A 563,554-nucleotide genomic window follows, 5' to 3' on the forward strand; every position below is an offset into this window, starting at 1 on the left:
AATGCATTACCTCTGGTCAGAGGAAACGACTGGTAGAATTCAAAGATCACTTTATTTTAAGCTTAGCCAATATAGAGAAATGCAACATTTCAGTAAAGAAATATTACATTTATACTGCAATTATAAAAAACAAACTAATAAATGTGTTTCTGTTTTTATCAGGGTCTTCCTCTATACAAATTTAAATTTCAAGCATTGAAAGCTTTTTGGGGGTTTTTTTAGCTCTTTTTTTATTGCTTTGGTTGACATTTCTGTGTTTATGATCTGCAGGGCTTCTGCAGCTCCCTTGAGGCTGAACCATTATACTTGTATTGGCTACAAGAAGCTCTAAAACATTATTGAATTTCTTCTTTAAACTCATCGACTTGTTTTATTGTTATTGCAGTGCGAAAAGCATAATTACGGGTTTAAAGGCGCGTTGTTTCCTTTACGCACTTCCTTCCCGAGCATCTGTCTCCCAATCCATCAAATGCCCCCGATGAAGGTTCTTATCAGTCTTTGATTTTAGGTGGTATAAAAGAGCTGACCGACTCTCGGGTCTGCAGCCGAGGCAGCGTCTTTCTTTGGAGTGAACGTCCCATCCCATCCTCACAGGTACTTTTTATTTTTGGTATGCAATATCTCGTGTGCATTTCTAACTGATTTTTTCTCTTTTTTTTTATATCTTCTTGGTGCAGAAATGTCCAGAAAAGTTATTTTGGTCTTTGCGCTGTTGGTGGCGTTGATCGCCTCTGACTCTGCGGCCGCGCCTCAGAGCGCCGCAGCCGGACAGGCGAAGGGGGCGGACGTCCTGCAGCGGCTCCTGGCCAAGAGGGAGAAAGCGAGGGAGGCGTCGGCGCCCCGGGCGGAGAGACGGGCGCACCTGTCTGAAGACGAGCGGGAGATAATGACCAAGCAGGTCATGCAGGCCATCGCAGGTACGCCGGGGCGGCTGAGAATGTTCCCTTCTGATTATCTGATCAGATGGGTGAATGTGCGGAAAGTGATCAGATCTGTGCACTGAGGTGTTGTGTGTGTGTGGTTCAACGTAGGAATGGTTTGTTCACAGAGGTGATGAACTCTGACTGCATGTTGGGCCGCGACTACCAGGGCTGGGTGGACTTCGGACGCAGGGACGCAGCGGAGTGAGGAAGGACAGCGACTCTGTCCTGGTTTTTCTTCACCATGTACAGAAAAGTTGAGGCTTGAAAATGTATAAATAAAGATCTTTGCAGAATGATCTCTGCAGTCCGGACTGATTTCATCTTCACTGAAAGACATTCGAAGCCGAAATGGATGAAAATGTACAGGTTTTTTTTTATTCTCAGGTGGTAAAAGACACACCGACAGAGAGCTGGCAGACTACAGTGGAAAGCAGTGCAGAGAAACAGGAATTTGGCATATTTAGGTCAAAAACTAATTACAATGTTGTGTTCATGATTTCTTCCCTTTTAAAGCCACAGTATCCTATGCCATTTTTTGCTACATTTGATTGCTCTGAATGTTCAAACATTAAAAGATTGAGAAATCACTCTTAATGCCCAGAAAAATGATCCTGATCAGACAGAAATCCCAGCGGTTTAACAGATTCCTGACGGTGTGAAATACAGCAGAATCGACATGATCTGTTTCTTTGTACGCTGGAAGTCCAACCCGTTCGCTCGGGCGTGGCTCAGATCGACACACAAAACAAATCAGAGATGAGAAGATATGTGGGAGGATAAAGGAGGTCATCGCAGCGCTCCTGTATCAGTTTCTCTCAGTGTAGCAGCTCTAAGTTACAGGAAAACCAGTGCTTTGGTGCATCTGAATGTTCTTCAGTGCCACAACGTCAGTTTATACTGCATGTAGTCTTTTTTTTTCCTTAAATAGCAAACAGAATACTACTATTTACACTTTGGAAACTAAAAAAAAAACAAGTGATTACATTATTTAAAACCAGCGATGGAGACAATAGTAAAATGACATTCACCAACACAATATAAAAAGATTCTGTTTGCTGTTCTGTGTGTGTGATGAGAAGCGGTAATCGGCTCCTGACATGAACACTGGCTGAGTTCATCGCTCTACCCGGTTAACGTCTCAAGCGTGGCTCCAACACATTCGATGGCGTTCTGTTTTTCAAGACACGGGGTGCTGTGGTGGGCTGTGAATTGCACGGTGGGGGAATCTCATGGCTTAATGTGAAGTCACGCAGGTGAAGAGGGGGAGTCGGGGTGAGCGTGTCACAGTTTGGTGGGGTGATTGTGTCCGTCGGTCCCACGCCGGCCCATCATTCCCCAGGCCGCCACCCGGTGCAGCCCGAGGCTCTGGAGCTTCTCCACCAGGTTCAGGCTGAAGAGGCTCGACCCGGGGCTTTGGTCCGAGGACGAGCTGCGTCCTCCCGTCTGTGTCACGGCGGAGGTCGGAGGAGGCGGCGGCGGCGCGTAGTGCAGGTTGCTGTAGGGGTCGGTGGAGGCGGAGATGCCGTGTTGCTGCAGCAGCTCCAGCAGTCCCAGGGATGCGGTGGCGCCGGCGGTGGAGGCGAGGCTACTCTGGTGAAAGTGCTGGAGGACGGAGGAAGACGAGGCGCTCACGTCCTCACCGTCCCGATGAGGTGGCAGGCTGAAAGAGCGAAGGCTGCAAACCAAAACATTAAAAAAAGAAAACATGAATGCAACATTAAATGTAAGCTTTATATACGTGCATGTATCCATTCACAAACAGCAGCGTGCAAAAGTTTTATTCATATTCTCAATATCTTACTTCCAAGGAGCCACACCTTTAACATTCTTAAATTTTAATGTACAGCTAACTATAATTTAGCTGTTTATAATCAGAAAATACATTAAAGTAATTACAACCAAATGTGTTTTGTTCATGGTTGCTAGTATTAATGTGCTGAAAGATCAAATTTAAAACTGATTGTCCTACATATTATTACAGCTGGACATATTATTAAATTAAGATAGAAAAAATAGTCATTTCATTTCATACATAAATCTATAGTAAACTTGTAATAAAATAACTAAAAAATATATGAAAAATATAAAATTGAAATAGCCAAAACCAATGATTTATTAAAAATAGAAAATATTTGTATACAAATCCAAAACATTAATAACAAATTATTAAGTAATACTTGTTGATGACGTGTAACAGAAACATTTTTTTATTTTGTTATGTTCTATTTTATATTAGAAAGCATTGCTTTTCTTAAAAACAATGTTAAGATAATAAAAACAAAATAATAAAAACAAATCTTAAAAATATCTGTAAGAATATTGATGTGATTATATCAAAGATATGTTGCATATTATGAAAAATAGCAATATAACAATAACAAACGTATAAATTATTCATAATAATAACAGCATTAAAAAATGCAAACAAAGTCCAGATAAAAAGAAGAAATAAATTTGAGGGCTAAAATCAAAGTCTGGCTCCTTCAAAGGAAAACATGAGTTACAAAACAAACTTTTGCAAAACTGGTGACAAAACAAGTTTTGGTTATTTTGGTGACTCATCTCTAAAAAATGGAGAAGCGTGTTAGTTTGTTAAGAATAATAAGGCAGCATCTGTTTGTTTAATGAAAACTTAAAGAAAGAAAAAGCCGATTAATGCAAAATGACAGCCGAGACTTCAGTCAGCTTAGACGACTTTAACATCAGCAGTAAATAAAAAAACATTAGTACACTGTGTTTAACACAGAGGCAGAGGAAAAATACTGAACTGCAGTTAAAAGTTGTTTTTTTAATGGGTAAAATGTGATCTGTTGTTATTATGTTATTTATTGAAGAGAGAAACCTGAGAACAAGGAGCTCACAAAAAAACGCAGCTTGTGTACATTCGCACAATCAGGCTGAGAAAGTCTCTAGTGGGGGAGTTTTTATATCAAAGACTGATGTATGATTTAACTTGTATAAATTAAACAAGTTTGTCTGATGAAATTTAACAGGAGAAACTGGAGAACAGATGCCAAACATGAGATGAAGCTTCAAGACAGCAAGGAGAATCGATCTGAAGTGGCTCGAAATGAAGAAAAGCGTCTGAACTGCAAATGGGTTCAGATGCTGCTTCAGGAATTACAGAGGACCGATTAATAACTCACTGATTTATCCACTAAATCTGTGCACATTAACTGTAAATACGTAATGAGTAAACATCTGATCGGGGGTTTTAAGCAATTACTTCGAGTTATGGAGTTAGATTTAATCTTCAGTCCTTAACATTATCAAACCTTTCACAATAACACATTTTGCTGAACAATAAATTGTCCCAGAAATTATTTTGATAAGCAATAATATTGTTGTTTTGAGATAATCTTCAGATAATATATTAATAACGGCATAATATGGTAAAAACTCAGCCCTCTCAAACACTCTTAAACTTTAATTGTATAATGAACCCATGGAACTGGAAGATATTTTCCAAAATAAAACACAACAAACAAAAACAATGAATAAAAGGGAAATAAAAACAACACACAACAGAAACTGTGTATAAAATAAATAATGGAGTCTCCCAGCTAAATTTCCCTTCAAAATATATTATTCATTATATCTCCGTCTCATCAGTTTTTCTTTGCATTTGAGACTTGGGTGTCTGTCAAACAAACATATATGAACAATTTATCCTCAAATGCAGTTAACTGTTAGTGTTTCTGCAGCTGTAACTTCACATTAAGCTGTAGTTTAGCCACATAAACATGTGACTCTGCCTCCGTGGTTAATAGTTAGGATGCCAGCAAACATTTAGTATATGAATCAGTTAATATGCAGGCATCAGCTGGGCTCTTACTTTTCCCTGCAGGCTGCTTCTAAAGTTTCAGAATGACCCTCGATAGACGTTTTCTACCAGGGGAGGGGCAAAGAGGACAAAGTCAGGAGGGGGAAAACGGCAGGAAACAAGACAGGAAAATCTGGAAATTTTGATTTGATATAAAGAAAAAAAAAAAGAAACATTTGATCAGCTGGCTTGAAATTGTTCAACTTTATCGAATATGAGAGTGAATTCAGTCAGAGGTGTGAAAATCAACAGACATCAGCAGCGTGACCTGCAGAGCTCTTACCGATTGGAGAAAGAGGGGACGAGAGGGGAGGGTTGGAGGACTTTGCAGGTGGTTTTGGGATGTGTGGGGAAGGTCTGAGGGAGGTTGGGACCCGATGAGGACGCTGACCGGTTAAGGGAGGAGACACAAATATTAAACCTCACATGGAGGAAAACCCACACATCTTTTAGGCTTTTAATAAGCTGAAGAGGATTGAGAAATTGGAAGATATTTTAAATAATCATACGTCTTACCCAAACCATGAGCTGCAGAAAACTGTGAGAGGTCAGGCTCATCCTCCTCCAGGTCGTTCAGGCTGTAGACGTGCTGCACGTCCACCTCCAGCTCCTTGAAGTCCTTGGTCAGGACTCCAGGACGAGGGTGGAGGATGCCCCCCAAGTTTGGTTTAGCCAGCTGCTGCCAGTGGTGCAGAGTCACTGAGCCTGATGGAGAGACAGACAGACAGAGGACTGTCTCCAAACCGTCTTAAACAAAAACACAGATTACTGAGCAGATCCTCGCTTGGCTCAAACATTTTTCTATGGTTTTGTTTTCTGGATTTGTCACTTTCTGGATGGTTTGTAGTAATAAAGCACCACAATAGTACTTTTCCAATTGAAGTTCATGTTGAGAAGCGCAGGCTAGTTGTTGACTTTTTCTGATGACACAAAATATGTAGCGTTTCTTTGATTTTTTCTTTTTTTGGACGACCTTAGGATTAAATCCAAACTTAGTGGAAACTAACAGCCATGTTTGCAACAGTGGCAGGTTTTGGGCAACGTTTCTTTTCAATGACAACACCGTAGCATAGTTTGCATTCTTAGACAAAACTGTCTATAAGTATTTAAAACATGCGGGCGGTGAGCTAATTACACATAAGTCTGCATTCAGTTTGTTTTTTGCTTCCTTTTTTCAGTATACGTTCCTGACTGAGGTAAAGAAGGTAAATGAATAATTTTAAACATCTTTCAGTCCAAATATTTTAAAGGCAGACATCCAAACAGTTTATTTTATTTGTCTAAAGATTAAAATGTTAATTGACTTCCCCTCGCGTTTAAGGTGAACTCTTGTGTGGTTTGAATGCGTATGTGGATGCCAAGCGGATTGAAGACTTCTCTAAAAGTGGGAAGCGAACTACAGCGCGGAGCATTCTGGGTAAATACAGCCTAAACAAACATACGTCTCTAGTGGTAGCAAGAAAAATGGTTTTTGGTCTTAGATCAAAAACAAAAGAGAAATCCTACAAATCCTAAAATCTGATGCCTCTTCACTTTTGTTTGCATTTTGTGAAGAAAGAAATTGAGCTCATGTCTTCATCTGAGATTTTCAAGTCATTTCCTTGAGTAGTTCTTGGTGCAGCGCCACCACAGGCAAGGAGGTACAGCAGGCTTTTCAATAAATTTGGATCTTTTGACAGCACCGAACCGGACCAAATGTTGCAACTTTAGTCGCCAATCAAACTGAGTCTAACAGACTATCAGGTGTGAAAACACCTGTAAACCATGCTTGAAAGTTTAACCTTTTTTACCTTCTAGAGGTTTAACGATCTGCAGGCGGTCTGGCAGGTAGGACCTAGACCCTCCTGAGGAGCCGCAGGAGTGCCGTGAGCTCCCGTTGGAGTAGTTGGTGCCGGTCGATGCAGCTGAGCTGGAGACCAGGCTGTCGTTTGGTGTCAGGAAGCCGCTGGAGCCGTCGCCCTCCTCGCAGTTTGCCGCCAAGGCGCGGAGTTTCCGTTCTCTCTCCACGTCGAAGAAAGGCCGGTCAGAGGCGTGGCTCTGCTGGCGAGCCGACAAGTTGCGCAAAGCGGTTTCCAGGTCCTGACCTCCGGGTGTGCCTGGCTGACCCAGGCGTTTTGGCCCACTAACACTGTGGGGGAGAAAAACAACGATGACTTACATGAAGTAAAACAAAGTGAGTTTCAGCCACTTCCTGCCACTCTGGAAGCTCACTTGCTGTCCTCTCTCTGAGTGGAGCTGGAGCCGGGCTTGTCCTCCAGGATTAAGCTGGCATTGTCGGAACCGTAGAAGCTGGTCCGAGGGGTGCTGGTGCAACTGGACACGGGGCTGGAGCCCGGTAGTCCTGGTGAGTGACACTGGGACCGCATCCTCCCTGCTTTGTTCGCCACCTTCACTGTTTCAAACACGCGATATGGGTGGTTCCTGCCAGGAGAGACCAACAACGTCACGTATAACCTGCAGCCAACTAACACTTATCACTGAACTCTGTAATCCATTTTCTGGAAAATTAGGAGTAAAACTAAATAATACAATCGTTATTACAACACAAAAAAAGATAATTCTCTGGGCTGCCCTTCATCCCACACTTGGAGGCGCTTCTGCTGCTAAATGCAACTTCTTGTGGTTTTCTATCAGAAATTGCCTTTTTCCTCCTCATTCTCTACAATCGTCACTAAGTCACGTCATTTATTTGCAGAACTTTCTTCTTTCAAGGTCAAATGGCAAATCCCTTGCCATTAAAACACACTTAACAAAATAATTAGTGTCATTTTGTGACTTTTGCACTTTTATTTGCCCAACAAAAAGTTGTAAAAAAATGAATCAAAGGAAAATTTTATTACCCAAACGAATCAATCAAAAATAATCAAATTCGGATCTACCATCTTTACCAATATTAACCCCGATCTAATTTTGTACTCTTGGACAATCACAAACGGTGAGAGTGGTTGTTGTTTCTGATGACAGACTCACTTGTACTCTGACGGAGCGGGAGAGTCCAGACCTTTCCGGAAGGTGCCTTCTATCTCTGCAGCCAGAGAGTCCATGGGGAGGACCGAGGCCAGCGCGGTGTACCGCTGCACCGTGCTGTTGGGCAGACTCTTGTTTCGCAGGTTCTTTATGTCCTTCTGTGCCTCGTGCAGCATGTCCTCACACTCAGAGTACTTGTCTTGCAAGTCCTTGAGCTGCAAAATACAAAAATAAAGACACACATTGAATAACTAAGATGAGTTGTTAAGCTGACATCGCAATGACTACAAAACTAGTGAGAAATAAAAAGCTAAAATTTGCATTTTATCTCATTTTAATCCAACTCTGAATGTGATGTTATAGTCCCGAGTTTCCCAAACGTCTCCATGCCATGTCCCCCAAACAGCATTAGCTTCTGGACAGGGACCCCCTTTGCAAAACGACAGACAATGCTACAAAAATGTAAAACATCAACTATTTGAATGTTCTCTCACATTTATTTGCTATTCAATAATTATTACATTCATTTAGCAGGAATTCTGCCTGGTACTTTCTGATTTTATGTGATAAATTTGACTGCATGGCAAATAACATTAAATAATTATTTTAGCCTATATTTTATAATAATGACAGAAAAACAGATTACATTAAAAGTTAGAATTAAAAAATGTATTATCTTCCCTCCAGCTGTCTGAGGTTCCTCTAGCGCCCCCTGGTGGCCAAACACTTTGAAAAAGACTGCTGTGATTAATTACCTCAGACGTAAATTTTGCCTCCTTCTCTCTGGAGGCACTCAGCTGGTGGTTCAGCGCTTCGTTCTCATGGCCAAGCTAAGGAACAGAAGCAGGTTTTAAAAAGTTTACCATCACAGAACAGAAAGTTAATTTACTTCACTTTTTGGAACCAAAATAAGAAAATAAAAGAATAGGAAAGCTTTGGAGCTGCCAGGAAACAATAATTTCACAGAGGTGGACTGTGAGTTTGTGTTTTTGCGCCTCACCCCTTTGCAGCGGGCCTGCAGGTCGACGATCTGAGCGAGCAGTGAGCTGATCTCCTCCTGCTGTCGGACGGTGTCCTCCACTTTTCTGGCCAGCTCTTCTGACAGGTCCACCACCTGTTTATTTGCAGACGCTGAAACACACCAGCTTCATAAATACAACTGGAGAGTGAGAGAATGATTGCTCCATCGTTTACAAGTAAACCAGGGAGAAAAACTTACAGAGCTCCTCCACACACACCATCATCAGCTCCTGCTCCTGCTCCTCATAGTTGGTCGTTTCTGTGGAGAGCTCAGTGGCCTGAGAAAACAACATTCTCATATCAATAAAAACAACACTATGGTCACTATGAAAAATAGAAAACCTATATTTTCCTTTTTTTTATCTTATATTGAGTTGGAATTTCATTGTGCATACCTCTAATCTCAGTTTGCGGTTCTCTTCCTCCAAACCCTTCAGTTTCTGATGCAGAAAGTCATAATGGACAAAGTTGCTGAGAGAACTGCTGGATTCATTTCTTTTAATTCTGCAGAAAACAAAAAGAAAAAATATTTTAACTTTCAAGAACATCACTTTACACCATGGCAAATGAATGTATATATATCAAGCTTGATATATGGAGCAATTCAATTAATTTTAATAAAGCAGGAGGGTTGTGCTAAGTTCTATGTCATGTCTTGTGTGAAACACTCAAGCATAAACCTGCATAAATCTAAACTTGCACTAAACTACAAGTTTAGTAAGAAAAATTATCTCAAAATGTTCTAGAAATGAAATATTAGATGTATGTTTTGTTCTTGTTCTGCAGCTAGGTCTGAGCCAGCTTGAGACTCTTAGAGTATGTTTTTAAAATAAAGATATTAAAATATACGACATCTCCTTATAGTGGCACTACTGACATTTACAATGTCGATTTTAACACAACAAATATTAAAATTAGTTGTATGTATCAAGGGATTTTTGTGCAGAACTTCAAATCTTATTAGTTTACAGCTCTAATCACAACTGTGAGCTAATTAGTCCTGCTGTCTGCACCGGTAGCCAGCCTGGAGCCGACTACTTAACCTACATGTCACTCGTACCTCATTAACTGTAGTTTTTAAACTGTGTCACCTTAATAAGACGGACTGGTGGTACACCTTCAGTTTCCACACTTGACACTCTGTCTTTCTATTTCTTTCCCTATTTCTTTTTCTAAATGAGGGAAAAGTGTAGCAGCCTCCTTTGAGCCAGCTGATGAGCAGCAACAAGTCAGGGAGGGGCGAAGCTTTGCTACTCAATGCTTTAAATAACCAGAGAAAACGCTGGTTACAGCAACACTTTGGCGTCTCATTAAAACTGCAGCAACAACATGACTAAGATGTTGTTGCTGCAAAAGTTGCTGCTTCGAAAGGCAACTTTTTGAAGTCTTTGGCCTGTTTTTGCTTGATTCAAGAATGATGCTAATTTGGCTCACCAACAATGTCACCTTTGCTGCAGGACATACAACCTTTTAATAAAAAGTAAAAAAATGTTGGTATAACACAAAGTTTGTCTTGTATCAGTCATGCTCTTTGGTTACATGGAGCCACAAACTTTCAGCTACAATTACTTCAAAGCACGTCCATTCTTTAAACTTCGCACGTCATGTTTTGCTGTTTTGTTGCTAGATAAAAATATTTCTAAACAAAACATTTTTTTTTTTAGTTTTACATCATATTACATTAGTCTCTCATCCAAAACATACATGGAGAAATCACTTAATCTATTACGTTTCCTTTTATGTTTAAAATTTACAGCACTTCATAACTTAGGTTAACACAGTTACTTGTTTGTGAAATGAAACGACACTATGTGCCTGGAAAATACTTTATTCTCTTAAGTAAAATATTGCATGTTTGGATTATTGCTGATCTGTTCAAATGAAAATCCCAATAAAATTATTTTTGGATTAAAAAAACAAAAGGAAAACATTTTGGCTGCTCATGGGTGCCTTTAATTGACCAGCAGATATTTTAGACTAATCATCAGTGTGTGTGTAGAGCATGAGTGGATGTGTGTGTTCTTGTGTGTTTCTGTACTCACGGTGACAGGCCCTGAGCGTTCTCCATCTCCTCTGTGCTGGCGTAGAACTGCAGCAGGTCGTCTCGCATCGACAGCTCATGGCGAAGTTGAGCGATCTAAAGAAATAAAAAAAGTGTTGTTGATCGCTGAAGCTCAGCAGGATGGGAATTTTTGGTCTACATTTGTGCATGATGAGGCTCACTACCTCTTCCTTTGCGATTTCCAGCTGTTCGTCCAGCGTCTCATTGCGAGATGTTAGCTCTTGGTTCTGCTTCAGGAGAGACTGTCCGATTCGAGCCGCTAACTCCAGATCCCGCTCTTTCTGCACAGGGATTCACAAACACGTATATTTTGAATGAGGTTGATTGGGACATGTGAGCCAAAAATTGTGCAAAACAGAGTCTGGGCAGAGAGGACCATATGTCTAATCCTCTGGTAATCCAGTTCATCTGCTGTGTGTCTCTCTTACCTCCTCCAGCAGGTGGGTCACCGCCTTGATGTCATGATACGTCTTGGTGACCTGGCCCACTCTGTCTGAGCACAGCACTGAGGAATGAAGGAGAGGAGGGGAATTTAATGAATGGTGGTAGAAAATGACGCATTTCTGACTGAGGAAACCGCAGAAACTAAAAAATTAACAGAATGAACATTTTATAGCTAAAGGGTATTTAATATGTCCTGTCCCACTGATGTTTTAGGAGCCATACCAAAACATCTCCATGTGGCCCACCATCGACTGATCCTCTTAGCCTGATCCCTCTGAGCCCAGTTAAGATGCCAGTAAAGACATCGCACCCCTGGACACCAGAATAGCTTCATTCAGCCGACCACAGGGGAAACCTGATGGTGTCCATTTCACCCGGAGACGCAGGGAAAGACGATAACTGGCTACTGACGTGAAAATCTGTTTACATCCTGAACAATGGTTTGTCTTTATTCACTTGAAAGGCATTACAGCGGAACAAGAACAAAAGGATTAATCAATTAGTTGGTAGGGATTTAGCATTGACGTGGACAGGGTTTGGAGTAAAGCCATTCAGGTCCCTATTATTCGTAAGTATTCACAGTTAATTTAAATATTGATTAGATTTTATTGGTGCTGAACGTCCTGCAACCCACTTAATTCCACGAAAGTGTAGCTCATTTTCCAATTAAAAATTTAAGGTATTTCTTCAATATTTCTGGTTATGAAACAAGAAACAATTAAACCCACTGAAAGTTTTTAAAGTCACATCCATTTTTACAAAGAGGGAAATTATCTTACTTTAAAACTGAAGTATTGAGCAAAGGAGTTCATTACAATAATAACTTAATAAACCTTATGAGGCAGAAATATATGTTTTTAAGTAAAGGATCTAGTTATTTTTGATTGAGAAGTGATTTAAATGTACAGTTTGGATGTTTGATTATTGTTCTCCTTTTTGTTTGCTTGATGTTTTTCCTGTCATCTCTACAGAAAATGAGTCTCTTTCCCCTTAAACTTTTCCACTTTTATGCAGCTTGCATGGAAATCAAGCTCAGGTTTGTTTAAATGTTTGCCTTAAACATAAGGTCTGAACATGACATCAAGCTGAACAACATTTGTCAAAAAAACGGGGCAAAAAGCGTCCAAATTTTCATCAATTTAAACGTGAAACTGGACTTTAAGTGAGAGCAGGAAGCTTACTCTCCTCAGGTGCTGTTTTGTTGTTTGCGATAGTTTATGAAGTACTCAAAATATATTTTCCCACTATAATGAGACTGTTGAACCTGAGCATGTAAAAAAAAAGCACATTATTTATTAAAACAACTGGACGTGTGAAACATCTTGCTGTAACTGGTTTGTAAAAAAATAAAAAACACATTGTTGTAAAAAAACAAAGCAAAACCATGAAGTCGCATCAACAACAATCCTCTGAAAGCAGACAGAACTTGAGCAACATTTAAACATCGAGTTTATGACTTTGTGTTTAGTATAGAATAGACCTGAATGTATCCCTGATGGTTCCTTTACTTAAATCAGAAACATTTTCCGTCATTTACGAAGCTCAGATGAACTAACAGGCTTTCTACAAGGTAAAGTGATTAGATTGAGGTTTGATTTGGCCTGGAAACAGTGATTTGATACTGCAGCCATATTCAATCAGCCTAATGGAGAGCGTCCCGGCTACAGCTGCACTAAGTACACCGTCAATGATTAAAATACATCAATAGTCAAGATGATTCAGTGTCAATTTTAGATTATCATTTTCAGTCAGCAACAATAGGGTATGTAGAAAAGAAAATCATTAAAACGTGACCAAAACGTTGTAGGACAGTTGGACAAACAATACTGTAAGCCTTCTTTACACCCTTAAAATTGATCTGCTGATCGGACGAGACTGTTCCCTTTGATGCTGCAGCAAGGAAAAAACGTACAAAGACGATCAATATCCAAAACAATAGATTTAACTGGATTCATCTTTCATTTAAAGTCTGTTTATACTTGCTTTTTGACTTATACACTAAAAACTTAAATATCACAAGAAGAAAACCCCTAAAAATGAAACATTGAGAATTTCATGAAAAATATTCAAAATCCTACTGATTAAAGTATCTCTATTATCCCACTAAAAAGACAGAGGGTAGACATGTTTGTCCTTCTCAGGGGTGCACTAACAAAAACAACTCTAATGTATTATAAAGATAGATCCTAAATTATGCAGGATTAAGATCACACACACAAGTCTTCCTGAGGTCCAAACTCTGAACCGAGACAGAGTCTATAAATTAAGAAAAGCCTAATGAGATAACTGTTCCACTAATCCTATTGTTCTCAAAGTGGATTCCAGCATTTCCTGTGCTAACAAGGCAGCCTGCAGTGGGACACTTGGCTGGCATACACATCTATTCACACACACCCAAAATAAGATCCATTATGTTACAGAAAATCCATTGAAATTATCTTCCAAAGCCACCAAACAAATAAATAAATGTTTATATTCACCACATTTATATTATTACACACTGGGTTGCATTTTTACAAGTAAAATTCAAGAGTACGCATTTGTTTAGTTCGGGATCCCATTAGGTTTGATGCAGACTAAACACCCCTTCAGGTTCCACCAGGTGAAATCCCTGACCTCTGACCTGCTGACCAGGCTGCCACGCAGCAGAGATAAAGCTACAGGTTTTACAGTGTGGGTGAAGCTAAATCCAAGCAGGTGGTTTGAACTGTTACCCTAATACTGTCCCTGCAGATAAACCTCGTTGACTTAGGTGTGCTTATGACGTCTGTTATATTGAGGGGATCAGACAGGCGAGGATGAGCGCCGTTGCAAAAAGAAGAGTATCACTATGGCGAAACTGATCCATTTCTTTAAAAATAAAATGTTAATAATGATTTTTTTTTTAAACTCTCTTATATAAATATGAGCACCAAGACAAATTCTGAAATTATTTGCGCTCCTCTAATCTGGAACAAATTTTCAAAAAACCTCTATATCAGGGCTAAACGCCCATTTGTTTAGAGCTGCCTTTGGTTAGTAGTTAATGGGACATTGATCATGTGTATTTGCTTTATTCTGATGATGGCATTTGACAAAATGTAATGTCTACTGCTTGTTTCATAATCGGTGACTATATGATGTTTTTAAATCACTTTGAGCTGCCTTGTTGCTGAAATGTGCTTTACAAATAAAGACAGAAGGATGTTCATCATGTCTTGGTTTTTGGAGAGCTGCCAGCAGGTTGCAGTATTTTTACCCTCCACATGTCTATTCAGACAAAGGACACCACAGAGAGAAGGACAGAGGAGACTCGGCTGTATTACACCTAAATAATGATGAGAGCCCATTTTAAACCAAAAACATGTGCATTATCTACCTCGGAGAGGCGGTCAACACCAACTATTCAAGATCACAAAAGAAGTTCAATAAATATATATTTAGATATAAAATTTAAATAAAGCAAAGACCTACCCTGGTATTAAAAAGAAAACTATATAAAATAACCTTCGCTCCTCGATTATCAAAACTGTAATTACTGAAGCACAACTATTGAAACACTGAGTAGGTTGTTTTACTTTTTTTTCCATTCTGAACTACGTTGGGATTTTTGAATGAAAGCTGCAGCAATCAAAAGATGATGTGCCAAATTTACAAACAGCATTTGTTGAGAACAGCTTTACAGTAATGATAATAACTGCTGACACACACAGCTTCGGACTTCTCTGTGCAGCAGCAGACTGTACACACACACACACACACACACCCACACGTACTTATCTCAGTGACCTTCATCAGACTACATGGAAGCATTTTAAAGCTGTATTTATTTTCAAAGCTACCAATAAGTTTTAGTGCTCATATATTTAAAGCTACAAAGATCAGCACTACCAGCTTATTTTGAGCTTTATAATCACTATGAATGATGCGCTCTCAATGACGTCTCTGCACGCTGAACTACATGCACTATTAAGCATTAAAGCCCTTAGATAACAGACCTCAAAACTGCAGCTCACTGTGAACCTCAAGGTACATTATTTACCCCAGTGCTGTTTCAATACATTGAACTGCTTTTTATAATCCTGCATGTTCTGAGCCTCCTGTTCTGCAGTGATATGATCTCTGCACATCACTTCTCTGCAAGCCGCTGTCACGTCGCCCACTGCGACAGCTCACCTTGTGTTACCTCCTTGCAAAGGCTCTCGTTGTTGTTATTGTTATTGTTGTTATTGCTATTATTGCTGTTGTGGCTGATTTTATCCTCTTCAAGTATTTCCTCCACACAGCTGGACGTGCTCTTGTCGTCTTCCTCCTCCTCGGATGCCGAGGAGCTCCACACCTCCATGGTGACTGCAGAAAAACTCCCCTCTGTCACTTTGTCCATGAGTTAAATCCTCTGCTTTTCCCGTTTTACTGCACGCTGGCGGTGCTGCGACGCGCTGGCTGTGTCTGCTGCATGATTCTGCTGGGTTCTGTGCGAGGCGTTTTGTGTGTGAGAGAATCTGAGCTGCTGGGAGTTAATATATAATCCCTCAGAGCGTGCGTGCCATCTGTCGTCATGCCTGCCTCCATTCACCTGGCCACGTTGGACTACCGGGTAGGAAAGGAGAGGGAGAAGCTGAGGAGGGAGCGAAGGACCAATCGAGCTCTGGACCTTTAGACACAAAGGAGGATTTTAATCGTTCTGACCTGGAGCAGTCACAGGAAGATGAGGAAGATGCATATGCAGGTGAAGGAATAATTTGGAAGATGGTGCATTTGAAAAAGGATGCTGCACAAATCCTGCTCTACCCCATGATTTGAGGAAGATGGTATGCTCCCAGAATCCCTGCAGCTGCTCTCCTCTCCTTTCATATGTAACAGAGGAGAGGCTCTGCGCAACTCTGCTGCAGACAGAGACACACCCACAGCGTTCTGGTGGAGGCAGCAGTCTGCACAGAAATTTTACTGATATTTACCTACCAATCCCAATTTAACATTTTCTATACAATTTAAGTATCTGATCTGCTGACTTCAATGACCGTTCATGAATAAAGATAAAGCAGCCCAGAAACACCCAATGGAGCAGAGGTATTAGAAATCCTATATGGAAGAAAATAAGAATTTTACTAAGAATATGTCTAAATAAATGTGCCAAGTTATTACTAAAAATGGTTCTTATGTGAGTGAGAGCCTCAAGAGAATGGAGGGTTGTTGTTTTTTATATACATTTGCAGAGATTTTCACATTTTCTGTCCTGAGTTTCTTTTCTTGTCAGGATTTACAAGCATTTTTGGTGAATCTCAGAATTGCTTCCAGCAAACACATTTGCCAGTCTGCCAAAAAAAAAAAGAAGAAAAAAACCTAGACCAGACACAGGAGTGTCTAACGATCAAATATTAACCTCCTCATAAACATTTCAGTGACCATGCAGGGTATCAACCTGCACAGACACCACTTTCACCGTCACTGGTGGGGCGCCGTGCCGCGTCTTTGCCAGAATACGTTTGTTTATTCCAGATTATACGTTCCTGATACCTTGGGGCTGTGAAACTGATTACTAAAGCAAGATAACTGAAGTTCTAGAGAAACAAATGGTTATAAGGAAGTAATGGACTGAGGACTCTGATCTCAATATCAAAACAACAGGAGTCAGATGCTTCATAAAAAACTAAAAACTACAGTTCCTTCCAAAAGTATTCATTCCTCTTAAGCTTTTTCATATTTTTTATGTTACAACCGCAAACTTTAATGTATTTCTTTGGAAAGTTATGAGAGGCCAACACAAACACTTGAGAAAAAGATGAAAAATGACACAATGATATATTTTCATTAAAATGAAAATTGGAAGAATGCATTTGCATTCAGTCTTTGCTCAAATACCCTTAAATAAAAGCCAGTGCAGTAAATTGTCTCTAATAGACACTTAAGAATCCACCTGTGTGTAACTTATTCTCAGTATGAACCCAGCTATGAAGGAACAGTCTTGGGAAGTCAAGACAGGAAGAAACTCTTTTTTATTCTTAAGCTTTTCTGTCATCAATGAAGAAACAATGGCTCTTGTCTGGGCACTTCAACATTTTGCTGTGATGAAGAGTTCGCTGCTCCTCATGTGGCCCATAATCCCACCACTATCTTGAACTCCTTCCATTGTCCAAATCACAGCTTAATGCGACAGATTTTGTTTTTACAGTCTTTTCATTTACATACTTGCCACATAATGACTCTGACAACCATGTGGCGGATGCTTTGCCCCTTGATCTTCGGGTGTGTCATCACATTAAGCCCTTTGATCAAACCTCACCTTCCCTAAATGTTAATCTCTAAGTGATTTCTCTAGGTACTGGGGATTGCCAGCATGTCTGTTTTAAAATGTAACAAGTTTGTAGAGTTAACTGGACTATTAGTGGAACAAATTTCTCTAAGAGGGTGGAGGGTGTTTGTGTAAACCCACCACTAGGGGGTCTCTTTCTTTTTTGCTTTTTAGGGGAACCTTCCATTAGTAGTAAGAGATACTCGTGGACTTGTCCTCCTGCCTACTCTTCAGTGGTGCTCCTCTGCTCAGAGTGGAGTTGTCTCTGGCCACCTCTAATATTTGGTTTTAGTTATTTTTGCATCTCCACACATCCAGGTTTTCAAACATTACTGAAAAGTGACATGTTACTTTTGTACTGCAAAAACAAAATCTCACCAAGTTTTTTGGTTTAGTTTCTAGTGTAAATATCTTAGTACACTTCAAATAAGACAAAATTAACTTGGAACAAGACCTTACAACCTTAAATATGGGAAAAATGTCTTAAATGTTATTTAACTTTTAATTAAGCTCCCATGTCGTGCTGTAAGTCAGTATACTTGAAATAAGATAAAAGATATTTGCCCTACAGACCAAACATAATTGATAAGATTTTGTGTTTTGCAGTTTGGGTTTATATAAGTAAATTATTTCCTTAAAATATTGTCACCTTGTGTTGTCCCCCATCTGTTTGTTGCAGCAATTAAGCCAAACTTTTACAAATCATTTGGCAATTTATCAATAAATTTAATCTGTTTCACTCTTCAAACATCAACACTGATATCAACAAGGTTTCTTTGTAAGAGGGAAAGTAGGAATGTGCTTTACTTCCTTGTTCAAGGCAACCATATACAACCACCGTGAGTGGGTTACGTGCCTTTAATAAACTTAATATATAACCAGTGAAAACCTGTGAGAAGGACTGGAGGACAACAACCCTGAAGTCTGACCAGAGCCACAATAGATCCATTTATACAGAAGTATGACTTGAGTTAGAACGATTCACAAACAAATGCAAAAAGCTTTTAGATATTTATCTACAAAACATTTCGAAACCCATGTGACAGTTTCCTTCTACTTCAGTTGTCTGATACTTTTTATGTTGGTGTATGGTGTAAAAAAAGAAGTGAAATACTTTAACAAGGTTTATTGCTCTGCTTTCTGTTAAACTTTCTTCAGAAATCAAATCATTAAGAAGTGGAGCTATATCCTCATGTTTAATGATGTTACCATTAAACATTCACTCAACACATTCTTACAAATCACTTAGTGATTTATTAATATTTACTTTAATCTGCTTCACTGCTGCAAGTCCAAGCAACAACGCTGAAATCAATAAGATTCCTTGTGAGATGAAAGTCAGGAAGGTGCTTTTATTCACAGCATCCGAATAAAAACACCCTGTACGTGCCTTTAATAAACTTAATACATAACCAGGGATTACGTGGTAAAGATCAGACGCTTCATTTACAGTCAACTCCCAAGTGAACAATCAAAACATTCAGCATGATAAAGACAGAGCTCCTTTTGCTGCACTGCATACTCCCACAATTAAAGAGATAGCTGCTGATTTTATGTCACTGAAAAAAATCTTGTCTAATGCTTTCTTCCTTTACATACAACATATTGTATTCAGATTCACTCAGTGCTCTTGTGTGACAATACAGTAGGTCTTAAATTTCAAAAAATCTAATTAAATTATCTAAAATGTTAAATTTGACCACAAATGACTGGCTTTTGCTCATTTCTCAGTAAGGTTTATAACAAAGTTGTGTTGCTGCAATCAAAAGTTCCAAGTTGTCTACTGCAGGTGTAAAATATGCAGACATTAATTAAATGGCTTTGGATTACAATGGTACACATGATGAACTAAAACAACCTAATTCACCAGCAGAGCTAAGCTCTATCTATAATACTACACTTTAAAAATTTGCAAATTAATTGTGATAGATGCAATTTTACTTTAAACAGTAAAATTATTCCAATTATTCTAGCCCTAAGATGTTGCTGAATTCCAGTTGCCAACTAAATTTGCTCTAACAAAACTAATGCACAAGTTCATTTACTAAAGCTGCTGTAGGTAAAGTATAACATTTTTTTTTTTTTTTTTACATATTTGCTAAATCTGCCATATGTCCTGTCAGCATAATATAAGACAGATAATGTGTGGAAAAACAATCTAGTGCCTCTGTTTCTCCTTGTAGACCTGCTGCCATCTGCAGCAATTCACCGCCCCCAGTCACACACAACCAATCAGAGCCAGGAGGAGGGTCTTAGCGCTGTCAAACAACCTCAAGGAGACACAATAAGAAAAAACACTTAAAGGCCATGTCACTCTAAAAAGGAAATCCACTACCATAAATGGATAACACATTGTCCTCTTGAACAACAAGCTGACTGTCCACTGTTGTGCGACAGCTACTATTATGAAGATAAATCTCAAAAAGGCCTTTTCTAATTTTAATATGCTGAATTTTCTGCATTGAAGAAAGTTTAGAGAGAAAGTGCTTTACTTTAGGTTGTAAAATTTAAGACATGCGCTTTTAGTTTTTACAGAAAACACTTTTTTTAAATAAAAGATGTTAAATTTAGGCATGCATTTCAGAATGCGTTAGTCTCTTCTACTTTTAAAACATTTGTAACATCTTTTCCTGTCAACTTTTTTAAGGACTTACTTACTCTATCGTACTTTTAGTTACTAACCTAGAAGTTTGTTCTCATGTAAAATATAAAAAATTGTGGAAATTTTGTCATACATGAGCCTGATGCCTCAGGTTCTCAGTAAACCATCAGTTACACAAAACAAGTGTGACAAGACTCATTTCAGTGCCTAGTGGTAAAAATATAATGCAAAGCACAAACAACAACAGGGAAACAGGATACCAGAGGATTCAGTCGCACTGACAAACACCACCATATGTCCCTTGGCTAAATAATTCAAACAGAAGCACAGTGTGGCACAATGTGCATCAATCAGATTAGTCTGTCCTGGTTCTGATAGCAACATGTGGTTGGGACAGTCTATTGGGTGTTAAAAGGACATACCCCTACAATCTCACTAAATCCTCACTATAAGCCCATTTCCTTAGTGGACAATTTTCCACAAAAACAAGTGATTCAGGCCTTTAGGAAATCTATTCAGGTTTCCTAAAGGCCTCGATAAAATCTGATTTAACAAACTGTGAAAAGCCCAACAAAGAAGGGTCAGGTCACTGAAAATGGTCTTAAAAGTTATGGATTAACTACAATCTGCAGGTAAAAACAACAAATATGAGTTGCTGTATTTGTACATTTCACTCTGTATAAATCAAGCCCCTTTATTTTAAAGAAAAGAGTCTTTTACTAAAGCATTTTTTACATAATGGACATTGGATTGCTAAAATGTACATAAAGAGCACCTGACCTTTTGCCACACATCCGTTCATCACCCTACAAAGTCTAGACAACCAATGAATCTAAAAATAAACCATCTCAGGGTGGCTGCAGCAGTCGTCATGCCAACCCTGTCATCATGATGTCAGAGCGGCCATCGGGATCCGCAGTCTGCTCGCCTTCAGCATAAACTGCTTAGAGCGGCAAGGAACAGTAGGGTAATTGGCTTGATGGCATTTGACATCAATGACTTCAAAATGAAGCTCTTATCCTGGAGGTGTGAGATCAGAAAAGAGCTCAAAACGAAACATGGGAGTTTGTTTTTTATTTCAAACTAAATCACCTAAGACTTAATTAAGAAATGTGAGGGACGCTTGTTTTAGTAAGCAGTTTTAGAGCAAATCTTTCTAAAAAAAAAAACAACAACAACAACAAAAAAACAATCATTAAATTCTATTTCGTCATGTGAGATGTTCATTCATGTATGTTATTCAATGATGCAACATGATCAATTTAAATTAAATCATTATTTAGTCTGAAGATGCCATCTGAAGATGCCGATCAGATATTTGTGATCTGTGTGTTGATGCCAAGCTTCATCCTGTAGTTAAGCAGTTAATTATTAGTTTCAATTAATTAAGCCACATAGAAGAGTTTTTAAGCAAAAATTGTGTGTTTAATTTCATTAAGTTGGATCTCAGTTTCATTTAAGGTCAGACTTTGGCTAGGTCATTCCAAAATCTTTCACTAATCAGCTCATTGTCCTGCTGCATAAAGCAAGCCAGCTAAAGATTGAACCGGACCTTGTGCAAAAGTTTTTAGTGAATTAAATAGGAGTGATTTACCCAGCTCTGCAGTAAAATGCTTTGAAAGAAAATATGATCTGAAAATAAAAATATCAGAATGTTTGACATTAGATCTTAAAAGGATATTATTTTCTTAATCCCGAGACCTCATCTGCCTCACATCACACAACATGTAGAAAACGAGCAGTACTCACAGAAATATTTGAAGGTCTCTTCGATCTGTTCATAAGTGAGTCCCAGTACGACCACTGGTGGCACCAGAGGGGTGTGCAGCCAGTCGTCACTGTCATATCCGAACACGGTGTCTGCTCTTAGGGTGTACTTGGGCTGACCTTCTGACAGCAGACTCACTATCTCCAGCTCTGGCAGGTTTGAGCAAAGGTCTGAGCGTGCCGAGGGTTTGGGGGATTCATGAATGTGCAGGTTCAGGAATGTGGGAAGAAGAAAAAGAAAGCGACATTAAAATTAACAACAGAGTTGATGTGTCAGCCATGCAGCTGCACTGCCCTCTAGTGGTTAACATATAGATTTATTGCGCTCCATTGTTATTGTTTGTAGAGTCATGGTTTGAGGTTTGGAAGTGAGAAATGATGCAAATGTTGCATCTTTTTGTCCTGGCAGTCCACATGGTTCTTAGCTTTCTGTGCAAAATGCATATTGTTTTGTTTGTCACTTCATTTCAGTATCATCAGCAGACAAGAGTGAAAGATTAGCAATGAATCAGTGTCAACATTAAACATGGCCTTACATGTAAAGCTAAGGTTACCTTACAGGAGAAAACATTTTTAACACATTATTTAAACAGGATTGATGGACTTGAGAAAATTCAGAACATACAACAAGCCCCAGGATCTTCTTTTAAAAGTGTAACCAACCCCAAATCAACTTCTTTTATTGCTGATAAACTATCTAAATAAGTTATTTTGGGCTCGATCTTTATGTTTCTGTATGAATTTTGACATTTTTGTGTAAGTTTGTTTAGTCCCGCATCATTTTGCATAAAAACCAACCTAAAGAGTTCTGGCTTCCAGAGGTTGACCGCTGCCTAAGCAGTTGAATTTTCCTACTAGTTATAAACAGTATGGCTTTTCATCACACAGCCCAACATTCTGGTATAAAATAATCTCACTCTCACTCAGATTATGAGGATGATCATATCCACAAGTTACTTCTCATCAAAGACACTTGACTTACAGTAAAACCAAGAAAACACAACAATGAATGAAGTCAAGAAAGTGTTGATAAACTTCAAGAACTGAGACAAGAATGAATCAATATCAGTGATGTTTTTGTTCATCTCCAGAATGTCAAAGTGAACTGAAGAAGCTATGAAGGATTACACTGTAAATATTGACCTTTGGCATAAATTTGACATATATTCACCAATTGTAGCCTTTAAATGTATTAATTTCTTCTTAGGTATCCCGTAAAGACAAGTACAAAAACCTAAACATACAAATGTTTGGCCATTACTGCCTTTTAAAATAAAACAGTGTACCTGTTATAGTGGACGCATCGTGGTGGGACTGCTGCGCCGAGCCACAGACGTTCCTGGGTGTAGAATGCTGCAGAGGCTGGGGGTCACCATCCAGGGCGACCGGTGCCTCCCTCTGCCCCTCATTGGGGTAGAGGGCTGACTGGGAGTCCAGATGGGCCTGTGGATGCCAGGAGGGAGGAGAAAGACGAGCCAGAGGAGGTGAGGAAGGAGAGGACGCAGGGTGGGACAGCTTGCCTTGGGGTGGAGGGTTCAGGGTGAACAGGAGCTTAAAGCTGGGCGCCCTATTGGTGGCTTAGGGGCCAAACAGAGACATGAAGGTCATTGGACCCTCTGTTAACCTGCAGGTGAAGCCTAAGCAGGAAAGCACAAGAGAAGAAAGAGACCAAACAAAGACGAGTGATTAGAACAATACATGAATGTAGATACTGGACTCTTCTACTTTTGAGAATAACTTTCTAGTTTCAATTTTGCATAACGTCAAACAAAAAGAAGAAAAATAAAAACAAAAAATCAAACACTCGTTAAACATGAAGACCCAAGACCCTGTATTACAGAAAATAGACCACTGGCATAAGTATATATTGTCTTTTATTTGCTTTCAATTTAAACCGTTTAATAAACTCACTAAAGGAGAAAAAGCAAAGTATGATACACGTCTGCAGTCACAACAGTTGAGTTGATAAATTGCTTTTTTCTCCTTTCTTACAGCTCATTCTAACATTTCATATTTAAATAATCAAACAGCATTAACAATGATTATATTAAAAAATATTCTTAGTGACTAAAAGTTGAATTACAGAACAGCGCAGTCTCTGACTCTTCTGGAGAAAAATTACTGTATTTTAGTTGTTATAAAAATACAATTCTGGATAACTGAATATAACTTGTTCTTTATTTCTGTTATTTTTTCTATCATATTTCTCATGAGATATGAACTGTAACCAACTATAACTTATTCGACTTGCACCAGGCATTATAAAACAAGTTCTTGCTGTGATTCTGATCCAAACCACTCCGGATATTTATGGAACTTTTATTAATATGAGGCATCGTTTTAATAATAAAACAAGTGTTTTCACTTTGAGTGAATGCAAAATGTGTGTTTTTACTCCAATGTTTCCTTACAGTTTACTGTTAAAGGTCTACGTTTTTGGGTCACAAAGATAGAGTTACAACAGCTTGGAGCCACAGAGATCAGGTTCTTCAGGAGAACATTTCACCACTATAAACACAATGCAAAGACAGGCGAACAATAATTATACACAAAGCATTTGCTGCCTGGAGCTACAGCCATTGTTACAACAGTGAAGATCTTTCCTCGGGGTCCAAAACTGAAGCTAAAGCCTTTGGAAGCAAGGATTTTAAGATGTTAATTAGATTTTTTAGTTTTTTATGAAGGCTTTGAAAATGTTTTTGCTGTTTTTTTTAAACCGTGGTGTTTTCACTCAAATTTTTTCTCCCACCGGCGCATTAAGAAACCGTGCGCACCTTTCGGACCCCTCTGTTCTCACCCAGTTTAAACAGCTGAGAACTCAGCCGTGTTTTATTATTAAAACGATGCCTCATATTAACCAAAGTTACATAAAGGCTTGAAGCTCTGCCCAGGCCGGTAACAAAAGGACACTTGATAGCTCGACCCAGTTATTGCAGTCAATAAAACATGCTGACCGGAGGGTAAAGGCCTAATTACAGCAGCTGCCGTAAGGCTATCAGGGTACATACAGTACATACACATGCATAGGCACATGACAATTGAAATACAGCTGTCAAGATTCATTTTAACTGTATTTAATTCCCCACTATCTCTACATATCAATATCAGTCATGCAGAGGCTCTTTTTGCTTCGTCACTCCTGGCCTCCGTCTTAAATACTTTCAATCAGCTGAGTGTTCCTGCTTGTGGCCAACACGTCCCCATTAATCCTGTCTCCCCCAAGCGAGGTCGGACAACTGACACCACACAGATTTAGGCTCTTGCATCACTCTGATCTTTCTGTATGGAAGTCTGAAATGACTCTGGGTAAATAACTTCCAAATTCATATCATGCGATTAACCCCAAAAGTGGAAAATGCCTAATCCTTTCAGGTCAGCAGCACAAAGTCAGCTTTGATTTAGTTGTTGGTAACCATTGAGGATGATTCAATAAAAACACAGCCAAATGAGAAGTTAAACTATCAGTCCCTTAAGGGTGAGAAGAAGGGATACGCTACAAAAAACACAAAATCTTACCAAGTATTTTTGGTCTAGTTTCTAGATCAAGTATCTTAATGCACCTGAAGTATGACAAAACTAACAAGTTCAGCATGACATAGGAGCTTGTTTTAGGTCAATAATACCTTAATACTGATTTTTTAAAAGTACTAGACGTAAGTGAAATAGTACCATTTGAATGAATATCATCAATATTAAGCTCATATTTCTTTCTGAAAAGTTACTTGTACGTTAATATGCTTGAAATAAGACAAAACTAAGATATTTATACTAGAAACAAGACAAAAAATACACAAAATTGTATGTGTTTGCAATATATAAATTATTAGACATTTAGCATATCTTTGCAATTCTGTTTTTTTACCCTTCTAGGCAGGACACCAGAAGAAAAAGTCAGTGGAGTAATCATGTAGGACGCAGAAAACAAAAGAGCTCCAGAGAAGATTAGTGCAGCAACCTCAAAATGGGAAGCTTAAAATGCCAACAAGGAAAAAAGCATGTCCCACAACAAGGCTTTAATTTTTTTTACATAATATTAATTAATGCATCAGTTGCAGGATGGAGTGGTTCATGGAGTTGGTCTGAAGTCATATCAGAGCTGAACCTGTGAAAAACAAGCAGCAAAGCCTGCCGCTGACCTTGGAGTGTGAACCGGAGCAGCGGCGCTGTAGAGCTCTGCACTGGTTCTCTGAGCAAACAATGCCCTTCTAGGAGGGTGTGTACGTGAGCCCAGGCACACAGACAGAGACGCAACCATGGGGGGGAGGGAGGCCAGGACGCATGCATTCAAGGACTGTCAGGTGCCATTAAGGACTTTTTAATTCACCGTTCTTACTGGAAATGTACAAAGTCTGCATGCTGAGAAATCAATTTACTTCAACCTCTTAGAGACAGAAAGGTCATCAAACTCTGACAACAACAAAAGGTGATTCATCTTAAAACTAAATCAAAATGATCTTAAGTTTGTGGAAAATTGAGGTGGTTTATGCTAATCTTCAGAGTACTAAAAACTATAAATGCTAATTTTATTACTGTATTTCAACATTTAACTTCATATAAATAAGTAAATTAGCAAACTCATTTATCTCATCTGCCCTGTAGCTGATAACCTTTGAACATGTTCACACTCTCTTGACCTTCCCTTGACTACCGTGGACATGTTACTCCAGTGAGTCAAACCTTACAGGCCAGTGTCCTGGACAAGTCTTCCTTTAAGTTAATGATGAATTTAATTTAATTTTATTTAATTTAATTTAATAAATCTTCCCACTTTTCCAAAAAGACCAAGTAGGTGGAGTGAATGGGAACATGTCCCATCAAAAGATTCTGCCACCTGTGCTTTGTTTGCTGAGGGTCACAAGCCAAAAAGCTTGAGAATCATTGACTTAATGTTTAACAAAGTAACAAGAAACACTTGGCAAAGATGTCACACATTGTAGATTCTCATCTTCCAACCAAGACCAACACTTATCAAACAAGTCCGTTTAGCACATAATTAGCACTGTTACACTTTAATAAGAATGATAAAATCACAATTTAGGACAGATATAGCATCTGATCAACAGATTGAAACTGAACAGCTGCTGCAGTAAGAAAGCTTGAGCTGGTTATAAAGCTGCAGCCCAGTTTCCATCTGAGCAACGAGGTTCTATTGAAAAAGTCACTTTAGGTTGACGTTGTGGGATTTAAACAACTTGTAGTTTCCAAATACATTCACCACTTTACCGCCTCTTCACCTTTTCAAAACATTTTTATGCTGAATAAAACAAAATGTATTTCAGGGACGGATATCCTGAATCCATGCTACCTGAATAATTCGTTAACATTAATTGCAGTCTAAGCAATTTGTCAGAATATGCATATTGCACACAGAGATGTTGAGATATAATATGCAGCTGATGATGGTATATCTCATAGATAGTGTAGTATATTCACATAGAACAGATTTTAAGCTATTTAGGATTTCTAAAACAAACAGGATACTTTTTTCTCCACCAGTGATACTAGATTAACATGCAGAATCTCACTTCACTCTGAGAAAATTGTGATTCTCCATTTAGCAAGATTAAGCCCAAACAAACTTTTAAACAGTGATGCATGCTATACTGACACTAACAATTTGGTCACTTTTTAACATATTCATAACAACCCGACAAGTAAAACTGGCCCGATATAAATAACCGATGTTTATCTCCATCTTATTGTCATCTGTATGTGTTTCGGTAGGAGGTTGGCCATGTGGCGTTTTTTTGGGCATGTGATGCTGATAGTTCAGCAGTGGAGGATTATGGGCCGTTTACCTGAAGCCATAACAGCAAGGTTGATATCTGATCTTGATATCGGCTCTGATATTCATACCAGTGGTTCCCTGCTTTTAAAATATTCAAGAAGTAGCTGTTGGCTTGACTCACTAATAAATTCTCCTTGATTTTTTAAAATTGAAATCTGCAGATCCGTCTCCTGATGGTGAAATACTAATTTCTCCGTGACTTGCAGTCGGGGGGAGGCAGGTGAGACAATGCTTCACCTGTCATCACAAGTAAAATGCTATCAGAAAATTAAAATGCAGTAAAGGCAACAGATGATCTTCCTCCACACATTAAAAAGACTTCAAACCAAACTGAAAAATACAAGAAATTAAGTCAGCAAAGAACTGATATAGATCAACTCTCCTCCTTGGTGAAGAAACCAGATTTTTGTCTAGTCTCTTATTGTTAAATCTTGATCTTGACTTCTGCAGCAGTGGGGCCTGAAGCACCTAAGATGTTCTTGGTTCTTTAGGTTCCTCCTTTACGTTGTAGGGCCATGTTGGTTTTAACCATTGATTATTTGAAAACTGCTTTTTGAGTTTTTCTACTATTAAAATTTGTTTTATGATACAAGTCATCTAATTGATGGTAACGCCTCAAGGCAGCAAATGTTTTTCACTCCACTGTATTCAAAAAACAAAATGGGGAAAAATCCTGAACAGGATTAACAGCAGCAGTTACAGTTTTTCTGCTTTAAATCCTTTGGAATCCAAACAAACTCCAGCATGAGCCGCGGCTGAACCTGTACGCCTTGAAACAACAACAAACATGTTCAGTGCAACTGAGGAGCTTCATTACTTCTGAAGTCTGAAAGGTGAGACAAGAAAATACTCATGAAACAACAAAAAAGAAACTTTTAACCATAGTTAGATTGGAAAATCAGTAATTTGAGTTGGTGAAGTTATTAACAGCAACAGTGCATCTTAGGTAGCCCATTACACCCACCCATTTAAGGGGCAGGTTGGTGTACAATCAACCTTTTTGAGCTTTATAGCATGTTATAATGTTATTCTCTCATCATAATTATACTTCGAGTGTTGCTTTGATTATTTCAAGCATGTTTGAGAACTCCTTTAATCTCCCCTGGGAACCATTCAGGCATGCCTAAACGCTTGCTCCCACAAAACCTCACCTATTTCCACACAGTCTGCTTCACAGAGCACCTTCCTCTACTCAGTCCCTTCAGACTAGCGGCGGCAGCAATTAGCGAATACCTGGTGAAACTGACAGTCTGCTGAGCTTATCATACAAATTACTTCTCAGTCCAACGCTCATAAGATTTATGTTAAAGGCATACTGGAGGAACATTGTTGTGATGACGTGAAGGCAGAGTGATGGAAACAGCAGGAGCTTCTTAAAGACACAGGTTCAATTTCAAGGAGTCAAAGTGAAATTTCTTTTAAGTCGTGTTTGATATATACAGAATTTGTATAATAACTGAAGGTAACACCGTTACTTGAATGTGCCATAAAATGAAATACATAATTCCACAGATAAATAAATACACATATACACACACAATATATATGCTTGTATATATCTATGTTTATTTGATCTTTTAAGCTTAAAGTGTGAAAGACAGACAAAATCTTTAATAAATAATTCTAAACTTTCTGCTGTTTTTTTAATTACCCTTATTTAACCAACCTTTAAAAATCAACCAATATCCTCAAATGATCCTGAAATAAATATTTGTTCCTTATCAGTCAGTAACAATGATCCAACAGTTCGTCTGCAATATGCTTTAGTGACCAGATAAGACGTGCATCAGATCACGACTGCAGTGCACCACAAAAAATCCCCACACGGCAGCCTGATTAGACACAGATCACAAGACGTTTATAGTGCAATTGAAGTGCAGGATATTGTTTGACAAGAGTTGAAGCTGTATCTGTGTTGCCAAGAAACCCGAACGCTTCATTGCTCCGATTATGAAGAACATCTCGGTATTTAACTACATCTCAACCATATAATGAGACACAAATAAAAAATAAAGTTAATAACAGGAATAAGCCAAACTACAAAATTTTAGGCTTCACTTAAATGTTCATTTATGATGTTTTTATCAAAAACATAATAAATAAATAAATAAATAAAAGTATAAGTCAAATGGGTCAAAATGAAACTGGCGTATTCAAGCTGACATCATCATATCTGAGGGACCAATCTCCTCTGTAGCCACCTTTAAATTACAAGAACCGTTTGGTTAATCATTTGTTACCTACGCTTCCTACAAGGTTTCCAGAAGGAAGTCGTTACATTGATATTCCTCCTAACCATACTCCAATGAGAGCAAAGGTCTGGTGGCGTTTTCAAGTTGGCAGGAAGAGGAAATAGAGGCTGAATCATCTCATCACGTGGCCAAAGATCAATGTCAGGCAACATAGGCGAGTTGTAAAATAATATCCACAACAATCTGATGTATTATTAATAATGTATCTGTTTAAAAATGAAACTTGTCAAACAAAAAACATCAATTAAAAAAGAGCCTAAATACAATACAGCAAGGTTTAAGTAATTAAGAAATATTTAAATTCTGTGTATTCTAATGCAATATAGCAATTGTCAATGTTTTATTTAAAATTAACAGAGAGGTTAAACAGGGATAAAACTGAAAAAAGAGCATGGGAAACAACAGAAGAGTTTACTGAGAGCAGGAATGTCACCCTGACAACTGGCAGAGCTAAATCTGGACAGCGACTCCACGTGAAAGGAAAGTGGTCTCAAAAACCTAAATACCAAGATGTTCACCCTTCTAAAGAGAAATACACTCAACCTGCAGGGGGTAAATCCTATTTATAGTTTAAAAAACCCTACAGGTTCACCATGCTGATCCATGAGATCTGGCCAAAGAAAATAAAACTTCTCTTAACCAAGTTACTGACCTTTTAACCACAAAATGAAACTGCCAGCTCAAAAGATGTAACTTAAATAATTAATTTTTATCTTAAGTTGAATTTTCATCTAAGCTGTCCAAAGTCCAAGCTCAAAAGGTAAGCAGGGTTTACAGTTTCAATGTCAATTTGGGCACTTCAATGGTAAAGTACAAAGGTCTCTGAATTGTGACTAAATGACAGTTTACCAAACAATGACTAACATACAGTATATAAATTTAGTATATAACATTTAATCTCTAGAACACAATTTTTACACTGAGAAAGCAAAACAAGACTTCAAAGAAGCCTGCAATAAATTCAACTTAAAACAACTCTTGGGAACAACAGGAAAAATGTGACATTATCGCCTGGTTTTTATATTTTCTCACATGCATTTACACATTTACAGTTATGGACAAACATTTATTCAAAGAACCAATCATACAACTCATGAAGTGCCTTTTAGAATTGTAAATATTGGTTAAAACACAAATGTAATCATTTATTTTTGCATAAATCAAATTACTTTTGAACAACCAGCTGACCTTGAGCAACAATTTAATAGAACTACAACGGTTTCAATAGTTTTATTGTGTCGACAACTGCAAAGAGTGAGAAACCCAGCAAGGAAATGATTTGGAGCTAACTGCAATAAGTACACAAGGATCACAGCAGCAGCAGCACGAGAGAAGAAAAGTGCGAACACTGCACCAGCTTGTGCTGATAATGCAAAAGACAAAAAAATAAAATAAAAAAGACTTACCGTGCTGCCAAAGTAGTTATCTTTGCATTTGTTGTTCTGTGTAGGAGTGGTGCGGCTTCCTTCAGCGTATTCCCATCAAAACAAAAGCTCTCTACAGCTAGTGTTGCTTTACCGGCCGGCTTCTTCCCTGCACCGACTGTGTCCTGCCAGAAAAAGAGGAAGCAACAGTGAGGCAGGGTGGAGGTGGGGCCGGCATGGGAACGAGACAAGAGGAGGAGGAAGGGAGGCTGGGGTGGGAAAAGGCGCGCTGCTTTATGTCGCCGTGGGGCGGAGACACAATGGACAAAGTGAAGCTACTGAAGACCAGAAGAAGCTGGAAGTCTGCAATGGTCAGAAACTGTGATAAAAGTCACAACTTCCGGCTTCCTCGTGTGCACGTTTTATTTGCATCCATCCAAAAGCTGAGCTCTGCTCCCAGCTGTTGTTATTCAAATCATATATTATCCTGTTGTTCAACCTTTATCACTGAGCCAAAGCCCGAGTCCGTTTCCCAGCACTGCTGGTCACTGATTTACAGAGTCCTATCTGTGATTAATTACACACGTCCTATAGCAGACCAATAGTATTCTGCAGATGAATCACTCTGGCAGCTACTGCTGTTGAGAGAGTTTTATTTGCCCAAATATAGTAATAGACTATATTAAAAAGGGGATAGAAATCTACTATTATCATGTTGGACCTTGACGTAACACTCACTAAAAACACATCTTTGAAGGACAAAGTGGGGAATGTATGTCAAATCTAGTTGAATCTAGTTGAATTTTTTTATTTTTTATTTTTAAAGGTTATTCCAGCCTGACTGAAGTTTTAAGTCAGTTGTGAGCAACATAAAAGTACACAGTATTTACTTCCCATTTTTTATTTAGACACTGTCTTGGAAAATTAAACTTTTGCTTATTTACTGGAAAGAATGAACTGATAATGAAGGTTTCTGAGCAACTGTTATACTTGTGGAGCTGATAACAGAGTTTTCAGTAAAGATGTTTTTTCTTCTTTATCCAAGCTGAACTCCTTTCAACCAGGTTTGATTTAGGGACAGAGATTCCAATTAACCAGAGATGAGAGAACCTGAGAGAAATTTGAAAAATTTGAGATTTGACCTTTTGCACGGGAGCTGCAATGGAAATTTCGTTGAATTCTGTTCAATGACAATAAATGCTATCTATCTATCTATCTAAACTCCCTACAGGAGAGAGATGGGTGGAAGGCATCGTGTACGTGACTGATAAGTTATAAAAGGAGAATTGTATGTGTTAAGTTACACTTCTTCTTCGTCCTTCTTCTCTCTTGGTTTTCTTTTCTCAGATGCTGATATTTACTCTGATTTTCTAAATAAAATATTTAAAGACAAATGCGTATTTCTCTGATTGATTCAGTGTATCGCTCTCTCTCAAAACGAAAAAGATTTTTCCTAAACAACACAAAAGAGCATTTGGACTGCCAGTCATGGTGCTGCAGGAGAAAGCTAGGCTGTTCAGTAAACAAACAAATATGCTGTTAAAAAATGAGACACATAAAATACACTTTTACTGATTCAACTGCAGGTGCAGCTCAATAGACTGATCAAAATATGATTTTTTTCACTAATTCCATTCAAACAGTGATTTGTTTCAAGCCTTATTATTGCTTACAGATGTTAAAAACCCAAAATGTAGCAAGTCAGAAATATTGTTAAAAACTATGGGAAACACCTGGTGGATAAGCCAAAAGATGTCTGTGCATTTCACAAAGTACCAAGCATATTCATAGAAAGTTGAGTGGAAAGAAAGGGTTCAGTAGAAAAACAAAAACACATAATCGACAGCGGATCAGGCCTGTCACAATAACTAATTTTGCTGGACAATAAATTGTTCACAGAAGTTATGATGGTAAACGATAATATAGTTTTTTTAGACCATTTTCAAGTTATATACTGTAAAGGCATAATAATAATAATGCAAGAGCACATTCTAAAAGATAAACTTTACATTCTGATTAACTTTTATCACTGGAGATGGAAAAATATCCAAAATAAATAGACAAAAACAAGAAATAAAGCAAATTATGAAGTCTCCATTAACAAAACTGTCCTTCAAAAAAGGGCAAGTTGAGACCAAAACACCAAACTGAAGACTTTTGTCATCCAGTTTTTGGTGGAAAGAGAGAAAAACGATAATAGAATAGAATAGAATAGAAATCATTCTAATGGAAATTATTGGGTTTGTTTAAATTTATCATGCGATTAATTGATTTATTCCTTATTGTGACAGGCCTAGAGGGGATGACTGTAATCTGGAAGAATCACTACAGACAGATGCATGAAGGAGATGAGCTACAAGCACCTGAACCAGAGAAACAGCTGAATGCGACCTTTTCTAGGCTAATATGAAAAAAGACTGGATTCTCATTCATTATACTTCATTTGAAAATCAACAGTGTTTTATCAAGTCCAAAGTCACTGCAACCAGAACAATTTTAGACCACATCATTCTTCCCGCTACAGACAAGCTTTAAGGTGATGCTGATTATATTTTTATCTGGACTTAGCACCCCGCCAACACTGCCAAAGGTATAATTTCTACTCAAATGGCGGTGGTTTCTCCTGATCTGAATCCCACTGAGAAACAATGAAGTATTCTAAAAAGGAAGTCAAGAGACAGTAGAGCCAATGCTGCACAATGAAGGTTGCTATTAAAGCAATCTGGGCTTCCTCAGCAGAGACACATGCTGATTTATTTTGTGCCACGCTGCATCTGTGCAGTAATTCATGCCAAAAGAGCCCAAACTAAGTACTGAGCGCAGCTAGAGTACTGTAAGTGAACTTAAACTTAATTTTCAGCAGGCTGACATTTTTTAATTAAATACAGTTTTATTTGTCTGGTGCAATTTTCAATCTTTTTAAGAACTTGAATTTTGTCTCTATTTGCTGTGAGTCAATCATGAAGATTGACAGAAATAAATGCTTGCATTTCATTACCGTGTTTGGGTTGACTTGTTGGCGACTGATTTCTTGGGATTCAACACTAGATCTTATTTTAATTAGGAAAAGCACAAAGAAAAGAACCAATGCCAATGAAAAATTACTGATAGTCAAGCTTTAAGTTGTTTTGACAGTTTTACCAGTTAACTTCCTACATTGTTTGCAAGCAATCAATAGTAACCAAATACAAGCTCAGCATCAGAGTAGTCTAAAATGAAAGCAGTTTTTTCAAGCTGAGAGTGCAATTAAATGACATCATCATGTAGGAAGTGCCATCAGCCTCCTCTTTGACCTGTTTTTAAAAACGTGATGTGTTTGATTAATCATTAGCTGCACATAATTACTCCAAACTTTCCACAAGGAATATTTTGTCATATTGGGTAAAGTCACTCTATATAAAATTAGCTATGAAGTTACAGTACATGTTTTTCAACTCTGCCACACTTCTTCTTCTGGTCTGTGTTTTTCTAAACTGATAACTATTGACATGAAGAGGTGCTGGAGGATTGTAACAAAACAAAGAACTAAAAGAGACTGAAAGTGAGTAGCTGTTCTTTCTGAACACTGCCCTGCTTAACCTTGAGCGTTACTTCATAAACCACGCCTGGACACGGGTATTTCATTCCATTCTGCCTCTGGATAATACCTCCATTTGACAGCTCATTCAACACTGTTGAATACACAGGGAATTAAAAAGCGGATAACACACAAAGGTGCTATTCATATTCCACCAGGTTGTGTACAGAGAAGCATTTGAAACCCTTCGTGAGTCACAGCGGTTAGACCAGGCAGCAAACCTCGCATGTGTTCACAATGTCTAGTTAAAGTAAAAATGGCTTCTGTAAAGCCCAACTAAATCATTTCTTTAGCACAATCTTGAAGTAGAAAAGAAAACAATTACAAAGTTAACATGAGTATAAATGGAAAAAATAAAGCATCCAAGATCTTTTGCAAACAGAAACATTGTAAGTACCAAATCTAAATGTTTCTGGTTCTCATATGGCACAAACTCTTGTTCTAGAACAGGTTCAGTTCGTGTCCCTACGAATGTTGTTTTGTTTTCCGAACCAAGCAAAGGTGTTGTGAATGCTACACAACACAGAAAAAGAGTGTAGTGGCAAGATGGCGGACATCTGCACGCTTCTGCAGCCCTTGTTCATCACCGTGATTGTTGTTTCCTCGGTCCACAAGGTGACATCACGGTCTGTTCTAAGAACCATGGTATTCCACGGTATTCGACTGGAACCAGATTTAACGTTCGGGAACTTCGTTCTTCAATTGGAAACACACAATACTGGCTCAAAAATCACATTTAGGAACCGAAATGGGCTCCTGACTGAGTTGGTGGAAAAAGCCCTGAGTAAATACGTAAATAAAAATGATGTGGAAAAAAAAAATCATTAATTGTTCCCAAGTCAACTGTCTCATCAGATGCATGCGATCTCTTCATATACCATTTCATTACTGTGAGTTATGAACACTAAAGGCTCAAGTCCAAGATCTTGGGTTAAAGTCCCTGTTGTTTTGCTTGGTTATTCACATTCAAATTTTAATGCAAATGCCATCCAACCTCAGTGTACAACTCTGAACTGACTTACATGTGAAGAATATGATGTATATTTACAGATGGGATGCTACACGTATCAGTGTGTGTCGTGATTTATAAGGTGAGAAATAAAATTCAAAGCAGAGCAAAGAGCACTGGAGAGCAAACAAAGAGTAGAGCGTTAATAGACGCAGGTAAAAAAACAACAACATATTTTTATGTTTATTTTAATGACCAAAGATGACTTGTACTATTTTGTGGATATATTTAACATTTTTTAAAGCCTACAATTTGAATTGTTTATTTCTATGCTTTCCAGTACCTTGCTGAAACTCTGCATATGTACAAAATAGACAAAATGGCATCACACATGGGCTGGAGAAAGGCTTATAAATTGATGAAAGGACAAACTGACCAACAATCAACATATGACATTTAAAAATATATATCTTAGACATGCAAACATTAAATTGCAAATGCAATAAATTGATCGGCCCTGCCAACGCTGCATTGAAATTTGATGTCTGGGTATAATAATAAATGTATTGTTTATGTAAATATTCTCAATATGAGTCCAACCTTTAATGGTTTTAGCAGCTGCCACCGTCTTGCTAAGAAAGCTAATCGATAAAGGTTTAAATAAATTAAAAGATTAGGAAACCAAGAAAAGCTGAGCCTCAAAGGTTGGCAAGCCAGATCATTCCCAGTATACCTAAAACATAAAGTTATTAATTTTGTGTTTAATCTAATATTCAACGACAGAATGACTCAAGTTAAGCCACATTTCTGCACACACGGTTAGAAAGATGTTAGAAAGATGACAGCATCCACTCATCCTCCCACAGAGTAATGTTCTCATCCCACCACCTTCTCCTTCCTGAGGCGCTGTGGACGCTCTCCTCTCGCTAAGTTTGGACGGTTCAACTACAAACAAACCTCAACGCGACAGAACAAAAACCAGAGCGGCCGGTGAGGGCCGAGGTGCGCAAAACAAAAGAGGAAAAACTGCAAACTCACATGTTAACTCGGTTCTCTGCAGTTCAAGGTCGTGTTCTCTGAAGTTTCCACCGTGAACTTGTTGGAGCTCAACTGTCACAAACGGCTGGTCCGCTAGGAAGCGGGGTGTCATGGGTAATGTAGTCCTTTGGCCCCCAAACATCGCAAATTAACGCTACGAGGCTTCGAAGACGGCAAAAGACACACAATGAAAGGTTTTTCTGTTGGTAATTTTTTCTAAAATGTCGAATCTAACACTGTTGTTTTTAAGTTTACAAACAAATCTGTTTGTGGTGGACTTCGGATGAAAATAAAATTTAAAACAATCACCTCAGACTGAATCTCTTCAAATAGCGTTTCCCTGGATGAGCCTTTAAAAGCATCTGGAGTGGATGTTAATTTTAGCTGCCTCTCTGACTTAACCAGCACCAAGCTAATAAGGGTTCCCACGTGAGACTGTAGCAAATGCTGCAAGACTATTTTAACCCATTTGAAAGCCAACACTCAGGATATGAACACAAAACACTGGCTGCAGGATAGCCTCCTCTACTGTAGGCTCTGTCTCCCTCTAGTGGCAAACCATCGACGGAAACAAAATAATGTTTTACAGAAAAAAATAAATTGAGCTGTGATCCTGTTGTATATCATTGAATGCAGTTGGCTGTTTTATTAGTTTCGTATTCACACTAACAAGATTAGAAAATGAATAGTTTCATAGTGAGTAGTAAATAATAAAAAAGCATCAGAAACATCTCTCAGCACAGTTATATTAATCCGCCTGGTAAAAATGGTATAAGTAAAAAAAAGTTAAATTTATAAATTTCAGCACATTTATTCAGAGGTGGAAAAGTACTACATTAATGAATAATTGTTTGGTTTTTTTTTTTACAAAATCACCAATGCCACAAGAAAACATGCCATTCATGTAAGCTAGTTGTATTTTGATCTTAATAAGGTCACAAAGATGAAGGAAATTTGTCTTCAACACCACTCCTTCTGGGCGATAAATAAAAAGTTTAAAGCAGTTCAACTTTGCCTAACAAGGCTGTACAAGAGTCACACACAAAAACAAAAAAATATGTATCGAAAGCTAAAAGCACTGTGGCAATATTTATCATGCAAAATTCAGCAACTCAACATTTTATTTTTCATTTTAAAGCTTTACAAATATCTTTACCAGATGTCTTGAAGAGTTTTGACGAGAGCTTCAGTACATAACAAGCACTCTGAACTCATCCTTAGCTACTTTTCACATTTTGTGCTTAAATATAACTGTTGAGTAACAAAGAAGAGTCTTTGTTACTGTTACTTTGTTACTGTGCTGCACATACAGCTTAACGTTGCTATTCTTGTTTCTTATTCTCAGAGTCCTCCTCTAGTCAAACAGGTGTCTGGCTGCAGCTCTACTGTTCATTGTTCCTTGAAATATTCTAGTGTAGACATCCACCGTCAAGCTGTATGTGTGTGTCTTCTCTTTGTCAGGGATAATTAATAATTTACCGCAGTCTCCCTCCAGTGAGCGACCGGTCTGCTGCAGGCCACTTCCTCTCCCAGGGACAATGGGCCCATTTCCTGTGGGGCACGAAACCAAGTACCAGAGAGACCAGCAGAAACAGACGAGTATTGTAAAGCAAAGGCATCGTATCACCGTATCTAGTTGGAGAGTAAAAAGGCAGACTGAGATTCGTAATCATTTTACCAGGCAGGAATGGAGGCAAGACAAACAGCTAGACAACAGAAGTCACACTCAGCAACATTCATGTGTCTATATATAGCGAGCATTAAGGTGGTTTACAACAGACACACTGATTGTGCCTTGCCAAAATAGCTTTTTCACATTTTTGTCATTTTTGTGTCCCTCCAGCAACCTTTGCCACCCAAAGAGCCGTTTTACCCTCAGTCTCTTTTAAAAATCTAATTTGTCTGTAGCCTACATGACCCTTCAAAAGAATTGACCTTTAAAGATTTGCACAAAAATACATAGAAAGTCTTCCTTAGGTTCTTAAGAGCTTGAAAGAGTCGCATGCGGCTCTAGAGCTGCAAGTAGAAACCTCTATAATGTGAATGCAACAAAACTAAATTTGTGATTGTGAAATGGAAGCAATGATCCTTCCATTAATTGTCCATACCTGCTTATTCCTTATCCAGCTGTCATTGGTTGAGAGACGGGCACAACTTGGACGGGTCATGAGTTCAATGCAGGACAGAGTATCTGACTTTTTTTAAAAGAAAAATCTGAAGCGTAAACAAACTGTCATGAAGTGGTGCGGGTGAGGTGGTGAGGCAGAGGCAGCGGACCCAGGAATGATGAATGTGATGATGAATTTAATTGTAAATAAGTCCAGTAACAAGCAGCAGGCACAAGGAAACACTGACGAAACATAGACGCTAACATTGACGTTGACATAGACGAGGACCCGACGAGGAACAAGGGACACAGGTGGAGTTAAATACACAGGAGGGTAATCACAGAGACGAGACACACCTGGGAACAATCAAGGGGAGGACAGGACAACGAAGAGACTTAAGGACACAAAAAACTCTAAATGAACACAGAAAACACAGATCCTGACAGTACCCCCCCCTCAAGGGCGGCTACCAGACGCCCCCAAAAAAAAAAAAAACACAACAAGGGTGGGCGGAGGGGCGCCGGATGGGGGGCCAGAGTCCAGAAAAAACAAAAACACAACAAGGGCGGGCGGAGGGGCGCCGGACGGGGGGCCAGAGTCCAGAAAAACAAAAAACAACCCACCATCGTGGGCGGAAACACAAGAAGGGCCAAGAGTCCAAAAACAAACAAAAAACTACCCACAGGGTGGGCGGAGGCAAAGGAGGCAGGAACCACGGAGGTGGTCCGGCGGTCGTCCGCGGCGGCGGGAACCACGGAGGCGGTCCGGCGGCCGTCCGCGGCGCTGGAGGCGGGAACCACGGAGGCGGTCCGGCGGCCGACCGCGGCGCTGGAGGCGGGAACCACGGAGGCGGTCCGGCGGCCGACCGCGGCGCTGGAGGCGGGAACCACGGAGGCGGTCCGGCGGCCGACCGCGGCGCTGGAGGCGGGAACCACGGAGGCGGGAACCACGGAGGCGGTCCGGCGGCCGTCCGCGGCGCTGGAGGCGGGAACCACGGAGGCGGTCCGGCGGCCGTCCGCGGCGCTGGAGGCGGGAACCACGGAGGCGGTCCGGCGGCCGTCCACGGCGCTGGAGGCGGCGATGAGTCCCGGGGACCGCCCACAGACGGCGACGACGAGCCCCCCGAGGCAGGGTCTCTGGTGGAGCACAGGGGGTCTCGGTCGGAACGCTGGGGGTCTCGGGTGGAACGCAGGGAGTCTCGGTCTCGGGTGGAACGCTGGGAGTCTCGGTCTCGGGTGGAACGCAGGGAGTCTCGGTCTCGGGTGGAACGCAGGGAGTCTCGGTCTCGGGTGGAACGCAGGGAGTCTCGGTCTCGGGTGGAACGCAGGGAGTCTCGGTCTCGGGTGGAACGCAGGGAGTCTCGGTCTCGGGTGGAACGCAGGGAGTCTCGGTCTCGGGTGGAACGCAGGGAGTCTCGGTCTCGGGTGGAACGCAGGGAGTCTCGGGTGGAACGCTGGAGGTCAGGGTCTCAGGAGGAACGCTGGAGGTCAGGGTCTCAGGAGGAACGCTGGAGGTCAGGGTCTCTGGAGGAACGCTGGAGGTCAGGGTCTCTGGAGGAACGCTGGAGGTCAGGGTCTCTGGAGGAACGCAGGGAGTCAGAGTCGGAACGCAGGGAGTCAGAGTCGGAACGCAGGGAGTCTCGGAAGGAACGCTGGGAGTCTGGGTCTCGGAAGGAACACTGGGAGTCTCGGAAGGAACACTGGGAGTCTCGGAAGGTGCGCCGGCTGGAACGCCGGCTGATTCGGCCTCGGGTGCGCCGGCTGGAACGCCGGCTGATTCGGCCTCGGGTGCGCCGGCTGGAACGCCGGCTGATTCGGCCTCGGGTGCGCCGGCTGGAGGTGAGCCGGAGCGGAGCCTCGGGGCCGGCTGCGGGGGCGAGCCGCAGCGAAGCCTGGGAACCGGCTGCGGGGGCGAGCCGCAGCGAAGCCTGGGAACCGGCTGCGGGGGCGAGCCGCAGCGGAGCCTGGGAACCGGCTGCGGGGGCGAGCCGCAGCGGAGCCTGGGAACCGGCAGCGGAGGTGACAGCTCCGGAAGGCGACGAGGGGCCGGGTCCACCGGCGGCTCACGTCGCTGTCTCCGGGCGGCCTGGGGTGCGCCGGCTGGAACACCGGCTGATTCGGCCTGGGGTGCGCCGGCTGGAACGCCGGCTGATTCGGCCTGCGGTGCGCCGGCTGGAACGCCGGCTGATTCGGCCTGCGGTGCGCCGGCTGGAACGCCGGCTGAGGCCTCGGGTGCGCCGGCTGGAACGCCGGCTGAAACGGCCTCGGGTGCGCCGGCCGCACCGGTTGGGGGTGCTGGTCCCGGAGCTGGAGCTGGATCCGGGCTGGCGGAGAGACTGTGCGGCTTGGGAGGCAGAGGTTCGCCAGCCATGACGGCTAGAGCCGCCATACGCTCCCACTCTGCCTCCCTCTGCAACTCCACCAACCCCGGGTGCGGAAAGCGAGGAACCCAGTAGTCCAACAGGAGCCCCAAGCGGATGGCGAAACCGAGCCGTCGGATGGCAGCGTACGGCTTGGCCATCGCCTCCTTATACTCGCTGATCGTTTCCGTCAGCTCCTTTATATCTTCTGGGTCCATGATGTAAAACTAAAAAATAGCGTGCCTCACCGTTCGTCCTGGTCGGGTCCTTCTGTCATGAAGTGGTGCGGGTGAGGTGGTGAGGCAGAGGCAGCGGACCCAGGAATGATGAATGTGATGATGAATTTAATTGTAAATAAGTCCAGTAACAAGCAGCAGGCACAAGGAAACACTGACGAAACATAGACGCTAACATTGACGTTGACATAGACGAGGACCCGACGAGGAACAAGGGACACAGGTGGAGTTAAATACACAGGAGGGTAATCACAGAGACGAGACACACCTGGGAACAATCAAGGGGAGGACAGGACAACGAAGAGACTTAAGGACACAAAAAACTCTAAATGAACACAGAAAACACAGATCCTGACACAAACTGAAGCTACATAGATTTTTTCTAGTCATACTGACAACTCAAAAAGCTTTATGCCAAATTCCTAGGAAATTTGGAAGTGCCTTGCCGAGAGACACATTAACATGCGACAGGAAGAACCTGGAACTGAACCCACAACTTTCAGACAGTAAGACAACTACACACTGAGCCACAGAGACCCATGCAGGGAATGCCCTCTAAACCTGGACTCTCGGTTTAGGTGGGTGTTCAGATATTTATGGTCTAGCCTTTGTGCAACACTCTCTCCATTTTCTGATGACTGATTGGATTGGACAGCGCTCTGTGAGATGTTCTAAACTTGAGATATTATGTTATAAACTTAGTATCCAAAGCCAAACCTATCTGCTGTATCCCTTTGTTTCTCTTTGAGGCCTTCACACAAAAGCTAGACTAATACTGAGATCACTTTAAACACTTTGGATGTCACTAATTAAGTGGCATCCGAAGTGTTTAAATTAATTAAGTGACATCCGAAGGTGTTGCACTGATTTTTTTTAGACATATCAACTGTACGAGGATAAATACATATCCATGGGTTTTTGAGAATCATGCATAATTTTGTTTCCATTTCAAAATTATGCACTACCGTAAGAAATCGCAATAAACAACATCAAAGTTTGTGACTGTGATGTGGTAAATTGTGGAAAAGTTTGAACGGTGTCAATACTTTTGTAAAGCACTGCATTCACACAGCCTCTTTATTGTCTAGTAAACGTCAAATATATCCAGATGCTTCAGCTGTAAACCCTAAATAGAGTTTATAACAAGAGTAATCATGAGCTACAAGCCCATTCTTTTAATTCCTGGCAGAAAGAAGCAGCTGTGTTCAAACAATGGCTCCATTCAAGCCCGTGCTGACCCTGTGTCCACCACTCAGGGATATCTGATGAAGCAAAAGTCAAAGCCAGCAAATTTTAGATTCAAATGGTCCGCTTTGGCAACATGAAGCCACTGTTCCGTTCAGTGAACAGCCTAATAATCATTGGGCCTCCCCTTCACCCCCTCTGCCCCTCAAAGCATCACGATAAAACCCAAGTGTCAATTAGACCCGGAGCTATTTTTAAAAGTCCACACATTCGCTCTGACAAATATAATGGCCTAAATAACCAGCGGTGACCTGGCCTGGCCCATCCCTGCTCTGCCTCTGTCCCTTTCATTTGGCGAGCCACAGATGATGACTGTCACAATGGCTGCACAGGAGAGAGCCGGGATGATATCGCCCGAGGCGGGACACAGAGAACAGCCTGACCTATCTGCGTCTATCATCCAGCATGAGTGTATCATACAGGCAGTTAGAGAGGCTCCTCTGCACACTGATGCATTTTACCTCCTCGGAGTTCAATATAAATCTCCTCTCTGTGTGATTATTGTTCTTTTTTTTTAAAATATGTATGACGAGAAAGTCTTCATCTGAATAATGCATTTATATGCATGCATTACTGGCCAATAAAAGGCCGCTACTCTGCAAGTCAGTGGGTAATTAGGGCATTAATCTTTTCCTGACCTTTGCTGTTTGATGTCGAGCATACGGACACATGCAACAGAGTGCAAAAACAGCAGGCCCGACTTTTGTTCAAATGCATATGACAGGGTATAACATGGGCTCTTTAACCTTTGCCACAGAGGCTGCTGGAGAGAAATCAGGACTGAAATAAACAGTTCTTCCTCTTTTTCACGCATCACTACACCTTTAGTTATAACGATACAGCTGATCAGCGCACAAAGCCAGTAGAGAAGTGGAAGACACATGAAAAGTCCTCCATGAAAAGTGAAACAGCAAACCTAACAGCAGCTAAATTTAGGGTTTGATCCCACTAATGTGCTTTTACATAATGCATTGCTATATTATTAATGCTGAAGCATCAGAGGGTTGTTACAGTCTGCCGGTGGTGCAGCTGCTGCTTTAATACAGGAACACCACAGAAAAAAAGCAAAGCTCTGATTCATTATTTCACGTTGTCTGTTTTTAAGTTATCTATGACTAAAAGATTTAAACGCTTTAAATTAAAACTGCTAATAAAAGACTCACGTGCAAGACGTAATAACACACAACATTTGAATGAAGTCAAAAAATGAGTCATAAGGGATGGGAAAATACTTATGGAGAAAAACCTCCAAATAAATGAGCAGTTAACCGTAACATGCCATCAGAAATATGTTGCTTTTGGTGCTTGAATTACTTAATATTCTGATCTGGTATTTTAATAATAATAGTAATAATAATGATATTTTTTATTGTCATTATAGAAACCATGCAATAAAAAATTGTCTACATATTTAATTCCAAGTTAAGCACTAATTTTCTCAGTGTGTGTTTTGTTGTTTTTCCTCACTTAAATGTTTCAGATCTTAAAATAATTCTGAATATCAAAATAAATTTGAGAATCATTTACTCACGTTAGCTTAAGTAAACGCAAAGGGTTCTTTCTAATGATGAGATCATTCACTGAAAGAACCAAACTATCCAAGCAACCAGGTCTTACTGTATCTGAAAAAAACTAATTGTCCCCTTAAGCTCATAACTGATTGAGTCACCCTTGGCTCAGTCAGTTGCCATTAAGCTTTTTTGATGACTGGCAATGAGTCTTTTGCAGTGGAGGATTGCTGGTTCTTTCTTCTTCGCATCATTTTCATTATTCGGTCACGTTGGTGGATTTTTGAGAGTGAACCGCCTTGCTTAGGTCATGCAAGGACTCTTTTTATTTGAATTCAAGTCCAGACTTTGATCAGGCCAATCAGAACATTTGTTTCGTTACTTTTGAGCCGTTCAGAGGTGGACTTGCTGTTGCGATTTTAAGCATAACCCAGTTGCACCTCAGCTTAAAGTCACAGACTGGTGGCATTCTCCTTCAGGATTTTTAGCTACAGAGAATAATTTATTTGTCCACGTCCTGGAGCAGCTAATCAGCCCTTGATCCACCATGTTTCACCATAGACATTATGCTGTTCTTTTTCTGAAATGCCATTTTAGCTAAAAAGTTACAAAGAGATCTCTCTTATTAAGATAATTTTTAGTAAACAGAAAATAATTTTTCTTTTTTGTCAGCAGTAGTTTTGGTCTCAAAACTCTTGCATAGATGCATTTTGCAGAGTCTCTTTGTTATTGTTGAATCATGACATTTGACCTTAGCTGAGCCAGGTAAGGCCTGAAGAGCTTTAGATGTCGCTCTGAGTAATTTTGGAAGGTCAGGGACTCCTGGGAAGGCTCACCTCCGTTTCATGTTTTCTTAATCTGTGGTTTGCTTTACTTTTTACAGGAGTCCAGAACTTTGTTTCTAATCTATTCTTGAATTTCTTAAGATCAGGGCATGATGGGTGGCTTTTAAGATCTTTTAGCTTACATCAGACAGCTTCTATTCAAGATCTTGATTCCCCAGGTAATCAGACCTGGGTGCGGCTCTGAATCTGAACTCTGTTCTCCAAACTAAACAAAACGTTAATCACAGTCAATTTCTGCTTTAACTGGGGCAACATTCCCACACTTAACATCCACGTATTCCTGGATAGCAGTTTTCATTGTAAATGACATAATTTATGTATTTATTTTTGCCTTGTCTGGGCATCTTTGCCTGACAATAACATTTGTTTAATGATCTTAAACACATGCTATGCATCTACAGTCAAAACAATAACTGAAAAGGTCAAAACTGTAAAAAAGGCAGCTTTGAAGGCAAAAAAGATTGTACAGGAGGTTATATGTAAATCAATCTTTCTGTGAGATTATGCTAGTGAAATTAAAAAGCGAATTATTTGGAGGTCATTTACTTTTCCTGGCAATGAGTGTACTTACAAAAGCACACATGAGAATATGTAATTATTTACAGTGGGATTTCTAAACTATTTTTCATATTTAGCAAAGAACTAAGTAATTGTTTTATTTAAATTAAAAATAATAATAAAAAAAAAACTCCCCATGTGAAGAGAGACGTGACAAATTTTCTCTGGACGTTTTCGTCTTTTCTTCATAAAAGGGCTAGAACCTTAAATAAGTTAGTAAAAAATACAAATGAGACGCGAACATAATGGAGGGTATGTGTTTGTGAGATTTGGTGCGCTTCACTTCCCGGTGGCAGGAGTGACTCACTCAGCTGTCTGGTTTCGCTGTTATCAAGGTGTGGCCGAGCGTCATGCAGGTGGGAGAAAAATAAACCCAACAGAGGGGCGGGGTACCGTGCAGACGGCCTCTGAACGCAAGAAATAAACCCCTCTGGTACATTTTACTCATGTTGTCGGTAAAGTAACGCTACTTAAACACCTATCAGCCTCTAGTGAACGTAAATTAAAGCCATTTTGTACTTTTGTGGAGGGTTTTGTATGGAAAACAATGCATACGCTAACAGTGAAACAACAAAAAAAGAGACATATCTGCCTGCGACTGAAAATACAAGTTTCTCTTTATCAATAAAACAGCCACGCAGCAACTGGGGTGGTGGGGACATGGAGCAGAGCCCTGCCGGGTGGGGTCGCGCCATGTAGGGGCGGAGCCTGGCCGAGGTGACGCTCCTTTCACTACGTTTTTTTGTTCAGACCGCTGTCGACGAGCGACATTTGCAGGGGGAGAGAAGTCTATAGAAAGACGAACAAGTGTCCCCCAGAATTGACCCCGGCCTGGGATTATCTGAAAATCTATTGTGTGATTTCTAAAGGTAAGATTCAATCACATTCCCATTGGTTTTACTGCTCCCAATGTGTTTTCCCCCCATATCTCCGCCTTTGTTTGTGCGTGGGCTTATTTAAAACAACTTACATTTAGTTTTTCTTTTACGTGTAGAAATGTGTTTGTGTTATTTTAGGGTCGTATTATCACAACTCACTTTCTGTTGGTTACAAATCCATATTGGAGTTCATTTCCGCATACCTTGAACTCCTACGATCTTGTTCTGCCTGCTGCGGCCACAGGTTTAGTGGCGTTTAAAGTTGATTTTACGCAGCAAAATATCAGCTTCTTCTCAAACGCTATGAAATATTTTAATTGTCTACATTTCTATGTCGTTTGGTTTATGCGCTTTTACTGTATGTACCGAAAGTGGCAGGTGAGGTGAGGTTGAATCAGTCCTACCTCTGTCGGGAAATGTAGGGAATATTCAGTCAAGACATCCACAGAGGCTTCAGGGGTGTTTTTGTTTGTTTGTTTTCGATCGTTTATACTTAAATATTATGATAAGTACATGTTACGGAGGATTTTTGACAACCACCTGATCACTATTTTGAAGAAACTTGGAGATATTAGATATAGTGTGTGGAAAAACATAAGTTTAGTTTCCAGTAATTTGCTTTAAAAACTTTTACATGTTAACTTGCCTGTTTTTCCCAGTGCCAAACATAAATAAGTTTAGTTTGGATGTGCAGAGAGATATTGTGTAATGTTGGCTCTCTGGCTGAAAGCTCATTGGATCAGACATTTGAAAGAAGACACCACACTAAAACCCACCCCTTCATTTGCGTTGCAAGCCTTCATTTATCTCTGCTTTTTTTCCTAGAATAATTTTCAATGAATCAGGCATATTATGCTCTTTTAAAATGGCCTTGATCAATATTCTTTTTCATCTTCTCTGAAAGAGTTTTTTCTTTAAATATCACCTCTGTCCTCCACGTTTTTAAAACCTTTTTATTTGTCAAGATAACGTTAAACATTTATGAGAAAATCTGAAAACAAAAAATGTTTTATAGTGTATATCACAATAACATCATCTGCTTTACCAGTGCAGATCAATTTATTTGCCTCTATAGTTTTATTATTTGATCCATTTAGGCTTAAGTTGTAAATGTTCCTGTAAATTTGGGTGAATCCCAGATAACTTTCATGAAGTGTGACATATTATGATTAAATCAAATTAAGTACTAGTGACCTCCTGTTGATAAATAACACTCATAAGTAGACTTTTAGGAAAGTATAGAAAATTTCTCTTAACCAGTAATTGCCAGATTAGCTACCAAACGTCCCCAAACGGGTACAAATTGAAGGTTGGTCAGTAAAATGTCCCCAAGGCTCAAACAGGTCAATATGTGACCACTAAACCATCGCCAGGGCAGGAATGAGTTGATACTTGGTGAGTACCCAGGTTGGTACAGTTCATTGTAAGGTCACCATACAACATCCCCAAGGGATGTTGGGGAATTGACGCTTCACCAGTAAGAAACATTGGCCTCTTTTTGTGCTAAATATAGGTAGGTACTTGATGACCAAAGCTGCAAAATTACCAGCACATTGTAAAATGAAATCAGTGGTAATTTAGCTGATGCTCTCCTGATTTCTGTGGGTTTTCTTCTTTTTTTTTTCTTTTTTTTAAAGACGAGGCATTTTGGCTGTTAGTTGGAGTAACAAACAATTTGGTCTGCATGGTATCAAGAAAATGTAAATTATCATACAATTGCTGGAAATTGCAGTAACGTTATAGATTTCTAAGTCCACATTCCTGGTACTTTTCATATCCACGTCCACCGCCACTATCAAAGTGCTTCAGCATCTAAAGATACACATCCAGTGTCAGCATTAAGAGCCATTAACTTCCTCCCACATGGTCTGAAGCATTACTAGTATTACAGCACGAAGGCCCAGCATTGAGAGTATAATTCAAAATACCACATCCAGACAGGCCTTGGCAATACACACTATCCTGTGATGACTACTGTTTTATGCAACTCTAATGTCCACCCAAGGTGCCCTACACCTTCTGTGACTGTTTAAGAATGGCTTAAACTTGTGCCGGCACATCTTTAATTTGCAACCGTGTTTGCCGCGTTGACATTTGGATCATTAACTGTAATTGTATCATTTATTATTCTTGACTGTGAATCATCGCCAGTCATTACAACGCATCTGGATCAGAGCCAACATGTGTATGATATCCTGCTGGGTTTGAACGAAAGCTTCCTGCTGGAGCCGCTTAGTGTGCCAAGGATCGAACAGGACTTGGTTCTCTTGGTTGATGCCAATCTGGCTCGTAGTTCGGCACCAGACAGGGGCAGGTTTGGAAAGCTGTTCCTGTCTGTCCTCGGGGGGGGGAGGGGGGGGGATGGTGGTTGGATGTCCCCAGGGGGTGACTTACAGTAGATTTCGCTGTTACATCTGTGGATACATAGTGCTAATCCCTGCCCCCTCCATCTAATACCCTGATACTGTCCTACATTAGCGGACATTACACTTTTTAAAGGGGATTAGGGAAAGTCTTGTATCCTGACCTCTTGGTTTATGTTTTTGTCTCTCCTGGATCTGGACCCGCTTCTGTCTGGATCCAGTGATGCCCAACGCTGAACTTTCCACAGGCTCAGTTACAGCTTTTCACCCCACTCATTGTCTTTGAATGCATCGTGTTAAGCATTCTAGCGTTTCCATAGAGAGGGAACAACAAAGGGTTTTCCATTGAGGTTAGTGCGGTAAAAGTCTAATAAAATGTCCATAGATTTGCCTTTCACCAATATTTATTTAGCAATGGAGCTTTCAGTCCAAATATTTAAAACTATTATGGTTTTCTTTGCTGTTCTATATTGCTGAAGCAGGGCCAGCAAGTATTCAAAATGTTCTTTTTATTGCTTTAAAATGACAAAAGAGCAGACTGTAAGCTATCTTAAGCTTCTGTTATCATTATCAATAACCTAATTGTTTTCCATAAAAATATCCCATTCATTGGACAGATTTCTGCTGTTTCTGACACTCATTCTCTTCTTACAGCTGTATATTGTTTACCAAGTACAGTTGGAAATGGCCAACAAGTCATTAAGGCAATTATTTACCATCAGCAGTTAGCTGAATCAAAAGTCACTTGCTCAAATGTCTTAACCAATAACATTATTGTTGTTTTTCCCCTATGCATGGCGGTTTTAAAAACCACACTGAGTACGACCAGGTTCAGGTCATGTCTCTGCAAAGATGCCTGAGTTAACCATGCATGAGTCCCGCAGCTTCCCGACGGTATCGGTTCTGCTTCTGTTCCTCTGAAAACATTACTGCTGATAATTTTTTTCATTGCTGTGGTGAGGAGGGAGGGATCTACATTCCACGTCTGATTGAAGAGAAATTTTTTCACTGTTGGATGATTGTTGGGTTGTGGCTGTTTCTGTACGCCTCCTCCCTGTTACACTTCTATGAGATATTGAGAAGAGTGAGGACGGGTAGGATGTGTGGCTGAAACGGAAAGAAATCAACTGGGAAGCTTTACTTGGTAGATAGGTGCCACAAAAAAAGACTGCGTTGCTTTCAGATTTGTTTTGTCACCTTTTGGGGGAAAAATGTGAAGCATTGGTCTTGTTCTCCTTGTCCATTGCTTTTTAAGTCTCCCAGGAAGTCATGGGTTGTGAAAATTGTGCAACTTGACATTTGTGTAATCCAGAAACTGTGATGAATGTATGACAGAAAATACATGGGAGGTTACGGGGGGCTCTGAGTCAGGGTTTAATTCCTTGAAGTAAATGATGTAATTTTAACATTTGCGTAAGCTTAGTTGTAATGTATGACAACTGTAATTGTTCATCCTCTAGATGGTCTACTACAGATTTATAATAACACAAGAAAAGTAGCGTACAGAGATGGTAAATTACATTGATAGAAAACGACTGTACAGCTCTCTCAAGTGTGTTTAGTTTGCTAATGCTACATTAAATGTTTAAAACTTGGCATTGATTTCAGAGCCACTCCACATGAATTAATGAAATGGTACATTTATAAAAGTAGTACAGAGGTTTTTCATAACCTTGGTCAAAGGATATGTGTGACCTACAGCTAGTTTCCATTAGCTATAGCATGCTAACACTAATGTTTATTAGATGTTTTAAATATAATTTTATGTTCACTTGAGAGTGCACACTAAATTCATCATGTGGTGCATGCTTAAGCAGTACCAGTGTTTTTCACACAGATCCAAATGGACTGTGTGACTTTGTGGCATTAGCTAAGCAAACTAATAACCTTAGCATGCTAGTGCTAGCATCCATAAAATGTTGCTTTGTTTTAACAACTATCATTTTTTCATCATGTGGTTTCTCACATTATCAGTTGGAAAAGGCTGTCATGCCTGAGCTGATTTGGGTTAACATTAACTTTATTAATAATAGTGTACACAGCTTTAAAATTAAAAATAAATATTTAAGACTAACTATTGCTCCTTACTGACCCTAAAGAGGATTTTCATGATTGTTCTTTTTTCCACAGTTGCAGGCAGTAAAGCCATTAAAAACATGCTACAACTCAAACTGTTACTGAATGAGTATTTGTTGGATATTTCTGAATAACATAGGAAGTAATTTCTAAATGTCATAGGAACTGAGGCTCATGATTTGTTTGTGGATTTGTCGATAAAAATGTAATTTCCCTTTGAGATCATTAAAGTACTTTAAGCGGTCGTTGTTACTTGATTACATGTGATTTTATGTTCACTAAAAAGATAATTATTTATTTTGAACACCTTTTTTCAGTCGTTGAACTTGTATTTGACAAACTTTCTGTGTTCTTTCTTATCTCTTCATTCCCTTGCCCTGGTATCCTAAGCAGCACATTCCTCCTACTACCTGAAAAATGTATTATCTTTTGCATTTCCTCAGAGTTCAGGCAGACTCTAACTCATAGCATTGACAGTTCAAAATGAAACTTCCCTCGCAGCCCTTCAGACTGGGCTTTGGCTGCAGATTTGTTCACTAAGCTTGGCTTGTGAACACACAGAGCCATCATGATGTGCTTCAGTCCTCTTTTTGTTCGCACCCAGTGGGGAACTCTTGAGTAGTTTCCTTTTCAATATAGCAGAAGTCAGTGGGACAATGTGGCTACTCTTTTCCTCTCAGTCTCAAACAAAGTAAAACAGGGCACTCTCTGTGTTGTCAGTTCATCCTCTTCCTTCCTAACATCAGCCAAACACCATGGATGGGGGGGATGTCCCTTCTTTTAAATTCAAAAAGGGGCCTGGAAAAACTTGAATCTCCCAGCAACGACTATGTATTCAATATTCAGGCGTTTTCTTTATGTCAGTTCTGATAAAGATTGCGGTCTGTGGACATGCATCTTCTCCTTGTTTTGTGAACTTTATTCCGGTGCAGGCTGTGCAAATGAGCCCTCACTGCGGCTTTTTACTCCTTCCGTCTTGTTATCAGGTCGGTGTAATGTGAATCTGGTCTGCGCTCAGGCACCTCCTCAGAGACTTCTCACATTTCCTTTGATTCACAGTCAGATCCCAGAGGGAGTAAACAGCTACGCTCCAGTTTACAGCCACCGTACTATATCCACTGGCCTAATTTGACTCATTAAAGTAGCGGCAGTGAATCAACTGACAGAACAAGGACTCTCAGCCATTCTGCTGCTGCCCATTTTGTTTCCCGTCAGTGGTCGACAGAGTTGTTTGGCTTATTTCCAGATAAGCAGCTTAGATTAATTCAGTTTAATGTTGCCAAAGGAAATTGCCGTAATATGTTGGCTGTTTTTGAGGATATGAAGGGTTAAACCTGGCACTGCTATGGACTTGGCTTTATCACTCGACATTACGGTCACTTCAAAACACTCTAAAAATGTGCCCTTCAAGCTCGGAGCCTCTTTATCTGTGCTTGTGGCGCTTAGACAAATGTCTCAGCGACTTTGTGCCTGTTTCATAGTAATTAGCAGCTGTTTAACTTCTCTAAACAAACTTCCTCTGTCTGATCACACTAACAGCTTTAGTGAGTCAGATAAGGTTGTCCATCACTTCCTGTCACCCACCACATTAAATCCATTAACTGTTCTCACATTCTCACTTATTGATTCATAGCGAACTGTGCGCCCTGACAGCCTGATCGGTTACTGTTGTCCAAGCAGAAGATGAGAAATTTGTGGCTTGGCATCCAGGTGGACTTAGTACATAATATGTTAGGATTTATTCTGCTGGGATTGACAACTTCAAAATCTGTGGGGAAATGATGAAGAGTTGTGTAAATTACTAAAAATAGCTCTCACTGGATGGATTGGTAACAATACAGCTTTGTGACCTAAGAAAACCAGCTAACTTTTTACTTTTAGCATTCATGTAGGATTTTAATTTGCAGGTATATATATATATTTTCATCCACGGATCACATGATGTACTGAAATACTGCACAGAAGTTGAATGGTTAATCTGAACTATGTTTGTTGACTTTATCAAGCCATATAAGCTAATAAGCTACGAACATTAGCATTCTAACGTTTCAAGTTTCAACTGTATTTTTTTATGATTTGCTACATAGTGCACAAGATTCATGACATGACAGTAAAGTGCAGCTACAAAGTTTGAACATAATATCAAACTATGCAGCTTTGTAGCCTAAGCTGAGACATACTGTATCTAATGCTAGCTTTAGTATTGCAATTCCAGTAAAATCTTAACATTTAATAAGCTATGTAGTGCACAAGAGATTAATTTTGTGGTAAAACTAGCAGTTCAGTGGCTTTACATCAGTAAATCTAACCAAAATGTACTTTCACCAAAACAGACGTTAAAAATGCTTCAGCGAAATGTGAAAATTTCTACTATAAATCCACTTTAAAGTTTATTGAACATGTATCCCAATAATAGGCCTAAGTTAAAGTGTTTTGGTCAAAATGTACATTTTCTACATTGAACAACATGGAGGATAGGACACAGAGTGCCGGACGTTTGTTAAAGTCCTGGGTGTTGTTAAGGAGTTTGGGTTGCCTTTTAAGAGGGGTGTTCATGATGTGGCGGGTGGCCTGTATGTCGCATACTGTAGTTCTCTGATCCAGATGGTGCAAGAAGCTTTACAGATGTGTGCTTCAATAATCTGCTTTATTTGCTTGTCAGCCCAAACATAAAACCAGCAAGTCTGTGAGAAATCAGATTTATACCAGATGGGGTAAAAGACTTTTTTTTCCTGTTTTTTAAACAACAAAGACACAAGATCCTCTTACTTGAATGTGTATTGGATAACAACATGCGCACATTTTTTTTCGTGCAAATATTTTTAGCATTCTGCTGAGTAAAAATGACCTGTTTTTAAGAAGCTTTCACTTTTTTTTTTTTTTCCCCTGACATGCTGATCTCTGGTAGCCTAGTTGGCTGCTGGCCTGTAAGCGAGTCCAAATAGGGATAAGTTTTCTCATGTAGTTGTTGGCAAAAAGACAAATGAGCGTATTTCCTAAAACTTTTTTGCTTTATTAGATTTGTGTGGGCCTAATGCTCTTAAGCAAGTGTATAACCAGAGAGACGAGCAACATCTCAGATGTTTTTCTTACCACCCTGCCTGTCAGAAAGGATTAAACCTAAATAAGAGATCAGCACAAACTCCTTGGAGCTTGTTAGGAATACGACTGGAATATGAGCAGAGTTCATCCCGGGGGCCCTGGAACCTGATTTATTCCTGCTGTGATACGAAGAAGAGCTTAGGACAGCGACGTTTAGATCTGCTGGGATGGTTTTAAGATGCTTGGAAATGTTGATATTCCCTGAAGGTGTATTCACCTTCACCCACGCAATCCTCTGCCACACCCTTATCGGGAACCTGTTGTTGCTCTGGAAACACTCCCTGTTTGACTCGCCTGTGGGACGGGGGCAGGACTGCATGTTCTCACCACTGACAGCAGCCTTACTCATCCCTTTTGTCACAGCAGAGACGTCCTCTTATCTGATCATTTCAGCAGTTTTGACGTGACGGCTGAGTCAGAGGAGTTTAAAATAAAAGTGGTGAAACTGTGAGAGATGTTTCTGGTTTTTGCAGCAGAAGCGTCGCTCTCAGACAGATCGAATATGCAGCGTTAGCGTGGAATGTCACACTAGTGTTTCAGCAGCGAAAGCTGGAAAGTGTCCACGTCTGCTTTGTCTGTCGCAACTTGCTCTCTGGCAGCTTTTCACGGATGCGCATTCCTGGTTTTACTGTGAAGGCAGTTTTTTTTTTTTTTGGAAGAAGCCTCCTGAAGTTATTCTGTTGCCTAACAAGACGGGTGGGAGGTGCTGAGTATGAAATGCGGGTTTCTCCCAAAGCTAGGCCCCTGTGTTACTGTTGTAGTGCTGGTGGTAAAGAAGTGCGAGTGAAAAGAAGGCATCACTTATTAACTAGAAGAGAGCAAAGTCCAGTGTGAAGTTTACAGTCTGACCTAGCATTTAACTATAAACTGGCTGATAAGACTCGAAACTCAGCAGGATGAATAGAAAATAAAATGTAAGCCCAGCTTAACTCTTAGTTTTACTTTTTACTGTAATCTTCCGTTTTAAATCTTTTCATCATAGAAAGATTTTAAGGTTTTCCGTAAGAGTTTAGCAATCTTATCAAAAATAAAACAAAATGTCTGCAGTGTCAGACATGAGTTGGGCCAGGAGATAAAACCTTCAACAAAACAGAGCCGCGTATGTTGCCAAGGCGATCAGCAGGGCGTGTCACTAGACTGCACTAGTTGACTGAACCCGCTGCCTTGCCTAAGAGGAACAAAGCACCACCAAATACTCTCCCTGATTTCCAGAGAATGGCAACATGCTGTGTGAGGGGGAAACAATGTTTAAAACAGCCTTTCAAAACTTTAACAAGAGCTATTCATAGCATCAATCGATTTATTCCCATTAGCGGCTGGTGAATATTGAGGATGTTTTTCAGTAAATTGAAGCTGCGCCTTTTGGAAAGGTGAGCGTGAACGTTGACTGTAAGAGCAGCCGTCAGCGGACACTTGATGAGTCAGTGCATCATGTAGCTGCAAGTACAGACAATCCTCTGGGGCCTGGTCCTGTGGGGATATCATGCCAGAGTCACTGCAGCTGAAACTCTGAGTGGCTGATCTCTGTGGAAGTGAACAGAGATAAAGAAACAAGTTGAAACATTACAAAACGATCACATATTTTCTCTGAAACATGGAGGATGGGGAGGGGAAGGCGAACGGTGCATGTGTTGTAGAAAACACGGAAGCATTTTAGAGGGTAAAAACTACAAAGTTCGGTGGTTTTAAGTTGAATTTTATGTGATTTGACTAACACACACATTTGAAGTAAAAAGAATATAGCACATGGTTCTGTTTTGCAAATAAAAATGATTAGAAACATTTTGTTTTCAGTTCCCTCTCCTCTTCTACTGCCAAAAAAGTCCAGGATGGCCTGTGTTTCAGCATAAACTCTGCAGGTTAGGGAAGATTTTTCATTTTGAGAGAACATTAGTGAATAAACAACATCATAAAGAACAAGGAAGACAGGTCAGGGAGGGAGTTATGGAGAGGTCTAAAGCAGGATTAGGTTTAAAAATATCCCAAATTCTGAACACATCACTGAACAACTTTCAGTACAAAAAAGAACTGAGACTTTGTACAATCTTTGTCTCGGTCCTCTTTAATTCCTGTACTTTGATCACTCTGTCACCCTGACTTTGTTTTTATAGCTCACCCTCTGCCAACGCAGCAGCTAGACATTATGTACATTTGTCAGCTTGTTTTATTGGTTGTAATAATGGAAGATTCTCATAGATTCTTACTGCCGTGCTAAAACCAGATGTCTCGCAACAGCTACAGGGAATGATCCTTTTTTTTTTTTAATTCATTGTCTTGTTATTTGAAATCTTTGTATACCTTGAGTCCATCATGAAACACGCACACAATGTGGCCCGGCAATTTGCCTAACAAAGCCGTCTGTAACAGCCAAACATCTGAAAGCACTTGAAAGCAGCACAGTGTACGCATTGTGCCAGTTAGTTATGTGTCACAGGCAGTGGCAGGCAGCTATTATAAATGCAGATTTTCAAGGGAGTTTCTGTGGTGAATGTCATCTGAGCTGCAGAAATGTGGCGACCGTATCCCGACAGTGGTTGTTTACTCCGGAAAATAAAGACGTTGCACAAAGAATCTCAGTGCACGAAGAGAAAACGCTTACGTTGACTAGGAGACCGTATGCACTGGTCCAGGTCCTACTGCACTGTTTTTTTTTTCTTACAAAGGGGTGGATTGGTTTTATTGCAAAATGCACACAAATTCAACAACTTACTAGAGTGAAGCTGTATCTGGTTTGAGTAACTAATGTAGCACGAAGCATGATTACCTGATGTCAAGGCGTGTAGAATGAGCATGTGCTGGCAAGTAACTGTAAATATGCAACCTAAAGAGAGGTTGGTGGGTAATTACACAACTGTAGCTGTTTGAAACTGTGTTTTGATTACTATATGAACATATCTTACAGAACATAAACGTGAAGTATTTAGTGTTTTCTCATGTTTTGTGGGCGACGAGGTGTCGGCTCACTGTACAAACACACACACACACACACTCAGGCTTACCAGAATCTAAACCTGACAGGCGAGTTTATCATCATACGTCAGCAGGAGGCTGCTTCAAGCTGCTTGGGTGGGGACCAGGGGGTTAAAGGTCGGTGCTGAGAATTTCTGACATGCTGCTGTCTCTCCGCCCACTTCGCCCTCCCTTCTCCTGGAACCACAACGCTGCTGCTGCTGCTGCTGCTGCTGCTGCTGCTGCTTTGTGTTGTCGTTTTCAGGTCAGAGTGCCTGGCTGCAGGGTAGGAGGGTCCGTCTCGGGATCTGTCACGGTGGCAGACGAGAAAGCAAAACGACAGCGCTTGTGCAAGGAGGCAGAGAGCGTGCCAGAATGCTTAGTAATTCATGAAAGGATGGGCGTGTAGTCAGATGTGTCTTGATCATTTGGAGTGAAGGAAATCTGGGGAAATCATTATTTTATTTCTCTGCATATTTCAGGTTGGCTCCGTCGTTGCTCCTTTGATAACGGACAAGGATGGAGATGCACAGTAAGTCGTTCAGCCCCTTTTTTGTGTGTGTGTGTATATAATTTCTCTGCATTTCTTTTCTTCGCTGCCTGTTTTAGTGATGTTGTCGTTTTTATCCACTGCATTCTTTTCACAGTCACGTCATATTGTTGTTATTTGGTTTCCCTCTTTCGTCTGGCTCGTCTAATGCTTTAAGATGGCCTGAATTTTATGTAAAATTTAGTCATTTCTGAAATCATTGTCACCTTTTCTAGCATCATAGAGATCCATCCTGCGGCTCTTGGAGGTCTGTCGCTTAAACCTTCTCAAACTGCAATAAAGGGAAAAGCAAATCTTCTCTTATGTTGGTATCTGACATCTCCAGGTCACAAGTGATTAAATAGAATAAATGCTATAAACCAACACAGAACAAAATCTGTTGTTGAAATAATCAATTAGTAGAATTAAGTTAATTAACTTGCCAGATAACTAGTTGATTATCTACTAAATTATTATACAATATTTTTTTCTGAAACATTAAAAAAATCAAGTTTTCCTCTGAAGGAAGGTTTGCAAAAGCTGAAAAAATGTTTCAGTAAATACAATAAAGTATTTCTTTTAAAACTTGCAGTGCCACACTCAAGTTTTGTTCTTTTGTTTTGTGTGTGTTTATTTGTCAGTATGTTGCTGCTTTTGTGCATTTGCAATTATACCCTAGAATAAAATTTCATTACATTGTATGCTAGCCAGATTGAGCTCTGTATCACAACTGATTGAGATGTTTAAATGCCGTTTTTGATGGAAATCTGCCGTTTATTTCCCAGTTCAAACTTTTTGAGCATTTGTACATTTGACACTCCGCCTCTAAAACTGACAGAATATTATTGCCGTTATTATCTCTAGATTTACATTCCTGAAGAATAAACAAAGTTAAAATCAGACAAAGTAATTCTTTGAGTTTTATCAAAATAATTTTTTTATTTAATATCTTAAAGGTTAGGATCACTTTCATGGCTCTATTTATGAGACAGGCTTTTAATTATAACATGTCCAAAGTTCAGTTATTGTTTTCTTGTATTAGCGTAAGGGTCATCTTTTGGAAACAACTTTGTGTTCAAGAATGGTTGATGACTAACAAATCAAATTTAAGTAAAATATAATTTTTTTCTTTAATCAGAGTAGGCTCTGATAACATGGAGGCTGAAATGTTGTCAATAATCTCTTTGACGATAAGTTTTCTTATCCTGAATAATTTTGTTTTTAGTGTTCTCACTTCAGCTTGGCATCAGAAACAAAGATTTCTGAAATCTAGTAGCTAGATTTCTGTTCAAGTTGGAGCATGCAATTTTTATAAAAATATATTTTTTTACATATTGAAACATTTCATTTATAAAACATAAAACTGTCACCAAGTCATGACAGTATAACGAGTCAGATAATTAGTGAAAAACTGGAGCTCCTCTGCCTCTTCAGTGTGGTCCTACTGCCATCGGCAGAAATAAACCTCTCTCGGTCTGAAACAACCAAGGGATCTGATCTCATGAATTTAAATCTACCTGCACCATTTCTGATCTTCTCTTCCTATTTTTGTGTTTTTCAGTGAGCGAGATGGATAGTGGCATGGTAAAGGTCAAGGAGTGGAATCAGTCATATTACGGTCACGACTCGGGCATCCAGTCTGGAGCCACCACCATCAGAGACGATGACGGCGACTACAAAACCACCACGCGTTATGTCACAACCACCACTGTCACCAAAGAGCAGCCCGGTGAGACAAAGCAATCGTAAAAATGACCAATTTTGTGGAAATTTCTCCTTCGATGTCAGTTTGACCACCGCTTGCTGTATTCCAGACTTGGAGACCCAGTACACACTGAGCAGAGCTCAGCGTGTTCGGGCTGCGATGTTCCCCGAGTCGATGGAAGAAAGCACCACCATCCTGTCGACCCAGACAGACCCGTCCCAGATGACCAACGTCCAGCGGCTGGCCGAGCCCTCCCAGATGCTCAAACAGGCCATCATCCATCTGATCAACTACCAGGACGATGCCGAGCTGGCCACCAGGGCCATCCCGGAGCTCACCAAGCTGCTCAACGATGAAGATCAGGTGATAAACACGGGGACATGCAGCCAGGCTAAATCGCACTGTAATCTGGCTTGTTGGTTCATTTTGTTTATCATCAAAAAATATTAGCTAGCATTGCAACAGTCAAATAAAAACTCTCCCCTCCCTAAATATTTAATCTCCATAAACAGGTGGTGGTCAGCAAGGCGGCACAGATTGTGAACCAGCTCACCCATAAGGAGGCCTCCCGCCGCGCCCTGATGCAGTCCCCTCAGATGGTGGCGGCGGTGGTCCGGGCCTTGCAGAACTCAAACAATATGGAAACCACCAAGGCGGCAGCCAGCATCCTCCACAACTTGTCCCACCAGAGGGAGGGCCTGCTTGCCATCTTCAAGTCAGGAGGCATCCCCGCTCTTGTCCGCATGCTCAGGTACTGCTGGAAAATGGGCTTCACGTCCCGCTCTTTATTCCTCATTTTCTACACACACCTGGTTTGAGTTGCTATAAAGTCCTGACGGCACATCACATAAACTATTCATAGCTACATCATTTGGCTCAGGATATATCCCACTCAGCACTTGAGATTAGATCTACGGCCTGAGCCCGACCCAAAAGTTTGGGCCAAAATTATTTGCTTGATGTACAGCACAAGGAAAACCAAACATGAATGCACCACAAAAAGTTTTACTTATCTACTTATTAGTGTAAATAGAGGAGTAGGTAGTTTAGCTTGTTGAGGAAAGGAAGTGCGTGAGTAGGGTGGAGAAGTTAATCAGGCTGTAACAAACACAGCTCTGTCCTGCTGGAGCAGTTGCAGAGATGTTCTCCTTTCAGTCACACATCCAAGATGATTTTCACTTGACTCACCCTGTGGTTACAACAACCGACAAGATGGAGCTGGAAGACGTTAAATCTAAAAACAGGAGAAGTTGCTCTGCTTTTAAATAAAAAGGAAAGCAGCAAAATCTTTATTAAATTATGTCGGGTTTACTAATTTACTTGGACACAATGCCTATGGGTTCGAACCAGGTCGGGTTGGATTTTTTTTTTTTTGGCCTTATCTAAACTCCGCTCCACACATACAGCTGTAATCTTTAAGAAACCTGCATCTTACTAATGATGGTATGTTTCCACACAGTTTTAATACACATCTTTGAGAATTTGGCTCATAATACAATGCAGAATAAAACATAGAGAAGATATGTCCTGCTCCTTCATAAACGCAGGGCAGTTCTTTGAATGTCATAAAAGGTAATGACTACTGGTTTAACTTCGTTCTTTGTGAGGCTCGATCAGGCTGAGGACATTTGGGAACAATGGGCAGAACCGAGACGCCATCACAGACACAAAACTGATGCAGCCAACGCAGTCTCTCTTTAGCTTAGTGCTATTGTAAGGGCTTACAAACTCATATTGGTGGTGAAAACACAAATTTGTTAATTCTACAAAATGTCTTGCAAGTCTTCCACGCAAAAATCAACTGACTCCATTTATTTGTTTTTTATGCAGTTTTTAAAAAGCTGCTCGCTGGCTGTCGATACAGGTGGAGCTGGCATAAAGTGGCAGATGGCACAGCAACAATATGAGTTGTTGAGTTCATTCAGAGATTAATTTAAAACTTAAATGTTGCACCCATTCTTGAGATGAAATCATGTCAAGACTTCCCAAGAATTTCCCCTGCACAGAAACATTGTTTGTAAAACATTTAGCCACTGCCTCAGTTCCATCGGCAGTAACCAGGACAGGAAACAAAATGCAAAAAATCCAGTTTATTAGATTTAATTGCGGGGTTGGGAGTGCAATGAACTGGTCGCATCCAACTTTCTTCAGCAGAGCGACAGCTTGTTGGCCTGAATGAAAGCTGGAAGTGACTCTCTTAGTGTTGCTGCTTCTGACTCAGCCTACGTCCTCCATCATTTCACAGATATTAAAAGGAATCCACACCCAGTACGTCACTCTTTTTCATCGCCACATTTTTATTTTCTCAGACAGCTTAGGTCTGCTGATTTTATCTGTTTCCTTTAAAATCTCAGAAGTTTCACTGAAACATATTAGAACATAATGTTTCTGGCGCGTTCCAGAGCCTCATGAAATGTTATTTTTGTTGACTGAAACTGAAAACATACAAGTATTGTCAACTACTCTCGTATGTGAAAATTGGATCAAAACTAAACTTCATAAAAAGTCAGCCAGAATGTCAATCATATAGGTGATTATCACTTTTATGCACTAATAAATGTCTGAAGATGAGAACTCAATCAGATATAATTGTAGCCATGTTAAAAAAAAAAAAGGTAGAACTGGCTATTAATCAACTCCATTCTTTGATTAATTTCTTCTTTCTTAAACGGTTTTCCTTTAAGTTGTATGTCAACCTAAAGAGGTTTTTCTCTGATTTCCTTTTTTCATATTAACTTATAGCTACAGGAAACTTAGTTGACTAAAATATGGTAGGATTTTGTAATAATGTGAATTTTCTTGTCTTCAGCTCTCCGCTAGAGTCTGTGCTGTTCTACGCCATCACCACACTTCACAACCTGCTGCTGCACCAGGAGGGAGCCAAGATGGCCGTGCGTCTGGCCGACGGACTGCAAAGGATGGTCCCGCTGCTGAAGAAGACCAACCCTAAGTTCCTGGCCATCACCACAGACTGTCTGCAGCTGCTGTCATATGGCAACCAGGAGAGCAAGGTCTGCTTTTATTACACTTTGTGCTCTTGAAGCTAGGACACATACTTGGAGAGCTGCCAAGATCTGCAGCAGGAAGGTGTTTAGTGTTGGGTGTGGCATGAGAACCAAGCTGTTCAGGTGACAGCATGGGTGCGGTTAAGTTTTTATGATTAAAATAATAAGAAAGGGTTTAAGTGGGGTTAATCTGCCTGGACAAGCTACGGTTTTTCTGATTTGAGATATTTTTTGTTTCCTCATGTAGAGATTAAGATGATTCTGAACTGTGTAGAAGCCGTACTTTAACGCTGCGTCTCTGTGCAACAGCTGATCATTCTCGCCAACGGAGGTCCCGAAGGTCTTGTTCAAATCATGAAGACCTACAACTACGAGAAGTTGCTTTGGACCACGAGCCGCGTCCTCAAAGTCCTCTCTGTGTGCCCCAGCAACAAACCAGCCATTGTTGAGGCTGGTATGTAACGTGTGCAGTATGTGAGAGAAAAAACCTGTGTGTGCAGGGGAGTCTGGCCGCGCTTTTTGGGCAGCACTGATGCCCCTAACACACTGAATCTGCGTTTATGAGATGTCGTTGAGAACTGAGTTTTCCTTCTCCTTCCTCAGGTGGGATGCAGGCTCTTGGTAAACACCTGCAAGGCTCCAGCCAGCGTTTGGTGCAGAACTGCCTGTGGACCCTCAGAAACCTGTCCGATGCTGCAACAAAGCAGGTCCTAATTCACTTCTTAAGCACCTCATTTGCCTAAAGATTCCAACAACATACTTCATCCGAATCTGAACAGTCAACATGCAGTCAAGTGGTTTTGGACTATTAGTTTTTGTACACACCTTTTGTATAACGGCGTAGACCACATGGGGGACACCGCTCCCGCTTCAGTATACGTCACTCCCCTACCCGCCAGTGTTTCCTTCCCCTCCCCCACACTTCCTCTGTTCTGCTTTTAGGAAACGGTCTGAGAGCAACACACTTTCCTGCAGACAGCCTCCTTTGTGATCGACAACGTTCCAATTTCCATCCAGGAAAATTGACCATTTGCCAATCATATGGGAGTTATTTAGTGAAGAATCGAACAAAAGTACAGAATTCCTCCAGGCGTCAGATAAATGTTGGTCAAAAGTGTTCATGTCTCCTGCAGATACAAAACCCAGATAGTTTAAGAGGAATATCAACAGTGCTGTCAGAGCGCATTTCCACATGAAACACCGCAACAAACTTCTAACCAGTCACACAACACTTCGCACAGAGCTCTGTCAAAATACTTCAACCCAGGGCCTCTCTGCAAACAAAATGACACAATATTTATCACACGCCTACGTCAACGACAACCGATTTTGGCGCTTCGGATGGAGTGTGTCGCGGCCTTAATCCAGCACACGACCGATCTGAGCTGCCTTATTCTTCCCATCCAGGAAGGAGTTGAACCCCTGCTGCAGACTCTGGTGGGGCTCCTCAGCGCAGACGACGTCAACATGCTCACCTGCGCCACTGGCATCCTGTCCAACCTCACGTGCAACAACAGCAACAACAAATCTCTGGTCACCCAACACAACGGTGTCGAGTCGCTGATCCACGCCATACTGCGTGCCGGGGAGAAGGAGGATGTGTCTGAGCCGGCGGTTTGCGCCCTGCGACATCTGACTTCACGCCACCAGGACGCCGAGTTGGCGCAGCACGCCGTGAGGAACCACTACGGCATCCCAGCTATCGTCAAGCTGCTCAACATGCCCTACTACTGGCCAGTCATCAAGGTAGACAAATGAATTTAAAGGAGAGAAAAGTGTGCTTCTGCTGAAGTGTTGGTTTAGAAAATTGAGAGGTAGACAATAGGCTGGTGTTTTTTTAAAGTTTGAAATAGATTTTAAAAGAAATCATCATCAAGGAACTCCAAGGTAAATGAAGGGACAGATGGTTAATGACGGTGTCCAAGTGGACAAAGCGTCTCGCAGCTTGAAGGAGCATGTCAGACGGAAATGGTTCAGTTAAAACAAAAGCAAAAGCCCATTTTTTACTCTTAGTTACAAATCAATTATGGACAGTGTGTTAACAGTGTCTTTCTGCCTCTTTCCCCTCTGCAGGCTGCTGTTGGGCTGCTCCGCAACCTGGCCTTGTGCCCAGAAAACCAGGCTCCCCTCAGAGATGCAAACGCCGTCCCCCGTCTGGTCAACCTGCTGCTCAAGGCCCACCAGGACAATCAGAAATCTGGTTCATCCCCTCAGCAGGCTTACCAGGTACCTGACGGATTCTGGTTTGTTTTACTTCGATAGACATAACAAAATAAAAATAAAAATCTTGCTTTTCCAAGGATAACCTCTGATCTTTCAATCTCAGGATGGAGTGAGGATGGAGGAGATTGTGGAGGGTTGCACAGGAGCCTTGCACATCCTGGCAAGAGATCCCATAAATAGAAGTCAAATTGCCAACTTGGACACAATTCCACTCTTTGTCCAGGTAACAAACTCAGAACTAGGCAATAGTGGGTCAGTCATCTTCTCACAGCATTACCTCAAGTCAAAATATCAATTTATCATGGTGCTTTCAAAAGAATCCTATAAGAAATGTAATGTCTTATCCAATTATTTTCATGAAGACAATTTGTTCCACTGTAAAAATAATTATTCATATGTAGGCTTGAAGCCAAAATATGTAAATAAGAAAAAAAGTTTAGTATCCTTCTTTCAGCCAGCTAACTGGCAGTGTGCAGCAAAGCTACAGCATTACTCTTCACCTCTGGCATCTTATTAAGACGACATTTAACCATGTGCAGAAAACATTTTAAAAGCTGGGTAGTAAACCGTGACATTGTAACCAGCCCATGACTATTGTCAACTAATAATAATGTGTAAGGAATTATTTTTCCCCTCTAACATGTATTCTCGTCTCTGCAGCTCCTCTACTCCCCGGTGGAGAACGTGAAGCGTGTGGCGGCAGGCGTTCTGTGTGAGCTGGCCCTGGACAAACAGTGTGCTGAAGCTATTGATGGAGAGGGAGCTTCATCTCCACTGATGGAGCTACTGCACTCTAACAATGAGGGCATTGGTATGCTTCCTAGGCATCACAGCTCAATTAGCTTCTTGTAATGTTGCTATGAGTCACAGGAGGGAAAGACAATCAGTTTCTGGACGAGCTGAACTTGCTGTATGAGAAGTCTCCAGATATTTGGCCTCAACTTATCATTTCTAGTATCACTTCTGCCTAACATTGTGTTGACCAACGCAAACAAAGATTTTAAATATTACCTCATTATTTTAGATACTGACTTTAAATTATTTTCCATAACTGCTTCTGCTTAGTAGCTTCTTAGTTATTAATGAACAATTAAATATATATGCCAAGAAGTGAATCTCCAAGGTATATCCTATTTTTAAGTCATGCCTACATGCCCTACAGTTTGCATGTGAAACCAAAACAATTGGCTTAAAAGTTGGGAGCTGGTGGTTTCTTACTAGCCAACTTCAAAGCTAATTAGCAAAATACCTTTACTCCAGCTAAGCTAGCAAAGCTTTAACTTCTGGTATTACATGTTGGTGCTACCTAACCTCAAAACGTTAGTTAGCAGAGCAGACCTATGGCTTTACACCAGCTAAGATAACATCAGCGTTGCTGACCATAAGCTAACAATTTGTTTTCATAGCTTCCCATATGAACAAACTAAAGTTTGTTTTATTTCTACACTGAAGTCAGATCTTCACAGTTTAAAGTTGGATAAAGTAAAAATGCCTACCAGAACACCTCCAAAAATGACCAGCTTAGATTCAGTATGGCTACAGCCTATATGAAACATGGTGGATAACCTACTTATGTGCACTTCTGAAGGCTCAATAAACCAGGATGGAGAGTGCAACCTCTACTTGGTGTGTATGTAGCTTTTCTGTTTGAATGCATGGAATTGACAGAAATGCTTTTATCCCATCGGCTTTCCGTCTTTCAGCGAAAATTCACTCAAATTCAATGCAGTACAAGTAAGGAAGTTTGTTATTTGAAGTTAACTGAGCTGATTTATCATAGTTGGTGATAACCAACCACCCTAGTTAGGGTATCTTAACACCAGCTAAGCTCCTTAAATCACAATTAAATGATCTGTTTTGAGGCAGACAGTATAACTCGCTACTTATACCGGACAGAAGGTTGTTCTGCCATCTAATATAAGGTTAAATTAAACTTTGTGATGTTCCTCGACAGCCTGTTATATTTACTTCCCCAGCTGCAAGCAAGATATTGGCCCTATTCTAAAGTGAACTAATTTCTCTCATATTACAGTTGGAGTAGAAACTCTAATGACTCATGTCCAAATTATGTCCCCCTGCTGCACCGCAGCGGCTGCTCTAATTACATCCACAACCCTCAAACATTCAGGGCCAACTGGGGTTCTCCCACCCACCCAACGTTAAGTTGATCTGAACTTAATTACTACTGCAAAAAAGTAGCTACCAAAATACGAGTTTTTTAAAATTATTATTATTATTATTCCAGATTGATTTGTGATTTTAGTGTTTTAGTGTAGCAAAAAGCTGACAGAGTTACAGTTTGGTGTCATCTTTCGGTGTGGGAAGTAGAGACGGCCATCAGCTTGAATCAACTTCAAAGATTGTTAATTTGACAAAACCAACACTTCCTTTCCTTACATTTTGAGAGGCAAACTTGTTACCTTTGAATGACTGACAGTCTTTACATGCAGGAACTTATGTTTACTCCTCACTGAGCAAGACTAGAGGCCAATACTGAATCTCTTAACACCCAATAGGTTGTGAAAGCTCCAGGCCAAGCTTCTGCTCAAACCAAACAACATACAGAAATACAATTAGTGCAAAAAAAAAAAATCCTCACAACTTTAATCTTTAGATCCTTATATTTTATATTCAATGCAGTAAATTGATTTAGGATTCCAACATGAATTTACACCTACAACTGCCCTTTACAGACTTGGGTGTACTCCTGAAGTTCGACTTAGGCATTCCTGAAGTCCGTTTCTGTTTCGACATTTATTCTTGTTTATTTGTGGATCACTGATCGTTTTGATTCTTTCTCTCCAGCTACCTACGCTGCTGCTGTTCTCTACCGCATTTCCGAAGATAAGAACGCCGACTACAAGAAGCGTGTCTCCGTGGAGCTCACACACTCTCTGTTCAAGCACGACCCTGCAGCCTGGGAGTCGGTGAGTGTGTGGCGCCCTCTGCTGTCTAAATGCCACATTCTATCTCCAACACATCAGTACTAAAATAGACAGTTATATCTTTTTATGTTAATCTAGTCTTGAACAAGTGAATAAATGTAACTCTGTAGCTTGTATCTGACTGCTGCCTTCTTGTGACAGGCCCACAACACTATCCTGGAAGGAGGCTATCAAGATGGTGAGTAGCTGTGACCCTAAATGCGCAAACGCAGCACATTTTGCAGGACATGGTGCAGCTGCAGCAGGGCACCAACATGTTAACACTCTAACACTGCATCATTTTCTTTTACTACCCTCTAATAACAGCTACAAACTTTGCATCTTCTCTCTTAATCTCTGTCCCTGCTCTCATTTCTCTTTTTCCTTTTTAGGTTTTTTTTTTGTCACTTTTCTCAAAATGTGGAGTGATATCCACGGTTGTTGTACAACCCCTGGCAAAAAGTATGGACTCACCAGTCTTGGATGAGCACTCATTCAGACAGTTCATGCTGTAAAACAAACTCAGATCAAAAACATGATACAATATTAAGGTCGTTCCAAAGTGCAACTTGTTGGCCGTCAGGAACACTCAAAGAAATGAAGAGAAAACATTGTGGAAGTCAGTGAATGATACTTTAATTGACCAAACACAGGGAAATAAATATGGAATCACTCAATTCTGAGGAAAAAAGTGTGGAATCACTCAAATTGGAGGTAGAAAAAAAGGACACACCCAGTCTATTTCCTTTCCCTAAATGGACACCTGCCCCAGATTAGATGTGCCCGTTAGTGTGCAGTTCAAAACACCTGCAGTCATGACACCTTGGAGGGCTGCTGGACGAAGTGGAGTGGTGAGAACCATGGCTCCAACAAGAGAAATGTCCCTTGAAACAAAAGAGAGGATTGTGAAACTTCTTGAGGAAGGTAACCCTTCACGCATGGTTGCTAAAGATGTGGGCTGTTCACAGTCAGCTGTATCCAAGATATGGACCAAATACAAACAGCATGGAATGGTTGTTAAAGCCAAGCGTACTGGTAGACCAAGAAAGACATCACAGCGTCAAGACAAACAACTTAAGGCCATTTGTCTTGAAAACCGAAAACGTACAACTAAACAGATGAAGCATAAATGGGAGGAAGTTGGAGTCAATGTATGTGACCGAACCGTAAGAAATCGCCTAAAGGAGATGGGATTTCAATACAGGAAAGCTAAACGAAAACCAGCATTGACACCTAAACATAAAAGAACGAGACTCCAATGGGCTAAGGAGAGGCAATCATGGACTGTGGATGACTGGATGAAAGTTGTCTTCAGTGATGAGTCAAGAATCTGCATTGGACAAGGTGATGATGCTGGAACTTTTGTTTGGTGCCGTTCCAGTGAGATTTATGAAGAGGCCTGCCTGAAGAAAACAACCAAATTTCCACAGTCCTTGATGATATGGGGCTGCATGTCAGGCAAAGGCACTGGGGAGATGACTGTGGTTAATTCTTCTATCAATGCACAAGTTTACATTGACATTTTGGACAGTTTTCTCATCCCTTCAATTGAACAGATGTTTGGTGATGATGACATAATTTTCCAAGATGACAATGCATCGTGCCATCGGGCAAAAACAGTGAAGGCATTCCTTGAAGAAAGACACATTCAGTCGATGTCATGGCCTGCAAATAGTCCAGATCTCAACCCAATTGAAAACCTGTGGTGGAGATTGAAAAAAATGGTCCACAAGAAGGGTCCAACCAGCAAAGCTGATCTGGCAACTGCTATCAAAGAGAGTTGGCACCAAATTGATGCAGAATACTGTTTGTCACTCATCAAGTCCATGCCTCACAGACTGAAAGCTGTTATAAAAGCCAAAGGTGGTGCAACTAAATACTAGTGATGTATTTTGAATGGTCTTTTGTTTATGCGTTTTTCATGATTCCATACTTTTTTCCTCAGAATTGAGTGATTCCATATTTATTTCCCTGTGTTTGGTCAATTAAAGTATCATTCACTGACTTCCACAATGTTTTCTCTTCATTTCTTTGAGTGTTCCTGAAGGCCAACAAGTTGCACTTTGGAACGACCTTAATATTGTATCATGTTTTTGATCTGAGTTTGTTTTACAGCATGAAATGTCTGAATGAGTGCTCATCCAAGACTGGTGAGTCCATACTTTTTGCCAGGGGTTGTAAATACAGCAGGGAACTAATAAAAACATGTAACTCCTTATAGAACCAGACGGTTACGCACCCTATGCATACCAAGGTGAAATGCCAATGGATGCCTATGACGGACAAATGATGGGGGAAGACTTTCAAGGAATGAACTACAACAGACCCTTTGATTATTAACGGTCAGTATGTGACGCATTTTAACTTCAGTGTATTTTTATTGGGATTCATGATGAACACAAAGTGGACAGAATTGCTAAAATCTGTTAGCTGTGTGTGTCCAAAATCTGGCTCTTATGGAAGAGTGATAATATTGGACGTTGTTGAGAGAAGGGCTGGCATGTGAAGATCATGAAGACAGAAGAAGCTGCTGTGGTCGAATGAAACCAAAATTAAGATTTTTGGCTTAGATACAAATGGCTTTGTGTACTGTGGCACCTAGTGTGGCATTGGCAGCATAATGCTGTGTGGATGCTTTTCTTACTCAGGACAGGGAAGATGGAGCTTCATTTGAGAGCTGCTGAGTTTCTAAAAAGACTTGAAGGTGAAGGTTGACCTTTACTGAACACAGTCTGACTGCACCGTCACAACACAACAATGTTATTTGATTCAGACCATTTTATCGCAGCTCTAAGTCTAGATCTATAATTCAGTTCAAATCAAGAATTGAAAATCGATGCTAATTTGAACCGTTTTGCAAATAAAGACCAAGGAATTATCTCATTTAGTTAATATTTATAATCTTATATCAGATGGTATCTGGAAAACAACTTTAAGATGCCTCGTTCTTTAGACTAATTTAATAGTTTTACTAACAGACAAAAAGAATCGATTCTCAAAAAAAAAAACTAAATATGAAAAATATATGAAATATAAATGTTGATGGCAGTATTGTGTTATTTTTAGCTGCCAGGTTTCTTACACATTTCTCTGCAGCTTCAGTAGGTTTGCTTTGTGTGAGCAGTGAGAATAATTTGGTCTGACTGCTACATTACTGTGGTGTTATAAAGTTGGACATGAACAAAGTATCACTCTGAGCCGAGACTAAACCAAATATTTTCAGATGGGGAAAAGGATAATAGAAACTATTTTAAATGCTCTGTGCTTAGATGGTCCATTTCTTTCCATGTAGATTCCATTGGGGCTTCACAATATTGGTAAAACGTATCATTGTGATCTTGTGAGGGAAAAAATGCAATGCTATTATTTAATATTCCTAGAATTGATTGTCATCTTCCACATACACATTTATTAATCTTCATCTGACTAAAACTGAGATGACGACTGAAATTTGATATATTGTGCAGCAGCTCTAATATTAGTGGGGGAAAATATCAACTCACTGACCACTTTACCAGTTTGCATTCCCAGTTGTATTTCAGTCCACCTTAATTCTTCACAGCATATATGCAACTAAATCTCAGGGATTGGCATCATAGTGTCACAGTTGCTGCAGGTTTATGGCTGTGAAGACCACTGGAGTATGAAGAACTTTTTGTCAAGTAAAAAAAAAACAGTTTCAAATTGATGTGACAGAACATGTCCAAAATTATTCTGATTATGAATTTGCATGAACATATATCAAGGATCACACAAGTGACTGAGCTTAAGTTTGAAGGAACCAACTGCAGATGCTGCAGAAAACCCTTCATCAGATCATTTTCTCATCATCACTATTTCTGCTGACAGGATGTTGGACGGGACGAGAGGCTGAAGACCTGAAGAGGGATTCTGTGGTAGAGAGAAGAGAAAACGTTCACTCCCTCTGCTCTCCACCTGCTGTAAAATATGCAATTATCGTCAAATATGGGACTCATAATCTTAACAGGGCTCAACTTTGTGTTTTTTTTTATAGAAAGAATAATTGATTTTTAATAATGACAGCTTTTAAGTTTTGGTTTAAAAAAAAAAAACTTTTAGAAGTGTGTGCATGCTCGTGTGTGTGAATGTGTTTAGGCTTCTGGGTGGGTGGTCTATGCCAAAGAGATTTTTGTTTTGTGATGATAATCATGTAGCCTACTTTTTATTATTATTTTAACAATCCAGAAATAATATTTGAGAACACTGCCAGAGGTGGCTCAATGTGCACAGTGCACCTATTCGTTTCTCTGTTTTAGGCCTTTTTTTTTTTTTTTAACATCACTGTAGTTTTGACACTTTGTACCGTCGTCGTTCTCCCGCCGCGAGCCAGAAATCGATTCACTAACTTGTTCTTCAGGTGTGATAATTCAACAGAAGGGAACAAAGATGCTTAAAGCGACCTGACCTGACCTGACCTGAGCTGTTGGCTACTCTTATGTAATCAGTTGTTTTACTAAAACTGGAGATGTTTTTCTTTTCTGATTTACTGTTTTTATAAGTTGTTCACTTGGGAGAACTTCAGTGTATATCTTCCATAAATTTAGCAGAGATGTCTTTTTTTTGTTTGTTTGTTTTTGAAGTGAATTTTAAAGAGAAACTGATCTGTAGCTGTGGTTGAAATCACAACGAGGATTGTTGGAGATGAGATGATGGAGTCCGGATGGCCCCGCAGCTGCCAGCGAACTACTGACAGGGAAATCTTGCTTTCTATTTCATAAAGAGTTTTTACTGAGATTTTGTTTAATAAAATAAATGATATATTAAAAATGCATCTCTGTCCATACTTTTTACAGTTTACAAAAGCCCAACATTATGAATATGTCATAATCCATTATTAGCGTAGGTGGTAATGCAAAATCACATTTTTCTTGATACAGTTTAATTCTTTAAAGTGTCAATTTACAACAAATGCAACATGAATACAAGCAATAACAATAAATCCATGATGTAGATTTTTTTCTTACTAAATTATAATATTATAATTTATATTATTATATTGGTGAATTCTATTAAGTTTTAAAAAGAATGAAGTTACTGGATGGCTGGCACACTCACCTTTTGCCTGTACAACAGGTCAACTCTGACTATCCAGGTGTATTATAAGCCTGGTGGGCCACCAGGCTTTACTTGTACCTCCACCAGGCTTAGCATTGTTAATTTATCTTTTTTTTTTTTTATAGCCTTTTTTAAAGACTTTATAGGTAGTGTTTAGGTAGTAATCTTCCCAGCCTTCCAAAAATGCATAACTATCAAGTAATATTTTCAAATTTCCTGTCAACTTTAAAAACCTTATAACTCAAAACCATGGCGGCTGGCTGGAAGGCCTCCCTAAAGCCCAGGGAAAGTTTTCTGTGGGAAACCCTGATATCTGTAGATGAACACGCCTTTGTAAATGGAAAGTCTTTATCATTCTGTAAATATGCAACCTATATGTGCCTAGCAAATGTACAACACAACTCCCTCGTACAGCAAAATAGGCTTCACCACAATTTGATGTCACCCCTCACTCCAAAGGTCTTTCTGGGACTGTCCCTTTAAATCCTCCCTAAAAATCCGTCTGTTCAAACAAGCATTTTGACTGATCATTTTACTCTACATTTTTTTGTACATTTGTTTTCTTTTAATCTTTGTAAGGTGATCTTTATGCCACGAAGGGCGCCTTTTAAATAAAATGTATTAGTAGACTGAGAATGTCTGCTGCCTTAAAAAGATGCCATTTGATGTACTCTGCTTTATTTTACTACAGTATTAAAAAGAAATGTATTTTACACTGAACTGTGACTGCCACTGAATCACTATTGAAATAAATATGGATATACTTAAAATGCGATACAAAACTGACATCTAGAAGCATCTAAGCATCTTCATTGTATTGATTTCAACATAAGACAATAGTTTAATTATGTTACTCAATTAGAAAAGCTCAAGTATATTCAATTGAATTCCCCTTTCTCACCCAAATGAACAAGTCAAGCTTCTATCCACACATTTAATCAAATCAACACAACGTACAGACTTGGTTCATAGACATATCAAAACTAAATGCATCACAATCAAGCTGAACTCAGGATATAACAGTAACTAGAAACGGCTTTCTTATTCAGAAAGCCAAGGTTTGGTGTGGGTTTTAACTAGGCCGTTGCTGTACCTTAATTCCCTTTGGATGATCTTTCGGGATTTCCTGCTGTGTTTGGGATCATCGTCTTGCTGGTGATTCGCTTTAGTTCAGGGGTGCCCAAACTCGGTCCTCGAGGGCCGGCATCCTGCATGTTTTAGTTCTTTCCCTGGTCTAACGCACTTGGATCCAATGGTGGCTCGTTAGAAGGCCTAAGAAGAACACTGATATGCTGAAAAGGTTGTTGGTACCACCAGGAAGAAAACCAAAACATGCAGGATGCCGACCCTCGAGGACCGACTTTAGGCACCACTGCTTTAGTTCAAGGATTAGCAGATAATCTCTTGACTCAAGGTCACATGAACCTTAATGACAGAAAGGTGATCCGATTCTCTTAAACAAAACTATTTACATGCAATGAAAATACACAGCTCAATTTGGACTGTAGATGGAAAAACAGGGAATAGCACAAGCTATTAATTTAATGTTATTTAAATTAACCGCTACAAACATACTGAAACCAAGTGAAGACAGTTGTCTTTAATGACACATATTTCACAGCCAACAGCAGTGGTGCGGTTTTAGTATTCCTAGCTGAACTATTTGCCTTAGGTGTGGATTCTCATGTGTCTCTTTAACTTTCCTTTTTCACTAAACTTCCTACCACATAAATCACAACAGAAAGGTTTCTGTCCTGTATGGATTCTCGTGTGTGCACTTAAATGTGGTTTGTGGGCAAATCCTTTTCCACATATATCACAACAGAAAGGTTTCAGTCCTGTGTGGATTCTCTTGTGCGAGTTTAAATGTGACGTATTGACGAATCTTTGTCCACAAAGATCACAACAGAAGGGTCTCTGTCCAGCGTGAATACTCATGTGTATGCTTAGACTTGATTTATAGCGAAGTCTTTGTCCACAAATATCACAACAGAAAGGTTGCTGTCTTGTGTGGCTTCTCACGTGTGTACTTAAATTTGATTTATGGCGAAAGCTTTGTCCACAAAGATCACAACAGAAGGGTTTGTGTCCTGTGTGGATTCTCATGTGTGTGTTTAAACTTGATTTACGGTTAAATCTTTGTTCACAAAGATCACAACTGAAAGGTTTCTGCTTTGTGTGGATTCTCATGTGTGCATTTAAACTGCGCTTGTGCCTCAATCCTTGTCCACAAAGATCACAACAGAAAGGTTTGTATTCTGTGTGAATTCTCATGTGTAAATTTAAACTTGATTTACGGTTAAATCTTTCTTCACAAAGCTCACAACAGAAAGATTTCTGCTCTGTGTGGATTCGCTTATGTCTGTTAAAATTGTATTTTCTAATAAAGGTTTTACCACAATCTTCACAGCTAAACGTCTCTCCTGCCTGGACTTTCCTTTCTGAGTCCACATTTTTGTTCTCTGTAAAACATTTGTTGTTATCCATAGAGTCTGCAGATCTTATTTCTGAATGTGTCATGTGTTTCTGAATAGAGTGATGGTGAAGAAATTGTTCAGCAAACTCAGAAAAGATGTTTCCATCTGACTCGGTGGCTCTACTCTCCGTCCAGTCATTATCCTCGTCCTTCGTTTTCAGTCCAGAGTCGGGCAAATGATTCAGTTCAGAGACAGGAAATTGTACATCATCGTCCTCTTCATCCTTTACAATGACTTCAATCTTTGAGAAAATGGAACCATCTTTATGATTTTCTATCTTAATGGATTCTCCCTCATCATTCTCTTCTGGAAGATCTCTGTCTTTAATTTTATCTTCATAAAGATTCTGTGAGAGCAGAATGGACTGTATTTCATCCTCACTCTTTATAGGAGTAACATCAATCTCCTCCTTCCCGTTGAGCTGCTCTGCCCCCCGACTGATGCAGACTTCTTCCTCTTCCTCCTTTATCTGCTGCGGCTTTGGGTCATGCAGCTCAGCAACAGATCTGTGGTTTTCAGGAGCTTCTTCTTTAACCATCAGCATCTGCTTAACATCTGCAGCGAACATGGAAACACATTATGCATATTAGAAAGTATTTGGGCTGCAGCCTGGACTGACTCCCAGAATGCACTGCATAACCCATCTTTATTCACAATTCCCAGGAAAGGGGAGTTTCAAAGAGTGACCAAGGACTGAGTTGATGTTTTCTGATTGCTGACATTATTCTTAAAATATCCTCTTAATAGATCATATGTAATATTCTAAGTTAGCATTTTTATTATATGTGATGTGAAAAACCTTAGTGATCCAAATTAGGAACAACAAAGGATTAAAATACTTCTATTGTTTTGATCAAGTGTAACTTTTTTGTCCCAGTCTCTGGATGGAGCCTTGGGTCGGGAGTTGCACCTACAAGACGAGTCAATTCTTCATCACATCGACCAGTCGCAATCACGTGACAAAACCGATTCTTCCAAGCAGATCAAAGATGAGGAACTAGGCGGGTTTGTCACATAGTTTATCCCATTTTCTACAATTTCAATTGTATAAAAATATAGATTATATCTGAAATATGTATTTCATATATAAATTAAATTATGGCTAGTTATAAAGTAAATCTGAGACATCTCGCTTTTTGTTCTGATTAGCTATAGTTCCACTTAAATGCATCTTCACTGACATGTATTTTTAGTTAAGAGACATACAAAATTCGACTAGTACAAATTAAATTGCAGATATCTTGAAAGCAAATGATGTTACACAAAACTCAGTTAGATATATCTAGAACTGCGTTTTTGAATAGTCAAAATTCCTTTTAAGAAGTCTCCAAATGAATTGGAGATATCTTCAACATAGACGACTTTTCTATTTAGGGCATCTACAATTAACATTCTGACTGATATCTTCAATATTCATTCTGTTTTGTCAAAACATCCCAGATTCACACAGCATTTTGAAATTTTAACCAAAACATTCAAAATGAAAAAACAATTTGCAATGCTCTATTTCAGCTTGGGAATGGGTTCAAGTTCGGTTTTAAGTAGATGGTGAGCGAAGAGAATAAATAAGAAATTCTCTGCAGATTTCTTTGAAGATTTTTCAAGTTCACAAAGTTTACAGCTCCGCATATCCCCTACTGCTGAGCTGTTTATACGTAGTGACATTTTATGACAATTTTGTGCAGGACATCAAACGTTCTGCAGCCAACTGTTTGGACAGCTCAGTGGTATCACAGGGGTCGGCCTGTCAGCAATGTTTAAAAGATGTGAAGCATAAAGTGCAAGAGTGCCATAAACATAAAGTGTTTCCCCCTGGCAAGGGTCTAAGAATATTTGACAACCAGTATCACAAGCTTTTTACCTCCTATGAATTTTACTATAATTTTTTTCACAGGACTACGTACAGCTGTTCAAATATCACGCATACTTTAAGATAAATGTTATGAATCTTCTTTTACAGAGGAACACTTTCACAAGAGAGCTTTACATTTTGAAAAGCTGATGAAGACACGTTTAGAAGGTCTGGCACTGACCAAATAATTTCCGTCTTTGACGGTTTTATTAAACAGTCATGGAAAAATTTGACGGCCATTCATCGTTTTGACAGATTACACAACCCTGACTATGCGCAGTTATTTTCAACTTTTCGCACCGAGTGTTTCATGGAGGTAACTGAATCAATTAGACCATCATGTCTGACCTGAACACTAAACTCAATGCATCTCGCTTTCCGAGTTTCCAAACCAAACTTGCTTGTAACATTAAGGTGGATGCAGGCCGCTTTTAAAGAGTAGCAAAACATTTGATGTTTTACATTCATTGGAGGGACAGCCGGCTCCAATGGGGGCAGTATCAGCTGTAGCAGCACTTCAGGTGTCAGCTGTCACACCTACCATTAGCTGCAGGGGCTGCCGGAAACTGCCACAGCTTGGTAGTGGCAGCTTCTGGCTTTTGTGTCAGCTAACACGGCTTCTGTGACAGAATGAAAATTTTTATATGAAAAGGTTTTTTTCAAACAAATCAATTAAAACAATAAATATATATTTTTTAAATACATACATACTGCCGCTACTGATTCAGTGGGGGCTCCGGTGACAGCTGTCATGGACGCTGTGGCATCTGCCACCGTATCCGTGGTCTCTGTAACAGAATCCGTGTCAACTGCTACTACTAAGGTGGTGCAGCTGAGACAAAGGCCGTGGCATCCCAACAGCATAGCCTGTTGTGAATGCTCAGTCTAGTTAGTCTGCCAATGACGGCAGACAAGCAATTGTCCTGTAATATGTTGTTTCTCTGCAATTAGCACATTTCAAAGTGAGTGGATGAGCTTGATTGACAACAATAAGACCATTTTCCTGGTTCTGATTGGTTGTTTTTGATGGGAATTATGCATTACTTTAGACAGCAGAAGCAGCTCAGGGAGGAGATGGAGGAAATTGACCTTTTCACACATTATCTGTCTCATAACAAACTATCACGAAATGGTAATAGCTTTAACAAATATGGAAAAAAAACATATTTTATATTAAAGTTTGAACAAAATGCAACTACACAGCATTTAGTTTTTAAAATAAGTCTGGATTGCTTTAGGCATATTTTGCCCGTTGCCTGTGACTGTTGCTGGTGTGGAGAGACCTTTCAGTAATCTAAAACTAGTAATTAAAAAAAAGCAAACTATTTGCATACAGCATTCAGACTGTTGCATGTAAAATTCACTAGCAGTAAATATTGTGCTAGTATCAGTATTGGACCAAATAAAGCAAGGCAGCCGCAAGCCTTTAAAACAGTGATGCTTTTGATGAGTCAGAAAAACCCAGTAAATTGTAACAGCAGCTGCGCAGGGTGCTTAAAGTGTGCCTTAACTGTAGCTGAAATGAAAACTCACTTAATTCGTCCAGCAGAACCTGGGTGCAGTAACCATCTTCCATGACGTGTCGCAGCTCATTTTCTTTGTCCTCTTTCATCGCGTCCTCAGGAATCTCTCCCTCTGCTGCCCTCTGCTGGTCCATGTCCCTGTTGTTAGCGTCTCTTTAGATTTTCCTCCAACAGCAGCTGAGCTCGGCTTTCATCCAAACTAAAGGAAGCTAAGTTACATTACTTGGCTCTACCGCAGACGAAGATGTATATATTTTTTTTTTTTGCAGGTATTCTTCTTCTTTTCTTGATTAGTGGTTGGCAAACGCATTACTGCCACCAACAGGCCAGAAGTGTGGTTCCCTTCTTTGTCCCATTGTACCTGCGTTTTCCTTTTTTGGTTTCACTACAATTATACTTTTAACCTCATCTTTACTGTACTTCATATTTATATCTACATATACATGTATAATAAATATTCAATAATTCACTAGAATCAGAAGAAAAATCTAACATTTCCCTGTTTGTGCCTTCTATACAATTACTTAAAAGTAACTGTCTAATAGTTTAGATGTATTCTGTATATATCTTGTCATGGTCTGAATATTCTTCCTTTATATGACATATACCTGTTTGTGTTTTTTATTTAGCCATCTGCCTTTTATAACAAATAAGAATCAGGAGTTAATTGATGAAGTAATAGTGGTGGCATAATTAAAAATGGAATAACTGGACCAATCTTTATGGAAATTATCTTTATAACATCATCATTCACTGTTTTTTTGTTTTTTTTTACCAGTTATTTGTTAATTCTTACCTTGTGTGTGAATTGTGAGACAGTTATTTTTTGTTTTTAAGCATATGCACTGACTGATGGCACCTTTTAAATTTTGTTGTCCTTGTGACAATGACAATAAAGATTTATCTTATCTTATCTTATCTTATCTTATCTTATCTTATCTTATCTTATCTTATCTTATCTTATCTTATCTTATCTTATCTTATCTTATCTTATCTTATCTTATCTTATCTTATCTTATCTTATTCAACCATTCCTTGAAACAGCATGCCCATATCTTTGACACTTACAGGCATGCTTAAAAAGGAAGAAAAAGTCAAAAATCATACGTTTCAAGAATGTGACAATAATGTACAGGGAAAGTATTGCAAGCTATGCAGAGCCAGTAAAGAAGGGTGATTGCAAGAAGTGAAGAAAATGTTACAGGACTGACCTTCCGGCAACATGTGATTGATTGCACTGATTAGATTTAACAATAGATGGAGGAAAAAGTAAAAATTTTGAGAGGAATTAGATATTAGGATTAGATATTCTGATAGAAATGCAACAATTATTGTATCAAATTCAAATGATGGGTGTTCTGTTATGTTTTTATGGGTGTACCTATGGGGTCAAAAGGAAATTAAATTGCAGATAAGGTTGCAAGAAATAGCTCCACTGTCATGATGGTTGACTGAGGTCAAAGAGGATTTAAAAATATTCAGAACAGACTGAAGGAATGGTGCAAAAGCAATGGGAAGAAGAGAGGAAAGTTGGAGAAATTACGATTAGCAGAAAGAAATAGGAAAGAGGACATCATTATTTCACTCAGATTTTTACAAAGTGGATCAAATGAAACATTATTCATAATAATAAAACATATTTCAGGGAGATGCAATTGTTGTGGACGAAGAGAATCAGTGGAACGTGATGTGGCGCAAGCAGAAATAACGAAAGTTATTGGTTGAAATTCTTGTAAAAGTGACATTTTATTTAGAAAAACTCGAGGAATGAACGTTATCAGTATTCATTTAAATATCTAACAAAGACGGGTCTAATTAAGAGAATATTAGGGGCTTTTTTTTTTAAAGCAAATTTAATAAAATTGTTACTCGGACACACACTATTCACCAGTTGGTGGCGGCAATGCGCTTTGTTTACCAGCCACCAGTAAAAACCAGAAGAAGAAGAAGAAGAAGGAACAGAGGAGGAAGAAGAAGAACAAGAAGAAAAACACGAATAAGCTGAAAATAGAGGTGTGGAGACAGCAGTTCAGACGGTGACAGGATTTCGGAAACAGATTTTAAAAGCACAACATCATGGAGGCTGGTTTCTACCATAAGGATCTGCTGAACGGATTCGGTTAGTATGTTTTGTTTGTCTGTTGCAGTTGAGAGACATTTTAAGGTGACTAATTGATTACCTTCTTAAAGCTCAAATGTAGCCAATAGACAGTGAATATTAAATACTCCGTTAGATGGTAGAAACGACCTACCATCTCATGTTATTTTAGAAACGAGGGTTCCCGTGTTAAAGACAAGCTAAAGCCTGTTTTCAATTAGACAGGTAGAATAAAGCTTGGTTTATGGTTGATGAACTCTGTGAGGATAATAAACCAACTTACTCCAGCATTTATACTACTGCAACCTTTATTGGGCCAGAGCTCCCTTACTGTCCCCAATCAAATCATTTTATTTTACTGCTGTTATGATTATTGTTGTTTCTGTATTCATAATCAGAAATATTTTATAAGTGAGCACTTAATGACAAATGTATTAGTTTACCAGAGAATAAAATGGCATAAGAATTGAAAATATATATCTGTTTAAATATATATATTTTTATTTTTATTATTGCACTTTTATAAGTCAATCCTGAGGGTACAAAGTGTCAGGTTTTAGTTTTTTTTTCCTCCTGTAAAAATAATTCTGCATAAAAATTAAAGTTATCAATTTTCGATTTGTTCAAAGCTGAGACATACAGATCAAAAATATTCCATTTTGCAGCTAATCTTTGGAAACTTTGCATATCTAGGTGTTTTCTAATTTTATAAATCAAGCGTTTTTGGACAAAACAGGCATAAAATTATGGGAAAACTTTTTTTAAATATGAAAAACTTTATTTCTATGGATAGGTTTGAAGCTGTTGAGAAGATTTATTGCAGTGAAAATGGAAACTTAAACAAAAATGTTTGGCTTCAGATAAATCAACTCAGCCAACACTGCAGTATACTTTCAACATTTTTCTGCAGATGTTAAGCAGATGTTGGTGGTTAAAGAAGAAGCTCCTGAAGACCACACACCTGTTGCTGAGTTGCATGACCCAAAGCCGCAGCAGATAAAGGAGGAAGAAGAGGAAGTCTGCATCATTCTGGGGACAGAGCTGCTCAATGCAAAGGAGGAAACTGATGTTACTCCTATAAAGAGTGAGGATGACAAAGAGTCCATTCTGCTCTCACAACTTTATCAAGACCACATTAAAAAAAGAGAGCTTTCAGAAGAGGTAGAAGATTGCGAAGAGGATTTCATTTCTGTAGTCATTAAGGATGACGAAGAGGACAGTGATGTAAATTACTCAGCCTCTGAGCTTGAACACTCGTCAGACTCTGGACAGAAAACTGAGGATGAGGACAGTGACTGGAAGGAGAGAAGAGCTCTTGAGTCAGACGGAAACATTAACAACCCCTGTAACTCCTCTGAGTTTACTGAAGAATCTGTTCACTGTTGCCCTGTTCAGGGAGACATGACACATTCAGAAATGGGATCTTCAAGCTCGCTGCATAATGAATGTTTTACAGAGAAGAAAAATGTGGACTCAGGAAGGAAAGTCCAGACAGGAATGAAGTTTAGCTGTGAAGACTGTGGTAAAACGCTCAGTGGAAAATACACTTTAAACACACACAAGACAATCCACACAGGACAGAAAGCTTTCTGTTGTGATGTTTGTGGACGAAGATTTGGTGATAAATCAGGTTTAAAAAGACACAAGATAATCCATACAGGAGCTAAACCTTTCTGTTGTGACATTTGTGGACAAAGATTTGGTTATAAATCAAGCATAAACACACACATGATAACCCACACAGGGCAGAAACCTTTCAGTTGTGATATTTGTGGACAGAGATTTAGCCAAAAAGGAAGCTTAAACACACACGTGAGCAGCCACACTGGACAGAAACATTTCTGCTGTGATCTCTGTGGACAAAGATTTAACCGTAAATCAAGTTTAAATACACACATGAGAACCCACACAGGCCAGAAACCATTTTGTTGTGATATTTGTGGACAACGATTTAGCCAAAAATCCACTCTAACTACCCATGCGAGAATCCACACAGGACAGAAACCTTTCTGTTGTGATGTCTGTGGACGAAGATTTGGTGATAAATCAAGTCTAAACAGACACAAGATAATCCACACTGGACAACAACCTTTCTGTTGTGTTATCTGTGGACGGAAATTTGGTAATAAATCAAGTTTAAACAGACACATGAGAATCCACTCTGGAGGGGAAATTATTTAACACTGAATATTTGAACAACACTGCTATGGATGACTGTGAAATAGTTGCACGTTGTTATTAACAACAACAATCTTCACTTTTTTCTCTTGTGGTTATGTTTGCATTTCAACCTTAAAGCCATTTATATAAGTTACTAAGTTGCTTCCTTGTACATTTGATAGTTTGTTTGCCAGGCATGTTTTATTCAAACTATTTTTATCTATTGTTCAGGTTGTGCTCTCACTGCATGTAAATAGGTTTGTTGTTTGAGAACGAGAATCAAAGCACTAAGTTGACCATGAACTCCTCTGTATACCACAGTTTACTTGAGTTAAGATAAAGTCAGCTAATCCTTGGACTAAAGTGAATCATGAGGAAAATGATCCCCAACATAGCAGCATATTTAGATATATCATCCAATTCCTACTTAAAAAGGTAACCGCTTCTAATTATGACTTTTACATCCTCAGCTTGTTTGTGTTACAACTAAGTTTGAGATGATTTTCATGTGTGATTAAGTCTGTATATTTGTTTGTCGTATTGATTTTGATTAAATATTTCTGAGCTGAATCTTGAGTGGCTTAATTTATAAAGTGCATTGAGAACATGAAAAACGTGGCAGAGGTCTTTGGTGTTAGATACAAGTTTTTTGTGTCCTTGCGTCTCTTGTACCTGGAATATATCACCATCAAAGTTCTCTTTAACAACAACTCCCTCGCCACAATGTTTAAATTAGACTGAGCTTTGGCAGCCCTATAAACAATAAGGTAAATCAGCGACAAGCACATAAACAAAATTCATGCTTTTAAATAGTATCTGGGGTTTTTTATTATTCCACAACACACCAGTTTGTAACCATCTCCATTTATAAAACATCTGAACAGTTTAGTGAACATTAGGGATGTACATTATCGATTAATGAATTAATCTAAAGTTGACTGATCTTATCAATCGGCTAACATTTAATTGATAAGCGGCCATTTTCTTAAAAACCTGAGTTTTCTCATATCAAGAGGGCTGAGCATAGCATAGCATAGAGGGCTACATTTTAAAGGGCTAACATTATTTTGTCAGCTGTATTATAAACTGACTGAGTAAACAGAACATTGTGGTTTTCTAAAGTGATCAAACTTAGACATATTTATAAAATATAACACAAGAACCTCTTAGAATCCTGAATAGAAAAATATTAAAATAGTGAAATATGCAAAACACCTTATCCACAATGAACAAATAATTGTGTTATCTGTGAATATCCATAAATATCACTTATACATGATATTTATGTATAAGTAATGTGTGTGGTTGTTCTTGAAGGAAAGCTAAAACTTCGCTCCATGAAGTGCATTAACTCACAACAGCCTTCAGAATCAACCTTGCTTATTGGCACAATGCTTCTTTCCATCATGTTACAATTTTTCATCCCTGTTAACATGACAACTTAAGGAGCTCGACAAGTGCTTATATTTCAGTGTGTTTTGTGTAAAATGTGTTTTGCATCCCACAACAGACTCTGTGTGGACCGTTTCTCTTTCTCGTTCTGGTATGTACCCGCCATCTTTGTTTCTGTAACTCCACTGGATGGCGGCCAAACTACAACACTAGAAAAAGGTCAAAGTGAAGATTACTAATTGATCAACAAATTGTAATCTAATACGCCATTAATCGTAAGTGGATTAATTGTTTGCATCCCCAGTGAACATTTCAATGGCTGGTAAAAAAAAAATACATACATCATGCAGACACAATCAAAAATTGATGTTAATGTGTCAGGTTCTTCTAGGACACAGAGGTTGTTGGAAGATTATGGCTTCATTTCATGCTTTCATCCCATCTCAAGTTCCAGGTTTGGACAGTGATTTCAGAACGTTTGCAAACTTTACATTTTGAGTGCCGCTTCATTGTTTGAGAGTGTTTCTGTACAGTCAGGTTTCGTCTCTAATGTAGATTGATGTGCAAACAGAAAAACGGTCTCATCTTTTCCATGCATTAAAATATAGCAACTATAGCTGCGTCTCGATTATATCTGGGATTTTCTTTATGTTACTTTAGCAGAGGTATTTACAGGTTACACATCATCGTCTTCATACAGCCAAACAAAAATTTTGTTAGCTATTCCTAACTTATCACATTTGAGACATAATATTTGGCTCATTCTGCTCAGTGTCTTCAGGAGGTGGAGTGGATTCCCTCCTCTTATTGTTGCAGGAACAGAAACCTCAGCAGAGCTCCAAACAATGGTAGAGCTTTTCTCATCTTCCATCCATCAGCATTCAGATGACATTGTCAAACAAGTGCATGGAGTGCATGATGTTTTCATCCTGGATTGGAGCAGATAAGAGTCCAAATTAAAATAATTTTATTAGCTGCAAGCGTGTCCAGGAGGGATTAAACTTCCAACCTTTTGGCATGTTTCCAAGAATTCCTCAATGGTGACCACTCCATCTTTATTCTTGTCCATTTTCTGGGAAAACAGGAGACGCAAGTGGTTGAAAGGGGAAATCTTAAGTTCTTTGTTTTACATTTTTGCAGTGTAAGTCTAAAATACGTCCTTCTAGACATGCATTGAGGTGCAAATTTAATCATAAAAAAATAAAAATACCGTAGATCAAATAAATGCATCATCCTCCACTGCACTACTAGTTAACACATACACAGAGACATTGTAATCTTGTGTTAAATGCTAAAAATTGTGTGGGGTAGTTATCATAAGCCAATCAAAATGAATCACCACTGAATGTGGGTTGTCGGTGATTCGACAAGTTTTACGGTTTGAACCTATGAGAACAGCAGCACCTTCACAGTAAATCCAGATAGAAAATATCAACAGCCATTTTGAATCACTTTCTTCTTAATGGCGGAGATGCTGAAGTAAATACCATTCAGGCCAGTTTCAGTGTCTCTTTATTTAACTGTAGGTTTAATCATGTCAACGTTTTACCTGGAAGAACCTGTCAACATGTTCCTTTGGAGCGCTGTCCCTCATGCTGGGGTAAGTATGCTTCCCCATCATGTTGTAGATAGAGTGCATTATGTCTGTCATCTCCTGAGCCAAAAGAAGAGAGGAAGCAATAACAAGAAATGTTGAAGCAGACTAGGACAGCTTACACAAAGAGTGAGCGTACTTCTCTGGTGATGCAGCCATCCTTGTTCAGGTCATACAGATTGAAGGCCCAGTTCAGTTTGTCAGTGATGGATCCTCTTAAAATGATGGACAGACTTACCGCAAAGTCCTAAAGCAGGGGAGCAGGAAAAAAAGAAGAAGCTTGAATCAAATCAGGACAAAATGTTGACAAGCTTTTACATCTTTAGCTTATTTTTAAGGCTGTTATACTAAAACTGCTTCAGAAGTAATGACTTAGTAAATGGTTGAGTACACACGCCTTTTAAAACCTATTGTTATTATTATTCAAGAGTCTGAGGACAGACAAAAGCATGAGAGGGAAGAGAAATATCTCACTTCAAAGCTAACCAGTCCATTGTTGTGGGTGTCAAAGGCTTCAAACAGGAAATGTGCGTACATACTTGAATCTAAGAAAGAAAAAAAAACAACGAATCAACATTTTTTTCACTGTACTAATATGACATTCTAAGCTTTAAGCAAAAGACACTTTTAAATTGAGTTCCTAGTCAAAAGGAAAATGTAAAATTAACAGCAGACATAATCATTTTCTTTGTTTGAGATACATTAATTCTTTTAAATTGTTGTCCCATCAACCTCCTACCACTTCCTGTCGTCTTCTTAGTCTTTTTCACCAGTAGTAACTTCCGATTAACATGACTTGTCTGATGCAAAAGAAAAGTATTTCCATTGCACTTTTGCAAAATACACAAATTTCGATACAGCTGAAAAACCACCTCGTCCCAGCTCATAAAACTATAAAAGAAATGTGACTTGTTTTTTTTGTTTGTTTGTTTTTTTCAAAACTGGCTTGTTTTGATCAAGCTAATGTATTTTTCAGAATTTCAATTTGCAATTTTATAGTCAGTGGAATCATAGTTTATGACGGATGGAAGGTCTTTACTACCTAGTGTGACATCTGAATGTGAAAAAGCAGATTTAAAGTTTCACTTCCCCGACCTACACACAACACATACTGAAGGCAGAGAGTTCACGGCAAAATAAAAACATTGACAAAGGCAAGAGACACTGGCTGACCTCCCTGTGGGAAGAAGTGGGAGTAGATACTTTTAAACGTATCCTCGTTCACAACACCACTGGGGCACTCCTGCAGATACCAGAAAAAAAACACGCCAGCAGGATCTGTCACCAGTCTGCTCACACACACATAAAGAATATAACAGATCCAGATATTCTCAATATTAAAACCTCCTAACTGTCATGAGAACATTGAAACCATTTTCTGACATGTAAGCATTTTGCAGGTGACAGTTAAGGAGTTAATGAATGTAAGAGAGTTGATCATTCCCAGCAGTACTTCAAACTGACATTTTTGAATCCCCGGTAAAGAACCTGCAGCTCCTTTTTGCTGAAATTAGTCTGCTGAACCAGATTGTCAAGTCCCTCAGGTCTGTAACGCACTGTGGACAGCTCCCCCTCTTCAGTTAAACTTCCTGTTTAGAGAAACATAAAAACAGTAACATTTTACCAACAGAGATCCACACTGAAGCATCTAAAGGTCGTGGGGGAAAGATCATTTTATGAAAATTTGTGTGTAATACCACTTGCTTTGAGTAATTGAAGAGCTGGAGCCGGAGTGATAGCAGGGCAGAAGTTTGAGGAAGCGCTGTTTAATTGTCTTTTTGTTGGGTTTGGTAAGAGGGTTACCTGAAAACAGCAAAGCAGAGCACATACAGAAAAAAATAAACCCTGGTGACAGAGCACAATCCATACTTTAGCACAATCCAAACACTCCAAGCAGAACTTATTGAAATTTAAGACAGACTAATGTGTGAACTATTTTCTGTGTAAGGCTGAACCTGAAACTGAGACACACCTGTTCTGCCACTTTCTGAGAAAGAGAAGTACTATCCAATATATCAAACAAAAAGATTTACTGACTTCTGTCTTTGTAGCAATATACGGTTGATAGTCCATGATATCAAATGTAATAAACAGAAAAAAAAAAACTTACATCATTAATCTAATAATACTCTTAGGAAAATACTACATACCTAAATCTAAAGTTAGTCATATTCTCTCTTTTCTGGAGTTTCAGAGAGTTTGAGCAGTAGAAACAGTCTCTAATAACAAGAAAAGAAAAGTAAAATAAAAACAATTTATTTACAACCCCCCTGGCTTCTATTCATTTGCATAAATGTCTACTAACAACTGTCTTCTATTAATATTATTTCAATGACGTTTTGAAAAATAAAGTCAAGGGACACGCCGGCTCACTCTCCAGCACGGTAGATGGCGATAATGCGTCTTTACGTTGGATACAACCTGCAAACAAAATCGAAGAAGAAGAAGAGCGAACGTTTGCAGAGGCAGTTTCTTCCGTTTGAGGCAGAACAAAGTAATGTAACGTAGCTTTCTTTAGTTTGGATCAACGCTGAGCTCCAACTACCCAGAAACTGTCTAAGGAAAATCAGGAAAGAAGCTGAAAGCAGCGACATGGAGACGGAGAGCTTCAGAAAGAGAGACTCCTGAAGCAGCTAAGACGAAAATAAGGTGCGACACATCATGGAGGCTGGTTTCAACCCCACGGTTCTGCTGGACGGGTTAGGTTCGTATGTTTTCGTTTCATCTATAGTTGAGGAACAGGTGACTAATGGATAACTTGCTCAAATGTAGCCAGTAGATGTAAAATATTCTGTTTTATTTTTCCGGTAGAAATATTCCGTGTCCTTCATATTGTTAGTGATCATTCGGGCTTGGAAACCGGTTTAGCTAAGAAACGGGATTATGTGTTAAAGCAGAGACAACAACGACTTTAAGCTAATTAAGATGCATATATACAGCATATATATATATATATATATATATATATATATATATATATATATATATATATATATATATATATATGTTATAAAACGAAGTTATTGCTCGTATGTCACAAGACAGTGATATGACGTCCCATTAGTACCAAAACTATGTCTGTGTGTATGACATCTTTACTAATGCCGCAACAGAAAGAGCAAAGAGTCAGGGAGGAGACATTAGACCAGAGGCCAGAAGCAGATCTTCCCAGGTAAGGAGGGATTATAGCTTGATGAGAAAAAGAGATGGAAACTGATGTTTATATGCAGCAATTTCAACTTTTTTGTAAGGCCATGTTATGGCACAGAATAAAGCTTAAAAATGTACAACTTTTACCGCAACGTTTTGAAAAAGGTGCCACAAAATCTGTAATTTTAGGCTGCAGCAATCACAGAAAAAACATTGCACCATCCTGGAGGGAATGTATTTTTGAGAGCATCCCTTGCAAATACTGCACTCACTTGGATAAATAACCAGTCAAAACCAGCAAAGCAAAAATATTGCATCAAGCTGCAGACACTACTAAGCTAAGAAAACCTAATACAAGAAATACTTAAATTGTGTACCCTAAGAATATTTAGTTGAGCCTAATTGCAGCTGCAATATATTATATAATTTGTCAGCTTTACAGGGTTTCTCCCTGTGTATTATAAGCTTGGTGGACTTATTACCAATTAATAACCTTACAAAACAGATATTTATACCCAAGGCTCAGTGGTTTGTTTACACTCGAGCCATTTAACCTCAGACAGTGCACAAATACTGTCTGAGAAAAAATAGTCTTTTTTCTAAGCTAATTTTCTCTGATCTTACTGGAACAATTTTTAGGAACTGTGAGATTTCCGGTGGTTAGTGAGTTGACGTTCCAATGTACAAATGGGTGTGGCGGCAGCAGTGGCTGGGGAAAGTGAAAAGCTGTTGCAGTGGCCGCTCTCTGTCTAGCAGCAGGAGAAGCGTTCTGTTTGGCTGGGGAGCAGAGGTTCGTCTTCTCTCAGGATAACGGTGGGAAACCTGCTTAGTAGACGTCATCAGAGCTCAGATTGGCCAGGTTCAGGCTTTTTTTTATAGTTACTGGATAAACAAGCAGCAAACTGATAAATTTTGGTTCTAGAGTTCCTTCAAAGGGCATGTCAAAGAGTTTTAACAAGACATGATGTCACTTGATCACTCTGTGAAATTCCTTTTTCCTGGGAATAAAAATGGGTGATGAGCATAATGTGTTTCCATGTTTGCTGCAGATGTTAAGCAGATGCTGATGGTTAAAGAAGAAGCTCCTGAAGACCACCGATCTGTTGCTGAGCTGCATGACCCAAACCCGCACCAGATAAAGGAGGAGCAGGAAGAAGTCTGCATCAGTCTGGGAGGAGAGCAGCTCAACAAGAAGGAGGAGATTGATGTCATCAGGTTTCCAGTCTCTACTACTCCTATAAAGAGTGAGGATGAAGTACAGTCCATTCTGCTCTCACAGAATCTTTATCACGACCAAATTAAAGGCAGAGATCTTCCAGAAGAGAATGATGAAGGTGAATCCATCAAGATTGAAGAAATCGAACCATCTCCACAATCTTCTGAGACTGAAGATTCTGAGAATGACGAAGAGGACGATGATGTAAACCATGTCTCTGAGTTGAAACACTTGTCAGATTCTGGACTGAAAACTAGTGACAAGAGCAATGCCTGGAAGTCAAATGGAGACATTCTTAACAAATCTTTTAGCTCATTTGAGTTTGATGTTCCCAGTTACTCTCTTCAGACTGGTGGAGCACATTCACAAATAGGGTCTTCAAGCTCAGTTGATAATAGTAAATGTTTTACAGAGGAGAAAAACGCAGATTCACAAACTAAAGTACAGACAGAAGGGAAGTTTAGCTGTGAAGACTGTGGAAAAACATTTGCTAGAAAAAATACTTTAAACAGACATAAGAGAACCCACACAGGACAGAAACCTTTCTGTTGTGATGTTTGTGGACAAAGATTTAACCTGAAACAAACTTTAAACATACACATGAGAATCCACACGGGACAGAAACCTTTCTGTTGTGATCTTTGTGGACAAAGTTTTAGCCATAAATCGACTTTAATCAGACACAGGAGAGTCCACACAGGAGAGAAACCTTTCTGTTGTGATTTTTGTGGACAAAGATTTACCGATAAAGGAAGTTTAAACACACACAGGAGAATCCACACAGGACAGAAACCTTACTGTTGTGATCTTTGTGGACAAAGATTTAGACAAAAATTACATGTAAACATACACATGACAGTCCACACAGGACAGAAGCCTTACTGTTGTGATATTTGTGGAAAAAGACTTGGCCATAAAGTAAGTTTAAGCACACACATGAGAATTCACACAGGACAGAAACCTTTCTGTTGTGATATTTGTGGACAAAGATTTAGTCAGAAATCTAACTTAAATACACACATGAGAATTCACATAGCAGAAACCTTTCTGTAGTGATGTCTGCGAACAAAGACTTAGCCATAAATCACTTGTAAACATACACTTTGTGTGTCCACACAGAACAGAAATCTTTCTTTTATGCTTTTTGTGGTCAAAGATTTGGCAAAAAAACAAAGTTTAAACACACATATGAGACTCCACAAAGGATAGAAACCTTTCTGTTGTGGACAAAGATTTAGACAGAAATCACATATAAACACACACACACGAAAACTCGCCCTGGAAGAGAAATACTTGAACTGCATTGTTGCAGTTGGCTGTGAAATATTTCCCTGTCATTAAAGGCAACAGTCTTCACTGGTTAGTTTCAGCAGTTAATTTTCGTATTTCAACCTTAGGGCTGGGCAATATTTCTGAAATATGTATCACAATATAACCATTTCATATCACAACTAGAAAATTTCGGAAGAAATTTAGCCGGGGCCTGCCAAGGCGTGCCCGTCGGTTTGGGCCCGGCGTTGTCACGCTACAAATTAGCATCGATGCTAAAGAACGCTGCAACGTGATCAATAGCATGTGGAGAATCACAAGAACGTTAAGTAAGGTGGACGTGCACCATTCAGTAAGATTTAAAATTTTCTCAAGGCTTTTATTTTGGAAGTTTTGTTAAACTTCATTTGAAAGGGCCAAACTAATCCCATGCGTAATAGTCATTGGGTTAAAATAGTTATATAATGCTCAAAACACAAGTAGTTGATGTACAAATATTAAAGGCTTTTATTTTGAAATGTTTGTTAAGCTTCATTTCAAAGCGCCAAACTAATCCCATGTTTATCAGTGCTTTGGATAAAAAATTCACATAATGCCCAAAAGAGCAAATACCTGATGTAAAATTGTCAAGGCTTTTAATTTGAAATTTTCAGTATGCTTCATTTCAAAGGGCCAAACTAATACCATGTGTAACAGTGCTTTGGATGAAAAAGTCAAATAAAGCCAAAAAGAGCAATTACATGATGTAAAAATATTCAAGGCTTTTATTTTGAAATTTTCATTAAGCTTAATTTTTATTGCCCCAATAAACCCATGTCTAATAGTCATTGGGTAAATCAGTTATATCATGCTCAAAACACAAGTAGTTGATTTAAAAATATTAAAGGCTTTTATTTTGGAATTTTTGTTATATTCAAGGCTTTTATTTTGAAATTATTATTATGCTTAATTTTAAAGTTCCAAACTAATCCCATGTGTAACAGTTACTGAGTTAAATCAGTTATATACAGCCCATAGCAGCAAGTAGTTCTAAAGGCCAGTTCAGTCCTGATCTGTTTCAACTGAGGGTTCCACTATAGATAGAACTACAGCGATGCGTATTTGTAGTCCTAATCAGCAGCCAATAGCCTCTTGAGTTCCGTTGCTATGTTAAATAAGTTTCTCACCAAGGTGTGAACTGTTAGTGACAGAGCCTGAGACAGCCTAGAAAATCCTGTCGCATGACTTTGCTCTGAAGCACCGTGACAGAAAACCGTACGATCTAGATAAATTTCGAAAACATTTTACCGGAGCAGACATGCGTATCAATGTGAGGACCGATTTTGATACCAATCGTGCGATATTTGTGGGCGTGATGGCGATTTCAAAATTATTTTGGGGTGAAAAAGTTCTCTTGATTTCTCACTCTAATCAGTGAGAGACGCACTCTAATTTTAGGAAAAATGAGAAACTTTGGGTCGCTTAGAGACAAATTGTGGACAAACCGTAATTGGTATCGACGAGCCGTCTTCACTTTCGAAGAGATCACAGACGTATCTACAAAATGAAATTTGAATGGCATTTCTACGTGAATTCGTGACGTCACAGAAAATCCTCAAAAATAGGGTATTTCTAGGATTTTTCCCATTGAGTTATAATGGGGTTTTTTTCGTAGTTTTTTGCGAATTATGTCGCCATGTTAACCCCGAATCCCACCAAAAGTAATAGCTCCAATGGCGTGAATTTTCTGCACGTTTTGATACCTCATTTGTAGGTGTGCACGCAGCGGTACGAGCCGCATTAACGGTTACGGATAAAAATAAAGAATTGGGAGAATAGCAATAGGTTCCTGCCATTGCTTTGCATGGCAGGCCCCAATTATTGATTAGTTGTTTGGTTTAAATATTCATAATACTGCCAAACTGGTGACATGACCTTTCCTCTTCATGCTCAATTTCCTCTTGAGCGGTTGTTCTCATTTCCTTTCACTCCAAGTTGTGCTTTTTTATTTTTAAGGATTTATGGGAAACGGTGGCAAAACTTGAAAGTGCTCCCACATACTGAAACATACTGTGCGCATTCTGTGAACTGTCCACGGGCGGCTGAGATTTTATTGCTGAGCGCAGCAATTGCCTATATTTCTTGTGACAATTTAATTCATTTGCAACAACCTGAATGAATAATATCACGTTTAGTAAGCTAGATGACAACTAGAACTTTTTCTACTCCACCAGGGCATCCATCGCACAACTGTCAGTGGGAGTCACGGTGCTGCGACTGGCGTCTACTGGACGTATTTTCTATTGATATTGATCACGTGTCTATCACAAAAGACATTGTTTCATTGCCCAGCCCTATTCAATCTTAAAACATTTTATATAAATCGCTGATTTGCTCAGTTGTGTAACTGGTGGTTTCTTTGGCAGGCATGTTTTATTAATTGTGATTTATCTATTGTTCAGATTGAGTTGTAGTACAGGTGTGTTATCAGTTTATGTAAATAGTTTGGTTGTTTCAGAAAGAGAATTGGAGCACCTCTTGGTAATTGAGTTGACTATGACCTTCTCTGTACTGCAGAGTATTCTTGAATCAAGATAGCCGAAGCTCTTCCCAAAGTAAAACATCAACAGGACAAAGATCCTCATCACAGAGGCAAATCTAAAAAGAATTTGATTTAAAAATGTTGTCCTCTTGGAATTACTAGAATCTCATCAGAGCTGTGCTGAGATGCAGACCTCAACGAAACGAATTGGAGAAAAAAAAAAAGCCCAAGATTTTATTTTTGTGTCTGCATTTAGTCGTCTGAACCCCCAGATTGGAGTTCATGCCAAAACTTCCAGGTTCTCCTAGAAGTTTCCTCCTTTTGAGATAATTTTTCCTTTTCATTGTCACTGTTGAACATCCAGCAATGAGGGCCTGAAACTGACTTACGAATGGTGTAAGGACTATCAATCCCACAATCCACTACATTAACTCACTTTCAGCAGGAAAATTAGTAGTTTCGGGTGCGAAACTCTGGTCATGCTGCATTGCACTTTGTATCTGGGATCTTGCAGCCGGGTTGGACATCAGACCTGAGGTAACAGCGTTCTAGCTCCAACTGTGTTGTCTGTTTCTTTTTTGTTTTGTTTAGTTTTATTTTATAGTCTGAGTCTTTGCTCTTTTTACTGGAACAACCTCATCTTCTGTCAACCACAGCTTCTTCTATCCCTGCTTTGTGAAGTGGTTTTCAGTTGCGTATCTCTGTGGCATGCTGTGAAATGAAACTCCAAGAAAAAATGCAGCAACTTCCTGAAAATTGCTGTTGTGTTTTTAGCTTTTGATCCTGATTGGGACGCAGCTCCTTGTGGAAGACAAAGCAATGTCCAGAAAGTAGTTGGAAAACTGTCACTGGCCGCCTTTAGGCTCTACGTTTGGTGGAGTTTGTTCCCAGCATTTGGTCAGATGTGCGGATTCCTCCTATGAATTTGTTGTACTCCCCCACAGCTGTTGGTTTGGGGACAGACTCCTTCTGATGTTTCCAATCTTCTGCCAGAGGAGCACTGTCTCACCTTTGTACACAGAATGGACATTTGCACAAGTGGAAACCTCTCTTGTATCCATCCATATTGCAAATGGAAGGTCGTGATCCCTTTGAATGGAACCTCTCGGTGACCTTTGATGCAGAGCATTTTCTGTGGTTGTAGGAAAACCAACTCTCCCGAGCCGGAAACTCCCAAAGGCCCGAATCAGAAACTGTTGGAGTCAGTATCAGAGAGCACTTGCTTTTGATTGGTCAGGCAAGTACCAATCACATAAGCACCGGGGGCTGCTGTAATGTATCATGTAAATTTTTTCTATGTATGTGTGCATAGACAAAACAATGTTAACTAGTTTCTCAAATTGGTGACTGTGTGATGTTTTTATAATGTGAAGCACTTTGAACTGCTTTGTTGCTGAAATGTGTGATGCAAATAAACTTGATTCATTAATATATGCCCTCAAAGTGAAATTTCTCAGCATGTTGGCACTTTTTAAAATTGCTGAACAGTTCAGGAATTACAACAATGAGAAGTACACAAGCCAAATGCTTGATGATAATGAGGGTTAAAAAGTCGGAATTTCAACATGGTGACACAAGTAAATCACGGGCGACTGTGGCTCTTTGGTAGAGTAGTCGTCTTGCGATCGCGAAGGTTGTAGGTTCGATTCCAGCTTCCTCCTGCCACATGTCGATGTGCCTCTGGGCAAGGCACTTAACCCCAAATTACCTACCTCTCTGCGTATCGGTGTATAAATGTGTTTGTGAATGTGACTAGTGTAAAGCGCTTTGAGTGGTCAAAATGACTGGATAAGCGCTATGTAAGTTCAGTCCATTTACCATTTAAACATTGCTAGCAATACCTCTTACAAACATTTTAAGCTTTACTTTCCATAAACAAACTTGGAAACGTATTTGCAGGCACTACATGTTTTATTGACTTTCTTGTGTGTCTTGTAACAAATGTGTTTCTACCACATCTTCCCGTTGATGTGAGGAGCGGCTGTATGTGAAGACCGCCTTACAAGTCGTACAGTAACTTAACAGAAACGTATCAGCTTCCAGTTTCCCAGTGGGAAATCTGACTTTGGAGGGCGTTCCGGTAGGTTTTTTTTGTTTTCAAATTACTGAACTCATAACACAAGTTTGTCCCACACCTATTTAAAGTAGAATGTTATTGAAGTTTTTATTCTGCTCTAGAAGCAATGGTCCTCCTTTTCCATGAAAACAACTTTCCATGATATCACTTTGACCTCGGGGTCACTGTGATATGGGGCGAGACGCATACGCATCACTGAAGTAGTTGACAAAGATTCTGAAATCGTGATGGAAACAGCAATAAAAGTGGCTTCTTGGTTATTTTTATATGCTAGTTCAGCTTGTTTCACTATATTTGGGAGCTGTCAGAAGAAGGACAGAGAGACTCAAAGAACAGAGAAATGTGTGTGTGGTCTCCACAGAGGAGGGGAAAAAACACAAAGATAAGAAATACACTGATCTCAGCCTACATAGGCTCCCACTGACAGGTATAACTTTAGCATTTTTTCACCAAAAAAGTATTTTATTTTAATACAGATTCATAAACTACAGTTCACTTTAAGGTACACATTTAAATACTTGTTCCTCAACTTGGTGGCAAATAATAAATATTTGATTTAGCAAAATTAATACCCAGGGGTGTGCCGTGGTGGTGTAGGGGACAGCACTATCCATGCTATCCATGCCTTGAGTCCTCGACGCGGCCGTCGTGGGTTCGGCTCCCGAACTCGACGATATTTGCCGCATGTTATCCCCCCTGTTTTTCCCCCTTTCCTATCAGCCTGCTTTCATATAAGGGACACTAGAGCCCACAAAAGACCCCCTGGAGGGTTAAAAAAAAAAAAAAGAATACCCAGGATGTTCAAAGCAGGCCAAGCTATTCTGAGTGGAAGTTTGATCCGTCTTCATGTTAGAAATAATAAAATTAAGATCTATGATCAGTATTAGTTTACAATTTCGTCAACATGTAACAGACACAAAGAAATACAAGCAAGTTTTCATACGCCATGATTTTTTTTTTTTTTTCATGTCACAACCACAGACTTTAAGGTTAGGGTTATTAGAATCTGTAGAGCGAGTACGTCTTACACACACACTCCACAAATCTGGCCTTTCCTAAGTGCCAAGATGAAGGACATTGTTGACAGAAAGCTGTATTTGTAGTTTATCACGAGAAAACGCAAACATGGAAATTGATGTCCTGGTCAGATGAGACAAATACGGCCCTTATACATGTAAAACATTACGTGTGTGGTTGGAAAAACAACACATCACCCTAAAGGTAAAACAAGGTTGTGGCAGCATCATGCTGAGAGCTCACTTTTCTTGAACATGGTTAGAGATGATATAGTTTTAGCAAAGAAGTAATTTCACAAGTTTTGACTCATTAACGTACACCACAATTTTATGATTTACCATTTTTGTTCTGTTGTGCTTATATCCTACTATATTACATAAAACCCAAATAAAATACTATTAAAGTTTGTGGCAGTGATGAGAAAAAAGAAAAGAAAACGTTCAAAGGATGTGAAAACTTTTGCACTCTTTACTCCAAAGATGTTAAAGGTGAAGAAACCGCATTAAAAAAAATCTCTGAATAATTCAGATCAGAGCAGCTACTATTACTATAAATAGATCATTTCTAAAGAAATCTTTTTATCCATAAAAAGGACTCATACTATTGAACAGCAGCGAGTCTTTTTTTCCCTTCGAACTTCCCATCCTTCATCCCAGTGGCGCAAAAAAGTGGATATGCACTAAATGCGACCCATAGGGGCGCTGCGCTAGAGGGGGCGCCAAAGTGATGGCGGAAAAGTTCATTCTCGTCAGCATTTTCTGGATTTAACAGCTGCCTGTGGGCGTGCAAATAATATAGTCAATACCAGAGGCATGATCCTGATCAGGCGGCACCAATGAGGGGCGCCGGATAGTTGCGCTCCTGCTTACTCCTCTGGTTGCATCGCGATCATTGCTCTATGTTGCTTTCTGGCATGAAACAGCATCAAGATCTAATCCATACAGCCCCCCCACCCCCGTGCGTGATACAGCTCTTTGAAACATGCGCTCATTCAGTAAGAGGATATCAAGATATCAATCAAAAGCTATGAGTGAATCCAGGCCAGCAAACAGCATTAAATAAACAATGCTGCTACTGTCAATGATGATGATGATGTTGAGTAACCTTACCTGTGAGCGGATCGAAGGATCTGTCCAGCTCTCTGGAGTCAGAGAGACTCTGATCCTGACTCCTGGATTTCATCCTTTTCTCTTATTTTTCACCGAACCGCCGCGCTGGCGCTGCAGGGTCCGAGCCGCCGCGCTTCATTCACGTCTTTACTCCCGCTGACATGTCAGTCTGTGCGCGCTGCTCACAAAGAAAAAAATATATATATCAACAAGGGAGGAAAACGGTCCGCGCAAAGCTCTCTGCGGTCCCTTCTTTCCCCAAAACTGGAGCGTGTTTCCTTCCTCCGACTCCCATCCACGGTTCGGATGGATTCTGTGGAGGTTTTAGATTCAAGTGTCACTTTCCTGGTAGTTGGCGCACAAGAACTGGAACCGTGCTGAGTCCGTCCCGCTGGTGCGCCTCACATTTGTTGGGAAAGAGGAAGGGAGGGGGGCGCACAGCGTCACAGGGAAGCGGAGAGATCTCCTCTTCTCTGGGAGACGCTGGAAGGAGAAGGGTACATGTCTTTTTGTTATTAATATTATTATTAACATTAAAAAAAGAAACCGTTAGGTCTTGTTCGGTGTTGTCATTTTTAAACTGCAAGTTGTGATTTCTCCTTTGAGTTTTTTCTGATGATTTTTTTAAAAAATTTCTTTCTATAAATATCCTCAAGCTAACCAGCCTCTGGCTGAGACTCTATAGATAACTTCTAAACTGAATTGTATTGATCTGTATTAAGAGTAATTGGAGGTTAAATACAAGTGCCAACCACACTGTTAAGATTTTTCCTTATAAAAACTGTTGAAAGCCAAGTGCAGTTTTCATTGGATGTTACAATTGCACAAAATCTCAATGGAGTCAATTAGTTTGTCATTTAAATATGATGAACTATGGAAAAAAAAAAAAAGATTTTTGGGGTGTAAATACTTTTTCAATAAATTGCATACTGAGAGTTGTTTGTAAAAAATAAATAAATAATAAGAAGAATGAAAATGTACCCGCTTTTTGTTTAACAGCAGCCCGTCGTTAATCCTCTTATGTGATTAGCCTCTGAACGGCTCTGGTTTATTTATTTACCTGATTATATTTTTGCAATCACCAACATGTTCCTGGTTTCCCTTCCCCCTGCCCCCTAGATCACTACTATTCCAGACAGAAACGTATCAGTCTGCTGCTAAATTCACTGAAAACCTTGAGTGGAAAATCCTCACCGAAGAAAGTTGGATGAATCGGATTCACATCTCTGGGAAAACTCACACAGCGACCGCTTCCTGGTTCCCAGAACCGTCTGATGTGACCCGTTAAATATAAACCTTCATCAGACGAACACTGATTTAAAAAGTGTCAATAATGGCTGCCACCTAAGAGGCGCAGAACAAGTTACAGACATGAACTATTCATCAGCATTTCTGATGTTTTTGTTTTATTTTGTCTCACCAATCCAGTGGGACACGCACTACTTGTGAGCACTGTTTCCTCGGTGTTTGAATCAACACGAAGGAGAGAATCCCATTGAGGTTTTGGACGGGCAGCAGCAGGTAGCGCCGCCATAATTAGCTCCCACTGGTTTCTCTTATAATCATGCTGCGTTCAATTTGTCTCGGAAGTCGGAGCTTGGATGCTGGAACTGGTTGCGTCAAAAACAGGGAAGTTCTGCCAACCGAGGTGACGCTCACAGGTGTTAGCGGAAGAAAGCCAGGGACAGGGAAGCTCAGAAGTATTCATACCCCTGGAAGATATGGGTTCCATTTAGAAATGTTTCAATTTAATCAACATGCTTGTACGGACTGAAGGTGTTACATATTTAGTAACAACTTGAATAGAGAATCTGTAGGCGAAGCTAAAGATTAGGAAGGTCTTCAGATGAACAGTATCACATTAACACATGGTAAAAGCTGGTTAGCAATTATGAGAAGAGTTTGATTTGATTATTTTTCAACATGGAGGGTTTGTTTTTTTTAATAAAATTTATTTTTTTCTCTCTCTTTTACATTGTCTTATCTGTATTTTATCTAAAAAACGACATCCGTCATCATTCTGTCATTTAGCAAATTAAAAATAATCAAGGTTAGTCCTAAGTGAAGCAATAGAGAAAGGCCTCATTTACTGTCAGTGAGATGTCATACAGTGCAAGTAAATATCTGAAGTTGGTTGAAGGTTGTTGTCTTTCTGAACCATGAACAGGGGGTTGAACAGATGAGTTCTGCTGTTTTTGTAGATAATCCTTCCCTGATGTAAGAGTCGGGATGTTAGTTCACGTGTTCGGCGACCAGAGCCAAGCCTCAGCCTGTGTGTTAACTGTGACACCACGTTAACGCTGCTGTGTATTCATGATGTTTCATTGGAGCATATCGGCCTCCTCATCAAACATTCATCTGGGTGGAGATAGCATCCTTTGTCTCCTCCGAACACCCACGTCACTCTTTATTTCAAATAGCTTTTCCTCTCTGGGTTGCAGCCTGGAAACACAAACTTAGCTCCTTTTAAAGACGCTGGTTTATGACGTTTACTACACGACAGCTCAGATGTGGGGTCAATTTGTCTGTCAGAGGATTATTTTTCAGAGTGCATTACAACCCTCTGCATGCATCAATCAGTTTGTTAGTGGTTATCTGTCAGCTCCGCTTTCCTCTGGTGCTGAACTTCTCCGTAAGGAGGAGAAACAAACATCAATACTGCTAGATTTACTAGACCCAAGGCACAGAGTGCATTTAAATACCTCTCTGGAACAGCTTTGCTTCTGCCTCTCCTCTTTTTGATTCTTTATATCTCACTGGGCCTCATTTTTCTGTCTCTTCTTTCTCCATATTTCTCCTTTGTCCCCGGTCTTTCTCCTGCAGCTCGTGGATTATTTCTCTCGGTCTTCCAATAGAGGACGTAATAATCCGTCACTCGCCTGCCTGTCTTTTTAAAAAAAAAAAAAAATTTTAAGCACTCTGTTCATCACCAACAAGGATTAGTTTTTTTTCTTCCTGGAAAAAATATTTCACTTTTTTCTGATGTTTCATAATTTTACTTGAGGGATATTTTCCAAGTACTTCCAGAGAGAAATAGCTACTTTTCCAGGAGTTGGATTTTTGAAAATATAAAATTTCCTTATATTTGTATGGCTTTATTTGAAGAAAAAATGTTTTACATGTGTTTATTTTTTATTAAAACACTTTGTATTTTACCAGTTTTCAGGAGATCTCAACCAAGGTTTTGAGGTTTATTTCTTGCTTTAGTCAAAAATAGATCAGATAATCAGATTAAAAAAAAGAAAAAAAAACATTTTCAGCAGGACTGACTGCTGAAAAAAACCCAAAAACAATGGAAAACTTTTCCACAACGTAATTGACAGAAAAGCTGCTAGCTTGTGCACCCCGCTTTCTAATAGAGCCCTGGGCAAACACCTGTATCACCAGCTGCCACCATTTTTTGACTGTGGCTCCTCAACGGGTAGAGAGAAGTTATCCTGCAACTGGAAATGCAATCGTCACATTTTGAAATTAGTTACGTTCTCATTAACTCGCTCACAAAACTGGCCTTTTCACAGGGATGCATAGTATTGAGATTCACTGCATCTGCTGCAGGTGAGACCATGTTGGTTCACAACTTTTACCAGAAGCCCTTCAAACGCAGTGATAAACCAGCTCTTACGTCCTGCACCAAACACAAAGCCCCTCAGTATTTTCATTTCACCTGAAGGAACAAAGCTCGTTTTCCACAAGGTGGACAGAGAAGCGACTCAACCGAGTGTGCAGCCGAGCCGAATCCGTCTACCTGGAGACAAGCCTCACATTTCACAGCCGCTAAACGGGAAACTCAGGAGCAACAAATGACCCCAGACCAACAAAAAAACGTTTGTTTTCAGTCACTGTATTCATCAAAAGAAAACACATCTTTCACTGCTGAGTGAGGTGACCGAGCGCACATTAGCTGATCTGATGAAAGGCTGCGAAAGAAACTTGATGTGGTGATGTATCCATCATCTGAGAAAAAAAAATTAAGTTGGAAAAGAATCTTTATAAAAAAAAACAAAAAAAAAACATAAATACACCTACAGGATTTAGAGATGACAGACAGGCCATACACTGGATAAAATTACATAATTAACGTCGACTTTAAGCTAAAAATAATCACTTCAGAGAGTTTTATATCAAGGTTGTTTTTCCCGCTATAAACAGTCGTAATTAGTGCCAAAACGCACACAGGTGTGTGTGTGTGAACACCTCAACACTTCCAGGTTAGTTTGTTAAAAAGAAATGACGGTAACAGCAGGGATTTCTCATTAGCTGTCGTCAGTTTTTAATCACTTTGCGGCATCTTCAACTCAATCGCCTTATTGTTCTACGCTTCATCAGAAATAAAAGTAGAAAATACCAGAGGTTTGTTTCTTTTTACATTCACTCCACTCCAGATTTTCAAGAGCAAAAACAAAATAAAAATCAACAAAAGTCACTCGGGTCAAAACGGCTCAGAACCACCGTCACCTCAGCTTCGGAAGATGGAAAGCCTAAAATGTCACGAACTGGGATTATATGAACAGCAGGAGAAATACTTTTTGTTCCCCTGTCAGTAACAGTCCAACTGATTGCATTTCAGATACGTCCAGAACCACAGAAGAAGAGAGCGTGGACAGAGATTGGACTGCTGCGTCCGGGTCAGTCGGCGCGGCGTCCGTCGGTTTTCCACCGCTTGGTACACGGACGAAGGTTGTGGAAATGGAAAGAACCGTTGAGGACTTGTCTGGTCTGTGTGGGATGGCTGCATGTGTGTGTGTGTGTGTGGGTGTGTGTGTACGGGTCCACATGCACATGAAGGTTAACCCAAAGGTTCAGGAGATGGTGGAGAACTCTTTGAGCAGCACGTCCTGACTCAGCGTGTTCAGAGAGACGTTCTTCCTCACGTTCAGACTGATGGAGCGCACCTGCAGACAGAAATGGTTGTCACTGGAGAGAAAACACACTCCCACCAAGCCGAGGACACACACACACAGTCGTGTTTTCATCACTTCACATTGTCTTCCATTAATTTCTACAGCCTAACCATCTGCCTAACCCTTACCTTAACCTTTACCCTAAACCTAACCATCACAGAATTAAACCACTAACCCAGAACCAACAATTTCCCTCATGGGGACCAAGAAAATGTCCCCACAAGGAGCAATGGTCCCCATAACCCCACATTGTAGACAGAAATAGGTTCCCATAAGGATATGAAAACCTGGTACACGCACACACACGGCCTTCTACACTCCAAAAGCTAAATTATTCCAAGAAAAGGCCGTGGCCGGCAACAAGCAGCTTGTTTGTTTCTTGAACGCATGTCCGACTTGATAGTTTGAAAAATATTTGAAATAAAGGGCTGTGCATAAGACCGACATGATATCATAAACATAATGGTCATAAACATGAAGGATTCTTCATGAACTGTTGTCATAAAGTGTCATTTGGTAAATAATGACACTTTTAATGTAACGTTGCACTAAAAGTTGCATTAAAAATGCATTAAAAGTGTAAACTTTGCATTATTTGGTCAATAATGACCCTTTTAATGCAAAGTTCTATTAAAAGTTGCATTAAAAGGGTTATTATTTACCAGATGACGCTTCATGACAACAGTCAAACATTCACGAAGAGTCCTTCATCTTCATAACAGATGTTATATCATGTTTATGACCATTATGTTTATAACAGCATCATGTCAGTCTTATGCACACCCCATTCAAATAAGGTGTTACCAAAAATTCTTACATCTTAAATGTAAATGAAAGTTAATCTGATCTTATTAGTTTAAAAAGTGGTCAAAAAAACTTCCCGGTCGTCACACTGGACATTTGACAAAAAAAAACAACAACAAAAAAAAAAAACAATACGCCTCCCTGGTGTGTTGTTAATCTCTTAAATTAATTGGATGGTCTCAGAGTGACCAAAGTAATTAAATATGATATGTGGGGTTTTAAACCTGCTTAAGTGTGACTGCCTAAAGAAAAAACTACATCGATAGAGGATTTACAAAAATTCAACATAACACTTTCATTAGGGACGCTGTAAAAACAACAGCGGCTGACAGGCTGCGGACGGATAGAGTGATGTATGAAAGGAGAAAGTATGGACAGACGGAACAGCAGACAGACAGGTGGAAGGATTAATAACTGACAGGACGGACGGGAAAAACTGAAGCGCGACGGATAGCGGAGCTGGATGAGGGGAGCGACGAGTCCACGAACGCATCTGGTCTCTCACCAGCTCCTTGAAGAACGCAGCTTCTTTTGGCTGCTCTGAATATCTCTCAAACTGGTCCAGACCGTCCTGCAGCTTCAGGGTCAGAGTGTCGTAATGGGAGCGGACCACCTCCAACACCTAAACAGGTGAAAAACAAACCAATAATGATAAGAACAAGAGAAATACGGGACACGAAAACAAACCGCTACGGTATATGATTAAAATAAATTCCCGTGTCTCGGGGTGACACGGTGGAACAGAGAGAGGAAATGTAAATTATTGATGAGTTTTTAAATACTTTACTGCATTATTTTATTCATGAAGGATCATGTGGAGAGATGCAATGCTTCGTGGTACAGACGCCCCCCCCACCAACCGGGCAACTATAAGTGTCATTAACAGACAGCAATCCTGCCCAGATTAATCACACAATCTCTCTGAACTTCATTTGCATTTCATAGTCTCTATTAATCCTCAATTTTTGACCTAAATTATTTCTTGGTGCTTTTTTTTAAATCACCAAAGATCAACATCAAGATCGGAATCAAAGTGCTTTACACGAGGAAAACATTAGATTGCTGTAGTAAAATAAAACGAATTGATTGGTTAATCCTCAACAAACCAGCAATCCTAATAAATAAGAAGCTGAAAATAATCTGGCTGCTATTGGAGGTCAAAGGGCAGTGCAGCTTTAAATCCATTATTATGCAGATGAAAGTTGTTTTTTTGGTTCTTTGGAATACAATTTCCACTAAATATGCATTTTGTACCTTTTTATTCTACCATGGTATAAATAATGCTTTTTTTTCTTTGTATAAAGGCGACTTGCGTAGATTGTTGAGTTCGTAAAACACTTTGGATCTTGGTAATCCCTCATTTCACTTGCGGGCGTCTGAAGAGGTTTTGATGAGAACAGGTGACTCGACTCTTGAAAAATATCTTTTGTTGATTCGTTTTTTGATGCACTTGCATGAATAATTAATCCAAAGAGACCTCAGACAAATACATACAAGCTGAACGTTCAAAGTCCCTTCTGCTTGTTCCCGTGTTTTGGCCCCAGCGGACTCAGAGCTGCGCAGCTCAAAGCTTTTTTAACGTCGATACAGTCGGATTCAGTGTCATTTTAACAGATGTGAACCTAACAGCGTTAACAAACATGTGTCTATTATTTAAACTTTTTTTTAAATTCACAGCGAGTGCCTAATAGTTCCTGTTCTGCTTGCCGTTTCTCTTTCAGCCTCTCTGGAAGTGCGCCGTTAAAATATTCATGGCCACACGTCTCCTATTCCTTATTCCCCTGTTCTTTTGTCACAGCCCCGCTGCCTCACTGCTACATGTGTGCAAAAATAAATAAATAAAAATAAAAATGTGTACAGCAAAGTTTGACCTCCAACCTCTAATGGGGAAAAACTGAAGAAAGGAAAATGGAAAACTAAGCAAGAAAAAAATATATATAATCGGCAGGTTTTATTTCTGTTTGAATTCATGAATAAATAATAATTAACAGAAAACACAGTGAAGTCGTCTGATCTTGTGTGATATGAAGTCAGTGTTTGTGCGCATTTTAGCGCTCTGTACTTACAGGGATCATCCGTCTTCCACAATTGTAAGGCCATTGTGTCAGAGGCCTGGAAATTCAAAGTTTGCTTCATTTTATTAAAAAACAAAGAAATAAAACAAAAAGGCTTTGAGGGACAGAACACGACAACAGAAAGGCAGAAAAGAAGACGCGTGTTGTTGCCGTCGTCTCTTCAGGTGAACGCCGCCGAGTTTGGACTATTTTGTTCAGCAAATCGTACGACCGGTTAACTCTAGTTTTTCCTTTAGTGTTTTTAATTTCTTTACAAATGCCACATGTTCCAAAGGAGCTGTTCTTCCATCACGTTATTAGCAAAAACCGCGCAGAAGGTCGCCCTACGTTTCATTCTGGGGAAAAATTAAATATCTGAGAAAGCTTTGCGGGTGCTGCAGCTCCTAGCAACAGATGAGAACTGCAAGAGCCAAATCAAGAAAACATCCTCTAAAAATGAAATGATAGGAACTAGAGACGAATAGATAGAAAAGGTTTGGTCGATATCTGACTGCTGCTATCGCAAATAAAGATTTACCAATATGTTGTATATCTCCCTACCGGTTGAACAAAGTGCAAACGGAAAGAGGTCACAAGAAAAGCGTTTAGAAACCTTTATTCATTTCATTGTGTTGCATTTTCTGATTTAATGCTGTATTTCTGGGTTCTTCACAGTCATTCATTATTCATTTATTTACTACTTTCCACATTTTTCACCTTACAGCACTTCCTGAACTAGATATTTTTCCATCTTTTTAACTGACCATCCTTTTATATGTGCAGTCAGGGACATTGTGTGGCTTAAAGGATCAAACTGGGATAAATTTTCCTTCGTGACCCTTTTTAAAATTACGCACCAGTGTTCACCATTGTTCAGTAAAACCTGCGTGCTGACACGAGGGTCAGCATAAAGCAAAAAGCTTAGTCAGGAGGTTTGGACAGGGTTTTAACCTCCTTTGGCCCCTCTTTGAGTTTCTAAATTCATCTACAGTACTGCATGCTGTAACCGGCTGCTAAAAGCGCAGCCAGGGTTTATTTAGGTTGGAGGCTTTCATCAATATTTCATTTGATTTTCCTGATTTTCTTTTGCTTTTATTACAGTAAATATAACATAAAATCCCAAAAGATGTATTACATTTAATGCTACAATGTATTTATTTTTTTTAATATCTTCAGATAAAATCCATTAAATCAAATAGTAAACATATGTTGAATATATTCAGAAAACATATTGCGCTATATTGGACCACTGCAACTGATCATAGAAACAAGAGTCATAGATGTTTAATGTGTTTCTGGTTGGATTCAATGAAAACATGCAGATAGTGAGGAGCGTATACGCATCCAGTGCAGTGAAAAAGTATTTACTCCCCTCACAGATTTCATAAAATGTTCCTGATTAAAATTAGTTTCTGATCAAACTAATTTTAATCGTAGACAAGTTGGAGAAGCTGGCATATCTGGTAATGAATGTTTTCCATCGCTGTGGATTGAAATCTGCTCCACTTTTCTTTAGATAGAGCACCATTTTGATTCAGCAGATTTAAGCCCAGCCTTTGACTAGGCCACTCCAAAAGCTTAACTTTGTTTTGCCATCCAGTGACGCATTTGATCACTGCAAAAAAAAAAAAAAAAAAAAAAATCTCACCATTAAGTACTTTTGATCTAGTATTAATGCAAATGTCTTAGCACACTTGAAATAAGAAAAAAAAAATGCATTACAAGAAAGTTTTCAGCAAGACACAGGAGCTTGTTTTAATTAAATAATTCTTTAAAATTGGTGAAAAAGTCAACAGTTTCACTGACAGATTATTTCACTTGCAACATGGAAAAATGTTATATGTGAAATAATCTGGAAAATATTGATTTTTTAAAACAAAAATCAATATTAAGGAATTATTGACTTAAACATAGCTCTTATATTTTGCTGAAAAGTTACTTGTAAGTTACTTTTATCTTATGTCAAGTGCACTAAGATATTTTCACTAGAAACTAGACCAAAAATACTTGGTAAGATTTAGTGTTCTTGATCTGTCTCTTGGTTATTGTTGAATCATGAACTCTGACCGTAACTGAGACAGGCGGGGCTTTAGAAAAAAAATGCAATACAATTCATAAATTATTTTTGCAACACCTCAAAAATGAACTAATGTAAAAAAAATTAAAAAAAATCAGCCTAAGGTTTGATAAGTTATGTATTAGCGGGGATGAATGTGATGTGGAGAAACAAAACCGCTCAAGCCCAGGACAAGTTCTGCTGTTCTCCCCATTGTTGTGAATAAATCCAGCAGATAAAAGCACAGAGGTAATTAGAGCACAAAATGACCAAATCCATTACTATCCTATCAGGTGGGAATAAAAAGGAAGTCTCCAGGCGGCGCTTTCCATCCTCACAGTTTTCGCATAAATGATAAATGTCTGCAGTCGGGCCCAAATAAAGCGCGCCGCCTTCTTATACTCTTCAAACAGTAATTAAGAAACACATTAGTGGTTAGAAGTTGTCCGGCTGCGTCTTTTTAATTACTTTTTTCTCACTTTTAGTGAATCTCAAAGCCAGAGGGACGATGTGAAATGTAACTATTTACAAGAAGTGTGGGAAGAGATGTTTTAAAAGTATTAAATCTTATTTCCATATTTGCCTTAAAAGCACAGTAGGAAAGGCCCTGTGAAAGATGTCTCATCATCATCATCATCACAAACAGAGTTTGAATTGTGTATTTCTGGCACCCAACTGTTGCTAATACTGGGTCTATACACTTTTTTTTTTTTCAATAAAATGCAGAGAATCTCCATTACATACTATCATCAATGTTTCCTGTGTTTTTAGTTTACTTAATCTCATAGATTGGGGATCACTTGGTCAGATTTCAGACACGTCGAAACCCAAATAATCCAAGGATGTTGCAGAGCAAACTCGTATTCAGAGTAAAAGAATCGAAGCGTTTTTAGTTTACCTGTTCCTCTGACAGCTGGGAGATGTGGTTCACTGCGGCGTACGACTCAATCTTGGGATTAAAATGGTTGACGATGGCACTGAAAGATAAAAAGAACATAAAACAAAATGAGGCTTGCTGAAAAGTTGAAGATAGAATATGTTAAATGTCTCCTTTATGGGAACTCGCTGCCGATTTTGCCAATGTTTTGAGCAGTGGAGAGAAGGTGGGAGACAAACGTTTTATTTGAGGTCTGACTTGCTGATCCCAACTTTCCTTTAAAAACTATACAATACATCTAGAATACTTAAAGTGAAGAATGTAATAATTTGGCATAACATTTCCAAATAAGTTTCAGTTTTCCTTGTGCATGAGGAACATTAACATAGCCAATCACTGATCTGGGCTAATTAATGGAAAATTGTACCAAACTTCAAACAGGAAACCCAGCAGGAACCCCAATAATCTGTTGGCATGGAAACATATTTTAGAGCCAAGTAAATCTGGCTCTAAAATTGGTGGGACAAACGGCAGGTGAAAGAGAAGCATAAAACAGATCTGCTTCAGATTAACGCAAACAGAAATTCGACTGGACTCCATCATACTGGACTACTGAGGGTACGACTTAATCACTTCATCTGAAGAGGATTTCCGTAAGCAACCTCCCAGAGTGTTAACATAAGAGGATAAACTACATTACAAAGAACTCAATTCATCAGACACTAGAGAATCTGCTCTAAACAGCAAATGTGTCCATCAAAGACAAAAGAGGAAATTAAGTAAGGAGGCTAGAGGACTTCTCAAGGTCGAATATACGCACATTAGGAAGTTAGATTGCTTCATAATCACTGACAGCCGTTGTAAAGATGTGTAAAAAGCCTAAAAATAATAGCATTTTCTAGCACAGTAGCATAATTTAACACAAAATATTTTGAAAACAAAACCCGATCTTAATTTGAGAACATTTACAACGTTGTGAGTTTTTGCCCCCTTAAAGATTTCTACTTGTTTTTATTCCTACTGAGCAGATCTACAGTCAGAGTGATGAAACGTCTATAAACAGCGATTTTCCAAACTGACCTTTGAACCTAAAGCTCGCTTATTAAACCAGTTCAGATGCAAACTGAACCAGTCGAGTGGTAAAAACCAGCAGCAGCAGCAGTCAGTCTGGTGACTTCATAACTCACTCCCAGCATTCCTTACTGTCTCTCTGAGCCTGAGCGAGTCAATAGAGAATCACAAATGTAAATTCAGAGACATTGCTCTTCAGCATTAGCTCTCAGTCTGAAGAATAAACTGCTTAGTAGCTCAAATACAAGTTGACTCAATAAGCATAGCTGGGAGATTAAATGGCTTATCCTGTGTTAGTTTGGAGTGCACAATATATCAAATATATTAGTGTGACAGAACTGGAGAGATTTTTCTGTCACTGTAATTCTTCTGTGAGCACAAAGAGACGACAGAGGAGAGAACTAATGGAGGCAAAATTGAATCAGTTCCTTCATTTGAGTTCATTTGGCCGTCTAACTGAACTCTTTATAACCTCCTCCGCTTTCATTCTTTTATTTTGTCAAATAGTCTTTTCAGGTTCTGGGTCGAAGCATTTAAATCAACTCGTCGTTCTCTGAAAAAGCAAAAGTATTCATCCCAATTCAACTTCTTACCATTTTGTCACGACACAAGCACAAATTTACAGGTACTTTATTTAGATCTAAAACAACAAACCCTCTCAAACTAGTGCATTGTTGTAGGAGGAAGGAAAAAGATGCAGATTTAGTCACAGCTGCACTGTTTCAGGGTTTGTCTCTACCTCCTCAGCTCATCTTCACAAATCGGTTCAAGTTGGGTCAACTTGGCTGGAGAGCCTCAGTGAGCTTCTGTTCTCCTGACAGATTATAAATTGGGTTTAGTTCTGGACTATCTAAAAGATGAGATTAAAAAAAATACATTGAAGATGTAGTCCGATCCGAGCCTCAAGTGAACTCGACATGTTATTTTAATTAAGGTTTTACTGTTTTTGTTTTTATACCATTATTTGAATAAGCTATGTAACTTTTTCCATTTTTAGATTTTGTTCGTTTGTTATAGGGTGAGTCAAGTGAAAATCCTTTGGGATGTGTGACTGATAGGTGCGGAGCTGCATGCCTATTTACTGTGCTGTGCACTGCGCTAATGAAGATCTGCAACCTATTTCCTTACGTTCCTTAACGCAGTAAACTATCTACTCCTCTAACAGAAATAGTTTGTTTAGTTTTTCTCCTTTCTGTATGTACTATAGGCTTATTAAATGATCCACAGAAGCCCGAGCCCGTCCCGACCGGTAAGCCAATAATTTTGGCCCGATCCCGTCTGAATTTTGGGTCAGGTTCGGGTCGGCCTTGGATCATAAACCAAAATCTGTTGCAGGTTTGCTTCCAGGGCTGCAAAATACTTAACTTCATTGGTAGTTCTTTCAACTCTAACCAGCTTCCCTTCCCTTCAGCAGGATGCTTTTCTTCCTGCTGAAGAAAAGCATCCTAAAGCTTGACGCTGTCCTGTGGGAGTGTTGTGTTCAGGGTGATCCGCAGTGTTCATTCACCTAAGTGGGCGAGCGTCCTTACCGAATGTTGACGAGGGCGTGCGTGACTTTGCTGGCTGCCTCCTTCCACTGTCCTGTGTTGGTGGATACTCTCAAAACTGGAAGGAAGAGGAGAAAAAACCATGATCCGATAGCTTCCTCCCTTTTCTGTAAATTAACCCATAATTCATGTCCCGCATTTTTAGAAAGAGACACTAAAGCCTGTTTCCAGGGCGAAACTGGTGCTAGGTAGCTAGAGAGGTTCTGTGATTCTGCTCCGCTCCACGGTTTATGAAAAGGTTTTCAAGCGTACCCATACAGTAGAGGTTGTCAAAGACCTGGTGCATTCGGACAATTTCGTAATACAGTTCGTCGTAGCTGTTGGATGTGGGCAGGAATGTGTCTCCGTAGGTTATGAACATGTTGAACAAGTTTACCACCTAGAAAAGGAGACAAGATTCAGGGAAATCACATATGAAGCAAACAAAATTAGGATTTGTAAGAAAAACTAAACTTATGACTGTGTTGGTATAGCATAACTAATGATTATTATCAGCGCTGTGGGGTTAAGGCAACCAACATTTTTAGCTAGCGGTGCCCCACACCTGCAGGTCTACAAACAGCAAACTTTAACATTAACGCAACAAGCACTGGCTGGTCCATAAATCTCCCATCACCACTTTTTGTGTGTGTCCGCATTTCTCACCAGCAAGGCCAGGTGAAAGATGTTGTGTTTGGCCAGTAGTGTTGTTTCATTTGACAGCAGGAACTTCAGCAGGTTGATGAGAGCTGCGTAGAGAGAAAGACATGCTAGCGTTAAAGAAATAATGAGGAGTATTGTCTCCCAGCAGAGGCAGATAGCAGCAGCCTCTCAGTGGGCATCTTCATTAAGGAGGATAATGAAACTCGGGAGGGGGGGGTGAGGAACACCAACACCAAATCAAGGATGTCTGCAAGCTTTTACCGAGGAAAACAAAACCCATCATGGCACCTAAAACGAGCGCCTGCTCAGAACAAACGGCGACGTAAGCTGACACAACAGCACACCGAAGGAAGATAAAAGCATCGGGTGTTTTAATTCGGCTATTTTTCGTCTCCGGGTTTATTTTCTGTTAAGCCGTTATCGCCACCGAGAGGGCTGAGCCTGTGTTACTCGGGGAATTAAGGTGATTATTGGTCTGATTAGAGAAATCTGTATTCCAATGAGACGTGATGAAGCCATTACAAAGCTGAAATGTTACCCTATTGTGTGTTGACCCAGCTAAAAGTAAGGCCTCCAAGATGGATGGATCTCTCTTCAGAGTCATTATCCAACCTCAATGATGCAATACGTCTTCAAAACAACAATCGCATCGAGTTAAGAAGGAAATGGGCTTATTCTGCCAAAACAGAATTACTCGAAGTTCAGAGGAAGCATAATAAATATATCCATGTGGTCCGATCACTAAAGTCTCAATACTGTTATAATATTGTGGTTCAGTACACTGTGTGTGTTTGTGTAATAATCAACTTGAATGAAAAATGACAATGCTTCTTTAAGTCACTTTAAACTAAAAATTGTAGATGTACAATTTCTAATTTTTGCAACACTTGTTTGTAACAATTATTCCGTTCACAAATGCAATATGATATACCGTATTTTCCGGACTATAAGGCGCACCTAAAAACCTTCAATTTTCTCAAAAGCCGACAGTGCGCCATACAATCCGGTGCGCCTTATAATTGGACCAATATTGAGCCACAACAGGTCTCGCAACTACAGTAAGCAGCCGCCGACTTCATTTTCCCCGTAGAAGAAGAAACGGGGAAAAGCAGACGCCGACTTCATTTTCCCCCGTAGAAGAAGAAACGGGTGAAAGCAGACGCCGACTTCATTTTCCCCGTAGAAGAAGAAACGGGGGAAAGCAGCCGCCGATGCAGCCAGCGGTGCACGCTGGGTTTTGTGTAAAGACCCCAAAATGGCTCCTATTAAGAGACACGCTTACGACGCAGAGTTTAAGCTCAAGGCGATCAGTCACGCAGTAGAACACGGGAATAGAGCAGCACCCAGAGAATTTAACATGAACGAATCAATGGTGCGGAAGTGGAGGAAGCAACAGCTGTTCATTTTGGGTATGAACGGAGTTTTCAGAACGCTGGTTTGTAACCTATTAATAAAGTTTGACTGACCTATATGACTATTTTGTTGACATTCCCTTTAGCGCAGTTTAATCTAATGGATGCATAACGTAACCCCAGCCTCTACTGTAGCATCTATTCTATGCGCCTTATAATGCGGTGCGCCTTATATATGAAAAAAGTTTTAAAATAGGCCATTCATTGAAGGTGCGCCTTATAATGTGGTGCGCCTTATAGTGCGGAAAATACGGTAATATGATCAGTCAGTTTAGAGCTTGTTCAGTCTCATTCACCAGCCTGTCAAAATCTCATAAATCTATTTTCTTCTGATCAGTTAATGCACCTCAACACTGTGCTAAGCAATAACCCTGACAACAACACTGTACTAGCAGATGCAGCTTTATTCAACAAAACAAAACACACAAGCACACACAGCTAAAAGTAAAGGGAAGTAACTTTACCTGACCAAAGCTCTCTCCAGGTGTAGTGTAGTCTGATTCTGCATTTCTTCTGGTAACATAGCAGTTTGTGAATGATTTGAACACAGCGCCTTCAAAAGAAAATGATGATTTAAAACTTGTTGTCAAGAAAACATAATAATAGACGAATCACAACAATATCCTTGATTTTGAATGTGTGCTTACAAGTATAGATCCATGGGGAAATCCTTCATCATATGAGTGACGATAAACTCCACCATAAGATCTACATGCAAGAATCCAGAGAGCAAGAAAAGAAATCGAGACTGTTAGAAAGAAATAACTTAGTTTAGCCTCAAAAGCAACAAGTTTGAGTTTAATTTAGTAACGAGAGTAAAATAAAAAATGGTTCTTTTAAAGGAAATTGTAGACCTGTATGAAAAAGGCAGACGGATAACGAGATATAGAGCTAAACCAATTAGCTTGGTTTAGTGTAGTCATTATATTAGAGTGTATAATGATTACACTACACTTTTACTGTGGCGTAAAAGCTAACAAAAGCAAGGCATCAAAAATCATTGAGTTGGGAAAAAATCTATTTTCTTTATTTTCTTGAATCTGTAGTAATACATGTATTACAGCAAGATATATATGTTTTAAATTATTAAAACATTGTTTTCAAATTAGATGGGAGATTACGGTTGAATAATGTTTACCTAGAACAGCACAAACCAGCGGACGTGAAGGGATGTTTTTACCCGGCGCTTTCTTCCGGTGTCTCATCGGCTGAAAAAATAAAAAATAAATAAAGTCACTTTAAATGCTTCATCTTTGCAGATTCACACATTCTAACACAACAGCACTGAAAAGTTGATTTTAAATCTTAACGTTGCATAAAAGCCACTCAAACGAGCAGAAGCGGCGTGAAGCGGTTGCGCACCACAAACTTACCATCCTGTGAAGGCTGACTCTGAAGTTTATGTTGTCGTCATGAAGAAAGGCATCGGCGTACTGGTCCTGTGGTGAAACCAGACAAACACAGAAGCGTTCAGACGTTTGGAGAATACGGACAGATGTAACGCTTACAGCAGAGGGGAAGCTCCCACCTCAGCGATGCACGTGAGGATGATCAGGCACAGTCTGGCGCTGTTGAGTCGATGCTCATCTGTAAATACACAAACGCCCCTTGATGACAAAAATTATTCTGAGACAACTTTGATTCAGACACTGCTGGCATGCCTTAAACCTTTCTGTCTATCATAACCTTAGACTGATCTGTTAGAGCAAATATATAAATATAGCTGTTTTTTTTTGCTTTATTATGACACTGTGTGTTTGAGGATGATTTTGTCTCCAGCACATTCAAAAGGAAGTTAAAGCTGCCTGGTTTGTTCATTTTTGTCCAGATGTTTGTGCTTCTCAGAACAACCTGGTTTGTCTGCTTCATGTCAACTGCTTGCAGACTGATAGATGGGAATTTTATCTCCACTTCATTTTGTGAGGCAGGTACTGCATGCTGCGCCATATTAAGTGATGCAAAAGGAGCCCCAACCCAAGCTTTGACTGAACTGTAATGAAAACATACTTTTCAGCAAGTTTGACATTTCAGTTTAAAATATATATTTTTTCTGATTCTATGTAATATTCTAATATCTTAAAGGCTGAATGTGGGGTTTTCATTATCAGTAAGGCATACTCAGAGTACTACATTTAAAGGGTTGAAATATTTCACTCTATTTGTTATGAATCTATATAGTATATAAGCTTCATCTTTTCAAATAAGTGCCAGAATATATTGAAGTTATTCAGGATGTTCTGATGTACATGTACTACTACTACTGCAATATTATTATGTACATCATTAGTCTAAATATTTCTATTACTACTGCTACTACTGCTAATAATTATAACATTACTTACAGCAGATAAACATAAGGGAGGCGTGAAATGTGACTTTCATCTTGTAATAACACTGTTGCATTTTTGTAAAAAACTGTCAGTAGTAATGACTGATATAAATTTGCATACAATAATTTTTTTTCAAAATACATGACATCTCTGAGCTCAAGTTGAAGTTTCTCCTCCCTCTCTTGCAGGCCAGACTCTGTGCAGGGCTCACTGTGTTTTAAATACGAACACGATTATTGGCTTGTTTAAACTGGCCTGCTCATCCTCAGTAATCGAGCCTTCAACACCTGATGTAAGCCACTCTTGGTTCTCAACCAATCAGATGAGTTAATGCACTGGTTGTCTTTGACAAAAGGGGATTTTAAAAAACTCAATATTAAAAAAAGTAACACTTTTTGATCTTTTGTGTGAACCCACATATCTTGTTCCTGCTGTTACACCTGAATTTCGCCCACTGTGGGACAATAAAGTCTATTTATATTCTATAAAAGGACTGGATCTAAGATGGGTTGCTGTTAGATCCAGGTTGCTCTGAACCAGAGCTGGAAGTAAATCACTCTGAAAGGCTAACTATCTGCCTCTCCTGTCCGCAACAATTAAACACAGTATAACTATTTAAAAGAAAGAGACAGTGTAGATAATCGGACAGGAGAATGAAGAATGACTTGAGGAAAGAAAAAAGAATGACGGCAAGTTCTCTGTTTACCTTTAGTATCCTGCATTACGATAGAGGCATACTTGAGGAAGGTAATGAGAAGGTTGCTGGTCTGCAGGTTGGGATCCAAGGGCAGCTCTGGGTTATTCATCACTGCACAATAAGCAGAAAATTAAACTTCAGTTTAACATAAATATGCGAAAAAGGAAATATGTGCAGCCAGTAGAAAGGAGGTTTTTCTGAGAAAAGAACTAAACTTGTTTATCTAGTTACTGCAGCTTTATTACACCACTGGGTCCAGACAGGGATCAACAGTTCCCAACCAAACACTCGTTCTTAGCCTACTGCAGTCTGAGCTTTTTCAGGACACGTGATTACAAACACGCGTGTGCCTGGCTAAGTCTGGTTTAACTGGAAGCTTCCATGAAATGGCATGAAGATAGTCTGCGTATGGCACGCATATCTGTGTTTGAAAGCTGAACATAAATATTTTATACAGGGAAAAGCAGAAATGGAGGGAGAGCCGGGCAGAGAAAGGAACAGCTTTTAACAGTAAGAGGGCGCATGTGTGTCGGAAATGACCTGCTTTTAAACATGCTAGTGACAAGAAACGGCTTCCACAAAACCTGGAGTGACAGCCGTGTATTATTTTTTGGAAAAAATGAATTATACAATGTAATTATGTGGTTTATACTTCATAATTTTTCTTGCATAATAAACTTCTACCTGTACAATACGTATGCATTTTATTTTGACGGTGTGAAAGGTTTTAGGTACTCATCAATTCTTTAAGATGTAATAAAAATGTTGAATGGAAGTGAACAGACAGGCACTTCTGCACTTAGAAAAAGGTAACTTTATCATCTACACTGATTTCATCACTCCTTTAAAGAAAAAAAACCTTAAAGCTGCAGTAGGTAATATAATTTATTTTTTTACATATTTGTTAACTGTCCCAACAGTATAAAATGAGACAAGTAATCTATTAAAAATATTAGCTCCTCTGTGCCCTCCCTGTGCTCCTACTGCCATCTGCAGAAACACAACACAATGTCAGCAACAACTAATCAGAGCCAGGAGGCTGGTCTTAACGCTGTCAATCACTCTCATGTGCATGTAGCTGCAGTTCTAAGTAAGAAGAAAAACTTTTTAAAATAATTTTGGGGAACATTTTACTATTTTATGCAGGATAAGCACTTTCTAAATGCAAATGGTTCCACCTCTCCAAACAGAAACATTGTCACAGCTCGTGTCGCTCTGTACATAAAAGTGAGTACCTTACCATCTAGGGAGGGTGGTGTCGTGCCGAGTGGTGTTGTTGGTGTTGTTGGAGTGGGAGTGGTGGGTGTGACTGCGATGTCGATCTCAGGATGGCTCTGTTGAGAGACCAGAAACACAAAGATTCCCTAATGTGAAAGGCAGCAACTTTTAAAGCCAGATCAGAAACACTGGAGAAAGAAGAATTGCTGTGATAGATAGGGAGCTCAAAACCTTTCAAATTGTTTACCACTCATGTCCTCCTTCCACTCCCAAAGTAGTAAGAATTAATGCGAAAATGTTATTTTACCTGTGCCAGCACTGTGATGAAGTTTCTGTTCAGGTGGACCGCCTCGTAAAGTGCCAGCAGAATTGCCTCGTTTGTCCTGAAAGTTGGAAAGAGAAATGTTTCAAAATGGACACAATTAATGATTAAATGAAAAAGAGGCTTTTTTTCCCAGATAAATCTGGCTAAAACAGAAGTTAAGACTCCCTGCAGGTTAAATCGATTTTATCAATTAATCATATTTAATTATCTGGATATTTTTTCCCACTAGTAGACTCCATAGTTTAGACCGAACCACCCAAGTACAACCATCTTGTTTGACGAGTGTTTTTTACAGCTTCTATTTATTTTGACTTTGAATTAGGGTTAACTCACAGAAGGAATAAATGAAATAAAAGCCTTTTTTGTAAAAATATTTTCTGTCATTTTTAATTTCTTTAAGGAAAAAATAACACATATCACAATACGATATGTATCACGATATTTGGCAAACGATACAATTCGATATGATTTGACGCACTTTTCCGACTTTCTGAAAGATTTTAGAAGGACAGAGTGATTGTAGTGACATTTTGTGTTCCATAGACTTGGATTTAATTAACTGAAACCTGATCAAAAGCACCAACTAGACAATACCTGACTGATTGGACAGAGTCTAACAGTCTACAGACAAAATGAATCAAAGATGCAGTGAGAAAATTAGTTTCTGTCATTTAATTCATGTGGATTTGACATAAAACTCAAAGTTTCAACAGTGATCCAGGAGCTGAGTGGGGAGATTATCAGCCTCTCTAGACTCTAAATATGCAAATGATTGCACTTACGTTTTTATTTTGGACATACTGTGGCTGTGTTTTGGAGTAAAAAAAAGTCTTTTGGACTATAGGGAAAAGGCTTTTCTACCTTGGCTCCCGGAGTTAGCCGTGGCTGTAAGCTGTTAACTATTAGCTGCTGGGGGAGTGGCTCTGTCGATCACTACGACAAGGAGTCGTAGTGATCCACTCCTTGCAGCTGCACCGCGCCGCCATTCCCCTGCTTGGATCTCCGAGTAGCTGCCTCTCAGACTGCCAGGATCTCATCGTACTCTCAGTCTCTGATACTCTTTGTCAGTTGCTAATAAGAACGATCGGTCAGCCGTCGTCATCATGGCAATCCTCACTGCGCCCAGACTGCGGCTTTCCCCTCTTCGTTTTCCAGCTCAAAACAGAGCGCCACTGTCTGCTGCATTTTCATTCTTTAGGTAATCCTTTATATACAGAATGGAAACCACTAAGCTAAGAACAAATTACGAAGTGGATGCCACCAGTCGCTTCGATATCCAAACTTTGCATTAATTTTGAAATCTCACTGCTTTTGTCGCTGCTCCATTCGCGCCGCTACTTGCTCAACTTTGCTTCGTTTCTTAGCAACAAAAAATACAGCCCATCGTTATTTGTTGTTTATGGAAGATTTGAGATTTCCAAAAACAAAGGAATCTAATGTTGCGTTTCGTTTTTTACGTTTGGAAGCTCATTCCCTTTCACATACTGTAACTGGAAAAGCCGGTTTTTGACATTTCTCTGACATTCGGAAAAATATGGTTTACTTATTTTAGCATAACTCCGGTTTTACTTGGCTTATTAACACAATTAAAAACTGGTGTGTAGTTTATAATGTGCACTTTAAGCACAAATTGAAAGTGAGACTGGGGGAGGTGGAGTGTTGCTGCTACGTCGTCAAAAACCAGACATGTTAAAAAGACGGTATAAGCTTATGAACCTGTATGGTTTAACGTATCGATACTCGCCAATGAAAAATCGATAAATATCGTAGAATCGATATAATTATACAGCCCTATGCCTCATATTAAACATTAAACTTACTGTACAGAGAGTTTCTCATCAACGTCTGCTATAAACATGCTGCCCACCTGTGGAGAAAAAGATAACAGCATAAGCAAACTAGGCATTTAAAAAAAATTGTTTATTTTAAAACCATGAGATAAAAGTGGAACCTACCATACTAGTGAGAGTTGAGAAGAACCCGCCCTGGTTCTCTTCCTCTTTATCTTTGTACTGTCTAATATGTAAAAAAAACAAAAACAACCAATATAAAATGGGAAATTATACATCTATAAACAAAAAGGAGAGAGTCACATAACAGCACAAACAGAGATCAATGTTTACAATCAGACACACATCCACAGAAAATACTCCAACATATTATCAATAGGCTGCACAACAAGCAGCTCCATGAAGCCACCATCCATCACTCTGATGCGTCTGTCTTTGAATGCAGGTGGACCAAACCTTCTTCACAAACAGCATTTTAATTCCCCCTCATCTGGAAAAACATCACAGACCACCAGAGCAAACTGCCAGATATAAATAACTTGTATTGTTTTTGTCCTTTGTCAGAGCAGAAATAGAAACATTGATGACACCAGCAGCCTCATCACACACACACACACACACACACAAAGCTATTACAAACCAGTTTGAGTCATGTGAAGAAACGTAAAGATCTCACCTGTTATATTCTGTCAGAGCTTGATGAAGGACCACGCCCATGCCCTGGGAATAACATACAATGAGTCGTTCAAAGATGATACATTTAACAATCTACCGGATGAAAAGGTTGCCTGCTGCACCAGATCTGCTTCTCACCATCGTTATTTAATGAAGAGACAGCGAGCAACAGCATACTTACATCGAGTGTCGGTTCATCGTCCACAATGGAGAGTTTCACAATGTACGGATTCACAGACTGAAGGAAGAAATGCAATCAGAGAAAAACACAGATATTACACTTAGGCCGATATTACACTTGGAGTATCAAGAACAGCAGACCTGAAGAAATAAGGAATATTTTAAAAAGTCATGTCCTCTATGTGTATCGTATGTTGCTATTTGCATTACCTTTCCATTGGGCAATGTTCGACAGTGTCAAAGTGAGTGTATCTTCATAAATGCAGACAGAACATCTGCATAGTGTGGCATGAGATTATATGTAACAGTGCTACACAGTCACTGCTATATCATTTGTGCAGTGCTTAAATAAATTTAGTGGCATAGGGGTGAAGTTTATAAAGTTCTAACATTATTAACCTAATGGCAATTCCAAACCATGAATGGCTTGAATTGGCTATGAGTCTATTAGAGCCGGCAGCAGGGCGTATACTTGTCCTTTTTTAAATTAAAGAAATTAGATCATGTCAGAGAAAATTTCAATCACAAAACTTTTTTCTGTTTGCATTACAATAACTTTAAACCCCAGGTGTCAAACTCCAGTCCTCAAGGGCCTCTGTCCTGCAGTTTTCAGATGTGCCACAGGTACAAAACACTGGAATGAAATGACTTAATTACCTCCTCCTTCTGTAGATCAGTTCTCCAGAGCCTTAATGACCTAATTATTCTATTCAGGTGGTGCAGCAGAGGCACATCTAAAAGTTGCAGGACAGCTGCCCTTGAGGACTGGAGTTCGACACCCCTCCTTTAAACCATAGAACATGCATGATCTTCTGTGGCTTAGAAATCACTATTTTAAAACCGTGGTATAGCTTAACTAATTCAATTCAAACTCATAAATACTTTTATTTTTCCCAAAGGGAAATTAAATGTCCTAATTCATGTCATCTAATTATCTTGAAAGAGTCTGTGTGAGTAATAATCCTCTGGGCAAAAAAGATTCATACATTTAATGACAAAGAATAATTTGCTTTTAGGATCTTTTGAAACAAAAAGAGTTGGTTACATCTTTTTATTAATTTTAAATAAAAAAGAAACTCTGATGCTCTTATCGCCCATATAATTTTCAATTAAATCTGTACTTATTCTATTTCATTTTTTAGTTGGGCTTTTGTGAGCATTGTGGGCATCAGATATGATTCTTGTTCTGCATATTGTACACTACAGCACACATATGTTATGTTCACCTCATATTTTCTGTAGTTGACCAGAAGCGCCAGAAGAACCACTGCGTCATACCCATGCTGCCCTCTGCTGGATGGATCTGACAAAATCTGAGACGATAAGAAGAAGTTGAAGCATCACTTAACAAAAGGGCACAAACTGTTTTAAAAACAATATATCAAATATCACTATATAAGAAAAACACTTACTTGTAGAATAGCTTCAAAAATACTGTTGATCATCACATATTCCAGAATTGTGTTCTGGCTTATATTATCTGTTACCTGGAAATACAATTTTTCCACATTTATGAGTCATGTTTAAACAACATGAGAAGAAAATATTTAAGCACATTACAGTAAGATTTTTGTTTTTTTACATCCTATCTATTCTTCTCACCGTCACCAAACACAGTAACAATTTTAGGCAAAGGCTCTTGAGGCTCTCTGAGCTGTCTCCACAAAGTAGGCTGTCCAATCTCTCCATCAGGTCCTGAAAGAGACGCAAACTACCTGAATCAACTCAAACATAACAGCTTCAGTCAGGCTGTGCTCTTTTTTTTTATCCCCAGGTACTTTACTTATTGCACAGATGGCTTCTCTTTTAAAAAGGCGATTTATCACACACCTTCATCCTCTGCTCCGCCTTGTCAAAGCCCATGAGCATGTTAATAATGTCGAAGCCGGATGCAGACTTGTTCTTCTGATGAACCCCTCGGAAAAGTGCACAGAGAGTCTGGCAAGATAAGCAGAGATCAAAGATTGCTGCAAGATGTGAAAACTTTCCTGAATATATAAACTGGAAAGGCTACTGTGACTGGATTAAGTTGTTTTATCCATTAAAGCAAAATATTTATAGTACTGGATGTTCTAGAAATAGGTTTCTTTCGTATTTTACACTTTTTATATCTTTTGTTGTATTTACACTTTCTCTTCGCAATCCAAGTGTTCATATATTTAAAAAAATACTTAAAGCAATTAATCTAATGCCTAATCAACATTCGGATTTGAAGATCGCAAGCATCCCTGCATGAGTTCAGGGTACCTGCAGATTTCAGAGAGTCAAATTTAAAATACTTTAAGACCTGCTTAATGCCACCGTGAATGACATTTAAGGCAGGAAAAAAGGCTATAAATAAAGGGAACGATTGGGGGATTCTTCTGTATTACAATCAAGCGCAGCAAAAACAATGACATTTCTGGCTCTTTGTGTTTCTCACACTCTACGGCCCATAGACCAAGATTAAAAGTTTATGACTTTTTTGTACAACATGGGCTCGCCCCCAGATGGGTGGGGAACAGATGTGAGTCAATGATGAAAACAAACATCCTGCAGCCAACTGATGATAAAATTCCACTTATCCATGATAGACACAAAAAAAACCAGATAGCAAGAATGTGTTAGTAGCTGCTTTTGCGTAAGTACAGATGTAATGGAAAAGTCCCACAAGATAGAATAGCAGCCCTTCCGACAATGCCGACAACATTTGTGACCTCTGATTAATACAGCTAAGGCCATTTTTTTAATGAATTCAAGACAGTTTAGGCCTTGATTTTAGATACATGAATTCAAGAAATTTTTAAGGATGCACGGACATCCTGCAGTTACCTGCAGGGCGTTGACTACTTTGATCTGGTGCTCCTCTCCTAGAGCCTGGACGCAGTGGTGAAACAGGGAGTTGATGTTGTCTTGGATACGTTGCACTTCCTCCCCATTTACACTCTCCAATTTGGACTCCAGGTACTCCAAGTTCACCTGAAACCAAAAGATGTAGCAAACTGGGGCAAAAAATAATTTCACAATATCCTTCAAAAAACACAAGTCACTTAATCTGTTTTAAATACAGTAAAACCGAGAATATGGACAAATTATGCAAATGTCGCCACCTGGCATATTGATACAGTCATGCTGCAGTTCAATCTGATTTGAGTGAATTAGCACTTCCTCTTTTAGCTTGAACGCAGGAACAGATTCTTGCAATGTGACAGCAGTTTTCTCTGAAAACTACTATTTTCAGTCCACATCACGCTAACCAGGTCAGATGACAAATTTCCAATCATGTCTGCAGACATTTCCACTGGAGTGCGTTTTCTCTACCTTCATGAGAAACAGCTCGTCCCAGAAGCGAGGGTTATTTTTAGCCGGGTCTTCTTTCTAAATAGGCATAGAAAGGACGCCGTTGTCAGCACTGGAACATTTACTCCTTTCTGAAAACACCCACCACTTCTTACCACCCGCCGTAGCACTCACAGCAAAAATCTCGTCGTACATCAGAACCACCTTCTCTTTCAAAGGTTTTTTAGAGGATGATGTCCTCCTCAGCAGCCCTGCTTTCTTCTCAACTTGAGACATGACTAAGTCTGCAAAGAGAGCGGAAACGGAGTTAGCATGCAAACAGTGTGCAAAATCAGGAGGTATACAAAAACAAGCCGTCATTAACAAATGCTTAAATTGCAATATATATATAATTACAATGTGCTAACAGTAGCTTTTTTTTTTTATAGCAAAAATAGTTCTTCGGGCAGCAGGTAGAGGCTGTAAATTATTTTGGATCTCTGTATCTTCATCAAGTCATTCAGTCTCATAAGCTCTTAATGGTGTACTCTACTTGTTTCTGATTAGTTCTCAATATACACAAATTATTGCAGGAAATGTTTGACATGGGATTTATGTCACTGACTATGCTGCCAAGTGACAAATAGTGGCTGGAAGCAATCGCCATTTACAGTCATTCCACACCCATTTACGCATTGCTTTTACTGGCCTCTCCCACAGATTCAGAAACATGGATGAACCAAAGACATGAAAAAAAGATTTATTTCATAATTCAACACAACAGCATCACAACACAGGAATACCAACACTCTAAAAGTTGCAAAGAATCCCCAAAACAAGTCTCTGCAAATGTGCAATGTCTTATTTTACACCTGACATTAACATCACTGACTGTTTCAATCCCCTTACACGTTTGTCATAATGTCTCTGAGATACGCATAAGTTCAACCACAGCTAGCTAAAAATAATAATAAGACAAATAGATGTAACACATCTGATTCTTTTCTGCATGTTTGTGGTTTCTGGAAAATGTACCTAAAATAATACAGACAGAAATATTTTAGGAGTTGTACTACTACTAATGGAATTAGTCGTTTTAGCAGCCTATTTCCTAAAATAATACAACTCATATGGGCTAGATTAGACAAATGACTGCACAATATGAACAGGAATTAGTGTAATGTAAACAATGCAGCGATTCAGCAACAGGTAAATAACCTGTCACTGGTTACATTTACAAAAATAGTTTCCCATTTGTCTCACTTCACTTATTATGATCATATACTATCATTAAAGACGAATAATTTAAGTCAGGACTGTCGCACAGCACAGCAACGACCTTCTCAGAACTGAATTGCCAAAGTTAATATTTTACTGACTTTTAATCATTTATACCAAGACAAGTGCACTTTCTCAATAGCTATGCTGGCAGAGCACTACTTGACAAAAGTTAGAGACTGCACACTGAAATATTTTCGATCAGTCATCGGCTGAAACTGGCTGCTACTGATGAAGTCAATATTGATCAGTCCTAGTTGGAATCAGCTGCTAGCTACCTTACCTTGCGTTAGCTTCATATGCCAGTTCTACTGAACTTGTCCATCTTCTTAAAACCACAAAAAGCGAAATCATGACCATCAGATACTTTCATCCCGCAGAAAAAACCCCATTAAGCTCCGCTATGCAAGCCCGTTAAATCACCAACTGTAAACTCAACCGGGCCTTTTATATATAGATGCTTCGCAGCTTTGGCTAACGCTAAGCTAGCTGATGCCTCTCGTTATTTATGTTAGCTACCACTGTTTTAACTGCTACGAGCTAAGTGACAAACGCCTGCGTAATTACTGGTTAAATGCCCGTGTGTTATTGTTTATATATGCTGATTTCCACGTACGTACCTCAGTCAAACAGTCAAATGCCAATGGTAATGTAGTTCATGAATTCTTGTGGCAGCAGTTAGCTGTTAGCGCCCTGTTAGCATCCTGCTGCTCTCCAGGGTCTTAACGTCTGACAGGTTTGTTCTTGTATTTCCTCCTAAATTCTCTGAAACATAACATTTTCTTTTAAATAATTAGAAATCCTATTTTTTTTCCCTTGACTCTTTATCACGAACGGGAGACCTTTGAACACTTAAAACAACTGAAGAAGAAAACAAAGCAATCAGACATTACTGTAAGAAAAAAATGTGCACCAAATTAGATTCACAGACGTACACTAAACAAAATGGAAAAGTGCTCACAAAATGAAATGTAATGCAAAATTATCTTTGCTCAGCTCAGAATTTCTTCTTAAATTGTAAAACAGAGAAACATGTCACACATCACATTCCCTCAATATGCACGTATATCATATTTCAAAATTATCATTTGAAAATAACCTTTTGGCAGGTATTCAACATACTTTTCATTAAATCCACATTTCTGTATTAAAACTTTTTTTAAAAATTGATGTAATGTCTAAAATGCTGCGTTTTTATTATCCATTAGCAGACACCTTTCATAATGAATTGAAATATCAGCTTGAAAACAGTCTACATCTGAAGTGAGTTACTTAAATAAAGTTTTCAGTAATATTCTAATTTATTGAATGTGACTGAACTTTACCACACATAGGTTTGTATGTGCCTATGTAGATTACTGTGAATGTTCTTGCGTTTTTGTTGCAAAAGTTGGATTTTAGGCGACAAATTCGGTCAAATCTGTAGTGCTTGACCAAATATAAAAGATATGTACAAAAAAACTTAACCTAAATCAATATATTCTTATGGCAGCATAATTTTATTTAAATCTCAAATCTCAAATTTATGAGAGTTTGGGGCAGTTCCTAATTAAGAATGGAAGACTTTCTGTTTTCGCTGTGTATCAGACATGACATAAAAACTAATTTCTTTAAGCCACACTGGCCAGAAGCCGGATAAAGCCGTGTTAAAGCTCCACTTTAAAGGAACGGCTGATGTGCAGGTTTTTCATCACAGGCTGAAGATGTAATCACCAGGACAAAGCCACTGTGATAATGATTCCCAGAGCCTAAACGTGTTCACTTACTCTTCATCGGCTCAATTAGAGGCGTTTGTCACTCTTTGTTCCAAAATCAATGATCGCCTCCTCGGTTTTATTGACGCTGACCAGCAGTTTATTCTCTGTGCACCACTCTGGCAAGATTGTTGACTTCCTCTCCCCATGAAACCTTATCATTGTTTTGCCGGGTGATCAATAACTGTGGTGTCATCTTTAGAGGACACTAGCGTCCCCTCGGTGTCTGGCTATGGAGTTTTCTGGGAGAAAGGAACTAAACACTTAGATAAAGAAAAACTATTTTGGATATGCTGTAGGTGGCATGTTCAGGTTCTCTAGAGAAGCGAAGCGGAGCTGTTGTTAGGAATGGTTGACATGATGTCCCTTTTTGTGTTTTGTTTATTTTGCCCTTCTGTTTGACTGGTAGTTCTGGTTTTGCCCTTCCTTCTTTGCAGAATGCTCTGAATGATCTTTGTGGTCGGGTTGGTGATGTTTGATCAGCAATTCTAAAGAGTTTCTGCTGTCTTCGTCTCTAGGAGTTAACATCATCCATCCATTGTGTTTTGCTTTTTGAAGATAGAGTTGTGGGGAAAACAGATCCAGGGAGGAAACTTAAGAGATTCTCCCCCTGTTGATTCTCTTCAGCCAGGAATCCAAGGAGGGTTCAAGGGATGTGTAGTCCTTCCAGCCTCTTCTGGGTCTGCCTGAGGGTATTTTTCTAGTGAGACGTACTCTCCAAAAGGGAGGAGAAACAGGGGAGGTAGTAAATGTACGTTTTTCTGCTCCTCCTCCAACCAGTTAAAATGCAGGACTTGATCTGAAATTCTGGAGTGCATAAACTACAATCTCAATATTCTCCGCAGCAAGCAGATGGTGCCGACTCCCCATCGACTGCACAGGCATGAAACTCTTTCAGGTTCTTTTACTTGTTTTATCTGTTGCCCTCTTTCTAATGCCACCCTGGGCAACTGTCCACATGGCCCATACCAAAATTTACCCGTGCCCAGAAGGCATCATGACCAGGAGCCTGAACATCAACTTTAATCTGCTGGTTGTTTTCTCAGTTTACCTTTTATTTGAGGACTGAAGAAGGCGTTGATTGACAGGTGCAGCCAGCAGAGAGCTGAGGGTCTCAGCTGTGCAACTTGAAGCAAGTTTGCTAACCGGATTGACGACGAGTTTTGACAGCTAGCAATGGTACAACATTGTAAAAACAAAAACAAAAAAAGAAGCAGTAGTATGTTGTGTTGTTACTGTATATTAAATAGGGGGTGTGATCCTGCACAGCTACATTATACTTGGAACTGGGTTCAGATTCATTCATGCTTGGAAAAATTCCAAACATTTTCAAAAAATATCCTGAGTGTAGTAAAAAAAAAACAACAAACTTTTCTGTTGCACTTCTATTGTTTTAGAATGTCAGATAAATTGCAACTAAAGACAAAAAAAGTAATTTTATTTATTAATGGAGAAAAATTAACCAAACTGGCCTTTACCTGGTTGTGCTACTCTTGGCAGCAAGAAACAAATTCCTACTTTAACCGTTCACAGAAATAAAACATCCACAGCACTTCACAGTTCCCTCCAATTTTATTGCCACCTTTGCTAAGGAAGTATACCATAGAATAAATCACTGTTAAGTCTTGCTATTTGTTGCAGTTTTCGGACATTTTTTTCTTCCATCATCCATCTCACTTCGTTGTTTTAAAACATCTGTTCATATCACATATGTCAAGTGAGAAACCTTTTAGCTTCTTCCCCCCTTATAAAAATCAACATATCTGCCTAATCTGAGTCATGTTTGCTTCTCTTTCCCATTTTTAAGGGTAGCAATGACAAATGAGCTGCTCTTTTACACCAGTACTTGAGGTAAACAGGAAACATGAATTACTAATCAAAAGTTAACATGACTGATAAATGTAAAACCTCATGAACAAGATGATCCTTATCTTACTATGGGTCCAGCATTCGTATTATTTACAAATATTCCTCATCCACACCAGTTTTAAAGTGAAAATGTATCTTTTTATTGGTACCATACATTAATTATTAAGGGCAGAAACTAAGCAAATCAAAAAAATATATATCAAACAAAGATTTCTCTACAGGGTTTGGAGAAGGTACAAGTCACCATTCAAAGTCAATCATAAATTCAGCTGGAATCAATTCCCCCCCAAAAAAACAAAACATAAATGTACAAACCAATAACAGAGCTGTTCTCTATTGGACTTTACAGACTCAGCACTGTTACCAAAATATGCAGACTGTACTTAATGTTAAAATGGCTAGCGACACTGCTGGTTATAAACAAGACTGTACAAATAAGAGAAATTTAACATAAAACTCATTTAAAAAAAAAAAAAATCAAAAACAAAAGATTGTTTCTTAGCCAGTGATGAAACAGGAAGGTTACAGGGAAACTAAAAGCCATTGAGCACATTCACGTCGACATCAAGATGAGATACAGAAAAATTGTCAGGGATGCTGTGATTAATCAAAATACAAGCGTGAATTTTTTTAAAAATAAATAGAAAAAAAAAACAAAGAAAAATCATCTTTCCATGGCGCCATTGTACCCCCAGGGGTTTGTAATTTAATTTACACAAGTTTTATTTTAAAAAAGAGGAAGGAGGAAAGACAGCAGGGTGGAAGAGGGAACAGGTTCATGAGTGTTTTTTCTCCTTTTTCCTATTTTTGTTTCTTTACATTAGATCGGGATGGCTTTAGGTAAATCTAAGTAAGAATACATTTTATTACAGTCAGACAGAACTTTGCTACTACCTTAAATATACAAGCACAAATACACAAAAAATCCCCCCAAAAACAACAAAAAGACAAAATAAAAACATCCACACTAAATTATTTCTCTTTTATAAACATAAAAGATAAAAAAAAAAAAAAAAACAATATATTTTTGAAGGGGTAGAGGAGGATAAAAGTCCTGCGTTGCTCCTTGGTCTGTAGCTTTTCAGTATTGGTAGAAAATAAAAAAAAGTAATTGAAATGAAGGCGTTTAATACAAATAATAAAAAAAAAAAACATTCTAGGGAAATATATATACTGTATAAAAACTCTTAAAATGTGTAGCTGTGTGTGTGTGTGTGTTGTAAATGCTTTCCATTTGAAAGACTGCAATCACTGTAGTCTAATCAGAGATGGTTGGGGCACTGGGGGCATTCAGAATCCTTCAATCATGATCCTTACTATTAAGTGTGTATGCATGGGTGAGAATATGCATGGGTGAGAATATACATGTGTGTTATTGCCCTAGTGCCTCAAAGTAGCCTTCATACTAGTGTGTTAGTTTTGAAAACCGACGCTCGGTTCTGACCCGTCTGCTTCAGCAAACCCACAGATAAACACTTCAGGTTTTCTCTTCACACACACTTTCGCTCACACACGCAGGGTGGCGTATGCATCGGCAGAGCAGGCCATAATCCGGAGTCGTGTTTAGATGACGGGTAGAGACTCGCCACCGCTGCGGAGCCCCCACAGGCCCCGCCCACCCCTCCGTGCAGGCGTTTGGTCTCTGATAGGTTAGTGTACTTGGTTCTTGTGTGGAATAAATTCCTGCTACTTCTCGGTCGTGTCAACCCCTATCCCCATCCGGAAATGAAAACGAGCAACAGCAGACGGGGGCGTTTTGCGTAAAAAGTTGGAGGAGGGGAGAGAGAGAAAGAGAGAGAGAGAAACAGTGGTGGGACACAGTGCCTAAACATTTCTCTGGCTCAGTCAGAGGACAGACGGAGCTCCTTCAGGCTACCTGCGGTGTGAATCTGAGCGCTACAGCTGTGTTTGGTTTGCAAATCAGACTATGGACCAATTTGGCTGCAGTCATGGCTATAGAGGTAGGGTGGGGGGGCTGACAGAGGGGTCTGTATAGAGGTTATGGGGGGCCCGCCCCGGGGCTCTACTGGGACGCCTGCGAGGTGGGGTTGTCGCTCTTGCTCTCCTGGCTGGAAGGGGCCTTGTTGTTCCAGGGCGAGTTGGAGCCGAGTGCCGGAGAGTTGTTGAAGCTGTCCTCGTCATCGATGCCGTTGGCCGCGTCAAACTGCGTGTTCTCCAGCCTCGTGATCAGACGCTCGTCCTCGTCGCCGAACTCCCCGCCCATCAGGGTGGGCTCTCCCACCACCATCACGTCCTGCGGTCACGGCACAGGGCTTTGTTAGCAGGGAGTTTTGAGTTTTCCTTTGTAGTCTTTAAAATTTTTGCAATTCAAATTGAAACTACAAACCCCCAAAAAATTCAAAGTGGTGTTTGTATTTCTTTTAAGAGCTGATCAAACTGTGATCGTCAGCACAGTATCAATAAGTGCAATATAGCTTATACACACCCTATATACCTCACCGGCCCAAAAAAGCTAGGAACAAAATATCTTAAAAAAACAAAAAAGAATTCTCACCAAGTTTCCTGGCCGTTAGCAGACAGAAATAATTTTGGTAAATCTAAATAAGTTTGGTCTGATTCAACTTCGGACAGAGAGAAAAAATTTAATTATCTAACTATCTGGTTTCAACTATAAATAACGTTTTCCAAATTTAGACCTTAATCAAACTTTAGATTGCACTTTATTCCTAAACTGTGCAGTTTGGATATTAAGTACTTTCTAAACTTTGAGAACACCCAGCTGAGATTCAAACATTTTCAAGGATTTCAAGCACCCTTAATAGCCCTGTCTTAGGCTTTGCGTCCTAATTATACATTTTTAGAGACAAATGGGCTTTCCTGGCTCATAATACAGACGCATATAGATTTTACTGTCTGAGATGCCAGACCTCAGAGAGTGATGAGAACATTGTGATGATGGGGAAAATAACAGGAACAGAGTAGAGGAAATAGGGCTTAAGTGCAAATCAATATCACCATTGCTGTATTCCACAATGATATTGTGCAGGCCCTGTGTGTGTTTTTTCCTCTCTCTAAATGAACATATTTTTTAAAAACCTGTAGTAACCAAGCGCTGACACTAGGTGGCAACAATGTACTGACCGGAACTTGGCTGGACAGAGGGAAGCCGCTACCGGGGCTCTTCTTTTTGTTGTTGTTGTTGTTGTTGGCCCCGCCTCCGCCGCTGATGGTGCTGCCACCTGACATCTTACGCTTCCGCCTCTTGTTGGGGGCCTGTCTCGATGGCTCGGCTGTCGAGTCGGGAGAGAAAGCGACGGTTACGCAAATGTCAGGCTGATTGTACGTTTATGAATCTACACGGTTCGTCCGGTTTACCAGGCGGTGCCACCATCCTCTGCCATTTCTGGAAGAGGCAGGTCTTGAGGCAGTCTCTGGGGCTGAGACTGTATGTCTTGTGTCTGGACATCAGCTCCTGCATGGGCTCCAGAATAACACACAGCTGCAGCAGGGAACAGAACAGAAAGCAACAGGTTGACCAAGGGTGACGCAAAGTTTAATATGAACAGACATGTTTCTTATTGAAACAGAGAGTTTAAGCTACATTATTATTATTGAGCTGCAGAATAAATGAATCAAATCCATATTTTTAAGCAATCCAATTTTTCAATCAGACTCCTGCAATGAAACTGCACCGTACAAAGTGAACCTCTGAAAAAGCTTGAAATATTATTGTCACAAATTATACAAAATCAATTTGTCTGAATAAACAATTTACCTACAAAACAATTGAGTTTGCTTCAGAAACGCACTATTCAGAAAATAGTACATTTAAAATATAAGATTGAACCAGTTAACAGAAGTCATTTCATTCATTAGTAGACATTCAAAATATAAGTTTGATATTTCCATGCCACAAAATATATGATTTGTATTTATTAAGTGTATTGTTTATGATTTTGTTTGATGTATTTATTCTGTATGTTATTCATTAAGATACTGACATGATCTTTACATTTTAATAGGCTTTTTAAAAACATGGAAAGCAGTAGAATTAGTGCATCATTAAATCCAACATGAAGCCGAGATTCTAGTCTAAAGGATTCCTCAAACATTTATCTAAAGAAAAATGTAGCAGGAAGCTTAAGGAACTCATCGTGGCGCTGCTTTAGTTGAAAGGTTCAGAACAAAATAATTTTAAAATCTATGTGTAGACTAAAGATATTGCTACAGCTAAAGTAATCTAACTTATAGACTAGTAGCAGCAGCTTCAATATGTTCAAAAGTTTCTGCCAGGGTACTTTCCTACATCAACGTCAAGCAGCACATCTTATTCAGCTTTGCAGGTCTCTAAAGGCCATTTTCCTCATGAAACACCTCCTGCTACCATGTGTAGCACTTCAACTTTAATACCAAGTCAGAACCGTTTTAGTTTTTTTTAGTTATTTTGACTATTTTGCTCTATATATAGCTTCCCTGGTACACTGCTGCTAATGTTTTCATATACTTATTTATATAAAGCCAACATGCAACTCTGTCATTTAGTTGCATACCGATAAGTCTTTGGTAACAAAATGCAAAAATTACAAGCATAAATAGAAAACGACCTATTTATTTTGAAGGAAGTAATTCCATAATAGCTTTAAGGATTTTTCCATGATCCACAGCTTTATTTAATGCTAGTGAATGCACAGTGGTATTATTTTTTAAAATAGCAGCAAAAGACCAGCTGAATGTCTGTATTTCTGCCGCTGCAGCCTCTGCTCACTGACAGCCGGAGCAGGACTCGCACACAAACGCAGTGACCCGAGTTAAGACACAGACGGAGCTTTCTCAGTTCTTACCAAACAAAAAGCCGCAAGGTAAACGTCAAGACAGCCTCACAAAGAAGCATCCAGCAGGAGTTTGTCAGAACATCGTACAAATTAAGAAAATTACACTTAAAAACTTCCTGCTTCGCTCTGTGTGCTGCGGCTCTCTGAAACTGCTGAAACTTGGAATAACGTGCTGGTGAAGACAAAACTGTTGATCGCAAACCAAAAATAAAAAATAAAGAAACTGAGCTTTGTATTATTACTAAACCAGCAAGTACATCCCAACAGAAACAGGTTTGTTCTAGAAATCTCCTGTCATTTCAAATCGAGAACATAACAAAGATGCTCATTCTGAAGACACAAACAATCAAGTAGGCCTGGAACGATTAATTGCCCTAATGATTATTGAAATAATTGTCAACTAATTTAGTAATTGGTGAATCATTTGAGCATACAGACTCACAAAAGACCACAGGATTTTGCAGCATTAACCTGCTGATATTTTCGTCTATAAAAGTCAGCTTTGTGGTGCGAATCAAACGGAAAACAAAACAAAACAAAAGTGTGCCCTGGCTCCCCTTACCCGGAGGTAGTTGAGGGTGGAGTTTGACAGGCCACATCTTGTTATGTTTTTGGACAGCTGGTCAAGCATCTGTGGGTCTTGGGCCTGAAATGAGATTAAAAAACGATTTTAAACGACGCCCACCTTACGTATCCACGTGTAGCCCAGTCCCTCACTTACGTGCATGGCCAGTATACTGCGGGGGATGAGTTCACGGTGCTGTCTGATGCTGAAGTGCCACGTCTTTATCCGCATCATGTCATCAAACATGAACTCCAGGTACAAGCGGCCCTCTACACACACCTGCAGAGGTTCAGAGGACGGATTCAGCCTGCAAGGCCGCGAAGAAGGAAATCTCTCCTGACAAAACGTTACCGACGTACCTGTGTGAACATGGGCTTTCCATTTTGAGTGACCATAGTGCACTGATCACAGTCAAGGGAAACAAAGTTATTGTGGAAGGATTCCTTGGGATGTTTCAGCACGTAGTAGAGCTCCGTGGCCCCGCCCTCAAATATACTCCGGAAGTACCTTGGAATTAACGTCCGACCAATCGCTGGAGGAAAAAAAAACAGATGTGAAAAACATTCTTGGCTCATCTGTTGACCAGAAAACAGCAAAAGCTAATATATGCAGGTCCAATTTGAGGCACTGGTCTAAATGATGCTGTTATGCAACAGTTTGTTTGACGTTCCAATACAATAAATTGACAAAGAGCAGAAAAGGCTCCTTTGGTGTCTCCCCAAATAAACTGTATTAAACAAACAGAGAAAACATTGTAGATCTTGAAGCGGTGCATTATTTGCCATAGCAACACAAAAAGACGACACTCGCAGACATGCTGGTCAGTAAAACGCTGTAGATAAATCTCTGCTCCAACACAACTGTTTGAAATGCTTGCATCATCTCTTCCGCATGCAGGAGGCCGGCCCACGAGGAGAGGAATTTAACGCCACGCTGTTAAGATCTTCCAAACAACCAGTGGCTGGTTTGGTGTGTTTGGCCTCTAAAGCTGGGCTCACACTGTGTGATTTATGGCCTTTATCCATAAAAAAGTTGTTGTGAAAGAACCAGCAGAAAATATTTGAAATTTGCAACCAGTGACCTCTGGTTAGTCGGTCCAACGGAACTGAAAACAACTGAGCATCTAGATCTATCAAGGTCTTAAAACCACTGAATTGACACTGCTGGTCAGCTGGACAGAAAAAGGCCACTACATTTTTTTCCCCTCACAAGAAAAAGTAATTTGGTTGTCTGAAAAAATATGGAATTAAACACAGAAAGCCACGGTGTGGAAACTAAGTACCACACGCCTCCTATTATAGTATCTATTTTACCAGAAGACAACAAAAATCAAAGAAAAAACATTCAGTTCTGCGTTTTCCCAGCAAATTTCCAGTAAGCTTCATAGCGTAGCTGGCGCATTACATGCGTCACGGCCAAATGCTGGTGATTTGGTCAAATCAAATCCAGTCTTTTAAACTTCAGCAGAGTCCATGCCTCCACGAAGCAATCGTTTCTCAATAGCAAAGAGTCCAGATCTCTTTGTTCTGCGCTTGTTCTGAACAAAGCGCAGAACAAGGGCAGTTTTTTTGTTTTTAATCAGGCTAGTGTTTTCTTAATTTTATAGAGGTGGTTGCTTCTAGATCATGAGAACTAGCTGCCACATTTTTATTCTAACAATTCTTTTGTATACATATACTGGTATCACAATATTCACGTTGTCATATTGCAAGAATCTCCTAGCGGCTCACGCATAATAATAGACAGAGGTCAAATATCGGGGAAAAAAAGTACAAATCTCAAAGAAATGTACATTGTGAATGCTACTGTGACAAACATCTTATTGCTGCCTTTGCTTTGAACATTTCCCTGAACACCTCCCCTTCTAATAAGACGTGTGTCAACAACAGTGGTTGCATTCTCTGCTGAGCCTGTATCTGCTGTTATTAGTAGACTTGCAACTCTGTATTTTACATTCCACATTGTAGCAGAACAGAGGTTAATGCTCTCACACAGTGTGACATGTACCATAATAGTCTATAATTGCATAGATCATCATGAATATATAATTGAATCTGTAGTTATTGTGGATAACTAGAGGTTGTCGCTGAAAATGTTAGGGGTCGAGAATAGGGGCTCATTAGCAGACTAAAACTCAAGCAATGTTTGTTACTTACTGTAACGTTTGGGACCGTCTTCCAGACAGAAAGTAATGGTCAACATGGCATCATCTTCAAAGAATTCTGTAGTAAAAGCATCCCACCACAGGTTGTCACACTCCTAGAGGATAATTTGAAGAAAACGGCACACAAGAATTACCACAACTGTTTTTGTGTGCACTTCCAGGTGTGTGTTTGTGCATCCAGTTGGACACAAACCTCTGTCCAGTTCTGTAGTCGCTTGTTGAGCTCAAATATTCTGTAGTCTGTTTGGTTACCATATGGTGTGTGCCTCCTGAGTTACAGCACAAAAACACATGATGAATAAGGAAGCAGGGATGAAAATAAAGTACTTGTACATTCAAGCGTTCCTCTGACTAAATCTTAATTTAAAGGGGAGGATTTGACAGCTGCTGTAAAACACATTAACACACTACATTAACACAAGCTGAAGGGAACAGGAAACAGTGTTGGCTTACCCTATTCCTGGCTCCATGTATGAGGGCGGATACATCGGAGTAGGACTGGAAAACAAGAAGATTATTTTACTAAACTTTAGCTACATGGTTGTTCATCTTCACTAGAAAATATATGAGCAGAATTCAAAGAAAATATAATGAGCACTCAAATATCTTAACCTGTGTTTTATTAAAAAAAGAAACATGAAGCAGAAAATAGGTTTCTACACAATACATCCACAATATTAACAATTTCAAGAAAAAAAAAAGTTTTCTTCATTCGGCAGAAAAACTGCTTTTACTTCAGGTTCATAATTATTTCATTTTTCATCAAATTGGAAAAAAATGCTGTTTTTTTTATTACTATTTAATTAAATATCTTCTATACTCAGTTGTTGTTATAGATGCCATAAAACTGTAAAAACTGTTATAAAAGTCCCAAACGAATTCAAATTTAGAAGCTTTTTTCTGTCATTACAATGTTGACGTTTTGATGGGTATTTAATCATAAACACAACAAATGGCACAAATACTTTGAAAGCTGCATCTGGATGTTTAAAAGTCTAACCAGGAGTTGGTTTATCTTTTTGAAAAGATAGGCTTCCAAAATTAGCCTTTCACTTCCTTTTTAAATCAAGACAAATAGATATTATGTTCCACAGTCCAATAAATTTAGACTACTTTCTGAACACCAATTAAATTGCAGTCTGACTTAAGTTATTGCTTTGGTGATGAGTGATTACTCCACTAGCTAAATGACTAGAGGTGCACCAAGAAATCAGCTACAGTCCAGAATAAAAACAATTATACACCTGACTCACCTTTCTTTATCATACTATATAAATATTAACACAAACCAGACGTTTACACAAAAACGACAATGATGAGAAAGGTCACAACATCTCTAAACCAGAAACTACAGATTAATGTACATCAGACAAATACGAGTGCTATATGATTAAATCCCTGTTGTACTCTCTTGGTAAATACAATATGGTTCACAAAGTTACAAACACCAGCATTAGATATTTAAAACGCACAAAAGGGCAGGAAACTCACCCCACGTCTCTGTCCAGCATGGTGCCGGGGTGGAAAGGGGGGAAAGTGCTACCGTTGGGGGGCTCCTTGGGGGAGTACAGCTTGAATGACTTGGAGGAACAGCCTGGATGACATGAAGACACACAAGAGAGGAAAAACATAAATATCTGTGACAATAAAAAGGGAAGTAGACAGACTACAGCAGAGAATACGTAGAACAGTAACGCCCAATGCTCGGAGACAAAAGCTAAATTATTCCACAAGTCTTTGGTGCAACAATGTCTTCAGTACAAGTTGATTAACGGCCTCATCTGGTGTAGCAACACATGTGGACGTCAGCCCGACGCAGCAGGAACGTGTCCGTTTTAGTGACACAAAGACGGTGAAGAAGCATCCTCCTCCTCGCACATAAACTAATCCTCCGCCTCGCCACCATCTAATCTCCATGAAAACACCTCTAAATATAAAAATACCAGCAGACCATATGTCCTCGACACGAACACTCATAAAACAGGTTGATGTCTCTCCCAGACACAAACAGTTCCCATCCTTTTTTCTTTTCTTTTTTTACAATAACTGCCCAGCTCTGTCATAAAGACCATCCAGGCATGGCGGCGTAGGTGTCATGACCCCACGGTCACCATGGTGAGGCCCCTCCTCCTTAATGTCCCCCTGTCTTGTTACTATTGAACAGACATGCATCAATCAATTGAAATCCAAAATAGCCAACTTTCCCCTTAATCAGTTCTGATCAGGATTTTTTTTTTTTTTTGATATTCATTAAAACTAAGAACTCAACCAACAGGTGATGCACTTTTTTTTTTTAACCCCTCCATGGGGTATTTTTGTGGGCTCTAGAGTCCCTTTTCATGAAGTAGGCTGACAGGAAAGGGGGAAGGAGAGGGGGAAAGACATGCGGTAAACGTCGCCGGGTCCGGGAATCGAACCCGCAACAGCCGTGTCGAGGACTTGAGGCCGCCAAATGTGGGCCGCGCTAACCCCTACGCCTCCACGGCACGCCCAGGTGATGCACTTTTTAATCTACTGGAACAGCCCAGCCCATGTTTTTTCATCATGTTATAGTGTTGGAAGAAAAATGAAAACCTAAAAAAAAAGAAAAGGATTTTTTAATCACTATATAAACTGCTCTGTACCTTATGGAAATAACCAACTACTGGTAACAACACTCAGTTTAAATGTACATCTAAAATACAAACAATAGAATAAATACCCCTCAAGAAAGGGGCAAAAAAATGGCAGATTTTTCTGGCATCTGATCTGCCAAGCACCAATCACATCTGATTATGGGAAAACTGACCAACCGATTCATTGGTGCATCTGTAGAGTAAGTAATTGTAAAAAATAAGATACTAATGTGAAATTCAAGTACAAACAACAAATTAAAACAAACAAAAAGAACACTTCTTTCCTAGTTTAAGTTAGCAGTAAAACTCTCAAGAGTCAACATTGTTGTTTGAAAGGATGTGTATTAGTTTTCCCTTAAACTATTCATTCAGATTTGTCAATTAAAGATAACAATCCCATGAATGTAAAGCAGGAGTAATGGCAGTCAAGTATGCACACTATGTGTATTGTAGACTCCAGAGAGCATGTGGAGAAAGTTAGGAACCTAAAGGTAAACAAATAGGCCTTTTAAAACAGGTTTCCCCATCTTCAGCTAGGAAGAAAAGCAATAAAACACTCATTCATCTGTAGCTCTGTCTGCTCTTTAAGGAACAACAAGCAGTTTGGATTGCAACACCACGATATAGGCTGGATGCACCGCCAGATAAATAAATAAATAAATAATCAATGGTTATGTGTCCATTAGTTGTTGAAAGCTCCATTAGCTCCTCTCCTCTCCTGTTAGCGGTTAATGACAGTCAGTCACAATCGCATCAGCTGGACTCCACTTCCTCCACTGGGAATCATGCTCCTCTCTCTTTTACAAGCAAACAACACATTACATACGGTTTATATATACATACTATACATGTCCATGTGTTTTGCATAAACTATGTAGTCAAACTTCAACCTAAACCCTACTCCAAAGAGGGGTGGAAGCCTTAAACAGTTCAGATTTAATAGCATTGATCTCCTGTCACCAGAATAACTACCATCACTCCTCACTTTTTATTTTCCTTAGATTGGTTTCGTCACAGGCGGCCACTGTGGTTTCTACTAGCGTTATATAGGAGAAACCAAGCAAACTACCCAAGTCATACACTTTTATATGTCTTCTCATCATTTTTGTTACACTTTATGCGTCTGTAATGCATGTTTCAACCTTACGCTGCCGAAACATTTCACTGTAAAGTTACAAGAATTGGTTACAAAGGCAATTAGAGAGGCAGCCATCGCATAATGTTAGCACTTAGCCGCCAGCTAAGCTACGCTACAAGACGTACATGCGAGAAAACTGGGAATATATGCAAGAAAAGATCAAACCTATATATTTGTACCAAATGTAAGGTTCGTTTAAACACCAAGTTATAGAAGAGAAATAAGCCTGACACCTTCCACAACTACAACACTGCCTTGCAGGCCTTTGACGGGCAGGCTAGTTTAGCCGTTAGCAGATAGCCTTTTGGCTAACGCCTTGACGTTATATTCCTTCTCTACGGCAAATCTCCTATTAAATGGCGATAAATTTCCACCGCGAGTGCTCGTTAACCATATTTAATTGCACTAGGAGTCGCGTTTCACAGTAGGAAAACTGTCTTTCGGCGGAAAAGTGACCTTTTACCTGCGAAGAAGTCCAATCAGAAAATTGATGTTTACAGATCCGTGATGATAGACCGTGTGTACGCTCCGTGCGTAAAAACGGATAGGCCCGCAGGACGCAACGTACCCACACAACAATACGTCCTCTCCCAACAGGATCAATAAAAAATCTCCTCAGACCGAGAGACAACAGCGGAATAAGGCCGAAATTGCGGGAGTCGGTAGTTTTATGTTTTGTCCCGCATGAGGCCTTGTCCGTGGACTGGAGCCTGCTGTGGGTTTACATACGGACCCCGATGAGCCCTTTGTTCACGGGAGGACATGAACAATAGCTGTAGGCCCTCCTCCTTTCCGTCTGCAATGCATTTGCTCCTCTCTTCTCTGCCCAGCACAGTCTGCCACCCTCTCCCCCCGTTTTTTCCTTCCTCTTCTTCTTCTTCTTCTTCTCCTCCTCCTTGTCCACCACCACCCCCTTTAATGCACAACTGCACATAAAGGTTGTCTGGTAAGCATTTTTCCCCTTCCTCCTCCCTGCATCCCATCTCTTCCTCATAACTGACACAGATGAGAATTGGCCTAATGCAGCTGACTGGAAATTTGTGTGGAAACAAAGATCATGTTGACTGCAAAGTGGTTTTCATGTTTGCCTAATTAGTGCACATCAGCTTGCTCCTAACAGCCGAACTGGGACAGCCGGAGAGCCCTGGCCATACACAGTGGGCTCATTCAGTGTGATGCAAGCACTGCTGATGCAGCAACACGATCAGTCTGAAGAAGATTAAGATCTTCTAAACTTTCACAGAAGGTATGAGACCGAAGCGGTTTGAATTAATTGCGTTTTAAAGTTTGTACACTGAACTGTCTCCAAGGTGGACAACCCAGATCCATCAACAGGGTAAAAGCAAGTTTAAAGCAAGTTTCTGCTCAGACTGCAGACACACACATGCATGCACACCCACGTTAATGAGCACACACACGTACAAAGATGCTAAGCCAAAAGGAGAATCCCACAGGCTTCTAAATCGGCTTAAATCGCCTCAATTTATAATCAGATATTCAGATCACAGGCAGCGAGATCCCACCCATATGGCCAAGGTTGAAATATAAAAAGAACAAGTAGAGTCAGACTAAAGCCAACAATTTTCTACATTTTTATGCCTCCTAATCTTTACAGATGCAAAACAGCACAAATGTCTTGGGCCACCTTTCATTTCTGTATCTAACAGGTTTGTAAAGGGAGATGTAGAAGAAAATACACAGCGTATTATAAGACCTTCCGTTTGTTCATCCATTGTTTTCTGCTCACCTAGATCCATTCACAAGAGTGAGGTTCCAGCAGGAAAGCAATGACATCCCTCTCCTCAGCAACACTCTCCAACTCAGTCAGGGTAATCCCTTTGCTTTTCCTGGTATAAAGTCCCTACAGTGAGCTCTGGGTCTGCCCTGGAGTCTGCTTCAAGTTGGTGCACCCAGAAAACTTCCAGGTGGCATCCTGATCAGATGTCTGGACCACCTCTACTGACTTCTTTGGATGCGCAAGAAGAGGTGCACACAGTAACACCGTCAGCCACATATCCCATTTTTGCTACCAGACAGAAAGAGCTTAAGGCTAGACGCTGAAATTGCCTTCATATTTACAGGCATATGCATGGTTGAATTTAAAGACAGAGGGTGTAATAGTTGTGAAATGTTCTGTACACTTTTAAAAAAAAAAAGTAACAGATATGTGACCAACGTATGTATTTAGTATTTTATATAGTAGGAGTACACTCCTGCTGTTGATCCGTCTGCTACCAGTTGTTGAATACAGGGTGATTTGATCTGCAGTGAATGGTATAGAAATGAAAGGTAGATCTCTTAAGGCTGAGCCCTGCCACGCCACAGAGTAAGCTCATCACTGCTGCTTTCGGACTGGTAATTCAACAGCTTTGCCCTTTGCCTTAGCTCTCTCTTCACCGCTACAGAACAGAGCGCTGCAGTGTTACAACAGATGAGGTCCCAGTCCATCTATCCATTCCCTGCTCCATCATATGTCGCTCGTGAACAAATCGGCGAGATACTCGAGGCAGGATGGAGCAGCCAGTAAAGAACCATGGACTCCGATTTAGAGGTACTGACTCTCATCCTAGCCTCTGCTCTGTTAGCTAAGACACCTACATTAAAAACTGAAGGACATGGCCTGAGGAAGCCATTAGAACCAAAACATCTGCAATAAGCAAAGATGAGAAGATGAGAACATGAAGTTTGCATGTCCAGACACTTTCCATGACTACAGTTTCAGATCCTGTCAGTGGATGCTCCAAGCAGGACCAGTGATGAAGGAAAGCCACGTGGAAAACAAGCTCAACTTTGTGCCGGCACAGATCCTGCTTTAGTTACACAGTTAGCAGATAGCCTTCAAAAATTATTTTTCAAAACAGTGGTTTTACCCTTTTTTTCTTTTTTTTTTTACTCATAGCTTTTTTCTGAAGGAGAACGCTGAATAATCTATTTTGTTTTGGGTCTATTTTTCCTGTCGGTGTGATCTACACTAGTCTGGTAAAAACCAGCCCCTTGTTCTACTCTTTACTTCGTTCAGAGGGTCTGGACTCTTGGCTAGTGAGAAATGATTTTTTGCTGGAGGTGTGGAGTCTGTTGAAGTTTTAAATTTGACCCAATTGCTAACATTAGTAAGTGACGCATAAAAAGCATAATGAAATCTGCTATAAAACCTGCGCTGTAAACAACCATCTGCCACTGGGAAGAGAGAAGTGCTGAACCAGACGGCTGTTAAAGTCAATTCAATATTTAGAAACACGGTCTGCATGGCTTTGTTCACTACGTCCTCTGTTGCCATTGCTAAAACTACAGGCAGAGTTCAATTCTAAAGAAAATCAACATCATCGTTCACAACTTCACCTTCTGTTCGCTGATCGGCCCGGTTGAAATTCTACCAGGGAAATCCAAGTCAATGGGAGAAAGTCCAGACAGAGCAGTGAAGGAAGATGGCAATCAAGCGAATTTGCATATAAAGGCAATGGCCAGGTTAGATCCACACTGCTTCAAAAATGTTTAGCTCCAGCTTAAGATATTCAGTTTAATTTACCTTGGAAGTTGGGAGTTAGATGTAGGAATAACACCAACCATGTTCCTGCTGAAAATCTGTAAACAAATGGGGAATTTGCTAATTGTTGCATGAGCCCTTGGCCCCTTCATCTACACGATTATAGGTTGTATAGTTTTAAGACTGACAACGTATTCATGAAAATACAAGCTATTAGTGGTGTAAAGAAACAGCCTTTTAATGCAGCTGTTTGTATGAGATTTTAAAGCTGGAGTTGGTGAGAGACTTCTGGCTTAAGGGAACTTTTCTCTTAGATTCTCTGAACTTTAAAAATAATGTTTGTTTTTGCTATCAATGAATTCTTTGAATACTTTAGAAAATATCTTGAATCACTGCCATAAGATGTTTCAATATGCAGGACAAATAATCAAACATTTCTTTCTGCATTTATTTTCTATTGAAACACGTGTAAGTCGCCCTTACACCACGACACATCTGCCACCATGTTTTACACACTGCTCATTATTTTATACACATTAATAATAATTTGAATCAGACATGCCACACTCGTATTCTTCAGCCCATATTACAGGGTTGCTAAAGGTTTTACATCTAATTGTTGCATAATTAGGTCACCATCCTCCTGAGACTCTTTCTGACGAGGTTCTGACAAATAATTGATGCATCAGTTTCCAGGTCAGATGTCACATTTTTGAAGCAGCTTTTTCCTTTCTGACTTCCATCGACATAGCATAACATAACATAACATACCTATTAGACAGTGATGTAAGGAACTCCGATAGCTTTTCAGTCCTGTCCCCCAGCATTTTGACCTCAACATTTTTCCTTTTCTTAACATAATATAGACTTTAACAGAGCTTTTGGGCAACAGATGCTTGAGAATCATCAAAACTACAATTAATGTCTGTCTGCTTTTTCATCCTTGACAATCTTTGTGAATGCAAACAAAGAACAGATAACTAAACATAGATTTTTGTTAAAATAAAAACATAGAAAGTGCTGAAAAATGATAAAACTGACTCATCAGTTGAGCTTCGGTAATTTTCTTATATAAATTAATAGACGAGAGCCGGGTGGCTTAATAAGGAAAATACTTAGTTTTGGAGACCAGCCTCAAAATAAAACTCAAGCCAAAGAGAACAACTTTAAAAGATTATAAAAACTCTTTGAGAGCCATGGTTTAAAGCAGAAAACTAGACATTTGCAGGAATGATTTTATGCATGCCAAACAAAAATGATTCATTTCACGTTAGAAAAGATCTCATTGCGTTTACCCACCAAATGATTTTCATCTTTTGGCTAAATACTGGAAGAAGCTGCTGGAATCAGAATTTTATTTTAGCCATTTACTAATTCAATTAAATTCAGTTTATTTATAAAGCGACAGTTCACAACACATCACCGCAAGGTCTTTTTGCGGTAATGAAAAAGAAAATTCATCCCAACCTGACATATTCCAAGCCAAGCACATCCTTTCCAAGTGATCCTATCTATCAAACAATGTAGTTCAGCTTATTATTCAAATTGGTTAATTTTTTTTTTCTCTAAGGAAATCCAGTAGACTGCATTGAATCATTGACTTGCAGCTATCACTTCTCGTGGATGAGCTCACACTGGCGACAGTCAATGCAAGCGTTAAATTTGCTGCAATCACTCATACTGAGCATGCAATTAAATCTCTGTGGAGAGCGTCACTGTGTGGTCTGGCTTTTACCACTTGTGTTGTCCAACTGTATAAGCGTGGTTATAAATAATGCTGAACAATCACTTGTTGACGATGACACATTTAGGATGACCACTGCTTTAATTGACTAATGCAGCAATGAGTTACAGTTGCGTAAATCTGTTTCTTAAAAAAAAAAAAAAAATAGTGGTTCAAGAATAAACAAACAAAAATGCATTTGTTCTGCTCACGAATGTTTTTATTGCTACTGGTTTAACTCATCTTTATAATTTTGCTCTCCAGATTTCTTTTTTGTTCTGTTTTAGTTCCATTTATTGTAAGGAGTTGTTAGCAAAGACGCTAACATTACCTATGGATAAATACAAAAATCACACTGAAACCTGTTTTAGAGCATAAAGAGTACATTTTCACTAGTCCAAGAAACAGAAAGCAATTTATCCTCAACATTAGGAGACCAAATGACTTAGTTTTAATAAGGGAATTGTGCCAGACCCTCTTTATTTTGGATCTAGTTGTTCGTCAGATCTATGAGACTTCCTTTCTCTAATATATATACTATATATATATATATATGTATATATATGTATATACAGTACAGACCAAAAGTTTGGACACACCTTTTAATTCAATGAGTTTCCTTTATTTATGACTATTGACATTGTAGATTCACACTGAAGGCATCAAAACTATGAATAACACATGTGGAAATATGCACTAAACAAAAAAGTGTAAAACAACTGAAAATACCCCTTATATTCTAGTTTCTTCAAAGTAGCAACTTTTTGCTGTGATTACTGCTTTGCACACACTCTGCATTTTCTTGATGAGCTTCAAGAGGTAGTCACCTGAAATGGTTTTCACTTCATAGGTGTGCCCTGTCAGGTTAATAAGTGGGATTTATTGCCTTATAAATAGTCATGAAAATAAAGAAAACCCATTGAATTAGAAAGGTGTGTCCAAACAGTTTGGACACAACTGTGTGTCCAAACTTTTGGTCTGTGTTGAGTACAGACCAAAAGTTTGGACACACTTTCTAATTGAATTCAATGAGAAGGTGTGTCCAAACTTTTGGTCTGTACTGTATATATATATCCAACTGAATAAGCATGGTTGTAAATAATAACAAATAATTCCAGAATAGCAGGTGCAAATGAAAAATCAAACCATGTATTAAACATGTAAAAATAACATGTACACATGTGTGTGTGTACATTTAATTTTGTTGCATTAAAATAATTGTTTCTGTTCCAGTAGGGAAAAGCAAATGTTACCTAAACTTAAAAAACAGGTTATATTTGACCTGAGCACAGTATACAATTTTACCTTTGTGTATAAAACAAATATATATATAACAAGTTGCGGTGTTACTCATTTACAGAGGATAATCTGCTCGAAGCCTCGTCTCTCACCCGACCAGCAGCAGCAGAAGCTCAAACTGACTTTATGTTTGTTGCTTCTGACCAAAGTAAGCCTGTTTCATGAGCACTTCACAGCTCACAAGCCTCCTGTCAGTCCTTTGGCAGCATCTTTGTGAGTCTAGCACCAGGGGAGCTGTAGTCAATAGTAGCTCAGAGTGTCTGTTGCGGGTGACTTATGTGGATTTGCCTATCTTACATTCACTGGCCCCTGTCACCATGGAAACTCGAGCAGTCTACACCGACACAACCGGAGAGCGGCTAAGAAACCCATGGAAATGGACACACAAGAGTTAATCCTGTGTGAGTCTGTGTGTGAGTGTGTGTGTCTCCAAAGCTTCCCCATTGAAATGGTACATGATGGGGTTAATCCCCGCTGCGTGTGGATGTGTGTGGATGTGTGTGTGGATGTGTGTGCAGCGGAGTGATGGAGAGGAGGTGGGGGTGGGAGGTGTGCCGGGATAAGGCTTGAAGGGCTTACACACACCGTCTCTTTCGCTCTCAGGCATAGGGTCGGCCTTATCTTCAGTCAGCACCCCAAGCAGCGAGGCACACACACACACACACTGACGCCTAACCTTCATTTCACCAGCTACACTTCCAGCTGCACAGTCACACCTAAAGCCATAAATCCATGTCTGTGAAGTGATTAAAGCTGGCACAAGTTGGTGCTGAATAACCAGGAATAATCAAATAACCGTGCTGGAATGGGCTGAACTTTTTTTTTCTCTACTGCTCTGGTTGATAAGACAAACTAAAGTTAAATACATCTGATGTTTTTCAGGTGTTTTTTGCTTACAAATCAGGAACGAGAAGGACTATGAGAACAAGGAAGGAAAAAAACAAACGAAACCTTACCTCCTTCGGACTCAAGCTGCTCTGACATCGCCATTTTGTCACCTACAAATGCACTTTCACAGCTATACCCAGATCTGACTCAGGCGCTGTGTTTTCATGCCTCTCCCACTCTCTGATATCTCCCATGTCCAGACTGTCAGGCTCAGGGGCACATCAAAGGGGGAGCGGGGGGTGCCTAAAGTGTCCATGTGCGTGTGCCACTGGGTGTTGATGTGCGCGCGCGTGCAGCCACGTGCAAATGTGTGCAGCATGCCACTTCCACTTGCTCGTCAACAGGAAACTGAGCGCCACATGCATCTGCCCAACTTCTGATAACAACCGTCCCCGTCGCCCTCCCCTCAGCTGGGATCCGAGGACAGCCTCGTGTTGGTTCTGTCTGCAGGAGACTGTCCTGATTAATCTGATCCGAGCCGACTTCTGCTAACCGCTGTTTTTTCCGTTTCTTTCGTTCTTTGACCATTACGAGTTGCTAATGGTCAAACAGGACATTTCTTTCCTCAAGTGCGGCGACCCCTTCAAACACGCTCCCAGATTATCCCGCTGCTCCACACGAGAGATATCTTCTCTGGTAATCTTCTTTCGCTGGTTGGCGGGTATCAGAAGTTAAACATTCAGCGACTTAAGTTCTTCACTTTTACTAAATAAGACGAAGAAACAAAATCTCTAATGTGGAATTCATCACTGATGAGTAGAGTAAACACTTTTAGGGTAAAAGCAATCAACCTGTGATCAGACTGTGAAACCTGATACTCACTTTGGGCTTGCAGATTTCTTAATTCATTCATGTATCATTACCGTAATATTAGAAACATTCTATCAAAATTCAAAGTAAATAAAATCGTTGTAGCAAAATCGCGATGAGTTTCATTTCATTATTTTTACTACACGTAGTAAAAAGAATTCTGAATATTTCTGAGATTTATTTATTTTTTACCATTTACCAACGTAAACATGCAATAAAAAATTATTTTGTGAATAATCATACTAAGATCTTTTTCATAATAATTAAATTAAGTAAAGAAACACAAAACAAACAAAACCTGACAGGAGAGGAAGCAGAGGGAATTTTAGATGGCAAAAAATCATCGTCCAAAATAATTAAATGCTTAACTTTTATCCAAGCATTACAGGCTTCAAGTGTTTAAGGAAAGAGATTTCTTGGCTTATAACTCTGAGTTCAGAAACCACTGAGCAGAGGAAACAAAAATTTGTTATTAACAGCCACTTTTTGATCAATGAGTCCAGAATCAGTCTCACAGTGTTTCAGCTCGGCTGATGGTAAAACCTCTTCCAGATTTCCTCTAAAACCAGGTCAGGACTTTGTCTGATTAGAAAGTTCTGTTGCAGAGCAACTTCTACTGATTGAGTCCGGAGACGCAGGGCTTCAACTGGTTTACGGTCTTCCTGCAACCTTTGGAGCGTCAGATGACGGATAAAGACATGTCCAACTATTATCTACCTCTGGAAAGCCACACTGGGCCAATGAGTTCACCAACATCACACCAAAGCACCCGCGGTTCTGGTTCAGTTCGCTGCATGACTTGATGATTTCCTCATTATGAATCAGGAGCAGAGTTGAACATAAAGAAAGAACGCTCTCGAAGAAAATAGAGGAGGAAAATCAAAACTCTGAACTTCACTCAAAAATTAGACGAAAGTAAGAAAGCGTTTGAAGCAAGCAAAAAAAAAAAACAATCTCAAAAGGGCAATTAGACCTCAGCTCACCACGGCACCGTCTGGGGAAGGAGTCGTCATGAGAACTTGATCAACCAATCAGAGAGAAGCCATATTGTGGGTTGTAGGCAATGAGAAAATTAAATGTATTAACATTTCAGTGACATCTTTCAAGCTCGATTCTGAGTCCGTGATGTAATTTTGAAAGTAATAATTCTTTGAAAATGTTGAAAGAAACTTTGAGATGTTTTAGGAATAAGATACTTAAAATTGATGAAAATACTGATATTTCGAAGGCTTTGGATGCCATTGGATGAAACTCTGCTGTGACTAAAACTAAAATTCAACAAGATAATTTTCAAAGGTCATGGTGAGAATAGTTAAAGTCAGCAAAAGGTGAGATCTGGTGTGCTTGAATAAATGGCTGAAATATATTACAGGCCAATGTACAGATATTTTTGCAGTGCTGTTGTTTCTGTGGTTTTGCTCCCGTTAATGTCTGGCTGCTCTGTTCCATTAGCGTTAATGCACTGAACCAATAAGTCGACTCTCTTTACTCCATAATAAGCCTGAGTGAGCTGTGTAATTATATTTATTCAAAAAACCCAAAGGAAAAATGTTTCAAAAAACCAAACACATCACGATGTAAAGAAAGCTGGTAATTTATTCTGGTTGCTAAACTTCAGCAACTTTGAGAACATAGTACATCAAAGCTAAAACTTTACAAACCCTTTAAAATCAAGGATTTATTTTAGTATGAGGTTCAGAATCACTCTATAATTTTTGTTGCTTATTCAAAGATATTTTATGTTAGTCTCATATGTTAAAAATGTTTTTACAAACTTTCAAATTTAAAACCTTTCCCGGCTTAAATTTCTAGACTTTTTGTTATAAATATTCCAATTTATAACAATTTGAATATTTGAGAACAAAACATTCACATAATTCAGTTTTACTGTTTGGATGTTGTTGAAAACAACCGACACAGTGAAGAGGTTGACAGTCATTTGACCAATCTGGTAAAGAACCATTTTACTCAACATTTTGAAATTTTTCAATAAAGAAATTTTAAATTGGATTAAAATATTCTATATTAAACACAAATGCCTTGGAGCACCTTTTCTTTTGATGTTTTTAAAAACATAAAAAGACACTTTGCTGCCAATCTAAATTTTAACAGAGTTAAAGAACCCCAGTTTGCAATTTAAACACTGATCTACGAGAGTTCAGAGGTCAACAAAAGCTGTGAGATGATGTTTTCCCCTTTTTTAAAGAAATAAAACAAAATTCTGTCATCTAATTATGAATCCATATACAAACCCCTTTAATATTCACACTTTTAGTTACTTAAATGAAACCCCCAAATTTTGTTTTTCATGTTCAATTTAGTCTTCAACCAGAAATTAATCCACACTTTTCAAGGCTGTGAAGAACCCTGTGTTGTTATCAAAGTTCAAACATGTGAGTTTAAAGTTCAGAAAAACCTTTTCCATCTAATGTAAACTCTGTGTATGGTTTTAAAATATACCAACGGTTTCAAAACTGCTCCAACAGCATTAGTGGTTAAGTCCCAATAGATGCCAATCAAGTCCTTGAAGAATCCATTTAGATAAACCAATTATCCTTAGATGCATATTTTTTGGACAGTGGAGAAACTTGGGCTAGGCCATTTTCCATCCTGCCCTACCAAGAAGATGTTGGTGCCTTATTTATGCTTCCAGCATGTTTCTGCAGGTATTAGTCACTACTCCCATATGTCTACACTGATTATTGCAAAGATGACAACTTGCCATTTTTGTTACAATATAAGTAAAAAAAAATTTTTTTTTACCCCTCTAGGGGTCTTTTGTGGGCTCTAGTGTCCCTTATATGATAGTGGGCTGACAGGAAACGGGAAAGGAGAGGGGGGAAGACATGCGGCAAATATCGTCGGGTCCGGGAGTCGAACCCACGATGGCAGCGTCGAGGACTCAAGGCCTCCAAATATGGGTCGCGCTAACCCCTACGCCACCACGGCACGCCCAGAGAAGCTTTTTAAATGACCCACCATTTGTGTAATCTCTTGGAAGATTTCCATTTCACTTCCTGTTAGAAACAAACATCTTACTTGAATGAAAATAAATTATAAACATAAATCTGCCAGGGGCGTGAACCACTCCGGGCTTATCTGTAGCAACATTATTGATCAATAAAAAAGTATTTTATTTCTTACAAAGGAAATAAAGATAAAGGGTTGTCTTGAATAACTAGAGCTGTGAAAAAATTATTCATATTTTTTGTCAACTAAAGAAAATGTGTGGAAAAGTGGGATGTGTTTGATAACGTGTATTCAGATGGAAAATGGTGCCTGTTGGGAAAGTGTTCATATTGCATATTTTACTGTTCAGCTCTAACAAACCTGACGGCTATGTTGCATCTGCATTTTTTGCAGTTTGATAACTTTTGTTTTTAAAATGATAAGGGCTGAAATTATTACTCAGATCAATTGTGATGATGAATGTATTATTGACATAATCGTCAACTAATTTCGTAATCCAGTAATCGAGTGTACAGACTCAAAAAATGGTGAGTGGCTGGAAAAAACAACATATTCAGAGTAGTAATTCAGCCAAAACTGCACAAAATATACATAGATTTTGCATTTAGGATGAAAACACCATTGTCTGTAAATATGCTTTACCCAAAACTCATCAAGTGGAATTGCTTTCTCTTCACCTGGTTCAAGCTCACTAAAGAAACACCATGTTTTTGCATTTGAGGCCATGAAATCGTAATTTTCTTATTTAAAAAAAATTATTGAATTATTTGTTTATTAGCATCTTTTAATGTATTTCTAATATTGTATCAACAAAATCTGGAGAATGTGCCAATTGTTTCTCCGATTAATTGTCAGAAAATTTGATAGAATAATCAACTGTTAAAATAATTGTTAGTTGCAGTCACAGAAATTACAAATGCTGAGAGTGTGGATTTGTGCACAGCCTAATAAAGCAACTTAATTTAAAACAGAAATAAAAGAGGCTCAACGTCGCTGACAGCACATCCTCACTAGGAAAAACTCCAGCTGACCTCCAACCTCATGTTGTCCTTTGACAGCAGCGCCCTCTTGTGGCCGCAGAGAGTCGGCGTGTTGTTATTTTCATCCTCTCCCCACAGCATATTATTTCCCCACTCTCACTGGGTGAATTCCCTGTCCAGGGTTTTCTTTGGCAGGCGAACACAGAGGCTCTGCAGCGGGGGAACTTCAACTCCGAGTGCGTCACATGTTACAACAGGCCACACCACCGAGGGGAGGGCGGAGGGGTTAAATTAGAACAAGGGTCAGCTGTGAGGCGGCGTGGCATTAAAGTGTGTTTTTTTATTATCTCTATGCTAATGAATAATAACAATAATAAAACAGAAAAAGTGCTGCAGGAAGCCAGCGATCAGGATTACTCCCCATCATCTCAGCCTCTTTCCTGCGTCGGTGTGCCAGATGTGAGCGTGGCGTCAGCTGACAGCTGTGTGAGTGGAGATGACAGTGCCCTGATGCTGCCTTCTCTGTTCTCTGGGAGCCATTTTGTCTGTCTCTGATCTCAGAGTCAGGTCTGCTCTCTCTCCCCTCCACACATTAGCCTCCCCCACCCCCCTTCAGCCAATCACGTCAGCGCTCAGCCTTGCAGAAAACATAGAAACACAGTCTGATCTCTTCCTCACTCCCTGTCTCACCCACTCCTCCCGCGCTCCTACAGTGCTCATCTCCCACTTGTCTCTTCCGCTCGCTGCCTTTCTCTCCCTCCTCCGTCACCTTTCCTCCCTCCCTTCCCCCCGTCCCTCCCCTCCTCTTCCTCTCTTAATCCACATCTTTTCCTCGGTGTCTGCTCCCTCCTGCTCTCCTCCCCTCTGTCACACCCTCCTCCTCCTCCTCTTCAGGCTCTCTTGTTGTGCAACCCGTTTTTAAACAGCTCAGCCTTTGTGCGTTTTTGTCTGTTGCCATTTCAGCCAGAGCTGCAGTCTTTACTCATTTTCCTCCAATCAGGGACACCATGTGACTCTCTGCATGAGAGGGCACACACAGTCTCTTCCCTCCTCCCCCCATCCAGCCAGCCAGTCAGCCCATCCAGCCAACATACGCTAGCAATCAGGGAAGTCAAAGTAGTAAGAAAGAGGGAGCGAGTGGAAGGAAAGATGGAGGTGGATGCACACTGCAGAGGACAAGGTGGTCCGTGCTGGAAAGGTCCACCTGGGGCGGGGGTGGAGGGAGGAGGGTCCTAGAAGGTCAACCAAGAGTCAGATTGACCCCAGATTGACGAAACATCTGCAACAACGTGGAGTTGACTGTACAATCACACTATTCACTGGAGTTATTCCTATACTCTCGCCTCTGTTTATATCACCCACATGTTGGGGCACATGCTGCGTGTGCATACACACATAGGCACACGCCCACGCCCACCCCCACACACACACACACACGCACACACACACCCACACACACACAAACCCCTCTGAGCCCACACAAGAAGGGGGAGGATCCTTCTGTGTCGAACACCGCTCAGGAATGTAAACAAGAGGAGGAACAAGAGCGACTCAAGATAGGTTTTATCATTTTGTATGCATTGTTCCTTGTCATATTCGTCCCTTCTCCTTTAAAAGCGGTTATGTCTACTAATTTTGTCACATTTTGTCACATTAAGCCACAAACGTCTGTGGATTTTATTGGGATTTTATGGTGTAGACCTACACAACATGGAGTATAATTGTTAGAGATGCATGGTCTGACCCCGTTTTCCAAATAAAGATCTGAAAAGTGGGGTGTACTTTTGTATTTGGTCCACCTTATTCTGACACCACTACATGGATTCCAGTGTAACTGGTACACTGCTCAGTGTCAAACAATCCAGCCCCTTTTAAAAATCGTTCACACCCTCAGCTGTGGTGGCGCTGCACCACGAACTACTGAAACGACATGAAAACCATTTATGCAGAAATACACTGGGACTGAAATTAATATGTTTCACTTCAACTAGTCTGCTTCCAATATCTCCCCTATCTGATTCTGCAGGAGACACAAATAGTTCTTATCCAACGCAATGGGGCATTACGAACATTTGTGCAATTCTTCACAAAATGCCTACAAAGATTGTCAAATACCTAAAACTTCCTTAACGGATATTGCCAAGTAGTGTCTCTGGAAGAGGCTGTTTGCAGGAAGGTATGGCGCTCTCTCATTGACCGTTTCCCTACATGCTTTAGGGGCGCATACTGAAGCAGGAGGGGTGTCACCCAGCTGGAAGGTGTGTAAATACGAACATTGACTGCTTGGCTTTGAATGTGGTTTGGGAGTGCCTTAACACTGCACACACGAAAACATGGTGGTGGCAGCATTGTACTGTGGGGATGCTTTTCTTCAGGTGGAACAGTTGATGAACAGATGGATGAAACTAATTTGAGTGCGATCCAGGAAGAAAACCTAATCAAAGTTTAAACTGATGTTAAAGTTCCACTTCCAGCAGGGAAACGACCCTAAACTTACAGTCAGAGTTGTAATGGGATGGTTTAGACTGAAACATATTTATGCATTGAAATGGCCTACTCAAAGTCAAAGAAAGTCCAAGAAAAATTTACAAAGCAGGTAGAGGCAAACCACAAAACACTTCAAGCTGGAAACTCAACAAGAAGCGGTCCTACAAAGCACTGAATCAAACGCATGGCACTCCTTTCAGAGTTTCTTATTACATGTGCATTTTATTTCCCCTACCAAATTTGAAATGTGTCGTTCTACCACATCAGTCCCTATAAAATACTTTGAAGTTCGTAGTTGTAGAGTGACTGAATGTAGAAGCAGTTCCATAAGTACTTTGATTTCTTTTTGATGTTATAAAGGCAGAGAGGGAGCACTGACGTGGCTGTAAATGTGCAAATTAAAGCAGCGCCTCTGTTGGGTCAAGCCAGGGGTTCATCTGGAGTTGACATGAATGAATGGAGATGATTGTTCCGTATTTGGAGGTCGTGTTTACATTGGTTTTCAGTTACCTCGGTGTGTGTGAGTGAGTGCAGGTGAGGTTTTTATAAATCCAAACACCTTGTTTCCCAGCATGTCACTCCTGAAATGAAAACCCTACTTTTGTCTTCCAAATTAAAGTTCTTACTTGTATTTGTGAAGTAAAAAAAAAAAAAAACTCCTTGTCTTTCTGAAATTGAACCACAAACCTGGTGAAAAAGCAAAAGGAAAGAAGCTGAAGCAACAAAACAAAGGGGGAACACCAAACCGAACAATCGGAGTGCGAGAATTAGTGCAGTCATACGTCTTTTTTGGAAATTTCCATGACCATGTTGATTAAGTATGTAATCCGACCGCAAGATAGCCGAGGAGGCTCGGTTCTAAACAAACGCTCCTGCCTCTGCTGCGCAGGCTCGTTTAACGGCTGAGGTGGCAGCGTTTGCCTTCGTAGCACGGGGCGCTGCACACAGATTGGAAACACACGTCTGCACGAAGGCTGCCGTGTGCATGCAGCTTACACTGATGAAAAGGTATATGTGTCCCCCCACCCTCATGCAGCTGTGTGTGTGTGTGTGTGTGTTTCTCTGAAGAACGCATCCTTGTCTGTTTTGATCGCAGTGTCAACACTTCCCTGCATCGCCCAGCCTTTAACATCAGTCTCCCAGAAGAAGAATCTGGCACTGCTTCTCAGCTTTGCTCCCTCTTAACTTTCCATTTTGAAATAATCCGCCAGCTAAAGAGTTTCCAGAACCTCAAGAACATGGAACCGGTTAGGGTTACGTCTTTTTAAAGTCGGGAAACGTGATCCCAGATGAGCGGTCGGGTAAATTCCCTTGTCCACAAGCCCGGCTGTTTGAGGTTTGACCGCTGCGGCTGCTGTGGTCCTGCATGGAGGGGGAAAAGAGACGAGGCCACCTCCACACAACTTCTATCGTGCTTTACTTTCTCCCCTCCCGCTGCTAAATATTACACCGTACTGCAGAAATGAAGGCACATCTGTCATGATTATGAATAGATTTTCAGCGTCAGGATTATATTTCAACATCCTGCACCTCCTATCAGGGGTACTACATAAATTGCTGTAACACTTAATAATAGACTGCCTCCGGCTCAGCAGCGGTGGGGTTTATTTCTAGACCTCAATTCTTCTTGTTTCTGTTCTCCTCAGACTGATTAAAGTTAATGCAATGAGAAGGATCATCTGTTTGCTGTCACCCAAACACAACTTTTGCTCCTCGGAAGTCATTCTTCTATCAGTTTGGTGAGATGAGATGGATAGGTTCCTCTCGGCTCCCTGTGGCAGCACTGGTTAGACTACGGATTTAACCTCTTGTAATTTGGGAACATAGAACCAACAGAATGGTTCACATGAAGGCAGAGACAAGAGCGATGTGGAGCCCAGGCAGCAAGTAACAATAGGAGTAATTGTAACGTGTGTAATAGTTGGGCTTTATGAAATTTAAAATGGACGGTAAACGGTAGCTGCATTTCCATTACACGTGCACAAAACCTTTTTTTTGATATTCCGCTGACATTGAGAAAACACAATTTTGCAATTGTGGTGTTTCCGTTTAAAAAGAAATGTAATCAAAATCACATGCGAATGAGTTAAAACATTTAAAAACATGCAGCTCCATCATCCTCCTACCACTTCCTGTCGTCTTCTTCGTCTTTTCTGCCAGCAGTAACCTCTCACATGACTCGTGTGAAGTGAAAAAATGTTTCCATTGCAGTTTTGCAAAATACACAAATTTTCATACTCAAAACTATCAAAAAACTTGTTTTTGTTTTCTAAATTGACCCGTCTCCATTAAGAGAATTTATTTTTGTAATTCCAATTTGCGCAATTATAGAAATGCAGCTAGTATTACACTGGATTCATACAAATGTAACTTTTAAACGTGTTTTTATACCACATATATGTGTGCATAGCTGTGAATTTGCTCTGGTTTCCCTAAATAAAATCCAGTATAAACATCAGCCTTTGTAAATCAGGGAGAAAGTTGTGGAGAGGTTTAAAGCAGGGCTAGGGTCTAAAACAATACCCCAAACTTTCAACTTCTCATAGAGCTCAGGGGAAAAACATTACACAACGGCAAATCCACCAAAAAATGGATGCCCACCTAAAGTGACTGGCTGGGCAAGGAGTGAATCAATCAGAGAAGAGAGGCCCACGGCAACTCTGGGGGAGCTGCAAAGAGCCACAGCTCAGGTAGTGAAATCTGATGACAGAGAAACTTTTAGATGCGCATTCCACAAATGTGGACTTTATGGAAAGTGTCAAGAAGAACAGTATAGTAGAAAAAAAACATCCTGTTTAAAGTTTGACACAAGTTCTGGTCAGACAAGACCAAAACTGAACTTCCTGACCCACATGCAAAACTTTATGAATGACAGAAAACTAAAATATTGGTAAAATGTGAAACATGATTGTAGCATAATCATGCATAATCATCATGGGACAGGGAAGATGATTTAATTGGACGAGAAAATGGGCGGAGCTAAAACAATGACAATCAAAGAAAAAAGAAAAAAAAAAAACAGTCTTGAGACTGAGGTGGATGTTCAACTTCCAGCAGGAAGAAGCAGCGCTACAGACACGCAGGGTTTGGATCAGAGTCCAAAATTAAATCCTATTTAATAATCGTGGGACAATTTGAAAATGTATATTCTTTGATGCTCTTCCGATATTGACCAAATATGCACAAATAAATAAAAACTTGCAAATGAAGTTTCATTTACAGTCTGAAACGTCATTTTCAGACTGTAAACGAAGTTAAATGCGGTTCTAAAAATAACTGCCCTCGAGGTTTTTATTGGTAAAACATCATTTTCCTTTCACTTTTCAATTATACTGTACTTTCTGCCGGTCTATCACATGAAGTACCAGTGAAATGCATTGAAGCGTTTGGCTGTTAAAGGACAAAATGTGGGAAACCAAAGTTGTGTCAACACATTTTAAAGTCACAGTAAATCTATCATCGTTGCAGATGCTAAAGCCGTAACGATGATGGATACAAACAAATGCATCAGAGCTTCTCATGTTAGACACTTTCTCTAATCCAATCTGCTTCTCCGACCACTTCCTGCTCATCAGCCTCTTCATGGTTCCTAAATGACAAACTCCCATGTGAGTCGTGAGACATCAAACATTCATTAATAGCTCCCTGGTGGTGGTAGGGGGGGCAGGAAAGGTGCAACAATCAATCATGCACGCCTCTGATCCATGCCACTGAGCTTTGCCCTGCAAATGTCACACTCTGATCCTTCTCCTCTTCCACAAGCCGAAAGAGGAGTGCCAACTTTTTACCTGCAGAAGCAACGCCAACAAGTGGAGAAGTTGCATGTGTGGCTCCATAGCAACAGCCGCAACTTCATGCTCAGATGTGGGCAGGCCAACAAAGATCTCCATCTCCTTTCATTTTCACACTCTGAAACTAGACAACATGTTGCTCCTCCATCTATTCTACTTTTTAAGAGAGGTCAACCTCCCATGAGTCTTTGCAAGCAGGACCTCAGGGGCCCCCGAAGGGGTACCCTTTTTCTCATTTTTCTTTCTTGTTTTTCCCCCAACTGCACTCGCCAACCAAAACCACAACAACAACAACAACCAAGCAGATAAAGTCAGCGGCGGTGTACTCACCGGGACACGCGCAGCCGCCCACGGACATCTTCTCACATGTCTGGTGTGAATCCGATCAGAATGATGGTGGTGGTGGCTTCTGTTATCCCTTTCCTCTCCTTCCCTCTCTCTCGCCAGCCAGCCACTGAGGCTGCTCACATAAGCGTCTGTTATCCCCACGTTTCACACACACAAAACACACGCAGATACACCAACAGGGAGCACAGAGAGAGGAGGGGACGTGGAGAGAGAGAGAGAGAGCGAGCGAAAAGAGGGGGAAAGACGAGGTTAGGAAAGAGCAAACAGACACTCGCACAAAAGGATCAGATTCTCCCACAGTTTGCAGCTGTAAACGGCGCAGCTGCACAGCCGCCTGTCTGTGAGAGTGCGTGTGTGTGTTGGTGTGTCTGGCGAATTTTGCTCCTGCCTCTGCTCTGCCCTCACCCTCATCAGCCCTGCAAATTACAGCTCAGGTGGGAGGAGAGAGAGAGAGAGAGAGAGAGAGAGAGAGAGAGAGAGAGAGAGAGAGAGAGAGAGAGAGAGAGAGAGAGAGAAAGAGAGAGAGTGTCACACAGAGAGAGAGGACTGTCAAAGTGACCCGAAGGCTGATTTCAGAGAACAACCCTTTTTTCTTTTACCTTTAAAATATGTAGAGAATGTTATTCAACACAAATCTGTCTTTTATGTGTGTGTGTGTGTGTGTGTGTGTGTGTGTGTGTGTGTGTGTGAGAGAGAGAGAGAGAGAAATACAGAGAGAGAGAGTGCGTGTGTGTCCTGCAGCCGTCCGAGTGGCTTGTTACCATCCAGCAAAGGTCTGCTACACAGCGGGGGAGGCAGGGGGAGAAAATAGAGAGAGGGAGGGGGTCTGACGTGCCTCCTCTTCCTCACCCCTCCGCTCCTCTCGCTCCGTTAGTCTTCCCGTCTGCAGTGTGTCACAGTGTTGCGCTCTGACTTCACTCATCTCACCGTCTCCTCAGCCATTTATCTCCGCTCCCACCTTCTCCTCCCCCTCTCCCTTCCTATTACTCCGTCTTCCGCTCCACCTTTCCCTCCTACCGTCTCCATCTCCCGTCTAATTTTTCCTCCATCACCGTCTCATTTGTGCCTCCCTGGTTAAATGCTGGAGTTTGTTCATGTGAGAAAGAGAGAGAGAAAGAGAGAGTTGGTGAGATTTAAGGATGTGAGGCCTTTTTATTGTTCAAAATGTATCAAAAATGATTCAACTATCTTTTTGTTTTTTTGACAGAGATGTGCACAGATAGACACTAGGTGGTGCTAGAGCTCCTGCACTTTTTTCCTCTGGTGAAAAAAGGTGCCCTTTTGAATTTTTTTTGCATTGTATTGTGTGTGGCCCAGAGTAGCATTTCTCTGTCTAGAAGCCCTGATGTTTGTAATTTTGCTCGTCATGACAACCGTTTAGCTTAAAGGAGGTTGTAAGTCCATATTTTACCTTTACACGAATCTGTAATAATTGTGCCATTTTATTACTCCCAAGACTTTTATAATAATATGCACCTAAAATGAATCTTTGTTTTGAGTTGATTGTTTTTTTCTTGGTGGTCGTGTCCCTGCACCCCACTGGACATGTTGTTTCATGTGTCCACTAACAGTACATGTCGGTATTTTTGTTTCAAATTCATCAAATTGTTCACGTCTGTTTTATTTGGACTTTTTTTTTTTTTTTTTAAATATAAAATAACTTAAAAGATACAGGCATTTATTTTCTTGTCAAATTGGCAGAGAGATTAAGACAATTGTCCAGAGGGGCATCCAATATCTGATGGCAGCTCCTTTTTGTGCACTTGACCCTTGTCGTTAGTTTTTACTCACCTTAGGAGAGATTTATGCTTGTTTTTTGTGGCGCTATCCTTTTTCTGTAAAATCCAAACTAACGGTGCCCTTGTGGTCCTCATTCCCCTCAAACTGTTTTTGGACTTCCTGTCAACTTACAACAAACTTCAGTGTGTATCTTTGAGATTTCATGCTACTGATGAACACAGATCTGTGCCAGACTTCCTCTTTCTTTTCTTTTTTTGTGAATATGAATTGAACAGATCTCTGTGTGATTTTCCCAGACTGAGATGTTGTTTTATAACTTAACTCTTTAAACTTTGTTTGCTCATTTATGTTCTCTAACAAACCATTGAGGTCTACATAGACCAGCTGCATTCATACTGAGATTAAATCACACACAGGTGGACACTAATGTAATCAGGTGACTTGTGAAGTCAGTTGGGTGCAATGGCTTTTATTTAGTGGTTTCATAGCAAAGGGGTTGGAAATACCAAATGTGCAGTCCAATTTTAATTTGTATAAAGTCCTTAATTTTCACTCAACTTCACAATTACTAGCTACTTTATATTTGTCCTCCACTTAAACTCTTAAAAAATGCATAACATTTTGCGGCTTTGACATAAAAAGCTGTAAAAGAAAGTTACTGTGTTAACATTTATGACTGATTCAGGACCTTTGAATGGCCTGAGCTAAAAACCCTGAGAGTGTTGATGAGTAAATATCTAATATTCTGAAAGACTTTTAGAGGAAGTAAAGAAAAACTTACTTCACTCTTCCCATTCAGATATTCAGAATCAAAAGTCCTGCAATAAGACAGAAAAAGGCTAAATATCAAAATATTCATGTTCTCTTTTTACACCAAACAAGAAATACAAATTTGCATTAATCTCCTCCTCCAGAAATTTTCCCTTCCCTCCTTTTTATGTGAAAAAAGAAAAACACTTGCTCTTTGTCACCCCTCCTTTTCTTCCTCACCCTCTGTCTCATTAAGCACTATCTCATTTTGAGGAGGAGAGTGTTAAGCCAATCACAGAGAGGAAGAAAGAGCCGAGGAAGGAAGGAAGGAGGGAGATGGAAAGACGGTGAGGCTGCAGGAGGAAGAGGGCAAAGGAAGATGGAGAGAGGTGGAAGAAAATGAAGAGAGCGAGAAAAGGAGAGAGAGGGAGAGAGAGAGAGAGGGCCACGGGTGGATGGAAAGAACGATGGAAGGAAAGAGGGAGAAAGAGAGAATAAATAGCTCTGGCGCACTCGTCCCCATTACCCCGGGAGGGCACTGTCACCATGGCAATGTGGCAGAAAAAGGATAGCACAAGCATGATGAGCTTCAACTCACACTCACATTTTTTTTGAATACATGAAAGCTGTGGTTCACACATACATGTGCCTACATTAGCAGTTTCATAGAAACAACTTCATACTTTCAGATTAATGTGTGCACACACTGCAAGCTGTCTAACACCTTACCATAATTATTGATTTACAAGCACACACACATAGACACCCGCCCCCCCCTCACACACACACACACACACATCTGAACAGTCAGTTAGCAGAAAATCAAAGCCTGTAAACTCAGACAAAATGACTGAATCAAAGAGGAAGCTTTCTGTTTACAAGCTAGCCTTAGCTACGTAGCACTACTAGCTGCTACAGAAAGTTTGCAATATATCAATTTTAGACTCACATTAATTATAATCTTTCTGGAAGTCATGGGCACCTTTATGCTTTGCGTATTGATTCTTGCCATGTGGCGACCATTAAGGCAAATAATAAATGACTGTAGTCAGCAGTTTTCTGTCTTAGAGCTGCAGTGGATGTTGCTTTAGTCAATATGAAAAAGATCTTATGTGGTTGTTGATAGGTAGAAAAAACGTGAGCGAGCTAGGGGTATTTTAACATTTTCCTCCCCCATCCCTACTTGTTACCAGTACCTGTCTGATAACTTGAAGCATCTTGAAAAACTCCAACCAAGAGAAATGTACTGTCAGATTGACATCTGTCAGCCTAGAAAGGGTTTGTGACCCCGGCGAACCACACTGAGGTGCATGAACAGAGAAAACATGGAACAGTGTTGAACTTTCCCAGTGGTGACAGGCCTGCCAAAAATTACCTCAACAACTCTTTCAGGAGATCACACGAGAGGAAAAGTAATGGCATCAGTTTGGTCATCTCATCCGTCGCACACTTGGAGAGTCTAGTCTTTTGGTAAAGTATTCGGTGGACTTATGAGATCAAGTGAAAATTTTGTATACATGTTTTTTGTTTGCGGGGCCGTGTAGGAACTAACTGAACATTTTACAAATAGAACTTCACAGTCCAAAATGGTGTGGTGGTTTGTGGCTGCTATGCTTTTTCAAGTACAAGACAACTTGTCATGATCAGAAGAAACATGAACTCCAGTTTCGTCTGGGAAACATGGGTTAAACAGCAGGAAAGTGATCCAGCAAGAATACCTCCGAGTGTTTGTTGTCTGCCAAACACAGCATCTTGTCTGATGGTCAAAAAGACCAAACAAACTTTTCTTCTCTGCTAATGCAGTCTCCCAGACACCCTTTGGCAAACTCTAGTGCAGCATTGATGACAGTGTCTTTCTCATTGCCACTCTCCCATAAAGCGTTGACAGATGAAGAACCTGGGCAGGAGTTGTTGTATACAGTCTCTAAACGGGTGTGAATATTTATACAATTACCTATATTATGTAAATTATTTCTATTTGTCAGGGTTTGTTTTTTTTTTTAAACAGTTTTCAATTTGGCACTAACGTTTTTTGCTGTTTTTCTTTTCCAGCAAGTATTTTTGGTCCAAGTGTTTGGCTAATTAGCTTAAGAAATGCAGCGTGCATCCGGCCTGAGAGGAAGAACCCAGACTGACAGGCTGTTCACGGCCAGTCTGTTAACTCCTGTGTTCAGGCTGAATCTGCATCCTGTTTCTCTCAGCTACATTATTGATGTCGGTTTCTGTTACCATGCTGAGTGGCTGAGTGTGTGCGTGCAGGAGCGTCTACACACCTGTAAGTCACTGCCTCCTACCAATTCATCTCTCGGCTCTGGTATCAACTGATTTTCTCTCTGCTCTGCATCCCCTCACGGCCCCTAACCCCAGAGTTCACAGACAAAAGATGGTGACCAGAGCACAGCACATCTAAACACATGGAGGGTTAATGGTCCTGCACCACCAGCTCCCACTGGAGAGTGGGAATTCTCTGGTTAAAGTAGCTTTTTGTATTTTGCTAAACATTTCTGTTAAGTGAAATATTTTTGACTTGGAAAATAGTGCTTGGAAATAGTTTTTTTCCACGACAGACTTCCTTTGTTAGTTTTTTTGATTATTAACAAACTTAGCGGTACCATTTTGTTTTCCTTTAGTTAGTGATTGTTGCGTTCATTTACTCTGTCAGTTGGTGTGTTAAGTTCATGGCTTGTTGGCGTTCTTTTTTTCTTTTACCAGAGCTAAATTTTGTTTCTTTGACTTCTTTAACTTTTGAGTTTAATATTATCACTACTACTCCTAATAAAAATTTCTTATGATCCATCATATTCATGTGTTAAAATGGCCCAGTCAAAGTACAGATCTACAGACCCCTTCAATAAATTAGAATATTATTGAAAGTTTAATTTATTTGGGTAACACCAAGTGAAACACATTATTTATTAATCATTTCTCTGAATCGTGATGATTTTCTGCTGACAGCTGATGAAAATGTGACATTTAAAATTAGAATATTACAACAGGCCAATTTAAAAAAAACTGAGTAAAGTATGATGAATCAAAACTTATTTATGCTACACTTTTCAGATTTTTGTGCACAAAAATACTTCAAATGTTTAAAAACTATGTATCATTTTCCTTCCACTTGATGTTACACATCAAGTTGATGTATCCCATTAAATCCAGACGATGTTTGTGGTTGTAACGTGACAAAACGTCAGTGTCCTCCTCCTTCTCTTGTATCGCTCTCAGACTGTCACTTCTCGCTAACAGGTGTCCTTTCAGCCTCCTGGGAGGACATTCCCCCTCTTTGCCACGGAAGAAGAAGACAGCCCACTTGAAGTAAAGAAAAATCAAACATCGACAAAGGCAGCTCACTTAGCTGACTTGAAGTAGCATAAGCCCCACGAGTTGTGGGTTTATTTCCCCTGGTGTGGAGTTAAAGATCAGAGTGCTTTTGCTTTTTTTTTTATTAAACACATGGCTCCCACAATATTAGAAAGGTCACATAAGTGCACACACAAAACACTGCATGACTGAGCAGCCAAGACGACTGGAAGGCACGTACAAAAGGAAAAAAAAAAAACCTTCACGAATGCAGCCAAATGTGAGTGAGACTGGGAGATGAAAACATAAACCTCACTCCTCGGAGCTCAAGGGTTCTTAAAAAATTCAGACGTGCCAAAAGAGCGCCGTAGGAGTCTTTCCACGGGTCAAGAGGGAGAAAAAGGGATGAGCCACACAGGAGAGAGGAGAGGAATGATTTAGCTTTGTTTAAAGCTTCCTCCTCCTCCTCCCTTACCACAGACCAAGATGGCACTCTGCTTTCTGGAGCCTAATGGCACTGAGTGGGTGAATTTTTACATTTCCTGTGGAAAAAAAAACTGTGGAAAAATGGGACAGTGACTGCAGAGTCAGTTAAATGCATTTGTGCATGCGGGGGGCCATATACTGACATGGTGGTTGAGTGCTGGATGCTGCAGTAAGGTAACCTACTTACACTGATCTCCCCCTCCCACACACACACACCACCCCCAGGTTTACATACACACTCAGATGCTCACTCCTGAACACACAGCACCTCACCCGCTGGAGGATGTTTTGGCCCTGTTTCAGACAGTAATGTGCGCCAAAAGGCAGGAGGTGGTTTGAGGGATGAAGACTGATGTGGGAAGAAAACTCACACAGACTGACGTATCATAGAGCGGGAATGCTTGAAACACCCCAAAACGCAGCGGCTCAAAATAAAAAGACACGTTTTAACCTTTTAAAATATGAGCCTGTGGCTACATTTCCTTCCCTGCTAGTCTAATGCAGCCATTGACCCCACCATGACTCTTAGCAAAAAGGTCAACTCCTCAGAGTATGCTCACGACAACAGGTTGGACACAATCACAGCTCTCAGCTGGGGGCTGGGCAGGAAAAAAATCACCAGCTGACACAAACGGTGTGAACATGCGTTTGATTTAAAAACTGACCTTCATCAGGTGGAGCTGTGTAACGTCAGCAGGGACGTATCAATCACGGTTCCATGATATTAAGTTATTTACAACTTGTGTGGTCAACGGAAAACATGCGACATTGTATTGCAATGCTGCCATCTAGTGGCCAAAATGAGCAGCAAGAGGTTTCACAAGTTTGGTGCGATTTTCTATTCAATTCACTTCAATTCAATTGAAGCACTATATGCTTAGTTCAATTCAACTAAGCATATATATATATATATATATATAAGCTTTCTATGTCTGCGTGTATACATAGCATTTTTACAAAAGACATGTCCAAATTAGGTTTATAAACATTTTGGATTATCGCAGGTGATTAATCCTTAAAAATAAAGACCTGCCATTTAACCGTGCACACATTGTATGTACATGATAATTAACAGTTGACACATACGGGGTCAGTATCTAAGCTTTCCCTCCAGATAACCTTTGGAACCAAATTATGTTTGGTTTTCATTTACATTTTTCTTGCAAAGATTTTTGTAAGGATTATAACATTTTCTTGTATATGAAGTGTAACTGGTAATGTTCTTTATCTCTTTTTGTGTGAGCTGTATATTTGGCATGTTTCATTGTATTATTCCTTCTTATAATCCATTTATCCATTGAACAGGATGGTGGAGCTCACTGTCTTTTCTCCAAGTGTGTAAACACGTGTACTTGAAATACTTGCACTTTTTTAGACAATAAATAATTAACATTTGAATAAGACTCTGTTTAAACAACAAGAAAAAAAATGCTAAAACAGGGCAAAAACGTAAATAATGCGTCATGTATTAAGATAAAATTAAAATTTAATTATCAAACGTAGTGTTAAAAAAATTGTCATGATGATTTTGACACCAGAGGTCGCAATTTGTATACAATCAAAAAACAGGCAAAATAATACTATCAGGTTTTTCTTATATTTATTTATTTTTTCCCAAAAGAAATCTTAAATACATTCGTCCCTGACTATGGTGAGTTTTGGTTGTTTTTAATGACTTCTTCAATTGTCAGAGTTTCGGTCTTTCGTCTTGGGGGGGGGAAATCTGTTCCAACTTTAGCAGATAAAACCGAAGCAGTGCGGAAGAAGCCGGACGGCTGACCCAGAGTCAGACTCCCGATACGCCGCCTCGCTCTTCACAATGCGCGCGGTGGTTACAACCTGATCTGAGATCAGCTCTGGCTGCTCGCTTCCCGCCAGTGGACCACGTGTCTCTCCGTCCGGCCTGCCAGCGGTCCATGTGGCGGAGCAACATGGCGGCGCGGAAGAGGGGCGAAGAGAGCGATTTAGCTGCCGGCGACAGCGAATTTCCGTCCCGCAACACCCTTAATGAGGTACCTGTTCCACCGCCTAACATAACCCGGCATCAAACTAGTGGTACAAGGGCGTTTTTTGTCGCTGTCGTGAGGCGGTTTCCGCCGGTCCGCGAGGCCACATGCGCGCATAGCGACACGTGGCTGTAGTACTACTGAGGTAGAGCTCAGGAAGAAGGCTAAAGTGGATAAATTAACCTGGCTTTAACACCTAATTAGTAGTTTCTGTAACTCTGCCGACATTTATTTGGCCTCATGACACCTTTGTGTTTTTGACTGAGCGCGTATTAAAAGTGGCAGACACGTTTGGAGGACAGGATGTTCCTGAGGAAAGGCTGAACTCTTCTCTGGAGCAGTCAGTGTCGTTTTAAATGTCTTTCCGGTTGTTAGTCGCACTGATGGTTCACAAACGCCACAAAAAGAATATGCAGGTTTTTTTCTACTAACAAGGGAAATACACTCTAATTATTTTTATTTACAAGTTTAAACAGTTGCCATGAGTTCCCATAATCTTATTGTATTTATGTAATTGCAGTACTACTGAGCTCCTTCATTTACAGCTGACTCCTCCTCCTCCTCCGCTTCATTAGGGGGTCCTCTCTACCAGTATGAATGCATTTATTAGAAAATAGTCTATTGAACAGAAGCCTCCAGTACTTAACTGATTACTGCAACACAAATTTCTGACTACAGGCAACAATTACCCAGAAAATGTAGCCACATCGGGGAGTTTTGTCTTAAAACTTCCTGAGAAGAGGCAGTTTTTACTGTTTGGGGCTTTTCCTCATCACCCGAGGGAAAGGAGTGTGTTGTTTGCTGGCTGTGTAATTGTGGAGCTGTTCTTCCCTTTTGTGTGCCTCCAGCTGGTCCTGAGCAGAAGTCAAGATGTGGACCACTCCATTTTGTCCATCTTTGAAGACTCAACTGTTTCACCAGAGGTCAGAGTTGAAGCTTGTTGATGAAAGCATTTGACCGTCTGCTAATTTTGTGAATTTTCAGATTAAAAAAAAAAAAAAAAAAATCAGTTTTTTGCAGTTTAATTTCTTCTTTTCATCTTTATTTGTTAATTTTGACATGCAGTTTGACATATGGTTCAACAGATACAAATGGTATAAAAATTAATAAGTATCCAAGTCAGTCCAATTCAAGCCATCAATTTGAAACAGCTTGTTTTAAAGCTGTTTCAAACAAATTAAACAAAAAGAAACAACAATATGTATTCTGATTTAATTGTCTTCAAGGAATTAAAGTAGTTCATAAAAAGTTGCCATGTCTGAAGAGATCCATGTCGATAATGTAACCCAGAATGTCTTTTCTTCATAACTTATTTTTATGGATCATTTTAATGATGGACAGCGGGCAATCGGCAAAACAATTAATTTGTAATTATATTATTATAATATTACAATTGGCTCAGATGTTTCTGCCTTTTTTCATGAGGTGAAACTTTACATTGGCATGCAGAGTCTGCACTCACGATCCTCGACATGTATTATCCTACCAAATAGCTCTCCCCATCACACTGACGTGATTAGACGGGTAAGTGAGGATGTTGGGGTTTTTTCTTTCAGAGTCATAACGGTGCAGAGGAAGAAAATGAGAGCCTGCTGTGTGCCCTGACTGAGATGCTGGACCGAGTGGGGCAGGATGACGACGATGACGGGATCTTCTCACCCTTTGACGTCCTGCCAAACACTGAGCTGCTGCACCGAGCAGAGCACACAGACGAGCCACGCCTCCAGGTGGGGAGAAGCTAAATCACAGTGGGAGTAATCATGGGCATCGATGTCGTATTCAGTTTGGGCTTTTAATAACTAATATTAACATTTCTTTATCTGAGGCGAAATATTGACGCAACAAAGGACTTCAATGAATTATTGAAGTGTGTTAAGTAATAAGTTTCCTCTCAAAGTTATTTTTAGCAACCCGTTTAAAGTAATTTATTTCTCTACATAATCGTTCAGAGGCAGCAAAAGAAAACAGTCATTACTGATCCAGATGTTTCACAGACTCTGAAGTGATTATAGTTCAGTTTCACAAGTTTGCGGCTGTGAAATCACACATTTCTTGCTCCAGAGCACAAGATTTCAATCCGGACCGGAGCAGAGTGCAGAGACAAAGTCACTTTAAAGTTTTTACACTCGCATCTTCCCGTGGACTTTGTAGTGACTTTATACAGGTCATAAAGCGTTACCGCTGTAACAGCATGAGGAGCCAGAAGTTTATGCCGAAAATCAGCTGAACAAGACTTAAGTCGACATTCCTGCAGCAGGAGGAAGCAGGTGCTTACTGTCTGTAGACATAACATGCATAAACAGCAATGTTCCACTGTGGAAATTCACTCAGGAGACGGCCGATGTAAAACAGGAAGTTGAGAGGAAAATTTGAAAAACGTAATCCAAACACCCTCTCAGCTGAAAAGCTAAATCTGTGCCTGGAAACCCACCATTTTTAGACAAGCAATTCTGTGTCTAAGGATGTGTTTCATATCTGATTGTCTGGCTGATTCTCTGATTGGGGACCAAAGTTGCAACAATTGTTAAATTTTCAGCTGGTGCGGTTGTCTTTCATACTGCAATGTGTCAAATTATCCAAACTATTTGAAAAACCTGTTCACCCCCCTCGCCTGTGGTGGCGCTGCACTGAGAACCATTGAAGGAAGCGACACTAAAACCTCCGAAGAAGACATTAGATCAACCTCCTTCTTCACAGAATGTAAACAAAAAAGGAGTGCTGTCAGATTTTACCAGTTGTATGATTTCTGTTTTGTCTTTGGTAATCCGTTCCTCTCCCTTGATCTGGACACGCTTGTTTCCTTTCTTTGCTCGTTTAGCACATTTCAGCACCAAGGCAGTTCAAAGTGCTTTACACCATAAAAACGATTTTTTTAAAAATTCATATTTACCCAGAATGCCATGCACTGTAGTCCGCTTCCTGCTTTTGGAGCAGTCTCAGATCAGCTGGGCTTTTAAAATGCACCAGAGTTCACTTCAGCCGAACCAAGACTTGAGTTTTGAGGCGGACTATAGCTCTCTTATTTGGTCTGCATCAGAGTTTGATTGCGCGTTCATACCTCCCCAAACGAACCGGACTTTCTAGGCAAATGGATTAGACTTTGACGAAAGCAGACTAAAAACGCTGGCATAAATGCACATTTCTTTGACATTCTGCCAGGACTTTGTTGATTGCTGTTGATGGTGTGTTGTTCCTCTATAATCTTTTTTTCTTCTTGTCCGAGAAACAATTTTTGAACCTCAACCTCTGTCTTCCTACTCTTCAGGAACCCTCGCCTTCTTTCAGACTTCGACCAAGACCCAAGCCACCAAACGAAACCTCGAGAACCCGTTCAGACGGAGAGCAGAAAGTAGAGAGGAACGGCCGCCCCCAGATGTTAAAGAAACAAAATCAGAAGCTGTTCAGTTCCAAAAACAGGAGGGCGAAGGCGGAAGTGGAGGTTTTCACCTCAACGTCCCTCGTCAGTTTGGTGAAACTCATGCACCCCTATTGCTTGAAGCTGCATGTGGAAAAGGAGGATGATCCGAGGAAAAACAAGTCCCTTTTCTCTCAGGAAGAGGTGTGGCGATACGAACGGCCTTCCGAAGACGGCGACGAAGAGATAAATGTCGTGTCTGAAGATGAGACACCTTCAAAACAGACAGAGGAGGAGGAAGAGGGTGGAAGTAGAGGGGATGGCACACTCCTGAAGAGTGTACTGCTAAATGGAAAGACCTCCAGAGAGAAGAAGAGGGTGAGCTTTGGTCCTGTTCACGTGGCATCGTTTGATGAATCAGAGGAAGAAGAAATTGAGGAGAAAAGCAGGAAAACACTCGAAGAGCCATCAGGTTCAGCGCTTCAACATTCAGCACAGCCCTCAGAAGGAAACAATGGAGAACAAGAGAAGAAGAAAGGCGAGACAAGAACCAAATCACTGAGCCTGCAAGAATACAGGCAGCTCCGGCTGAATAGACGACCCCCGGTGGAGGAACATAGGAACTACACCACCAGGTGGCCCTCTGTGTCTGAGCTGCCCAAAGAGCTGCCCCCCATCTTGCCCTTGCATAAACCAAACACAGCAGCTGAGTTCAGCACTTTTACCCAACATGTTAAGTTAAAGGAGGCTAAACTACACAATCATCTACATCACAGGAGGCTAAAGAGCTCAAAACCTGAACCCAGAACCTCCCCTGCCAGCCCACCGCCTGACCACTCAGCCACACCCAGCAGCAGGAAACCAGACAGCAGAAGTTCAGTGAAGAAGCCAAAGCTCGTCAGTAGCGATCCTCCAAACCCGGTCCTCGTTAGACTGCGCAGCAACAAGTATTCACAACAGATCCAAAATGAATCCCCAGCACTTTATGAGAGATCTTCAGAACCAAAGCTCAGTACCTCCCCTCCCAACGACGACAGTAAAGCTGTGGACACCCCGCTGCTTCAGGAAGTAAACGCCAAGCTGACTGAGATGCCACCACCTGTTTACCCTGAATCTCCTCAGCATCTGAGCCGAGCAGAGCGGCCGTCGAGTCCAGACATTGGGTTTACCGCTATCACACCACGCCTCCATCAGCCTCCCACAGAGGGTCACATGATGTCACAGGAGGAGTTTACAGACTCTACGGAACCAGAACCGCCTCAGAACGACTGCAGAGAGAACAGTGCTGCTGATCAATCAGGTAAAGCCTCTTGAGGACGGGTCACTTCATCTGAGACAGAGAAAAACAAGACTAGGTCGAGTTTCTGGATTGATTTAATTAAAACAAAAGATTTTATTTTATAGTCTTCTCACAAGGGAACAATTTACCTCACTACAGCTTCTCTAAAGCTAATCAAGGCAAATTGCATCTTAAACTAAATGTAATAATGCTTTCAAGAACAGGAAAAAATAAATCATCTCGGTTTGTTGTTCTTTCAGGTATTGAAGCTGCTGACTTGACCAGCCTGCTGGAGCAGTTTGAGGAAACACAAGGTGGGCTGATAACGTAGTTACAGCATTAAAATGTCTTTAATTTATTTACATATGGAAGTTGTCCTCCATCCATCCATTTTCTGTTCACCCTTGTCCCTAATGGGGTCGGGAGGGTTGCTGGTGCCTATCTCCAGCTACGTTCCAGGCGGGAGGCGGGGTTCACCCTGGACAGGTCGCCAGTCTGTCGCAGGGCAACACAAAGACATACAGGACAAACAACCATGCACACACACTCACCCCTAGGGAGAATTTAAAGAGACCAATTAACCTAACAGTCATGTTTTTGGACTGTGGGAGGAAGCCGGAGTACCCGGAGAGAACCCACGCATGCACAGGGAGAACATGCAAACTCCATGCAGAAAGACCCCGGCCGGGAATCGAACCCAGGACCTTCTTGCTGCAAGGCAACAGTGCTACCAACTGCGCCACTGTGCAGCCCAGGAAGTTGTCCTTAAAATCCTTAACATATTTAAGGAAGTTGTCCTTAAATATGTTAATCACGGCTCTTAAATTTGGTTGGGGCAGGATTATTTAATCTTGTACATTGTATGTAGTCTTTTTTTCTTGAGACTTTTCTGTCAGGCAAAAGTTTGAGTAGTGGACAGACTCTTCAGTTGAGGCCACTGCTAACTAGCTGCTAATATATCCTTGCTAGGTAGCTATGGCAACCAGAAATACTTACTGGTTTAAAAGGTAACAAGCTTTTGCTCTTCTTACAGATTTTAACTCGTGTCAAATGTAAACGTGACTTCTTATGGCCTTTTCCTGTAAGGAAGTTTGCCAAGCATTGTCCTGCCAGGAGATTCTTCCACCTGAGCTGTTGATCTCTGTTGCTCCTCCAGAGTTACCATTTGTACTCATGACTGCTTCTCACAGAGCTTCAGACATTGTTTTTATAACTCAACCCTGTGATAAATCCTTACCAGTTAGATGCTGGTAAGGATTTAGATTAATTGTACAGCATTGTAACTCTCTATTTAGTGTTTATAGTGTTTTCCACTAAATGTTGTCTTGCGTTTTATGTTGAAATGCAATAAAAAAAAATACTTTATTTATCCCAAAGGGAAATTAAATGTTGTGATAACTCAAATTGTTCAAGATTCAAGGATTTGGAATTTGAATATTTCTGTTTGCTTACACTAACAAAGCTATTTACTATTTGATAAAAGTAAAAACACTGTGAATAATTATTTTATTCCACAGTGTTAAACCATCTTCTCACTTTCTCGTTTTTCCTTTTTTTTCCTTTCAGCTATAGACAACGGCCTTTGTAATAACGGGCCCCAACCAGTTCCTGCTGCTTCGTCCTCGTCCAGCGAATCGAACTGTCGGGTGGGCCTGGACAGACCTGAGCCTGAAGGACCAGAACTGACCTGTACATCACCACTGAAGCCCACTGTGGGGCCGCTGGAACCACGGAGCCCTGGAGACGCTCTGAAAGACGTCCAATCGTTGGACGTCCCCGAGCCTCTACACACCGAGGTCGTCCTGAGCACCCAGAGGAACCCGCCCACTAGATGCAGAAGTCTGTCTCTGAAGCTCGTTCAGATCATCGAACCGCGGCCGCTTCCGACCAGGAAGGTTCGGATGAGCCAGTCGGAGCCGCCTGCCGCCGCTCACAGTTCGGCTCAGATCTACGCGTATTTGTGCTGCGATCATGATTACTGCGGTTCTGCTGAGCGTTGTCCTCCACAAGCCCAGCAGCTGGCTGAAGCCGCCACAGAACCGGAGCGGACGGCGGATCAGGTTTCAGAGAACCGTCGATCGGATCAAACCAGGACGGGTTCAGAGACAGACACGAGTACAGATGAAGCTCTGCGGTTTTCACCCAGAAAGGCTGCAGACAGGGGCGGCCGAGACGGCAGCAGGGCGGCGCTGTGCGGTCTCCCGACTCCTCCACCCACTCCTCCTGGGAGGGGACGGAGCAGGAGGAGGTACCGGGTAAGGTCCCCTCGCTCGGACTCTGGCTCCAGCTCCTCGTCCTGCTCCTGCTCTCCAAAACGACCCAGGTGCTCCTCGTCTCTCGTCGTCCTCAGGTGTAACCGCCACCTTCTCTGACCTCACGTTGTTGTTCCTCATAGGATCCGGCGCCGGCGCTCAGAGAGCAGCTCCTGCTCGTCTTCCCCTTCCTCCTGCGCTTCGCCTCCTCGGCGTCACCGCGCGGCCCAATCAAGGTCCAGATCCAGGTCCTGGTCCCGGTCCAGATCCCGGTCATCTTCTCCACAAATATACCACAGGCGCTGGAGGGATGTGTCTGCGTGAGTTACTTTTCTTGATGAGTCCTCGTCACACAGTAATGTGTAAAAGTCTTGGGTCGTCGTCAACGCAGGCAGACTTGATGTAAAAAATTCTCTAAGTTTTATTTTGGTGATCTCCAAGGTTACACTCCTATTTTTAAAGGTATCAAGGAAGCATGGCTGCTTTGAAGTGAGGTGTTAAACAGTGTATGGATGAAAACCTTTACACCGTTGTAGCTGTATGTTAAAAACAATCACAATGAGCTTCATGTTTTAAGTTTTGCTGTGTTCTCCTTCGCTGCAGCAGCAGGGAGTCCAGGCGGCGCAGCAGAGAACGGGAGATGAGGATTCAGAAACTCAAAGCCATAGTGGGTACATTTTCTTCCATATCATATTGTTATGTTTTTGTTCAGCGGGCTGAAAGTATGTTAATTTACGTGACCCAGGACGAACGCAGGGTGGTGTACGTCGGCCGGATCCGCAGAACGATGACTCATGACGAGCTGAGGGAACGCTTCTCTCAGTTCGGAGAGGTCGAGTGCGTGTCGCTTCACTTCAGAGACGGCAGGTCAGTACTCAAAGTCACTTGTTTCTTTCACTTGTTGAATCGCATTAACATGAAACCATGGTTGGTCCCCACAGCGACCACTACGGCTTCGTGACTTTCTACAGCACAGAGGATGCGTTCGCAGCCATTGATAACGGCGGGAAGCTGAGACAACCCGATGAGCTGCCCTTTGACCTCTGCTTCGGTGGTCGGAGGCAATTTTGTAATTCTAACTACGCTGATCTGGGTGAGAAGTGTTGCCTTCTGGGAAAAAAACCCTGTGTTCAGTGACATTTCACTGTCATTTCTTTTAGCTTAATTCCCAACATTAGAGATGGGATATGTAACTTTAAAAAAAAAAAAAAGTTTTTAAAATTTTTTGTTAAAATGTTGTGACTGTGTAGTATGAGACAGATAATCTGAAGAAATCGAGCTCCTCCACCTACTATTACCGTCTGAAGAAATGCTTCACTCAAAACCAATCGGAGCAAGGGGGAGGGTCTTAGTGCTGTCGATCAATCTCGTGTACACACTACTCAATGCGTTAATGGAGGAACAACTTAGCATTACATTAAATCTGTTTACCCACCGTTATAAGCGGCTGTAGCGTAGCAGAGAAAATCTGGGATGGGTGAGCAGCACATGCACAAGCATAATTGACATCGCTGAGACCCTCCGCCTGGTTCTGACTGCTTCACAACATGGTGACAGTTTCAACAAATATGTGAAAATATATATATATATCTTTAAGTTGCATACTGCCGCTTAAAAGGCAAAACAAACATCTTTTGTATATTTTGGATCAAATAGTAATTTTAAATGAATTTAACCTAAATTTACCTTCTTGTTCAGACGCTAACAGAGAGGCAGAGCCGCCGCCCCCCAGGAGTAGGTTTGAAGACCTGGACTTTGACTCACTGCTGAAACAGGCCCAGAGAGGAATGAAGAGGTAGCAGAGCCGAGTGCAGCACCAGGATGAAGATCATCCAGAGAGACTTTCTGGAGCCCAGAGCATCAATCTCACAATAATGTAGCAAAGTCTTTTTTGTTTTATTACTTTTGTTTTGGGTGTTTCCAGGTTTGAATGAATAAGCTGAACACGTTTGCATTTATTGATTTGTACATGACAATACAGCACTGATTGTACAGTTTTTCAGGTGGAATGTTGAACAGCATCATTATGTAGCGCTCTGGCACTGAATATGTTTTATTGCATGTTTGTTACATTCCAACACACAAAGTTACATGGATAAAGTTTTCTATATCAAAATAAATATGTTTTATTGTTTCTATTCTGGGTATTTATTTAAAGTTTTTTGATCCATCCTCGTCCTACGGTCTTTATTTTCCCCCATGAAACATCCCTGCTTTACTCCCTTTCATTTACCTCAGAAGTCAGACGTAGGAATATAGATTTTGATTTTATTTTTTTCCTAGGATGGAGACAGAAAACTGAAGATGGGAACGTATTAACCTTTAAAAGTGTAATTATGGTTCCACTATCTAAAAGATGCATAAAAGCTTGACCTTTCCTGAACCATTAAATTGTAGCTCTGACTAGTCTCAACTGAAACTCCTCCCACTCTCGTTTCGTCATCACTAATGGCCGGCTCACCTAACGGCTGACTGTGATGGAACGCACCGCGCACCGGCTGGCAGGAAGGAAGAGCGGAGGAGAGTTTGTCGTTCAGACCGGATGTTTACTAGTGTGAAGTTGCTCAGCAACCGCACAGCTGGGCGAATCAGGTCTGTTTACTCATGCTGCAATAAGACGGTGCCATAAACCAGTGGATGAAAAGCAAAGGTTAGGGAGCAGAGCCATGCCATTTCCGTCTTAAGCTCCATTGAACAAGAGGCGAGAAGGCTGTGTGTTACACCGAGGACATGTCCACACCTGGCAGGGACGAGAGACCCTTCATCAGTGGGGTGGTGGAAGGTGAGATAATTAATCAATCCTGGTACATATTAGACTCCTCTCGTGGATTTATCGGACGAATAAATCAACATAGATTTACCTCCTGGTGCATCTGCTGGTTCTTTATAGTAGGCTGTTATTTATTGTTTGTGGCAATAATGTGAATTAAAGCTTAAATTTGCTGGATGCAGGGTTTTATGGGCGGCCATGGACTATGGAGCAGAGAACAGAGCTCTTTAAAAGGTGAGTGTACCAAAACAAAACTGCTGCTGGGAGTTTTCATACTGAGGAACAGGGCCGCATTTACAAGGTTGTGGGCCCTGGGCTGGAGCTGTTTGGTCCCCGATTCACTAAGGAAAAATTTTTTTTCCAAATTAAATTACAGTACATTAAAAGCTCATACTACAAATAGGCAGATATGAAGTCCAGCCAATAACTTTATGTTGTTTCCAAAGAAATTGACTATACCTTTTATGATTTTCAAATTAAATTAAAAAAAAAACAAAACTAATCTTTCTTGGCTCCTTAAATATTGTGGCCCTGGGCTGCTGCCCCTATAAGTCCTTTTCCAATGTCTGACCCAGCTGAGGGATAATGATGCATTGTTCTATCATATGGTGACATTTAAAACTGCATTTAATGCAAGATATAATGATTTTGTGTCACTGAGGCAGCCATGCATACCTCATCATATCTGCAGAGCAATCTGTAATTTAATCATGTTTGTTTTCCCCAGGGAGCACAAGTGGGGCCTGAACACCTACCTGTACGCTCCCAAGGACGACTACAAACACCGGATGTATTGGAGAGAATTATACTCTCCTGAGGAGGCAGGTCAGTTTCGTGCATTCATCCGATGTCTGTGCCCACTACCATTGAGGTGTGGCGGGGTACGACACAGATACACGCCCTCATAACTAAGGGCAATTTAGAGAAGCTGGTAAAAGTGGGCGAAAACCCCTAAACAAAGCTGTTATTGCAGTAGAATAATTAACAATTCTGAAAAATCCCATCTTGACAATTGTTTTGTTTTTCTATGAACTTTTCAATTCACTCATGCTACACTTGGCATCTTTGTTGCAGGCTTTTATATCAAGAAGCTCTAAATTATAAATCCATATCTTTTTGTTATGAAAGATTCATAATTTCTCTTCAAAATGGGAAACGCAAGACAAGAAAAAAGTTTTAGTGCTTGTCTTTACAAGTAAGGAAAAGTGTACAAGAAAATGGCTTCGTCTGAACTTTTTTTATATTTAAAGTTTTAAATCGTTACACCAAGAGGACAAGATTAAACTTTCTCACAATGAAGACTTCAGGTGGGCTGCTGCCTAAACGCTCAGCTTTGATCTTCGAGAATAAGGTTGTGAAAAACACCTCATTCCCAGTGTAATGTACAACGGAGGATCCGTGATGCTGTGGGCCTGTTTCTCTTGTTCTTGAAAACCTGCTAGCATTTGACAGTTGGCTGTAAATGGAGCACCGACTGCAGGATAGTGTTACTAAATGTATGGCCACATCCACACAGAAATGATTTACCAGACACAGAAATCAGCCATCTTCAAGGGTCAGCTGCAGGCCTAATTCAAAGTCCCACTCTGAGTCCTCTTTATCTCTATGGAGACGGTGTTTAAACGCTAAGCTTTGTGCATCTCTGCTTGTTATCAAGGATGTTTCACCCTAAAGTTTGATGTTTAACCCTCTGAATTTATCGTCTAATCTCAGGATAACCCTTCAGGTTTTACTGCCTCGTTATTCTTACAAAAATGCCTCTTGTGGCCTGACCTCATCTTTGGACATTGTCAGGAAGTGTGTTAAAGTTAATCTGTGTTGGTAACTGTCAAGACAAATCAGGGAACCTGCCTCCATCTTTTCCCTTTCTCCTAGAGCAACTGGTGGCCCTGATTTCAGCAGCCGAAAAGAATCGGGTTGAGTTCATCTACGCGATCTCTCCGGGTCTGGACATCACCTTCTCCAACCCCAGGGAGGTCGCAGCTCTCAAGAGGAAGCTGGATCAGGTAGGACTTTGGCAGCCGAGGCTCAGGGTGGAGCAGGCTAGATGAAACCGCTGACTGTATCTAGCTTTATAGTTCCCGGAGCATTTATTTTACGAGTGGGCATAAAATCTTTAACTTTTATACCTTTTGAGTTACAGTGCCTAAACTGCCTCCCAGCTCAAAGTTTTTCCTCATATTGCATCCACAAACATGGAGGATGGAGCTGAAAACAAGTCAGTCATGGAAGAAAACCAGTTGGAGTTCTTAGCAGGACAACAACCCTAAAGGCAGAGAACTGAGCTAGTTCAGATCGAAGCATATTTGTGTTAGAATGGCCCAGTCAAAGTACAGATCAAATGCTTGAGAATAAAAAAAAACGATGGTTGCAGACAGTCTGCACAACCCAACATATTTGTAATGGAGAAATGAGCAAAGATGTCAGTCTCTAGACGTGTAAAGTTTATAAATCCCGACCTCAAAAAGACTTTCTAACTGGAGCCAAAAGCAGACCTGCAAATTACTGAATTAGACAGTGGAATAGAAAACTAACAATGAAGGGTGTGAATACTTTTAGAAGGCGGTGTTCTTACCCCTTGTACACTCAAATCTCTTCCTGCCCTGATTCAACCAGCAGATTAAAAATATCTTCATGTAACTGTCTGCTTGACGGCAGAAACAAGTTTTTTGTTTTTTTCCCATCAAATTGTAAACAAGTGCAGTCAGTAAATTCACAGTGTGGCAGTTCCTGTTTTTATGATGGCAACAAGCAGCCAAAGTCGTTCGGATTTAGTGAGTTCATCCTGCTGAGCGACCCAGCGTGTTTAAACAGCTGTTGTGTTTCAGGTGAAGGAGTTCGGCTGCAGGTCCTTCTCTTTGCTCTTTGACGACATTGAGACTGAGATGTGTCCAGCGGACAAGCAGGCCTTCAGCTCCTTCGCCCACGCCCAGGTGGCCATCACCAACGAGGTGTACCAGCACTTGAGAGACGCCAAGACCTTCCTCTTCTGCCCAACAAGTCAGGCTCCTCTAAAGCAGCAAATAATGCTAAATTGTGACGTTTTTATCACCTGCTTCTGACTTGTTTTGGGTCTCCAGACTACTGCGCTGCTTTCTGCAACCCCAATGTGCCTCAATCCTCATATCTGCAGACCGTTGGGGAAAAGCTCCTGCCTGGGATTGACATACTGTGGACTGGTGGGGCTATAGTCAGTTTATTTCCACGTGTATTAATCAGAGATCGGGTCCATCTATTCAGTTTTTTTTTGCTGCTTTTTCTCAGGTCCGAAAGTGGTGTCCAACAAAATCTCAGTTGAATCCATAGAGGAGGTGACGGCAGTCCTGAAGAGGGCGCCGGTCATCTGGGACAATATTCATGCCAATGACTATGATCCTCAGCGGCTCTTCCTGGGACCGTATAAGGTATTCATCAGCAGAATCATCTCTGCTGCCTGTATGAGCTCGTTAATGATCGGCTTTACTCCATCTTTGCAAAGGATCGACCCACTGAGCTGATTCCTAAACTGAGAGGCGTGCTCACAAACCCCAACTGTGAGTTTTATCTAAACTTCGTGGCCATCCACACTTTGGCAACATGGTGTAGATCTTCAGCTATTGGAGGAGGAAGTGATGTGGAAATGGGTGAGTTCTGCTTTTTGTCTTGTATTTGGGTGAGATGTAGGGGTACTGGGTTACATCTAAAGGTAAACTGGACACTCCTGGTTTATGACCCTTTCAAAAATCATCAGCGTTTTCTTCATTAAAACCACTAAGGAGTAGTAAAATTATATTGAAAAAAAAAAAAAAAACATTTTATACATTGTAGTGTCCAAATACTAAACCAGAGATGAGTCTTCAGGTATGACTGAACAACCTTTTTTTTTAAGGAAGATCGGAAAATTCAAACATCTTTGAAGCTTTGGACACTAAGGTATTCATAAAATGTGTGTTTTTTTTTAGAGAAGCAAGCCTCGTGCTTTCATTAGATTCTCCTATAGTCCTGTGGGGCTTCTTTACTACATGCAATGTCTGCAGAAGAAGAGGAAGTAGGATAACTGTGCCCATAGTGACACTTTTAAGATTGAGACAATGAGAAGACTGGTTACAAAATCCATAACTTTTTAAGAAAGTTATAAATAGGGAAAAAACACAAAAGTCTGGATTGATCTCTAATCATCATTTGAATGCGGTACATCTATGTGTCAGTTAAATAACAGTGTAGTTTGACCCTGAGAACGACCTTCCCTGTTTCTGCCTCCAGGCTACAGCCCTCAGGGAGCCCTGGCTCTGGCCCTCTCAGACTGGCTGCAGGAGTTCATGAGCGCAGATCAGCCGGGAGGTAGAGTACAGCCAGAGTTTACCTCCATTAACTCAAAATTCAGGAAAACCAACGAGACAGGAATCCAATCGGCTCATGCCTGCAGGTGCTTGTCGGTCGGCTCGCCTCAGAAAAGCGTTGCCGGACGAGGAGCCCATGCAGACGGACGTGGCTGAGAGCCTCTACGTTCCCGGACCAGGAGACAACCCGCTGTACACGGCCGAGCCGCTGACTCTGGACGACCTGGACCTGCTGTCGGACCTCTTCTACCTGCCGTACGAGCACGGGGCCACGGCCAGGAGCATGCTGGAGGAGCTGGACTGGCTCAAAACCCACCGAGAGGCTGCTGCAGCGCAGACAGAGGAGGTAGGGTAGGGTTTTTTTAAACACTTCCTGGAGCATCCCAGTTCTCCTCATGAAATATTTCTTTTTGATTTCAGTGGCGCGGCCGGGCAGGGAAGTTCGACGTCATGTGCGACGCGGTGGTGCAGATGTTCAACCGTCTGTCCAACGCCCCGAACCGCAGCGTTTTGTACGACCTCTACAACTACATCTGCGACATCAAGAGCGGCGTCGGACTGGCTCGAGCCTACGTCAAGACTCTCGGTGGGAAAACGTTTTCTGCTAGAAGGACAATTAGCAGGCAGGATGCATAATGAGAATGATCAAATTTGATAAAAGTTTCACGTCATTAGAAGTTTATTTTATTAATATTTTTTAAAAACCTCACTCGTATGTTTTATATATTTTTTTTATTACATTTCAAGATTTTATTTGTGTTGATTAAAAATAAAAAAATTTGGCTCTCTAAAATGTTTATATTGCTTAAGGCTATTGGGCTGGGCATTTATTGTGACGTTTATCATTTATTGTGATGAATCACGACAAGAATTTAGATTTATCCAATTAAGCTTAGAACCGCCCAAAACTGTCCATATTGTCAGGATTGTTAGCTTTACTGTTTTATCCTCTGTTTGTTCAATAAGAGTATCAATAAATTTTAAAATATGATTAAATGCAGGTACTGGGTGCAATTTAGTGATACAAAACACAAATCTTTGTGACTAGTGTCCCAAAAAGCCTTATTAAAACTGGTAATGTTTTTCAAGAGCAGGATTTGTTTGTTTGTCAACCCATTATTGCTGTGCCAAGTGGTCACAGCCCTGCAGTTCCCTTGACAACAACATACAGATTATCTGTGGGGTTAAAGGTCAGGGAATTTGGAGAGGTACCAAGTGCTGCTGGAAGATGAAATCAGCATCTCCATAAAGCTTGAGCAGAAATGGACTCCATGAAACAAAGTGGACCAACACCAGCTGATGACATGGCAGCTAAAATCATCACCAGCTGTGGAAACGTCACACTGGACTTCAAGTTCTTTCTCTGGAGCTTCAAGTCCAGATAAAATGCTAAATTTTCTTCCATCAAGAAGATTGTTACCAAATGTTTTCCTTTCACTAAACTTTTCATTACTTTGCTTGGATACCAAACTGTGAAATGGCAGCCTGTTTTAGCAATGACTGTTTATGGCTCGCTCTTCAAGTTCAGTGTCTTCCCCATAATAAATGTAGGCTGTAACATAAAACCTGTTTTGAGAAAGCTGCTTTATTTTCATTAACTGTGAGTCACCGTTATCAAAATGAACCAAAATTATAAAAACTGTACATGTTAGCCGGCGAGTTGCTGTTTATTAAAGAGAAGTGTGTTGTTTATATCGTGTGTTTATTTCCACAGGAGGTCAGGATCAACCTTCCGCTCACATACTGACCGACGATCCGGAGCCGTGGGGCTTCAGAGGAGGTCTCTCCGGAGAGTTCCAGGTAACCAAACCAGGGTAGTGACTTCTTCCAAAATAACATTCAGTAATGACTCGATGCCTGCAGGAAATGAAGAAACTGAAGTTGGAGAAAGTCAAAGTTAAAATGTTAGTTTGAATTTGCAGAGGATGCTTCCAGGACATGGCAACAGGGATTTATTTAAACATCCTCCCATGACTGCAGTTTACTGCATACGTCCTTACTGCAGCGACGACAAGGTGAGGTCCATCACCGAGGCACCGTTTGGGTTGTATTTGAAATATGACCTAACATGAAAACTGTTCTGTTAGGCTGAGGTGCAGAAGGTTTTTAAGGAGATGCAGAGAAGAGAGGAACAAAGCCCCAAACTCATCAGTGACCGGTAAGAAGAAGTCCCCAAAAAATATTTGTTTTTGTTTTAGGGGAAACAGGACCAAAAGAGTGGCTACATATTCTCAAACTAGATATAAAATATTGTTCAGTTTAAGATTTGATCATTCCAAAGAACTAGAAAAACAATAGCCAACTCAGATATTTTTTTTTAATTGGAGTATTAGACTTTGTTTTCCTAAATCTGTACTGTGAAAGATGTGAATTTGGGACAGAATAATTTCTCTTCCTTTTTTGAAGAATTGCTCATGTTTGAGAAGATAATGGATGAATTAATAACACTCATTTTCTTTGTACTTCCCTCCGTAAGGAAACTTCCATTCTTCATTTTACCCAGTTTTATTGTTATTTTTTTCTTTTTTAACATTTCATTTCAGGCTAATATCTTGACAGTTATTTATCAGGTCTGAAATTATTAAATATCCACACACAAAAAACCAAGAACAAAGCAGCTAGGAGCTGCCAGTTAGCCATCAGTGATGAGTGTTTGTGCTGTAAATATTTCCTCGTCCTGTGAGCTGTGTCTTAATGTGCTCTGCTGGCCGTCTGCAGCCTGTCCTTGGGGGACGTCGCCCCCTCTCCACAGTGCGCTCTTGTTGTGGAGGATGACATCGGGGTCTGTGGATATGCGCTGGCACTCACCGATGCCAAACAAGCTGCAGGCACAGAGCAGGTGGTCAAAACTTAACATCCCAGTTTTAGTTTCTACAACAGTTGGTGGAAATAAAAAAGTGTGACTTGACCGAATGTGGCGTTGTGGTTCCAGAGGCCAGGAAGTGACGCCTTGTTAAAGGATTACCCCTCCCTGGTTGTGGTCCAAGTGCTGCCTCGGGTCACTGATCCATCCCCGGCCAGGCGTATGGTCACTCAGCTGCTGTCCTCCATCAGGAGCAGCGGTAAGTCGCTCTGTCTCAAAGCTCTGAGTGCTGGTCAGTAAAACTCAAATCTTTTTTGGTCTACAGGTTTATCCCGAGGAAAACCTGCCCAGCTCTGTTGCTGCTGCTTTACTTTACTTTACATGAGTCGTGATCAGAGTTGGGTAGTAAATAGTTGCGTTCTTTCTGGAAAAAATTTACTTGTAGGAGTATTATTACTCTATACTTTTTACTTTTACTTGAGTAATTTTAGTGTGAAGCATTGCTACGCTTGCCCTTCCCATTAGTTAAAACAAGCTAATGGAGAATTAGCTTGTTTTAACTTTAAAAGTCACCAGATATACACCTGCCGTTTTTGTTAAAGTTTTATATTGAGTAAAATCTTTTTGGAAAAATGTTTTTGTTTTTTGTAATTTTTTTCAGATTTTCATTTTAGTCCTTAAAACTAGAATTTCCACATAACATTATATTTTGGTTCATTTTAGGTCATTTTTTGATATTAAATTATTGATGTTTTGATAGTTACTCAGTACTTGAGTAGTCTTTTTACCAAATACTTCTTTACTCTTACTTGGGTAATGTCTTGGATGGCTGCTTTTTACTTTTACTACAGTAAAAGCATGTTGTAATTCTGCTACTGCCTCTGATCCTGATCACCGTCACCTTACCTTTAAAACTAGACCTGCCTGAATGTGTACTCCTGAATTGAAAGTATTTTTTTTAATTTACCCCCCGGTGTATTTGATCAAAGATAGACTCTTATTGACTCTCTGTTTAACCTTCAGGCTCCAGAGGAGTTTTCTGCGAGCTGAGGCAGAGTGACCGGAGGATGCTCGACTTCTACTCTAAACTCGGCTCCTTCAAGCACGTTCCCGTGGACAAGAGTCTGCCTCAGGATGCCGTCGTCATGGCAACAAAGTTCCAGTAACGCGAAGGCATTCAGGATGTCGGTAAATGACGCTCATCAGTTTGAATCAAGTCTTTCGCCTTGTCTTTAACATTTTGTCAACGTCATCTCTGTAAGGATATTTTTTCAATAAACTGGAAACATCCACAGTGAATCGTTGGCGTTCCTGACATTTATCAAAGCGACACATTCTCACACACACACGCACACACACCAAGACAATTAAACAAAGAATGCATTTTATGTCATTTAGACAAGACAATGGGAATATATTAAGAATTAATCTTTGATTAAATAGCTCTTTTTAATTTGTTCTCTCGCTTTAAAAGCATAAAAAAGTTAAACTTTGGACAAGGAAATAAAGATGCACAAAGATCAGCAACAACAAACGTTCTGCCTCATTAAGTAACTGTGCTTCATGGTGCCAAAATGTCTGCTCTACACATGAAGGGATCACTAAACAACATGACAAAGTCCAATGTTTCTCAGCAGTAAAACACAAACAGGACTGGATTTAAGATTAAGGACACTTATTTTTTTTTCTCCATTTGTTGAACCCTGAGAGACGCTGCACAGAGATGTGCTTTTACTGCGTCTGAATATAAAAACCCTGTTTAAAAAAAAAAAAGCTACACTGCTGTAGATATTTTGAGTAAAACAAATGTAATATGCTTATAATGTGTGATTTAAAGGCAAATTAATACACATCAAACACAGAAAATGGAATGTAAAAAATAAAATTCCTGTCTAAAGCTTGTATAGCCATCATAAGTAGGAATGCTGTACCAACAAATTATTTCGTTGAGCTGTTTGTTCAGTGTGGAGTGACTATACTAACATATTTGACATTTAAAAAAAAAAAAAAAAAAGAGTCTGCACGTCTGAAATTACTATGGATTACTTTCAATCCACACAGGATGGTAACTAAACAAACAGGCTCAAACAGGTTCTGGATGAGGCTTTGTGCAAACCAAAGAACACCATAGCAACAGTCAAGTATGGTGGTGGCAGCAGCATGCTGTGTGGCCATGTTGTTGCATTACACACAACAACAGAAGACCACCACCTAATTCTTTATCTTGACCTCAAATCTACAACTAAATGGTTGAAACTTGGACACAGTTGGGCTCCAACAGGAAATGAATCTACGCAAACATCAGAACACGATTTAGAGTGAAAGGAGACGATATCGAGCTTCTGGAATGGTTCTGACCTCGACCCAATCAAGTCTGTAATCTGTGCAAAGAAATCAAACCATTTGAATGAACTAAGGTTCACATCCAGCATTAAATGCCCCAATTTCATGACATTTCTGCCCAAGATAAGTGTATGTCAACTTCTGATAAGAACGACACATGGCCATAAAAAGTAACAAAACGATACATTTGTGAAATGACTGACAATGGAACGATAACACTAAGCCTTACTTTGTGTGGAGAGAGTCATGACTCTGGTAAATATCAAACCTTTCAAAAGAACAAATCTCCACTCATGGGGCTTATTTTTTAAAGTAGTATATTTAAGTTAAGTATTTAGACTTGAAACCCCTTGGTATAAATGCAGTTTGATGATGAAAGCTAAAGCTATAAAACAAGCAAAATGAAGAAACACCGAAAGCCGTCTTTTTAAATGTGAAGCAGAAATACCTGTGGTGATAAATTAGATTTTTTTCTTCAACATTAAATCCTCCACAGTGAAGAGGACTGTTGTGCTTGTCATGATCAGTAATGAAGAATGCCATCATCAGAAAATATTTAGCACCTTATGAAAAGGGAAAAACACATTTTGCCTCACTAGCAAACTATTTCCCATGTTTTAAATACTAGAAAACTGGCCATGTCACCAACTGTTACCTGTTTATATAAATATATATATATACTATGTATATATATATTTCCAAAAAACTATTTTATATTTTTGCTTTAATGTTTGGTGTAAATCCTAATTATGGTTTTAAAAGCACTTTACTTTCTTCCCTTTAATTATAAATTCAACTCCAATCGGGTCTCTTCCCAAAATTAAATAAAAAAAACTAAAACATCTATCAGCACTGAGATGATGCAGGTTTGACTCTAGTGTTTGATGACAGGACACATCAGCAGATTTCCATTTTTCACAGTTGTTCTATTGACCTTTCACCTGTGCTTTCAGAAAACGTTTTACCGTTGTTGTTATCCCGATGCTCTCTAGCGATATGCGATCATGATAATAATAATGCGATATGAAACTTTCACCCTGCCACATTTCAAATGAACTCCAGCCCTTCATACTTCACATCTCCCATCTTGGTCTCGGGCATCAGCAGCCGTCCGTCCAGTGTAAAAGCAATGATGTATGTGGCGATCCTGCCTGCGTCCTCCTCCGACTTCAGAGCCAGGACGACCTGGTCGTCGGTGTCGGGAACGAATTTGAAGGAGGAGAAGCCGTGGGTGGGGTTAAAAGGTCCGACGCGCTGCGTGGTCACATGTCTGAAGTCCGCGGGGCAGGACAGGAGGAGGTTGGTGGCTCGGCGCTCGTCGGCCGCCTCCTCGTACTGCTCGTGGCTGGCACGGCGAGGTAGGAAGAACCACCGCTGGAGGCGCTCGCTCCAAGCTGCCGATTCATGGATGAGGTAACCTGCAAAGAGCAAGGGGATTTCATTTACACTTTACCCCATTGAGGGTGCTGACCGAACTGTCCACGTTATATGGTGAGTGGGACCATCGTTTCCAGTCACAAAACTGAATTAACTTGATTCAGAACCTTAAGACAGCAACCTTTCAGTCATTATGTTGAATACAGCGGGACAAATCCTTATTCTATGAATACATTTTTTTCATTTTGTGTCAGATAAAGTCAATGGAAGCATCCAAAAAAAACAAACTTTATACATTCTGTTTTCTACAATAAACATTTTTAATAAATGTTTAATTTACACAGAAATTGGCTAGTGGTCTAGCAGCTTTGACCCTGGTGACCCCACTGGCCAGCATGCTTCAAATGTTTTCCACCTAAATCCAATGAATGAACCGTTGTTGAGCTTCTACCAAGCTCGACGAGGAGGAACTGACCTCTTTATTTCAACCAGCCCTATTAAAGTAGTAAAACATAAAACACATGACTTCAGGAAAAAACATGAATCCTGACAAGAACTTCTGTTTGTAAATGTAGGTAATGCTTCATCAAAGCGGTATGATTTAAACTGGAGCTCCACAAGGCTCAGGTTTAAGTCCCACACTTTTTAGCCTTTAAGCGCAACCATCGGACGGTATCGACGGCAGACATGCACCTGGTGGTTTGATCCCTGCAGCTCTCCGCAGGGCGGCGTAATACGGCATCCAGTTTTCGTGCTCCACGCCACCTTTATAGTCGATCACTTTCACCCACTCGGGGTTGTTGTTGACGAATTCCCCGGACGTCGTCGTCCACTCTTTCCCCAGACCTCCAACATACAGGTGCTCATCCTTCACTGCCAGCCACTCCGCCTTGAATCCTGCACAGAAAATGAAAACATTAACTATAATCACAAACAATTCCTTGGAAAAGTACTCCTCGCTCTTCAACTTATTGCTTCAAGAACAGACTAGAATATACTGCTTTGGGGCTTTGTGTGACAGACCAACCCAAACTAAAGAACCAAAGTCAAAAGTGAGGAAGACGATTCTCAATTTTTCCAAGTTTTCAATAGACAATAATCTGTGATGTTTTGTGGATTTGCAGTCAGCTTCCTGTACTCTGGTACCTCTAAATAAAACATCCAAATGGCTATAAGTGTACGGAAACTAATACATCACCCTGTGTGGGAGCTTGAAGCTACTGAGGTGGGCAACAGGGGGAGTTGACCCAATGCCACCGTTATGAATGAAAACTTATGAAAGTCCAATAACATCAGCAGTGTTTGTCTTGTAAGCTTAAAAAATTATTCCTTACCACTGACTGCATTCGCTGTTCCACAGGCCGTCTTAATATACAACATTACCAAACCTGAGTCACAACAGCACAGCGATCACAGACAACTCTTTTGACCACCAACATCTGGCTGACCCTAATCAAATGTTCCTACCTTACATTAATCAAATGTTCCTGCCTTACATACAATCATTTACAAACAAAAAAAATAACACATAATAATGTGAGGGTGCTTTTCTTTGACAGGGATCAGGCAGAGCTCAGAGTTAAAGGGAAGAAGGATGAAGCTAAATACATGACAATCCTGGAAAAAAAATCTGTTAGAAGATCTAAAAGACTTGAGAGTAGCTCAGAAGTTTGCCTTAAAACAGGACAACAAACCTAAACAGTGGAACGGTTTAGATTGAGGCATATTCGTGTGTACAATAGTCCATAAAAAGTTCAGGAGGTTTGAATATATTTGGAAGGTACTAAAGTTCTCGACTAAACGTTCAGTTTTTGTTTTTCTTAAAAGGAATTGTCATCAATCTTTGGCGTTCCTCAGCCTTGGCACTGACCTTTAGACACGGAGCCGTCGCCATCAGGAAGTATCACCCAGGGAATGGCTCTGCTCCCCTCAATCCTGTACACCACACCTGTGCGGTCATCCACACTGTAAAGGTGACCGTTGAAGGCCACCAGCTCCGACAGCTCCATACCTGCAGGCACGGCGTTGCACCACATATTGACATGAACATGCACATCCGTATGTAGAAGCAGGATTTTAGCCACATACCTCGTCCTTTCTCAGCCAGACTGCTCTCCAAGGTGACTCTGTCTGCATCCCACTCCACCTCCAGTCTGTCCGCGCTCTCTGAAACGGTCACATAGCCTCTTTTCATGTAGCTAAACCACGTCTGACCCTTGGAGCTTTGGGACGCCGTGTCCAGGTCGGCAATCACTCCTATACGGTAGCGAATGCCGTGCGGTGTCCTCTCTGGTGGACTCAACGGGTATGTGTCATTGTAAGGCTTTTTCCTCTTTAGACACCAAGAGAGTCTTTGTGATCTCACATCCTCCTCTCTGTGAGTTTGAAAACTACCTCTGGTTGGTGTGTTTGTGTTCCCTACGGTCCGGTGCAGGTACAGCATGAGCACTAAGGCCAGCAGGGCGGTCACGATTATTGCTCTCCATCTGGGATGGAAGCGCAGGTCGGAGGCAGTGGCCTGTGTCATGGACGGCAAGGCCAAGGGGAGGCCTCGAACCGCGAAACCGAAGGAGTTCATGGAAGTGTCGGGTTCATCCCTGGAGCCAGCTGTGGGTTGGAGATGAAGACTTCCACCGCCTGGAGAAGAAGAACAAGGAGGAACATCAGCAGGCTTACACAAAATGTAAAAAATAGTTGAAAAGTTTGAGGTTTTTGAAGTACGAGTCTGCTTTCATAGCAGCTGGAGAAGAATAGCCACTGGTAGGAGGGCAAGCTGCTAAAATGGGCTCTTGTTCCTATTGTTCCTTATTCACAACAGGGCTTTGTTGGGCTGAGCAGACCGCATAGCGAACAGGAACAGAGCTCCACGAACGTACCAAACCATCAGGAACAGAACAAGCACACCCTTACCCTGCTGTCTGCCTTAATTTATTAACATGACTGCTGTCAAGATTATACACTTGTCACATGACTTTATCCATTTTATAATTTTTCACACTAATCTGTTGTACAAAATTCTCTCCCCTTGACTCTCTGATTTAACTGTATTGTTTCTCCTGTGAAGTACTTTAAGAGAACTTAAAAAGTTTAGCAGACTTTTATTCTCAACAAACTGTTTCATCGCCGTCAGAAACTTAGATAAATAGGTAAAGAGACGTGGTACCTGCTGAAATAAGAGATCTGTTATTGTTTTGGGCCAAGGTGACCCTTCATGTTACTCCAAACAGCGACAAATAGTAGGGCAAATCTTTGCCCAGCCCATTTTGAATCTTTTAAACAAGATTTGACCATTTAAATATATGCACTCTAAGCAGAATATTAATTCTAAAACAACTTAAAATTGTTAAAATAAGTATACTTATATATATATATATTTACTGACTAAATTCGACAAGATTTTAAAAAAGGGTTCACATGAATATTTCCCAAGAAGTCATCTGGGTGGAACAGATCATCTTACGTCACATAATTCCCCTGGTGCATCCGCTGCTTCTCTCTGAACGTGTTCACGCTTGTCGACTCTTTAAACTGAACACGCAAGGCTTGACAGAACAAAAAAAGAGCTTTTTGTCGCTGCTGAATACATAACCCATATTTTCCACCTCCCTGCACCACAGGCCAAAACTCGACATTGTTGTACAGGGTATAAAGAATTAAACTATTCAGCCTTCCTTCGCCTCCTGTCCCCTGAACAGGCTGCTACCATCACGTCGTTCTGCTCTGCACATCCCTCAGAGAAACTCGCTCGTTCAGCCCTGGTATTCGCATGAATAATTGATTTCAGCAGGTTTCAGCAGGTCTCTTCCTTTGCCCTCTTGTAGACCATCTCAAGTTTCACAGCCAAAACTAACTTGGATTTCTTAGTAATGAATTAAGAACTGTATTTGTATTGTTAATAAGAGAAATCTGCCAAAATAAGAGAAAGTCTACAGCATACAGCTTAAAGACGAATTTGATGCAAAAGTAAAAAAAATTGATGTGAAATTAATTTTCCCCACAAAATGCAGTAAAAGTTGCACTTTAAATCCTCTCAAATGTATTTTTAGGGACATGAAAAATAAAAGTAGACTCTTTCTCAGGAAGTAAATGCAACATGGCGAACCCCAACAACCTTTCCAATATTTCTGTACTATGAACAAAGAAAAAGAATGTATATTTTATTCATTGTTTGGTTTTATCATTGCATTTTGAACGGTAAAAATTCTGTGCTCTATAATAATCAAGATTGAAGATGATACAAATAAAAAAATTGCCTTTTTAAAGAAGAGATAGTCATACGCTTAAATAGTTTTTGAAGTATCTCTTGAATATTTTGTTAACTACTTACATACAGGGGATTTTTAAAAACCTAAATATCGTTCATATTCAAGTGTGGCGCAAGTATAGCGTCAACTGCGGTTTTAACTCCTTTACGTCGGTGGGACGTTACGTTACGTAACGGGGCAGAAAGTGACGTCCTCTAAGCTTTCACAACAGTTAATGTCGCAAATCAGCTGTGCTGCGAACTATGTTAGACTATTTCAACTGTCAATTGGGTTTTTTTTCCTTTTTCGTCATTATTTCCCTTGTTTTGTCGTGTGTAAATGATGAGAGAATTAATTGGAACAATTCCACTTTAAGCCAGAGTCTGAGGTTACAAAAGCCGGTTAAAGGTTCTTAAACTTTGGCAGTACAAAGCTGAATTAGCCGCTTTTAATGAACACAGATAAGCTCCTAAAACCGTAAGCCGAAATGTCCGAACATTGTCCAAGTGTTTCACACGGACGGAAAGTTATGTCACACAGCGGACATCACCTCCAGACGTTTTATTAGCCACACAGCTAACATCAGCTAGCAACAGTAAACGTTGACGTTTCGCCCCGACTCACCAAGGACGCTGCTCGTCAAACTTGCAGAGTTTACCCGACCCACGTCCCCATTTCTGCCCCAGCAGCTCACCTGATGTGGAGGCTTCTCACGACGCCCTGTTGGCCGGTGACAGTCTCCTCCTACACCGGAGGAAATGCTGGGACTCCCTAGAGAAAGGGCACCTCACGGCTCTGTAACGTCATAAACAAAACATGTGTCCACAGGGTTTCCACGCAGCCACATTGATAAATTATACACAAAAACAGCTAACGTACACTTAAAAGTCATTCTTGTCAAAAATATTTAAAAATGTAGTTGTTTATTTTAGTATTTAAAGTACAAATTAAATCAGTAAATTCAGAAAATCTCAATTGAGATCACTCTTTTTTTTATTATTATTAAAGGGACAGACGATTTTTTATCTTCATACAGTAGATTATTGAGGAAAGCATCAACGTTGTTAAAGATGTTTGAAGGTGTGTATTTTTAATAGTGGTTAGCATCTCAACGATTTGCTGCTATGTTTTGTTTGTACTCAAGATAATTATTTATTGTTATATTCCCAGTCAGAAATATAACATATATATATATATATATATATATATATATATATATATATATATATATATATATATATATACAGTACAGACCACAAGTTTGGACACACCTTTTAATTCAATGAGTTTCCTTTATTTATGACTATTGACATTGTAGATTCACACTGAAAGCATCAAAACTATGAATAACACATGTGGAAATATGCACTAAACAAAAAAGTGTAAAACAACTGAAAATACCCCTTATATTCTAGTTTCTTCAAAGTAGCAACCTTTTGCTGTGATTACTGCTTTGCACACACTCTGCATTTTCTTGATGAGCTTCAAGAGGTCGTCACCTGAAATGGTTTTCACTTCATAGGTGTGCCCTGTCAGGTTAATAAGTGGGATTTCTTGCCTTATAAATAGTCATGAAAATAAAGAAAACCCATTGAATTAGAAGGTGTGTCCAAACTTTTGGTCTGTACTGTATATATATATATATATATATATATATATATATATATATATATATATATATAAAGTCCACTGAAGTCGAAATACCAGGTTGGACAGTCAGAGGTCAGAGTAGCCCTGAATTCTATATCAAATGTCTATACAAATAGAAATCAAAGTTATAAACATTGCTGGTATAAAGCATTTATCACATGTGACAGTGGCACATATCATACGATACAATTATAATTTGTGAAGATGTTTTGGTAATGTTTGCATAACTAAAACAGAGAAATGCGTTGTTTTAAATGAATTGTTAGCCTAATTGCCAAGTTTCGATTAAATATGGCTTCCATGCACATAAAACATCTAAAAAGTTGAAGGAATACGGTATTTGTTTTTCTTCTTCTGATGTTTTCCTCTACAATACACAATGCGACTATGTTCCATCCATAGTTAGGTGGACAGTTAGAGAGAATAGGGTTATCAACAGATTGTAAAAGCACAGTAACAAACCTCATTTTGTCTGACATCGTTCCCAGACAAATCAAACACACAGTAATATTTAAAGTAGTTTGGTAAATTACAGTTTCATTAGATTTGTTTTAAGTAGTCTGACATTAACAATTACAAGTAAAAAAAAAAAACTGATGGAATGACCACTGAACTCAAACACTGAAAGTCTCTCGAAAAAAGAACAGACAGCATCCACAATGCAACCAATAACAAACCAACTATTCTCTGGGTCACAGTTCAGCTGGATTAAAAGGTAATGAGCACTCTCAAATTATTATGAAATGATGAGTCATTGAATTGGAAAACCAGAAACAACAGACCACATGTTATCTTAAATATAAATATTTATTGTATTCTACAATAATGATAAGCAGAACATGGTGTGAATATTGTTCAACAATGTGCAACGCTACAATATGCAGTGCAAATCAAAGTGTCACTGTTACAGTTTAAATTTAATCTCAGTTTCAAAACCTCATGTTTGGAAATCAAAATTCTGCAATTATACATCAGGATCAGGAACAGCTATGGACCATCATCATGTGTTGCGTCAGGATTCCCCCGGGTCAGATCTCAGCGTAGAGCTGGAGGTTCGGGGAAAACGCTACCTTCACGTTGAATGATACGCGGTTACTTTTTACTGAAGCTTGTCAAAGAAAAAGAAAAATGAAAACAGCAATAATCAGTCAGACTTGCCCAGACGGAAATAAGTCAAAAGTAAAAGTCCACTCAAAAATATTTAATATTTAATGGTGTCATGCTTCATCACAACAACAACGTTCACAGTAGTCCAGCAACCTGTTTGCAGCTGAGCCTGAGAAGTGAATTCTGCCACGATGCACTGCAGTGAAGCGAAGGTGTTCCAAACATCCAAAGCTTAGTTAGGACGTCTTGACGACGAACATTTGTAAATAATGTAAACTAAACCATCAGAACAACTGATGTCACCTGGATTGATCTCAAAATAACAAAAAAAAAAAAGAACATTTACCACAGTGAAACCCTGAAGAAATGCCTATTTTCTCATTGTCGGTGAACTGGGACTGATCAGAGGTTTGTTGAACTTCAGCTCTTCCCCATCATCTTCAGGAGGAGCTACAGAGAAATGAAAGCATTAAAGTAAAGAGTTACAGCTTTGACGTTACAAGCGAAAGTTACAAGCTATAAAGCCAACATGTTCAGATTTTTCAACAGATTTTTGAACCATAGATGACTAAAGCAGTTTGTCATGAAATATACTTACATTGTGTTACAATATAAAGTACAGTTTAAATGTTTTTTTTAATAATTCCTTAAATGTTTTTTTGCCTTTTTTCTCAACAGAAGAGGGTGAAGAAATAAAAAGGCTACTCATGTTCAGATCCAGCTAAACACCGATGAATCTACCATATTGACAAAATCCAACGTAACAGAAAGTGAGGGGAGCGTGTACCTTGGTCAGGTGATAGTCTCCGTCTACCAGCTGCTCAATGATACTAAAATGGTCTGTGTTCGCCACATCCTCCATGGTCACAGTCAGTCCTGCTGCTTCCAGAGCCTTAAAGACACACAAAAGTAAGAGAAGTTAGTGACAAGAGCAACTATGTCTGGTTTAATTTCAGAATGGCAGCTTGATATTTTAAAAACAGAATGAGGCAGAAATACGTTTATAAATACGATCGTGCATGAAAATCTGAACAACAGAGAAAACGTCCCAATTGACGAGCTGCTCCTGCGCCATTCACAGCAGTATTTGTTCTCGGCTGTGGCCACTAACTTTATAGTATTCCTCTGACTGCTTGCGAAACTCTGGCGAATCGTTCTGGGCGACAGCCACGACGATCTGACAGCCTGACGAGGATCGCTTGAGCTCAGGGACCAGCTGGCTAGGGCTGTTTCTCACCGCCACCTCCCTGCAGACACAAAGGAATGAGGCTCCGACTGGCACCAGCTCGGCACAGTTACAGAGACGCCAACAGTGACATTTACCACCACAGCTTCCCGCACGATGCTCTCCACGACCCAGTCAATACAATTTAAAGGAGAATCGGGACATAAAAATCACAGCAGGAGTTCAAAACGTCTAAAGTCAGATCTGCGTTTTCTTTTTATAAGCCTTAAACTAACCCTTTCAGCATCTACAGTAAAGTCATTGATTAACTGGGATTAACCACTTTTTTTTTTTTGGTTTATTTTCCATTTAATCTCCCTCTGTTGATTCAGAAATGTAGAATCAATGAATCGGTTAAGCAGAACCAGCCAGTCGACTGGAAGATCTCAAAAAGCAACCAATCGTGTCCAGATCTAAGCTTATGATTACTTTTTTTTTATTATCCGAATCAAGCTTGAGTAATTGGAAGGCCTTACACACTTTAATTAGCTAATTCAACAATCTGAAACTCATATCTTATCATTGCTTATCTTTATAAACTCTAAACTCACTCAGAATACATTGACTCAATCCGAAATCCATAGATTAAAACTGTCTGGACTATACAAAGAGGTGAAAGTTATCAATAATTACCTATCTGTTTAAAAGGACCATTGGTTTATGATTCCCCTAGCAGGTAAATTTGCATTTTAAGCTTTTGAAAACCTTCTCTGAATAATAGACAGGCCTGACAAAACAGCACATTTTTGCTAGACGATAAATTGTCCCAGAAATTATTGCGCTAAACTTCAATACTGTTGTTTATAATGCAACATATTAATAAAGGCATAACAACGGAAGTTCGCCCTCTCAAAGACTAACAAACTTTAATTTTGTACAGAACTATCCACTGTGGAACCGGGAGACATTTCAAGTATCCAAAATGAAAAAACAACCCAAAACAAATAAAAACCATATGCAACTGAAACCGTTAGTAAAGTGGATTATAAAGTCGCCATAAATAAAAATTGTCCTTCAAAAAATATTGATCATAACAAAGAAATGATCAAGCTCATTTTAATTAATGGTATAATTAGCTGATCATTGTGACAGGCTTCCCAATAAACAAAAGGCTTTATGAGAAATAAAAAAGTTGATTTTTAGGAATAAATGTTTCCTGGTACCAACAGACCGAAAGCTTTTTCCATAAGATGCATTAGAATATGTTTAAATTATCTGCCTACTTATCTGCAAAAATCAATCCATGTCAGCCGTTTCAAAGTTAACAGTGTGCAACAAGGATTCTGTGTTTGTAGAAAAATGTATTTTTTCCCAATGTGTGATTACTCCAGGAAGTCAGAACAGACCAGCACATGGAACCTACTCCGTCATCTTCAGAGGCTCGTTGACATACGTGGACAGGACGGGCAGCAGGTCGTATATCCCGCTCACAAGGAAAGCACCTTGGAGGAAAATTAGAGCGACAGTGAACAAATAAAATCAACCGGAGATTTCTGAGCCTATCTTTCTGAAGGCACCAGTAAGCCCAGCCTGATCCTCTGCGACTTACCTTTGATGTTTGGTGTGGCGCCGTACTGGGACCAGTCGGTGGAGAGCACCATAGCGGCCAGGTGAGCCCCTGCAGAGTGGCCACACAGGTACAGACCGCTGAATAAGGAACCACAGAGAGCTTATTTAACACACTGGAGTTGATTCTAGTGAAAAGAACGTCCACCATGGTGAACGACCTCCAAACTTTACTATTAATATATCTTTTTTTTACCTGATGTGAGAGTACTGCTGAATGACAGAAACAACGCTCCTGCGAACCTGGGACACCATCAAATCCATGTTACCTTAAAGGGAAGCGCAGCACACAGCTGACATTTCCAGCCCATCTCCTCAGATTATCGTTTCATCTACAGATCAGAAATGACTCTACCTTTGGGGGCAATGTCGTAGCCAACGGCAACCACAACCACGTCCTTATCAACGAGTGGGACAGCCATGAATCCAGACTCCTCTTTGCTGCAAAGACTTTTTTTTTTTAACTTGATGTCTTAAATTACATTGGAAAATAAAGCATTGAGTAAGAAGCGGTACCTGAGAAACTGCCAGTAGCCTCCGTGGATGTAAATAACAAGGTTGACGTCTGAGAGAGAAAACATGCAGCCGGTTATTAGTTATCCGGGAGTCGATTCAGGACATCCGACACATAGCTCCATACCCAAAGAGGCGGTCTTGGGGATGTACACGTCCAGTTTCTCTCCATCTCCCTCTCCGTACGGAACATTGATTAAAGTTTGAGCCAGACTGCGGGCTCGCTCTGTACCTGAGGAGAAAACGTGATTCAAAAATTGAAAAGAAAAAGAAAAGGATGCAAAATCCATCTTGAAATCAAACGTTTCATAATCAACATGGGAAATATGTAGAACATAAATAATTTTAAATGGTTTGTATTTATTACATTTTTAACAAACGACATGATATGACCACATTTGGTGAACATGTTGCTACAGTGTTTGGCTGCACAAGTAACAGAGAAATAGCTTATTATTAGCCTGCACTGCTAACAGTAGTTATCCTGGTCAGTGAACACATTATTCGACATATTCCACCAGGTTTTAAACTTCAGACTGGTTACGGTGGGGACGAGGTCACTCCTTCAGAGGGAACACCATAAATAGCATCATTTTGCTTTCATTTGTCCAGAAAATTTGTCCTGAACACCCCTGAAGGAAACCCAAGCACTATAGCTGCGCACCATGGCACTAAAGAGACAATATATCCATCATGGACTGAGAAGAACATGTAAGAAAACTGGAAAGAGAGAGGTGTGGGTTTTCCTTCAATACCTGTCAACTTGATTTAGGCTTCAAGAAAGCTACCTTGGAGTGTAGCATCTCCTTGTGAATTAATGTACCAATCATTAGAGCTGTGCTCTTCTTACTGTGACAGGTTGGGGGGAAAAAAATCCGTGCAATGAAATTTTACAATTTGGTGGACAAGACTTTTCCTGAGCATCTTACTACGTTAGATGTTCAATAAAAACACATTTTAAATCTCTACAAATAAAACAGAAGATAATATAATGTAGTCATATTTTAATGGTGCGTCTCTTAGTAATATATGAAACAGCATGTATGTAGCATATGTGTGTGGTAAACATTTAAACCCAACTGTGGATATACAATTGCTGTTAATTCCAAACTATGTGATTTATGAACAATAAAAACCTAGACATGTGTAGCTAAACATGCCATGTTTCAGCTAAGCTAGCGTGTTTTAAGCTAACAAAATCACATTCATTGCCTAAAAAACCCCCCCACACACACATAGCTTCAAACTTCCAAACTCATTCATAACTATCCGACGGGGCTTTCAGATTTACGGATACACAACATTGAGCACAACACCGGTGCTCCGAAACGACAGCCCCGTCGGTCTGCCAGATTAAAAACAAAGTTACCGTGTCGCCGGTAAACAAACAAACAAACAAACCTTCCTTCAGAGCCTTGACGTGGGCCTTGATTACGTCGTCTGCCGCCATCCTGTGAGACCACCTGCTGGGTGAGTACTGCTTCTCAAGCTCCTATTGACAGAAAGACACTGTTGTGAGCCGCTCCGCCGCCATGCGACCTGGCACACCGCCAGGCAGGGAGGAATATATACAACAAACAGCGCCTTCTGCTGACGACACGGCCAAACTGCATGTATCAATTTTTATGCGATTGTTGTTGTTGTTGATAATAATAATAATAGTAATAGTAATAATAATAATAATAATAATAATAATAATACTTTTCAAATACAGAGATAAAAATGTTGCCGTATTTGTTTATTCTTTGTTCGTTTTGTTTGCAGAGTGGAATGGGTCTGTATTGTTAAAATACTCAATCTGATAAAGTTTATAAATTAATTTATTAGCAAAGTTAATTAACATTTTCTCTAATGACAGAAACATCATTTGCAGGTTCATTTAGTTCTGCTACTAAGTGAGCTACAATCATTTCTATAATCCTATCATTGAAGAGGCAATAAAGTTGTTTTGTCTATGTCTTACTCACTGAGTTAGATGAGCAGAATGATTGAATCTAAAGGGAGTGGTGCTTGAAGAAAATTCTTTTCTTTGTGATAGCCTCAGAGGAAACTTGCTTTCATCATTTCTTTGCACCAAAAAAGTTTCACAGGAAAGACTTATTGCTGCAACTAAAACTGCACCCAAATCGGCCACTTCTCAAATCATCACAAACTTCAACAGGAAGACCAACAACTGGACTGAGGAGAAGTTATTTTCTTTAATGAAGCCGCCTCTTCACACTGTTTGGGACATTTTGAAAATACGGTTGTCCATAGAAGGAAAAAAGAAAAAAAAAGTCCATCTTCGTGTCCATAGTAAAGCAAGTACTTTGTCTTTTGGCCCTGACTTTTGTTGGAACATGTCAAAATGTTTATTTAAACTTTTACTTTTCCCCCCAAGGGTCCCTGGGAGATTTTGTGTCTGCTTTAGCTGCTTGTCCTTCATTTTCTAGTCATTGAACATTACCTAAGTGCAGGTTATTGAGTTATTTGTTTTGGTAAGCCATTTATCTTCAAGCTATCAGTCACTGTAGCAGAAAAGCTGTTAAACTGAAAGGATGAATTTTGTGTTAACACATGACAGAATAACATAGCAAAACGTAACGTAACAAAACAAAACGGAATACTCAGCAGAGAGACAACTGTAACTCAGGACTTCAGGCATTTTTTCTGTCACATTTTATTAAATTTTTTTCTATTTTATTTAGAAAAAAATGACATCAGTAATACATGGTATGGATCAAATTTTTTGTTTAGCTCCAACAAGGTGATTCTCAACCAACTAAAATAATCCATTGTCATTTATTGAGAAGAATTCAAACGGTCTTAAAAAATTATTTAAAATATTTTATTTATTTTCTCGTAGCGATGTTTTCATTATTTATATTCCTCTTTAAAAAAAAAAAGTTCTTGCTTTTTTGGGATAAAAGTGATTCCATCTGTTTACCGTTTTTTTACTTTACAAAATGTATACTTTGAACTCCACAGAGTCACATGGCTGTGCAATCTGTGTGATCCAATAAAAACACTGAGCAAAGTCATCGGTCTGATCACTGGGAATCTTTGCTCAACGGTCGTCGAAGCTGATAAATTTAAAATAAATATATCACAATCATAAAACTTTCTCTTTGTTTTGTTAGTCAAATGAAAATGAAAACCTTATTTGTTTCTTTAAAAAAAAAAAAACTCTAAACAGTCAAATCACACATAGTGATCTGAACTCCTCCAGCTTCACATTATGTTCTATCTCCTGTCAGCAACCAAAGTGCAAACAGATAAAGTGAAAACTCTTACGTCTTTCTCCATTTCCATCCAGTGCATCGTTTACTTAGACAGAATACCTCGGATTGCTGCGAAGGAATAAATGTGACCACCATTTGCTGAGGATCTGATCTTTAGACTGCAGAGTCTCGCTGTGTAAACACACATTGTTCACGGCTGAATCAGCTGCACAACACCTTTTGCTTAGTGTTTTATCAGGCTGGATTTTGGACATCAGGGGAAGAGAAAACAAAAGAGGAACAGACGATTGTGGCCGTTTCTGTTCTCTTCTCAACTTGCAGCTGCATTTCAGGAACTGAGAATGTAATGTGATCTAATATCCAACAATTTAGAGAGACCAACTAACCTAACAGTATTGTTGCATGAACAGGGAGAACATGCCAAATCCATTCAGGAAGACCCCAGGCTGCGATTTGAACCCATGACCTTCTTGCTACAAGGCATCTGTCCAAACCCTTGTAAATGATATGTTGTTTATATAGATTTTCTACAAAGCCTTAAATTATGAGAACAGATATATCACCCTCTACTGTTGCATTGTTTGTGTCCTATTTTAGCTGCTATGCATTTTTCAGATATTTCTGTTATAGACACTAAGTTTCTCTTTTAAGTGATTTTTCTTTGTAAGGATTACTGGGAGTTGCTGTAAAGGGATTAGATTAACACGCTAAAATCCATTCATCTATCTGAGAATAGCAACGATGATAAGAATTAATTCGAGAGCGGAAAAAATCCGGTTCTTTCGAGTGCCAAGTGAATCGGATCTTGGAAAGGATCTTCAATTCCCACCACAAAAAAAAACAAAAAACGTCATAAGCAGAGGAGGGGGTGAAGACGCTCTGTAATTTGATTGGTCAGGAGTGGCGGGAGCCTGCCCAGCTGCAGCTGACAGCTGAAGCTGATTGGTCCGTAGTGACACGTGACAATAAGGCTATTGGTGGAGATGTCGAATAAATGGCTGACATTAGCGCGCCGCATTCAAAGTTTTTCTGTACATCCTTTGTTAGCAACTACAAGGAGCATAGCATCTTTTTATTTTAACTTATATTTATTGTAATATATTATTAAGTGTGTATTTAAATGAAAATGGACTTCTACGGTTCGCCAGTTTGTCCAATCAGGCTACAAAACTCACCGAGGAAATCCCAAGGACAGATTCAGGTTCGTATCAGCTGGAGAAAACCTAAAATGTATCAAAAATTGAGTAAAATTCAGCTGTAGATGTAAAACGGAATCTAAGCCTCTTCCTCAGTTTAACAGTTACACAAATGTTCTTGTTTTTAGATTATATTTGGGCCGATGTTTTCAGGCAAAAGGTGAGTTATTCTTTTATAACTCTTACCACAAAGTGTGTGATTTTTACATTGCTTTAATCGACGTACTTGTTCAGTTTTGCCCATCCGCAGTGTTCAAAATGAGAATGAAACACGATCTTTGCTTTGATTTCCGCTTAAACATCACCATCCCGCCAATTCTGCTTTGTTTACTCTACTCCCATTCATTCACATCCTTCTTGTGCAAAGCACACAATTGTTATGCTTTTACATTCAAATTGGCAAGTTTTTTAGGACTTAAAAAAAGCTCTATATTTTATATTTTATTTATTTAGATTGCACTACATTACAACAAATGTAATCTCCAGACACTTCAGTCCAAATTCAGTAAATTTTAAACTAGTGCCATCATATAATAATCACGTTCAGATCTTGTTACTCACAGTACAGCTATATTATTATTATTATATAGTTGAATCAAAAATAATTTAATAAATGCTTGTGCTGCATAATTATGTAAATGAATGTCCCAATTCTAATATGTCTTTGTTGACCAGTGTCTTGGTCACAGTATTAATTATTCTGCTTTTAATGAATAATTTTGCAGCACTGAACTGATGAGAAGAGTGCGCCGTTTCCAGGTGGCCCAGTACAAATGTTTGATCATCAAATATGCCAAAGACATCCGGTATTCAGACTCGGGTGTGGCCACACATGACAAGTAAGCTACTGTTTTTATTTCTTACTTTACAAATATTTTTTTATCTATGAGTATAAAACTTGATGCGATGAAGAATATGAGATTTATTCTGTTCACAGCTAAAAGGGGAAAAAACAGGAAAAAAATACACCCAATTATAACGCAGTCGAGATTCAGCGTGTTGGGTTCCTTGTTTGCGTACAACAATGCATGTATTATTATTATTATAAAAAATGATAGCTTTATGCATAAAGCTTAAAGTTCAGAAGTCAGTGGCTGCTGATGAAAATAGTTTGGCAGGAATAACTGAGCCTGAGCTGACCCCTGCTGGTGATATTCTTCAATCACAGCAGCTTTTCCTGTCGTATGTCACTGACCACTAGATTAAAATGAATATGCTTAATAACAAATATTAAATTTGACAGTTATTAATACTCCATTATCACAGAACCGCTTGTCAAATAAAAAGCAGAGAGAAACTGACCCGGCTTTTCCTGGCCGAAGACGATATCTGGTTTTCTTTGAGGTCTGACCTCAACGATCCAGTCGTAACTACAACCACCGTCTCCCCTAAGACGTAGTAGTTTTCCATCAAAACGAAAAAAATGAAAATATTCTAACTATTGTATACAAACATGTATGTTCATGACCTTCAATTGATTTCAATCCCTGGTGCATTTTTAGTAAAAGATGACAGAATAAACTGCATCAAATCATCCTTGTGCGGTATGAACAATGAAGCATTTACAAACAACAGCAACCTTTTGATTAAGATAAAACCACACACACCTTCATATTTTTTCCATATGTACTGTTTGACCACATGTTAATTTTCTTTTGTAAATTTCATTCATTTTAATAAATTGTTTTGTTTTTTGCCACGTCATAGCTGTAGTTACTGAATTCAAAAATTCAGCATTTAAAAATCAACTACTGCTGCTTTGTTTCAGAACGCTAAAGGCAGAAAAATCCTCGAGTTTCCATTTTATAATGAAACATTTTTTTTTGCTGAATCTTGCTGCCGTTTCAGAATCACCATGGAGGCCGTGCCTGCCACCTGCCTAGGAGACGTTCGCTCCGCCGCTCTGAAGGCCTGCGTCATTGGGATTGATGAAGGACAGTTTGTAAGTTTGTTTGCACAGAATCTCCTATAACCTTCAATCACCTTAATAGAAATCAACACCTTTGGGGAAGAAAGACATCTTTGTGTTTTGACAGACGACACAAAAGTGTAACTCTTTTTGGAAAGTAAACTACGTAAAACTGAAATGGCATTTCAGACAAAGAACAGCACGCTGACAGTCAAACACAGTGGTAGTAGTGTGATGATCTGGGGCTCTGTTGCTGCTTCGGGACCTGGGCAGCATTTTTTTTTAAATCTCCATTCATCAGCAACCTTAATCTCCAATGGCACATGGGTAGCAAGTAATTTGTTTCCAATTACTTGGAAACAAAGGGTTAGGACTGGCCTAGTTAAAGTACACCTTCAGATCCAACTGAGATGCCGTGGCATGACTTCAGACGTTTCAAAACCCTCCAATGTTGCTGAAATAAACAAACTGTGCAAACCAGAGCGTGCCAGTTCTCCTGCAGAAAGTTGTGAAATCAACCATCGAGAAGTGAGTTAGTCATCATCTGGTGAATTGTGACATAAAACCACAAGGCGGAGACGAGCAAACGGATGGGAGGAGAACTCGAAGACAAAATGACGGAGAACATGTTTAAAAGTTGAATGTGTTAAAGGTGCTACACTGCAATAGCATTTAAATCATGTTGCGTCAACTTTGTCTTTAGCTGTTTTGAAACTGAAATCAAATTGTAACTTTAATCTACGCTGCCTCTTTCCTGGTTTCGGTCAGATATTTGTAATATAGGTTAGTTCATTTTTATTTATAATGCACCAAGTGAGAGCAAATATAATCTCAAGACAAACAGGTGAAATCCATTCACTGGAATGATCAACCATCTGCCGCTTCATCTTCGTCTAGAAAAGAAAACATGGTGGATTTAGGAAGCACTGATCCTAATGCACTTTCTATGGGCAAACTGGCTTGTTTTGCTGTATTTCTGTGGTAACGGTGATATTTGTCACGCAGTTTAAAAATGTTGAGCTTCATGTGAGTGAGACAAACAACCCGTATCTGATCTGCTGCGTTTCCCTGGATGTAGTTTCCAGACACCGTGGAGTTTTGTGAGGAGATGGCCAATTTAGGGAAGACGGTCATCGTGGCTGCGTTGGATGGGACCTTCCAGAGGAAGGTGGGTGCTGACGCATGCTGGGCAGATGTCACAAAACGTCCCACACAATGAACTCTTTTTCTTTTTTAAGGCAGAATCCAAACAATCGGCTGCAACAGCAGATGAACGAGTGTGCTCATTATTCCACACACAATAGTGCCTTTCTTGTGATTGTAATGCTGTTAAGTCGCCATGCTTTTAGTGCTAGGTAATGTTTCTATGCTGTCTTTTGCGGTTTGTTTCTTCCTGCCTCTCTTTTTTTTCTTATTTGTATTAACAAAATAGCAATTATACATAAAGAAAGATCAGCTATGTTCCCACCTGTTTGGATGTCCAGATGTTTTTGGTTTTGACGACTTTATCAGTCATTTTCTGTTCTTCTAGAGTTGGCATGTTGACCGCATTTTATTTCTTTGAAAATGCTACTAAGATGCCATCGCATTATATCCCAAAAACAGTTAAAACGTTGAATAAATAGTTACAGACATCAGTTTCTCTATCTAAGGCTCAGTCCAGGAAAAGGACACAGTTAAACACAGAATCACTGAGTGACGATGCTTGATACATTAGCGCGGAAGCTAGCTTGTACCGTTTCTTTCTTATATTTAGGATGATGCTACTTATAACCTGTTAGATGTTCTGCGTCTTCCTTTACGATTTTTCTCTCTCAAACTGAACGCTTGTCCTTCCAGCCTTTTGGAAACATCCTGAACCTGGTTCCTCTGGCAGAAAGTGTGGTGAAGCTCCTCGCCGTCTGCATGCAGTGTTACAAAGAAGCCGCCTACACCAAGAGGCTCGGAGCAGAGAAGGAGGTGAGGAGACCAGACAAACGGACCGGATCATTTCAATGAGTTTTGGTCTAGATGGAGCAGATTGTACTACATCTCATTATCAAACCCAACCGGATTCATTCCTCCTCTACAGGTGGAAGTGATCGGCGGTGCTGACAAGTATCAGGCGGTGTGCAGAAAGTGCCACGGCGGTCTGGTGGTGGACAAAGAGAACAGCCCCTCTGTCAGGAATGAAACGCCGCTTCACGTCCCGATGGGAAAACTCGCCGACCCCAACGTTCCCCGGAAACTGTTCTCCCCTCTGCACCTCTGAGCAGGAAACATAAGACTTGATGCAGTCTTATGTTGAATTTGAACAATGAACAATCTGCTGTGTGTGAGAAGTGTGTGTCCAATTTTCTTTGTTTTTCTTCTTTTGAGTGTTTTGATTTTGTGATGAATTAACGTAGCGACTCAATATTCTAACATTTTTTTGTCTGACGTGACATTTTGGATACTTGAAAACATTAGGCACTTGATATCTTTGCATAATTTGTAACAACTTACTGTTTAATAACTTGAGGTAACATCTGTGCCTTTTAGTTTAATATTTTTTACTGTGGTATTTGCCTCGCCGGCTATAAAATCTTAAATTATCTTTAAGGAAAATGCACATTTTGCTCTCAAATCCAGAATACATCTGTTTTATTCTGTGCTTAAAGTCAGAAATTGTATAATAAACTCAGAACTGACACTTTTATTGCTTTGTGTCTAAGTATTTTTGACAGTAGCTGTAGGAACCTCAAACATGTTTTACTTTCATTTGACCTCTTCACCCCGAGATGTGTAATCTAACTCCTCACCGCAGCAGCGTGAGGATAAAAATAAACGGTTTAAATCTTAGCGACCCACCACACTGCAGTGAGCCGCTGGTTTGCAGTGAGCAGGGTCGAAAATGTCATGTCTGTGAAATGGAAACAAATTTTGACTTCCTCATCTAATTACCCTTAAGTTGCTCTCATCCTCCTCTACAGGGTGTGGTTTTCATCGGTTCTGCATTTAAAGTCTGGGTTGTGTAATGTACTGTAGGAGAACATCACACAAAACTGGACGTTTTGAACTTTATCTTAAAAATATAAAATGCAGAATGTTAAATGTGATTTTCAAAATATAATTAGCTGGTACTTGAGGGTTAAATAGCTGGTGTGGCTAGCCTGCAGCTAGCTGAGTGAAATGTGGCTCCACTTCAGTCTCCACAGTTTTAGTTTGAGTTTTTACTCAATTAGACATTATTGAGACAAAGCATAGTGACATTCTTTCAGTCAGCAGTGCTTGGTTTCTCCACACAACTGGAGAAAACTTACTTTCTCTGACATCTCAGGATTCTATGCTGAGTTAGCCTGACCATTGTATACAAAGCATTAACTGGCTATTAATGGCTGTTAATGCCATTAACTGCTATTAACTGGCTGTTAATGCTTTGTAAAACGTAAATGGCAAGTCCACTCATTGATCTAGTGGATTTTACATCATGTGACTGTGCGTGGCAGTGCTTTACATGCGCCACTGTTTTACATTCAGTCAGGAATATCAGTGGTGGGGAAATGACGCAATCAAGCAAAGAATCTGAAAAAGGGACGCAAAGTTTTAATATTAATTATCAAGACTAGAACAGCAAGATGACAAGGTCCAAATGGATCACATCTCACAGGTCAGTAAAAAATGTTTAATTAAAAAATATATATAAAGAAAGTGAGGAGTAGGTTAGCTATGCTAGCTTAACGTTTATCGCCTTAGCATGTGCTATTGCTGCGCAGTTCGGAGTATTTCGGTTCAATCTACACAAAAATAAGGCGACCTACATTTTCTGACAGATAATCAGGAGACTAAGTTAGCTAATCAACCACCGTGAGTGTTCCTTCCTATTGATCGCAAAATGAAAATTCAAAACCATAAATCTGCAACGGACAGAATGTTTTGTTTGGTGTTTTTACTTTTTTGTGTGGGAAATGTTTTTGTGTTTGTTTGTTTGTTTTGATTCCTGATGCACTCGAACGCAATCTTTGCTCTGTGCTTCCGGGACTGTTTATTGGTTGCCCTGGCAACGAGTCACGCACGGTGACCTTAACGTGAATCTCACCGACTGAGAGAGAGAAAAAATAATACAACCAGCCGTTTTTTCGAGAGGGTCTTCGCTGCAGCCTGCGGAAAGGGGCGGTGACGGACCACTGTCAGTCTCATACCTTATATGGAAATTGGACTATTACATTCCGGAAATGAAGGGGGCGCTATTTTCACAGTCACTAGTATAAATACCTTAAAGAAGCGGGGTAAGAAGTTTGAGAGGTTTCACCACTGACATTTGCCACGCGATCCACAATGCAAAAACCAGGAAGTCAGCAAAAGGTACTTTCTACCGTATTAAATCCTTTTTTTACAGAGTAAATCAATACGCTTTTCTAGATTAGTTAGAAAATATAATTGACAGCTGTAAACGAGTGAAATTCGTAGTTCGGGAAGGCTAATTTTAGCATGTAGCATAGCTAATTATTTCGTGCAGGCCACCGTTAGATAAAAATCTAAAAGTAGAAAATGTATAATTGAAAAATGTATTTTATGCTCAAAATTTGTTTTTTTATTTAAATTTCACAGATGCACGTATCAATTTGTAACACTGGGATCGGAGCTAAAATTGTTCCGTACTGCATGAACAACAAGTACTACTGTCCCCTTTGCTCATACAGTGCGGATGAGTCTTACAAGGTTAAGAACCACATTGCAAGAACTGCTGTGGTTCAACATAACGGTATGGAAAAATACACTAATGAATGTTTTTTTTTACACACTTATCAGTTCTCTCGTGTTTTTATTTTATTTTATTTTTTAAGGTTAATATTTTTTAAAATATGTTTTTGTACACCAATGTTCAATTTCTGGAAAGTCTAATATTTTTTATAAACTAACAGCTTTCTTTATAAGCTATCAGCTGCCATCATAGTACCCAGAGATGAGTACATCTCTGGGTATTTTCAATGTATTTCAATGTATTTTTAGTAACTGTGCAGCAAACTACACATTTAAAAGTAACAAAGTATTTTGTGAAATGGCTATTATTAAGTACTGTTTTACTGATTATAACGTGCAATGTAATATTACCCATTTATTTAAGCAGACATTAATAAAAATGAAGTTATGTGCACTGTTAGGTATTTTAAAACCAAAAAGGAAACATTTTAATACAAGACAACAAATTAAGGTTAGAGGAAACCTAACATAAACAACTTTTATCTGTGTATCGTGTTTAAATTTTTTGTGTATTAAAATGTGTTCTTCATTCAGTGAAGTTACTCACATTATGTTGCATGTAAGAGTATAACATTTTGAAAAATGGTCCTAATTATTTATTTTTTTGTCAAAATTACAGAGTAATTGAGTTAATCTGATTAGTTAATCTCTGCCCATGGCTGTTTGAGCAATATCACTTCTAAAATTTAAATTCATTTTTTGCAGAATATATATTTGTTATCTGGAAGCCATTAATTGTTAAATCCTACAAAACAGTAACAATGTTAAGGAATGTACAGTGATTAATTCAAACATGGCTTTTTTTCTACCAATCAATTGTGTATTTAATAGCTACTACTTTTATTGTAGTAGCTATGAGGCTACTAAGAAAAACAGGGATTCATTCTCCCTGTTCTGAGGGATAATGAATCACATCTTGTTTAAACATATCTGCAATGTATATAAATGCTTTTTTAAAATTTTACTCATTTCTTTTTGTTACTGCAGAATTCCATATCTTCAGATGTGGCCTACCATGTAGAGACACCACTCACTTCCATTGTCCTTACTGTTTTTCCACCATTGACAGAAGGGACAGGTTTGTTAATCATTTGGTTAATCACAGAATGACTTTTCACATGGTGTCCAGCTGTGCAGCAGCCCAGCCACCTGTCCACCTACCAGCTACAGACATCCAGGCTACACAGGCGCCTGTCCGTCCAGCAGCTACAGACATCCAGGCTACACAGGCGCCTGTCCGTCCAGCAGCTACAGACATCCAGGCTACACAGGCGCCTGTCCGTCCAGCAGCTACAGACATCCAGGCTACACAGGCGCCTGTCCGCTCAGAAGATATGATTACATGTGAAATGTGCAATCTGCGCCTGAGAAAAAAGAATCTTCGTATTCATTTGAAAAGAAAACACCATGAAAAAGTGGAGCTGATTTCACAAAATCATCATTTAAGGAGTCAGTGTGTGGATGCAAAAAAAGGTGTTTTTGCTGTTCAGAAATCCTTTTGTGGTCCATCAAAACCTATACATGTAATCAAAAACACCTGGTCACAATTTCACAGATCAGAGTGTGAGCTTGACAGGTGTAATGTGAATGCACAATTTGCCAAGCGAAGTGGGATTTTGCCTTTTGAGTGTGAACACATTCAATCATTACGCTTTTGTCCACGCGCCACAGACTCAGAAGGACCTCTGTCTGAAACTACCCTCAACATCCTGGTTGACAACTTATGGTTCAGTGTTAAAAGAAAAGAAGAACTTTTAAAAAATCAGCAAGAGGCGCTATCAAGTAATACGCCGTTTTCAGTTCTTCTTTTTGGCAGTGGGACAGACACAACTTTTCACGTGTCTATCTTTGAACCAAAAATGGCATTTTTCAGCAGACTTGGAAGGGTGATTGTCACTTACGACAAAGGAAAAAATACCTGGCATTGTGCATGTACAGAGGGCAAAAGGTCCTGTACGCACAAGGCTACGGCAAAGTGGCATCTTTTTTGAAAAAATGCCAGACATGTTCAAAGCAGCAGTACATTCAGAGGAGGATGTTATGTGTGGGACAACAGTATCAGAATGTCAGGAGGAAAGTGGTTCCATTACTGATGATGCAGCAGAGAGGATAATCAAGTATTTGATTTACCACAAGAAAATACCTGCTGATCTTCCTGACAGTCTTATCACCAGAAGTAGAGACGCCAAGTCTCTCAATGGGTTCCCCAAACATCTGATCCCATCAGAGACTGAATGCACAGAATGTGGACAGCACGCCAGTCTTGGTGACCCTCAGTTGTTGTCTTCCACTGCTAAAATAGTGACTCTGACAGGAGTAGTTAAAGGTTAGTAATTTAATGTACTCCGCTGTAAGTACAAGTGCACAGATTTATTTTTATTTCCATAAGAATAATATTAATATTTTAATTCTATCATGTCAGCATAAGATCTTAATAGTAACCTTTTTAATATTCTCGTAGGTATATCAACATACAGGAAGACTTGCCCCAACTGTTCGATGGTTTACCGATATCAAGACTGGGAAGATGGTATTCACAACTTCAACGATCACTTGCTGCTGTCCATACATTTTTGTCTGGTACTGAGGAATGCATTGCAGGTTAGTTGCATTTTTTAATTATTTGTGTAGAATGTGGATATTATTTTTAACACAATACAATAAATGGTTAAACATGCATTAATGAGCTTTTCATCTAAAGGCATCACTGTGACTTTGTAAATGTGCCTTACTTATTTCTGTAGACTCACACTGCTGTAAGTCGCATAATCGAAACTATCGAATACACAGAAGGAGAGAACTTTCCTTTCAAGGATCGAATCCTGCAGGCATATCTGTCGTTTGAAGGTCTAAGTGACCATGATTACCAATACTCATGTGATTCATGTGGGTATCATCCTGCAATTGTTGTCATGGATCTACATAAGAAAGGTGTTTTCAGCATGCCAGGTAGGTCTTTATGTTTGAAACCTGCATGGATCAAAATACTGTTATTTGAAATTTTTGACTCATCTGAAATTAACATTAAAAAAATAAAATCCTGTGTTTTTTGTTTTATTTTAATAGTTAGTGAAATACCAAACCCACCTCAGCAATATAATGGCGAAGTTAATGCGCGCTCATTTTGGGAAGCGGTTACTATGGAAGTGATTAGCCGTGGACTTTATCCACGTAAGTCTGGTGTCTACTCAACAGATAAATGGGAAACATTTTGTGTACCAAGTAATTCATGTATTAATGTGACTCAAATGTTTTTCCTTGTCTCCATTGTATTTCTCAGCTGGCTGCAAGAATCCTTTTGTTGTAAAGCCTACTTATCACAACTGGTCCCCCTGGATTGGACCACAGACAAGACGATCTGACATTTTGATCAACACAGAGAGTGAAAAAGTCCACTTGCCTGATTCCGACAGTGATGTAGACCAGTTTCTCACAGAAGAGCGGCTTGCAGATGAGGTTCTCAATCTCAAGGTAGTCTCTTTTTTTTTATTTATTTTCAGAATTTTCCGATTGTGTTTGTCTTTCAGGACAGTTAAATAATATTAAAAATAACTAACTTTTGGTTTTATTTTAAAGCTACCTGAGATCAGGAGACTCTGCAGTCAATGTGGAATTGACAGCAGAGGTTCTAAGATGGATCTTGTGCTCCGTCTGCGGGACAAAATGGCTTCTAGAGCCACATATAACAAGGTTTTTGAGAAAGTGTGGGGTGCCTCTGGTAAGTGTGTGACAACTCCTAACAGAAAATGTGTTAACCCATAAGAAAGTATGACCTTGAGAAAAATAGAAATTACCAAAAAAACATGCCTTGTGTATCTGCTATTTTGAACATATAACACGTTGTCATAGTAATGTCAATGCTATTGTTAAGCTTAATTTAGTACACAACAACAAGGACCTAGATAAGTTGTATGCTGTACTAATAAGAATATGATTTGTTGTTTCAGGTGGATGGGCTGTAATCACTTGTCCCTGTGGCATTATTTATTCTGTAAAGTTTAACCTGAGAGCGGAGAGCCCTAGAGACTTTGCAGACCTTCTTTTATCCTGGAAGTTTTTTTCCAATATTACAGTGTATGACTACCCCAGGGGATTGGTAAGTCATCTAAAGAAGAGGTGTGCTAAGGATACCCCATTTACCATCCACGATGGTAGATTGGTTGAGGCCACCCCTGAAAACATAAGACAAGCTACTGAAAAAAAACTTGCTGTAAACTTACCCTGGTTGAAGCACAGGAAAGAACCAGAAGACAAGGGAGGGCATCCTGTCACTGGCTCATTAGAGCATTATTGTCTGAGTGACGTTTTCCACCAAGGCAATAGTAAGGATGAGAAGGATGTCTTGCGGAAGATTGAGATGGTTCCGGAACTGGCAGGAAGATTAAACAGCCAGTGTGCAGAGCAACTATTTGCAGGCATGAGGAAAAATAACTACTTCCTGAATATGCTCAACCCATCCACGCACATCTTTCTGCAAAGAAACATCCTCCACCATTTCAATCTTAGGAAGAACACAAAAACCAAACAAAACATTCTAAAAGTTGCGGGGCCGCATGCAAATTTGGTCCTAGACAAAAATGGATGCATCATAATGGGTAATGCTCAACTTTTGTGTTATCGTTGTGGTAGTCTCTGAAATTAAAGCACAACACATATATTAATGTAGGACTGTTTCTGTTGATAAAGGCTGTGAGAAAAACCAGCAACATGCTTGCAGTTTGGAAGCCAGCGTTATTCAAACTCACCAATGTTCTCTTGATGACTCTTTGACAAGCTTACAAACAACTGGAGCAAATAAATTCACCTGGACTCAAAAGCCTAATAACACAGAAATTACTTTGGTAAATATTTATATCAATTTTGCTTGGTGTTTGTTTTTTTAATATTTCTTTCTGTGTTTTTTTTTTTTTCAAATAATTTTTAGTACTTATAGTTGTGACATGATCAGGTGTTTGAATTTTAGTTTAAAACAAAAGACACTGCACAACAGTGTTCCCAATATTTTTCTGTTAGAGACATCTGTTATGATGTGAAATTTCTAACAAACAAGCAGTATAAGCACATTGTAAGTTGTGGATATCAGTAAACATACTTGAGGAATGCATGATATTGTGCAAAATTAAGTTAATAAAATGTATTTGTCTTCCATTTTTCTTTCCTAAGCTTGCTCAAGTATTGGACCAAACCAGAGATCCAGCTGAATATGTTGCTTGTGTTGATGGGCAGGTCCTCACCAGAGGAGACATGTTCACTCTTGGTTTATCGCAAGACATGAATGGGCAGGTGAGTTTAAATATTTTTCAAGCCATATCAGTGTTAAAGTTGTTTTTTATGTTGTTAAAATATGACTGCTACAATTCTTCAAAGATTCTGAACTCCTGTCTGAAAGTTGTTGAAAGAATGTGCATCAACAAGGTATGTCAATTTATGTAACCTACATTTGTTTCATGATATTTGAGAGGTTGGAATCGTATAAAAACTAAAAGAGTAAATCTCATAAACGTGGAAATGAAAAACAATGTCAGGCATGGTTTCGGATGTGAATTTAACATAGATGACAAAAAAGTGTCTCTTTACTTTGAACTTCTTGATTGTCCCTTTTTTATTATTATTTCTCTAGGGCATCAAAGTTTTTGCAGGAAACAGTCATGTAGTCCACACCTGGTTTCCACCTCTTTCCCTTGACCCAGCACAACACCTACCAGTACATCCTGTTGATAAATTTATGTTCACCTTTGGAGGTCAGATTCACCACAATATATTAATTATTTGATTTAATTGGAAGCCGCAGGCACAAGATCTGGACTGGGTTCTGATTCCTGTGTGGCATCCTGGACATTGGACACTATGCGTTAGTACAATACTTATTTGATATTCACCTTCATATTTACTGCCTTTCTTGAAAGTAGTCAAATTCATTCATTAATGTGCAGTAGTGTTCACCATCAGTGCGACATATTATTTCAGATTCTGAAGCCTAAACATAGGGAGATTTTCTTCCTTGATTCTATCAATGGCACTGGCTTCACTGATGAAAACCGCATCAGAACATTAAGGTTTTATAGGAATAAGTTTGAGTGTGGCATGTGTTCAATATGTTGTTCCGTTGTTCCACGGAGGCAAAGGTTCAGCATTAATCTTCATTTTTATGTAACAGTAAATATACAAATTGAATTTGTGAATAACATTTTAATGTCTGAAATTTGATAAGACACACATTTTGTAAGCAGTTTCTTGTTTCTTTTTAACAAAGACATGGGTTAAAGCTGGACCATCAAGAGACCGTTCTGTCTCACATCTGTCTTGCATTTTCATACATCTTTATAATTTTTATGTTGTGAAATATACCCTTGCTAATTTTTAACTTCTCTTATGATTTGCATCATCAGAGAAGTCTGTCTTCAGATGTCATCTGGTCCATGGACAGAATTTGTTGGCAACGATGTTGAGGTGAGATGTTATGATGGGACACTTGTGGTTCTTAAGAGCTGCTTATTTCAAACCGTTCCTGCTTTAAATGTTTATAAGCAATACTGTGGGTAAGGCTGTTGTCCTTTACCTCAATTTTATAGTTAAAGTAATGACGCATTACTTTTCTCTACCCTGTTTGAATTTTCTCTTAAACACCACAGGGATTGCCGAAACAAGGACTGTCCAACAACTGTGGAATGTTTGTAGTGATGGTAACATCCGCTTTCACCCACCATATTGTTGTATGGTTTGTGTAGATGTAATAATCAAAATTTTCTCAACAGTATGCACTGTACTTTGTGATGGGAGCATCATTTGATTTCAGCGAGGTAAAGAAAAAGATGAGAGTCTATTATTTCTGTTTGATATTTCATTAAATTTCAACCTGTGATGTACACAGAATGATATGATGACAATACGAAGATGGTGGTCTCTCACTCTCTTGACAAACTTCCCTGTGAAGTAAGAACAATAATGTACCACATCATGTTACAAATATGACAGTTTTTTTAAGAAAACATCCCTTTGTCCTTTTTAAAGGTCCAGAGAAGAACTGCAAAAGGAGAGAAAGCGGAAAAAAGTTGAGGAAAGGGAAAAATGTGAGGTGAGTTGTAGCTAAATTTCATGACTTTGTATTTTCAAATCATGTAATTTCTATTCACAGTACACTTTTGGTGTATGCTTATTTTTTTAAGTCTGAAATAAAATCAGGATAGAACAATTAAAAGGGTTGAATGACTTTTTATGTTATTTGGGCTTGCATTAATCTTCCACTTAAAAAAATCTATATTTTTACAGACTCTGTTTGCTGATGACCACAACTATGCCAAAGCAACCGAGGCACAAATTGAGGTTAGTTTTTAAAAATATGCATAACTAGTAATTTTGATTTGTGTATCTTTATGTGCAAATGAAACTACAACTCTAAATGATTTAGGCAAAAAAAAAAAAGTAAAATGTATTATTTGGACAGCGTTTTTTATACCATTACAGATGGATAGGATAAGGTACTGACAGATACTAAGTCTTAATTATTGTTTCATGCTCGTCACCATTCAGGTACAAAGTATACCGCCAATCTTACAGGTAAGATTCATTCATAATCATGTCATAGCCATTCTTCCAGGATAAGTCTTGCAATGCACCTGTTTTTTTTACTATCATTATTTTCAGATGCCTTTGATTGTCCTGGAAGCTATTCTCCAGGAGGTAATACTGGCACAGGGAGACACAGCTTACCTCACGTTGGCATTGACATGCAAGTCCTTTGAAGCCATTGTGTCTGACCCAGTGTTCAGGAAGAAGACTCACTTTGCTTGGTTGGATGGTAAGGACCTTTCACTTTTTTCACCTAAAACATGTGAAATTAGATTTCCACTACATAAAATAAGTTTTTCATTAACAGGTGAGATCAACTGGGAAAATTTTTCTGAATCATTCAAGGCAGAAAACAGGATTCCTTTTGCGGTTATCCAATGTTCTTCCTGTAACCGGCAGTATAAAGACTCTGTGGGCTTCACCACAGAGTCTGTGGTGAAGTCACCGGGCATGGAAGACGAGGAGAGTTCCCTCGTTACTATTGTGATGGCATACCTGGACACTGCCCTGAATGCCAGTACTAAATGCAAGGAAGATATTAGTTTTTTTTCTTTTTTTTTTATGATGAAGCACATTTGCCTTTTTTCTTGTTCAGTCATTTGTTTTTGAAATATGTTAATAAAATATTATGTACATTTTTGAATGTTACTTTTGTTGTAACTCATTTGATTGAAATTATTTAGTTTTTATAGAAATGGTGTCATTTCCACACAGTTACATTGTGGCTGTATTTTGTTGTAGAGTAGAGCCAATAAAATGGTTGTAAATATATTGTAACAGTGTTGTTTAGTATTTGGATAACCTTGATTTAACAATTTAAAATACATGCTAAGTTCATAATTTTCAATATTTTATATGTGTAAATACAATGTTTCCTATACTTTTTCAACAATGACTGGAATCAATACAAATTTCATTTACAAACCTGACATACGGCACAAACAGAAACACAAATGTTTCTGCTTGTTTTAACAGTCAGAATGAACTGTTTTATAATAAAGCAAGCACATACAGAAACATTGTTTAGTTACAAAGTTATAATCCAAACATAAGATTAAAGGTAAGCTGAGCAAAAGTAGAGATCAGGTGGAAGTGATGGAAGCTCAGGTGAGGAGCAGTTGCACATCAAGCCGGAGTTTCTGAAGGGTGGAGGAGATAAGACCGGCGCCGTGATCAGGTGAGATGAAGACAGTTATAGTTACAATTTACACAGGTTTAATTTATGTATCCAGTGAATTTATTAAAAAAAGGTTTTCATATAGAAAAAAATAACTCCTGAACAGCAGATCATTCTCTCTGGCGGTGACCAGCGCAGCGTCTACGGCCGGGTCCGAAGATTATTTCTTATCAAATAAAATTTCTAAAACCTACTTTCTGTGTGAGTCTTTCCAGGTTGAAGCTGAATTTAAAGTTTTAAATGAATCACTGGGTTCTGCAACAATTGCATATTTAAGGTCTTTGGAGCGCAGTTTATAAATTGATTGCAATTAGAATAGATTTGTAATTTCTAAATGGAATAGTGGGACACCAACCAGTTTACTGGTTAAGACATTATGGTAAACAATAACAGTTGAGCTTGTTAGAAGTTCAAAAGTCATTTAATTTGTTAGTGAATTATATTCAAGATATGAATAATAAGAAAAATATTTGGCAAATAAACAGAATTGTGAATGAACGGACCAGGTTGGCCAAAATTGTTGACCAAACCTCTTTTCCATCTAGTCCTTATGAAATAATGAAAAGGACATTGTATATTAGATTTTAACTTATTTATTTTAAGAATACCATTCACAACATCTAAAACTATTATTTGAATTTCAACACCAGCAAGTATTTGTTTATGGATGGACTGGCGATGTGTCCAGAGTCCATCAGCAGCTCTCACCACCCCGCTATATGTGTATAATAATTAATGGAATGGATAGATGTGTTCTTAATGTAATGTACATTTGTCTCTAAAATATTAATTTAATTTGTTTTATGACTTTTGTTTGGGATAGTTAGGGTGTAAAGATAGATAAATACATCTCCATGATTCCTTCTTTTAGATTGTTTGTTAATATAATTTTAACATCCGAAAAGAAAGATTTAATAAACGTAATATATAACGTATCTCATTTCCTTAACGTTTAATTTGTAATTAATTTTAAATGTTAAAAGTGTTATTGGGTGTTTTGAAAAGTTTTGAAAGTGTAAGTTTTGAAAGGGGTAGTCAAATAAAATGCGTTATTATTATAATTATGAAAACACGGCGCACCCTTCATTTCCTTATTATTGTTTATTGTAGATTGTTTGTTACTAATGTAATTTTAACATCCGAAAAAAAGATTTAATAAAGATAAAAAAGCGGACATACCACGTGACTGACATACCACGTGACTGACATACCACGTCACTAACATAACGTAACACGTGGTATGTCATTTCCTAATTAGCAATTAATTTCAAATGTTAAAAGTGTTTTTGGGTGTTTTGAAAGGCGTTGTGAAATAAAATGCGTTATTATTATTATAATTATTAAAACACGGCTGGTACAGGAAATGGTGTCACTGGCGCCCCCTTCATTTCCGGAATGTAATAGTCCAATTTCCATATAAGGTATGAGACTGACAGTGGTCCGTCACCGCCCCTTTCCGCAGGCTGCAGCGAAGTGTACTTGGTTTTTTCTACATTGTCCCAGAACATCATTGCATCATGTGTTTGTAGAACGTGGCGAGATTCAGAGCAGTCATCAAATAGGATGAAATATTTCATAAAGCATAAAGAGACAAAGTTTGTTAAATTTTAAACCATGGCTCCTAAAGCGACAATTAAATTTAATTATTGGTCAATATAAACGAGAATTCGCTTTTTTTCTCTCTTGTATCTTTACAGAACTGACAGAAACCAAACTATTTATAGATTTATATGCAGAGAGAATATATATTTTACATATCCAAACATCAGCATCTCAGCTTTAAGTCACATTTTATTTTAAGTCACCTGTAATATCGATGGTCACTAACCAACTGCCCCAACCAGACCCAAAACAGGTTTTTGCGTCTTTAATATTTGCTAAAAGCAAATATACTCAGCAAATACAGACTCATTCCATAAATTAGAATATGACTGAAAAGTTTCTTTGTTAGTAATTCCATCACCATCAAGTGAGAGACATTATATAGACTAATTAGATTACGTCCATTTTAACATATTTAGATTTCGTAGTATGTTTAATACTACAAAATCTAGTAGCATTTCTAGTTATTTGTTACTTTTACTCCGACAAGCCTGATCAGGACATATATCCTAATTTATTGAATAAGATTTGTTTGGCATTCACATGTAAATTTTGGCTTTATTCTTAGCACTAAAAAAAGAAAAGGTCTTCCAGAAACCCATCCCCCCCGCCCGCTCCTTCACGTCCCCACCAACTTGCAACACAATATTGGAGGTTAGCAACCTCAACACTGTCCACGTCTCCAGGAAGCAAATGTTTCTCAATATCTGAGATCCCAGATCTTCTGTACGAAGCAAACATTAGGACAGGGAGTTGATTATTACCAGGCTACCATTGAATACACAACCAGAGGAAACTAAAACATGCCACGTCGATGTTTTTTCATTCATTAACCACTTGTTTATTATTTTAAAGCAAGAATCAAACAAGGTGCACATTATTTACACATATTTCAGAGCTCATTTGCTACAGTTATTCAGTAAATCACAAATCCTTGGCCACATCACTTTTACACTTTTAGGCCCACATCATTTACGGCACTTTTGGGAACGAAAACAAAACAAAAACAAGCTGTTTAAAGTGAGAAATTAAAAGAAGCTGCTTTAGATGTCACAGATCCAAGAACTAGATTTTCAGCATTTGACACAGCTGTTACAACTCAAACATATTACCTCAAGATTTAATCACATTTTAAACTCTTCGGTTCCCAAACTAGCTTAGGAGTTGCGATCCTCCTACAACCTACACCCTCAGGACTCCAGAGTATCTTAGCAAGATTTAATGGGATGTATGAATACCTCTGCAGGGCGCAAGCGGTTTTTAAAGCAGAGGAACTCTCCTGGATTTGTTGTCTTTGACCACCAGAATGATGTTGCAAGGCAATTCTCAGTACAAACGAAGTCGTCTCTTCCTTTTTCTCTGAACCAGTTACGCACATTTTGTATGAAAAATGACAGACGTCACTCCACCGTTTTCACAGATGACTCAAGAAACACATAATCTGCTCACGGGTCTAAATTCAGCTCACACAACGAACCAAAACTGGTCTCTGATCTGCACCAGAAAGAACTGGCGAAGCAAATTAACTGCAAGCTCAGAGAGCAGGTTTTGGTGATCTGTAGTTCTACCTTTGAAGCCTGTTAACTAAAGAAACCCCTCACGTCTCAGAAAACTAAAAATGTCAGTATTTAACTTAGGAAGGGTGCTGTTGCTCTGTTTTTGGGCGGTGGAGGAAGAAATGCTGCACAGAGGGAGAGAAGAAGAAAACATTCAGTGGACAGACTCGTTCAATAAGTGCCGCGTTATCTCCAAGCTCCTCCCTCTCCATCAGAAAGTTAGCTGCAAGTTCAAAGGTCAGTTCAGCACTTGTATACCTTTTCAAACCAACACACGTCTGTTACAGTTAGTACAGTCAGTCTGGTGGAAATGCTCAATCATTATGGCTTTAATGAGTTTAAGCAGCAAAGGAAAGGTAAACCTTTTCTGATTATATATCACAGGATTTGTGTTACTTTTACAGAATCCATGATTATAAAATATAACTTAAATTAGGTTGGGGTTTTTTTCTCCACAAACCTTGTAACCCATTTGGTAAATTCTATTACTATAGTTTTTTGAGCAATTTAAAGAAACAGAAAAAAATCCTGAAAATCAAAACAACATGGCATGTGACCGTCCTGTCTTTAGAATAAAGAGAAACACACGTTTGGCCTCCTCCACGCTGATTGTTGCTCCTCTACAGGATTGTTTTCACTGCAACGCCCCTCTCCCCTGCAGGTTCAGCTCGTCTGAGGTAAATGTTGCTTTTGCGCACAGGTGAAAGGTCACATTGCTCAAGCCTCTTTCAGTGTCTTCAGATCTGATCTCAGGCCAGTTGGCGTAAACAGCGTTTGCCCGTCGTCTCCAGCCTGCCGCCGTGAGGCTCACGTCCTCCCGGACACTTTGAACAGTGTGTTGACTTGAATGTAAAACCGCATCGATACGACAGAGCGCTGTCGCTCAGCAGCGCCCCGTCATCCGTGAAGACCCCCTCCCACCCCCCTCCACTGCGTCAGTATTTGGGCGGCAGGTAGCCGGTGTCGCTCTGCGGCGGGAGGTTTGAGGTGAAGGTGGGCTGCTTCTGGGATTCGGGCATGTTGCTGGGGTAGGTGTAGGTGGTGGGGGTGTAGGTGGTGGGAGCATAGGTGGGGGGGTACGGGGTGTGGATTTCCTGGGCTGGATCCGTGTAGGTGGGAATGCTGACGTCGTCCACGCCCCGACGGAAACGGCCCAGGGCGAAGTAGGTCAGGATTCCCTGCAGGAGGAGAGGATGATCAGTAAGTCATATACTTATTTTCCAGCAATAAGTCAAAGACGGTTAATAATGTAACCGTTCAGGGTTTAATGCAGATGAAAGCTTGGAAAGATGCTTTTAAGAGCCGAAAACTTTAGCCCATTGAGCTAAATGTGACTCTACGTGCGCTGGTGTCAGATACCGTGTGATATCTGACACCAACATGTTTCAACTTATCTGTAAAATCCTGTGAAAGCTGATATATTCACAGCTTCCTGTTCATCTGGAGGAAACCAGCAGGTCTCGTTGTCCCAGATATCACACAACTCTGGTGACATCATTCAGTCAGACTCACTCAAATCCCTGAAAATTTCTCCCCGTTGTGCAACACTTTTTTAGACCATGTTGTTCAAAGGAGACATCCATAGAAGTGGAGGTTCTTGAATTACAGTTTGGTGCATGTTTTCATAAATATACATCAATAGCGCCAATTTATTTAATAGAGGCACAGGAAGTAAATACAGAATATGGGTCTCAAACCAGTTTAGGTCAATCCCAATTCACTGCTCACTGGCAGGGCAGCCTGATTCAACTAGCAGGAATATTGTTTGGACACATTTTAAATGATGGGCAATGAGTTAGTAGTAAAATATTTTCTCAGTCAATATTAAGGGGCACCAATAAACGTAGCAGAGTTTGGATCACAGCAGCTAGCCATCAGGGAACATCCAGCTAAGGGTCATGGTTTCTTTTTGATTACACAACTGTACCACAACCAGTATACTTTATTTTGACTGGGTTTGAACCTGTGTTTTCCATTACAACCCATGTTTTTTTCCATTATTAACAATAACGCGACTGTTTTGGCTGCTGCAGATTCTCATCTGATCTGTATTATGTAATAACCTGCTGCCTATTTGCTTTTCCTGCTCATGCTATGCTTTTATAAAGCTTTTATAAAGCATAGCATGATGTTCATAAAGCAGGAGAAAACAACCTTTTCTGTAACCTTACTCTGCACAGAATTAATAAGCCAGGAACGTGTGCCTGACACCAGACACATTTATGGATGTAAATACAGACATAAATGTATGTCTGCATTTACAGATAATTCTGTTTCCCAATTAATAATTAAACTATTAGTAATCACGATACATTTCACTAAAGTAAACAAACACATGAAATCTTACTATTTATAGAGAACTCTGAAAGGGCTGGAAATGAAATCTTGTGTTTTGTGTCTCAGACTCGGCTTTCAGCAGCACGCGGAAGTCAGACAATGTTGACTTTGAACGCGGTTATTACACTAAGGACTTCTTGTTCTTTCAAACCCGTCTGCTTAGCTTTCAGATCTGCTACAGTCTATGAGATATTCTCAAAAAGGACAGAAAGGCCACAGCAGATAAATCATCATTGAATTTAAGACTTTAAATAAGCAACAATTTCACATGCGTTTGTTTTTTACCAACTGGTTTAAAGAGGTTTAAATATTTTGTTTTTCTTTACAAGGCAAGACGTTTTCAAGACCTGAGAAAAGTTGAGCCATTATTGCTCAACAGGTTAGACAAGTAAAAAGGCTTCCAAAAATATCCAGAGGTAGCCTGGATTTCAACATACCTTAGATGTTTTTCTTTTTTCTTTTTTACAAACAGAGGAAGTTCAACACTATTGTTAGCCTCCACAGGAGCGACCAATGAGGTCATAAAGAGGCAACAGCAGAGCAGCTAAACCTCACAACACGACTCGTCTATCAGGAGAGAAGTGAAACAAGGATGTGGGAAAGGAGAGAAAACTGCTAGCTAACACAAATGTTACAGCTAATGTAGGGTTTAATCACACAGAAGAGATTCAGGACCTTTTGTTTGGAAAGAGCTTTAACAGAAATGACCAAAACTTAAGCTTTTTCTGAGTAAAATGGAGCAAGAACCTCTTTCAAATCCAATCATTATTCAGTCAGCGAACACAGCATCCCAAAGGGCTACCAGGTGACCAAACGACAGCAGCTTTCAATAATAATGTGCAGATAGGACTAGTTGTTATAAGTATTAAAATATAGTTGAACTAACCACAACTAACAAGACTTGTAATAAGAAGCCCAAGAATGGTATATTTTCTCTGCGTTATCTCTGAGTTTTCAATCTCTGTTGCAGAAAATGCTGGACTTGGAAATGTTGGCTTTATTTTGGAAACCTTTCTTGATGCTAACCGTGCTAACCACTAATAAAGGTTGTAAGACGTGGTTTAAAATGTCAAATATTTAATCAGTTTGTCAAACTGGTAAGATTAAAATGAATAAAACAGTCATGGCTAGAAATATATTTTAAATTATATTTTATATATTGTTGTGGTCTAGGTCTTTAAGGACAAATTGGCGACACAATTTGGAGTGTTGGGTGCGTCTCTATTCAGAACAAAATGTCTCAGCAGTTACTAAACAATATATAAATATAAATTAATTCACATATAATTACCTGGTCAGAATTTTTCATCAGCTTTCTGACGAGGTTAGTTGGTAGTCATGAATGTAAATGATTCAGAGATGTTTTCTCTGAATCATAAACAACCACCGTCAACTATTCCACTCAGAGTAAGATGTTTTTTAAACAGCACCCTCTCCACCACATAGTGGACAGACAGCGGAGCACCTTCTCACATAGGCTGCTCCAGCTCCGCTGTCGTAGGGACAGATACAGGAAATCCTTCCTGCCACATGCCATCTCACTGTACAATAAAAGCTAAATCATTGTTCTGCACTAATCAGTCCGATTTTGCACAACTGCATTGTGGCACACTTGCTGTACATATATTTACAGATACATATCTGCATTTTTTGAATCCTTGCAAGGACTGCTCTTAAGTTGTTTCTTATATTAACAGCATTTTATATTTTATTTTTATTTTTTATTTTATCTACAACTACTACTCAGTGGTAGTTGTTATTGTGTCTTGTCTCTATGCTGTAACTGCGAAGTAATTTCCCTGCTGGGATGAATAAAGTACTTCTATTCTATTCTATTCTATTTTTGCGGACCAACGTTTTTGCGAACCAAGCCTGAGAATACGTCAAGAAAGCAAACACAGTGGCCTTTGTGCTTACCCATGTGGCAATGGAGAAGAACGAGAAGGCAATGGTGGCGCGCGCAGCGTCCTCGGGGATCGCCCTGACATCATGAGTGCGAGACCACTGACTGGCCAAAAGGCAGAAACACACAAGCCACAGGAAGGTCCACGCGCCTGGAAAACATGGAGAGAGCGTTTCAAAAACAGTCACTTGCTTTTTAAAGTAAAAACTCTGAAATGAAGAGCAAGCAAGCTTGACATTTGCTTGGAAACAACGGCTAAAAGTGTATCCATCTGCTCAGCTGAGCACAAGCTGTTGTTTCTTCCTCCAACTAACACTTCTTTGTTTGCTTGAAGAATGGCCAATTGTGTGTTGTGTGCAGCTGATAAGCGAGCATTTCATCAGAATCTGCCGGGTCATCCTCCTGCCGCTCCACCCTGCTTCTCAGTAAGTACAGAGTTAAGCACAGAAAAACTCGCTATTATATTCAGCAGATGATGATGATGCCAGGAGATTGAGCTTCACAGAAGAGTAACACATTTAGATTAATTAATTATATTAATTATTGACATGGAGGTAAAAGTACAGCTGGCTACTGACTGCCATCCTCCATTATTATTATTATTATTTGTATCCAAGTATATTGAAGTATTTTTGATGAATGAATCAAAGGCAAATAATAATTGAAGAAAAAAAATCTAAAATGTAATTTAACATTCACTTCAAGTTAACTGCATGTGATTTTCTGGAGATTTTAATTTTACACCCTGTTCCAACTGTCTCCGGTTCTGATCCCTGATTAATCCAGTTGACTTTATGGAATATGACAGATTATTATTCCTGGTCAAACCTTGATAACTTTGAGAAATATCCTACTGGAGCAGGTTAATTAATAGAGTCATATATCCACATTTCCTAACAAAAGACTAACGGCAGATAATAAAAGGATACTTAAATCATCTGCTGACAAAGCCAATGCAAAAATATCTCCCAAAGTGGGTAAAACACAAAATATCTATGTGCAGATAGATTTCATTACTAAAAAAGTCGAAAACAAAACACAGCAACAATAAAAAAAACTACAAAGCTGCAAAAAGGCAAAAGTATAATTACGATTTTTTGTGCAATATTGAGTGCGAATGTTCACACATGCTCTCTATATTATACAAGGACTCAGTCTCATCATCTACTTTCAGGAAGGGACAAAAATCCTAATAAAACAAAAATACAAATAAAGTTACAACGATGTAGATTCTCAGAAATCCATGACCTAAAAACTTTGTCTTTTTTTTCTTTTTTGCTTCAATGTGTGATTGCTGTTTTCCTGTTTCTTTCTTGTTTAGCGTTATGTCAAGGACCGTGATTGGTTGACTGACTCATTGATTGACATAGATATCAATGCTGTTGATCTGATCGGTTGCCAAGCAGCAGGTCTGGTCTTTATGTGAGGGTTGACCTGATTAGAGCTGATGACGAGCAGAGAGGGAGGAGTTTTCCTCTTTGAAATAGAGGGCAAAATGTTTACCAACCTCCTCTCATGGCCCACTTTTACATGGTCACTTTATTAGGTACACATCTTCAAACGTGAAGGCGAAATCGGGAGAACGAACTGGCTTTGATTGTGGCGTGGCTCGTGGTGCGAGGCGGCCTGGTGTGAGAATTTAATAACTGAGATTTTGACTGTTTGTTGAGTACAGAGAGAATGGTTTGAAAAGACAAATCACCCAGTCAGCAGTAGCCGTGTTTGCTACATGTGTTGATGTCTGAGCAGTTAAAGAAAATATAAAACTCAACTATAGCTCAAATAGCCATTTGTTGGAGCCAGGGTAAGAAGAATCATCCCGTCTTTCAGCAACTGTTCAGGCTGGGAGAGGTATAACGGTCAGGGGGATCTTATCTTGGGACACTTTAGATCCTCTAATACCAGGTGAGCATCATATAAAACACCACTGCTGACCGGAGTATTGCATCTGATAACCTCTATCCCTGTATGACCACAGCGTACCCCTCTTCTGATGGGACAGCGAGTTCACTGAACTCCAGTTACCTCCTAAGTTACCAGATCTTGATCCAACAGAGCAGCTTCACCAACAAAAGAGGGTCCAACCCCATGATAAGACGGTGTATCTAATAAAGTGACCAGTTAGTTGAAAATCCAACAAGTTCAACAGCAGCTTTCGTTATTTCAAATTCACAGCCGTGGTGCGAATGAATCGAGCATAAGTTTGAGGTCAGGGGATGCGGCTCTCCCCAGACTGCTGGATCTAAAGTATGAACCAACTGCATCGTTTTTATAAAATTTACAAACAGATCCTCTTATACCTACATGTAATCCATATAATGGAGACCAATGGAGACCAATCCAGTTGTTACTGGATTAACAACTGGGCTAAAAACTAGAGAGGATGGGAACAAAATCAACAACAAAAAAACCCACTGATTGATGCAGCTGTTGTACCTAACAAAGTCCACCACTCACCTGAGAATCCAAGGTCCGCCATGACAGCGTACTTCCTGTCCTGGGCGTTGCTCATAAAGGGAACGTAAACATCCAGCATGAGAAAGGCCACGCAGGCCAGGAAGGCGATCACCCCGACTCCCACGGCATACTGACACGTCGAGTCGCTCTGGTTGAAGATGCACTTTGCCTGTGAGCTGCTAGGAGGGTTGACGTACCCCTCCGTGGTGATGCAGGCAAACACCACCAGGGCAAACACCTTCAGAAGAGAGAAGAAAAAAAAGAGGTCGTCGTTATAAAAATACTGTACATATTAAACATAAAATACATTTGTTTTTGAGCTCTGACACTTTAAAGCTGGCCTCTCTCCTGCTCTTTCTGACACTCCACCTTCAGCAAGTCATCACAGCGTTCCTCCATCCTGCTGCTTACAACCATTCTTTAACGTTTGACGGAGATGATGAGCTCAGCCGGCGCACAGTTCCACCAGGTGTGTGCTAATTGCTGCTGCCGCTAGTCTGGAGGAGCTTTGTGGAAATTGTGAAACCAAGCGTTGCTGTACCTCTGAATGGTTGCCATGGGAAATTCAAAGATTTTCTCAAACATGCATGAAAGAATCAAAGCAGCAGCACTCCGTTTATGTTTTCAATAAGGGAATAACATCATAACATGATATAGAGCTAAAATAAAAGGTCAATTTTATTTTAGCCTTCAGGCAGTCATTTGGTTCATTTTATGAAAGCACTAAAGGAAATGTCTAAAAAGAACTGAATTCAATGTATGTAAAAGATTGAATTCAGATTGAATTCATGTAAAAGAATGAGGAATTTGCTTGGCTTTCATATTAGCAACATAATTTGATGTTTTGTTGTTCGACAACGGGAGGCAGGACTATAAAAGCATCTTGTATTTGCTTTCCACAGTCAGGTAAAAGAATAACAAGATTAAACTGCGTCACAAACAGCCCCGTTTCTCACTGCCGACACTTTAAATGCCCCTCCCGTTCCCCTTCTGCCCCGTGGTTGCGGTCGGCCACTATCCGCTCTGATTACTCGCTGCACCATGTGACCTCATTTTGGGTGCAGCTGCTTGCCATGTGATTCCTGAGATGCCACCAGCTCCCTCCACAACGCTCATAATGGGAGCGGAGAGGGGAGGAGAATGCAGCAGGAGCTGGAAAATGGAGGTTCAGGTTGAAGCTTAAGGTACATAACAGGACAGACAGTAAATATATAATTTCCCTTGAAAGGATCATGATTTCCTCTTTAAAAACATGTATGTCTAAAAATCTGAACTCAGATTTATCCCCCGTCTAAAGCAACCTCCAACTGATAAATTATTCAACACTAACTTTTTAAACTGGCTTTACAAAACATTACATTTACCTTTACATGTACAGACCACTAAAACTGCTGAAACTTTTAAATCTTTGCTCAAAACTCATTTTCATTCCCTGCCGTTTGACTCAAAAAGAGTTTGCGATTCTTTCATAGTAACAGTTTGTGTTGTATCTTTGTATTTTGTTTCAACCTTATTTTTTGCTCTCTTGTTCTTATTGTTGTTTAGCGTGTTTCACTTTATTGAATGGTAGCACGTTGGTAAATGTCTGTGTTTTTATGCCCAGAGGGCTTCCTTCAGTGTATTATAAGCCTGGCGGCCCACCAGGCTTTACTTCTGCTCCCACCAGGTTTGGCATTGTTAGTTTATCTTAGTTTTTTTTTTTTTATTACTGCCTTTTTCAAGACTTTATAGTTGGTGTTTAGGCATTAATCTTCCAGTTTTCCAATAATGCATAAATATCAAGTTATATTTTCAAATTTCCTGTCCTGTGATATTTTCAAACTTTAAACATTTTTTAACTCAAAAACATGACGTTCTGCGGGACGACTGCCCTAGTGCCCTGACCACCGGGCTTAGCAAGTTTTCTGGGGGAAACCCAGCACTATCCATCCATCCATCCATCCATCCATTTTCTGTTCACCCTTTGTCCCTAATGGGGTCGGGAGGGTTGCTGGTGCCTATCTCCAGCTACGTTCCAGGCGGGAGGCGGGGTACACCCTGGACAGGTCGCCAGTCTGTCGCAGGGCAACACAAAGACATACAGGACAAACAACCATTCACACACACACACACCCCTAGGGAGAATTTAGATAGACCAATTAACCTAACAGTCATGTTTTTGGACTGTGGGAGGAAGCCGGAGTACCCGGAGAGAACCCACGCATGCACAGGGAGAACATGCAAACTCCATGCAGAAAGACCCCGGCCGGGAATCGAACCCAGGACCTTCTTGCTGCAAGGCAACAGTGCTACCAACTGCGCCACTGTGCAGCACTATATAAATAAATTTATATAGCGCTGACTTTCCTGCTTGTCAGGAAAGTCATTTTTAACTAATGACTTTATCACTGAGCATAATCTCTGTGTTATGTTTTTAACAGAAACATAGTTGGATGAAAACCGCGATCAATATCTAATATCAAACATGCAACACACAATCGAGGACACACGCTGGACTTATCAGTAAGGGAGTTAATATTTAATTGATCTCTGTAATTGATGTCTAATTCACATGGAGAACTACTCTCGTAAGAAGAGAAAGAAGCGATTGTCGAAAGGTTAAACAAAAAAACTCAACTTCGCTGGAAACTCTTGAAAGAAAGGATGAACATATGTCACTTAACCTTGAAGCATGCAAGAGAATCATTCTTCTTTGAAATCATTAATGAACATATTGACCCTGCTTGCGTCTTGTTTGCCATAGTTGAGTGACTAACAAACCCTCCTGTGACTGCAATGAATTCGCTTCTTACAGAGAAAATTCTGAAAATCAGAGGGTTAATCATCATTATCCAACCCATTACTAATGTTATGTTCAATCAATATCAATCTAGAGACCATACTGTTCTACCAACTCAACCCCCCCACACTCCCAAAAACACTAGAAGGAATTATAAATCAACTAAGCTCCTCTTCTTGCTGTCCTGATATCATACCCACAACTTTTCTTAAGAAAGGCCAGCCTATCATAAACTCATCCCTCTCATCAGGTGTTTTAAAACAGCAGTTATCAAGCCTTTGATAAAAAAAAAACAATCAATCTGGACAAATCATCACTGCAGAATTACAGGCCAATCTCCAACCTCCCATTCATCACCAAAATCATTGAAAAAGTTGTTTTAATAGTTAAATAGCTTCCTAACAATGACAAACCGCTTTGACGTCTGAGTCCGGTTTCCGTGGTTACCACAGTACCCGGGCCGCCCTCGTCAAAGTGTTCAATCCACATAAATACAGACTGTGGAAGAACCACAGCACTAGTTCTGTTGGACTTAACGGGAGAGAGTGGTAGGAGTTCGACCTGTAACCCGGTGGGTTGTGGGTTCGAATCCCCACTCCATCTTTCTCAGTCGTCGTGTCCATGGGCGAGGCACTTCGTCGGCCTTCCGAGTCTCTGTTGGCCGATTATTACAGCTAGAAAGTACTGATCAGGCCCCAAAATATGGATGACACATGAAGACAATTACAAAGTCGGTCTTCTATCACCTGAAGAACATTTTCAAGATTAAATGTCTCAGCAAGATCAAGAGAAAGTCCTCCATGTGTTTTCTTCCTCTAGTGCTTTGTTTAGTCACATTGATTACTGCAATAGTGTCGTCACAGGTCTGATTTGAAAGAAAAAAATAAAATAAAAATCAGACAGCTGCAGCTGATCCAGAACACTGCTGTGAATCTTCTTACTAAAACCAAGAAGCTAGAGCAAACCATCCCATTTTTAAAGTCCTTACACTGGCTCCCTGTGGTTCTGAGAAGTAATGATTCTAACTTTTAAACATCTTCAAAAGGTAAACTATGCTTGCATGAACTGTCCACATTAGTAGTTGACTTTTGCAGGTTTTCTTCATTTCAGATCACAATAGTCCTTACAATCCAGTGGCTACGATCCACCGTATGGTGACTTCTCTTAGTCCTAGACTAGCTAAAGCACATCATGGGACCCGGAGGTATGTTTCCAGAAAACGAAACATGATTAAAGTCAGGTTTAAATCACCAGATATAGACTCTGATCTGGTATGAAGGAATTGCAAATGAGTTGTACACAGCCACAGCAAGCATGCACTGCATTTACCCAGGGAGAGCAGTAGCTGACCAGGAGTAACAGGAAAGGGTCAGCAGGTGGGGGGAGGTATCACCTTACCTGCCCGTTCAGAGCCCCTATTTACCACCAACACTCTTCATCTCCCTCACACACACTGTGTTTCACATAAACAACGATGGCAGCCAAGGGCATGTTCTGTTCTCAGCCCTCCTCTGATAGCCTGAATGCAGAACTTTATCTGCATCAAAATACACGTTTTGACTCCTCTGAATCTGGAGGATTTCATTTCTCAGGAGTATCTCAATTAGACAAAGAGAGTTTGGAAGGTTTTATTCCACCAGGGGGATGGAAACCGTCCCACTCAAAGTCTGAGTCAGACCCAAGCAGGCGAAGCCTGGGACGCTGTGGTTTTAGAGGCCTCAAAATTGTGCAAATGATCATTTTAGTAACCGATTAATTTGATTATTTTGACGATTAAACTGATATAAAAACATACATATTCTACATTTTTGTCATTTAACTTCTTAAGCCCTTTATATCCAATATTATAAATACATTAAATAAATGATTCAATTCCTTTTTTAAGTAAGGAAAACATTTTATTGCCTAAAATGCAACAACATAGCATTCTTTTAGTAAACCTGAACCAGGTGAAGATAAACTAGAGCACTTGAGGAGTTTTGGCTTAAATATATTTACAGACAAAGATGTTTTTGTCCTAATTGCAAACGTATATTTTTTTAGTACAGTTCTGGCTTAATTAATGAAGTGAAAATACCCCACACCCCCAGATAACGATGAATCGATGAATCCGTTTCTAAATTTGTTGACGGTTGTTTCAATAATCGATTAATCTAATTAATTGTTTCAGTCATAATCACAACTGCTGGCAACAGTGATGTCACAGTCCCTCCTCTAACCTAACCTTTGACCCCTGGGCACAGACAGAGAGCTTTAACGGCATCCTCCACATCTCCTACTGTGTGTTTGGTCAGTTTCAGTGACTGTGTTACTCCATTTAGGTTAACATAGTTACAGTCGCATTTTCAGCAAAAGAGAAAAGAAAGAAAAAAGAGATCCTAATCCAACAACCCTGAAGATCATGCTACCAAAACTCCTGAATTAGGCCCTGCTCACAGTAAATATTACTGTTTCACGAGACACAATGATACAAATTTATATTTAATAAAATTACCTAGCAACAGGTGATCACACAAGCATATCCCCTCAGCATGAGTTACCATAATTTCTCCTCATAAGCACCTCAACGTATAACTACAGTCGTTTTCTTCCATTGCACAACATGGAAGTAGGACAGAGTTAAGGTCAGAGACTAACAGCAGCGTTCAGACGCTCAGTTCATCCCGGAAGTGAAAATCTACATGACATTTGTCTGCCTTTTGTCTTGAGTGTTGATCTGTCACCGAGCAGGCTGCAAAAAAAAACAAAAAAAAAAACCCCACCACGCCTGCTGGAGACGCACCACGAAGAACCAGTTTTAACTCTCCAGCTCATTTATTTATTTAAAACCAGAGTCCACCTGTTTACACATTAGGTTAAAATCTCCACCGGCTCTGTTTAAGTCTGAGCTCCTCCAGCCTCTCACTCACCCAGCTGAGGACCCGCACGATTGTTTGCGGCTGTCGGACGAACTTGTAGAAGTCAAAGCCTACTCCAGCCAGCGCGACTCCGTATGCACTTGCACCTCCGGTCTCCGCCATGTCCGACCCTGGGAGTGGAGCCGGGTCCCCGGACAAGTGAAGGCAGCCTGTGGGCTTAGAGGAACCAAAGCTCAAAAGCGCTGCCACCTCCTGAGAGCGTTTCCCTGAAGTGACAGCCGCAGCAGGAGGCGGAGAGCGGCGCGGTGAGGGGCGGAGCTGCCGGGGAGCCGTCCGCCTGAAGGACCCGGCAGTCAGTGTTGCTTTTTCACAAATACGTTTCTTTTTTTTTTTTAATCCTTACACCAGAATTACAGTAAACTTTGGCCAGCTTGACTTCCGCCCTCCTATTTCTCCTGCTGCACAGCTCAGCTTTGATAAGTAAAGAAAACTTCTCAGTTTTTCTTCAGGATTTCTTTCAAACAAACTAGTGAGTTGGTTTGAAAAATAGCGAGGAAAAAAGAGCAAAGGATTTAATCTGAAAGAGCAATTAAAAGAAAACATTTAAATGGTACGAAGGACATTACCGTGGATTAAAGCTATTTAAAAACTGAAATTATTGGGTAAGTTTTGCTCCAACATTTACAATAAAACCTGAAAAAAATTCTGATCCAACAATTGGTCTCTGATTGAAGTTTTGTTTTGTAAATGGGATAAATGTCTTAATACAGATTTTATTTAACCCAAAGGTCATGTACATTGCAATATAGTATGATTTTTTTCGCAATTAAAAACAGCAACACAGAATGTCTTCGTTGAAATAAAAGAGCTTCAACTTTTGTGGTAATTATAATTTTTTTTTAAATCTGCTCATTTTTCCTGAAAACAAGAACTAAAAATTATTTTTATTTTTTCAATGTTGCTCACCTGAAAGTTAATGAAACATTATTTTGCTGGACCAAAGCCTTTACACTAATGCCTGGCTTATTGTCTTTTTGTTTATTTAAGGTGATTTTGCCCAGGCGTCATCAAACCGCACTCCTTTATGATTTAAGTTTTTGGATGAATTTTGGCTTCTTAAAGCTGAAGTTGCAACAATTTCCCTCAAAGGAAATTCACAGCAGAGATTCAGAGACCGAATCGTGAGGTTTGTCCTTTCTTAACCTCGACAATATTATGAACTTAAAGCTCTTGTTCTAAGCATCATCTCTGATCGTACCAAATTATTCCCTCGCCAGATTTCGGCTGACACTGCATGCAACCTGCAGCAGGCATGGAATGGTGCATAAGAGGATCTGGTTTTTATCTCAGTTAAACAAAACTAGGTTTTCATTGAGGAACAGCAACGCCGCAGCTGCTTTCAGTCAAACTTTCTGAATTCAATTTCACCTCTTTGATTTCGTGCAATTAATGCAGGAAAACGAGAACAGCTTTGTTATTTCTAGCCAATATGAAATGCAGTTTGTTTGAGCAAAGAGAACAAAAGAGAGCTAAACACAAGTGCATCAATGAAATAAGACCAGATTGCAAATTCTATACTACTCACAGGATAATTGAGATGTTTTATTATTATTTTTAAAAGTGATGAATTAATAAAACGTAGTTTGTGTCGAGTCAAGTTTATTTGTGTAGCATATTTCAACAACAACAGGGCAGTTCAAATACAGTAACCAATTATGAAACCGGTTAACAGTCTTTAGATGATGAACTACATGGATGATTCAGTTTCAACAGATTTAACTTCTTGTTCTTGTTAGTTACACAACACTGGTTGGTGCGCACATTTAGGACGCTCAGAAAATTATGACCAAACCAAGTGCAAACTCAGCAGAAATACAAACTCTTTCGGTTGCCTATAGCAATGGTTGGTCAATGCTTTAGGTACAGTCTAATTCCTGGCCATCCATTGATACGTTTCAGGGAATTTCAACAGCAAAGCACAGTTACAAATGCTAAGTATGGTGATTTTTTTTTTATGTAGAATTGTGTATAATATCCCAATTAAGTAAGTTGATGTTATGTTACAAAATGTAAGAAAGACTTCAAGATATTTGACAAAAAGACACTGCTTATTTTATAAAAACACCTTTAACATCATTTTGCTAAAACTATTACTACAAATATCTACACTAAAATGGCACCAGGGTATACAGTACAGACCAAAAGTTTGGACACCTTCTAATTCAATGGGTTTTCTTTATTTTCATGACTATTTATAAGGCAAGAAATCCCACTTATTAACCTGACAGGGCACACCTATGAAGTGAAAACCATTTCAGGTGACTACCTCTTGAAGCTCATCAAGAAAATGCAGAGTGTGTGCAAAGCAGTAATCACAGCAAAAGGTTGCTACTTTGAAGAAACTAGAATATAAGGGGTATTTTCAGTTGTTTTACACTTTTTTGTTTAGTGCATATTTCCACATGTGTTATTCATAGTTTTGATGCCTTCAGTGTGAATCTACAATGTCAATAGTCATGAAAATAAAGGAAACTCATTGAATTAAAAGGTGTGTCCAAACTTTTGGTCTGTACTGTAGATAATCAACTAAGTTATAGTGTTCAGTTTGAGTCTTCATCAGCTTCATTCTCCAGTGTCCTTCTTTCCTGCTCGATCTGAGGCCATTCGTCCTCAGAGGCCTCAGATTCCTGACCAGGATATGAGAAAAATAGTTTGAATATTTGTTAACAATGGCTGAATATTGAACTGAATGATGCCGTCACCTGATAAAGTTCGTCCTCTCTTGGTGCTTTCGCTACGTCTGGGTCCTCGTTGTACTCTGTCCAGTCCTACAGGAGAAGATTTATATCGGGCGTTTAGGCTGGTGGTGTGATGTAGTGGAAACCTTCAGGTTTTGTAGGAATGCTGACTTACCACCTCGTTCTCAGATACAACAAGTCTTTCGTCCATCGCAAAACTCGATCTAACAGTGAGTTTAAACACAGTTAGCTTGTTAGTCTTTCAGAAACATTTTATGTAAGTTTCAGCTCCTGACAGACCCAATCTGCATGATCGTTTGGGAAAATACAACCAAACAAATTTACAGTGTGATGAAGATTTGCAGGGTATTTATTATCGGCTGGAACTCAGGTGGGAGGTGTGGAATGTGGTAAAATGGTTTTTTTTCCAGAAGAAGCAACAAAGCATACACCACAGCGTTGCTTCGTCTTTGAACGAAAATGCAGCTGAAACCAGATGTTTACATGCACAGTTTTTTTTCCTTTTCTTAAATCTGACATCAAATCACCTCGCTGTTTTAGGTCAGTCAAGATTGCGAATCTACGTCTGTTTGCGAAAATTTTAGATTAGTTTCTATTTCACTAGATCACAAGACATGTTTGCAAAAAGCAAAAGATTTATCCCTGAGTCCTTTTGCAATTGTAACCTTGTTTTTTTTTATTCTGCTTGTGGACTAATAGCATCTTCCTCATTAAATGGCCTTTCAGCCCATGTTAGTACAGGACTTGTTACACTGTGGCTAATAAGTAACAACACTCTTACTAGGTTCAGTCACCTTCTTTTGATTTCATCTTTACGTTCATAACAAAAAATATTCTGGCAATTAGTAATCCTAAATCTCCATCACTTTATTCTCGTACTGAATTATGGTCAAAACTAATGAGGGAAGTTCTGAATGAATTTTGTGGGAGCTGGATTTAACCCACATGAAGACGGCAAGAGATGAATCTACGGTTTATAATATTTTAACAGAACCTCGCTTCACAAACTGCGATCTATTCTTTTAAAAGCAGCTGTGACGTTTATAGAAAACTGGAATAGAGACATTTTAATTTTCACTTTGAGTTTATGATGTCATTCATTATCTTTTCCTCCAAAGAAAGCAAAAAAAAAAAAACCCAAACATTTTGGATTATTTTGTTTTCCAATAAATGAAAAAAAAAAAAAAAAACACTCACTCTGACTTCTGTTGAGACAGTTTCCACCCTGAAAGAAGAACAGACAAATGTTCAGCATCTCCCCTTCACAGCAAAGGAAGGCAAACCAAGATATGAAATCAGGCGAACTTACTGAAGATGACTCCTGACAGACAACAAAACAACACCAGGAAAATCAGGAGCGCGAAACAGCTGAAGACCACAGCCACCACTAAGGTTGGAAGGCGATTCAGCACTAGGTAGAAAAATGGAAATCAGTCAGCGATTTGTCTCCAGGAGACGTTGCTCAAGCAACATTCAGCGCCTACCTTCTTTGTCCACATAAAGCCCTTTGCTGCTTATGACCGTGCTGTTGTCGAAGCTGTTCCACACTTCGCAGTGGTACTTTCCAGAGCTCCGTCTCCCCACGGCCATCAGCAGGACGGACTGTTCTGGCAGATCCACCACATAGAAGAAGCTTCCCTGCTCACGTAGAGGCATTTGGTTGAGGTACCACTGGAAACGTGGGTGAGTTCCCGCTGCCGCCTTGCAGTAGAGCCTGAGGCCAATGACGGCATAGTTATTTCCCATGTCGTATTCAGATTGGACCGTCACTGGGCCAGCGACTGACACTAGACAAAAGAGACACAAAGTCAGAGGGATTGTAAACGTTGACGTATTTTGACCTTGCGCTGCTCTGCCCACTTTTACTGTCTCAGTTCGAGTTAAACTGTAAGTGCAGTTCTGGTTTACTGTTGATCGGCTTAAACCAAACCCCGACCCAGCAGAAATCCTTGTCTTAATAGAGTCGATGCATCGCACTGAGAGCTCATGAACTCTGAACAAAATGTATTTAACATTCCACGTAAAAGTAAATGACAATACGAAGTGCAATAATCTCCTGTACACTCTTCTTCTTTGGCGCCTTTCACCATTTCCAGTATCACATATAAAAAAAAGAAACAAAACAACAACAACCATATATTTTATCAAATCAAACTATGTTTTTTAATCATTTTAATTTTGCATACATTTATTTAAGTTTAAAAACACAAAAACAAAAAAAACCACAAGTTTTTTTTGTTTTGTTTTGAAACAGAAAAACCAAAAGACGAATCTTAACGGATTGGGTTTCTTCCATCTGCAGCACGTAGCTGAATGAAATGCTCCCCAATGAACGTAAACACAATGAAGTAATACCATGAACTCCTAATGTTGATAGCATTTGTACTGCAGCACAGCTAACAGCAGGAAGATAGCAAAGAGTCTGGATTTTTCATGATAAAAGTCTTTTTTGGGGGGAAGAAGGGGTATGAGGCTCTTATTTTGGTAAGTACTTATTGCAGATCTACAGAGTAAGAAATACACAGCAGAGTTTTATGTTAGCCCGATTACCTACCAACTTCAAGAGGCAACCATCGACTGTATTTGGTCTGGTTCCCGTTCCTGGCCTGACACTGCAGCCATCCAGAGTGCTTGTCCAGGACCACTGGAAGACTGAACGTGGCGTGTCTCTCTGAAACGTTCTTCCTGACCATCAGCTCCATGCCCATGTAGAGTGAGAAGCTTATCGGTGGATCGCCTCTCTCAGACTGGCAGGTGATGCTGGCTGAATAGTTGCCATCATCCTCCTTCACCACGGTGAATGAGATGTCAGGGGTCGACACCAGATCTGAGGAAACAGAAACGAGGAGAACGTTTGATCTGCCGGGCTGAAATGCGGCGCCTTACAAGAGTATTAAACTCCTTTAAGCTGTTCCACATTTTGTCACGTTACACATTTTAAATGCATTCGATTGGAATTGTACTCGGCTGCACAGTGGCGCAGTTGGTAGCACTGTTGCCTTGCAGCAAGAAGGTCCTGGGTTCGATTCCTGGCCGGGGTCTTTCTGCATGGAGTTTGCATGTTCTCCCTGTGCATGCGTGGGTTCTCTCCGGGTACTCCGGCTTCCTCCCACAGTCCAAAAACATGACTGTCAGGTCAATTGGTTTCTCTAAATTCTCCCTAGGTGTGAGTGTGTGTGTGTGAATGGTTGTTTGTCCTGTATGTCTCTGTGTTGCCCTGCGACAGACTGGCGACCTGTCCAGGGTGTACCCCGCCTCCCGCCTGGAACGTAGCTGGAGATAGGCACCAGCAACCCTCCCGACCCCATTAGGGACAAGGGTGAACAGAAAATGGATGGGATGGATGGATGGAATTGTACTCGAATCACAAATTTCTTTCACAGAACGGCTGGATTTGAGATTAGATGGCTCACTTTACTAACGACTTCTGAAAGAAACAGGTTGGACTGAACTGATTTTAAAAAAATCTCCCCAATCAAGTACATTAATGTTTGTGGTTGCAACATGACAAAAATCTGAGAAGTTCAAGTGGTTTAGCTACGTTTGCAAGCCACAGTGTAATCAAACACGTTCTGCGGATGACTTCCAACCTTTCACTGCGATAACGAGGTCGGAGCTGTTGGAGGCGAACCATCTCGTTTCGTTGAAGACGTTTTTAGCCTGACACATGTAGGAGCCGCCATCTTTAGAGGACACTCTAGGAGAGACGCAGATCATGTTAACTATAACCAAGCAAACAAAGACTTCTGATACACTTTACCCTTAAAACCGTACTGTGTTTTGGTTTGAATGAGGTAAACGTGTCATGAAACAAAGACTGATGGTTAAAAAAAAAACATCAAGCAGAAGTCTTGAATCATTGCAAGTTTTAAAACCCTTTCTTGTGTTTCAGAAAGGCAGAACTGAAACAGATTATCACCAAAACAGATGACATTGTGCCTTATATTTACACGTCGGCAGTGATGACAGGAAAAGCTACAGCGCTGATTGCGTCCAATTACATCAGCTAAACTTCAGCCTTGTTTCAGCAACAGTGCAGATGTTGACATGTAAGATCTTTAAAGTAAAAATAGGAGGTAATTCACAAAGAACATCAATTTTCTCTGTTTAGTTTGTGCTATTTTTCATCATTCAGTCATAATTTCTTATTTACGGAGCAGATTTCACTAAATAAGTGCAGATGGAAATACACTCATGAAATGCAGCTAATGCAAGCGGTTCACACCTGTTCTCACAACAGGCTGCAGCTGTCCCGTCTTCAGCCACAAACACAGCAGATGGAAAATTAACCAGAAAAACAATGATTTCCTCACAAAGACCCCATGTCATTACTTGACGATTTTCTTCAACAAAACGTAAAAATGACATAAAAACTGTTCTGAATTTTTAAATCAATAAGTAGCATTCAGCACTGCTGTAAATTTCAAAAAACAATTGACATTTGGAGAATTAGATGGAGGCACAAACGTGGGTTTGCCCACATTTAGCAGTCAATTTAAAAAGCTCCAATAGTTTAGCGCTCCAGTCTTAAAGGATTTCTTTTAAGACTCGAGCCATGTTCTTTTAAGCCATGTTTTATGCCATCACAGACCTGGTGATTATTAACCGGTTGTCTCCAATCCAGCGGACAGGAGACGGAGAGACGAGGCGCCCATTGAGAAACCAGTTGTAGGAAACATGATTTCCAGATTTAACTTTGCATTGCAGCTCTATCTTGGTTTCCTCATAGATCTCTGTTGGACCTGTGTAAACAATCGCAGCGTCGACGACTGGCACTGCAAAACAAACGGAAAAACAACAACACATTAACGTCACTACCACCGCTGTCAGAAAAGAGAATATGCAAAGATTTAATCTTTCGAGCTCCTGTATTTGAATTGTTTTTTATTTGTCTTTTCTGTACTCATTTAGCAGATTGTAACCAGATTATTTCAGCGATATTCAACCTGTTCCCCAGGAAACCACACAATATTGTAATTGTTATAGTGCAGCCCTATTTTATAAAACCTAAATAATGTGGACTTCAATAAGTAATCAACAACATGCAAAGATATGATCTTAGTATGGATGTATTTCGTTTACACAACTGTGTATTTTTAATTCATTGAATGCTTGTGTTAAGGTATGATTATGTATTTGTAAGGTATCCTAAAGCACCTTCCTGAAGATAAAAAAAACGTGAATTTCCCCACTGCAAAACAATGAAAGGAAGTTCTATTCTATTCTATGAATTTAACAAAGTGTATATAAATAAGACATTCCTGCCACTGATGGGTGAAATTAACCAGAGTTGAAATGTTGCTGAGTGTAAGATAGTTTTTTGACTTTATATTTTAAGGAGGCAGTTTTTAATGTGTAAAACAATGCATAATTCCTCCTACTCAACAGGACTTACCAATAACCCTTAAGAAGTGTGCTTCGCTGACAGTCTCGTTTATCTCCGTGTTGTTTTGTGCGCTGGCCACACACTCGAAGTAGCCGTCATGCTCAGTTTTGATAACCTGGGGAAAGATTCCCATCTCCTCCCCGGCTGAGAGGGTGTACTCTCCAAACATCTGTTTACGGTCATCCTTCCTGAAGACAGGAATTACAACACGTCTCTTGTTGCTTTATTTCTCCGAATGCATTTAACTCCAGCTGTAACCCGACTCCACTTACCTGTATAACGTCAGAAGAATCGGTTCATTACTTTCTGAACTGGGAATTTCACACACCAAGGGAAGGACATCGTTTACCAAAGCTTGCGAGGGGCCGTGGAGTCGTGGCTGGTCCAGTTGGAACTGATCTGTTGAAACAACAACAACAACAAAAAAGAAATCCCAGAGAGCCATCAGCTTTCATCACCGGACGGCACACAAATGATCATGAAAATGTACTTACTGCTCTCTTTTGTGCAGCAGCACAACCCTGTAGGAATGGAGACGAAATCAGATGAAATGTTAGATTATTTCAAAATCCTTGACACTCGATTGAGTTTCTGCTGGCTTGCTTACCCAGGACGACCAAAAACACAGAAGCAAACATGTTGAAGTCGTTTGTGCAGCAGGAGGCTTTGAATGGTGTAAAATCGGAGGGAATAAGTGGCAGTTGTAACTGGGTGGGTGAAACCGTGCGTCTGATGGCCTTACAGGCAAAGTCAGAGAAACGTGCAGGCGACTGATAGAGCTGCAGGCCAACGCCTCCCGAGCTTCAGCATCACTTCAGCTGGGAGAAATAAAACCGTCCTGCTGCAGTTCACCGAGTCAAACTTAGACTCACAGAGAAGCAAGGAAACATTATTTTCTTTCACTTAATCGATGAAAACACACGTTTACATCTTTAGAATTTATTTGCAAAACGACAAAGTACAGTAGTGGTTCAACACATTTTATCACTCTTTATACAGGAACAGCCCACTCTTAGAACATTTTATAAAACATACCAGATTATTGAAAACAGAAAGTTGTTTACTTCATAAATAAATAATAATTAGCATGAATCAGGAATCTTGGATGTTTTTATACTGTGATTTCAGCGATCTGAAACAGAAACAAAGACAGAATTAGTATGCCTTTTTTTTGTTCATAAGTTATATGTTTTTTATATTGTAAAGTTTGTAGTCTGCATGGGAGCCAAAATAGAGCACATGCTAAAATATCAACAAAAATAAAATAAAAATAGTACAATCACATTAAGTCATGTAAAAATATATATTTTGCACCTACAGTATTTTCTTTTTCTTTTCAGAAAATGAAAGACCTTCAGAAATATATTTGAAAATTGTGTCTATTTGTGTCATTGAAAATTAAAAGTGTACAATTCTAAAAAAAAATCACAGTTTAGAGGTGACAAGTAAAATAAAATCTATACTAAAATTACAACAGATAAACAAATAAATGGGTGACGTGTGACAAAAATCTAATTATTCAGATGGAACAAAACCTTTTTAAGACGTGACAAATAAAAAAACCCCAAAAACTAAAATGTATCAAATTGACAAAAAAAGGCATTCATTGTATTTTTGTTCAGAAAGCAACAAAAATACAAATCATAAAATTACAAAGGAAACATATTGATAACAATATGGGAAAGTTGAAAATATATATAATTAATTATGAATGTGATCTACTTAAACATTTTCAATTGTCAAAGGGAAAAACATTCAAAATGAATGAATTATTCAAAAAATATGAAACTCTGTTATTAGTAGTAGTTATTTTTAGAATCCATTCAAATCTGACTAAACTACTTAAAGAATCTAATTGCAATTTTAAAAAAAAGTAAAGATGAAATGTATGAAAAAAATGAATAAAAAGTTGACTGAATTGTTCTTGCTGCTGTTGTTCCTGCAGCGCCAGTAATAACAACAGGAGACGGATCGCCTCGCTTTGCCTAAACTCCGCCCACATTTTGAGCTCCACTGACGGCTAACAGATAAAACAGGCTTTACTCAGCGAATTCAAAACCACCAAACACTATCACCAGACCTGCATGTAACCCCTGCAGCTGTTGCTCTCAGAGATCACATGTCATCACAAGGCGGCTGACATGCTGTGGTTGTTTTTCTGCTCTAGCAACTGAGCAACATGCATCCACTGATTAAACTGTGAGATATGAAGAAGAACTGATGCAACCGAAAGCTTAAACTTTAGCCAAAATCAAATTTTCTAGGACGTAGGAGCATATTTTAAGCATCTAGGGCTGAAAGACCAAAGACCAGCCTGAATGAAGAAGCTTAAAGTGCTCTTGGCTGATTTAAACTGTGTTCAACCTGCAAGCAAACCTCAAGATGATGAGTGGTTAAAAGCTGAAACAAGCAGGTAACAGATGGCCGACATGTTCACTAACATCTGCTGCAGAGCAAAAATATTTTATGTTATGTATTCACAAATACAACAGCGATAAGAGTGACTTTAATGCGCCCATGCTGTAGCTGTGTAGCTATAACCTACATAACAGGGAAGCATTTTTTCTAGTGCACTAATTTATTTCTAAAAACTTGTATTTATTATTCTTTATTTAACCAGCAGGTTCTTTGTGATTATCATCTGTTTTTTGAGGGAGACCCGGCAGACACGGCACACGGGTCATTGCAAGAAAAAGCACAAATTGAATTAACATTAAAACACACAAAAATAATAATTTTGCTTAATCAACTGTAACAATAAAGGACCTCCACTAATTTTATTGGTAACATTTCTTTCCAGAGAGCAACAACATGGTCCAGCCTGGAAACATTACAATAGACTTAAGTGCACAGAGTAAGTGCACCCTCTATTGATTACTTCTGTATCATTTTATGAAAGTGCTGCAGAGAAAATATAGCTGTTACTACAGCTTTAAATAAAAATAAAAATATGGGGTTTTGAAGTAAAGTATTCTATCAACATGTCAGAAAACTTGATTAACTCTGGTGTATTCTAGGTTTACCTGGTTCCGGACATGACGGGACAAAGTGTCCGTCTGAGACTCCGGCTCAGAGAGATGAAATGGCATTGTGCTGGAATCATAGAAAATATGCATCTCATGCGCATCAAGGAGGCGATTTAAATCAAAGAAACGATTAAATGACTTTAAATTAAGTGGAAAAACTTACTTAGCTGCAGAAACATTGGTAGGAGCTGCAAATAAGACACATGCAGAGAGCAAAACATGAATACCGCATTCCAGTCTGACAGATTGCACGCATGCTTTGCTGCACAGACCTGGGGAGTGGTCAAGCAACTTGAACAGACAGGCGGAGGCCACTGCCAGCATCAGCAGGAAGAAGCAGCAGAACACTAAGGTGATAACTTCAGTAAGAAACTCTGCGGGTCAGAAGATACAAAGCCGTTAATGTAACATATCGTGGCTTTATGGGAGCAGATTACTAGCGCCGTATATTATTTTTTACTTTGTGAAGTTTCACTGCAGAGTGATGCTTGAGCCACCGAGTTGCGGTTTTCCTCTGGTTGATGGGAAAACAAGCAGAATAAAAATTAAAATCGCTCATCGTTACAGCCGCAAAGTTCAGTGTGTTTTATTTAGATTTCATGTGATAGAAAACAACAAAACGATGCATGAATGTGAACTAGAGGGACAAAAAATATGCATGGTTTTTGACTTTGTTTTTGAAGTAAAAATGTGACAACTGTGGTGTGCATTTGTATCCAGCATCCCTGTTTCAAGTCTAAAAAAATTTACATTTTGGTCCATTTCTCTCTTCATAATATCCCAAAGTTAATCAGATTGGATGGAGAAAATCTGTAACAAGTACTGTAAGTAGTACTTATTTTACTTCTGTTTTGAATGCAGAACCAAAGTATATAATATTAATATGGCATAAATCAGAAATGTTACACATCTATTTGTTTCCTTTGGCCTGACTGTTTGTATCCTAGACATCTGGTGACTACGTTACCTAAAACTGTGCAGGCTATGAGGGACAATGATTGGAAACGTAAGAGTGCATCTCCAACTTTTCATTTATGATAAATATTTTTTTTACTCACCGGTGATTCGGACAAGTACAGCGGCGCTTTCGGCCCAGGGCCCAGAGTCCTCGTAGCTGTCTCTGGCCCTGCAGCGGTAAGACCCAGAATCCTCTGCGCTGAGCTGAGTGAGGAAGAGCACTTTCTTTTGGTGGGTCAGGACAGCCTGAGGCTGAATCTCCTCGGGCAGAAGAACGGAGTCGTTGAGGAGCCAGGAGAAGAGTGGGAACGTCCCTCTGCTGATGTGACAGCTCAGCCTGGCAGCGGTCAGCGTGGCCTCAGCGCTGTACAGATAGTCCACTTCCACTCTCACGTCCGCCCCGACCGGGACTGGAGACACAGTTAGAGGACAACAGGAAGGCTATGAGCTCAACAGGAAGGCTCTGAGCTCAATGGGTATGCAGAGTAAAATAATAATAAAAATAAACCGCAATATTTTTGATTTATTTAGCTCGTCATAGAGAAAAAATATGGGTGTTCACTTTTCAAAGTCATATTTTCAACTTGTTACACATTCTTTTATTAATGTATTAATGTCAGAGTTTCAAACTAAACATTCAATTCACAGGTTAAATATTTAGTACACAAACTAAATATTTAGCTTTCAAATTAAATATTCAGTTTAGAAAATATTTAGTTTGAAACTATCTACCAGTTAAATATTTAGCTCAGACTTAAACACTTAGTTGGTAAATTAGTTTAGTTTGCAAAACATTTAACTGCAAAATAAATATTTATTTTGCTAAGTGAATATGTAGATCCAAACTAAATATTTAATTTGCAAATTAAATCTTTAACTTGCAAAATATTTAGTTTGGATCGCTGACATTTATAAATGTGTAAACAACATGGTGAAAATATGACTTTGACAAATTATTACTCACATTTTGTTCTCAAAATATAGCAGCCTGTCGTAGAGAAAGATTGATGATGAGAAATTAAGAAATGGCTCCCCGTCAACGAGGGAACCGGGAGTGTGGATCACAGAATGGCGTTGAACCTGAACACACATCTCACCTACTTCCAGAGCGAGGGCCTCACTCTTCAGGTCCTGCACCTCCGTTCTCCCTCGGCATCGGGCCTCTCCCATGTTCAGCCCGATCACAACAGGAACATCGAACCAGGCGGCGAGGGACTCTGCAGCTGTAGCAGACCTCACCTCCCTGTCGTCCAGCAGCAGAGAAAAGCTCACAGGCGGACTTCCTCTTGAGGACCAGCAGGTTACATTTCCATGGTAACTCTCCCCGTCTTTGAAAACGGAGATGGAAATTTCCGGTTTTGAAATCTTGACTGTGGAAAAGGAGGAGAAAGAAATGTAGAGAGAGACAGAGAGAGAATGTATTTTAGAAGAAACTCAACCAAACCAACAATTTCACACAACAAATCCATCCAACACCCAGGGATGAAGTTAAAATAAAGAGTCCAAACTTGTCAGGTGCTGGGTTGTTTTGGGGTTTGGTTATTTGTTTCTAGTTTTGATTTCTGTTCTTTGTTCACTTTAGTCTCATACTTTCGTTAGATCAGCCTCGTTTCTGTTTCACTTTAGTCCTTCGTAGTGATTTAGTTTAATTCTGTTTATTTATTCCTAGTGTCTATTTTTTTTTTACCAGCTCCCATGTTAGCGCTCTCTCTCTCCCCTCACGCCTGAAACCTGTTTCTAATCAGCCGCTGCTCCTTGTTTTGTAATGAAGCTCCTCAGTATTTTTACAACTCATTCTCAGTCATTCCTTGCTGGTTCCTCCAGTTACTTTCACGTTACACCCTGGCAGCTTTGTGCCTAGTTCCTGTGTTTTTGTTCTGCTTTGGCTCCCTGTGTTGTTTTTTGTAAATTTTTGTTATCAATTTTTATTAAATATGAAACCAGCTCTCCGCCTCGGCCACATCTGCATTTAGGTCCGACGTCACCACCACACGTCACAACAAAACCCTTCATACGAAGACATGCAACATACATGAAATATCGTTTTGTTGGCATTTACCTTTGACTGTCACCTTGACCTCTGTGCTGGTTGAATACCTGCTGATGTCTCGCACCACAGACCAAGCAACGCAGCTATAGCTTCCCTCCTGGTCCACAGTCACCTCCTGCATCACAAGTTTGTTCTCAGCGATAACGAATCCAGCGGTCGATGAGGTCACTTCCTTCCTGTTACGGTGCCAGGTGTACTTAAGGTCGGAACCTCGCTCAGCGTCGCAGCTCATGACAATTCTTGACCCCTCGTAGGCAACCGGCGGAAAGGGCTCAGAGGTCACTCTTGTGTTTGATGGCGGAGCTAGAAATAAATAAGGTGAAGCGCATTAGACTGAGTGTGAAGCTTGGGAACGTTCAGTAGAACCCAGACAAGTCCAAAACTTACTGACTACAGTCAGTTTGATCCTGTTGCTGAGTCCCGTTTTTCTTCCAGCAAACGCCCTGCACTGATATGAGCCGCCTGCAGCTGTGTTGACTTTCAGGGGAAACGCTGTAGGTTGGTCCCCTTTGGGGCTGACTTCTGTGGCGACCAGGACACGACGATCCCTTATCAGCCTGTAGGCGACCCGAGAGGACAAGCCGGGGGCAGAACAGCGGAAGACCACCCTGGTGTTGAGGTAGGCTCTGTCAGGGCCAGACAGCACCGGACGGAGAGAACCTGGCTCACCTGGAGATTCAAGTCAAACTTATCATAAAGAATGGAGCATAGCTAATGTGTATATATATCCTCAAAAATCTTTATGACAAACTAGCGGAAGGGCCAAGTTGAAATTAGCAGACTCACTGCAGTAAAAGAAGGACAATTGTTCTTGAAATCACATGTTCTTGGGTTAGTAATGGTTAAAATATGATATGCTGACAATCTGAGAGAGTTGATTACAGGTGTCATGGCATTATAGACTTAAGTCTTAATGTTTTAGGATTTATCTTGAAATTGTGCATTTGACGTTTGATCTTTCATACGTTTTGATTTTGGTTTCCTATTTTAAAGTCGGTTCTCGTCTCTCTGTGCAGTGATTGTTTTTTTAGTGATGAATGTACAACAATTTCCCTTCTTGTTTTTACTTGATCTCTTTATGGACTTAAGCTCACCTGCCACTTTATTCTATGCTAGTGCTGGATTGGCAACTAAACCTTAATCCTCCATAGCACAGATTAACCATTGAAGCTTCCATTATACCAAATTGTAGCTGCTGAGTTGGTTGGATGTTGTCAATATTTGCTACATACACAATTAAAGGTTCCTACCGGTTACTCGCCCTGTGTTTTCTGTCTAACAGCTATAATGAGATTTTGTTTTTTGTTAATAATCAGCAAGCCAAAGTGAACCCAAGAAGTCAGAAAATCCGTAATCCAAATTTTACATTTTGACTGGATATTTTCTCACAAATCCCTTTAAAATGCCAGTTTGAGCCGTTTTTCCAGTTCACCTTAGACGCATTAAAATGTTGTGTCCTCCTGAAACCTAAAGTTTATAAAGTGCACCGAAGTGTTTGAGGAGTTTTCACTGGTTGAGAGTAAACACTGCTCCATATCTGAACGATCACACTCACCTATCGTGACGGGCAAACTTGCTAGAGCTAAAGGAACAAATAAAAAAAAGCAAATCAACAACATGAGTCAGAAGGAATGTTAGCCCAGTAAATAAACCATTCAGATCTTAAGTCCCAAGTTACTCACCCAGGATTGGCAGTAAATATAAAGTGAGACGGTTCTTCATAACAAGACTATGAATGTGTCTTTGGCATGGTCCTTTCTGCATGTATGTCTCATTGCGTGTGCATGTGTAGGCGTGAGTCAAGGCATGGTGCTAGGACACATATGTTGTGTGAAGATAACGTAACAGAGGGGATGTTTTGCTATGACGTCATACAAAGAGCCTGAAAAACATGCAATTAGTGCAAAAAAAGTTTAATAAGCACACAAATAAAAACATTTACAGCCTCTTGAATAATATTAAGTTAACATTTAGGAATACTACCAAGCTCTATTTTTCATATAAAGACGTTCATGTGCATGTCATTAATGTCAACACTGATAAAAGACCTTCCAGCAGTCTGCACACTGTTATTAGCTTTAACACAGGTGTATAAAATGATTGCGAGGAAGGTTGCAAGAATAATCTGAAAATGTCTTTTTACAGAGTTGGTTTTCAATAGGTCACTCTGCTTCTTTGTGAATAATTCAACATGTGTCTTCTTGTTTTCCATCATTTCCAGAGGAGAATAAACGGGGATCCTCAGGGAGCGCCATGGAGGAGCTTTTTCTGTTCCACAGCAGCAGGACGGGCTCTGCTTGAGTTCTTAGGACCTCTCAGTAAGGTGGCGTGCTGCTTCACCAGGAACCGTTTATCTGAGCTGCACTGTAGGGGAACAACAGCAAGAATCCACACATAGCATTAACACAAACAGGACAGAAGCTCACAAAGCGCAGATAAAAGTTAAAATGACGAGAGCCAAGTTAAACGAATGTTTCTTTCTTTCACAAAAATGAACCGAATGCTCAGTTTTCTTTGCGTCATGCTAATCCTGACATTGAACAGGATTAAAATGAAATGTGAAATGTTACCCACTTTTTATAACTAGGTAAACCCTGTACATTTCATATCGGGATGCTATAAGAATCATACAAATATCAGAGTTAAAAATGATTTGGAAGCTTACCATAATCAGCATGTCTTTAAGCCTTTCGATTGCCTTCTGGTTGGCGCGTCCTCGTGACACATACGATGTCAGGATGATGCTGAGGACACAAAATGTTACATTTTCATTTCACATCATATCTAATCTCCAGTGGATCCAATCAGATTAACGCAGAGTTGATGGACAACAACCACACGACATGGTTGGCAGCTTGAGAAAGTATTCATACCTCTTCCAAATAGACTTCAATGGATTTTATTGGGATTTTACGTGATGTAGCAACACAAAATCAATCATCATACATACAGTAGAAGAAAGGGGAAGCATAGTTTTTGAAATTGTTGTACAAATAAAAATCTGGAAGCTGTTATAGTTATTCAGCCATTTTGAATCACTACTTCTGAAGTCGCTTCCACTGAATTACTTCATGAAGTTTGTAACATGATAAAATATGAAGAGATGTTCAGGATGTTCTGGTGCCACCTGTTGGTAGTAACTTATTCTTCAAACAGGTAAAGCTGCATTCCTCATTGTGCTAAAAGATGGCATCTAATGTAACTTACATCTCAGCTAGCAGGAGAGGCAGGGCAAAGGCTTGTGAGGACAAGTACTTGAGAACGTTCTGGACTGAGTTGGGAAGACTTGTCACACAGGTGTTTGTGACAGTAAGCACAGTTTCATTTTTAAGCGGACCACAGGAGATCCTGAAGCAGGAGACAGAGAGAAAAATCTGTATCAAAAAAAGGTTAATAAAAAAAAAAACACACGCACAATTTGAACAATTTTAGATAGAAAGCTGTTCCTGAAACATATAGTGTCATATTGAAAATACTGAGAGAAAGAGTAATGGAACAATGTGTACTTGTTTGTTCCCTCGACCAGGTGGAAGTCAATTATCGGTGCGGCTGCAGCCATGAGGAGACCCAGCAACAGCATGAAGTGGAATAAAACCGAAGAGCTGGAGGCTCGAAACATCCGCTGCTCCGCCTCACAACACTGCAGAACATCAAACTGAAGAAACACGGAAACACGCAGAGATAGGAGTTTTATTCCCACTTCACCGCCGCCAGTGCTTTAAGGCTGCAGATCAAAAGTTGCAATCAATTACAAAAAGTAAAATTTTTTGATATTTTTTTTAGTGCCAAATGTTTAGGAAAAGGGTCATATTTATCTCCATTATTAGGATAAACATTTTTGTATAATTTTTTAGACATCGTCTAAGAAACAAGAACAGCAGCAGCTGTGAACACAAGGACTCCTGTCTTAGTAGCTCCGAATATCATATTTATAAAACTAAAGAAAGTTTATTTTTACCAGACACACTGTAATTTAAGCCAACATTGCTAAGCTAACTGGTTGCTAGCTTTATAACAAACTGTGGACTTAGGAGGTGGTAAAGGAACTAGAAACATCTTTAATCATATACACTTAAATAAAATATATACATATTACTGCATGAAACCCGTTTGCCTGCCATCCGGTCTCCTGGTTTCATTAGTTAGATTTTTAAACGTTACATAGGAATATTAACAAGACAAGTGGGATGCATTAGTCAGGCATAACATTACGACCACCGGCAGGTGTAGTGAAAAAACTTTTAAGTGATTATCTATTCATGACAGGACCCTTCTAGTGGGTGGGATGTGTTGAGCAGCAACAACGGCTGCGGATTAAAATGATAAAGAGGTTTTTGCTGTTTATGAGGCAGAAAATGCACCTGAGTTTGTTGAATGCAGGGCTGCATAGCCACACACCAATCAGGGTCCCCACCCTGGTCATAATGTTATGCCTGATCAATTTCTTTGATCATGCGAATCTCTTGTTTCGCTCTGCTACCTTTTGGATGTAGAATATCACCAACAGGCTGACTACTCCGATCATAGGCAGCAGGGGGCAGTAGTAGACTCCAACCCACAACACAGTTTGGATGTAGACCAGATCCAGAACTTTGAACGGGATCAGAAACCGCTGCCTCCCGCACAGCCGGACCAGAAAGCAGGTTGGGTGCTTCTCCTGCAAAAGCCTGCCAAACAGCAGGAACACAAGCACATTCGTCAGCGTGGTAAAACAAAACAAAAAAAAAAACATCGAGAATGCGTGGGCTTTCTGTAGAAATCATCACAATGACTATGAAAGAAACCGAGTGATCTCAAGCAAACCCACTTCCTGGGGTAGTTCACCAAAAAAGTGTTGCAGAAAGTGGTGAGGAAGTTGAAGATGCACAGTTTGTACATCTGAATGCCAATCTGGTTTTCCCTGCACAGACGCTGTAAAGAAACACACAAAACAACAAAAAAATTAAGTCAAAAGGAGAATTTTTTCATTTGTTTGTTTGTTTTTTGAAAAAAGTGCCAGTAGTTCAAACAAAGAATTTACTAAGTGCTTGAAACCGAAGTCAAACCGTAGTTCACGCTCATAATCTATGCCAATAAATTCTAAATATTTAAATCATTGCCAAGTTTAGCAGAATAACTCAGATCTGGTTGGTTTTATGAAGGTAAAATATTACCTACTCCTTTCACTTTCACTTACATTTTCGACTGATGTTTTGAAGAGGAAAACTAAGTAGATCCCCAGGGCAGCCAGCTTCAAGAAGATACTCCTGAATAAAAGACACGGTGAACCCTTGTGGCTATGTGTGTGTAACCTTTACAAGGTGTTTGTCTCCTGCTGCCTCTCACCTCACAAGTGTTACATTTACTTGAACGGTTAGAGAGTAGTCCTCGAAAGATGAGATCTTGCGGAATATCTGAGGGAGGACTAGGTCCACAAAGGTGATGGTGATGGGAGAAAGATACTGCAGGATCAGCTTGAGAACCAAAACTTCGTTCGACTATGAAAAACAGACATTAGCCCTTTTTTTTTCCAAACAATATTTATTCATGCATTTGCTGCAGAAATACAAAACTTCGGGCTGAAATCCTTACCTCTTTGAGGGACACGTTTGTGGACAAGTAGATGAGAGTAAAAGCTCCACCAAGCAGAAAGACAACAATCAGGTTTAGGATGAACCTCAGCAGGTAGAGGCGCAGCTTTTGTCCCAGAGTCCTTTGAGCCTTTTTCAAGTTAAACTTCATCTCCTCCAGGAAGAGCTGCAGCATAAATGTCTAGATCAATATTTACTGCAGGTCAACAAGATGCACAAGAGTAACTTCCTTTTATGTGATTTTTACATGGTAACAAAGATCACACCTAAATGTGGCTACATGTCATTTGAATTTGTTTTGGAGATAAGGGGAAGAAATACTTTCCTAGTGAGGCCTGAGGTACAAATTCAGGTGATAAACAAGCAATGTTTGTTTTTTTTGTTGTTGTTTTTTTTAAAAAAGGTATTAAATACTTTAAAGCTGCAGTAAATTTTTAAAAATATGTTTTTTTACATATCATTATTTTACATACACTATGAAACAGATAACCTGAGTCTTCCACCTCCTCCCTGTGCTACCACTGCCATCTCTCTGAAACAACCAGTCAGAACCAGGAGGAGGGTCTTAGAGCTGTCAATCAGACCTGTGTATGCACCACTCACACCCTCTGCCCTTTCTCTCTGCTATGCATTAGGTCCCATCAACAGAGCTTGTTGTGGATGCTCAGACTAGTCAGCGTAGCCACTGATGACGGTGGATAAACAGTTTTTCTGTAACTGTAAGTTGTTTCGCTGCCATTAGCACATTAAGCATAGGATGCACAAGATCCTCCTACTGCTTCTGATTGGTTATTCCTGACAAATGGAAATAGTAGCACTGGGGAAGAGGTGGAGAAACTATTATGTTTCCATAGATTATCTGTCTCTTGTCATGCTGTCAGGACGTATGAAGAAATTATTATTTTTTTTTAAAGTTACGGTACATATTGCAGCTTTAAGTGGTTCAAAGGTCTCCCGAGTGACACATTCGGTCAAATCATATATAAAGCAGACAACAACACAACAGAACAAAAATGTCAATAGAAGAAAGACAAGTCAGAGTTAATTTAACTGAGAATGAAAGAGGGATCTAAGCTTCAAAATAACAGAAAAATAACAAAAATATTCAGACCACACTTATTTGAAATAATCAATGGTCTAAAGTATGTTTGGACAGTTGTATATAGAAGGGTAGAGCTGTACCTTGTTGTTTCTTTTGGCCCATTGACGGGCATTGTTTTGTTTTGGGGGTTTTTAATACTATTAAGCTGTATTACTAACCAGCTTCTGATTTCTTAGTTTTCTATGTATTTTGGATCTGCAAAACATTACACGCCTCTGCAAAAAGATTTCCATCAGGAGTATTGAAATGGTTGCATTCTGGTCAGATGCATCTTAGCTTTCTAACATTCGGTTCACAGAAGAGTTTCAAACCGTTGCTGTGAAGACTATACTGTTTCATACACACTGTGTGTTGCCTCCATTTTGTTTTCTAGCATCAGGTCGGCTGCTGTGAGCAGAACAGGAGGCTGTTATCTGCAGGTGCGTCTCCTCACTCACCTTCAGGTCATTCCTGATGAAGCTCTGCTTGAGCTCTGCAGACTCTGGATGATGGATGCTGTAGTCCCAGCCACAAAAGACCTTAAAGCTCACATTCATGCTGGTTCGCTTCTCGAGCATCCAGGTGTGCTTGTAGCCAACAGTCGTTCTGTAAGAGGAGAAAAAACGTACACAACCAGGATTAAATGTCTGAGAGGTTTATGTGATGTAGAAAAATTTTATTGTTACACGTCATTTTTCCACCTTCTATTTGACATTATCCTGCAGAAATTAACAGTAGCTTGATTTGACAATATTTGTCCACTTTATACAAAGGTTTTCTAAATCTGTGAAACTGAGAGCAAACCTCTGGTTCCCACGTTTTCCATCATATTTACCACTTTCCTCTGGTAAAACACATTTCTGCTGGTTTGGTCGTATGATTGAACTCAGTGTTGTGCAGAAACGTAAAACCTCCCTTCATTTGTAGCGTTTTAGGAACTGAAAGTTTTGAATCAAAACTGCTCACACATTCCCCCACCCGGCCAAAAAAAATGGGCGTTCCATCTGAAGAAAAGAGTAATCCCAAAGCATGATGCTTCCACCACCGTGCTTTACTGCGAGTTCTGTTACAGAAGCGTGTTGCTTTGGTTCTGAGGCCCATCAGACGGGAGCACATTCTGAAATAGGTTTCTGTTTTTCAGAATGTTTTCTTGTTAAGGTCTGAGTGTTTTCTTCGGAAGAAAAGACATCTGTCTTCTGCTCCACTGTTTGGTGCAGAAAAATGGAAAATAGAGGAAATTGATGTCACAAGCAAAACACAACCATCCCTGTATGCTTCTTCTCAGCCTCCTGGGCTAATTTTTCTTTTTTTTATATATTTAATTTTTGGAGAAACTTCAGGGTTTTTTTTGTATCCTATTTTCTGAAGTCATTGTTGACTAGCCTCTCTGTGGAGCGACAGCTACATAATGTAGGTTAAAAAAAATGAGCATCCTTCCCGTGACAGACACCGCTAGACAAAGAGACTGTTTTGATCAAGTCACATAGATTTTATCCTGTCAACATTTGCTTTTCAGCTACATTTTACAGTCTAGCTAAAAGAGGCAAAAGTTTTAAAATGAGTTTTTGGGGTTTCATTTTTAAAGTCTGGCATTTTAACAGGCACATTTCTGAGATCCCATGTAAACGGAAGATGATTGATGTTTCTGCAGCATTGCTGTGGTCTACTAACCTGCGGACCACCATGATGAGACTAAGGAAGATGATGCTGAGGATCCCAGCCAGGTAAAGCAGGGGTGTGTTCAGGCAGTCGAGATTCAGAGAGCCTCTGGTGTAAAAGCCAAAGAAAACAGGCGAACGAGCCAGAAATCCCTGGTTTAAAAGAAGCAGAAGATGTGCTCATGTGTGGCATATAGCAGGTATCTTTTGTTTTAAATTAAAATATGTTTACGTGGCTTTTCTTCATGTCTGTAATTCTGTGCATGAATTAGCATTCATGCTCAGAATAATAACTCCTACCGATCCCAGGAGGAAGTCTAACACAGAGTCGCTTCCGCCAAATCGCAACGATTCTGTGAAATAACCGAGATTTAACTCCACATATGTCTCGACTGCATTTCTGCTTTATACTTTATTACCAGAGGTGGGTTAAATATAACTACCACTGCTGTTTGTGCCATAAAACCCTGTGGGCCCCAGGATGAAGCCCCCGATCAGAGCACAGTGCAGCAGGTTCAAGTAGATCAGATATCTGAGGAACACAAAGTAGGACTTCACTCCAACGCCAAACCTCCCTGAAAATCAACAACAACAACAAAAAAACAGGATCAAAAAGGTGCGAAAAAGAAAAGCAGGTTTTCAAAGTTTCTGTTACCTTGAATTTTGTGGAGTGTCTGTTTCCAAGGCAACAAGCTGGCTCCCGCCTCCCTCATGTGAGCCCAGACCCTCTTCCTGTTGATGCTCTGGCTCCGCCTCCATGACTCCCAGAAACCAATATTGCTGATCTGAATTTTCCTCCTTTCCCTAATTAACAGCAAATGTATATTTTTACATCCTGAACTGTTGCTGTCTGAAATTCCCTCAACAGCAGGAATATGTCCAGAACTACAGCGGCCACTTCAGCTTCTAGATTCTCACTAAAGTTTGTTTAGAAAATGGTTTCTGACAGCACTGAACTAAAAACAGAAGATATATATTTAGCAAAAAACAGTAACTTTGTTCTACTTTGAAGAATGTTTTTTTTTTTAGCACCAACAACTAATAATATTTGAATCAAGTGCAAGTAGTGACCCCTTAAATTTACTTTACATTTACTGCAGAAGTTCTTTTAGAAAACAGGCTTTTACAGTTCTATGGGTTTTTAAGCAAGTTTAGAATAAAAAAATATTTGTTCATAACATTGTCCCACCTTGCGCTCCTCTTCCCCTGCATACAAATGGCCAGGTTCTGCAGTGGCTGCAGAGACAGCTTGTCTCTGGGTCCTCTTGACTGGTTCTCAGTGCTGAAGGCCTCCCCGGGTTGCGGGCCACCCTGGTGGACCTCGCTGGTTTTCAGCGTATCATAGCTGTCCTGCTGGGACCGGACAGCCTGGACACTGGGCAGCAGGTCAAATATCTCTGTCTGGTAGTACTCACATGAGTCTGACGACAAGGTGGACTCGACGCTTTCATCTGTTAGGACAGCAAAAAGTAAATCATTGAATTCATGCAAACCAGAAATCCATTCCTGCAGGATTTAGGGAAATTTATGAAAAATTGGTCACCATATCTCAGGTTTTAACAAATTTCTATCTTAGTTCAGATGGATAATGGCACAAGTCTGGGACAGGATAAAGCAAGTAAACATATATATATATAGAGTCCTGCCAAAGTTTAATTAGTCTTGAACCTTTTGAAAAATCCCAAGCTTTGGTGTAATTTCCTGAGATTATTTCCTTAAGTCTAAGTCTGTCTGTCCAATAATAGCTATATTTTAGCTTTATATTATTGTTCTATTTGTTGTTAAATACAACAATAATCAGAGGCTCAGTAGCAAATCTACATCTGAACAACTAAAAAGAAAGGAGTCGAGTCAAAGTCCAGCACATCTCCATCATCTTCAGCCACATTCTGATTAAAAGGAGAAAAGGTGACTTTAGGTTGTGACTTAAAAGTCTAGTTTTGAAAATAACTAAACACAGACTAACCAGCTCAACTGACAGCCGAGCACATAAACTTTTGTTTCATGAAACAGTGCAAAACACAGGCTTCCTGTGAACTTTATGCCTGTGAGATAATAATTCTGATCATCTTATACACATTTGTAGAAAATATGAGCTCTCTCATCTCACTTTGTCACACACACTGAGTTGAAAAATTTAGATTCTTATTACCTGACAAGAGTCTCATGAAGTTCACCGTTTTCTGGCCCTCCATTTTCACCCCGCACTTCCTCTTTAATTGCAAACTACGCTGTCCGTCTTCATAAGCAACACATACCGTCGACTTCTCTGCTTGAGCTGCAACTCAAAGTTTCAAGAAAGTGAAAAGTCACTTCCGAGTCCTGCATCAAAATACCCCGCTTCACGCCTCGCAGCGGACGCCATGCAGAAGTGCTTCTGAACAGCTGACCGGATCTGTACAGCTGACCGGCTCTGTCTCATGCTACTGGGACTGCTTCCGTTTCTCAAGGTGGAGCAGGTGTAAAATTAGTCCAAACTGAGGCTGAAGTTTGACAGATCGCAGGAAGTCACATGACAGGATGCAGACTGTTGAGTTCACTTGACAAGAAGAAATACACAAAACACACACACACATAATGGGCTGGTAGGAAAAAAGCACAAAGAGGTTTAGGGAAGTAATAAGATGAAGCTTTGATGTATGCAAACATCTTGACTCATTGCTGACTGTGATGCGTTGTTTAAATTCAACAAAACGTTAGTAGTAATTATCTCACACTGAATTTTTTTTAGCATAAGTTGCAGCTCTGTCTTGTCGCAGTGAGTAGTTTCCACTCTGGCTAACTAGAAAAGTAGATCGCAAGCTTTTTAGGCCATAGCTCGACATCACTGCATCCTCTCAGGGAAGCTGTTCGCCGCTTACAGCCAGTGAGTGATGGGGAAAAAGGAGGTGATGAAACACAAAGGCTTTTTACACCCACTCTCAGGAGACCACAAAGACATTTGAGGTTTCCAGTCAATACATTCTTAAATGGGTATCAATGTCATTTCTTAGCTGCTTTTTCCACATGATTGGTTTCCATTCTACTGAAACTGTTAAAGACGCACTCTGCTTGGCCAGAAACAAAGGGATGTTAGAGTTTAGCTTCGAGACAAGGAATGGAAACAGAGAGGGGAGAAGTTGTTGAGCTTTTGTTCAAAGTATACTTGGAGAGGAAGTGGAGAGTTAGCAAAGAAAGTATTTGCATATTTTTACACATGGAAGCAAAATAAAGGACAGGAAACCTCACATTTGTGTGTGGAAAAGATATGCTGGTCAAGTTTGTTTTGCAACTTCTTCTGCAAAAAAACAAAACAAAAATAAATCTATAAATTTGATCCATACTAATTAAAAGTTGTTCAAATGAATCTGCCCATCACCATTAGTAACCCCAATCATTGAGCCAGGTGAGGTACAATGGGAAGTTCTGACTTTGGTGGGCTGATTTCATATTCATCCCATACTTTTCAGGTTCTAATTAAAATAATTAATCAATTTTACTCACATAAGTATGCTCTCCTTTCTGATTTGTTTAAACATTTTTCAAACACAGACACCAGGAACTGATAGATTAGGAGTGTCATGGGTCCTTTTGACCCACATGACACCTGTTTTCATTTTAAAATGATCATTGCCTGGTTTGAAAATATCACAATTAAGGGCTCAACAACATCAATTAGGGTGGTAAAAGTGGGTCACTTCCGCAAAAACACACTATCTGCTGTATAAGCGCAGCAGGTTTGTTGAGCCATCCTTTATGGTCTAATTTGATTTTTAAAAATCTGATTTAAAAGAACTTTTTTTGTAATAATTAGGTTGATGTGGCAGGGTTCAATCTGATGCCAAAAGCACAATCTTTATTTGAGTGTGTCCCCAAAATTAGCGTAGTGAACTTGGCCCCTCTCCAAGATTGTTTACTGGAGCCTGTTCAGGGTGGGGATGTTCATAACAGGAAGAGGGCACAAAATCTAGTTCTGCTCAATGTCCCATACAACTCCGCCCTGAGTCACTTCGTGTTATGTTAAAGACTTATCGTTTGCAGGTCGCTGCTACTTTTCCACGCTTGAAAACCTAAATTCAGCCTCCGTTCTCGTTCGTGTGTAAGTTTACACCGGCTAATCTGAAATGGACCGAACCATCCGCGCCTTCTCTGCGGGGGTCACCTTTACATTAAGTCGATAACCTAACAAAATAAGATATCGACAACAAAAATATCTCGAAACTCCACGAAGTCTACATTGGACATTTAAACAAATACACGTGGTGTTAAACCAGTGTCAAACCTGTATTGGTTTGTTTTAATATTAAAAGGCAATTCGATAATGGTTCCTCCCCGCCGTTGGCACATTACTGCAGTTTTGACTGACGGACGACCCAGTGAGGCGGTTGAACTGGTTGTCAAGTTAGCTGGTGGGTAAGTTAAACCCTGGCTCGGTTTAATTGGCATTTATGTGCTTTATTTGACCGCCTCTTTACTCTTTCGCGTTTTGAAAAGCGATTATTTTTTGTCATTTAAAACCGTGTCAGGTTAGCAAAGAGTCTAAAACTAGTCGTCTCGTCGTCCGCCGCTGCTCGTTAGTTGCAGTTTGGGCGAGTGGACAACTTTTAACAGGCAGGAGTCAGAGGAGAGTCGGTGTTATAAGTGGTGAGGATGAGGGAGACTGTCCTCTGTTGTTGCTTGGAGCTGATTAGGCGGAGGAGGTTTCAGATTCACAATCTTGAATTGGTCGGAGAGTTTCCCTGCTCTGTGATGGCAGGTAGCTTTGTTCTACCCTGGGGTCAGAGTTCTTCTTCTGTCTCTGTTTACAACAACAGGAACTTTTTGTTACATTCAGTTCGGTATCTCTGAAAGACTCAGCAGCAAACCTATAATTTAGAGTCCCCTGCCCTGAGTGAGGGCAATTATAGGTCTGGAACAGAGTTCAGTATTGAAGTTAAGCTGTAACTGGATTCCTGCATTGTTCAAAAGTATTGTTGTTTTTGGTAATTGTCAACAGATGCTTGTTTAGGATGAGCACTGCAACATCAGCGGGCTAGATAGATAACTATTTTATTCATTTATTTTTTAAACTGCCTTTTTATGAGCATCTGATTACACTGTAACAGAATGATAATCCCATTGAGCTGTGTGTACATGACTGTAGACGTTGCAGCATGAAAGTATGTTGAGAAAGAAGATCCTTAAAATACCTTTAATCTGTGTCATATGCATGCTTGTTTGTGTTTTAAATCCTGACGCTCTTGGGTCTCTATGTTGCTCAGTTTTCAATCTGTATTATGCAAAATGTTCTGATCCAACATCTCAAGAAAACTACTAAGTGGCTTTAGATATTGAAGCTTTTAATAAATGGCAGCGATGCTCTGATCAGGTTACTGCTGGTGATGCCGATATCCGTCTCCTCTTCTGTTAAACTGGTTCCAGTGCTAATCTGAAGACATGAGCATAAGCATAGTATCAGCTCACTCTTTCTCATTTTCATGTTATGTTGTGATATTACTTGTCCTGAAGTTTAAGTAGATCACTGCGCTGCGCAGAGAGCTCAGCTCGCAGATATTTGCTGAAATTCACAAACATAATTTCCGACTCAGTTCTTTAGCAGCGTCTGTCTTTTGATGCCGCCAGGGGATTTTGTGCTTTTAACCCCTGTTCTCCAACAGTGCTGCAGATCCTTTGACTGTGATTGTGAAGCATGCAAAAGCACAACTTATTGCTAAAAGTAGCACTAAAGAATAAATCTGGGGATAATAGGGCTTCTGTTTGTGAAGATACTGAGATAAATAATATGTGTTGTGTAATTAAACTGTCTCTTTGCACTGTGATTGTCCACAAAAAGTGAAAAAAAGAGCTCTGGTTAAGCACCAGAACCACTTTGGTAGAAATGCCCCATGATAGGGCTTTGTTTGGCAAAAATAATAGCTAACATTAGGATACAGAAGATGACATTTATCTTCTGTATACAGTCAAAATTACTTCCTCAACCTTTAGGTAATAACTATATAAATATCAGTCTAGAAAAGTTGTGAATTTTTAAATTGAATTCTTGGAGTTTAGAGGCTACACATTAGTCTAAGATAGACCTGTCGTCGTTTTGTCCGCTCTTCCCTCCTTGCCTTCTCCAGAGTTATCTACTTGAGCCCCTTTAAGATCATCCAGTGACCTCTTTGTCATTTTTACACCATGTTATCAGCTGTAATGTCCTGAAGAATGGTGAGCAGATTCAAACCTAAGTGAAGTGAACTGTGTAAGACATTTGCTTGCACAGTTGGATCTGTTAGTAGTTTTTCTAAGAACTGTGGGAACTGATTGACTTTCTAGTTGTCTAAAGCGGTCAGAGTTTACAGGACAGATGACTTCAAACTCCTTCCTTTTCTTTAGCCCCATGCTGCTGACTATATTCCTTTTGGTTTCTCTTCTGGATAATAAACATACTTATGATGCAAGGGATTGATCTTTAGTCAACATTAATTTGTTTTGCAACATCCAAGAGTTTTTTTTTTTTCATCATATTTGTCTGAATCCAGCCTAACCTCTAATCTGTGTTTTGTAGTCAACCACTCCTCTCTTTGTTTCAAGTCTATTTAATTTGGCAGGAGAAGAGCTCAACCTTGACCCGTTCATGCACTGTGGCCCACTCCCACAGTATCCGCCTCTAACTGTAGGGTCTCAAAAGGACTGCTATGTCTTGAGCTGCACAGAAAACGCTCGGAATATGGAAAAAAAAAGTGCAACACGATCCTAGAAAAGTCTGGTAATGGGAAAAGCCTGCTTGTGGGAGAGAGAGTAATAGGGAAAATCTGTTGGCTGTAGCTTGTTGTAACTTTACTTTACACGGAAGAAAAACAAGTTTCAGAAGGACATTTTCAAACTGTTTGGATATATTCCTGGTGGATATTCAGAGCTCCACCAATACTTGTGCTCTGTGTGAGCTTTATTTACTGAGGACTCAACCAGCAATACCTTCACCCTGAGAAAAGGGTCTGGATCTTTGTCTTATCTCACAACATTCATACATAGCGCATTGATGAAGCTGAGCACTGTGTGCATGTTGTTATTATGACAGGGCAAGTTACTTTTTATATATAACAACCTGTGATTGGACACTTTAAAAGGCTGTTTGTGTTAGCTATCTTAGTGTGTAGTAGTGTTGAGTACAATGTACAGGTCACATCTTGACCTGAGTATTGACTCACTCTGCTTTGCAAGGCTTCTCTAAATCTATGAGATTGTGAGGACGTTCGTTTGCACCCTACCCCTCGTTAAGTGACCTCATAAATTGTTTATGAATGTAGTTCTGAGCTTTGACTAGACCGTTACAGGACAGAAATGCTGAAAGTTAAAATATCAGTCCCCCCCCCCCTCTGACTCCCAGATATTTTGACTCCAAACAGAATGGTATGTAGAACAGTTCATATTTTCATCCACGATGACAAAAAGTTTAGATCCTCCAGTAATTATTCTGTTTTTTATTTTTGCTAAAAGCTGTGTACACCTGATACAACCTTTCTGGACGAGATGTTTTTATTTAGAAAATAAATTGTTTGTAAGAGTGTCAGTGAATCTGGAACAGTTGCAAGATGTCCGATGAAAGGTCTTAAATTCATGCGTCTAAAATTAAGACCTTTAAACATCTTAAATTCATTTTAAAAAGTAAGTTGAATGCTTTAAGAGCATATGTCGTATATCTTAAGTTTTGTCTTGACAGTTCTATTTAATCTTGTTCATTCAATGTGTATTTTTTTCTCACAGGACTTTTCTGTCAGGCAAAATAATGAGCTCCACCCAGACGATTGAGGCTACCACTAATTAGCTGCTAATAGTCCTTTGCTAACTAGCCAGCTTCTTTTTTTTTTTTCATCTATTATAGATAAGTGCAAATTTACCACCAGTTTACTGGATGAAGTTTGTACATTTCTGTGGAGATATTGGTCTTAAATTAAAAAGCATGACATGTGAAGTGGTGAAATCTGCTGTGCTCTCTGTTGCTAGTTCATGTAAACAGGAAGTGGATGAGGCATTCATTGCATCAGCATACCAGAGCGTTCTGAAAGGCAGCAGATAGACCGGCTCTTCAAAAGCTCATAAATTTTAAACTTGTATTAGTCAGCTCCATTTTGGATAATACCTGCAACACTAACTAGTCTTAAGTTCTGCAGTTTACACAGATTAAAACTGAATTAGCTTATTATCGTAATTCACCACCTAAGCTAAACTGACACCTCCAACATGAACTCATTCACATTCATTCTCTTCAGATTTAAAAAAAAAAATTAAAATCATGCATTTTCCAGCTTTTTTACATCTGGTTCTCTCTATGTTTTTTTGATCACAACTTGGTATGTTCAGTATTGATGGTTAACGTTCTGTTTTTATTACACTTAAGGCAAGGCGGAGACATAAATGTTTGAGTGGCAATAATGGATTGGAGCATATCTTTAATGCGTAGATAGTGATAATCTAATAATCCCTTTTTTCCTGTTGGATTCAAAACTACTGGCTCAGTCGAGGAACCTGCAGCTCATTTTGTTGTTTCATGATTAATGCTTGTTAATTTTTACTGAAGTCAATTTACCTTGTTTCAGTTCAACATAATTTTACTTCAGTAATCAAAGGAAATAAAGCGCATGCGTTATGTCTGAAGCCGAATAATAAATCTGCATATTTATGGAGGAGATTTATACTCCTCTAATGTGGTTTTCACAAAATGTTTTTGATGTGGGAAAAAATATATAGCAAAATATAAAGCTAAATAAAAGGTCATTTTACATAATACTGCCTCTTTAATAAGACTGTGCACACAGAGAAAGACAAATGAGTTTGCATGAAAAAGTTGTGCCTAGTTCCACCTAATGAAGCCGAATAATAAATCTGCAGATTTATGGAGGCGATTTATTCTCCTCTAATGTGGTTTTCACAAAATAAAGACTTGAGAAATCAAAACTCGCTGTCTTCTTTAGAGGAAAAAGAAAACCTTTGCAAATTCACACGATTATGATGCAAACATTTATAGCTTTTATTTTCCACCAGGGTTAGCTATCACTAATTATTAAATCAAGTGTGAATTGGAGTCAGTGTTGGTATGATGAAGTGGCTTTAGTTTAGCAGAGTCCAACATATTATTTTAATTAAGCTTTTATTTAGTATTAGACAATCATTAAGTAGGGTACATTAATTAGCATAACTCCGTTTTTACCTGGGATGTGTGATTGATAGGAGCGGAGCAGGGTGTAGCTGCACTCACATTTATTTATTCTACACTTGTAACAGCCTAATGAGCATCTGCACCTGACTTTCTTTCCTTCCTCTACAAGCTACTTATTCCTTTTCTTGAAAAAGTGGAACTAGACACAACTTTTTCATGCAAACTCATTTGTCTTTCTCTGTGTGTGCTTCGCAGTCTTTTTAAAGGGGCAGTATTATGTAAAATGACCTTTTATTTAGCTTTACATCACGCTATATATGTTTTCCCCCATCAAAAATATATAGACAACACAGAGTGTTGCCTTAATTCTTTCATGCATGTTTAAGAAATCTTTCAATCTCACACGTCAACCATTCAGCTGTGCAGAACGTGCCTTTGAGACGCAGCTCCTCTTTGGAGCCGGCCTGAATTTCGTTTTGGATTTGGGCTAAATATATAGATCTAAAACCTAGCAAAAAGAGCATCCATTAACGAGTAATGTGATGGTGCATTCGAAGACTAACCAATCTGTATGTCATGTTAAAAAAAGCCATTTCCTCTTAAAAAGAAGGTGTCATCACCAATCTCTCAGGAAGAAATTGCTCATCACAATCTATTAAGAAGGTGTCAACAACAACTCCTTCTGTTTCAGAAGAAAAACTTGTTGATGACATCTTTTTAAAAAAAGAATAGTGACACTATTCCAAATGCAATATATAATTTTTCAAAGGTTATTGTGTGAAGTATAAGTTCCAACTTGTTAACTACTCTGAAACGGAAAGTATCTAAACCGAAATACTCGGTTTGGTAAAAAACTGGTATCAGAACACGCCAACATTAGTTTAAAACAGGAAAGTTACTTCCTCAATTTTTGTCTGAAACATCTTAATATACCAAGTCAGATTAGTAATGTAAATGCTACAGAAGTGTCTGAAATATAGACCTAGATATGAACTCTCTGATCTTCATTTGTTTTCAAACTAAACACCAGACTCACAAAACTCCTTCACATTATGGTACTAACAAACTAGTAAACCTGCTGTAACTGCATTTTACAGCAGGTTATGTCGTAGACTAACACAAAGCATTTAATTGTGAAGTGGGAGGAAAATTGCACGTTGTTTTTATTTGTATTTATTTATTTTAGAAATAAATTTGCACTAGCCCCCTTTACTCCAGTTCCCCAAAATAAAATCCTGTCCAACCTACTAACTGCTATCAACAGTCTTTATAAAGACCAAAAAGTTATTGTAACATTGAGTGTTAGTCCTCAGTTTTTTAGACCTATTGTCTGTACAAACACTTTTTTTCTCCTTCTCGAAAGCACCTTTTGATAATGGTTCTTGTAAGGAGGTTTTATTGATCGTTAATTCACATCTGGCCTCAGTTTTCTTGAATGTTAAATTTCTCACTAATGCTTAAATTCACATCTGCGATGCATTTAAGCAACAGGGCATATTCTCTCTGGATGTTTGATGAAACCTTTAATGGAGCTGTAACACCTAAACAAAGCCAGATTTAAAGCAGAGCGACTTATTCTGTCCAAATGTCCCACAAAAGAAACTCTTTCCAGTTGTTTGTCATCGTTCTCTCATAAATATTCATTTCTGTGGTGGTGACTGCCGTTCTCGGGCACAATAGATCTATTATCGGTCTGGACAAAGTGACGCAGTCCATCACGACAAGACAGAAACGTGAGTCATTATCATCATTCTTATCACAGAGGATTCTGAATATGGGCAGCAGAGACAAAAAAATAAGACATTTACAGCTTTAAACCAATATCTACTTCCTTTAAGTGGCTACACGTTTACTTTTGTTACTTCTGTTCCACAAAGATGTAGAGACACCAAAGGTGGTTGACGTGAAGTCAGTATTTTCTGTTTGTTTTTGTGTTGGCAAAACCAGTTGAGACAAGCTGAGACACGACTGAAGCGCCGGAGTGAAAAGAACACTGTTGGCTTTTTTTTTTTTTTTGCTCTAGCTTAGTTCAAGCACACATCCTCCTGTAACATTTTTCCTCCTTCTACAGGCTAGGAAAAACTGAACGGCATGCTGGGAATGGAGTGCGAGTTCGATCAAGTGAGGGTGTGACCACTCTTGAGATCGAGGGGGTGAGAGAAGAAGAATGGCTCACAATGTTAACTTTGACCTGAGTCACCCCAGAGTGGAAGCTGGACTGGAGTAAGCCTAATCATTGTTCTTTTTATTCATTTTGCCGTTGAGTGTCTCCCCCCGCTCTCCCCCTTCGGTTTCTCAAGTTGGGTCTTGTTCATTCACGCTGTCTGCTGGTGGAGTGTGTCTCAACAAAAACACCTGGGAGAAAGAAAAGACTAAATGTAAAGGAGAGACGTATTGAACTCTCTCCTGGTGATCTGTTGTTAACATCTAGTTCATTGTCCGTTCCTGGAAGAAATGCAGCTTTGACAAAGTCATGCTTGAACGTGTTTCCTCCTTGTGGTCTCTGTATAGAGAAAAAAAAAACAGACTTCAATGGAAATGGACTTCCTGATGGCCCTGTTTACACTACATCAAGAAGGAGGACCACATAAACACTCAACACTGTAATCATTGCATTTTCCACCCAGGGGGCTTCTGATTCGTTGTATTTTATCTGGAGTATTTTTACTTGCTTCTTGTTTTCAAAGGACCCACCAATGTGTACTGAAACATCTATCTAGACTGTGCTTAACTCACTGTATTTTCACTTTTAATCCATGTGTTCCTCTGGTAGAAGCCCAGCAGATGAGGAAGGGGTTCATGATTCATTCAGCCAGCTGATTGCAGAAGAGAGTCAGAAGGAGGGACTGTCTGATGCCATCGAGCTGCAGTATCAGCAGAGGAATCCAGAAGACGAGGACCGAGGTACTCCACTAGAGTTTATTCATGCGAAATGAGAAGGAAATTAAAGGGAATGCAATTAAAGTTGCCACTTTTGCCTTATAGTTGCAGTCCTGCTTGTGAATTGAGAAATATGCAAAAACCTAATCAGAAATGAAGACAAGAGAGCTGAGAAAACAACTGAAGTTGCTTTAGAGTAATGGCATTTTGCTTAGAACACCAAACTTGTGTTTGGTGTTCTAACACAATATATGAATATATAACCTTATATTCAGAGCATAAAACAGAGGCCAACCTAGAGGAATAGTAGAGGAAAATAATTTTCAATCACTTCAAGCTAATGCTACACATGTGATTGATGGGAGGGAAGTAAACAAAGTCGACAGAAGCAGTCAAACGTTCTCTCCTTCATTTGGCCGGTTTACCTCAGACTCAGAAACAATTGAGACCCAGGAGGAACATCTGGTGGATTTGGTGGGATTTGCCCATATAGGTTGAAAATTTGTGCTGACAGTGGAAAAATAATCAATTATTAATTAGTATTTTCTCACTTTATACACTTAATGCTCCCAACAACTGCAGTGGCCCAAGTTCTATCTGTTGACTTCCTGCTCAGTCAGTCTGCTGTAACCTTCAGCTTTATGGTGCGTTCACACCAAATACGAGCGTCAGGCCCATCTGGTCTACATTCAAAGTCAATGTGGAGGTGCGTCGAAGGCCGTCACGGCGCGTTTTGAGCCTCTAGCACGGCGCTATTTGAACCGTTTGGAGCGTTTGAATGCGAACTAGACGCACCTGACGCTCAAAACGCGTTTGTGTGAACGCACCATTAGGTTTTCAGTTCCTTCAAATCTAAGATTCTTATTGTTTCACGGTCTTAAAGCAAAAAAATGTTTCAGCAGAGACTGTATTTGGTGGGTGAGCAGAAATGTGTCGTCTATCACTGAATATCATCCGTGTTTTCTGAACAGATGATGTTTGTTGCAAGAGTCTTAAACCCATCCGCTTTCTGTCACCAAAAAGCCATCCACACATCCTATTCAATATATTTCACAAAAAAAGTTATTTTTGTACACAATGAAAGCAATCTTTCGTGCAATTACCCTGACAGACTTTTTCATTCGGACTTTTTCATATTATTTGATATATTTGCTCTTTTAAAATCAAAAGTCTTCTTTTCTCAGCGTTGCGTAGCAATACGTTCACTGTGTGCATGCGTGTTTCTACTCTGACAGACAATGTGGCGTATTTGTCACCCTCTGAGAATCGGCGATGGAGGATAGGAAGTGATAAAACTGGAGAAGAGGACAAAGGAAGACAAACGGACTCTCTCCTCAAGGATTCCTGGTCTTCAGCCACCCTGAAGATCCTCTCCTCCATGCCGAGCCGCACTATCGGTCAGTACTGGTTAAATAAGTTCGCAACGAGGGAAGTTTTTTAGTTCCTCTGACAAACTGAGAAGAGGCTTTTCTCACATCACTGATTGTAAATAACCTTTCTGAAAATGTGTCTCCTCAGCAGCATTTAAATGTTGCAAGACAAAGTGTTGCAGTGTGCCACCGCCACACCCTGCCACAGTATGGTGAAACCTGATAAAGATGTAATGGCTGTGTGTGTTTTTTTTTTTTTTTTTTATTGTATGTAGCTGTCGTTTGTAAACATACATTATGAAGTGCTTTGTATCGCCCAACCCAGCCAGTGATAAGAGTTTCTTCTCACTTATTTGCTTAATTCACTATAAGCACTCAAGCTGGCAACGCTGGTGCCACAAGATATACATTTAAGAAAAAAATGGGTGTGTTGCAACTGAGCAGAGCGTCATGAGGAAGCGGTTTGCCTTCCTATCAGATGGTGCAGCATGTTTTCAGAGATGATATGTTGGTTTGTGCCTAAAACCAACAAAATGATCTCATTGTGTCACATGTTGCAATTTATCTTGTGATCATTTGGTTTGATTCCTCCGACTTTTTTTTATTTTTATGTGTATTCTACAGCCTCATCTAAGTAATTGATAGTATATTCCAGTTTCAGTAATTCAATTCAAGGAGTTAACCTTATATTATGAAATATAGATTTATTAAACTTATATTTTATTAATTTCTGATCAAATTAATAAAATATAAATCCATATATTTATATTTTATTAAATATAAATATATACAATTCAAAGGCTGCAAAAGGAGCCTCAGACAGCTATTGAGTGTCTATCCTGCACCACAGGAAGACATTTCTGTATCAAAAATATCATTTTATTATGGGCCTGATCAAATATAACTGAGTAAATAGCTGAGAAGTGATTTGCATCTTGATATAAAAATTATAAATTTTACTATCTGGATTGAAAAATAGAAGAAAATAGGAGTTTGACCTGAGATTTGGAGCTCAGTCATCTCAGGACGTTCAAGAACATGTCATTAAAATATTCGAACCGAAAAGACTAATTTGTCAGAATAAAAGCTCTTTTACTTTTTATTAAGCTCAGGTTGCTGTATTATTATTTAGTTTTTTGTTGGTCTGACTTAATATTCTACATGTATCCTAAATGTGTTTTTTTTCATGATCTGCATGCTGAAAATCATCATAAAGGTTTGATAACGTCAGTCTGTGCTGTTCATCTATGAAAAGTTTCACTTATGGACTATAGTTACTAAGATAAATAAATGTTTTAGCAATAATCTAACGTTTTGAGTTGCACCTGTCGATATGTTGTTCCTCCATATCCAAACAACTCGGTTAAGGCGGTTTGAGCTCTGGATGTTTCCCTGGAGACATTTTTTCTGACATGCACCAGTGGGAAATGGACTTTGAATAGCCCCAGAGTTATGGGGGAGATTTCTCTCGGCTGTCATGGAAACGGCTCGCCGTCCCTCTGGAGGAGCAAGACGAGCTTAATTTAACACATGGGAGAAGTCAGACATTCTCGATTGACACTGTTGCTTCCCTTTCTACTTACATAAGCATCCCTAGAAATGTGTGAACCGTATGAAAATTTATCACAGGGTAGACCAGAATAATTTTTTAAAATATTGTTGCAAATGTGAGATGACTTTGGTTGAAACACGATGATGAATTACACCACACGCCGAAGAACCGGATCATTTTCACCCTCCAGGCCGCAGCCGGGGAGCCATCATCTCTCAGTACTACAACAGGACCGCTGAGCTTCGGAGACGCACGCAGAGAAGAGCGTCCATCAAAGACTTCTCTCGCTCCGCCAGACCCAGCATACGAGGCTACGGCGTGGAGGTGGACACTACAGACTCAGCAGGTGCAGAAACGTCTCCGCTGATTAAACCGTTTGCCAGAAATAAAGCATAACCTGTAAAACGGCCCTGCTGGATGTGTTGCAGAGAAGAAGCAGGAGCGATTGATCCAAAACCTGCAGAACTTGTCGGCGGTTGACCGAGTGAGGCTGCTCAAAGAAATGCCTCTGAATTTGTCTGAGAAAAAAGGCCTCAGGTACATTATTATTATTATTATTATTTTTGCTTTTATCGCTCCATTACCTTGCTGATAAATCTGTATAATTTTCACTTCTGTCTCTCATCAGGAGGTTGACTTTGAAAATGACTAAGCAAACACGTTCCAGCAGTAATCTTCGCTGTTGCAGTTATCTGAAATTTCGCATCATTTTAGTAAGTAACCTTATTAAAAATAAAATTGTTATACATACAGTGTTTCTCATCTCACTTGTTAGATATAACCTCAATGTATACATGGTGATATACATACAGCACCTTGCAAATGTATTCATACCAATTTTACTTCACACTTTTTCAATTTACTTTAACAAACTTCACTATATTCCTCTGGATCTTTACTTGGTAGACCAACCGAAAGTAATTCGCACTTCTGAAAAGGAAACAGTCTGAAAAGTTTAGGGTACATTTCCCTCCAATTTATTTGTGTGTGCGTGTGTGTGTGTAACCAGTGAGTGTTTCTGCCATCTTTGTCCTTCTGGACACTAGAATTTTTGCCCGTTCGTCTTTGCAAAATGACTCAAACTCAGAATGGACGGAGCACACACGTGAGCTTCAGCTTTCATCTCTTTCCAAACATTCTCATTCATTCGGATTTAAATCTGGACTTTGACTGGACCGTTTTAACACACGAACATGCATTGAGCTATTGTTTCATCATAGCTCTGACTGTGTTTGGGGTCATTGTACTGTTCCAGTTCTTCCCATTACGCCTGGCTAGTTTCCTGTCCATTCTGAAGAATGATGGGTGTGGAATGGTAATTTTCCATTACGTGTAGTGTTTTGCACGCCAGCCAGAGGCTTGCTTTCAGCAGCAAACTTTCACAGCTCAACCCCTCTATACAAAGATGCTCACATTAGTAATGCACACTATTGATATATCCATAATTTATATCCTATACTGCTTGCTGAACAGTGTGTGCTTTCCGTGGCCTAATAAGAGTGTGTGTGTTTGTGCAAGACGCTGCTGCAGAAACTGTTGTTCACTCCTACAGCCTAAGATTCACTTTGAATATTCAGTGGCGAAAGCACGGCTCTCGCTATCAGGTCATGAAATGAGTTGCTGCGCTCCAGCAACCTCATTTGTTTGTTACGATTGTTTTCAAATAAAAAATTATCTGCATAAAAAGGCGACTCTTTATTGATTCAGTTTTCTTGGCATTTTTATGCATTACTATTAATTCTGCATTTGATAACAATAGCAAAAGGGAAAATCAAGGCGGATATCCAGCACACAGACAACCAACATGCTGAATAATTGTAAATTCCTGCATAATCTGCTATGTATAAAACACTGGACAACTTACTACTCGGGTTTTATCAGTAAACTACATCAGAATAAAAGCACTTATGAGATTTTACTGTGAAATATAAGAGTTGCAGCATAGCATTGTCAATGTTAAGAGGTGAAGGGGAAATAAAGCCCAGGAGGTGAGATGATGGATAATGCATTTTAAAAATGTTCTCCAACCTTTACAAAAAAAATTTACCTTCTACACACAGTGTATAAAGAAATGCTCTGAAACCAGGAAAAAATGTGAATTCTTTCCATCATTTTTAAATTATTTCTCTTGGTTTGCCATCAGATGTCAGCGGGTGTTTCCTGTAGGTGCTGCTGTCAGGCCAACTCAGTTGCTCTGCTGCCCAAGCAGTTGCGAGCTTTGACTCACAAAACCACAAGCACTCTGTCTTAAATCTCAACATTGATTTTAACTTGCCTCTGTTTCTCTGTCTCCTCTCAGGCCTTGAGGCACAGCTGGTACAACTGTTTATCCTTCCTGCACTCCCTGCACCTGTGGCAAATGCCGCTCAAGAGAGTCAGCGGACGCTTCGGCTCCGGGGTCCTCTCCTACTTCCTGTTCCTCAAGACTCTCCTCTTCTTCAACATGTTCCTTTTTCTGGTCTTGGGTTCATTCTTGGTGGTTCCACAGGCAGTGTACCCCCCAGAGCAGCTTGAAAACAGAAAGTCCTTCACTGGACTGGAGCTCCTCACCGGAGGGGTAAGCAGTTCGAAGGAGCATTTGCCAAACCTTTCATTAGTTCGCTAGCTTTAGGTCTTCACTTAGCTTGTATAGACTCACTAAGCTCCACAGACAGCTGCAACTAACAAACTTATTAATAATTTCAACAGCGCAGGCTTCCTTGTTAAGTAAAGTGATTATTTCCCAGAGTTTCCACCCTGACACATAATTGATATCGCAAGATCAGTTGAGGATTGTAGCACTGACGGCTTGTTTAACGTATCTGAAAGGATTCAGCAGGCACCAGCGGGGTGCCGCATTTCTTTAAAACCTAAAATAAGTTGAAAACGTACAACTGGAGCTGGATTTGTAAAATAGTTTGGTACATAAGTGCTGTAAAGTCCTCTGACATTTCCCGTTCAAATCAGTGCATTTTTAGTTTACAACAGCATTGACTCTTGAGCTAATTTAACTCAAATTTTCACTGAGGTCAGCTGATTTTTGTTTCCTTAATGGATTTGAATGTAAGCAGTGCAATATATTGATGCTTAATGTGAGTCACTGGGTTTGAGTGTTTTGCTACCACCAGCCCTGGTTACACTGAAACCACTTTGGTGCAAAACAAGTGAATATCTAAGACACCTTAGGAAAAACTGTGCATTACAGAGAGGAATAATATGTAACTAAAAATAAAGACAGTGTTTTCATTAATGCAGAAGATTGTTGAGTAATCCACAGTGGTGGAGATGTAATATTTTAGCTGCATTTAAGTGACACAATTAGTCCTAATCTAATGTTAACAAGACCGTCTCCCAGTTTTGGTCTTTCCATGACTGCCACAGTTTTTCCTGCTCATTTGTAATTACTCGCACTACTTCTTTAAAACGTTGGACTTTGCTGTCAATCGTCCTTCACTTAAAAGTGTTATCACTATGGAGGATGTGGTACATGAAAAGTTGATAGAGTACCGGTACATTTTTGCATGGTTAACTCATCAAAGTGTAAAATTTCCTGTGTTGATCAGAAATCTCCTATGTGAGCCAGTGGAAACATTTCGAGTTAAATTCATTTATGTTCAGAAGTAAAACCATTTATGTCCTTTTTTTTTAATTTTTGAAATGTGCCAAGCCATGTTTTTGCAGATAGATTTTTCTTTGCAATTTTTTTACTTTTAGTTTAATCACACAGAGCAAAAAAAAAGCTTGAAAGGTTCTGTCTGAATCACATTTGTTCTGCCTTAGGGTTACTTTGCTAACACCCTGCTGTACTACGGATACTACAGTAACCACACACTGCATAGCTGTTCGAAGAATAACATCTCCAGTCCCCCAAAACCGGAGTGTGACTCAAAGTCCCTGTCCTACAACATGCCGCTTGCATATTTCTTCACAATCGGACTGTCCTTCTTCGTTACATGCATCATCCTTGTGTACAGGTGAGGTTTTCTGAATGAAATATTAGTAATTTATCTTTTAAATTAACACAGAGACTTAAATGTTTACATTTTATTTCCTGAAAGTATGTCAAAGTCGTTTGGTCAGAGCTTCAGGATCGATAAGTCTAACGGCATGTTGGCCATGAAGGTCTTCTGCTCGTGGGACTTTAAGGTCATCAAGAGAAGCTCGGTCAGGCTGCTGTCTGAAAACATCCGCACCCAACTCAAGGTACATGCAAACTCGCCGCTTTGTTTGTAAAATCACCACCTTCTCCTTCCTCCCTTCCTACGCTGTCATTTAAAGGGTTGACGGGAGTGTGATGATCTGACACATTCTTCTTCGGCCTCCGTCACCGTTTCCTTTTCTTGCTTTGTTTTGGATGTTAATATTTCACCACTCCCAACTTCACCTCCCTGTAGGAGCTGCTGGGAGAAGCACATCACAGGCACATCAGGAGTACAATCTCAGACAAGTTGGTCAGACTGCTGATGCATGGCCTGGGTTGGATACTCTGCATTGGAGCTACCGCTGGATGCGTGGCTGTGATTTACTACTTCTCAGATTATATGCACAAAGAAGTAAGGTTGAGTGGATTTGCTTTTTTTTTTTTTGTACACGGGATGTTTTTGTTTCACTTCTATTATGTAGGCAAATCAGTCACACAAACCGATGCTTATCATTATTTACTGTTTTATTGATACTGCCCCCAAGTGGTTGCATGAAGGATATATTTAAATATTTTGGCAGTTTAATTAGACTGACAAACAGTAGTTAACTTTCACATTTTGTGTGTTTTATTAAGGTTTTGTATGACAAACACAAAATGGAGCATAATTGTCAAGTTGATAAAGCTTGGTTTTGTAGTTTAATAAAGAGTCTAAATTAATAATTGGTAGAAAATCTTTCACTACAGTTACAATGGGAACTGTTTTGGTGTTTATCTCTGTCACCTTTTTCATCTAGAAGGAAGTTATTCTTCCTTCGAGAATAGCTCAAACTATTAGTTTTTTTTTACAAGCTGGACTTTGATTTAAATCCAGACTTTGCCCAGGACATTATATCACAATCATAGCTTCACATCTTTAGTGACTATTTGTCCATAAAAACCAAAAAGAGACCTTAAGAGTAATCGAATAGTCACTTGATGCATCATAGGTTTGTGGTACAAAAAAAGGTCAAAACATGAAGTTCTGTGGTAGATTTATTCAAAGTTGGCAGGCAAACAAAAAATCTACATATTTCTATGTTATGTTTAGCTCCATCCAACATCCTCTCAACTCTGACCATCTTTCTTGTACCTCGTAGTAACTTTCTCCATCTTATCTGCCTCTCTACAAAAAGCAGCTTAAAAGTTCACAAAATGATTCCGGGGATCCAGAGTTATTAAAAGAAGCCAGCCTGTTGGCTCTGCCTGTCCTGGTCTCCTTCATCAACTTGATGTTACCGATCCTCTTCCAGTTCACAGCCTGGATTGAGAAGTACAATTCTCCATCTCTGCGCACGTTTGTTTCACTCAGTCGGTAAGAGCAGTGGGATTCTTGTCGAATCATATCATAACTGTTTCAGTGCTAAGAGAACATCAGGTATCTTTGGATTTGTCTGTGTTTTATAGAAACTTGATATTAAAGGTGAGCGTGCTCGGAGTCCTCTGCTTCCATTGGTTGAAACGGGTGGCTGGCAGCGCCGATAATAACAAGGTAACTTTATCGGAAAGGGACTGCCTTTTGTTTCTTCTTGCAGAGGAATGCATTGCTTATCCTTCGTGATTTCTGTTACGTAGACATTCAAGTGCTGGGAGAGTTTTGTTGGTCAGGAGCTTTACCGCTTCCTAATCATCGACTTCATCTTCACTCTGCTGGCTACCCTGTTTGGAGAGCTGCTTTGGAGGTGGGTCCATTGTTAACAGCTGAATTTTCTTAATGCTGCTTTTTAAAGCATATCAGATTCCAGCAACCTTTATAATCCAAAAACCTCCTGCTGAATATCTTATTAGAGTTGCAATAAGCACACCTGGAGGGTGGAGGTGTTCTCCTCCTTAGTGCTGGAGCCGGGCTGCAAATCATCCAAAAGGCTGAAGGTCACACGAACAAGTTAATATTTTATTAACACAACCTGCAAGAAGAAACCGTGATTTAAGAAAGTTAATCTATCAATTAGGAGAGCATCACCAGTTTCTAAAATTGTAGAGCGACATGAGCTGGTTAGCGCATGAAGCTGACCAGCATCATGTGGCCAGACATAAAAAATAAAATAAAATAAAGAAAATTAACTAACTGTTGATCACAATATGATTGTACATCGTTGTTCCCAGAATCCTTTGCTACAAATGATCAAGCATGCCTGAAATGAATGGTACATTCTTGCATTATGGGCAATTAATGTTTATTTTCTTCTTTTTTTAAAGGAACTAAATTATTAGTTTATTTCTAATATTGTATAAAAAGGCTTAGCTGCAGAATGTGGCAATTTGTTTATTAGAATAGATGATCGATAACTAAAACAAATAGTTAGCTGAAGCCCTAAATATAATATTGATTATTACAAGCCATAGTAATGTTATCTGTTGCATTTGTTGTTTTAATTAGGACAAACTGAAGCCAAAAATAGAATAAGCAGCTTAACTTAGTGGCAGTTTCCAGCGCTGCGGTGGCACTCGCTAACTTTACATTAGCCACACCTCTCTTTGCTTCTCTGCAGGTCATTCTCTGACAAAGTGCTCAAGCGAAACAGAAGACCGGGGTTTGATATCGCCAAGAATGTCCTGGACCTCATCTATGGACAGACGTTAGCCTGGTACCGACCGTGTTGCTAGCATACATGTATATAAACACACACACAGAGTGCTGTGATGGTGGTGACTGTGGTCCGTTTTCTTCTCTCCAGGTTGGGTCTTCTCTTCGCTCCTCTCCTGCCTGCTGTGCAGATCCTCAAACTGCTGCTGCTCTTCTACATTAAGATGGTATTAAACTCTACTCAATTACAACTTTTTGACCTTTCGCATGTGTTTGGTATGACTTTGGGGTTGAAACAGTTAATCGTGATTAATTGATTATTGAAATAACCATCAACTTAATTTAGTTATGGATTAATCGTCAGAACAGTAGATTTATAGATTACTAACACAATCATTAGTTGCAGCCCTGTATTGCACAACATCCATGCTTCTCACACACTCAGCTCTCAGTTTTTCCAGGTGACCTCTGACCCCTCTGATCATCTGCGTTTGTGTCTTTCCTTCCCACAGAGCAGTGTGATGATGAACTGTCAGGCCCCCAGCAGGGCATACAGAGTCAGCCAGATGACCACCATCTTCATCACCCTCCTGTGCTTCCCCTCCTTCCTCGGTGCCTCCGTGTGCGTCACATACACCATGTGGAGGTACCGTGACACAACTCGAGAGGCAGCCGTCTTTATCGCCGCTGACCGTATTATCTATCAGTGCTCACCAATGAAGCACAGAATAGGGACTAACATTACAGTTCCTACTGATTTTGTTAAAACTTCCAGGTGTGGAAATCATTTAAAAAGCAAGTAGTTGCCACAAACTTCACTGTTTGCTTTAAAATTGCTAAATTTCTTCTTAGATATAGGAGCTGGTGCTAGTAAAATGTTACTGTAATCAGCCATTATTTAAAACCTTAAGGAGAGAGGTCCAGTCGCCTTGAAAAAAGGGTTGTCAAGGAAATCCAGCAAGTCTCACATCTGGGTCCTAAAGAGGATTCCTTAAAAAAAACAAAACAAAAAAAAACCTGCCCCAAATCAAAAATGGAACTAGAGCAACTTTGTCCAACAATTCAGGAGCAATTTGGTGATGGACCATGGATTTCCCATAAAGATGGAGCAGCATGTCACAAGCACAAAAGTGACAGCAAAGAAAAGCTGAGATTGAAGGAAGGATATTTTGGACAATCTGCACAAATGCAAGAAAATAAACAAAAAGAAAACATAAAAATTGTGACAAACTAAACAGCAACGATTACGGTATCTATTCGATCACTTTTAGTCAAATCAATCTTTGTAAAACAACTATCTCAAAAGAGACTGTTTCTGTGGTAACGGTAATACTTGTGTAAATGCAGAAAAATAGAAACATGTAGTCATTACATTTTGCCTTTTTGTTCCGTCTACAGGCTCCCATCCTCAGAGTCATGTGGTCCTTTCCGTGGGAACAAAACCATGATCCAGGCGGGGAAACAAAGGATTGTTGAGCTGGTTAAAGAAAACCCCAACTTGTACTTTCTGGCTGAAGCTCACACCTATTTGGTGGAAAATCCCCTTGTCCTGTTTGTGGGAGCAACCATCTTTCTGTGAGTTCACACCCACACACACACACACACACACTCACACACAGATTTAAGAGCCACACCGTAGCAGGATGATGCAGGCGAACAGGATATTCTGTTTAAACTTACATTTCTAACATGCTGTAATTATGCAGGTTGTCTAATTACACTCTGCACGTTTGGGACTTCCTGTCTTTTTCTTCCCAGGATAGTCATTTACTTCCAGAGTCAGGTGGTGGACGGCCAAAGGAAGATCATCGCTTTACTGCAGGAGCAGATAGAAAACGTAAGCGCTTTGCCTGTTCTCCGTCCAGTTAATTAGAAAGACTCACTCATGCTCCCCGTTTTCTTTCATTACTCTGTTCAGGAGGGAGAAGACAAAAAGTTTCTAATTACCCGGCTTCAGTCCGTCCATGAGCGCAAACGGACCCCAGCGAGAAATCTCACAAGTCAGGTCAGTCTGTGGAACGACAGGCTTGTATGAATCTAAATAATTAATTTGCTGTTGCTGCTGTTAGGCACATTTCGACTATGGATCCCTGAGCATTTAATTTCCTAGAATCGCCCCTAATTAATTAACATGAAGGGAGAAAAATAAAAGCCTACTGAAAATGATCTCAAAGTTTTCCCAGGATAAATGTTGGTTGTTCTTAAAAACATGGGAAGTGTAATAATCTGGGATTATTTGCAAGTCTGATTTGAATCAGCTCTGTTACAGACTTTAGAGAAAGCGTGTTTCTTCATATCGGCCTGTAATTCTGCACATTAATCTGGACAGGCGGATTTAATCTGAGGCCTTTTTGCAAACAGCTCTGATCTGAACTACAGAGTATAGAATGACAATAAAAAAGTTCATTTCAGGTTTGTATCTTACCATGCCATTGGATCTGTGTTGTGATGCTGTCACTTTAAGATCTGAAAGAAATACTTCCTTATTTTTTCGTCACTGTTCGTTCAGCCTTGTTACACACTCAGCTGTGGGTAATAGTAATGCAGCTAGGTTTATCAGCTCCTGACTGCTCATGCGCTGGGATTGACCAGTTTATGCACAGCTACATAAATTACTCTTGTCCTACAATTATCATCGTACCTCCTGCTGAATACAGAAATGAACGTCCTGTTGCTCCCCTGATTTTGCTCGCTTTTCCTGTTTTTCGCCGCCGCAGGACTCTGGATGTTAAAGCCGCTGAGCTTCTGGAAGATGAACTTCCTCAATTGTCTGAGGAATCTTCAGCCACTGGGTTTGTAACTGAGACAAAGACTTAATAAACTTCATGCAGTGGCGGAAGATCAGTTCCGTTTTTTATATGGAGCCAAACTAGCAGTACAAAACCACTGGCAAAAAAAACAAAGAAAACATTTTATAGAAAAAAGCTTGATGCTTTATCTGCACATCGTTACTTCCGTATAAGGTACAGACACGACGGACTTATATGTCAGAGGACTTTTTTGATCTGGATGGACCTGGAGGATCAGGATGTCGCTAGCTGAGCAACATCCTGATCATTTTGTATTTAAAGCAGAAATATTTAGATTTCATCTCCTTTTAAAGAAGCACTTTTTCTACCAACTGTGAACTATTTTCTGTTCATCATACAAATATTTCATTAATGTGTCCTTGGTAAACTTTGGGCTTTTTGGGTGTGTTGGTGTAAATAGTTTTTTGTTGTTTTTTTTTTTCAGTGAAATTTTCACTCTGCTTTTGTAAGTAAATTACATTTTACTACATCGCTGTGTATCTGTATTTATTTTTGCTTAAATAGGTGAGCAGAATACAGTTTATGAAAATACCTTTTTTTTTTAAAAAAACCCAAAACAAACAGTAATTGATCCACAAGCATACAGGTATTTATTACAAACATGCAAATAAAAAGTAGACTTGATATAAAAATTTCCTAGATTTGAGCAATAAAAAAATAAATAGTACAGTGAACTGTAGGCACAAGAACAGAGTTAGATTTTGTTTTTATTACTAAATAATTCCCATTAAATTATTTTTTACATGGAGAAAAAGCAGCATATTTAGTGAGCAGAGGAATCAGTGAAATTTTTCTGGCCCGCCTCGTTCCCCTGACCACAGTATACTGGGAATGTCCACATCAAACTGGGAATGGTTTCCAGTTCGGTGGTTTCCCATTAGAACCCCTCCGGCTGCTGAAGACGGCTGTCGTTGTGTTACCTCTACATGAGGGTATGAAGTTCAGGTTATTGCATATACTGGTGTCTCCCCAATAATTAAGAATATAAATGCTTTTTTTCTTATCAAAAAGTGAAACTCATCTTCTGTGGAGATTTCCCTCAGAGTGATACATTTCAAGCATTCATTTCTGTTAGTTTTCCTGATTGTGGCTCACAGATATGAAAACCCAAGATCAATTTCTCTGAACATTTGAATGAAGCATGAGATCAATAAAAAAAAAAAAATCTTTTCATATGTTATTTTACATATTATTGGAAAGTTTATTGGAAGGAAAAACTGTGGAAGTAAGAAGAGTTCACAAACAACAGAGAGAAGTGCAGCTTGTTAGGATTGTGAAGCAGGGTGTCCGTTCATCCTCAGAATGTATTAAATTCATGTTTCTAAAAATAAGGCCTTAAAATTTTTAAAATTAATTGGTAAAAAAAAAAAGTTGGTCTCAAATACGTTAATCGGAGGTCTTAAAGTTTGTCGTGAAAGGACTATTTGTTCTGTGTAGTTTTCTTTTTTCTCAGGAGTTTACTATTACGCAAAGCTGAATTGCATGCGGACGTGGTCACCGCGTTCTGTGACTCAAGCTGGTTGCAGCTAGCGTTAACTAGCTGCTAAAGCTAGCTAACTTTTTAACGTCCAACATGGCTCAGTGCAAATGTCTCACCAGTTGGCTGGACGAAGTTCATCTTACCCATTGGCTCACTTCTGTTGCAAACACATACAATTTATTTTATTTTCTGTCGTGATGCAGGTCTTAAATTTAAGTCAGAGTGATCTTAAAAAGTCTTAATTTTGATTTGGTGAAACCTGCAGAAACCCCACTGAAGTCAAGAGTCAACGCGGCCTCTGCCAGGAAGTCTTAGGGAATTTCGTGCTTCCTTCTGCTCAATCTTTATGGCGCTGCTGATTTCATTTTCCAGCAGGACTCGGCACCTGTCCAAACTGCATGTGGTACTAAAAGCTGGATCAGTGGCCATGCTGTTCCTGTTCTCAATTGGTCAGCAAACTCCCCTGACCTTTAACCTCATAGAGAATCTATGTAATGTCAAGACGGAGATGAATGGGCTAAAGGCCGTTATCAAAGCTACCTGACCCTCCATTAGAACCTCCTCCATGCTGCGCCGCATTGATGCAGTAATTCATGCAAAAGGAAACGGGAAAGAAGGAAGCACTTGAAATCTATCACTGACTAACGAATGTGTGGAATGAGTTTCATTCTTTGGGTTAAGAAAATAAATTAATTTACATTGAGACGCTCCTGTGTTATACTCGCTGTACCCGCCTCCTCTGAGTTCATCTCTATGCTGATCCCATATGAAGCTTTCCAACAGCTCAAACTTTCTGGTTTGGTTGTACACGACTTGCACGTCTTCAAAAATAAACAAGGCACTTGTGACTGTTCACATTGTTCAGTTTGTCACCAAGACCTCAACGTAAGAAGAGGTTCCTTTTTTCCCCTCTTATTTCATCCATGTGCTTATAAAGACTGGCCTCCAACAGCTGCAACTGCGCTCGTTTAGCTACGACCGAGCAGCTCAGCTTCCGTTACTGAGCATGCCCAGTAGCCTCTTGGCGTCCATTCCCTGCTGCTGGGCCATCTTCTGCACGTCGAAGCCCATGTGCTTCAGGAACTGGACCACGCTCATCTCCTGTCCCGTCAGCTGGTCTCTGATGGTCGGGCAGGACGGGTTGCAGTGCGGCCAGGGGCAGCTGTCCATCAGATGAAGGGGGCATCCCCTGGACGGGGGGGTCCGGTGCTTGTTCAGGCCGTGGCTGCTGTTGAGGTGCAGGGTGCTCTGGAGGCTGCGGTCCCAGCAGTGGAGCGCTCTGGGCAGGGACGTGCCTTTCACCTGAATGTCCATCCAGTACCTGCACGAGACGAAGGAAAAGATTTAAACCAGGGGTTTTCAACGTTTAGGAGAACTAGCCCCCCTTAGAGAGCAAATCAACAATCGCACCCCCTCTGCCAGCCTAGTCAGGTTGAGTCGTAGGTCGTCTGCAGTGGCGAGAAAAATGTTAGGAGGAGCTTTTCATGCCACAGAACACTGACTGTCGAGCATGGTGGTGGCAGCATCATGCTAAAGGCCTGGCTGCTGCCAATCGATTAATCGTGATTAATCGATTGTTGAAATAATCGTAAACTAATTTAGCAATTGATCAATTATCAGGGTATACACTCAAAAAAAATGCCATTTGCTAAAAGGACAACATATTAAAATCTGTAATTTAGGCCAAACTGTATAAAATATCTACACATACTACATTTAAGATAAAAACAACTTTGTAAATATGTTTAACCCTCTAGTGTTACAGTTTTAGCTTCACTCAGTTACTGCATTTTAGGCAATAAAATGTTTATTTTCATATTTATAACATTTTATTATTTACTTGCATCTTTTAATGTATTCCTAATATTGCATAAAATAGGCTTAAGTGATTCAAAGAAAAATCTGTAGCCCAATTTTTTATCCGATTAATCTATTAATTGTCATAATAATTGATTACTAAAATAATAGCTGCATTTCTCAAAAAGGGTGGAATGATGAAAATGATGAAAATGACGACATGACGTTCTTACTTACGTCCTGGTGATGAGTTCGTGAGACAGACAGGCTGGAGCAAACATGGCTCTGCCAATCAGAAACACAGCAGCCTGTTAGAAACCATTTCCGTATTTGTCCAGTTGCTGCCCGTGAGGAGCGTTTGCAGCTCTTACGGTATGTCTCGCAGCGTGCTCCTCAGCTCCTGACCCAGGTTCTGGATGTACCTCCACTGGGCCTCGTGAAGGGGCTGCCCGGTCAGGTGGATGTTATCGACGGTCAGCTGAGCCTCGTCAAACAGCCACTGGATCACGAACACCGGGCCTGCGCGGTACAGACCAGGGGTCAGACTCCCGCTCTGTGTTTTACGGAGAGCCTCGGGCTTTGTGCTGTGACTCACTTTTCAACGTCGGGTAGACTTTATATCCCAAGAAGCAGCTCCACTCCTCCCCTACGTGAGCCTGCCTGCAGCTCTCTGGTACCAGTCCACCCCAGTACCTGCAAAAAACACAAACAAAGTTACCACCTCTTTGAGGCGTCACCATTTCCTCTCTGCTACAACTCCACCGCTGACCTGACGCCTCTCTTTATGGCCTCAGTGGGGGCGCAGCTGACGGTGTCCAGGCAGTCGGTGGTTTTGTACTGTTTGTTGTCCAGGAACCACCCAGAGTCGACCAGCCCCCTGACCTGCACCCCCCTGTGGCCCGCCGCCTGCAGCTGCTCGGCGACGCCGTCCACGTTCAGCAGGACGCCGGTACCGCCCGCACTGGTGACACCCAGAGAGAGCGCTCAGAGGGAGAAACTGCAGCGTGGAGGAAAGATAACAAAACAGGCCTGTGGTGAACTGACCTGCTGCCTGCCAGGAGCAGAACCTTGGCTTTGTCCAGACCTTTAGTCAGCAGCTCCTTCACCACCTCCTTGATAATCAGAGAGCCCATGAAGGCATAATCACCTGAGAACATATGGAAACAACGTGATTATTCATTTACTGACTGTCAGACACAGGCCGGACTAATGTAGGTTTATGTATTTTCCACGGACATTGTATCATTGTATCACTTTATACCACAATCAAGTAAATATGGTACCTTCATATAACAAGCATGTCTTAAAAGAACTTTTAATTTGCAATGTGACACCTTGAAATTGCGCCCCCGTCTCTTTAAGAAGCTCCTCCTCTTTCCGACTCCCCGATTTCATCACATCAGTGCTCCTATATTAAGGCTTTAACAAATGTTTTTAAAAGGCGTTGTACTGAGCTCTAGTTCATATGATGTGCTCAGCAGTTGCACATTTCCACCAGGTGTTTGCTAATTGCTGCTGCCACTAGTCTGGAGGAACTGGATGGGGGAGAGGCGCTCTGTGAGGCTCCAAGGAGGAGTTTTGTGGAAATAGGTGGCGCTTTGAGGGAGCAAGCGTTTATGCACCCTGAATTGTTGTCATGGGAGTTTAAAGGATTCCTCAAACATGCATGGGACACTCCAGGTATGTTTTTGACGAGGGAATAACATTATAATGTGATTTACAACTCAAAATATTTGACATAATCCTGCTCCTTTATAGATGGAAGTCCCTGCTTACTGCACAATGTCCTACATGGATGTATTGCATTCCTGCCATCAATAAACTGCAGAATGTTACACATAAAGTGAATAGAGAAAAAAGCAGAAAGTTTCTTAGTGCTTATTGCTTAGGCTCAAGTTTTCCACAATTCATTTAGTATCAACATGAGCCGCTATTTTACATATACACACCCTCACTAATATTTAGTTACATATCCCTCAGTAAGCTACATAGTAACTACAGCCTTTCCACAGCCATCAACAACAGCTGGATGTTTGTTCTTCTTGGCAGAATTGGTGGAGCTTGTGTTGGTTTTATCCGTGTTCTCATGCTTTAAGGCGTAGTTGTGAAATCTTGGTGGAGGTTGAACAACACACAACTGTGTCCAAGCATAAACCAAATAGCTGTACAAGTATTTGAAAGTAGTTCTCATGATTTCACCCACTTTGCGAAATCCACCAATACCACCGAAGGAGAGACAGAACCTCAGCATGACACCACCACCACCATGCTTCGGCTGAAAGCCTCTCCCAGCTGTACCTTTTATCACTATGGCCAAACAACAGAGTCACTGTCTCACATGTTTATGAAGAATCTTTCAGTAAATAATGTGGGTTCTCCATGAGTTAAGCTGCAACCTTCAGATCAGCTTAAAGATGGCAGCTTCGGCTCAGTTTCCTTCTTCCTGGAAATGCTTAACCTGGTGAAACTGAAAAGTTCAGACAGGTGCTCCAAACTCTGAGTTATGTCAGAAGATTGACGGCTGATGACTTGCCAATGGAGGTGTGTGTGTACATTTTGAGCATGTGTGGAGTGCAGAAAGTCAACAAGTAATTCAAACTAGTTCACCAAGACGTCGTGCATTTGTAAAATAAATCTTTGAAAACTCAAAAATTATGAAATTCATGGCCGACATGAGTTCATGTGAACTTCTGACCTAAACTGGTAATTTAATGCTGATAAAATGCACCTTTGGCATCCCGATTTCTTCACAGAGATTCATCCAGAAAGCTTTGCATGCCTTTCCTGTAAAAGATTTTCCTCCCCCTTGTTCTTTTTAATGATTAAATCAAACCATGTTGGATTGCTAGGATGTAGATCCCTTTTAAATCCTCTACTGGGTCCAGTCCTTCCTGTTTGTTTGTAGACGCTTCTTTGATTTCATTCTGGACTTTCTGCTTCAAGTTGAAATCTTATTAAAACGTTACGACATGACGCCAGTCTTGCTTCCAACGACTCCGAAACAGATTTTTGCCTCGGCTTGTTATTTATCTGCATCCGTCATCGTCTTGACCCTGAAAACAGTTTGTAAGCTCGTGTAAAGTACAAACATCTCCGCTTCACAGCAGCCGGCTGCAGGGATGGATGGCATTAATCAGTGGGTGGTCAGCTTACTTCTCAAAGACTTTCACAGGAGTTGTGCCCAAAAAGTTCAAGCTTCTTTCACTAGATCAGATGATTTTTGTATCTTATGGTCTAAAAGTCACTCTGGTGCCTTTTGGCAGCCTTTTAAAGGACTTTCATATCCCCTTTAATGAGAAAATAGCTCCAATCTGGGCAATAAAGGCCAAAATACTGGAGTGTTCATGTTTCCAATTTCCACAAAGTAACAGAAGTATCCTTTCCCAGATTTGTGCCCCAGCAGAATCCCGTCTCACAGATCTACAAACACCCCGCTCTCTGAAATGGATTTTAAAAAAATCAGATCTATCTTTTTTTATTTGTCTTTCTTGTTGTGGCTTCCAAAGAAACCCACAAGTAGGGGCTGCGGGGGAAAGTACACCTCAAAAAAATTGTGATTGAACTAATTTACTGGGTCTTACTGTGCTCGGTCTTTGGCGTGGCTCCACTCCACACGTCGCTGGAGCAATAAGGAATAAAACTGCAGGAAACGGCAAATAAAACTCTTGTTAGGGCAAAACATCTGGATTTAAAGGCCATCAGTTTGCTGATGCTGACAAATGTTCAGTTATAATGCAATCTGACTGTCGGACAGTGGACTGCAGAATGTGTTTATAAGTGCGACGGATGGGGCAAGTTTTGTTATTAAATGCTGGCGTTGGACAAATTGCTGCAGCTGTTTTCTTTGCTACCTTAACAATCCGCTCTATTAAAGTAAATGCAACATGATCCACTATATTGTTTGCCAAAGCTGTCGGCACTAAACACGTGCAAAAAATAAAATAAAATAAATAAATAAAATATGTTCTTTGGATGAAATAATAATCAGTCTTTTCCTGGACAGTTGCAATTTGGGGTTTTTATTGAGGTCTGATTCCAATTCTGACAACTATTTATTAAGGATTATAGCATATAAAAGATTTATAAAAGATTTTTTTGTTGCATATTCTTGGACTGAAGAAGCAGTTTTACATCCAGAAAGAATTACAAGATTATTCTCTCGCATGAAAGCGTATGTCTTTAAGGTGGATCTGGATTATGTTAAACTCAAACAAGGTGCATTAAAGTACATGAAGGTGGTTGATGTGAAATGTTTAGTGACTGAAATTGGTTTGGGTAAAAAAAAAAAATCTGATTTTTCAGTATTGGAGCTGCTAAACATCTGGTGTTGATCCCTGGCCAGCTGCTTTTATATCTTCAGTAAATTTAACTCCTTAGTAATTAAAGTATAAATAGTTTTTTCTTCATTTTCAAAATGGAAAGAAGGAGGAAACATGAAGACAAGCTCTTACACCATGTTGGCGTTCCACCAGTGAGGGTTTTCCTCTGGATCTGGAGACAGAATTCCTGTTCCTGTGAAGACACAAAACGGATGAATGGGAGGATCACGGTCAGCAAAAGTCTGAATAATTATTTGTGTCTTTGTGGATATAATGAAAATGTTTTGATTGAAGTACGTAAGCCAATAACTTTTCCCCACTTTGGTCATTGAGTACATGCAGGCGTTGAAGATTTTGACAGAATCCCCGGTGAGAATTACGAAGGAATTCAGTGAGAGTTTGGCTTTTAGGGATCAACTCAAACGCAAAGAGGAAACGCAAACACTTCCATGATGAATCCTGACCATTCAGGAGACATTTTTTTTTTCCTTTCCTCTGGTGACGGGAAAAGCTGCGTGAGCGTGTGAAGCACAACGCACGGGGTCATGCACTGATGCAGCGATGGGGCTCGTACCTCTTCTGCTCTGTGGCCACTTGGTGGAGCTCATCAGATTCCTCATGGTCTCATATCTGCTGCTGCAGGTCTGTTTGTTGAAGCAGTACCACCCACCTGCACCAAGCACACACACACACACACACTGAGCTCATCAACAGGCTTCAGAGACCGACATCAGGCTGACTTTCATCCTTCGGCTCATCCTCACCTTCCAGGAAGAGGAGCCACCTCCTGCTGCCTTTGGACTCCTTGATGTAGAACCTGAACAAGAATGTCAGATCAGGTAGGAAGTGATTGTGCACAAAGACGCAGCCACCTGATCCACAACAGGTTCTCTTTAATTACTCTCCTCCACAGTGCATTCAGACAGTGTGTGTCTCCATGAGGAGGACACACTCTGATACTGTGGAGCCATCCACACTCCTTAACCAGGACTGCGGTGTTAAGTATCTTTTTACTTTCAAACAATAATAGTAACATTTGAGAAACCTTTCTGTGATCTCTGGAACTAAAGTTCTATCATCATCAGCACAACATGTACTGTGTTTAAGAGACTCTGTAAGACCACAAATGACTGATCTATGAAAGCAAAAATGATCCACAAAAGTGAGGACATTTTTGTCCTGGTTATTTTTACAGTATGGAATACGTTTGGTCACATATTTATGAGTTATTATTACTGGCAAACCGAGGCATTAATATATACTTTTGGAGGGATTGTTGTGAAACGTCAATGCTGTGTATTTGGGAAATGATTTACAAATAGATTACACTATAAAAGTTTGGTGTGTATTTGTTTTCAGTCTCCTTCATTCTGATCCCCCTACATGAAATCCAATGAGGCCTTTACAAGTCACTTAATTAGCAAATGGAGTCCCTCGGTGTCTGATTTAATCTCGAAGAAGAAGTTACATTGTGCTGGTCCGTCACATAAAATCATTATAAAATACACCGCACTCTGTTGTTGTAGTGTCACAAATTGTATATATATATATATATATATATATATATATATTCTACTTAAATCTAGCCCTGGGTTGGTTGTGGTCCGGGTGAATGAGAAGAATTTAAAACTTGGTCACATGGGGGATAAAGGTCTCTGCGTCGGCAGTCATGGTCTCTTTGCTCCGCGCGCGCGCGCTCTCTGATCTGTTCCTTTGATCCATTTTGGTCACATCCGGAGTGACAGGGGAATGAGGGGTAGCCAGAGGAGCCCAACCGCAGACTGGGCGCTTGGCTCTTAAAACATAAGCTGCAGCAGTGCACTCACCCCGATGATGAACCGTCGTTGCAGGTCACCGACAAATTTCTCAAGAGGTGCAGCTTCATGTCTTGATCCAGCTTTTGCGCAGAGCAGGAGTACAGCGACTGCGCCAGGTTCTTAACCTGCACCATGAAGTTGTCCATGTTGCTCTCCACGGCTGTGAAGTCTAGTGGGAAGCTCTCCGGTCCTTCCACCCGCTGCTGCTCCGGAGTCTGCTGCGGCTGCTGCGGCTGCTGCTGGATCCGCCGGGTCTGAGCGCGGCCGCCGCGCACTCGCCGCGCCTCCACCGGAGCGCTCATGTGGATGAAGAGCAGCAGCAGGCAGGAGCGCACCGCTGACAGTCCGGCCGAGCTTCGAAACCCACCACGGCTCCTCATGTTGTAGCTGTTACTGGGGCGTGTGTGTCAGCCGGGTCCGAATCAAACACAGCATTCTATACGGAGAGAGGCGAAGTCCTGTTAAAGCACACGGAGCCCTCCCGGAGACGATCGCTCGCTCATGGGTGGACTGAATGAGCGCAGATTATGGATCTCCATCGTTTCTTTCAGAGACAGGCGGCTGCTTCCAGATTCGCCCCCAAATTTACGCACAGAACCAGTTCGGATCACTAAATCAATCCATCTCCGCAGTGAAACTTTTAAAGTCTGTTAAGGGCGCAGCGTTATCTCCCTCCGGATCCAAGTCCTCCTGACCTCCAGATGAAGTTGGGTATTTATCTGAGGTTCTTCCCTCCTACCCGTCCCTCCCTCTCTCGGTCTCTCTCCCGCGGGCCAATCGGGCTCTGCTGTGGTTGGCTGAAGCTCCTCACCGGGCGTCGGTCCCCACACCCCGAGCGCAATCTCGCCGCGGCACGCCCACACGCTGGGTTTGAGTCTCGCCCCTCCGTCCCTTTGATGTTGTGTCGTCACATGCTCACGCAGCCTTTGAAGTGCTGATTGAATCCGGTGTGTGAGAGGGGTGCGCAGCGCTGCAGCTATACGTGCACATGTTTTTAGTCTTTTTGTGCGTTGAAAACGGAAACCTCGCTTTTCACGTGGTTTGTTGTGGGGATGATCTCTAGCTGCTGGGAGGCGACGAGGTCACCGGACGCGTTTAAGTCATGTCTGCGGGGGAGTTTGAGACACGTAGATCTCTCGTCAGTCATTCATTCCTGCATGACTGTCTTATCACATAAACTAAAAATAAAATGTTTTGGTTCTTTTCTGGATAGGTGAGCCCAAATCAATGTGTATGCTTTCCTCAATCTGGCGTAGTCCTGATGCCAAAACATATTCTGCATGTCAAGATGTAATAAATCTCAAACTGTTCCATATATCTTTGTTCATGCTAAGTATTTACATTTTGATCTAGAGATTAATAAATGAAGGTCAGGAAAGTCTCGATACTGCCTCTGAAGTGAACCTTTAACTTGAAGCCAGTAATTTATAAAGTTTGCCAGTCTTGACTTGATGCTATTTTTTCTTTCACTGTTTATCCTGTGCCACCGATCCATATGAAATAAATATGTGAAGTGCATGAGAAAAGTCAGTCTGGGCCAACTAAGCAGTACAACAGAAATGCATCCTGAGCCGTACAGGTCATATAAAAATCGGTAATATTTGCAACAGCTACTCCTTGTGCCCTCCTAAAAGGCTCTTAACATCTTTATGGCAAAAAAGCACCAAAAATACAGCTATTAAATTATTGTACATCTTTGTTTTTTCGTGTTTTTTTAAGCAATTAAAATGTAATGTTTTTCGAGATTGAAACCCTTTAAATGCTACTTTTATTCTTTGAAATTTATTTCAAACAAACAAAAAAGGTGATTATTTTTCTGTAGAAAAGGGTTTGGGCTCTGGAGGTGATGAGTCACGGTGGCCTTGAAATGTCAAATTTGCTGCTAATCTCTTAGCTGTTGAAGAATCTAATGATGCCAAATCCGGAACACCTCTGGACAGCTGCAGTTTTGGAAAAGCTGTTTCTAACGCAACAACACCGAGAGGAAAAAAATGTTGTGGAACCTCTGGAGATTATTGGGCAAAGAATGATTCTTCATAAAATGCCAAACAACCCTGAGGATCCTCTTTATGAGACTGTAGCAACAGCTCTTCTCAGAGGCTTTTCCGGAAATGTTGTAACACAGACTGCTACTGGAAATCCATGCAGGTGGATTTCCAGTTAATTTCACTCTGTGGTTAATAAGGTATGTTTGAATTAGAATTTAAATTAAACCTGCCCAGTACATCTCAGCCACTAACGGGAGCAATAATGACGTAGTTGAGATTTACTCTAACAGAGTACTAGACTGAATACTAGCCTGGCTCTGCTTTCCCAGGATTCGAAAAGGAAAAGAACAGTGAAAATCCTAAACTGCTCACACAATTAAAAAGGTGTTTAGCTGAAAGAACGGTGCAGGTCATCATCACCTAAAGAGTTTATCAGAACAAGTATCACATCATGTGTTTTTAACACCCAGACCAGATATGGAGAAATCACAACACACTCTCTCCATCCAGTCAATTTTAAAGCTTCTGTCCTGCTGTGTGAGGAAGAAAGCAAGTTGTTGGTTGTTTACTCAGATGGTGACAGTTTTCTACCAGAGGTCTCTTTCTCTTTCTTCTTCTCTCTCGTTGGCTTTGTGTCTGAATATAGACCGAGTTGTCAGTCAGTCTGTCAATCAGTCAGTCCGTTGTTGGGCCTTCACACCTCTCCATCTGGCCACGCCACGTGTCCCGTTGTCTTTTCTCTCCGACTCCAGCTTTGATCCGGTTTGATCCTCGCTGACAGAAAATAGCCTTGATTCTCTGGTATCAGCCCAGGTCATCTGTCAGACGTCTCCCAGTGCTTACATGAAGTCTTCTGAGAAACATATTTGCTGTGTTGTGGTCGGGCCTCTGACAGGATCAATCTTCTTCTCCTGCAAATAATTTCAAATCTCTTTTTTCATATTCCTTTTAAATGTCCTAAAATAAGAAAAAGAGCTTTACGCTGTCAAAGCTCTTCTGACAGCGCTTTGCCACCAGCAAGATCTAACGCCTTGCTGGTGGATGGGTTTGGGATTTATTAAAACAGTAAGACATACATCAACACCTTCTCATCAGTGGCATGGCTATAGCTGCTGTTGGCATTTTAAAGTGTATTTTGACATTATAAATCTACAAGAGAAGGGTTACAGCTTGCAGAAATAAATTAAACAAACATCTGTTAAATACCCATTTGTCTTGATGTCAATGGGAAATATGTTAGACATCAGTACAGAAGCTCTCATTTGGTTTGGGGGGTTGGCAAATTTCATTGTTTCTTATAAATATGTTTTGTTAAACAACTTTAATGTAGTAAAGAACTGGCTGTCTTGCAAAAGTATACGTCCTTCTTGAAACCTTTCACAGTTTTTCGCTCCATAATCCCAAACTTTAATGTACTTTATTGGATTCTTACGGGGGCTGCACAGTGGTGCAGTTGGTAGCTCTGTTGCCTTACAGCAAGAAGGTCCTGAGTTCGATTCCCGGCCCGGAGTTTGCATGTTCTCCCTGTGCATGCGTGTAAATTGGGCTGCTGTAAATTACTTTTCCTTCAGTAGTACTGTTTGTAATGTTCACCATACTACTGCGTACGATGGGTTCTCTCCGGGTACTCCGGCTTCCTCCCACAGTCCAAAAACATGACTGTCAGGTTAATTGGTCTCTCTAAATTCCAGGGTCCAGGGTGTAACCTGCCTCTCGCCCGAAACGTTAACTGGAGATAGGCACCAGCACCTGGATGGATTCTTATGTAATAGACCAACGCAAGTAGTGAAGTGAAAAGGCAATATTAATGGTTCAAATCAAGAGAGACTTACAAATAAAGCGTGGTGTGCCTTTGTATTCAGCTCTTGTCAGGTAACACATGCAAATTGTATGCAGAGATTGGTAGTAAGAATTGTATTTCTAAATTATGCACAGCTCAACTCCTTTCCTTTAAAGGTGACGTTTAAAGGAAATTTATTGCCTTGGATTTTATTTACCGGTTTCAGAGTAAAGGGTGCTAAATTCAAATGCATGTAAAAATATTCAGGTTTTTGTCAAACAAAATTGAAAACCATGTGTTCTTTTCCTACCACTTTCTTGCCTAACTGTCACCTAAAAATTCACAAGTTAATTGAAGTTTGAGGAGGTAATGCCCCAAAATGTGAAAGGATACATATATGTGTACTTCGGTGTGTATCTTGCAGTCCTCCATTACCGCCTGTCTTCTTCATCATCAAATTAGTACACCAATAAGCAATCTCAATTTCTGCTATTTTCCACAACAATGGAACTATTGAAGCTTTTTATTCTGTCTATGCCAGTGTTTCTCAACCTTTTTTGGGCCAGCGCTCCCTTGTCCATTATCCAGGTCCCTCACCGCACCCATCATAGAAATTGTAGGCTACTTTGCACTGAATATTATTTTACTATTAATATTACTATCACTAGTGTTGATGTTTTGATTTTTATGCTTGTTTCTGTATTTATCATCAAAAATAATTTCCCAGAGAACAAAAAAGCCATGTGAATAAAAACTATTTTTACAAGCGTCTACGAAAAATGCAGTGAATGGACATTCAAGTTAAAATCGGTAAGCCTTTCTGCAGCTAACCATAGCGGAAAAAGAATATTCTTGTTCTGTGCCATTTTCTGATGTTAGTTGCTAAATCTTGAACAAAATGACCAGATAAAAGATGTACAGCAATACCAGTTTAAACTTTGAACTATTGAACTATAAAGACAGAGCCCTGCAACATTAAAACATGGATAGAACTGCAATGATGTCAGTCATAACTCTTCTTCTCTTCAGTGTTTCTGACAGTTTCTGGTGGCGCAGCTTTGTGCTGCCTTCAGGAGAATGGGACATCAGAGTATCATCCATAAAATTTGACCCACATGGAGTTTACTGTGCAAACCAGAGCGTTTGGTGGAAAAACAAAAGTTCAAGATCCTTTTAATGCCACACAAATATGGGACAGAAACATGGATTATATCTTTACATAGAGCGGACTATTGATTTATGGATTAATAGTTTAACTGGACAGAACAAAGCTGGTTCTTAATCAAGTCCTAATGAGTCAGATTGAAAGTGTCATGGAGTCACTGAACAGCCTCGTGACATTAACACTGACATGAAAACTAATATTGAAGAAATAAATATATCAATACTAATTAAAAACATAATTAAGTGCTAAGTTTCTTATTGTTATGGTCTGTAAAACAATTTTCTTCTTAGTACTAATTGTGGTCTCAACAAACCCATGGCACTTCAACAATATTATTTTACCTTTTATGTGGAAAATAGTGTCTGTTTGTTCTCTGTATTAATTATTGCTTGAAAGGTCTTACCATACCAGCTTATTCCTCTGTATTTACTTTAGTTTCTTAGTTTATTCTTGCATTTTGTTCTTCATTCATTTCCATTTAATTTTCTTTGATTAGTATTATCATCTCTTGGTTTAGTGTTATGTCCTCTTTAGTTTCTTTCCTGTTGCTAGATTTATTTGATCGGATCACTTTCAGCACCGATGTTAAATGTATAAAATAAACGCTCTCTATCGTGGAATCTCCCATGGAGGGATTTTATTTTTATTTAAATTGGTAAATTTTTCTGAGGGATACACAGTGAGGGTATCGTGATTTTAGTAATTACAAAAGATCGATACTCTGTTGTCCTTCCATGGAAGCGGGCAGCATCCAGACAGACAATAAAACACGTTTTAATATAAGTTGCTGCTTTGACATGATCACAGCACTGCCAAGACATGTGTACAAAAATCCTCAGTAAAACGAAATATTTGAAAATCAGTCACCAGACAAGTGAATCACAGCAACGTCATCAGCCGGTGTGACGCTGAACTGATGCGGTGAAGCGTTACAGACCGCGGAGCTGCGCCAAGAAGCCAACAGAAACATTGAAGAGAAGAAGAGCTGCCATCGGTACAGTTGTAGCCAAGCATGTTTTAATGTTACACAATACCGTTTTAGCAAGTTGCTCAAAGTCTAAACTGGTATTGTTGTGCATATAAGGTGTAAAGTTTACCTTGGAGCAAACGGCCCCCAAACTAATCCCAGGGCCCCCCTCTTGTAAAAATCTCCGCCAGCGCCCTCTCTGAACGTCCCCGTTGAGAAACGCTGGTCTATGCTCCTGAAGTGCTGTTCTGCTGCCTCTATAAATTTAACGATTTGCAGTATTTCAACATTTGTCGGTTTATTTCATCTTCAGAATAAACTGTGAGCAAGTTCTTGTTGTCTTCCTGTCACGAATCACTCAGGTTAATATTTTTTCCCATATTTATTTTCTCTATCGGAAGCAAAACAAAAAAGAGAAAGAAAAAAAAAATGTTCTGAATACAATGTTTGCCGTGAAGCGAGTTTTTCCCAGCTTGAAATGTGATTTGGTCCTTTCATTTTCTTTTTTTTTTTTTCTTTTTGCGCTGTCTGCAACGAGGACAATAAAGTTGATTCAAACAAACACCGTGACGTCACTGCAAACAATGGCAGCCAGCGGTTCAGCTGTAACGGTCCTGACTCCAAACGGGAGAAGGCAAACAATTAAAGTGGCTCCAAACACACCTTTGTTACAGGTAAGCCCGTGTACAATGAGCGCTCGGTGCTCTCGGTGCTCGCGAAGCTTTTTATTTCTGTTCATGCCTGAAAACAGGAGAGCGAACTGTTCTCCAGCTAGCATGCTAGGCTAACACTTGTTAGCCAGTGACAGATCAGTTTTTAGCCTTCGGGGCGAATTAAGTCAACACAACCCTGTTCATATCTGACTTACTTTGAGCTGTTACCATCCTGCTATGTTTGCCTTTTGCAGGTATTGGAAGATGTTTGCAAAAAACATGGATTTGACCCCAATGATCACGGTTTAAAGTGAGTGTGACAATATATAAATCTTCTTATCTGAATTCAAAGCTGTGAAGGTAGGAGCATTATAAAAATTTGACGAGATAAAGTAATTTCTAAAAAAACAAATAAAGCCCGATTTTTCTTTTTTTTGTCTAAAACAAATCATGATAAATCATTTATAATCTGTGCAAATGTTTTAGGTAGTAGGAGTTTTCCAGAAATGTGCATCTTGATTTGGCCATATCTGTTCATTTTCCTTGCAAATAAATTGCTTTTAGAGTAAGAATTTTACAGTTTAAATCAGGATTTCTTATTTACACTCAAGTGTTGAACCTGTTACCATCTAAACTCTTGCCACATTCTCAAAAAAAAAAAAATTGAAAAATGTGAGCAAGTGCCTTAGTCATTTGCTCCAAATAAGGCACCGATGTCACAGTCACTCCATGTTGTCTTAAAGTTTGGACCTGCTATGAAGCAGTAACAACTTTGATTTGAGAAATCGCAAAGGGAATTTGTGGGCAGAAAAGGACAGACCTGGGTGAGTAGGCTTAATCTGCACAGAGTAGAAGATTGAGTATGAGAAAAAGGATGCAAACAGATGTAGAAAAGACTTGTGGGAGAGCCATCTAGGACAGAAACAGTTGTTAGGAAGAGCAGAGCGTATTGGTTAGTATGCAGGAGGTATATGAATGCGAAAGCAGAGTTTTGAGGGAAAGCGGTACAAAATACTGGAAATAAGCAATCTTGCTCTCTGTAAGCGCTCCAAAATTTTGAATAAATATTTCCAATATACACATGCCTAGTGGAACTGTATCCAAAAAAGTAACCTTGGTATCTTGAGATCGTAACAACTTTCCACCACATGCGAATCTAGACTATAAAAACCCAGCTGTTTAGAGTTTCTTTTGAAACATAATCATAAAACATTAATCAATAATCTGATGTGCAAAGACAGCAAAATGTGATGTTGTTGACTGTTGTCTGTGTTCTGTGACTTTATATTTTTGTGTTTTTATGATGTAAAGAACTTTGAAATGCCTTGTTGCTAAAAGGTGCAATACAAATAAAATTTGATTTCATTTGATGCTTTTAGGAGACTTCTGATGTCTTTTTTGCTAAATGTTGCCAGGCTTGGATGTTTTTCTTTGTGCATAAAAGTAGGTTTTGTGATCCACTGAACCTTTTTGTAATTAGTATATTGTAAGTCATTTTCACAGGTGCCAGCGGTCTTATTTCTGTTGTGAACTTGCTGACAGGTTTCAGAGGACCGTTCTTGACCTGACGCTGCCTTGGAGATTTGCCAACCTTCCCAACAATGCCAAACTGGAAATGGTGACAAGTACAAGGAAACAAAGTGGAGCTGACAGCCAGGTTAGTTAACTTGACTTAAAAAGTGTGTGAAAGAATAGAAAAATGGTGTTGAAATCTGGTCATCACCAGAACCATTAAGACATCGCCAGTGGCAACATTGTAGGTGTCATTTATTGTAAGTTTTCATGTCTGCATTTACCTGTGAGGTTTTAGCTCCACAGGTAATTTGTTTGACAATTTTTTGTACTCTAAAACAATTCAATTCAAATTCAAAAATACTCTATAATCCCAAAGGTATTATAGCGTAATCCCTTTGGGAATGTTGTTGTAACTTATCAATTTAGATTCTTTAAAGAGTTATTGAAGACGGCTGTTGGCAGGAAAGATCTCCTGCAGCGGTCTGTACTACACTGAATCTGAAGAAGCCTCAGAAATTCAGAATTTAATTCAGAAATTCACTGAAATTAATATAACATAAATATTTTAAAATCACTAATCTGTGAATATTTTTTATATTGTTCTAAATCCATGTGTGTGAATGCTCCTTTATTGGGTGTGTTTAGATAACTTCTTTTGAATAAATCAGCAACTCGTCACAATTACAATGTTGTCAAAGTTGGTTCAAAAGCAGTTTGCCGTCCAGAAGGAATTGCAAAGGCAAATGGGCGGAAAAGTTTTTAGGCTCAATTAGATCCTTTAATAAATTTGAAGTATTACGACATTATCCACTACTATTAATAATAGCAAGTACTAGATTATTACCTTTTTCTTCTTCAATAACAGTGGCTTCATTGCATTCAGAGTTATTAACAGATTATGTTTCCAAACTTCAAATACTAATCATATGGCTGGATTTTTTTTTATCAGTGCTCTTCCACATGTTTCAAAATTTGTGGCTGTAAAAAGTCTGTTGGATGAAAAGATTTTAGTTTTAGTAATGTTGGTGTTTATGTTCTATAGTGTATGCAATGAAAGAGCATATTGGAAAATAGTTTTGCATGCAGTCAGTTGTAAGCAGCCCGATGAAGTAAGGGTGCACCTGGATTTAACTAAGCAAACGGGCTGAACTGGAAAGTGACGCTGCATTTAAATATGTTGCAGCTGTTAACTAACGAACTGATGTAGTCAGTGGCTTCCTGTTGTTTAATGAACCATTGCTTGGATTTGAAAGAGTGAGAGAATCCATCTATCCGTCCGTCCATCCCATCCCATCCCGTGTTTGTCCAACTAAAGAAGTCCAGTTTATTTGTATGGCACATTTCAGCAACAAAGCTGGTCAAAGCGCTTTTACATGATAAAAATATAATACAGTAACCAACTATGAAACAAGCAACAAACATTACATTTTGTCAAATGGCATCATCATTGTCCATCATGTGTTGATCTCTCTGTCCGACCATTCATCCATTTCACAATCATAACATCTGTCATCTATTTGTCCACTCATTTATAAAATAATTGTGAAATTCAGTGTTTATACTTCCAAAATATGCATAAAACCCTGGAAATCTGAGTCTGGAAAGTTAAAAGTTTGATTATGAGCATGTAACTAGCAACCCTGTATTATTTGCTGATAAAAACATTTGTACTTTATCTCTTACATTAGTAGCTCACCTTGGTGTGTGAGTCTCATAATCAGTTTTAGGTTTTGGTAAGTTCATATTCTCTGTTCGCTCTCACTTGTCTCCAAAAAAAAAAAAAAAACACACACATTTTGTTGCGGCTGAGCTTTACTTTCCTCTGACATCACAGCTTGATGACCTGATCCATAAACTCATTGCTGCGTTTGATCTGCTACTCTGTTAATCTGACGGATGGTTGATTTGTTGATCCCTCACAGATTTTTATATATGTTCACATGACCACTCACCTCAGGCAGGCTGGCGTGTGTGTATGAGTGTTTGGTGTCGACAGCCAAGTCTCTCTTTTCATCTCTCCCGGTGAGCCGCCGTTTAGCGCTCTCCCTGCTCTGGACAACGGCACCGTTGAGTAAACATAAACAACCCATAGTATGACTCAGAAACTGAGAACATCAGCCTCACACTGTTGCCGGGTGTGTTGCTCATTTTCACGCTGATGTAGGCCCACATGTGCGACCAAAACAAGTTGGATTATCAAAGAGTTTATTCCTCTGAAAAAATGGCTCCAGATCAGAGAGTCAATAACTTTTTCTTAGATTTCATCAATGTGAGATTCTTGAGGTCTAGGAATGTAGAACATTATTTTTAGCTTCTTTAATGCGAAGAAAGACAAAGGAACAAACTTCAAAGTGTTTTATATTGTTGTACCCTGATAGGTAGTGTTCTGGTATTTTATTCGTTTTTTGGTTTTTTTTCATTTTGAAGTTTATTGTGGATGAACTGATGCTGAACATTTATGGGCGCTTGTTACTTCTGCATTATGTTTGTTGTAGTTGGAACGTGTATGCTCTCTGATGCAGCTTGTGTGTTCTTGTGGCTCGCTGCGCATCAGGTGCGGATCGCGCTCCAGATGGAGGACGGCTCTCGGCTCCAGGGTTCCTTCTCCTCCGGACAGAGCCTGTGGGAAGTGATCGCGCATTTTCCTCAGATCAGGTGCGTATTGAACATGCGCACTGACGCAAGGAGATGGGGACGGGACCGAAAAGATTCCCTTCTTCAGTAGCAATTTGTTGACAGATTTAGGGTTATAAGTGCAGATGATGATGAACTTTTAAAATGACAGCAGTTATGCACGAATCAAAGAAAGCTTATATTAACATGTTGTCGATAGAAGTTGTTTTTTTTGTTACAACTGATCAAGCATACGCTGAAGGAATGCTGTTATGACATTTAAGGCAATGAAGTGCTTGTTTTCTTTTCAAAGAAATGAATTGAGTTATTTGTTTATTTGCATTTTAGATTTGCATTAGATTCCTAATATTGTATAAAATAATCTTACCATGAGGTTTCATTGTGAATAAAAAAAATTACAGAATGTGCCAAATTTTTTACCTGGTTACTCAATTAATAGTCAAAAATAATCGATTAATGAAATAATTGTTATTTGCAGCACTAATGCATATTAATCTCATCATGAAGCTGTTAGAGAACTGATGCAACAAAAGGTAGCATTTAGTTCAACGATGAGTGTCGTCTTTTTTCTCTTTATAGGAAGTAGACAGTTTGTCCCAAATGTGCAAAAACATCGTTCATCGACATTACCATAAACACAAAAAACTAAAACACACTGTTTCAATGGTGCCATGATAGAAAAACATTGGAGCAACAGATGAAATTGCAGTAACATGTTATCTAAAAAATATAGATGCTAAGATAAAAACTGAAAAGTTTTGAATAAATAAATGACGAAGAAGAGGTGAAAGGCAATGTTGTTGCACAAAATGAATATACCCGTTATGGGTTCTGCAGATTTCGACTTGCGGTTGCATGAAAGATGAACACGGGCCAAACCAACATCCTCCGTCGAAGCCTTTTTCCCACACATCATCACTCACCTTTCACACACTCATGCAGCTGTTACCCAGTAGTTCCAGCTGTGCGGTGCCAGGTGCTCCTGCAGTCCACCGGCCTTCATCTCGGCTCTATTAAATTACATCACTGCATATCCTGATTCTCTGCCAGCAAAGTTATGCTTCTAAGAAATGGGTATTAGTTCCACTTCGACGGGGGAAACCAAAAATGTGGGGAATGACGAGAGACGGAAGGGTCGGCTTTGATTTTCAGGAATTTAGGGGAACAATAGTAAAATGTTTAGTTGGTTTCTGCACGACATTGTAAGCACATGGTTTACACATGCAGCGTGCCACTACATACCATGAGGTTTTATTGGTGCACCCCTCTTAAAAAGGGGAATAACAATAAAAAGAAATGTGTCTTGTTTTTTATTGTCACAGTTAAAGTAAGCTATTACTATTTATTTACCTTTGGTTTTAATCTCGGTTTTACTTTTACTTCCCTGGATCCTGACAGAGAGTCGGAGCTGACCGAGTCTGGAGCCACTCCTGCATGTGTTTACATGAGAGACGAGGTATGAAGCCTTCCTTTAACTCTCCCTTTCTCAAGAGATGAAAGTGAGCTTTATGGAAACACAGCTGCTTGTCCATGTGTGTGTAGGTGAGTGGGGAGGAAGCGTTAAAGAAAACCACTCTAAAGTCTCTGGGTCTTACAGGTGGAAGCGCCATTGTCAGGTAGGGCGAACACATCAACCCTTATCACGCTGGAATATCAAAACATATTTCTTTGTTCATTGTTTTTATTTTCATTTATTTCCACTCTTTGTCAGAGCAAAAAACAACTAGCTGATCTCTAGCCTGAATCTGAACTAATGTCAAATTTCTCTTAGTTTAAACAACAAACCACAGATTGGGATTGCTGTTCCAGCCTCTGGTGTTTGCAAAATAACTATTTTTTGGCCTTTTACTGTACTTTATTTTCTGTTTGAGTATTGTTAAGGTTTAATGTAAAAAAAAAAAAAAATAACTCCTAGACACACTTGTTGCTGAAATTCATCCCATTTAAACAACAAAGAACATTTTTGTATCAGACATAAAAATAATGACTCGCCAATCAGAACTTAGTGGTTCATTTTTGTCTTTGATAAACGCTTTGACCTTAAGTTTTACTATCCAAGTAGATGAGCACTGAATATATTTTTTTTCTAGCCTTTCTACTGTGTGATCAGTTATTTTTATTAGAAGAAGAGCCAGTATTGTTTAACTTTAAAACAAAGATTTACTATTTTGAAATAAAACAAAATCATTAATGGAGCTCCAATTTTAGCAATTAGCGCATTTAGTATGACAAAAACAACAGTTTCCTGATGTACATATCCTAGACTATCTAAAGCAGGGGTCTCAAACTCCAGGCCTCGAGGGCCGCAGTCCTGCAACTTCTAGATGTGCCTCTGCTGCACCACCTGAACAGAATAATTAGGTCATTAGCAAGACTGGGAGAACTGATCTACACAAGGAGGAGGTAATTAAGCCATTTCATTCCAGAGTTTTGTACCTGTGGCACATCTAAAAACTGCAGGACAGCGGCCCTCGAGGACTGGAGTTTGACACCCCTGATCTAAAGCCTTCACTAAACTTTACCAGAAGATTGTCAGCTTTTGTAACTGAAACATTTAGCAGAAGAGAAAGGTAAAAACTAATAAAATATGGTAAGCACAGCATTGCTGCTTTACAGCTAACCTTCTTATTATCTGCCAAAGTCTTGTTCTCTCTCACTTTTTTGCAACATGAATAAATCACCAGGTTGTCTCAACATAGTGTCAAAAATACAAGTGACCAAATGGAGCTGAAATATGTTAAACAAAAGCTAGTAATTGGAGAATTATTATAACTCAAATTATGGTCTAAAAACAAAAGCTGTAAAATCTTAAATAAAATATTTGTTGGGTTTACTTTGGACTTGGCCTATAAGTGAGGTTCATTAGTCGGATTGGATCAGGGTCAGTCACAGTGTCTGGAATTTTTTAGGCTCCATCTAAACTATTACTGATACTGGACACATGACAGCATCCAAACCGGCATCATCTGGTACTACTCAGTACGTACAAAAAACAAAAACAAACTGGCATTATTGAGTTTCTGACCGGCCGATCAAGGTGGAAAGTGTCTGGATTTGGTCACTGGTGAATTTTTCTGGTGCCTCTCTAGTGATCGTTAGACATTTGTGCTTTATTTACATTTGATGTTATTTTCTCTTTCACTTTAATTAGCAAGAGTGGACAAGTTTAGAGATGTGATTTTAACACTTTTTGTTTTAGGTTTCTACACAAAAAGAGTCAAGCAGCAGGAGAGGAAGATGAACCTTTTGCAAAGCCAAGCACACCCGTTGCAATGGAAGCCACTCCCAGCGAATCGCCTCAGCCCGACCCTGCTCCGTCGATTCCAGAGGCGTCAGCTGAAGTTGTGCCAACCAGTAAACCAAATCCACACGAGCCACTGGAAACCCCAGCTGTGCCAGCTCCAAGCTCCATTACTGAAGACGTTCCTAAACCCCAGGATGTGGTTCGACCCAAAGTCCAGAGAGCAGTCGAGGATGGAGAAGAAGCCGGACCGTCAGGATTGAACTCTCACCCAACCTCCTCTGCTCCAGCAGCTCCTTTCATTCCTTTCTCTGGCGGCGGTCAGCGCCTCGGGGGTCTGGCCGGAGAGATCGGACACTCGCTGTCTTCGTCATCGTCTCTGGCGGCTCTAACCCCGACTGTGCAATCGCCCAAAGCCAAGAAGGCCAAATCAAACCACAGCACTAAAGTGAGCCCCAGCAACACATCACATGCATTTCTTATTTAATTAATACACATCAAAATAGAGGGGAACAGTTTTAAAAGCTGGCTTTCATGGAGCATCAGAAGATGTTGAAAATCTCTTTTGCACAAACGCTTTAGAGCGAGTTTCACCCCCGCCCTGATCGACATTTTGTTTCTGAGGTAGAACGAGGGAACGCCGCTGACGAGCCAGAAACAGAATCAGATTTAACAGTTTAACCATTCATGGTGTGTCGCATTCAGGTGTGACATACAATAAAGGTGAGTATTGTGGGTTTGTAGCGATAACGACATTGATGCTCTGGTTTTGTCGCTTTTAATAAGTACAAGAAGTTGTTGAAATGTGACATTAAAAAAATCTGTTAAGTGGATTTCATTTGTGATTGAATTATATGACAGAATGGAAGCAGATTTTCACAGAACTATGCAAGTTTTCAGTAAAAGCTAAATAATTTATTTCTGTCAAACTGGAAACAGAGTTAATTAAAGATCTCCTAGTGCTTTGTTTGTGATATTTTTGAGGTGTCAGAACTTATAAATAATGTGAAATTAACAAACTGTAGGTGGATTCTTGTATTTGATGTCAGGATGGTTAAATCATCTCAAAATGATTTTCACGAGGCTTCTTGGCTTTACTGACAAGTTTAACTTTTGTCTTGTCAGTGCAAAGCAACTGTCAAATCGGCAGACCGGGATCTGGATAACACAGAAGAGTTTCTAGAGGTAAACATTTAATTTCTCTTTTTGAGTTATATTCTCTTTATTTACATACAGAGTCTTCTCCTGCATCTTCCGATTCATTAAATTTTCAACATAATTTAAATAATTAAACCTCCTTCCCCTGCCTTGTTTTGTGTATACAGTGTGTCTCTGCTCAAACCTTTTCCCATTTTATCATGTTACAGCCACAAACATTAATGCATCTATTGCATTAATGATCACATGATCACAAAGTAGCACATAAATGTGAAATAATAAAAAAAAATAATTGAGTGTCTCTCTCTTTTTTATTTTACAAATAAATACATACAAGGTGTGTAATGCATTTGTAGTTAATACCTTTGAAGAGCAACTTTTTCCTGCAGTTAAAGCATCAACTCTTGAGTTTTCTCTCTACCAGATTTGCCCATTTTTTTCTGTTGAATAGCTCAAGCTCAGTCAGATTGAACGGATAACGTCTGTGAATTTTATTTCTTGTGACAAATTCCCTAATTCATTCAATATCTGAATTTTGACTGAAATAGAGAGCAGAGACAAAGTATAGTCACTGCATGATGTTACCATCGTTTCATTGTGGAAAAGGTTCTCAGTGTGGGCCAAAAGATTCTCTTCTGGCCACATTTCTCAACAGTGCCTTATTTTGCTGCCATTCTTCCATAAAGACCAGATTTGTCGACGGTACGATTCATAGTTTTCCTCTCAATATGTTTTCTCCCACTTGAGCCGTTGGTCGCTGCAGCTCCTCCAGAGTTACCACGGGCCTCCTGGCTGTTTCTCTGACTATTCCTCTCTTTGCCCATCTGTGTCAGTCTAGGTGTCTCAGGATGTTTGCTGACGCTGTTTGTTCACTAATGTCCTCTAGCGAACCTCTGAAGTCTTCACCAAACAGCTGAATTTTTTACTCACAGCAGGCAAATGAGACCCAATTACTCTTTTTTTTTTTTTTTTTTACTTAAGTGCATCCATCTTTTTTACGGGGCAATCTGAACGGCCCATTTCCAATCTTCTCACCCCAAAGAAATCTGTGTCACTTCCATGTGGTACTAAACTCGATGTGTATCTGATTGTTTTCAAAGCGTCTGCAGCTTGTATGAACATGTCACATCAGAGTAAAGTGGGATCAACTCAAATGCCTGCCATACTTTTCTAATTTTTACTTGCTAAAGAAAAATCTGAAAACAACATCTACTTGTCTTCTCCACTGTGCAGTTATGCGCCTCTTTGTGTTGGTTGAAGTTTCTGGCTCTTTGTAGCAAAATGTGGGAAAGTTCAGTGAGTGTGAATACTCCTTCAGGGTCGCTGGTGTTACAGCGTCGTCACACGTTGTCGCTTCTCTCCTTGAGCAGCCAGTGGACAGGGAGCTTCTCATCTACCACATGGACTCTGCGTCCCGTCGGACCGAGGACCACGCCGATCTGCCCGACGAGTTCTTTGAAGTGACCATGGACGACGTCCGTAAGCGCTTCGCCCAGCTGAAGAGCGAGAGGTGAGTGGAAGGAAACAACAAAACCAGAAAATAAATTAAAGGGTTTTTAAAACTGTTTGTTTGCCAGTTTAAAAAAAAAAACAACAAAAAATACGTTGCCACAGAAACCTATCTGAGTCCGACTTCTGGTCCTGCACTCTTTGAAGCAGATAATTAAGTCGGTTTTGCATGTGGTCCTGTGGTGTTTTGTCAATATGTAACTATTAATTGTTGAATACCACAGCAGTGATGCGAGGCCACAGGCAGGAAGAATGCTGGGCATCTCTGCGTGTGTTTAGAAGGTTTTTATTTTTTTTTTCCATCCTGCCTAATATGAGTTTGAAGTTTTTATTTATTTATGAGCACTTCCTCAAAACAGATGGGACTGAGTTTACTCTGCCGTCTCTGGATGCGGCCGCGGCGGGCCGCAGCTGCGCAGACGTTGTGTGTGTTTGCAAACATGGTTCCTTTCATAACACGCCCCACACACACTACAAAGGCCCCGCGAACGCAGTGTACTGGCAGCAATTAGTAGTTCTGTTCTGTGTAGCCCGGCCAGTCAACGGACCAAACACGATCAGGTTGAGACCTCGCCGAGCGCAACCTTTAATCTGCACCAACATGCTGCCTCGCTGCGACGCTGCCACCATGTCAATGACTGCAATTACCGAAGCTGGAGTTAAATCGACCACAGCAATTTGTCTCTGCCTCTGACACGCACAGCACACATACACGGCCACACACGCTCTTCTGTTTCTCCGCAGTTTGCTTCGTATCTGAACCCGTGTGTTTCTCTCTGTTCCCTGTTTTTCTAGGAAGTTGCTAGAGGAGGCTCCGCTCCTCACTAAGGCTTTGAGAGAAGCTCAGATGAAGGAAAAGATGGAACGGTATCCCAAAGTGAGCAACGTTCAAACATTCCTCTGGTCTACATGGCTTTGCAAAAGTATTCATACCCTTGAACTGTGTCTCCTTGCAACAACAAACTGAGATCTATTTTATTTGGATGTTTTGTAACACACCAACATGGAGTAGTGCATAAGTGTGAAGTGAAAGGAAAATGAGAGAATTTTTAGGGGTTTTTTTTACCACTACAAATCTAATAGACTGACAAATTTGTTCATTCCCCTTTATGCTGGGTGTTTTCACACCTGATAGTCCAGTAGACTTGGTTTGATTGGGGACAAAATTGCAAAATTTGTTACATTTTCAGCTGATGGGGTTTGCTTTCACACTGTCAAACAATTCAAACCCTTTGAGCAAGCTGTGGAGGCGCTGCAGCAAGAACTACTGAAGAAAACAGCACGAAAACCTCTGACGAAGACATGTACTTCCTTCTTCACAAAATTCAAACAAAAATAAAATAGGGTCAGATTTTTAGCGGCTGTGGGATTTCTCTTCTGTGTTTCTAAGCCATTTCTTCTGCTAACACTAGACTCTAGCATTGTTTTAATTTGTATTTACCCAGAACGCCCTGCGCTACAGTCAGCTTTCTTCTTTTGGAGTGGTCTCGGTCTGTTTGGCATTCAAAACCTCACCAGAGTTCACTTCAACTGAACCAAGACATGCGCTTTTAGGCGGACCAGAGTTCGCTTTTTTGGTTTGCATCAGAGTTTGATTGTGCATCCACACCTCCTCAAACAAAGTGGACTTTCTAGACAAACGGATTAGAGTTTGGTTAAAGCGGACTAAAAACGGCTGGTGGGCAGTATAAATCCAGCTGCTCTGTGAAGGCCTTAGACGGGGCACAGCACCTTGACGACCAAGATGACAACCAACAGATCAGGGAGAAAGTTGTGGAGAGGTTTAAAGCAGGATTAAATTATAAAATAATATTTGAAGCTGTGCACATCTCACCACAACCCTACCAAGATGTGGGTCTCCGACTAAGCTGGCAGGCTGGTTGAGGAGAGCGTTAATCAGCTGATCAGCCAAGAGGACGATGGTAACTCTGGAGAAACTGCAGAGATGAATAAATGTGGCCGTTATTGAAGAGAGACAAAGCCGTTGTAGAAAGAAAGTTAAATCCTTTGTAAAGTTTGTAGGGAGCACAGCAAACATGTTGAAGAAGGAAGACCAAAACTAAAATTATAAAACATTGTCTGGAGTAAAACTAACACTCCCGGCTCTGCAGATACAACTTTTATTTCAAAGTTCAATCTGTATTAAAACAATCGAATCATGAAGAAATCTTTAGAGACAGTCTCTTTCACAGGACCATATTTGGCTTTTCCCAACATATTTGTCTTCCTTTCATCAATTTCTTCCACATATGTTCTTTGACCATCTCCACATTGTGCTGGAATCCATACCATTTCCTTATATGATCAGTCCCAGTGTAAGACCTCTGCTTAGAAATATTCTCCAACACACCCGAAGGCCTTTGTACGACCTGACACTACACCACCTTTTTAAAGAAAGGGGAAACGACTCATTTTGTAGAGACGCACCCCAAAAAAATTAGCTCCTTTAATTGAAGCGAAAGGTTCCACTAAGTTTTGGCTCATGGATTCAGAATACCGACGTGAACTACACTTTTACTTATAAAAAGTAAAAGTGTAAGAGTAAAAGTAAAAGTTCATTCAACCTCACCATTACGCACTGTCCAGTGTTGGTCAAACGCATAAGATCTCTTCAAAAACACACTAAATTTTGATTGTAACCTGGCAAAATATCAAAAGTTTCAAGTGGCATAAGTACTTCTACAATGTAAATCATGTGTTTTTAAAATTCAGAGTATGTATATCCTGTGCGTCTCCAGGTGGTCCTGAGGATCCAGTTTCCAGACAGACATGTTCTGCAGGGCTTCTTCAGGCCCCTTGAGACAGGTGCGTGCGTCATTTCACCTGACTAGCCACAGGTATGGCTGCAATGTGAAGTTAACTCGTGGCTCTGTAAACACATTCACGACTGCAGCCGCAGCAGAGTGATATAGACGGAAAGAATGAGACAAGTCTGTAATTCCAGGGATTATGAGCAACAGCCATCTGACAGCCAGCATGGGAAAAAAAACAAGTTGAAGGAAAATTCCTTCAAAAACATCAATTATAGTCCATAAACTGAGTGATGGAAGTATAGCTTGTTTTTTTGTTGTTTTTTTCACGTTGCCTTTTGTCCAGTCGGTGCAGTGAGACACTTCTTGAGCAGTCACTTGGAGGATCCTCAGATCAGTTTCTACTTATGTAAGTGGCATTTAATCTCCTTTTAGTTATTCCCACTACTTCCATGTATCCAAACTCACCCTTTAAGACGTTGATCCACCTTTCTGCTGTTGTGTAAACCTTTAAAACCATCTTTGAGTACTAACAGATGACACCCTATTTCTATTCAAGTCGGTTTATTTACGTAAAAATGAACAATAAATGTCATCGGCCAAAATTATTTGCTTGATACTCGGGTCGGGCCAATATAAAGTTTTCTTAATCTGCTTATGATGGTCTACATTAGGGAGTTGGTGCAGCTCTGCTCTCCTCTACTTCTATCAATGACACATCCCCAAATACTTGCACCTGACTCACCCTGCAGTTACAGCAAATAACAAAATGGAGCTTGAAGATGTTAAACAAAAGCTAAAAACAGGAGAAGTTACACTGCTTACTCAAATTCCTGTTAAAAAATAAAAGCAGTAAAATCTTAATTAAAACAATATGTTGGGTTTACTTTGGGCTGGGGCCTATAATTAATGGTAATTAGTCAATTAGGGTTAAATTTTTTAAGCCTGATCTAGACTCTAGTTAGCAGCATGCATACATTCCAAACAATACATAGTTATAATACAATGCAGCTAAAATAAGATTTTTTTTCTGGTACTCGGCTATCTATCTATGGAAACCCAGTAGATTGCATTTAGCTTTACTGCAATCATATCGCCTTAACAAGCCTATTGTGACAGTCCAATAGGTTTAGTCAATGGGAGGGTTAATTGATAATTTATTTATGTATGTAGGTCTCAGAAGTTACCTGAATTTCTGTGAGTTACTAACAGTCTAACAAGCTATTAGCTGGTTTAATATTCAGGTTGTTACTAGGTTAGCTAACCTGTAGTTGGTTGCTTAACGCGACGTGTTGCTGTGGATTCGTGAACCGCCGTATTTTCTGTACGACTGGAGGAAACTTGGTCATTCCAGCAGAATAGTAGAGAAAGTAGCATAGTGAGGAAAAGTGGTAACTACAGATATTGCTCAGAGTAACCTAACCCTCTCTAACCTTTTGAGAGTTAGAGAGGGTTTTTGAAAAAGAAAGCTTTTATCTTAGTGTTAAAATAGACTGGATGTTTGCCTCACTGACAAAAACTGAGTTTGTTTCACAGGAGACCAACCTCTACAGGTGATATAAAAATTAAATGAACTTGTATTTGCAGAGATTCCTTGATTAGCTTGTTGTTAGCTTATTGGTAAGTGATTATTGTGGATGAGCCAGGAGGTTTTACCAGGATGAGTTTTCTCTCCATGTAATTACTTGCACATCTTAATTCAGGACATGATGATTTTATAATTATTATTTGCCAAAATTAGCGTGACATCCACAACTACACAAACATTGAAAGCAGCTGAACACACTCGCACAAAAAAAACCCCTAAATAACAGATGAAATATCTTCTGACTTTTGAAGCAATAGCTTTTCTTTTAAATGCTGCTTTTCTAAATTCCTGCAGCAGTCAGCTGTGCTATAATGCTAGCTTGAACACAAACAAGAACAGCTGTTTATATTCTCCACTATTACTCGCATTAAGCAGCATTGCTTATAATAAAATGTGATGCTTTTATGGTTTAAATATGTTAAGCTGCTACATCTTAACTTCCTATGTCTATTGTTTGTTTCAAATAGTTTTTTTTCTATTGTCTTGTTGTATTTAAAGCAGTTTAGTGATTAAAATTTCATATTCTAAGGTTTGCTTTAAAGCAGAGCAGTGTAGCCCTTGGTAACACCGTGTCTCTCAGGCCAACAGTGGTGATTTCAGGATTCTGATTCTGCTTAAAACCACAAAGAATCTGAGGAAATATGCAAGCTCATTGTTTCAGTTTTCAACCCATAATTTTCACTGGAGTCTAACCTGTTGTCTGCAACACTTTTTAGTACATTCAGTCTTGGCTGCATTCAGAAGCTCTGCATCCAGTGTGTGTCTACATAGCCTTGCCGCGTACCGCCTCTGTGGCTGTTGGAACAAGGGAGAGGAAATTAAAGAAATGCCATTCACAACAAAAGTCCTTCGTCTCTGAATTAAGTCTTTGTGGATGGGACATTTTGATGAAATCTGAGTCTTGATGTATTATACTTAATGCTTTAAATCTTTTGATATATTTGTTATTTTGTTGAAAGCAGTTATTTGTCTTTCTTATGAGTGGTTACAAAAGTGCAGAGTGTCAACAGCTACGTTCGTTTGATGTACAGCATCTTGCAAAAGTATTTATACTCCTTTAGGTTTTCCACATTTTGACACATTACAACCTCATACTTCAGTGTTCGTTATTCAGATCGCATGTGACACAGAAGAAGAAAAATGATTTATGCTTTCCAGGTTTTTACTTTTAGTCAGAATCTGCCAGCCATTCTGTGTTTACAGCCCCACAGAGCCAAAACTTACAAATATTTTTGGGGTAACACTGAATGTTACCAATTCAAATTTGGAAAACCACAAAGATGTTCTCTGTTTACTAACTAGGTGATTTCTGAAGACAACTATCACTTTAGAGGGGGCTGAATAATGAGCAAATATCACATTTCTTCCGTTTTATTTTGTGAAACAATTTAAAACCATTTATCATTTTTCTTTTCACAATTACACACCACTTTGTGTTTGTTACATAAAAATGCATTGAAATTAGTCATTAGAATGTAACAAAGTGTGAATAAGTTTAAGGAGTGAGAACTTGTGCAGGGCACTGTAAGAACGCATGCACCAGGGATTCGTGCTTTATATTTAAAGTTAAATAACTGCTGATTTGATCATGAATTCAATGATCAGTTTGTGATTTTCAGCTCTCTCCTTTTCAGTCATCACCCCTCCAAAAACTATTCTGAAAGACCCTTCAGCTACTCTGGTGGAGGTAAGATCCTTCACCTTCACTCTGACGCTGTTAAAAGGACTGATTTATCTCAAAGTTAAACTCCAACAAAACAACAAATAAAACTTTGTTTTCTCCCCCCTCTCTCTCTTAGCACACACTATAAAATGTTTCGGCTGGCTCTTCAAAGCTCCTCTGCATTCTTGCCCCCTCCATCCCCTTTTTTTCACTTCCACTCATACTTGCCCCCCCACCCTTCTCTCCACTGTCCTTGACCCCAGCTGGGCTTGATTTTTCCCAGACTGGCGCATGGGGTTAATACAGGCCTCGCTTTGATCTTACACACACACACACACACACACCCCCACGCACACACATGCCTACATGGAGCAGTAGGCAGCCAGGATGCTTTGTTGCCTTTGAGTTTAGAGGGAATGGTGTCAGAGTTATAAAGTAGTTACCTCACTTCCCATACCTTTAGGTCCTTCTCTTGATTTTAAATATATTAGTTGGAATTACGTACGTATTTGACACCTGAAAAAGTGGCAAATCAAAGGGGTGGGGGTGTGGGGGTTGTTTGAAGTTTATCTTGTTGTGATGATGATGAAAATTCAGCCCTCAGTGGGGCTGGTACAAATGATAACAATCCTTCAAGAAAAAAACAAAAACCTTAAAAGCCTACTTTGAAAGGTCTTTGTTGAGGCTCTCCCTTGTTAGGATCTGTCTCAGTCAAATCAGATGTTGCGATGTTCGGCAACCGTCTTTGTTCTCCGTCTCCCGAGCCGCTACCCACAACTCATCCCCCTCGACCCCCCGCCCTCCTGCACCCCAACTTCAACGATTTCTTTCCGTTTAGCCTCCAGCACCCAGACGGTCCCTTTCTCTCTCTCTTTTCCTCTCGCTCTCTGGCCTTCACCCACATGTCTCTATCCATTAGGGACTTAAAAGTGTTAAAGTGAGCAAAAACAAAATCTTTAATCTCCGCGCACACTCAGGCACGTACCGTCTGTCTCCATTTCTGAGTCTATACATCAATCTTTGACTCGCAGAAGGAATCTTTAATCTTTCTCTTTCACGCAGACGTCCGTGCACGTCTGTGTGACATGACACAGGCTGTGTGTGTGAGGCACACAGCCTCACACACACACACGCGCAAGCGTGCGCTTTAATCACTTTGTGTCATGTCAGGAAAGGAATGTTTCCCCAACCCAGAGGCCCTTTGATAGCAGGCGTCCCCTCCCTCACCCGTCTGCCCCTCGCTCTTCCATCAGGATCCGTTCCGTCTCCTCCTCTGTCACCCTGTGTTTTTTACTCAATCCCCCCTCTGTCCGTTCCTCTCACCCACCCACAGGTCTCCTCTCGTCGGCCCGTCTCTTCCGGAGCGCGGCTTTGTAGGGAACGGGATCGCAGGAATGCTCGTTGTTCTGCTGTAACACATTGTTTCCTGCTCACAGGGCTCTGATGACAGCAATTAGGCCAGTATGTCCCATTTTAGCAACCAGCCGCACAAAGACAGAGAGAGGACAGTGCATGTGTAAACCCATGTGACCCCGGCAGCCACCTGCCCCGTGTCACTGCAGAGTAGCTCATTTAACTCTTACAGGGCTGAAACTATTAATTGTGATGAACTGATGATTGAAATAATCGTTAACTACTTTAGTAATCGACTAATCGTTAAGTGGAGAGTACATGCTGAAAACAATACTACTCAGGGCAGTAGCTAATCCAAAACTGTACAAAAACCATATACGTTTTTCATTTAAGATTAAAAAAAACAACTTGTCTGTAAGTATGTCCGATCCAGAACTACTCAAGTGGGCAAAAAATAATTTATTAAACACCTTTTGCTGTCCAATTATTAATCTGTTAATCCTAAAAATAATCATCAGATCACTACTACCCTACACTACACTGATGCTAAGACAATCAAAAAGGGCTGATTTCTTTTTCTTCAAATGTTGATGTTAGAAGTATTTTTAGCTGCAGATGATCAAGTGTTCACTAAAGGAATGCTAAGTTATTGAATATTAGGCAATAAAGTGTTTATTTTCTTATTTGAAAAAGAAATTGATATGTTCATCTTGTAATGCATTTCTAATATTGTATACAAAGCTGCTTTAGTTGCTAAATGAAATCTGCAGAACGCGACCATTTTTTATCTGATTCATTGTCAGAATAATTGATCAAATAATTGATTACTAAAATAATAATTATCTGCAGCCCTAAGTTGTATAGTATCTCTGATACTACTGCTGTAAGATAGAGACTTATATACGTCCTCATCGTTGTTGTGATTTGTGATGGCTTCTTGTCATGCGGGTCGTTCTACTATATTTATTTGATGCGGAAGCTCATCAATTCACTGTGATTACCTGCTTGTATAAAGTTGTTTGATCTGGCGAAACGACCGACATGAAATAGGGAAGTAAAAGACATGAAAACCCAACAGGTGGAGCAGTTCCTGCTGTCGGCACCATTTTACAGAGAATATGTCTCCATCAGGACAATCTTTCCACCATCTTTCCTGCGGACACTCTAAGACTTACTAAAGGTGTTTTCACACCTGATGGTCCGATAAACTCGGTTCTGTTGGGGACCAAAATTGCAACATTTCCAGTTTCGCTTTTACACTGCACTGTGTCAAACAGTCCAAACTAATTGAAAAACCTGTTCGCGCCCTCCCTGCACCAAGAATCCATGAAGGAAACGACATGAAAACCTCAGAGGAAGACACTGAACACAACTTCCTCCTTCATGAAATGTAAATCAGAATGGAGTGACATCAGATTTTAGTGGTTGTAGAGTTTCTATATTTCATTGGCAAAACACCACAAAACATTTTCCCCACCAATGTTAGACTATCTTGTCTGTTTTGGTTGTATTTACCCAGAATGCCCTGTGCTACAGTCCACTTCCTGCTTGCGGAGTGGTCTCTGGTCCCCTTGCATCCAGTTTTGTGGTTTTGATGTTTCTGCTTCACTGTGACCTCTAATTAAGACGAAAGATAACCTTTTTGTCCTAATTTTAGCCAGTTTTTTTTATATATATAATTCCAACAAAAACAGCAGTTCTCTCCTCCACAAGAACCATTTTGTGTTTCTCGTGTGAAGAAGACATTTTCTTTTCCTGTTTTTCACTTCTGTCCTATTAGAGTGACAGACGTGCTCCCCGCCTGCCCACCCGTCTGTGTTTTTTACCTCAAAATTACACGGTTGATAATTTATCTCCCAGCCACTGGTCCATTATAACCATTAGGACCATCTATGGTGGAGGAATGTGAAGCTTCAGGGGTGAAAGTGTTTTCGCTAACCATTTGATTGGTGCTCATTTTGTGGTCCGCTTCAAAGAACAGTGGTTGCTGGTTCATATCCCCCCCGAGCCATGAATCATCCCAGGAAACGAGCTTAATTTCTGCCTCTGATTTGCCAGGAACGTTCGGTTTGCTTGTAGCGGGAGGCAGCAGCAGTTCGGTCTGTTTGTAGAAATTGACGAGAATGCCAAACATTTTGAAAGCTTCTGTTTACTCGCTTGCTCTCTGCGTCTGTCTTCAGGCCGACTTGTTTCCTGGTGCTTTGGTGTACTTCGGCTCTGACGTCAAAGCAGGTTTTTTTTTTGCTTGTTTTTTCTTTTACTCACATTTTATACCAGCTTCAAATAAATACTTGTGTTTTTGCAGAGGACTTTAATACAACCCAGTTTTCCTCCACAGAGTTTTACATAAAGAGAGATCTGCTTAAGACGTCTGTTTCAGCCCTGCAAGCCGATGAGTCCATTGCGAGGTATGTGGAATCTCTTTGAGGTTTTGGTTATGTGACAGGTGCCCCCATTTGCCCTCATTTCCTCCACACACACACACACACCAACACGCCAACACACACACCATGCCCCAGTACTTCTAAAGATAGAGCCTTAAAAATGACCCTCAGCTGCTGAGACAAAGTTGGCACTTAACCTCGTCTTATCTGCCCAGCCAGGACAAAGTACATCCTTAATAAGTATGAATTTTCGATACATGAATTAAAGACTTTTAAGGCCTTAAAATGTCTTAGATTCATTTGAAAATATGTTTTAATCACTGGTCTTAAATTTTGTCGTGTTTAAATACTTATATTCTACGTAGGTTATTTTTTTCGTGGGACTTTTCTGTCAGGTAAAAAAAATTTGCACTCAGACATCTTCATTATGTTCTTTGACTTGATACGATTGAGGCTACTGCTAACTAGCTGCTAATAAACCCTTGCTAGCTAGCTAGCTTGTTTTGCATCTTTCATTGATAAGGATGACCTTCATCTTCGCCACTGGCTCACCTCTGTTGCTAATCTACTATGCAGATTCTATGCAAAAAAGCTTCGTACTACTATTATATAAAATATCCAATTTTCTGTCGTGATACAGGTCTTAAATTTCATTAAAAATGGTCTTAAAAAGCAGAAACCCTAAAGGAAAATAATCCAGCTCTGATCAGACACAAACATGCCTCAGTCAGCACTTCCCCTCAGAGGTTTTTTCTCTCTTGTTTTCTTACTGTAGCTGCCTGCTCCGGTCCCCAGAGACTACATCCGGCTCAGAACCTGTCGAGGAGCTTCCGCCGCCCACAGAAGCGATGGACACTGACCCAAAGTCTGCGCAGGAAGAGCCAGAAGCGTCTACACAACCACATGGCGCTAAGCCGGCCAGAGCTGACCCAGGCAAGGTGCCCAAGTGGTTCAAACTTCCAGGTGAGGAGAGGATGGGCAGCCACTGGAGCAAACAGTGGGTATGCACTACATGCAACGCACGTGGGTGCCGTGCTCAAGGGGGCGTCAAAATGGTGCCGCAAAAATTATTTCTAGTTGGCATTTTCTGTATTTAACAACTTTGTGCATGATGTAATCAACAACAGAGGGACTTCAATTATTATTTGTAGACATCCCTCTGCTGCTTCAGTCACCCTCCTCCCCACATGCTGAGTTATTCTCGAGGTTAGCGTTGAGCGTGCAAGTCAATTAGGCGCTGCGGCTTTTATACTTGACACACGGAGGCCAGGTCTTTGATTTTTTTTTTTTTCCGATTTCGGTGTGCGGTTTTTAATTTTTTTGCCCATTTGAATCGCGTTGTCACCTGAGCTAAAGATGGAGAGGCGGGCAAAAAAAGCACTCAGACCGCAAAACATAAAAAAAGTTGAAAGTGATTGAAAGACAGCAGGTCAGTGCATATCGGTGCGTCAAGAGGACGCTTGTAAATGTCCAGCTTAGCTTAACCAGTAAAATGACAGGTTGCTGTTGTCCTGTCAATGTTTGCTGCTTTTATAAACTAATGGATTAGAGCGAGAAAAATGAAGGAACTTGTGGTTATTTTGTTGTGCAGACATTCATCATTTGTTGAGTGAAATAGTAAACCATAAAACCAATAAATTATAGAACTTGGCCGTGATAAACTTGAGTTTAAATATCTTCACTCGGTCTAACATGTGAGCGGCGGTGTGATGTATGTAGTTCTGATCAGAAGCCTCCGTTCATCCAAACGGATATTAGTTAAAATTATGCTTCTTATGTGGTTTGACTGTTGTATTTTAAACCTACTTAACATGAAGTTCATGTCATTCAGCTGAGAGGATGGAGAGAAAGAAGAGAAGAAGAAAGAATCACAGACAGGGGAAGGCAACAGGTTGGTCTGATGTTAGGCAGAAGAGAAGGAACAGCCACTTAGTCTCAAGTGGTTGTAATTTATTTAAAACAAAAGTGTATTAGAAAGAGCTGCAATTTGTTTAAAACTAATAAAGTTTGTTTAACCATATGACTTGTAAAATCTGGTCCAAACTTGATAACGTGCACACGTGCCTGATCTACAAACGACGCGCAAACAAGATTGTGCCGCAAAATGAGGAGAATCGCAGACGCTCTAAATTCAGCTTGTCTGCTTTCATGAATATGCAAAACACAGTGATCAACAGGAAGCGGAGAAATGTGGGAGGAAGATATTCCAATACTTTACTTCCCCCTAATGTGATTTATTAACCTGAACCAGATTCCTAAGTGCTATTTTTGTGTCTATATTAACAAACTTGAAAAGTAAGTGTAAACACTAAGAGATGTCTGAGGTCACTGTGTCGAGCAAGAGGCACAGATACACTGACAGCAGACTTTGCTTGTAAAACATTTAAATATAAAATAAAAATAGGTTAGAAATATATTCGGCAATGATGTTTATGAGTTGGAAATAATGCCAGTCGCTTTCTGCAACACGCTGTTACGTTTTGATGCTCTGCAGGAGCGCGGCTCTAAAGCCCAGAAAAGTTTCTTTACCGACTCGTATGAAGCGTGTTCATGTTATGATAAATTATAAAGGCCTTACCTTTGTTTGCAATGTTTGGGCTAAATAAGCAATATTTATTATTTTCAAATTGTCACATAAAGATCTGAGGTGAGATGAAGGTGAGTGTGGAGTGAGTACAGAGGTTTTGAGCTTTACTTTGAACGTTAAATGTTTTTACTGTTTTACCTCATTAAATGAAATGTATTATAACTTTACATGCAGCATAATCACTTTCTACTTCATTTATCTTTTATGCCCCCTCTGCTCACCGACACTCCATGATGACAAAATCCTCATTTAAATAGGGCCGTCTGCACCGCTGTCGCTCCAGTAATCGATTGCGTTCAACACGGCCTCTTTCTGCTCTTACAGTTTTATTCTTCGCACAATTTGCCGCTCGTTTTGAATCTTTGTAGATCAGGCCTTCAGTGTTTAAAATGTTCCTTATTGCTGCTGAATTGAGCTTGCAAACTTCATTAAAAAGGAGTGAAAACATCATTAGACACTAAACATGGAAATAAAAGCCCACTGAGATCAATTATGTTCTTTTTTCTTGTTGGGAAAGAACTTTTTATCACTGCAGTTTTGCACCATTAAGCTCCTAACAAACTGAGAACAGCGAACCACGTTCAACAAATTGCTGCTTTTCAAGAACAGAACGGCTGGTGATGTTCGGACCAAGCAGTTGGTTCAGAACGGTCGTCCACATCCTGTCCTGAATGCCACCACACACACACGCACACCCGCCCGCACACACACACACACGGAGTGTCCAGCCAGAGAGCCTCTGGTGCAGCCGCTCCTCTGAGGTTGTGTCGTAGGGTTCCTGATGGTCACCATATTGGTGTTTTCCTTCGAGGTATTCGCTCCGTTTGCAGCCCCTCCCCCGTGATGTTTGTGTTTTTGTGAGTTTTATTTCTGGCTGATCTCTGTGTGTGTCCTCTCTGAACCCAGCTGTGGCTGTTTTCTCTTTCATGAAGAAAGTTAAAAGAAAAAGACAGATGGGAGGGCGCTCAATGAGGATTATAGATTCCATGTGTGGACCGGTGCACAGAAACACACTCGCTCTAGCCTCTGCTCGGTGTGTGTGTCGCGCTGTTTGTCCATTTCTGAGGGGCTCAGCAGTGACGCATCAGGATAGCTCCGACGCATCCAGGAGTGACGAAACCTCAACTCGTTTTGTGTTCACACGGTTTTATTCGTGGCTTTTCGCTTGTCCTTCGTCTCCACGACGAGCGTTTTTCCAGTGCGGAGATCCTGCACTTCCCACAAATGTTTGGAAATAAACAGTTTTCCAGCTTTGGATTGCTATCCATCTGTCTAGCCATCCATTTATCAGTTTAGCCTTCATCCTTTCTTTCCTTCTCTCTTGGTTCCTTCCTCCCATTTCTTCACAGTTGGACATTTTTGCGGGGTGCACATTTAACGTCTGGCCACTCTATAAATATCTTCAAATACATTTATAAAATTGGATTAAATAGGACTGAAAACTTTACATTTCAGTCTGGTAATCTGTAGAGTTTAGATATAGAAATGTATGGGAGCCCTGACTATACAATATTTTGTAAGTCGGTCTATTTTCAGAAGCAGTTCATTGGCTTTTCTTACCAATTTATTTAATTCCTAACCAGCTGCTTTTCCATTACAAATGTGTGTCAAACTTTGTTGATATTCCGCTAATGTAAAAAAAAAAACACCACAATTTTGCAATTGAATTATAAAGAAGCTTAATTCATATGCCTGTAAATGAAAGCCTTGAAGAAAACGATACGTAGCTTCCAATATTTTGTACAAACATCCAGACAGGTCTGGAGGTAGTTATGGAGATATTTCCAGGTGGATCGGGTTATAAAATCACATCCCAAGTTTTAAAGATCTCTCAGAGCAATGTTCAATCCACCATCAGACATGAGGAAGTTATGACCTTAAAATCAATCTGAATACAAAAAGGAACACCACAGTTTTCAGATTACTAAAAACAAAAAAAAAAGCATGTATGTCCTTCCTCCCGGCTGCTAAACACTTCTTTGTGTTGCTGTCTCATAAAATCCCCCAGAACCAGAACGAACATTGAACAATGTGAAAAAAGCTCCAGCAGTTTGAAAAGGTTCCAGAGCATTTAAACGCTTATCCTTTCTAAGCTTCCTGTGGCGTATTTAACCGTTTCCTGTTTGTTACCCAGGTAAGAAATGAGGCGTGTGCTGCGCGTTGATGGAGTCGGAGCCACATCCAGACCTCTGCTGTGCTTCCACTGAAGTCCTGATCCACCAGAACCAGAACCTGCTGCCTTTACAGTTGGAGAGGAATAGTTGAACTGATGAATTTGAAGGCGATTGCTGTGTTTCATTCCAGTTTGTTCCTGGGATAGAGAGAGAGACGTGTTGGGAATGGGCAGATGATTGAATAAAGAGTCTTGTGCTAACAGGGTTAGCTCTTGTTTGTCTTTTATTCTCCAGCTCTTTAACTTCACACTGGAAATATTTATGTCTTCTTGTTCCTAGAAGTTTCCAACTTTAAGAAGAAACAATTCTGCTTAGTTTTTGGTAACTAACGTACTTTATCAGGTTAAATAATTAAACATGAACTGACTGAGGCGATGCTCTCTGTGATTTTACCATCGTTAGTTTTTAGGTGACATTAGCAGACTGAACACAAAATAATGACATTTTTAATAGTTCAATAGTTTATTTTGAGTGAATATTTGGTGTTATATTTTAGTACTAAGGGAGCTCCTTGCATGTGGGCATGAGCTGATGGATTAGACTGAGGCTGGCAAGACTGTGCGACACCAGCAGGGGGAGACAAAGACCTAAAAATATAAACAAAAATCTGTTTTTATTCATTCAAATTACATCATCAAACCAAACGGCTTGATTCTAGTTTAAGTAGAGAGTTTGCTTAAAGTGAGGATGGCATGGCATTTGCTGTTTTCTCCGCTTTGAGGTAAAATTTTAAAATCGGATCTCTATCCCGTTTGTTGTGCTTTTTAACTCACAACAGCTGCTAACGATTTACCTTTTGGATCTTAGTTTTTATGCGTGTTTTTTCTCTTACTGTAAACGTATTTACAGTTGTGTAAAGCCTTAGTCTGTGTGTTAAATGAATAAAAACAGATCTATCCAAAACCTTTCAGTTCTAATGAATAAAGATGAACGGATCGGGCTTCCACTGATCGGTTTCTGGTTTTCTTTGAGTTCTGCGCTGCAGGTTCATTTGTAGAGGAAGGACTTTAACATACAACAGAAAATGAAAGTCACAAGATTTTGCATAAAAGCAGAAACCCCCAAAGTACATGAGCCTGAGTCTATGGACACAAAGTCCTCTCACCGATTCTCAGTTGGATTAAGGCCTGGACTTTGACTAGACCATTTTCGCGCTTTAGTATGCAACAACTGTGATGTCAACAGCTTTCTTATTGCCACTCCTCCATTTAAGACACATTTCAGAATTGTAAGACTCAGTGATGTCTTGTGGACGGCTTCTCCCACCTGAGCTTTGGATCTATGCAGCTCCTCCAGACTAACCATGAGCCTCATACCGGTTTTCTTTAATTCCTGGCCTGTTCAGATGGACCTCACGTCTTGGTAGGTATGCGTATGTTTCATACTCTTTCCATTTTGACATGATAGATTGAACAGTGAATTTTCTCTGTCACGTCACAGTTATGCTCTTTGTTTTAGTCTGTAACAGAGAATCTCAATGAAATTTATTGAAATTTGTAGCCTAACAAAAATCTGCAGACTTATTAAGCCGTTGTAAATCATCACATGTCAATCCTGATCTTTGTATTTTAAAGTGACAGTGTTCTCCTTCATGTGGTCAGCTAGAAATCCAGAGGGTCTGCAATGTGTCTGCATTCCTCCGACTCCACACCCAGCCTCGTGGGCCCTGCACCTCTTCACGTGGTGACGGCCCAGCCCCAAATAACTTTCATTCTGCTCCCGCTGACCAGCAGCGACCCCTCCTCGCCACACTGGGAGGAGAAAGTGTGTGAGGCGGAGTGTGTCTCGGGGAAAGTAAGAAGATGAGAGCATGGATTTTGGTCCTGGAAGGTTCAACCGGAGTGGATTGTGGAGTTTTTCTACGCTGAGCGTTGGGTCTGGACCCGGCGCTGATGATGCAGAGCAGTGGAAGTTGTTTTGTTGAAGAACTTTGAGCGTTTTGCCTCATGTGACCGAGGGGGATCGGTCAGCGGAGAGGTGAGTGTCCCACTGCCGGCCCAGACGAAGTCCTGACAGAAGATCTCTGAAATGTGTTTCTCCTTGTGTCTGTCTCGGCTTTCTGCGAGTCATCAACACAAAAATAAATCTCAGCGTGGCTGAAATAGCTGAGACCAGAATGAAGTCGTTCAAAACACTTTGCTCCTCTTATCGTGACACGTACTCCGCCTTTTGTGGCAGGTTTTGATCCGGTCACAGCATTTTGTTTTCATGGGTGAAGCGCTCACGTTTCGATCAGTACCAGTGATTCAGCTGCCCAAGCAGGATTTTCCTAACTTCTTCTGCTTCGCAACCCAGAACAGGAACATTTAGTTTATATAATTCACTCAACCCAGAACAGAAATCAAACCTATAGTTAGAGCTAAAAGATCCAGAGGTTTTCATTCAATCCAGAGCAGGAATAAGAACAAACTTAGAATCCAGAGAAACATTATCAGAACAGGAATCCAGAGAAACTCCTACTAGTTTATAAATCACGGACTACTCATCCTTAAACAAGGGGTTACACTTTTTTCTTTTCTTCTTTTGCCCTTTCCTTTGATTTGTTGTTTTGATGTATTTCCTTTTAATTCACTTAAAGCACTTTGAACTGCTTTACTGCTGAAACTGTGCTACATAAATAAAATGACCTTAACTTAGTTTTTACTAATCCTCTTTAGCTAAAGCTGCAGGATGCAGAGAAATTATAGAGCATCTAAAGTACGCCATTGTACAAATGTCTCAGTCTGGAGGAGGATGCATAAAAATTCCAATCATTACATAGCATGACACGGAGGAAAAAATGGAATCGACAGAAAAGAATCTTCACAATGAATGAAAACAGAAACTAATGCGAAAAGGAGGCTGAGGAGCTGCAGAAGTTTCCAACCAGAACTCATCATGTTCTACATGAGACCACAAGACTCTCACCGAAGTAGACTGAATGCTAAATTTAAATCAGCCTCTTTCAGCAAAGTATTAGTTTAAGGTTGTGCAGATTTATTGAAGCTTTTTCTGTTTCATTCCATCTGTTAACACGTTTTTTTTTTTCAGCTGAATTTTACAGGATTTATGTAAAATTACAAATTCATTTTGAAATGTTTCATCATAATCTACAAATCTGGTGTTTGGTTGACTTTTCTACATTAATTTAGATTTTAGATCCATTGTGTTTTGCTCCCAAGAAGAAAAGTAATTTTTTTTATATATATATATAATTTGTTAAACAATATGACATTTGAATCATTGAAAAATAAAATGGCTCCAAGCTCCAGGGTTGAGTCAAGACAGAAGTTACTTATGATCTATTTTATATTGTATCTTCAGGCAATTTGTTCCCATTTCTTTCATTGGATCAATAGAAAGTACCACAGATACTTGGTATCATAGCATTCGGCTTTGATAATGCGAGAAAGGATGCAGGTTTGAAAAACTGTCTGCAGCAGATGTTCCTGAAAGTCATTCAGAAATGGGAGAGACTCCAGCAAAGACCTGAGATATTCATCATTCTTTGGCCGATCACCGACTGCTTGCCAAGTTTCCTGCTAAAACCTGACTGGGAATCATTTTGTTGAAGCTAAATCGTTATTTTCATATCTGGTTGAGTGTCATGTTTCACTAAAGCAAAGTCACAAAACCTGGCTGTAGATCTAAAAGACTAGACTCAACAGTGGTTCAACTTTTACATCACCTCTTTTAAACTTGCATGACTTCTACATTACTTTTTTTTTTTAAGTCAGCGCTTTATAAAACTAGGAGTCGCACTGGATAGAAAATGAGGGAACATACAACCAGTTAAGATAGAAATGTAAGAAAACCCCTTCAGCTCTTAATATGAGGAAATGTCACCCTGTTTCTTTGCTTCACAGATGTCCTGAAGAAAGAAAATCCTCAACAAACCTGTGTTGAACCTGAAACGTCGAGCTGTTTCATTTTCCTGTCAGCCATGGACTCCCAGGGGAGTCCGTACCTCAATAAGAGGGCTCTCTGCTCCACCCTGGGCAGCGCCAGGATCTGCCAGTTAGCTATGGGCTGTGCTGTGATCGCAATGGTGACCCACAGTGCCGGGTACAGCGGGTCGCAAGGCGTGTTCTGCATGGCGGCCTGGTGCTGCTGCTTCGCCGTGTCGGCGGCCGTCTTCTTCCTGGACGCCACCCGTCTCTACAGCTGCCTCCGGGTGTCCTGGGACAACCTGACGGTCACCTGGGCTGCCTGCGCTACACTCATGTAGGTGACAGAAATCACTGGAGGTCCCCTCACGAAATAATCATTCATCTCCAGATTTTACCCCCAATATTCAACTCAAGTTTATTTCTGTAGCACATTCCAGCAACAAGGCAGTTCAAAGTGCTTTGCATCATAAATATTATTCCATAATACCAATTAGGAAACAATCAGTAAACATTATGTTTTGTCAAATACAATGATTAAAATCAACAAGCAAGTATAGACTGTAGATCCCCTCTGGTTGGTCTCCTCCAGAGCTGGAGAGTGTCCCTGGGGGAAGGGATGTCTGGGTTTCCCTCATGTCCCTTCGGACTGATGGATGTCCAACCGACCGACTGCTCAATTTCTCCAAAGTTATGAGTGTTTGTGATGTTATGCGTCACCCTGTTGAGCTGTGATGACCTTGTGACATTTCCAGGATGTACCACGTCTCCTACCTGCTGGCCACGCTATATAATTGATTTAGAAAATCATCACCATCAATCAATCAGTTTTAAGATCTTGCTCTTGCCTTGACTTGCTGAACCTGAGTGTGCTATGACGTGAAAATCCAGACAGATGAACCCGTCTTCCTGTCTCCTTTCTGCAGGTATGTGACGGCCTCCGTGGTTTACCCGCTGTTCTTCCTCAGGTCCGAGTGCCCGTACGAAGGCTGTGAAGTCCGAGATTTCCGCATCGCCGTCACCGTCTGCTCCATCCTGGGAACTCTGGCCTACGGAGCCGAAGTGGCCCTGTGCCGGGCCAGACCGGGCCAGATCGTGGTGGGCTACATGGCTACCGTCCCCGGCCTTCTGAAAGTGGTGCAGGCCTTCGTCGCCTGCATCATCTTTGGCGCTCTGGCCAACGGGAGCCAGTTCTCGCGTTACGCCGCCACAATCTACTGTGTGGTCGTCTACGCTTCCTGCTTTGCTCTCACCGCCCTGGTGGTCATGATGACCGTCTGTAAACGCACCAAAACGGTGAGGTGCATGCCCTTTGATCGCTTCGTAGTGGTGTGCACCTTCCTGGAGGTTTTGCTCTACCTGAGCGCCTCGGTGGTGTGGCCAGTTTTCTGCTTTGACTCAAAATATGGGTCTCCATGGAGACCCTCGTCGTGTCCGCAAGGGAAGTGTCCTTGGGACAGCAAAGTGGTGGTGGCCGTGTTCTCCTGTGTGAATTTTGGGCTTTATCTGACAGACCTGCTGTACTCACAGAGGATCCGGTTTGTTTCATCACGCGTTCCCACCAACTCGCGGGTGTAGAACCACTCAGAACCCTAAAAACTTTCAACCCACCTAGAAATAATGACACTTTGACAGACATGAATCCAGTTTCACATGAACATTTCAGAAAGCTAGGATACTTTTTGTATGTGGTGCCAGTAGCTGCAGAGCAGGATCACCTATAAAACCTGGGCCAGACTTTAGAAACGGCTTACAGGGCAGCAGCTCAGATCCCAAAGTGTTTCGGGGCCCCAGATACTTTTTATTTTTTTTATGAATGCATGTTTTGCTTTGTACTTTATATACAATTTATAGGCTCATATTTTGGTTGATTTTTATAAATATACACAATACTCAGATATTGGAAAATTATGAAGTTATGGTATTTCTGGGGGCAACATGGATCACTGCTTCAAGTTGTTCCCTCCATTTTAAACCTAAAATGCATCAATTAATGTATATGACTACATATTAATGTATTGTAATTTGCATTGGTAGATGCAGTGGATTGGGCACCAAAACTGACTCCAGCCCACAGCCTTGTAAATCTGGCCCTATATAAAACTGTAACACATTTAGATTACTAAATAAATTCACCTTTTTATTATCTTTATGAGTCTTTTGGACATATGAAGAAAGAGAACAGTCTGAAGCTTCTTAATCCGCTGTTATTTGAATTATCTACAGGGAGCATATTGCCTTTCTGTTTCTTTATATTTTGCTTTTAAACAGTCAGACTCATGCTGTCCTAAAGTGGCTTTGTTAAAAATTTCTTCAGGCTTTCCAATTTTCTCCGACAATTCGTATTTGTGCTCCTGCATTTTCTTTTCAATCTTCTTACTTGACAAAGGCGACATGTTGTGTGTGGAGTGTGTACTTCAAAATGGAGGAATGAGAACAATTATCGGGAGTGAAATTTTAAAACACTGACTGACAGTCACGGGTTTTAAAAATATGTGATAAAAGAAATACAGAAAATATCCGACAAATATCACCTGATGGATGTATCATCATGTAGGAAGTTTTCAGCTGGTCACATCTTTGAGACTACATGTCAGACATTTTGGGGTTGTTATTTTCATTCAGGTAAAGAAATTTGAACACGATTGTGTCTCTGTGACGGCGTGCTTTCAACATTACCTGAAGACCACATTTGAAATGGGTTCTTTTCTGAAATGTGACTGGTTTTTAAACACAACATTGGTTGATCTTGACATGAGGAGGATTATGAGTCATTTCCTCTATTTGTGATTTCACACTTGTGTAGTTTTAGATTTTTGCGTCCCACGTTTTGATGCACAGAAAGGCGCGACCTGTGCCAGGATGTTCTTATCGATCACATTTGCTGCCTGCCCTCATGGCCAATGGTTTTAAATTAATTGTTCATAATTTACCCAGAATGGGCTGTAAGGAAGTTTGATTACGTGACTTCACTTATTTTAGTCAACGGGCCATAATTGTTTCTTAAATTTTATGAAATTATTTCTTATTACATTGCCAAAATCAGGAAAGATGCAACATAAAAATACTAGAGGATAGCTTGCCATTATATAACATTATGCATGACATTTTAGAACTTTATTTTTTTACAGCTCATCTGGAAAGTATTCACACCTCCTCACTTTGTCTTTATTTTATGTAACATCCTTTTTTACATTTTTTTTTTTTACAAAGGAAGTGAAAAGGGTGGTTTGGGAATAAAAATTATACGTACATAAGTATTCACACCCATTGCTGTTTGTATTTGTAGGACATCAAATACAACCATGATAAATAAATTGATACACAATAATTAAGCATGAAATATGGGAATGAAAAAAGGTTTGTTTATGGTTAAAATAAATATAAATGGAAGAAGAAATACCCTAAATAGCAACATGTGGGCATAAAATAGTGGGAATTAATGGCCAAAAGGGTGAAATGGTCCCAATCCTCTTTGTGATTTCATAAAGAAATAAATATTCCTCATAAGATGATGATGTACTGAACTAAGAATTAACATCTGAAAATTCGGGAAAGAAAGTTTTTACTCAACTCAAGACAGAAATGATCTGTCTTTAGGTTTAGAAATGATCTCAACCATCTGAGATATTTGGAAAAAATGTGACTAATTCTGACATGCATGGAGGCCACTGCTCCTGAAACACGGACACACACACACACACACTTCAATCCAAAGAGCTGCTGAGGAGTTTCTCCTCTCCGACGCGTCCCACAGAAATGACATCCTACCTCTTTAAATAATCCCCTGACCCATTCCTGACCCAAGCTTTCTCACACCTGCACATACATAAGTAACCCGTCCAGATACGACACTTTTTGTCTGTGGATTAACACACACTGTCCTGCAGTTTGATTGTCCGTGAAAATTACGCATAAAGTGTGCAGCATAAATTGTACATCTGGTAATGGCATCTGTACTATCCCTGCCATCTGCAAACCCCACACCCAGCAATTCACAGACTGCCGAAAATAAACACCAGCCGTCTGCAGTCATTCTGAAGCAGTGACACTGCATTTATAGGAAGCTCCTGATGTCAAAGCTGCTTTGGGAACGTTTTTTAACTTGTACAAGTAAAATTGACAGCAGTTTGTTAAAAACACAATTCTGGTTTGTGAAATCTATTCTACAAATGAGAAAAAGCAAATGAATACCTGGTGTGGTGTGAAGTGTTATTTACTGTCTCTCTCCCCATTTATTCCACGTCTGCTCCTGCTTAGACTCATAAATTAAAATCCTCTTTTTAATATTTTCTGTCTTTCTTTTCTGTTTTGGTCATCCAAGGTCTAGTTCATGCAAACTGGATACCTGGGAGGGCAAATACATTTTTATGCGTTTTATCCTTTCATCCACACAAAAACGTAGTTGACTTTTATAAATAAATTATGCCCAAAGTGGACATTTGACAAAACTCTGTATTTGTGGAAAATGGAGATTTACGGTTCTAAGCATTACACTCTGCCAAACATAATGAGCTAATATGTCCACATGCTTGCTTTGACCTGATTCCCAATCGAAGTCGTCTTGTGTTTTATTTACTTTATATTCTAATAAACTATTTAAAAGTAGCGCCACCCATACCTTCAACTTCTACAGTATCTGTCTACGCAAGTAAACCTCCTGGCGCCATGTTTAATTCCTAACAGGAAGTCATGATTATTTTGAAGCAAACGACTTCCTACACTTTTAAAGTTTAAAAAAACGCTCAGTAGCGGATTTGTCCGGGTTCATGTAGATGGAAACTTTCTGCAAACATCCTGTTAAACTGTCCAGCCGTGAATCCAGCACCAGCTGGCCGCTTCGTTTGTTCAAGTCTGACTAAGACTGCCGAGGACGTCACTGTGTGATTTAGAGATTTGCTGCTTTACTCATTCTGCCAATATTTGTGAATTACAGAGTGAAAATCGGAGACTAATGTGTAATTGCAAACAATTAGAGACCAAGGCCATGAAAGCTTTCGCAGTCGGTGTCAGCGCAGCGTCTGTCACAGCAGACCCCCTCCCCCGTTTTTAGCAGCTGTTTCGTGCATAGCGCTCTTCCTCCCTGCTGGCCTCCGTCTCAAGCGGCGGAGACACTCTGCAGACGGAGACGAGCTGTGACAGGTGTCCATCATGGCTGTTCCCTCTGGATCTCCGCACAGAGGGACGTGGGACGGCTGGCCTACGACTGATCTCTGATGTCACAGGCTGCTGATGCAGTTTCCTCCCTGAAGTACCAGGCTTTGGCTTGACCAAATGTTGTGTGGATTGTTGCCGGCATCTGAATCCTCCCCTCTCTCTCTTTCTCTCTCAGTGGATTCATGACAACTTCACATGTAAGGATTACTGTGGAGGGAAGCTGACACACCACAGTAAATGGTGACACTTCTGTGTGATCTATTCCAGGCATGAATGGAAAAGAAGAATTAGAAAGATAACATCCACTACGGAGGGTTTGGATGAGAATGTACTTTTGTTATAGCAACTTTAAAAGCAATATTTACTTGTTTTTCATGCCTTTGAGCTTTTCAACTGTTCTTTGAGATTATGTTCCTTATGTGTTTAATTTTCATGTTATCTGAGGAATAATCACCTGCGTGAAGTTGGGCCCCATCTTCTTCAAATTAAACAAAATTGGTGTCAAACGTTTTTGTGCTACGTTTGTGCAGCAAATTGTTTCATTTTTACTTCCATCATTTTAAAGGTATTAATAGATATTTCCAGAAATCATCAAAGGTCAGCCTCCGTCCAGCCACATTTACAAAATCAAGCAAAATTTGGAGCCAATCAGTATGGAGCAATTAATTTATATGAAGTTTCTTTGATTTTATTAATGTGTGGGAGAGGTTGATCTCTGGTGACCTCTGGACACTTTATTTTTAATCTTACTCATTATAACAGCACAAACAATACTTTTTTACTGCACAAACACAGGACATACGTAGCATAGTTGATTGACACTGTATTTCTTTTGATTGTGTAAATGTGGACTGGCTGGCTGACCTTTGATGACCCCTGAAATGTTATTTAAATATCTTTAAAGTGATAGCGGCAACATTTTTGCTGCACAAAGCAACACAAGCGTTTGACACCAATTTTGTTTAATTTGAAGAAGGTGAGGGGCCGACTTCACTCAGGTGGAATCATTTTCTGGGGTTGTGTTGAGAAATTGTGAGGAGTCAGTATCTGTGACACAATGATTTTAAACGTTTGAAAGCTTAAATTTAAATGCAGTGCATAAAAAGAAATGTAATCATTTTTCTCCATAACTGTCACTTCTTAATTTAGGTCCGTAGCTGACCAGACTTCACCGATCAAATACTTATTTCATGTAATAAATTTCTAATTTATTATGTAGCAGTCATAGAGTGTGATTTTCTGGATTTTGTTTCAGATTCTGTTTCTGACAGTGGAAAACTACAAACCTCTCTGCCTGCTGACTTCCTTCCATTACACACATGCACCAAAACACACCGACTCAAGCCTTCAGTTGCCGCTAGCAACAATCTGTCGTGACTTTTTCTCCTGGATCTGCCAGTTTAATACATTCCAGCTCTCGGGTCATTTTTAGGAATCTCTCAGTGTTTTATCAAGCAACAGCGACGTCATGTCATGCCTCGGCGCTCACACGGAGTCTGAGTCATAGTTGAAAGGGACAGACGCAGGCAGTGGTAAACTTTGTACGTCAGTCAGACTGAGAGGGAGAGCCACAGAGAGAAACTGCAGAGAGCTTCAGCTGGTGTGAACTAAGTTTAAAGCTGCGGTTTGTAGCTTTTATATATAAAAAAATATATATATATGTTTTTCACATATTTGTTAAAACACATCATTTTTGATGTGTGGCGCAGGGGCTTAGCACGCCCCACGTTTGGAGGCCTTAGTCCTCGATGCGGACGTCGCGGGTTCGACTCCCGGTCCCGACGACCTTTGCCGCATGTCTTCCCCCCCTCTCCTCACCCCTCCTTCCTGTCTGCCTACTGTAGAAAAAATACGAGCCACTAGCGCCACAAAAACTCTTCGGAGAAAAAAAAACAAAAAACAACATCATAACACATCACAGCATAATTTGAGATGGGAAAAAAATCAAGCTCTGCTGCCTTTTCCCATCTGCAGAAATACACCACTCAGTCAGAAACAACCAGTCAGGAGGAGGGTCTTAGCGCTGTCAGTCATGCTCCTGTACATACTGCTCACAGCCTAATCCTTTCTCTCTGCTGCTCTACAGCTGCAGACCCTGCCATGAATGCTCAGGCTAATTAGCGTAGCCAGTGATGATGCCAGATAAACAGTTTTCCTGCAACAGTAAGATGTTTCTCTTCCATTAGCTTATTTAGCAGCAATCCATAAATAAACGATCATGCTTGTCTGTGGGGGGGAAACTCCAGAAATGCAAATTAAAAACCTGCACACTCCAAACGAACAGCCGTTGTTGAGATTTGAGCCCAGGAACCTGCTTATTAAATAGATCAAGATTAAAACTGAGCCAGATGAGTAGAGGTGAACCGACAGACAGAAGATGGCATAAAGTCTCAACCAAATCCAGAGTGAACAAGATCATTGATTTAGACTTTACTTGTATTTTTGTTTTAGAACAAGAAGTTTGGCTCCTGTCCAACTGACTTAACGAGGATCTGAACAGCTGATGGTCCCGGGCCATCAGCTGCATTTGGCTTTAAATATAGACATGAACATACAGCCCACCACCCCAAGTCTGCATTCCAGTGAGGAAATAAATGTGGTACCTTAGGGGAGCAGACATACCAACTTCCTAATGTATAGAGTAAATTTAGCCTTGTGTGGCATGAGAGACATTAAAGGAAGTAGTTGAAGAGGAGCGTTTTAATGTCTACACAGTGAAGAAGAGGAGGCTCTGCTGGGATGTAAATTAAAAAAGGTCAGATTCACGGTTCAGGTTTCACAAAAAGTCTGTATGGAGCACCTCTGAGCAGTCAATACAGACAGAAATCAGAAATTCACATGAGGGAGTCATGCTAACACTCAGACCTAAAACAAAAAACACAGCTTCTCTATCATTTGATACCATTTCTATAACATACATATTGCAGCTCATGAGTTCTGTTTTAGACAGATGTTTGTTGCTATTTTCTCAAGGAAATGGGTTCTCAAAAAGTTGCTCTTTGCTGTAGCTTAGAGAGTCCTCCTGCATCAGTTCTTCTGTTTTTGTTTGTGTGTCTCTGCCCTGTCTCCTCAAACCCTCAGTTGGTTGCGACAGATGGTCGCTCATACTGAACCAGGTTCTGCTGGAGGTCTTTTTCTGGGACTTTTTCCTCCTCGCTGTCGCTACATGCTCAGTGATGAATGCTGGAAGTTAATGACTCAATAAAATCTGCTGGGTTTCCTTAGACAGAAAGCCTTTTAAGCTAATTTTAACGACAAAGTGAACTTAATGCACTGTTTGAAAACTAGGATTAGTTGGAAGCTATGTGATTAATTGAAATGAAATTACTTTTTCTGTAAGGTGTATAGATAGATAGATAGATAGATAGATAGATAGATAGATAGATAGATAGATAGATAGATAGATAGATAGATAGATAGATAGATAGATAGATAGATAGATAGATCGTTTTTGCAGTCAAACAACACTTTCTACAAAGCATGACCTACTTTCTACATCACTGTGCTTGACCATTATCCTCTTTAGCGCTAAAACTCAGAGGAATGATGCAACTGGGCGTAGTGAACATTAAGTCCCGCCCACGTCTTACATTCCACATTTTAATTGGTCGAATCCTCGGAACGTCTGTTCATGATTGGTCTAATCCCCTTTCTTTTACGTACGCAGCGCACATGGGGGTTGAGTAAAAAAAAAAAAAAAAAAGAAAAAAAAAAAAGGGGGAAGCCACGTTGACACAAGAAGTGGGTATTTTTTCGTGTCCCGGGAAATAAAGGTCACGTCGATAACTGCCTATTCAGCTGAAGCGTCAACAGTAAGACATTTGTTGGTTTTTAATGATTAGTAGCTTAATCTCCAGAAACCCCGGCTAGCAAGAGGCTACCTGGTGCATTCAGGAGTGCTAGCATCATAAAAGGAAGAAACTAGCTGGTCTGGCTCCGTGGTGTTGCACGGAGTTAAGGGTATAACGGAACCGTAGCACAGTTTACAAAAAATTATCTTTTATTTTGGCTCCTTAGACGGTGTTTCTGAACTGACAATGAAATAAAGCATGCTTTTGTTATGAACGTAACTGTCAAACAGTAATGTTCCTTCCCAGGTAAAATAATTTACTTCTAAACAATGTTTATGTGCGTTTATGGACTATTTTTTCCTCATGTTTGATCCCCATCATCTTTATTTTCTAATCGAGCTTGACTTGAAAACCTGTATAGAAGCCGCTATGTTGTTTGTTTAAAAAAAAAAAAAAAAAAAGGACAGATGTTGATCTGCAGCATCTGTCTGCTTTTACGGACAGGTCGTGAACGCCACATCATCTGTCAGGATGAGCGTTGGATTCATTGGAGCAGGCCAGCTGGCTCATGCACTTGTGAAAGGTTTCACTGCTGCAGGTAAAGATTTCTGCGAATATTTATCTGTTTTTCAACTATTTTTATTAGTTAGTATTAATCAACCAGGACATCTTTCTTTCTCGCAGCCTAAAATACCAACTTACTGGAAAGCACAGTGTTATTGCATGGTACTGGAAATAATGGCTTCTGATTGCAATACTGCCCACATTGATATTGCAGTAACAACTGGGACTTTATATACTGTGCTTCTTTTCTTATTAAATTATATGCTTTTTGAACAGGTACTAAACATTTCCCAAGTCTATACAGATCAATGCATTGCCATGCCATTCCAGAGGCTCTTTCTTCCTTTCTTCCTCTCTTTCCTTCTTTCTTTCTTCTTTGAATGTTTGTTTATCATCTCTTCATCCTCTCTTTCAGGTGTGATCGCAGCCCACAGGATCACAGCCAGCTCCCCAGACACAGACCTGCCCACAGTGACGGGGCTGAGGGTGAGGCTTAGCTGTGTGGTGTTTTGAAATGAAGAATGTGCCTTTCTTTATTGCAATTTTTATTTTTTTTTTAAGTCCCATGTTTCCTGTTTTTCCTTTAGAAAATGGGGGTGAATCTGACCACGAGCAACAAAGAAACGGTCAACAGAAGCGACGTTCTGTTTCTGGCTGTGAAGCCCCACATCATCCCCTTCGTCCTGGACGAGATCGGACCGGACATCGAAGACCGCCATCTCATCGTCTCCTGTGCTGCAGGCGTTACCATCAGCTCCATAGAGAAAGTAAAACTTTTAATATTAAAAACATGCAGGCTGTTGGAACGTTTCCCCAACGACCTGGACCCTTTTCTACATCCTTCCTTTCAGAGATCTGGTTAAAGCTCTGTTGTGACTCTCTTTCACACACGTGCTGTGTTTTTTTTCTCTTCTCTGCTTGATGCAGAAGCTGCTGCAGCACCGTTCGGCTCCCAGAGTCATGAGGTGCATGACCAACACTCCTGTCGTGGTGCGAGAGGGCGCCACCGTGTACGCCACGGGAACACATGCAGAGGTCAGTGGGAGGATTAGTGCGCTGCTCCAGCAGAGAGAAACTATTCCTCTTTGGAAAACATGATGAATTGATGAATATAATCTGAAAAGTAGAGTATGTAAAAGTATTGATGATACACATGCATGGTTTTGCTTAAGGTGGAGGATGGGAAGCTGCTGGAGCAGCTGATGGCCAGTGTTGGGTTCTGCACAGAGGTGGAGGAGGACCTGGTTGATGCCGTGACTGGACTGAGTGGCAGTGGACCCGCCTACGTGAGTGAAGCTCTTGTTTTTCAACGTAATTTGAACCAGGTGAAGCTAAAAACGCCGCTTGATTAGTTCTAGGTGAACACCTCCGACTGTTATTTTGGTCAGAGTCCTGCTTCTCCAGTTAATGATTAATGTACTGCTAAATTAGTTGACAATTATTTTAATAATCGATTAAGCACAATTAATTTGATTAATCGTTTCAATCCTAATCAAAATCTAAATTCTACATCTAGGCTTTAAACACAAGTTGAGGAACTTCATTTTCAGAGTACTTTGCTGCCGCCACTGTGCTATATCTTTAAAATGATACAGAAATGTGGAGAGAGAAAAAGAATGAATGAACTATTATCTAGTTAAAGCTTTTGTAAGAACGCAAGAAGGAGTCCAGTGTTCATCAGCATTTACATCAGTAATCTTAAAGATACATTGTTGCATTAAATTTGAAAGAAGGACCAAAGCGGAAATGAGGTGTTATGTTTTCATAAAGGCAGTTTTTCCTGATGGAAAATCTTGACTTTTTCTGTCAAACAATAATTTTTAGAGGGCAGCATAATGAATAAAGCAACCATACAGATGAATCCCAGATATTTGTGATGCAGCTTGAACTTGTCCTTCTCTTTGTTTTTGTGTTTTTTGTTGTTTTTTTAACTAGGCCTTCACAGCCCTGGACGCTCTTGCAGACGGAGGAGTGAAGATGGGTCTGCCCAGGAGGCTCGCGGTCAGACTTGGAGCTCAGGCTCTCTTGGTGAGTTTTCTGAAAATAAAAATAAAAGGATACCTTTCTTGTTTTTTTTTTTTTGTTTTTTGGGGGAGAGGGGGGTTGCATTTTGACTTTTTTTTTTTTTTGCCATGTGAAATGTCAGAATGATTTCAGCTGTTTAGGTTGGAGCTTGAATTGTTATAGCTCTGTTGGATCTGATGTTCCTCAGGGAGCAGCCAAGATGCTGCTGGACTCTGAGCAGCACCCCGGCCAGCTGAAAGACAACGTCTGCTCACCAGGGGGCGCCACCATCCACGCCCTGCACTTCTTGGAGAGCGGTGGCTTCAGAAGCCTCCTGATCAACGCGGTGGAGGCTTCATGCATCAGGACCAGGTGAGGCTGTCGCATCACAAAATCCATTTTTCACATCAATGATGAAAAAAAAAATGCTTCTTTATTTGTAAACATCATTGTTTTTTATCCAATTTTAGAGCGTCTTGCTAAAGTATCCATACACAAATGAACCTTTTCACACTTTATTACGTCGCAAGCTTTAATTTTGTAGAATCACATTTCGTTGCAGTTGATCTTTTGTGTCGTCTCTGGCAGCTTTGTACTTGGAGACCAAACTTTTTGCCCATTCTGCTCTCCAGATTAAATCAAACTCAGCTTTTTCATTTAACCACTTCAGCCTTTTTGATACAATATTTGATGTTATATTAAAAGATGCAAATAAACTAATAACTCAGTTTCTTTTTTAAATAAGAAAATAAACATTTTATTGGCTAGTATGCAACAAAGTAGAATTATTTTATTAAATACTAGATAATTTGTAGCTAAGGTTGCATCTGCTAACATCAACATGTGAAAAGCTTACTGCTTGACATAACGCTAATACAGTACAAGGATAATCTGGTGGTTTTTTTAAACATATTAATCATTTCAGAGCAAAATGTGAATGGGAAATTTTCTTTTTACAGAATTTAAACCAGGTGAAGTTAAAAATTATGTCACTTGAGGAGTTTTGGGTTCAACATATTTACAAATAAAGAAGCATTTATTTTTTCATCATAAATGAAAAATGTATGTATTTATTGTTTGTACATTTTTGGCTCAATTACTGTTCTGAGTATTTTGTTCTTTCTGCAAATAGTATGTTTTACAGTCTGCACACTCCAGTTAACAATCAATTACTAAAGTAGCTGACGATTATTTCAATAATTGGTTAATCTTAATTAATCCAATTAATTGTTTCAGCCCTGCTGTTTACTAATTAACTGACTATTGAAGGCAATAGTTGGTATCAGAGTAAAGTGGGCTGAATACAAAAGCCTGCCACACTTCTCAGTTTTTTTTTTTTTTCATTTGTGAAATATTTGAAAGTGAGCAATCTTTTTGACACAGTTAAATTCGACTAAACAACTCCTGAATGGGTGTGTTTATTTTTGTTTCTCCATGCAGGGAGCTGCAGTTCCTTGCGGACCAAGAGCGCATCTCTCCAGCAGCCATTAAGAAAACCACCCTGGACAAAGTGTTGCAGCAACCCGGAGTTGCAGTCGGCGGAGACGCCGGCGGGAACGGCCGGTCGGGCCTCAACCTCTTCAACAGCCGCACGTCTGGGATCAAAAAGAAGAACTGAGAGCAGAGAGACGCCGAAAGACAGACATGCTGCAGGTTCACGTCTAAACATGCAGACTCACAACGGGTCTCCAACCCCCGTCCAACCGTAGGATTAAACAGTGGACACGGGACTGCTTTGAAATCACCAACAAATCAATTTCTGGTGTTATTTATTCATACGAGAGCCAGGAACACATACATTTCACACAGGCACAGGAGTATTCTCCACAGCTGGCGCCTCCTGCTGTGATTATACATGAACACAAGTCCAGTTAGAGAAACCAGAAGAATCAAAGGTGCTACTCAGCTGTCTTACAGCCTTAAACCTCCATCATGTTCCACATTATCTTCAGATTTTTTACTTTTGGCATAAAGTTAACAAAGACTGAACACATTTTGACCATCCAATGATATGTCAGGGATTTTGTCCCCTGTAGAATAAAAAAACAAACAAATGTTTTTTTTCTGTCATGTAACAATAATTTTGTCATCCTATGATTTCTCTGAAAGCCCAAAGAGAATTTTTATGTTTTCTTTTCAGCAAATGTGATGTAATTACCTATAAGTGCTACAATAAAGCTTAAATAAGGTAAATTAAAAATCACAGTTCATTACATGTATTAATGAATTTCTTCCTAAATAAGGTATCTAGTAGTATTTGTTTTCTCCACAGTAAATTCATTGCAGTTTATTCAGAACATTTTTTTTGGAGTCTGAGCCTTTAAATATTTTTATCATTATTTCCAGTAATTTTAATTTATGAATATAAAAGAGCTTTTACTCTGCAGTGCGGATATTCTTGTCGCAAAACAGGGCCTGTTTTGTAAAGCCAGACAAATCAGCCCCATAGCATGATGCTGCCTCTGCTGTGTTTGACATTCAGTTTGGTTTCCTTGTCCGCTTGAAACACTTCTTGCTGTTGTGGCAATTTCCTTTGCCACATTTCATTTGATGGGAAATTGCATCGGTGACGGTGACTGACTGGGTCAGATCGTCGGACATAACTGTGCGTTCCTACGGGAGAATAATCCCAAACTGGTTATGGGACGGATGAAGCACACTATATAGATGATCTTCTCCAAGCCTCAATCTGAACGTTAAAGCTGCAGAATGTAACTTTTATAAATATGTTTTTTTCCACGTTTGTCAAAACTATCACTATGTGGTGATGGTATAATATGAGACGGCTAATGTGTGGAAAAAAATCGAGCTCCTTTAGCTTCTCTCAGTATTTCTCCTGCCATCTACAGAAATGCACCCTTTGCTCAGAAACAACCAATCAGAAGCTGAAGTCGGGTCTTAATGCTGTCAATCACCTTGTGTATGAGCTGCTCACAGCCTTTCACTTGCTCTCTGATATGCTACAGCTGGTTCACCACAAACGATCCTGTCATGAAAGCTCAGGCTAGTTACGATCACCGCTGAAGATGGTGGATAAACTTTTATTTTTAAAAAAATGTCTTTTTACATATTTGTTAAAACTCACTACATTGTGACAGTTTACTATGAGACAGATAACGATTTATTCACTGATGACGGCGGATTAACGGTTTGCCTGTGAAGGTAAGTTGTTTCCACTAGCAAGACTGCTTCCAGTCAGAAGAAGCATGTTGGTAGAACGTACTTTTCAGCTATGAAAAATACGAATATTTTGGGTGCAACTGTATAGAACCGCAATAAATTAAACACCCAATTTCATTTTTTTACATCATTGCTGTTCATTTCACTCTGAGGAAGAAACAATTCAAATGCATCATGTACAAACACTTAATAAATTCATGCCAATTATGAGCTTTTCTTGCGCATCTGTTAATCAGTTAATAGGTTTCCAATCTGTCCTCCAGATGGCGCTCTTTAATCAACTTGCCTGGGATATAAACAGTTACAAGGATCAAATCACCTTCATGCCACTGCCAGTTGAGAGTAGCTTTAACTTGACCCTAACCTTGAATTAAATATAGCTTCGCCTCCATAATAATCAGTAAACAGCTTGAACTGCGTTGCTACGACGACATGTTTCCCCCTCGCGCGCCATCTGAATCCCTGGTGTTTTTATTTTTGCCTCCTCCTGTGGGTGAGGAGCGCCTCCTGAATTCTTTCCAATCAAATTCTCCTGCTAAAATTAGCACCGAAATGCTTAAAAAAAAAAAAAAAAGAAGAAGAAAAAAAAAGAAGCGTAAACGTGTTTTTATTTTTTGTGCTCTTCAATGGCCCCGAGGTGAGCTGTGATTGGCTGTTTTAAGAGGAAACACGGTCCGGTTTTAGAAGGCCTCCGTCAGCAGAGCTCAATGGCCGCTCAGCTCTTTCTACATGGATACAACAAATACCGGAGGATTTTTTTAAATTATTTTTTTTAAGCTTACCAAAACGACACCAAACTTATTGGCTCAATACGTTGTTATTGTTTTAACACTAGGACTACCAGGATTTTGAGAAATTCCTATCTCTACCAAGAGGGGCCAAATTGGGTATCTTCCTAGAACTACCGAGAGAGGGCCAAACTGGGTTATTAGTATCCAAATGTGGCCAAACTGACGACTCTGAATGGTCTAATTAGCATCCCTGTAGATGAGCAGGGGGGAGGAGAGCCAAACTCACTACATCAACTTTCACGCTGATTGTCCTTGGAACAGGATAGTAATGGCCTTATTTACATAACAAAGGCGCCTCTTCACACCCTCTCTTGGAGGGCCAAACTGGCCCCTCTCTGGTAGCTCTAGGGACAGGGCCAAACTGGCCCCTCTCTGGTACCTGGACGAAGATTCCCATTTTGGGAATCTTTGGTAGTTCTAGTGTTAAAACAAAAGCTTTTTTTAAAATAATGGGCTGTAACAGTTCGGAGGGTCATCTTAACCACAGGCTGTAACTTTCCACAATTACATGAAAGCTTCAAGAGAAAACTCTGAAGAACAAATTTATTGTTCAGGGTCTCTTCCACATTCTTACAGAATGTTTTTAGTCTAGTTTCCAGTGCAAATATTTCAGTACATTTGAAATCATACCAAACTAACATGCAAGTAACTTGTTAGCAAGATACAAGCACCTTGTATCTTATAATAAACAATGTTATTATTGCTTTAAACCAATAATAAAATTGGGAAACAGTCTTATAAATAAAATAATCAGTGTAGAAGTAGTACTTTTAAAAAAATTGATATTTAAGGAATTATTGACTTAAAACAACTTCCTGTGGTTTGCTGAAAAGTTTCTTGTGAGTGACTAACTTTTAAGCTTTGCTTTTTGTTGCAAAATGTAAAAACTTTCCAAGATTATTTCTTTCCTAAGTAGATTCAGAAGAAACAGATTTCACAAGAACATGAAAACAACGTAGGAATGCAGAAACGTTCCTCTCTGCGTCTGGCTGCTTGTGAGCTTAAAACCTAAATATTAGAGAGTTTTCGAAGAGTTTGATAGTAGAGGACAAAGAGCAGCAATATTTTTGGGGTTTAATAGGAGAGCAGCTAGAGCAGAGTGCTGCTCTTTAAGGCATTTTTTTATTTTTTATTTTTAGATATTTGGACCCGTTCCTGTGCTCGGGGCTGCTACGTTTTTGGATTAGCAGCCGCCACTTTGTGCTGGTTTGAGATAGGCTCCCGGATGTATTCAGGCAATACAGGTGCATAATGGCGAATGATGAAGAGGAGCGATGGTTTGTGAAGAACCATGTCCTCATTATAATTGGACAATTTATAGCTGTTGTAGGATTAGTTATTTTTCCCTCTTAAACTCACACGCACACACACACCAGCGTCTCTTGATTAAACTGCGCCCCACGTGCTCTTGGTGCAATCTGGCTGTTTATTTGTGCGTGCAATAGTTTTCCCCCCCCTTCTCTCTCCCTCTCTCTCTGCTGCTGAAGCGTCTTCATAATCCCCCCTCTTATTCAACACTCGCCCCTGCCACTGTCCGTTAAGATTAGCCTTTCGAGGAGAGACTTCTATTTGCCTCTCATTATTAGACTTCTGCCACCTTTTCCCGGTTTAAGGCGTCGTTCTTCCTTCAAAAGGCAAGGCAGATGCTCTCTGTGTCACTCATCCTGACACCATGAGGGTCTGAGGCGGCAGTTCAGATGCTGATAATCCTGAGCTGTTGGGGTGTGTGGGTGTGTGTGTGTGTGGGTGTGTGTGTGTGTGTGTGTGTGTGTGGGTGTGTGTGTGTGGGTGTGTGTGCGTGTGTGTATGTGTGTGTGTGTGTGATGGAGCTTGGCGTGAGATTTCTATCCACAGGTAGGCCAGATGCTGTCTGTCATCTCCATTCAATCAATGCAATCAGTGACCTTTGCAGTAGCATGGTTGCTAGCAAGGAGAAGCAGGAACAATGAAGAGTGAACGGCAGAAACAGACATCTTATGGAGTATTTTTAGTCTGGTTTCTACTGAAAATACCTTAGTACACTTGAGATAAAACTAACGTGCAAGGAACTTGTTACCCAAGATATGAGAGCTTGTTTCAAGTTAAGAAAAATGTCTATGAGAGAAATAATTTGTTAGCAGAACTAGTACTCTTTAAAAGTAATATTAAAGGAATTGTTGACGTAAAACAAGCTCTTGTATCTTGCTGAAAAGTTTCTTGTAAGTTAGTTTTGCTTTATTTCAAGTGTACCTGTATTTGTACTAGACTAAAACCACTTGGTAAGATTTTGTGTTTTTTTCAGTGTGAACAGAAGGAAAGCTTTTTGGTTTTTTGGTGTTTTTTGCAAACACAAAATTTTCTCCTACATGAAACGTACATTTAAAGAGGTGTTTGTTATCCCCTGGGCTGTCAGCAGTGTGTGTGTGTGTATGTGGGGGTGTGTGGGTGTGTGTGTGTGTGTGTCAAATGGAGACCTGTGCATTACATTGATCTTGGAGCTGATACAGTATCAGGTCCATGCAGCTGTCTGATGAAACAGTCACAGGAACAGGAACCTCCGATGGTTACCACACAGTCGGTGAATCTGCATTCAGAGCTTCCCTATGCTGACAACGTGCACAGACCTTTTTTTCTCCATCTTCAGAATGTAATTGCATGTCTGTACCGATATGGTTTCTTTTTTCTTTTTCTTGTATGTTTTATTCAAATGTCTTGCAAAAGTATTCACACCCGATGGGGTGTTTTATGTTCCAACCGCAGATGTCGATGTATTTTATTGAGACTTTGTGTTCCAGACCAACACAAAGTCCTAAAGTTGTGGCTTGTATTCATATTCAGCCCCTTCTGCTCTGATACCCCTAGATAAAATCTAATGCGACTAAGCACCTTCAGAAATCAACTAAATAGTAATTAGTTGACCACATAGCTGTTCTGTGTTATCCTCAGAGGTTTGTTATAACAGCGGTTTTCCAACATCTACTTATGCTCATGAATGCAAATTAAACTTTGCTATTTCATCTTTTTTTCTTTTTTTTAAATTAGCTACATAAAACATTTTGTCTTCAAAAACTAACCGCCACCTTTTTTCTTTCATACCTCTGTGCAGGGATCAGATTTTAGGATTTAGCAGTAGCCATATTCTCCAAAGTGGCTTTTATTTCTTTTGCTCAATAGCCTTGTGGAAATCCTTTCCTCTTTCTAAATCAGTCTGAAAACTCTCACGTTATCACTGTGGGTGAATTTTAAGCCTTCAGAGCCAGACTTTCTTTAAAAAAGACAGCCTTTGTGTAAAGTTAGCAAACAAAGCATGCTGCAAACCTGTGCTGAGAGAAGCACGTATATTTACTTACTTTTTAAGCTGCAGCTGTTTGCTGAGCAGAGGGAGTGTGTGTGCAAGCAATGCTGGTTTCAATATAGAAATATTTTTTATTTGTTTGATTTTATTCCTTTATTATATGTCTTTAGCAGTGAAAGGGAAGCTCGTCAGAGATGATGGGAAGATGGATGGATGGATTTAAACAGACAAGCCTTTAAGATACTTTAGACTGCAGGCTGGAAGGTCACATCTTAGCAGGACAACGACTGAACATGCAGCCAGAGCATAATAGAATGGACTAGATCTAAGTGTAGTTATTTGATAAACGGCCTAGTCAAAGCCCAGACCTAAATACAATTGAGAATCTGTGGCAAGACTTGATGTTCACAGATGTTATGAGTTGAATATGACTGAGTATTCAGTAGGCAAGAGTAGTAAATATGCACTTTCAAAGCCTTGGGGGACTAAATGCGTGTTGTGCACTTTTTACGTTTTTTTATTTGTAAAACATTTTTACATAATTTTTCTACGTCATCACAGTCATATAGTACTTTGTGATGATTTATCCCATTGAATCTCAGTGAAATGCAGTGGCATTTGTGGTTGTAATGTGACAAACTGTAAAAAGGGGAGATGTTTGCTTTTGCAAGGAGCAGTAAATGACACATTGTCCTTTGAACAATTAGAATCAAAACAGTAAAAAAAAAAAAAGTGAACATTTTCATTTTTTAATTATTATTTTTTTCTTATGAATCAGGCCAAATTAATATTTTTAAGAATCTTCAACCTGTAATGGAGACAAAAATACTTTCAAATGAATAATGCAACCAATACTCTATCAGCTCTACTTATCATAAATTTAAGTCAACATGAAATCCAGCACCAACACTCTGACATGGAGCATTAATGCATATTCGTCTTAATTACATCATAATGGTATAGAAAAGAATATGCTGAAACTTCAGTGTCATATTTCTCAGGTTGTTACAATCATGTTACCATGTCTGGGCCAAAACTGTCCAGACTGTTAGAGTTGATCTTTTAAAAGAGACACCAAGCTGATGCATCAGGTTATACCTCCACCTTCAGCAACCTGCCACAGATTTACTCCTGAAAGCTCTAACTTGTGTCTAAGTTGTTCATCAGTAAATAAAAACAGGCTATTTCTGTGTCATTGTCAGGAAATAGGCTCCTAATAATGGCTGAGTGCTTCCTGGGCTTGTACACAGAGTCATTAATTCCTCTGAAATGAAAATGGATAGTGATGGTGCACTTCAGGCCTAATAGGCTGGTTTGGTTTTTGCTGGGATAAATGAGGACTGATGGCAATTGTTGTGTGATGTGTTTACAGAGCTAACGTCTGATTGTCTGCTGGATTATGTAAATATAAGACATACAGTATATGTAAAATAGATCTAAGAAGTAAGAGCAAATTAATTTGACCTAAACTAGAAATTCAACCTGAAACTCATCAACTTTCCTTTCTGTCGTTTCGCATCCTTCTTTGAGAGGTAGTGGAAAATTTGTGATATGAATCTCAGTGTAATTTGGATGTTTTTTTTAGAAGATATGTACAGAAACACGCAAGCAGAGCTGAACCAAAGTAAAAATTTAGGTACAAGAGTTTATGTTTTGTTTTGCACAAATACTGCTGATGAAGAATCACTCACACCAAGAAGTAAAGTTTGTGAGCCTGACTTGTTTGACTCATCCAGTGCTCTCTGGGGCCCCCTGTTGGTTTCGGGACCAAATACAGCTGCTGGGTTTGCTTTTGCACTGGCCTGGCTCTGCGGGCACATCTATATGAGGAACTTCTATATTCCTCCACACTTTTTTATCTTCTGAGTGGATGCGTGTGTCGATCATTTAAATCTTTTTGGTTTTACTGCCATTATGTTGTTTGTTTTTATTTGAAGTACCAGAACCACCAGGCACCGGAACAGCTTCTTTCCCACAGCTGTCACGCTTTTGAACGCCTCCTGACATAAAACATAAACTATAAGGACTGTACTCCCCTATCCTCTCATACAACAATAACACATGGACTATCCTCACACACACACACACACACATCACAGACTGTTTTCTTCACACACACATACAACCTGTAAATTTTATCTGCCATTATTTATCTATAATCCATTCCCTAACATTCTTGTATATTCTGTATAATCTGTGCATATAGCTCCCATATTTATATTTATACACAATATCTACAGTATATCTCTTGCTATAACCCCTTATAGTCCATACATACATAGTCTTGTACATCTGTAAATAAATATTTATATCTCGCAGAGCACTTCTGGATAGATGCAAACTACATCTCGTTGCTTGTACTTGTGACAGTGCAATGACAATAAAGTTGAATTCTATTCTATTCTATTCTATTCTATTCTACATGTGCACCTTCATAAAATAAAATTAGATTTGTTTAAAAAGTGTTGGTAATTTAATTCAAAAAGCGAATATCATGTGTGTTGCATATAGATTGATTATAAGCAGAGTAATACATTCCATTTGTTTATTTTTGTTAATTTTGATGCTCACAGATGATGAAAAACCAAAACGTAGTTTTTCTTATAATTTCAACATAACACCAACAAGTAAGGATTTTGTTAAAACAGAAATGTAAGCCTAGTTCAAGCTCAGTCACAAATTACAAATGAAATGAGAAAATGCACCTATTAAATAGATGACTGGATCACCGAGCAACAGTTCAGTTTATTTTCATGATGCTTCTTACATTGTCTCTGGTTCAGGAGTGCATTAACATGAGGAAAACAGTAGTTCATGTCCTGGATTCATCTGTGGTGCATCTTGAGTCAGTTGTGGATCTGCTCAAACTCTTTATTGGGCAAAATCCTCTCAGTTTATCCCTGTTGATTGTGTGTCTTTTTCTCCCACACTTTTTCTCTCCACACAACTTTCCATTAACATTTTTGCTGCAGAGCACTTTCTGGACCGTCAGCTTCTTCAGCAGCATCCCTTAGTGTGAGTCAACTCAGCAGTCTCTCCCATGACTACTCATAATATAACATTTACGTGCTCAAAATCATTTTTATTGTATTTTTTTTTAACTGAATTGCATGTATTCATAAGGACTGAGACATAATCATAAAATCTGACATAAATAAGCGCGTGATTGTGTGTAATGACTATATAAAATATATAACTTTAAATTTTTAGATCGAATTAATGAAAAAATAACGCAACTTTTTGATGGTGTTGTGATTTATTGAGCTGCCTCTCTGACTGTATTACATTTTCCGCAGCTCCTGAGAAGAACAGCAGGGTTTGTTTTGGTTAGTTTTATCCATCCAGTCTGCGCTGCGCTGTCGGATCAAGCCTCTAAGTTTAGAAATGCGCACAGCTGTCTTGTCACACTTTCCACGCCGCCTGTTGTTATACCACGCTGTAGTAGCGTGTCTCTTTAAATGCGGGGTTGCGTAGATCCTTCATGAATGAAACCATGTGATCCAAACATCATTTGACGTCTGGCGCCTCCGACCACAGACTAAAACAAGCGAGGAGGCAGAGGATATATGTAGAGAGAGACCTGTGAGAAAGCGTGAGGCGGCGGAAAAAATAAAAATAAAAAGAAAGAAAAAAAGAAGCGCTTCTTCTCCAACTCCCGGCTGTCCTCCTGCCAGCGCTCACACCGTGTCCACACAACAACAAGGCTCCGAAGGCGCCGGCTCCAATTCTGGTGAGTCGGATTTAATTTGAAACAAAAGTGAAATCGCTGAAAAAAAAAAAAAAAAAAAAAGTGCTGAATGTGGCGGTGTTTTGCTGAGTGTGCGCCGCCGCCTCAGCCGTCGCGGTGCCGCGCCGCCGCCGCCGCCGCCGCGCTGTCCCCTGCTCTCCCCTGTCCCCCGCCGCTGTTTAAAGGGCAGCCAGCGCTGCTGGTAGTGCTGAATCATCATCGCTCGGTAAAGCGCCACCGCGGACCCGCTGGGTCGCTCGAACCGCCTCGCTCTACCGACCAGCCGCAGATTTCATAATAACACAGACAAAGGGGGCCAGGCTGCCGGGTGGGCTGTCAAAGCTTAAAAACTATGTGTCGGAATTAGAGGACCGTGAGAAGGAGGGGGGGACGCTGCTCTGCTCAGCCTGGGGATTCCCTTGTTTTGAGGCTGAAACTAAAGGAGCGAGGGGCCGTCAGTGGCAGCTCGGAGCGGTAACTACACCTAACCTCATTAGCGGAGAGGCGGCAGCGGCGGCGGACACAAGCTGGACACATTCAGGTAGGACAGCTGCTCCGATGCTCGGTACCTGCGCCGCCTGAGGTGGGTTTATTTGACGTGCTGACTCGCAGCCTGTTCGCCCTTTGTTAAGTTCTGTGACTGAAACGTGCCTACAAATCGGACTCTGCGTTCAGGCTGTCATCCCGGAGTGTCGGTAGCTGTCAGACGTCCCAGCAGCTAGCTTAGACGGAGCGGCTGTTTTGACATTTGCTTTGTGTCAGCCAACCCCCCCACCCCCGCCGCCGCCGCCGCCGACAGGCCTTCAGCTCATGCGTCTGTCAGCGGAGAGGATTTATTTTTCCTTTTTATTGTGTGAGTGAGCGTGAGCGTGAGTGGAGCGACGTGTGGAATCGGCGGGTTCGTCTCCTGGCACGCCGGTGTTGTAGCTACGCCGGCTGTGCTGGCGGCAGAGATGCTGATTCATCACAACGTTGTTATTTCTCAACGTTTGCGCGAGCGGAGCGGAGGCATGAGGGAGCCATGGCAACACGGCGGCGGCGGAAGGCGCGCGGCGGGCGGACAAAGGTCTGGAGCGAAGGAAGAGGAGCTCAGCTCGTATTGTGACGAGGGGACAAAAATACGCTCCGCTATGTCGCTGATATTCACTTTTTCTATCTCTGGTGATGATTAAACCATTTGTGTGTTGGAAGAAGCTGGTTTTTAAAACGGAATTTGAGCCGAATTCATTTGTTTTCCATTCGTTTGTTCCGCTGGTGCTTTATAGGCAGAGGCTCATCAAACGGCATCGTACTGTAAACTATTTTAGTCACCATGTTTCGACCTTTCGGTCGTATTTATTTAGAGGGGCGGGCCGTTTGTTCAGGCAACCTATTCATTTACCGGATTTTTATAAATATTGACATTAGCTATCATGAACGTATTAAAGGGATGATTCTAAATTTTATTTCATTTAATGCCACCAACCTGACAGGGACTGAAAATCAGCCTCTATTTATAGCTAAGTCTGCCACATATATAAACTGAAGTGCTCCTGTTATTTATATCTATTGTCTCTTTTAAATAAATTAAGTAAACTTAAATGTTGTACTGGTGAACATTAATAAATTAGAAAATAACAGGGAAGTTATTTCTCCATTCCTTCTAGCTTTCCATTAATATATCACAATATGTTTCAGCGATAAACATCCTTTTTTTAAATTAGTCTTATGTAATATTCATATGTGTTTCAGATACATTTGAATTTTTTTATTTTGGGGAAGTTTAGCTGATATTGTGATGAGGAATAAAAAATAGGCTCTGGTATCTGTGATGTTGGCTTTTTTGGTAATTGTGGGATAATTGTAATTAGGTTGTGATGAATCGTAAATTAGAATATTGCCAAAAATATATATACCTTATTTCAGTAATTCAATTCACCTTTCATACTTTTTCCTTCCACTCAATTTTCCATTAACATAGTTGCATATATTTCTGAGCTCAATTATTTATTTTGGTCTTATTTAATATTCCATTTTCAGAAAAACTGTATACCACAAACATTGAAATGATTAGAAATAAACCGCCCGAAATGAAATTCAACTATAGCTTCAGTTTTGCAATTAAATCACCGAAAGATGAAATCAAGTTTGCCGAAATGTGTGTTTTAGAAAAATGTCAAGTTTTAAGACTTGAATTTAAGTTCTGCTTTTTGTCTAGTCCCAGGACATTTTAAGGTTGTTGGTAATTAGAAAAGGTCAGCCGTCTAAAAACTCGATTACAGAACAGTCAAAATCTACAAAGATACAAAATATAAAGAGGTTAAATAATGCTCAGAAGATGCCTCTGCTCATAAAGGCAGTAGGTAGCTGTTCGGTGTTTTCATTTAGTATAAAGTAGATTAGCTGGTTTATTGGTGAAGACCAGACAGAGCCTCTGTTGTCTTAAATTACTTCACTCTCAAAAACGTCATAAAGGTTTGGCTAATTCATGAATCTTTGAACCGTCTTCGTATTTGGTTAGAGCTATTATTTACAAAGAAGCCGATGATTATTTTCATGGAAAATGGACTTTAGCGGCTGTGTATCTCCAATAATCTTCCTGTGTGAAACATCTTCTTTTCTCCTTTACGATGAGTCCAGTTGCTTAATCAAAAAACTCTTTGCATGTTCTTTTATCAATAAACATTATTGATGGCACACCTACTTTTATTTCTCTTACAATGTCGATCACCTTGGAGGGTTTTGTTGTTGGTTGGTGATGTCCACTTTGGTTTTGGCTTCTCTCAGACTAGTTGTTTGTTTCTGGACCAATTAATCTGGATTTAGATGAAAGACAAAGAGTTATCTACTGCAGGTAAGAAACTAAGTGCTTATAACTTTTTAACAGGAACTCACTTAAAAGCTGAACTATCCCTTTAGACTGACTTAAAAAGCAGGGTTTTAACCTTCTTTTAGTTGATTGATGTTGTATTTATGTAAAAAAAAAAAACAGTAAGTACAAAAATGTATATATTTGGTTACTTTCATAGAGAAAATCTTGATAAATCTTGATAAACCTTAGCATAATTAGTTAGCCTGACTCTTCTCTCTTTTTAAGATGAAAAATATCTAATAGACTATAGTTTATCAACATTATGCTTTTGCCTGTAAACACTTATTCAAATTGGGCGTCATAATATTTGAAAACCTTATATCTGTTTTTCTGAAAATATTGGCTTTACCTTAAGTAACTCCCCCGATAAAACAAACAAAAGCCAGAGAAAGGGATTGACTGTTGTGGCAGTTAATGAACCACGCAGACCCGAGCTAAAAAAGGAAAGCGGCTCAGTGAACTATAATGCCTTGCAACAGAATATCCTCTGATTGATCTCTTGTGGATAGGCCATTATCTGCTGACTGGTAGCAACCTATGAGCGGTGCAACTCTTAAACACTAAAGAGTAATAGGGAAGCTCTGTGGGCACAAGAAAAACAGAAACTTCACCCCCTAATGACTCCATATCAGCAGCTTTAGTTAGAGTCAGCACTCTGCAGAGTGTATCAAAAGTATGTAGTAAGCAAGTTGGCAAGTACTGTAATAGAGGGTCATAATGATGAAACAGTTGTATCAGTATTGGAGGGAAAAGCAACCCCCCCTTACCACCACCACTGTCTTCACACACTTTCCCCATTTCCTTTCTCTTGTTGAACGTACGCACACACAACCTAAGGGGCTTAGCTTTTTATACTTGGTATCAGTATTTAATCAGTGCTTGAAGTGCATTTCTCTGTCAAGTACTTTCCCATCCTTCCCTGGTGTTCGCGGTAATTGAACGCTGACCAATGCTTATGTGTGCAACTTTGCTGATGGTGGCGGAGCGGCAAGACGCGCGGAGCAAGGGGGATGAAGGAAGAGGGAGGAAGAATGAGAGATGGGATTTGCGGAGAGATTGAGAACAAGGACCTTTTTGTCTTCAAGGCATTCCCCTGAAAATGCTGAGGCGAAGCAAATGCGCTCTCGCTTGACAGATGGCGTTTTCACTTGTTACTTACCACAGCTAGTTTCTTTGCCCTGTTTTTTTGTGCGTGCATGTGTGTATGTGAGAAAGAGAACGCGAGTGCAAAGAGGAGACAGAGATATACAACACCTACAAGAACCTAAGACCTGCTTGTTGTTGGGCATTGTAGCAACGAAGTTTAAAAAAAACACAACGTGTCTTAGTTCCTTTTTTTTGTATTTTTTTGCAAAGGGAAGTGATTTTACTAGCAGTTGGTCTTTGAACATTTCGCACTTCTTTCATTTCCACCCCTTCACCTCGTCTGACCCGAGCGGCCTCCTTCCAGGACAAAGTCCAAAGCATTAAATTCAGTTTAACGTCGCTCTGTTTCACCACATCAGAGCAGTTTGTGTGTCTGAGTAAAGAGCAGCTCTATTCCCTGCGTGTACGGGGATCAAACTGATGAAACGCTCCGTAAAACCTCCTTTGAAGGGAAGACGGGGCGAACAGCTAAGACAGGTGTTTGCTCTACAAAACAGAAAGAAATTTGTTTAGATTTATGGCAGAAAATATTAACAGGTATGCTGTTAATATAGCCATCTTCTCTTTGTGTGTGTGTGTGTGCTTACAGGAAAGAAACTTTGGTGTCCAGAAACATCTGCTAAAGCTGTATAAGAAATAAAGGAGCTTAGCTATTAGTTGTTTAGCTTTGACCTTAGTTGTGTCATTAAGTTGCTAATAAAAGCATGGTGGCCTTTATTGCTACCCACCTTTATTGGTAGACAAGTAAAATGCCTTAAAACAAACTCATCTTTCATTGCATTAGAATAATCTCACACTGAAAAATTTTAGAAAAATACAACTTTTAATTCAGGTACATTTCCTCTGTGGTTAAGAAATCCTTCTTTACAAATTCTTTGACGGTGCTTTATTTCAGGGTCCTCTTGTTGTTCTGTTCACTTCAGCTCCCCCAACAAAACTTAGGTTTAAAGTCAAATTTTAAATCATCTGGTATTTCAAAAAGTTTACGGTTTATGATTTTCTGCTTTCTAATAAGGTGTTTGGAAGAGAAACACGTCCACAGCATTATAGATCCACCGCCGTACTTGAGAGTGGACACGCATTTGCCAAACCCAAATCTTCGTCTCGTCTGAGCAAAGCGCACAGTGATTGTTAAACTCCTGATCTCAAACATGGCAGATGGAGGTTGTTATGAAGACCCAGTGACTCCAACATGGCAGCTTTTGCTTCAATTCTGTCACAGTGAGTTTTGGACAGTTTAAGACTTCCCAAGCATTCTCCATCACTGTGAGTGGTGGCAGATAAACATGGCTCCTTGTCCAGGCTCCTGATGAGTGGCTAAGATAATTGTACATCTGTGAAATGTCGTGCTCTACTGAAACAATTAGACATACACTGAAACTCAGAAGAATTTTTCTAAAACTTTCAGCTTAGGGAGATTACGCTGCTACTTTAAAAGATGCATTTATTTACAGCGTTTTCCACAACTTTACCAGGAGCGTCTACAAATAATGACTGCAGTTGAAAGACCTGCTTTTCATAAGTTAATTAAAAGACTCAATCATACCTTTATTTGATTATTATAACATGAACTTAACCTGTGTTTTTACCATTACCTTTTTCTCTGTAATGCCATAAGGCTTGTTTTTGCATAGTTTAAATACCAGAAAAACTTTAACGAGTGGTACATCTCAGCTTGTTGTGTCTAAATGAGTGTTTTTTTCTGTCCGTTAGGTTCGTTGAAAACCTAATTACTGATGTTCAGTTTTAAGTTGTTGCGTGATGTGGTCTGTTTACCCCTGAGCTTTGAGAACACATTAAAGAAAACTTCACACGCGCTGCCCTTGCACACCTAAAGCCCTGGATTGCGATAGATTGCGCAGGTGTTCACGATATTCTGTCCACCTTCTCTTTGTGTGTGTTTAAAGGCAAGAAACTTTGGTGTTTTTGAACATAATTCATAAGCATCGTCTGCGTGTTTATGATCGTCCTTACAACTGGGATTCCTCTCAGAAAAGTCTTGTTATGCTTGCAAATTTCAGAAAGTGTTAGCGAGAAGTAAAACGAGAGATGGAAACGCGGGAATAAAAGACAGAATTGGTGGTGAGCGAGAGAGGCAGGGAGGAAAGGAAGCAGTGGGGCAGATCAATATTTGAGTGTTTTTTTCCTCTCCACAGTAATGATGAAATATGGTGTAAGCAGATCTGGTGCATAATCATTGCTGTGCTCCACTGTCTTCCCCTCCCCCCCCCACACACTTCATCTGCTTCCGCATTAGTGGGCTGCGTTATTTAGACTGTTTATACCCAAACTCTACAAGTGCATAAACTTCTTTTTACATAACCAGACTGAAATCAAGACAAATCTCATTATAAGTTGCACCAGAAGGATTAGCAGACAGAAAACAAGTTCACAGTTTTAGTTTAAGTTGTGTTCAAACTCATTTAGCTCTTCAGATCAACGTACGGTCTAGAACAAAGTTCGCACCTCTCCCCTAGTGGCGACCGCTTTCTTCACTTTCGAGAAGTTTCTGTCTGCGTGAGACCCTCTGTGCACAGTGACATTCCTGCGGCGTCAAGGCCCTGTGAACAGTGCACAGCTTCGAAGGCCCTAGTAACAGGAATACCCGCACTACCGGTTGTCTACTAGTTGCATCATCTCGATGCGCCAACTTGCCGCAGTTTTTAACTGCAGTGTGACGAGTCTCCGATTGTGGTATGAATTTGTGAACCTTAAAAAGAAAAAGAAAGAAAGAAAGAAAAGAAACAACACCAGTCTCTGTGGATCAATGCCAAGGAGTTGAAAGAGAGGGAACAAAGTCTGTATGTCTGTAGCTCACGGTGTGGTGGCAGCTCTTAACCGTCACCTGTGACATCAAAATATTTCCAAGGAGCGGGAAGCTCTCCTGAGTTTCTCTGTTCATTCCAAAGTCTGATTTATAATTTATACATTCAAACTATTTTTAAACAAAAGTACAGCTTCTTCAAGAATGAACTGACTACATATTATTACAACCAAATTTCAGGTCAGCAAACCCAGCACTGTATTGTTTGGTGCTTAGAACAACAATCTAAGGTGAAATTTACACATTTTTACAGGATCTTCTGGCTTTTGTTGGAAAAACCCTTTGCAACAAACGATCGTCTTTGTAATATACTTTACTTTAGTTCAAGCTGTTGCAACCTTAAGATTGACAGAGGTTTAACGGAGTTGTTTAAGAACTGAATATTTTAAATATCTACAAAGTTAGATTTCTTTTCTTTTATCATGAATGAACATTGCAGCTTTTCTCTTTTTTGTATAAATTAAAAATTAAACTAGATGTAGCTTGGACTGTTGGCAAAGGCAAGGGTTACTAAATTTTGGCTAAAAATACACAAAAGGAAATATTGACTATCAAACTTTGGAAAAGTAAGGAAAAGAAAAGTGAGAGTGGATTTTTTTTTTCCAACTTGGGAAAAAAAACTGTTGAATTAGAAATGGAGTATTTACAGTCTGCATTTTGTGTGAATTCCTATAAATAAATAAAAATGTTCAAAAATTGTGATTTAAAAAGTCTGTTGAAGATTTAAAATTATATTGGATCTAAGTTGGTTGAGGATAAAAGCCTTGAAATGGCTGTTTGTGAGAGAAGCACTGATTAGAATCTGAGGGCGATTTCTATGTTTAGGATGTAAAATCAGCGCTCGTAGTATTAATTTTCTGAGCTTTCTGATGTGAACGCTCTTTGTTAATTTATATTGGAAGCAGAGGTGATGTTATACATTGTGTGTGACAGAACTGTTGCTTTAAAAGAGGATTTTACGCATTTAAAATAGACAATTCAGTTACAGACTTCATATTTTAAACTGTTTTCGGGATCTTATGCTGTCGGTTAGCAACATGAGGTTGGCTAACATTTCTACAGTGGCTTGTTTGTTTGTTTAAAATCTCCTTCCAGTCTTTTTGGGTTCTTTCACAGAAATAACCTTGTAAAAATAGTAAAAGTAACAATCTTGACAATGCTTTTAATTTTTTGGGTTTGCAATCAACACCAAGTACAGCTTATCATTATTATGATAAATCAAAATTGTTGTAACTTTTGCAATTGTTGTAAAAAGAAAGCTACGATAATTTCCCATCCCTACTTATTTTCCAAAAACTGCCAACATTTCCCTTTAATAAAAGGCAGACATTAAAACCTCAAAAGAGTAAAACGAAACAATGCTGCTTTACTTTGTTCAGCTATTCTGTTATCTAATGAAAGTCTTGCTCTCTCTCACTCTCTCGCAGCCCAAATGAATCTTAGACACATCTCAAGATTGAACTTCTGTAAACTTTTTAAGTGTCGTCTTTCATCCTTGTGCCTCCTCTGATTTCGTGTTTAAATACCTCAACATCACAGAAAATGACAAACTTTTAAAGTTTCCTTCTTGCAGTCACAACTTCCACCACATAGAAAGGAGATTGTCAATGCGGCAGTTCATTGGCTTATTAGACATGACATAACATGCTACTCACTTTCTGGGGTTTGTGATTGTAATCCAGCTGGGGCAGAATGACATAAGCACTGTACAGTTCAGTTCACATGACCATTGCAACCTTCGCTCACATTTTCACGGGTCAGGTCGCATGTTTTCCTGATATCGTCCAACCGTAGATCAGTGTGAAAACCAACCAACCAGTTCTGGTCACAAACAGATCTATCAGCTTTAACTTTACCACTCCGTAAAATCTGAAGGTTTTTTTTATTATTATTAATTTGGGGAATTTAAGTTGAGTATAATCACTGAAAAACAAACAAACAAAAAAACCAGAAAGGAAAAGTGTGGAACCTTGTTTTTGTTACTTGTTTGCCGATTGTGTTTTTTGCTCAGGACTGTGTGCGTAGCGTGAAGAGATGAATTCCTTAGTGAATAAAAAGAGGTGACATAGCTGCAGCAGTACGTGTGCGTGCTTCTCATACCGTCCAGAATGATGGCCAGCTGATGGAAAACCTTAAAATGGGTACCAGGAATGTCCCCGAGCTGAAGGTAAGAGCTCCCTGTGGCACCAGACACATCTCTGTGTTCGCCGAGACGCTTCTCCGTGCACTTTTCTCATCAACGTGCCTGATAAAGATCTGAGCATTTTCACAGAGAAAAACGGTGCTTATGCGCTGCTCCAACTTTCTTCTTCCCAAACTGCTATTGCTGACCAGGATGTAGGTATAGAGAGAGAAATAAACTCACCGTGTGGTTTGACTTAATACTGTCTCCCCTCGCAGCTCTGTTTGTTTTCCAAGCACACACACACACACCCACCCCCGCACGCACACACACACACACACACACACCATGAGGGAAGCAACTTAACCAGCAGTACAATCTTTCTCTATTCAAAAAAAAGAGGAAAAAGTGCTTATGAAAAAAAAGGGAGCCAGAGCTCAATTGCCTGACAGTGCAGTTTTTTTTTGCTTGTGTTGGGAAATTTGTCATCACACTCCGACTTACTACCTGAAATGGGAAAAACGTGTCGACGCCAGGAGTTTTTCTTGCCTTTAATAACACACTTGTTTGACAAAACGCACACACACGCACACAGACTTTTAACTTGCAGAAAAGTGTGAAGATTGTTGTTATTTTTCTCCTTCCCTGTGTTTTCTTCTTCTTCTCCGTCTGTTATCATGCTTATTTCACGCTCTGCATACCTTCTTGTTAATGTCTTCCCTATTTTCTTTCTGCTCTTGCACGCGCTCCCAGCTCAGATGGGTGTCCTCTTCTCGGCTTCCCTCTCTCTCTCTCTCTCCCTCTCTCCATGGTCCTGCATCTCCACCCTGAGCGTCTTCTCTATTCACAGGTTGCCATTATCTCTGATCTGGCTCCTAATTCTCAATTAGCCTCCACACAGTGCCCGTCGTTAATTATTTACCAACTCCCTCAACACCCTCGGCCCGCTTTAGATCAGCCAGCTTAAGCGCTGCTTTGTTTTGGTCTCTCTTTTTTTTTTCTCTCTCTAGCAGAAGCAAGGTGGGACCGCAGCCAGCAGCTGTGTTTTTGTGGCTCTCTGAGGTTTTAAACTCACGCTTTCCACATTATGCTGCCTTTGTGTCTCTCCATCCCCGTTCCCTCTGTGTCCTGCTGCGTGTCTTCGCCGCCTCACTCGGATGCCATCCTTTGTGATTTCAGTTATTGCTCAGAGAGTTGCCTGAGGGAGACGGTGCAGTTAAAGCAGCTATTATGGCAGGATAATTCAATAAACACTGCATCTCAAACGACTTGTGACTCTCGCGATCTGTTCTTGATCATCCCCTGAACGCTGTGTTGTTTATGTGCGAGCACACCTACTCGTCTCCCTCCCCAGTGGCTTTTGGAGCATCTAATCTGGACGTTTATTCCCCCCCCCATGTCTGAGCAGCTAGCTAAATCGAAAGTCTCTTTCTAAGAAATTTGTCTGTGTGGGTCAGCAGTGACCAGAGCAGAAGGTTCTTTAAAACGAGATTAATTAGAGCTCCGTCTGAATCAACAACACACATCTACACACACCCACACACCCCCACACGCCTACTCGCACACACACACACACACACACTCACACCCCCACAAGCTTAGAGTTCATTATCCTGTTAGTCTGAATTACACGAAGAGAAAGGAGTCTTGTGCTCTTCCCTCTGCTCTTTAATCTGTCTTTATAAGACTCATATTTACCACTCTAACCTCCTGCCACACCTTCGCTTTTCGTACCATCCCGATTTGCTAACAAGGGTCGATGTCAGAGATTATTTGAATTTTGTAGCCAATTCCAATCATAGTTTTTCTTAAAACTTTTACATGCCATTACCTATTTTAGCCAATTTCTTTGTATCTTTAAGGACGTTTTCGCACCTGATAGTCTGGTAGACTCGATTTGAACCCAAAATTGCAACGTTTGTTAAATTTTCAGATGGCGCAAGTCCCTTTCATACTACATTGTGCCAAACAAACTATAATCTTCCCCCCTTCGCCTGTGGTGGCGCTGCATCAAGAACTACTGAAGGACACAACACGAAAACCTCTGAAGAAGATATGAGAACAACTTCCTTCTTCACTAAATGTAAACAATAATGAATTAATGTTAGAGTTTAGTGGTTGTAGGATTTCTCTTTTGTCTTTGGCAAAAGACCTCCAGTCATTTCTCCCTCTGGTATTAGACTCTCCCGTTTGTTTTGGATGTATTTACCCAGAATGCCTTGTGCTACAGTCACTTCCTGCTTTTGGAGCGGTCTCCGGTCAGCGTGGTTTTGGATACGAACCACGCCAGCGTCCACTTCAACCAAACTGAGACCTTAGTTTGTAGGTGAACCAGAGTTCACTTTTCTGGTCCACATTAGAGTTTGATTACGCATTCACACCTCCCCAAGCGAACCAGACTTTCTTGGCAAAGGAACTGGAGTTTGATTAAAGCGGACTAAACAGGGCTGGTGTGAATGCACCTTAAGACTCCTCATATACATTATTTATAATTGGACCAGAGGTGATGTCACATTGTGTGTATGACAGAGTAGTCACTATAAAACAGGGTTTAACTAGCACTTCAAAACAAAAAGCTCTTTCACAAAACATTCAAAAACGACATTCGGACTACAAATCTATTTGTAGTCGGAACATGGAAATCCCGACTTCCAAGTCGGGAAAATCACCTGGAATGCCTCACCCTAGTGGGTTCTGTGCAGCTCGGTTGTTACTACTGTTACCCAGCGGTACCAGGGTATAGTTAGAACAATAAAGGCTTTCCGACTCTGAACGAGTGGAACAACTGGAATGCAGTAAAGTGGAAAGTTACTCCGAGTTCCCAGTTAAGAGTTCCGTTATAAAAGGGACGCACCATTTAGATGCCTCGTTGTCATTTCTGTAGGGCCTAAACAGCATGGGGGTTGAAGTCAACCCAGCACTGTCACCCCTCTAATCAGCCAAGCAAGGTGGTCAAGGATGTAATGAAAACTAACTGGGGTCACTGCAGAGTGCACAGCATTCCTTGTCACTAGCAAACTTTAGCTGAGTCATGGTGAAGTGTGCTAAAACAAAAAAGATCCCTGGACTTTAGCCAAGGGTATTTCTTTCTGTAGCAGTGATGCATAGCAGAGAACAAAACTGATAAGATGCCAGCTATGAGTTTACCCCCGCAGAGCGGGAGATGTTCAACACTCATTACAAGTGTAATGTTGAATATCAACTCTGCTGAGATCCACTCCAAATCTTCTTTGGCTGGATTTTTGCAACCTTACAAGTGCAATATATTGTCGTCTTGATCTGTAATCTGAGTGGCCAGAGGCAGTTCAGAGAGGGGCTCATCTTTGTGGGCTGATGATGGAACTGTTTTGTGAAAAGGGCTTAAAAAATAGAATCGATAAATCTGTCTTATAACATCTTAGCACAGTTAGCTTGGCTTGAATGACTGAAATAATAGTCTCGCTGTGTGGCTACTATAGAGATCGTAAACTCTTAAATTAATTTAAAAAATTTATTCAAGTGCTCAAAAGGATTTAATGACATGTCTATTGTGCTTACTTAGGCCTTCCTGTTGTCTTCTAAAAGACTTACTCTCTCTTGTTTTCTTGCAGCCTGCATGAAGTAAGAACAGTTTCCTTTTAAACATATTTGTACACATTTTGTTCGGTACTTTTAAACACCTCACAGAAACTATAAATTCACTCCTTCACTCAATAACAACTTTCACACTGAAGAGTGCCTGTGTGATCTGATACCACTTTGGAATTAATACTTTAGTTTTGAGTTAGTTTGTTTTTTTATGCCAGTTTTTTGATGCTGTTTTTGTCGATGAAGCTGACGGTCTCATGTCTGATGGATCAAAACCTTTCTGATTTGAGGTTGTGATTGCTGATGAGTTCAGTTTTTTTTTCCTTTTTTAATATCGCAGACTCCAACCCCCTTCCATCCCTCCATCCCTCTCTCCTCCGCCTCCCCGTACTCAACAGCTAAGCTCCTACAAATGTGTTGAGGATGCATTTTCACCCAAACGCTTTCCCACCCCTTCTTCTACCCTCCCCACCGTCCCACTCCTCCTCTCCACCTCTGTCCTCCTCCTCCTCCTCCCTGCTCGCTCTTCTCTTTTTCTTCTCTTCTTTCTCCCTTGTCATTTGCACCCCCCACCCTGTCTTCCTTCCGTACTCAGCATTTTTCCCGACTGTGGGTGTGATGTCTCTGTGTAACGCTAATCAGCTCTGGAGACGTCAGCATTCTTTCAGTCCTCTCCCAACAGCACCCCACTCCTCCTCTTCCTCATCTCTTCTTTTCTCCCCTCTGTCCTCATCTGCTCCCTCCCCCCACACTCACACCTTAATGTCTTTCCAGTCTTTCACCTGTTTTTTTCTTCTTCTCCTTTCAGATTTTTCTTTTCTTGTCTATAAGCCATATTTTGCTCATCTCTAACACTTTTCACCTTTTCACCCATCCCCGCCTCTGGGTCCCATCCTCGGGGGGTGCGTGTGTGTGTGTGTGCGTGTGTGTGTGTGTGTGTGCGTGTGTGTGTGTGTGTCGTCTCTCCACTGTAACAGTAAGCAGCTCTACTCTTGAGTTGTCAGCGTTCTTTAAGTTGCTCCATAAAAATACAGTCTGCCACAGCAAAAAGCCTGTCTGTTGTAGCAACAGCGGCTTTGGCATTGACCGCTCTGCAACGATCACCCCACAACCATTATGGGAAGGACACCCCTAGACTGTGTGTGTAGGTGTGTGTGCATATATACACTATATATATTTGTGTGTGTGTTTTCCCATTTTTCATTTTGTAAGACCCATTTCTCCAGCAAATAGTACGATGTGAGGACCCACTGCTCCAAGATGGAGTGCTGTTTTTGGGCTAGTGGTTAAGTTTAGGACTAAGACGTGAACTGGGTTTTTGTTAGGTTTAGGTTTAGGGATGTACTGGTAATGATTAGGTTCAGGGCCAAGGTTAGGATTAGGCTGCAGAAATTATTCAAAAATGAGTGGAAGTCAATGAAAAGTCCTTGTGAAGATGGAAAGATATAATGTGTGTTTGTGCACTGATTCGTACAATTAATGGCATAGCCTTTACTCTACACATAATCCTTAACCTGGGTTACTTCCATGTGGTCTAATGGTCTAAACTTTTCTGGAAGTTGCATACAGTAGTTTAGTAGTGTGAATTTGAACACATTTTTTTGTCTTAAGACAGTTTTATTATGCTTTTTTTAATGGAATTAGTAAAAAGCTAAAGTGTTATTACCTTCATAATACCATTGGCGAGTCACATTTGCATAAAATGGCCACAGTTGATTTAGATAATAGTTGTTATGATGCTGAAACCTGCAGTGAATGATGTCAGCATGTTTTAATCATTGCAATACGGTCCCATACTTCAGATTTTCTTAATATCACACAGCTCTAATAACGAGAACTTCTAGACTGCAGTAGAATTACATATTAATTATTCACCTCTATCACTTCATATGCTTTGTTTATTATTATTTATCTTTAGGAATAGCTAATTTTACATTTTAGTTTGCTGAGAAAAACTGCAGAACTTTTATCGTGTCTTAAACTAAGTTTCATTTAACAAAACATTGAGCCCTTTCGGACAACTCGTTTGTTTCACTTTTGTTTCACTGACTGATGACTGGCCAAATAATCATTTTGTGGATTTTAAGACATAACCATTTGATCGGGGGTCAGAAACAAGAGACTACAGCACAACAATCAAAAGATGAAGAGGCAGACCGTCATCTTAAACTGTTGAAAATAAATATTTATTTACAGTGAATAAAAAGACATTTAACCTTTTTTCCACTGACATTAAATCAGGCTAAACCTTTCATGGTTGGAATAAATAAGCATTACTAAAATTATTTGTATTTTCAAATTGTCAGAACAAAGAGAGACAATGTATTATTATTATTATTATTAGTAGTAGTAGTAGTAGTAGTAGAAGTAGTAGAAATACTACTACTACCAGTAGTAGTAGTATTGTCCTTCGTATTAGTAGAAGTATTTCTTCAAGCTCAGAAGTTTACATACATTAAAATAACTGCAACTTAGAAAAGCTCAGATGATGATGTCATTACTTCGTGAGCTTCTGATTGGCTAGTTCACAACATTTGCGATCATTGGCTGACCTGTGGCTGACCTACAGGAAGCTGACCTAAAACAGGAAAGATTTAGTCTGATTTAATTATTTTTAAATTTGGTTACAGAGTTTTGCTGATCACTGGCTTCAACATATCAATGAAATAATGAGTTGTTGCTAAAGTAAAATCTTAATGTTTTTTACTGATTGTAATTAGATCCAGTTGCTATTTTAGCATTTGGTCAGCCGATAAACCGGCCACGCTCCGATTTCCTTAATTTTGGGAGATCGGTGATCAGCTGATACTTAAATGTGAATACTATCTTATCCACTGATCTTATCTACCTGGCCTAAGGTCTAAATATCAGCCTCTGTCCTCTTCTGCTCTGCAGTGAGAGGTTTGACTGACAGACCGGCCCACCAGGTCATGTCTGCATGTTTGCAGTTAACAATAGTCACCCCATTTTTGTCAACTCAGTGACTTTCTTGGTATGTTTAACAACATTTCCGTAAAAAAAAAACAACAAAAAATACATTTTTTGGCCAAAATCGGAATCGGCAGGTCAAGCTTTTTAAAGATCGGCCAGAAAACTGCAATCTGTGCATCGGTATTAACATTGCTTTCATGTTATTTCATTTTATCCACTGAACAAACCACACAATAAATGGAAAAAGACCCTTTTTCAACACTGTTGTTATAAAATAGCCTTCTTAATATGAATCAGAACTACTGAGTGATCACAAATGGAAACAATCAAAAATGTTAAATGTTTATATGTCATTATTGCATAGTTTACAATATTTTAACCTCTGCTTCTGCTGATTGTTACCTTAAGGGCCAACAACTTAACACCTTACAAACACAACAGCTGTAAACACTGCGATCAACAAATATTTGCTTAAGAGTGTTGGCCTGTAATTATGTAAAAAGCCCTGTAGATGTAAAAATATTAATTGCTACGTTTTTATATTTAAATTTATTTCAATAATATATTTTTCCATTTCCAGGTGTGATTTTGCCCCACCACCCACTGCCTTTCAAACAAATTCCCTCTGTGCTCCTGAGCTGTTGGCAGGTGAAACGTTACAAACACACCTGTCTCCATTGTTCTGCATATTTAAGCTGTCTCAGTGTCTCCTCTTGTAATCGCTAACTCTATGATGTTGACACTCAGGCTCTGAGGGAATCGTGCCAGCTGCTTTTTGTTCTTCTTCCTGGCAGTATTGTGTTAAGGCTGTGACAGTAGGATTTAGCTCCACAGTCAGTTCCGATCCAAGCAACAACACTCTGTTGTCACGTTAAAACATCCTTTTGAAAAGTAACTTTAATTACGCCAAGATGAGGGGTCGAACCTCTGAGGTGCAGGAACTCAAAGTTTCTCCACGTCTGTCGGCTTCTTCTCCAAAAAGCTAAAACTGCATGTTTGAGCGCTGCCGACCATTTTACACGTGTGTGCTTTATTAGACCCCGCAGGCATGGCGGCGGGATAATGTGCACGATCTTGGCAGCAGGCTTTTTGTTTCTGTGTCGATGGAGGGTGGGTGTTGGGTGTTCATGGGGGGGAGAGTTCGACACAGGGGAAATAAACCAGCGCTTGCCAGGAAATCGGCCTCCTTTTTAGCCCCCCCCACTGTCTTCTCTCACCGCCTCCACCACCGGCAGCCACCCTCAGCCTCCCTGCCTTTGATGCAGCTATTGTGCGAAGATGCACCTCCAGCTGCAGGAGGCTGCATCACAGTAAAACTTCAGACTGCAGCAGCACATGTGGAAGCCCTCCAGTTGTTGAAAACAGTCGCCACGTGTTACTTGAGTTATCCCGACTCGTTAAGAGGAAGTTTGAGTTGTTTCAAAATAAATAGAATAAAAGCAGGAGGATTGAATGAAGCCTCCTACGGCGCTTGCTTTATTCCCACAACCTTAAACGTGTCATGCAGTCGTAAACAGAATTTTTAAAATTGCTGTGCCTTGACATATTTAGTGCGTGTGCGCTTAATGAGCTGCTAAATTTTTTTTTTCTTTGCAGCTATTTATAAATGTAGGATTTGTGGTACCCTCACAGACAGACAGAGGTGCATTGTGGGGGAGGCGCACTGCCACACAATTGGCTCCGTGTCTTTTTGATACAAAAGGATAAAGATGTAACAAGACATGTGGCCTCGTGTCGTATAAACCCATCGCTTCCTCTGAAGGAGGAGCTTTTTTTTTGTTCACACTCGCAGCTTTGCTCGTTTATTTGATTTAATAATCTTTTATTTTCACTGTAAGCATGGCCCTGTGTGACATTCTCACTGTAGCGCTTTGATAAGAAATACACAAGCAAATAGTACAGAAATAATATACAAGTACAAAGCTTTGTATCAAAAATAAATATTTAAAAGCATCTTAAATTTTAATGAACAAGTTTTGGTTATTTCACTTTTTCTTCTGTTATAGAATGATATGAGTTTTTAGTTGGAAGTAAAAAAAATACCTATATTTAATGTCATTTACATTATGACGTTTTCTTGACTATTGATGCAAAAACAATAAACCATTATCTATAATAATGTAATTGCAAATTTTATTTTGATTTATATATTTAGGAAGAAAATAAAATAAAACTCCTCTAAACTTAGTATTTTAGTTTTCAAGTGAATGTGCTGATTGTGACGAATATTCTATTGTGTGAATAGTGAGATATAATATAATCTTGGATATTTCAGGTATATTTCGACAATATATTAGCTGAGTAATTAGTCAGGCTCTCTGCTCAGGTAGCCAAACAGCAGCCAGCTGCCTAAAGGGATATTTTTGAATGTTTTTTTTGTTTATTGTTTTTTTTGTGAGATTCTGTTATTATCAGTAGCGATTCCCTTTACCTGTAGAAGAAAAAAAAACATCACATCATTTATGGAAACGTGAATAAATCCTCAGAGCAGTTTATCAGATGGACCTGCAGTTTTCACTGATTTATGCCATTTAAAGCAACTATAACTGGAATTACTGCTGTTGGAAGTGCAGTAATTAGTGTTGTCTTCTAATTTGAACAACGTCACTAAAGTTACGCTGGTTGATCCCGATTCCAACTTCAAGACCTGAAAAAGTTTTTGCTTTACCATCAAGATCCTGCTGCAGAATCCCAATCTTTAACACAGATAGTTTACAAAACATTGATTTTTTTCTTTTTAGCTTTTTCCACAATCTGTCCCAACTTGACTTTCTGGTGATAAAAATGGAGATAATAAAAAAACTGTTTTGAAAAATCTGCAGATTTTTGAACAACATGACTTTAAAACCCTGTATTGACAGGCCTAAACAGGAGAGCAATTTTAATGGATTGCTTCAATCCGTTTCACTTCATTGACCGTGTTTCCACTAAAACCTCAGATAGGAGCTGAAAGAGTTAATGACTGGCTGGAAAGGGTAAACCTCATGACACCTCTCCATTTCTTGTAAGAAAACGTTTACTGAAAACGTTACTTAGAAAGACATGCCACACATAGCTTGGCAACTGTAGTAATAAAACAACGTTATCGTAATAAAGGTGACAGGTGGCACTCCTTTCGTTTCCACAGCACTGTCAGTTTTTTTTTGCATGACTAAAGCTGTTTCCAAATCCATGAACTGAGCATTGTGTAGCAGCAGAGAAGCAGCGCTGCTTTACTTTAAACTCCGACAGCTGGAGAAAACTTAGTTCATTGCAGCAGCTTCTCTGGGACTTTATTACGACAGTTTTAAACCTTTAGGGCGATATGACGTAACTTTTTTTTATCGTTCTGAAAACCTTGGTATGCCTTGATAGCAGAACGTCCTGCTAAAGCTTTGACGACAGGTGCCTCCTGTATCTGTTAAGCAGCTCATCGAGTACAACTTGGCCATCTTCCTGACTCTACTCTCTCTCTCTAACCTCTCCATGGCTCGTCTGCTGTTTTGGCCCACTGGTCCGATTTCAAAAAAAGGTGTTAAACAGTCATCAAAGTCATGCAGGCGGGGGTGGACGCCACATAAAGTGTCAGAGGAGAGAGCAGAGTGTGGAGGCTGGGAGAGGGGACAAGGGGCAGGTTGGGTTGAGATCAGCAATCTGCTGAGTCATCATGACTGGTCTCATGATGATCTTGCAGCAGCAGCAACAACAACAATAGCCTCTCTTTATCTCAGGCACACACTGAGAGATGAGAGGAGGCCAGCGCACACACAAAGCTTGTCATTGAGAGCCTGTGGAGACGCTCTTCACTGGAACACTGAGCTCCAAGGTCTGATCTCATCTGTTGCACTTCCACGCTCGCTCTTTGTTGACCTCTGATTCACTCTTCTGTCTCCATCCTTTTGTTCCTTGTTTGCACTTTGGGACAAAAGCAAATATATTATTTCATCCGATGGGATTTTACTTCTTTTTTTTTTAATCCGCCATAGGTGTCGGAGGTATTCACACCCCATCGTAATTTTTTTTTTCCCCTCACAATTTTTGTGTACCCCATTAATGTTTTATTATGTGATGGAGCCACACAAAGTAGTGCCTAATTTTATAGTGGAAGGAAAACCATGCAGGATTTTCAAAAGCTTTTACAAATAAAAAATCTGAAAAGCGTGGCATGAGCTTATAGTTTTAATTTTATCTCGGTATACATCCACCTGGTCCAGGGGATCTGCAAGTTTCAGCAAGTCAAATTTCAGAATTTAAGACATTTTTAATGTCACCTTGAATTAAATTTAAGATAACAAAAAAATGTATTTAAAAGGGAAGGTTGGGGGAACTTGCTGCATTACAATCAAGCATACCATACCATACCAACTTTATTTATGAAGCACTTTATACACCAACAGGACCAAAGTGCTATACACAATCATAAAATACAATGCGATTATAAAATAGAAAAGACTGAAATATAAAATACATACAGACACAATAAAACAAATTAAACAAAGTGTAACCTCTCAGACTGTGCCAAAAGCCAAAGAAAAAAGATGGGTCTTAAGAAGGGACTTAAAAACAACAAGTGAAGAGGCCTGTCTTATGCCCAAAGGAAGATCATTCCATAGCTTGGGAGCTGCCACAGAAAAAGCACGGTCCCCTCTGAGCTTGCACTTTGTTGTTGGTACCTTCAGAAGCAGCTGATCAGCTGACCTGAGGGAACAGGACGGTGTGTAAGAATGTAACAGCTCAGACAGATAGGGAGGGGCGAGGCCATTAAGAGCTTTAAAAGCAAATAAAAGGATTTTAAAATGAATCCTAAAATGTACTGGCAACCAGTGTAAGGAAACTAAAATAGGGGAAATATGGTCAAATTTTCGTGTACCTGTTAAAAGACGTGCAGCAGCATTTTGTACCCTCTGAAGCTGGGAAATATATAAATCACAGCAATAACTGTGAACCAGGGTTTGTGCATGTGGCTCTCAACAGTCTTAACCCCCATAGTGCCTAGCTTGAAACTTTTTTTGCATCTAGCCTCCTAATGGTTGGCAGCAGAAGTCACTCAGTGGAGAAAATGAACATCGTCCAGTCAACTGGTAATACATTTGCACTTAGCCATGATGCCAGAAAGCTAGCTAACTAGCAAGGGTATACGATCAGCTAGTTAGCGGTAGCTTCAACCGGCTCGAGTCACAGAGCGTAATGAAGCTCGAGCGACTCAAACTTTTGCCTGACAAAAAAGTTAACAAGCAAAAAACTACATTAAATAGTCACGCACTCCACAAATTGGAGCAAATATGTAGCAGAAGGTTCTCAGGCCAGATGAGACCAAATCAATGCACTGAGCATAACCCTGAACACAAACCCCCCCCACTGTGAAACATGGCAGTGGCTGCATCCTGCTCTGGGACACATTTCCAGTGTCCCACTAGAAATGTGATGAGGATCATCCTCATCCAGAAAAGCTTCCTGGATGAGGATGATTGATAACCATAACTAAAAGGACAATGATGAAAACCTATTTGGGCTCCAAAAGACTTCAGATTGGGATGGAACCCTAAACATACAGCTAAAGCTACTCTGCTGTTTTCATGTGTTGGAGTGGCCCAGTCAAAGTCCAGGCCTATATCCAATTGAGAAAACGTGGGACAATTTGAAAATATATGTTCACAGATGCTCTCCATCCAGTCTGACTGAGCTTGAGCTGTTTAGCAAAGAAAAATGAGCAAACATTTCAGTTTCAAATCCTGAGGGCTCAGTACAGAGCCGCAACATTTTCTTAGAGGGGCCATCGGTTTTGTCGTTAAAGAAAAAGTTAAAAATCATGCCTCTTTAACAGCTGGTTGCTCAATTATGCACCATGTTGTGTTGCTCCATCAAATAAAATCCCAGTTAAAAACATTACATTTTGTTGTTCCACACGATAATGTTTGAGCGGTTTGAACACTTCTCTGTGTTGCTCTCTTTATCTTTTGAGATGGTCTGTCTTTATATTTAAACAGGACTGTAACAGTTAGCTTCCCTCTGGAGTCCTTCCTACAAACTTCACCACTTCCTCTTGTTTCTTGCTCGTTTCATCGTTATTGGCCTCCAGCCAGCCAATGAGAGCTTGTGAGCACAAAGGTAGTGGGCACTGTGAGTGAAACCACAAGGAAACAGGAAGTCAGGGAAATTCTAAGAAGCGTTTGTCACTTTCACTCATGCAGTCTTATACAGATGCAAAAGGTCTGTGCCATGCTCTCACAACAGGGCCAGAATGCTCGGTTTTGCTTAATATCTCCTTTTTCTCTGGTGGGTATTAATCTGTGATAAATATTGATTCCATGGGGGGGAGGTTGATAAAATGTGGTTTCTTTTGTTTTATGTTTCTTACCCTTTATGCTCTCCTGTGTTCTCCAAAGGTTTGCGCAGAAGAGCAAGGCTCTTGTGGCATGACGACGACTAACAAAGGAAATAAAGCCTTAAAGGTAAACGAAAGTAATGTTTTCATGTGTTTCCCACCCAGTTCTCAGCGTTGCGCTTGGTTTGATCTGGTTTTTCACCGCCCTCGTGTTTCCTCCAGGTGAAGCGTGAGCCGGGTGAAAATGGCACCAGCCTCACGGACGAGGAGCTGGTGACCATGTCCGTGCGGGAGCTGAACCAGCACCTCCGGGGGCTCTCCAAGGAAGAGATCCTGCAGCTCAAACAGAGGAGACGCACCCTGAAGAACCGAGGCTACGCCGCCAGCTGCCGGGTCAAGCGGGTCACCCAGAAGGAGGAGCTGGAGAAGCAGAAGGCGCAGCTGCAGCAGGAGGTGGACAAACTGGCCAACGAGAACGCGTCCATGCGCATCGAACTGGACGCCCTGAGGTCCAAGTACGAAGCCTTGCAGACCTTCGCCAGGACTGTGGCGCGGAGCCCCACAGTCGGGGTCGGGGTGAGGGCCGGGGGCGGTGGGGGCGGAGGGGTGCCGTCGTCGGTCATCGGCCCGCTCATACCGGGGAAGGTGGCAACGGCGACGAGCGTCATCACGATAGTCAAGTCAAAGACGGACGCGCGGTCTTGAGGGGAAGAAGGCTGGAGGAGGGTGTGACAGGATGGAGCTCAGCCGCATCAGAGTAAGCCTGCCTCTCTATTGCCCCCCTCTCCTCCACCTGCACCGACTCCCAGCAGCTGGGCGGCACCACCCAGACCACCCCGACGTGTTCCCATCGTCCGTCTCAGATCAGTGCAGATGAAGGACAGGATGGAGGCAGAGGACGGTTTATTGGCTCACAAAGAAGCTTCCGGTCAGAGTTTGATCGTCCAGAACTGGATGAACACACAGAGTCCCTTTGGCTAAAATGTGGATTATGAATGTCAGAGAATTGGAGAACTTGATCTAGAGTCACGTATTTAAATCTGAAAGTGATCATTTTGGGAAAACACTAGAAAAACCTGGGGGAGCTGCGTTTGAATCATGTCAAGTTTTTAGTGTTGAGTTTAAATAAAAAGGTTGAAATCTGAAACAGAGATGCACCGATCAGGCTTTTCTTGGCAATATGATTTCTGGTTTTGAAAGATTGCGATTTTTTTTTTTTTTTTTTTGCTGCAGGTTCATTGATAGACTTTTTGGATCCAGATTAAAATCAAAGTATTAAAAACTTACCCCTATTTATGCATCACAGCTAGCCTCTATCTGATTATTAAAACCCCCTGAAAGGCAGTCAAATTCATGCAACTAATAGAAAATAGTTGGAGTTGATAGATTTGATGCATTTAAAAAATAGAGACGAAAATCTGCGTTTTTGGTATTTTACCTGCAGATTTCAAATCAGAGCCAATCAAGTAATAAATTGGCAATTCAGATCTCTAACCGTGTTGGTTTGGTGCATCTTTGATTAAAAATTAGGTACATCAGTTGAAAACCCCAAGCTATGTCTAAAAATAATTATTTTTTAAAAAAAGTGACGTGCTGATTTCAGTGACTGCGCCGAAGCCCGGTCTTGTTTCACCCAAGAACTTTTGCAGAAAAGTACTAATGGAAAAATCCATAATATACGATGGTGATAACTGTATTTCTACTGTTTTGTACCGTGTTGTCATTCACATGAGGTCCAAGGTGTATTCTCTGTGTGTGAAATGTTATATATCAGGAATTCTGTGAAATTCTGTGGCGAGTGTTTGTTCTGGTATCGCTATGTTTAGTTAGCTGTGTTCTTTTCTATGGTCTTTCGCTCTTTCTCCTTCCTGTTTTCCTTTTTCAAGAGCAAGTGGCTTCCAGTATTACATATTGTACTTCCAAGATTTGTCAGTAGGACGAGGATGCTGCAGAGCGATTCGTACTTAACAAAAATAGAAAGAGACAAATGGACAATATCCTGTTGAAGAAAATGTGAAAATAACTTTGGTTTGTGAGAGTTTCTAGAAAAATATGTTCAATACAGAAAAAGATTGGAAGGGCAAGTGCCTTGGTCTTATAATGATATGCACCAAGAAGAAAGCCAAGAGGAACTGAGGGAGGATGCTGAGGATTCAATGCAGATATAAAGCTGTACCTAATGCCATATATGCTGACCAATCAAGAATCAAACAGTATTTACAGGTCGGGACGCATTTATTGGCACTCCTGGTAAAAATGTGCAAAGAAAATTTTCAAATTTTTGTTGAAGTAGCATAATCTCAAACTTATAAGAATTAGTGAGAGGGGATAAAACTCAACAAGATGGCCCAGTCTCCTCAATTTTTTTTGTGGGGAATTTTAACTTGAAATTCAAAGATTTCTGTGTTTTTGGGTATAAAAATGATGTGACGAAGATCCATTCCTATTAGCCATGCTAATGTTGCCACCACATGCGATAAGTCTTTCACGTTTAAGGTTTACTCTTAAAAAAGTGCATCGAAAGTGGCATCATTGGATCACCAAGTATCCATGGCAACCATTGGACACTTTCTACATCTACATGTGGAGTTTATACCCAAATAAAATACCCAAATGGGAGTTTAACTGGAACCACTGGAAAGGTTAAAGTGAGATTGATCTTTCCAGCAGTAATCTTTTGAAGAGAAGACTAAGAGAAAAGAAAATCTGTCCTATTGGCAAAAGCTGGGTTGTACAAAGTGTCAACAGCAAGGTTATCAATAATTGTGACCCATTGGGCGTTCAAAACAATTATTTATTAACAGGTTGGGTTTTTTTTTCTGTACTGGATGAATGCTCTCAAATTACAAGTAGGATTTGTTTTGTCCCAGTAAGAGATTATTCTGCTGCAATAAAAGTTGAGTTTATTTGAAGGCTTTTTCTCAGATTTAGATTCATTTATTTAAAATTAATAAAGAAATACATCAAATACTAATTTCCATCGTGTCATAGTAAGTTGATGTCGACACATAATAATTTGCTGACACATCTTTACCAGGAACACCAGTAATTGTGGCTGGCACTTTGGTTTGCTGTGCGCTGTTTGAGATTTGTTGTCATCATCAAAATCACATATTAATGAGGCTCATTAACGTGACTGTCAGGTTAATTAAAAACAGGCTTACTCCTATTTAGTTTTCACCAGGATGGTCAGATCTGAGGAGGTCAGCTGACTTGTTGAATGAGCTTTTTTGTTTTCTTCCAGTCAAACTACCAGGTTGTTATTTTTCTCCCAGGCTTTTACCAGGCGTAGTCCTCCGTGGTGTTCTGTACTCAAAGAGTTTATGTATAGTGGAGTCTGTAATTTTATAAAGACAATTATCTTTGCATTGTTTGTAACGACTTGTAAAAAAAAAAAAGGAAAAAAAAGGTATCACAAAATCCGTTTGATATACAGTAATCTCTCTATTTTGCAATTGTACCAAAAGTGGCTTAACTACTGAATAGCTTTGTTTATTTTTCCTCTAGTGATTAGGCACATGTGTGTAACGGTGGACTAGCGTGTGGCGTGCTGTGTAGGTATGTAACGAGGTGACTACTAGCTATTTCATTGGTTATGATTTTGATCCGTTTTAGATTTCAGCCCAAACGTGGACGATGACGTTGTGTGTATCTGCACTCTTTCTCTGATCGTGTACTCTTTGCCCCACTGTCGTTCGGCTCCCACCTTTGTTGAACTGCACTTACAAAGAGTGAATTTGAACAAGTTCGCTTGTTTAACAGATTTCTGAGCAGGCCATTGTGGCTGCTTGTGTTTTTGGCCAGTTGCTATGTTCAGGTCCTGCTGCTTTTGGGATGAAAATACAGTAGAGGCTTTAATAATATTGTCTCTTCAAGTTAAACTATCAGAAAAGTGAAACTTGGTGATAGGGGCTCTCCGGCTGCATCAAACTCACTCCTTCAGTAAGTTATTTTTGTACTGTGTGAATAAGGCACTCTGTTTTTCTTTGTATATTTTATGTATATTTAATGTTGTTCTTGTGTTAGCTTCTGAAGATCTTCGGGAAGTGTCAGGGAAGTTAAATGATATTTGTAAGTGTATACGGTGTTTTATAAAGTTAAAAAAAAAACTATATTATGCTATTTAATGGTTTGTCTGTCAGGGTGAGGTTGACCTTTTAAACCTGGTTTTAAAGATTTCTTTCAATGTCATGCAAACAACTTACTGAGTTTAAACCATCAGGCTTCAGTGGCCAAATCCAATTTAAAATATTTTTGTGTTCCTACTTGCTAATTGTAAGCTGTTGTTTTGTTTTGATTTGTTTTGTCAGGACTGGAAAGCATAAAGACTCAAATGGGTTTATAGGGAAAAAAAAAGCAAATTTAAGGGATTTGTAGATTATTCTCATTCATTATTCAAATAATTTGTCTCTAACCTTTCTCTGATGATTGCTAGACCCAAAAAGTGCATCAAGTGTCTCAAGCAATTCCACTCTGATATTATAATGAAATGAAAACAACTTAAACGATTATAACCAGTACTAAATATTAGAGATGCACCGATCAGGCCTCAGTTTCAAATTTGTGTTAAAAATTTTGAGGAGATTTGTGTGTGTGTTTTGTTTTTGCTGATTTGGAGGGATTTTTTTAACTGTAACATAACATAACATGATCTGTAACATTGAGTTCACAGAAAACAAAAGGGTTAGTCATTCGCTAAAGCATATACTGTATGTCCCCAACTCTTATCAGAAAGGTAATGAGAAAACCTGTTTGGTCTTAATAGAGTTACGGTCCTCCGAAAAGGTGCTGATTTTTAAGTGTTGATGCATTTAACAAACAAGAAAAACTATTTTCTCCCATTTTTTTAACAACCAAATAACAGAGTGAGGGAGAAAGCGACTAATTGGTTGGTGCGTTTCTAACAATGATGCGTCCTTTTATCTGAACTGCTACTACTCCCTGCAGAAAGGTTAGCAAGCACGGCACCACCATTAAGAATATATTGTAAATTTAATTTAAACGGTGAGCAAAAACGAAGCAGTTTCTACAGAATTTTAACAGTTTTTAACAATTTACTCTGTGCCAAAACGGCTCCAAGTTTTATTGAATTGAACTGTAACCTATTCAGAGGAATCGAGCTACAACCAGATTTCAATATACTTGAATTTTCATTGGAAAAAAAAATCACTAGTATACATCAGCTCAATCAGTGACAACCTATTTTCTCTCTGTCAATCTGATGTCTTCCATTGTTTTTCTGTTAAACCTAGAGATTTCTGTTTTCCACTGGAGAGTTTACTGCTGTCTGTGCCTCTGTCAGCCTGCGTTTCATCCCACTCTGCGCTGTCGTCAGCTTGTGAAGGATCCGGTCTGTACAAGCATGAATGTGTTGAACCAAAACTTATTATGCAAATGGTGTAGGGTAAAATTAAAACTCCTGCCTCAGAGGAGGAGTGATGCTATCATGCCTGTGTTCTTTTTTTTTTGTCTAGTTGTTTGTTTTATAATTGCAGGTGCAATGTGATGTGACGAGGTTAAAAAGCATTTTGTAAGCGATAATGAAAACCGATGTGGGTTTGTCTTTGTTTAATTGCGGCTTAAAGTGTTGTGGCGTCTTCTCAGTTTTTCCTAAAAGTTAACTGTGACATTTGCGATGATAAAATCTCTTTAATTTCTTTCCAAATGAGAGGATGACATAAAATAAGCTTTGACACGTGGCTCCTTTCACATCTATTGGCACCACTGGTAAAAATATGTGAAAGGAAAAACAACAATGATCTAATCTCATTTTTAAAAACCCAACCTTTGATCTGAGTACCTTAATTAAAGGAACTTCCTCTGGTAATCACCGACTTCCTGTTACCTTGGGTCATAAACATGATGTGACTTTTCTTATGCTTCAAAATGGGAAAGACAAGAAAACATGCCATTTAAAAAGGGAAGACATGTCTATAAGTCAGAAAATGTTTAGTAGAAAAGGGCTACCTGTCCAAGACTACAGTTGGAGAATAAATTCTCTGTGCTGTAAAAAAGTATTTGCACCCAATTTAACTAGCCACAGGCAGGGCCGATTACTGCCGGACGTGTAAAAGCAGAAAAGTACTTAAATAAACCGATCTCAAGGTCTCAAAAAGAAGCATATCTTACTCCGAAATAAGACAGAAAACTTAAAGACCAGATTTGAAACAAAGTCTTTGACATTTCCCTGTCTGGAAAGCTTTATAAAACCCAAAACCAAAGCACACCAGCAAGTCCACCTCTGAACAGTTCAAAACCAACCAAGTCAATGTTTTGAAGTGGCCTAGTCAAAGTCCAGTCTTAAGTCATTGAGAAGCTGTTGGTCAACCGAGACCGTTCATGCTTACACCACGCAGGACACAACCTCTTGTTAGCTTGTTAGCTACATAGTCCAGGTTGTTTTGTTTGATTACATTTATTTAATTATCTGAAACATTTGATCCAAACCCAAATGTTAGAGCCATAAATAGGAAATATTTAAGTTATTTGGTGAGTGGTTTGTCTTTTTATTTTATCATATTTAGTTAAGAAGATCGATATTTGTTCAGGCCATTTTTATTCTGAAATGTAGTTTTATTTTGAAAGGCTTACTTCCTGTCGGGCCGTATATTGTATTAAAAAAACATTGACGGATTGCGTAGACACGGCGCAATACAGTTTTTGACCGTGTAGGCTGTTTAACTTTTTTGTTTTAAAAAAAGGAATTGTAAAACTGATTTATCGTCATTTTTGTATTTGCATTTTTTTTTTACAGATAAAGAATTTTTTGTTAAATTCACAGTTTGCACGCGTCCTTTACTTCCGGTGTCTAAGGAATGACACAGATATTGGATCTGTTGCCCTAACACCAAATAAACCAATCAGGGAGTAACTGAAACTGTGGCAAACAAGGCTAGACAAGGAAGGAAGAGGGAACGGTAGAGGAGGTGAAAAAAAAACCCATAAATGATCCCCAAAAATCACTAACATTACATCTTATAATATGGCTTTTTACACACATTTACCATGGGTGCCAATAATTGTACTGGAGCTTCTCCTGGGGACGATAAAACATGTTGTCTTCCAGATGTGGATTTCTAGGGAAGCAGTGTGTGGCCTCTTTGATCAATGGTGTCAAACAGAGGTTTAATCCTGATTTCCCCACAACAGACGCGGTCAGCTGACAGCGCCGACCTTCAGCCGTACGAGCAGAGCAGGCGGCGTGGTTTCTTTTCGTAACGGAGTTTACGAGCTGTGAGACACGCCAGCCTTGCTTTCCGCTGCATGTACAGAGGTCACAACCTTCTTACGATAAGGCATTTCATCGCTAACCAGAAAAACCGCTCATACTTGAACCCATAAATAATTTACAGAAGCTGAAAAGAGGCGGTGGAGACACATCTGATAACACTCCTAAACCGCCTCGCTCGCTCTGGCCTCCTTTCAAAGAAGGCAGCCAGAGTCAAATCGGCGGCCTACCAAGCCCTTCCTCAAAACATCCATTTCTTCTGGAATCATTAACTCCTTATCTCGCTGCTTGGCCAATCAGCGAGCACTCGTTCAGATGTTTTTCCTGCCTACTGAATCACGCCACTGGACTCTAAAAGCCCTTTCACCCACCGCAAAATCCAGATCGATAAAAGTAAATGAACCGAGGATTCCTTTGATCGTTTGTTTGGCTTTTTCATCAATAACGATGTTTGTTTAGCCTCCTGACTTACCTCATCTGCTGCTGTGTCTTCCTCCCCGCTGCCCCACATCATCACTTGTACAATGTCCAACCAAAACTTCTTCTTCTTTTTCTTGACTTTTTTTTAACACATTCACTTATTTAGCCTTGATATCAGCTTCTTTTCCTATTCATCACCCATCTATGGTTAAGCGAGGTTGCTCATTGGAGCCGGGATGTTTCAATGTCTCCAAAAGTATACGGTGGTATGTTTAAAGCTATACAGAAGTAGTGAGTTTGTGTGAATATGGCGTAATGTATTCAGAAAAGCCCTTGTGATGAGAAGCTCTGTGTTTTGTAATATTTCTGTATGGGGTGTAATAAATTATTCTGCGGTACAACGGTACTTTCTATGGGAAAAAAACCTTCAAATGTGACAGTCTTTGTAAGTATTTATCTCCAACTAAATTATTGTACTTTTCTTTTTCTTTGCAATTTGTAGATAGATATGATGACAAGGTATTGGTAATAATGAAAGTGAACTGTTTCATCATCAGTCCGACGCATCTTATTGATGTATATACTGTACGTTTGTTGATAAACAGCTTACTTTATTTTGTATATGACCAATAAACATGTTTTAAAATGCATTACAGTGTTTGTGTCCTGCAGATGTCCACAACATGGAGTCGGTTGTGGAAGTAGTGCATAGCAGGGAAATGGAAAACAACTCTGGTATGGTTTTCATAATCTTTCTAAAAATACTAATCTGAAAAGTGAATCAATGCTTTGTAGAACGAAATTTTGCAGTATTTACAGCTGCAAGGCTTTGGACCGTATGTCTCTACCTGCTTTATTAACTAGAACAAGTTCAGTCAGATTATATAGGAAGCGTCTGTGAACAACGCTTCTCAAATCTCATCCTCAATCAGGTTTAGGTCTGGTCTTTGACTAGGTCATTCTAGCATATCAATATGTTTTAATCTGAATTGTTCTATTATAGCTGTGGTTGCCTTTTCAGGACCATTGTTCTGCTGGAGGATGACACCATGTCAAGTGTTGTGTTGCTCCTAAATAAAGCTGTCGGAGAAAAGGGGGCTGAATTCTGAATTCGTCACAGTTTTATTTGTAAATAAATATGAAACTCATATATGCAGCTGCATGGTGACAGCTGGTAGACCTGTTTCCTTTATACGAGAAGTATTATGTATTTTTCATTTTATAGCACAATCAGTTTGTGAAATATCAGCATAAATACCAATAAAAACGAACAGCCTAAATATCAAACATCACGCCCAAAAACATTTAAAATGTATCTTGTCTTTGTGCAGTAGTGGTCTGACTAATACTACTTAGTACTGAGCACTAAGTTGCTACTATTACTATTTTGGTGATGGAGTGGCGACCCAATGACTGCTGGAGACAGGCATCAGCCCTCTGTTGACTCTACATGGACAGGTGGAAACAGATGATGCATCCTTTCAAGTTTACTTCATAATTAAGCATTACTATATGTTAGGATTTTTCACATTAGATCCAGACAAAATTTATTGAAGTTTTTAACTAAATGTTGAAGAAGTCAAACAGTATATCTGCTTTTGCAAACAAGGTATAATATATGTAAATGATTTATTTTGCAAGCAGTTGCTGTGTCTTAAATTAGTGATGTTATGAGAAGAGCAACATTGCAGGACTGTCTAACAGTCAAAACAATAAGTGGAAACACCTGACCAGGTTCACTGTTGGGCTTTTCACAAGGATGGATGCAATTACTCAATGTAACCCTTCAGCCTAATGCAAACCCACAATGTGGCTCCTGTCAAACTCTGTCAGGTGCTCATAATGCGGTGCAATGCATCTACAAGGCATCTTTTTTTGTCTAGTGACCTTCACTCACTCTCTTGGCTGAGCCTCAGACTCCAGCAACTATCTGTTACACCAGTGATCCACTCATGTTGCCAGCACTTATGCCCCCTGGTGACCAATCCAGACATGCCAGCTCCTTGAAATTGATGGCACCTATTACAGTTCTGCATATGTACAAAGTTATATCCCAGAAAGACTTGGTAAGTATAGATATTTTTTGTTTTTTGCTTTATTTTTTCCAGCCATTTTGTTTTTATCTAACATTTAAATGCAAATATTTTCCTAACATTTGATTTTTCTGCTAATTAGACAAACTAGAACATTAAAACAACCATGGCAGTCATTTTGACCGCTATGCAATTTGCATGTTTAATTACTTTATCAGGTATAAACACAATTATTTTCCTAAAACTGTGTAAATTCTAATAAAGAAAAGCAGATTTAGTTTGCAAAAGATAAATTAAATACAATATTTTTTAACCCGTGTAGGACACAGGAAATTTTGCTAGTCTATTCCAATTTTCGTAGGCAAGATGAAAACAGAAGGCCTGCAGGAGGGAAGGTTGACAGCTGTCTGTCAAAAATTATCTCTACTCTCCCTCGTAGTTTAAAAACGCATCTTTCATCTTAAAAATATATAAATGAAGACAGAAATTGAGATATTAAGGTATTTTTGTATTTTTGTTAGATTTCTTATAATTGACAAAAGAATTTGTCAATTACAAGTCACTTGTCATATATACAAGCAACTTTTGTATATACGCTACAACACTGTTTGATGTTGATGTTTGGTAAAAATCTTAATGAATAATTAAACTTTGTTTATTAAACTAAAACAATTAATATTGGTGTCATTTTCTTTTTTTTTTTTGAAAAACATTGGTTAGTTATAGCTAAATTAAACATCATTATACACTTATAATATTAATTAATTGAGGTTTAAAATAGCTGTTCTGGTAGTTACAGTAGAGTGACCATCCTAGAGTTACATGGAAATTCTTGTTAAAGCCATTAAAATATTGCAGAGTCACAATTCAGAAGAGTGACAACATACCAGAACTGCTGTTTCCTTGCAGTAATTGCACAACAAAAGCTGTTTCTCCTGCTGTAATGAGTCAGTCAGAAACACCATGATGAGTCAAAGTGTCTCGCAGTCTTTAAAATCTTCACTGAGGCTTTCTAAAACGCTTTCGCAATTTTTATCACAACTCAATGTGGCTAGTATAGTTTAATATTGTGACTAATTTGAAAAAGATAAGATTTGTAAATTAAAGCATAGTTTTCTCCTGGCTTGTGAATATCTGACATTAAAAACGTAACATGACCAGAAATCCATCTTTCGCTGTTCAGAATTGGAAGTTAAATAGTTTAGAATAACTTGAATGCTATATGTAGGCAATCGAGCCTATAGCAGGGAGCAAATTAAGATCAGGTTCTCCAACTTGGCAGGTTAACAGTATCCGCTTCTGTTTTCTGAAAAGTTTTCATGCTTTATTTATTTTGAGCTGCCCCTTGCTTTGGATGGCTGACCCCAGCAGCTGCAGTTCTTGCATGAACGGTAAACCGAATGAACCCCTTCTGCTGCCCCACAGATGGATGGATGGACACCGAGGGGGAGTTTCATAAATCACAAATTATGATTTAAAGCATGTCATTAATGTCAAATATTTCATTATTTCTTTGTATTCTCACATTAGGTGGCCATAATACATAAAAAAAAAAATCTTAATTATTTTGTGCACTTTATATTTAACTGCAAAGTTTTGTGACTCTCAACTGTGTTTAAAAGAAGGTCTGAGAGCAATCCAGTTGTTTTTAGAACTACCTGAAAACTTTTAATTCAGTGAGAATCACAAGAGGTACAACTTTTGTATTTCACCTTTAACTAACTCACTGCGGTGAAAAATCTCTGTCATAAAAGGCAGCACCACATGCATGGGTTTTGACACAATTTCAACTTAAACCGTAAACAAGCACACATTTAAAAGGATCTCTTTATTTCTGAGGCCTTCATGCCAACATAAAAGTGTTCAGAAATACCAGTTCCTTGAGGTGTAAGACATTGTCAAGACAATAATGGAGCAGAATACTGAAAAAGTCACTTACCCAGAACAATATAACACTTCAAACAATGAGAAGTTAGACGTTCTGAGAGTGAAGACATTGACGTAACTTTTATTGCTAGCTTAGGAGTTTTGTTCAATTCAGTAACTTTTTTATAAAAAAAATTATGATGTACCAGTGGTTTATTTTTCTGGTGAAGGAAAACGAACCCATCCACTCCTATAAGAACGGTGCGAGCTCTGAGACTGTGTCTAATATACTGCAAAATAGAATAGAATAGAAATATTCTTTATTGTTCCACAGATGAGAAATTGAGGCGTAACAGCAGCAAAGTGATAGGCAATTGAGGCATGCAGACAAAGACAAAATTAGAAAATACATTAAAAAAAACAAAATCAAGACTATGTATTTAAATATCTCTGTAAGTTTCTCTGATTATTACTATTATTATTATCTGAAGGGATAGATATTGTAAAGTTTGTAGCATTTTACATGTGTGAAAGTGTAGCTTTGTTGTGCTGTGTCTTTGGATGGTGCCACCTCGTTGGTAGTCCGCTCCGGGTTTTCTCACCGTCCCAGCGGTGTCCAACTGTCACCGGCTGTTGCTCCTGGAGGAGAGGCGGGTAAAATGTAAACACTGGTCCTTCACCATGGAGACTTTCTTTAGCTGTTGCTCGATAGACTTCATCCCTTCTTTCTCGGTAAACCGGAAACCTCTACCAACCCAATTCCTACAAGTTGGTGTTTCGAGCTGAGTAGTTGGTCATGATATAAACAGCTTACCAACACGGAACGTTATGTTAGCTAACTTAGCTAGCTGCTACTAGCCGGTGTCAGCTAGCGTTAGCAAACATCATTGGTGTAGTTTAGTTCTGTTAATACCCTCAGTTATCGACTATTGTGTCCTCATGCAACTTGATGGAGAACTACGCAGAGTTTGCACAGCTTTGTCTCTCTAGACTGAAGAAAAATGAGGCAGAAGAGGAGGAACACCGCAGACCTTTATCAGCATCCTCCCTCATCCACTTCTATGGACGACCTATCCTTCCTCCACTGGTACGATGCTAGTTTTAAGACAGTTGTTCTCTGCTCATCTCGGTAGCAGTCACTGCTTTATGATCTAGGCTTCTTGTAGCCATTTATTAACATGAAAATGCACAAATACTTTCCGGGGGAAACCGCTCATCGTACAATCTGACCAGATGTGAAGTTTACTGCACGGTTAAACGTTGTTGAATATTAAAAAGAGCTTGAACGTGCTGTTGCTTTTTAGTTTTATGCTTCGTTTAAGAATACCAGTGTGTGCTTTGTGTTGAAAACAGCTCTCAGGGACACAGAGAGAAGAGATGAGGCGACACAGAGACGAAGCACAGGAAGGTAGAGCCAGCAAAAAGCTCAAGGATGACTCCAGAATGGCCCATGTGCAAACTATCCTGTACAGCGTTCAGGTAATTATACTGCACAGGGATGCAAAGATAAGGCTATTGCTGGCCAATACCAATTTCTTCTTTGAGGTCTGACCTCTAAGAAGAAAAGTGGAAAACATTTTGATGATATTTGTCACAATACTTATTGAAGATTATTATACTGCAACATTATTTAGTTAAGATTTGTAAGGCTGACTGCTTTCAGTTTGTCTTTTCTGCTCACTGCATCACCATCCATGGCGATTCTTTAAAGATACTTGGATTATATGAGTTGAGATACCATTTAGATTTCCTGTGGGATAAAAAAAAAGTATGTTTGAGTTTAATTGAATTAGCACTTTTAATGTGCTTCTGGTTCCTTAAAAGAGGTCCAACAGAAAATTGAGTGATTACAAAATTACCCTCAGTTATTAAAACGCATATCTAATCTTGATTTGTTTCATACCAAACTCAAAATGATGTGCATTTAAAGAACATCCAGTTTGTACAGATTGATAACAGTGAAAGTGTTCAGTTTGGTGCATTTTTGGGGAAACAGAATCAAACCTGTCAGTATTTAACTTGCTGCTCACCGGGGGGAGAAATAACTTCCTGCTATTTTAAAGAATAAAGTTTTTGAGGACAGTGGAAGCATGAGCGGAGAGGACAATACTTATAGCTTCACTTTGGTTTAAAACATTAACATTAGGAACATGCGGTGATAGTTACCTCTGCTGGACAATGATGCATAGATTTAAGTTGCCCAGGGACTTTGAGAGTTGCTAAAGATTTGCAACAGTAGTTTAATAAAGGTAAAACACCCCAGCAGTCTTTTAAATCAGGTCTCCTATGGGGAAGATAAATCAAGAAAATTACCAGGAACACCACAGAGGATTCCTCCTAGGTATCCGAGAAAGATGAATTAACAAGTGCTTCCAGTTGGATAAATGCAGTTTAAACTGGTTTAATTTTACTCCCCAAAATCTTTGGTTCTTTTCTCATTTTTTTTCTCTCCAAAAGTAATTTTTACACTGGCTAAAAAATATTTTTAATTTAATGCTAAAGCATAAATAGCTTCTAAATCCTCTGTTATCATAACACTTTAGTGTGAGGGTGAGGATAGCTGTGTTCTTCAGACTGCTGTGGAGGAATTTGTTAAAATGGTATCTACATTTATTCTTTCTCTCTTTATATATTTTGAAGAATTATCTCCACATACTGGTGTCTGTTTCCTTAAATTTGTGAATTTGCTTTGAAACCCAGATCATGTTGGAAAGAATTCCCTGTTTGAAGATATTTTGTTTCAACAGTTTTTATATAATAGAGGTCTAAACAAAATAAAAAACGTATGAAGATTCAATTTAATGAGGAAATCACTGAGAAATTAGCTGAAGATTTGAATTAGAGGAATTTTAGCTTGACCAACCAGTTATAAACTTCAAAATCTGATCACTTTCTGGTCACTAAATACCCTGAGTGCTAATGGGTTGCGCTAATAGCAACACTCGTCAGTGTTGAAGTCGTTACTGAAGGAAGAAGCTAAGCTTTTTTAGTTTCAGTGAGATGTTTTTAACAATAAAGGCAGGGAAGTCTAAAGATTTAAGAAGACATTTAAAATTCAGCTGTATTCATTTAGGAAACATTTTCACTGGTCATTCATGCAGTTGCAAAAAAGTGAGACTTTCAGCAGATAACAGGAAGGCTGAACTTATTTCTGCAAAGTTCCTCCATTTTCTGCTCTTTATCTTTTAAACACTGCCATGGAACATTCTGGTTTTGTAATGTCAGTGTTTTGGATACTGCTAAGTATTGAGAGTCTACATTCTCCATGAAATACACACAGAGACAGCTGTTTACAGTGGTTGTTGCTAACTGTGCTAATTACCAATAAAATATGTTAAAAACAATTTGAAATATCAACATTTTATCTTTGTCTTAAATCAGCCAACCCCTGGAGAAAAGCAAAAACACGTATTTTGAATGCTGTTAATCTTAAAGAGAAATCAGCTTTGGTTACAAAACTGGTGTTTGACACCATTACAACAACTAAACTCTGATTAGAGCATATGTCATTTTGTTGCCTTTTATGACATTGTTAAAAGAACTTTTCCTTCGGTCTAATTACTGTATTTTTTTGTCTTGTCTTTGCAGCTGAGAAAGACACCAACACTGCAGGATTTACTCCAAGAAACAGAGACTAAATTTGAATTTCCACACTTGCATAACAACAGCAGGTTCTCCATGTCCTGCAGTGATGTTTCCGTTGGAACCAGGGAAAGTCTTTCACCAGGACCTGCCGGGAAATTAAAGAATGGCATCGCCCAACCTCCAAAGATTTCCACAACATACAGTGCCTTTCTTCCTTCAAGTATGCCGCCTCTGCAAAGTTTCCAGGAAGAATACCTTACTGAGAGACTGGACAGCCAACAAGGATTACAGCCATGTTCCTTTAATACTGCAAGCCACCAGTCACTATCCTCAGGTTATATCACTTGTGAGAATCAAGAAAACGCCACAGCTGATTCTGTCCGGACGATTGACGTCTGGACGACAGAAGAAACTAACAACAATAGCGGCTTTTTCCTTCACAGCACCTCAAATACAATTGCCAAGATGCCTGATATTATCAGCCATCCTCCCATAGATGGAGAGGAGCTAGAGAGGACTGGACTCGAGTCGTTCTTTTGCACAAACATAATGGGACCTAAAGATCTGTGTAGCACCTCATTTCACATCAATTCACAGAGATGTGATCCTTTAAGAGCTGAACAGCCTGAATTCAGTCGTCCACACAGTCGGAACAAAGAGGTTGACATTCCTTTTACAGCCCAACTAAATCCTGCCAGGAATAGCAGCACAGAAACAAATGACGGATCACTTGCTTCATCAGAAAAAAACAGCCTGTCAGACAATGCAGATTTACAGCGGTCGCTAAATCTGACAGAAGTCGTCCATGTTCAGAAACCCCCCAGCAACGCGAAGGCAGAACCTGCAGACATTGAGATTGACGTCGCTGACTTAAAGCAACCCAAGGAGTCTCGTCCTCTGAGCCTCCAGGCTTTGCTGAAGAAGTCTCAGGAGTATCGGCGGCGCCAGCGGATGCTGAGGAACCAAGCCAAAAACACTAAAATGCACCAGGATAGAATTCAGGAGAAGCCAAAAGGGCGAGCAGAGGAGCCGAGCCTTTCTGACAAGGAAAACGAGGAGTTACATCACAAGGGCGCTGTTACAGTAGAGGGCAAAAAGACTAAGGAGGGGAGAGGCACTCTTATCTGGTCGGAGAAACCCTCGCCTCAGAAACCCTGGAAAACAAACAGGATTGAGTGCGAAGGCGTAACAGAAGATGGAAAAGCCATGGAACGCCTCAGCATTGAAGAAGAGACATTCTTAAAAAACAAGCTGAACAGTTCTCAAGAGGTCATAGCGACACCTAAACAGGTCAGTGTTTTGATTCAGCAGCAGCAGTCTTTGATGAAAACCTCCCTTATCCAAGGAGCGTTTTATGAGCCACCTTGTCTGCCGTCTTTTCATGGCGGAGTCGAGAAGTACCGTTCTGTTCCAATCCCAAGCTTCTGTCTGAGTCCCGTTCCCTGCAAAAATAAAACAGACAATGCTGCAAGAACACCAGAACCCAAATCAGATTCCAGTTCTGACTTTAACGAGGTCAGAGTTAAGGACATAAACCTCGATTGCCAACAGAGCACAACGGAGGTTCCTTCTGGGAATGTCATCGTTGGAGACGATGCCACAAGCGTGTTCGCCAAAGGTTCGCTGCACATCGATCAGCTCGAGTCCAACCTGTGCAGTCTGAAGGTACTGTTCTCAGATCTGGAGTTCACAGTCAAAGAGAACTTGGACGATCGCCGGGAACCTGACTGCAGCGTGCAAAATGATGAGAACCTTGAGAGCAGCAAGGACTATGAGCAAATCGAAAACGCTGGTCCGGATGATTCCTCCTGCTGTTTGGAGGACACACAGGATGCTGCTGCTGATGATGATGATGACAATGAAGTAGATGACTCATGGCAAAGACAATCATTCATTCAGTTTAAGAACATGGATAAAGATGTGGGACCTAATCCAAGGTCAAGTCTCAGGGATGTTTCCCTACAGAATGGCTCTGAGATGATTAAACTAGGCCAACATAGTCAGGTCCGAGCCTCAATAAAAGAAAACAGAAATGAGATGAGTCCAGAAGGAGGAGGCAATGGTAATACACAGCGTGGTGTTTCCAAAACGGAGCAACTCCCTTCTAAAAATACAATGTCCGTAGCACAGCAGATGCGAATACCCAGTATTTTCCGAAATGTTGCCTGCAAATACGTCTCTGCGGCTCACCTTTCACATCTTAAGGAAAGAGTGGGGAATATATCTGCTGGCTCTGAGGGCCCCGCTCCCTCACAGTCTCTTAATCGGTCGTATGACGTGGACACACCGTCGGACCTTTGGTTGCAGGAAGGATCAGGATCCGACCTCGGCTCACAGTGTAGTTACAGTCAGACAAAGGGTCTGACTCCAGAGAGTGGTGTTGAAGATCAGTCGGGGGTGTCTAAGGTCAAACGGAGACTGCTCATGCATGTGACCGAGGGGACCATGGAGATGAATGAAGGAGGGGGCCGAGCAGTGGACTCTATGGTCAGACCAAACTCCGGCACTCCTACAGGTAAGGACAGAGTGAAGGACTATCGGGGTTTTGAGATTTGCAGGTTTTATTTCTCTCAAACAGTAGAACAGATATCCTGAAAGAGAAAACACGAATAATTAGTTATAATAAATGAAGTTAAGTAGAAAGATAGTAGGATAAGAAAGTCACCAATTAGAGTTTATACGATATACGATATCAGCACGAATCATGTATACTTTCATTACTTTTTTTTATAGTGTTGCATGTTAAAAAAGACTTGTTCAAGTGACATTACTAAGAGAATAGCCAACAACAACAGGTTTGGGAATAACTGACATATTTATTATTAACCATTGAGTCTGCATGCAGGATACAAGCCTTGCTGGATAGAAATGCTGGGGCGGACTCAGTGCTGGAGTGGAGTGTTTCTGTCAGAGATTTTAGATATGATCAGTCTGATATCAATATTAGATTGGGACAGTCCCTATTTTAAACCGACTTTAGCCCAAATATTTGTGAGAAGCTCAGTTGGCATAGCTAGCATTACAGAAACGCTTATCTTTGTGTGCATATTCTAGACATTTTCAAATGCAGAGAAGTTCAAAAGGATAAAACTTTGCTATGTTCCAGTTAGCCTTCCACTTATTTGCTTAAAATCTTGCTCTCTCTTGCTTTCTTGCGGCCTCAGTGAACCTCAGATGTGCTTTGACAATTCATTTAAAATGCAGGTTCCTTTAAAAACAACTGCTTGCAGTTTCCTTTGCCCACTCTCAATGAAAAGTGATCATTATATCTGGTGCATGGTTTGGTTGGAAAATTTACTTTGACTTTCTGACCACCTGGTCATCAGTTAGAGCTGTTCCTGATCAAGGACGGCTTTCTTCTCTAATTATTCTGCATCTGAATTTGGCCTTGAAATAATTTTTAACTTTTGACCATTTGTTTTTGTCAACGTTAGCTGGGGTGTATTTGTCCGAAGGCTGCAGCTTTCATAAACAAGAGACACTGAAAAGTAAACAAGAGCGACTGAAACAGATCCATGCAGCTCAAGTCCGAGCCCTGCAAGAGGAGCACAGGAAGCAGCAGGAAGAACTCCTACAGGTGAGATCATTAAAACATAATTAAAGCAGAGCTGTGCCTACAAATTTAAATACATGAGTACAGACCATAGTCAGTACTTATGTTTTATTTAAAAGTCCTAATTTCATTTGTTAGCCAAGTGCAGTGAGTGTGTTTGTGTATGTGTTAGGTACCAGCACAGGTCATGCAGATTGTGTAGAAACCCTATTTTATGGTCTTTTTGTTTGAAAACAAACCTTTTATATCAAAATATGAGAGTTTATAGGACATGCTTTCACAAATACATTATATTTGGATCCCCACCCATTTGTTGTTTAGTATTCACAGATTTCTCTGATTTGAGTGGCGCGTCGCTCAAAAACATTGGCGGAAACTCCAACTACACGAGTATTTTTTTTCTCCCTAGAACAAATCTAAAATGTTCGAAAGAAAATGCAACTTGGGAAGCACAAATAACTTGGCGCGATGCTGCTTGACACGCTGTTGGCTGGCGTTCGCAAATCCCGGAGCACCATTCATTTTCCTTGGCACTGATTGGCAATGGACGGTTGTGGTCCACTTAAATTATTCTGCAGTTGAATAACATGGACAGTCTGTTCAACTAGGAAGAAATGCTGTAGTTCTTATTTTTCAAGTGTAGGACTTGTGAACAATAAATTGCCATGAAACAGCTCTTGTTTTGTTTTTACGATCCGCCTTAATCATCAAATCATGAGACAGTCCTGAGAAGTCAAATTAGATTTTGATTACTTCAATATTGCAGTCGTTTTATGAGCAGGATTCAAGAGAGGACAAGCCGGGGAGATGGGGAGTTTAAACAGTCAGCTGGGAACTTCTCGCTGTCAAGCAGGTGATAAACAGGAAGGTATTAGACTGAGGAGACACTGAGTGAACTCGGTTTCTCACAGTCCAACAGTCTCTGTTCTACAAGCACCAAGGAAATGTTTCAACAACAGAATCACAGAAGCCTTTATCGTGTATTTTTGCCTTTTGTTTTAGTCCCAACGCTCTTTAGTTTGCCTTTAATCCAACTTCTGATAATAACAGTGAAAAGTATTTGATAAGCGAATAAGTACTATTTTGATTTTTGACTTCACTTTGACAAAAAATAAATTACTCATAAAGTATTGGAATTGCTGACTGTTTGTGAAATTGAAAATAGGGCTGAAACAATTAGTCGAATTAATGGTGATTAATTGATAATTGCAATAATCGTCTACTAATATAGACATCGAGTAATCATTAACTGGCATGTAGACTCCTAAAAATGGCCAAAAAAACATATATACATTTTGCATTTAAGATGTTGTTTTACCCTGAACTTCTCGAGTGGCATTTTTAGATTCACCTGGTTCAAATTCTCTTTAATAAAACAAACTCCTGTTAAACAACTTTTGCTATACAGTTATTAATAATAAAAAAAAACAACAAAAGATTAGTAAACGCTATTTTTTTTAGCTGTAGATACAAATGATCAAATATTCACTATAGGAATGTTGCTATTGCATTTTAGGCAATAAAATGTTTATCTTCTCACTCTAAAAGGTATTTAAAAGGAAAGTTGGAAAGTAAAAGTTTAAACAAATAAACCAGTTTCAGTTCCATGAATATCCATGGGGTTGTTTGGACTGGCAACAACTGAGCTGCTTGCGATTTTGTTAAAAACAAGCATCTCCAAACATGATTTTGTTTGTTTTTCATTTGAATAAATGTTCTCAAATGAAAAGCTGGATTTAAAAAAAACAACAAAACACTTAAATCAGAATTTATTTCACAGCTTTTTGCACATCTTTACCAGCGGGGCCAATAACAAGTGGGTCTGCATCTGTATCTTTCTTTAACCCCAACAGCAGTAAAACATTTACTCTGAGGCACGGTATTGTAACAGCACAGCATCCTCCCATTGGCCTGCCTCTTGCATCGGATTGCATCACTTATTGCCGTACAGATTCTGTGCAGCGTAATTCCAGAACGGCACCAATAACTCACCCTGCCCGGGGTTCTTGGCTCACCCAAAGTCACCTTTGAGGAATTATAAATCAACGTCTGGCTCGTCTCGACTTTGTCTTTTTGGAAAGCGCTTTATGAATTTCTGACTGTTTCAGAAGAATAATAACTCGGGCTGCTAATGTTTCTTTTGAGACTAAAAGCACATAAGCGTTCCCGTGCAGGTCGTGTGCCTACCTGTGAGAGTGAGCTCCTGGGCTGGGGCCAGACTGCAGACGTCTGGTCGTTACGAGAGACCTTCAGACTCCCCCCAGTCTGGAGGAAAAGGGGGATTCTACCATAAATGTTTCATTACATCCCTAAAAGACAAGCTGGCACGGCTGCCTGTTTCCCTGTGCTTGTGTGTGTGTATGCGTGTGGGCGTGTGCGCGTGTCGGTGGGGGTGGGCGTGTGTGTGTGTGTGTGACCATGCAAGGCTTCAAGGACGCCCGCTGTTCTCTGGCAACCTGTTCCCAGTTCCATAGCCCGTGTCCGTATATTTGTTCTTGGCTGCCGTCCTCGCCCTGTTAATTGTGGTCTCTGTTTAATTTATGTATCCTTAACAACAATATAATTAACATAAGCTGTTTAATAAAGAAGACTTCTCTCTGGCTCTGTGACGCGGTGAGAGCGAGCTGGCCGGACTCTTCGGCGGAGGGCGGAAGGAGGGGGGACTGAGGGAATTGACACAGAAAAGGGAAAGATAATTTGCTTAATTCATGAGCGTCTGTGGTTAAGCGCCAGATCGTCCCGCTGAGCGCCGCCGCTAATGATTCCTTCTTCTTTTTATTCGCTCCCTCTTTTGTTTTCTATTATTCCACCTCCAACATTGTTCTTACCGTCTGCTTGTATTAATTTCCCCGGATCTCTCCGGTCCTCGTCTCATCCTTCTTCCCTCTGTGCCCTGTCACTCCCCTTCTGTCTTCTTCTCTCTACCCTCAATTAATTTCTTCCTCCTGCCTCATTTGCTGTCCTTTCCAATTCAATATTTTCCACCCTTGTCTTCTCCCAGACGCACACACACACACCTGTGCCTACACACACATACACACCCATCCTCATATATGCTCTCTCCTTCTGCCCATCTCAGGTGTTGGCAACACGTTACCGTCTCCTGCAGGACGTGTCTCCCTGCTCTCGACTTGGGGACGCGTTGACCTTCTCCAGCCTCCCTCAGGTATTACCACAACATCTCCACCTTTTACCTGTGCAGTTTCTTATCCCGCTCCACATATTTTTAATCGTAATCAGCACCAATCGCGTGCTATTGTGCCGGATCTAATCAACAACCCGAGTTCCCATTTGTTTAACAAACGTGACCCTTTAAAGCTGCGGCTCTTGAATCAACAAGTGAGTGACAGCACATCAGCTGCTTATTATTCTGTTTATTATTCTCTGTTCTAATGATGAGCCGCGAGTCCACTTGCGCCGATGCTCCGAACAGATGCCAGCAAAAGGACCTTGAGATGCCGTGGTGGAAATTAATTGGTTGTCATTGATGGAATTAGCATTCTCCTCTGTCTTCCCCCTCTCTTATCATTATTCACCCTCTTTTTTTCCCTCTCTCTCTGGCTTCATCAGCCCCTGAGCCCGCTCTCGCGGCGCTGCCGCCCCCTGGTGGCTGCAGCCGTAAAAGGCTTTCTAACTCGCAGGATTCTTCGGACGGAGAGAATTGCGCAGCTGGTGCGCACCATCAGGGTGAGTAAAAACAGCAGGACTGACGCTCACCACGGTTTGATGATAAAAAGTGGCTGGCAAACATATTCATGCCCTGAGACTTTTTTTTCACATTTTCTTATTTTAACAAACAGAAATATCAATGTACTTTCTTAGATTTTGCATGATTGACCAGGAGTGTCCAAACTTTTTGTCACGTGTCAAAATCGTCACCTCAAACCACTCGCAGACAGAAGAAATATAATTTTTAAAAACTAAAATCCTGTTCAACAATAAACCATGGATGAACTAGGGATACAACTTTTTCACTTCTGGTATGATTTTGATGTCGCATCTTTGATTATTGGCTGATGCCAATATTGACCCAATATGATATCAGCTTGAATCGTACGTAATTTTATTACTTGTTTTGTTGTGTGGATTGTTAAAAAAACGGCTTGATCAAGGTGATAGAGAAACAACAACAATTGACTGATTTATTATTAACCAATGACTCTGCATCCAAGCATATTTATTGGTTTCTACCCAGCATCCAAGCGCTGCTGGGTAGAAAGGCTTTAGAAGAGTTCTTCTACCAGAGTTCTTTTAGATGCAGACCATATATAACCCGGTACTCGTTTTTTAGGCTGATATCGGACCAATTTATGATGTGAATTTCAGACTGGGAAATCGCCATGAACTCTTTTAATTAAACAAAAAAAGTAATCAGATTATTGTAGGAATGAGATCATAGATCCAAAACTTCAAGTGGTTTTCACACATTTTCCCTTTTAAATGAAAGGCGTCCAGTTTGCTTTTTATTTTTGGCTCAGTTGAAGAAAACTTTAAATGTATTTTGTCTATTCTCAGCAATGAAAAACAGATCTAGGTCAGTACTCATTTGAAAACACTAGCCAAGGTTTAATACAGCAATTAAAATCAGATTTGGTTTCACCAAGTTGTACTTTAGAGTATATGTCAATGAGTAGATGTGGTCCCAGTTACCATGATAGAAGCAGGCAACCAGAAAGCTTTGGAAAAATTATTACTTTGTGTTGCGTCTTAACATTTTTGTAAGTAGATTTTAATTTAAAGTCGTCTTTTTGTTCTAACTGTTCTAATTTATTCTTGAATTGTGGGCAAGAGGCCACACAAAATAAGTCCAGGGGCCGCAAATGGCCCCCAGACCTCACTTTGAAAACATTTGTACACATTTTTTATAAAGTGTGTCACAATTATCAACTGCTTTGTGCTTTTCTTATCACATTACACCCAAACAAAACACCAACAAGACAAAATATGGAACAGCATAGGCTGTATGGATATTTTTGCAGTACTCTCCATATGTTGCGGGGTGTGTGCGTGTGTGTATCTGTGTGTGTGTGTAGGACACGCAGCAGTTCCTGCAAGCCTTCCAGCAGCAGAGCGCCAGCAGAGTGGATCGCTGTAGTAGGCAAGATGTATTATTGCAGGAGAGAGTCGCTCTGCAGGTGTGAACACAAACACATGCCGTACAGACATCTGTTAACTCGCGCCGTTACGAGCTAATCATTAAAACCATCTTCTGCGTTTTAATTGTTTCTTCTCTCCAGCTGCGCGCTGCCCGTTATGAGGTTTACGACATATTCTTCAGTCTGTCAGCCGGAGAGCAGATGCAGCTGATCAGATGGGACAGAGAGCTGGCCAGGGAGAGGCAGTTCAGACGGCAGGTAATCTCCCCACAGTGTGCGGTAAATCCTGGGGTGGTGGAATTAGATGCAGGTGCACAACAGGTGATTCTGGACCATCTGGGTCCGTAATAAAGTACCATGGAGCGTACTTGTATCATGGCTCAGTTATTTATTTTTTTCATTTATGTCGAGTCAAAGTAAAAATGGGTGTTTCGTTTCTAGCCTTAATGTTTTTATCTGATCACTCTTACCAGGACTTGACATGCAATGAAAAAAACAACACATGGAGTATCATGTGTTGTTTTATTTAGAGACGCACCAATCAGAATTTTGTATTTAATTTTAGATCTCCAGTTTCCATTAACTTTTGACCTCTAGATACAGATTTCTCTTTAAAGGGGTGGTATAATGTAAAATTCACTTTTTCAAACTTTTTTTTTACCCCTCCAGGGGGTCTTTTGTGGGCTCTAGTGTCCCTTATATGAAAGTAGGCTGACAAGAAAGGGGGGAAGACATGCGGCAAATATCGTCGGGTCCAGGAGTCGAACCCGCGACGGCCGCATCGAGGACTCAAGGCCTCCAAACATGGGTCGCTCTATCCCCTACGCCACCATTGCGCGCCCGACTTTTTCAAACTTTATACCATCTTGTATTGTTACTCCCTCATCAAAAACATGGATTGCTTTGATTCTTTCATGCATGTTTGAGAACTCCTTGATCTCTCAAAGCTCCTCCAGCTGAGCTTCTGCCTCACAGAGCAACCCTCCTCCCACTCAGCTCCTTCAGACTAGCGGCAGCAGCAATTAGCAAACACCTGGTGGAACCGGGAGTATGATGAACTGCTGAGTGAAAACGGTTGTTAACGGCATAGTGGAGGATTATTGTTATGCTGATGTACCGAAGTCAGAGTTTCCGAAAGAGCAGTAGCTTCTTAAGGAGACACAGGCCCAATTTCAAGAAGCTAAATTGTGAAATCAAATTTCTTTTAACTTATGTTTGATATATACAGCATTTTTGTAACAACTGAAGGTAACATAGTTACTTGGTTCTGCTATAAAATGGCACTATGTGGCTGGAAAAGCACAAAAAATACCGCCCCTTTAAGAACGATAAAACAAGAAGATATCACTACTGGTCCTCATTAATAAAAAATATTCACCTTTGAAAATCATTGTAGACATTCTTACTTAAACTAGAGGGTGCAGCAAGTTCTTCCTGAGGTAACACATGCAACGTTCATAGAAACAGACATAAACTCATCTTCTCAGACCTAACAGCTTGTCAACACTAACTAAATTTAGAAGTAAACTTACGCGTTGCATTTTTAGGCAGATTGCAACAATAAACAATTTTTCTCTAAACAATTATGGCACCATGACTTAAATGATCAAGGTAGATGTCCTTTAGACAAAGGAGACCAAAGTAGAAATGGCCAAAAATAAAAAACAAACATATTTTATTTTTTATACTAAAAGCGCCTTTATGGTTAGAAGACTGAATTACTCAAGTCCTTTGTATATATATTTCTACCCTTTGGTCCCTCCTATCTCTGCTGACAAAGCTGCGCCTGTGGGTGTGTGTGTGTGTGTGTTTAATCTTGTTTAGAACGGACATGCCGGTTGCGCCCGAGGGAAGAGTTCTCTGTCTGCTGCGACGCAGAAATCCCTGGAGAGAAAGAGAGAAAGGATGTGAGTTTTCCCTCAGTGTACCCGAGTGTGTTCAGTACAAGTTGAACCCAGCCTACATTAAAATATATGCAGTACCAGCCACAGTTATTGACACCCTGTCAAGGATGTGTTAAAAGCTCTAAAATACATTCATCTTGTATTGCTGCCCCATAATCTGACAATGGGAAGTCTTAGAAAAAATATAATCACCTTTATTCAGTGGAAAGTAACTCAAGAGTAATTGTTTTAAGCAGAAACCACTGATGGTATATTTATTGGTACCACCAAGAAGTCTTTTAATCCTTTACTTTGGAAGGTTAATCAGAATTCTGTAGAACTTCAGATAAAAATCCGGTGGATTCTTACACAGAACTGAAAATGGGTCGTCATTAGGTTTGGCAACAGAGTAATGTTCCAAATCAACACAGAAATGTTCAACGAGCCATTGCTTTATGTAGGTTTGACCTTTGTAAAATGCTATGAGAGAAGACTATTGACAGAGGCAACATTTGTGCTACCAGTGATTTTTTTATTTTCTAAGATGGAATTTTTCCCCAATGAATAATTTTAATCAAATTAAAAGTTAGATTTTTTCAAAGTGATGTTTCTGGCACTGACTTTCAATTATTTTTGTCTTGAACACTTTAGAGATTTTATGTGGCATCAGTCATTTAAAATTTCAGCTAATAAAAAGCATCTTTTCTTCCCTCCAGGATTCAGAAAAAGGCTGCAGAATGTCACAGGGGGGCAGCGGCGCAGACCGGCCCAAAGTCTGGATTCTCAGTCGAGAAACCACAGGAGACAAAACGAGGACAGTTTAAAGCAAATCCTCAAAGGGTTCCCAAAAGCGTTTGCTCGTCTAGACCTCGATGACACTTTTCTAATTGGCCCCAGTGAGAACTCCTCTAGCAGTGCCCTCAGCCAACTGAATAAATGCTAGACAGGAAACCTTTTAGATGTAAAATCTAAATGGATGCTGTAGCTGACCGACCCCAGGAGATATAGAGATGCTGTTTCAGGAAAACTAATTATTTATCTAATCTGCTTCTTGTATTGCTCAGAGTTTTCAGTAGAGGAATCGTAGCTCATCAGAACAGAATATTCTCAAGAGTTGGAAACAAACGCCACCGGCGGTTTGGCTCCTAATTCATGGCTCACTTGGACTCCACACATCTTTAGGGGTATTCAGTCCCCTGACGTGCATTTTTACTCCGTTCTGGAGCTAGTGATTGCACCTGTGCTAAATAAAAAAACAAAAATGATGTTTTATGTGCCTTCCAACAAAGTCAGGTGAAGTATGGAGGGCCAAAAGTGTTAAAAATAATTACGTTTTTTAAATGTGTCTGTGCATATATCCATATTTGAAGCGTTATGCAGATTTGTGTACAATTATTTCACTTTTTATCTTTCATGGCTCCAATGCTGCAGTGCCATAATTTTAAACTGTTTAATAACTTTTTTTTAAAAACAAACTTTGATAAATGAAAAATTTATCTGCAAGGCAAGACAATTGACTGGAGCAGTGTTAATCCCCCTTAACAGATGTGCTGCACATGTGGGACCATTATTTCTAGAATGACATTTAATGAAATTTGAATTACTTGTGTCACATTTAAATAATCTATTTTCAATTCGTTTTTAGCACTGTTGGCCTTCCATAGTATTGGCACAGTTTGGCTGTTTTGACTTTTGCTTATTCTGTTCTCAGACACCCAAATGTCACTGTCACATTTTAGACATGGATGTTTTTCATGCTTGGAAGCATTTGTTGCCTTACAGTTTGTACCATTTTAAAATGACAGATTTGCCATAATACGTGTAGATTTTTGCTTTTTTACATTCTTGTGTGCAAAGGCTCAGTATGTTTGGTATTTATTTGTTTATATTTGATAATAAAGGTTTCCTATTGTGTTATTTTTATGTTGCGATGTTTCTGAAAATACAGGATTATATTGATAGCTTTCATAATTACATTCAGATCTGCAGAGATGCACCAAAAAATTCAGATGACAAGATGGGAGTGGCATTTAATTCCAGAAATTTTTGTTATAGTGGGTAAAAGGGTGAGTGATGTACCACAAGTCACTTAAAACAATCATTGGTTCAGAAGTTCATAATTGCAAAGTTTACATAGTAATTCAGAGGATAGAGTAGATATTCTCAGATACAGCAGACAACGTATAAAACACAAAGAATGAGGTTTATGGTAGTATTTTGGTGAATACTAGTAAGTATAGGGGCAAATGGAAATGAGATGGCAGACAAAATGGCAAAGGTAGCAACAAAGCATGGCGATATTGATAACGGAATTAATTTCAGTAGGTTAGAAATTAAAAGTAGGGAAACGAGATGCTATCCATTTACAGTTCAGTTTCTCTGGTTTATTTGGAAGGATTTGTTTTTTCTATTGTAATTCTAAAGTTCTCGACACGGCAGTAATCCACCATCAAGTTGTTTTCTTCTAAACTTTCTGAATCTAAGGGCAGTTTCACACTCCGAGCAGCAGGGGTCGCTGTCGGTCGCCTCATCGCGTTGATCTACTTGCCTTAACGTCCGCCTCCGCTCTCAGTCGCTTTGTTTTGAATAGATTAGCTTGTTTCCAGCTAACCGGAGTCGGAATGGAGGAGGACCCGGAGACCGGGAATTCAGCCCGGACGGAGAGAAAAGCGTTGGAAAAAGCCAAAATACTACAACGCGAAAGAGAGAGAAAAGTTTTCCGACTGGTGAGACGACATTTGAAAAAACGTAATTAGATAGCGGCGTACCGCATTAGCATGCTAATCTAGCAGCCGGGGCTTTAAAGCTATGGTTTCCATGGAGGTAATTCTGAGAGGGTTCTCGGTCGTTCCGCAGGTCGGACGGGTTCTGAAGAAGCCTGAAGCTGAGCGGTCGGCGGAAGAGGCCGCAGCGCTGCTGCTACACAGAGAGGCCGTGGACGAGCTCTGCAGGAGGCAGATCCGAAGAAATGTCTTGAAGAGGAAGCAGGAGGAGGTGAGACCTGATGAATGAATGAGCTCAGCAGCGGACTACCAAATGGAAAAATGAAAATACTCTTGCAGGGCAGTAATTTTTGTCACTAGGAGAACATCTATACCGGCCAGGGAGGTATAACTAAATGTATGGCCATTGGTCCCTTTTTTTTTTTTACAACCAGAACAGACTCAAAATCACCAGGGGGGTACCTCAGGGTTCCATATTGGGGCCCTTCCATCAAATTGCTCCCATTAACTGAGATTATGATGTGCGAAGAAAGATAAATAAAAGTTATAAATGAGCATATTTGTTCTCTTTGGGGCCTGATTTCTAATATGTCTAGCATATTTATCCTCATGTGCTGTTTGCAGGTGTTTGACGAGGCTGATGAATTGAAGAGTAAAGTCAAGCAGCTGGCTGCGGCTGCCAAGCAAGCCAATCACCTGGTGGTTTACACTGGAGCAGGAATCAGCACGGTACGCCGGACCTCTCTTCCTCTGTGTTTTTGTGACTTAAAGGTTTCCCAGAAGTGATGATGACTTTAATTTTAGGCAGCCTCCATCCCAGACTACAGAGGACCTAACGGGGTGTGGACGCAGCTGCAGAAGGGCCGCACCGTAAGGTGAGTTATAGCTACTGGTGGAAATTGAAAGCCATTTTCAGAAATATTTTGAACTGATTTTTGCTCTCATTTCTGTTTTCTTTTATAGCTCTTCAGACTTGAGCAAAGCTGCACCAACCGTCACACACATGTGTATCAGGATGCTGCATAAAGAGAAGCTTGTATGTTAAAACCCAAACAGGTGGTGATGATTGTTCACTTTCTTCCAGGAACATCTAAATGTCTTCTTTTTTTCCCTCCAATTTAGGTGAAACATGTTGTTTCTCAGAACTGTGATGGACTTCACCTGCGAAGCGGTCTGCCTAGACAAGCTCTGTCTGAGCTCCATGGCAACATGTTCATCGAGGTAACACTCCTCTACCATGGCTTCTTTTTTGTCTCTCACTGATTTTTGTCACTTAAAACTAAATAATTTCTACTTTCCAGTAAGTCAGGATGTTGTTGTAAGATAGTTCCGTTTTTGTTCTACTGCAAAAGCAGTGGACATTTTAGAATGTCTTCTTTTTTTTTTACATGCTGCTGGATTTTTGGCTTCACTACACTGTGTTCCAGATTATTGTGCAAATTGGATTTAAGTGTCATAAAGATTAAATTTCTTGTTGTGCTATTAAATTTCTAGATGGTATTGTGTGTCAGGGCTTTTTGAATCACTATAATTAATTTCAGAGAGCTGGTTGATTAGTTTGTCTGGTGAGCTCAATTAAAGGAAATCTACTTATGAAGGATGTTCCACATTATTTAGCAGGCCACAGGTTTCAAGCAATATGGGAAAGAGAAAGGCTCTGTCTGCTGATGAAAATAATCAGATAGTGTAGTGCCGTATGACAAGATATGAAAACATTAGATATTTAACGAAAACTGAAGTGTTATCGTACTGGTAACATGTAACTCGGTCTGTTAAAATGTTTTTGATTGAAACAGCTGTTGATTTTAGTACATGTGACCACTTAATGCTGCACATTCAAAGAATGACCGTTTGCAGTTCTTTATAATCCATAAAATGTTTAGAAAATCTGCTCTGCGTAATAATTTGGAACAGTGCATTTTGGGTTTTTTATTTTTGAAAAAAAATACTGTTCTCATGGGGAGCTTTGTTCAGTAAAATTTGATTTATACTGTAATAGTTCATGACTTGAAAATTATTCTGACCATCATTTGCATTGACCATTTAAGAAAATCTGAGAAAATATCACTAGCATAATAATTTGGGACACGGTGTGTTTGTTTGTGTTTGATTATAGTAGGGATCCAACTTCATGGATGCTTTTACCTATGTTCTTATTTTGATTTAGGCCTTGTGATGTTTGTTACGGCTTCTCAAACTGACCGGTAGCTCTGGTCAGAGATTTACATGAACCTGTTTTTGGGATGAGTTTGACCCATTGTTTTTGTTTTTGTTTAGTGTTGGAACAATCACACAACACACACCGTAGATGATTTTTAAATATATGAATTTAGTGCACAAGTTTGAATTTAGTGTGGCTTAACTTATATATTTGCCCTGACTAAATATGAATGACCTTTATTTTTTTATAGCCATCAACTAGCCATATCCAGCCTGTAAAAGTAGTCACACCTTGGATGTTTTACTTCTTTTCCAAATCAATCATGAACAAAACAAATAAAAGAAAACCCTGAATGTCGTAGCTGATTTTTACAAAATAATGACAACAAAATAACATAAGTCCATAAATATTTGTTAAATGTCTTTTGTATCTACAGATAAAAATACTATTTAAGCATTGCAAGATGAATATTTGCAATTATATCAATAAGCTGTCTTGTGTGAAAATCAAAAAATAATTGAACTGAAATGTAGGAATGTGGCGGTGAGACGCGGCTTCCTTATTTAATAGCCAGATAGGATTTAGGCAGGCTGTTCTCATTACGGTTACAATTAAAAGGCATCTGCTTTCACAGATTACAGGTTGTAAATAGAGTTTTTGTGCCAGACAAAATGGATGACTTGTTTTATAAACTGTCTTGCGGAAGTCACTCCCAAAGTAAACCGAGTTGCACCAACTGTCTCTGTTTCCAGGTGTGCACTTCCTGTTCTCCTCCCAGGGAGTTTGTGCGTTTATTTGATGTGACGGAGCGGACGTCGCTGCACCGCCATGGGACAGGGCGCCGCTGCAGCCACTGTGGCAGTGAGCTGAGAGACACCATAGTGCACTTTGGGGAACGTGGAACCCTGGAACAACCTCTGAACTGGAAGGGAGCGGCGGAGGCTGCCAACGAGGCCGACGTCATACTCTGCTTGGGCTCCAGTCTGAAGGCAGGTTTTGCATTTCCTCATTATTGTTTATTGTGTTTTATTTTAGATATTCAAAATATCTTCCAGTTCCATTGTGACGTGTTCTGTACATAATGAAAGTTTATTAGTCTTTGAGAGGGCCAACTTGCATTGTTATCATCAGTATATTGCTTGGAAATAATATTAAATCACAATTTCTCAGACAGCTTATCAACCAGTAACATTTATTGTTGTGATAGTCTAGTTCTTTGCTACCTAAACACATCTAACATAAATAAATGAATTTTGACTTTTTTTTACTTCAACAGGTGCTAAAGAAATATGCTTGTTTGTGGTCCATGAGTAGGCCTGCAAACAAAAGGCCCAAACTCTACATTGTGAATCTCCAGGTACATTAAATTTGATGGTTGTTTTGTAAATGCCTTGATGTTCTGCACCAGACTTTCTGTTTCTGTTTCTATTTTTAGTGGACTCCAAAAGATGATCTGGCCGTGCTGAAAATTAACGGCAAGTGCGATGATGTCATGAGGCTCCTCATGGAGGAGCTGAACATCCAGATTCCTGAATACGACAGGTATGGACTGGATACAGCAACAGAGTTGCAAACGATGCTCCATTTAACTTCCTCTGTTAAGGACATAAGTGGATGTTTCTGTTGGAGATGCTAGTAATGGTGAACAGTGCTGAAATAAATCACATGCTGATATAAATTACAATATTATAGACTAACACAACATAGTTTAGGTTTATGAAGAAGAAGGATGTTTATATATGTGTCTTTCTTTTTTTAAAAAATCTGAAAAGTGTGGAGTGAATTTGTTTTATTAAGGTTATTTTATTTTTAATTTGTGACAGATTATCAACTGGATTCAAGTCTGGACTTTGACTGAGCCATTCTCTAATACACATTTATTATGTGATCTAAACCTTTCCATGGTAGTTGTCTTCACAGAACAGCTGGATTTATACAGAGATTAATATTTGCACAGGTGGACTTTATTAACTAATTTGATGTCGTCTGAAGGCAGTTGGCTGCACTACTGCATGTATCGTTTTTACTGGACTACAAGCCGCACTTTCTTTCATAGTTTGGTTGGTCCTGCGACTTGCAGTCAGGAGCGACTTCATTTACTTAGGTTTGCAATTGTAAGGTTGAATCATTTTTGCAAGCCACTAGACATTTATGAAAGCATGCAAAAATGTAAACAAAAAAACAAAATGGCGGATTATCTACGTTTTTCCTTCCTTTATGATTGTCTCCTCAGAGCAGAGGACCCTATTTTCAAACTAGCCACGCCTCTTCGCCTAGAAGAAGTCCAAAGCCATAACCGTGAGGTCTTAGCTGCCCCTGACGGCCTGGAAAGCCCCTCTGTCGAGAACCAGCAGCCGTCGGAGGAAACCTCGTCGCTGCAGGGCGGCTGGTTCGGTCGAGGCTACAACAAAGGCAGGAGGAAAAAAAAGAAAAAAGCAGCATAATGAGGGAAAGTCTTGGAGATGATGAAGTGCATTCAGGTGCTACCAGTTATTTATGTTCCTTATCTTCTTGAGGAGCGCAGATGCTGTTGCTCACTGTATTGAAATGATACATATACGCATGCATCATGTGTATGAGTGATGAGATTTACAGAAAGCTTTTTGCACTGTTATTTTGTTCTACATTCATTCTGTAGCAGCAGCGGGAATTAAAAGTAGCTCCCGTCTTGTAGCAGTTTTTCTGTTTTTCTTAATGCTACCTTTTTTACAGCAGCTAGGAGATCGGGGTTAATAAGAACTGCAATTTTAACCCACTTCAGTTGCTGTGGGATTACTGAGCAGTGGAAATTACTATCAACAGAAATGTTGGTTAAAAAGTCTTAGAAAGATCCTGAAGACGGAAGCTTTCAGGTTTTGGATAGTAATGAAAACACTCCTGCACTTTTTGTTCATCTGATTGCGCCATATGCATGCACAGCACCATGTTAGCTTTTTTGTTTCTTTTTTCAAGCCTTTGTGGAGCGAATTTGACTTAACAATGTTGCCTGTTGATAGATAAACATTATTATTGTTCTTCTGGTGCTGCCATATAAAGTGCCAATTACCTTAGTGTTCGTTTGGGAAAAATTAGACTTTTGTCAATGAAACATTTCAGAAGAAGCAAGGCAGCAAAAAATTTGAGGTTTGTACTGTTTCTACATGCAAGAGATATATTTTTACTCCATTTTTCAGAGGGTGCATGTTAAAGTTGTATACATTTTATTTTTTACATTGCTGTACATTTGTGTTTATTTTGAAGGGGTTGTAGTTTATGTACACTATTTCTTAAACTTGGCAGTCGTTCTGTAACCTACCATCACAACTGTATATGTTTTGGGTTATTTTACAATTATCTTTATTTGTTTACAGAGGTGTAAGAAAGAAGTGTTTCATATTTTACTCATGTGTTGGTTACTCCTTATTTTATGTGATAACTTAATGTTTTCTTTGGTTAGTAACAATTGCATTGATTATTTTTGTCTCAGGAAGGTCATATGATATTGAGATCATCATGTAATTTATTAAATCAAAAACAGGGAACAGCTATAATGAGCTTGGGTTCACAGTTCCTAAAACTGAAAACAGTGTTAAACCTGAATGTGAAGACGACTCTGCTTTCCTTTGGTGCATTTGTAAAGCATTTGTTTATAAGACAAAAAAAAACAATGTTTACCGTTTAATGCTTTAACTCGTTTAAGAACGCCAGAGGTGCTAATGTTTATAAAACATTTTGTTTTATTGACATATTAATGCTAACGGGTTTAATTACAAGAGCAGTATCTTGCTGGAATGTGTGGAACATAAGCAGGTTGAGAACTGTGTATTAGAATTGTATGTTAAGATAGTTTGTTGATGGTTTATTACTTCCATCTGGTATTAAACTTGACTTTTTTTTTTTTCTTTTTGAAGATGATATTCAGATGCTAAACAAAAACCAGAATATTAAAAGCTTTTGTTTATTTTGAGTTCCTTCTGTGGGTTTTTTCTCCCCAAATATAAACCTGACTTATGCTAAATGAACAGAATGTTCTTGTGGGTATCAGTACATAGTAATAGGGTTGTACAAATATCTAATGTACATACCCAGTGTTTCTTCTGAAGGTTATAATTACTTTTTTTTTTCATTTGGGGATTTGAAGATGCATTGTACTGTGTACTACCTATTCCTATCAAGCACATTTATTTGCAAGAATTTTGAAACATAATTTTTAATTATGTTTCTTGATTGCTAAAATTTTCATTTTTGATATCCATCCATCCATTTTCTGTATATCCTTGTCCCTAGTGGGGTCGGGAGGGGTGCTGGTGCCTGTCTCCAGCTGTACACCCTGGACAGGTCGCCAGGCTATTTTTGATATGATTAGTTGAGGATCAGTTGAGTTAAGGAGAAAGAGAAGGAAGGAAAGCAGCATAATATTTTGTATGGACTGAATTCAAGTCTGCCTCTGTTAATAAAATAAATTATATATTGGAGCAGAATTATAAGGTGGCATTACCAAAATTACAACACTTTTTTTATTAGTTATTACATTACATATATACATTGGCTTCCGTGATTTTCATTTTACAGAGGTGGTTTTTAAAAAAAGACCTGAGGTTAAGCATAAATTATAACTTGGAGTTGGTAATTTGCGTGAAATTACAACTTTAGGAGTTTTTACATTTAAAAAAATGTACAAATGTGTATATTTATCTAAACTGAAGTCAACTGTTTTCGGTTTAAATTCGGGTTCTGTTTCTTTAAATCTCTTTTTGGATTAATTATGCAACCACTACGTCATCGCGAGACCATCCGATCGCTGTGACGCAATCGGAGGCGTTGGCCGCTGTTCAGTGACATTCTGTCCCATCACCAGAAGCGGGGTTGACCCGTTGAAGACTTTTGTTGTTTAATTCTTTCAGCACAGATTGTAGTAACTTTTTTAAAAAAACACAAAGCAGCTCTAAAACATTAAACGTTTCTCTGTAAACTCGTAGAAATGATCAAAAACGGACACCACGCTACCAAGGATCAGAGCGGAGAAGCCGGTTGCAGTAAGCCGGGTGCCTCCGCGTGTAGCCCGGAGAAAAGGAAGAGGGTGGTCCGGTTGTGGTGCGATGGATGGTGAGTCGGTCTTATACTGGTATTACTGGTATTGGTAAGCGTGTCTGGTTTAAAGCTGTCCTTGTGGAAAACCCCAGCAGGAAACAAGTCGGCTGACTAGCATGCTACTGTTAGCATGCTACTTAGCAGTTGATGACAGGAGTATAACCGATTTATAGTCATAGCCTTTCTATTTATTTTGCATATTGATTGTCATTTAGTCATGGGAATATTTTATATATGTAACTATCTAAATTAAATGTAATAAATTATGTGAATGTAGTAGCAATCTCCAAAACGTCTTATGCCCAGGGGTTAGACATAATCTCACAATCCTCCTGTGCCTTTAATTGATATCGTATTGAGTGTTTGTTCTAGGTAAACTATTTCGCAGGCAATCCGCCAGCAAACAGGTGTTTGATTGCTGGTCCATAAAGTAGTGTAACATAACATGTAGTTATATTCTAATTAACCTGCACAGTAAGTACTGCTAAGAGTGGCTCAAGGAGAAACTTTTTTTTTTTTTCCTCAACACATTTTACTGGCATAAATAGAGACTTAAACTCACACACTTAAGTGCATTTATAAGCTGTCAGATGGAAGTTATTTGGTGGAACCTTAAGCTTTTGTTGGTGTTATTAGATTAGGATTTCTGCATGATTTGGTTGCTGCTGCTGCTGCTGCTGCTCAGAAAACTGATTCATGTTGCAGAATCATGTATCTGTTTTGGTCCTGTGCCTGGAACAAAAAAGTTATGAATCAAGTTTAGCACATTTCAGCAACAAGGTATTTTATATCATGAAGCACTTTGAACACAAAAATACAGTCATAAAAAACACCGTACACTCAACATTTGACATAACCAGAAACAAGCATTACATTTTGATGAGTAATATAATCAAATACACCTTCTGACAGCTTCTGCTTCAGAACTGAACCTTTTTTACTTTAAACTGATTTGTTTTATTTTCAATAAATATTCCTTTGAGTTGGGGCGGTTTGGGGTTTCCTGGTCACTTCTAAAATGTAGTGCTATTGTATTACTGGTGTATTGTTAGCAGTCAGTATTACAGTGACTCTGAAGAAGCCTCTGACTAAACTCAAACCCTTTCCCAAAAGCAAACATATTCACATGCTTAATTGTTAACTTCAGACAACACTCTATTTTAACTTTTGTCATTTATTTTGGTTCTGACTGCTGTCTGAGCAAGTCAACTCTTACGTAACAGAATATGACCATTGTTGTATTGCACCTTTTCTGTGCAACAACCGAGTTCGTTTCACCGGTTAAGGGTCCCTACCATGAAACTCCTCTGAGTTTTACCCTGAAATAATGAGTTTTGTAAAGTTTAAAACAGAATTTGATGCCAAAAATGATCAAATGTTACAAAATCCTCCAAATGGAACAGATACAGAGTGACATTCATTGTCGTTGCAGCGTTGGGCCACACTTAGCTCACCTTAGAGGTGCAACCAAGTTGTAGAGCGAGTTCTGCTTTTATCTTCTCCTCATTCTGGACCAAAGGGTATTGGTTATCAGTTTCATTTTGTTCATGTGTGACTGTCGCCAGTCGTATGTGTTATGGTTATGTAAGCAGCAGCAGTATGCGTGTGAGCAGATAAAAGAGACACAGGAAGGACACAGAATTATTTTATCCACAACACCACTGGTCATGATTCACAACAAAAATGATCGGATTGGTCGAATGGATCTAAACATCTGGATGTTTCTGGTAATCTCTGGCCTTAATGCACTGCTGGTATCTACTTTTACTTCAGTAAATAAAAGGTTTGGCTGTAATCTTACAGAGCTGTAAAATAGTTTTAATTCACTACTAATCAAAAGTGTCCAAATTAGTTATTTATTACTTGTATAAATAAAAGCAGCCGCTTCTCCTCATATTTACTTTTTCTGTTTGAGTCAAGTCTCTGGTTTAGCATAGCAAAGCATCGATTGCCTTAGTTACTAAGTGACTGAAGTCAAATAAACATTGCTCATTGGTGGCCGACAGGATGCCTGTGGCCATTACCTTAGTCCCAGTAACCTTTATCACTATAACCCACCAGCAACAGACTGCTGCTGGTGGGTGAAATTAACTCGGATAAGTTTGGAAAGCCACAAACATGGACCCCAATAGTGAATATTCAACCCAAAAGGATTGTTTAGTTGGCCCTGAACGTCTTTGCTTATAGGACATTTAAAAGATAATAGTTGCTTTTAAAAGAAGAAAGCCTGACGGCAGGGGGTGCTGTTACTGCAGCCTCCCTCTGGGTGGTTGTTGTTTTATCTCTTTTGACCTGGAGCAGTGCCCTCTTCAAGCTATTGTTTTTAAAACTCTTGATGTCTTGTTTCCACAGCTACGATATGGTGCACTATGGTCACTCCAACCAGCTGCGGCAGGCTAAATCAATGGGAGATTACCTCATAGTTGGGGTCCACACAGATGGTAAGACAAACGTGTATGAGATGAATTTCCTCCTCCATGTTTAAATGTTTTTATTAATAAAGACTTGACATATCATTACATTTCATGACATATCATTGCGTTTCATGCAAAGCTGCGGTTAATGTTTAGGGAACGTGTGTATGACTTGCAGACACGCCAGTAATAAGCATCTGACTCCAAGAATTTCTTTTCAAAGCGGAGATTTCCAAACACAAAGGTCCCCCAGTTTTCACTCAGGAAGAGCGCTACAAGATGGTCCGCGCCATCAAGTGGGTGGATGAGATAGTTGAGGGAGCACCTTATGTCACCACTCTGGAGACTTTGGACGAATACAACTGTGACTTCTGTGTGCATGGAGGTGAGGCAGCCTTTGTTTTAACACGCATTTTGTCACGTTTTGACAAAACACTCCACTTTGTTTTAATTGGATTAGTTGTGATAAATCAACACAAAATAACACTTAGTGTGAACGACGTTTCTACTTAAAAGGTCTTAAGGTAATTTATCTAAAATTTATCTAATTTATCTAAAGGCTTTTTAATGTCTTAAAGCAAATGTAAGTTGGCCTTAAATACATGAATCACAGGTCTTGCATTTTGTTGTGACAGAACTATTCGGTCTCACGTTCTATGTAGGTTTTTATCTCGCAAAAGTTTGAGGTATTCACAGACATCTTCACTTCACACAACCAGTGATGTGGTCAACAAATCTGGCCTTTTATTAAAGAATGGGTCCCTTTTCCAGTTCTCCAGTCAGGCTGTGAAGCGGACTCTGCAAACAAACATGTAGGTGAAGGTGCTTCTATCAGATGAGACCAAAACACAACTTTTTGGCCTATGTGCAAGTGCACCCCACACTTTTCAGATTTTTTCTGCTGAAAATTTGGAAACCTGCGTATTTTTTCCTTGTACTTCACAGTTATACTCAACCTCATCACATAGTATCCCAATAAAATGCATTAAAGTTAATGGATGACTGCTTTCTGTCTGTCAGATGACATCACGCTAACAGTTGACGGTAAGGACACGTACGCAGAGGTTAAGCGTGCCGGGCGCTACAGAGAATGTAAACGCACTCAGGGCGTCTCCACCACCGACCTGGTGGGACGAATGCTGCTAATGACCAAAGCCCACCACAGCAACATGGTAGGTTCACACTCCTGTGTTCAGCATGTCGCCCACGGTTGCTTATCTTGACTGTGATCTGCCGTGCTTCTCCCTGCAGGAAAATACAGATTACCAGCAGCACACTGACAACTTTGGAAAGGTAAATAAATGGTTTCTGTCTGGAAAGACATGAAATTACATGCAGCTTTTGCTCTGCGACAGCAGAGAGTCTCTGTTAAGTCCTGCCGTTGCCTTTTCAGGGTGCTACACTCCACAGTCCGTGGACTGGGGTGTCTCAGTTCCTGCAAACATCTCAGAAGATCATCCAGTTTGCCTCAGGGAAGGAGCCGCAGCCTGGAGACACCATCATTTATGTGGCGGGAGCTTTTGATCTTTTCCGTATCTTTTATCACATGAGAAAACTCTGACGTGTAAATTTATGGAGGTATTTGCAGCTGTGAAATGTGCTTAAATGTTAGTATTTGTCTATTTCTGTAACAGCATACATCAGCACAGCTGGTCCTGGAACAAGTCTGCTAACCGTACAGCATAACTCTGCTCTGAGGCAGTTTGCTCACATACAAATGATGCATTTTGCATGTGTAATGGCATACCTCCTGCCTTTGTTTATGTATTTTTTATGTGATTTGCAGCTATAGAAACTGTAAATGTGTTATGTCTTTTAGCATCTGCAGCATCGCTTATTGATTTAGAAATGCAAGTCTGAAGCAATCCCGTGCATTCAGATAAAAAGTAAAACATGTTTTTATTCCAGTCTGATTCACATGTAAAGAGAGCGATTCAAAACTAGGTGCAAATTGGTCCCGTCTGCTGGTCTTAGCGTCTTCATGTGTTTAATGCTATTTGCTTTGTGAATCTGCTGCAGTAAATAACGAAAATATAACAAAACAGCAGCAAAATGGAAGAGGTTGTGTTGTTTTATGAGCTCCCTCCTGGCTGCTGTGTAGAAATGTTTCTGCCTTGACCTCTGACCTTCTCCAGACATCGGCCATGTTGACTTCCTGGAAATGGTTTACAAGCAGGCGGAGAAGGCCTACGTTATCGTGGGTCTGCACTTTGATCAGGTGTGCAGAATTTCTCACTAATCTCCAATGATTTCTTTTTGCACTAAGAAGATCAGCTAACAGCACAGCTAACATGTTGGGACTTGGAAACACGTCGTCTGCTGTCCAGGATTGGGAGACAGTTTAACTTTTAAACCTCTGCTGCCATCAAAAGTAAACATCTAGTTGATATGAATGTAAAAGCACTCACTGAGTCCTTCCACCATCTTCAGGAAGTGAACCGCTACAAGAGGAAGAACTACCCGATCATGAACATCCATGAGAGGACTCTGAGCGTCCTCGCCTGTCGGGTGAGTTCCCACTCAAACAGACACACACACACACACACACAATGCTTGATGCTCAGAGTGGTGGGCTGCTTTTCTGCTCTTCATGTTCGCAGCACCGCGGCCTGAACCGGGCTCTGTGCCCTTCATTCCTTCTAGTTAGCCATCAGCCAAGAACAATGAGTCCTTGTTACCCGTGTGCATGGCGTGTGTGTGTGTGTGTGTGTGCGTGTGTGTGTGTGTGTGTGTGTTTGCGTGGGTGTGTGTGTGTGTGTGTGTGTGTTGGTGTCAGTTATATCAATGTTACACAATCAATGTCTGTACTCTGCTATCAGTTCTGATGAAGGCCTTTTGAGAGACTTCAAAATTTTCTAACATTTAAGGAAGCAAAAAGTTTTAGCTTTGCTTTGTGGTTTAGAGTCGTTTAAAGGAGAAAAAAGTATCAGAAGATTTTGTTTTTCCCTAATTGTTTCTCTCTGTGTGTGTGTGTGTAGTATGTGTCAGAGGTGGTGATTGGTGCTCCTTATGCAGTGGGCAAGGACCTGCTGGATCATTTCAAGGTGGGTTCCTCACTTTCTCTTAATGGATTAATTAGCACCTACTTTATCTGTTCAGCTAAAGAGAACAATAGCAGCCTGGCTGAAAAATGGCTGCAAATTGCTCCCAAATGCAAGAAGAAAGTGTAAAAACACCAAAAACCATCATTTACTGCATCAGATTTTCAGCTAATAGAGCTTTGTTGAAACTAAGATACTTTATTTCTCTGTCTGACTGTATTATTGATGATAATTTTCATATAGCGGAACCTCTAACAGGCAAATTGTTTCTTCACAATTTTTATTTAAAGACATGTTTCCCCAGTGGAAATTATGGAAATCCAAGCAATTTATCCAAAACATTGATTTATCCATAAATGTTCTTGTTTATCCAGTAAACAAGAACAACTTTCAGAATATTCAATTTTCAGCAAAGTAGAGTCATTATCATAAGTGATTAAAGTATTGTACATTGATATAATGCAGACAAATATAAGTAACAGACAGCTGTCCAGCTTCCCTTGGACAGCCACGTTTTTGATCAAGTAGCGTTCTCCATCTAAATTTCAACTTGCCTGGCAAACTGTCGACAGAAAGAGAGTAACTACAACTGGGCTTGCAATTAAAAATCTGTTCATAGAAACTATGAGCTTCAAAATGTTAGGAAGCATCCTAAAATGTGAATACTTATGCACATGTTATGTCTTAGTAGTTTATCTATAAGACATACTGTATACATATATATATATATATATATATATATATATATATATATATATATATATATATATATATATATATATACATAAAAACTCATCATAGGGTATTTATAGTTTTGAAGGATGAAATGAACCATTTTGAAATAAGACTGAAACATATAAAAATGTGGTAAACAACATTATTTAAACACCTTTTTTGCTGTTTGACATGACATCATGCTGATCTTTCACTGTTTTAGATAAACTAGGGTTGCTACATTTGTTGCTGTATTCCTGCATTTCTGTTACTTTCTAGGTGGATTTGGTTTGTCACGGCAAAACCGAGGTGTTTCCAGACAAGGACGGGGTCGACCCATACGCTGTGAGTACAACAACAACAACAACAAAAAAACGATGTCTAAAAATTACTGCCACACAAAATCTGTGCAGCACCTAGGAGTTGTAATCACTACATTACATAATTTATTACATTGTTATTTTTTAACGCAAGATGGCGCCAGGAGACCCAGTTTCTGCAGTGATATTTTAATACATTTCTCCATTTGGTTCTTGGTTGCATTAATGCAGTAAGTTATGTGTTCGTCCTTTAGGAGCCGAGGAGGAGGGGGATATTCAGGACCATCGACAGCGGGAACAGTCTCACCACTGATGACATCGTGCAGAGGATCATCGCAAACAGGTGACACACCGCCAGAGCGACACAGCACAGTTTAATGTGTTTATTTAATTTATGTTTAAATATCTGTTGGGCTTCCAGGCTGCAGTATGAAGCCAGGAACCAGAAAAAGGAGGCTAAGGAGATGGAGGTGTTCGAAGCGATGAAGAGGAGGGAACACCAGGAGCAGGAGGCGCAGCAGGATGAAGCTGTGGCACATTAATGCGCCTGGACAGTTTTTAATCTGTTTTATGCATCCAGGTACAACTCAGCTTTAAGAAGGATGATCCGGCAGGGCCAGCCTGTTTCAGATCCTCTATACGGTCTCAGTTTTTAAAGAAATAATCTTTACTCCTTCATTTCCGCCAAAGAAAACTTTACTTGTTAGGTTTAGTTTTTCCCCCATTTGAGTCACACACTACATGTGATAGAATGTTGAGTTTGGGATTTTATTCATAACTTATGAATTGTTAATATCAGTCTTTTAAGCAAAGGAGTTTTAGCATCAGTAATGTTTAATGCGCTGTAAAGTATCACCGTTAATTTCTTGCTATAGTTTTGTTTTTGTCCTCACTGTATTAAAAAAAAAAACCGTCGTAGCTTTGTATAATAACTTGTGAAATAGTGTGTCGATTTTTATCTGTGGATTTTAACCACCTGAATTTGCACCAAGTGTGAATGAATGTGTGTCAGTGTGAGCGAGTGCATACAGAAGAGAGGGCGTGAGTGTGTGAGAGGAACGTAGTGCCTCGATCCTGAAGCTATAAATTATTGTAAGGGCTGTTAGTTTCAACCACTTCTGTCTCTGAAGCTGTTTGATTTAAATAAATAACATATTTTCTTCTTTTTTTATGAGACAATCCAAGGAAAGGAAAGATTTTCATTTCCAGACCTCCTCTGTTGTTTTCTTTTAACAGAGTTCTGTTAATGTGATCCTTGAAAACAAAATGGTCTAAACGTGGTGAGATATAAACTTACCTGGTTGTTTTTGTTTTGTTTTGTTTTTTTCATGTTGGCGCTTTTCGCAGCTTTTCAGTAACAACTTTTTTGTGCGTGTATATTTCACTCTGTGAAATAAAATGGGTAATCTGTGAAAAGCGTCACGTGTTGATCCATGCAGGCGGACGTTTGTGTGATCAGCACATAGTCCTGGTTCGCTGAGGCGGAGAAATTAGGCCACAGTCGCTCCGAAACAACTGAAGCTAACTCAGCCGCAGCACTCGCACAACCAACACCAGCATGGCTTTACAGTATCCGCCATCATCTTCCAAAGTGGTACTAAATCACATTTAGTAATGTCACGTTTTGAATATTCATTCGTTATTTCTTTCAAAGCATTTATTCACCCCTTGAGTCGCAGTTCTGGCCGAGAAATGTAAGCGTCGCTACCAAAAGGAAAGGCCGCGCGAGCGTCGCCATATTTTGAGTGGCGCGTTTGAGGAAATGAATTCAGAAAGTTGTGCAACGTGTAAGAAAGTTCTGCTGCAGGGATTTTTTTGGTCGAGCTGTGACCCCAGGACAGGTGATCTGTTGTCACACTAAGTTTGTTTCTGTTATACTTTGTGTGTGTCAAACTCGAGGCCCGAGTTTGACACACACAAACATGAAAAGCCCGCCAAAGCTTTTCATGTGGCCCTCCAGACTGTAGAGGGACACGTTAATAGAAGATAGCAGTTTAGGCCTGAAATATTATTTTATCAGTCAAATCAAAGTAGATTTTATCTAATTATATCAGTGTGAAAAGATGTTCAATATTATTTAACTTTCGAATGCAGAGATTTATTCATGTTTTAATAGTTTATGATCAATACGTTCTGCCACTACGGCCCTTGGAGGACATTTCTAATCTTTACAAGGCCCAAAATAAAATTAGTTTACCTTTATTGAGTGGCCCTTTTTGTTCTTTATTTAAAGTTTAGATAGTAAATGAACAAATAAGGTCAACATCCATGACTTAATGTGTGTCACCATTGTGTTATGATACAACCACAAATCTCAGTGCAAATTAGCACACAATTGTAAACTGAAAGAAAAAAAATACATATTTTTCTAGTTTTTCATTTTTGCAAATCTAAATTGGACAAGCGTGCATACATCTGTTCAGCCTCTTTTACTTTGATACCACAAATAAAAATTCCGCGCATGAATAAACTCTACCATAAACAAACAAACACATTTGGGTTTGTTGTAAAGTAACTATGCCAACAGGAGGTCAATGCACGTTCATTAAGGTCTCTCTTCATGTCTCGGGGTTCTGGCTGTTTTTATCCAGTTGGCCTGTTTGGTTGTTTTCTGTGAGCTTTCAGACCTTTTGGTGTTTTATTTCCTCTACAAATGTTGACCTCCTCTCTGACTGGTTGGTTTTGTTTGGTCAGCCGAGCAGGGACACCTGTTTGAGCTACACTTTAACAACTCCCTTGACCTGATTATAAATGCAAATTAAGGAATCCATATGTTAACATGTTAGAATCAGTTTTGAACCTTTCTGTTTAACCGTTTTATACTGTTAGGGTTTTTTAAAATGTCGTTTTTTGTTGTTGTTGACATTTAAGAGATATGAGCGGAGAGTAACCAAAATCAATTTTATGCGTAGACACTAATACCCTTTATGCATTTTTTCACTGTGCTTGTGCAAAAAAAACAGAAAGATCTCAATCAATGTTTATTCATTCAACTGCACAGTTTCTAGGAATTGTTTTCTTTCTTTCCACTTTCTTTCTAAATGGCTTCTATTCACAACACTTTAGTTTCACACAACACAGAGCGGTTTTGGATAAACGTGCGCTTTGATAGCATTTTTCTGCCTGAGGAATGTCTTCATCAGATACCCTGTGCCATCAGATATCGCATCATTTTGGTATTTGACGACAAGCTTGTTCCTCTCTTCCAAGGAATGCTCTGGTGAGGAGCATAACACAACCTGAAGAAGCAATGGCCATCAGCAGTGGCCTCATATAAGCCAAAGTTGCTGCGAATCAATCCGTAAAGGTTTATAAGGCCACTTACAAACAATAGGTGTCTCATATTCTACAGTGGGTGGGAAATTTTGTGTTTAATCCTCCGAGGCGTGGAAGTCCAGGTACGCAAGACCACGTGATCCCCCAAGAAACTGCTAAAAAAAATATTAGAAAAGTGAAACATCTGGCGCATCTCTTAAGGCTGACATACTCTGTTAATGTGTGTAATGTTCAATACTTAAGCAGCATAAAGCAACTGATAGGCAACGGTTAAATACGTGGGGTTCCATTACATTTCCACATGCATATAAGGTATATTTTGGTAAAAATTAAAAAAAGGCAAACTCACACCCCTCATCGCAACAGTCACACAGGGTGGAGGAGTGAGAATTTGGGCTGGTTTATGAACTCCTCTGAATACTAATGAATACTAAACTCATTCAAGGAAAGAAGGGATGAATTAACCCTTTCACGATCCAGATCTATACTGGGTTCAAATCCAGTGTTGGATCCTTACGGTGTGAGCTTTATATGTCATTACACAGAGGACAAATGAACACACCCAAGGCGATGAGCAAAGCCAAACTGAGACCTAAAGTGAAACATGCGTGGGAATAAGACAGAGCGAAACCAGGATCGGCAGCAGATAAGGTAACTGCAGATTATGTTGGTTTTTCTTTCAGTCATGCGAGACGCTGGTGAGGTCATTCCGGAGATGACTGTAAAAGTGGTTGAGCACTAAACCCTTGAACATATTTGGTTTTTAGAGCAGAAACCCGTCATATGGATTTTTCATTACCACATCACCACGTCTGCAGCGAAATTCGTCTCGGCGGAAGCCGAAGTTCGGAGCTGGAACTGAGTCTTCAGGTGAGACCCACGGAGCCCACGTCACTTCCCCAGGGAGGTCCAAGAGGTTTCCATCTGGGCAGATCAGGAGGCTGACCTGCGAGGAACAGCTCGGCTCTGGGTCTGTGTTTTTTTTTTTTTTTACCGCAGAGTAAATCTGGCGCTGAGAGGCGGAGAAAGCGCTCGGAGCCATGCGTGAAAACAGTTTTGCCTGAAGGCTTGGCGATCAACTGCCAGCAGGAGTTTGAAAAGCATGCAAGATGGCCTGAAATCTTCCTTTTAAAAAAAAAAACTTTAATCAGAGTTGTTTGACTTCTCTGGGAAGTTTTTCTAGTTATTATTATTATTATTTTTTTATTATTATTATTTTCGAGCTCGGAGTTTTCTAGGTTTCCTCTCTGCCTGTTTGGGTCGGAGAGGAGATGATCGCTCAGGATGGGACTGTGCCTCGGGACCGAAGACACAGAGGACGAGAAGAAGGCGAAGATAAACAGCGCCAAGATAGACAGAGACCTGTACGAATGCGCAAAGCGGGAGATGAATGTGGTTAAAATCCTCATTCTGGGTGAGACCGACTGTCAAGATCAACTTTTACCCGGGAGGCGCTTAAATAATCCCCGGGTGTCCGATTGAAATATGGAAGTAAAAAGCTCGTGTTTACTCTCCTTGCAGGAGCAGCAGAGAGTGGGAAAAGCACTTTGGTCAAACAGATGAAAATCATCCACAGCAATGGCTTCACCAAGCAAGAGCTGAGCAGCTTCAAGGTGGGAACCTCACACAGCTTTCACACAGAGACCCATCAGCACACAGGGGAGGGACTTCACCTTCCTTGGAGTTTCTCTGGCACCTGATTCACAAAACAGAAAGCAGTAAACATTTTGAGACGCAAAGCGTTGCCAGGCTGTCCTAATCTTTCTGACCGATTTGATCAAGTCAGAATGCTGGTGGGACAATTTCATGTTCGTTTGCTGGATGCCTTTTTTCTTTTGTTTGTGTGTGTTGCTTTTGTTACTCAGCAGATATCTTTCCGATATCTACATTGTATCAGCTTTATCGGGGAGAAAATGTGTCTGCCGTGAAAAGAAAGACAGAAATTAAACATGTATCGGATGATAAAAGTATTACGATAAAGTTGCCTTTGACTTCTGTCCCGCCTCTGGGCCTCTAATTCCTCGGTGCTCTTCAACAAAGTCAAGCAATACAAACAGATCTTGGGGGGGGGGGGGGTTTGTTGGTGGGTTTTTGTGAAGTCAGCATTTTTGCTGGTTCCTTTTTTCTGCCAAATTTGCGGAAAACAAACAGCTCCAGTATTTCAAAAATAAAAACCTGTTTCATGATTGATTTATATAACCTTTCCCACGCTTTTCCCTGCATGCATGCATGCATGCATAGCACCTCGTTTAAATGTAGGCGGACTGCATCGGTGCAGATTTATTTATTTGGCCAAGTTATTATCTCCCTAAAGTTGCATCCAGTTTCAAAATCACACTGACTGTATTATTGAAAATTGGATGCAACCGATCGATCAAATGACTTAATCAGAACCAGTAAAAACAAATTACTTACAGCACAGACCAAAAGTTTGGACACACCTTTTAATTCAATGAGTTTCCTTCATTTTCATGACTATTGACATTGTAGATTCACACTGAAGGCATCAAAACTATGAATAACACATGTGGAAATATGCACTAAACAAAAAAGTGTAAAACAACTGAAAATACCCCTTATATTCTAGTTTCTTCAAAGTAGCAACCTTTTGCTGTGATTACTGCTTTGCACACACTCTGCATTTTCTCGATGAGCTTCAAGAGGTAGTCACCTGAAATGGTTTTCACTTCATAGGTGTGCCCTGTCAGGTTAATAAGTGGGATTTCTTGCCTTATAAATAGTCATGAAAATAAAGAAAACCCATTTTAATTAGAAGGTGTGTCCAAACTTTTGGTCTGTACTGTATGTAAACACACTTTGTAATGCAGTCAGTTCAAAGCATCCAACGTGAGCTCACTGGTTTAGCTATGTAGCTTAGCTAATCATTTAAAAGAGAGGTTAATCATGCTGCAGCTGCTGGTGGGGCGTTGCTCTAATTGAAACTCAAATTCGGCTTAGAGCCTCATCCAATCTCTGAACAGAAATATTACAAAACAAGCATGACTTGAATAGAACGATGTAATTTTCATTGAGGGAAGAGCTGCAGCTCAGCAGAGGAAGCAGAGGGTGCAGCGTGCCACTGGCGCAGAGTGGTTTTAAAAAAATGATTGTTTAAATGAGGAAACAGTGATGCAGATCGGAGGGAAGCTGAGGTGAAGTCTCGTTTTCCTGTTGGGGGGGGGGGGGGGGGGGGGGGGGGGGGGGGACGAGAGGGGATTTGTCATGACACTCAGATTCAAGCTGGTATGCAGTGGTTTTAGTTCACATCTGCTTTTCCTTCTTTGTGTGTGTGTGAGTGCGTGTGAGTGAGTGAGCGCAAATGGGAGCCAAATTCCTCTGTTATTCCAGGAGTTGGGACGGGGTGGGGTAAAGGGAATTGGTTTGACATACAGACACACACACACAGCACTTTCTGTTTTCACTTATCATTTGTAGCTTTCTTACAGTGGCTGCTCTTCATGCCTCCCACTTTTATTTTCTTCTAACTCACCTGTTTTCAACTAAGCCGTCAGCCTCTTTCGATCATATGAGTCGATCTCATGTGATTGGGGATTGTGTGTGTGCTTTCACACCTTGAGGTCGGGATTGTGGAACCAAAGGGGCGTGGCTACCAAATCCCGACATTCACCTGAGGAGGTAATTTAAGTATGGGGTAATTCCCTGAACTTGTCTGAACTTCTCATTTATTCTTTCTAAATACATTCTCTGCTTTAATTACAAGGAAGATTTTGTGCACCAAACTCAACGTCAGATTCTGTTTGCTTTGTATTGTATCATTACCTCACAGTCATCCCCATCTTGGAGCTCAGAGTGGAGATGGAGTGTGATACGCCCTGTGTTGGTCCGTCTTATAAAAGCCCAATAAAAATAAATCGAGGTTTGATTATTGTAACCTAAAAAATGTTAAGAATTCACTGGGTGTGAGAACTTCTGCAAAGTATCATACAATAGTCAATAATGAAAGATGGTCATTTAAAAAAAAAAAAGTTTGGCAGTAAAGTTTAAATAGAAGAGGTTCTAATATTGAGAATGTCCTGCTTATCATTCTTAGTTTCTCATTTTGGAACCTTTTTAAGCAAATAAGACACTATAATGTATAAATGAAAGGATCAGTCAACATCATATAGAACATTGTTGCGCTTTAGAGCATTCAAAATCATTATGCATAACGAGAAAGTCTTTCTACCAACATCTAATAAAGTTGTTTATTGAGTTTTGTTACATCTTTGTGTTAATTGTCCAATGTTACTGATTTATTAAGAGTTCTTGGAAAATACATTTTGCTTGAAACACCCGATTAAAGTTCAATTCAGTTTTGTCGTTGTTTAGCAAAATTAACCTCCCGCCTGCCCTTTGTCGTCAATTCGGCATCGTGTGAGTCAGCCCTTTGGAAATTCGCTTGACGTGTTTCTTGTCAGTTTAACATTGCGTACGCCTCTGAAGGGAAAGACAGTAACCACTTCAAATATTTCCTACACAGTATCTAAATGTGAACGGCTGGACTAAACTACCTGCTGAAAACATAACAGCTGATTCCTCTTCTGGGAGGTTCATCTGGGAAAGGTCTCACTAATATTTGTTTTTGTTTCTGGGACTCGGTCGTCTGGAATCTGGCCTCTTTACTCCTCTGCTTCCTGTTGGCATTGATTGTCGATGCCACCTCACTGAATACCAAAGAAGTTTCCAAGTACTGCCGTCCTCAGGGAAACGATAATTCAACTGGGCTATTTTCCTCAGAAAGGCATAAAAACCGAACTGAAAGAGACAAAACATTCCTACGTATCGACACTACATGTTGTTTGAAAGCTATATTTACTTGTAAGTCAGATTTTCCAGGCATTGGAAAAATAAACTGGAAAATTCTCTTCAGTGAGAATTAAAGTTGGGAAAACTTGGGAGTTTCCTCACTCCAAATCCAATATATTTACATGGCGGCCATATTGGGATAGATGTGACAGTAAAGTGTTTATTTACAGTTTTTATCTCTTTAAATCTTTTACACACAGTAGTCTACAGCATGTTTTTTATTGCTTGCATACAACTACAGTCATATTCAATCAATTTGATTATTGAAGCAAAATTGATAGAAAAGAAATGCTTGCTAAAATCTACAGTGTTAAAGCCAGTCTGCTTTCAGTTGTGAATCGAGTAATATTCATTAGCTAATGTTTCTGGGGCAGTTCTTTTTGATATTAATATTGTGGAAACTGATGTTGAAATGATAAATATGCTTATATCGTGCAATTCTGCCCTCTTCCTCGTTTCGATTCTCAGTTTGGACTTCGTCTACGTGCCTAAATCTTTATTTGACCTTTGTGAATATTGTTTCATCTGTTTTTATCTCAGTTTGACTCAAACACATGCTGGCTTGTGATTGGTTGATTCAACATTTACAAGCATTTAATGACACACACGTGAATACAGATGTTAATGTAAACACAGTTTATAAACTTAAAGAAATGTGGGAAAGAAGAACTTGAAAAAGGAAACTCACATTTTGATTTTAGTGACCATTTTAAATAAGTTTTATGAAAAATAGTAGCTTTATTTTTAAAAAGCTTTCATTCAATATTTTTGTGTTTAGTTTTTCACACAACACTTGATGAATCTGAAAAGTGATGCTGCAGTAAACATGAATACTGCAAAGCACTTTTCAGAAACAGGACTATTTGTCAGCAGCTTCTTCCAGACGTTTTTCCCGTCTGTTTGTCCAGTAGCAACTTTTTGCAGATAGAAATGTTTTGTGTGGAAGGGGTGCACACGCGCGTTAACACGCCGCCGCTCCGCTCCTTTGTCCTGTCTGGTGTCAGTTAGCGCTGCCTTTGTTCTGCGCTGACGCCCTTAGTTTCAGATGAGAAAATTTGACACTAACCCACAGGGCGGTCCCTCCCTTCCCGAACCGACCCAGTCTCCCACAGCAAACACACACACACACACCCACACACCCCCCCACACACCCACACACACACACACACACACCCACACACTGCTCTCTATCTGACCTTTGTGGACATTGTTTCATCTGTGTCTTTATCTCCGTTTGACTCAAACGCATCTTTCTCCGTCAGCCCGGCAGCGAACGTCTCACCCCACAGCGAGCGGCCGAGCTTCTTAACTCGTGTTTCTTTGTTGCCCTTTAATTTGGGTTTGTGTTGCAGTTAAACTTTCACAGACCTGGATGGCCTGTTGAAGGGAAATGAGGAGAGGAACGGTTGGAAGAGACTTCTTTGTTGTTTCATCCCTCTTTTATTTGAAGCCTGAGGCCATGCTGTTGTTCTGGCTTTGGTCAGACTGAACACATAACTCTGTCTTTGTGTCAGACTGGCAGCGCTTATAAAATACCACAACTATGAAATCTTCAGTCCAAAATATCTGTTGAGTTAAGTGCTTAATACCACGTTCCTAGACAGTCTGGGTCAACGGAGAAAATTAAATTAAGAAAATAAAAGAATGTTTTTATTTTCCTACTTTGTTACTTAGCACATCGTGTCCTTCCTTCCCCTCTCCATCCTCTTTCCTTTCTTCCTTTCTTCTTTGCACTCTAACTTGTATCCTTCTGTTCTTCCTTCTTTACTTTATTTCCTCCCTTGTGTCCTACCATCATTTCTTTCCTTCCTTCCATCCCATCTGGTATGATACATCTCCTGCATCAAATTCTTGTTTTAATTGAGTATTTTTATACTTTCAAAATGTTTTTATAAACATAAACAACTCGAGAACTTTGAGAAGCTGAATATGGAAAAGTGTGTTAATTCTGTAGAAAAAAAAACATTTGCTAAAAATACAGATTTTAATGAAAAATGTAGCAAATATTGCATTTTTCTATAGCCATTCCTCTTCCTCCAACACTCCTTGCCTTCTCATGATGCGTTACATGTTTTACAAGCTGGGGTTAATATTTAAATATCAGGCGGTAACCCGTTCATCCGCATTCTTCTCTGTGCTTTCTTTGGAAATGCCCCGACACAATCCAGGTCGTAATGGCTGGTCGCTTTCTGTGTTCAGAGAGGCAGACCCAGCAGAAACCTGGAGCAGAACAATAGTTCACTCTAGGTGGATGGATTTAGAGATTACGCTGCTGTAATGACGCTCAGGACTTCGCTGCTGACGCTCAGAGTTCCCACAGGGATTTGAACCACAGCAGGAAGTGGAGGTCAGAAATGTGCTTTTCTATCTGAACGACTTCCCTTCAGGAATAAATACCCACAAATATCAGAGAAAGGAAGGTGTTATGTTACTCTGTACTCACAGGTGATGTAGAGCTAATAAAAGATTAGGAAAAGCACATAATGGCTCCTGCAGGCCTGGTGGTGCTTGATCAGCTGGAAAATAAATGCAGGTAAAAGGAAGTCATGGCTCAGCACAGGCCCGTCACGATAACACATTTCTCTGGACGATAAATTGTTCCAGAACTTATTGCGATAAACGATAATATTGTTGTTTTGAGACACTTTTCAAGGAATATAGCGGTAATGGGAAAATAATAATGCAAGAGCACATTCTAAAAACTTTAGGTAACACTTTATTTGACGGGTTGTGAATAAGACTGTCATGACACCGTCATAAACATGACCTAACACCGTCATGTACATGACCTAACACCGTCATGAACATGACATAACACCGTCATGAACATGACATAACACCGTCATGAACATGACATAACACCGTCATGAACATGACATAACACCGTCATGAACATGACATAACACCGTCATGAACATGACCTAACACCGTCATGAACATGACCTAACACCGTCATGAACATGACCTAACACCGTCATGAACATGACATGACACCGTCATAAACATGACCTAACACCGTCATGAACATGACATGACACCGTCATAAACATGATCTAACACCGTCATAAACATGACATAACACCGTCATAAACATGACATAACACCGTCATAAACATGACATAACACCGTCATAAACATGACCTCACACCGTCATAAACATGACCTGACACCGTCATGAACATGACATGACACCATCATAAACATGACCTAACACCGTCATGTACATGACCTAACACCGTCATGAACATGACATAACACCGTCATGAACATGACATAACACCGTCATGAACATGACCTAACACCGTCATGAACATGACCTAACACCGTCATGAACATGACATAACACCGTCATGAACATGACCTAACACCGTCATGAACATGACCTAACACCATCATGAACATGACATAACACCGTCATGAACATGACATAACACCGTCATGAACATGACATAACACCGTCATAAACATGACATAACACCGTCATAAACATGACCTCACACCGTCATAAACATGACATAACACCGTCATAAACATGACCTCACACCGTCATAAACATGACCTGACACCGTCATGAACATGACATGACACCATCATAAACATGACATAACACCGTCATAAACATGACATAACACCGTCATAAACATGACATAACACCGTCATAAACATGACATAACACCGTCATAAACATGACATGACACCATCATAAACATGACATAACACCGTCATAAACATGACATAACACCGTCATAAACATGACATAACACCGTCATAAACATGACCTCACACCGTCATAAACATGACCTGACACCGTCATGAACATGACATAACACCGTCATAAACATGACCTCACACCGTCATAAACATGACCTGACACCGTCATGAACATGACATGACACCATCATAAACATGACATAACACCGTCATAAACATGACATAACACCGTCATAAACATGACATAACACCGTCATAAACATGACATAACACCGTCATGAACATGACATAACATCGTCATGAACATGACATAACATCGTCATAAACATGAGTAAGTCTTCATGAATATTTATGACTGTTGTCATAAAGTGTCATTAGGTAAATCATGACACTTTTAATACAAAGTTGACATTATTCAAAATGTCTTTGTTATGACAACTTGACATTAACCAAGAAATCATGATCTGACATAAATTTATTATAAAAGTAGTACTGATTAAACTTTAGCTTTAATAACATAAAGCTACATAATTTTTAAAGTTTAATCAGTAATACTTTTATAATAAATTTATGTCAGATCATGATTTCTTGGTTAATGTCAAGTTGTCATAACAAAGACATTTTGAATAATATCAACTTTGTATTAAAAGTGTCATGATTTACTGAATGACACTTTATGACAACAGTCATAAATATTCATGAAGACTTATTCATGTTTATGACGGTGTTATGTCATGTTTATGACGGTGTCATGTCATGTTCATGACAGGTTGTTATGTCATGTTTATGACGGTGTCATGTCATGTTTATGACGGTGTCATGTCATGTTCATGACAGGTTGTTATGTCATGTTTATGACGGTGTCATGTCATGTTTATGACGGTGTCATGTCATGTTCATGACAGGTTGTTATGTCATGTTTATGACGGTGTCATGTCATGTTCATGACAGGTTGTTATGTCATGTTTATGACGGTGTCATGTCATGTTTATGACAGGTTGTTATGTCATGTTTATGACGGTGTCATGTCATGTTTATGACGGTGTCATGTCATGTTTATGACGGTGTCATGTCATGTTCATGACAGGTTGTTATGTCATGTTTATGACGGTGTCATGTCATGTTTATGACGGTGTCATGTCATGTTCATGACAGGTTGTTATGTCATGTTTATGACGGTGTCATGTCATGTTTATGACGGTGTCATGTCATGTTCATGACAGGTTGTTATGTCATGTTTATGACGGTGTCATGTCATGTTCATGACAGGTTGTTATGTCATGTTTATGACGGTGTCATGTCATGTTTATGACAGGTTGTTATGTCATGTTTATGACGGTGTCATGTCATGTTTATGACGGTGTCATGTCATGTTCATGACAGGTTGTTATGTCATGTTTATGACGGTGTCATGACAGTCTTATTCACAACCCATCAAATAAAGTGCTACCCAGCTTTAAATTCTAATGAAAACTTTAACTTTAAATTCTAGTGAACATTTAACACTGGAACTGGAAGACATTTTAAATATCCAAAATAAAATGACAAAACAACAAATAAAATGAATTTTGAAGTTTTTCGTAAACAAAATTGTCCTTGAAAAACAGGACAAGTTGAGACCAAAGCACCAAACTGAAGACTTTTATCATCTAGTTTTTGGTAGAAAGAGAGAGAGAAAAAAAGACATAAACGATAAATCATGCCAATGGAAATTATTGAGTTTGTTTGAATTTATCATGCGATTAATTGATTTATTGATTATTGTGACAGGCCGAGGTTCATAGGCCGAGGTTCATAGGAATATCAAAAGTCCTGCAGAGGGATAGCGAGGATGACAGTACTTCTTACACAGCATTTATATGGATTTAGAGCTCTTAGCTCGCCGACAGAAGGCAACATGTGCATCTCAATCATTTCATTTCGTCATGAGGGAGGAACCTTATGTGCAAGACTAGAAACATCATCTGAAGATATCAGCCAGGAAGTAAAGCTTTGAAGTGCCTGTACGGCTGCAAAGGTCAGAGATACACATCTTTACCAAAGAGAGACGCTGTACTTGTCCTTCAGGACATTTGGACCAAGTTCCAGAAAACTTCAGTATTTTTTGATTTGCAAATCCATTACATGTCTTTTCTTGAGTAATCTCTTTTGTTAAAGTTGTCGTTGATCCCAGCATGAAATTCTTCTCTTTTTTTTTGGTTTTGGAAACTATTTACGACATTTACGTAAACTCAGGAATTCACTCAGTGAAGGAGGTCACTGTATCAAACAACCAGCTGAAGCTTTTCCCTCTTCTCTCCTATTTTTTTCTGGTTTTATTCGCCTTCAGTCCAGAAACCATTTTTATTTCTGACTTTTATAGACCACAAAGATAGAGACAGGACGAGGAGAACAACGTTGAATCTGATAACATTAGAGACAATGGCTGCGTTTCTTTCTAAATGATAAAACAAACTGTGAGCGATCAAAAACCAGTGAAAGTTAAACATCAGTAATAGTTTTTACACTTTATTTGTGCAATATCTTTAACTTCATAGTCTCAAAAATAAACATTTTGGTGTTTTAAAGAAAGCAGGGATTTTTAATCTACCAATTCTGTGGAGATCTCTGGTTTCTTTTCTTCTGACAATGATAACAGTGAAGCCAAAGGAAGATAGAAAGAAACACAAAGAGGCTTTTATTTCAACAGGAACCAACGCAGCGCTGCCACAAAATGTTTCCAATCCACTCACACAACCGCCTCACATGTTCCACTGAGAGCGCAGCGGATGTCAGGGTGGATTAATAAAATGCGTATAAAGCACACTGATCAGGCTGAACTTTAAATTTATCTTTACTGAGCCACCAGCAAGTATTCACGCTCCTTCACTAGTTTGTCCCGCGCCTTGTTACATCCCACAGTTTTTCTAAAATCGGTCTTAGTGCAGCTTTCTTTAACATGACTGATATATGATTATTCACACTTTATGCCAAAACATTTAACGCTTTTTTAAGAGCCTAATTCAAAACGTCTTGGTTTTAATTCTACACTTAATGCTTTATCTTTTCAGAACGGCTATAGGCTGTGGTAACACAAAGTTCTGTGTCATTGTACGATTTTTTGTAAAAGCTGAACTTTGACTCAGAAAACCAAGCAGTTCAAAATGTAGATTTCACCTGCAGTTGGTGTAATGTCCAACAGGGGGCGCGGTATCCCCGCTGGAGATTTGTGTCGTGTATATAGTCTCAGTAATTACTCTTAAAACGCCTTTAAAATACAATATAATCACATAACATATGATTATCTTCAGGAAAAAGAGAGGGAAAAGCCGGTCATGCTTTGAACCAGATCTACGTTGTGATTAATGATAAATGCTTCGTTTCTGTTTTACCCTGCTGCTCAGTTTCAGTGGAGTCAAATTCAAAAGGTCACAATCCCAAACAGGAACTCCCAAACCCACATCCACGTCATCTCAGTTGAATGTTTTGAGTGAGATCAGCAGTTTCAGATCATATTTGAGGAAAAAAAACAGATACTTTATACTGTTGTTGTCAAACAAAGGTAAATAAAAACCCAGATAATGTTAAAACTACAAAATCATATTTTGTTCACCGTCTCCCTTCAATGTATATTATTTGCGAAAGTAATTTTTTGCAAATACTTTGTGCAATTTGAAGAAAAAAAAAATCATTTTCCACATTAAGTCGTGTTGCAAACATTAAATGTAGGGATTTAAGGTGATAAAGTAATGCTTGATTGGAAGGAAAATCAGACATGATTTATAAACATTATTACAAAATTGAGAGCATCAGTTTTTCAATCAAGCCCCATATTCTCAATTGGACTTTTACTAGGCCATCATAACACATGAATACTACAAAGCATCGCCTTGTAGTTCTGGCCCCATGTTTCCTCCACCTGTGTGCTGAAACCCCAACATGACATGAAATATGACTTTTTATAGTTTTCTTTCAACAACGTGTTGCGGTTAGGAAGCAGGAACAAACTATATTGGAATAATTTTCCAATCCACTGTATGTTAAATTTGGATACTTCCTTTAGCTGTAACAGTTTGCCTACTGTTAGACTGACCCAAGTCTTTGTCCATACGGTCATCACTACTGAACAGACCATGTGACAAATAATTGAACACTGAATATGAGTTTAAAGAGAACGTGCTGCAAACTGTTTAAAAACTTTTTAAAGTTTTTGATGAATCAACATGATCTGATTTTGTTTTGCAGCCGGCGGTGTTGGATAACCTCCTGACTTCCATCAAGTTCGTCCTCCATGGAATGGGCGTCCTCCGGATCAACCTGGCTAACAGCAGGAATAAGGTAGCCTCCTTCTCATTCCCCTGCCTTGCCTGGTTTTCTAGTTTTGTTCCTATTACGCAAAATGCACTTTTTTACAAGTTTTTGTACTCCCATTGGGGTCTCAGCTGCATCTAAAAAAACACAACTTACAAAAACACCCAGACATTTTTTGGCAATAAATTAATGTTGTTTGGTATCTGGATTCTTCAAAAACCTCCAGATTGTTGAGTCGCAATCGATTTGCACTGCACCGTTACCTAGCAACCTAAGCTGAGCTCCAGCACATTTGGTCAGCTGGAAAAGACAAGTGTGACTTAACATCCAGAAACCACTTGCTGCAGTCTTGTTGGTTGTACAGGAGACTCCTCTTCTGCTTTTCAAACTTGTACAGTTGAATAGTTGCGCATCTGTTTGCAGCCATTTTCACATGTGATTGTGAACATAGAGTTGGAGGGTGTGGCCAGCAGCAGCTTATTTGGATTTAAAGTGGCAGGACGCCCTAAAAACAGCTCATCCTGGAAGGAGCTCAAAATAGGCAGAACTAAGCAGACTAAAATTTAATTATCTAAGAATGATTCTGTGCAAAAAGAACTGCGATGAACATGTTTTGAATAACCTATGCCTAGAGGCATAATAGGTCACCTTTAAATTGTTTTGAGTGGTGCTTGCACTGTACAGAGTCAGCCACTAGAGGGCGGCATGTCGACACTCAATCTGCCCGGAAAACAGCTGAAACCGAGGAGGCAGGTGGGTGGTGAGAGTGCGAGGTTTGATTTGATTTGAACTTTGTTTCTTGAGTTATCGAAGCTCCTCCTCCCACCACCCACCCCGCACATCCTGCTGGGAGATGATGGCCAGCATAATTCCTCTAATAAATGTCACAGAGGGCGTGTCAGCCCACTTTCACATCTCTGTTCGTGCGCTCAGTCATTCATTTCAGCATCTTTAGTGATTACCGAGTCTAAAAAGTGGAGGCAGACTCCTAAACTCCACCGTCACCAACGCTTTCCCTCCCTAATAATCCATCTGGCCTCCTGGTCTCCTTGTCTCGTCGTCTCCGCAGGTCCACGCCCATTCGGTCCTGTCGTGCGGGCGGTGTTTCGACGAGGAGCAGGTGCTGCTCCCCTTCCTGAGCCACGCCCTGTCCTGCCTGTGGGCCGACCAGGGGGTGAGGGCTGCGGCCGCCCGCGGCTACGAGTACGAGCTGAACGACTCGGCGCTGTAGTGAGTAATTTTCTCACGCTGAGCGGAGGAGAAGCGGGGGTCTAATTAGCGGAGCAGAGGAGCTGATGCTGGCTGTCACTTGAAGTCAGCATCTGGAGAGCCCGGCTCTGTTTTTAGATACATGGGAGTTAAGCGACTTTAATTAATGGGATCAAATACCGCAGAAGTGTTTTGGATTTTAGAGATCTTTAAAAACAAAAACAAAAAAACTCTCTTGTTGTGTTTTAGTGAGATAAATCATAAGTGGGGAAAAGGAAGGGAAATGATAGTTCCTCCTTTTTTTACACTAAAGATCTGAAAAAGTGTGCCATGTGTTTAGGGCTGAAACGATTAATACGATTAACCGTGAATTGAAAAATTGTCAACTATTTTAGTAGTTGATTAACGATAACTGGAGTATATATGAAATTTGCTGAATGAACAACACACTCAGAGCAGTAATTCAACCAAAATTGCACAAAACATACACGTATTTTTCACTTCAGATAATAAAAACCTTTTTTAAGGTTTTAAACCAATCCTTGCTGATATTGCATGAAAAGCCATACAAATACAGCTAAAACTTTTTACTTTGTTTTTCAAAAAGAAACGGATTTTTCTGTCATTTTTGGCCAACGTGACGGGGAGTCAGAGAAGAAATCCTGCATGTTGCAGACCTCGGTACCAGCCTGGATTAGACCAACAATAATTGTGAAGTGAGGCATTGTTTTCTACATTTGTCTACTGAAGTGAGCAGCCGTAGAATCTGTATGTGTTGATATAAACAGGAATAGGTAATGGATGAAAGTGAAATATAATTGTAGAGGAGACGGTGTGTGTTAATGTGTGTGTTTGTGTCTCTGTGTTTGTGATGCGGTGGCAACAAAGTGCTGAGGAGCACCAGGAGGCCGTCTGTTCTCATCCTCTGCCCCAGTTAGAGGCCTCGCTTCTGGGGTTATCCACACCGACAGGCCCCTTGGCTCCCACTGAGAACCAGCATCCATCACCTCATACCCCCCACCCCCCCACACACACACACGCACTCATGTTTGCGCAGCTATCTTTGCGGGGAATTTCCATTGACTTCCATTCTTTTCTACAGCCTAAACCTTACCCTTACCTCTACCCTAACCCTAACCATTACAGACCTAACCCTAACCAAAACTCAATTCATACCTTAGTCCTAAATCTGAACCCTTGTGGGGTGGGGACCAGGCTTCGGTCCCCACAAGGAGCAGTGTGTCCCCGCAACGTAGTATATGTCAGAAAAATGGTCCCCACAAGGTATTAGAAACAAACGCACACACACACCCAGATGCACACTCTGTGTGTTACATGTGAGGATGCTTGCTGACACGTCCGACCTCTGGACTCTGGTCTGAAACTTGGTGTGTGTTCATAGGTAAATCCTCTGCAGTCTTGAAAAACCCTGGACAGCATTAATTTTGATTTCAAGATTTCCCAAATCTGGAAAAGTGTGGAGAAGGATAATGGAAGACATTTCATGAATCAACAGGCAGAACAGCATTTAACACAGGACGAATTATTAGGGCCAACAGTAAATATACAGGGTTAACCCCAGAAAACTTGCTAAGCCCAGTGGGTGGGTGGTAGGACAGTCACTCATCCAGCAGCCCTCCGTGTTTTTGAGTCTAAAATGGTTAAAGTTTACAGGAAATTTGAAAATATCACTTGATAATTATGTGTTATGTGTTTGGAAGATTAATATCTGAACACCAACTATAACGTCTTAAAAAATGCTAGCATTTAAAAAAAAACTAAAATAAATAAGCAATGCTTATCCTGGTTGGAGTACAAGTAAAGCCTGGTGGCTTATAATACACTGAGAGAAACCCTAATATATCACCAGAGTTTTTTACACACAGGCTTTTACTCATCTGTGCTGTTTTTAAGTGTGACTACAGAATATTTTATTTTTCACACTATTTTTTGGAGTCACCTATTTTCTAACATGGAATCAAATAATCATATGCATTTAAGAATAATAAATATATAAGGAAGTATACAAAAAAAGCACATTTTAGAGGTTTATTAAATGACAATAATGACATTTCTGGGCCCATCTGTGCATCTCAATAGTTCATTTAACCTTCATGTATGATGACTTATTATTTCCCAGGAAGATGGTAACAGAAATCAGGCTGAGCATTTATGAAGTGAATAAATTCATTTTGATGGATGAATTTTAGGAGCTGCTCATCTAAAAAATGTTTATTATCGCAGGCAAAAACGTGCTCTTTAACAAACTAAACATCTTTAACATCTTTAACAAACTAAACATCTTTAACAAACTAAACATCTTTAACAAACTAAACATCTTTAACGTCTTTAATAAACTAAACATCTTTAACATCTTTAACAAACTAAACATCTTTAACATCTTTAATAAACTAAACATCTTTAACATCTTTAACAAACTAAACATCTTTAACATCTTTAATAAACTAAACATCTTTAACATCTTTAATAAACTAAACATCTTTAACATCTTTAACAAACTAAACATCTTTAACATCTTTAACAAACTAAACATCTTTAACAAACTAAACATCTTTAACATCTTTAATAAACTAAACATCTTTAATAAACTAAACATCTTTAATAAACTAAACATCTTTAACAAACTAAACATCTTTAACAAACTAAACATCTTTAACAAACTAAACATCTTTAATAAACTAAACATATTTAATAAACTAAACATCTTTAATAAACTAAACATATTTAATAAACTAAACATCTTTAATAAACTAAACATCTTTAATAAACTAAACATCTTTAACATCTTTAACAAACTAAACATCTTTAACATCTTTAATAAACTAAACATCTTTAACAAACTAAACATCTTTAACATCTTTAATAAACTAAACATCTTTAACAAACTAAACATCTTTAACATCTTTAATAAACTAAACATCTTTAATAAACTAAACATCTTATAACTAAACATCTTTAACAAACTAAACATCTTTAACATCTTTAATAAACTAAACATCTTTAATAAACTAAACATCTTTAATAAACTAAACATATTTAATAAACTAAACATCTTTAATAAACTAAACATCTTTAATAAACTAAACATCTTTAATAAACTAAACATCTTTAATAAACTAAACATCTTTAATAAACTAAACATCTTTAATAAACTAAACATATTTAATAAACTAAACATCTTTAATAAACTAAACATCTTTAATAAACTAAACATCTCTCTGACACCCGAAGTGTTTCTCAGATCAACAGAAGTAGCAAACAAACTCGAGTGTCTTTTCTTTCTTCCCTTTTAAAGCAGCAGGACGTCTGTCTTTGTCCAAGAAACTGATCCAGGATGACTAGCTGAGAATGTCACAGTCAGTTCACATAGGTGGAGATGCCTCTGTGTGTGTGTGTGTAAAAAGACCAGATCTTACCGAGTGTGTGTACTCGCTCATGATACAGTCGATCACGGCGGCTTGTGTTAGCAGCTAATCAGTGTTTGGAAGCTTAGCCTGAGTGTGTTTATTATGGTAAACGACTCTGAATATTCATCGTGATGAGCCCCCAGGGGGGATCCCGCCTTATCATCCACACCCAACCCACTAACTGGCAGCCGACACGACCGGGACAAACACAATGCGCCGATGACTGATTCCTCGTTTGATCTCCAGTTTGACTGCAAGTTGTTTTCCTCGTCGCCCTTCGTTCTTTTTAACCTTTTTTCTTCTTCTTCTTCTCTCTCCGCTCAGTTTCTTTGAGAACATGAGCCGCCTCACGTCTGCAGACTACGTGCCCACAGAGACGGACGTCCTCCGAGTGCGGCTGAGGACGACGGGCGTGATAGAGACCCAGTTTAAAGTCAACCACCTGACTTTCAGGTAGAGGCCCTCTCTGCTCCACCTTTCTCCACTTCTCCGCCTGCAGCTCTCTCTTATCTCAGTCCACGGCCTGGAGATTAGCCCGAGACGTGACGCCGAGACTCAATATGTCAAAATGAATATTAGTCGTCGTTTTTGAGGGGAGCGGCGGGTCGCTCTTATCAGGGCCGCAGCGCAGATCTTGTTCATCGGTGTTCGATGAGCTGCTCCCACATCGTCATACTTCATCACAAACTAACCCTAACCCACTGATCAACCCAGGTTTTCTGTTCAAATTAGGGCTGAAATCATTAATCGAATGAATCCTGACTAATGGATTATTCAGATAATCGTCAGTTAATTTAGTAATCAAAAAAAAAAAAAAGAACAATAACTTTGTGACCACATGATCCCCAACTTCACAAAAAACCCATTAAATCTGGTGCTTTGTTATTCTGAGACAGTTTGTTGTAACTGGGCTGGTCACGACAGCACATTTTGCCAGACGATAAATTATTGAGGTAAACAATAATAATGTTATTTTGAGACAATTTTCAAGTAATACAATGCTAACCATGGAAGAACACATGCTTAAAGATCAGTAAACTTTATTCTGATGAATATTTAAACATTGGAATTGGAAGACATTTTAAATATCCAAAATAAATAAACAAAACAACAGAAACAACAAATAAAATGAATTCTGCAGTCTCTGTAGACAAAATTGTCTTTCAAAAAAGGGATAGTTGAGATGAGAGCACCAGACTGAAGACCTGTTTTGGTAGAAAGAGAGAGAAAAAAGAAAAACAATAAATCAAGCAAATTAAAATGATTGAGTTTGTTTTAGTGTAATTGATTTATTTTTTATTTTGACAGGCCCAGTTGTAACTAATTCTTTAGTTAAACTTGTAGAAAAACAGAAATTTGATTTCAGTCCCAACAGAGGGATTATCGCAGAGCGTCTGCGTCTCCAGAGTCCTGATCTTTACTATCTCTTTAAAACTTCACACTCATATATTTTCTTGCAAAAGAAACTTTTTCTTTGGTAAACAGAACACTGGAGAACAGATTTTTGGGATTTTTCTGTCCACTTTCCTTGATTATTTCTAAGAACGCTCCACACAATAGTCTGCAATGGTCTCTGCAATACAGAGACCGGACTGAAGGAAAGAGGGGAAAATGCCATAAAACGAAAACTTTGAAAGCATTACAAAGGTTTGAAAATCTTGTAGTTTCTGAGTTCGGAGCCAGAAAAGTCAAATGAAACGTCAGCCAAATCCAGAAAGTCTAACTTGGAAAGATGAAGCTCATGTCACAATCACAAATTTTAATGTGTTTTATTGACATTTGTTGTGATATACAACAAAGGTTACAAGTACAAGTACACCATAATTGTGAAGGGAAGTGATCTATTTTTTTTAACAAATGCCTTTGCACTTGTATGCATGCACAAAGCAAACTTTAAAAAAAAAATCCAATCAAATCAAATGCAGCCCAAACTCGTCTGTTTTTCTCTGCGTGCTAGCGTCCCGTGGCATTGTGCTTCTCGTCATATTCAGTAAAATCTGATTACTTCTCCCCTGTTTCTAAGTTTCTCTCTCCTCCGTCCTGCCGCAGAGCGAACCTCTTTCATCCTGATCTGACGCTACACTCGCCGTGAAGCGGTGACAGTAAATATCATTACCTCTGCTTTTCAGACGGCCTCTGCTTTGCATATAAACGCAGCAGAGAGCCGATCTGTCAGCCGGCGACTCCGCTCTGGGCCGCTCGTGTGACACCTAGACGCTTATTTTAGATCTGTGGCTGGCTTGTGGGACATCTGAGTTGACAGGAAAATTTCACGCCCCGGAAAAAGTTTTGGCAACATTGAAACACCTTAAAAGCTAATGGATCTGTCATCTGGTGCAGACAGACGCCGATTTTCCCTGGCAGTTTTACTGACTGCGTCACTCAGGTGCCGCTCTCTGACTTATTTACTTTATTCTGGATGTTTCCTGTTGAACGCCATCGGTGTGACGGTGTCAGGTCGGAGCCAGAGGAAGTCTCAGGTGGATCCTCTCCCCACTTCCTCTTTTCTTATCTGCTTGAGAAGATAAATAATTGGGTCTAGATATTTGACATGCAGCAGCTCGAGTGTTTGTGTCAGGCTCTGTGTGCATATCTGCGCGCAGGTTGATGTGCAAGAAGATCTAGCCCTCGGGTTTGATGAGTAGCTTTACATAAATTAATGTAATTATATCAAACTGAGCCCTCAAATGGGTTTTAAAGGGATTTGGAGAGCTGGTTTCTGTTCGTCAGGCATGGAGAGAGGTTTTATTGCTCTTTGAGATTCGGAGCTGAAAAGTTTTTGCTTTCAAGGCATCCGCAGCAGTTTAATGGAAACACTTTCCCTGCTCTGGTTTCATATTGTGAGAATTAGGGCCGAGTTCACGCCGAGCATTCTGCGTCTGGATCCGTCTTATTGCCTCGTATGCTGAAGGTTTCTCGTCGGCGTGAACATCTGCGCCCAGCACTCCTTCTCCTGCAGCTTTAAGAGCAATCTCAGCGCTTACTGAGATTGCTGTCTGAGCTCTAGATGATTTCGTCTCTTGTTGTTGCATGTAAGGTGGTTTTCGATTGATCTGTTGGCCCGGCGTCCCGCTCATACCAACGTTTATCGGTATGAGCGTCTATGAAAGTCTAAATCTCATTTGAATTACAAAAGAGTTTTAATTTCAGACACTGAAAAGCTCATTTGGAGGTGATTCAGACGCCTCATTGAGCATTTTCCAATTCAGATAAAATACTGTACTTTTGCCGTTTTAGAAACACCAGCAAAGCATGAATACAATTTAACAAACTGAATAAAATAAAACCATCCAGTCCAGTTTTTCACAATATGCATAGAAACAATAAAAAAGGGAAGAAATGCATTCTTAAAACCGAATGTTGACAAAAAAACCCCAAAAAACAACAAAAAGTTGTGATGACTAAATCATATGATAAAGGAGTTTGTGTCAGCAGATATTGATGAATGTAAATTAAAGTATTGATATTTTTCTGAGAGACTGAGGATGCTGACTGATGGTGCAGCTTGATTGGTAAATCGTTTTAGCTTCTGATGAGGCTGTCTGTGTTCACAAGTCAGATGTTTATTCTGCTGCTTCTTCTGTCATTCGACGTCTTTGGAAATGAAGAAGTTTCATGGGTTGACTTTTTGTCATCATTCTTTTGTTTCTAGACATTCTTACCCTTCGTTTCTTTGTATATATCTTTCTTTCTCTCCTTCTTCCTCCCTTTCTTTTTTTCATACATGTCAGAAGTCGCCAGTTCTTGCACGTAAGCGATTTGATTGGCTGCAGACCGCCTTCATCGATCGGCCCGTGTCATCCGACGCAAGACAAATCCATAGTTCCATGATCGAACCTCGAGGTCCAGACATTTTGTTTCCAGTTGTGGTCTAATTGCGGTTCAGAAAGCGTTAACTGGACGGGGAAACTCAACGAACAAAAGTACCGAGAAATTTCAGCGGAACTGGCAGCCTAAGGGTCCGGCACGAAATGACATCATTGGCGTGTCGAGCAGGTTCACGCCCGTATTTACGCTCCACATAGCGAGCAGCACACCGCCGATGGAGACACACAAAAACTCAGAACTGGACCTGAACTAAACCAGCTGGAGTCAGACTTGAGAACGGAGAAGGAGGTTTAGTTGCACGTGATTTTATTTAGGGGTGTCAGAGTGAAGGGGACTGAATACAAATACATGCCACACTTTTCAGAGTTTTATTTTGAAATTTTTTGAACCCTTAGACCTTTGCCGTATCTTTGTCATGGAAACGTAAAGCTTTGTGTTGTGAAGCAGTTAGACCGCATTTAACCCATTAGCTGCTGATATGTGTGTGTGTGTGGGGGTGTGTGGGGGTGTGTGTGTGTGTGTGTGTGTGTGCAGACAAGTACAGTATGACTCTATGGGATCACATCAACATTAACACTGAAGACTGTTTTTATTTAGACTTACGTGACTTGAATGATTTATCACCATTTTATGTTTTACGGTGATCCTACATTAGTCATCAAAGTTTAATCTGCCATTAATCATGAAGCTGCATAACAAAAACAGACGGCCTGTTTTCAGCCACAACGTCGCTTCACTGCAGCATTACATTAAATATATATAAAAATATAAAAAAATTTTTTTATAGATGTAGATATATAGATTTATATATGCAGATATATGCGTAACCCTCCAGGACCTCTGGACTTTTTTATTTATATGTACTTAGTTTGTGAAATTTATGGCAATTATGTAAATGGCCTAAAATTTGGTCTGATTTTGTGTTTTCTTTCTTTATATTTTCTTATGTGGTTTGTAAACTTTGCCTTTTAAACTCAGAACTATCTGTGTCTTTTAGGGATTTTTTTGTACTTTTTCATAATGTTGCAATAAGTTTACACAAAAAAAAGGCAAATAAAGTTGCTGCCATTTTTCGACTCTTTCATGTTCACAAAATAGAATCCACTATTAAACAATCTTTTTTAAATTTGTGAGTATTTATGGACGGGGAGTACTGAAGTTAAAGAAAGTATTCTTTAAAAAAAAATAGACAGAAATAAATGCACATGATATTTCTACATCAATCTTTAAAATGTTTAATGTATAAAGGAGAAATTCATTTACAAACTTTGCACATAAATTCATTTGAATCGTCATAGGTGCCAAAGTTTGCAAACATTTTTATTCCTATTGAAAAAGGAGGGATAGGGAGATTTTTTCACTAAAGCTGTCAATTAAAGGGTTAAAGTTGAGAAAATGTATAAATATTATTTATGTATGGTCAGAACTAAAAATATCCTCCATGTCTTTGTGTTTCACATGTGAGTGTGTGTGGTTCGGTTAGCAGCACAGAGTTTGCGTTTGACCTTTGACCTGTAGCTGTAATAGGGATCTTCTCTGCATCATTAACATGAGGCTGTCTGATAATTACAATTAGTTCCCTGCAGATGAGGCTGAGCATCGTGGGTCATGAATAACAGGAGCCGGGGGGACGGGTGGAGGCGGAGGGTGGAGGGAGGCTGATGAACTAGAAGGTGTTTAAAAATATTCAAATAAAAATAACACACATAATCTGCAGATTATTTGTAATTTTGGTAATTTGACAAAATCGATCACTTTATTGATGTTTCTAAATACTTTGATCAGAATTGACATGAAAAAATTACAACCTTTCCTTAAGTTTCTGATCTCATTTGATGAGGTCGTGAGTCCGGATGGATGGACGGAAGGATAGATGGATGGACGGATTCACTTTTTCAGTAATTATTCACATCTGTAAAACACCGATGTTAAATCACAGACTCTTCCAGGCCTCATAAACGCCTCCTTAGTTTTATGTTTTTGTTGTTGTTGGGATTTTTTTGTTGCCATATTTCAACATTCCTTACCCAAAACCTGGGATCCTTCATCGGAAATGCAACACAGATGAATTTCTACTTATGTGGAAAATGAGGAGGCTGTTTATGAATTTGACACAGACTTCATCCCTCGCTCATCACTTCAGGTGAGAGCTGACTGGTGACATCACTGGTGACATCACTGAGGTTTTATCTGTTGTTGGAAGATAATCTCTAACTCTATAAACTGCTAGACGTAGTTCTGATGTCAGCTCAGGTCTGTCTGCTGTTTGTGTTAATCATCTAAACTGATGGCAGATGTCAGACTAGAAGCATCTTCTTGTTTCTGGTTTGTTTTGAATAATATTGAGAAAAAACCCCTGAGATTTAAAAGTAGCGTTATTAAAGGGGAGGTGAACGAGTCTTTGATGACACATCGGCGTTTTGCCTGTCTTCCATCTCAGTGGAAAATTTCCATTATAATCTGACATTTATGCTGCGCTCCCTTTCCTGTGCGCTTCCCTTGTTGCGTTTCCACATGTTCATTTCCCCTCTCAATAAAGCGTGGCGCTACCTCCACAGACACTCGACAAGGAAGGTGGGCGATGACACATCTGGCTCTGGAAATGGGTGAAGAGGGACGGATGCGTCTTTCCCCCCCTTTCCGTTTGCGTGCCTGCATTCCTGCCGTCTTTTTGTTTCATCCTTCTGGAGAACGTTGACCTTTTTCGCTCCTCGTGCTGCTGCCACGTTGCGAAAATCGAAGAGGGTATTAAGGGCGCGGACTCTGCCGGCAGACGTGTGTGGCACCGTGTGTGATGCTTTGGAAAATTTCAGACTCTCATCTCAAACCAAAACAATGTGTTTGTTGATCAGGATTCAATTTCTGCTGCCAGCTGCAGCCTGAAAAGGAGTCTGAGTAACAATGAAACGTCATTTCATAAAACCCAAACAAGGCCTTCTTTGAAGACTTTCTCCAATTAACAATCAATGCAATGTGCCTCAGAAGAAGGCAGGTGCAATCATGTGGATCCCATCACATGTTTGCTTTTTTCTTCCCAAATATGTCACCATCTTCTCGTCTGCAGGTTTTAGCCTCCATGACAGCTGACTGAACAATACAGCAGAAAGAGAGAAAAAACAAACTAAAATAGGGCAAACTATATCAGTTCCTTTTTCCCAAAGAGCCCGATAAAATTAACTGTTCGTGCCAAAAATATGTTTTTATAATCTTTACTTTAGTGTGTAGCTAATGTTTGATTTGGGACTATGGATGTGACTTTTAATCTACCTGTGTTTTGCTTAAAAATGCATCTAATTCTGTCATTTCAGTCTGGTTATAGGGCTGCGTTTACACTCTGGGAGGCTTAAACATATCAGATTGATCAAAAAACAAAAATAGATTAAATCTGTAAGAGGGAAATAATTAAATTTTCTCATGTTGTGTTGCTATTTATTTTATTCACCTAAAATAAATACATTAGGGGTGTTTCGATACAACTTTCTCACTTCTGATACAATACCTTTGACTATTGACTGATGCCAATATCGATCCAATACGATATTACCACAAATCAGACATACTTTTACTACTTATTTTGTAGTGTGGAATGACTGAAAAGGCTTAATCTAGTGATAAAACCAGATCAAGCAAAGATCAGTAGTCAACAATGACAGGTATGAGAACAACTGAGCCATTTTTGGCTGATTCGGGACTGATTCCTGATATCAATATCGGATCAGGACAACACTAAAATACATTCCTAAACGATTGTGCGTAGAGCTGCTTACAGAAACAAAAAGCTGCTCATCAGTCACCTCCGCATGTTGCGTCTGCTCTGTTTGTTTCAGGATGTACGACGTTGGAGGTCAGAGAACCGAACGCAGGAAGTGGATCAGCTGTTTCGAGGACGTCCGAGCGGTCCTGTTTGTCGTGGCTCTCAGCGGATACGACATGACTCTGGTGGAAGACCCCTCAGTGGTACGAGGTTTCACACATCACTCCGAGTCAGACGACAACGCTGCACAATCAGCAAAAAAACCCCAAACCAAAACAAAAAAAAACATGTTTTGACTCATTTTGTTTAAATTCTCTTGGAACTTTAAAGTGTCTGACTGAACAGTCAAACATTTTGATTCGCATGTTTTCTTCACAGTATTAAAGTGACTTGAATCCAATTTTATTTTATTTGAAGCGCTGTTTCATGTGTTTTGTCTTCTCCCTGCAGAACCGCCTTCAGGAGAGCATGAAACTTTTCTCCTCCATCTGCAACAACGTCTTCTTCCGCAGCACCTCCATGGTAAGCCGTTCATCACTTCCTCCACCTCAGCAGAACCAAACCTAAGCTGTGGCGGAGAACGACTGAAAAGGATTTATTCTGTTTTTAACAGACACTGTTAGTGGAGTCTGGAGCTCCATAACAAAAGAGCTATTGCTCAATATTTATTCATCATAGTCATGCTTTTTCATAAGCGTCTTTGTCTTTCTGGATGGGAAAGAGAAATCATTTTAAACCTATAGTATCATGTCCGTTTTACTTTGTGAACTCCTTCAATCATACTGTAGCTGTGGGAAAAACACAGCACACTCAATTTTAATTCTAAAATGATTGAAATCCAGCCTCACGTTTACAAAAACACACACCTGAATCTGCGTACCCGGGATGAGCAGCGGCTAGATGCTGCTGTGAAGGTCCTTGAGTCAGAAAATTCCTGCTTCGGATGTGTGTGTCAACTAACCCTGTCGCAATAATCAATTATTAATCGCATGATTGTTTTAGATTTGTAAAATATCTTCCACTAGTGTCGAGTGTTCTGTAATAAAATAAAGTTTATTGGTCTTTGAGAAGCTGAACTTGTATAAGTAAGCCTCAAAACAACAATTTTATTGTTTATTGTAATAATTTATGTGACAATTTATCATCCAGGACAATTTGTTATTGCTGTATAATCTGTTATTGCTAATGTTAAAACAATTCGAAATGACATCAGAAATGACCTAATGAAGCAACTGTTGCTGGAAATGTTGTAAGACGCCAAACAAACAAATTCAAGTCCATCGGTCTACACTGAGTTAAATTATTCACAAGTACAAGAATATTCAAGGCTGTTGCAAATCCTAGCAGACTCACCAAACAATTAGATCAGATTGATCAGATTAGATCAGATTAGATCTGAGGCTTCGATGCACAGGCTGGCACAGCTGCACTTTACCTTTCAATCCTGTCATGCTGCTGATAAGCCAACAAAAATTCAGACTTTGTTTCCTCCTTCACACTTAATGCTGAAACTGATGGTGGAGATGCAGAAACATTCCTGAATATTCAGGGAAATCCTGCAGTTTGTGAGAATACGTACATTTTAGTACAGATGTGAACAACATGGCAGTATCGCTGTGATAAGATGGCAGAGGAAACCGCAGAGAAAAAGACCTTTACTGTCCTGACCAGCTGAGAAAGGGGCTTTAGCTTGGTTTTATTAGAGTTTATGACAGTCATAGGTTTGGATTGTGGGTGAGAAGCAGAGTACCAGGACTAGGAATGGAAGCTATCAATTGATTAATTAATCTTAAACTGATTGATCGATCGACTAACAATTAATCAATAAGCGGTCATTCTCCCTTATGCAGCCCGGCTGAATGAGCGCTACTAAGGTGAAACGTGTCAAAACAGAACCACATGCAGTTCATTTTGCATCCTAGAACGGACTTTGTTTGGACCGTTTCTCTTTCCCGTTCTGGGATATCTCCGCCATCTTTGCTTCTGCATCAACTGGCTCTGCTTCATGATGACCAGCAGCACCCTCTGCTGGATGGCGGCCAAACTACCGCGCTAAAATTAGGTTTAAGCGGATGTTATTAGTTAATCGATTGGAACTAATTTTGATCTGGTAAAACATTTATTGAAAATTGTTCAGTTGTTTGTATCCCTAAAATCCACACATATATACAGGAAGAAACTCCAGACAAAACAACAAAGGAACTACGCCACTCACTGTATTTCATTTTGCCGTCAGATTTATTCACATTGGACCCAGTATTAGAAGAACTCAGAGTTTAACTCATGTCGGCTCAGATCCAATCCAACGAGTCAAGACAGCATCCAGGGCCACCAGGATCCACCTGAACTAAACTTCTACAAGTTCTTCTTCAACAGACCGGACAGGAAAATGCTGTTTGATAAATCCTGTTTCCTCACCACTAATTGAAAAGCTTGTTGTATTTAAGTTCATCTTTGTCAAGGTGACATTTTTTCCCCTCTCTTCCAGCTTCCTGTGTGTAATAACATTAAAACTTCACAGCAATGAGCTCACAGACTCAAGTTATATTTAAAGCCCACTTAGGGCAACTTCTGAGAACTCTCCTGTGTTTTCCAGCAACCTTTCACCGCTAACACGGTTTTCATTAGTTCAGGTTAATCTGTGTGGAAACAAAGACATATTCAAAGCTCAAAAATAAAACGTCACTGTGTTGATTACTTTCTAATCGCATCACAGGCACATAGTTTTACACGTTTCCTCCTGCAGAAAACTAAGTTTTTCTTTTATCTATTTTTTTAGTCATACATACTCATTTAAAGCTTCATTACAGCCGAATGGGCAATTAAAATGCCTGCGTGTGACGTGTTTATGTGCCGGCTTTGTGTGTGGGGCCGCACATTACGGCGGCTAACAGGCTCATTAAATAAAACTGTTTAATGATATGTGTTTTTTTTTTTCTTATGTGGCAGGATAATTTGTAACCTCCACCTCAATTAACTCGTCACTGTGGCTGGTCAGTGATAATTACACACCTAGGTGTTGCTCCGCATCCTGTTTATTGAAAATCTGCTCTACCTTATCGCTCCTTTGTTATCATCCAGGGGATTTTTTCTGGTTTTGTTTGACTTTGTGATCAGACAAGCGGGGAAAAGGCAGAACAAAGTCACAGTTTTAATTGGTTGGGTACAAAGCCTTAAGTACCAGGACGGTGTTTTCCTGAGACGACGAGCAGAGATGCAGATTTATGGACGCGGTCGCTCAGCCGCTGGCTGATCACGTTCACATGATGCATGACTCCAGTCAGGTGCCGTTATTACCTAATCTCATATCAATACAGCTATTGATTTTTGGGTGAATCTTTCTAAGTGACAGTAAATCTGCCTGTTATTCCAGATGGCATTCTGCAAATCAACGTTTTCTCAGTTCCTGTGCTTCCAGCCGACTTTCTCTGTTTGTTGTTGTTGCAGATTTTATTCATGAACAAGATAGACCTTTTCCAAGACAAGATCTTACACACAGGACGGCATCTGCGCTTATATTTGCCCCAGTTTAAAGGTAGGACGGATCCCTATGCATTCATGTGAACAGCACCTGCACAATGTTTGACCAAAAATAGATGTTTCTAATGTCATTGACCTCTATGACCTGTGTGACATGAATCATTGAAAAAGCAGCGAAAAGGTTTTTCATGGAACCGTTACCAGAAAACGTACATTTGGTCAAATTTATATTACTTACGTCAGCGTCTGCAGTTCCTTTTGAGGCATAATGTTAAGTTCACACTAAAAGCCTCCAGTTTCTGCTGTATTATTCTAATAACCCCATACAAGAATAACGTGAAAATTCAAAGGTGGAGCAGAACATTAGCTATGTGATAGTTATTGAGTCCTGCCTGATCAAAACTTATTAAGAATCATTTTCCTGTTGGAAAATCCAGCTGGGTCAAAGTCTCAACCATCCATAGTGGTGATTGTTTGTCAAACCAAACATCCTATAAAAGTTCAATCAATGAGCCACTACTGCTGCACTGGGGTGAAGTTTCCTACCCCAGTGCAGCAAATAAACTCGTTGCAATCTCATTTTTATTTTCTATTAGCTTACCGGGGAGATGGACAATGCCAGAGTGAAGTCAGAGAGCTGGCTGGATCAGAAAGCAGCTTTCATTTTGTAATCTAGTTTGTTTCATGAGTTTGTTTTTCCTTAACTTTTGTACTTTGCTGAACTATGATTCAGGTCAGCCGTGATCTCTGGGTCACAAAGCAACCTTCAAGTCCAAAACTTGAAGGTTGCTGTTTATTTTTCAAGCAAATAACCAAATCACACTTTTCATTGTTTTGTTTCCTGCTGCCTCCCCCTGCTCTGGTAAAAAAAACCATAGGCCCCAAACCCAATGCATACTGGTCCTATACCAGTCCCTATACTTATAGAGAATGGATCCGCAGTTATTTCTGTCTTACTTAGAGAAACAAATTTAAAAAATGAAATAAAATCAATAATTATTAACCTACAAATAAACTTTGTAAATAATACAAAAATATAAAGTAAACTAAGAATAAACTAACAAAATTCAAATTGATAAAAAAAAAAAAAAAGAATAAATATCTCCAACACGACCTTCAGACGAAAGGAAACTGGTCAGGAAGTTTAAAGCTTGGTTTAAAACCTGGAGTCAGTATGTTGGTATTATAAACGAGGCTTCTTCAACCTCAATCTAGACCACAAGCTTAACATTGAGAGTGAAATTAGAGTCTGACATTATTAAAGAAATGCCTTTTGGGAAATTTAGCGGAGGCATATGTTCTTTTTGAGCTCACTGTAAGTGTGTGTTTTGATTAAAGCTCACTCTAAGGTATTCAGAAATTAATATTCGAACATCTGATATTCTGTTTATTAAATATTTGTGAGAAGAAAATGCAGCCTGTACCTTCAGCAGATCTTTATTAGCTCTAAATGCACTAATTTGCTACTACAAAACAACTAAAAAATCTATATGATATATTAATGGTGACATCCATATGTGATATTTGATGCTTTGTTTTGCACCGATGTGTAAATATTCTGACCCTGCCCTTAACCTTGACTTTTAACCATCATCTCATTTCTCTAGAGGGTTTTGAATGTTAAGTAAACCTTTCGTATGCCCATCATGCAGACTGATTAGCTCCTTATCTAAGATTTGACCAATAACTCTGATTCTGTTTCTGATGAACTCCATTACAGACATGCTCAACCATGCATCCGTCTGCCTTTCCTGCTCATATTTTATGCATTAAATACATTTTTACAAAGCTTCTTATTCCACCTCAGTAGTTTACTCAGATACGTCGGTCCTTAAAACTCCACAAAGTGATGCATAAACCCACAGCAGGTTTGGCAGCTTATGAAGCACAGAGACGGGGCTGATAATAAGCTCTCGGTGCCCCACATGCTGTTATTTCTGGAGGTTTTGTATATCTGCTCAGTGTCGTACCTCCCGTGTCTCAGCGGGCTCAACGGGAGCTGTGTCCTCTTTGCTCTCATGCAAATGTCAATAAAAATGCTAACGCGGCTTGGATTGGGGTCAGCCAGCAGAGCAACTTGAGCGCAGACATGATGATGAGTCCGAGTTCTTGCTCAGGTTCTCAGCTGCTGTGAATTAATCGTTCTTCTAAGCTGTTTCAGTTTCTCTGCTGGACCCACGGTGAAAAGGCAACATCGGCACTGCAAAGTGAACTTGCTCTGGTTTTAAAAGGACCAATTTGAAGATGATGGACTTTATTTTTGTCGCATTTTGATTTGAAACTTGAAGTTCATTGTAGTTCGCCACATTGATCCAACATCTTTATTTTTAAGATGTTGCTGCTGAAGAAGCAAAGTCTTTCCAAACGTTGTTCTTCTTTGTCCAGCTGCTTCTCGTGATTCTGATTAAAAGCTTCATTTCCCCATAACTGTCTGATGAAAATGCACAGAGTATATTTGCGTGAATCGAGTCAGATTTTGTTTTCATCCTGAGCACAGGTAGATCAATTTTGGCCAATTTCAGCTTTTCTTTTTTAACATTTATAGATTTTACAGCTTTACTAAGACAAAGTTTGTATACCCTAAGGTGGTTTTCACATGTTTTATTGGCAAATCACAGAGCTGCTAGGTAATATTAAGAAGTCTGGAAAATTATGAATTACAGTTATTATTATTATTATTATTATTATCTAACAGATGTGCATTTTCGTAAAGAAGAAAGCTTTTTACATGAAGTGCTGACATTGTCCTTTAGCGTACATTCATGCAAAAATGGAAAAAATTGGCAAAAATGAGTTTTATTTAGACACCAAACAAACCACTAGATGTTTTTTTTATACCGTGGATCATAAACTGTTTTAGAAGAAAATGGGGGATAATTCACAGACTTAAAGACTGTGAAAGAGAGCTGAACAAAGGTTCTTCATTAAAGCTGTGAAATAGCCCTTTATCATGCAGCTGACTCGCGTCCAGTGGCGTTGGTTCATGATTTGTGATTTTTTTTTTCTTTTATAAAACAGGTAAATGTTCTGTATTTTCATGTCAACAATATGATAACAAAAAAATTAGTCTGGAAAAGTATTGGTATTTTTGGATGTAAAATGTGTTTGAAAACAGTAATTAGTGAAATTAGCTAAGTGAACTGTAACTTGGCTCAAAGTTTGTCAAAATGCTGCTGTGAAGGAAATATTGGAAATATACTTTCCCTGATGAATTTCTAAACACTTTGAGTTTTTCTTGCCCATTAGAAACAGCTGCGCCAATAAAATCCTGCAGCCAATGGAAACTTAGCTATAGAGCATCCAACCATTAAGGCTCCAGTAAGGAATTTAATTAACCAGTTACTTTCTCTGTGCAGGGGGTCATAGTTCATTTGCGTTCCGTACAGAGATTGTCAAACCTCTCAAGCCACACCAGTTCTAGAGGATGGGTTTACGGCTGAACCAGAGAGCGAAACCATGAAAATGAACTTTTATTGTTACTGATGAGAGAAAAGTGACCTAATTGTTGCTCAACCCTCCAGGTGCGGACTGTGACGTCGATTCGGCCGCACGCTTCATCCTCGCCACTTTTGTCTCGCTCAACAACAGCCCCAAGAAGCTCACCTACCACCACTTCACCACGGCGACCGACACCTCCAACATCCAGGTCGTCTTTCAGGTGGTCATGGAGACGATCATTAAGGAGAACCTGGAAGCTGTGTCACTCCTGTAGCCGGCGGCGCCACGGACCCCCATAGACTGAGACCTCAATGAAGTTTCATTTTAAAAGACTGAAATGAACCAAAACAAAGTTCGTCCTCTATTAATATTTAACTTCCCACAACACAAAACCAAGCTCTGAAGCTTTTGGAAATGCTTCCAAAACACCCGGGCTTTGCTTTTGCGTTTGTGACCGAAGCACAGCAGAGAGGCGCGGTGAGGATTTACTGTTTGTCCGCTACCTTCCTCCTCGCAGGATTCACCCATGCATACCATCGTGTGTTTTTCCCCCTCATCCATCACCGTGTCTCTGCGCCGTGCGTCACAGCCTCCTAATGAGGCGCTCATGGCCGTATAACTGCGCGCGGGTTTTGTGTTCGCCCGAGATCCCAGACGCAGCAGGCATCTTAATCTGTGCCATTAACTGTCCCACTGACTTAATACCAGCCATGCGGCGGAGCTTATTAGAAGCAAAACGTGTACATTAAAAACACCCCAGAGGTCGTCTGACTTGGGTTTAATTTCCTTTCTTTCCACCTGTGACTCATCCTCTCACATAAACTCTTGATTTGTCGTGCAAAACGCTGCCTCCTGCGTGTGTGAGCTGTTATCTGTTCCGGAGTTTGTTTCTGAAGATTCCCCTGAGCGACCGACGGTGCCAACGCGCTCCAACTTCAGTAATAAACAATATTTGTCCATGACTGACGGAGGCTTTACTGAAACTAACAAAAAAAACACCCAAAAGTGCTTTATATGATGAAGTGGTGATGTGTGTGTGTCTGTTTTTATTTGAAATGTGAATAAATGTGACTCTGTCCTCTTTGACAGACATGAAAACAAACCTTTCAAGATTGTGAAGCAAATTCAGACAACAGCAGGTTAATATTGTTTGTTTGTTCATTTTAATAGATAAATAAATAAAAGTAATTTACAGAAATTCTGGAAAACTGCAGGTAAACCTCTGGACATTTTTGAACATTTCGATATTATGCAAAGGGGTTGGAATGAAAATGGCTTTATCTAAACTGTCTGGCATTGTGTTTTTTTCCCCCTGTTTTCATTTTTTTTCTTTGCAACCAAAAGCAAAACTGAACAATGTTTTTTTTTAAGCATTTTTCTTTAAATAAGAGAAAACATTCAAAGTCTGCAACGGTCCGTCATCAAAGCAAAATCTCCATCCATTCCTCATCTCTGTTTTGTTTTTTTCTGCTTTTCCAGATAAAATCTCTGGTTTTTCTCTCTCTTTCTGTCTGTTTTCTTTCTCTTTTTTTTTTTTTTTGAGGATGATGAGGAGGATTCACGGAGACTCATGCGGACAGGCAGTCCAAGGAGTCCAGGGTGAGGAAGACGTCTGCCTTGCACTGGAAGGTTCCCGTCCCGTCCTGCAGCAGCTCGCAGCTCTTCAGGTTTGGAGAGATGTCCTTCAGGCAGATGGCCTGGAGTTTGGAGAGAAATCAAAGTTGAAATGAAACATGACGTTATCTTACAATGTCACTTTTGAAAAAAAAAACAAAAAAAACTCGTAGAAATATCAGAATCAAAGTGAGGAATTGAAGAGACTTGGTTCAGTTATGTGCGTCTGTACAAGTAAATCAGTGTTAGTGTGTGTTCACTGATATGATTCAGCCCAAATATTTCGAACTAGTAGAACAGCGGTTTGTTTTGCGCTTTAATCTGCGCCGTTACGCAGATTAAAGCATAACGCGTAACTTTTTTTTTTTTTTTTTGCAAGCCACACATGTAGACATAATGCCATGTACTCTATCGGAGTTCCCTTTGCGTTTCAAAGAACGTTTCAATTTTCATGCCGTCTTTAGCAAAGCAGCAACTCTTGAGCGGAAAGCACGATTTTACGCGCGTAATCATTCTCTGAGCAGAAATGAACTTTCTGCTCTCCGAGGAGAGCCTACCATGTTCTTCAGGACGGAGATTTGCTTGTTGGTCTCTTGGATCAAGTTGTTTCCCGCCGCCTCCCCGCTGTCCATCACCGTCTCCTCGGACTCGGCTCTCCGGACGGTCGGAGACCTCCTGATGCCGGACAGCAGCCCGGAGGCGCGGCCCACAGAGTAGTAGCTGGGTCCGGTCACCTGCTTGTACCAGGCTTCGACGGACTGGCAGGAGATGAGCAGAGACACTCCGACGCACACCACGGCGAACCTGACGGACTTCTTCATCTCCAGGACGGTTTTGGCACTTTTTGGGGGGGTGATCTTTTATTTTTATTTTTTTTTACGCACAAGAAAATAGCGCTTCTACAGGTCTGCTCCTTCGCCTGCGGACACTTTGTTTTTGCTGGAATCTTGGAAAAGTTTCTGTTTCTTATATAGGGAGGCTGGGTGAGGTTTATCGTGACACAGGACATTCGTCAAATCAGAGCCAAGGTGGGCGGATGATGATGATCCGTCTGTAGAAAATGGGGTGGAAACGACGCTAATTGATCCGTTTCTGATGGGCTGCTGGAGCCACGCCATCGTGGAGCGTGTGTGTGAGAGAGGTATGAGGACGTCACCCCTTCTGACGTTTTATGGGGTCAAAATGAATCTGTCGTCCTTGAAAGAAATGTGAGGCAAGATGTCACAGCTTAAGAGGAAGGTGTGGGTTTCGTGGAGAAGCTGTTGGAGAACATGTGTGAAAGTGGACAAATTAGGACTGAAAATACCTGCAGATTAGTCTGGAGCAGCTCAACCTGATCACGACACAGCGCCTGGGTCCGTCAACGTCAGTTTTCAGAAGTTTTATGCATTTTGTCCCGCAACAAACACAAGCTTTAGTTTTCTTATCGGGATTTTATTTGTCAGGCCAGGACGGAATGGCGCCGTCTGTACATCTTTTTAAGTTTTCTTTACATACACAAAAAATGTGAAAAGCGTGGCGTGTATTTGTATTCAACCCCCCTCAGTAGAGGCACATCGCTGTACTTTTATAGTTTCAAATCTCTTTTTCTTTTGGGGGGGGGGGGGGGTTATTTGTAAAGAAAGAAACAAATGCAAACTGTGCATCTTTTCCCTTCCACTTGACAATTTTGTACTATGTCCACCACATAAAATCCTCTGATATTTGTGGTTATGTGACAAAGCGTGAGCTAAATTAAAGCATGTGAATATATATATATTTTTGAAAGGGTTTGAGTCATAAATTGATCTGGGTTTTATGTGGAGCTCTGAGGGGAAACGTTATAATCAATAGAAACCCTTTTTAGGACACAGGGTAACTCTTCCCGTCAAGCACCATGAACTCCTCTGAATGGTGTAATTAGCAGATCGGTCTTAGTCAGCTTGACTGAATAATAAAAAAAAAAATCAAACTGTTAAACTGTAATTATGTTGGGTTTCTATAGAATCCTGATGATGGTCTTAAACGTTGAAAAGTGGGAGGAGAAAAAAAAGTTGACTTGAGGGGTGAAATTCTCCAGAACAATGAAGCACAATGAAAAACTGAAACGATGTAAAGAATTAACTCAAGTTTTATTTCTTATTTACAGCTTATTCTATTACAAAAATATAAAACCAAATGAATGAAGTCATTCGAAAATATCACGTCAGTGAAGATGGAAGAAAATACCATCAGAGTGAGTCAGAGGCCGTTGTAGAGGGGTCTGCAGTGAGGCTCCAGCTTTTCCTCCAGGACGTAGTCCGGCCCGCAGACCCAGGGGTCTCCGGTCTTCCACTGCCATTTCTGCAGAAGCTGCCTCAGGTTGTCCAGCACGCCGCTGTAGGACGGGTTTGACGCCAGGTTCTTGGCTTCCTGCGGGTCGGTCCTGGGTTTGTTCACAACAAAACGCCATCAGGTTCCTCTACTGGAGGAGGTCATAAACCCTGAGTCAGTCTGAATGTATGAAACATTAAACAAACTATGTTTACAAATGCGAATAATACGCCATTCGCAACTGGTTCAGAACTCAGCTGATAGGTTTTTAACTGGTACCAGTAAAACAGCCAGCATTACCAGTTCATTACTTGTTCCCTCTTAAATGTACAGGCACGTCTGAATAGTATGGAATATTACTGAAATTTCAAAAAGACAAATCTGTATAGATTCCTTACACACTGATACGTATATTTTTGTGAAGTGATTATTCCTATTTATTTTGATTATTAAGGCGATAATACTTTCTCAAATATATACATACACACACATATCTGATTACAACCAGATATGTGATCTGGTTGTAATCCAATTATATAAATATACTGAAGTTTTTCCTCTTATTATTTTACATAAGAGCTGAGAACAGGGAGGGGGACTGAAAGTAATGATCACTTACAATATTAATTTATCTGTCATCATTTCTGAAGCAACAGTTTGTCACCTAAATGATGAAGAATGATCATCGCGTCTGCACAAGGCCTAGGATGGCGTCTTAGAAAGACTAACAAGCAAAAACGACGGATGACTGAATGAATAGCAGCTCAGTTTACGGTCGTCTGACGCTCAACTTTATGCTTTAGCGTTTGGAGGGGGACAAGAACAACTTCTGCTTCATTTACCTCAAAATCACTGGAGAAGAGAAACAACTTAATGCATAAATTAACTTTAACTTTTATGAAAAAGAGTAGGGTTTTCTTTTATTAAAGCTGCACAATATTTGAACAAATTATATTTTCCGTATGCTGCCATTTTAGGAAATGTGGGCCTGGCTGTTGATTTTGTTTTATTTGATTTCAAAGTTCAGATTTTTTTTTTACCCTAAAGATTAAAAATCTTGATTTAGTTTTACTCTCTTTTTTTGGTTCAGTTGTGTTGAAGAATTTTCTCCCCTGCGTCAGTTTTTAACCTGAACTCTGTCACTGCGGACTCAGACCTGGTGTCGAACAGCTCCCAGCGCTCCCTGTAGTAATACTGGTCCAGACTCTTGAACCAGTGAGTCGGCCGCTGCAGCCTGGTCCGGTTCAGCAGATCCTGGAAGGTCGGGGACACGTACAGGTCCTGGTCGACGGGGAAGGGCATGCGGTAGTGCATGTTGTGAAGAAGGTGGTACGCCCCCTGGTGGACAGAGCGGATCGGGTAGTACATGGTCACCTGGAATCAGAGCGGAGTTCGTCAGGGCCTGGAGTTTTGAGTTCCTCCTGACTGAGCGACGGTGAGGTCTCGACCTCGTGAAGCGACTGGCTGGAGTACACTGTGTTCCAGCTGCTGGGGTCGGAGGTCAAAGCGGGCAGCAAGGAGCGGCCGGTGAGGAGGACCTGCAAGGACGGACTCTCAGGGAGGATGTAGGATGGATAGGGGATAGAAAACCAATCCAGGACGGTGGGAGTGATGTCTGCAGAAACACAGAAAGAAATAGGAGGATGAAAAATGTGGAAGATAATTTTAAACTGTAACCTGTTATCACTGAACATTAAATCAGCTCATGAATGGATAAAATTGATACGTAGCTCATCATTGTAGATCATTAGTAATACAAAATTACTAATTTTGTACAGAGTAAATGACACAGAACTAACAAAACCTTCATAGTAAGAGTTTGATGTGTTCAAACAATTGTGTTCTGACAATTCCTGTAGCAAACACTCGTCCACAGAGGTTGATCAAAATGCTGCACATGCACCGATCAATATAAATGATCAAATTCTCCAGCAATGCATAAAAAGCTTCTGCCTCTGTACATAAACATTGCCTCCTCCGATCTGCAACAATGTTTTATTTTTAAAAATTATTCTGTTTAATAAGTATCTGTGCGTTCTACTAAATTATGATGCTCCAATGTTGCTGTTCTCTGTTAGCCTACTTTCTTTTTTTACATAATTTGCACTGACTGATAAAAATGATCTGGTCTTGTGAAATATTAATAGTGTGTATTTTAAAGAATATAATAGCCTTTTCATTAACAATATTGACATTAAGTTCATGTTATCTTAGCAGCTGAGCAGCTTCTGTTGTGTTCCTGTGTCTCCCTCTAGTGGCAGCAGAAACATATTGAACGGAGAAACTGACACTAAAAATACATATTCACTGTTAAATCCTCGGAGGGTTCTCTGAAAGCTGACAGTGTGTGTTGTCCTACTAATGTTCTCTCTGGTCAGGTTATTGTCCCAAACCAGATGGTGACACCTGTTGAGGCCAAAAAGTGCAGTTTTTACATATCGTCAAGCCAAATGGGCCTAAATGAGCTTAAAGAAAGTGACAGCACTTTTGCTACTGAGTTGATATTGAGATTGAGACTAAACTTGTATCTATGTCTTGTGATTTGGGTGACAAAACTTCTCTCATTGATGATTTGTACCTTAGAGCGATGGATCCCAAAGCTGGGATCATGCTTGTGATGATAGGACAGAAATGGATGCTTCCTGGCATTTCTCTTCAAACAGCTAGAATGAGCATAATGGCAAGATAAGTCTGGGTCCTAATCCGCTCAGCTTGTCACAATTTCCATTATTTGAAACATTTCAATTAGTCCTGAGACTGTAGCTCCAGGCAGCTTCAGGTAAGCAGATGTTTTTTGCTGCTATTTCCAGACTATTGAAGGTCAACATATACATCCATCTTACTCTAGATGCATGTTCTCTTGTCCGTCCAGTTTTGAGGAATGGCTAAAGGAAATAGGCCTGTCTTAAAAAAAGTTATTACATATTCTGATCAGCTTTAAACTGTCATGTTTAAACTTCTAAAAATGTTTTACTTACAATCTTGCCATAACTTTACACTGTTTTCCGTTAAATACCTGCATGTTCCCAATTATAAAAACCCAGGAAGGATTGGAGGTGAGGGATCTGTTGTTGGGTGGAAGATGTGGCCGTCTCTCACCCAGCAGACTGACGTAGGCCTGGCTGGTGTTGCCCCACCGCTCCCTGTGCTCCGGGGAGGAAACCAACATGGGTTCGGCGGTTCCAGACCGATACAGGTTGGTTCTGCCGTTGGGGAAAGGGATACCGTTGTCGGAGCTGTAGATGATCAGAGTGTCGTTCTCGTAACCGGCATCCCGCAGCTCCTGAAGGACCAACCCGATACCTGCAGAGGGACATTGTGGGTTAGTCTTCCTCATGCTTTTGTTGTTTTTTTTTTGCGCTTGTGAAGGTGCTGAACAGACCCTGATCCAGCCGGCTGACTGTGGTGTACTGTGCAGCTAGGTCGGCCCGAGCAGCGGGTGTGTCGGGTACGAAGGGGGGAACCTGAAGACGTTCAGAGTTAGAAACACTTCGCTCTGGATTCAGTTCCTCAGACCGACTTGAATCCATTTTATGAATCCATTGAAAACCTGACACCACTGACTAGAGCTGGACAATAAACCAATAACAACATATATAGAAATAGACACCTAATCAATATCAATACAAAACACATCTGATAGAATATTCAATCATTTGACTGAACTCCAGAACCGCACAGCATTCGGGGGGATGTAGGCAGAGGAAAGACTTTACCTGCTTAAACAAGGCAGGTGGCATCTACTAACTCACTCTTTGGTTACCTAGCAACAACCTGTTTCCTAGCAACAAACTGTTGAGCAGTAGCTTAAACATAAAAAAACAGTCTGTGGAGTGAAAGAGGAAAATTAGAACAACAGCTTGAGAGGAAACTGTGGAAAAAACAGAAAGGTCACGTTTTATCCATGTTTTATCTGCCATTATTTCCGATATTTAAAACAAAAATCGAATCAAAAATGATCGATATCGACTGATATGACAACCTTTTATCATGATGCATTTTTCAGCAGCCTTACCCCTCACCTTAACTTGCTCTGGTGTGTAATACACTGGAGTCCAGTCGGGAATTAAACCCATTCCCGGTTCTCCGTTCCCAAACTTCTCACAGAAAGCCCCATACTGAGGCTGCGAATGGCCACATCGGTGGGTGTCATGGAAGGCCACGTAAAGAAAAAACGGCCTCTCCTCCTCCTGCTCTGCGTTGGGGTTGCTGCTCGTTCGCACGCCTCTTACTCGCCGTCGCTCAGCTGCTTCCTCCTTGTGAGACTGGAAGAACTTGCGGACCAGGAGTTTGATCCGAGTGATGTTCCTGCCCACTTGGAGGACGGAGCTGTTTTCCTCCGTGTAGGCGAAGTCAAAGGGGTAAACAGATCCGGGGCCGACGTGCTTCTTCCCGATTATACCTGCGGGAAATGACAGGAAGAAAAAAAAAACAAGAGATCAAAGGAAAGCAACACAGAGTGAAGAAAGGTGATAAGATGTCAGTTTTTAAATGAACCTGTGTGTATGTCGGCCTGGCTGAGGAGCAGCGGCAGACTCTGTACTCCGTCGAATGAGTTGAAGTGATGAACTCCCTGATGGAGGCCATACATGCCGTTCTGATGCTGAAAACACAGGACTAACCTCAGTGCCATCAAACAGGAGGGACTGACGGGTACGGGTGTGTGTGTGTGTGTTACCTGCGGCAGGCCTGTGAGGATGGCGGAGCGGCTCGGGGAGCAGCTGCTGACGGATGTGAAGGCGTGCCTGAACACAACGCTGCGTCGGGCCAGAGAGCGCAGGTGAGGAGTGTGAATCGCAGAGTTATTATAGACGTCTGTTTCAAAACCTGCATCGTCAGCTGGAGGGGAAAAGGAAAAAGAAATTAATCTTAACTTTATTGTTACCTGAGATGGGATCTGGCCATAGTTTAACAACTTGGTAATTGTCCAGAAAACAGTTGTTGACACTCTCCACATAGAGAATAAGCCACAAAAGATCATAACTAAAGAAGCCGGCTGCTCACAGAGTGCTTCAGCCAAAACGTTGAGTGGAAAAAAAGAGAGTGGCAGAAAAAAAGGAGCAAAAGCAACAGAGATGACAGCAGCAAAGCTGATTTAGAAAATTGGAGAGAGATTCATATTGTGTGGCTTGTCAGTGGTTTAAGAGCGATGACATCAAGGTCACACGCTAAAGACAGTACACTTTTCACATGGATGTTGAAAAGGTTAACCTTACTGTACTAATAATTACTTTAACTGAATTTTGGTTTCATTACTGTTAGATATAAATTAAAAATTAACTTTTGAATTGGATCACCAAACAACATTTTCTATATCGTAATGAAATGTGATGCACCCGTATTTATCCTATTTGATCAGTATTTAGTATTATTAAAGATAACTTTTAACCAATATAAACCAGCCTAGCTGCTTGGAAGAACAAAAAAAACTTAAATAAATGACAGATGATGACACAAGACTGTTGCATAGCTCTCTGCACATAGAGGTTTGGCAAACCAAACATCTAACATTCAAAAATCAATAAGTCGCTGCTGACTGTGGTGATATTTTTGCATGCAAGCAAGCAAATAAAGTCCAATGTCCAAAATCTGAAAGTTGCGTTTTAGTGATTAGTTATCCAGTTTGGCGAACAATACACAAAGATCCTCTTTTTTGCTTTCCTGCTGCTTCTGATATGGTGAAAAAACAAAACAAAACTTCAAACGCTGGTCCACCGCAGGGCATGCTGGTCTTATACCAGCCTCCTTTACAGAAATTGTAGTTAGGCAAACAGCAAAAAAACAAAACAAAAAAAAAAACAACAAAACAACAACAAAAAAATGTAATTATTATAAACTAAAAAAACAACTAAAACTTGTAAATAATAATAATAATAATAAACAAAAATACCCAAGAACAGATTTAACAAAACTCAAAGTAAAACAAGTAAAGAATAAATAGCTGGAACAGATACTGGTGCAGCTAATGAAATAAAGAAAGACTGGTACAAACATACAATGAAATTATACCTTAACAGTTTAATTTAAAAAAAATGTAATTTTTATCTAATATATTAAATGGTTACGCACCAATAATTAGAAGGACATTTCTTCTCTTTGACTCCGAGACGCGACAAGAGGCTACAAGAACAAACAGCAGCTGGATCCGCATAATGAAGGTTTAAATATCTGCTGAAAATCTGAGCGACAAATGAGACGAGCAGCTCTTTAAACGTTATGATCTCCGGAGACAACAGCCGCCATTCTTTACACTTCCGGAAACAACTGGCGCGCCCGGCACATGACAGCGGTCACGTGACTTGAGAGAAAACAGGAAGTTGTTACATGTTTGGATTAGCAGCTCCTCAGGCGGGTTTTAGAGAAGTGGATTTGAACCTCTATCATTTAGCAGAGCTGGACGCGAAAAATCACAGCCTGGCCGATGAAAGGTGCCGAGAGGAGGACTGCAGTCAGCACAATGTGGTGGTATATTCTGTTCTAGTTTGTTTTTATTTTATTCTATCATTTGTCAGCCCTCGTTTCTGTTAAATTTTAATATCTCACTTCTTTGAAATTGCATGCCAGCAGGGCATTAATAACATTTTGAGTTTAGCCGTCTTGTTTGCTCATACCTTTATAGGTAGCTTCCCTGACACGACTTTAATCAGTCAGGATGTTCAGGTACATGAATTTCACCTGTCACGTGACCATCCTATGACTGTCTGAAGTCACACACCTGAGCATAACCTATGTGAAGTGTTGGAGGAAGCTGACAAGTTTTGTTTGTTTTTGCTTTTTTTTCCCCTCCACCTGAAGGTAAGGAGTATGCTTGCTTTTGAGGAGTTCTCAAAGGGACGCAGACACATGCATCCCCTCAGAGCAGGTGTGTTGTGTTTTCCTAAGTGCTAGGAATCACAGCAGGAAAACCAAACGACCCAAAGCTGACGACCTCAGCAGGGAAACCCTGACCTCACTGTGAGTGCTTTATTTCTCCAGTCACGCAATATGTTGATTTTTTTGAACACCTTCTTTATTCTTCTCTCTGCCTCCAAGGGTTTTTAGAAATGGATCGGCCGCTGCAGGGAGGACAGTCGTCCCGGCGCTGCTGTTCTTACAGCACCCTGAAGTCCTGGCTGCCCATTCTCTCCTGGTTACCCAAGTACAGGGTGAGGTACCTGCAGATGGACCTGTTGGCGGGCCTCACTGTCGGGCTGACCACCGTACCGCAGGCTCTCGCTTACGCTGAAGTGGCCGGACTTCCTGTTCAGGTGAGGTTAAGTTTGACTTTTGATGAATATGATGGTTTCCCCCCCCCCAACTGATGAGACGCATCAGAATGATGCTACCACCACCATGTTTCTCCCTGGACTTAATGATTCACTTTGTTCACTATTGTTCTTTAACAAACTTGTGCATTTTATAATAAGATAAATTTACACACAAGAAGGACTCTATTTACTAATACGGCAACTTTATCATGTTTTAGCATTTATTTCAGACATGATAAAAACAACAGAAACAAACAAACATATACAGTATAAATAAATAAATGAATAAACAAAAAAAGTAAAGCAACAATCAAAATAGTCCAACAAATGTGTAATGTTTACATTACATCTCTGAAAACAAGTAGGAAAAGAGGATATGTTTATATAATCCTACTGACAACTGGTTTCACTGGATTTTATTTAGTAATACTAAAGAGGACTGAATACAAAAACATGCCAAACTTTTCTGATTTTCTTTTGTAACACATTTTTAAGACCTGGTATCCTTTTCATTTAACTTTATAATGATGTGCTTTATAATTAACTTATCCTATTACCGAGGGCATTAGAGTTTTTGTGAGTTGAGATGCTTTCAAGGAGAAATGTTTACTAGTCACAACAAATGTTGAATTCTGGTCGTTTCTCACAGTACGGCCTCTACTCTGCCTTCATGGGCGGCTTCATCTATACGCTCCTGGGGACATCTAAGGACGTGACACTGGGTCCAACAGCCATCATGTCCCTCCTGTGTTTCTCTGTGGTGGGCGGCCAGCCTCACCGGGCCGTCCTGCTCAGCCTCCTCTGTGGGGTCATCCAGGCCGCCATGGCGCTACTCAGACTGGGTAAGAGACGCTGCTGCTGCTGCCGCCGCAGCTTTAACGATGTTACTTGAGTTAACGCAGATCCTCTTTTTAACTTTGCTGTTTAAACTTTCTTTGCACGTTTCAATTGGCTAAAATAAATTGGCAGAAGTAGCAGAGATAAAATCTCCCATCTGTTTCTGTCTACAATTCATTGTTAATCTTTGTTTTCCTCAGGATTCCTGCTGGATTTCATCTCTTACCCTGTAATTAAAGGATTCACCTGCGCTGCTGCAGTCACCATCGGCTTCGGCCAGGTCAAAGTGAGGCTACACACACACACACACCCACACACACATATCCCTACACACACTGTGAAATAGCAACACACCTCTTCATGCTGTGTGATCTCAGTATTGTACGTGTGCAATCGGCATAATTAGCAAAGTGTTAAACATCATTTGTTTGAACAGAATGCAAAAACATTGTTCAGTTTTAGTAACTGAGAAATGTTGTTCATTCAATATTATTTGCTATTTTTAATTGAATTGAAGTTAAAATTATGTGACCTCAGTTTGTTTAAGAGGCAGATCGTGTTTTTCACAGATGTGAACATAACCTTTTTCAATGTTGGGACATGTCAGCATTCAGAAAGTGGATTGGCATCGCCTTGTTGAATCACCTGTGATATTCTGATAGCTGTGTGTTTGGCTCTAAAGCTTTTTGTTGTCATGATGACTTCGCACAACCAAAAGCTGTTTGAATTAACGCTAACAAATAACAGCAAAAACAAAATGTTGAACAATACGGCAGAAAGGCGGAGCAAAAAGAGCCATTTCAATAACATCTGTCAGGAAATTGGTTATATATTCATTTATTTTAATGCCTGCTTTATCCCTCTGGGCTGCAGAAGGCTGGTGTTTGTCTGCTGCAGGCAATGAGTTTAAACCAGAGAGTTTATATTCTTTGTGCTTTTTAAATTATTTTGGCACAACTTTGATGCAGATTTGTATTTAGGGCCAAATTTTAGTTTATTTTAATGACTTTTAAACTAAACTGAGCATTCAGTGCTCTTTGGGCACTTTTCTGCTGTAAACTCCTATTCCAAATGCATTTGTTGAACACGCTTTCAAGTAGATTTGAATTTCTTTTTGTCCATTTTTTGTTAATAAAAAAATGTTTTATCATTTTCCATAAAGTGAAGATATTTCTTCATATTCTGTTGTTTGAGCAATTTGCATATACATGGGACTGACAAAATTCAAGGTGTTTTGTGTGTGGAGGTGGTTCTGCTAAAACAAAAATACTTTAATTACTAAACTTTCACTTAAGGGCATATAGAGTCTTGGATATTTGCTATAAGATTATATAGAATGTATGTCTATATGTCATATAATGTATGAAATAAAACGTCATGTTTGTTCAAAGCTTGAAATCTGAAATGAATGTTCAGACTCGTTGTTATAATGCTGCTGAACCTCCTTTTGTTTACGTGTGTGATGTGAGTGATTAAACTGGTTCCTCTTTGCAGAATATTCTGGGAATCCGGGATGTTCCCCACCAGTTCTTCCTGGAGGTTTACGACACCTTCCACAAGATCCCAGAGGCCAGAGTGGGCGACGTGGTCCTGGGCCTGGTTTGTCTTGCTCTGCTGATCACACTGATGTTCATCAAGTCACATCCGGGCTCTGACCATGGATCATCACTCTACTCCAGATTCGCCAGGAAACTGGTGTGGGCTGTGGCCACCAGTCAGTACTTCTCTCATCTAGGCAGAAAAATAAAACCCGGATGGTTTAACTTCTAAATGTGAGCTGTTTTACCTCTTTGTCCTGATCAGTGCGTAATGCGCTGGTGGTCGTGGCTGCGACTCTGGTGGCGTTTTCCTGGGACGCTTTTGGACATCATGTGTTCACCATCACTGGGCACACGACTCAGGGACTCCCACCGTTCAGCCCTCCGCCCACCTCGGACACCACGTCCAACGGCACCGTCGTCTCTTTTAGAGAGATTATAGAGGTCAGAAGCAGAAGTTTGAGCTGTAACATTCACTTCTCCATTTCTCTCTGCTGCGTGACGCTGACCAGTCATGCTTTTTCTCCGCTTTTGGTGCAGGACTTTGGAGGAGGACTAGCTGTGATCCCTCTCATGGGTCTGTTGGAGAGCATTGCTATCGCCAAAGCTTTTGGTAAGCTCCTTTATCGGTTCTTACAAAATAGCTCTACTGATCATCATCCAGAGTACAGGGACCTCTATGATTACTTTTTTCTCTTCAGCTCAACCCTAAGGTTTTCTACACAACAATGTTTTGGTCATGACAATGGTTGTCTTTATGTGAACTGATCATTTGTTTTTGATCATTATTGGATCATTGGATCCTGCTAAAATGTCCCATCTTCAGGTTTTTTTCATGCTGGATTTGTATCTAAAATGTAATGCCATTTGAAAGAGTTTATGGTCCCATGAAGGTTCACAGGAGCCAAAGCATTCAATACCACCAAGTAAAAAAATGATCCAGCTGAATAAATGCGGTCTACTTAAATGTTGGACTATTCTAAATTAATGCAGCTATTTATCCTGCTGCAATAAAACCTGAATTTATTTTAAGGGTTTTTGCACGTTATATCCAACAGTTGCAGTGGGTTGTGGATGATTTTTTTATTGAATAAAGTTTTCAGAAACAATGGAGCATCAAGTTCATCTTTCCTTGTCTGTTTCCTCCCAGCCAGTCAGAACAACTACAGGATAGATGCCAACCAGGAGCTGCTGGCCATAGGCATGACCAACATCATGGGCTCCTTTGTGTCAGCGTACCCCATCACCGGCAGCTTCGGACGGTTCGTGTTTGGCCCTCTGAAGAATCTGCTTTACTGATCTATTTAACTCTTATATCGTCAACATTTGCATTCTTTCTTCCTCTTAGGACAGCGGTGAACTCTCAGACGGGGGTTTGCACCCCAGCTGGAGGCATCATCACCAGTAGGTTTGATCCTTTTACTCTTCTGCCCTCTTGTGGCAGACTGCGTTATTGCATATTTCTACTGTCATAATAATAAGAGAAACGTCTTTACCCTCCAAATACAACCTGAATCTTAATTGATCTAAACTTATGTATAAGAATACTAACATGTTAGTTATACAGCAGAAAACTCCAATGGTTAGTTGAATGTAAAAGCTAAACCTTTATCTGTATTTCCCAAAACATGGAATCTTGTGTTTGTTTTTGACTTTCCAATTGTTTTTCCTCTTCTTTGTGCGTCTGCAGGTGTGATCGTGCTGCTGTCGTTGGCCTTCCTCATGCCGGCTTTCTACTACATCCCTAAAGCTTCTCTAGCTGCCGTCATCATCTGCGCGGTGGCTCCTATGGTTGATTACCGTGTCGTAATAAAGATGTGGAAGATGCATCGTAAGAGTCTCTGGGAGATTCTCCAGAATCTACCATGTTTCTGTCAATTTAGCTAAGCTGTGACTTGTCATCCACAGGGCTGGACCTGCTTCCTTTCGGGGTGACGTTCCTGCTGAGCTTCTGGGAAGTGCAATACGGCATCATCGGAGGTGTGGCCGTCTCTGGAGCCCTGCTGCTGTACGCCATGGCCAGACCCAAGATGAAGGTGAAACAACGTTACTGATAAGATGCTTTTAAAACCAACATTTGGGTTATCCACCTGTCCAGGGTGAACCCCGCCTCTCGCCCGGAACGTTAGCTGGAGATAGGCACCAGCACCTCTCCTGACCCCACTAGGGACAAGGGTGTTAGAAAATGGATGGATTTGGGTTATCCAGTGCCTTTTATAAAATTGTACAATATATGGATCTTGTAAGATTTTCCTGCACCACTTTTTCAATGATCTGCAATGGTCTGTAGCATAGAAGGGGAAAAAAAATCTTCAAACTTTTTCAGAGCTGCAGCTGCAGCTAGTTTTTAATCATCAACCATGTTTGCTTTCCTGTGCAGGTGTCTGATCACGGCGTGTTGGTGATAGAGTTGAGCAGTGGGCTCAGTTTTCCTGCTGTGGAGCATCTGAGCCACTTCATACACACTCAGGCTCTGCAGAGTAAGAGCTTCTTCATCCAGTCCCGTTGAAAAACTTTTATTTCCTCGTCTTCACATGTCCACCTTCTGTCAATCAGCCTGTCCTCCGAGGTCTGTGGTGTTGGACTGCCATCATGTGAGCATCATAGATTTCACAGTGATCAGCGAGCTGACGGACCTGCTGAGGCAGTTCAAACTGAGAAAGGTCAAGCTGGTGTTTTCCGGACTGCAGGTGAGCCTCTCGTCCTTTCAGTTTTTAGCTGATAATTATTGGGGTAAATAGTCGTCACCTTTAATCTCCCTCTTGTCTCTCCGCCTGGTTCAGCCCGCCGTTCTGAAGGTTCTCCTCGCAGCTGATCTGCAAGGCTTCAGATACACCGACAGCGTGGAAGAGGCGCTGCAGATGGATTCAGCGAGCGACTAAAACCCGACCTGATGGACCTCCGCCTGCAGTCTAAACGTTTGAGTTTAGACAGACTTTTTCTTATGCGGGATTTTTAAAACGCACGTTACTGACAGTCGAAGGAAAATCTCAGAAACACTTAAGATTTTCTCTGCTAAATGTGTGTCATCGCCTTTACCTAAATTAACATTCCAGTATGTTTGAGGAGAAGTTTAACACCATGTTGTTTTCGTGTTTTACATTTTGTATAAATATCTATTATGTTTTTTCCTTTTCTTCCATTAACCAAGTTAGATTTTAAGAATTTTAAAATGCAAGGGATGCTTCAAGAAAAACTAACATTGAATAATAATGTGTTTTCTTAATTTATAAAGGATTTCAGGGAAAGTTAAATATTTTCTTTATGTGGATGGAGAAGTTCTGTCAATACATAAATGTCTTTGACAAAATCCATATTTTTTACTGGAACCTTTTTTTCAAATAAACACAATTTTTTTATTCTTGTGTCTTTGTGTCTATTTAAGTGTTCGCTGTAGTATAATGTGTAGATTAATTTAAATACTTACATTTTGACAAGAAAAAACATTGTTCATTTCCCAGGTTTCAACATTCTTGCAGCTGAGAGAAAAAGTATTCTCTTGCACCAGTTTTTTTTTTTTTCCAATTTTTAAGCATAAATTTGCAACTAAATGAAGCTCACAAGCTGTGGTTCATCAAGAATAAAAAAATGTATAATCACCATTATAATTATAAGTCTGCCTCTGAATGTATCAAGACAAAAAAAAGAAAAGAAAATGAAGCTTTGAAATAGATTGAATAAATCTGTAAAGAAGAGCGGGTTAAAAATCCCCTGAAATAAAGCAAAAATACTCAATCATCACAAGCTTTAAATGAGTTATTTCTGCCAGGTCTGGTACAATCAATTATTTTATGGAAAAACAGTTTTTCAAATAGGATCATTTTCTTTAATAGATAAAATTGTCAAAAAACAGTTGTTTTTTTTTATTTACTCAGTTTATCTCTTTTGCCAGCAGGACCTTCTCTTGTGTTTGTAGAGGTGGTTTTGTTGGTGATGGTCTGACCTGCGACGACAGAAATCTCTGCAACAAATCTCCCTGCTGTGAAAGAGGTTAGTGATGGTCTCCAGACCTCGGCTGTGTTGACATTGATGAGTGCTCTCAACACAGCTCCCCGTGCTCAGCGCATCAGATGAACCATTTACTTTAAAAAAAAAAGTTGTAAAATTGCAAAATAGAAACAGAATTTTCCTCCACTTTTCAATTTTCTCTAATGTGTTTGGGAAAAAAAATTAACTTAAAATAGCAGTAAAGCTGAACTGATAATGTGCAGTGGCTGCATAAAACAACATAGTGATCAAATTGTGTATAAACATGCAAGACAGCAGCTCAGTTTGGCTACACAGCCTAAGAACTTTCTGTCAGCTGTTATCCTGGATTATGTCACAGCGTCATGGCAGCCCAGTGCTTTCCCCCCCATGTACATGGGGGGGAAAGATCATAGCAGTCCCTCAGTCCATGGAACAATACAGGATATAAGAAAGCAAAGAGCTTATTTGTTATATTTTTATATCATCATAAGCCACAAATAGTGTAAAAATGTACATTTTCTGTGTGTAACTAATGTCACATATTTTCTACATTATATACTAAAACAGTAACTATGGTTGGGTTTAATTTTCTTTCGTGCTCAGTCTTTAGTGTAAGGCAATTCAGGACGCCCCCTTGTGGATTTAAATAATCCCTTCACTCTTTTCAGAGATTTATTGCTGGTGTGTTTTTCAGAGAAGAAAACATTTAAAACCCATTACATTAGAGCAGTAAACTGTCATTTAACAGAAGCATGTTTTCTGATTGCTGGTTCAACACAAACACAAGCTTCAGACAAAATGGGAAGATTTCTGAATTAAAAGCTCCCGTTCCATCAATTTTCCGCAGGTAAATTTGTAAATGTAACCATCAAAAGCCAAATAACAAACTCATATGGTAGTTTAAAACTCCAAATGCACATTTCACTTTACGCTGACCCAGAAGAAGAGCTGTTGAATATAGTCATTTCCGATTATATGCTGATCTCATTCATTTTGCAACATTTTTCTGTTGGATAATAAATTAAGGAACAAAAAAAACCCCCTGAAGAGCCGCTTTGGAACCGAAAGAGCCGACTCTTTTTAGTGATTCGAGCCAAAAGAGCCGGTTCTCTAAAAGGAGCCGTAATTCTCACGCTGCCGTGAGCCCCTCCCACTTCCCTGAGCCCAGACAGGTGGTCAGTCCCACAGTGACCTGATCCAGAAAACCTCACCTGCACACAGAGATCCCACCTTCAGGAATAAAAATGGAAACTGATCTTAGAGTTTTCGATTCCCAGACAAAACACTGACTAAAACAAAAACAAATACGTGAAGACTGATTTATACTGACCTACATTGTTATGGAGAATTAGCTTTCTCTGATATACATTTTTATGTTTTTCTTGTTTATAGTCGCAGAAATTAAAGGTGGGTGTCTGTGTATATGACAGGAATTTTGAACTTTTGATGTTATTGTCTTTAAATAAAAGTACAAAAGAAATGAATTTTGTGCATAGGTTAAGAAACCTATACACAACCTACCTCTTTTTTTGCCCATATGGGTCACTTATGAGTAAAAAAATATTGAATTATGGTCACATATGCCTTCCATCCATATCTATCCATATCTCCCAGTCCAACAACATTAACTAACAGTGTAAATTCAAACATGTATCTTTGCATTTCTATTTAGTCTTGATACTTTGCATAAAAGAACATTACCAACATTGTCAGTCTTACAAAGAGTACAAAATGTTCAGGGAGTGGCACCATGAGTAATCCCACTGCCAATGAAACAGCCATTTCCAAAGAAGTGAGCTGATGACCCTGACCTCTTTTTCAGACCATCAATTAGAACATTTTCCTTTCTATTTCAGATGAAGTTGTATAGTTTTACAACTTCAGCTTAAGTTTCTCTTCTTCTTTGATTAATAAGTAATCTTTAACATCAATTCCCATCACTTTGATGGACCTATAAATTCTCACCCTGTCCAGAGACATTTAGTTTCTTCTTTAAGGAAAGCAATACTGCATACTGTGTTTTCTTCTCAGGAGGTCTGTGCTGTGCATTTTTCAAAGATGGAAGTGCCCTGGACAATATTTCTAATTCTACTTTTACAAATTTTGATGAGAACCACTTCAGGTAAAACTTGGATTTATTTTCCTCCATCTTGGATTTAAAACACAAATGGGTTGCAGATCAAGTCAAAAATAAAGATATGTAAAAAAAAAAGAATCGATGGAAAATTAATTCTCATTTATTCAACAAAAATTTATGTGATATGTCTAGCTGGTGGAGTGTTTCACCCAATAACGTCTACATACATCTAAATAACCTTCCACTTTGTTTTTTTGCAGCAACACTGGTCACCAGCTGTGATTCTTGCCATGGCGAAGCCTCCTGCTCGGAGTCTAGAGAAAGAGGCGACACTTTCGCCAAGAGGACCTTCTCTTGTGCTTGTAGAGATGGTTTTGTTGGTGATGGTCTGACCTGCTACGATATAAATCTCTGCAACAGCTCTTCCTGTTGTGAGAGCGGTTATCGATGGTCTCCAGACCTCGGCTGTGTGGACGTTGATGAGTGCTCTCAACAGAGCTCCCCGTGCTCAGCACATCAGATTTGCTCCAACAGACCAGGGTCCTATGAATGCCTGCAGCCTTCCTCCAGCAGCAGATCAGCTCTCATTGAGGGAGCACTCCGACTGGCCAATGGAGGAAGCCACTGCTCTGGCAGAGTGGAAATCTTTCACGATAGACAGTGGGGGTTAGGGTCACGGTCCGAAGTGGCAAAATTTTCCCATAGGCTTTGACACCGCCGTGTTCTGCCACTATGCCTAAGTGGCTGCAAGAGCTTATTTGTCACCTCGGTATTCCTTTGAATGGGCCATTTGGGCACTTTTGGTGCCATATCGGTGCAGATGCAGTTCATGCAAAATCCCCTGGATGGAGCTCTTGTATTAGGAATGAAATCAAGTCAGATTTTCAGTTTCAGCTCAGAGGGCCTGCCACCTGGGTGTTCCGACCGGTGATCCTCGGTGGCAAAGCGGGTTAGCTGGGTCTGCTAAGTGTCTGAGTGCTGGTGGTTCATGGGTAGTGTGGTCCACGGGCATTGTGGGGGATTGGGAGGCCTGCCACTTGGGTATTCTGACCGGTGTTCCTTCGTGGCAAAGTGGCTTAGCTGGGTGTGCTAAGTGTCTGAGTGCTGGTGGTTCATAGGTACTACTCTGGAGGTTCATGGGGGTGGTTCATCTGTCCTCCATGCGGGGTTATGGTGCTCCATTCCTGGGTACTTGTGCTCCATAAGTCCCCCTGGTTCTCTGGAGGTCCAGGGGCTGTTTCATCCAGCCTCCATGCGGGGTTATGGTGCTCCATTCCTGGGTACTTGAGCTCCATGATGTGCCCTGGTTCTCTGGAGGTCCAAGTACTTAAGCTCCATGAGGTGTCCTGGTTCTCTGGAGGTCCAAGGGGTCTGTCTCCCAACCTCCATGCGGGGTTATGGTGCTTCATTCCTGGGTACTTGAGCTCCATGAGTCCCCCTGGTTGTCTGGAGGTCCAAGGGGGTGGTTCATCCTACCTCCATGCGGGGTTATGGTGCTTCATTCCTGGGTAAATGAGCTCCATGAGTCCCCCTGGTTGTCTGGAGGTCCAGGTACTTAAGCTCCATGAGGTGTCCTGGTTCTCTGGAGGTCCAAGGGGTCTGTCTCTCAACCTCCATGCGGGGTTATGGTGCTTCATTCCTGGGTACCTGAGCTCCATGAGTCCCCCTGGTTGTCTGGAGGTCCAAGGGGCTGTTTCATCCAGCCTCCATGCGGGGTTTGGGTGCTCCATTCCTGGGTACTTGTGCTCCATGAGTCCCCCTGGTTCTCTGGAGGTCCAGGGGCTGTTTCATCCAGCCTCCATGCGGGGTTATGGTGCTCCATTCCTGGGTACTTGAGCTCCATGAGTCCCCCTGGTTGTCTGGAGGTCCAGGTACTTAAGCTCCATGAGGTGTCCTGGTTCTCTGGAGGTCCAAGGGGTCTGTCTCTCAACCTCCATGCGGGGTTATGGTGCTTCATTCCTGGGTACCTGAGCTCCATGAGTCCCCCTGGTTGTCTGGAGGTCCAAGGGGCTGTTTCATCCAGCCTCCATGCGGGGTTTGGGTGCTCCATTCCTGGGTACTTGTGCTCCATGATGTGCCCTGGTTCTCTGGAGGTCCAGGGGCTGTTTCATCCAGCCTCCATGCGGGGTTATGGTGCTCCATTCCTGGGTACTTGAGCTCCATGAGTCCCCCTGGTTGTCTGGAGGTCCAGGTACTTAAGCTCCATGAGGTGTCCTGGTTCTCTGGAGGTCCAAGGGGTCTGTCTCTCAACCTCCATGCGGGGTTATGGTGCTCCATTCCTGGGTACTTGTGCTCCATGAGTCCCCCTGGTTCTCTGGAGGTCCAGGGGCTGTTTCATCCAGCCTCCATGCGGGGTTATGGTGCTCCATTCCTGGGTACTTGTGCTCCATGAGTCCCCCTGGTTGTCTGGAGGTCCAGGTACTTAAGCTCCATGAGGTGTCCTGGTTCTCTGGAGGTCCAAGGGGTCTGTCTCTCAACCTCCATGCGGGGTTATGGTGCTCCATTCCTGGGTACTTGTGCTCCATGAGTCCCCCTGGTTGTCTGGAGGTCCAAGGGGGTGGTTCATCCTACCTCCATGCGGGGTTATGGTGCTTCATTCCTGGGTAAATGAGCTCCATGAGTCCCCCTGGTTGTCTGGAGGTCCAGGTACTTAAGCTCCATGAGGTGTCCTGGTTCTCTGGAGGTCCAAGGGGTCTGTCTCTCAACCTCCATGCGGGGTTATGGTGCTTCATTCCTGGGTACCTGAGCTCCATGAGTCCCCCTGGTTGTCTGGAGGTCCAAGGGGCTGTTTCATCCAGCCTCCATGCGGGGTTTGGGTGCTCCATTCCTGGGTACTTGTGCTCCATGAGTCCCCCTGGTTCTCTGGAGGTCCAGGGGCTGTTTCATCCAGCCTCCATGCGGGGTTATGGTGCTCCATTCCTGGGTACTTGAGCTCCATGAGTCCCCCTGGTTGTCTGGAGGTCCAGGTACTTAAGCTCCATGAGGTGTCCTGGTTCTCTGGAGGTCCAAGGGGTCTGTCTCTCAACCTCCATGCGGGGTTATGGTGCTTCATTCCTGGGTACCTGAGCTCCATGAGTCCCCCTGGTTGTCTGGAGGTCCAAGGGGCTGTTTCATCCAGCCTCCATGCGGGGTTTGGGTGCTCCATTCCTGGGTACTTGTGCTCCATGATGTGCCCTGGTTCTCTGGAGGTCCAGGGGCTGTTTCATCCAGCCTCCATGCGGGGTTATGGTGCTCCATTCCTGGGTACTTGAGCTCCATGAGTCCCCCTGGTTGTCTGGAGGTCCAGGTACTTAAGCTCCATGAGGTGTCCTGGTTCTCTGGAGGTCCAAGGGGTCTGTCTCTCAACCTCCATGCGGGGTTATGGTGCTCCATTCCTGGGTACTTGTGCTCCATGAGTCCCCCTGGTTCTCTGGAGGTCCAGGGGCTGTTTCATCCAGCCTCCATGCGGGGTTATGGTGCTCCATTCCTGGGTACTTGTGCTCCATGAGTCCCCCTGGTTGTCTGGAGGTCCAGGTACTTAAGCTCCATGAGGTGTCCTGGTTCTCTGGAGGTCCAAGGGGTCTGTCTCTCAACCTCCATGCGGGGTTATGGTGCTCCATTCCTGGGTACTTGTGCTCCATGAGTCCCCCTGGTTCTCTGGAGGTCCAGGGGCTGTTTCATCCAGCCTCCATGCGGGGTTATGGTGCTCCATTCCTGGGTACTTGAGCTCCATGAGTCCCCCTGGTTGTCTGGAGGTCCAGGTACTTAAGCTCCATGATGTGCCCTGGTTCTCTGGAGGTCCAGGGGCTGTTTCATCCAGCCTCCATGCGGGGTTATGGTGCTCCATTCCTGGGTACTTGAGCTCCATGATGTGCCCTGGTTCTCTGGAGGTCCAAGTACTTAAGCTCCATGAGTCCCCCTGGTTCTCTGGAGGTCCAGGGGCTGTTTCATCCAGCCTCCATGCGGGGTTATGGTGCTTCATTCCTGGGTACTTGAGCTCCATGAGTCCCCCTGGTTGTCTGGAGGTCCAGGTACTTAAGCTCCATGAGGTGTCCTGGTTCTCTGGAGGTCCAAGGGGTCTGTCTCTCAACCTCCATGCGGGGTTATGGTGCTTCATTCCTGGGTACCTGAGCTCCATGAGTCCCCCTGGTTGTCTGGAGGTCCAAGGGGGTGGTTCATCCTACCTCCATGCGGGGTTATGGTGCTTCATTCCTGGGTAAATGAGCTCCATAAGTCCCCCTGGTTCTCTGGAGGTCCATGGGGGTGGTTCATCTGTCCTCCATGCGGGGTTATAGTGCTCCATTCCTGGGTACTTGTGCTCCATGATGTGCCCTGGTTCTCTGGAGGTCCAGGGGCTGTTTCATCCAGCCTCCATGCGGGGTTATGGTGCTCCATTCCTGGGTACTTGTGCTCCATGATGTGCCCTGGTTCTCTGGAGGTCCAGGGGCTGTTTCATCCAGCCTCCATGCGGGGTTATGGTGCTCCATTCCTGGGTACTTGTGCTCCATGATGTGCCCTGGTTCTCTGGAGGTCCAGGGGCTGTTTCATCCAGCCTCCATGCGGGGTTATGGTGCTTCATTCCTGGGTACTTGAGCTCCATGAGTCCCCCTGGTTGTCTGGAGGTCCAGGTACTTAAGCTCCATGAGGTGTCCTGGTGCTCTGGAGGTCCAAGGGGTCTGTCTCTCAACCTCCATGCGGGGTTATGGTGCTTCATTCCTGGGTACCTGAGCTCCATGAGTCCCCCTGGTTGTCTGGAGGTCCAAGGGGGTGGTTCATCTGTCCTCCATGCGGGGTTTGGGTGCCCTAGCCCTGGGTAAATGAGCTCCATAAGTCCCCCTGGTTCTCTGGAGGTCCATGGGGGTGGTTCATCTGCCCTCCATGCGGGCTTTCAGTGCCCTAGCCCTGGGTAAATGAGCTCCATGAGTCCCCCTGGTTCTCTGGAGGTCCATGGGGGTGGTTCATCCAACCTCCATGCGGGGTTATGGTGCTTCATTCCTGGGTACTTGAGCTCCATAAGTCCCCCTGGTTCTCTGGAGGTCCAAGGGGTCTGTCTCCTAACCTCCATGCGGGGTTATGGTGCTTCATTCCTGGGTACCTGAGCTCCATGAGTCCCCCTGGTTCTCTGGAGGTCCAAGGGGTCTGTCTCCTAACCTCCATGCGGGGTTATGGTGCTCCATTCCTGGGTACAGAAGCTCCATGAGTCCCCCCTGGTTGTCTGGAGGTCCAAGGGGTCTGTCTCCCAACCTCCATGCGGGGTTATGGTGCTCCATTCCTTGGCAAAGCCCCCCCAGAGCAGGGGGTCATCAGAGGAGGTTGTGCCTGGTTTCGTTTATTCTTCCAAGTGTGTGTGATGACCCGAGCCCACCTTTGGCCCAATAAATGCGCGGGACCCCCCCTTAAAGCCCCCGTGAATGTTGGTTCCCATTTGGCATCAATGCATTTGAAAGTGATACCCGGATGGCAAGTCCTGCAGCTCTGCGTCCCAAGCTGGTATCGAACCAGGCTCTGCCGGGTGGGAGGCACCAGCCTTAACCATTGTGCCACGGGGGAAGCCAGGGTCAGTGTGCCCAGATGGCAGAGCATTTATAGTGCCGAAAACCCAAGTGGCAAGCCATGTCCACAAAGGGACCCTTACCAGGGGCACGAGACTCTGGGCCGTGCGGGCTGGTGGGTGTAGTCCGCGTAGGGGTGCTTAAGTGTGGGGTACCCAGGTTCGGAGGGTCCTTAAGTCTTGGTCCCCCAAGTGGCAAGCCCCCATGGACATAAACACCCAGGTGGCAAGCCCCATGTACTCGAATACCCAGGTGGCAACCCTCCCATAGGCATAAACACCCAGGTGGCAAGCCCCCATGGACATAAACACCCAGGTGGCAAGCCCCATGTACTCGAATACCCAGGTGGCAACCCTCCCATAGGCATAAACACCCAGGTGGCAAGCCCCCATGGACATAAACACCCAGGTGGCAAGCCCCATGTACTCGAATACCCAGGTGGCAACCCTCCCATAGGCATAAACACCCAGGTGGCAAGCCCCCATGGACATAAACACCCAGGTGGCAAGCCCCATGTACTCGAATACCCAGGTGGCAACCCTCCCATAGGCATAAACACCCAGGTGGCAAGCCCCCATGGACATAAACACCCAGGTGGCAAGCCCCATGTACTCGAATACCCAGGTGGCAACCCTCCCATAGGCATAAACACCCAGCTGGCAAGCCCCCATGGACATAAACACCCAGGTGGCAAGCCCCATGTACTCGAATACCCAGGTGGCAACCCTCCCATAGGCATAAACACCCAGGTGGCAAGCCATGTCCACAAAGGGAGCCTTACCAGGGGCACGAGACTCTGGGCCGTGCGGGCTGGTGGGTGTAGTCCGCGTAGGGGTGCTTAAGTGTGGGGTACCCAGGTTCGAAGGGTGCTTAAGTGTGGGTCCGTCCCCCAAGTGGCAAGACCCCCATAGTCCTAAACACCCATTTGGCTTAAGTCTGGGTCCCCGGGTTCGAATGGTGCTTAAGTGTTGGTCCCCCAAGTGGCAATAAACACCCAGGTGGCAAGCCCCATGGTGCCCTGTCCCTGGGTAAAGGAGCTCCATGAGTCCCCCCCCTGGTTCTCTGGAGGTCCAAGGGGTCTGTCACCCAACCTCCATGCGGGCTTTGGGTGCCCTATCCCTGGGTAAGTGAGCTCCATGATCTGCCCTGGTCCCCAAGTGGCAAGCCCCATGTTCACGAATACCCAGGTGGCAACCCCCATGTTCTCGAATACCCAGGTGGCAACACCCCCATAGGCATAAACACCCATTTGGCAAGCCCCATGGAGTGAAAATGTGACAAAGTGTCAGTTGTATGGATAAGAATACCCAGTTGGCAAGCCCCCATTGACGGACTACCCAAGTGGCAAGTTCGGGTCCGGTACCCAAGTGGCAGTTTTCCCCATTGAGAGAAACACCGAGATGGCAACGATGCCCTCTGGTGGCAGAAACACGTTACTACAGCGAATCTTGCCACGAGGGAGCAAAATCCATGATTTTTGTGAAAAGTTTGTCCTGTTTGGGGGTCTCTCACGGGGAGACCGGGGGTCTTAAAAATCGGTAGGGTGGGTCACGGGGGTAACGAGGGATAACCGGATTTTTAGAGATTGACCCCGTAACCCTACGACCCAGGGTTAGACCTCCAGAATTTTTAGAAAAAGGCCCTTTTTTCCCCCCAAATGTACACTTTTTCGGCCCTCGCCCTAAGTGGGGGACAGTGTGTGATGACATCTGGGACAACATTAATGCTCAGGTGGTGTGTCGACAGGTGGGCTGCGGACGAGTCATTTCAGCAACATCAAGTGCACATTTTGGACAGGGAACTGGGCCCATATGGCTGGATAACGTGAGGTGCGCAGGAAATGAATTACAGCTTTCAGAATGTCAACATCAAGGGTTTGGCAATCATAACTGTAATCACGGTGAAGACGCTGGTGTTGTCTGCGAAGGTAAAACCATGTTACACAATTTTTGCATGTATTAATTCTTATGTTGTGTATTTCCAATACCTTTCTGCATAATCACAACAATTCACATTGTTTTATCAAAAGAATCCCTTACTAATCCTGTTTGTCACAAATTCAACAAAGTAAGTAAATTTTTATATTAGTCAATGTTATGGAAAATGGTATCATTCTGTTTTTTCAAAGGGCCCCTTGTACATCTTACTTGTGGCCAAGATAAACTCCAAGTAGGACTGGATCTCAATAGCACGCAGTCTTCTGATTTGGATCCATTCTCTGGCCACTTTGCTGCTCGCAACTGCTCAAGGTTCAAAGTTCAAGGGGATGTTGTGTGGTACGAGGTGGAGGCTCGAGCCGGTGCCTGCGGAAATATAGTGACGGTGAAAATCTTTCCTTTTTTGCTGTGTGTGTTGGATTCTTATCTCGTCACCATCACACTTTCCAGTCAAAGTATTATACTCAGAGATCATTATCTGTGTTATCTTGTTGGGTCACTAGTCGAGAACAAGATAGCAGATTACTCATGCAACTTTAATGAACTGGGCCAATAAACCAGTCATTCTTCACTAATGCATGTTAGATCCAATATGATGTTTATTTACACCACATTAAAAATTAATATCATATACAATTTTTGTAGAGAAATTTATAAAGAAACGCCTGTGTCATAAAGACCTTGCTGATTGCTCATTGTTAAAGATTACAAGAACTTAAAAGTAAAACTACAAACAAATGGATAAAAGAAATATTAAGTTGTTCAGAAATGGCAAAAGATAATAAGGCAGAAAATGTATTTAGATTGTCAAAAGGTAAGCTCTACTTCAGTGGTGTCTAAAGTTGGTCCTTGAGGGCTGCATGTTCTAGTTCTGTTCCTGGTTATAGCCATCTCTAATGAGCCAACAAATGATGGCTCGTTAGAAGGCCTAAGAAGAACATTGACATGCAGAGGAGTTTGTTACTACCACCAGGGAGAGAACTGAAGCATGCAGAATTACCAGATGCTTTCAATTACTTTATTGAGACTTAGCAGGTACTTTCCTGGAATTACCGTGCATACCAGGTACTTCCATGAACTTGCCAGATATCCCCTGCAACTTACCAGGGTTACTTTTCCTGCAAAGCACATTCCAAGTTCCAAAACTTTCTGGTAATACAGGATATTTGGAGGAATTTCTAATAATAGCTCCAGAAAGCACTTAGAGCCATTCAAGAAATTGCCCTAAGTGTAATTTCTGGAATTGCCCTTCTGGTAAATTACATGTTACCAGGAGGTAACATATAAGTACTGGCTGCGGTATGTAGTGGAACTTGACAGTAAATAACAAGTTTAGCTAAGCAGATAGAAAGAATGTTGAAGTTTTCATGCATAGAGATTGCAAAGGAAGTTGTTTGGGTGTTGTGGTGGACCGCCATACACGGAGGTCTCAGTGACCCATGAAGGTCATAGGTTCAAGACACAGCCCGATGACCTTTGCTGCATATCTTTCCCCTCTCTCCCACCACACTGTCCTGTCTGACACCTGTCATTTTCTTGTCTTTCAGATCAACAGTACGCATGTCATCTTTGGGAACAATTTATTTCTCTACTCAGCAAACAATGAATCCTTCCTCCTTCCCAGGAGATTTCCGTTCTCCTGTTCTTATCCTTTGGAAACTGACACCAGTCTGAATGTGGCTGTAAGACCAACTTTAGAGTAAGTCGTCCTCTCTGATCAATATAACTGAGCTGGTAGATTCTGTGGGGAGTGTTTATCTCTTGAATTAACAAAATGCCTTTGACCACAAATTAGTGTTAGTTCATCCAAATCCTCCACGATGATGAAATAATATATTGCATCATTGTTCCAATATATCAATGAGCTTGATAGATTGCGCTCTAATCACAAGAAGATTTTCAAACAATTTAAAATAACACAAAAACAGGATTAAAACAAGTGTTGGCAAATAAATTCCTGGACTGCTTGATAAAGATGGTTGTTGCCTTGGCAGGTGGGAACGAGGTATTTCAGGTACAGGTCCCAAGGCCAGAGCCTCCATGTCTCTGTTCCTGGACTCCAGCTACAATTACACTTACCCAGCAGGCCAGGTCACCCTGCCAGTGGGCTCGCCGTTGTACGTCGGCGTTTCTGTGGAGGAAATGGACTCAAACTTGGCGGTTGTTCTGGAGAACTGCTTTGCCACTCACACGTCAAACCCTGAGGACCCCATACGATACCCCCTCATTGAGAACAAGTATGTGCTCCTCTTCAGCTTCAGTAAATACTGTTTGGTGTAAAGTGACGGGTTAAAACTTTCATGTTTTCCTCCATTACCCCTTATAGATGCTCCACGGATCGCCGTCAGGTGTCCGTGGTTCAGAGCGGCTCCTCCCTCCAGGCTCGTTTCACTGCTCTGTTGTTCCTGCTGGGGGAAGATTATCGAGAAATTTATCTTCACTGTAGCCTGAGCCTGTGTGACCAGAGACGCTCCAACTGTGTCCCGGTGAGCAGAGACTTCAAATTAAACACAACAGGCCAGCTTTATCAAAATGTAGATAAAGACATTTAAAAAAAACTAATTGCAGAAACGGTAATCCTTTTACATTATTTCATTATTTCTCATTTTCTATTTGAAACAAAGTTCTTGGTTGACTGAAAATATTTCCTAATCTCAACCTGCCAGAATGTGAATTATTTGGGGATTATTTAACTGAACATACTTTATTTCATCAGTAGTTTATGATTCATGATGAATGAATAAATAAATTGCTTTAATTATTTACTTTTCCCAGGTTTGTCATAGCAGAAAGTTGCGTTCTGTTTCAAGCTTTCCTGCACTGAAGCCCATCACTACTGGACCAATAGTCTGTAAGTTTACCTACTAAGTATTTTATTATAATTAACAACAAGGGATCAATTATCATTTTTCTTCTTTTTTCTACTTATTTGCAGGGCGCAAATGAAGAAATAACAAGCTTTTTTCCTTGAAACGTGACACTCATGTAAAGTAATCAGACCAGCTGAAATAAGAAAAATGTGGTATTTAATTGATCTGAATGATTGCTGAGTTTTGGGGGAAATTGATGTTACTGAAATTAAACTGAAATGAATTATATGCTACTTGTATTTTAATGTCAAATTTAATTGTATTTCTATCTTTTACCGATATGTGATGCTGTAATCATTGTTAAGTACTGTGGTCGTGTGAAGTTGTTGTAAATCTCGGGTTACTGGAGTTTAAGAGTGAAACATTAGTGATTGGTGGTTCATAGATGATGAGCTGTTTATTAGAAGTGGTCAGGAGAGCGCACTAGCATGAAGACACCAGTGGAGAGGAGTCAGGTAGTAATGTCTAGCATGTAAACCTGCATTTCATAAGTAAGTGCTAAGTAAATAAACTTTGAAATGAATTGAACTGAAAATAAAAACCTATAATGATCTTTTAGACCAAATGTTGTGGTTAAACCAGTTTGGAGGTTTGCTATATCTTCCACAAGGTCCCAGAAGTCAGAGTGGCTGATGTTCATCAAGTCACATCTGGGCTCTGACCATGGATCATCAGTCTACTCCAGATTCCCATGGACAGTCTAATACCTGCCCTCTTTTACTACTAAGACACACTGTTGTAAAACGTGCAGAATGTGGCAAAAACGACTCTGCTTAGATGGCAGCATATGTTCTTCCATAAATTGTTTGTACCTTTCAGCATTGATTGTGCTTTCACATATACTCAAGTTGCCCATGCCATGTGCTCTAACACCCCCCCAAACCATCACATATGCTGGCTTTTGAACTTTGTGCTGATAACAATCTAGACAGTCCTTTTCACTTTGGTAGAGTTTTAAAGGAGCAGCATTATGTGTTTTCCAGTCACATGGTATTTTATAGCACATTCAAGTAAATATGTTCCTTTCAGTTGTTATAAAAATGCCATATGTATACATATATATGTAATAAATTCGACTTAGTAATTTGGGCCTCTGTCTCTTTAAAAACTCCTGTTCTTTCTGAAACTCCACATTCAAGCAGCCATCACAACTTGGCTCCTCTCTTGACCCTTTAACAATAATTTTACCAGAGTTGGACTGAGAAGTATCTCTTATAATGAGCTCAGCAGATGCGCAGCTCCACCAGGTGTTTGCTAATTGCTGCTTGCTCTACTACTACTAATAAATTATGAATAACAATAATAATCCTACACACAGACACTACATTGTCTGTAGGCTTTAAAGATTAGTCATGGTTTATCCAGGCATTACCTTCCTGTTTTTAGCAGCAAAGGATTTCAGCTCAACTGAAGTCAAACGGAAATCCTGTTTATTATTGTTCTTTAACACCACCTAGTGGTCACAAATATTCTATGTTTTGGATTATTGAATTAAAAAAACACATTAATAACTGAAAAACATTGTAGTCACCGTATCACTGCTCTGTACAGCGGGCTGTATTACATTAACTACTTCAAACAAAATAATTATTGCAAATAATGCTGATGTAAAGCCTGTATAAATGAAAAAGTAGTAAAAGAAGTTCAAAAGAAAAGGCTGAGCACATAGAATAGAATAGAATAGAATAGAATAGAATAGAATAGAATAGAATAGAATAGAATAGAATAGAAGTACTTTATTCATCCCAGCAGGGAAATTACTTCGCAGTTACAGCATAGAGACAAGACACAATAACAACTACCACTGAGTAGTAGTTGTCTATAAATTGTAAAATATGAAATGCTGTTAATATAAAAAGCAACTTAAGAGCAGTCCTTGCAAAGATTCAAAAAAAAATGCAGATATGTATATGTAAATAGTTGTGCAAAATCGGACTGATTAGTGCAGAGCAGTGATTTAGCTTTTATTGTACAGTGAGATGGCATGTGGCAGGAAGGATTTCCTGTATCTGTCCCTACGACAGCGGAGCTGGAGCAGTCTATGTGAGAAGGTGCTCCGCTGTCTGTCCACTATGTGGTGGAGAGGGTGCTGTTTATTGTCCATAATAGACAGAACCTTCTTCAGTGTCCTCCTCTCCACCACAGTTTCCAGGGACTCCAGCCTTAGTCCCAGTGCAGAGCCAGCTTTCCTGATGATTTTGTCCAGTCTATTAGAGTCGCTGGCTCTGATGCTGCTTCCCCAACACACAGCAGCAAAGAAGATGGCACCGGCAACAACACTGTGATAAAAGGTCTACAACATCTTGCTGCACACTTTGAAGGATCTCAGCTTCCTTAAAAAATAGAGTCTGCTCATCCCCTTCTTGCACACAGCGACAGTGTTAGATGCCCAGTCCAGTCTGTTGCCGATTACAACTCCCAGGTATTTGTAATCCTCCACCTCCTCCACCACTTCCCCTTTGATCTTCAGTGGCCATGAAGGTATCTTCTTCCTTCTGAAGTCAATCACCATCTCTCTGGTCTTACTAATGTTGAGCCTCAGGTGATTCTGCTCAGACCACTCCACAAAGCCGTCCACCAGTGTCCTGTACTCCCCCTCCCCTCCATCCCCTATACACCCGACAACCGCTGAGTCATCAGAAAACTTCTGCAGGTGACATGACTCAGAGTTGTACTGGAAATCAGTGGTGTACAAGGTGAAGAGAAAGGGAGAAAGCACAGTTCCCTGTGGAGCTCCTACGTCACTGACCACCACATCAGACAGGACACTGCCCAGACGGACAAAGTGTGGCCTGCCTGTCAAGTAGTCAGTCACCCAGGAGATCACTGAGTCGTTGACACCCATCCTCCGCAGCTTCTCACCCAGCAGCAGAGGCTGGATGGTGTTGAAGGCACTGGAGAATCAAAGAATGTGATTCTCACAGTGTCTCCTCCACCATCCAGGTGCGAACGTGCTCGTTGCAGCAGGAAGATGACGGCATCGTCCACTCCTAAGTGGGGCTGGTAGGCAAATTACCTACATATGTGTATAAAGCTGTGTGTTATATGCTATTAAAAGTCAAACTGAATAAAACAAATTTATAAAAGACAGTTGCTTATTGTAAGAATAAATCAGGGGAATCGACGGACTTCTCAAGAGAAATAAATAATTAGAGATAATGAGCTACACCTACAGAAACCCTGATGCTGGTTGATCTTTGTTTGAGACGGAAACCATGGGAGGTGTTTGGGTTTTGATCATTTGCATCGTGGCAACCCTGCAGCTAGATAAAGGCTGGTAGTTTTTCTTTCCCAGATTTAATCAAACTTATAAAGCAGGAGTTTGCTGTGTGTAGACAAAAATAGAATTGCATAAAGTTCAAGTGGTTTATCTGCATAGTTAGACTAAGTAAAAATTACTTTTCTAAATACATGAATAGTATTCTGGGCTGTAGACGGTAGACAGTGGGCTGAAATTTGAAAAACCAGAAGCTCCTAACTAACTGACAATGAGTTGGCACTCTTTTCTTTGACATGTAATTTTCAAAGCTTTCATGAGAGGCTGTCACTCATCCTCTACAATGACCTGATGTCAGTCGAGGCAGATGGTTTGGTTCTGCTGCAAGTTTCTTGTTAAAAAGAAGTCATTTCCGCAGTCACCACATGCTTACTCAGGATGAAGAGCTGTTGCAAAGTCGATGACTTGCGATCAACTGTCTGCCACACAACCTTAACTTCTTAACTTGCAGATCTCTACTGGCATTATTCTCTCTGTTAGCCTTCAGCTTTTTTTTTCTCATAAAAAATATATATATATTTGGAATCCACCAGTTCTTAAATTAATTAAGTACCTAATTAATTAATTACGATAGATTTGGATTAACAAAGCACCATGCCAGTCACTTTTTACAAGTAGAAATTGATATATAATATACCAACGCGCTGACATTGGGTCTAAACACCGGAGAGGTGCAATGGCAAAGAATATAAAGCTGCTGGAGACTAGTGGTTTAAAAATACCCAATAATGATTCCTTTTTTTAACTTTAAGTACATTAATACAACGTTAATTAAACAATTAAGTGTTGAAACACTTAATCACAATTTTTACTTTGTGTGTTATCCAGATCATAGTTGTATAGAATAATACAGACAACAACTTGATGCAATTAATTGTGGCACAATGGCACAAGGAAGGAGGGATTGCTGAATCATTTGATGCAACAGACTGTTCACCTTTGCCACATGCTTGTTGAAATGTTTTTGAAGTTCAACATAGAAGAAGGAAGGCATGAAATGGTTACGCATAGGTATGAAATAAGAAGCCAGCTGATTCTGAGTTGCATCTGCTTTGATGAAAAAAAAAATGCTATGAGTGATTATTGTTCATTTTTGTTTCTGAATTAGTTTGAAGATTCACCTGAGCATGTTACACAATTGATAAAGCAGCAGTTCTTTGAAAGCGTCCCCAGTCTGGTGTGAAGCTAAATGAGGTGGCAAACAACCACTGAAGGTCACGTTTTACCCTGTTTGCTGTCTAGGAAACTTAAAATAATGGCCCATATTTTTATGGGCGTTTCCTTGGGAACGGTGGGAAGATTACGTGGTTGACGGACTTGCTGGCCAATAGGAGGGCTCGGATAGCGCAGTGTGGGCATGGCAACCTTCCTGCGCTGTTTCCCAGTTTAGTTCTGGGTGTAGTGCAGTTTTAGGTCTCTCTTCCGTTGAGGTTGTAGACAGCCGTCATAAAAAATACAAATAAAAAGTTGGATTTTTCTTAAACACCAACGACCGCCGCTATGTCCAACAACAACGCCAGCAGCAACTTGGTGGTCGCCCAGCGAGCCGTGAAGCAGCTCCGGTTAGAGGCCAGTACCCGGAGGATCAAGGTACGAACCCTCCGCTGACACACAAACACGGAAGACTTTTCTCTTGACCGTTGAAGCTAAGTTTAGAAATCACGAAAACGTGGATTCTGTCAAATGTCGATTTACTGAATTGCTGCCAAGCTACCAAAAAAAAAAAACGTAGCTAAAATATTAGTAACTCGCTGCTACTTCGAAGTTTTGAAGTTAAAGGCGTATACAAATCAAGCTCTCTGGAAATGAGTGGCGCTGTATATGAAAATGAAACATTTGAGGTACAACCACAGCTGATCCGCGGCTCCGTTGCTTGCAAATATTATGCAAAAAAAAAAAAAAAAAAAAGCAGAGGCGGTAATAGTTAGTGTTGGAAAAATAAGAAAACTGGCAAATCCCGAGCGCAGGGGGGCCAGACGAACACGGTTCATGTTTATGCTGGTCATGTTTTCACACCCACACCATATGTTGGGCTCCACAGGTGTCCCAGGCTGCCACCGAGCTGAAAAACTTCTGCATCCAGAATGCCAACAAGGACCCGCTCCTCATGGGGGTCCCCTCCAGCGATAATCCCTTCAGACCCCCCAAGTCCTGCTCACTGTTCTGAGGTAAAACGACTTTTAAGAAATTAAGAGGCGCTTTATACCACTGGGATGAGCCAAGTAGTACTTTTACATAATATTTATTCATTATTCTGCTGTTTCGACATGGGGCTGGGCGATGTGGCTGAAAAAGTATCATGGCAAGGGTTTCATAAAAGTGAATATCGATCATTATTGATTTGTTTTTTGTTTTGTTTTAAGTATCTGAAATACGGTAATAGTGTCTGGTGACTTGACCTTTTACTGTTTTATCCACAATTTATTCTTGAGCCGTTTTTCTCATCTTCTTTCACTCCACGCTGTTGTTGTGGGGGTGTTTTTTTTGTTTGTTTTGTTTTTTTTAAGCAGTTATCAGATATGCAAAATCTGAAACGGCCGTTTGTTGGCGTCACCAAGCTTGGTAAGAGGTTGAGCGGCTAAAGCCTTTCCTCTGCCTACATCTCCCAAGATGCTGTGCGGTACTGGATCGGAGTTCTGTGAAATTATATATATATATATATATAAAAGAAAAATAAATGATTGGATATTCTGTTGGACATATTTTATATTGATAATGATCACATGCCTATTGTGATGCATATTGCTATTCAGCGCTAGTCTCAAGGTCCCAGATTCAGGACAGGTTGCCAGATTTGTGTATTTACCCACTAACTCTCTGATTATCTTAGTGTTAAACAGTCAAAGGAGTCACTGAATGCTGATCTGTTAGACCTGGTTCAGTGTGAATGCTAAGGTATCTGCTATCTATAGAGGATACAGCTGCCTCTTGTAAATTAGAATATGACTCCATCCCCAGCTCACAACTTGTGAATTTTCCCCAATCTCTTGAATGAGGTTTGCTTCGCAATTCTTTCAATTTTGGGATTTGCTGTTATTTGTAAACTTCTTCCTTCCACCCAAATTTACATTAATAAGCAGTCTGAAGAGCCAGCTTCTTTAGCCATTTTCTTCTGTAAATGTCTGTCCTTCTCCGTGGTGTCAGTGACTGTCGGTCAGTTAACTGTCAGCTCACTGGTTTACCCTCTGATTGTGCTTGGCAGAACATAATATTTCAGTATTAGAATAGAATAGAATAGAATAGAATAGAATATACTTTATTGATCCCCAAGGAGAAGGCTTATTCTCCTTGGGGATCGTATTATATTGCTTATTCATTGACAAGCTACTCCGTCTGAGGTATTAAATATCAATAATATAAATATAACCATACAAAGTTTATAAAATACATATACATACCTAAGAGTGATGAGATTGTTCAAAATGACTAAATATAAATAAATACATATTTATTTATTTTGAGTTCTTGCAAGTGTTACCTTGATGATTAGGAGGAAGATCCACATTTCCGTAGTGCTATAAAGTTACCCTTTTCTAAACAAGGTGTGTTTTGGCAAATCAAAAATAAAGCTTGAATTGTTAAAAAAGAAAGAAACAACAATCCATTTGTTAAATAGTGTTTCTGTCCTTAAAACTATAGATGAAAAAAAAAAAAGTCAAAACAAGCAACAATTTTTTTTTAAAGCTCAATTTTATTTTTCCAGTCCTGGAAAAACTGAAATCAAATAGGATGCGTTTCGAAACGCTGAACGGACCCGGATCTACTTTCCTCAAAGAATATACACAGAGACTTCAGCTAACCATACCAATCCAACTAAAAATTAAATAAAAAACATGAAAAACTCACATTAAGGTATGATTTATTTGGACATCATTTGAGGGCAACTACAAACATTGTATGTCAGTGGCGGTTCTCCCTCACAGAGTGGCATCGCCTCTGCTTCTAATGTAAATAGAGACTGCTCAGAAAAAGGAGGCTTGTTTCTTCGTTTTTGTTTTTGGTTACTGTTCTCAAAGAGAAATTGGAACTGGCTAAAGTCGATATTGGAAGGTCAAAGTTTTACAGAAATCAGATCCAAAATTGTAAATGCTGCGTTTCTGATCCTGACCAATCTATCGATAACCCCGAATCAGGAAAAAGCACTAAAGACTTATTGTTTTCATTTGCTATCATTTTCATCAGAAACTTCCTCATGTTGGAAGTATGCAGCAGTTCCACATTGTGGTATTTCTGCTATTTTGAATTCTATTACAAAACAGGAAATCTCATAAACCACTTTTCTTCCTTCAGGCTGGGTGAGCAACCTATATGTGAAAGGCATGATGTGGAAAGGCTTAAGACATGTTTGGGTAAAGTTTAGTAATTGCCGTGTTGCAGTAATGGTGCTGGAAATTTCTCTGCTGTCTGCAGAACTATGTGAGCTGAGAAACGCCATAGGTGCCAAATAAAACAACAAGATATTTTCACTTTGAAGGGATTTGCCCTGTTATGGCACCAGAAGTATTAGTGTTCATGATGAAACAAGACTGGAACCCCAAAGTCTGATTGAATCATATTAAACGTCTGATTTTCTCTGCTCTCTTCCAGCAGCAGAAGGAACATGAAGGATTCCTCGTCCGTCAAAGCTTCACCTCACCTCTCGTCTGCGTCATCGTGGACTTGTTCTGCAGCTCCTCACGGGGGAGGGAGGGAAAACGCACTCGGTGCTGAAGGTTTTTCGGGGGTTGATGTCGATCTGCTTTTTTTTTTTCTGCCAAAACTAATGGTATCATATCTCCCATCTGTTACACGAAAGCACGGCCAAACTCGTACTTGTTCAACAAACAAGCAGAAGATGTTCCTGACACTAACTTGACTAATGATTAATCTGGCTTTGCCTAAGTGCTCGACATGTCCGGCATCTATTTACAGACTGTTACCGCTGTTTGCTTTTTCAGTCGGTGCCCTTCTGAGGGGCAGGTGGAGGGATATTAAACGTAAATTTGAGGCAGGTTCTGTCCCATCTGCACTGTTTTGTGTCGTTTATCTCTGTAAAGCATTTTAGAAAAGAAATAATGTCCAACTGCATTTCTGGCCAACTCACTGTACCTGTGCCTTTTTTAAAGATTCAAGTATTTAAGCGAAAAGTGTCACAGTGAACCTGAGGTACTACAACATGACATACTTTAACGTTAGGATAAGTGTTGGTTTGTTATTCTCTTGCTTCTTTGTTTCTTTCACTCACCTGTTATCTACGTTTCAGTCCTTTTGTTGAATCTCTTTATTTAAAATAAAAACACGTAAAGGCCTTACACTATTTGGATAGTGGTAGCAACTTTAATTTATTTCACATTGCATGAACGCTTGCGTCTGTATTGAAATCCTTCGGTTTTGTTTGTATTTAATGAGTCGGTCGTCGTTTTTCACGCTGGAATCAACCAAAAATCTTTCCTGCTGTCTGTTGGCGCTCGCCTTCGTTTTCTGTGCAACGTTTGAGTGATTAGGAAACGACAGAAATGCTGCCTGTAACTTTTTCCACGACAAAATCAGAAGGTAATTTTGGAAAGTATCACTTTTCTAATTCGTGACTGCTTTTTGACAGACAGGGCTTAAGGCATTCATGAAAAGTAGTCGCGCATATTTTGACGCTTTTCCATTCAAATGATTTGAGTGAAGTTGGACTAAATTGGATTTAAAAAGGATCATTTTATTGTCGATTGGATTGGCCCTTTGCTGTGACGGGTAGCTGCTGGACCGGATTTGCTTTGTCGTCAAATACTAGAAATCTTCACAAAGCCACAAGAATTACTGTTACCTGTCACCCCAATGATTTGTGATGAATGCAATGTGTTTGTATGAAAGGAAATAAATAAAATATATATATACTTGCAACATGTGTGTTTTGCTCTTTTTACTGTTTTGTTAAATAAGGTATTGAAGCACAACTCAAAATGTTCTGAGAAAACATGACATTTTTCCGTGTGTAGTCGTCTAATCCTGTTAAAATAATTAATGTCACACGCTGACTTCATGTGAATCTTCTGACCTAAAGCTGTTTCTGCTCTTCCGGATGTGTTGAACACGCTGACTTTCAGAGAGCCAGCCGAGCGTGTCTCATAATGAGGGTCGCTGTCATGACCTCTTGTGCGTTTTTCCACAGCTTGGCCTGTAACGCATTCAGGAGGAACCCTGAGTGAGAAGTAGTTACTAATACGAAGCTTTACAGGAAACCTCTTGCTCAAAGCATGACCTACCTCGTGTGTATTGTTGGTAATTAGCAGAAGTGCTGTCACCTGGAAATAAAAGCAGCAGCAGCTGTGAGCAGGTCTGACTGCTGACGGCTGGAAATATACACACAGGCGTGTTAACCTGAAATGTACGCATGTATGGTTTGTCGATCACGTTGCTGTGCTCATAGTTTCTACGTGTTCAATTCATGAATGTGATTTTATGTGAATTTAGATGGCGTACAGATTTGACCAGAGCAAAGTTGGTGGAAAACAGGAACTTTCAGGTTTCATTTGAACTTATCGTTCATGTGCACATTGATACCTTTATCCACATTAGCACTGAATATTCTTTAATGTTCCCCTTTTTTTCTGTTTTGGTTTATATTACGCTGCAGATTCGTATCTCCAGAGGGACCCAAACACTTCCTGGTGGGCTGACGGACAGGCCTGCAAAGAGCAAGGAGATTCCCTCAGGGTGGGTAAAAGAGAGGCTCAACTACCAAGCAAACCACTTGTCCTATCGAGCTTACTTCACAGCCTTTAATCTTTTTCTCCATTTTCTGGTAAAGTCATGAACATAAACTCTTATTGTATTTTATGTGGTAGCGTCACACAATAATACACATTTGTGAAACGGAAGAAAAATGATGCTTAGTTTCTCAAATTTGTGGTGCATGTTTGCAGAATGGCACAACTCGCATAGAATGAACGGGTGACATTTGTCAACATACATTTTTATATCTTGCCACGGATTTTTAAATGGGTTCAGGTCTGGACTTTGACTGAGCCATTTTAACATTTGAATGTGCTTTGATTTAAATTAGGAGGGTCAAATTTGGCTCTTCAGTATCTTATCGAGTTCTACTCATCTCTGCCTGAAATGATTAAAATCAAAGCAATTTAAGGTTTTACACTTGCATGAGGAGGAGCATCATGGCGAAAGCTGGAACCCTCCACTTGTGAAAGTAAAATCTGCTGTGCCTCACCTTGACATTTGGACATCAGTTCTGATGTCAGACAAAAAAAACATTTAAAAAAAAATACAGATGGGTTTTATTTACGGGAATGAGAGTAAAACTGACTGAAAACAAATGCGTCATACTCTCCGTTGGTATATCTCACACAACACCCCCTTGACCCAAACCAAAAAAACGTGAAAGGTCAAAGGGTGTGAGGACTTTTTCATGGAACTGTGTCATCTTACAGGAGCAGCTCAGAGTGACGGATGAGCATGTGGCCAGGCTACAGGGAGATCTGAGATCTGAGCGTTTAAAAGTAAGCCCAGTACTTTTGAGAGCGATAACTTCCTGATCGAGTTTACCTTAAGTGGCGCTTTCCCTCCTGTCAGAGTTCCCGTCTGCAGCTGCAGTGCAGCCAACAGGAGGCGGAGCTGAAGCGCAGAGAGATGCTCTGCAGTAGACTGAAGGAGAGGCTCTCACAGCTGACTGACAGACACAAAGGGCCATGTGAGACTTCAGAATCATTTCAAACAAACTTATTTAAAATAAGATTTATCGCATCGTTTTCTTTGTTCCTGATGCAGCTATAGAAGTAATAAACTTCCCTCCTGGAAGCAGAGGCAAAAGGGAGCAACTCAGCAAATCGGTCAGGTTTACTGCCAGGTATGTGGACGGTTGCTTGTTAAAGGTCGCTGAGGTTTTGGCCTTTTGAGTTGGACCTCTCCTTCAGACTGCAGCTCTCTCCTCCTGACAGGCGAGAAGAGGCTGCGCTGCGCCTGATGCTGGAGCGCAGGGAGGCCGAGCTGAGGGAGGCCATGAAGCTGCGCCACAGCCTCACCACTCTGCTGCACGCACTGCGAGTCGACATGGAGCAGGTCAGAGAAGGGACGAGTGGCCAGCATCCATGGGTCAGTCCAGAAAAGGAAATGCTATTAAACACTAGTAGCATTAGTAGGTACACATAGCACTACTCTGCTCAAAACGGGTCGGTTCTTTTGTCTCAGTCAAGTCCTGAGTAAAGTCAACTTTTAGACATCAGTTACATTAATACAAACAAATTTATAAACGGTCAGGACAAGCCTTTTTAACTACAATTGAAGAAACATGACGTGTGCTAAAAAGTAGATAACCTGGAGTGAAAGTTACTGATCTTTTTTGTGGCTGCCACAGTTTTTGGATGTTACCCAAGATGGAGAGAAAAAGTTGGAGGAAACTGAAGCGGCGCTTGGCGAGCACCTGACTGGAGGAGTGGTTCAGAGCTGGAGGCTGGTGCAGAAGAAGCTGCAAAGCATCTTGTCCGAAGGTGAACGGCTGACAATAAATCTCGTGAGGTGTTTTTGTAACCAAACCAGTCGTCAAAAGCTGCAAGGAAATGATTCTGTCTGCAGGTCAAACAGCTGCTGGTACCGACCACGATAAGCTCATAGCTCAGCTGGAGATCGAACTGAAAGAAAGTCAGGAGGTGGTTAGATTGCAGCAGCAGCTTCTGCAGGTATCTGCCGCCTTTTTGTTAAAACTTTCAGTGAGCCATGAACGGTCTGAGGGAGACCTGCTCTGGCTGCTTCTCATAGGACAGCCTGGTCTCCACGGTCCCATCCGAACTCTCGGATTCCTACTTTTTGGAGGAGTGGGAACGTCTTCAGATGTCCTGGGCAGAGCTGACTCATCAGAGGAGGACTTTTGAAAGGGAGCGCCAAGTGTTTACCGACGCTGCCATTCGACTGAGCCATGAGGTAAAATGGGGTTGAGGGTGAATTAGGATTATCAGTAATCAATTATTCTGGTGATTAATCAGATAAAAGCAAGGTACATTCTACAGATTTTTTTCTTTTATCATTTATGCCTTTTTATACAATATTGGAAACATATTAAACAATGCATTTTTTTGTTAACTAAGAAAATATTTAGTTATTTAATAAACTAGTCCACTATAGTGGACTAGTTTGCTTAAAATGTAAACTAGTCCACTGTAAATATGGTTTAGGCTAAACCATACGTTCAGTTAAAGGTGTTGAATGCAAAATGTGGGTTTTTTTCTTTTTTTTGTGCAGTTTTGGCCAAGTTACTGCTCTGAATATGTTTCAGCAAATGGCCTAAACTCGGTTATTTAAATAATTTGTTGTTTCAGCCATAGATTAAAACCATAGGTTAAATTAAGTGGTTTGTTGTCGTGGGAGACCTTGCCTGTCAAATCAAGCACTTATTGAAATCATTCTACAAAAATGTGTATTTTGTCCACAGCGGCGTGACTTTGAACAACAACGGGGCCTGTTCTTGAAGCAGCAGTATCTGTGTGATTCGCCTTTGTTTCAAAGAGAAGCAACAAACCGGAGGGACAGCAGTGCTTTCAGTGAGTAAGGGTTGACCGTGTTGGGAATCATAAGCAAGGGACTGGATGAAGGTCCAGACTGAGACGTGTGACTCTGTGTACTTGTATGTTTTATGTTCAGCACATTAATTTCACCTTTCAAATGTCTGTGGTGCAGATTTCTCTGGTGTGGGAGGAGCTAACTTATCCGGCTGTCTTCCCATCAGTCCATCACCCAGCAACTCTGGGAACGTTGCTGCTCATGGATTACATGAGGGAAGGGTCAGAGTTCAAACGCCCAGCACACCTCAGCTGTACTCCGCTCTCAATCTATCATACAATAACCAGTTAGTGTTACCACAAAGTTGGTCAAATTTAATATGCAGTGCTTTACGGAGGTGTTTATATAGCATTTGATGTTTCTTTTTGTTTTGTTTTTTTACGACCTCACAACTACGTCAAGATCTTTAGTTAGAATGTGAAAAAGTACAAATTCTACTGCAAGACGCTGTTTTGAGTTCCTGTGATGCAGGGCCTCCATCTTGCCCCAACCGTCTCCTGACCAGCCAGCTGTGCAGATGGTTCAATGAAGAGTTTCTCAATTTAAGGATTGAAAGAGTTTTGCTTCATATAATTATCTGGCTAAGCTCAGATCTTCATCAAGTTGAATAATGCTCTTCTTCCGCAGGTCCAGAGAAGCTGATCACCGCTTGGAGACGTGGGAGGGCGGCGTTGACAGGAGACCACACACAACCTGGCCTTCATTTTTGAGCTGGTCGTGATACAAACTGCTGCAGTTAAAGCACATTCCACCTTCAGTATTTGTCTTTTTAACAAATTTAATAAAAGCACTTATTTTGTTTTTAAAACCTGGTTGTCGATCATTATGCACCGCTGACTGATGTTTTGAGACATTCACTGAATCTTACTACAAGTAAAATCGTCTCCTGACCGCCAGGCTCATGACTGCTTTCTGACGTTTGTTTTCTAACTTGAATTCGAAAGCAAAAGAAACAATTATCCAGTCTTAATCTGGAAGGACAAGAAGTGCTATTTTTTCCATATCATAGTGTGTAAGATAAGCATAAATGCTATCTTCTGGCAATACCCAAGTAGCAGTGGATCAACACACGGAGGGAATATTAATAAAAGGCAATGAACAAATGTTTAAAGGGCAAATACAGTGGCAATATTTTCTTGATGCTAGAACTTTTGATAATCCCATATAATTAAGACACTTGTCCCAATGAAGCCTCTTCAGCTTGTATGAGGCATCTGGAAGTAGGCCCATCTAGGTTGGGGTTCAGGGAGAAAATCATAAATCCTGTGTCATTCTGGGAGCACAGCGTCCTGTACTTCCACATAACGATACAGATACAACTACATCTGCGAATCAATTTTCTTGTCCAAAAAAAGTGTTTTAATGGAAATTTGTAGAGTGACTTCATGGATACTTAATGGAGAATGAGGAAATAAGCACTTTTGCAGGAAAGATCACAGCAGGAAATTGGAATTAGCTGTGGAAATAATAAAAAGCAAAGATGGGTTTTCTCCTTGTCCATAAAAGTTTTATCTTGTATGTTTAATTCTCAGTGTTTATTTTTGTGTCCTATTTGTGTATCACTTTGTTGACATCAAGGAGTATTTCGTTTTTAAAATAAAGAGATTGACACTGGAAATGTTTCTGCGTTACACTAACTTGGTGTAATTCTGCATAGACGCCATTAAAACTTACTAAACTATAATTATGGCGCTTCAGTAAACCATAGAAAGATCTGAAATGATCCAACAACATAATAAAGTTTGAGAAAGAACATTTTTGCCACTCTGACATGGTTCAGTTAAAACTGCAAAGTTTCCAATAACAATCAGATTCTGAAAAACGGTATAAGTTTCTAAAAGTCCACGAGTGGCAGGAAAGAGCTGGAATCATGTGGGATATGCTTAGAGGATAGTGAGAGGCGCACGCGTATGCTTGAGCTTTCCTGATTGGCTGTTGGCTCCCGGAGACTCCTCTGCTTGATTAGCAATCGCAAGTGTCTGTGCATTATTCGTCGTTTCACGTCTTTCTGGTAAAAACAACTCGCTCGCCAACCAGACGAGAAAACAAACCCAGGGAAGGAGACGGAATGAATGGCACGGTGTCGGGGCTCTTCCACCACCTACCGCGCTTCATGGAGTCAAACAGCAAAAGTTTTCAGCCCTGGAGGGATTATATGGGACTGTCGGAGACGGTCAGAGAGATCTTGAGTCGGAACAGCACCGAGGAATCCGCCCTGCCACATCTCAAAGCGCATCACTCCCAACCCGAGCATTTCAGCGGAACTTTAGGGTCGATGCGCATGAACGCAGAATCCTGCGAATCCCTGCTGTCTGGCTCCGCGGCTGTGCTGAACCCAGAGGATATGTTTCGGTTCGCACCGCAGTCAGCCAGTGCCGATCCGCTGCAGACACCTACAACTGGTTCGAGTTGTCGCCCCAAGGACCGCAGGAGTACCGCGAGTCGCTTCAAGGCTCCGGCTCCAGAGCCGCCTGCGCGCCCCTCTTCCAAGGTCTGCAGTTTTTGTAAACATAACGGTGAGTCCGAGCTGGTATACGGATCCCACTGGCTGAAGAACCAGGCTGGAGAGGTTGTGTGTCCCTACCTGCGCCAGTACGTGTGTCCACTATGCGGCGCCACGGGGGCCGGAGCCCACACCAAGCGATTCTGTCCCAAAGTGGACAGCTCCTACAGCTCGGTGTACACCAAGACCAGGCGCTGATTTAAACAAACAAAACAAAAAGAAACTTCCTCCCCCCTTTTTTTTCCTCCTTTGTGTGCATTTTAATTATTATAATAATTCAGTATAAGTGTGGCTTTTACTTTTGTGTGCTGCTTGCTTTGTATTCTTATTTGCATGCTTTGTTTTTGTTTTTGTGTGTGCATGTTTTCTGTTTGGAGTTATTTAATTTAAACGCTGTCGGTTTGCAGTTTTGAATTTTGTACAATAACTCAACAACAAAAAGACTGTCAGATATTACGGTTGGGAGGAGAGAGGACAAAAAAAAGGAAATGTTTGCTTTTTTTTGTTGTTGAATACTTTTAGAACATGGTCAACACATGTCCAGGTCCATATACACTTTACCAAATGCATTGAAGAACTATGACGAAACCAGCACTCTGGAAGAACTTCCAGCTTCACCAATATTACCTTTTTCTACAGTATGCTTACATAATGTGACCATGTCAGCATTTTAAGCTTTTAATGGGGCACCTTCTCTTCTGTGTACTGGATTCTGGGAGCATGTTTTATTTGGAATATTTCCTATTTCTGCCACTGTAGCTCATGTAAAGTTTGTAAATATTTCTGTGGTTCCAGTTATAAACAAGTGGCTAAACTTGAAATTGCACTTTTTTTTTCTTGTCATTGCTAGTATAGTGACCAACAGCTGAAATCTTCCACACGATGCTGTCCTTGCTTTAAAAATGCAAATCATAAAAAAGCCTCAGCGTGTGTTTAGAACCTTGTTATGTTATGATGTCAGATTGTTTGTCCGAATGCCTGGCATACATGTAGAAGTGTCTTAAGTTTACGGTGAGCAATGTAAGATGGTGGTGAATGTGTGAAAGGTAAGGCAGATATTTTATATCAAAAAGATTGCATATGGAAGTTGAATGCAAGAGGCTTCTCTCAACTGGGGAGAGTTTTTTTTTTTTTGCTTTACTACTTCCACATTTAGTCTTTTTCCAATCCATTTTCTTACACCCTTGTCCCTAGTGGGGTCGAGAGGTGCTGGTGTCTATCTCCAGCTAACGTTCCGGGCGAGAGGCGGGGAGCAGGTCGCCAGTCTGTCGCAGGGCAACACAGAGACAGACAGGACAAACAACCATGCACACACACACCTATAGGGAGAATTTAGAGACCAATTTACCTAACAGTCATGTTTTTGGACTGTGGGAGGAAGCCGGTACAGCCGGAGTACCAGGAGAGAACCCACGCATGCACAGGGAGAACATGCAAACTCCGTTTGTGCGTCCGTGCGCGTTGCTGCATAAGAGTAAACGCATACCTCTAACTTTAACTGTTTTACTGCATTATTTATGGTAGCACAGTTAGCCAGTGCTGACTATGAGTTTGTGATTTTCTTCATCCGTTCCAAAAACGGTCACTTAAATTTTAAACTCTTGTAGGGCACTGGCTTAAATATGTCAGCGGATGCCACCAAAATGTTAGATTTGTTCTTTGAGTTGTGGAAGATGGTGAAGTGTGTCCGTTGAAGAACACCGTACTTGGCGTCTGTTACGGTGCGCTGGCAGAACAATGGTCAGTATTTGCTGCTAATGCACTGTTAGACCTTTTATTGTAATTTTACAGTAACTGTAATTTTAAGTTACTGTAATTACCATTCTACAGTACCTTTACTGTTATGATTTTTCACAGTTAATTTTTACTGTGAGTGTGCTTTACAGTTATAACTGCTTTATTGTAAATGTAGTTTATAGTATAATACTGTAATTGTATTTTATAGTAAAGCTGGTCTACTGTAAACTTGTTTCACAACATAATGTCAGGTTTACTGTAAATTAAAGTTTACATTTTTTTAATATAAGAATATTTTACCATAAACCGAAAAATTTCATAAAAGAAATTTTAGTCCAAGTACTGTGAATAACAGGTATTTATTTTCAGCAGATTTGTAGAAATAAAATCCATTTACATATTCGCAATGTCATAAAGAACAATGTCACAATACAATATAATGTGTTGTAAAACAACAAAACCATAGAACACATTTCCTACATCAGAAGAACTTTTATTCCATTCGTCAAACAAAATCAGTGGGATCCATCTTGTGGAAGCTGAACTGTAAAGAATAAGACAGACAATGTGGGAGGTCATGAGATGGTCAGGAAGTTATCTACATTTTCAAATCGACAGGAAGGCTGACAAATTAAGCTGAAGTGACAATGTTCAAATGCATAAAATCTTTGTCATAAAGCAGCATTAAGTTGATAATTTGTTTTAAAAAAAAATCAATTGGACTGAAGTGATAATAGAAGCTGCATAAAGAATGAGCAGGACTGGCTTCACTTCAGGTTTTTGGATTGTTTATGGCAAAAGCAGTCAGTCAGTCTTCAGTAATTCAAAAGATTGCGTACTACAAATGTCCCCAAGGGGACGATGAAGTACAACAATCTTTTTAGTCATTTTGTTGGTGCTGACGGATTACTGCAAAGGTGTGCCTAATAAACTGAAAACTGCATAGTATAAAAATACACCACACTTAAACGACTACACACTTATACATTTCTGTGATTTATTAAGAGATGCAGCGACATCCACTTTTTACCACGGACACAGAAAAGATGTAGGCTACTCTAAAGGGCTATTGTGTAGGAATCACATGCCATTTATAAATAATCATTAAAATCATATTAAAAAGGCTAAAGTAAAGTCAGAGCATGCAAGATAGGAGGAAAAGACAACAAAATAATAAACATTTGGTAAAATACTTACCTAGTTGGAAGTCCTCCATTCAAATTCAGCGAGTCGTTGGAGGAAGGTGGTGATCCGGGAGTTGACACTGACTACTTTCCTCTTGACAAGACTTCCCGTCTTGCGGCTTGTACCGACTTTGGCTGTGCATTTGGTACCAACATCTGGATTGATCCTCACAAAGAACCTTTTAACAGAAATAAAATATATTAATTGTATTTTTTAAAATGAAGACGTACAATACAGCAATCAGCTATGGTTCTTCATCATCAGTCAAACTGTCATTAAATTTAATTCATAAATGGCTTGGTGTAGAGTACTTACCATTGTATCATCTCCAGCGTTGTGGATGCTGACTCCTGATACTCCAGATTGAAGACATAATATGACCCAAAAAAGACAGCAAGGACGCTGGCAAAGTCATGTAGTTGCTCAGGCTCGAAAAATACCTTCTCCTCCATACTGACCATCCACCGGGTTGCAGACATCAAGCTATTTCCTAAAATAGACAAACCCTTGTCAGGCTAACGCTAGTGAGTAAAAGTACAGACTACCATAACAATTACATACATTGCTACAAAAAAATTATAGTGATAGAAAATATTCCTCTTACCAAGCATGATTACCCTTGGTGTAGTGGGTAAGGTCATTTCCATTTCAACAGACATCTTGGTGGAAGATACCTTTAAAACATAAAAGGAAAACTCTCTTAAATATGAATTACTGGTAGTAATTTATATTTAAAGGGCCAGTTCACCCAGATTACAACAGGTTTTTGAGAACCTCACCCCGGAGACTAGACTAGACTTTACCCCTACATCCTGCTACCACTCTGAAACAGTGGATGTGAATGACAGTTTGTGGGGCTAAATGCATTTTTTAAAGCATTACATTCCACAAGTGTTCAGTCTGACTTCTGCAATGGTGGTGACTCCTGTGCATGTGGGACCTGAATGCAGAAAATGTTCTGAAGGAAGCAGGACATTGCTCTATTCCACATGCAAACCGATAATTAGCTGTGTGTTGATGTTTCTTCACATGACTACAAAATTCTGTAAATTCTGAAGTACAAATGCTGCAGAATTTACACCTGTACATAGTTGCACCTGTTAGTACTGACTTAACTTTAAATTTACAGGAGCGTGGTTTGAACATGTGAACAGTCCTTATGTGTAACCAGGGTTGGAAATTAACTTTTTTTGTCCACCTGCCACTGTGGCTGAACAAACTCAAAAAATAACAGAAATCACTTTAATGTTTTTCACCTTTGTCCTCATTTACAGACTCTTATACACTATGTTGGAGATGTAATGGTACTTTAGCAGGCTAACCAGCTGTAGCAACCTCAAAGTTATAGATTAGGTTAGCTGCTCCTCTACATTTCCAGACTATTTTGTGGCTTCAAATATGTTTGAAGAGCTGTCTTTTTACCTGTTGTCTTGTCTTTTGAAGAGATGAAGCTATGTTAGCACTCAGCAGGACAGAACTGAACAGCCACTTGGAGGGAAAAAGCTTGGGAGTTTAAAAAAAAAGTCATCTGAAGAAAAGAAAAAAAAGAACAACGTTAGAAATTCATCCTTGCTGACCTACTGTAGTTAATCTGCACTTTTAACATTTGCAAGGTCATGGTTTAAACAAATGAACAGTCATTAGATGAAAAAAAAAAGGGGGGATCAATTATCAGTTAACGTTATATTGTTCGACAAAGGATGTAACAACAATGCTAACAGACACTCACGCACTGAGCTCATCTCAACCCAAAGCCGCCCGAGGAAGATTAAGCGGCAAAAGTCAAGCTAAAACCTTCAACGGTAAAATTAGCACCTTAGCTAATGTTAATTCCGAACCAGCTCAAAAAATAACACCATCATATTTTCCTATCTTTCACCTCATTTACAGACATGTAACTTGTAACGTTGCAATATGCCAGTTATATAAAACACCAGAGTTAGTAACGTAAAGGTAACGTTATTTTACCAGGCTAACCAGCACAAACGAGCTCATGCTATAATGCTAAGTTATAGCATTATAGCATGATGCTACAAGTTACGTTAACTCCATCTAAAATGTACATTTCCAGACTAGGTTTTGGCTTCAAACAGTTTTCTAAGAAGTGTTTTTTTACCTGTCTTGAAGAGCTGAAGCAGTGTGAGCCCACAGCACGGAGACAGAGCTGCACTTGGAGAGAAAAAGCTTCGGAGTTTAAAACAAACGTCATCAGAAAAAAGTTGGAAGCGAAGCCACCCTTGATGACGTAGCTAGATAAACAGCATATTAATGTTAGCTAGGATGTGAAAAAAACAAAAGTACATGCTCTCTTTCTGCCTTAAAAATATGTTAACCACTAAAGGAGTAAAAATACAGAAACAGGGAACCACGATGAAGCAGCTATGATGACCGTTGGAAATCAAATATAATTCTTACTGTATATTATAAGTACAGTACCACTACTGCAATGTGTAAACAGTAAATTACTGCAAATTCAAAACATACAGTAAGTTACTGTAATACTATGTACTATACATAGTATTACAGCATTTACAATGAAATTACAGTAACTACTTGTAAAGATGTCTTATGGTAGTTTTACTGGGCATTTTGTGGTATTTAACTGTAAAAAATACAGCAAAGGCTAACAGTGTGGGCTCTTTGCACCTGCCGCGCTGATGTCACAACAGAATGCGCAAATGCGGCTCTCTTTTTTCCGCTTTGAGTTACCATGACAGCTAGAAAAGACAAAGTCTTATTTCAGACGCAAATAAAATAATACTATGAACATTGCTGTCTTCCTAATATAATGGGCTTTTAAGTTTTCATGGATTTCCAAGCGGTCCTGAATTAAGAAGACGTGGCTTGTAAATATTCGTCGCTACCAGATAAAGCTAACGCCGCACAGCAAAGTTTACAGCCGTCACTTCACTCCGGATCAACTTCTTCAGCCTAAAGCAGAAGGTAAAGGAGCCTCCTGTGTTATTTCCATGGAATAACTTCTGTATTCAACCTGAAAGAGAGTTTATGGGAACGAGAGAGCAGACCAGAGCCAGACAGCCGAGCTACTGATCCGCCTGTACACACTGCTGTAAACATCGTCCTGCTTCACAAGAACATGCAAAACTAATAAAGTGAAATAACACGGAGGCATTAAGGAACACGGCCATATTTTTCTAAAAGCAACAACTTTGAACCTGAACAGTCAGCTGAACTAAAACTCCGACACCAGAGCTGCTCTACTGTTAAGCTATGGGCTTGTTGTTCCTCAGGCTTCAGAAGCAAAAAGCCTGAACTGTAAAATCCCCCGTTACTTGGTCTCCGACACTAACGACAATAAATGTACATAATATACTTGAACATAAGGTAAAAACATTGTCCGTTAGAATGGATGAAAAATGTTTAGATACTTAGATAGCACATTTTTACATGAAAAATGTCTAGCATAAGCTAAAGCTAATGTTAGCCACAAAGTTTAAAGAAAGTAAAACTCATCTTCGTATCTGAGTATAACGAGGCGAACATGTGTAGCGTAGTTGATTCTGCATTGTGTCTTGTGTGAAATAATAGCCAGACAACCGCTGCTCTGAAGGCACTTTTAATGCTCCTGCATTCAAACAGCAGAAAATAGTGATTGGAAACAGGCTTTTCTTGTCACAGTGTTCCACAGCGCCTGTTTAACCATGAACATCACTATTTTTAGCACATGAATGTAGCATTTCCCTTAGCAATGTTTCATGTAGCATAACTAGCTGTTAACACAATTCTATCACTGTTTAACAGTTTAAGTGCTCCAAAGCACATTATCTTACAAGAACAGTAATCAATTTGTCACTTATTATGCTCAAAAACACTTATTGAACACAGAAAGCAAAACTTCATACCTTCTCCCACAGAATCTGGACAGAAAGAGCGCGACGGAGAGCGCGGGAAAACCCTTATCAAACTATAATGGTATGATCCATTAACTTGTCTTTTAAAATGCTGAACTGACGCTCGAAACAACAATCCATGAACTCAATATATTCAACAGTAAAGATGATAATTTGCATTTTCCTTCGTAACACATTAAATTTTAATAAAAATAATAATTTTGAAACAGGAAGTTACCCGCTGTTTTGAAATGGATCTGTCGACTTTTCAAAATAAAAGCTGTCCGTGCTTATATAATTTCCTACCGGATTCGCTTCCCACTTTATAATCTAGTGTAATAACATCACACTGCTACACATGTTAAAACCTTTCTCCAGCTTACTTGTCGGGGCTTCGGATCGATGTTCATCATTAACTGTTACCTTGGACAAGTCCTGCAAATACCCAGTGGAAAGAGCCTTTTTCAATAGATCGGAAAAGATTGAGCCGCTTTTCCCCGAACGCGGAAGCTGAGGTGCAAAGAGCCCATTCTGACGGTAAGCAATGCTGACCGCCAGTTCTTCAATGTAGCCACGTTACTTTTAATGTCCAAGTAGTTAGTTTTGTATCGTTTTGTCTTTTTCTTCTTTTTTTTTAAATATATGCTGTATCTGTTGAACAAAATAATAATAATAATAATAATAGTAACTGCGTTAATGAGACTTATATTGACACAGTATTTGCTGTGAACTCTGAAGGCGAAGCCGCTGCGCTGTCGGTTGGTCCGAATAAACGGTCTGAACCCCGATCTCAACCGCCGTGTGGGTCCGAGTCCTGCCTCAAGTTTCCTTCCGACAACCACCATTAAAGAAAACACAACGTAGAGTCTAAGGAACAGCGAGGTGTCGTCTCACACGGACAGGGTTACATCTTTGGTGCCGTGACCCGGATCGTGGTGCTTCAAGATCACCCAGGCAACAAGGCCAGCAGCCCGGTTACCCAACGGTTTTGTTCTGGTAGTTTGTTGAGTGTCTGACAATCTTGAGTTAGCGTGTGAAGCTGAAGCTGCAACATATTATTTTAGTGTCACTTTTATTGCACTGTTTAAGGTAGTCAAAAAAAAAAAAAAATTGTTTGTGAACTACATTTTGTTTGAAATATTTATTCTATTGTGATGATATCCTGTTTTTTTTTTGTCTAATTAGAATTTTGGGAGTGCGTTAAGATAATTTAATTATTTATTTATCTTTGATTCATAGCGAGAAGGGGGGGAAAAAAGAGTAAATAATTACATTTTGTTTGAAATATTTATTACATTGTGATTCTATTCTGATAATTTATATAAGTTTAACTGGAATTTTGGGAGTGAATCAAAATAACTGTGCCACACAATTATTTATGTATTTATTTATTCACAATTAAACACTTAAAAAGGGGACGTACACATACAAACATACATTTTGGCAGTCTACATAAAAAAAAAAATTAAAAAAAAAAAGAGATCCTTGAAAATAATGAATGACTATGCAGTTACCCCAATGAGGCAGATGCCCTCTGCAGTAACATCCAGCCACCTACTTACCCCTGAACCAGTACTGAACCACAGATTCGACTCCCCAGGGGTGCCACACACCTACCTACCTGGAGGAGAAGCAACAGCTGATGCCGGTGTAACCCACATAAAGCTCTCGTGGTTCCAGGGAGCCGGGTGGTACCGGGCTGGAAGTGCTAATGCAAAAATGACCAGCCCTGCTTTTAAGCCAGACCGGGTCAGCCCGGGTCTGGCTGTGCCGTGCAAAAAGGGCTATAGACACATTCACTCCCTTCAGATACATGAAGTGGCCTGAAACACGCCATACAATGTCATTTTGTTTTAAATGTTGCAAGTTCTAAGTCAATGTTTCATTTTTATTGTACTCTTTTATTAAAAATTGCTTAAAAACAAACAACATAAAAGTAAAGGACAGTTTTTTTTTATTTGACTTGGGATTCAGCCTCTTAACTGTAATATAAATAGCTTCTTGTGCTTGTTTCTGTTTTAAATGTTGAACGTCTTACATCATCATTGTATGTATTCAGACTCTAATGTAATGTAAATAGCTGCTGATTGTGTTTGTCTTTTCTTTTAAATGTTGCAGGTTCTGTGTCAATGTTGCATTTTTATTATGTCCTCCATTTGGTACAAGCAAATGCTAAGAAACAAACAGCAGAAAAACAACTAAACAAAAATGGAAAGGTTGGGTCTATTCCACCTATTTACAGCAATGTAAATAGCTTCCTGTGTTTGTTTCTGTCTTAAGTTGAAAGTCTTACATCGTCATTCTATGTATTCAAACTTTAATGTAATGTAAATAGCTGTTGATATGTTTGTCTTTGTTTTAAATGTTGCAGATAAGTTGCATTTTTGTATGTCTCTTTATTATAAAACAAATTGCTTAAAAAAGCAATATAAAGGAGGAAAGTGTTTGATTTGAATGTAATATGAATTTCTGTTGATGCGTTTCCCTTTCTTTTAAGTATTGCAGGTTCTAAATTTTTATTGTCTTTTTATTTTAAAAAAAAATGCTGTTAGCACTACGGTAAGAAACAAACAAAACAAAACAACTAAACAAAAATACAAAGGTTGGATCTATTCCGCTCCTTTACAGTAATGTAAATAGCTTCTTATGTTTGTTTCTGTTTAAATGATGAAAGTCTTACATCGTCATTCTATGTATTCAAACTTTAATGTAATGTAAATAGCTGTTGATGTGCTTGTCTTTCTTTTAAATGTTGCAGTTATGTTGCATTTTTGTTATTTCTTTTTATTTTAAAAATACACATGCAAACGTTATGTGAATCACAACCTCTTACTCAAACTCTTAACTAGAGATGTGCAATGCTGAAAAAATAAATAAATAAATCCAATGATAGTTCCATATCAAGATATGGAACTACTGTATCTTGGTAATTGTCACCATAGCAACCAAGCTTCTAAATTGCTTTGTGACAAACAGTTTTACTTATTAAACAGTGCAGCAATTTAAATGTATTATTTAAGTCAGTAAAAAAAATGCAAAATGCATCATGTCATTGACTTGACTTGTTTATACGCTTCCCCCTCTCCAAATTACTTTTACCCTGTAATGACTGATTTTATCCATATTTTCAGGGGAAGCCTGTGGAACCAACATGAACATTTGCAGCCTTCTTCCTTTGTTTCTTTCTTTCTTAGACTAGGACCACCACAAAATGAATAACCTCACTGACTGAACTCTGAAATGAATAAAAAGTCATTTAGTTAATCATTCAGCTACTCAGAATCAGCACAACATTGACTCTTTCCATCTTTAAGACGACTAGAACAAACTCCTCACTGTTGAATCCATGGTGTTGGCATCACTTTATTACAGATGATAGCAAATAATTGGAAATGTAGAAATATAATTCTACCAAGATAGAGCTTAATCCGCTATTACTGGACACTATTATGGAGTTCCATAAAGTCTAACAGTCTGATTATCACTTATTGTTTTTCATACTTTAATTGTGTTGTACTTTAAATCCCTCACACGTGGTCACATATGCACACACACCCCTACATAACAAGCTTGGCACATGTGACATGACTTCATGATGAATGAAGTTATGTAAGTTCATGTAAAGTAAATTCAGCATGCTTTCTTTCCGTTTCTCCCCTCCTCTCCTTCCTCCTCATCCTTCCTCATGTACACAGGTACACTGAGCACTACTGCCATCGACTCTTCCCCAGAGGTCATGAGAATCATCCGGTGGTGGCGTTTGAATTCTAGCTTCCAGACCTTAGAGGTTGGAAGGAGTTTACCAAAACAAAGTGTCACAAAGTTGATGAGCAAATGTCCTGACCATCCTGAGGGGCTTTTACCCCCCCGCTCCAACCACACACACACAGATAGCATGTTGAGCAGGGTTGGGGTCAGTCTTCTCCCCACTTCACGCTGTGTATCAGGAAGACCTTCTGTTTAAAACCAGAGGTAAATACAACATCAGGATCTCTTTAAACTTCTCTTGGTATAGTATATGCTATATAAATCAAATCAAATCAAATCAAATTTTATTTGTATAGCACATTTCAGCAGCAAGGCATTTCAAAGTGCTTTACATCATTACAAACACAGAATCACAATGCAATATAGAATCAATCATTAAGTCAAGTTACATCAATAAATTTGTAATTGATTACATTTCAAATACAATTCTAAACAGGTGGGTTTTCAGTTGAGATTTAAGTGTTTCAGCTGTTTTACAGTTTTCTGGAAGTTTGTTCCAAATTTGTGGTGCATAGATGCTGAATGCTGCTTCTCCTCGTTTGGTTCTGGTTCTGGGGATGCAGAGCAGAACCAGAACCAGAAGACCTGAGAGGTCTGGAAGGTTGATACAACAACAGCAGGTCTTTAATGTATTGTGGTGCTAAGCCGTTCAGTGATTTGTAAACTAACAACAGTATTTTAAAGTCTATTCTTTGAGCTACAGGGAGCCAGTGTAGGGACTTTAAAACTGGTGTTATGTGCTCTATCTTTCTGGTTTTAGTGAGAACGCGAGCAGCAGCATTCTGGATCAGCTGCAGCTGTTTGATTGATTTGTTGGACTGACCTGTGAAGACGCTGTTGCAACAATCAATACGACTGAAGATGAACGCATGGATGAGTTTCTCTAGATCTGGCTGAGACATTAGTCCTTTAATCCTGGAAATGTTCTTCAGGTGATAGAAGGCCGACTTTGTGACTGTCTTTATGTGGCTCTGGAGGTTCAGGTCAGAGTCCATCACTACTCCCAGGTTTCGGGCTGATCGCTGGTTTTCAGTTGTAATAACTGAAGCTGTGCATTGACTCTAGAAGTTTGTTCTAGAATATATATACAGTATATATACAGTATATTATTCTTGATTATCTAACGCTTATTGTCTTATTGTTTTTCATACTTTAATTTAATACTCTTAAAACTCAGAGGTCAGAAGGAGTTTACCAAAACAAAGTGTCACAAAGATGGGATTAACAGATGTCTAAGGAATGTTTATTTTAGGGGGGGCACATCCAGTCACCGGAAATTAAAAGCAATTAATGATTAGGATCATAAATCACTCCACCGATTAAATTTTGTCATAAGGGTGCCTATATATCTCTCTGGTAGTTTCGCAGTCTTCTTCCCAGTTCTTCTCAAGCTCCATCAGGTTGGATGGGAGATATGTGAGCCATTTTCAGCTCTCTCTATAGATCAGGGGTCTCAAACTCCAGTCCTCAAGGGCCGCTGTCCTGCAACTTTTAGATGTGCCTCTGCTGCACCACACCTGAATAGAATAATTAGGTCATTAAGGCTCTGGAGAACTGATCTACACAAGGAGGAAGTAATTAAGCCATTTCATTACAGTGTTTTGAACCTGTGGCACATCTAAAAACTGCAGGACAGCGGCCCTCGAGGACTGGAGTTTGAGACCCCTGCCATAGATGCTCAATCAGATTTAAGTTTGGATTCTGAGTTGGCGACTCTAGAACATTAACAGAGTGGCTCTGGAGACTTTGAGATACTGGCGTGTGATTTGGGGTATTGTCCTGAAAAATGAACTGTCGCTCCAGTCTGAAAGCAGTTTTTCATCCAGGATGTCTCTGAACATTGCTGAACATTCATCTTTCCCTCTATCCTGACCAGCAGAGACGGCTGTCCTTTCCGTAAGATTCTCCTCTATCCAAAGAAGAAAGCTTGAGCTCCGGCAGTGACCATAGGGTTCTTGGTTACCTCCCTGATTAAGACCCTTCTCCCCTGATTGCTCACCTTAGATGCCCAGCTAGCTCTGGTTAGAGTCCTGCTGGTTCCAAATATCTTCCACTGACCAATGGTGAAGGCCACTGAGCTCATTAAAATATTTCTGTATCCTCTAAACAATCCTATCTATTGTCTAGAAGCTAACTGTGACCTCTGACCTGCACTGTCAACTGTGGGACCTTTCCAAATCCAGTCCTATCAACTGAACTTACCACAGGTGGAGTCCATTTATCAACATCTCAAGGATGATCAGTGGAAACGGTTGCTTTGAGCATCACTGATAAAAGGCTTTGATTAATTACAAAAATTTAATTTCTTGGTTTTCTATTTTTAATGCATTTGCAAAACACTCAAAAACGTCATCCTTCAACCAGATATTTTAATTAATAGCAGACTGGTAAATTTAGCCATTGAGACTGATTAAATTGTTGTAACATTAAAATACCTAAAAGCAGCTCATCGGTCCTCCTAGGTTAAGAATAGATTCTGGTCGTATGAATCTCATAGATTTATTGAGGATGAACTAGATCATCAACATAGCCAAAGCAAACATTCAGAAGAATGTGGAAAACTAGGGAAATACTTTGTGTCGTCTTTTGTACTTTACCAAGGAACTCTAAACAAGAGAAAAACATGAGAACAAAATCGTCTGGAAAACAGTCTTTAACGTACAGAGCTTCTTGAAGGTTTACGCCGCAGGTTCTCCAGTTCTCGATGGGCGACCATAACCTTTCGGCTAGAACAAAAAGGAAAAAAAAAACTGGGCTAAGCTCTCGCTTTTAAGCTTCATCATGTGTAAATAAAGATCCACTGTTAGAATCTTTAAAGCTATACATCAAGGGTTAAGATGTACAGCAACATTATGTGAAGCAAGGTAATGAAAGCAAATAGTTATTACCCATTTCTGAAAGTTTTGAGGTAGACTTTTACCATCAGAACCAAAGTTATGTACAAGTAAAAATGCATATGTTTTTAGTCTATAACATAAAATGAAATACGTTGGAGGTTTGTGGTTGTAACGCAAAAAAGCTTAAGAAGTATAAACACTTTGCACTTTATCTTTGTCACGTGAAGAAGAGACGAGGATAGACTGTCGGTCATCTACGTCCAAAAAAACCTGGTTGCTGATCATGATCTCCTCTCCAGTGTTGGTCGTTTTGCTAGCAACCAGTACAACACTGAAGTTTCAACATGATTCACAGGTTTTAATTTCTAGAGGAGAGTAAAGTTGATGGAGATAGTGAAGTTTATATTAACCCTGTGCATCTCTTTAATAAATCATCTGACAACACAAAAGAGCGCCACCTGTCATGCTCTTGATGCTAACAGCCTCTCAGATTCCCTAAACTCAACAATTTCTCTTAGCAGTCACGTCAAAGCTTTAGTTGAAGTTTTAACAAGACAAGATTTACAGCTGGCAGAGCTACTGCAGCCAATCAGAAGACAGAAACACAGGCGACGAAGATCAAAGTACTGAAGGGCAATAAAACACGTCACTCCCTAAGGAGTGAGGAGATTGAGATGAGTTAAGAGGACAAAAAACATGACAAAAGTAGTAAAATGAAACATAAAAGTAGATCAAATAGTTGACAGAAATGGTTTCCACTCACTTCAGAGAAGAGAGTTCTCTGATCAGTCCACAGATCAGCTCTGTGGCATCTTCAAGATGACCCGATGGATCAGGTCCTTCCTTCATTTCCTCACTAGATGAGAGCAAAATGTTGGTTAGATCATAAATAGGCGATTAAAGTCATGATTTTATAACTTACAAGCTTATTAAGCATTTAAATATTCAAATTCCAGTCTTTTGTCCACTTCTGTGAAGTCTTATGAAGGAATTTGTTTGCTTCTGACAAAAACACACTTTTTCCTTTCACTAAACTTTCCATTAACATGTTTGGATACAGCGCTCCATAAACATTAAGTTTCTTTAGCAATGACCCACCATGGATGACTGTCCTGGCCTACTAGCCAACTGTCAAGTCAGGAGTCTTATTTGTATTGACAACAGCATTACATAGCATTTCTGTATTAAAATTGATTTTAATAGGTTCTATATTTTTATTTTGTGAGAAAGTGAATTTTGGGTTTCCATTTGCTGCAAGCCAGGATCATTAATAACTAAAAAGCAAATGCTTTAAGTTTATCTCTTTTTTGTGTAATCAATCAATGCTTGGGTTTCTCTTTTAAAATTAAACTGCAGAAAAAATTTACTTTTTGACTATGTTCAAATTGTTCAATGCACCTGTATCGTCTTTGATTTTTTTCTTACATGAGAGCAATGGTGTTGAGCTGCGAGTCCGACACATAATCTAAGACTCCAGAGCCCGACGAGTCCTCCGGGTTCCTGGATGGAGCGCGCTCAGTGTGGACGACAGAGGGACCAGCAGCATCATCATCATCATTCGGATCACACTGTGCAAACACACACAGGGAGCTTTAAATAAATACAAAGTCTAGCGCTTTCTTAACACAAATGATTCAGAGTTGGGTTTTATCTGTAAATATTACATCAGCTCCTGAGCTAAACGCTTTAATACTTTTGTTCTAAACTCCCAAATCCTCCACTATCCATTCCTTCTTACTGTGCATTTAAATGACAGAAAACCCATTAAAATCAGCCAAAACAAAATGATTGTTTTGGCTGATTCAGGGTCAGCCAAACATCAGGTCTTCTACTTACGCTGTTACTCATCTCTTGGGCAGTGGGAGCCAGTGAAGCCTCACAGTTTAATTCTGCAGATTGAGTCGCTGCAGAGGAAGCTCCTTCTTCACCACCACCATTCCCATCAGTCACCTCCAGTTTGCTTTCATCTGCTGTCCCGTTCACACTGCACCTCTGTGGATGAGCCGCGTCAGCATCACTTTCCTCCTGCTGCTTTGCAATGAAAGAGTGGAGAGAATTCGTTTGTTCTCTTGGTGACAAATCTTCCTCTGATTTGGTTTGGATTTCAGGCACTAGAGCGACGTCCTTGACTTTTGGTGGCTGCAGGTTCTCCAGATGTTTCTCTTCCCCTTCCTGTGCGAGTTGAATTGGTTCTGTGTTGCCATTTAGTTCTGGATCAGTCAGAGATCCGTCTTTAGCCTCAGAATCTCTTTCCTCTGAACATCCTGGATTACTTGTGGTGCCGGTTCCGTCCGTGTCGGTCACAGAACTGTGGACTTCGGTTTCAGCTCTGCATTGAAGGTAAAGGTTAAGGTAAAAATGAAAGAAACATATTTAAAGGGCCTTGCAAAGGTATCTACATTTGTACTTTTGTTGCATTTTGTTACTTTACAATCACAAAGTTCAGTATATGTTACTCGGAATAGAAATATACATTATTGTCTCATTTCTTTTACTAATAAAAATGAGGCATTTATTTAAATTCATCTCCTTCTATGTACTGATACTCCTAAATGAAATATACTGCAATAAAGCACCTTTTGAGGTAGGCCTGTCAAAATAACAAATTTTGCTCAACAATAAATTGTCCCAGAAGTTATTGTGATAATGATACTATTATTGCTTTGGGACCATTTTCAAAAAATATCATTTCAAGATATATGTAATGTAAGCTAATTTCTTCACTGCATAATATCACGGAAATTGAAAAAGTAAAAAAACACTGACTGGTGATCATCAGGCTGAGGCTCTTCCTCCCTTTCCTCTCTGACATCTGCTGAGGCATGAGGAGGTGTGGAGTGTAAATGGTTTGGGGGGACATCGTCCTCTGAAGCTAAAGGCTCAGCGGTTTCATCACATACGGCTTTTCCTGCACTCCCTGCTCCCTCCTCCACACTCTCCCGCTGCTGTGCCTGTAGAATGTGACTCCGTTCCTTCTCTGTCAGACCACACATGCCCATCCTTCGCTTCTTCTTGGCCGGTAAACCCGCCGCCGACTCCTTGACGTCCGCCGTGCCGCAGCTGGGCTTATTGTCGTTGGTGTCTTGACTTCTCTTCAAGTTGGAGCGTTCCTCTCCGACCACTTGCTTCTCCAAAACATCGCAGTCGGGTTTTCTGTCGTCTTCAGCGGTGGGCACAAATATCTGGGGTTGGCCTGGCGATCTACTACATTCTCCTGAACCTGTTTTATTTCCGTTGGTACAATCGTTAGTTTGTACGCAGCAGGTCTCCAGCTCAAAACGATGGCTGGGATCACAGACAGTGGTCTCTTCTTTCCCATTATTTGAGACGCCTGTGGCATCTACCTCTTCTGAGTTGCTTTCATCTGCTTTTGAGAGACTGGACGGCTCCTCTCCCTCATGCTGTATATTTGGGACTGCTGCACTTTCTTGGAGATCAGTCTGCTGCAGCATCTTATCGGCTTCTTTAATATCTCCTTCTGCATCCTAATAATTAAAGAAAAAGTCTGACTTGTCAGTTTGTTTAAATGTAATATCATTAGAAGCTCTCTTCAAGTCCTAAATACCTTTGGAAGGGGAACAACCTGGACCTCCTGTGTCTGGGAGGATTCATCAGTTGGACAGGTCCTTTTCTTTGACATCAGGGACCGAGTCTGGGGTGGAGCCATGTCCTCTTAAAACATACAAAAACACTCCTAATCAATTAAAGACAGTAGAGCTGAAACAATTAATTGATTATTGATTATTGAAATAACAGTCAACTAGTATAGTAACCGATTAATTGTTAACTGGAGTTCAAAAACATATTTGATGGGTAGGGACTGAAAATACGAGATTAAAGATACTCCAATACCTCTAAACAAAAGTCAAACAACTGCACTGAATTTCAAACCTTTTCTCTTTTTTTTAAAATTATTTTTCTTTTTTTTATCGTTGCTGTTAAACTTTGTTTTCCCTTTGGTAATTTTTGCCAACTAAAAGAAAGAAAAAGGTTTATTTAAAGATATGACAGAATACAACACAATGCAAACAAGATTTTTAAATTTTACTTTACTAACCATCAAATAATGATTTTTAGGGCAAACAAAGCAATTTACACCGAAAGAAAATATTCCCCAAAATATTTGAGCATGCAGAAAACAAATTACACCTAGCTAGCTCAGAGGAAAATTGTCGTGAACATAACCGGCATCTTAAATTAAGTTATCAGTTGAGCTCGAGCGAAATTTTGTCCTTTTTTTTCTACTAAGTCTTTTAATGTTAAGGCCTATTTATTTAAAAACTTTTTTTTTCACCAACCTGAAACTGCTCACCTGAGCTGCGTGTGCCTTTAACAGGACCAAACGTCACTGCTTTACGTCAACTATGGGCGTGTTTTCGACCAGCCGTAAAGCGCCATACAGGAAGTCATTTACACGGCGTACTGCTCTTGTTTTGACACTTCAAACTAAGCGTTTACACATAGGAGTGCCCCTCTTTGTTATCTGGTTAAAGTTGTAGGGAAGGAGTTTTAAATCTGAGTGACCGAGCTGAGCAAAGCAACATTGACTTGAGCTGTGAAGGTAAAAACAGCCAGTCAGAAAATGCAAAAGCTGTGAGGTTTCTTTTAGCTGCAAGCTAACAGAAGTAGGGACGCTAATACGATATGTGACAGTTTGGATAATTTTCTTTGCCGCATTATTTCAAACAAAGGGATTTAATTATTTTAACTCGGTTTTTTCACAGGTGTTTACAGCCCATGAGTCGCAGCAGGAACCCTCCTCCCCGGGGTCAAGGGGCAGCCAGAGCCAAACAGGTAATACCTGTCATATCCCATAGCCAAATCTGTAAATTGTGCCTGATGTTAATTCACTGCTGGCCAATAAAATTATCTCCTGGAGTTAACTAAATGAAAAACTGTCTAGTGGAAAAGTACTGCGTTGATGTTCCATCTGACAAGAGATTGGAGGTATTTTTAGTCATGGAGAAGATGTGTCTGATTCATAAGGTTTAAATGATCGGTCAGTATTGAAAGGAGATGAAACAGCTAAAGAGACGGCAAAGAATACTGGAATTAAATAAAATCAAAACGTGGAAGGATAGCTGAGGCAGAGCTCACCAAACACCACAGAAATGTGTGAAATGTAGATTTAATAAAATGGGTTTACACTTAACAACAATGTAAAAAAAAAAAAAAAACAACATCAGTAAAATACAAGATGCCAGAACTAACAGCTGTGGATCCTACAGAAAGCTACTTCCATGCCTTGAACCTTTTATGTTGGATAGAAAACTTTTACAAATTGAATGACGAACTGAACTAAATGCACTGTTTGATAACTGGGATCATTTGGACTGTATGTGTGATTGAATTGAAATAACTTTTTTGTAAAGTAACTTGAAATCCTGTGTTGTGAATTGGTGCAGTATAAATATTCTGAATTGAACTAAACTAAAAATTTAATTGAATTACTCAAAAGCGGACTCTAATTACTAATTGGACAATTTCTGAAATCAGCTGGTTGTCAGAAATTTTATCTTGGCGTATGAGAGTAAGAGAGGCTTAAAAAACAAATACATGCAACTATTTATTTATTCTTTATTGTTAATAAAACAGCATACTTTATGTTTAACTCTCACATAAAATTCTAATAACATTTATTGAAATTTGTGGTTATATTCTGGCAAAATGTGGAAAAGTTAAAGGGTGTGGCTACTTATCGAAGGCACAGCAAGGTTGTAGTTTATTTATTAAAAAATGTTTTGCTTTTCCATTAGTGCTAAACATTTGATTGTAGGACCATGGAAAAATATTATAACTCATCAGATATTTTTGGGATGAGTGGGAAAATAGTTCCTGCAGCAATTCAAACAGTTCAGAATCCTGACTGAAATCAAATCTATGCTGTGATCAAAGCTTAAAGTGGTCTAATGTGCATTTAAAATGATGTTTTGTTGAAGTAGAGAATATTAGCTTTACATGCAATTCAGTGGCTCTCCTGCTGTCTGCCTCTCAGATGGGGCTTCTTCTCGACCTTACCCCGGACGCAGGGATGGACGATGATGGAAATGACGAGGACCTGGAGGCAGAGCTCCTCAGTTTAGTGGGAGGAGGAAAAGGAGGGAGACCACAAGGGAAGAAAGGGGACGGAAGATGTGAGTGTACTTCTCTTGCATTTTACTGACCGAGAGATAGCAGGGAAAATATGAACAAACCCGAGGGATTAGAGAAAACTTTGGAAACCAAGACTCAGTTTATTTCTCTTAAAGAATGAAAAGGTAAGAAACTCTTTGTTCAATCGATACGGAGAGAAGAATGTCCAATTCAGAGGAAAAAACCACAGAACATCAGTGAAAATCAAAGAGAAGGACAACGACTGTGACCTCACTTTAAAGATCATTGATTCATCTTAAATGACTCAACAATAAAGCCTTCTTGGTTTGTTTTTGATTATTTCTTTTCAGCTCCTGTTCCAATGTCTGAAATTGAGCGCATGGCGGCTCTGTGTATGAAAGATCTGGATGATGAGGACATGGGAGACGAAGATTTGGATGATGAAGACCTGTTGGTAAAACACACACTTTGCATCAATTTTAGACATTAAAAATAAGGTCTTAAGTCATATTTCTGGGCACTTTTTGAATTACTCACAGTATCCCACATTTACCTTTTTGTTGCCATAATGATGCAACTCTTATCTCAGTTGCTTTGTGTATTTCTTTTTCTTGCTCTGTTCACAGGCAGAATTAAACGAAGTGTTGGAGGATGACGAGGCGGCCACTCCTGCTCCAACGCGTCCCGCCGTCACTCCCACTGTTCCTAAAGCGAGCGTCTCTTCTCCCAGCGCTCCCAGCAGAGCGTCAGGGTTGGAGTCTCGCCTGTTGGAGCGCCTTGATATGTATCAGAAGGCTACAGCCAATGCCAAGGCTGCAGGCGAGACTAGTAAAGTTCGAAGATATGACAGAGGGTTGAAGGTAAACTGATAAAACGAAATGGAAAAATTTCCCATGTGCAACATTATGGTTCTCTGTTTATATACAGATCGACTCTGTGTGTTTATGATTGTCCTCTCTAATTGTAGACGTTGCAATCCATGTTGACGTCTGTGAAAAAAGGGAAGCCAATCAATGAAGAGGAGATTCCTCCTCCGGTTGCCATTGGCGCAAAATCAAATGGTCCAGCCGAGCCTGAACCCGTTAAGGAACGAGAACCGCCTGCGCTGATTCCCTCCACTCCTTCTAATCAGAAACCAATGAGGGAGCCGGCGCCAGAAACTCTGAACACTAAACCTAGACATCTGACCCCTCCCCAAAAACCAGCTGCTGCCATCACCCCAGAAACGCCTGCGATTTCCCCCCTGACGCCCAGTCAACCTGACGCCCAGCACTCAGGTAACTGGGAACACCTTTCACAAGTCTTTCTAAGTATATTTAGTCTAGTTTCTAGTCCAAATGTATTATTATGATTGAGATAAGACAAACCAACTCAAAAATATCAGATTAATAGTAACTATTTGATTGTTGAAATAATTGTCAACTAGTTTAGTAATCAATTAACTGTTAACTGGAGCATCCAGGTAAAAAAAAAAAAGTCATTTTCTGAAAGAACAACATAGTCAGAGTGGTAATTAAGCAAAAACTGTACAAAAAATATTTACATTTTGCATTTAAGATGAGCTTCACCTGGTACAAATTCAGTGAAAAATGTGTTGTATTAATATCCAATTATTAATCAATTAATTGAAAAAATAGTCAACAGATCAGCCCTTCACTATACTGATAAGTCAAGCAGAAAGGACTGAGCTTTTCACATGTTGATGTCATAAGTATGTTTTTTGCTACAAATGATCAAGTGTTCAACTGAAGGATCCTGTGTTGTTGCATCTTGGGCTATAAAATGTTTTCTTTTTTTTTCATTTAAAAAGGAATTGAATTGTTTATTTGCATTTTAAATGTTCCTGATATTGTATAAAAAACTTAAATAAAAAATCTGTAGAATGTGCCATTGATCTGATTAATCATCAAAATAATCAGCTCTATTGATAACTAAAATAATCATTACTGTGTGTCCCTACATGTAACTTTTTAGCAAGCTATAGGAGCTTGTTTTAAGTCGATACATTCTTAATATTGATAAATAACTTGTTCCACTGACATGTTTTCACTTAAAACAAGATATTAAAACAAGGAATTTTGGACTTCAAACAAGCTCCTATATCTTGCTGAAAAGTTAGTTTTATTTTATTTCAAGTGTATTAATATATTTACACTAGAAACTAGACTATAAATACTTGGTAAGATTTCATGTTATTGCTGTGTAGAATCACCTAGTCTCCGTTACAGTTCTCCGTCTGACAGGAAACTAACTTGTATTCATAATTTCGCTCTGTGTAGAGCTGAAACAGGCAGTGCTGTCCAGACAGAGGGAGTATAAGATGGCTGCCATTCAGGCCAAGCAGAGCGGTGACATCAACCTGGCCAAACAGCACTACCTCACTGCCAAGGTAACACAGCCGCTCTGGCAGATCTGTTTGCTTCAAAATTACAGAGAGTCAACGAGATGTTCTGCCCTCCATCGTTGCAGAATCTCGACTCGCTGGTGGAGGCTGTGGACCGAGGGGAACCAGTGGAACTGAGCTCGCTACCCTCCCCTCCAGGTGAGTCTGTAGCACTGCAGTTAAAATGAGAAAAACTTGACAAATATCTCAGTTGAGGTTCAGGCAACAGGAGCAGATATCTTTTCTATTATGAATTCAGGATTAAAGACTGGAGCCAGTGCAGGACACTTTATCTTTTACGGTTATTATAGGACACATAAGAATTAAAGTAATGGCTTCTTTTAGACAGAGCTACTGGTTATAAATGTTGATTTTATCACCAAGTTTAAATGCTGCAGTCAAGCTTTATGATTTATTTGTCTTTGAGAGTCAATACTGTCTTTTTTACTGAAGATATTTAGCATTATTTGATGAGTTGCAGGTATAATTGAACTGAAATTAAGTAAATAAAAGTGCTCAGTGCTCCTGATTTAGATTTTATCAGTGCTTATTAAATAAATAATAAATTAACTGATTTAGCTCATATTTACTCACAATGTTGTGGTCAGAGTAATATGCCACCTTTAAGTTTTTGTTACTAAGGTAACCAGTACTTACTTTTGCACTGTTCTGATTATCTGCAGGAGATGCAGTGGAGCAGCAGAGCGCACCTGTTCCTCCTCAGACTTCTGCCAAACCTGCTGCTGCTCCTGCTGCTCCTGCACCCACCCAGATAGCCACCAACAGTAAGATCCTCCTTTCTCAGTGGTGCCTTTTAAATACTTTGTGTTCACTATTTTCTTATGTTTATTAAAGTTGATCAGAAGATAAAGGATTTTGGTCTATTTTTTTCTCAGTATATAAGATTTGAAAAAATAATCTATTTTCTCTTAGCCAGACAAACATTAATGGCAACTGAACAGGAATCTAATCAGTTCTGATCAGTTGCAGAATTTAGCCACCAGGTGGCAAGATGAGAACATTTTTTTTTACTTTAGTCAAAACAAGAATCAAAACACAAAACCTTTCATAAAGGGAACAGGGTTGATAATATTTTTAAGGTATATTAACAAACATGCATGGGTTCCGTGTTAAATGTTTGAGTGGTAGCTCAAATGTTGTCTTTGAGCTGTGAAAACAACATAATCGTGTTAAATTTAGCATCCATGAGAATTTGTGTTTGTCTTTTTACAGACCTTCCTGCTCCCAGCAGCGTGGCAGAGGCCCTGAAGCAGAGGATGGACTTTTACAAGCAGGCAGCAGAGGGAGCCAAGAGCAAAGGAGACGATCGGAAAGCTCGCATGCACCAGCGGATTATTAAGGTATCCTCAATCCTTTTAAAAGGGAATTTCTTTTGTTTTTCCCTCCCTAAGAATTGATTCATTACTTTTACTTAAACTGAATCAAATAAACCTTACATGGCCTGTGTGACTAACCTTTTTTCTTTTGTTTTGTTGGCTTGGTATCTTGGTGGTGTATATTTGACTTGAAAGATTATAGTCTAATTGTAGGACATTATAGTCAAGGGTAAATTGATAAACCAGAAAAATGAAGGGAAATGTGTGAAAAATTCCTAGAAATCTTCAAGGTTTTGTTGATTTTTTCTCTCAATTCTCCCAATTAAAGGAGCTGAAAATAGAGCTGCACACATTAATCACATTTGAAAAATTCACTTGCTTTAAACATCTCACAAAATTAGCTATTTTATCAATATAACTTTTTTGACACATTGGGGCAAATTTACAAAGTTAACTGTGAGTCTTAAAGAGTTCCCAAACTCCTTTCTGAACGTCTGTTATTACATATCTGAAATTACATGCAGAGGAAGATCTGCTCTTGGTCTGTATCAACTGGACAAATGGTCCTCTCTGTGTTAACATAGTTTATCTGGTTTTAGATGAAATGTCACATATTTCGGGCATGATTTTGTGCTATTTGCTTATTGGTTATGTATGTTGTAGTTATGGTGAGCAGCCTCATATTCTGTAAAACCTAAGGAGTTTGTGTGAAAAAATACCACCGGCTGAAAGCTGGTGGTATTTTTGACATGGGATAAAATGAAGAGCGGGGACGGTGCATCGGGTCAGGAATTTCACAGAAGATTGAAGAATTTATTTTTCTGCCAATACATATTTTTCAGTTCAATCAATGCTTTTTATTTTTGAATGACTCTATTAGATTTTCTTTTGCCTCTGCGGCGTTGCATTAAAAATATTTAGATCACCTATTGATTTGGAACGATCTTAGTGTGATTCCTGCCTCAAACCGACAGATGCTGTAAAGTTTTGAGGATTGCGTTGTCAAGTCTCGACTTGTAGCTCACTGCAAGAAAATATTTGTCTGCATCTGCTGTGTTTGTGACTAGAGCAACTTCAGCAGTTTTCCTGACTAGAACCGAGGTGCAGATCTATCTCGTATCAGCAGGAAGTGATTTACCTGGCTGGATCTGTGTCTGCTTTATGACTATTGCAGATGTGAAGATGTTTGTACAATCAATGCATGGATTTTGTACAAATTATTTTTGAATGTGTTCTTGGAAATAGTCTCCACCTACAGAGTGGGTTTCCATGACTTCCACCGAGGTTTGGCTGTATTGATGAGTTTTTTGGGTTTTTTACCCGCCAATTTTTCCAATTCTGAGTTATTTGCTTGCGTCAGTCACTTTGGTTTTGTTTGCCTCCCTTTTCCTTTCAGTAGGGAGCCTCCCAGAGTTTTGTTTTAAGTCAAAACCATCCATGATTTTTTTTTTTCCTTTTTTCCCCAAACAGCAATACCAGGACTCCATCAAAGCTCACAGCGCAGGCCGACCTGTCAACCTGAATGATCTGCCGGTGCCTCCTGGTAACTTCCTGGATATTTTGTGTCGGGTTTTGACTCCAGTTGTTAAGCTTTGACTTGTTAAGCTTATTTGAGTGTTTGTGTGTTTTCTCCAGGCTGTCCTCCTCTCCAGGGCTCAGAGGGGAGTCAGCAGAACCTGATAGGTGTCCTGGAAACGGCTATGAAAATAGCGAATCAGGATGCCGACGCAGATGATGATGACGATGATGAGGATGGACAGAAAGAGGCTGCCAAGGTGGGGATGAAAAAGATGGAGAGCTGCACAAACGGCCCAAATATCCCAGTGCAGCCAGGAAATCTGTCTGTGGATTAAAGAAAGAAAAGCTTCATTTGGTGCCATTTCAGCTCCTGCAGCTTCAAAGAAAGTTTTTTTTATTTTTTTTATCAGTATTGTTTCCTGCTCTGCACCTCCAACCAAGCACTGCAGGATTGCTTGGTTGTTTTATGATCTATTATGACAAAGCAGTGACTACAGAACCAAGCTTTTCATGTTAATGTACAATATGTTAGATTTGTCTCTATTCCAAGCTATGGCCATAGTTTAAACCATCAGCCAGACGTCTGTTTGTGGAGGTATTTGGTTTGTCTGATGATTTTCCTTTCTGTAGCCTGCAGTGCGTCCACCTGTGCAGAAAGCAAAGTCTCCAGCTCCCCCAGTCCCTGCAGGATCCTCGGCTCCAAAACTGGGACTGAAAGGTTGGTTCAAAACTCTGCAAGTTCTACCTGCAGTGCCTTAATAAAAGAAACACTTGAAATTTTACCATGTTGTGACATTGTAACGATTATCTTAGTAATCATTTAGTCAATAAATCAGACTTTAAAAATGACATATTCTATAGATTTTTCATTTAACTACTTGAAGCTGTTTTATACAATGTTAGAAATGCATGTAAATATGCAAATAAGCAAACAAAATAAATTTTTTAAATAAGAAAATGAACATTTTATTGTCAAAAATGAAGAAACATGGCATTACTGTAATGAATTTGAAGCGGGTAAAGCTAAAACTATGCCATTTGAGGAGTTTTGGTTAAAACATTTACAAAGATTTTTTTGTAAATCTTAAATGGAAACGCTGGAGATGACGGTGCAAAGAAAAGGTCAAAAAACTAATTATGGACAACCCTGAGCATCCTCTTCATGAGACTGTTATAGAAAAACAGTTTCTTTAGTCAGAGACATCTACAAATTCGTTGTGATACAGACTGCTACAGAAGATCTTTCCTGCCCACAGCCTCTTTATTAAATGAGCTACAACAACTTTACATTTCCCTTTGGGCTCAATAAACTGTTTTTGAATTTGAATTAAGTTTGAATTTAAAAATGTGCAGTTTTGGCATAATTACTGCTCTGGTCATTTTTTCTGAAAATGACCTTTTTTTAGTTTGTATACTCCATGTGATAATTAATCGATTGCTAAATTCATTGACGACTTTATTTCTGTAATGGATTCATCACGATTAATTGCTAATCGTCAGCCCTAATAACTTTTAGCATCAGTTTATTTCATGTGAGTTACCACAAAAAGCATCGTGAATCTGAAACAGAATGGTTTAATTTGAACCAAACTTAATTAGAACAGCTGGATTTACACCGAGATTAAATTACACTCTGTCAATTGGATAACTTCTGAAGGCAGTTGCTTGCAATAGATTTTCTTTAGGGGTGTCAGAATAAAGGGCAGGAATGTTACTTCCTGGTTGCTCAAGCACAGGAAATGCCAATAACGTGGCATGCCAAATGCCAAATGTGGAAAGGTTCCTGGGGTGTGAATACTTTTGCAGGGTGCTGCTCATGTGTGAAATGTGTCATAAATCTAAAAACCAGATTTATGTTCTCACTACATTTTCAGCCCAGCAACAGGTAGACTTCCTGTTGCTAAGACGACAGGCCTTTTTGCGTGCAGCTCTTCGCTCCAAACAGATGAAGGTGAGCTACAGGCTGTTTATTTTTTCCCCACCTGTTTGGTGTTTCTCTGCTGTTTGTGGACATTTTGTTGCGTGTTCTTGACAGTCTGCTGTGCAGCATGTGGATGTATTCACATAGTTGGTCGTTTTCAGGACATGACTGGAGCAGCACAGCACCTCAGACATGCCAAAGGACTGGAACCCATGGTTACGGCTGCAAAGTCTGGCCTTCCTGTTGACATCACAAAGGTTATAAAGATTTTTGCTTTGGCTAATAATTCTTACAGCTGCACTCAATGCAAAATAGAAACAAGATGGCGGAAAGTGAGACCTTTTTAGACTTACGTTTTCTGTCTCTGCTTCCAGATAGGAAGCTCTGTTGTCATCAGTCATACATCATTATTCCACACTAATACCTTTCATCCCAAGTGATTTTTTTTTCTTTAAATCATATCCGACTGTTTTATTCAGCTATGCTTCATATAACCTATTGATTTGTCTGACTCAGCCCCTCGAGGATTTACCCAGAATGTTGTGTTTCTGTTTGTCTCATTATCAACGGGACATCACACAGGTGTCAAACCGGACGCTCACTTCAAACCAACAGGAAAAAACAACAACATTTGAATAGATTTCAAAGATGCCATGACGTGTTGCAAATAAAAACGTTTTAGCTTGGATAGTACAGTGGCTTATGTGTTAAACTACTTGATTGCCAGTATTTGGTCCGACATAACAGCCAATGTACGCAGAGGGATATCTCTGACATATGTTTTTTTTTTTTTTTTTTTTTACTGATGTGAGAGGCCTTTCAGACAAGAGGCAGACAAACAAAATTTTCCTAATTGACAGGTTTAGACACGACACAAAGAATTTGTCTTTCAATAACCCATTTTGTGTGGTTTTCATAGGAAATATGATCATAGACATCCAGAATTTGTTTTTTACAAAAGCAGACTTGATTGCCCCCACTCATTATACTGGGCTTAATACTGGAAATTATGACTTATATCTTGTTCTTGCTGCTGAGAATAAACAAACATGTTCTACTTCAAGAAACTAGAAAGAAGTAAAACATATTTAAATGTATGCAGCCCTCGGGTATTTTCAACAGTTTTGGTCCATGTGGTAAAAGCAATTTACACTATAGATTTAGTGCTGTTTTGTTTTTGTCATGTTCGTTACTCGACTGCTTTTGGAGATTCCTGTTTCTGTTTTTAAAGACTTTCATCACATTTTCTCTCTACTTTGGATCAGATTCCAAGCGCTCCGGTGAGTGAGGAGGATTATTCCCTGAGCCGTTCCCGGGCCTCTCCTCGCTCCAGTGAAAAATACCAAGCACTCATGGATCTCCTACGAAAGCAACACGAGGTTAAAACCTTTTCATTTAAAAGTCTGTTGTATAAATATTCCTTCACATCACCTTTTAAAATGTTTGCCCAGCCTCTTAATGTTATTGGGTTGTGAATCTTTTTATAAATCTGTAAGCTATTTTCCATTTTCTCCACATTTTCCGTCCCTTTGCTAGCACATGCTTTCTTACCCACAATCTTCTTCTTCTTGTGTCTCGATGTGAAACAGAAATGTTTGGACCTCTCTCAGCAATTCACGCTCATGGGCAATGTAGGCGAGGCTTTGAAGTAAGGAACATATTTTCACTTCTCCTTTTTCCCTCATATTTACACTCTGAAAAGCATCATGCGTTGATTTTCAAACACTCAACATTTGTTGGGTGTAACAATTAGCGCGGTCTGTCACACTGCGCCTTGACAGCTGTCTCTGCTAACTTCAGATGTCTTGCCGTCAGTATTTGTGCAAAAGTCTCTCTTGTGTCTCCCCTCAGGTCTGAGAAGCTGGCTGAGGAGACTATGAAGTACATAGAGCTGCTGAAGAATGCCCACGCCAAGGGCCACCCGGTCCCCAAGTGCCTCACCCAGGAGAGAACCTTCAACTCCGCAAAGTAAATCGGTTTCATCCCCATCAGATTCTACTCTGTCTTTTTTATATTTAAGGATTGATCACTGGGATTCTTGAGGTTGAATCCATCTAGGATTAGTTTCCCAAAGAGACTGCTCATAGTTTGGATAGCAAAAATGTTGTCCTTAGTTATAGAAATGTAAAGGAGAAGTCATGTTCTATAGAGTGAGATGGTCATACAGTTAGAAATGGATGGATTAAGTTAGATAAATATGCCGGAAACAAATAAAAATATTCCATTTCATTTTGTTTATCATTTATTTCTCTTCCAATGAAGCAGGGTTTTAATTTAGTGAAGTATGTTTTGGTCCTGGAAATGGACTGCTTTACCTCTGTGCTGTGGGAGCTGAGTCAGAGTGACTCATTGTGACTCAGTGCATCTCTGTTCCAGCATGATATCAAGCTAAAAGCTGCGTGACTCATAAAACAAGCTAAATTATTTGGCTTTTATCTTGATTGGTTGTTTGTCCGTCACACAGGATCAACTCCAACCTGTCTCCCAGTGACCTGGTACTGTACATCATCCGAGGCATCAACTTGCCGGCTCCATCAGGTACGGAGGACGTATGCGTCTTCGAGGTAAGCGCTTCGTAACCTGGTAAATCTGAGGCCATTCACACCGAGCTCTGACTCCACAGGCGTCTCTCCTAATGATCTGGACGCCAGCGTAAAATTCGAATTTCCCTTTCCCAGCTCGGTGAGGCTCCGTCTTTTTCTCGGCTAGTTGTTTTTAGTCGGTGTTGGCTGCACGCGTCTGTGCTGAACGGTGCGTTTGTGTGTAGGAGGACGCCCAGAGGGACAAAACCGGCACGGTGAAGAACAGCAGCAGTCCAGAGTTCAAAGAGCAGTTCAGACTCAACATTAACCGAACCCACAGAGGATTCAAACGGGTTGTTCAATCCAAAGGCATCAAGTTTGAAGTCGTCCACAAGGGGTAAAACTACTTACAGTGTCGTCGAAATGTCAGGAAAAAATACACTACTCAATAAAATACATGCAACTGAATAAAAAAAAAGCAATGACTTTAATAAAACTGACTAGAAACAAGTTAAAACAAAGAGACCCCAGGACATACAAGGGCTGATGGGACCGTAAATATTCAAAATAAGTACAAATATTGATTATAGGGTTGCTTCAGCTGCTGAAGCCAAATCTAATTTATGCTTTAATTCAGGCCTCAGCTGCACTAAGAGCATCTGGTTGGATTAGAGGTGGGCGATATGGACTTAAAGTTTTGCAGTACTTTTGTGATAACAATAAAAGTGACAATATGAACCATTTATAACTTCTTTTTTAGGTATCTGTATGGTTGTGACTGCATGACAAAGCGATTTATAGCCCAACAAATCCTGCTCTTGAAGAACATTCCCATTTGTAATGCGCTTTTTTATAACCAAGTCACATAAAAAAATGATTTCTATCACTAAATCTGATGCACAGAAATTGCATCTGTGGAAAAGAAACCCCACCTTTTAGGATGAACAACATAATCAAGTCTTGGCTAAGGCATGCAAAGACTTACTGTCAATGCAGTAATTAAATGTAAAGGAACTAAAATAGAGGAAACTGATTCAACATTTAGTAGGAGATGATTTAGAAGCTCTTAAAAGTCCTTCTTCAGCCTCAACAGGAAGTTTCTAGAAAGGTCAGAAGCTGCATTCCTATTCATCACCAATCAATGCATGTTGTATCTTTTGCCATTTACTTTCTCGTCCCCGTGTTTCTGCAGAGGTCTGTTCAAGACGGATAGAGCAGTAGGCACTGCTCAGCTGAAACTAGAGGCTCTAGAGAACCACTGTGAAATCAGAGAGATCATAGAAGTAAGCGTTAATGATCAAATGTACGGCTCACACAAGCATTTGCATCGATTCTCTCTGAGAGCACGTGTGTCTGGACAGGTGATGGATGGCCGTAAAGCTACCGGCGGGAAGCTGGAGGTGAGGGTGAAGATCAGAGAGCCTCTCTCAGGAGTGGACCTGCACCCGACGACGGAGAAGTGGTTCGTTCTGGAGCCGGTGTCGCCGCTTTCTCCTCCAGAGAGGCAAAAGGAGCGAGTGAGTAGCCAACAGTTTGCCCGACTGGATAATATAAGAATCAATAAAACACAAAGGCTTTTGCTTCACGCTCTAACATTTTTTAGTTTGGCGCTATAACGAATATCTTGGAGAAGAGACCAAGTGCCATGACGTCAGAGAGAAGATGTGTGAGAATATAGAAGAGAATTAGATGATTAATATCTTATCAAAATAGGGCAGTTGTTGTATTTCTGCAATAAGCCCTCCTGCAGAAATCGTCTACGTCTCACCTGAGTCTAGCAACGTTACTGAGTCTTACAGTAACGTTCAGCGTCCAGAATATGAAAAATGTTTTTTTAATACTTTTCCACAAACTGACTTTATTTGCATGTGCTGGACTGTATCAACCATACTTCTGCTTAGTTAACTATTACTGATCACCTCTAAACGGAAATAACTTACAAGTAACGTGTGAGGATAATCCATGTTGATGAGCTGGGTTTGTTTTTCCTCTGTTCCTGTAAGGCTCCAGCTCCTCAGTCGAAACCCAAACACGAGTCGAGCGGCAGAAGCAGTCGCCCCGACGGCTCTCCTCCTCAGTACAAACTCCACAGCTTCAGCCTCCTCAACTACGACAAGGAGCGGCTGGAGAGGAAGGTTTGTGTAATCCAAGCCTGTGCGCAAGACATCTGTTTAGCCAAGGTCTCACTTGCTCATTACTGAAGTCTTTCAGATTGCAGATTACCGGAAAAACCATCGCGATCCCCCATCTGACCTCATTCATCAACACAAAGAGGTCACGCACAGGCTGCGCTGGCAGAAAGCTCAGCTGGAGCGAGCCTCTCCTGCTCTGCTGACAGGTAGTGCAGATTCATAGCTCAAAGGTTTATCCACACACTCATCTCCATGTGCATCAGACTCATCCTATGGCTTTAGGTGTTATATAATTTAATTCTGTGTACGTAGCTCCTTTGCGAAGCTTGTGCTCGGTCACGTTCACGCTCATTTCAGGATTTCTAATTTGGGACGTGAGCGAAGGTTGCACTCGCCCCACGCCAGGTCTCAGATCAGCAGAAACGATTGAGCTGTGTCCGAATTATTACTCCCGACTACTGCATGGCAGGCGCAGTGAAAGATTTCAAGTGATATGTTTATTCTGGGTCATTTGTAATAGTTTTTTTGATTTTTTTTTTTTTTTTGAGCTTGCAGATCTCTTTTATTTAGCTGCATGAATATGAAAGCAGTAGCCTCAGTATCATAGGATATGTATGTCACATAAAATCTAAAATGAAGGCCTTAAAATGTCTTCCATTCATTTTTAAAAAGTAAGTTTAGCATCAATATGTTAATTACAGGTCTTTAATTTTGTCTTAATTTTCCATATTCTATGTTTCTGTTTCTTGCGGGACTTTTCTGTCAAGTAAACGTTTGAGTCGCACGCAGACTTCTTCATTGGATTCTGTGACTCCAGACAATTGACGCTATTGCTAACTGACTGCTAACATACCTAGCCTGGGTGTATTAGCTAGCTTTTTTGCATCTATCATGAGTAAGTGATAATTTATCACCAGTTGGCTGAACAAAGTTCATACGTTTCTGTGGAGATATACTGTAGGTCTTAAAAAAATGAGGGTGATGAATGGAGCATTTATACTAGTCTTTAAAAGTCTTAAATTTGAGTTGATGAAACCTGGAGAAACCATGGTAAAAATCCTCAAAATTTGCTTCTGTGTGACAAGTCTGTAAATGTTTAAAGGCTCAAATGCATTTGAGAGACACTGTATCATTTATTTATTTTTTATTAAACTTGGTCAAACATCTAGTTTTGCCATCATATCCATGTCCCTGATGAGTGTGTTTGCATGTTGTGACTGTAACGTTTAATCATGCCGTTATTTTTAATTATGTTACCCGTGTTTTCACAATATGTGCAGAGTATGAACACGTGCTGCTGCGCTTCGTCCAAGGACTTTCTGAGTCTGTGAAAAAATACTCCAGCCAAGGCAACAGGGTGAGTGTGGGCGGGTCAGGGTAGTCAGATTTATTTTTTTTTCCCTCTGGAAAACATTTTCATTCTCCTTTTTTTTTTTTTTTTTTTTTTAATAGGAAGCCGCAAAGGATGCCCTGGGAAGGATGAAGATGGTAGAGAGTGAGGTAATAGTGGAATAAAACCTGTTCCACTTTGTTGCCTGTGAGTCAAATGTATGTAGTTATACTTTGTTTCTGTCGTTCAGCTGGAATCCCTAAAACGAAAACGCACAGGATGAAAGAACAGTGAGGTGGAGACTTGGCTGCAGTACTGTTATCTCTCTCATTCACACTCTCATACCGATGCTACAGAACGCACCTTGAGCGTGACGATGTTGTGTCCAAGACAACTGCATGAACCAAACCTCTCCTTCCTCTGTCTGTCTGTATGACCTGTTCACCATCTGGGCTGTAACTACCAAGGGAGGCGGATTTTAAAGGAAGCATTTAGAGGCATGATGGGGGAGAAGAACGTGCTGAATTATTTGCACTTATTAAAAGAAACACTACAGAAATTTGCAATCATTTTTGAATGATGTGGGAGAAAATCTATGTAGGGATTTTATGTTTTACATATGATACCAGCTTTTTTTGGTGTTCTCAAATGACCAAAAATACAAAAATATATATTTGTGTGTGTGTGTATGACCTGGGGTGTATTGAACCAGTGGATTGGGGTGGAAGTAACCCTTTCTTGCGGCATTTTCCCTGTGTAATGAGCTTAATCTAATCTGTCTGCACCAGTGTTCCCAGATTACAGTAATCTGTTCTGTTTGGAGTTTTCCGATATGGGGAGGAAAGAAAACTTGAAGGAAAAAGAAAAAGAAAACAGGGCTCCGGGGTGTCTGTGCTTACATCCCATAATGAGGGATTAGTTTGTGTGTCACCAAGAAGATGACTAGAACAAGACGTTGAGACGGTGTTAGAGGGAGGCAGGAAGAGGAGTTTGGGTTCCTCCTCCATCGTCTGATGTGTTTTCAGGTCTTTTCCTCCTGTGGTTCCAGTATGAACCCCAAAATTATTCATACCTCCCAGAGATTTAGATCCAAAATTATTTTCCTTCAACCAAGGAGTTTTAAAATACAACAAAACGGTGAAAAAAGGGGAGTATCGATTTCGACTATAATATTTTTTTGTATTTAATTTACATTTTATTAAACATGTCATATCAAAAATTATTTACTCCTCTCTAAATAATCTTTAAGAAAAATCTTTATGGGCTTTGCAGCAGTCAAACTCTTCTTGTACTGTAATTTCCATGGATTATTATTGGGATTATTATTGTGGTGAGCTTTAAATCTGTGCAGTTTGAAGTCCTCCATGCCATCACCCTCATTTTTTTTTATTTTTATCTACCTCTTTTTCTGTGTCTGTACTCTGGCTGCGGCGCTGCAGAATGTGAATATTACTACCAGTCAGAAGAAGCATGTTGGTAAAATTTAAATCTTGTTTAGATCTAAATCTGCCAGGGGTATGAATAATTTTGAGCCTAGCCTTGCATATACTCATCTTCAGCCTGGATGTCATTCAGTTTGGCATTTTCCTGATTTATTTTAGTCATTCCTTTCTGTTCTGGTTTTTAAAAACCAGAAGTTGGAATTTGTTGTGATTTTTTTAAAATCTAGAAATGGTCAGAACGTCTCAAATATGAAAATACAAACTCCCCAGTTTCATTGCGGAAAGCCTATATTTTATTTTTTATCTGGATATTTGACCGCTCTGCTTGTCAGAATTGGTTGAACTCAGTTACATTTGGTGGTTTCCTGGCTCAGACTTGCTTTAGGGCGTAGCCGCTCATGTTCTGTAGGATTGACGGTTTGGACCGTGCTAGATCCTGCTTCATCCAGTCTAAAGTCAGTTTTGATTTGTTTGGGATCTTTGTCCTGTTGGTTGGATACCTGGCTGATAACTTGAGATAATAACTTGTCCACTTGGGCCAGCTCTGCATTAGGAGAGATTTAGATGCTGTGACTTTGAAGCAGTGGCCAGTAGTGTGGAAAGTGACACTGGTCTCTCTTATGATGGAGGTTCTTGGGTTGTTCCTCTACCTCCTAAAATGTGGGTTTGGGTCAGATGGTTAAAATTTAGATAAAGTTGTATTCCAACAAGACAGTAATGCCACAATCACATCAAAACTGGGTTTGAAACGCTGACATCAATCTTCCTGGGCGACATTTCCAAAGCCCCAGTTTCGAAGCCATTGAATGTTGGTGGACTTTGCTCAAAAGCTCCTCTTGGCATTTCCCCCAGGAAGGGCTGTCACTTATCAAGCCAACATTATGCTGGACGCTTGTTGATGGCTACAGGAAGTGCTAAAACTCAGCTTGTTTTAAACGTTGAAGCTGCATGTTGTCATACTTCAACCCTGGTAGACGAATGTCCCCAATAAGACGAGGCGTAGAATCAAAAACTCAAATGAAAGCCCCCTAATTAACTGCTGGAACGGTTTTCGGAGGCTTATCCCAGCTTGAATGTATTCACGCTGTCGGACAACAATTCATTCTTTCAGCTGTCTATTAGAAAATAACGAGCAGCTGCTGCATCTTTTGCCGCTGGTTTCTGTGGTGGCGTTTTGCGAAAACCAGACCGCGTCCAGCTGAGATCGCTGGCAGCAGCACAGCGAACAGAGAGGTCTGACCGCGGGAAGGCTTTGTGCCGGTGTGGTGAGGTAATTGCTCAAATAATCCTTGTTAAAAGTCGGAGCTCGGAAATCTCCCTAAACTTAGATAAACGTTTTTAGTTGCATAGTTTGAGATGGCCATTAAATGACAAAAGGCAGTCTGTTCACAAAGCTGCTGATTTCCATTCACTCCAGGGTGTTGCAACTAACTTTACAGACATTTAAACGCTTGTTTTGAGCCAAATGCGACGGCGTTAATGCTTCGCTCTCTGACGCATGCATGCAGTAGTGCAGTTTAAATGCTGATTAATCTGAAAAGCTCTGCATTAGGAGAGATTTAGATGCTGTGACTTTGACTAGCATTAATGCAGACTCTATGGATTAGCTGTGCTCCAAGGTTTTCTTTAAAGTTTTTGTATTGCAGAAATAAATGAAGGATCACCAGATCTAACCAAAGGTCAGTTCACAGGGTCACACATTAAGCACACAGGAACAAATATGTACATACACCCTCATAAATGTTGTGTGGCGAGCTGCAAAGAAGCAACATGCTTTTCTTACCAATCAACCAGCTCCCAGCAAAGTTCTGATCCGATATTTGAGCAATTTTCTTATCTGTACTTTTAGGAAACTTATAAATGGGATACTTTTCTGGGATGGACCAGCTTGTGAGAAAGCCTTATGTTAAAGCTGCAATATGTCACTTTTATAAATTGTTGGTTTCTTACATGTTTTTTTAAAGCTCTCACTATGTTGTGACAGTATAACAAGTGTGGAAAATCACACTCCTTTTCCCTGCGATCATGCTGCCATTTGCAGAAATACACTGCTCTGTCAGAAACAATCAGAGCCAGGAGGAGAATCTTAGCGCTGTCAATCATACTTGTGTATGCGCTGTTCACAACCTCCATGTTTTTCTCTGGTACGCTACGGCTTCTTCAAATCAGCGAACCCTGCCATGAATGTTCAGGCTACTTGGCATGACCGCCAATCATGGCGAATAAATGGTTTTTCTGGAGCTGAAAGTTGTTTCTCTGCCAGTAGCGCATTTAGAAGTGTGTACACAAAGTTGATTGACAACACTAAAACCTTCCTCCTGGCTCTGATTGGTCATTTTTGTCTAGGAGTGGTTCTTTTCTTCAGACGGCAATAGAAGGGGCTTTTTTTTTCCCCACTGATTGCCTGTCTCATTATGCTGTCACGACAAAGTAACAGTTTTAACAAATATGTGAAACAACATTTTGTTTATAAAAGTTACCGTCTGCAGTATTAACTGTTCTAAAACTAACTCCGATGTAGTTTGGGGATCAGTTTCCTGTTTGAACACCCAATGATGTCCAAGCTTCAACCCTCTAGCTGATGATGTGAGGTTAACGCACAAATTACTCCATCTGATTTGTGCGGTACACCAATACAACTGGGAGTGAAACATACTCTCACCATGATTCTGCCGCCACCGTGCTTGACTGTTTTAAAACTATTTAAGTAGAATCGTAGGACAGCCTAACAAAAGTCCTGGCCCCATCCTATTCAAAACTGATGAACTGTCCTCAAAAGCAGAGTCCGTGTCAAGAAATCAACCAATGAAACAGAGCCGTTCCTGGCACAAGTGACCTTTATGCAGTCAGAATGATGCCGGAAAGTGTGCAGGACATTCAACCGGATATTAGTGGTGGTGTGTGTCTGCGTGTAAAATGTTGCTCTTGTGTGGATTTGACAAAAATAGTTGTTTTGAAGTTGTATGATGGTTTCACCGCGTTGAAAGAACTCTTCAGATGCATCATTAAAAGCAAAACCTTCATGTTTATATTGAGCATTATTTTGACCGTGACTGTGCATTTGTAGGGTTACTGATAGACTTGATGCTTCACATTTAGCAAGAATGAGTCTCCATACTTTGTGTGTCTGCACTGATGCCTATTTGTTTGGATGTGGGATTTATTTTAGAAGCTTCCATGTTGGATGGTGGAGATGATAATCTGACGTGGCGTCTGTTTCTGTTGTCTTAAAAGTCGGTGTGTCCTAATGCTGCAACCTGAAAACGGAATAGTAGGAGGAAACGCACACAGGAATATCTTCTTCAAAATTCATCAATATAAACTTTATCTTCATCAAGTAATGGCAGAAAACAAATCTAAAAAAAAATGGAGCAGCATACTTTTTAAATGGTTCATCGTTCATTGTCCTAAACCTAGAAATATCCTTAACCAAAACGCATCAACCATCAACCAACCATGATGAGCTGTAGCTAAAACAGTGTTTTCTAATTTTGCTTGAATTCAATCAGTGCTCATGTAGCGCTCTGGGAAAGTCCTGAACACTAAACGGTTTTTTTCTGGGCTAAAACTGCTTTTGTTGCCTCATTATGGCTCATTTACAGCTTCGTTGCAGCGTCATGTAGCTCAGCACTTGTTTTGTTTTATTTATTTATATAGATAAATAGGTAGATATGTATATCTGTGTATCTTTAACCCCATATTATCCCTAACAATCACTGCACTCCTCATGTGACCTCCTGGCCTCTGTAGCTATCCTGTTTTCATGGCAACAAGCTCATCGGCATTCATGGTGATGGGACAGCAAAAAGAAAGACATCTGTAAAAATGTGTCCTGCTGGTGACTCACGCTCCTCTCCTGCATTTATACCAGGCTACACACACATACACACACACACACACTCATCCTTACTCTAATTGTTTGGTCCTTCACTCCTGTTTTTATCCCCTCTATGTCCTAAAAGCTTGTTTCTCATTATGCTTTTTTCTTTTGTTAAAATAACTGTATGAAACATTTTCCTCTGTTGGTAAAACCCTGATTGTTTTTTTTTTTTTCTTTTAAGTCATGAATGGGCAATCAGTACAAATGTCATATTTTTTTCACTAACTAAGTTGCTCTATTTATATATTCCAGGTTTTGGTTATCAGTGCAGCTCAAAAGTAGGAATGTTCCTGATTCTTCAGGCTTTATAATCTCATGTATGAGGTTGGTTTTAAAACAAATAAAACGGTGGAAAAAAAGGATTCTCTTGTCCTCATTTTTAATTTCTTTTAGCTAAAGGGAAATCTAACTTTATTGATCAGTACACTTGGTTTTTGGTTTTATATATTTTTTTTACATGCATGGTTCTGTGGAAATCATTGATCATTGTTCCACTATTGTTTATGTTTTTCTCCACCCATTTCAGGATGCAGTTTAAAATTTTCTTCAGTTTTTTTTCAGGGTACATTTACTTCCCTGAGCTCTTGCACCTTCAGTCAGATTAGCTTCTAAAGGTTTCCAGGTTCCTTTGTAAACTAGAGCTGCACAGATTGCTGGTTCTTTTAAATCCCATCTTTAAAAGCGTTTTTTTATTATTATTTGATTATTTTAAGCCGATCTCCATATTTGCTGCCGATTTTGCAGTCGCTAATTGTATTTTATCCCTTATACATCACTAAATTTGTTTAAAACTTGGACATTGTCGGGCCCATTTTACTGGATTAGGTAATATATGATGCATCTGAAGAGCTCCAGTAAAACTTTCAGACCAAACTTCATAAACTTATAGGGATAGTCAATTTCCAGATGGAGATAAAAAAAACCCTTGTTGCTGTTAATTTGCAGTGTATTTACTATAAAATGTGACCGTTAGTCCAAAAGATGCAAAAGTTAATGTAAACCAGTGAAGTAGAAAGTAAAGAGTAAGTAGAAAAATAGCTTAAAAATTATATTGTTTCCTTCCATAGAGTCAGGCTTTTCTGCAATAGGATAATTTTTTGTATTTGTATCTTTTTCACACAAGACTTGAAAACTGATCTTCACTGCCCATTTAATCAGTGCTTGATTTATACTTTTTTTTATACAGGAGATTGTATCAAATGTTTCAAACTTTACATAAACTGAAAAACGTATCATTTTCCCTCCACCTTTAAATCCTGGTGTACTTTACATAAAACCACATGAATTTGGTGGTTATAAAGTGACAAAATGGGGGGAAAGTTGCAGGGCCCTGTTATATTTATTTTCATATCTAGTTGTGTCTTGAATACACTGACAAAAATGCCAGACAAGAAGAGTGTTTTTACTTTAAAGCATTAAAAAATTAAAATTTGGGCCTGGAGTTTATGTCTATTCAGATCTTGTGCACACTTAGTTTTATTTATAACTGGCCCAAACCAGCTAGTTTTGATAAAATTTCCTAAAAATCCAAGGGAAAAAAACATACCGTATGCTGGTTTGTTGGTCTGATATTCCTTATTATTGGAAGTAATATTCTTATGATCTTGCACAGAATCCGTGGGCCAAAACAATAAAATCTGAACCAATAATAGACTCATTTTATCAGGCTGTGCCCACTGTTGTATGGGGGGTGCTGCTGGTTCTTTGGTGTTATGCAAATAACATGAGTGAGTGTGAAATTTCCCCAGACAAAAGGGGGGGATGGTGCAGCCGGGAGAAGAGCAGCTTGATAAAATTGGACAACCAGCGGGACTCTGGTGGGCGTGGATCCGGAGCTGAGGTCTTCCTGCTCGGCTGAACACGTGGTTCCGTGTCCGCCTTCAGTTCCTGTCGGTGTGTGGAGGGTTCCAGTCCTGCCTTCAACTCTTTTTTTAATTGCTTCTTAACAGCTAGAGGAGATCTTCTGCTGCTTTTTTTTTTTTCGTAGCAACACCGTCTCATCCTCTTCCTCCCCGTCTTGCTACACTTACCTCCCCCACCCCTGCACTCCTCTTCCTCCTCTCCTTGCGGCGCCTCCCGGGACTCTTCCTCCGCCAGGCCGCGGTCACTTCAGCGTGGATTCGTTCCGACACGGAGAGACTGTGTGTGTGTGTGTGCATGTGTGTGTGTGGAAGAACCTGAACGTGATAAGAGCGTGTATATCCCCCTATCCCCTCCTTCACCACCTCCTCCTCCTCCTCCTCCACTATCATCCTCCTTCATTTGTTCGGTCATGACGCTGGAAGCGATCCGCTACCGGTCCGGGTCTCTGCAGATCCTCAACCAGCTGCTGCTGCCACACCAGACCGTCTATGAAGACATCCGCTCCGTGCAGGGCGCCTACGAGGCCATCAAGTCCATGAAGGTAGGCTCGCCTCGGTGCCTGCATGTGGCTGGTGTCGGCTCTTTTGTGCTCCCGCCGCCGCACACATGTGTCTCTGACGGCCTCTACCATATTTTATTGTTGTTGTTGTGCGTCCAGCTGAAGCCGCAGCGTCCCCGGCTACCGAAACCTGTCCTCCGTTCATAGTTTTATTATTATTATTTGCGTTTGTCAAGTGCTTTGAAGCCACCCTTCTCCCTTTCTTTGGGAGAAATTATTGATGAATTATTAATGACCTTTGCCAGGGATTTTTTTTTTTTTTTTTGTTCGCATTTTTTTTTTCCTGTGCTGCATTCAATGACACCTCCAGCTAGTCCATTTCTGCGTATTTGCATTCCCGGCATGTATAAAAATGTGACCATAAACGCGCAACATAGAAGTTCCTGGAGATTTTCTGAATTAAAGCGCAGCAGTTATTCACTCTTTTGTCTCTCCAGCTGCACACACCGAGCAGGGAGTAGTGGGGCTGATCCTGGGTGGGTGGAACCGAGGAGTGTGATAGGAGCTAGAAGTGATCTCACACAGGTGCATTTTAATAAATCAGAATGCCTTCAAGGAGTTTATGTCAGTAAATCAGTTCATTATCCGGAGGGTGACATATTTGTGAAGATTTATTTCTGGTCGTTTTTGATGATTGGGACGGATAATTTAAATATAACAGTGCTAGTAAATTATTACGATGTAATGCACACAGTATTGCTTATACATTCAGTCACTGACACCCTCCATAGGGAGAGTAAGCCACACAAGTACATTAATAACATGGATGTTTGGCGTGCTGTATATAAACATAATAAAGGAAAGTTGAGTGGAAGAAAAAAAGTGCACCAGCGATAGGAATAACCACAGTTATGAGAGGGTTATGGAGTAAAGACCATTCTAATGTTTGAGGGAGCTTCTCAAGGTGTGGAGTCCAGTTGTGGATCTTAAAGAGCCTCGACATATCCAGGACATGAACTACAACTACTGCATTACTAAATGGCTAAGGAGAGAAATGACCAAACTGTGACTCAGTGGCCTAATTAAATTTTTCAGAGGAGAGTATATCTTATATTTAATTTTAAATTTAGCTCCCAGAGTCTGGAGATTTGGTACACAGACCTACTTTCTCAGTTATTCTGAAATTTAAGTATATATATATAAAAAAACTGTTTTATTGTTCTTATATTATCTACATTGAATTTTGGATATTAATTCGCTATAAGTCACAAACGTCCAAACTACTTGAAATAAAACCTTGAAATATATCATCCTGTGAGTAGTGAATCTACACAATTTCTGCTTTTTGAGTTGAATAACTAAAATTAATTAACTTCTTGTGTATGCGCTAATTTATTGAGATGTCTAACGTCACCTTTTCTACCTAGTGTAGTCTCCTAAACTGCCAAAATTATCTATTATGTTCATCATTTGTCTACGTAATGTTAAATAAATGATGGCTTAACCTTTGAATATGCTGATATAAATGGGTGTTAGATGAACTGCCCACATGAATAGTAATTGGAAAGACCCCAAATTTAATTCTGTTTCACTGGGTTGGTAACCTGAACTAAAAATGCCACATTATCACAGTCTTAACATGACTAAAAACAAAACTGTATAAAACGATCTGATTGCTCGTGTGTTATTTGCATTGCTTGTTCTGGTCATTTAAAATGTATAACAGTGTTATTGATTAAATTTGTTGTTTTCGCTGCTGTGACTTAAGCAACAACAAAAAAAACTTGAGGATTAAAAACCCACTAAACAAAGTTTTAAATGCTTTGAAGAATCTTATATAACTTATGAAACTGTCACAGTTAAACCAGATTATAATACTCTGCTAGGTTTTCTTATTTGAAAATTTTGTCAGGAAATCTCAAACCCAAAAAACAAACAACACAAGTGTACAAAATAAAAATGGTGAATCAACAACAAAGACTTAATTGAACAGCTGGTAACAATTTGGTGGTAACCTTTTTTTTTTTTTTTTTTTTTTTTTTTTTTACATTAATGGAGTAAAACTGGGAGCCGATTTTAGCTTTTATCAGTCGACCTCTCTGCTGCTTGGCTAGCCTGCAGTCTGCTGCTCTACAGACATGCTAACTGTAGCTACAAAACGGTAATGACAGATTTTCTGATCGCCCCGCCACCGCTCTGACCAACACGTAGATAAATCTCTCAGGCTCGGCGTGACGACCGACCTCTCCCTCCCTGTCCAGGTGCGCGGAGCTCCAGCCATCGCCATCGTGGGCTGCCTCAGCCTGGCCGTGGAGCTGCGGGCGGGCGCCGGGGGCGACGACCCCGTAACCTTCATCAGGGAGTCTCTGTGTCACCTCACTTCAGCCAGGCCCACCGCCGTCAACATGGGCCGAGCCGCCCGCGAGCTGATGGAGTTCGCCGAGAACGAGAGCATGGAGAAGAACTCGGAGCAGCTCAGGGAAAGGTGGGCCGGCTGGTAGACGTCCTGTACGAGTCCGTTGTCGCGCACTTTCTCACGCAGGAACCTGGTGCTTTACGTCGATTCCCTGTTCTACTGCTGATTGTTTTCTGTGGCGATATATTAGGACCTGTTCTAAAATTAGGTGGTCTGTAAATAACCCGATATCTACCCTCGTACTCTGCTGCAAAGTTGAGCTTCACTCAAAATCCAAATAAATGGAAGCTTGTCCAACAAGATGGCAGCCTTGGCGAGCCGACGTCATTCTGAACTGTGGAAACACAAGGAGGGCATTAGTGAAGAAAAAATCCAGATTTTCCAAAAATTAGATCTTAAAGAAATAAGAATTTGATGAATTGGTTTAGTAATTGTATTTAATTTCCCTTTGGTATGATAAAGTATTTTTGAATTGAACTGAAATCGGTTTATCACCCAGCTCTACTTAACACTTGAACAGAAAAACCCTTCAGGAAACTGAAAATCTGCAAAAATAAAACCTGAAATCACATCGCACAGTTTTGCGTGAAACCAGCAGAATTGAACTTTAGTGTGAAATTATTCAACACCAGCTTTCACCTTCCTGGATTCTCCTGGAGTAGCTGCTGCTTTGACACACTCGCTCATTCAGCACCAGCTCCAGGTGTGGGTCTGGAAAAAAAGAACCTGTTAATGTTATCAGATTAATTTTCTTTTTTCTTAGATCGCAAATTGGTAGCTGTGAGCATTCCACTTGCCACAAAAATAAATTTGTAATTGCCACAGGAAATGTCAGCTGCAGATTATTTGTAGACATCAGCACATCAGATTTGCTTTAGTTAGAAAAATAAAAATCACTCTTTCTCCGTTCATTTGCTGGTAAATCCATTCCAATTATTTTACAGATGCATTTTTGTCTGACGAATCCCTTGTAATTGTGTCGTTGAGAGCAGTTTGAGCTGCTTTGTGTTTGGTCGCTCACCCACAGAAACGGGTATTTCTGAACAAGGACAGTGGTCATGTGGATCCATTTTTAGTAGTAACTATTTCACCTGCAGTAGTTAGAAGCCACCACACTGAAGCAGTTTTAAGGTTTTTGTGGGGGCAGGAAAGTCTAGTTAAGTGTTTGTTTTGTTTTTGTAGGAAAGGGATATTATTTATCATAGATCCAAAACTTGGAAAAAAATGTTGCACATTTGCTGTATTAAAAGAGCAGACTCTAGTTTTCGATTCCTTTTAGACTCGGTTGAACAAATTTATTCTCTTATTAAAACAGGATTTGGCTAACTTTCTTTCAAAACACTTTTATTGGACGGAGCAAAGTCGACTTTTCAATAAAAGACTGGATAAATTATTATAAAAGTTTGGCTGTAAAAAGACGAATAGGCTACTTTGTACTGAATATTTTCCATTGCAAGAAAACGACTTCGGTCATACTTTCACCCTGCAGTGTCATTTCATGGATCGAAGACATGTTGGAGCGTGACGTCAACGACAACAGGAAGATCGGTAACTATGGAGCCCAGCACATCCTGTCGGGCGTCCCGAGGGACTCTGTCACCGTCCTCACGCACTGCAACACCGGGTCGCTGGCCACGGCCGGATACGGGACGGCGCTCGGTGAGAGAGGAGCTTCGGATCCGACAGGAAGGAAGACTGTGGATGTTTCCGTCTCTAACGGCGGTTCTGTGTGCAGGCGTGGTGAGGAGCCTCCACGGTCTGGGCCGGCTGAAGCGCGTGTACTGCACGGAGACGAGGCCGTACAACCAGGGCTCCAGGCTGACGGCATACGAGGCGGTCGCAGAGGGCATCCCTGCCACGCTCATCACGGACAGCATGGCGGCCCTCACCATGAGGGAAATGGACATCACAGGTAGGACTCTTGAGGACGCCGTCTTTCATCCCCTGACGTCCCATCAACCTTTTTGCCCTCCTCTTCCCCACTTTCCTCTCAGCTGTGGTGGTGGGTGCTGACCGAGTCGTCGCTAACGGTGACACAGCCAACAAGGTGGGCACGTACCAACTGGCCATCGCCGCAAAGCACCATGGGATCCCTTTCTACGTGGCTGCACCCAGCACGTCGTGCGACCTGAGCCTCGAGAGCGGGCGGGACATCATCATCGAAGTGCGGCCCCCTGAGGAGCTCACCAGTATAAACGGAGTCCCCATCGCGGCGCCTGGTAGGAAACATGAACGTCTCAACTTATACGGGAAAGGGAAAGTCAGTTAACAGGATGTCGCAGGACTTTTTCTGTCAGGAAAACGTTTGAGTGGAACTCAGACATCTTCACTGCATTTGTTACTCGAGACGGTTGAAGCTATTGATAACTAGCTGCTAACATACGTCTTTCGCTTCTATCATGTTTAAGTGCAAATGTATCGCCAGTTGGCTGGACGAAGTTCGTACATTTCTGTGGAGATGCAGGTCTGAAATTACATTCGTAATGGCATTTAAAATGTCTTAAAAAGTCTGACATTTGAGTTGGTGAAACCTGAAGAAACCCTGGTTAAATATAAAGTTTCTCCACAGTCCTGACAAAACGAAGGAATTTGCTTTTATGTCAGTATGTATGGAAAACCAGGAAGGGGAAAAATACTGAAAAAGAAAAGTTGCTTCTTAAAGGATAAAATCTGATTCTTAATGAAGGCAGCAGTTTCCACATTGATTCATCAGTTGGACATTCTTTCTTTGATTTGTTCAACTTTTTTAGCAAACTGTTGCACTTTAGCCATCAAACTGCAGGATATGGACTTGCTGACTGAGTGCACACTCAATCAAAAATGTTAAACAGGCCAGTTTTATCTCTCCTTTGTCTGTAGAAAAACTTTAATTTCAGGCTCATCTGGACCTGTGACTCTTGAACTGAATCGAAAACATCAAACGAAGCACCAGAAATGCTGTTCTCAGGAAGTTTGGCCTTAAAAGCTAAAAGAACCAAAATTCACAAACTGCATTTAGTCTGGGATAAGCTTGAGCTCAGTCTTTTCATGCGGATGTCTCAGACTTTGAAACGTCTCCACATTTGAGTCGAGACTGGGGCATTTTTGTGCCGAGTTGCAGACAAAGCAAACGCTTTGATTAGGTTGAGCATTAATGAGGTCCTTAGAGGCAAAGTCTGTGTGACGGGAATGTGTTTGTTTTTTTTTCTTTAGGTGAACTGAGGACAAACGATTAAATTTATTACTTTCTCATTATGCTTCACTGACATCACAGTAATGCACCAATAAGGACAACAGACTGTGAGTGACAGACTGGTGCTTCTTCATTTCTGAGCTCTTTAGCTTTTCTGACAGTCGTGTTACAATTACAGTTTTAAAATTATTTCATTATAATCATTTGGCGCTTTGACTTGAATGCAGTTCTTGTCAGCCATTGGTCAGTATGTGATTGCATTAAACAATATCATGTTGCTTCTGTTTTTACACAAATATTTAGAAAGACATAATGTGATCTAGGCTGCACAGTGGCACAGTTGGTAGCACTGTTGCCTTGCAGCAAGAAGGTCCTGGGTTCGATTCCCGGCTGGGGTCTTTCTGCATGGAGTTTGCATGTCTCCCTGTGCATGCGTGGGTTCTCTCCGGGTACTCCGGCTTCCTCCCACAGTCACAAAAACATGACTGTCAGGTTAATTGGTCTCTCTAAATTCTCCGTTGTGCATGGTTGTTGTCCTGTATGTCTCTGTGTTGCCCTGCGACAGACTGGCGACCTGTCCAGGGTGAACCCCGCCTCTCGCCTGGAACGTAGCTGGAGATAAGCACCAGCAACCCTCCTGACCCCATTAGGGACAAAGGGTGAACAGAAAATGGATGGATGGATGGATGGATAATGTGATCTAGTTGTTTTTACATAGAATAGAAGAATTATAGCTGAAAAACTTCAACGTTAATACAGCTATGTTGTGTACCGCTGTTTTATGTCAACAGAGGGGGGGTGGAGGGGCCTTGTGGTCGACACACCAGCAGAGCATTCTGGGATTTGTAGTATTAGTGGTGCATGCACTGTCAACCTGCAGACATTGGGAATCATCTAATGGGTGGAAAATAAATACACTTAGGTTTAAATCTGTTCCTATGCAGTATATTATAATCCATAGAAGAACCTGTCAAGCTATTTTTATTTTAATTATCTGCTTAAAAAAACAATAGACAAGTTTTGATTCATTTTTTATACTTTGAAAACTTTCAGGTTTTCTTGCCACATTTTTGGAACCTTTACCTAAGAGCGTTTTGTTTTTTTTGTTGTTTTTTTCCCTTAAGAATAATCAGCAGTTGTGTAGCTACTACAATCCCACTGTTGCCAACTTAGCAACTTTTCATACTCCAAAAAGAATGGTATCGGTCAAAATTGTAATGACTGGTCAGACTTTTAAAAGATCGATAATTGGTGATCGACCAGAAAACTGCAATGCTGCGTGGCTTCGGATGAGAACACAAGTTGAAACCGCTCGACATTTGATGGGTTTCTCCGATTTACGTTTTTTGTTTCACCTGTCTTAAGGACTACAGGCGGAAGTTAGCCAGTCCCTAAATCTCAGAACAACGTTCCTGTAAACGATCTCAAACGAAGGAACTCGAACAGTTGCTGAGTGCAGGAAAGACTGGCAATGCCTAAGAGCAGACATCTAAGTTTACCTAAAGGGGTTTTAATTGTATGCTCCATTTAAAAACATCAAAATAACAACCACCATTTCCTGACTGCAGGTATCGAGGTGTGGAACCCGGCGTTTGACGTGACGCCTCACCAGCTCATCACAGGAGGCATCATCACCGAGCTGGGGGTCTTCCTCCCATCGGAGCTCCAGGCAGCGCTCACTGGCCGCCTCACCGCTCTCTAAAGCGACCTCTCAGCGCCCCCTGCTGGCTCCGGTGCACCACTGCACATTCACGTCACGCTCTTCTAAAAAACACTCTTGTCTTCACCGAGGGTGCACAATTTGTGGTTTTACTTTGGTTTTAATCGATGCACAGTCACTGTAACGTGTCAGTGGTGCACTGTCTGAAAATATTTAGTCTCTTTGCCAACCGCAAACAAAAACGAAAACAAAAAAAAGGCGGGATTTTTTTTCTCTGCAGGGAGTTGAGAAGACGTGTGCAGTCTTCTTACTTTCGAATCCTTTTTCTGTCATCTTCACGTCTCATTTATTCCACAATTCATTTTCTGTTTTGTTTTTTTCTTTTCTTCCTTTTTAAGATTTTTGAAACTTCTGCTTCTGCAGCCAACAGAGCTCAGCTGGACTAATTCAATTTGGCAAAAATAAGCTTCTAGAGTCATAGCTGAGGCAAATGAAAGAAGTAAAATAAAACAAGGAGGACATGACTTTTTCCATAACATATCAGTCGTGATTTCCAGAATGCTGCTACCTACTTGTAAATATCTATTCCCTGCCGGTAGTGTAAATATGTAGAAAACTAACCTCTGCTAGTAAAAAAAAAAAAAGGTACTGCTTTTTAACCAAAAATATGGTTACTTAAAATCAAATTTGCCACTTAAAATGTTATATTAACATTTAATTTCAGTTATTCAGTGTAGAATTTTTTCACTATAACTAATTGAAATTAAAGATCGTAGATGTTTATACACAGCCTTTCTTGGTAAAATAATTTCTTTCTTTCTTTCTTTCTTTTTAACCAGTGCGTTTTAAATATTTGAACCAATTGGCTGAAGCTTTTTTCAGGACATGGCATGTATTTATACCTCACTTCATGTCTTCATCTCACCGACTGTACTGTATTATATCACACATGAATACTTGCATAATACCTATAAACACACACACACACCTGTCCTGACAGACAGCTCTACTCTAGAGACAAACACTCTGAGACTTGGGCTTTTTTTATATATATATATAATCCTAACTTTTTAAAGGAATAGTTCACTCTAAAATGGAGGTTTTGGTTCACCACCACTTCACCTGCGACTTCTCGTCAAATATTATTCGTTTATGACTCGTGAATTATGTGCAGTCAGTTTTTTTCACTTGGTAGCAAAAAGAGAGAAAACAGCCACCTGTGGCTTTAATTTTAATCTTGTTCACTGGTTTCTGTCTTTCAGCATAGTTTTGTACTTTAATGCCATTTCTCTGTTACTCTTTATCATTAAAGACTTTTTTTAATGCAAGGTTCTAGTATTAGTAAAGATGGACAGATTAGTCATTTTCTTCAGTTCATTAAGGTCTGACCTGCCAATTCCAGTTCTTACTGGTTCTTTTTTTAATTCTTTTCTAAAGACTATAAAAATAGAAAAACCTATGAAAAGTTTGCATTTTCAGATAGCGTAGATTTTAATCCAATTAAAATTGAAGCAATTACCAGCATTTATTCGCCAAAGCTGATATTCCCTAACCTTTTACCTGATTTTAGACTAAAAAAAGAACTTCTGTGAATGGATGTTCTTTTTGTTTGCATCTATAAACCGAAAATGGTGAGAGATTCTAATAAACGGATGTCTAATGGGCAGATCCACAGGAAATCTGGGGTTTAGGTGCCCAGCCCGTACACGCGTCGACTGGAATCATACCCACAACTGTCTGAATGCAAGTCGACTGAAAATAACATTTTGAGTCACCAAACAAGTTGTAATGGATCATGTGAAATAAAAACACACTCTGGAGCTAACATGTAGCAATTTCCTCTACAGCTGATGGGTTAAGTAAATACAAAAAAAAAATGCTTTGTTGGATTTAATGAAGTGTTGAAACAAGTATTTCTTTTTTTTCCGGGTGTTTGAGCCGTCGAGCAGAGAAAAATAGTCCGATTGTGGCAAATTAATTAGTGCGTCAATAAGCTAATGTTGCATTTACAAATTTCTAACAAACATGATCAATCGAGATTAAATTTGAATGCAGTTTAATGGAAAATACATGTTACCTTCTGTTCCTTTAATACAGGAGTCCTGATCTCTGCTTTAATACATTTTCACTAATTTGGCCAAACAGACTGTAGAGCCGATGGAGGACATAAAACAGGTGTGAGTGGTAGACACCTCTGTCTTTACGTGGATCTGAACTTTCCTTAAAACTTTTCCTTATTTTTATTTTGTTTTTCTTTTGCAGTATTTGTAAAAAAAAAAACAACAAAAAAAACATTGCAACCAACACAGAAACACCATCTGCAGTCTGAATGTAAAGCCTCTCTCTCTTTCCGCCGGACACGTTTCAGTAGGCGGGCTTCAGACTCTGTCACTTCTTGCCTTTCTTGTTCACTTCTGAATGTGCTTCAGCTGTTTGGATTCAACCCTCCGCTTAAATTTAACTGATGTTTTATTTTGAAGTCATGTATAGTTCTAAACCTGATGGTGCGAAGCATTAAAAAAATTATCTTCTCCATAGTTATTGTACGATATGTTTAGACTTGGCATATTTTTGACAACTTAAGATCAGGGAGTACTGATATCATATAGAAAAGTTAGAGAGATTTGGTAAAGATATATTTCCAAATTTTCTAATTTTGTATTTGGCAATACAGTGAGTGCATAATATTTGCTGACATTAGTCAATTTTGAGCTAATTTACTGTGTTTACCTTATCATGAGACCTAAAGATCTCTGAACCCAACAACTTACCTGATGTGCATACATAAATGTTTTTAACGGTTATTCAAAAGTAGTTGCAAGTTTTCCCCACTTCAAGAGTGATTCGGGTGCTGAGAAATCCTTTGACGCGTTCAGCTAGTGCTGCAGTTCCTACCTCCCCCATAAAGCTGCTTGGTGTCGACAAAGAGGTCAAGAGTCTCAGATGACTTGTGCTCAAAGGTCATAAAAATCCAACAAAGTGGGGAAAGTCTTGGGAAAATTAGGAAATTCGGGGTCGGCTTCAATTTCAAATTCAGTATCGTCTCCACGCATATAAAACACTGCAGGAATGAAACGTTTTTCTGGTAGGCTGTATTTGTAATTGGGGTTTTTTTGTGTGCATATAATCAGTTTTAATGCATCAAAATCAGGGAGGATGAAATGAGGATAAATAAAACCTATCACTTAATGCCTGTCAGCCATTTTGTTTCTTCAGAAAGGTTACATATAAACCATTTGGTTAATTTTCTGAGCATTTGTCTCCATGTGTGCCACTGTGATGTAGTTTATAGAAGAGGGGGAAATGCTATATGTGTACATATATATATGAGAGATCAAACACTACAAAGTGTAGCTTTTATTTTAACAGCTTGTGCTACCTTTGTCTAATCGATTGCTAAAAGGAAAAGCATGGGTTCACTTGTTTCTTGCTTTTACTTTTGCAAATGATTTGAACATTGCAAATCATGTCAGAGCAATTATTAGATATATTTTCCCTTAAGATCTCAACATATCTGAAAGAGGCTGTGAGAAAGTTGCTTTCAACACGCAGAAGCTTTTACTTTTTATGCCCAACATAATTTCAGGTATCTAAGTAGGCTTTTCGTTTCAACAAAAAAAAGAACAAATAACTCTTCCTCTAAGTTTGCTAGAAGTTGTTTTGCTAGACTTTTTTATTGAAAACCAGCCCACTGTAACGCTACAGGAAGACCAGTATCAATGGCTTCATTAATGATTAACACAACATATTTTAGACAATCAGTCTGTTGCTGTTTCATTACACACAGCTGGAAAAAGTTTTGACTACATGTGAACATTACATCATTTTAAAAAAATTAAATGGAGGGGGACCTCTAGACCATAACCCTAATCTTGTACATTTTTGCTGTTCTCATATTAACTTGCAACTTTAATTCACCGTTTTTATCCAAAAAAAAAAAGATGAGGAAAAAAAATCCATTGTTAATCACTGTATGTATCACCTGATTGAGTATATGTTATTAGAAAACTGTAAAGTTGCCTCACTTCGTTTTTCTCTCCCATTAAAGCTCACACATAGAGATGGGTTACATGTGAGCGTAGAAAACTTTAAAGCAAATGCTTGTTTTCTGTTCAAGGCACGTTTTCTGGGGCGTTTCTATGACAATGCTCCACACGTATGTAGCAGCTATGAGGCCATTAGATCCGTCACAAACAAACCCCTGTCTTTTTCTTTTTAAGCGGTACAAGGTCTCTCCGTCTGTCCACGATAATTATACCCGTCTCACTGTGTTCCGTTTTCATTTCCTGGTTCTCATTGTGACTCTTTGTGAGTAGGCCATCAGAGCGCCATGCTGGGGAGGCTTCCTCAGTCAAACGCACTACCTCTCAAGCACCAGGCTGCAGCAGAGCGAGCCGATTCGAAGAAAACAAACTGGAAGTTTTATCGGATCTTTATCCCAAAGTGAAGTGTTAATTTTGTGGCTAGATTCTGATTCAGCTGCACTGTAGGCTAGCTTTTTTTTTCTTTTTTAAAACATGTCGTGAAGCTGCGTCAGTACACTGCAGTGTTTGATAGATACACTAAGATGTTCTGGTGCCAAAAATCCAGAGTTTCCACGTTGACTTCACTGATTTAAAGTAGCTGCTCTTGTGTTATGAAAAAAGGAATTAAAATAGATGGGAGTGTTGTTCAGATGGCCTCTTTAAGTGCTAGTTTGTCATTGTTATTGATAATCACTTGATCTCTGTTTACGTTTGTAACGTGGAAATGGTTCCAAATTGGATTCTTCTTTTTTATATATAAATATATATATATACGTATATGAATATAAGGCTGTCATGAATGAAGAAATTTCTCTTTCACATCAATACAGAAAAAGAATAAAACCACAGTGAAATGGCATATTTTCCTTGTAGTTTTTTTGTCAGACAGTCAAAACTAAATTCACAAACGGGTACCAGAAGGACTGCATACATGTATGTGCATGCCAAACTCAAAAAAAGTTGAAAACAATTTGTCAGTTTCCTTCTACATTAAAGTTATGCACCACTTTGTCAGCATTTTAAATAAATCACAATAAAATACATTGAACTTTGTGGTTGTAATGTAAAGGAAATGTCTAGAGTTATGAATACTTCTGCAAGATACTCTTATGTTACAGTTTAAAAGACGTTGCTTCAACCATTCAACTGAAATATTAACATTTAAGTGGAAAAAGTAACTGCTAATATGTGTAGTTTTACCTTTGGTTTCTTTACAAATCCTTTAGTGACTGGTTTTCAGTTCAAAAAGTCAAGTTGTGTAGTGCGGATTTACAATATTCATGCTAAGGTACTAAATGAAACAAACAGATGTTGGTAAGTGTGTCTTTGTTCTCATAGTGGTGTTTACCTTGAAACTATTGATGCAGATTTTCTCTGTTGTTGAATCATAATTTCTGAGATCAGAGAGCTCTTACTCTGGTTGTATTTGTCTGATAATAAAATTTGTTTAATCTGAAACATTTAAGGGTGACAAAAAGTAAAAATGGAAGAAATAAGCCAATGATGTGCCGACTACCTTTCAGTGTGTTTCTCACCCGTTCAGTTCACTCTTCATCAGACAGCATTCATCCCGATGATTGGTTGGGCTTTAACATTTCTGTATACATATAATTAAAAATATTATAATTTAAATAAAAAAAATTAAATACGTCATCCCACAGTTACTTTTTTCGAGAAAAGCGCAGAAAACTGTAAACCCTGGGATTTGAACATCTCCTGTGTGACGCCAGCAGGGGGCTGTAACCGAACAAAGACGGACGTAAAGCGCCGAGCTGTGACACGAAGAAGGAGCTTGTGTTCTTACTCGGTAGAAAATGGCTCAAGGCTCAAAGAAATTTAAGGCTCAGCGTCCTGGAGGGTCCAAGAAACACCAACAAAACAAACAAAAAGGACCGAAGAAAGGAGGTAAGACTGTTGTGTCAATAATTCTAGTATTTTATGTCTGTGAAGTGAAAAAGAGCCGGATATGAACTAAACACGTGACCAAACACGTTGTCTTGTAGTGAAGTGCAACAGTCTCTGTGACATGTATTTGTTTTAAACCGTTTCCACAGTTGATGTTACTCTTTATTAGCTTAGTGGTAAAGATTTGTAGGATGTTACCCTCTTATATCGAAAAGCAAACAGTAATTCAACATAACGATGTTCACCTGCATCCTTCTACTTCTTCTAAAGGGAGGATTATTGCACCTAAGAAGGCTCAAGTAGTTCAACAACAGAAGCTAAAGAAGGTGAGAACATTCTTCAGTGTGAACATTTTGATCTCACTGAGGTTTCTTAAACATTCATTTCAACGTTGCCGTTTCCTGAAGGGCCTGGAGGTTGCCATCAGGAACAAGATTGAGCAGGAAGTGACCCAGAAGGCCAGCTCCTCCCTCCACAAGCCCCTGGCTGTGGTTAAAGGTGCTGAGGGGAAAGCAAAGCCCGCCGCTGCCCGCCCTGGAACCAGCTCCAAATAGGAACTACCACCTCGGGTCTCACTTTAATGGATCCTCTGCTGGGGCTGGAGAGAATTTATTCAAACAGACTTTGCTGTTTTATGTTCAGCGAGGTTCTGTCCCCCTTCAGTCACTTTACTGTTTTTGTACAATTAAAAAGAAGGTGAGATAAATGCTTTGTGCTTCTGTTTTCCGTAGCAGAAGCATATCCAGGCTGTTTTCAGCCTGGATATTTTAATGTTTACAGAAACGAACATGCACACATACCTGAAACTAAAATAAAACCAACCAGAATAAAGAAGAATGACCTCTGATGGTAAACCAGCGATATGGCTGAAAAACTGTATCACCATATATGGGATTCATATCAGTTCATGTTGATAATTATTGATTAGCAGTATTTCATACGTTTAAAACAAAAAGCTAAAACCGAGGACATGACCTTTACTGTTTTATCCAAAGTTTTCACTCTGCCTTTTTATTTAAGCAGTTATGAGGCACAGTGGCGAAACATGAAACTGCTGCTGTGCAAGTTACTCGACAGGTTGTTGCTAGGTAACCAGAGAGCGAGAGAGTTAGTTGATGCCACCAATCTTGCTTAGCTTAGCCATGAAAGGTTGAGCAGCTAAAGCCTTTCCTCAGCCTACATCCCCCAGAATGCCATCTGGTTCTGGCTCCGAGTTCTGTGAAATTATTGAAAAATCTGACAAGTAATCTACTGAAATTAATCACGTCTAAAGGTGATTATATACAGTATATATATATATATTTATGTGTGTGTGTATATATGTTATTGATTTATTGCCCAGTCCTAACCTGTGTTAAAACTTTATATATCTTTAATGTTATATTTGCAACTCTTATCAAATTAAAACTTAATTTGACAAGTGAATCTATTCAGTAATGTTGAATAAATCAGAACATTCAGAGATTTATATAACCCACTCTTTATTTCAGTATTTGTAAATGTTAGTAGCATATGCAGTATAGAAGGGGAAGTATTTTTTTTCATCTACATTTAAGCATTTTAATGCTACTGTTCCTAACAGCATGTAATAGACTGTTGCATGACTAAACGTGTTGCTAAAATAAATTGCACATTACAGTCAAGTCCAGCAGAAAAGATTAGTTTCTGAAGCCGTTTTCAGCTAGGAAGTTTAATAAGCCTTGATGGCCTCTGCACAGTGGTGAGAGCGGAGAAACCGAGGGAAGGAGTCCTTGGCCATCAGGCTGTAGATCCTCTGCTGCGCTAGGTTGAAGGTGTCAGCACACGGGGAGTCCATCATGCTCAGCAGAGCCTCACGGGTCTCAGCATCCAAGTTCACCTGACATGGATGAAAAACTGGAGGTCAAAACAAGCTCGAAGATTCATAATGTTTGGCACTGCGCTCCTCCACTGACCTCTAGTGGAGCGTCGGGGTTGATGAACTGGTTGTAGATGCTGCTGGCTTTGGTCTTCTGCATGTTTGAAGGGGAAACCCTGTAGTCCTCACAGGCCAGCCAGAACTCCAGGTTCTCCTCGCTGAACTCTGAACGCAGGAACCCTCGAAACGCCTGAAGACCGACTGGAAGGACAGTGACGCAGTTATGTAGAGCAGCATCAAGAAGACATCGACCTGGAGGGAAAGCTTCCACAGACTGTTGTCGAAGGTAAGAGTCATTTTATATTTTCATTTAACGTTTAATAATTATACCATCAGACAAACCACAGTATAAAGTTACATTCTGGCATTTTAAGTAGCAAAATCCAGCCAAAATATATTTTTTTCCCAAATAAATTTCTTTTAATATAAAACTGCATGTGTGTGTCTGGTCAATTTAAAACTAAAACAAGCTTGTTCTCCATTCAGTGAAGTGGGTAGAGTCTTACCAACATCTGTTTCATTTATTTACTTTATAATAAAATAACTCAAGTAAAATTAAAAACCACAGCGTAATAAAAAAATGCTCCTAAAAGTACATTTTTTCAAAAAATTTACTTAAGTAAATGTAGCTGAATAAATGTAACCAGTTATCGACTCTGATATTCATACAGAGTAAACAAGTCAAGTTTAAATATAAAAACATTTTTGCAGCATATGGAAAGAAAGTGGATAAAAGATTGACTACAATATACAAATGAAATATACTCATGACTAACGCCCTTAATTAGCTTTAAAGATGGTAAACTTCCTGTTGAGCTATGGTGCTTTTATTTTGAAGGGACGATTTCCGGTTTAACTGTTAGCGTTAACGCAGCTTAACGGCAACAATCAAAAGACAAGTAACGGAGCTTAAAAATGTATCTTGTCATTAGCAGCCCACCTGACAGAGGCAGAAGGTATGTTTATGATGTAAAATATCAAATGTTTTCAATATTGTCTGACTTAAACTGTGCAATTGTCTAATTATATTCCAAAACTGAAGTTAATTTACGTTGTAAACGTTATTTTAAGTTGAGTCAAAAATCATAGTGTCATCCTTCTTTCGCGATATGCTACAACTTACATGGCCTGACTTAATTACACCTTTGTAAAAAAAAATACACACAACAGCTCTTGTAAACCTATAAATCTAAAACATAAGGTACAGGTTAAAAAAAAGATGCTTCAGTTATATTTTTTAAATAATTAACTGCAGCTAATTGTAAATTTAGTTGTAAAACAGTTATTTTTAAAATTAATTTCTCAAATTATAACCTAATTAAAATTCCTAATTTGGTTTAAGCTCTATCAGAGCTGCAAGGATGGTAGATGGTCTGATTTTTGAGACTCTAATTAAACATACACACCTAATTAATTGCCTGAGTATATAAATTTGTGTTCAAACCTAAAATCAGAGTTTAAAGAACTAAGAAACTGGTAAATGCAACACGCACAATCATACTGAAACTTTAATCTGAAATATATTTTATTACATAAAAACTTCCAGAGTGTATGCAGCTAACTGGATGCAATAACAATGTTAAAGAAATGAAAACAATTTTTTAATCATCTAAGTAATAAAAATGCTGCTTAAATGTCACTAGTTGTTTTAATTTCTTGAGCAGGCTGTATGAGTAATATCTAACTCACTACTACCACCTCACACACATTCATAATATTTAATCATAACATTTAAATATGCTTTATTCTAATTTTTCATATATGAGCCATGTTGAGTTCAGTGAGCATAATTTCTCAGTTTTAACATAAATCTACAAGAATAATTTATATGCTTCTTTAAAAAAGTGATTTTCTTTTGCAATAACGTTCTAATTAAATATCATCTTAGCAGCATATTTCTATTGGCATGTCTGCCATATTATTAAGTTTGTGTAGGAATAAAATTAAAGACTCTCTGAGAAATTTTCTCAGTGTCTTTCAACCAAAAGTCATTTTAAAAGATTTTTATGAACAGAATTTTAAACAGAAATGAAGTGACCTACTTTTGCTGCCCAGCAGAGTTTCCAGATCCTGAAGGATTTTCCCATCTTGTACCCTGAAAATTAGGCAAAAAATTCATTTAAAAATGCATTGTTATTACCACATATTTAACCTAAAACGAACTTGACTAAGTTACCTTTGCTTGTGGTGGATCTCAGCCAGGTGGCTCAGCTTCACTCGCATCCCTTTTGCCCTGGAACGCATGAAATTAAATTTTAAGCATTTCAAATCCCAGCAAAGTATATCACCTGGAGTCCTAGAAAAACACTTACTTCTCCAAGCAGGAGGAAGGCAGGTAGGAGAGTCCCTTACACATATTTCAAAATGAACTCAATATTATTACTTTAGATAACTTGTCAGTCTGTCTCCGGGGCTTGAATGCGCCGCTCTTATATACAGCGGTGGACATGTGGATTATCTGATCCGTCGATCTGCTGCTCTCAGACCAGCAGGTGTGGAGCTGGGAGCTGAACGGGGATGTGATGGGGAACAGATCAGGTAGACCTGTCAGCAGGAGACACAAAGCAGGTCAGTGTATATGAAAGGAAAATCAAAGAAGCAGCGCTGTGTGTGTGTGTTTGGTCAGGGTACACTGGCAGCCTCATAAAGGTCTGTGTTGGTCCAAACATGGACGTTCTGTTCTGTGGAGTTCTGCAGAAAGATAATGAAGTGATGATGGAGGAGCAGGTGGAGGAGCAGTCTGAGAACTCTGTATGAGTTTTATAACGGACAAGTAGTTTAGCTCTGCAGTATCAATTATATTGCTATTGTTCACACACAGCTGACAGCGTAGGTGTATACTGGGCCTTGAAACCGTGGGAAATTGTCACTAAGCAACACCTTGCAAATGGATGAACTTTTCCTCGCGAGGAGAACAGACAGAGATGTGCTTCAGTTACAATCTCCACCTATTCTGAAAACGCATTCTGCCGCACCTCTCTTTTTATTGAAAATCATCCCCTAGTTACAATGCACGTTTCAGCTCTAATCAAAACATATGCAGCTGCAACGTGATTCACATTTCATGAGATAAACTAGAATATTTACTACAAACAGTATAACTGTATCAGCACAATTACGCTATACACTATCATTTTATAAACATGAAGAATAGCATGTCCTTCTGCTGAGCAGCCGTCTGATTAGAACTAGTGCCGGCTGTCTCTGCGTCCTTCAGCAGGGCCTCCTTCAACATACTCAGAAACATACTGATTAGTATTTATATAGGTTATTATATTAATTCTATCACTTATGTTAAAACTACACATTTTATTGTATTTTATCTGATAGTCCAGCTCAAAGTAGTCCATAGCTCTAAAGTGGAAAGAAAATAAAAAAATGTTACAAATAAAAATTTGAAAACACTGGCATGACTACCCCTAGATAAAATCCAATGCAAATGCCTTCAGAATTCACCTATTAATTATGTAGAATAATCCTGTGTGTAATTTAATCTCAGTGTAAATCCAGCTGTTCTGTGAAGGGATCAGAGTTTGTTAGCACAGCTGGTTAACATCTGAGGAGCTCCACAGCAAAATTGCAGAAGAAAGTTCAATAAAAATCCCATTTTGGAATGAAATGTAATGTTGAACATAACGCTGAACACGCCGTCCCCACAGTGAAGCACGGTGGTGACGGCGTCATGCTGCCAGGATGTTTTTCTTTAGCTTTTATTTATCCGCCATTGCATGCTCTCTTTGCAGTTTGTAAATTCTCCATCACTCTGTTTTTCAAAAAGAAAATGGTCAATCTTCCAAAAAAAACAAACAAATTTTTTAGTGCAATCATAATTATTTAAGATGATTCAACCCATTAATTTCACATCTTTTAGTTGGCTTGCATTAATTTTTGATGTTGCCTATTATTATTTTTAGATTTCCCTTGGACTTTTTATGTTGTATTTTCTTTGGGGTTGGCTCTATTTGGGGATGTTTTTCACGTCGTAACACTCTTTTTTTTTTCATCATGAGTGGCCATGTTAATAGTTTTCCATTTGTTTTCAGTCTTTCACTCTGTTAGTGAAAGACTAACAGAGACTAACAAAGATTCATATAGAAAAGATGATTTGTTGTCTTTTCAGGGTCCTAACGTCCCCAGGACTCTAGGATCTTCCTTTATTTATTTATTTATTTATTTGTTTGTTTGTTTGTTTTAACCATGTAGCAGTCTGGGCAATAAATCAACATATGGTGACAGTCATTTGATCATTATCAATAGAAAATGTCAGAAAGAAAAGCATCAACTAACTCACTGGCTCTTTGGTTACCTAGCAACAACCTGTTGAGTAACTTGCGCAGCATAACTGCTACTGTTAAGCAGTTATGCCTCTTAAGAATAAAAGTCAACGGTGTGGTGTAAAAGGAGAAGTCGAGAAAAACAGCTAAAGAAGAAATTGAGGATAAAACAAGAAAGGTCATATCACCAGTTTGGCAGTATTTCATATTAAAACAATAAAATTAATAATTTTCAATATCAACTGATATGACACTGTGCACCCGTATTGCCCGGTTCTATCCTGCGCTGTCGCAAAGCTCAATGCTGGGCAGCCCATGTTCTCATTTTTGTGCCATTAAAGCACCAGTTGGACACTGGGAAGCTGTTTTGACAGTCCTCTGAGGAAAGGAGCTGATGTCCTCACTGTTTACGGGAAGTGGGCGACGGGAGTGAAATGCCAACCATCATGTGAGGAAACTTGAAGCCTGCGGTGCTAATCCACTGCAGACATAAAGTACTGACAGTTACAGCTTTGAAATGTTATCCGTGCATGTTGTGCTTAGGTAGTTCAGATAAGAGCTTAACGAAAGCAGAGAATTGTCTGTATATTTACATCTTTTTGGCATCTAAATAGTTGCAGATGCACAAATGAGAGAAAAAGGCGAACAAAAAGTTTGCATGCATTAAAGAAAAGAGGAACTGTTATGGTGGTAAAGAAAAAAAAAATAAGTATAAGTAATCTGAATGCGTCTTGTGAATAAGAGCTTGAGGAAAATAAGTGAGCTGAACATTAAAGAGGAGATATGTGGAACACGCAGCTATAACCAGGACTACATCCTCCACATTCACTCATCGGACACTGTGGCCGCCAGCGGACTGCTTCTCTCGCCTCTTCCTGCTTCGTGAACAGAACCGCGTGAAGGAAATCCACCCAACACGGAGCAAACAGCTGGGCTGCACCCGGAACCCGCGGGATCCACTGGGACGCAGTGGATCCGCGTCAACTGGCTCCAGTACACGGAGCTCCGCAGCCGCTGCTTTCTCCCGCCAGTCACGACCCTCCTCTGCATCCGGCTATGGACGGCGGCGCCTCGGCGTGCAGATAAACAGTGAGTCAGGCTGAGGCGGAGGTCTGCTGGGTTTTATAATTAGACTGCAACAGCCTCCATAACTGCTTGAGGATTAGATTATACGCGATTATCATTGCAGCCTGCGTCAATGCGTGGAGCTGTGAGCTGAAAATATACACTTTTATTGCTAATGTGTCTTTATTATCGTCATGTAATTTGTACATAATTTCAGAATAAGAGATGATTTGTGCTTTGGCAGAAGTACAAACCACTAATATGACTTTAGCTGAACTATTAGGACCTAAATATACTCCTGGGTTGAAAAAACAAAGTCAACAGGGAAAATGTTTTTCATTCTTGTAAACTGTGCCTACCAGGGCCGGATTTAGGGAAATCTGGGCCTCTGGGCTGAAGTCAGTTTTGGTGCCCTAGGCTCACACACATTTTTATTTACCTCAAAGTACAAAGAGTTGGCTAAACATCACCTTTAAGCTGCGGGCAGATTCAGTAGTGTTAGAGGAGTTTATTGGTGGTAACAGGTCAGGAAATGGACAGGGAGGGGGAATGAACATACAACAGCAGACTCAATATTGCAACGTTAACTTCTGAAGTTTGCGTCAACTCACTTTGTACCACTTCTTTCTGAAAGATTCCCTATAAACATGGTATAGTTTCTAGAAATGTTTACACCCTCACGAAAATGTACCTACTCTCTTCTTTTTTGTTTTCCAAAGAAATTACTCCTGGCCCTGTGATCTTGTGTTTAGTTGTGTTTCTACTGGTAAAAGCCACTGATGGAGCTACTGACGTCATTTATAATGTGTTCTCTTCTTTTTAAAATTCTTTCTAGAGAAAGTTCACCTAGCTCTGCACATCTATGTATAGTTGTGATTCTTTCACGGATGGAGTCATTGATAGAGCTATTTGGCTCTTATCATTGTTTTCCTAGTTTTTTCTTTCCATAAAATTCATCAATCCATCAAGTTCATTGATTGATTCTGTGTTTTCTATCCTAGACAGAAATGTACATGAGTACTTCATTAACACAGAAAGTATTTATGGTCCAGGAGGAATATGCCTTTGTGACTGGATTACCGAGGTAGATCAGCTGTCTTGCAAATTGTTTTTTTTTTTCTTGTTTTTTTTGACGGTATATAAATAAAATAAATTGAAATAAACTGAAAGATGAAGCCCAGCTTTTTTAATGAAATTGTTAGAGCTGTTCGTATTGTAGATCCCATTACAGAAATAAAAGCGTAACACTATTACCCATAAATCTCCACCTGAATGCGTCAATCTCCAAATAAAGAGCCTCCTTATGACATTTTTTGACAAATTTAACAAATTGAATTCAGGTGTGAAAGGAACACGGCAAAAACGTCAAAGGCTCAAACCAACGTGTTTCTCCATATTCTGTCCGTTGTTATTTTTGAGCTTAATTGATTTTGTATCTCCAGATCTTGTTACATACAGAGGTTTGTAACTTTATCTAAGGAATCATCGGTTCAAGTACTCTCAGTGAGATTTTTCAATATCTTGCCTGATATGTGCAGTAATAAGACATTTAGTTATATCTGCATGAATCTTTAATTGAAAAGACCTTCAGCACAACTGCATTGGCTCTCTTTTTGGGCCGTAGGTGAAGTAGCCAAGTCTCAAAGTCTATCGCTACCTGGGGGTACAGGTATGAAGGATGTTCATTGTTCGTTACGAAGGTTATTGAACTGATGCTCTTGCATTTCAGCTGACTCCGAGTGACGTCCGGTCATGACAACCCAGCGGTCGACTTGGATCCTGAAGGTGCAGTGTCAGGAAGATCAACACTTTGTTCCAGATGAGGAGAGAAGGAAGCACTGGGCTGAGCTGTTCGAACAGCTGGACCTCAACAAAGATGGACGCATTGACATGCTGGAGCTGCAGGCGGGGCTGGCACACAAAGGGCTCTCCAACGGCTGCCTGCAGAAGGTAAGTAACTACGAGGCCTGAAGCACGGATAAGAAAAGCAGGTTTGTATTTTATCACAGACTAAATGAAACTATGTTAAAAAGTCTGATGAAATGTCTCCCACCTGGGGTGGTGTGGAGGTGGAGGGGTAAAGCACAACTCACGTATGGAGGCCTTAGTCCTCGATGCAGGTTCGAGTCCCGACCTGATGACCTTTGCCGCGTGTCTTCATTACCCACTGTCCTATCTAACCACTCTTAAATAAAGGCCGCCTCAAATCATTTATGAAATGATAAAAATAAAAAAATAGTTCCCACCCAAAAAGCATCTAAATATTTTCTCCAACATTTTTTTTTTGTTTGCATGTTATGAAGATTTATACTATAATTACATCTTTAACATATTTTTCTAAACTTCATAATAATTTTTGGCAAGATCTATATGCTAATCTAAGCTTTTACTTTGTTGCATTACAGAACGTAACAGGCTTAATTGTATCCCTCATAATAATAGAAGGAAAACATAATAAAAAATATTACATTAAGTAAAAAAAAAAATAACAGCCCATCTTTATTCAAACTGCGCCATGTTAAGTGGCTTGAGTTGATTTTTGTAACAGTGTAATAATAGCACATGGTTTCTGTTGGGTCTAGTTAAAAGTGTGCAGCCGTTTCCATTCCGTAAACGCTCTTGAACCATGTAACCTCCAGTTTGTTTGGGTACTGTTTGTACCAGAACATCAGCAGCGTGGCTGTTTTGTGAACACAGGCAGACAATTTAACTCTCCTCAGTTAAATCCTCAGTTGCTGTGTACATGTGGCCATGTGTCTGTGAAGGTTTCTGCATGTGGGCACGTAAAGGGCAGCGTGGCGGTTATTTCTGTCTAAGGAGGCTGCTCTTGTAAGCTGAGAATGGTAACCTTTATCCCTGTTGTACTCCTTGTATTTTTTCATGTGTTATCAGGTTTTCCTGGTTATATTTCCAAGAGGTTTTGTTCCGTTCGTATAGGTACCATGATTTTGTTTTTTTACTGTCTAATAATTTGTTATATTTTAGTATTTTAGGTTCATTTGTATGTATGCTTTTGGGGGGGCATTCCAGTAAAGCAGGGTGGCAGTCCAAAGTGTGACCCATTTGGCCCATCAGTCAAAAAGGCCAAATGGTGTTGAAGTATTTTTCTCTTATCGACCACACTTTTTGCTTCTACTTTGATGCAACAGTAAATAGGGCAACAAACATTCAGCGACTTTTCCTCACAAGCAGAATTGTGGGCATACATTCATTAAACATGGCCAAATATATTAAATAATATATTTATTTCATATATACAGTACAGACCAAAAGTTTGGACACACCTTCTAATTCAATGGGTTTTCTTTATTTTCATGACTATTTATAAGGCAAGAAATCCCACTTATTAACCTGACAGGGCAACACCTATGAAGTGAAAACCATTTCAGGTGACTACCTCTTGAAGCTCGTCAAGAAAATGCAGAGTGTGTGCAAAGCAGTAATCACAGCAAAAGGTTGCTACTTTGAAGAAACTAGAATATAAGGGCTATTTTCAGTTGTTTTACACTTTTTTGTTTAGTGCATATTTCCACATGCGTTGTTCATAGTTTTGATGCCTTCAGTGTGAATCTACAATGTCAATAGTCATGAAAATAAAGGAAACTCATTGAATTAAAAGGTGTGTCCAAACTTTTGGTCTGTACTGTATAGACAGACAGACAGACAGACAGATAGATAGATAATATATTTAAATTCTTCATTTACATTGCCAGATTGTAGAGACCGGGGACACCAACCAAGACGGAGTCCTGGACTTTGAGGAGTTCGTCGAGTATCTTCACAACCACGAGAAGCAACTTCAAGTCATGTTTCACCATGTGGACAGAAACAAAGACGGTCTGTGGCCGAAAGGAGAAAGACGGAAGAACAATGAACCTCACTGTTATTTTTTTACATGCAGTTTTATCCCAAACCTTCTAACTTCCTTCTTGTGTTCTGCTGTCTCTTCATATCTGCAGGTTGGATTGATGTGGAAGAGATTCAGGACTGTCTGCACACCATCGGTGTGAATGTTAGCCCTGAAGATGCTACCAGGATTCTGCTAAGGTTTGTCATCCAGGCTCTCTTCATTTCACTACACAGTTGTAGCCAGATTTATAAACCGTTCGAAAACAGACAGAATCTGGCTTTTTCACACAATCCAACAGTAAGTCCGGCTAAATCTTTCCTGTTTTATCTTAGTTAGGTTTGAAAAAATAATTTATGTTTGCTAAATGCCAGGATAAGGACTTTGTGAATGAATAAATGAATCCAAGCTCATTCTCTCATTGAAGGTGAAAATTTTAATTAAAAAAATTATGTATTGGTCCTATGTATTGGTCGTGACAGCTGTTAGTTATTTGATAGGCGTAATAAATATCAATGTATTTTAAAGTATCATTAAATACAGTTATTCTTTGTTTATTTATTTAAAGTAACTGGATTCCTAAAGTAGCTAGTTTAATAATTAGTTGTTTTTTGTGGCAGTTTTTTGAAGTGCAGTGTTTCACTGCAGTCAAAGTTTGTAGTGCTTTGACTGCAGTGATGTACAATCTTAGCCATAAGGTCTTAAAAAACACTACAGTAGATTTTAAATGCTTTATTTCACCATTTTTATCATTATTCCAAAATATACTCTACAAGATCATAATAAACTTTTAAATCCAGATCGCCCACCCACATTTCCTGCTGACACAGTTATATACATTGAACTGTTGTTTTACTATATACTCAAGTTATTGATTAATTGATTACTAAATTAATTGACGATTATTTCAATAATCAAATTCATTACAATTAATCCTAATTATCCTATTAGAAATTAACTTTGCTATCATACGTTATGGCTGCAGTGTCTATGTCAGTGTGTCTGTTAATACATTTGGTTTTTCTTCAGTATGGACAAGGATGGCACCATGACGATTAACTGGAGTGAGTGGCGCGACTACTTCCTGTTCAAACACCTGAACGACATGGAGGATGTGGCTCGGTTCTGGAAGCGTTCAATGGTAAACGAGCTTGCAGAACTTGAACAAGAACATCTCTAAATAACAGAGACTGTGCAGTTAGTTGGACCGTCACAGAAGTAGTTCCTACAGTTGGTCTCGAGACTACAAAATATCATGTCTGAGATTTATTTCTAACTCCCTATTTTGAAATGTGCAGTTTGTTCTTTGCTCCCGATTTGTGGTCTCAGTAGATATTGGACACAGGCGAGCAGCTGACAGTCCCAGAGGAGTTTTCAGAAGCGCAGAAGAAGTCTGGCTATATGTGGCGGCAGCTGATGGCGGGAGTCATGGCTGGATCTGTGTCCCGAACCGGAACCGCTCCACTGGACCGCCTCAAAGTCTTCAGACAAGTCAGTCTAACAGCAGTAGAGTAAAATGTATGAGAAAATGAATCTTTTATGCCTAACTATTCCCGCTCTGTACAGGTACACGGCTCCTCTGAATTTAGAGGCAGCGCTCTGAGCGGGTTTAAGTACATGCTGAACGAGGGAGGACCATGGTCTCTGTGGAGAGGCAACGGAGTCAATGTCCTGAAAATCGCCCCTGAGACTGCCATCAAATTCTCCACTTATGAACAGGTGAACACTTCTACGACACCTGTTGGATTTGAGATTTGAGTTGGATCTATCATATCGTTTGGCGTATATGTTAAATTATCATTAAATATGATTTGTTTTCCCATATGGCAACACTTAGCTTGTAAGTCAAAAGCAGATGGATTATAGACTGTGTGTTATTAAAAGGAAAAAAAAACCATCACAACAATGATGCATGCAGACAATCATAATTACAGGCTACATTCTGAAATTAACTGCTTGAAATTTAACTTGTATTAAAAAGGCAGTAGTATTGCTCTTCTCTCACAAACTAACGAATGGCACGAAACTAAGATGTAATTAATATAAAATCTAAGTCTTGTAGCTACATTTCCCTTTAGTTTTCAGTTTATTTAAGATCATAGAGCATAAATGTTTGATAGTGATGCTTATCCCGAACCTTTGCTTTCCTTGTATTCTGCATAGATCAAGAGTGTGATGCGCGGTCATGATGAAACAAGAACTCTGAGGGTTCATGAGAGGTTTGTCGCCGGCTCTTTGGCTGGAGCAACAGCTCAGACAGTCATTTACCCGATGGAGGTAATGGGCCAAACATGTACGAATCATTCGACGGCACTAAGAGGAAACGCTAAGGTTGCTTATAAATGAATCATCTCAGTCCCTCTGTCTGTGCATCAGGTGCTGAAGACGCGACTCAATCTCAGAAAAACGGGTCAGTTCAAAGGAATAGCAGACTGCGCCAAACAGATCCTGCAGCGGGAAGGCGCTGCGGCCTTCTACAAGGGCTACGTCCCCAACATGCTGAGCATCGTCCCTTATGCTGGTATTGACCTGGCCGTGTATGAGGTCAGAGGGACGCGCAGCTCTCAGTGTGGCGCATTTCCCCTGGCTCTTCACTTCCCACTCACTCTTGTCTTCCACAGACGCTCAAACTTGCATGGCTGAACCGGAACACGGGCTTGTCTGACCCGGGGGTGATGGTGTTGTTGGGATGCGGCGCAGTCTCCAGTACATGCGGGATGCTTGCGAGTTACCCGCTGGCGCTGATCCGCACACGCATGCAAGCACAAGGTTAGGACAGCTGCGGGCATCTGGATTCCACCAAACGTTTCAGAGAATGAAATATAGTTTCATATCAGCCAAATTGCATTACAAATCTAATTAGAGTGGATGTATGATTTGATTGAATTGACATTTTGTTGTAAATTGTCCTTTTCCTACGATTACTGGAGCGGTGGACTGTGTTAAGGTTTTAAATTTTGCCCAGTCGCTAACGTTTGTTACCGGTTCAGTGCTACGAAGCTTACCGGAAATTCTCTGCGCTGCAAACAACCGTCTTCCACTGCAAAGAGAGAAGTGCTATTCTGAAAGAGGCAGATATTAATCTTAATTCAATATTTGGAAGTGTGGCCAACAGACTGAATGGCTTCATTCACTTCCTCCGCTGCTGTGGCTAAAAGTACAGACAGACTACAATTCTAAAACAGTGCAGAAAATCGACGTAATTGTTCACAATTTCTCTTTCTGTTCGCTGATCGGCCCCGGTAAAAATCTACCAGGGGCAATCCAAGTGAAGGACAGAAAGCCCAGATTGTGCTGCAAGCGAGATTGTTTTCAGCTGAAACTGCACAGGAAGGCAATGGCCAGTTCTAAATAAATGAGATTAACTGAATTTAATTAAATTGAAAGAAATACAAAAAGCAGTTTTCAAATAATGATTTAATTTAATAAAGGTTGAAAGCAACCAAAACCGACTAACTTTAATCAACTAATAAATTATTAAAAAATTTATTAATTTAGATCTATTAAAAAAAAAGTTGTGCCAGTTTGTCTGCTGATATTTGAAATCCAAAGACTCAACATCTTGGGCTGCAATCCCCAAACTACTTTCTTCTTTTTAGAAGGAGACCCATAGTTCCTTTACGTGTATCTCTAATATTCTATAAAAATATATAAAAAATGTTTTTCTTATTTTTCCTAACTTGATCTTTCCTATATTTCTCTCCAATCAGCTTCAGTGAAAGGATCCCCTAAACTTTCAATGCTGTCCTTGCTCCGCAACATTGTTACGCAAGAGGGCATCGCCGGACTTTACCGAGGAATCTCCCCCAACCTGCTAAAGATCGTCCCGGCCGTGAGCGTGTCCTACGTCGTCTATGAGTACATGAGAATAATGCTAGGAATGGACTTCGAGGGTAGGAGGGAAGGGAAGGGGCATGGGTAGATAAAGGAGACGAGGTTTGCTGTGAGTTTTTATCTGCAAGCATGTGCAGAAACGTCGTCAGTGCATGAAGAAAGGGCTTTACTCGTGAACAACTTTGAGACAACTTGACTTGCTTTTATGACGCCTTGAAGAAAAAAAGACTACTGCAATTCCGGACAAAAAAATTACCAGGCAGTTGGACGTTGTACTTTTATTTAATTTATTTTGGTTTGACAATAATTTGATGGTAATTACCGATCATCAACTGGAGGAAAAAAGTACTATAATGATGGTCAGGGTTATATATATAATAGGGATATAACCATCATTATAGTTTTAAACAAAACTTCACCCAAGCATGATGTCTTGCAAACATATTCAGACCTCTTTAATGTTTTCACATTTTGTCAGCTAAAACTATTACTGACAGATTTAGATGTTCTTGTCATTCAGCGTAACATGCACTACTGAACAAAATTATGACACATGCTAGGTCACAAACAGAAACCAGCTGGACAAACTATAAAATAATACAAAAAGAAGAATAAAATAGAATAAAAACAAGAATATTTTATTGGGAGTTAAGGTAACAGATCAAAACAAAAATCATTGAGAAGTGGAAGTAAAATGATGGGGGAGATGAGAGCACATTTTCATTCAACCTTCTTTTCCTCTGATGCCCCTAAATAAAATTCAGTGCAACTACATGCCTATAGGAGGAACTTAGTTTACAATTCTGCACTATTTTGTGTTGCTCTATGCCATAAGTCCAAATACAATACAATGGGGTTTGTAGTCGTAACGTGACAAAAATGTGAAAAGGTTTAACAGGTAAAAATAGACCTGGAAGACAGAGCTGACTGGCATAATATGGCCTATGCAGAATTATGGCTTCACTGTGGTCAAATAAACAAAAGGCCTGAAACTCACCACTGGGCTTTTAAACCACTGGTGGATGCTGATAGAAATGAACCCTTGATGACAATAACCAAACCACATTAGTACGGGAAACGCAAGCAGTTTGTTTTCAAAATCAGGGTGAAAAGATGGGGAAACATCTAAATGCTGTATAATGTAATGAATAATCAGCCTCCATCTGCACAGGCTGCTGTTAATTTCTGGGGTGATGTGTTGCGTTTGAAAGCTAACAGCTGTGTGGGGAGTTAACCAACAAGCATCTCGCTGCATCTGCTGCTGCTGCTACAGGAATCTGCACGGGTGCAGGCTTGCATGAACTTGCCAGACACAAAGTAACCTCTGGAAGGCAGCTCACGGTACATTCCTTCAGCATTGTTTTCTCTACCAGGTGGGGAATAGAGAAGATTGGCTGTGGGAGGAACCTGCACAGACTCAGGACAGTTACTGATGAGTCTTAAATTAGTATTACCTATACCAAAGCACAATGACAGCCTGACGGAACGCAGGCGGTCGGTATCGTTATCACATCTTTGAGTGAAAGGACAGTGGTGAGAAGAAGAAAAGACGCACACAGAACTGCCTTTATGGACTGAAACTGGACAAAGACGCACAAAGGGTTAAAGTGACCTCACCTGCCATAACATTACAACAGTCTATGCAGAAAAGTGTGGATTGGGTGATACCTTTCAAAGACTTGACATGGTCCACTGGCACAGCGTGTTTCCTAAAAGGTTCATTGTATCTGTTTGTAAAACAAGAAGTTATATTTAATGTTTTTAAAAAAACATGCATGCAAACAAACTGCATGCACTGCGCTGCTTTTGTGGACAATTTCCACATATTGTTTTAATGTAAAATTAAAAGAATTATATTAAACCTTTGTACATTTTTGACAAAATGTCAACTGAATAAAAAGACAGAATTAATATTGGATCTGTTCCTCTACAGGCTCAGGTCTGTTGTATTATTGTGTGTGGAAATTTGGGTTACAGTATTTATCTATCCATCCATTTTCTTCCGCTTTATCCGGGGTCGGGTTGCGGGGGTAGCAACTTAAGAAGGGAGGCCCAGACTTCCCTCTCCCCGGCCACTTGTTCCAGCTCCTCCGGGGGAATCCCAAGGCGTTCCCAGGCCAGCCGAGAAACATAGTCCCTCCAGCGTGACCTGGGTCTTCCCCGGGGCCTCCTCCCGGTGGGACGTGCCCGGAACACCTCACCAGGGAGGCGTCCTGACTAGATGCCCGAGCCACCTCAACTGGCTCCTCTCTACGTGAAGGAGCAGCGGCTCTACTCTGAGTCCCTCCCGGATGACTGAGCTTCTTACCCTATCTCTAAGGGAGAGCCCAGACACCCTACGGAGAAAACCCATTTCGGCCGCTTGTATCCGTGATGTCGTTCTTTCGGTCATGACCCAAAGCTCATGACCATAGATGAGGGTGGGAACGTAGATCGACCAGTAAATCGAGAGCTTCGCTTTTTTACTCAGCTCTTTCTTCACCACGACGGACCGGTACAGCGCCCGCTTGATAGCAGACGCTGAGCCAATCCGCCTGTTGACCTCTCGTTCCTTCTTCCCTCATTCGTGAACAAGATCCCGAGATACTTGAACTCCTCCACTTGGGACAGGACATCCCCCCCTGCCCCCCGACCCGGAGAAGGCACTCTACCCTTTTCCAGCTCAAGATCATGGCCTCAGATTTGGAGGCACTGATCCTCATCCCGGCCGCTTCACACTCGGCTGCGAACCGCTCCAGCGAGAGCTGCAGATCACGACCTGATGAAGCCAAAAGGACCACATTATCCGCAAAAAGCAGAGATGAGATCCTAAGGCCACCAAAACGGATCCCCTCAACACCTTGGCTGCGTCTAGACATTCTGTCCATGAAAGAAATGAACAGAATCGGTGACAAAGGACAGCCCTGGCATAGTCCAATTCTCACCGGAAACAAGCCCGACTTACTGCCGGAAATGCAGACCAGACTCTGACACTGGTCATACAGGGACAGTACTCTGCCCACCGGCCCACAACGTCCCGAGTCGAGGTCAGCAGCACACCATCCCCACCATCCGGCGTCCTGAGACGCCCGAGTTTTTGCCTCAACAACCACCCGAGCCGCATGCTGCTTCGCCTGTACCCATCAGCTGCTTCTGGAGTCCCACAGACCAAAAAGGCCCGATAGGACTTCTTCTTCAGCCTGACAGCATCCCTCACCAAAGGTGTCCACCAACAGGTTCGAGGGTTGCCGCTGCGACAGGCACCGACAACCTTGAACAAGGGAGGACCAAGCCACAGCTCCGATAAGCCGCCTCGACAATGGAGGCATGGAATATGGTCCATGGTCCACTCAGACTCAATGTCCCCCTCCTCCACCGGAACGTGTTCAAAGTTCTGCCGGAAATGGGAGTTAAAGCTCCGTCTCAGGGGATTCCGCCATACGTTCCCAGCAGACCCTCACAACACATTTGGGCCTGCCAGGTCTGACCGGCATCCTCCCCCACCACCGGAGCCAACTCACCACCAGCTGTGGACAGCTCCGCACCTCTCTTCACCCGAGTGTTTTGGGTTATTTATATTTGTTTAATAAAGAAACATGCCTGAATATTAACAAGTTATATTCAGTTTATTCATTAAGTACTTTGAAGGCAAATGAAATATCCCATATATTATTAATCATGGCCAAACATTTGGCAGTGTTGCCGTAATCAATGCCATGAAAGATAAATGCATGGATGAGTTTTTCCAGATCCTTTTGGGACATTAGTCCTTTAATCCTACAAACTTTCTTCAGGTGATAGAAGACCGACTTTGTAACTGTCTTTATGCGTCTCTGAATGTTCAGCCAGGATGGATTCATGCTCTCATTATACATCACAATACTTACTCTATCATCTGCATGTAGGATGTTGCAAATGATTTATAGAATCAGGCAACATTTCTCCGT

General features: G+C 40.0%; 41 protein-coding genes and 7 long non-coding RNA genes across 76 annotated transcripts; 29 read left to right on the forward strand and 19 right to left on the reverse strand.

Annotated features, from left to right (window-relative positions):
* The first annotated feature begins 235 nt into the window (after window positions 1–235).
* On the forward strand, window positions 236–1,217 carry LOC116720598 (cholecystokinin). Of its 2 annotated transcripts, none has more exons than XM_032563959.1 (3): window positions 236–594; window positions 678–917; window positions 1,032–1,110. In XM_032563959.1, exons 2-3 carry the CDS (start codon window positions 680–682, stop codon window positions 1,052–1,054), a joined length of 261 nt encoding a protein of 86 aa, XP_032419850.1. In that variant the 5' UTR covers window positions 236–594; window positions 678–679; the 3' UTR covers window positions 1,055–1,110. The 2 variants fall into 2 exon arrangements, with proteins under 2 accessions (XP_032419850.1, XP_032419849.1); XM_032563958.1 differs by having other exon boundaries at window positions 262–594; window positions 1,049–1,217.
* A 72-nt stretch (window positions 1,218–1,289) lies between these two features.
* Window positions 1,290–27,687, reverse strand: hap1 (huntingtin associated protein 1). Its single transcript, XM_032561817.1, has 16 exons — window positions 27,678–27,687; window positions 23,166–23,456; window positions 21,862–22,050; window positions 11,224–11,300; window positions 10,960–11,076; window positions 10,776–10,870; window positions 9,129–9,237; window positions 8,933–9,011; window positions 8,714–8,844; window positions 8,469–8,543; window positions 7,717–7,928; window positions 6,958–7,167; window positions 6,537–6,874; window positions 5,263–5,451; window positions 5,030–5,132; window positions 1,290–2,598 (listed from the first exon to the last, which is right to left on the reverse strand). The coding sequence occupies exons 1-16, from the start codon at window positions 27,685–27,687 to the stop codon at window positions 2,205–2,207; spliced, it is 2,619 nt and encodes an 872-aa protein (XP_032417708.1). The 3' UTR covers window positions 1,290–2,204.
* Window positions 27,688–28,463: 776 nt separating this feature from the next.
* On the reverse strand, window positions 28,464–28,952 carry LOC116720599 (uncharacterized). The gene is made up of 3 exons (XR_004339424.1): window positions 28,860–28,952; window positions 28,602–28,608; window positions 28,464–28,475 (listed from the first exon to the last, which is right to left on the reverse strand). It is a non-coding gene; the product is annotated as an uncharacterized LOC116720599 (long non-coding RNA).
* A 17,476-nt stretch (window positions 28,953–46,428) lies between these two features.
* jupa (junction plakoglobin a) lies at window positions 46,429–72,252 on the forward strand. Of its 2 annotated transcripts, XM_032564305.1 has the most exons (16): window positions 46,436–46,575; window positions 57,557–57,606; window positions 59,165–59,332; window positions 59,418–59,671; window positions 59,821–60,059; window positions 62,118–62,319; window positions 62,623–62,767; window positions 62,917–63,020; window positions 63,721–64,059; window positions 64,387–64,539; window positions 64,640–64,759; window positions 65,197–65,347; window positions 67,342–67,463; window positions 67,623–67,659; window positions 69,682–69,802; window positions 71,310–72,252. In XM_032564305.1, exons 2-15 carry the CDS (start codon window positions 57,594–57,596, stop codon window positions 69,798–69,800), a joined length of 2,166 nt encoding a protein of 721 aa, XP_032420196.1. In that variant the 5' UTR covers window positions 46,436–46,575; window positions 57,557–57,593; the 3' UTR covers window positions 69,801–69,802; window positions 71,310–72,252. The 2 variants fall into 2 exon arrangements, with proteins under 2 accessions (XP_032420197.1, XP_032420196.1); XM_032564306.1 differs by lacking the exon at window positions 57,557–57,606 and having other exon boundaries at window positions 46,429–46,575.
* Window positions 55,546–57,238, reverse strand: LOC116720850 (uncharacterized). The gene is made up of 2 exons (XR_004339469.1): window positions 57,125–57,238; window positions 55,546–55,649 (listed from the first exon to the last, which is right to left on the reverse strand). It is a non-coding gene; the product is annotated as an uncharacterized LOC116720850 (long non-coding RNA).
* A 1,204-nt stretch (window positions 72,253–73,456) lies between the features above and the next one.
* On the reverse strand, window positions 73,457–78,668 carry LOC116720849 (zinc finger protein 664-like). 3 transcript variants are annotated; one of them, XM_032564308.1, is made up of 4 exons: window positions 78,399–78,668; window positions 77,573–77,653; window positions 77,328–77,485; window positions 73,457–75,568 (listed from the first exon to the last, which is right to left on the reverse strand). In XM_032564308.1, the coding sequence occupies exon 4, from the start codon at window positions 75,555–75,557 to the stop codon at window positions 74,205–74,207; it is 1,353 nt and encodes a 450-aa protein (XP_032420199.1). In that variant the 5' UTR covers window positions 75,558–75,568; window positions 77,328–77,485; window positions 77,573–77,653; window positions 78,399–78,668; the 3' UTR covers window positions 73,457–74,204. The 3 variants fall into 3 exon arrangements, 2 of the variants coding, with proteins under 2 accessions (XP_032420199.1, XP_032420198.1); XR_004339468.1 differs by lacking the exons at window positions 77,328–77,485; window positions 77,573–77,653 and having other exon boundaries at window positions 73,457–73,699; window positions 73,910–75,568; XM_032564307.1 differs by lacking the exons at window positions 77,328–77,485; window positions 77,573–77,653.
* Window positions 78,669–80,261: 1,593 nt separating this feature from the next.
* LOC116719643 (zinc finger protein OZF-like) lies at window positions 80,262–83,216 on the forward strand. The gene is made up of 2 exons (XM_032562211.1): window positions 80,262–80,507; window positions 81,397–83,216. The coding sequence occupies exons 1-2, from the start codon at window positions 80,465–80,467 to the stop codon at window positions 82,665–82,667; spliced, it is 1,314 nt and encodes a 437-aa protein (XP_032418102.1). The 5' UTR covers window positions 80,262–80,464; the 3' UTR covers window positions 82,668–83,216.
* Window positions 83,217–83,442: 226 nt separating this feature from the next.
* On the reverse strand, window positions 83,443–101,685 carry LOC116719645 (Kv channel-interacting protein 2-like). Its single transcript, XM_032562215.1, has 9 exons — window positions 97,992–101,685; window positions 87,337–87,435; window positions 87,097–87,221; window positions 86,806–86,875; window positions 86,107–86,177; window positions 85,772–85,879; window positions 85,588–85,692; window positions 85,048–85,110; window positions 83,443–84,967 (listed from the first exon to the last, which is right to left on the reverse strand). Exons 1-9 carry the CDS (start codon window positions 98,062–98,064, stop codon window positions 84,920–84,922), a joined length of 762 nt encoding a protein of 253 aa, XP_032418106.1. The 5' UTR covers window positions 98,065–101,685; the 3' UTR covers window positions 83,443–84,919.
* On the forward strand, window positions 88,050–91,204 carry LOC116719644 (zinc finger protein OZF-like). 2 transcript variants are annotated; one of them, XM_032562214.1, is made up of 3 exons: window positions 88,050–88,336; window positions 88,746–88,804; window positions 89,832–91,204. In XM_032562214.1, the coding sequence occupies exon 3, from the start codon at window positions 89,843–89,845 to the stop codon at window positions 91,049–91,051; it is 1,209 nt and encodes a 402-aa protein (XP_032418105.1). In that variant the 5' UTR covers window positions 88,050–88,336; window positions 88,746–88,804; window positions 89,832–89,842; the 3' UTR covers window positions 91,052–91,204. The 2 variants fall into 2 exon arrangements, with proteins under 2 accessions (XP_032418105.1, XP_032418103.1); XM_032562212.1 differs by lacking the exon at window positions 88,746–88,804.
* Window positions 101,686–101,816: 131 nt separating the features above from the next.
* Window positions 101,817–125,828, reverse strand: armh3 (armadillo like helical domain containing 3). The gene is made up of 26 exons (XM_032562210.1): window positions 125,727–125,828; window positions 124,024–124,133; window positions 123,871–123,927; window positions 123,382–123,528; window positions 122,401–122,508; window positions 122,173–122,265; window positions 121,983–122,057; window positions 121,797–121,883; window positions 120,572–120,628; window positions 120,392–120,435; window positions 119,881–119,941; window positions 119,746–119,792; window positions 117,908–117,983; window positions 117,623–117,716; window positions 116,392–116,493; window positions 114,884–114,942; window positions 114,729–114,794; window positions 114,494–114,563; window positions 114,003–114,063; window positions 113,820–113,908; window positions 111,947–112,029; window positions 111,554–111,680; window positions 111,284–111,359; window positions 108,705–108,783; window positions 104,202–104,318; window positions 101,817–102,883 (listed from the first exon to the last, which is right to left on the reverse strand). Exons 2-26 carry the CDS (start codon window positions 124,123–124,125, stop codon window positions 102,791–102,793), a joined length of 2,070 nt encoding a protein of 689 aa, XP_032418101.1. The 5' UTR covers window positions 124,126–124,133; window positions 125,727–125,828; the 3' UTR covers window positions 101,817–102,790.
* Window positions 104,952–107,525, reverse strand: LOC116719646 (uncharacterized). The gene is made up of 2 exons (XR_004339236.1): window positions 107,312–107,525; window positions 104,952–107,145 (listed from the first exon to the last, which is right to left on the reverse strand). It is a non-coding gene; the product is annotated as an uncharacterized LOC116719646 (long non-coding RNA).
* Window positions 125,829–130,752: 4,924 nt separating the features above from the next.
* Window positions 130,753–147,573, reverse strand: ldb1b (LIM-domain binding 1b). Its single transcript, XM_032563093.1, has 11 exons — window positions 147,467–147,573; window positions 137,743–137,845; window positions 136,705–136,749; window positions 136,445–136,520; window positions 136,244–136,346; window positions 134,447–134,619; window positions 134,244–134,366; window positions 134,085–134,168; window positions 132,066–132,189; window positions 131,832–131,980; window positions 130,753–130,983 (listed from the first exon to the last, which is right to left on the reverse strand). Exons 1-11 carry the CDS (start codon window positions 147,498–147,500, stop codon window positions 130,753–130,755), a joined length of 1,245 nt encoding a protein of 414 aa, XP_032418984.1. The 5' UTR covers window positions 147,501–147,573.
* On the forward strand, window positions 137,816–138,836 carry LOC116720069 (uncharacterized). Its single transcript, XR_004339309.1, has 2 exons — window positions 137,816–138,526; window positions 138,746–138,836. It is a non-coding gene; the product is annotated as an uncharacterized LOC116720069 (long non-coding RNA).
* A 104-nt stretch (window positions 147,574–147,677) lies between the features above and the next one.
* LOC116720070 (uncharacterized) lies at window positions 147,678–149,591 on the forward strand. The gene is made up of 2 exons (XR_004339310.1): window positions 147,678–148,034; window positions 148,814–149,591. It is a non-coding gene; the product is annotated as an uncharacterized LOC116720070 (long non-coding RNA).
* A 17,222-nt stretch (window positions 149,592–166,813) lies between these two features.
* Window positions 166,814–176,086, forward strand: LOC116719742 (peroxisome proliferator-activated receptor gamma coactivator-related protein 1). The gene is made up of 11 exons (XM_032562386.1): window positions 166,814–167,072; window positions 167,915–167,989; window positions 168,623–168,793; window positions 170,332–171,721; window positions 171,961–172,014; window positions 173,267–174,023; window positions 174,096–174,272; window positions 174,556–174,619; window positions 174,698–174,819; window positions 174,894–175,045; window positions 175,651–176,086. Exons 1-11 carry the CDS (start codon window positions 166,977–166,979, stop codon window positions 175,749–175,751), a joined length of 3,159 nt encoding a protein of 1,052 aa, XP_032418277.1. The 5' UTR covers window positions 166,814–166,976; the 3' UTR covers window positions 175,752–176,086.
* A 321-nt stretch (window positions 176,087–176,407) lies between these two features.
* ogal (O-GlcNAcase like) lies at window positions 176,408–185,143 on the forward strand. The gene is made up of 17 exons (XM_032562387.1): window positions 176,408–176,734; window positions 176,905–176,956; window positions 177,450–177,547; window positions 178,598–178,728; window positions 179,551–179,722; window positions 179,803–179,901; window positions 179,987–180,126; window positions 180,201–180,345; window positions 180,965–181,042; window positions 181,128–181,387; window positions 181,462–181,627; window positions 182,756–182,841; window positions 182,964–183,056; window positions 183,129–183,199; window positions 183,760–183,880; window positions 183,974–184,103; window positions 184,868–185,143. The coding sequence occupies exons 1-17, from the start codon at window positions 176,683–176,685 to the stop codon at window positions 185,008–185,010; spliced, it is 2,037 nt and encodes a 678-aa protein (XP_032418278.1). The 5' UTR covers window positions 176,408–176,682; the 3' UTR covers window positions 185,011–185,143.
* A 125-nt stretch (window positions 185,144–185,268) lies between these two features.
* On the reverse strand, window positions 185,269–192,618 carry cant1b (calcium activated nucleotidase 1b). 3 transcript variants are annotated; one of them, XM_032562388.1, is made up of 5 exons: window positions 192,503–192,618; window positions 189,653–190,201; window positions 189,435–189,575; window positions 188,258–188,461; window positions 185,269–187,605 (listed from the first exon to the last, which is right to left on the reverse strand). In XM_032562388.1, exons 2-5 carry the CDS (start codon window positions 190,140–190,142, stop codon window positions 187,235–187,237), a joined length of 1,206 nt encoding a protein of 401 aa, XP_032418279.1. In that variant the 5' UTR covers window positions 190,143–190,201; window positions 192,503–192,618; the 3' UTR covers window positions 185,269–187,234. The 3 variants fall into 3 exon arrangements, with proteins under 3 accessions (XP_032418279.1, XP_032418281.1, XP_032418280.1); XM_032562390.1 differs by having other exon boundaries at window positions 192,433–192,595; XM_032562389.1 differs by lacking the exon at window positions 192,503–192,618 and adding an exon at window positions 191,025–191,291.
* Window positions 192,619–194,246: 1,628 nt separating this feature from the next.
* afmid (arylformamidase) lies at window positions 194,247–201,285 on the reverse strand. Its single transcript, XM_032563760.1, has 11 exons — window positions 201,143–201,285; window positions 199,271–199,361; window positions 197,997–198,101; window positions 197,873–197,921; window positions 197,712–197,797; window positions 197,553–197,625; window positions 197,340–197,437; window positions 197,154–197,232; window positions 195,677–195,812; window positions 195,353–195,457; window positions 194,247–195,015 (listed from the first exon to the last, which is right to left on the reverse strand). Exons 1-11 carry the CDS (start codon window positions 201,167–201,169, stop codon window positions 194,986–194,988), a joined length of 879 nt encoding a protein of 292 aa, XP_032419651.1. The 5' UTR covers window positions 201,170–201,285; the 3' UTR covers window positions 194,247–194,985.
* Window positions 201,286–201,403: 118 nt separating this feature from the next.
* Window positions 201,404–206,872, forward strand: tk1 (thymidine kinase 1, soluble). Its single transcript, XM_032563761.1, has 7 exons — window positions 201,404–202,291; window positions 202,415–202,446; window positions 203,012–203,125; window positions 204,135–204,228; window positions 205,274–205,363; window positions 206,035–206,154; window positions 206,267–206,872. Exons 1-7 carry the CDS (start codon window positions 202,211–202,213, stop codon window positions 206,444–206,446), a joined length of 711 nt encoding a protein of 236 aa, XP_032419652.1. The 5' UTR covers window positions 201,404–202,210; the 3' UTR covers window positions 206,447–206,872.
* A 1,428-nt stretch (window positions 206,873–208,300) lies between these two features.
* On the forward strand, window positions 208,301–217,260 carry LOC116720831 (uncharacterized). Its single transcript, XM_032564287.1, is given in 26 exon segments — window positions 208,301–208,518; window positions 208,765–208,918; window positions 209,905–210,902; window positions 210,904–211,243; window positions 211,379–211,518; window positions 211,662–211,866; window positions 211,984–212,088; window positions 212,198–212,388; window positions 212,494–212,635; window positions 212,865–213,512; window positions 213,604–213,758; window positions 214,081–214,200; window positions 214,285–214,332; window positions 214,538–214,621; window positions 214,703–214,768; window positions 214,885–214,973; window positions 215,307–215,367; window positions 215,550–215,600; window positions 215,673–215,717; window positions 215,789–215,850; window positions 215,929–215,992; window positions 216,187–216,240; window positions 216,448–216,474; window positions 216,562–216,715; window positions 216,794–216,906; window positions 216,909–217,260. Coding segments are annotated over 26 exon segments (4,245 nt in total). The 5' UTR covers window positions 208,301–208,491; the 3' UTR covers window positions 217,011–217,260.
* Window positions 217,261–220,080: 2,820 nt separating this feature from the next.
* syngr2b (synaptogyrin 2b) lies at window positions 220,081–233,443 on the reverse strand. Its single transcript, XM_032562543.1, has 4 exons — window positions 233,207–233,443; window positions 227,519–227,756; window positions 225,076–225,212; window positions 220,081–221,999 (listed from the first exon to the last, which is right to left on the reverse strand). Exons 1-4 carry the CDS (start codon window positions 233,315–233,317, stop codon window positions 221,757–221,759), a joined length of 729 nt encoding a protein of 242 aa, XP_032418434.1. The 5' UTR covers window positions 233,318–233,443; the 3' UTR covers window positions 220,081–221,756.
* A 30-nt stretch (window positions 233,444–233,473) lies between these two features.
* Window positions 233,474–234,807, forward strand: LOC116719826 (uncharacterized). The gene is made up of 3 exons (XR_004339270.1): window positions 233,474–233,817; window positions 234,203–234,341; window positions 234,433–234,807. It is a non-coding gene; the product is annotated as an uncharacterized LOC116719826 (long non-coding RNA).
* LOC116719823 (hemicentin-1) lies at window positions 234,798–242,111 on the reverse strand. The gene is made up of 14 exons (XM_032562542.1): window positions 241,908–242,111; window positions 241,795–241,821; window positions 241,573–241,699; window positions 241,310–241,488; window positions 240,506–240,689; window positions 239,505–239,611; window positions 238,469–238,741; window positions 237,399–237,701; window positions 237,224–237,325; window positions 237,112–237,139; window positions 236,069–236,117; window positions 235,918–235,983; window positions 235,733–235,842; window positions 234,798–235,344 (listed from the first exon to the last, which is right to left on the reverse strand). The coding sequence occupies exons 1-13, from the start codon at window positions 241,936–241,938 to the stop codon at window positions 235,756–235,758; spliced, it is 1,563 nt and encodes a 520-aa protein (XP_032418433.1). The 5' UTR covers window positions 241,939–242,111; the 3' UTR covers window positions 234,798–235,344; window positions 235,733–235,755.
* A 112-nt stretch (window positions 242,112–242,223) lies between these two features.
* Window positions 242,224–249,151, reverse strand: LOC116719821 (Fc receptor-like protein 5). Of its 3 annotated transcripts, XM_032562538.1 has the most exons (12): window positions 249,016–249,151; window positions 248,889–248,915; window positions 247,721–248,002; window positions 247,343–247,636; window positions 246,381–246,653; window positions 245,385–245,693; window positions 244,787–244,840; window positions 244,599–244,700; window positions 244,490–244,514; window positions 244,324–244,393; window positions 243,677–243,746; window positions 242,224–242,432 (listed from the first exon to the last, which is right to left on the reverse strand). In XM_032562538.1, the coding sequence occupies exons 1-11, from the start codon at window positions 249,095–249,097 to the stop codon at window positions 243,678–243,680; spliced, it is 1,587 nt and encodes a 528-aa protein (XP_032418429.1). In that variant the 5' UTR covers window positions 249,098–249,151; the 3' UTR covers window positions 242,224–242,432; window position 243,677. The 3 variants fall into 3 exon arrangements, with proteins under 3 accessions (XP_032418429.1, XP_032418431.1, XP_032418430.1); XM_032562540.1 differs by lacking the exon at window positions 243,677–243,746; XM_032562539.1 differs by lacking the exon at window positions 242,224–242,432 and having other exon boundaries at window positions 242,906–244,393.
* LOC116719825 (uncharacterized) lies at window positions 247,844–251,438 on the forward strand. The gene is made up of 3 exons (XR_004339269.1): window positions 247,844–247,952; window positions 249,555–249,651; window positions 250,860–251,438. It is a non-coding gene; the product is annotated as an uncharacterized LOC116719825 (long non-coding RNA).
* On the reverse strand, window positions 249,231–258,919 carry tmc8 (transmembrane channel-like 8). The gene is made up of 16 exons (XM_032562533.1): window positions 257,795–258,919; window positions 256,832–257,093; window positions 256,298–256,446; window positions 256,086–256,217; window positions 255,943–255,995; window positions 255,656–255,795; window positions 254,443–254,590; window positions 252,905–253,069; window positions 252,659–252,810; window positions 252,510–252,579; window positions 252,141–252,244; window positions 251,814–252,000; window positions 250,840–250,988; window positions 250,541–250,681; window positions 249,999–250,077; window positions 249,231–249,697 (listed from the first exon to the last, which is right to left on the reverse strand). The coding sequence occupies exons 1-16, from the start codon at window positions 257,835–257,837 to the stop codon at window positions 249,575–249,577; spliced, it is 2,097 nt and encodes a 698-aa protein (XP_032418424.1). The 5' UTR covers window positions 257,838–258,919; the 3' UTR covers window positions 249,231–249,574.
* Window positions 258,920–259,912: 993 nt separating this feature from the next.
* Window positions 259,913–280,527, forward strand: tmc6b (transmembrane channel-like 6b). 3 transcript variants are annotated; one of them, XM_032562530.1, is made up of 21 exons: window positions 259,913–260,034; window positions 266,832–266,983; window positions 267,534–267,664; window positions 268,876–269,037; window positions 270,753–270,908; window positions 270,991–271,099; window positions 271,191–271,275; window positions 272,862–273,119; window positions 274,322–274,515; window positions 274,600–274,744; window positions 274,936–275,094; window positions 275,858–276,036; window positions 276,129–276,213; window positions 276,297–276,403; window positions 277,214–277,309; window positions 277,400–277,475; window positions 277,761–277,894; window positions 278,647–278,823; window positions 279,007–279,085; window positions 279,167–279,253; window positions 279,966–280,527. In XM_032562530.1, the coding sequence occupies exons 2-21, from the start codon at window positions 266,928–266,930 to the stop codon at window positions 279,978–279,980; spliced, it is 2,490 nt and encodes an 829-aa protein (XP_032418421.1). In that variant the 5' UTR covers window positions 259,913–260,034; window positions 266,832–266,927; the 3' UTR covers window positions 279,981–280,527. The 3 variants fall into 3 exon arrangements, with proteins under 3 accessions (XP_032418421.1, XP_032418423.1, XP_032418422.1); XM_032562532.1 differs by having other exon boundaries at window positions 275,861–276,036; XM_032562531.1 differs by having other exon boundaries at window positions 259,918–260,030.
* Window positions 280,528–280,747: 220 nt separating this feature from the next.
* Window positions 280,748–290,176, reverse strand: notum1b (notum, palmitoleoyl-protein carboxylesterase b). The gene is made up of 11 exons (XM_032562541.1): window positions 289,481–290,176; window positions 288,419–288,471; window positions 288,229–288,324; window positions 287,787–287,847; window positions 286,917–286,975; window positions 284,380–284,482; window positions 284,105–284,296; window positions 283,931–284,028; window positions 283,707–283,854; window positions 283,573–283,620; window positions 280,748–282,859 (listed from the first exon to the last, which is right to left on the reverse strand). Exons 1-11 carry the CDS (start codon window positions 289,849–289,851, stop codon window positions 282,526–282,528), a joined length of 1,563 nt encoding a protein of 520 aa, XP_032418432.1. The 5' UTR covers window positions 289,852–290,176; the 3' UTR covers window positions 280,748–282,525.
* Window positions 290,177–295,898: 5,722 nt separating this feature from the next.
* aspscr1 (ASPSCR1 tether for SLC2A4, UBX domain containing) lies at window positions 295,899–320,784 on the forward strand. The gene is made up of 17 exons (XM_032562534.1): window positions 295,899–296,045; window positions 296,279–296,334; window positions 297,567–297,681; window positions 300,094–300,194; window positions 301,572–301,629; window positions 301,716–301,789; window positions 303,373–303,862; window positions 304,540–304,599; window positions 305,943–306,082; window positions 306,877–306,958; window positions 308,820–308,886; window positions 309,178–309,240; window positions 312,054–312,106; window positions 315,616–315,667; window positions 315,774–315,843; window positions 316,595–316,782; window positions 320,541–320,784. Exons 1-17 carry the CDS (start codon window positions 295,956–295,958, stop codon window positions 320,549–320,551), a joined length of 1,770 nt encoding a protein of 589 aa, XP_032418425.1. The 5' UTR covers window positions 295,899–295,955; the 3' UTR covers window positions 320,552–320,784.
* Window positions 320,785–320,916: 132 nt separating this feature from the next.
* Window positions 320,917–338,177, forward strand: pycr1b (pyrroline-5-carboxylate reductase 1b). 3 transcript variants are annotated; one of them, XM_032562535.1, is made up of 11 exons: window positions 320,917–322,557; window positions 324,426–324,783; window positions 325,373–325,742; window positions 333,899–333,992; window positions 334,374–334,444; window positions 334,546–334,725; window positions 334,886–334,993; window positions 335,131–335,244; window positions 335,894–335,986; window positions 336,171–336,334; window positions 337,403–338,177. In XM_032562535.1, exons 2-11 carry the CDS (start codon window positions 324,503–324,505, stop codon window positions 337,578–337,580), a joined length of 1,653 nt encoding a protein of 550 aa, XP_032418426.1. In that variant the 5' UTR covers window positions 320,917–322,557; window positions 324,426–324,502; the 3' UTR covers window positions 337,581–338,177. The 3 variants fall into 3 exon arrangements, with proteins under 3 accessions (XP_032418426.1, XP_032418427.1, XP_032418428.1); XM_032562536.1 differs by having other exon boundaries at window positions 325,373–325,544; window positions 337,403–337,580; XM_032562537.1 differs by lacking the exons at window positions 320,917–322,557; window positions 324,426–324,783; window positions 325,373–325,742 and adding an exon at window positions 333,289–333,415 and having other exon boundaries at window positions 337,403–337,580.
* Window positions 338,178–346,528: 8,351 nt separating this feature from the next.
* Window positions 346,529–376,977, forward strand: mafgb (v-maf avian musculoaponeurotic fibrosarcoma oncogene homolog Gb). 4 transcript variants are annotated; one of them, XM_032564171.1, is made up of 3 exons: window positions 346,529–346,937; window positions 368,741–368,806; window positions 368,902–376,977. In XM_032564171.1, the coding sequence occupies exons 2-3, from the start codon at window positions 368,771–368,773 to the stop codon at window positions 369,382–369,384; spliced, it is 519 nt and encodes a 172-aa protein (XP_032420062.1). In that variant the 5' UTR covers window positions 346,529–346,937; window positions 368,741–368,770; the 3' UTR covers window positions 369,385–376,977. The 4 variants fall into 4 exon arrangements, with proteins under 4 accessions (XP_032420062.1, XP_032420063.1, XP_032420064.1 ...); XM_032564172.1 differs by lacking the exon at window positions 346,529–346,937 and adding an exon at window positions 346,992–347,475; XM_032564173.1 differs by lacking the exon at window positions 346,529–346,937 and adding an exon at window positions 347,488–349,767.
* Window positions 376,978–380,827: 3,850 nt separating this feature from the next.
* On the forward strand, window positions 380,828–396,260 carry cp110 (centriolar coiled-coil protein 110). The gene is made up of 10 exons (XM_032564164.1): window positions 380,828–381,313; window positions 381,580–381,705; window positions 383,815–386,326; window positions 387,246–387,388; window positions 390,444–390,530; window positions 390,935–391,051; window positions 392,398–392,499; window positions 392,602–392,718; window positions 394,285–394,367; window positions 395,060–396,260. Exons 1-10 carry the CDS (start codon window positions 381,176–381,178, stop codon window positions 395,217–395,219), a joined length of 3,585 nt encoding a protein of 1,194 aa, XP_032420055.1. The 5' UTR covers window positions 380,828–381,175; the 3' UTR covers window positions 395,220–396,260.
* Window positions 396,261–396,430: 170 nt separating this feature from the next.
* sirt7 (sirtuin 7) lies at window positions 396,431–403,173 on the forward strand. 3 transcript variants are annotated; one of them, XM_032564168.1, is made up of 10 exons: window positions 396,431–397,069; window positions 397,200–397,337; window positions 397,691–397,795; window positions 397,871–397,941; window positions 398,030–398,102; window positions 398,189–398,287; window positions 399,980–400,216; window positions 400,504–400,584; window positions 400,663–400,769; window positions 401,466–401,647. In XM_032564168.1, exons 1-10 carry the CDS (start codon window positions 396,965–396,967, stop codon window positions 401,521–401,523), a joined length of 1,074 nt encoding a protein of 357 aa, XP_032420059.1. In that variant the 5' UTR covers window positions 396,431–396,964; the 3' UTR covers window positions 401,524–401,647. The 3 variants fall into 3 exon arrangements, with proteins under 3 accessions (XP_032420059.1, XP_032420058.1, XP_032420057.1); XM_032564167.1 differs by having other exon boundaries at window positions 396,436–397,069; window positions 398,210–398,287; window positions 401,461–403,173; XM_032564166.1 differs by having other exon boundaries at window positions 396,440–397,069; window positions 401,461–403,173.
* An 835-nt stretch (window positions 403,174–404,008) lies between these two features.
* pcyt2 (phosphate cytidylyltransferase 2, ethanolamine) lies at window positions 404,009–412,202 on the forward strand. The gene is made up of 12 exons (XM_032564169.1): window positions 404,009–404,312; window positions 406,650–406,738; window positions 406,935–407,096; window positions 407,732–407,883; window positions 407,963–408,004; window positions 408,105–408,243; window positions 408,847–408,929; window positions 409,142–409,219; window positions 409,690–409,755; window positions 410,746–410,811; window positions 411,041–411,129; window positions 411,208–412,202. Exons 1-12 carry the CDS (start codon window positions 404,188–404,190, stop codon window positions 411,326–411,328), a joined length of 1,212 nt encoding a protein of 403 aa, XP_032420060.1. The 5' UTR covers window positions 404,009–404,187; the 3' UTR covers window positions 411,329–412,202.
* A 2,369-nt stretch (window positions 412,203–414,571) lies between these two features.
* On the forward strand, window positions 414,572–447,108 carry gnav1 (guanine nucleotide binding protein (G protein) alpha v1). Its single transcript, XM_032562799.1, has 10 exons — window positions 414,572–414,713; window positions 414,830–415,476; window positions 415,584–415,675; window positions 426,804–426,896; window positions 427,939–428,099; window positions 431,831–431,959; window positions 439,162–439,291; window positions 439,539–439,610; window positions 442,536–442,623; window positions 446,090–447,108. The coding sequence occupies exons 2-10, from the start codon at window positions 415,347–415,349 to the stop codon at window positions 446,278–446,280; spliced, it is 1,086 nt and encodes a 361-aa protein (XP_032418690.1). The 5' UTR covers window positions 414,572–414,713; window positions 414,830–415,346; the 3' UTR covers window positions 446,281–447,108.
* A 219-nt stretch (window positions 447,109–447,327) lies between these two features.
* Window positions 447,328–448,983, reverse strand: npb (neuropeptide B). Its single transcript, XM_032562800.1, has 2 exons — window positions 448,178–448,983; window positions 447,328–447,703 (listed from the first exon to the last, which is right to left on the reverse strand). The coding sequence occupies exons 1-2, from the start codon at window positions 448,439–448,441 to the stop codon at window positions 447,575–447,577; spliced, it is 393 nt and encodes a 130-aa protein (XP_032418691.1). The 5' UTR covers window positions 448,442–448,983; the 3' UTR covers window positions 447,328–447,574.
* A 729-nt stretch (window positions 448,984–449,712) lies between these two features.
* On the reverse strand, window positions 449,713–456,181 carry sgsh (N-sulfoglucosamine sulfohydrolase (sulfamidase)). The gene is made up of 9 exons (XM_032562797.1): window positions 455,982–456,181; window positions 454,591–454,751; window positions 454,410–454,515; window positions 453,935–454,314; window positions 453,295–453,376; window positions 453,012–453,215; window positions 451,361–451,527; window positions 451,069–451,286; window positions 449,713–450,024 (listed from the first exon to the last, which is right to left on the reverse strand). Exons 1-9 carry the CDS (start codon window positions 456,061–456,063, stop codon window positions 449,841–449,843), a joined length of 1,584 nt encoding a protein of 527 aa, XP_032418688.1. The 5' UTR covers window positions 456,064–456,181; the 3' UTR covers window positions 449,713–449,840.
* Window positions 456,182–456,236: 55 nt separating this feature from the next.
* slc26a11 (solute carrier family 26 member 11) lies at window positions 456,237–463,180 on the forward strand. Of its 5 annotated transcripts, none has more exons than XM_032562795.1 (16): window positions 456,249–456,377; window positions 456,532–456,707; window positions 456,801–456,866; window positions 456,945–457,159; window positions 457,809–458,001; window positions 458,197–458,282; window positions 459,491–459,710; window positions 459,800–459,978; window positions 460,075–460,147; window positions 460,685–460,796; window positions 460,883–460,938; window positions 461,225–461,365; window positions 461,443–461,570; window positions 461,915–462,014; window positions 462,091–462,224; window positions 462,318–463,180. In XM_032562795.1, the coding sequence occupies exons 4-16, from the start codon at window positions 456,956–456,958 to the stop codon at window positions 462,414–462,416; spliced, it is 1,725 nt and encodes a 574-aa protein (XP_032418686.1). In that variant the 5' UTR covers window positions 456,249–456,377; window positions 456,532–456,707; window positions 456,801–456,866; window positions 456,945–456,955; the 3' UTR covers window positions 462,417–463,180. The 5 variants fall into 5 exon arrangements, with proteins under 5 accessions (XP_032418683.1, XP_032418686.1, XP_032418684.1 ...); XM_032562793.1 differs by having other exon boundaries at window positions 456,532–456,572; window positions 456,708–456,866; XM_032562792.1 differs by lacking the exon at window positions 456,532–456,707 and having other exon boundaries at window positions 456,237–456,377; window positions 456,708–456,866.
* Window positions 463,181–465,290: 2,110 nt separating this feature from the next.
* LOC116719460 (uromodulin-like) lies at window positions 465,291–476,446 on the forward strand. The gene is made up of 9 exons (XM_032561976.1): window positions 465,291–465,625; window positions 465,841–466,246; window positions 472,803–473,038; window positions 473,240–473,433; window positions 474,596–474,747; window positions 475,043–475,285; window positions 475,375–475,534; window positions 475,824–475,899; window positions 475,984–476,446. Exons 1-9 carry the CDS (start codon window positions 465,562–465,564, stop codon window positions 475,992–475,994), a joined length of 1,542 nt encoding a protein of 513 aa, XP_032417867.1. The 5' UTR covers window positions 465,291–465,561; the 3' UTR covers window positions 475,995–476,446.
* A 4,108-nt stretch (window positions 476,447–480,554) lies between these two features.
* LOC116720649 (guanine nucleotide-binding protein G(I)/G(S)/G(O) subunit gamma-10) lies at window positions 480,555–485,066 on the forward strand. Of its 2 annotated transcripts, none has more exons than XM_032564026.1 (3): window positions 480,555–480,785; window positions 481,237–481,363; window positions 483,786–485,066. In XM_032564026.1, the coding sequence occupies exons 1-2, from the start codon at window positions 480,696–480,698 to the stop codon at window positions 481,360–481,362; spliced, it is 216 nt and encodes a 71-aa protein (XP_032419917.1). In that variant the 5' UTR covers window positions 480,555–480,695; the 3' UTR covers window position 481,363; window positions 483,786–485,066. The 2 variants fall into 2 exon arrangements, with proteins under 2 accessions (XP_032419917.1, XP_032419916.1); XM_032564025.1 differs by having other exon boundaries at window positions 480,557–480,785; window positions 483,783–485,066.
* A 230-nt stretch (window positions 485,067–485,296) lies between these two features.
* Window positions 485,297–490,040, forward strand: LOC116719594 (afadin- and alpha-actinin-binding protein B). 2 transcript variants are annotated; one of them, XM_032562142.1, is made up of 13 exons: window positions 485,297–485,550; window positions 485,637–485,688; window positions 485,800–485,879; window positions 486,611–486,679; window positions 486,753–486,870; window positions 486,948–487,026; window positions 487,118–487,238; window positions 487,534–487,666; window positions 487,752–487,855; window positions 487,935–488,096; window positions 488,605–488,713; window positions 488,850–489,018; window positions 489,360–490,040. In XM_032562142.1, exons 2-13 carry the CDS (start codon window positions 485,637–485,639, stop codon window positions 489,451–489,453), a joined length of 1,290 nt encoding a protein of 429 aa, XP_032418033.1. In that variant the 5' UTR covers window positions 485,297–485,550; the 3' UTR covers window positions 489,454–490,040. The 2 variants fall into 2 exon arrangements, with proteins under 2 accessions (XP_032418033.1, XP_032418032.1); XM_032562141.1 differs by having other exon boundaries at window positions 487,118–487,271; window positions 489,360–490,039.
* Window positions 490,041–490,527: 487 nt separating this feature from the next.
* On the forward strand, window positions 490,528–492,056 carry nanos3 (nanos homolog 3). The gene has a single exon (XM_032562144.1). The coding sequence runs from the start codon at window positions 490,801–490,803 to the stop codon at window positions 491,431–491,433; it is 633 nt and encodes a 210-aa protein (XP_032418035.1). The 5' UTR covers window positions 490,528–490,800; the 3' UTR covers window positions 491,434–492,056.
* Window positions 492,057–504,127: 12,071 nt separating this feature from the next.
* On the reverse strand, window positions 504,128–508,299 carry LOC116720531 (uncharacterized). The gene is made up of 5 exons (XM_032563839.1): window positions 507,380–508,299; window positions 506,450–506,942; window positions 506,039–506,181; window positions 505,377–505,469; window positions 504,128–504,502 (listed from the first exon to the last, which is right to left on the reverse strand). Exons 1-5 carry the CDS (start codon window positions 508,063–508,065, stop codon window positions 504,430–504,432), a joined length of 1,488 nt encoding a protein of 495 aa, XP_032419730.1. The 5' UTR covers window positions 508,066–508,299; the 3' UTR covers window positions 504,128–504,429.
* Window positions 508,300–508,979: 680 nt separating this feature from the next.
* Window positions 508,980–529,522, forward strand: cc2d1a (coiled-coil and C2 domain containing 1A). Of its 2 annotated transcripts, none has more exons than XM_032562004.1 (28): window positions 508,980–509,238; window positions 509,338–509,407; window positions 510,609–510,747; window positions 511,057–511,160; window positions 511,333–511,566; window positions 511,674–511,983; window positions 512,986–513,095; window positions 513,176–513,248; window positions 513,773–513,874; window positions 514,323–514,450; window positions 515,897–515,969; window positions 516,062–516,201; window positions 516,575–516,662; window positions 517,819–517,895; window positions 518,027–518,122; window positions 519,131–519,244; window positions 519,455–519,513; window positions 519,717–519,833; window positions 520,330–520,403; window positions 520,489–520,547; window positions 520,633–520,784; window positions 521,580–521,670; window positions 521,749–521,904; window positions 522,391–522,522; window positions 522,599–522,725; window positions 523,800–523,876; window positions 523,972–524,019; window positions 524,100–529,522. In XM_032562004.1, exons 2-28 carry the CDS (start codon window positions 509,351–509,353, stop codon window positions 524,130–524,132), a joined length of 2,970 nt encoding a protein of 989 aa, XP_032417895.1. In that variant the 5' UTR covers window positions 508,980–509,238; window positions 509,338–509,350; the 3' UTR covers window positions 524,133–529,522. The 2 variants fall into 2 exon arrangements, with proteins under 2 accessions (XP_032417895.1, XP_032417894.1); XM_032562003.1 differs by having other exon boundaries at window positions 508,980–509,174.
* Window positions 529,523–530,956: 1,434 nt separating this feature from the next.
* On the forward strand, window positions 530,957–543,665 carry mri1 (methylthioribose-1-phosphate isomerase 1). The gene is made up of 6 exons (XM_032562006.1): window positions 530,957–531,575; window positions 533,795–534,018; window positions 535,439–535,608; window positions 535,685–535,861; window positions 535,944–536,168; window positions 538,690–543,665. Exons 1-6 carry the CDS (start codon window positions 531,444–531,446, stop codon window positions 538,821–538,823), a joined length of 1,062 nt encoding a protein of 353 aa, XP_032417897.1. The 5' UTR covers window positions 530,957–531,443; the 3' UTR covers window positions 538,824–543,665.
* An 888-nt stretch (window positions 543,666–544,553) lies between these two features.
* c5h19orf53 (chromosome 5 C19orf53 homolog) lies at window positions 544,554–545,542 on the forward strand. The gene is made up of 3 exons (XM_032563568.1): window positions 544,554–544,711; window positions 544,982–545,037; window positions 545,119–545,542. The coding sequence occupies exons 1-3, from the start codon at window positions 544,621–544,623 to the stop codon at window positions 545,263–545,265; spliced, it is 294 nt and encodes a 97-aa protein (XP_032419459.1). The 5' UTR covers window positions 544,554–544,620; the 3' UTR covers window positions 545,266–545,542.
* A 476-nt stretch (window positions 545,543–546,018) lies between these two features.
* LOC116720351 (regulator of G-protein signaling 5) lies at window positions 546,019–551,158 on the reverse strand. Its single transcript, XM_032563567.1, has 5 exons — window positions 548,921–551,158; window positions 548,785–548,841; window positions 548,651–548,703; window positions 546,646–546,809; window positions 546,019–546,569 (listed from the first exon to the last, which is right to left on the reverse strand). The coding sequence occupies exons 1-5, from the start codon at window positions 548,962–548,964 to the stop codon at window positions 546,402–546,404; spliced, it is 486 nt and encodes a 161-aa protein (XP_032419458.1). The 5' UTR covers window positions 548,965–551,158; the 3' UTR covers window positions 546,019–546,401.
* LOC116720350 (calcium-binding mitochondrial carrier protein SCaMC-3-like) lies at window positions 546,782–561,558 on the forward strand. 4 transcript variants are annotated; one of them, XM_032563564.1, is made up of 12 exons: window positions 551,282–551,971; window positions 553,677–553,897; window positions 555,661–555,784; window positions 555,907–555,994; window positions 556,824–556,935; window positions 557,127–557,285; window positions 557,361–557,513; window positions 557,958–558,071; window positions 558,171–558,338; window positions 558,416–558,563; window positions 559,505–559,687; window positions 561,002–561,558. In XM_032563564.1, the coding sequence occupies exons 2-12, from the start codon at window positions 553,700–553,702 to the stop codon at window positions 561,010–561,012; spliced, it is 1,458 nt and encodes a 485-aa protein (XP_032419455.1). In that variant the 5' UTR covers window positions 551,282–551,971; window positions 553,677–553,699; the 3' UTR covers window positions 561,013–561,558. The 4 variants fall into 4 exon arrangements, with proteins under 4 accessions (XP_032419454.1, XP_032419455.1, XP_032419453.1 ...); XM_032563563.1 differs by lacking the exons at window positions 551,282–551,971; window positions 561,002–561,558 and adding an exon at window positions 546,782–546,894 and having other exon boundaries at window positions 559,505–560,548; XM_032563562.1 differs by lacking the exon at window positions 561,002–561,558 and having other exon boundaries at window positions 559,505–560,548.
* The last annotated feature ends 1,996 nt before the right edge of the window (window positions 561,559–563,554 follow it).

The sequence above is a fragment of the Xiphophorus hellerii genome, chromosome 5 (genome assembly GCF_003331165.1).
Source record: "Xiphophorus hellerii strain 12219 chromosome 5, Xiphophorus_hellerii-4.1, whole genome shotgun sequence".
In the NCBI taxonomy this organism is placed as follows: domain Eukaryota; kingdom Metazoa; phylum Chordata; class Actinopteri; order Cyprinodontiformes; family Poeciliidae; genus Xiphophorus; species Xiphophorus hellerii.

Excerpts from the sequence above, each read along its gene's own strand:
- cc2d1a (XM_032562004.1), top strand. The coding sequence starts at position 509,351 with ATGAGTCGCAGCAGGAACCCTCCTCCCCGGGGTCAAGGGGCAGCCAGA. Across the intron at positions 520,785-521,579 it reads TTTGAAGTCGTCCACAAGGG|AGGTCTGTTCAAGACGGATA; the intron begins GTAAAACTACTT and ends GTGTTTCTGCAG. Across the intron at positions 521,905-522,390 it reads CAGAGAGGCAAAAGGAGCGA|GCTCCAGCTCCTCAGTCGAA; the intron begins GTGAGTAGCCAA and ends TGTTCCTGTAAG.
- hap1 (XM_032561817.1), bottom strand. Across the intron at positions 22,051-23,165 it reads CGATGCGTCCACTATAACAG|ACCTTTGCTCAAACCTGCCA; the intron begins GTACACTGTTTT and ends CGGCACGCTCAG. Across the intron at positions 7,929-8,468 it reads AGGCAAAATTTACGTCTGAG|CTCAAGGACTTGCAAGACAA; the intron begins GTAATTAATCAC and ends TGTATTTTGCAG.
- LOC116719594 (XM_032562141.1), top strand. The coding sequence starts at position 485,637 with ATGGCGTACAGATTTGACCAGAGCAAAGTTGGTGGAAAACAGGAACTT. Across the intron at positions 487,027-487,117 it reads TCGGTCAGGTTTACTGCCAG|GCGAGAAGAGGCTGCGCTGC; the intron begins GTATGTGGACGG and ends TCCTCCTGACAG. Across the intron at positions 488,097-488,604 it reads CCATTCGACTGAGCCATGAG|CGGCGTGACTTTGAACAACA; the intron begins GTAAAATGGGGT and ends TTTTGTCCACAG.
- LOC116719645 (XM_032562215.1), bottom strand. The coding sequence starts at position 98,064 with ATGAAATCCAGGAGTCAGGATCAGAGTCTCTCTGACTCCAGAGAGCTG. Across the intron at positions 87,222-87,336 it reads CAGCTCTTCAATTACTCAAA|GAAGTTTAACTGAAGAGGGG; the intron begins GCAAGTGGTATT and ends TTCTCTAAACAG. Across the intron at positions 84,968-85,047 it reads TCTTGGAAACATGCCAAAAG|GATGAAAACATCATGCACTC; the intron begins GTTGGAAGTTTA and ends GCTCCAATCCAG.
- tmc6b (XM_032562530.1), top strand. The coding sequence starts at position 266,928 with ATGGCTCACAATGTTAACTTTGACCTGAGTCACCCCAGAGTGGAAGCT. Across the intron at positions 271,100-271,190 it reads TCTGAGAAAAAAGGCCTCAG|GAGGTTGACTTTGAAAATGA; the intron begins GTACATTATTAT and ends GTCTCTCATCAG. Across the intron at positions 277,476-277,760 it reads TGCTCTTCTACATTAAGATG|AGCAGTGTGATGATGAACTG; the intron begins GTATTAAACTCT and ends TCCTTCCCACAG.
- LOC116719821 (XM_032562538.1), bottom strand. The coding sequence starts at position 249,097 with ATGCAGAAAGGACCATGCCAAAGACACATTCATAGTCTTGTTATGAAG. Across the intron at positions 247,637-247,720 it reads GATCAAACTGACTGTAGTCA|CTCCGCCATCAAACACAAGA; the intron begins GTAAGTTTTGGA and ends ATTTATTTCTAG. Across the intron at positions 244,841-245,384 it reads TGTACTTGTCCGAATCACCG|AGGAAAACCGCAACTCGGTG; the intron begins GTGAGTAAAAAA and ends CCCATCAACCAG.
- LOC116720531 (XM_032563839.1), bottom strand. The coding sequence starts at position 508,065 with ATGCTGCAGCAGACTGATCTCCAAGAAAGTGCAGCAGTCCCAAATATA. Across the intron at positions 506,182-506,449 it reads CCCAAGAGATGAGTAACAGC|TGTGATCCGAATGATGATGA; the intron begins GTAAGTAGAAGA and ends GTGTTTGCACAG. Across the intron at positions 504,503-505,376 it reads AGAGAACTCTCTTCTCTGAA|CCGAAAGGTTATGGTCGCCC; the intron begins GTGAGTGGAAAC and ends TTTTTGTTCTAG.
- npb (XM_032562800.1), bottom strand. The coding sequence starts at position 448,441 with ATGAAGAAGTCCGTCAGGTTCGCCGTGGTGTGCGTCGGAGTGTCTCTG. Across the intron at positions 447,704-448,177 it reads TCTCCGTCCTGAAGAACATG|GCCATCTGCCTGAAGGACAT; the intron begins GTAGGCTCTCCT and ends TCCAAACTCCAG.
- slc26a11 (XM_032562792.1), top strand. The coding sequence starts at position 456,956 with ATGGATCGGCCGCTGCAGGGAGGACAGTCGTCCCGGCGCTGCTGTTCT. Across the intron at positions 459,979-460,074 it reads CTTTTAGAGAGATTATAGAG|GACTTTGGAGGAGGACTAGC; the intron begins GTCAGAAGCAGA and ends CTTTTGGTGCAG. Across the intron at positions 460,939-461,224 it reads AGCTGGAGGCATCATCACCA|GTGTGATCGTGCTGCTGTCG; the intron begins GTAGGTTTGATC and ends GTGCGTCTGCAG.
- LOC116720649 (XM_032564026.1), top strand. The coding sequence starts at position 480,696 with ATGTCCAACAACAACGCCAGCAGCAACTTGGTGGTCGCCCAGCGAGCC. Across the intron at positions 480,786-481,236 it reads CCAGTACCCGGAGGATCAAG|GTGTCCCAGGCTGCCACCGA; the intron begins GTACGAACCCTC and ends TGGGCTCCACAG.
- mafgb (XM_032564170.1), top strand. The coding sequence starts at position 368,556 with ATGCAAAAGGTCTGTGCCATGCTCTCACAACAGGGCCAGAATGCTCGG. Across the intron at positions 368,631-368,740 it reads TAATATCTCCTTTTTCTCTG|GTTTGCGCAGAAGAGCAAGG; the intron begins GTGGGTATTAAT and ends TGTTCTCCAAAG. Across the intron at positions 368,807-368,901 it reads AAGGAAATAAAGCCTTAAAG|GTGAAGCGTGAGCCGGGTGA; the intron begins GTAAACGAAAGT and ends TGTTTCCTCCAG.
- LOC116719742 (XM_032562386.1), top strand. The coding sequence starts at position 166,977 with ATGTGGCGGAGCAACATGGCGGCGCGGAAGAGGGGCGAAGAGAGCGAT. Across the intron at positions 174,024-174,095 it reads TGCTCTCCAAAACGACCCAG|GATCCGGCGCCGGCGCTCAG; the intron begins GTGCTCCTCGTC and ends TGTTCCTCATAG. Across the intron at positions 175,046-175,650 it reads TTCTAACTACGCTGATCTGG|ACGCTAACAGAGAGGCAGAG; the intron begins GTGAGAAGTGTT and ends CTTCTTGTTCAG.
- sgsh (XM_032562797.1), bottom strand. The coding sequence starts at position 456,063 with ATGCGGATCCAGCTGCTGTTTGTTCTTGTAGCCTCTTGTCGCGTCTCG. Across the intron at positions 454,315-454,409 it reads CCAGGCCGACATACACACAG|GTATAATCGGGAAGAAGCAC; the intron begins GTTCATTTAAAA and ends CATTTCCCGCAG. Across the intron at positions 451,528-453,011 it reads GGCCTACGTCAGTCTGCTGG|ACATCACTCCCACCGTCCTG; the intron begins GTGAGAGACGGC and ends GTGTTTCTGCAG.
- pcyt2 (XM_032564169.1), top strand. The coding sequence starts at position 404,188 with ATGATCAAAAACGGACACCACGCTACCAAGGATCAGAGCGGAGAAGCC. Across the intron at positions 404,313-406,649 it reads CGGTTGTGGTGCGATGGATG|CTACGATATGGTGCACTATG; the intron begins GTGAGTCGGTCT and ends TTGTTTCCACAG. Across the intron at positions 408,005-408,104 it reads ACACTGACAACTTTGGAAAG|GGTGCTACACTCCACAGTCC; the intron begins GTAAATAAATGG and ends TTGCCTTTTCAG.
- cant1b (XM_032562388.1), bottom strand. The coding sequence starts at position 190,142 with ATGAACTCCTTCGGTTTCGCGGTTCGAGGCCTCCCCTTGGCCTTGCCG. Across the intron at positions 188,462-189,434 it reads CGACGGCTCCGTGTCTAAAG|GATTCAAGGCGGAGTGGCTG; the intron begins GTCAGTGCCAAG and ends TTTTCTGTGCAG. Across the intron at positions 187,606-188,257 it reads TGCAGGGATCAAACCACCAG|GTTACCTCATCCATGAATCG; the intron begins GTGCATGTCTGC and ends TGCTCTTTGCAG.
- armh3 (XM_032562210.1), bottom strand. The coding sequence starts at position 124,125 with ATGTCTCAAGTTGAGAAGAAAGCAGGGCTGCTGAGGAGGACATCATCC. Across the intron at positions 122,058-122,172 it reads TGTTACTGTGTTTGGTGACG|GTAACAGATAATATAAGCCA; the intron begins GTGAGAAGAATA and ends TTGTATTTCCAG. Across the intron at positions 114,795-114,883 it reads TCCTCACGTGCATCGCTGAG|GACCAGTACGCCGATGCCTT; the intron begins GTGGGAGCTTCC and ends GTTTCACCACAG.
- gnav1 (XM_032562799.1), top strand. The coding sequence starts at position 415,347 with ATGGGACTGTGCCTCGGGACCGAAGACACAGAGGACGAGAAGAAGGCG. Across the intron at positions 431,960-439,161 it reads GTCAACCACCTGACTTTCAG|GATGTACGACGTTGGAGGTC; the intron begins GTAGAGGCCCTC and ends TGTTTGTTTCAG. Across the intron at positions 439,611-442,535 it reads TCTTCCGCAGCACCTCCATG|ATTTTATTCATGAACAAGAT; the intron begins GTAAGCCGTTCA and ends TTGTTGTTGCAG.
- LOC116719823 (XM_032562542.1), bottom strand. The coding sequence starts at position 241,938 with ATGTTTGCTTCTGTGTTTTTGGTCGTCCTGG. Across the intron at positions 237,326-237,398 it reads GCTTTATGTGGACAAAGAAG|TGCTGAATCGCCTTCCAACC; the intron begins GTAGGCGCTGAA and ends TTTTCTACCTAG. Across the intron at positions 237,140-237,223 it reads TCTGTCAGGAGTCATCTTCA|GGTGGAAACTGTCTCAACAG; the intron begins GTAAGTTCGCCT and ends TTCTTCTTTCAG.
- notum1b (XM_032562541.1), bottom strand. The coding sequence starts at position 289,851 with ATGAGGAGCCGTGGTGGGTTTCGAAGCTCGGCCGGACTGTCAGCGGTG. Across the intron at positions 286,976-287,786 it reads TGGTGGAACGCCAACATGGT|TTTTATTCCTTATTGCTCCA; the intron begins GTAAGAGCTTGT and ends CGTTTCCTGCAG. Across the intron at positions 283,621-283,706 it reads AGCACGCTGCGAGACATACC|AGCCATGTTTGCTCCAGCCT; the intron begins GTAAGAGCTGCA and ends TCTGATTGGCAG.
- nanos3 (XM_032562144.1), top strand. The coding sequence starts at position 490,801 with ATGAATGGCACGGTGTCGGGGCTCTTCCACCACCTACCGCGCTTCATG.
- LOC116720351 (XM_032563567.1), bottom strand. The coding sequence starts at position 548,964 with ATGTGTAAGGGACTCTCCTACCTGCCTTCCTCCTGCTTGGAGAA. Across the intron at positions 548,704-548,784 it reads GAGATCCACCACAAGCAAAG|GGTACAAGATGGGAAAATCC; the intron begins GTAACTTAGTCA and ends CCTAATTTTCAG. Across the intron at positions 546,810-548,650 it reads AACTCTGCTGGGCAGCAAAA|TCGGTCTTCAGGCGTTTCGA; the intron begins GTAGGTCACTTC and ends CTGTCCTTCCAG.
- tmc8 (XM_032562533.1), bottom strand. The coding sequence starts at position 257,837 with ATGGAGGGCCAGAAAACGGTGAACTTCATGAGACTCTTGTCAG. Across the intron at positions 255,796-255,942 it reads TAGACTTCCTCCTGGGATCG|GGATTTCTGGCTCGTTCGCC; the intron begins GTAGGAGTTATT and ends CTTTTAAACCAG. Across the intron at positions 253,070-254,442 it reads TCATCAGGAATGACCTGAAG|CTCTTCCTGGAGGAGATGAA; the intron begins GTGAGTGAGGAG and ends TTTATGCTGCAG.
- afmid (XM_032563760.1), bottom strand. The coding sequence starts at position 201,169 with ATGCACTGGATGGAAATGGAGAAAGAC. Across the intron at positions 197,438-197,552 it reads CAGCAGTACTCTCACATCAG|CGGTCTGTACCTGTGTGGCC; the intron begins GTAAAAAAAAGA and ends TTCCTTATTCAG. Across the intron at positions 195,458-195,676 it reads AGTCAGAGGAATACTATAAA|GCTCTGGAAGCAGCAGGACT; the intron begins GTTAGTGGCCAC and ends TGTGTCTTTAAG.
- mri1 (XM_032562006.1), top strand. The coding sequence starts at position 531,444 with ATGACGCTGGAAGCGATCCGCTACCGGTCCGGGTCTCTGCAGATCCTC. Across the intron at positions 531,576-533,794 it reads AGGCCATCAAGTCCATGAAG|GTGCGCGGAGCTCCAGCCAT; the intron begins GTAGGCTCGCCT and ends CTCCCTGTCCAG. Across the intron at positions 536,169-538,689 it reads AGTCCCCATCGCGGCGCCTG|GTATCGAGGTGTGGAACCCG; the intron begins GTAGGAAACATG and ends TCCTGACTGCAG.
- aspscr1 (XM_032562534.1), top strand. The coding sequence starts at position 295,956 with ATGGCAGCCAGCGGTTCAGCTGTAACGGTCCTGACTCCAAACGGGAGA. Across the intron at positions 296,335-297,566 it reads CCCAATGATCACGGTTTAAA|GTTTCAGAGGACCGTTCTTG; the intron begins GTGAGTGTGACA and ends ACTTGCTGACAG. Across the intron at positions 312,107-315,615 it reads CTTCAGCTACTCTGGTGGAG|GCCGACTTGTTTCCTGGTGC; the intron begins GTAAGATCCTTC and ends GTCTGTCTTCAG.
- LOC116719460 (XM_032561976.1), top strand. The coding sequence starts at position 465,562 with ATGGAAGTGCCCTGGACAATATTTCTAATTCTACTTTTACAAATTTTG. Across the intron at positions 465,626-465,840 it reads TTTGATGAGAACCACTTCAG|CAACACTGGTCACCAGCTGT; the intron begins GTAAAACTTGGA and ends GTTTTTTTGCAG. Across the intron at positions 475,286-475,374 it reads TACCCCCTCATTGAGAACAA|ATGCTCCACGGATCGCCGTC; the intron begins GTATGTGCTCCT and ends TACCCCTTATAG.
- pycr1b (XM_032562535.1), top strand. The coding sequence starts at position 324,503 with ATGGACTCCCAGGGGAGTCCGTACCTCAATAAGAGGGCTCTCTGCTCC. Across the intron at positions 324,784-325,372 it reads GCTGCCTGCGCTACACTCAT|GTATGTGACGGCCTCCGTGG; the intron begins GTAGGTGACAGA and ends TCCTTTCTGCAG. Across the intron at positions 334,726-334,885 it reads CCATCAGCTCCATAGAGAAA|AAGCTGCTGCAGCACCGTTC; the intron begins GTAAAACTTTTA and ends TGCTTGATGCAG.
- sirt7 (XM_032564166.1), top strand. The coding sequence starts at position 396,965 with ATGGAGGAGGACCCGGAGACCGGGAATTCAGCCCGGACGGAGAGAAAA. Across the intron at positions 397,338-397,690 it reads TGAAGAGGAAGCAGGAGGAG|GTGTTTGACGAGGCTGATGA; the intron begins GTGAGACCTGAT and ends TGCTGTTTGCAG. Across the intron at positions 400,585-400,662 it reads TCTACATTGTGAATCTCCAG|TGGACTCCAAAAGATGATCT; the intron begins GTACATTAAATT and ends TTCTATTTTTAG.
- LOC116719644 (XM_032562212.1), top strand. The coding sequence starts at position 88,294 with ATGGAGGCTGGTTTCAACCCCACGGTTCTGCTGGACGGGTTAG. Across the intron at positions 88,337-89,831 it reads GGTTCTGCTGGACGGGTTAG|ATGTTAAGCAGATGCTGATG; the intron begins GTTCGTATGTTT and ends TGTTTGCTGCAG.
- LOC116719643 (XM_032562211.1), top strand. The coding sequence starts at position 80,465 with ATGGAGGCTGGTTTCTACCATAAGGATCTGCTGAACGGATTCG. Across the intron at positions 80,508-81,396 it reads GGATCTGCTGAACGGATTCG|ATGTTAAGCAGATGTTGGTG; the intron begins GTTAGTATGTTT and ends ATTTTTCTGCAG.
- c5h19orf53 (XM_032563568.1), top strand. The coding sequence starts at position 544,621 with ATGGCTCAAGGCTCAAAGAAATTTAAGGCTCAGCGTCCTGGAGGGTCC. Across the intron at positions 544,712-544,981 it reads AAAAGGACCGAAGAAAGGAG|GGAGGATTATTGCACCTAAG; the intron begins GTAAGACTGTTG and ends CTTCTTCTAAAG. Across the intron at positions 545,038-545,118 it reads AACAACAGAAGCTAAAGAAG|GGCCTGGAGGTTGCCATCAG; the intron begins GTGAGAACATTC and ends CGTTTCCTGAAG.
- tk1 (XM_032563761.1), top strand. The coding sequence starts at position 202,211 with ATGAAAATGGACTTCTACGGTTCGCCAGTTTGTCCAATCAGGCTACAA. Across the intron at positions 203,126-204,134 it reads GGTGTGGCCACACATGACAA|AATCACCATGGAGGCCGTGC; the intron begins GTAAGCTACTGT and ends CTGCCGTTTCAG. Across the intron at positions 206,155-206,266 it reads GGCTCGGAGCAGAGAAGGAG|GTGGAAGTGATCGGCGGTGC; the intron begins GTGAGGAGACCA and ends CCTCCTCTACAG.
- syngr2b (XM_032562543.1), bottom strand. The coding sequence starts at position 233,317 with ATGGCGGAGACCGGAGGTGCAAGTGCATACGGAGTCGCGCTGGCTGGA. Across the intron at positions 227,757-233,206 it reads TCGTGCGGGTCCTCAGCTGG|GTGTTTGCCCTGGTGGTGTT; the intron begins GTGAGTGAGAGG and ends TCTCTTCTGAAG. Across the intron at positions 225,213-227,518 it reads GGCGGACCTTGGATTCTCAG|GCGCGTGGACCTTCCTGTGG; the intron begins GTGAGTGGTGGA and ends CATGTTTTCCAG.
- LOC116720849 (XM_032564307.1), bottom strand. The coding sequence starts at position 78,522 with ATGGACCAGCAGAGGGCAGCAGAGGGAGAGATTCCTGAGGACGCGATG. Across the intron at positions 75,569-78,398 it reads GGTTCTGCTGGACGAATTAA|ATGTTAAGCAGATGCTGATG; the intron begins GTGAGTTTTCAT and ends TGTTCGCTGCAG.
- LOC116720598 (XM_032563958.1), top strand. The coding sequence starts at position 680 with ATGTCCAGAAAAGTTATTTTGGTCTTTGCGCTGTTGGTGGCGTTGATC. Across the intron at positions 918-1,048 it reads GGTCATGCAGGCCATCGCAG|AGGTGATGAACTCTGACTGC; the intron begins GTACGCCGGGGC and ends GTTTGTTCACAG.
- ogal (XM_032562387.1), top strand. The coding sequence starts at position 176,683 with ATGTCCACACCTGGCAGGGACGAGAGACCCTTCATCAGTGGGGTGGTG. Across the intron at positions 180,346-180,964 it reads AGGAAGTGATGTGGAAATGG|GCTACAGCCCTCAGGGAGCC; the intron begins GTGAGTTCTGCT and ends TTCTGCCTCCAG. Across the intron at positions 181,628-182,755 it reads AGCCTACGTCAAGACTCTCG|GAGGTCAGGATCAACCTTCC; the intron begins GTGGGAAAACGT and ends TTATTTCCACAG.
- LOC116720350 (XM_032563563.1), top strand. The coding sequence starts at position 553,700 with ATGACAACCCAGCGGTCGACTTGGATCCTGAAGGTGCAGTGTCAGGAA. Across the intron at positions 557,286-557,360 it reads GCCTCAAAGTCTTCAGACAA|GTACACGGCTCCTCTGAATT; the intron begins GTCAGTCTAACA and ends CGCTCTGTACAG. Across the intron at positions 558,564-559,504 it reads CACACGCATGCAAGCACAAG|CTTCAGTGAAAGGATCCCCT; the intron begins GTTAGGACAGCT and ends CTCTCCAATCAG.
- ldb1b (XM_032563093.1), bottom strand. The coding sequence starts at position 147,500 with ATGGCGATGTCAGAGCAGCTTGAGTCCGAAGGAG. Across the intron at positions 137,846-147,466 it reads GCAGCTTGAGTCCGAAGGAG|GCTGTTCCTCCAAGTCATTC; the intron begins GTAAGGTTTCGT and ends CATGTCATCCAG. Across the intron at positions 136,521-136,704 it reads TACATGGAGCCAGGAATAGG|GAGGCACACACCATATGGTA; the intron begins GTAAGCCAACAC and ends GCTGTAACTCAG.
- jupa (XM_032564305.1), top strand. Across the intron at positions 59,672-59,820 it reads TGCTCAACGATGAAGATCAG|GTGGTGGTCAGCAAGGCGGC; the intron begins GTGATAAACACG and ends CTCCATAAACAG. Across the intron at positions 64,060-64,386 it reads ACTACTGGCCAGTCATCAAG|GCTGCTGTTGGGCTGCTCCG; the intron begins GTAGACAAATGA and ends TCCCCTCTGCAG.
- cp110 (XM_032564164.1), top strand. The coding sequence starts at position 381,176 with ATGGAGAACTACGCAGAGTTTGCACAGCTTTGTCTCTCTAGACTGAAG. Across the intron at positions 381,706-383,814 it reads CTATCCTGTACAGCGTTCAG|CTGAGAAAGACACCAACACT; the intron begins GTAATTATACTG and ends TTGTCTTTGCAG. Across the intron at positions 394,368-395,059 it reads GAGAGAAAGAGAGAAAGGAT|GATTCAGAAAAAGGCTGCAG; the intron begins GTGAGTTTTCCC and ends TCTTCCCTCCAG.